The sequence below is a fragment of the Megalops cyprinoides genome, chromosome 12, assembly GCF_013368585.1.
Source record: "Megalops cyprinoides isolate fMegCyp1 chromosome 12, fMegCyp1.pri, whole genome shotgun sequence".
In the NCBI taxonomy this organism is placed as follows: Eukaryota; Metazoa; Chordata; class Actinopteri; order Elopiformes; family Megalopidae; genus Megalops; species Megalops cyprinoides.
The window spans coordinates 6459518-6951118 of NC_050594.1; the positions used below are offsets into that span (position 1 = coordinate 6459518).

Genomic DNA, 491601 nt, shown 5'->3' on the forward strand with positions numbered 1-491601 from the left:
ATGTTCCGGCTCTCAGCACAGCCAAGTTAATATAGGTAAAAGATACAGTTACATATATATATACTGTGATATAGTTAACAGGACATGCTAATTGAGTAGGATGTAAAGAAGCCAGACGATCTGAAACAGAAGTTTCTGTAAAGCATATAAGCGGTCTCATATTATAGCTCTGTGAGCCTATGTGTAGGAGTTTGTTGGATGGCCTCGCAGTGTAAAGTTTTGCCGGCTATGATTATTTTTATAAAGATAAGTATGACAAACTGCTTTTGATGCACCGTTGAGAGATAGTTGAGACATTGTGTATAATAAAATTTGAATAAATTAAGGTTTCTGTTATTTTTGCAGTATGAAAATAAAATAATTAGGCTCAATTTGCCAAGACAACTCAACTGACAGATTACAAAGTTCATGCACTAAATGCATTAATGGTTCCAGTTATTTAATTTTGTCGCTACCTTTCAATGTGCAGCCACTGCAAATTGTTTCATTGTCTGAGATGCTGACTTGTTAATGCAGTAATTGGTGCTTGGGGAGAGGCAGCAATTTTCAAGCAGCGGCCTCATATATGGAGCCAAATCTCTGGCTGCTTTGGCCACATATTTGCCCCCAATGACCATTAAAGCATTAGTTAGAGCCATTCGAGCAGTGGGATGGCACTCTTACCAGTATGGTGGAGCCAAATGTTTGACCCTTTACATATGTGCATTTTGATGTCCCTCATTATATACTCAAGGGGTACCCTCATCCACTGGCTAACCGGTGGAGTCAACAGAAAGTGATTCTGCCTGCGTCTTTGAGGTGTGCCACACGTCCCTGGCACACAATAACTTTGACCTGACAGGGTGGTGATTGACCATTCCACTCACTGCTGGGACAGTCATCTCATCTGCTCACTGTGGTCCCTCACTGGCCACCTTCAGCCCAAAAACCCCCAAAAAAACCCCAACAAGTCAGAAGAATCACGAGTCCCTGCTTTCATGGTCTGCATTCATACTTAAAATCAAGATGAAGCGTCTGCTCCGTGGGAGGTTCCCTGTCCTCCTGCTTTAGGACCCCTGTGTTACCATTTGACAGGGTGTACGCCCCCAAACTCCCCTCCCGCCACCTTCGGGGGCAAAATATTACTGCAGTGGAGAAATGTAGTTCATAACCAGAAAATGTGAAGAGGGCCGAGCACGAATTAGGCTGAAAAGGTCTGCCTGAATGTCGTCCCTGTGGTTGGCAACAGCCCAGAGCAGAGCTCTTTAAAGCAGTGCTCTGAGCTGAGAGCTGGGGAGAAAGGCTAAATTGGCCCAATCAAGCGGATGATTAGTTGAATCAGGTGGTTGAGTCAGGAACCTCTGGGATCAGGGCTGGGTAACAAAGCATCAGAACTGGAGTAAGGTCAGGGTTTAAGCTCCGTCCTGTCTTTTTACATTAACATTACATTTAGCCATTCAACGGATGCTCTTATCCAGAGAAACTTACAAATATGCAAACAAAAAAGTTGGGCTTAGGGCAGAGACAGTACCAAATCACCAGTGTTGCAACCAACAGTAGGAGTCCTTGCATAATATATAGCATGCTTTTAAGTGCCATAGAATGTGCAAGAGGGTGTTTGAGGATATATGTGAGGACAAAGTATCTTTCTCGTTATTCCCCCTCATCCCCTACCATATGGTTCCACACTCTGTTGTTGTGACTGAACACTGTGATCTCTAGGAAATATAGTGTAGTATGCACTGTACTGAGATCACCTTGCTCAGACACAACTAAGTGTTCAGACTCTGCTAAGTAGAGTACAGCATAGCACAGTATAGTATAGTATAGTATAGTATAGTATAGTATAGTGTCCTATTCCTCCCTGAGCAGGGTGTGTCAAAATGTAGAAAGTTCTCTCTCTTTATCTCTGGCTCTGTTTGGTTAGAATCAGTACATTCAGGGCTGGATATCAAGTTCCCTCCTCTTAAATATGGGTCGGTGTCATATTTCTAGAGTGTACAAAGGCAGTTAAAACTGTCGTTTATTTCTGTGAATGGGTACAGTTGCATTTGCATTTTGTCATTTGGCAGACGCTGTCGTCCGGAGTGATTTTCAATGTCACTTTCAGTTAACAAAAACAGCACGGAATGCTGACCCTCCCAGTGCCTTCAGCGCAATGAGATATTCTCTCATTTATGAAAAAATACAGGCTTGTGCTCCATAACACTTAATGACTGTTGATTTGTTTTGGAGACTTGGAATGTTGCTAGAATAACTTTTTTTTCCACTGCTAAGGACATTTTTGATGAGGTAGTTCCCGCAAGCTGTTCAATGGGCAATATAAATGCAGGTCTTGCCATTCTGAAGCTGCAGGTTGCCCACCAGGGGGCAGTCAGTAGCCAAAGTCAGTGAGTCTGAACACGTAGTCCTGAGATGAACATCAGTTTGCAAGATATTCGCAGGAAATGTCCAGACGCCTCAGTTTACCCTCATTCTGCCGAAGGTCATGAAATACAATAAAGTAATATTAATATACAGGTGCTGTAATCATTCTGTAATCATTCAGTTTACGTTTACATGTGTACCAGTTAAGTAAATATTCTGTGCATTGTTCGATTATGAAAGGCAGTCACAATGTAAATACCTCTCAGAACCAGTCAACTGAGTGCTACACACACAAAGCACATGACAGTGTTAAGCAAGCGTATTACAGTCAGTAACACTGGATGGTAGACACACACAGATCTCTTGCACACAAGCCAGTGCTTATTGTGCCTTGTGCAACACTAAGCATGTGACGATGATGACTCAAGGATGAACAGCAAGTCACCGGGAAGGGTGAAGAACGTCCACGTGGTGTACGCGCGTGCGTGTGCATCAGTAATATTCTCCTCCGCGGGAGCGAGAGAGAGAGAGAGAGAGGGAGAGAGAGAGAGAAGGAGAGAGAGAGAGAGAGAGAGAGAGGGAGAGAGATGGCGCCGCTCCAGGTCTGGACACCGTCAGAGCACGCGCCCCAGCCACCTGCCGACACGGTACTGGCTCACAGGCCTCGACGGCCCTCAGGGAGCCATTCACTACAACCAATAAATCCCCAGTCTCAATGACTCCTCTTTCTCATTAGTTCCTTAACTGTGGCCCTGCATGCGCTTTGGAAGCATCGCAGAGCGGATGTCTTTTGTTTAATTGCCAATTATATATGAAATAAATTAGATTAAATATATAATAATATTATTATTTGCAGCATGATACTATCTATATATAGAGAGAGTCCTCTGAAATACAGTAGAGACAGAATTAATTCATTCGCTTCAGTGGTCAGAAGGACAATGTCTTGTCTTTTGTTATAGGTGATATAAGTTTTCAGTATGATCCTGATACTGTGAATGAGGGTGAAGATAGGAAAAACAGGAAGAGATGGAGACAGAAAGTTCAAAAACACAGTGCAAATATACAGATTCTGTAAAGCTGAAGCAAGCATATGCATGGAAAGGATGAAAAATCCAAAAAATAAGAAGAAAAAAATTCTAAAACTAAATTAGAAATCTTAATAAAACAGACCAGTAACATCATTTTATGTGAATGCATTTCACAGACAGGCACAGACAAGTAGAGGGGATTATGTCATATGGACAAAAACAGTACTACACAAACAAAACAATACTGCAAGATATGACTCAACATTTTTACCAGGTGTAAGAAGATGATTTTGCCCAGTGCTGTGGGGTGCTTAGGGGTGCATTACAGCCCCAGACGGACCTCAGTGCACCCCCAGCTGTCTCCTTATATCCTGATGTCTACATAGTCTGCATTTATTGCACCTCTCTATTTTCTCCTGACATTATCACATTATTACACTATATATCCATAATAGATAGATAGATAGATAGATGTACAGATAGATAAGTAGATAGATAGATAGACAGACAGATAGATGGACATACAGATAGATAGACAGATAGATAGATAGATAGATAGATAGATAGATAGACGTACAGATAGATAAGTAGATAGATAGATAGATAGATAGATAGACGTACACATAGATAAGTAGATAGATAGATAGACAGATAGATAGATAGACGTACAGATAGATAAGTAGATAGATAGATAGATAGATAGATAGACGTACAGATAGATAAGTAGATAGATAGACAGATAGATAGATAGACGTACAGATAGATAAGTAGATAGATAGATGGACGTACAGATAGATAGACAGATAGATAGATAGATAGATTGATTTCAGATTTCCTACAGTGTCGTTACATGCTTACTTGGCAGTTTTGTGTCTCACATTACCCGGAGGGAACAATGAGAAAACGAGGGGGGGGGGGGTGAGAGAGAGAGAGGGAGAGAGCAGGAGAGAGGGAGGGAGGAAGAGTGTTTGAGGGGGAGAGACAGAGAAAGTGACAGAAAGAGAGAGCGAGGGGTCACAGTGTTCAGACAGAGAGGGGGAACAGTCAGCTTTTACTGCCCACCGAAACGCTCCAGCGGAGAGTTTTGGTTGACCCTGCCATCACCCCCTCCTCACTGGAAACGAACATGCCTGGAGATCAGAGACGGGGGGATGTGGGAGGGGCCACAGAGGAGAAAAAAACAGGATCTTCATTCTCCCTGGGGAGGGAGTAAATTCGCTCCTTTGAAAAAAGGACCCCACTGCACTTACAAGGCCTTGTGTGTGATTAATAGTAATGCCAGCATTGCTTGCTGCACTGAGCCAGCATAGGGGCACCCCTCTGTCAACCATCCTGCAATGATGTTCTCACTCTGCTGTTTCACATGGGTATCAGTGTGTGTGTGTGTGTGTGTGTGTGTGTGTGTGTGTGTGTGTGTGTACTGACTTTACAGTTTATCAGCAGTCACTGTCATATCCAGACCAACTTACACAGCTTACAATTTGATATGTTACACATTGATACAGTGGGATATTTAGTGGCACAATTCAGGCTAAGTACCTTGTTCAATGGTGCAACAGCAGTGCCTCACAGGGGAATCGCACCAGCAACCTTTGGGTCATAAGCCATGTTTCTTCCCTACACCACACTGCCTCCCAGTGTTGAGCTGAGATGGGAGTCCTGATAGCTCGTCTGTTGGCTGTGGCCCCCTTGCCAGAGTCAGCAGGCTGTTAGTCTCGTGGGGGCAAGGAGCAATTTGTACAGCAGTTTCATAATAGTATTTATAGGCTTTTAAAATTACATGTTGTTTCCTCATGGAGGCTTGCGCATCTGTCCACAACTCCCCAGTGTGTAGGGGAGGCAGGTGGGTGTGATAGGGGGTTTTTCCTTTGCATTTTTCATTAGGTGACAGCAGTGATGTCATCACCCCGAAATCAACCAGGGAATGGGAGGGGGATTTCATCATGGTGCTGAAGGGGAGACATTTAAATTCATATAAAATCGCCTTTGATTTGGAGGCTGGACTTGAGCATGATTTAATGCTCGTTCTCCCCCCCCCCCCCCCCCCCCCCTTAACGCTTCATTGTGCATGCACGGTCTGTAACCTGACCTGATATTTCATGTATGACACTATATGACATTTTGCTTAGCCGACACTCTCATCTGAAGTGATTGATGTACTTCATCATTTTTAAATACTATCCATTCATGCAACTGGATATTTACTGAGGCAGTTCAGGTTAAGTACCTTGGCTAAAGGTACCACAACAATGGTCCTCCTGGGAATTAAACCAGTAACCTCTGCATTATGAACCCTATTCCTTCCAGGCCTCACTGACCTCAGCCTCCCTGTTCGAAATCTCACTGAAATCCCAACAGCGTTGTGTGGCCTTTTTAGCAGCTTTTTGTTTTCGTGCACATTTGATTTTGGTTCGTCGTACATCACAGACTCTCAGAATTGGGTTTTAATAACCTTTATGCAATGTACCCAATGTGGAGGCCATTGGGTCCATAGCGTTGTATTATTATTATCCATAGCGTTGTTTTATTATTATGGAGGTGCTATGCTTGCATACTTGATCACTAGATCGTGATAAGGGTGCCCAGCAAAAGCAGGCCAATGACTGTTTTACTGTTGATCCAGGAAAGAGGTGCAACCTGCACCAGCACTCTTTAACTGGGCTAAATTCAAGGAATTTTGGCAACCAACAGACACACAGTTCCAGCCAATGGATAAGTCAGTAAACTCGGTGGGCGCGAGGGCATTTCCACGTACTTTGCATCGCGGATGTGCACATTCGCCTTCTGCCTGCTTCTGTGTGGGCGGGGCCAAATGTCCCTGTTCCCTCATCCTCATCTTCATCCTTGTTTCCTTTTCCCGAGGCAAACAGATGTTTTGGGGGTGGGTTTGGAACGGCAGCTTGGCATCAGGCCTGCCCCCTCAACCGTGGAAAGTCTACATCTTTCACAAAATCTCTCAAATTCATCTGGGTGGGAGGACCAAATAACCTTCTACCAAAAATAAACTTCAGGGAAACTGTAGTCAATGTCAGTGGAGTAATATTTTTTTTTTGATCTATCAAACCTGGTGTAATGATCTAAAAGTATACATGTATGTTTGTGTATGAGTGTGGGGATGTAAAAACATATTGGGGTAAAGTTGTGTGGCCTAACTATTGTGTTGCAAGACAAAAATTTCAAATACAGCACCACGGTTATTTGAGCAAGAACACCAAGGTGCAACATTGCACAGTACCAGGGGGATCGATCTGGTATTTTTAACTTCAAGGGCATATCAGGGGATCTCTCGGCAGTCCAGACAGGGAAAGATTCAGGGTGAACATTCCCAATTAGCACTGCGCTGCTTACTCCTCAGCTTAGCTTGTCTGGAAGTTCTGCTCATCTTGACTGTGTATAAATTCATTTCCCTGTACAGAGGGGGTAAAATGGGCAGCTGAGGTAGAGATGGTGGGTGAGCTTCAGCCAGAGGAGAGCGCACCTTGCATATTGGATGCCCAGACCATCCTGAAAGCTTAAAAGCCTTGAGTTACACATTAGTAACGGCTGCCTAATTGTGCTGCCGTGCTCATCTGGACTGGGAGAAGCAGGCAATTACCCTGATGATAAAGCACACTCTGTGTGGACCTCCGGCCCCCTAACCTCAAGGGAGGAGGGAGTGGGGTGGAAGAGAGGAAAGGAAGAGAGGAGGAGAGGAGAAGAGAGGAAGATGAGGTGAAGAAGCAGAGGGGGTTATGAGGGGGAGGGGTGCATGGACAGACTGTTACAGAAGCGGCTGTCGGGGCAGAAATGTCAGTAATGACTCCTCTGAGTGGTAATGGAGAGACACAGAGTACCTCTCCATGACCCCTGGGTAACAGCTTAATGGCACACTCTGCATGCTAAACCAAACCTCAAACCTGCTACTATCCTGCATTTAAAACCACCCCTAGTGTTCAGCATGTAAGACCATTCCCACTGTCCAACATTAAAGATCACACCCACTATACTGTATTCAAAACCATGAACATCCAGCATTTAATACCATGACCACGCCCTACAGCAACCTTTCATAACACCTTGTCACATAAAAAAAAAAAAAAAGCTTCCAAAATGTATTTGCTGCTGTTTAATTTAGCAAGAGGATATTCATAAAGATTGATGGAATATGAAGTAAGTTCATCTTCTCTCAAATGTCAACAATGGCATCTTCATTAATAAGTTGACTACAGATGATACATAAAATATGCATTAATTTAATTATGAACTCATTCCAAAAATATCCCTCAGTCACTCCAATGCATATTTGTGAGTGTCATGATGAATAACTCAGTTGTTGATTGCTGTTTAATGACACAACGCATCGCAGTCATACCAATATAGCTACGAACGTGCTTAGCGTTCATTTTCTTACAATACCAGGAAGGCTTTTATGAAACAGAAACTGAGAAGAAACTGAAATAATCTAAGGTGTTAAATTTCTCACAATATCAATGTTTGTCTGCATGACCTCTAAGCCCTGATGGTGTCTTGCATTGATTTCTGTAGTCGAAAGCAGGATGATTTGCACTGAACACTAAACACATTACCTCCTCTGCGCTCCGTCTAGGAATGTCACATTATTTACTTGCTGCAACTTCCCATCAAAGCCACGCTGCATCAATCATGCAAAGGTAAGTTTCCATTGACTCCTTACTCATGAATCATCATGCGCCTGATTGGCCAAGCTGTGATGTCCGTCAAAGACCGCAGAGGAACAAACTCTTCAAGCCGAGGGAAGTCGAACGCTGTTCCCAATATGCCTGCTAGCGTCCAGTCCTCTGGCTAAAAGTGTTCCAATTAGTTAATGAGTCCTGAAGGTGCACAGCTATGCCTGCGCGTTTCAAAAATACACTGCAGTACCTCTGCAGCTCCTTCCAAGCTCCACCCGACCGCATAAAAAGCCCCATTTACATTAATTCAGTTTCTGATCTGTTAATATAAACCGCGGGCAGCATACAAAATGCGTCCCTGTGGAAATTTCTGCAGTCATGTGTAGAGAGTTCCGGCAGCCAAGCCCTCGGTAAAAACAGGAGCTTTCACAGCCTCTTTGCCCGGCGGCCGTTTGATTCCCAACACGTATCGACTGCCTGCACACTCCGGGGACCCCGCTTTAATTGGACCAAACAGTTGTTTGTCAAGATGCGGGGCCGGAGAAGAATTACCACTGACGTGCGGCCCAGAGAGCGTTTTAAATCATTTATCTGACCAGCCGTTTTCCTCCTCTTTGTCTCCATTTAAACCCGGGCTGTGCTGAAATTGTGGGTCTTGATTATGGCTGTTCTGGGACCAGTGAACCGTAAACTGTTGTGTAGAGAATGTACACTACTGTGGTAAGGAGAGGTAAAGAGCAAGGGCCCTAAACCTAAACGTTGTTAATGCTGTTGTACCCTTGAGTGAGGTAACTAATCCAAATTAGTTCTGTAAATATCCGGCTGTGCAAATGTATAAAATGCATAGCTACTAAGCTAATGTGTAATGCAATCTGTAACATAATGTCAAACGTTCCCAAACCTTTCCAAACCCATGACCCACTTAATGAGCAGAGGTTTTCTGTAACTCACTCCTTATTAAAACTGATGCTACCAGATATTCAAATATGGAATCCTGAAATGTTTAACATAATATCAGCAAACAACCGAGGAGCATCAGGCTGTCTTGTGTAACAGGCCTAACGAGGGTAACAACCAACACCTGGGCTGATTAGCACCCATCCTCAGCTGGACAGGTGCCTGCCTGTGTGGCTGCTTCTGCCCTGGGTCCTAAAGCCTCCCAGGTTTGGTGTGAAATGACTGACAGCAGCCGCCCAACAAATGAAGGAGCGTTTGTGATCTACTCTCCAGATCACAAACCTCTGGTGCCACAGTGCTTTCTCTGAGATATCAGATCACTATTGCATTTACCTAAGACAATAAGACATTGTCTCTCTCAGAAGTCAGAATAAGTGGAGAAGGGAAAAATACTGAATACCAAGGAACTGTAATTCTCCTATAACATCTTTTAGTTGAAATCACTCTTTTCAACAAAAGGTTCTAATTTTTCTGCCTACACCATTCATCAGTTTGAAATAATGAGCTTATTTATTTATTTATTTATTTATTTATTTTATAGAAAATAGGGTTTCAGGTAGGACAGACCTTCCTGCATACGTGACAGAACGTGGAGCTTTAAACTATCTCTCTGGCAATGAGAAAGCCCCTTTTGATTGGCTACTTGTATTCTGTGATTAAACTAATTGAATCACGGGTTACTGTTACGCTTGACTGAGGACACAGATGCAAATGGATGTTTTATAACGCGCTGTCAAAGAAATGTGAATCCAAGCCCCATAAATCAGAATATATAGCTGTTACTTGCTGACATATTGTTGATATACTTTTTCAGATATTGTTTTGTGTGTACAAATGGGGGGAGGTGCTAGGAGAAGTTAAGATGAACTACTGCTACAGTACTGCTTTTATAATCTCTCTCTCTAACAGACAAACACACACACACACACACACACACACACACGTGGCTGAGATTACACAATTACTTCCTTTCTTACAGCGTAGATAACACTAAGCACAGTATTTGGACAAACTGTGCAGTTTGTTTCTTTGTAGATACACAGTGAATTAGCTGCTGTACACAGCATTTGGACATTCACCTCATTTCTCACAGTGAGTTTCACTGAATGCTGTGAGGTTCGCCTACCGGGTTCCCCTGTACACAGAACACTGTACTAACGGCTAAGCCTTTCAGCAGTTTCATTTTTTGTCATAAATGCAGTGACACCAGTAATCTTATTTATGTAGCTTGTTGCAGTAATTTCCCAAAACAGTTCTTTTCCTTACTGCTGAACATGTGCTTTACCCATGTGGTTTTCCCCTGAAACCCACTTCCTTCTACACAAAAGGCCTCATGAAACAATTACGAGACCTAAAACCCCTGCAGCAGCTGGGCTGTGAATACTTTAGCAAAGACAAAGACTGTATCGGTGTCCTGTACTCAAGAAACATTGCTCTGCTGTATATTCTTAAGTACAGATTTAGCTGTAGATCTGCAGGACTGATAAACTGATTGGAGCAACTTAACCTGGAGGAACCAGTAGTATTGAGCACTAAGCACTGAGCAGAGGCCCAAGCTGAGTTTGACGTGCCTGGCTCTACTGAATCCTTTCCTCTGCAGTTAGATGCTTCTGCGGGGAACGAACGACAATTACACATAGCCATGACTACAATCAGAACATAAAACCCATTTTATCCAAAAAAAGAAAAGAAGGAGGGAATGAGAGAGTGAGAGAGATGGCAAGAAAGAAGGAGGGAAAAGACATTAATCACGAGAGCGGCCCTTGGGCGCCCTGATCGCTTGGGCGGCTTGAACCGGGCAGAGTGTTCCTGGATTCCGGACAATAACTGAGGAAGTAATTACACTCAACCATAAACAAATCAATGAGGGGAGACAGTGATTCATAAAGCCCCGTTTGTAATGGGGAGGCCTTTTTCTTCTCAAACAGCCTCTTAATTAACTCATCTTTCATGCATATTCTTCACTCTGTGAAACTGTACAGGCACCGTACGCTGAGATGCCACATGCACGCAGTACGGTGTCTCTCGAAAACAATCAGGTCGGCACCCCGCATGTGGCAGACTGCACGGTTTTCAAAGCACTGGCTGCCATTTATAAGGCAGAGGACCGTCACACAGTTTTAATAAGCGGAGCTTGAGAGGGGCTAGGTGCAGCTGCTAAGTTTCAATAAATAACGTGAGCCAGTTGTACACACCGCTATCAAAATGTGTGTCATTGCATCCTGATTGGCCAAGATAATCTTTGATATGGCATTTACAACGAATTGATGACTTGCCCATGCGACATGAATAGAGTACATAACAGAAGAAACAAACCCCTGGGTTTAACCAATGTTGGCTATTGACTCACAACTACAGTCACGTTTTTTTGGCGAGATCAGCAACCACAAAAATTAACCCCCAAAAACCGTGTTTGTACATAACATAAATCAACACTTTCATTTAATTGTGAACCAGAGGGAAGTGTGGGCATTATTTTCTTTGTGCAGGTGTTAGGAAGGTTTAACATGGCGCAGTGTAGTACACATTGTGTGGCACTATTTATTTTCTAGTATAATGATTGCTGTCAAAAAGTGGCTAGTTGTTGCTTTTCTGCATCTATTGTCTGGATATACAATGAATGATAGGTACAGGGGCTAGTAGTCTTGCCATTAAGTGTCCCTCAGTATTACCGTCCTGGACCTGTCTCGTGGTCTGCATTGATTTCCCATGATTCCTGCAAAATCCCCTGACAGCAAGGAAATGAAATGAGGGGAGGGAGGAGCGTTCGATTGTTTATCCTCCGAGTGGGCAGATGGAGGGGGGACAGCGTGTGTTCTGGCGAAAGCCTCAGAGCAGGCGCTTCAGTGCTTCGGGAATGAACCGCCAGAAAGCCCTGGCTCGCGTCCCACGTCGGCCCTCCCCTGTCCGGTGCAGGATGGTGCTGCTGGCTGAGGATGTTGTAGAAGGTTCTGGAAGCATCTGAACTGTGGCTCCCAAGGACTCACTATGATAGCTTCCATCTTCCAGACCCAACACCCTACTGCAACTGGAGCTCCCCAACAAATACACACACACAAACGTACACATACACATGCACACACGCACACACACACACACACGCGCGCGCGCGCACGCATGCACGCACGCATACTCTTGTACACATAAAAGTGTGTTCGGGCAGGTTTGCTAACCAAACGTAAAATGCTACTTCTGCTCCTATCTGTGCTCTGTGCAGTAATAAAATCGAAATGTTCATGCCGCACAGGTATATTACTGTCTTTTAAGCCAGCACCAGTGAAGCATTTGCTTTAGTTGCACCCATTTCTCATGCTAGCTGATTCGTAATTATGGTATAAAAATCTATGGCATAAAAATGAGCCTTCTGGCATTTTCTTCCCTAAAATGAAAAGAAATGACACCTTTAAACAAGGTGATAAAGGCAGAGGCTTGTGCACTGCGGTTATGTCTGCAGGCAGTGGCGGGTCGATCAGTCTCTCAGACTGAGAAGATGCATCGCAGTACAGCGTAAAACAACCCAGCTGATTGATGTGAGTAGGAGCCTCTGGATTTGAACAGTGTATATCACTGATGAAGTGATCGCCGAGTCCCCCTCAGGGCTGATATACCTCTAATCCAACCACCGTTAGTTAAAGGGACGTGAACTCGCAAGTATTGAAGGAGTATAAACGAGACATAAAGCTTTAGCTGGGACAAATGAGACTCTCAAGAGGGGGAGAGCCCGGCTTCGTCATTCTTCTCACTGTGAACTTTACTTGTGAAAGCTGCGTATATTGGATTGTGTGTTGTGAAGTGTAAGGTCAATAAATACCATTAATCAGTGATGACTGCGTTAACCAGGTAAAGTGGGGACAGGAAGAGAGTGGTAGATTTGTTCTGCAGTGAATGAATCAGAATATGCTTTTCTAGAGAAGGTCTCTTCAGCTAGGACCCAAAGATTTTCCACTTGCTATGGATGAAACACAGTGTATAAGAAATTAATATGTGCATTCGTATGTGTATGAACATAGCCATATTCATAAAAACCGTTGTCTGAACTGTTAGTTATCATGTTCAGAGTAAAGCTTCATTTTTACCTTCTGTTAGGCCTCATATTTCTCAATTCAATAAAGGTTTTTAAAAGTGCTTATTAAACAAAGTAAACAATAGAGAATAAAAAGAAATATTTCAAGACCACAATCAATAACCATTAGGAGACCAAAAGCAGCAGGAACAACAGCACATATTCAAAAGAGAAATGGTGCTGGGTGACTTGAATATAGAGAATAATGTTTTGCTGCTTATTAATGATACCTTTTTTGTTTGTAACAGGAACCAGAAGTCTGTGGCTGTCCGCCATTGGCCTATGTGCTGCTGGTTGAATAGCCTTGCTGGATTGAATATCACTGAGCACACTGCCACACCTCATAGCAGCTACATGCACTGAATTCTTTTCAACACACAGAGCTCCCCCATACACACACTATCATACACATATACATACAGACATGTGCACGCACATACGCATTCATGGAGGCATAAACTCACACAGACACGTTTAATATATACACATGCATGCACACACATGTCCACACGCTACATACATACTGTATAGTCACCCTGACATACACATTTACCAACACATGTACACTCACACACACATACACACATGCACCCCCCCCCCCCCCCACACACACACACACACACACATATATGTACATGTTTCTACTGCTCAGCCTTAGCGTGGATGGAAGCCCACAGGGGTCAATAAACATCAGCTGCAGGACCTTGTCCTTCCAAAACACCTCTGCTCCAGCTGTCCACACCATTCCTCTCTCCGCTGATCTGAGAACAGCTCGGAGAAACACGTGATACCAGTAAGCGCACAGCGCGAGACGAGACAGTGCCTCTCCTCACAGTCCAGCTTCATTGGCTCACTGTGTCTCAGAGACTAAAGCAGAGAGACACACTCCCCTGCGCACCCTAATCTAAAGCTGTGAACAGAGACGTGAGCAGGCCTTGACAGAAATCATTGAGGATCATAATATATAAACGCACAAAGGCACGTGTTTCCATTGAGGCTTGTAATGAGGTGGAATCAGTGGTGACAGAGCTGCTGGTGTAAGTGTGTGTGTGTGTGTGTGTGTGAGGGGGTGGAGGATGCAAATGCAATGTGCTACAGTATGTCAAAGTGGATCTGTATCTCTCCCCAGATTCATACAGGGGATTTCCTGCCTAGCTGCCATCCCTAAACATTCACACAAGCATCGTCATTGCCACTCTGCCACACTGTATCAACACTTACCTGTCATCACATCACTGAACACCCCCCCCCCCCCCCCCCCGCTATAAAACATCAAAGAGACTGCATTCACAGAGACCATAAACGCAGAGTATACGCACAGACACACACACACACATACGGATACATTCAAAGAGTACACACACATTGACAGAAATCATATTCACAAAAACCTTCACATTCACAGAGTAAACACACAGAGTATGGATTCAGAGATTGCATTCACAGAGACCATACATACTGAGACCACATTCAAACACACACACACACACACACACACACGTGCACCAGCTATGCCTCAAGATATTTATTTACAGGCACATTTGATATTCTACAATGTCACCCACAATGGCACTAGCACTGTCTGATAGAGATACCATTGTTCATTTACTAGATGCACTTTTTGCATCTTTGCTTAGAGAGTCATTCTGGATGAAAACGCCTGCCAAGTCACACAGTATAAATGTGAAGGGAATTTTATTCAGACGCTTTCGTAACACTCCTCACCTAAGATGGTGAAGGGAAGAAAGAGGGCCACGGGGGACTCACAGGGGACTCGTCTGTCTGCTTTAGAAAGCGGAAAGTGTTTAATACACTTTCACAGATCTCTCTCTTTCTCTCTCTCTCTCTTTCTCTCTCCCTCTCTCTATCTCCCCCTCTCTCTATCTCTCTCTATCTCTCTCTGCGCTGGAGGAACTTGCTGAGTCACTGTTAGAATGCAGAGCCGAAAATCTGCTGCACCCCCAGCTCTCACCTCTCTCATGCTTAATTTTCCCTTCTCTCTTCCTCTCTCTCTCTCTGCATCTTTCACCCACTCTCCCCTTCTCTCTCTCTCCATCTCCCGCCCTCACTCTTTTCCCTCCCACACTCTTTACCTTCCTCTTTCACACTCTCTCTCTCTCTCTCTCTCTCTCTCTCTCTCTCCGTCTTTAACTTGAGCAATCGCTCTTTTTACTCTCCATCAATTCAATTCAATTGGTTTTGCTGGCATGCCAGCTATACACTCAAGTTGCCAAAGCATATGCCGTTTGATGAAAAGAAACTTCATTAAAATAACCATGCACCATAAATGAAATAGATCTTTTGTTTCATCTCTATCTGCCACCCGCTCTCCCCTCCTCTCTCTGTCTCCCTCCCTCCCCCTCTTTCTTTCTCTCTCCCTCCCTCTCTCCCTCCCTACTCCCCCCCCCCTCTCTCGCACTCTGTGAGTTGAGGATTGTGGGAGGGATTGTGTCTGCCTTTTCTGTTCTTGTCTGTAGAAAGAGGAGGCAGATGGATGGCTCTATGCATGCAGTAGAGTAGCTCAGTTTATGCTGCAGAGCGGCGGCGGGGTGGGGGGTTGGGGGGGGGCACAGGGACAGCTCCAGCAGTGCATTAGATTAGCTGAGTTTAGACCACAGAGAAACAGGGGCGGAGGGACTGTGCTGTGTATGCAGTGGAGTGGCACAGAGAGCAGCTGCAGGCCATAGAGAGTCCCCTGTGCTCCACGGGCCTCAGTTGGAGGAAATAACCCTGTACATACATGCCTATGGCTTCTCTCAGCTTGTCTCCCTCCACTGAGTGCTGATGCTGGACTTTTCTCAGAAGATCCACAGCACGGCAGTAACAGCCTGTGGGGCTGATGTTGGGGGCGGGAAGGAAGCACTCTTGGGGCACAACCTCAGAGAGGACACTTATGAAGACCACACACACACACACTCTCACTCACACTCACTCACACACACACACACACACACACACACACACACACACACACACACCCCCACACACACACACACACACACACACACACACACACCCACACACACACACACACAGAAGACACACACAGAGGACTGGGACAGTCACAGATATGACATCAAAGAGACTTCATTCACAGAGACCACACATGGAGAGTATGCACACACACACGCACACACACACACACACACACACACACACACACACACACACACACACACACTCACTCACTCACAGAGTACACACACAGACTGTACACTCAGTACACACACACAGAAATCATATTCACAAAAACCTTATTCACAGAATAGGCACACACACACACACACACACACACACACACACACACACACATACGCACACACACACACAAACACGCAGTATGCACTCACAGAATTGCATTCACAGAGACCATACACACAGAGACCACATTCACAGACACAGACACACACACATACACGCACACACACACACACACACACACACACACACACACACACACAAACACACTATGCATTCACAGAGACCATACACAAAGAACACATTCACACACAAACACACACAAATACACACACACACACACACACACAGAGGACATTCACAGGCTACAGTCTCACAGAGGACACGCTCTGGTAGGAATAGCTTTCCTTTAATTCTGTCCTCCCAGGGGAGGGTCAGCGCTCAGGAACACTGCTGCACACGTTCACTGGGGCCAGAATAGCAAAACTCAAACACCCTCTGGAGATAGAGAGCGAAAGCTAGAGGACGACAGGAGATCAGGTCAAGGTAACAGATGTTCAGTCTGCTGGGGTTACAGACTTTTTAATCACTAAAAAAACCTCTCTCTCTGTGTTCTCAAGACACTGAGAAGAGCCTGAATCAGAGCCCAGGACACAGAATGAGCTTTTACTCTCCTAACGCCATGGACCTTCTGACATATTTCAAACTAAATATGTTCTCACCTACAATTTGAAGTAAACTTGCGCAATTAGATATTTGGTAGAGTTTGTCCATTTCATTCTGGGTCAGGCCAAAGTGGCCATGTGGACCACAAAGAAAAGACATAAGGTGCAGTTTTAGGTGTGGGCATGGGTGTAGGCGTAGCTCTGGGGGTGTGCATGTTTGAACATTTGTGAGTAGCTGTGTAGGTGGCCATGGACGTGAATAATTGAAGTGACTCCATTTCCTCAGTATATCTCCCATAAATATCCACTTTGCTTGCTATACTGTACTCTAGTAACTAATGTGCTGAGTTCTGAGCACAGAAGGCATACAAATGAAGCAGTGATTTTGGCATCGGTGGGTGGTAATGGTGTTTATTCCCTGACAACGTGCTTAGTAACCTATAGTAACGTGAAGTGACACACCAGTACTGTATCTGACACTTTCTTCCACTATAAGATTTCCATTGGTATTAATTTCAATAAGCATTTTATTAGCCTCTGAAAAGTGTCTCTTTCTTTTCTTTTAATTCTGCCGTTGCTCTGTCACGCATGCCTGCCCGATGACCTCAGAGGATGCCCGTAAAATAGAGCTGCTAGGGCCCAGGTCTGACAGTACCGCTGCAGCAGTGCACCAATAAAACACAGCTGCTCTCTTTTGGCAGCCAGAGCTATTGCTCTGGTTCATTTTCAGATCGCTCGCATTGTGCACACAGAAAAATTCCACACCTCTCCAAATATTTATGTGGCATTTCAGATGGAAATCTGTAATGCGCGATTGCGAGACTGTTTTAAAATACCTTTCTGAGATGACACCAACACACATGGCTCACAGGTCAGTTTCAGCTCTGGTTAGTAATGGCGAACAGCTTGGTGTTATTCGTATCACCCTATCTGACCCAGATTCCCACAGCGAAGTCCTTTTGTATTGATTCGGTCTTCTCTTATCAGTGTCTGACTCACAGTTCTGCTGGAGCTATGTGCTTGGCTCTCAGAACGAGGGGAAAACGAAGGGAGCGGGAGGATAGAGAGGCAGGAAAAACAAAGAGATAAGAAGAAAACTTCATCTGTGTGCTTGCGTCTGAGCAAACAGTGTCCTGACAGTGTCCGGACCGCTGCGTTTGAACAAGCATCAGTGACCTTCTCTGGAAATAAATGCACCAAACCTCAACACACACCAATGCCATAAAGCTCAATATGCATCAATAGCATAAACCTCAGGATGCCCTAATCCCATAATCCTCAATATTTACCAATAATATAACATTCAATACCTCAATATCTACTAAAACTATAAACCTTAATATGCATCAGTACCATAAACCTCAATATGCATCAATGGTATAAGCCTCCATATGCACCAATGGCAAAATATGCTTTTCACAAATTAAATGGGAAGAGATATTTACCAAATGTTGCCATCTATTTCACGTGGCCATTTTTTCATTGACAGGATGATATTGATTGCAGACCCTCATAATTCCCTGGGGATGAGAAAATGTATTCAGCTTACGTGTGTGTGTGTGTGTGTGTGTGTGTGTATGTATATGTGTGTGTGTGTGTGTGTGTCTGTGTGTGTGTGTGTGTGCGTGTGTGTGTGTGTGTGTGTATGTGTGTGTGTGTGTGCGCGTGCGTGTGTGTGTGTGTGCGTGCGTGTGTGTGTGTGTGTTTGTGTGTGTGTATGTATATGTGTGTGTGTGTGTGTGTGTTTGTGTCTGCACATGTGTTTAAGAATTTCTCAGTGAGCATTACTATGCCCTGTAGGTGCACTGCAGAATAATTAACTGAAATTCACTACATTTGTATTTCTTGTGGGTTTTTTTTTCTGAATTATGCATTATTGAATAGTTACCATTACCACACAAGCCTGTAGACAATTATGCAAAGCTAAGGGACAGTATAGTGGCTTTCAGATTGATATTTACATGTTTGCATCATATTAACAGCACTGAGTCAGAGATGGGCTCCTAATGAAAGTAGTTGCAATGCAAATGAGTCTTGCCATTAAGGTTTAATGACGTTAGCGGTTGCATAAGAATGAAATCTGCCTAAATTCATTGTTGGCTGTCGGGGTTTAATAGGAGTTTTTAAATAAAGGATGCAGGATGGAAATGTCTTGACAGTCCTTCCCCCAATTAAGTGAACTGTGCAAACCATTTTTGTTTGCAGTTATAAAAACAGTACATTCACCCTCTCTCTTCAGTTCTCCATGAAACCCCTCTGCTTCTCTACCTCCACCTCTTTCTCTCCGTTTTTCCTTTCCTGTTGTCCATGATGTCTGCAGGGGGGTGCAATCCCGCTCTGCCACTCTATGCCCCAGTTAAATAATAGTTAAAAATGTATCCAAAGCAATGCCATAATTGTAAACAAAACTCCTTCAAACATATTGTATCCATATAGAAATAGTTTATGCTGGATTTCTTATTCCTCACATCTTGCCTCTATGATTTTGACTGAGAAACCGAGATCTTGTGGCTACTAAGTTTTTTTTTTTTTTTTGCATTTGTCTCCTGTATTTTTGTCTCCCATCCTTGAGTTCCTGATAAAGTTATCTTGTCAATCCAGAGTAAGCTAAAATCTCCGCAAACAGAGTTCAGTGCCATAACTTCCAAATCCATTACTTTTTATTTTGCATGCAAATAGTTGTACTAAAAGAACAGCAAAACATCCTAATTTATTCCATTATGAAGTTCAATGCAGTGCAACCCTCCTTTAAAACTCTAGCTGAATTGGTAAAACAGTGACTGTTAGCCATTGCCATTTGACAGATGATTGCATGGTAATGGCTAACACTGATCAAATCGCTGCCAAACAACATGGCTATTTACGTAGTTACAAAGTACAATTGCACAAATCTGAAGTGATGAACTGATGAGAATGGAAAGCATTAGGATAATTGCAAACGACTGAGCTAAAAGAGGACAGGAAATGAACCTGAATTACCTCATGGATGGGTGACAAAAATGCAGTTTAGAAAATCTAGTAAAAAAAAAAAAAACTCCTACTCATTGAAATGGTGGAACAGCTTATAGATTCTGAGAATATATAATGCATGTCATACGTAGGCTGTAATGGCATAACTGTCATTAAAGCTGTTGAAACTGCAAAGTAGGCAAGATTCTTTGTGACAAGGACATTCTGTCGGTTGGGTGAATATTTCCATGAGTGCAGCTTCAAGTCTTCCAGACAAAGCTGAGCTGTGGTGTCAGTACAGGGATCTCATCCTAAGGCAGCTGTTCCTGTTTGTGTGTGTGTGTGTGTGTGTGTGTGTGTGTGTGTGTGTGTGTGTGTGTGTGTGTGTGTGTGTGTGTGTGTGTGTATGTATGGGTTTATAGATGTGTGCACGGGCTCCTGTTTGTGCATGTATGTCTGTGTGGAGATGACTTTTACATTGCCATCACATGTTGGGACAACATTTCAAAGGTGTAAGGCCTTCCTAGTGTCATAATTTCATACAAAATAGTTCTTATGATGGCATTACAGGTCACAGTACTGAAGCACAAAGCACGAGGACAGTCCATGTTACTCCCTCTCCAAACATCCTTTGTTTGCTATTCTGCCAACACACATTTGCCAATGAATAATTCAAAAGCCAAATATTGTTTCAAATCCTGATGTGACCGGAGAGAAATCCATTGTGTGTGTAACCGCCCATCCACCACTGTTGCCCTCTCTCAAGCCAGGCAGCTCATGTTGAATCCACTTTGCTCACTTCTTGTAGTTTTCAAGTATAGTACAGGGAACAATCCTTCAGTTGTGGGGCTCTTCAAGCAAAGCATCTTAATAAAAAATTGCAACTACAGGCAAGTACAGGTGCCATGAGTTATAGTTTTGTTCCCATTGTGTTTTTTGCTATGAATGCAAGATGGATGGAATTTGGTCTTTTTTGATCTTTTTCTCAGGGGATGCCGGGATTGGATCTTACCAGGATAGTCTTGACCAGATAAGATCACCAAATAAAAAACATGACCCAAAAGTTCGTGCTCCTGCATCAGACTTTGCGAAACTGAAGGAAATGTAAATGTAAACACAGGGTACTGACTGCCAGGAGGGACGGAAAAACACGGGTTACCTAACACAGCGGGGCAGAGCGAAATCTAATTATTTTTTTTTCCCCATCTGAACCACCGATGGCGTGGAAACAGTTTTCCTTCATGAAGACAAATGTCACCTGGACAGAAGATACAGCAGTGCTGGAAGACACCCCCCCTCCCCGCTCACACACACGTACACAGCGCTGTAACACAAACCATACCACCCCACCCCCTACCCAGCACCCAGAAAACAACCCCCACCCCCCTCCAGTACCGGAAGAAAAAGGTAACTCCATTGTTACCTCCCTAGTGCTGGAACACTCTCCTCTCCTCCCACCTGACCCCACCCTCCCAGTAGCAGAACACAAACATTCATTCCGAACACAACCCCACCCCCACCTCCCCACCTCCCCAGCACTGGGCCTTTGCTGTGCCATACCAGGGCACAGAAGGGCTGTTTCACCACGTTTAATAGGGTCTAACTGCAGTATAACCCATAAGTCATGGTCAGAACACTCTTCCACAGGGACCGCAGCTCGAGCATGAGGAGGCATGACCCTCCAGTGGAGATGCAGTGCTGGTAGATGGGAAAGTCATCGATTCTAATATCACACACTTTACCCTTTGCTCTCATCCCCTGCCATATGTATGGAGGGATGCCTGGTTTTTAGATAAGATCAACACACAATTGCATTCTCACCCGCTGACAGGGACTTGGGGGCAGAGAGCAAGTGTGGAGAGCAAGGACAGTCCCGGCTCCGCGGACAAGAATAAACCTCTGGGAAATGGTTTGTTGTGTCTGAACACTGTGATCTCCCTCTGCCACCCTCTCTCTTTTTCTCACCCTCTAAGTATTACTCACGTCTTTCTCACAACCGTTGAGTTGTGATGGCCCATTTCCTTTTGCTCCTGGTCTCTCTCCCTCTGTCTCTCCCTCCCTCTCTCTCTCTCTGTCTCTCTGTCTCTCTCTCTCTCTCTCTCTCACAAACACACACACACACACACAAACTTATCCATAGCACTGTGTTGCACCCCCCATAGCACCCCCTGTGTTGCACCCCCCATAGCACCCCCTGTTGTTTTGTTTGTTTCTGGGCTTGTCTTCTCTTTGTGAAAGTGATTTCTCTCCTGTTTGCTGATGAGACATAAGGATGCTCTTTTGTCCCTACTGATTTTTCTTATTGCGGCACTTTCATTTCGTGCGTATGGCTTCCTCTCCGTCTCGCACTCTCTCTTTCCCTCACCAAGGATTAATTGAGAGTGAAATCCGCTGGGGCGAGAGGTCAGGAGGAGGAAGCTCAGTCCCAGCACTGCTGGTAAATATGGCTGCTAATCTTCCTTTGGATTCTGTGTCTGCTCTGCTCTCGTAACCAAAAAAAAAATAACACTGCAGCAAGTCAAGCTCTGCATCTCAGACTCACTAAGATTCAACTTCAAAAGCGTCTCTCTCTGAATTTGTGTCTTATGTATTCTCTTTAATCTGCTGCAAGTGTAGAAGAGAAGAGAAGAAGGGGGAGGCAGTCACTCAAGAGCTGCTTTTCATGGACAGTACCGAGTGAAATTTAGATGCAAAATTACCCTGCTCTGACCCAGAGCACCCACTTGCTCACAAAGATTGCTAACGGCAAGTTTGGGGAAGAGGAGAGTGTAACTACACCTCTCCTGTCAGATGGAGCCAAAAAGATGGTGAAGGATGGGGTGTAGGAGGGAACAGGAAGCCCAGAAAGTGTAATACAGTATGTTTCACTACTAGTAATTTGAAACAGATGGCCATATGTACCCATTGGGAGATATCATTTACATTACATTTGCATTTATTCATTTGGCAGATGCTTTTACCCAAAGCGACTTGCAAGTGAGGTAGAGTACAACACAAGCAAAAAACCTTAAGGAGTCAACAATATTAGAAGCATTGCATGACTAGGTTTCAATGGTTGGCCAGACAAGGTGCAGGGTAGAGATAACGAGTGAGTTGAACCATTAGATTAAATTTTTTTTTTTTTTTTTTTTTACAAGACATGATACCAGTACTTGGCTTTGAATGATCGGAGGTTGAGTAGCTGATGGTGATGAGGTTCATGGGCACTTAGCATTACAGTGAGTTCCCCCCCTGAACTGGTTTCTCTCCAGTTGGTCAGCGCCATTGGACGTGTGCAGGAGAATCAAGAACTGCTCATTATGAGCGATATGTTCCACCATCAGCTCCATCCACTCAGTGCTAAAGGCTACATTTGACATTGCAGAAAAAATCACCAATCAAACTTTGAGCTGGCCAAGTGGTACAGGAAATGACATCACAAGGTGAGCTGGCTGGTGCATACAGCTGCAGTTCAACGCCGTAGCAGAGCTTCAGCCGTCTGAAGGCAGCAGGCTGTGAAAACACAGCGTAACAGAGAGCGAGTGCAATATGATTTCACAATCATACATGTATACACACACTGACACAAAACATACGGCACTTTCTCTAACGTAAAAGTGCAAAAAATACACACTTTCACACACACCCTAACACACACAAAAACATGCATGTACTTGATTATACACACACACACACACACACATTCCCACATACTGTACACACATAACCTAGAAGACAAAATGTCCTAATACAGTGAGCAGTATCATACTTTGACTCTCAAGAACTCAAAAATAACCACACAACTGTTGTCAAATTATTGAAAGGATAATTTGCATAAACCAAATTAGACGTGATGTTATGATAACTTAAATATATCGCTCTGCTTCCAAAAACACTGGCAATTGGGTCTGTGTACTTCAAAATCCTAGTCAGCCCGGTAAAATAAATGCAGTGTGGCAACCTTACAGAAATCATATCTCAAGACAAACATGAAAATCCCACTTGTGTTAGAGCAGATTCGTAGCCTAATCTAATATTTCTGTCTACTATTTTCCCCCCAAATGGTTTTTGCTGTTATCGCTTATTAAGGAACGCAGTTGCGCATGGACGTTCGGAGTCTACGCCAGCAACTGCTGATGAGTCAAGCTCACAATGCCGCTCCCTCCTTGACAGATTTCTATTAAAAGGCGCTGACGTCAAAGCGTGCAGCCATCTTTGCTGAGGGCAGAAGCGCTTCCTGTTGGAGAAGCATCTAGGTGGTCAGTATCCACGGCGCGCAGTTCCTTCGCAGCAAGCCAGTCTTGACAGAGGGAGGATATCAGTTCGCAGCTGAAATAGGCAGACATTTCCTCTTCAGAAGTGACTGCGATCCACCTAATACAAACTCAGGTATGTGAAGGGGCATTTTTATTACAGAATCATATCATATTTCAATATAGAATTTGCGAAATTACCATTTTTTGTTTTATTTGGTAAGTTTGTTCTCGTTTGTTTTTTTTAAATTGGACAAAATGTTCTTCACTGGGAATCTGAAAAGCGGCAGTTCCTAAACCGCTTTAAGAATGCCGTTTACTGTTTTAGACACCAAAGAACTGCACCCGAGTTTGTTGTTGCATCATTCAACCATTTTAATCTCGTCGAGGACATGGATCTGTAGATGATCAGGGAGAGAATTTGTGTTTAAATCGCTGCGAACTGTCGACGGGGCTGTGGGGATGCAGTATTCCAATGCGCCGGGTGTGGGCGGTTTATGCGTTTCAGAACCTTGGACAACGCTCGACTGTACGACGCTAGGGGAAAAAAACTAGGAGATTCAAAATAACGCAGAAAAAAACATAACACGAAGCTGCGTGAAATCCTGTGTTCGTGTGTTGGGGTTTGTGTCGTATCAAATATTGCTCTATATATATTGTTATCGTATTCGTATCCCAAGGCATAGATCTTTCAAAGGGCATTTTCAAATTATGTTGCGCATGTCCACTAGCCTGGCCGATGCAGACAGTTGCCGACAGAAGAATAATGTTATGTTCCGTCAGCCCTACGGCAATCGAAGGATAAAACAGCCGATATGTTTCCCGTATCGTGCCCAAAGAATAGAGGGCGATCGATAAATCTGGCCTTGTGGTTAATTATCGCTTGGGACCGTATACGAAATGAAAGTACATATTGCTGACTCTTGGGAAGGACGACAACCTAAGCCACGGAGAAAGAGCGAGAGATTTTGTCTGTTATTATCGATCAATGGGATGTCGCTGGCTAATACACTGCGACACAGTCCGCAGATGCTGTGAGGAGAACACGGGGGTTATTGAGGAGATTTTAACCACCCGTGTTAACCAATGTTCCCTTATTCTGAACGTTCACAACGGCTTCGAGCTCCGTTCTTAAATCGGAAATGGCCACAGCCGACTGGGATTATTTAGGATTCAATGTGGTTGTGATTATTGTTTTAAATCCTCCTAGAGGAATGAAGTTAGGGCGGAGGCAAGGGGGTGGTGGTGGTTGTGATTCATGCAGAGTAACTAAAACATAGCGTTCGTTCCGCCCCCCCTCCCTTTGACTACCAGCTGAATCGTGTCAGCAATCCACTGAACAAGACACACCGACCCCCGGACGTCATGAGCCTAAGGGAATCCCATAGCCCCCTCTAACACCCACCTCGGACAGTATAATCATCCAATTTAAACAACGCGTAGTGTCTACAGATGTAATTGTCATTGGCAGCTAAGAATCTGTATTAAAGACAACATTGATTGTCGGTTTTGTTCATTAAAAGATCCATATGTTGTGTTACGATCTTTATTTTTGCAATAGTGTCATACGCAGCTTTGTGTCAACACGAGGGACAGCGCACTGTCTAAAATCTGACACTAATGTGCTAAAATGTAATGGTAAAACAGTAATTATCTGGTATCCGGGCTGCGACGCCTGTCTGCTATCGAGGTCACGTACTCAGATTTGTCCTACCCCAGATAGTGTTTTTGAAAACCTGCGTTTTTCACTACTAAATATTTGGTCGGCCATATCATAATTCATTATACCATCTAAAATATAATTAACCATGTCCTTTTATCCGGTGCTATGGTCATCATTTGTATTTTTGTCCAAATTGGTTGCCTCAAACACGACTTGCCTACTTCGTGCTCGTCTGAACACAAGCACACTGCGCAACCAGTTAATTACAGCAAAGCAAATAATAACGCGCGTTATAATAGAAGAGAAAGGCCTAAAATCCTTTGATATGTAAAGCCAGCCATCATTTCGAATTCGGGAAACCGAGCCTAAGATTGCGCATTTGGACGTTATGTTACACGTTATGTGGTCGTGTAGGGTAATTGCTCAACTGATTTAATATTCAGAAAGCAAGAACCATTAACCCTTAATGTTACTCTCTGCGTATCTGCAGGGAGTTCAACATACTTTCATCTGGGTTGTTTCTGATGTTTTGTGAAGCTACATAAAATAGAAATGAGGTTCTGACTAGTTTGTTGGGCATCAGTGAGTGTGACGTTTACGGGCTTTTATTTTTAAGGTCGATTTGTTTCCAAGAACCTGCATTCATGTAAGCAATGTGTTGGTGGGGTTCCTTCCTTCGCTTGCGTAATGCGGCTTTGCATATTGGTTTGATTACGGTGAAAATGGGACGATGCTTCGGGACGTCCCCCGATGTACGGCTTGATCTTGGTGCATTGCTTGCGTTTGATGGACGGGCCCTGTCCGTGCAATTCGTGCGCTGCAACCTGAACGCTGTATTTTTGTTGTTGCGTGTGGTTTATTCAGAACCAAAATTCCTATAGAGATTTTCCACTGAGGTGAGGACCATAGAAGCTTCATTTCTAAGGTGATCACACAGTGCTTGGTCATTATCTCGAACCCACGCGCTTTCCATTGTTTTTTTTTTTCTCCACTGTAACGTTAAGTAACAAATCACTCGACCTTTTTATCTGAGCGTGGGCACTAAACAGAACCATCTCACGTGCCACACGTTACAGAAAGCTTTCTGAAGAAATCATACTGACTTGTTTCTGAATTAAAAAGATCAAATTCTTTTAGCAAACGTGAATGGAGCAAGGGTGACAGAGAGTGTTTTCCAGGTGCTCATGTCATAAGACGTAAGACATAAGGCGTAGTGCAGTCTTAACCAGAATTACACCACATTGCGTTATTGTTTTGCAGTACACATAGTGAAATGAAAACATGAGTCTTGGTGCTTTACTTGCACAATCCGACAAATGTAAATAATTTTCATAACTATGTTGTGCAGCAGACCGTAAAAACACGTCATACGGGGTTTTATAACATTTTGCAAGAACAGTCTTTTAATTTGTGACTGTCCGGGGCAGGTCCGCATTGGGCGATGCTCAGCGCTCCGCTGCGGCAGCCATCGAACGGTGGTAGCGAGGACTGTGAGAATGTAGCGTCACGCCACACACGTGCGCCCCATCTGTCGCCGTGACCCGCAGCTGTTATATTCCAGGAGCGCAGACTCCTTTGATTTTGAAGACGGCGGCGGTTCCGTGTGAAGTAGCGCCAGAAGCAGACCATTAGAGATACGGACATGCGGGCAGTGGGAAAATGCGCGCTCCCTCGGCCCTCTTCATAAAATTTCATAAAGTAACCCCACCCCACCCCCACCCCACCGCCCCCGCTAGCGCACTCGCCATAGCGATGAATGCGACACGTTTTATCCCCCTCCCCCCCAGTTTCCCCTGTATTTGCAGCATGGTTTCAATCAACACTCGTGTGATTTTTCTAATAAAAGCGAGCAACACCGTGAGGTCCATGTGCGTAAGAGAACTGGAGACGGAAAGGTGAAACAGCTGCATCGTTCCTTCTCACTGAAGCGGATATTGATTTCATTGACGAGTAGCCGCGCTGCCATGACATGCTTTCCCGGCGAAAACGATTTGATTTTGATTCTTCAAATGATGACATCGGACACGTTTTCGGTCTCTGGACGTGACCCATTTTTTGTTTTGGGGGGGCTGCAGGATCAGATTTATGAAATATTCCTTAGACGATATTATGGTGGTATGCGAGCATCCCATAATACTCTATTGTACTGGGGGGAACATCCATTATTACTGTTCTGGCATATGACAGTGTCATCAGAGAGGCCACTTCCAGCCCAGTGGAAGTCCAATTGGAGGATTTCAGTTCTGTTTCTGTTTTAAATCCTATCTGTAGCCTTTTTAACACTGAATAGTGTTACAACAATGTTCTCACTCATAATAAATCTATAAAAATAATCAAAATGGTGCATCATAAAAAATATCTGATTGATCCTGATCAGTTTCCCAATACAGCCTTTCTATTTTCAGTGCTGTCCATCCATCAGCCATGAACCGCAATGAATGTTTGCATGAGCTGAGGATATATGAACTGAGAGTTTGTTCATCCAAGAGCAAACACCTGCCCTTGGAGCGTTTGCGATCGAGACTTCTGTGAAATGCCGTTACGTGTCCTGTAGTCATAAAAGACCCAGGTTTCGGCCGAAGACAAAGCGGAGGGAAGCTCAGCGGATAGCGGAGTGCATTACCGATTTCAGTTTACCCTGAAGTGCAATTATGACGCTCTCTCACGCTGTGAAGGGAGATTTGGGATGCATTTGGGAACAAAAGCTATTACAACAACTGTAAATCCTTCCACTGCCATTGAACCTCAGTGTTATCGACAAAAAAGCTCCGTTATGCGTTCTACAGGCTGTACGGTTGTGCAGTCCAAAATCGTCGAGCAGAACCAGAGGGCAGTGAGAGCTGGAGCCGATGCTAAGATTTGATATGACTGAGGCTGCGGGAGGGGTAACATCTGAAGCACACACAGCTTCAAATGCAAGCAGCTGTCCTAACGAACAACAAATCATTTTGGAGAGGGGGGAATGTTTCAAAATCTTTGCACTTGTCAGACATTCAGCACATGTCAGATGACATCTGAATCAGACTGGAGGCACATGTGACTGGGCATGTGCATGGGAGCGTGGTTAACCCCCATCCATATAATATTAAACTATATTATATATTAATATATATAAATTAGAATAATTACATTATAAATTACATGAGATTGAACCTCCTTCCACGCAAACTCTGTTCTGATATTTAGAGAGCCGTCACCAGCTCAGCTCACCCATGAGGGGACACCCTCTGTCGGACGGGAGCGGAGGGTTACTGAGTGCTAAGTGAACAGTACGGCGGCTGCTAACGGACCGCGATGGCGATCGCAGGCCTTGAAGGAGATTACCCGTGCCAGGCCTTAATCCCGCCCTCCCTGGAACACTCTGGCTTTACCAGCGGTAATCCCTCCACCACCAAGATGATTGCTTTGCATTTCTTGAACGTTTTCCTTCGCTTCTCGCTCTCGCTGGGACACATACGACGGTCCTCCCGTGTTAGTTTAGAGTTATATGAAAAATACAATCTCTTCATTATTATTACTGCCATCACACTTGGGTGTGCGCTGAGGATGTGTCTCATGGCTTATGAATTGGGCTATATCTTTACTACATGATAAGATCCGCCATTGCATGGAACGTAGAACTTGAGTGTTGTGCTTGATTGTCACTTAGCCTTGCTTATGGATCAGACCATTCCTGCTACTGCAGAATTCAGCAAAACAGGGGACCTTAAAAAACTGTGCTGTCATGTAAATAGCCGAAAAGGTCCCTGAGCGTTGCTGAATTTTATTTTTAGCTATCAAATTGTTGCCAGCTGCCGAATGTGCTGCTTAGGACCGGTGCTGTGTTTGACTAGCCAAACTGCAGGTTGAAGTGTGTCATCACAGCCCGAATTAACTCTGGTATCTTCACCATCACTATCAAACAGGTAGCAACCAGTGTTAACGTGCTCAAACGGTTCCTCAAGGGTCTTCATGGTCGGCTTCCCAAGAATGTCTTGGATGTCCATTCCTCCTATAGGCAATGTTGCCTGGCCTGCCAGCAAACTTCAATGTGTCATACAACAACTGAGCATAAAAGAAATTGAGCGAAAAAAAAAAACCTAGCGAGGTTAATGTGGATTCCTGATTTTAAAATGGCATCCCTGGTTATGCATTGCCTTGAGGTATCATATCGACAGCATTCACTGTTTATTTCCTCGAACAGCCATCTTCGCTCTAGCGCGTCCAAACACACATACACACGTTGTTATGATGGACAGGGAATTACTAGGATTTTGTGGATGTTGTTTCATGGAAACGGGCACAGTTTGTCTCGATGTTTAGATTGTCAGCCTTTAGTTGGCAGCAAGATAAGGAGGATAGTCTTTCAGAACAAGGATGCATAAAATGGATAAACCTACCTTGTGCTAGCTAATGCAGTTATCTTTGAAATTTCTTTTATGAGAATTCAAGACTTCAGCAATCACAGGTTTTGGTCACTTTTTATGTGGGTGTGCATATGTGTGTATGTGCAAACAGGTAGATGGGTAAGTATTATGTTTGTGTGTGTGTGTGTCTAGCCAGGTGGTTATGTATGTGTGTACGTGTGTGTGTGTGTGTGCGTGCGTGTGTGTGGGTGAGGGGGGGGGGGGGGGTGCTTGTGTTTGTGTGTCTAGCCAGGTGGTTATGTGTGTGCGTGTGTGGGTGGGTGGGGGGGGGGCTTGTGTTTGTTTGTGTGTCTAGCCAGGTGGTTATATGTGTGTGTGTGTGTGTGTATGTGTTGCCCTCCCCTTGTAAACTGATAATGACATACACACACTCAGTGAGCCCCAGCCTCATCTTTTCATGGGAGTGTTGGATCAATTAACGGTAATCGCGCCAAAGGAGCCTCATTCTCTCACCCACGAATCCGCAGTCACTGCGCAGCTTCCATTAGTTAAAGCGATATCAGGATACCAGTTTTTATCATTGTTTTGGGGGGGGAAAAAAAATCATTATTCAAAGTGCAGTGCCATCTTTGTTATAACCGTGGCCTGAAAGATGAGTTTAACCGATTGAGAAAAACGCTCAGCGTGTGTTATGAAACAAGCTCTGCGCGTAACGGACACAAAAATGGAGAAGGGGAGTCAGGCGGCAATACTCACAGCATGACCGGCGACATTGAAAAAGGGCAGGAGTTTGCTTTATTTTTGTCAGGAAAACGTGATTAAACTTCTCCCCGGCATCCGTTCCTGTGAGTAGAAAACACTCCATATGTAATCCAATTTCATATGCCCCTGTAATGCACTTACTTTGTGTCCAATGCAGAGGAGCTTCTATGAAGGGTTTACATGCACAGAAGAGAGGAATCAGAGGGCTTTTTGTGGTCCAGTTAAAATGGCGAGATCCAGTCGCCTGGGTAATTTGCCAACAATTTGTTTTAATGAAATAACTGAAATACGAAACCGATTTCGCTTCTGTTCGGAATGTGATCGTATGATTGGAACGTGCCCAAGTCTGAGCTGGAAGCATTTTAGACTCAGACCTGCAACACTATTGTATGAAGTCAGATTATGCAATATTTTTTTCATGTCCTTCAAAAATATGTTACCGGAACTCATCCGTATTTCCCAGGGGGAGCTGGATCCAATACACATAATGCATTTCTCTCAAACCGTTCACGAGTTACAAAGCATGATTGAATTATTGTGGTCAGTTTTATCCTCAAAAGGTTTAATGCCCCCAAAAGGGTTTTTTATGTTTCTTCACTTAAGTTCTTACTTATATGAACATTGGCAGTTTTTATGATAAACAATCCATATTTTTGAATATTTACAATTATATATCATTATATATAACGTTGTACAAATTACAGTTAATGTAGGAGTTGTTTAAGTCAAAATTTCCTCTCTGTAATGTACGTAAATTGTACCTCCCTTGGAAATGCAACCCCGCAGTTCTCTAGACACAGGTAAACAACTGGCCAGTGACCAGCATCAATGACAAGCACCAGGTCTGTGCATTCGGTTCTGTTGCATTAAAAAATAACAGCGTCTACTTGTCTTACATTTTTAAATTTAAATGTGGTTCGCCTGCATGGTGTCGTCTTCAGTGATCTCCTTAAGCTTTAGTGAAAGGCCTCTGGCTGGAGCCCACCATCTCCAAACACGCGTGTTTCCCCATTCTACACCTTTTACTCAGAACCTTAGCCTGCAGCAAAAGTGACTGTGTCAATTTTCCAGGGAGGAAAAAAACAGGCACACACTTCTCTGAACCCATGGCTGCAGCTGGGCGAACCCCTCCCAAATCTGGGGGGGGGGGGGGGGGGTGTGACACGTTAGTCACTGGGCGCATCTACAAACGCCTCTGTGGGAGAAGATGATTTTTCACAGCTACGCCCTCACCCCGTTACGTCCCTCCCTCCTTCGCTCTCGCCTGTAAGACCTGTCGAGACCGATCACTCCCTCACGGTGCCCTAATGGCTGTTCCGACCTCCGTTTATACAGGGCTTCAAATATTTAACAGCCAGACAGGCTCGAGGCCTCCCTGCGTTTCACGTTTTTTTTTGTTTGTTTTCCATCTCACACAGTGGCCCAGAGATGGCGCATGTCCTGATCTGTTTGATCAGGCAAACAGAGGAAAAAAGTATTAAAACTGCCCTGAGAAATGGCATTGCGTATTAGCCTATACACAGAGCATGACCAAGATCACGGCCAGTCATTTCACATGAGTGTGCTATGAAGGAAAAAAAAAATCAGGCGACTGACTTCTGTGTAATTATGCCCACCCTTTTGTACTTTTCCACTCCGTGTCAAAAAGAAGGATGTGAACCCAAGAGTGTCCTTGGCTGACTTCCTCCTCTTGTTCCAAATCTGACACAAGCTGCCATCACATAACAGGTGTTCATATGTCCCCCAACCCTTCCCTGCCCTACCCTTGCACCCCCCCCCCACCTTCCTGCTTTGTTGTGTCTGTGATCACATTTTGAAAGGCCCAGTGGGGGAGGGTGGGGTGGAATCTGTGATCTGATTGTTAATAAGCCTGTGTTTGAGCGGTGAAGGCAGATGCCACACCCACACATGGAGACCGCAGAGCACCGCAGAGCGGACCGCTTGTCCGCACCCCTCTCTGCGTCAGCGGTGCGTGAGTAGCACGGAGTGCTGCCAGGTGCGTCGCACTCTTCCGCTAAGCTGCATGAGCCGGTCGTATCCACAGCCCTGCGAATATCGCTTCAGCGATCACAGAATGGCAAGACCAAACGCACAGATTCCACCTACAAATGTAAACTTCGGCAAAGTCTTTCAAATACATCTGCCAGACAAATTTGTAGATCAGTTTGTTCTATGCGGAGGGTTGATGCAGAGAGCTCGGTTTTACAGAATTAGAAACCAAACGCACACACACCTAATGAGGTGTGCACAGCACGACGGTGCATGTTGTGTTACGTACAGCTGTGGTAAATAGTGCATAAGGAACACGGCGCTCTTGCACGCTGCACACAGACCGCGCGATATGGCGGGAGTCTGCGCACATCACAGCGAAAAACCGTGGGCCTCGGGAGCCCGGGCAGCATGCCGCCATGATGCGATGACCTCTTTCCACTGGGCATGTGCGGCGAGGTAAACCTCCGGGTAAGCAGACCGTGGAGGCAACTGGAGAAAAATAAATCAACTTTTCACTCAAACGCGCCGCGCAGCCAGAGTCGCTCATGCGGGGAATCAAAGGAGAACGAGGCACACAAAATGGTGGCCGCGTGTTGCGGAATGCCTTTATGTATGTAATCGGGTATGGCTGTGAAAGTCGCAATGGAACGAAAGCATAGCATTTCCTCATTACAGCTCAGTGGGAGCTGCTTACATGGTCTGCTTGCTGCTGGTCTCTGATGTGAGAAGTCATCTGGGGTGGCTGTGGCTCAAGATGTGTGTGTGTGTGTGTATGTATGTTTGTGTGTGTATGTGTTTGTGGTGGGGGGGGGGGGCTTGCTGCTTGTGAAATTGTGTGTGTGGGTGTGTTGTACATACATGCGTGCGTGTGTGTGTGTGTGTGTGTGTCAGTGTGTGGTTGGAGAGGGAACTGACAGATCTGTTTGAAGCTTGTAACACACATTGCAATCACAAATGAGTTCACCGTGAGTAGTTGACACACATTAAGATAGAGATACTCGGGACGTGGTGACTGACAGATCACATTGCATTTGAAGTCATAAAGTCCTGCTGTGTGTTACCGCCTCTGGACGCCAGTGCCACCCGCTTTCACTGATGCTACCCTGTATAAATATAAAGCACTTTCTGAAACTCCAAGCAAAGTAAGACACCAAGCTACCTAGCTATTTTTCTGTTATCTTCTTTCAATTTTTTTAAACCGTCATGCTCTTGCTACAGCTCAGCCACTTCACCTTTCACTCTAGCGTGTGTTTTTGCTGTGTCACTCACACCCTGAGTGTTTAATCATTCTTATTTCTCTGCTGTGGCTTGGCAGGAAACGCTAACATGTCGGCACATTACAGTACGGAATGGTTCTTGTTCATTGGCTGTTGGAAGTCCCTCAGTACTGGTGAAACTGCCTACCCTGAACAGGAATCAGTGAAAATGTCAAGACTGCTTTAAATCCACTTGCAGCTCGTAAGATGCTCAAAAAAGAAACTATCACCACTGATAGAGGCACACACGCAGCACAATCTAAGGTGCTAAGCGGGGGTAACAAATGCAAGGTGAGAGCACCCAATTCCGCAAAAAATTGTGGCAAACTCCTAGTAATGTATGCTGACACTGTAATGTATGCTGACACTGTAATGTGTGCTGACACTGTAATGTGTGCTGACACTGTAATGTGTGCACTAGTCCAGCCCCTCGACGGCAGGCTCCAGGGACTCCCCCTGATCCTGGGATCAGGGCTTTGCGGGGGATAAGCAGGAAGGGGCTTTGAGGGCATTTCTCCGGAGTTTATTTGCTCGGCGGCGCGAGATCCAGATGGTCTTTTGACCCTCCCACTCAGGACCTGCGGTCTGAAACATGGGGATTCAGCTCGAACCCGGGTTCCTGAAGAGCAGACATCCGTTCATCAGGAGGGAAGGCTACACAACACGGACATTTCACGTTCTTGGCTTTCCGTGCATAGAACTTATGACCGAATAAACAGATTAGAAAACCACACAACCCACTGTGGCGGCAGAAATTAAATTCCGTTAAGAGTAAGGAGTGCTGGTTAGCTGTGGGGTAAAACCTGGGCCCTCCTGTGGTGGCTTCCATTTCATAGCTTCCCTCCTCCTCTGTGAGTCTCTCTCCGGGAGCACACCTGCTGACTCCTCAGGTTCTGCACCTGTTTCCCACCCCCCTCTGCGCCCCGCATCTTGTCCGGGCCCTCCCTGCGTCCCTCTGTCTGTCTGTCACCTCATCTTCACCTCCGACTCCTCAGTGACCAAACAAGCTGACCTCTGTTGTTGGAACAGATGAACTCCACCTCCCTTTGATTTTTTTAAAGACTCGTCTCCACACCTCTTACTGTACCTGTCCAAGATGTGAACCTTGACCACTAAAAGGCCCCTTTCCTTTAAGATGACCTGTAAAGGGCTTGGATTGCAATAGCAGACCCAGGGCATCACAAGTATCAGATAAATAATAATAATAATAATAATAATAATAAAATAATAATAATAATGACAATAATATTTTTTCAATAATGCAATTGTCATAATTGCTTTATAATATAATGCACTACCCAAACTGGCATTCAGATTGCATTTCATGCTCTGCTCAAGTTATGTCTAAAGTACTGAAGCTCTGTAAGGTGCACTAGATAAAGGAGTCAGCCAACAAAACATCACTGCTAATAAAACCACATTTATTAGCTGTATAGTTTTTTTATGGAAAGGTTTTACAGCATTACCGAAATATCATCTTTCCTGCTGTAACTCCTAGAGGCCGGAATACTCACACGCACGGTGCCACTGCCACACAGTCCCCTGGGCCAAACACCCTGTCACACCCTTTTATGCCTTGTGGAGAGATACCGCCTTGGCACGTGCATGCCGACAGTAACTCAACTCAGACATTTTAATGCATTCATAATGCCATCCCCAGACTTTCCTCTCAATAATGGATAACGCCTTTTGCCCCTGCCCTTGACACAGATTTCTTCATGGTTTTTTATCACAGGGTTTCTAGCTGTATTTCCTCAGCCCCTGACCATACTTATGCGGCTCCTCCGTAGCCCCTTCGCAGTCCATCACTCTTTGCAAAACTGCACCGTAAAGCAGTTTGCCATGCAGAGTCAGAGTCTGTTTCTCTCCTCAGAAGGATTGATAATGAGCAGCCATTTCGTAAAGGATCCAATGCCTCAGACAACTGGAAAGCAGGACAACGCTGTTGTTGTGGTAGTGCAGAGATACTGCATGAGCCCTCCCTTTCGATTGGATTTAAACACTAAACACCAGCAGTACACAAAACAATGAAAAACAAACATGTCCCCCACTTAATCCCTACAAGATGTCTCCCGAGATGAAAAGGCCCAGTGATTTGGGCGCGGAGATTGCAATGATTTGTGTGTTTCCGCAAAAACAAGTCAAATCAAGAACCAACAACTGAAGCCGGATGAAAATACAAAAAAGGCAACCACTTCTGTTCTTTTGTAACAGATTGAGGAGACATTTAAACAAAGAAATGACTGGCAGTTTCCTTAAAACATCTGCTGGCATAAACAAACTAGAAACAAGTCTGTAGATGTTAAAGACATGATACCCAAAACCCATAATGCAACCTATAGTGCAGTCCCTCTGGATGACAGCATCTGCTAAATTCCTGTAATGTAATTGTTCCTGGTTTTTTTCCCCACATGTATTCTGCGGATGGCAGAGGTGTTTATCTAGAGAGTGACCCCCGGCAGCGAGACGCCACATTTTCTTCTGATTTCTCGCTGCACCACAGGAGTCCAAGATCCCCTCTGGGCGTGTCTCAGCCTCTAACACTGTAATGCAGAGTCTGCAGATCCGCACTGAAACACAAACTTAGCCCCACCAGCAGATATGCGGTGCATGGCGCTTGCCTCTCGGTCTGGAAAGCATCACCCTGTTTTCAGTTTGGGATGATTTGCTGATATTCACTGTTCAGCCCTGGAGTGTTGTAAGAAGTGTAGGGTGCAGACTGCCAAACGTTAAGAGATGACCCTTTCCATACAGGAGTGTCCTTATGGTTCAGGAGGTCCAGAATTTGATATTGTGACTTTTTATTTAATATATCTGATAGTGGAGTTTTCATCACCTGTAATGAATCCCACACTGTAATGAATCCCACACATCAATTTCCAATCAGTTTGTCTCTGTATTTGCATTTCTGATATCTCCTCACTGGCGAGTAGTCAGCTAATCTTTGCAAGAATGCTGAAATTTCATGGCAGTACATTTCCCCCGTACTGCAGTCAATGAATCGGGGGTGGTATAGTTTTGTGTGTGTGAGTGTGTGAAAAATTGGGGATTAAAAATAAAAGGTCATCCTCTGAAACAGCTTTGTTGATTCTTTGCCGTGGCAAAGCCCAGTAATTTTCTGACATCAAGCACTTGCACTCCTGCGGTGTTTCTGTAATTTTGCGGAGCAGCAGTTTGTGAACGTTTGGAGCAAGATGGTGTCACTTGGTTTACATTTCTGATGTAGAAAGCTGTGTGGATCATAAATGCCTTCCCTGATTTCAGCTGTGCAGAAAGCTGTGTGCAGTAAGTAGTGCAGTGTAGAGTGTGCGTGTGTGTGTATACAGAGGATCATACACCCAAGCCTTGGTATGCTCACTTTGATCTTACCTCTGCGGAGAGAGGAGGCGAAGATGAGACCAGCAGGTGGGAGGTGATGTGGGTGGGGCCATGGTGTGGATGGCCTTCTGATGTGTGACTGAACAGAGAGAGAGAGAGAGAGACAGAGAGAGAGAGAGAGAGAGAGAGAGAGAGAGAGAGAGAGAGAGGGAGAGAGAGAAAGAGAGAGAGAGGGGAAAAAAACAGCTTTTGAATTTTTTTGTCAACATGATTGACGGCACGCTGCACATCAACAGTATGTCGGTGACAATGAAACTGGGAGCCTAGAATGCTGACAGAGAGAAACGGCAGCAGCCCACCGTGGCTGGCGCTGCGTACAGACGAATTCCCACCGTAACGAAGTGCCGCGATTCGGGATCTCCGGCCTCTGCATCTGCAGCGTGGCCTGTCTGAAAGCTCCTCGGAATAAGGTCAACAGTATTGAGCTGTTTATTCTGAGATGCATTTACATTCTGACGTGGCTGCATTTAGCTGGTACAAACTACCTATGCTGGTGTGTGCAATCACGTTTTTTGTACATTGTGCTGCTTTCAAGTCGGAGAGCACTGCAGAATCAGTGAGTGTATAGTCCATTGAGGCCACAGGGCTGGCCTAGTCAAAGGAAAAATATGTGGATACTGTTGAGATTGCACAGGTATTCTAAGATACCATTGAACATTACATTACTGTCATTTAGCAGATGCTCTTATCCAGAGCGACTTACATTGGCTACAATTTTTACATGTTATCCATTCATACAGGCAATTCTGGGTTAAGCACCTTGCCCAAGGGTACAGTAGCAGTGCCCCATCGAAAAATCAAACCAGCAACCTTTTGGTTAGGAGCCCTGCTACTCATATTATACCTGTTTATAGAGGTATCATGATTACTATTTAGGAATGTTATAGCTTGTACAGCCATTTTAAATCATGCTAGTTCTCTTCTCTGTTAATTTTACCCCTATGGCCGCTGTAGCACGGCAGGGATAAAATCCTATACTGTATATAAGAGGTAGTTTAAGTAACAGTTTCCCCCTATTTTAACCGGGGCCATCTGATGTATGTTTTGCTGTGCGCTTCTGGCGCTGATTGCTGAAGGCCACATACAGGGAAATAAAGACAGGGAGCTGTGAGACACCGTTGCATAAATCCTCTTTTCAGCAGCGGCTTTAATCCTGCCTGCCACTGTTCGGCTTGACCAGTCTGTGACGGAGCACCAACGGCTAAATCCAATCGGATGACTGTAACGTAGCACAGGGAGGGGAGGGCGGGGGGGGGGGGGGGGGGGGGGGGGGGGACAGGGCGGAGGGGTGTGTGCTGTTAGCCAGATGTCATGCGCGGAGGAGAGGAACACAGTTAGGGAGGGCAGACCGGAGCGGTGGCTGTTTTACTGACCTCTGTTCTGCTGAAGACGGAGGTGTGTGTTCGCACAAAGGATGCCGCAGTAGATTTACCGTTTTCTGTTAAATAATTCAACCTGTTTTTTTCCTGTCTTTGCGAAGAGAGAGAAACGTTACGGCTTTTAGCTGATGGACGTATTGAGGGAATCTGAATGACAGAGAAGCCCCCTGGCTAGTAAACAAGGTATTATTTCATGTTGTCGCTATTTGTTATGGAGCTGCGGTAGCATGGAATTTATTGTGTTTTTTTTGTCACCAGGAAACCTGTCTAGTAAGCACAACTCGTAAAAGATGCAAATGGCTTTGTTAGAGTAGCACCACTGAGACAAAATCAGGATTTAAACCAACAGGCACCTTCAAACAGGCATTTTAATAAAAATAGAAAGTCTAAACGAGGGCCTTTAACAAAGTGTACAGAGTGTACAGAGTACAGTGTACAGTGTAGAGTATTCTTGCACAGACATGAACAGTGGCCTTCACAAAATTATGGTAAAAATTAATGAAAAAATTCTGATGGTGACATGGATGCCTGCTGGCGGATATACAAAATGCCCTATAAACCTGAGATCCTGACAATGGGAAGATGCTCGCAAGATTTGTAACCAGGACGTTTTGGGTTTCAGTCCAAGATGGAACAGTTACCCCCTTATCCCCACATACACACACATATACACACATACAAACACATACACACACGCCTTAATACAGCTATTCAGTATGCATAAAAATATTGTTTTGTCATCTTAACTCAGCATTTGGTTGCTCTCTTTGTCAATTTGGGTTCTGCAGTTGTATTTAAGCCTCTGTTGTTTCAGCTGCCTCTGGAATACATTTCACTCAATATCTGACTGGACTTTGGCATAAAAGGACACGGATGCCGTTGCGACTGGCAGGAGTAGCCTGTGCTACTGAGCGGAGGCGAAATGGCAGGCAGCTAGGCGAGACTCAGCCATCGCATCACACAAAGTGCGCACTGCCCGCCGTGGTGCGTCTGCAGTAGGGAGCTGACGAAGCTCCCTTCCCCTCCGTCCCGGCCTTTAAGACGGCCCCTCAAGATGGCCGCCGTCTCAGCCCCAGCTGTCATTGAGAGTGAGTGAGAGTGCGCAGTGGAGTGGAGACGGGATTGTGTTGCTATGCCACAGTTTCGGTCTGCGTAGTTAGTTACGGATCGGGAAAGAATGGGGACCGAAAACTGGACAATGGAAGTTGCCTAGGAAGGGAATCTGGTTCATGCAGAGTTTCCTCCTTTTTCCACTTTCTGGTCTCTGTTTTCATTCTGTTTTCCCTTGCAAAAATGCCTGATATCTCCTCACTGACACAGTGCAAAGTGGGATTAAATGTGAAAATAAATGTGAAGCTGACTGGATTCATAATGTGAGGGTAATTGCTCACATTTTATAAAAAGAATTCAGAAGAGGTATAAAAATGAGAATCCTGGCAAAGTCTGTATGAACTCCTTTAGCTCTTGTTAAAATGAATGAACCAACTCTTGAACTCAGAGAAAACAAAATGTATACCTAAATGTGTGTGTGCGTGTGTGTGTATATGTGTGTGTCACTTTATCTATGCGTGTGTGTGTGTGTGTGTTCGGGAGCATAGTGAGGGAAAAGTGGTTTGATAGTGGTATTTGCCTGGCTTTGCCCTCCTGAATGACCCGTCCAGTGGAAAGGCACTTTGTGAAAATAAACCACTTTAATTAGATCGCTCGGTGAATGCTGTAGTGTCATTCCCTTTCAAGCAATACTTCGTTCAAAGCAGCGGGAATTGATGCGCTGAGCCATGAGGATATTAGAGGCCGAATTTGGTGCAAGGGAGACGTGGGACTGCAAGGGCCCCTGATTTAAAATCTCTTTCCCTTTCTCTCCTCCCCTCCCCTTTTCATTGTCTTTCCCTCGCTCTTCCTCTCTCATTATTATCTACTCCTAAAACAGGGACCCAAGCACTGGTTCACGGGCCGCTTCGAGACTTAATAGGATTTTTAAATTGCCTTAAAGCAGGAATAATATGTCAGCCTGCCGTGCCCAAATTAGTGTTTCCGTCAAGTAATTTGCTAGTGATTATACAGTCGTAGAATAGGGTTTGTGCGCAGCTGAAATTATGTATGGGTGGAAAAACATCGTCTGCATAAAAACATCATCAAACAACAAACACAGAATAAAATAATATAACAGGAGAAACAGTTATTAAAAATCATCTCATTTTCAGTAGTTGTGCCATGCTGGGCTAATTAAAATTAAATAATTAACCAAATAAAATATTTTTGGCATAATTTACAGCTTTTCTCATGAAACAAAAGTGTGAAGTCTGAAAAGGCTGCTGTCTCAAAAACTGAGAATGGAACTCACTCATAATGTCTGAATTAAATATATATCATTAGAACTGTAATGCTTTATGTTGAGATTCAACAATGTATTCTGATTGGACTGTGTGGATTGCCATCATATTGTATAATATTTATTATGATATTATACATTTTCTTATATGTTACATAGTGGATTAAATTGCACAGCCAGTACATAATTTCAGAAGATTTCTCATTTGTGCCATTTTGTGAATACCTTTCACAGATTACATTGAAATCCACTTCTAGTTAAGGACTGGTGTTTGGGTTTGGGGTCCACAAGGGTGACTTACCATCCTGATTACAATTATATGATTTTGAATTAGTGCACTGATCTCAAAGTATAATCTGCCATAAAAAAGATCGTGAGTCATAAAATATCATAAACGCATAAACAACGCTAGATCTCGGTAAAAGTGTGCTTCTTCGATGATAAAGCCTGAACAGATTGGGGTCATTAACTCTGTTTGTGGGGGGGGTTGTGTATTTCGTGGCCTCGGATGCTCAGGAGCGAATCGGAGCAGAAGAGCCAGATCTCTGATCTCCAGCGACAAACGTGGCGACGGTGTCTTTCCGCGTCCCAGAGAGCGCTCCTCGATCTGCCTCAGAAAGCAAACTCCGCTGCAAACAGTCAGTTTGTCATTCGCCGCTAGCAAGTGGGTCAAGGTCGGCCTTTTTTTTTTCTTTTTTTTTAAAATCTCAAATCGTGATCAGACTCCGCAGTCCGAGGGAGCTGATGTGTGGGTGAAGATCTGTAATGCTCCCGGCTGCCTGCCGTTTCTGTGTCTCAGGCCTGCCTTTACAAATCCACATCATGTCCGGGAGCTTTAAAAGAGAGTGTGCTGCTTTTTACAATGACTGTCCGTGCTTTCCCTGTGAATAAATCTGTCCTTTTTGGGTATATTTTTTAGGTAATCTGCCATTTTTAATGGCAATATGTGACTTTTTATCCAGCAGAGAGGTTGTAGAGCTTTCTTCTCCAAAATGACCAGTTCATTTCACAGTGGTCACTAACATGTTTCTTTTTAAATAAGAACTGAGGTTTAGTTACCCTGGAAAAGTAAGTTAGGTATTCAAAAATTAACCACAGAGAAAACATTTGCTTGGATGTGCTGTACTGGTACCAAGCATGCACCAAATGAATTGCCTGTGCGAGGCTGATGTCTAAATGCTTGACGTGTCCAACTAAAAACATTCCCAGGGTTTTCCTGTGTGGCTTTCTGCCTCTCTCACCCATTCCTTCAGCTTCATTTGTAAAGGAAACTCCTTTACCAAAAGCAGCTTAGATATCATCCATACTTTAGATGGATATTTACTGAGGCGTTTTCAGGTACAACAGCAGTGCCCCATGAGGCTACAAGGTGAGGTTACAAAACAAGCGCCGCACCACGACGCCACAGTGCTCCTGCCCTATGTATGTGTCTGACTGTCTCTGTCTTTCCCTGAGTCACTCTGTAGCTACAGCTCTGTCTGCTGTCTGTCAGAGAGGGCCGCTCTGTCTGCCAAACGCAGGGGGCACAGAAGAGACAGAAGAATAGGGCAAAAAGAAGGGAGGAAAAAAAAGTGAAAGCTTACACTGAAAGCTTTGCATCTTTAATGTCTTTCACATCACTGTCAGGCTTCAAATGTGCAATTAATTTCAAACTGCCCCGTCTCAAAGGAAGTGGAAGCGGATTCATTTCGGCGGGCAGCGCACAGCACAGTGACTCAGGCTCGGGGGACAAAAGACTTTTTCTTCTTCTGAGACGGGAAAGGTCAAAATGACACGCTCCAGCTAATTGCGCTGATTTGGTTACATAACTACGGCAAAGGCAAAATATGTATTTTTTTAAAGTCTGTTAATGCTTGTCTTGATTTTAACTTGATTCAAAATTTAAAAGTATGTCGCCGCTCGTGTGAGCTGCAGTTGCTTGTATTTTGTCTGCGTTTGATCACGCAAAAGGGAAAGCTGAAAGTATCCAGGCCAAAACAGACGAAGGAGATCAGAAAATGACTGACTAGTTCAGATCAGTGAATCGTATATCAGTTGACATATCAGTCACACATTTTAGGATCCACAAGGCATCACTCTCCCATCGCAAGTAACAACTAAACACAGAAGACAACAGCAGTGATAAGTGAAGCATATTTAAGTATGACAGCCACATACACAGCGGCTTTGCCCTGGTGTATGTCTGTCTGTACCCCTCGGTCAGGTGCAGTCTAAGACACTACCATTCTTAAGGAGTGGAAGTTTGTTTCCTTGCAAAGTGAGTGATCAGCAGATCTAGATCCCAGAGGGAGGAGGTGGTGGGAAAGGGTGTAGCACTGGTGCCTTCATGCCCCCCGTGTGCCAGGTACTCCGCTTGGCCTTGGCATCCAACCCATGCCGCAGACGGCCTTCAGCCTTGCCTGCTGTAAGAGGAGGGGGCGATCTCAGTCTCTCAGCCATGCTGAGTTTGGTATTTTTCATGTCACATTGGGTGGAAGATGTCTGGCTTTGTATTGGACTCAGGAAACTCAGAACACTGCAGCCACCTCATAGACTAGGCCTACACTGTCAAAGAAATCCATGTCTTTTATTGAAGGGTCTAGGAAAATATTAAGAAAAAGCTGGTCCTACTCCGTTTTGTTGGTGGTTATCCAAGTTTTGTACCTCTGTTGTATTTTTATGTATGTGATTCAATGATTATAGCCAAAACAACACAGGAAAATAATATTGCAGTTCACTGCAGAGAACTACTGACCCGTGAAATATTTAACAGCAGACACAAATGAGCCGAAGACTTCCCCTCGGAAGTAAAACAGGAGCGAGGATTACAGCGCGTTTGCTCACAGCCGGCATGTTTGGGTAGTTATCCAGTTTTCTGCCCTCCGTGCGGATTAGCGGATCCTGTCTGAAGGATAAGCCCTGTCCTTAGAGAACAGTGACTTACCAACAGCGCAGCGGAGACAGGGGCAGGGTAAACAACCCAGGAGACAGACGAAACAGAAGACAAGAAAAAAAAAAAAGACAAAGAATAAAAAGGAAAGAGGGAGAGAGACAAAGGATAAACATGTTATTCTGTACCTACAGTGGGTGGTTAGTGGTCACTGCTGTAAACACCACATGCACAGAAGCACAAGAGTTAAGATCCTTTGCTATAACCACCATGCAGGTAACACACGCATACAAAAAAGAAACGGTCCTTTACAGGGATGAGCATTACCAGCTCTCTGGAACTTCCTAAACAGGATTCTTGGAGTGATAAATGAACTGAAATGCTTGGAGAATAAATGAACATTTTATCGCCACTCTTAGCTGACTAGCCTACATTGTAAGACGAAGACGATGATGAAAAGACAAGGAAACTGCTAGCATCAGCTGCCATTGCTAAAAACATTGAACCCAAAAGCAGTAGGATGGAGCAGGAGGAAACTGAGGCAATATTTTGGTTTGACAACAGAGACCAGCGGTGCCCGTCAGTGGCGTTTCAGACCGTCATCAGCTCGCGTACGGCACTGGTGTTTTAGTGGCAGGATGAGGCTTCATTTTAGGGGCATTGTTAGAGGTCTAATCATGCTCTGAGCCCCTGAACAACATCTACGCGCACTGATGAACAGGGTCTAGCTGAACATTTCTCTCACTTTCTCCCTCCCTCCTTCTCCCCCTCCCTCCTTCTCAATGTCTCTGAAAGTTACATAAGTGTACGATCTCCCTGAAACCACTGAATAAAAATCGCGTCTTCAATAGAGTTCAGCCGTCAGTCAGTAAAGATCCGAGACTTAATGGTTTGCACTTAGAGCGACTCAAATGCAGAGCAAGGTCCCAGCGGTGCTGATCACTAAGACGCACAGCGGTCTATCTCTATGTTAAAAGTGTAGCCTCAGCGATGATTACATTGTTTGACTCTGTTGATATTCTGTTGAGGTTCTGCCTCGCCATTTGAATCCTGTTATGTGAGGTGGAAAAATGGCTGGCGCCACACGATATGTTGTTAGGAGAAAATGAAATATCTGTCTGTTGGTGTGGATTATTAAAGGAACCGACACAAGAAAACAGGGCGAGAACAGTGGTAAATCTAAACATAAGATTTCTCCCTCTTCCATATCAATCTCACGAGCAACAGCTGATACACATCCTTACACGTGTATGTTATATTTCTTGGATGAAGGCTTGGTTGCTCTGTCCTGTTGTCTTCCTTGTTCTGCCTGTATTTACTGAGTCTCATACAAATGCTGTATAAAACTGTAATATCTTGCCTTTCTATTATCTTGTGTGTTGAAGTAGGGGAGGAAAGGTGGAGGAATATGCACTGATAATCTGTTATCTAACATAAGTTGTGACCACCGGTGTTCCCCGTTTGTTCCACTTGGTGTTGGCATGCTGTACAATGAACTGGCCTTCTGATGAGGTGGAAACAACGGTTCCTGGAAGCCATTTTGGCTCCCTCAGCCAGATTTGCCATAAAACACATGGGTGAAAGTGGAAAGAGTCCCCACCACCCTTGGTCATTATTGTGTTTGCTTAAAGCAGGAGTAAGGGGGGGGAAGAGAGCCTGAGAATGAAAAAAAGCAGAATGCATTATTCATCGAGAACACTTCCGAGCACTCTGCCCCAGTCCGTGAAACATCAAATCTCTGGAGACTTAGCAAGGTAAAAATAGACCCCGTTATCTTTGACCTCGCTCCAATTACTTAACGCTTTTTCTGCTGCAGACGGCAGCGAAATACTCTGCGTTAAACCTCATCCTGCGAGATGACCTGGGCGCAGATGGACATTTGGTAGCCGTCTGACGTGTCCACGTGGACCGCCGCGTCTCGTTGGTCCATAGTGAGTGAGCGGGTATCTTAATCTTTGGCCCATGCTGTAGAAAAATGTATGGTATTACAGGGTTGCATAAGTGTCACGTGCATCTCCCTGGGCCTGACGATACTGGAGCAGGCGGGAACGCGTCCGCTGGTCCTGTGTACCCTAAAGCAATTTCTTGCGCCCCTCTGTGGTTTGGTTAGGATTGGGAAACTCTTTAAATTCAAAAAAAAAAAAAAAAAGAAATCAGAAAATGAATGAGATGGGTTTTCCAAGCCTTTGTGGGTTTGGTTTGTCTCTCTTCATCAGACCAGGTGTTTTCGTCTCATAGCCTGTGCGACACAGGGGAAATCTCCACAATTACTGTGGAGCTAAGGGGCAGAACTGCACACGATTACATACATTTCTGGTCTGGGGCCGTTCGGTTAGGGCCAAAGCTCTAGACACTTCAGCTGGAATTATTCATTGGCTAACGAATCGGGCCACTCTGGGGTTGGGGGAGGGGGCGAAGACTGTTTAAAAACTAAATGACATCAATAATGATCTGATGATGCGGGCCCGGACAGGGAAAAAAAAAAATCCCTTTTCACAGATATTCTATATCATGATCAGATATTCCACTCACACATTTTCTGTTCCCGCATTCCTTTCTCCCTACTTTCTTTGCTCAGAAGGTTCAAGTTGGTAACAGAAGGTTCCAGTGCTGTCTTTGTTGCTATGCTACCTATGGATGTGCCGTCCATACAAGAATGTTCGTAAGGAGAAGGCAGATCAAAACACTGACTGAGAGTAACAGAACTTTCAATGTGAATCAGTTGGAGCTGAATATCTGGTCAAAATATAGAATATCTGTGCACTTGCCTTGCTCCTAAGGGACGTGTGTCAGTTGACTAATCCCAAATTCCTGTTGACCATTGCATATCTGTATATTAAGATTGTTCCTATCCTATCCTTGCAGTATAGCACAAATGAACATAACCGCGAGAAATGCTACTTTAAAATATGCCAACATAATAAAGTGATTTTTAGTCTCCACAGAGGTTCAGACTGACAGTGATTATTGGCGGTAAGGATGCCGTTAAAGTGGCGGTCTCTCCTGTCGTTCCAGTGTTCGCAGCAGGACCCGCGGTTCCCGGTTGGAGACTAGCACCCATCGACATATCGAGCGGCCATGGCAGACGACTCGGACATGCGCAACGAGCTGGCGGACATGCAGCAGCGTGCCGACCAGCTGGCCGACGAGGTGAGCAGACGAGGCCTGCCTGGGCGGAGGGGGATTTTACCTCTCCAAAAAAGTGCACCTGGCTCACATCAGAGCTCAAACCTACATGTGTAAAGGGAGTAGGTCTGCTCCGAGGCATTTAACAAGAGGACCTACCTATCTACGGAGCTTAAGAGACACAGTTAGCTCTCCAAGCGAAAAAACCCAGGTCCCCACCAGCAGAAGCTAATCAGACTCTGGCTCTGCCTTCAGGGGGTGACATTATCTGGAGCGGATGTTCATGATTACTTCTGCTGCCGAGCTCCACTACAAATATTCATCATCAAATTACCCTCAGGAGAACAAGCATGCCAAGATTATGTACCAGAAAACACTCTTTTTGTCTCGGTGAAGGAAATTCAACACATTTCAACAAAACAAGAACCACACAGTAGCATCATGCATTGTTATAAAACGGTCCACTGTGAGGTTAGAGTGTGCGATGCTGCTTGCATGTGACAAGACGATGTTCGGCATCGTCCCACCTGTTCCGGTGTCACGACGCCTCTGTAGTCATTTGTCACAGCGCAGCACTCGGGAGGGACGAAATGGTCACGGCCAATCCCACGCCTCTGTTCTGGCCGGAGCTTAAACTGGGTCCCCAGGTTAACGTCTCACGTCTCACGTGTCATCTGGAGCCCGTCCCCACCCCCGCGATACCTCACAAGAGCGTGTGCATTAGACAGGGAACAGGGAACAGGGACAGCCTCCATCTGACAGGCTTACCTAACAACACAGCACTCTATTACATCACTGCAGGATGTAACTCAAACAGCTGGCATGCGCTGCCGGGATTCTCACTCCAGCTATAGCACGGGGCAGGGGGTTGTGGGGGGGGGCATTTTTAATGCTGTACATTAGAGAAATGCTGCATATTTTGCAATGTGTATATTCCGTATTCGCATTCATCACTGGTCTCGAATGTACTGCATTTATTTATTGTGTGGAATAAAAAAAGGAGAACTCTTGCGTTTTCAAGCAAATGAATTTTAACAGCAGCCTTTATGGCGCAAGAGATGCTAACGCACCTCCAGGCTGTTGGCGGTAATGGTGGATTGGCCCGCACACCCTCGGCCTCCTCCTTCCCCGGTATTGCTGCCCAGGGCCGCGGCAGCGCAACGGCCAATGAGCTGTGCCCATACAGTGGGGCGGGCCAATCAACCGCAGCCATCTGAAACCCATTAAAAGCATTATATATTCATGGAAATTCAATAGGTAGGCACTCTAGCTCTCTTGCTGCATAGCAGTTCAAATAATTTAATACCTATAACCGTTATTCATGTCCAGTGAGGGAGCGACATACGACACTCAATTCCAGTAAGGCTGTCTGCCTTTCCCACCAAGGGAACGTGTTGATGTCAGTCCATCAGAGCAAGATCTCCTCAGGGGAGCAGTCCCGCCCTCGACGCAGGAACGCGAAACAGAGCAGCACCAGCGATACACGTGGGGAAAAATCACAGCAAGGGGAAAAATCACGGCAAGAGATAAAAATGACAACAGCCCCCCCCCCCCCCCCCCCCCCCACACACACACACACACACACACACACCCGAGCACTTCCTCGTCTGTCCCTCCTCTTCACTCGGTTCTGCAATGTGGCCTACTCTGAACCATAGAGCAACTGTTCTCAGCCGCTGCGGATATTCTCAGCGCTGGCGTGTAACCAGTCTGTGCGAGCCGAGCCAAGTGGCGCCAAAGCTTTATGGGAATTGGCAGGGTCAAGGGCTATGGCTAAGTGGCAGAATGTGTGCCGTGATCACTATTATCTACAGACAGGGGTGACACTGACATGAGGAAAAGGTGCAATAATCACAGGAGCAGTGCTGAAGGTCTCAGGACCAAAATAAGACCTGCTCATATAAATGATGAGTATTAAATAAGCCTAAACTGTCTGCTATGAGAGTTTACAGAGAACTCAAGGAATGTATTGGGAAAAGGAATGGAGTTTAAGCTAAATGAAACGGCGGCCTCCACTTGTAACTCAGTACTGTAGAAATGAACAGGTGTGAGATCAGTGTGAGCTACGCCTGGGTGATTACCCCCCATTCTACATCTGTAATCAACGGGCAGAGCAGGCCAAAACTTCAAGGTGACCAAAATGACAAAAAGCCCATCATCGACCCAATCCATCAATTCATTGTCTTATAAGATGGGACAGACGTTTTCAACAATATTTAATTTCTAAGACTGCAAACAGCAAACAAATGGGAAACAAACATGTTACAGAGTGTATGCCTTTTTGCACATTCTGTGATCCTGGTGTTAGATCACCTGATCAGCTACTGCAGGCTGGCTCAGCCCTTTGACTGTTAAACTCTCAGCCCCACTGAATCTGCTGTCTGAGTTTTTCATGTTCTTGTACCGTAGTCTTGGGTACCTTTTTGTTCCCTTTTCATCCACTTACTGCCCAGCACTCCTAAAAACCCCCACATCTGCAAACACAGACTCCATGGTCTGCTGGCTGTATGGCCTGCATGCACTCACTGTATCTAAACCACAGTGTTTCGGCAGTAAGCGAGTCATTACTCAGGATGTTCGGGCTGATCGTTTTGTCCGGCGAAACCGGCATCTCATCGCCCCCCCCCCCCCCCCCCCCTTGTTTTTAATGAGCAGGCAGAGCCGCAATTCTGCCTGCACAGGAAAATATACTCTGCTCAGATGGGTTTATTAAAAATTCATGGAAAGATAATGCAATCCAGTGCAGCTGTGTGTGCGGGGGGGGCAGGCCATAAATCTGCTGGAGTTCAGCCCCCAGGCAGCCAGTGGGAAACTGGAGCCTGCAGGCTGCAGAGATCACTGCAGCAAGTCCCACACCCACTGCAGCAGCCCCTGCACACTGCAGCATCTCCAGCACCCACTACAGCAGCCCCTGCACACTGCAGCAACCCCAATACCCACTATAGCTGTACCCACCGCAGCAACTCAAATACCCACTACAGCAACTCCCAATGCTCACTGCAGCAACTCAAATACTCACTACAGCAACTCCTATAATCATCACAGCAACTCCAATACCCACTATAGCAACTCCGGTACCCACTACAGTAACTCCCACAACCACTACAACAATGTCATTAACCACTACAGCAACTCCCACACCAACTACAGTAACTCCAATACTCACTGCAGCAATTCCAATACCCACTGCAAAAACTCCAGTACTCACTGCAGCAACTCATATACTCACAATAGCAACTCATGTACTCACTACAGCAGCTGCAATATCCACTGCAGAGCCTCCACACACACACACACACACACACACACACACACACACACTGGTTCACGCACACAGACCGAAACACACACCAATGCCTTAATATACAGCAGGATATGCTGGCCTTGCACTGGGACTTCAGAATGCTGTATATTGTATTCCCCCTACAACTTTACACACACATACAGACACACCTTCTCACAGCAAAACTGTGCAGACACAATTCACTTTTTTCATCAGATCACACATCAGCATGAGCAAACGAAACACAAGTATTGCACCGTGCTGTTTGATGATGACATTAATACCCAGTGTCTTCCATATTCTCTCTCAGCTCTCAGATCAGACACATGCATTTAACAGTTTCATCAAAGCACTGACAGAGGGAAGTGAGTTCAGTGCAAGGGCAGCATTCCATGCACAGCATTGTGTACAGCATAATGTAGTAATTTTATGATTGTCTTTTTTCCCCATCCTCCATTAGATACAATTACCAGCTATTTTCCACACTCTGGCACCTCTGTACTGTAGCCCCCTCATTGCAGAGCCCATCAATGGTGTTTCAACAAATAATACACAAACTGATTAAACTTCAGAGATATTAAATCAGGAGAACACCAATACACAGCACGTGGAATTTCAGATGCCTGCTTACAGTGCAATTTATCGTTCCATCTCTTCAAAAGTATTTTCTTCTACTCTGACACATTGAGACCATGCTATCTGTAAGGTGTGGTGATGGGCAGCTGAGAAGTAGTACAAATTAATTGAAAAAATGGTCATAATCTTTATAGGGAATTACTACCATCTAGTGTATTTAAGGTAGAACAAGCAGCTACTGTTTAATTGTCACACCCCATCCACAAATGTAGTGTGACAGAAGCAATCACGTGGTGACCACTCTCCAGTGGTCTGCAACCTCTAACACCCATCTCTTCTTTTCTCTTTACAGTCATTGGAGAGCACTCGTCGTATGCTGCAGTTGGTTGAAGAGGTAAGGAGAACACCCCGTTCGAATCAGTCTTCCCCCTTGTACAGCCATCGTATGACGGATGACTAACCCCAGCAGAACATACTTCACGCTACTGCCACCACAAGCCAGTTATCATTACCGTTTCCTTCAAGAAAATAAATGCAGCGGGTCACACGCTTCCCGCCGTCATTTTTATCGGCTTAACCTCACGCTGGCAGCAAAGAGCGAAGAGGTACTCACTTTGTAGGAAGTATGGAAATTGGTCCGACTTCTCTCCTGTCAAGATGAAGGTCACCCGTCCTCCATCCATCACTCAGCGCTGCGCAGTGAAAGCGTGACAGCGGTACCCCCGCATGATTTATTCATGAGGCGCGCGGCCGTAGCCGCTGTTTGCCGGCGTCGTTTTGTAGACAGCGGGGAGGAGAGATATGGGATCGTAGTGTCAAACGCTGTCAGTAAGCTCGCCGCTCTCCGCGAGGACGGCTTAACGGCAAAGTTGGTATCACAAAGTGGTACAGTGTGTTCCTTTTGGAAAATTAAACAGAGGCTGGGAACAATTTAACTGTCAGTTTTGGGTCTCCAATCAGCTCCCCTGTTGCTGCCTTGGGCTTAAATCTTTTTTTTATTTCTAAATCTATCTGGGCACTTTCCACGCCTGCAGCAATATTAGGAAAGTCTGATGCAACAAAGGGCTGTCAGTGTCAGCTGGTGACCAGAGCTTATAAATTGTTTAGTGAGTTCTCGATTAATATGAGCAACAGAAAAGAATGGTTACAATCATATTAGTACAGGTTATTCAATTGAAACACAGTATACTAATAGTACGATTATTTTGAAAGGAAAGAAAGAAATGCTACATGGGTAGTAATATTGTGACAGATGTAGTTTGCTGATTTCTACGTCTTTTTTATGGTTATTTTTATTAGCAAAGGTTAATACTGTGATGAGCCAATTGATAAAGAGTTACTTGAGGAAACTGAGAAAGGGAGTAGACTGAAATAAACATGAAAGAGAGAAGGCAAGCCAAGCAACAGAGTTCTGCATGAAGTAAAGAGGATGCAGGCCACAAGAGATTCAACCACAAGTGATAAACGGAGGGAGAAATGACCCAGAACCTGGACAAGGAGCTGCATAGAAAATATTGTTGAAAATGGACACCGTTTTCAAAAAAAAAAAAAAAAAAAAAATCAATATGCTGAGAGTGTGAAAGGGAGGAGCTTTGCTTGGCCCCTGGGATTTTAGCACAGAAGCACAGAAGGGGGGGGGGGGTTAAAGTGTAATGTGGCGGATTGCAGAGATACAGAGAGGTCAAGAAAAGTGGAGGAAGGGCAGGAAAATCGGATCTCCGGCAGTTAATGGGGTTAAAGGTGAAAAGTACAATGTAACTGGTCGAGGACAGAGACTCGGGCCACAGACATTCTATATATGGACCAGATCTTCAGCTTGTTGTGCTGCATGTTGAATTGAATGCTGCATTTTGCACTTACCATTGGAAACCTCCTAGACAGGAAAGATGGAGGATGGTAGGATGGAGCAGAAATCTGTGTCCACACTGTGCTCTGGCCTGTTATTCACTCTGTAGTTCAGAAGCTCCTCCAGGCTGCACAGGTAAATAAGGTTGCAACAGTTTGACCAGTCGATATGGTCCAGGTGGATCAGTGTCTACAGAGAGTCAAATCACAGGGAATAGTCACTGGAAACCTGGTCCTCTCAGTAATATCCAGTGGAGTATTCTCTACAGGAGCCCATGGACTAACCCCACAAACTTTTCTTACCCAAAGGTTCTTCTGGAGGGCTGAATTAAGATAAATTATTCTATCGTTACAACCCTGGCATAAAAGGTAATAAATATTGATAATGATAATAAGTCAAAATATAAAGGGCGATCCTCAGCCCAGGGCTGTCATTAATCCACATTAGCAGCACATCCGCTGCTTAATTACTTCCATTAAATCGACATTAGCTAGATGTTATCCTTTCGCCAGTGATCGCGGGATAGGTAGAGCTGTATCAGCTGTCCTGTGTCAGGGTTTGTCATGAGACGGATGGCCTGTGGTTTGAGCTGTTCTCACCGGCGAGCTGGTGAAAGTGGGATGGATGCTTTATCACTCGCTCAGCTTGGGGAGAGTGACAGGATTTGGGAATAGGATCACTGCAGCGCCCGGTGTGGGTGTCGAATGAATGAACGCCCATGTCGCCGGGCTGGGGGGGCAGATTCCGGGAACCCGCAAGACTCTCCGCGACCTCTCAAGGTCGTATCGAGCATCAGTCACGTGACGGTGCCAAACGCAGGAAGCGAGAGACGGACAGAGATATGAGCAGGGAGGAGAGCGCTCGCCGATTCGCGCGGAGAGACAGAAAAAAACAACAGAACAGGGTGATGGTGGCGACTACATCCTCCTTGGTTGCAATAAGCTGTAGTCGTGCACAGCAAAATAAATAGACGAATAAATTCCAAAATATTCACACATTCATCAATATTAGGTGGTGCTACGATTTCATAACTTGCACATGCAAAATTATTAGCGCATGTGCTCCTGGTTGCATTAAGTGGAGCATTGAACTGCAAATTGCAACCAGAAAAAAAAAAAAAAAAACAAATAACTAAAATTCTGTTTGTAATAAAAATGTTGTTTGTGGAACTGACGAGGCTAAAGTGGTCAGAAAAAAAATAATATATATGGCCAAAAAATATCAAAAAGAAACAAAGCTCTCAAAGTCATAAACTGAAGATGAGTTTAAATATTCCTGTTGTCAGAACACATGCAGGCATTTCTGAATATACATGCATGCAGATAGAAATACTGTACATACGTATGTACACATAGGATGAACATATACACATGCATACATGTATGGATACAAAGTGTGCATATGTACATACATAAATGACTACTGTCTGGTAACATTGTAGTGCCATTTTCTAGTAATCAAATACATAGCAGTAGTACATTTTAATGGGTTATCTGCAACCCATCTTTGGGTGAAAAATACAGAATGCTGTTTCACTTCCAGAACGTGCTCCTTCAGCTGTGAGGCTGACAGTGTATTTCTGACAGTGCATTCTAGAATTTGTGCAGACTACAGCAATACTGCTTCCTGTGAAGTTCATTCCCCCTGCGAGAAATAGAGGCCATTAACAGAGAGGGCCAAATCTACACCTCAGATAAACACTTTCCTCTTCCCCTGGGAACAACTGCAACAGAAGCACCACAAGATATGTAGTGGAACCTATCCATTTACTTTAAATCTCTGTCCTCCTAATCCATTACATTTCAGAGCCGTGGGCACACAACATTGTGCTTTTGTGGTGTCACAGCGTCAGTAAGTGAGAGAGATCGCTCCTTTTTCCCGTTGGTCTTTATTTCCTGTTATACAGCCGGTCCAAATCCTGTGTATCATTTGAGATGAGAGAGATTTGTTTGAGACAAAAGAGGTTACGAGGACAATGGGAAGTTATCCAGGTTTGAGGTGGGCAATGAAAAGGGGATTAGTCCCGGATTTGGTTCTGTTAGAGTTGAGTGTTCCCAAAAAAGGGTGAGTTTGTTGAATCCCTGCACAAAAAAACAGTGTACAGCTATGTCAGAGGAACAGAGCGTGGGGAGTGAAGTATTTCAGCATATGAGCTACACTCAGCTGTCAAGCTGCAGGAAATGAGATACATTTGAGATGCAACTGAGACACAACAAGAGCTTTCTGGAAAAAGCCACAAGTGCATCTAGTGACATCACTCCAATTGTGATGTCATAAATGATAGCCCCACCCATTACAGGGGTACACGGAGCCACACTGGCCTCACTCCTGCTGCAAAAACACTGGACTCTCAGACCAGGACAGGTCGCCTCTCAGTTCGTGTTCACCTGGTCCCCACCATTCCTCTCAAACAGCCAATAGATAAAGGTTCAATCCTCTGGCGTCTGTCATTGGTTATTTCCACAGCACGGCAATGGCCGACCTGAAAGATGCTCGAAGCACGTACGCCCAGCCCACGGCACAGTTGCTCTTCCGATCACATGGCGGCATACGATTCACAACGTGTTTTTCTATTCTGGCCATCGGTGAGAAAACAGGAGGCGCCAGCAGGCGTTGTGGGAAGCCAAGTGACCCTACACCCACTGTCATATGCGCCCAACCTTTCTGTACGGCTGTACAGTCAGCAGGCCCATTCACAATGATAAAACATGGCTCACTGCTTTAGAACAGAAACAGTGTTGGATATATGAGGTAATCTACGGCACCATTCAACAGCCGTACCGTACGTAACTTTTCAGAGTCCCGAGGCTGAGCAGAATTGATAGTTTCATTTATCGGTTTCATTCGGCCCGTTTTAATGCAGAGTGCTGGCCTCCAGCATTGGCTCAGTACCATATTCATACTTCAGAGGGTCAAGTATCAGGTTTACTGCAAAGTGCTGACTACAAGACCTGTTTAGCCTTCTCCTTGGAGGAAAGCAGGCATTTACTGGAAGTCCACTTGCAGTCTGTGCTTTCTGTTGTGGCTGACGTGGCATTTCCAGGAACCAATTGTTCTTGAGGATGACACACTCTAATACGTGTTGTCTATCCGTGGGCTTGTGAGTTGGCCTTGTACTCTACGTCCCATGCAATTATTAGGGCTTGCATTTCCCAGTTTTAAGATGAAGGGGAAAAATCCCCTGTCGTCCCTCTCTTACCACAGGAGGCTTCCTGTCTTTCAGATTCATTTGTTTTTTTTTTGTTTTTTTTACACACTGCTAAACGCTGCAAAAATGTCAATCATTTGACATTAAAAGGACGTGTTTCTGACAGTGTAAGGCATCGGGTGAATTTTTATTCTGCGCGTGTCATGAATTATGCCCATGACAGAAACAGAAAGAACCTGAAAATGCCTGTGTTACATTTGTTCGTTACTAAAACAAGAACAACTAAATTACTGTGAAAAAAACTGAAAATTACTATGAAACATACTTTCCAAAAGAGAGACAGAAGTAAATGATGCAAATTCTGCAAAGAATTGATCTCATTTAATAAGGCTCTTTAAGTGCAAATGATTGTAATCGACAAAATGAACCTTTAGAACCTTCAGAACCTTAACAGTAGAACGGAGTATTAAATACTCATACAACATGGTTCCTTGTCCTGGTTCCATTTTTGTACTGGTTTGGTTTGCCCTGGCTAAAGATAAAGGACGTTCATCAAAATGGGCGGCCGTCTATTTTTCATTCGGATCAGAAGGGCCCTATTTATAGCAATGGGTCCTCGTTTTTCATGTGCTGTTTTGCATAGGGGCTGTAACTTCATTTTGATCCATTTCAGATCTGAATGGATTGTTGGGTCTGTATGACAACACATTGCAGTCACCACCAGCTTTGCTACAAACCATTTCTCATTATTAGAGCAATAGGAACAATATAGGAGTGGGATAGTGAGGCTTCATGAACCACAGAATAGGCAGAGCTGTCATGTATTAGCTGTGACCCCCTAATTTGAGCTAATTGCATTGTTGTGCCCTGGGGAGCAGCAGTCTTTTGATTGGTTCATACAAGTCGGTGACTTATGACACATGGTAGCTCCATCTATTATAATACAGTGAGATAACTGTGAGTCACCCTTGAAAGCCAATTCACGTCAGCTGCTGACAACCACTGCAACCTTACGAAAGCACACAATCAAACTTGCAACCTGGTCATTCTCAGGAAGCATTTTTTTTTCTAATGCTAACTTTCTCTACATTTTTTCTCAAAACTTGTTGGTATCTTTCCTTATGGCTATTTCTTCTCTTTCCATTTTCTCCTTCCCCCTCCTCTCCTGTCTCCTCCCATGATTCCTTGCTGCGACTTTTGGGGAGTAGAGTAAAGATGCTGGTATCAGGACTCTTGTCATGTTGGACGAACAAGGAGGTAAGTCTGATTACACATCAGGGAAGAATTGGCAAAGGTCAAAGGTTAGCTAAAGTCATGATATAGCCAATGTTGATATGTAAAAACCTTTTTTCTTGTATGTTACTGGATATAATTTTATAGGGTAAGATTCAGTGGGTCTAATTGTTAAACCCATGACTGAATTTCCAGTCTCTTTCAATATATTGTCTTGCAATACACTGTATGTTAGTCCAATGTTAGTGTGCTCTCTTTCTATACAGTAAGATAGCAATGTGAAAAATGACTAAATTTTTAACACAGGATTATGTTTCCAGATTAATTCAGAAATAGAAGTAATTATGTGAAGCCAGTCTTAACCATTAGCATCAGATTATTAGCTTTGCCTCTTATTGTAATTTATTAGAAAGGGGAACTTAAACCCTAAAAAAAAAAAAACATATAATTGCCGTTTGAACTGCAGTCATATGGAGATAAACCTATTAATGTCAAGCGCAGATCAGGTTCTGTGAGAACACTGCCAACATCTACTACTTTGTTTTTCCTGCTTACTCCTACTGAACTGTTTTATTGTCCTTCTTTATTGTGCTACGGCATCACCTTTTCTGTGACTGAGAGGTTGCATTCACCTCTAATGAGAGCCAACAGTGTATTCTATCACGGCTTGGATAACTGTTCCTGTTTGTTAACTTTAGTGTACAATTTTAAAAAAGAAAAAGATCCTTCAACAGCAAGGACCTGCAGGCCCACATGTCAAAGGTGTAGCACTGAGACCGTAGTGCTAAAACATGCCCTCTTAACAAGGAGGGGGAAAAAAACGATCGGTTTGCTGGTAATGACAAAACAGTTTCTTTACCATCAGCTGTACAATTTTTGTATAATCCCTGGTTAAAGGCTTTGCTTTTTTTGAAATGCCTATTACATCATTACTGCATGTTAAAGCAGAGTTCTGTTCAAATCCATCCTTATACATGTTTACTAGCACTTATCAGGCCGTTATGTATCAGGTTTGAGGTGGTTCTAACACACGTTATTCTGCAGAGCTGAATCACGCTTGACATTCTTACATCGGGAGGCCATACGGACTGGCCAGCTTGCCACTTTCAGTCAATTCGCGTTAATGGAAAAAAAGTTGCTTCTCGTCATCTTTCCTCTGACCAGATCACAGATCTCTTCGAAGTTCGAAACATTCTACCTTTGTTCCTTCTGCTGTCTGTAACATATGGCCTGTGGGCAGGAATTTGCATTTCAAAGTTTCAAAATTGGCCGACCAATCGCAGCTCTCTCCCAAATGCGGCCTTGTTTAAAAGGTCGATGTCGTCGTTAGTCATCCAGGAAGCAGACTCAGCTGAAACATTCACCATCCATCAAAACCACCAAATGGTGGATGTATCATAGATCATTAAAAAAAAAAAAACACACAAATGAGAGTCATATTTCCTTTGACTACAGCTCTCTTTGAACAGAAAGCAGCAAAGAATACTAGTCTATCACTTTTTTTCGCGTTATACCCACAAGTGGAGCTGGAGGAGCTGTAATTAATCTGAAAGTGCTATGTGTAGCCTAGCCTCCGTTTTCTTGAATTATGGATGTCACGTTCGCACACGGCCCCTGCACAATCAATTGTGCGACTTAAATTATAGACGCCTTCGTGTCCTTGGTCCCAGAGCTAAACCGAAATAATTCTCATCCTTACGGATCCACTTGAATTACAGCGAGGTCTCTTTCATCAATGCACCATCCAAAGAGGCAGCACGATCACAACAAACTGACGGAATTCAAAGAGCGTCAATTGTATTCAAACACCCTGAAACGTATTAAAATATATTCTTTTACACTGTAACATGAACTTGTTTCATGCTAACAATGCAGGTCTTTTCATGGCTTAATACTGCAACCTATTGCTGCGACTGAAAAGATCAACCTCAGAGATGATGGTGTCCCTCATTCATTCACTTGCTGAGTGAACCACTCTTAGTGGAAGAGCTCCCTCAGCAGTGAACTGCAGTAACAATGTTTAACCACTAGAGGCCTGTCAGCCTGTCGACTGAAAATTAAGTTGTGTTAACTTGCCACTAAAACGAAAGCCTAAAAAGTCAGGTTCAGTTGGTCACTGTGACAGGCTTTTTCGTGGCCCCGTTGAAAATTTGCATAAACTAACATGTTTAAGCCTTTGCTCGTTTGATTGGCTACAGCTGATCACGGGGGAGGTTGCTATTGGCCCCCTGGCTGATGCATTCGCTGTACTGCAACACCTCTGTTAATGGCTGAAGTGCATGGCTCCACCCGGGTAAGCCTTGTACTGCAGAGCGCCGGTCCGCTAAGCACCGACTTACTGCCAGCTGCTGCAGAGATAAGATCTCACTCTCAGTCACATTCCCCCCGCCCGCCAACCCATCCTGTTCCCTCTCCTCTCCAGGATTACCTCCCAAAGCCAATTAGCTGTTTTGTTTGTGCTGGGGAGGTTGTCGGTCTGGAGTGGACCGGTCTGTAATGCCAGACACTGTCCGTGGCTGGTTGAGGGCACCAGCCGGGCTCCCAGAGTCCAGACAGGAAGGTAGAAGCTGGAACCAGAATGAGAAAATGATGAAAAATGGTCCCAGTGAAGCTCCATAGGTCTTTTTTTCCTTCCGTATCTGGTCTCTGCTGCTGGAGTCATTAATAATGTACGAGGGATCTGTTACTGCAACAGAAGCTCCGCATTGCTGCATCCCAGGGATTTTACAAACTCTTAGGAAATCAGTGGGCTTCAGCCACCATGCCCCTTCCACAACCCCCCCCAACCCCACCTGCCGACCTCTGACCTCTGACCCCTGACCCCTAACACCCCCCACACCCACCCCACCCCTTTCCAAAATGGCAGGGTGGGGAGGTTGCCATTACTACCCAGTTCTCATGAGTAGATCCCACTGCACTGCCCGAAAATTCACTCTCCTACCGCCACCTCATGAATAGTCACCCATCACTCTCTCTCACACACACACACACCCCCTGTCTTTTATTTTAGCTTTAGACAAAGCAGAGGCGAGGGCACAGAGTGACCCGGTGCTGTAGCTTCACCTGACCTCTGACATTCTGTTCTTTCAAATGTGAACACTGAACTTATACAGGAAACACAAGCTGAAGGGTGACTCCAAGGCCAGTGGGGGGCGCCACAACAGCACTCCCTCCATGGGTGGTCACCGTTCTGATAACATCCTAGGAACGGCATGACAATAAAATAGTCAAAAATATTGATAAAAGCTATTTCAAACATACTATACTAATCCAATGGTTTGACAAACCACAAATGAGTCTATTCTTTGATTAACAGTGATTTCATTAACCTAGTGTTTTGTACTTGATTTTTTTTTTTGCTTGTTTGTTTTTTAAACTGTAGAAACCTTGCACACATCATACCATACCAATGCATCAAGCCTTGTTAAATGCATTGTAGCTGGCGTTTCTTAGCTCAGAGCTCATTACTCATGTTTCTGTTTTAGAGACAATTAAATTCATTCCACTGCTGTCATCCCTTTGTCCTAACCAGAACAACTCGATCGTGTTGAAGATGGCATGAACCATATCAACCAAGACATGAAGGAGGCCGAGAAAAATTTAAAAGATTTAGGCAAATGCTGTGGCATTTTCGTATGTCCTTGTAACAAGTAGGTACTGACCAAGTGTCTTCTGGGCTCTTGCTTACATGGGTGGTGTCCGAATGTTGTTCCTTTTTTGTCGCAGTGAATGTCTGAACTTTTTTTTTGTCTTCTCTTCTTTGTCCTCTTTCTTTTTTCCCCCTTTCTCTTTCTTTCTTTTTCTTTCTTTTTTTTCTCATGTGCTTCATTCTGTGGGGGATAAAATGCTTGTGTTTAATCAGAGCAACTGGAACGCATCGAGGAAGGAATGGACCAAATCAATAAGGACATGAAGGAAGCAGAAAAGAATTTGACGGATCTAGGAAAATTCTGTGGTCTTTGTTCATGTCCATGTAACAAGTAGGTGCTGCTTGCCTGCCTGCCTGCCTGCCTGCCTGCCAAAAAAGACTATAGAAACCAGTATCGTTCGCGGCCGGGGAGCTCCGGCGGTAGCCACAGCCCCTCCCCTGTCCCCTCCCCTCACCTCGGCTCATAGGTCCACGAGTGTGGGCGGGGGTGAGGGGAGGGGGCGAGGCAGGACGCGCATGAGGCATGCAGAACACGCCCTCACTAACGCAGCCGCACCCGTAGTTGTAGTTGCCGCAGGGGCGCGGCCCAAAAGCGCTGGTCTGAACGAGGCATGCTGCAGTGACCCAGAGGCTTGGCCCAAGCCCAGCCCCGTTTCAACACCTTTGCCTGATCCGCACGTTATGGGGATGGGAGGGGTAAAAGCGCGGCACGGGAGTCGACAGGCTGATCCACGTATGATACAAGTCTGATGATCCTGTCCCCTGGATTCAGTCAACTTGGACTTAATGTAAACTGGACTTTCTTTTTGCTTTTGCGATCACAGTGAGCTTGGTAATCACTAAAATTAAGGAAAAAAATTAACTGAATTTATAACCTTTTTTGTTAACGTTAAGGACAAATGTTGGTTGAATTCAGGGGTATGAGTGCAAAGCCTGTCAGATACATGCCCAGACATGCTGGTGTTTAGCAAATGCACAGATCCCACAAGAATCGTATAATGTCATTTCATCTCAAAATTGGTCGCTCCAGCAGCTATGGACAGATGCCTACAGATTGTAGGAGACGGTTCTGCCTGTGGACTCCCTGCGTGTTCTGGTGTTGATTAACCACACCTGCCTTATTTGGCTCCCTCTAATCTGCATGACAGGCAAACCTCCCCCCAGGTTGGGCATCCTCTCCAACAGCGTGCGGATGGTGGTTTCTCAGCGATGGCACGTGTTGAAACCCGGGGTTCCTTGTGAAAGCATGATGCCCCAAGAGTCTGGGTGGGGGGTTACAGGGGAGTTCTGGAGGGCCCCGTCCATCTTGTATCAACTCTACACAATGACCACTCATATCATTGCCCTGGTCTCCACCAGAGCCGAGCCTCAGACCCCCTGCACGGTTAACAGACCTGACCAATTAACGAATTCTTATCTCTTCTGGTAAAGTACATCTTTACACAGAATTTGTCAGAGACCATTATCATAAAAGGAGGGAAAAAGTAACAGACAAATAGCAAATGTATCTGGTGACCAGAGGAACTGATAATATAATGTATTGATTAACAGCAACAAAATGCTAATGATAGTGTTAACACTTCCTGCTTAGTCTTGCTAAACAAAGTGGCACATATTTATTTTACCAAAAAGTCCACTGAGATAAGGAAATCTCTTGCAAGGGAGATCTCGACAAAGACAACAAAAATGAGTAAATTGGAAAATATGAATACACAGACCAATATATACACAACAGATAATTACAACATATACAACACTAACAAAGCGAGAAACCAGTCTGTAAGTTACCATATCACATATACATGCACTTAACAGGAGAAATGCCACATACGCAGGGTAACTTGTCTGAAAGGCATACAGCCACCATCTGCACCTGACCCGCAACTTTGACTGCACACCCGTCATTTATCGTTTTGATGTACGGCTGGATATGGAATCCCCTGAATGTGATGCATGCTGATGCAACCAATGATGATGATGGTGGTGATGATAATAATGATGATGATGATGATGATGATAATAATGACAAAGATTATGATGATGGTGACATGATAATGGATAATGATTATGAGCATCTTTGACTGTCCATGTAAGTGAACCTCTCCCTCGTGAAGATGATAATAGAAACCCGTCATCTCTATAGGGATTTTCTCAGATAATGAATATACTTACATTCAAATATTTTCAGTCCATAACACTCCAGTCCTTAACACATAAAAATTACACTAACTTCAGCCATCTTTACACCTTTTCTGTTTGTATTTTCACTCTTTGCATGTAAAACAGCTGCTTACAGTTCTAGATTAATTTATGGTGATCAATGGGCTCCTTGACTTTGGAACAGACTCAGACGCAACATCGATCCTTCAGCTAATGAGACACCAATGGCCCTTTTCTTCTGTTCCCATTAATGCACCTTTTATGCAGGGGAAAAAATCTGGTTTTATAGAAAAAAATCAGTTTTTATGTAACACCAACCCTTGTCTGGATTCTTCAGAGCGAGAGGCACCTTAAAAATGATCAAAAGGATCGCCATGGAAACAGGTGTGCGTGTGTACATGCACGTTTTTTTCCTGATCATCCTAAAGGAACACCTGATCTCCGTTCATAGAAGATTCCCACGATTCAGAGCATCCACAAAGGAGATTATGAGACTGGAAACTGAATTGAATGTGGGGAAAAGAGCAAAACCGCTCAATCTATTGGAGCTTACCAGGAGTTTAGACGAGCCACTAAATGTTAGCGGTGAACTGAGCCCCTACGGTGAAGTGGGAATGTAGACACATGCGTGCATCTGAAGGCAGAGATAAGCGTATCCTTCTCTCAGTCCGCTTCTATTAATAACTACAGCCACTTCCAGACAGCTCAACAAATATCATTACCAAGCTTCAATGTTAGCATGTCACATTAGGGCTAGACAAGAGATTAAACCAGACAATGGGAAAATTGCTCACTGGAAGCATGCCTCGATGTTCCTGCTGAAGGCTTTGGCACAGGCAAAAAGTTGAGGTCAGTGTTTCATTTCATCCGGAAGCCATTCTCAGGCAGATTGTTCCACAGACTGAAAAAAAAAAAATTCTCTTGTTCAATCCTTGAGAAATTAGGTTGGTGGGTGGACTGGGGGAGGGTGGTGGGAAAAACTCTTTGATTCTAGTCTGCTGTTTATTTATTTAATGCATTACAAGTTTATGAGCCTGAAGAGACAAGCGCTCTGAGGTGGTAGCTCTCCTCCCAAATTGTCAACACCCCGAGTGTTCCCGATTTGCTTCAGCATCGGTGGGTGTCTGTGGGCTCTCTCTGGCACACTGCATTGGCACCCTTTAATCAAAAGCAGCACGGCCATTTCTCCACAGTCAAATACCTCGTGGCTGAGAGGTGCAAGCAATCTGATTCAAATCATTTTTGTATTACTTAAGCCCCAACACCCAAGGCATTGCTTCTACATTGATCCACGGTCTTCCGCAGATTGATAATTTAGGCAAAGGCTCCCGCAAAATGCGAACCGAATACTGATCAACGGGGTCTCTCGAAAATCGCACCAAAGAGTGACTCACCCAGCTTTCTCTGCGTCTCAGGGATTGCTGGTGGTAATTTCCCCCCGTCTCTGCCTACCAGCTGGGGTCCTCAGCTATTTATTTTACACTCAAGCCTTGAGAACGAATAGCAGATTAGAATCAAATGGTTTACAATGACCTCATCTTAAAGGTTGCTGCTTTTATACTAGACAGTGAGAACAAGGACAAAGAAGGGAATTGGTAGAGCTGCTTGGTTGGTTGTTTTTGGGACAGTACCTAACTGCTCCTTTAACTGCTTTAGAGAGTGAGCTTCTTCCTTGCTTTCCTGTGTAATGAACCTTAAACATGCACCACAAACCACAAACAGCTTTTCTGTTGCAGTGCATTGCCACATATATAAATGTATATCATCTCAACATGTACAACAAACTATATTACATGTATCTATGTACATATGCAAAATTAACTTTTACTACTACACCTATCATTGTTATTACTATGTATTATTTCTATTACTGTTATCATTGATCTGACTCACATAGCTGAATTCTTTCATAGTCTTTTTCAAATGCTGTTAAATAACGCAGCAGCTAAACAAGAATTTTTAAAAGTTCAGTCCAATCTGTGATGTAACTGCGTCCTGCGTTATTAGTTTTCTTTCTAGTACCCTGTGGGTGTCACCGCTGTGTGTGGCCGTCCTGTCTCTCTGTGTGCCGTCTGTCTGTCTCCAGCCACCTCTCCTCTCTGTTCTCTGTCTCTGTCCCAAAGGAAGGAACCATGATAAGGGGTGGGGGGGAGACAAATTCCTTCAGCCCATCTTTTTTTGCCTTTCATTTTAAACCTAGCTGTAACAAATTACAAACCACCATGGTAAAGAGGGGACATGTGTGTTGTATGTTCATACTGGGCTTGCTCATGTGGATGTGCAGTATATCAGACATAATTTATGACCATTAGGCAAAAAAATAAAGAATTGGCGAATTAGGTGATAAATCTCTGCCTGCCTAACTGCGTAGCTCCCCGCCCGCTGCTGCTGTAGTGTGTAGCCAGGGGGCGCCGGTGCACAGTGTGTGCGCGCGGCGGTGGCTAGGTGGCGCCGGCGCCCGCTCACTCTCACTCTCTCCTCGCAGACTCAAGGGCAGCGACGCCTACAAGAAGGCATGGGGCAACAACCAGGACGGCGTGGTGGCCAGCCAGCCGGCCCGCGTGGTGGACGAGCGCGAGCAGATGGCCATCAGCGGAGGGTTCATCCGCAGGTAAGAGCCAGGGGTCCCTCGCGGTGGCCCCGGGGGGGAGGGGCCTGGGCGCCACTGAGCTGTCAATCATATCGCAACAGCCGGATGGTTCCCACTCCTAACCTTTCCCGAGGCCAATAGTTCCATCCCCGTCCACCTCACTGGCTCTAGAATGGGACTATTCTGGCGAAGTGTTGAGATGAACTGACGCCTTGTGTTACACAATTGTTGTCCTGGTATATTTCTATCATTGCCGTTATTTTATTATTGTATTCCAGTTGTCCTTCAGCTGCCTTTTCCTGGGGTCAGGGAATATTTTTCCACTTGTTCAAAATTAGTCTGGGGTTTCTGTTTATTTATTTATTATTATGAACAGCGTAGTGCTGCAGTCCACAGGGCCGAATTGTGTCAGGGTGCGCAGACACTGTGGCCTGTGAAACACATAAACTTTCATCTACCACGAACAGGGTTACCAGTGACTCCCACTGGTACTTTCGAATGCAAGTCAGTGGAGTGTAATGGATATCTTGACCGGAGAATTATATTATATATACCTTAGGGCTGTGGCATAGAAGTAACAAACAAGGCTTGCAATGGAAGGGTTGGCCAGTTCCATTCTGAGGCTAGGCACTACCATTTTGTCCTTGAGTGAGGTGCTTATCCCTGATTGATTCAGTAGATATCCAGCTGTGTAAATGGATAATGCATAAGTTGCTCTGGATGAGGGAGCCAGCTAAGCAAATAACAGGAACACACATGTAAATTGTGAGAATTTTCTCCAGAAATGTGTACATATTTTTGGTGGTGGTGTGCAGTTACACATCTGGTAGTGGCTGGGAGGATTAAGCGGCCCCGCCCCACGAAGCTGTGATTGACATCCCTGTGCCCGCCTCTCCGCAGGGTAACGGATGACGCCCGGGAAAATGAGATGGATGAGAACTTGGAGCAGGTGGGCGGGATCATTGGCAACCTGCGTCACATGGCCCTCGACATGGGCAACGAGATCGACACCCAGAACCGCCAGATCGACAGGATCATGGAGAAGGTACGGAGGGCACTGTGTGTTACCTGGACAACATCGTGTGTTACCTGGATGACACTGTGTTAGCTGGATGACACCGCGTGTTACCTGACAGGGCCAACATGGTGTGCTCTAGTCCTGTGGCTGTGTCAGAGCCAATTTCCGGCCCTTTGTAATGATTCAGTTTCAGAGCACTAGTTGTATGCTATTTTCTGCTATGCTATAGCTTTGTATGCTATATTTTTCCTGCTTCTTACCATGTTAAACTTAGTGATGGAAGAGGGAGGCTTCATGATCCCTGTAATGGGCAGAGCTACTATACTGTCAAGCACTGATTCATATGTACCAATCAACCAATCGGTGAACTGGTGAATCCGCACTCTCCACTGCAAAACTCAGGGCAAAAACAGAGCACAGCCTTACACACCGTGGTTGCTTCAGATCAGCAAGTCTCTGAGAGCATGTTCATTTTGACCAAACTAAAACCAGTCCTGTTTACTACCAACAAAGATAGCGTACTGAGACAGTGTATAAAAATTTCATTTCAGTGATTCAGTGATTTTTTTTTTTACACTGTTACTGTCCTTTTTTCCAAGCCTTCCCTCCTTCGCCTTCATATAATTTATATATAAATTATAAATCTCTTTGCTGGAAGACAACTATTGTAGGAATGCTAAAACAAAATGTTTTTTCCTTATCAGTATTTCAGTATCGTCTGAGTAAAACTGTGTCATCCCGTGAAGCCGTTGCTGTCCTCTAATGTGTTTTATGCAGCAATTCATTTGCTGGGGGCGCAATACAAAATCAAATTCTGGCCGACTGCTGCTTCATGCACCTCTGTGTAAAGAGGCGCGGCGCGGCTGTGATTTGATCCCCCCCCGGAAAGCCGTTGCGATTTGACGTGACTGATGTGACTCACCCGTCTTCCTCTCCTCTCCCAGGCCGACTCCAACAAGACCAGGATTGATGAGGCCAACCAGAGGGCTACGAAGATGTTGGGCAGTGGCTAAGCTCCAGGCACAAAGTGCTTTCACTCCCCCCCCCCCCACCCACCCTGCCCCCCCCCCCCCCCCCCCCCCCCGCGCTGTTCCAGGAGCAGAGCAAACGTGCTTTTATCATGGTATTTACCTAATAGGATTGCACACATGCACATATCAAACCCCCGCCCCCCCTCCCTGACGCCCCCCCACCCTCACCCCCACCCCCATTGTAAATGTCGTTCCGTGTTGTCTGTCAGCTTTTTAAATGATAGTCTTCGTAAAACTGGTTTCTTTTACTCTGTATCTTTCTTTCCAAAGGTTGTATATAGTGCTGATTTGATGGCTCTAGCTCACTCGTGAAATTTTCATTCATTTTTTTTTAAACATATATTATATATATAAATTATATAATATATCTCTTTGCTGGATGACAACTATTGTAGGAATGCTAAAACAAAATGTTTTTTCCTTATCAGTATTTCAGTATCGTCTGAGTAAAACTGTGTCATTCCATGAAGCTACTGCCATGCTCCTTTATTTCCGTGTTGTAACGAAACGCGACGGAGAGGAAGGGAAAAGAACAACGGGAAAATCGTGATCGGAGGCGATGTTAAAACAGCTGCCGCCCCTTGACTCCTCCTCCTCCTCATCGCCCTTCCTAAGATCATGTTTTAGACGACATGCAACAAGACGATGTTAAGCGTTAAATAGACATTGCACTTCCAGTGATGTGATTTGTGCATTTATGCATGACCAGCGCTAGATTTTAGAATCTTCTAAATAAAACGTTTAAAAAAGGAAAAAAAAAAAAAAAAAAAAGATCTGACATGGCAGTAGCAAGCTGACAAACGCATGCTCAGTATTATGACACAGTTGCGAGAACTTTGTTCCTGCAAGTTTGCAATAGTGCCACTCTTTCTCTAAGTATATATTTACAGACCTGCGACCATCGTTGTAAAATAATACAAAAATGACAATAAAAGAAAACTCAATATGGCTGTAGCACAAACAACGACCCGTTTTGTAAATGAATATGCAGCTGAATGAGGATGTTGAGTAAATGCTGAAAGGAAAGGAGGGGTTGTATACTGTACCATAGGGTTCGGATGCTCTTTTGCGATGATATAATGACTGACCACATAAGGTGCATATTTCCGAAAGACGTCACTTTTTTTAAGAAGACTGTATCTTGTTTGTTCGCTCTCCATGTGTGGTTCGTTATTGGGGTAAAAAAAAAAGACAAAACAAAGAAAATAACTGTTTTTGTTGCTTCTGTACCTAGAGCTATGCACACCAAAACACTGAGATGTTGAGTATTTCAAATAAAAAAGATGAATAAAATACCTTAACTGAATGAATACGTTGGTTAAACTGTGAGATCAAATTCCTCAGCGCATGTAAGATTAAACATCCTTATGTTTCCTGTTGGTTTGTGAAGTGGTTTGACATTTTGTAGCTAGTTGAAATGATTAAAAGTAATAAACCTCCATTTATGTGAGTCTGTGTTGTTCTTGGAATATCAAGCAACTCTAATGTACTGTGTCTTCACAATTACCTGGAATACAAGTACACACAACACCCATAACTCTCGTTGGTGTAGTAGTGGTGTAGTGTAGGCAATATATCAATGTAACTGCACTGTAGTCAAACATATTGTGAACTACTGTTACACACCTTTACGTGAAGATTTAGGTAAGGGCCTTACTTGAAGGTCTACATTCTTTTCACCTACAATGTTTTCCTACATTAATGGAAAAGTGGGGCTGGCATTTGGTCATTTGGCAATTTGTGAACATGAGTAACTGACTTGCATGTAAACCCATGCATGCTGTTCCTCTGAGTCTTTTCATGTCTTCTTGCTAAAGACTTACCATATTATTCTACAGCATATGTTCTACATTATTCCTCTTTCATTATGTCCTTATTGCACACTTCAGAGAATTATGTTTTGCTTTCACATCCGCTATGCATATTGCTTTGTTTTGCCAGCCGTGAATACACTCAACTGTGCTGAAGTGCAGAATACTGCAATGTGCTGATTCTTCACTTATAAGATTTTAGAAATGCAAAAAATCACAACAGAAACAATATATCACCAAAGACCCATGCATGATGCTCTTTGAGCCAATAGGAGACTTTTTTTTTCTAAAGGTTCTGTCATTTTTTTTTTTGACTTTGTGAGTGTAGCATTTTTATAGCCATCTCGACTACTGGACTAGTGACAGGATAGTCCGTTGAGGTCCCTGCTGCACTGAAACTTTGTACAGAGTGTACTGATCCAAGGCATCCAGTAGGAATGCTCCAGTTCAAAACCAAACAAAAGGAAAAACTGTCAGCGAAGCTGCGGGCATTTCGTGTCCACGGCTTTGTCTATTGTAAGCAACACCCCACGTACTGCCTAGAGAATAATCTGTGACCTCAGATATCCACTGTATCCAGAATATAGAATGTTCCACCCACCCTCAGTCTACTCAAAGCAATGCCTTAGGCAGAAATCCAATCAATAAATCAATCAAATTTTTTTGTACAGCACCCTTAACAGACGAACTGCTGCACAGAAGGCCACAGTAAAGCAGTCCCCAGTTTTACAGAATGTCCACATATCCACATAGATGTTCTCTGTCCACCAAAGGAGGGGTTGTTGCGGTTTCAGTGTCCTCTGATAATTTCAGTGTTGACTCATAGGAAACAACATTCCCTTTGTGGCCTTGGGTTGAGAGGGGGTTTGTGATGTCAGTGTCACTGAGAACATACTGTACACACCCAACTACATAATTACAAACATTCACACACACACACACACACACACACACACACACACACATCTGTATGACAACAAAGACAATGCTGAAGAAAATACAAGTATAAACCTACATGGGAAAGGTAAAGCACAAGCTAATTCAGAGCTAAGATGGATGGTAGACAAAGATAAATTTTAATAATATTTTAATATAACACAAATGTAATAATAAAACAATATAGTACAATAAACTCATATGATAATCTATAAATTTAGGGAGAGTAGCTCTTGATAGTGCAAAACACAGAACACAGCAGTGGGGAGAAAACCCTCCCTTAGTCCCCAAAGGCAAAGAAATCTGGAGTGTGAAACGCATTGTCTTAGCCGAATTTAAAATTCAGAACACAACCCAGTGTTACAAGGAACAGGTACAAGCAATCATTGTATTATCCCTTGTAGCTCCAGTAAACTGATGAAAATGATCACAGAACCCCGGAATCAGCCCAAGGGGCTCGTCATAGTTAGGGTCACTATGTCTGATATAGAGCTGGCTTCATCCAGGAGACAACAGACCTCCTAGGCCATGAGTCTATGAGATTTTAACAGCACAACAGGCCATACCAGGTATCAGTCGTGGGGCCTCCCAGACGATGGGTCTGTGACATTTTAACAGGCCGTACCAGGAGTCAGGCATTCAACCTCCTACAGATATCTGTCATTACCAAGAGTACACCAGTCCTTAGAAGGGAGCTGTAAAAGGGATCCCCTAGTTACTGGTTGTGGCAAAAATCTGACAGGCTGCTCCACAGATCCTCCACAATTTCAGTTCACAAAGGGATAAAGGATGAAATGGACGAGGGGTCTGAGCAGTTGCATATATGGTGCAAAAAAACATCAGACCGAGAACCAGACCTTGAAGGACAAACCACTGCACTCAAGATGGATCAGAAGAGCTTCCGTTGCATTAGTCAAACAAATATATATAAAGAGTAGGAATTAAGTCAGTATTTAATAATTGGATACATATTTTACAATACTGAAAGGAGAATATGAACATAATGGTTGTATACTCTTGTCATGTAGAAGCCTATGCTTTTTACATTAAAAGGCCATTAACTTAAAATTATATCCACACAGGCATTGTCTGCCTGCAAAAGAGGGGATCATTGGGATTTCAGTGTTCTCTGATAATGTCACTGTTGCATCATTCAAAACCCACATCCTCTTTGTGGCCTTGGATTTATAGCAATTAGTATTGTTAGAGTTACTGAGAGCAGATACATCCTAACGCACGCACGCACGCACTGTGTCACTGAGTTATGTAAGGCTGCATAAGCCTCTTCTCCCCACACATACCCACACAGACCTGACTCACACTCTCGTCTCACTGGACCAGTTGCCATCCTGCACAGACTGGACACACCAAAACACACACACACACACACACACACACACACACACACACACACACACACTTAAATGCTAATGCATACAAATAGACACATGCACACAGATATGCAAACACATACATACATACATACATACATACATACATACATACACAGGCCTGCAGGGCCTGGTTGTTCCATCCAGTTTTCCTGCCCTCAGCAAGGTCATCAGGTCCAGACCAGCTGAAGCAGCAGTGTGAGAGATGCAGATACATCACTTCATTTCTGTACCTAGTTTTGAGCAGGTCCACATGTACAGGTGCTTAAGCACTGCTCTGCACCCACCAGCTTTGCAGAAATCAAAAAGGTGACAAAACTGCACAGCAGAGTTATGAGAGTTATGGGAAACCCCACGGACTGGAAATTATTTTTAGGCCTGGTGGTTTTAGGAGACAGTCATCTTAATCTCGCCCCCTGTGTGAGTTTGGAAAATTGCTGCTATATTGAGATGCAAAGTAATTGATTTATATCACAGGGTTGAAGCAAGGTCAAGCATTCTGATACTCCACAAGGTCTCTGCGAATCCCTTCTTAGTCTGGAAGGTAATCTCTTCTCCTGCACAGTCAGTCCCTCCCCCTGCCTTCCTGTTCAAAGGTCATCATTCTCCAGGACTGGCATCTCTGCACGGATTCATACAGATCCAATAGCAAACCATATAATGGGCACAGGAACAGTATCAAACCATCCTGTGACCGTTTCTACGAATGGTTCTCCATCAGCACTAACCAAGGCCTTAATAAGCGCTGTACAAATGTTCATAAACACTTGTGATCACTGAAATACTGACACTGAAAGATTGTCATGGGGAATGAAGTATCACCATCTCTGCCATAAGTGACAGAATGTCATGGTAATGTCACTTAATATGGATGGTGGCATGGCATTCTGTGACGGTTGGCGCGTATGCTATACATGTTAATCAATTGCTTTCAAATGAACGGTTCGAGAAGGCTTTTACATACTTTTAACGCCAGACTGTTCATTCAAAGCGATGCCACACTTTCTTGTTCCACAAGACTCAAGACTACGACAGATATGTTCAAGACTGTTGTACAATCAAAGACTACTGTAATGCCCGCATAGCATTAATTACTGCCTGCATGTCTCTGGCTGCGTGGGAGAATCCTCTGACATACCGCGTCTTTGGCGAATCTACACCAGCGTTTTATAATAGATTCAGGCGCTGAAGGGTTATTTACATAACCTGCTCACATCTCCGCCCTTGCATCGCTAGCATTTCACCGCGGCACGCAGTAATGGAACATAATGGACTCCCGGAGTAATCCATTTCCAACCGGAGCAGAAACCGCTGTCAGCGCCGGAATAATTTCAGCTGCTGTCAGGGAACGGGAAACCGATAGGAACATTTTTGCATTTTTCGCACAGGTTGTGTTGAGAGTAATTGCTTGAATGTGCTCCTTCGTGATTGCGCTTACAGACTGAGAGACAAGGGATGCTGGGAAATCACACAGAGGCCTGTTAATTAAACAGGAGCGTTTGTTAATGCTGTTCTGTTAAATATACTGCCGTGTCCTGTGTTAAAACATGAACTGTCTTATTTCTATTGTCTTCCCACACAAGGTTTGGAAATAATATTCCCGTGTGAAGAATAGGAACATAATACAGTTAAATGAAACAGTATAATGTAATCTAACATGGGGTCAATACTAATAGTGTTCCAGAATAATGTGAGAAATCCTGGGAGCAATGCAGAATTGGACATAAATCATGTTCTTTCATCAAAAGCATTATTACATTACTTGGTGTATATTAGACACCCATATCCAATACAGCTTACTTCCACATTGCACATTTCATTACAGCCGGGTATTTACAGAAGCAATTTAGGATGTGGACCTTGCTGGAGGGCACAGGAGCTGTACCCCTTTCAAGACTGAAACCTGCAAACCTTCAATTGCAAGCCTGCAAGTCCACAAGCCCAGCTAAACCACACTACTGTCTAGTGCTTACTCTCTATGCAAACTAGGAAGCAAAAGTACACATCTATTTTGTCTGCGTGTTCCAATCCAGAGAGAGGAAGACATCACAGGCGAGCAACATTTGGCAACATCCCACCATTATAAAAAAAAACTTTACAGCCCAGACAACACACACACATATTTGTCTCCCCACTAACTTGACAAATTTGTTTATAAATATGCAAATGAGGGAAATGACTTTTTATTGAAATATGAATTTAGATTTAATATTGTTTAAATTATTGCTTCACTGCACTTCATATCAGCAGTTTTGTTTGCCCTGCTGGTAAAGCACCACTGAATTGAGCTGAATTGATATCTTCCAAGTATCTCATTGTCTTCCCTGTAAGAGGCATTGACTTTGTGTTTAACACGGTCCACTAGCAATGCATTCAGTATGCGGGTCATTGATGTGGGAGGCCAGTGCTGCTGCTGCCTGCCTGCCCCCCCCCCAATTTAGATAGATGCCTTCCTTACCACTGCCTTTCCTCATTTCTCATTGGCTGCAATCAGGTGTGGGTGGGGCCTGTTGTACCTGCTTGTGGCCGTTCAAAATAGCGGTTTGATGTTTCTGTGAATAACCACTGGTCAATTCTGTTGGGGTCAGAGGTTAACTACCCTCGCTCTGCTTCGCCTCGACTCACCCCCGGTTCTTACTGGATACCTTATGGCGGAGTAGTAATGTTCATTTTTTAAAATAACCACGTTTATAGTAATCTGTGTGTGAGCTAATCTTAAACTGGCAATACAACTACAAACAAGCAGTCTGTGCTTGGGTACATTCAGACAGCAATAAGCTAAATTGAAATGTGTATAAATTTGCATGTTTGAGAATCAAAGTAAGTAGTTAGTGAGGTACAGCTGAATACTTTTCAGCGTGACGTGAATACCCCGTTTGTGTTGTGTGTTTGTGCACTGGGGGGCCGTGGTGAGTGTGCGTGATCTGAAAGGAAGGCTCTTCATAACTCACACACACAGTGTTAGACAGTAAATGTCATCACACAGCCACCCCTGTCACTGCTCATTGCTCTCTACCCCTTTACTCCCCCCCCCCCTTCTGTCATTTCAACACCTCCCTCCACGTATACACACACACACAACCGCGAGGGCAGCATCTGTTCCTCTGTATCTTGTTCTCCCTCTCCCTCCCCTCTCTGTCCCTCCTTCCCTCTCTGCCCCTCTTTCCTTTTCTCTCTGCTCCTCATTCTCCCCCCCTCTCCCTTTCTCTCCTTCCCTTTCTCTCCTTCCCCAACCGCCCTCTCTCTCTGCCCCCTCCTCCTCTCTCTTCCCACCTCCTCCCCATCCCCCCCGGCTGTAACTGATGCTACAGGGCACCGGCCTCCACTCCTCTCCCTGCCTGCGAAGGTTGGGCCCTGTTTGCTGGAGTCAGCAGTTGCTGACTTCTAACAGAGAGGGAAAAAAAAAGGCCAGCCGTCCCAACTGTGCCTCTTTCCCGCCCCCCCATCCCCTTCCCCTGTATTTGTATATCGCCCCCCTTCGATGTACACACTCGGTCTGATATTAAAAGCAGGCAGGGATTCACCACGAGCACGCTGGCAGTACCCGCATTAGCGCTGACCTCCACAGATCGGATTAGTTCATATTTAATGCAATCTGACAGACCGCCGCTTGTGACCAAGGGAGGCGGGAGGGGGGATGGGGGGGCCAGGAGGGGAGGAGGGAAAACAAGCGGTTACGTAAGGCTCACGGCGGCGCCAGAACGGATGAGGGCACTGCTCCTCCTCCTCCTCTAGAGGAAGGGCGCGTTCGGCCCACCCCGCGGATCCCGTTCCTGGGATTGGTCGGGGAAGGGAAAGGTAACCGCGGTGACAGCGTTTGGCGCGGACAGGGATGTGGCATGAGGGGGTCAGTCGCAGTGCGTTGGTTGTAACGGGCGGGTTGGAAGGAGGAGGGCACAGGTTGGGCGGGGCTATGTGCAGTCCTCAAACAATCACTCCCACTTCTCTGCTTCTGAGCACACACACACACGCTTCTTATAACACACATTCATCTTTTAAAATTACCTCTGAGACATGCGCATTCTGGTAAACAGCATTCCATTGCATTCCAGCATCTCAATGCAGGGAGGTGATCCACGGTAACTCATTTCACCGTCACTGCATGTAAAGCACATCCTGTTTTACAGTGCCACTAGATTAATTGTTGCAAGGTATCATGGGATATTTAAAAAAATAGAGTTGTTTGGAAGTAGTAGGGATAACTGATGGGTCTTTCAGCCAGACTGCATCCCTTTACCCTTTTTGAGACACCTACGAAACAAGACACCAAAGGGCAACAGATGGTGCTATATACATGTGAGAGGGAACCAGTCATTTCATTTGGTGTTAATGGTGTGGCCTGCTGTGTCTTTAATAAAAAAAAAAAAAAGGAACTGCACACTCACTCACCACCTTCCAGTATCAGCTGAAAACAGCCCAGTTCAGATTACACCTCGGTCCTCCAGAATCTGGACCTGCCCTGTGTATAACATCCCAAAGTCTGATCTCTCCAGAGCTCTGATGAACATGTCTTTTCATACTGTGCAAAACTTAACATTGCTTTTGTGAATCCTTCTGGGGCACCTGGAAAACACTGATTTAAGGCAACATTGGCCCCATGTTTTGGTTTGCACTGAGTCTAGTATGACACCTTTGTGCTATTCTTAAGGACAGAGAAACAGAGCAGGGCACTGTGTGTGCATGCATTATGATTGTAATGCCCCATACAAAAATGAAAGATATTGTTAGATATTGATACAAATGAATGATAAATGATAAAATTTGTTGTTCAGCCCAATATCACAAATACCTTTAAATATATTAATGAAAAACAGGAATATAGTGCAATATACCAACACAGGAATAATTTACATCTTTTCAATAAATTGATATATATTCTCAATACTATTTTTGTATGGCGTAACTGCTTTTCACATATTTACTATAATTCTGGCTGCTCTGTGCCTACATTACTGTTCCCGTTTTTACTCTGATATATTCTGTGTATCGTGCTAGATTCAACTACTCGTTACTTGGGTTTGTGAAATAATCAAATCAATACATTTTATAAATTCGTAAATAAATGACACCATTACCAGCTGATTGTCATCTCATAGAATTCTATTTATGCATTTCTAGTAATAACTTCTAATTGCTTTTGATTAGGTATTCATTTCATAGCAGTAAGTATGCGTTTATTTTTACAGACCTGCAGTTGAGTGAGTTAAATGCATTTCTGAATGTTCGGCTCTGACGATATGTAGCCGAGAGCGACATCTACTGGTCACAATATCCCACGCTTCTTTTTTCCTGTTTTTTTAAATGTGTATGACAAAGCGTTTGCAACTGAAAATGCGATGGGCGATTGTTTAAATGTGCTTTGACCTTAATCATTCACGTAATTCCTCGATTAACTGATGATGGAATTATCATTATAAAACCTTGGTAATGATGGCTATGATCCATTGAATCTTTCAACACCATTTTTAAATCAGTCAATTACGGCTTCATGTGTTTCATCAATGTACATCTATACAAGACACTCCTGGCATGCCAACATGCGTTCAACCCATCTGCTGACAGCTACAACATACGCAAAATCAAAATCAATCTGTTTTAGGGCAAGTAATTCACAGGCAGGGAAACTGGTGTTCGTGTTAGATTTAGATTTTAAGTGTCTGAGCTGCACCTATAGGGGGACCCGATAACGACGTTACCCTGGCCTGGACCCTGGCTGGTCGGAGAAACCTGGGAGAAGGCCTTCTCGGGCATTATCTTTCAGAGTGAACCCTGAACGCTGAGGCACCACTGCTTAGTTTTGGAGTGGGGCCTTACACAGAAGAGTAGCGGCAGCCCATAAAGGCGTTTCCTACCTTTCCTGCCGTGTGGCGACGTGTCCCCGGGAGGCGGCGGGGCCCCGGAGGGGCGGAGGGGCCCGGGAGGGGCGCCTGTGGTTACGCTTCATTATTAATGCGTAGCGGCGCGCAGTGAAAGCGAGCCGCGCGCCGGGCTCGTGTTACCCGCCGCTGGGCTGTGCGCACGCGGAGAGGAGCGATGCCCGGGAAAGACTGCGTGAAGGTGGCCGTCCGCCTGCGGCCCTTCAACAAGGTCAGTTCCGCTTCACATCATGGCTGAGCTGGAAACCTATATGCGCATTTCTCTGTCTAGAAATTAATTCTTATTAGTATTACACACAAATGCCTTTTACTCAGACACAAATGAGTAAAACACGTTACCAAAAGCGCTGGCACCACTGCCATCAGCAGTAGTGAAAGTACGTCTTTGGGGAATGAATGAACTGAATAAATAACGGTAAGTGAACGGGTGGTGACATAGCTTGAATGTCATGGTGAATAGGAGAGAAGCTTGTAAAATGAGCTGCTGCTTTTCGAAACGGAAAATCTAAAAAGGTCCGTGCCCTCACATGGTCTTTGCTTTGCCGTTATGAGCCGTACTATGCTGTGCTATTTTGTATCATGCTGTACTGTGCTATACTATGCTGTTATGCACCCTGCTGTGCTGTGCTATGCTGTACCATGTTGTGCTGTACCCTGCTGTGCTACACAGAGAGAGAGGGATGCCGGCAGCCGCTGTATCATCACCATGAGCTCCAATGTCACCACCATCCAGGACCCACGCAACCAGCAGGCCCGGCGGACTTTCACCTTCGACCATGCCTACTGGTCCCACAGCGGCTTCATCAGGAACAAGGACGGCCTTTTCGTCCCCGAGGAGCAGGGCAGCCGCTATGCAGACCAGGTTTGGGGGGGGGGTAGATGACAGACAGGGAGCTGGCATGACTATACAAACAGCCGTGAACACACAAAGTCATTTTCAACAAAAACCAGCTCTTCACTTTACAAGAACTCTGTCCTTTCTTTGTATACAGTGGAAATGGCCCATACATCCAAGAGGTGTGCATTACAAATGCTCTCAATAAAACACTGGGTAACTCCTTCCCCCTTTGGCAATAAGAACTGAAACTAATCGAGTACCATTTTGAGACTAAAATCAGGACACCATGCTTTCCCTCATTTCCCCATCTTAAAAAAAAAAATCCAATATTCATTGTCATGTTTTATCTATTCGCTGGTCATTTCAGCTGTACAGACATGGTATTGTATGACAGTAAGTGTAGTCAAACATGTGCTTCAAATACAAAAGCTAGAGCAAGTGATGACCTATGACCTGTAGCCCCTCTCTGCCCTTCCTTGACCTCTTGTGCCCTCCCCATCCCATCCAGAGCCATGTGTTTCAGGACCTGGGAGAGGGGATACTAGAGAATGCCCTGCAGGGCTACAACGCCACCCTGCTGGCATACGGTCAGACAGGCTCCGGGAAGAGCTACTCCATGGTCGGGTATGGACCCAACAAGGGCCTGGTGCCAACCCTCTGCGAGAGGCTCTTCCAGGCTCTGAAAATCAACCAGGAGGGTAGGCAATGCCAGGTGTGTGCCTCCTGTTACAGCCCAGCTATGGGCCCCAACATAAGCCATCACAAAAGAGCAAGAGTCAATTTGGGCAGTAGAAATGAAACTGAAATTCTTAAATTAAGGGTACAAACTTACAGGCTTCCCTGAGTTGATGGGCCATGACGTGAGAGCTAGGCTAGGCTGGTCTAAATGCCTTTTGAATCCTTCCTCTCTCCCGTTCACAAAACAGTGTCTTCCGGATCGCTTCCTAGCCTACACTCGCTATCTACACTATGCTAGACAGAAGGTTCTCTCACGTCTTTCAGGGAAGCCCAAAACATTTAAAAATAAAGAAATTAAAAAAAAAAAATCAAGCCAATAAACTCAAGAGGCGAGTGGGTAGTTTGGGGCAGACCCCAGCAAAACACAAAAAGCAGACCACTTGCTGGGGCCCAGCAACCTCTAGCAGTTTCTCTTGAGTGTCTCCCCTCTGCAGTTAGAACTTGCTCCTTTTTAAACAGAATGGCACAGGTGCGACCAATTGGCTCATTAGCACTGATCAGCAGCAAGGCTCGTTAGCACTGATCAGCCGCACCTGCATTGAACAACGCTCGGATGAGGCTTAGAGAAGGATATGATTCCCCTAACGCAAAGTTACCCAAACCTCTCCTGGAGGACCACTTCTCCTGCATGTTTTAGATCTCTCCCTGCTCCAACACAGCTGATTCAAACGATCAACTCGTTATGAACTCCTGAAGCTGCTTAATAACAAATTGGGAAACGCTGCCCTAATGAATCATTCATTCAGTGTATGCAACCTTTCTGTGCTGGTTTGCATTATATATCACATATAGGCATTTTGCATTGTATTTCTGTGTTTTAGGTTTCTCTAAACTGACAAGTCGTCGACTGAATTCCCATTTCCTCCATTGAGAACTCTGTTTAATGCAAACCGTTGCTTTTAAATTGTACGTTTTTAACCAGCCATGCTAAGCCTGATGTTGAACTGAAAAACAAATGTTTTTTCTCCTTCTCTCACTTTCTGCAGATCTTTTTCAGCATGTTAGAAATTTACAACGAACAGGTAGGTATGCAGCTGCATTGTTATTCTATGCCCGTAACACTCAGCTGATAGACTCACATGGTAGAGATGTGTGGAACAGCATGGATCGTACTGTGATCATTTGGTTTATTGATTGATTGATTGATTGATCGATTGACCCGTCTCTCTCCGCAGGTGATCGACCTGCTCTCCCGGGGGGCGGGCACGCGGTCCGGGGGCGGGCTGAAGGTTCGGGAGGATCTGCAGTGGGGGTTTTACGTGGAGGGGCTGAGGAGGGTGCCGTGCGACAGCGCCGCCCTAGTGGCACAGCTGATGGAGCAGGGAACCCGCACGCGCACCACAGCCGCCACCCACATGAACGCCAACAGCAGCCGCTCACACATGCTCATCATCGTGCAGCTCAAGCAAGTGCGTGTGTGTGTGTGTGTTCCTGCATGTGTGTTTGCTTGAGTTTACCTGTGTGTGTGTTTGTGTGTGCATGTGTATGTATTTGTGTTGGTATACTGGGTTAAGTTCATTGCTGAGCGTGTGTGTGTGTGTGTATGTGTGTGTGAGTGTGGTTGTGTTTGTGTGTTCCTGCATGTGTGCGTGCTTGAGTTTACCTGTGTGTGTGTGTGTGTGTGTGTGTGTGTGTGTGTGTGCACTGTGTCTGTCCCCGCATGTGTATGTTCATGGGTGTTTCTAAGCTAAGGTATGTTTAGTGCCTGTATCGTTACATGCACGTGTGTGTTTGTGTGTGCATGTGTATGTATTTGTGTGTGTATACTGGGTTAAGTTCATTGCTGAGCTTGTGAGTATGTGTGTGTGTGTGTGTGTGTGTGTGTGTATTGGGGTAGGTTCATGGCTGAGTCTGTTAATGAGTGTTGGTTTGTGTGGCTCTGCGTGTGAGTGTGCATGTATGCTTGTGTGCATAATGCATGACATGGTGCGCTTTAAACATTTAGGAGCCGGTAATGGTTGGATATACCTCTGCAGTCAGACTGTTGATGTAACCAAGACCTGAAGTACAGCAGGGTTTGCGAGACAGAGTGTTCAAAACGACCATAACTGACGCTGATATGGTATTCTGTCTTCAGTAGGGCTCCTGTATTGCCATTCTACTTTCAATAATACGTTGCTTTTATGAAATACAGTTTGGCACCATGTGAACACTATGATTTAGGATAATAAACCATCGTTAAGCTCGACTTCAGTCACTTTAGGTTGATGTATTGTGCGGCTAATTTGTCAGGCACTTTGTTTTTTACCGCTGTGTGGTTTTAATATGAGCACAGTTTTTTTTAGCTTAAGGCCAATTTACTGTCATTTACAGCTGCTGTTCTGACACCGATGTAAATCACTCCTGTTCAGACCTGCTTCCCAGAATTTGGACTCGTCGTATGTGTCACACTGAAACTCTGATCACTGCATCCTGTTATGGATTAATGTAGCTCTTTCAGACCAGAGTGGTGTACTAGTTTATGCTGCATGTCAACATTGCATTTACAGAACGTCATTTGACAGCATGTAAAACTACTCCAGCAATGTACGATTAAGGTATTTTGTCATAAGTAGCATAAGTACAGTACATCGTCCCTTGTTGCTATGCGGCTCTGGCTCTGCAGATCTTCTCCAAGGAGAACATCACCAAGCAGTCCAACATTAACCTGGTGGACCTGGCAGGCAGCGAGAGGCAGAGGTCGTCGGGGTCGGAGGCCGACCGACTGAAGGAGGGCACCGCCATCAACCTCAGCCTGACCACGCTGGGCAACGTCATCAGGTCAGTGCTGCGGTGCTGTTCGCCGCAGCTAGATTTTTGTGTTTCAGGGAAGCCTGCCCTGCTTTTCTGTGGTATGATTTGTTTGGCAATGAAACTGACAGTCACGGCACAGGTACTTACACCCACGGTCATTCAAATGTCCACTTCAGCAAGCTGAGGCCTTGCACACTGACAATATGTCTGAAAGCCAGCGGGTAAGGTAGAAGATTAGTTCATTTGCACATCACAAAAGAAAGAATTTCAATCCAAAATTACTTTTGTCAGGAGCTAAGGACACAGATCTTTATATGAGAGTAAGAAAAAGTGTGTGGAGCTCTACCTCATTTCTCATAGCTGTGTGTCAGTGCTGAGTTTCTGGATGTGTGTATTTTTCCTGAATCTTTAAAACCATAATCCCTGGGCCTGGATTTGCCTTGTCTTCAGCTCCCTGGCAGATGTGACTTTAGGGAAGAGAGTGGTTCACATCCCCTACAGAGATTCGGTCCTCACAAAGCTGCTGCAGTCTGCGCTCGGGGGGAACAGCCGAACCGTCATGGTGAGCAACCTCGACCGTCGCCTCCAATACCCAAACACCATGACCTATAAACCTGTCATAAACAGGTAAATACTGTACAGGCCCAAAAGCAGATAACCTGTCCATAGTCTAAGGTGTTGATGGCACCAACAGGAACACTGAGAGACCTGCTTAGAAACTATAGAACCTAAGGCCTCTGTAAGCATTACGCAAGCATTCATAAAAGCTTATGCCACCTGACATAGTTTGCCATGGCATGTTGTATGCCCTTGTCCATATCATAAGCAATATTATAATGACACACTGAAGGGTTTGTCAGGGCAAAGACATTGGCATTAATATTGACATTTATAGTGACATAGTACACCCTATCACAGCCAATGCCAACTTTATGCACATTCATGTTGTGCTAAGAAAGGTGTCATTGAGCACTGTTTTAGCATGCTTCAAAAAAGTGCTATCATGACAGCAGCACGCTTGTGCCATCTCTACTGTAGGCTGTAAGGAGTGGTGAAATGCTGTTCTGTCACTCTGTGATGCTGTTATTCCTGTGTCTCAGATTGCAACACTAAGCCCAGCAGATATCTGTTATGAGGAATCCCTCTCCACCCTGCGCTACGCTGACAGGTAGCAGCCCATCCACCCTGTATCCTTCTCTTGCCATGCGACTGAAGATAAGCGTGTCGGGGCTTGGGTAGGACTTGGACAGGAGACCTCCCGGGGAAGCCAGGTTACTGCTGGAAGTGCTACCAGTGGGCCAGTAGGGGGTGCTGTTCCTTCTGGTCTAAGGAGAGAAATCGGTGCTTGAATGCGTTGATGGGAACACTGCTCCAGGAGATGCTGCTGTTTTATAGGTTGAGATTTTAAAACCAAGGTCCTGACTCACTGTGAGCCTTCAAGACACCACAGCACGTGGCAGAGATCCTGGTAAATTCCCAAACTGGTGCTAACTATGGCCTGACTGACTACATAATCCCCTGATTTACTTACCCACCTTGTTTCTCCAGGTCAGCACTGTAATAGAACCGAGTTTAACAGATCTTCCTGGTTAAATAAATAATAGGTAGGATGTAGGCTCCACACTCTTCTTTAATGGCACGGAGCATCTCCTGGGTGGAAGTGTCCCTTTCCCATGCACTCCCCTAACACCTATGAGATGTGCTGTCTACTTGTTCAGATATCTCTTCAAAATAGTTTTACATGAAAGATACATAAAATAAGGTAAGTGCAAGTATATGTGCATTTGCTACATGACAACAGTGTTATTCTGGTAAAATTGTTCGCCTTTTTGTGGATGCAAACCTTTAATAGAATAAACACATTGCTTACAACATGTACAGTGTGACATCAGATCAAAGCATTTAAGGTGAGAGTATTGAAGTATATATACCTAATGTATACCAATAGGCACATATAATGGGATGTACTTCTTCCCTTCTGTTTGAATATTATATTACATTATTGTCATTTAGCAGATGCTCTTATCCAGAGAGACTTATACCTCTACATACTATGCCTAGGTTATAGGTATAATATGTAGAGGTAAAATTCCTGTGCCAGGTTTGGGCAGGGAGGCTCATTTGAACAGATGCACTGGCCTGCGGGGTGTCTCTGAAGCTGCTGTCTCGGCAGGGCCAAGCGGATCCAGAACCGGGCAGTGGTCAACGAGAGCCCCACGGAGCGGCTCATCAAGGAGCTGAAGGCGGAGAACGCCAAGCTGCTGACCCGCCTGAGCCGGCTGGGGCAGGAGGGGCGTGGGACGGAGGACGAATCGAGTACAGCCCCCCCCGTTACTCCCTATCCCTTTTATAATGCATTAATGACTTCTTCTGTGTGATTGTTATAATGGTGGGTTGTATTGTCATGTGATTTGCGTCTAGTACAGGTAATGTGTTGTAATGTGATTAGTAAGTAGTGCAGTGTGATGCAATTAGTGGCTGGTTTAATCGGCAGTGGCGCTTGTTACAGTGTGCTGTGATCTGATTGGTCGCTGGTGTAGTGTGGGGTATTGTGATTGCTGGTTGGGGTTGTTTCTGGTGATATGACTGGTGGATCATGTAGCATGTCGTTAAGTGATTGGCTGCTACTTTAATTTGTTGTAATGCATCTGGTTGTTTTTTTTTTTTTCCAGAGGAGCTGAGAAGGATTCTGACTCACAATGAGCTGCAGATCCGGGCCATCCAGACCATGTGGGAACAGCACCTGCAGGAGGCGCTCAAGGACTGGGAGCAGCAGTATGCCACCATCACCCAGGTATCAACTATACTGCCTGCAAATAATCGGACTTATGTATCATAACCAGAGTCACACCAGCACTGCTCAGCATTAACCATATTTATGCATCATAAACCAAATATAGCAAACACAGCTCAGCAATAAGCATCTTTATTTATCATAACCCAGATCTCACAAACACAGCTCAGCAATAATCCTGTTTATTTATCATGACCCAAATCTCACAAACACAGCTCGGTGATAATAATATTTATCAAAACCCAAATCGGAGAAACACAGCTCAGCGGCAATCCTGTTTATTTATCTTAACTCTAGTCACAGCTCAGTAATAATCATTTATTTATCGTAGGATAAAAACCTCTAGCAATAAACATATTTCTGTATTGTAGCCCAGGTCTAATGAAGACTGCTCAGCGATAACCATGTTTAGTCATCAAAATCCAAGTCACGCAGACACTGCTGAGTGATAGCCATCTTTAATTGTCGTGTACTGGGTCTCTCAAACACAGCTCAGTAATACTCGCATTTATGCATCATATCCCACGTTTCACGAGAACTGCTCAATGATAATTGCGCACATGAGTCATCAGCGAAGTATCGCTTTAACAGTAGCCAATGAGCCTAATCAAAGCCATGAATCACCAAGGCCGCTGCCACCCTGTTGTTATGGCCAATTTGTGGAAGTGGAGAAACGGCGGTCATGACTCACTTTAAATTGAGGGAGCACTCGCGGTTCTGTTGGGGGGCTTTATGAAGTGTACACTACTCATCTGTATTAAAAGCCAGCGGTGCAGCCGTGCAGTGGTGACGCTACACGCAAGCTGAGTATTTATAACTTTAACCTTGTTGTGACAGCATGGTTCAACCAATCAGAATCTGTGGGGGTAGAAAGTGATTTGATCACCAACCTCGAAATGAATTCACAAACAGGAAACGCGGACAACTGCTTTCAGTAGGCAACATCAGCATGGCCGTAACATAGCTAGGGGTGACATTTGCAATTTTGCTTCAACTCATAACCCATGAGCAGTAAAATAAATGCTTGTGGAATGAATTGGTCGCAATAAACCCTTTCTCCCTGTAAACCCCCCCTCCCCGGCATCTCTCATTCTCCCCTGTCCTTTCCATCAGGAGCGAAGGATGATGCAGACCCACCCTTACATCCTGAACATTAACGAGGACCCCCAGCTCTCAGGGGTGGTGAAACTCTTCATCCAGGAAGGTGGGTCGCACTCTGGTTCCCTCTGGTGGAGATTGTGTGACCTGCTGGTTGAATTTGTCACCCTCTACTTGTGTATTTGATGTGCAGGTGAATGGGACATAGGGCTATCAGACAACTCACCCAGGGCGATCACAATCAAAGGACTTGGGTAAGTAGGGGTTTGGAAGATGACTATATAATGCAATGCTACTGTTACTTAAACCCATGTATCTTCTTTTCCTAAGGTGTGAGCTGCCGGTGCAGCAGAGGAGTGTTCTTTTGAGGTGCACTTTTGGACGGATCTCTGAAGTGACATGTTGCTGTTGCATCTCCTCAGTATTCAGGAGAAACATGCGGTCTTCACCAATCAGGAGCGTAGAGTGGCCATCACTCCAGAGGCAGGGGCAAAGGTCATCGTGAACGGAGTGCCAGTCTCCCACAGGACAGAGCTACAGCACGTGGTACAGTATGAGTACAGTATCTGTCAATAAAGTGCAATAACACATAACCCACATCAGGACATAGTGTATATAAACATAGGGAAAATAGTAAATTCACAAATTCTTAACATCTGGAGCAGACAGTCAGCTTGGTGTGTTCCGTATGGAACGTTCTGTCTCTGCCATTGTTTGAGCTGCAGGTGTTCTCATTCGTCGCTTACCTCCCCGCCCCCCTGTGTTATGTCACTTCCTGCAGGACCGCCTCATTCTGGGCTCAAACAGCACGTACCTGTTTGTGGGCTTCCCTTCAGAGCGTAGCGGGGAGGACTGGAGCCGCTACGACTACGACTACTTCCAGTCCGAGCTGGCAGCCGCTGAGGGCTTCCACATACACTCACTGTGCGAGGAGCACAACCCAGGTAAGAGAGAGTGTGTGTTCATGTGTATGTGTGAGTGAGTGTATGTACACACGCGTGTATGTTTTTGCATATGCGTGTCTGTGTGTACATACAGTATGAGGAATGTTTGTGTGTATGTGCATGCATGCGTATACATGTGTGGTTGTGTGTGCAGAAGCATATGTGCATATGTAGATGTGTGTGTATGTGCATGCATGCATATACATGTGTGGTTGTGTGCTGTCTCTTTATCTCTCCTGCAGGAGACCACAGCGTTATGCAGAGCCAGGCTGACCCCAGCTTGCTGGCCGTGTTCTACGACTACATCAAGGTGATGCCAATGGTGGCGGAGGCTAACCAGATGAGCCAGGAGCTTCGCAAAGTGAGTGCAGCTGGAATTAGGGTGAACCTCAGCTGAGTGATCGCATTCATTTACAAGGAGTGATGCTTTATGCAAAAATCACCACCTGCTGATACTTTACACTGAGATTCTTTTATTTTAGAATGTCATTATCATTATATTTACTATTATGTTTATCATTACCACGGTCATTATTAGTTATCATTATTATGATGTGAATTGCTGATTAGATTCAACAAGGACAAATTAACTTTACATGACAACAAGGTACAGCCAAAAAAAAAAAAACATCAAAAAATACCTTCCTGAAATAGCTGCTTTTTCTTCACCTCATGCTGTGATTTGATTCACACCTTATATTTTCGGATGGGATGGGTATTGCTGGATGCGGCGTGTGATTGATTTCCACTTTCAGGGGGTCCAGTTCAAGCTGGAGATAAAAAACCTGGCCATGTCTGACTCTAAAGGTCACGACCTTCAGAAGGAGGTCGCTGTGAGGGTCACGGCGCTGGAAAACAAACAGGTTAGAAACGCGCTTGCCGCTGCTCTTCCTTTTAGTCTCAGGAGGCTTCAGCAACGCTTCAGTAACCGGTTAAACCCTCCATACAGCATACAGTAGTAAAGATCAGTGAAACACACCCCCTCATCTCAGTGAGAACACAGTGTTCCTACGGTTTACCAAATCCAGCGAGTGACTGGAATTTAACTACATATCAGCCACAGTCCCTGTCTGGAACTACTGCTGGCATATCCATGGTAACATAGCATCCTAACAAGGCAAACGGGGGTTAATCATGCCGTCTCAGTGTTGCAGAAACCCATGGAGAATTATACATAGCAGGTGCCAGTGGGGTCAGGGGAAAATAAGAAGGATTTCCTCTTATTGTTGGAAAGAAGGACAAAGGAGAAAATAGGAGTTATGGAAATGACTATAAATGGAGAAGAAAAAGTATAACATGTTCTGGAACTTAACCAGGCTTTTTTGTATATAACACATAATCCATTCACCAAGCTGTCCTAAGGTCTTCTATTTAACCAGTGAGGTTTAAGGCAGAAAGCATGGCATTAAATCCCATGTTCTTGTGATGCCGTTAGTGTCTCCGTGTTTCCAGTATACAGTAGGCCATCTTTTAGCGATAGGAAGGGTTCAGGTATTCCCGTAAAAATGTAATGCACTCATTGATCTAACAAAGACGTTCTGGGACCTCCAGAGATGTCTTCAGAACTTCTCAGTCCTCTGCACCAAAAGTAATGAGAGAGCAATTAGTAACTGAGAATAATTCGGCATACTAAGGCCAGTATACTAAGATAATACTATCATCCCCAGGTGTGGGTGTGGTCTAAAGCCAAGTTCATCAACCGCAAGTTCCTGATGGAGGAGCTGTACCAGCAGCAGGTGGTGGAGGCCGAGGGGGGTGGCCGGTCGCCCCCGCCCCCGCCACGGGACAGGGACCCGTTCTGGGACCCCCTGGAGCCCCTCCACCTGGGCAGCGCCCACCTGTGGCTGCAGTCCCTGGCCTTCCGGATCCCGCTGGAGGAGCAGGTGGAGGTGCTGGGGCCAGAGGGCACGGAGGAGGCCATCCTGCAGACTCAGCTGATCCCCTGCAGCCCAGCAGGATTGTGGGTAACACTGCTGTTTTAGAGCGGAGCCGTGTTGCTGTTAAAGTCTGCCGTTAAAAATACATCACAGATTTGACAGTGCTCTCTGTGTAAACCTGTAACACTAATTATTTATGATGCTTGTAAAAGGGCAGCAGGATTGTACTTACATTACGTTACATTAGATTGATTTAGCAGACGCTCTTATCCAGAGCAGCTTCCAGCACAGAAGGACACTGGGACGATTGGTGAGAGTGCAGCGGAGGCTTTTATGAGATGTTGCGGTGCTGTGCTGTCTTCCCCAGGCCCCTGGGAGAGGAGGACATCCTCATCGACCCCACAGAGCTGCTGGGCAGGAGGCTGGACTTCCAGCTGGTGCTGGAGCAGTGCTGTGGCCTCCGCTGGCTGAGAGAGGCCAGGGACAGGGGGGTGCAGATCGGGTGGGTAGTGGGGGGTGGTAGGGGGTGCAGATCGGGTGGGGGGGGTGGTGATGATCAGATGAGAGTGGGCGTAATGGGGTGTACAGATCGGAAGAGACCAGGGGGTGCAGATCGGGTGGGTAGTGGGGGGTGGGGGGGTGTACAGATCAGATGAGACCGGGGGGTACCTGGGTGTGTGGATTGGTTGACAGCAGGGGGAGTGGGGTGTACAGATCGAGCGAAGATGAGGGTGAGAGTGTGCAGACCTGGTGACACTAGGAGTAATGGGGTGTCCGGTCTAGATGACAGTTGGGGTTTAGAGGGCGTGGCGATCTGGGCTTCTCCACAGCAGCACCCCATCAGAGATTCAAACATATAACCTTGTGGTCACCGATCCAGGACTAAGTTTGTAACCACTGCACAATACATCTGCCTACGTGAGGATGTGTGAGAGATGATCTCTGACGTGCTCCCAGGTTCCGGGTGTACGATAACCCTCGAACCCTGTACACCCCGGCGGTCTGGCACAGCGTGAACACGGAGCTGAACCACAGAGTCCAGTTCACCGTGACGAGGACCACCCAGGAATTCCTCAGCTACCTGCAGACCAACGCGCTGGTTCTGGAGCTCTGGGGCCTTCAGGGTAGGGCTCGCCTCTCGTTCGCTGGACCCTGGCTGTGGTTCTGCTGCTGAGTCACTGACCGATCGCTTCTGTCGCCAACAGCTGGATGCGCGGAAATGACCTCTGACCTGCAGAGTGTAAAGACAACTCCGGAAGGAAGTGTCATCATCGATGAGGCCAACATAACGGAAACCGTTACAGTAAGCCCTACCCGCCTAGTCCAACAAAGCGTGGAACAATGTAACATACAGCAACACACCATGCAAAAACACTGCAGCTGGTGTATGGCACATGCACAACAATATCAGAAACCTATGTTTGTCTGTATGTGTGCCTGGAGACGTCTGTGTATATGTGTATGCAAGAGTCTTCAGCCATGGGGAAAGCCCTGCTGTAGTTTCAGTCTGTGTATGTGTCTGTGTGTGCGTGTGTGTGTGTGAGATTGACAGCATGTGTGTGGGAGTGTGTGGATACATGTGCAGGGGGAGAGTCTAGCTTCACTGTGTGTGTGTCGGGGGAACTCCTGGCACAGTGTGTATTTGTGTATGTCTCTGTATGTCAGGGGAAGGGCCTGGCTCGAAGTACATATCTGTGAATAGACATGGGAAGGTACTGCTTCAGCATAAAGGAATGCGAGCGAGTCAGAAGAGAGTCCTGCTTCAGTGTTTGTGTGTTTGTGTGTGTGTGTGTTTACACACTCTGCAGCCAGGGGAGGGGCCTGCCTCAGAGCTGAGCTCCTCCCTCCAAGCCCTGCAGCAGGAGCTGGATCAGCTGAGGAAGGCCAACGCCGCCCTGCGTAAAGAGAACAGCGCCCTCAGGGACCAGCTCAACACCCCCGCCACCGCCACCAGAGAGGGTGAGCCCGTCGTCTCCCACCTGCCCCACCAGTCCTCATTCTGCGGGATCCGAAATATGAGTCAGACCCCCCCCCCCCCCTCCCCCGTCTCATCGCCCTTTCCCGTCCCGTGCTCCAGGTGCGGAGGCGGACCGCGGCAGGCCGGAGAGGCAAAGCAGCTTGAGGCCCAGCTGCGACGCGGAGTTCGCCAGGGCGCTGAAGGTCTTCTACCACAGCATGACCTCCGTGCGCGGCCAGCTGCAGAGGCTGCGCAGACACAAGCCCAGCGTAGGTGGAGGACCTCAGGGGCGCTCGTTTCCCATAATGCCCTGTGCCATGTTATGTGCTGACTTGTGCGACCTGACTAGACTTAGGCCTTAGTTTCTTGGTTATAAGTTATAATCATGTATTATATCATAATCATATTTATATTGTGATCTATTGACTGTGGTGTATGGTAGTGTGGGCATTTGGCTTCGTTTCTAGACTGTCTAGTCAGGTTAGCACAAGGTAACTTGTGGTAGTGCTTGAATAGTGTTCAAGCTCACTGGTCTGGGAGTGTTGTTAGCCTGGTCTGACACTGTTGCTCATTCAGCATGAATGGACACACCCCTGTTTTTAGTGCTGGAAGTCGCTCTGGATAAGAGCGTCTGCTAAATGAATGTAATGTAATTTAATCTGATGTATGTATGGGTACTTTCTGCCCTTGACAACAGATCTGAGATCAGACTGTCCCCCACCAATCTGTATCCTAGTCATGTAGTGTAGCGTTTCAGCTCTGACTCAGGATCAGCGGCCTCTCTCCTGGCTGTGCCCGCAGGAGGAGGCAGACCTGTCGAGCCTGAGGCTGTTTGTGGAGGAGCAGGGGCGCCTTCTGCGGGATTTCGGGGAGCAGCTGGAGCAGAGCGTCACCGCGCTCAAGCAGGACGTGGCCGCCATCGTGCGGAGGAAGCGGGAGAGGTCCGGGATCTGGTCCTGACGCCCCCGCGGAACCTCCCGCCCCACCGGGTCAACCCCTCCCTGCACATCTCATCACTCCTCTACGGGCCTTATTCGCTGTGGCTGAACGTCCTGCCTGGTTCACTGCTGTCTCCCCCTCTCAGCTTCAGCAGCTCTTCTCTCCGGGGTAATAAAACTCAAGATTAAACTCATCCGTGCTTTCCGCCATCGGTCATTCTCGTGAGTGGCTCCGTTGGAAATAAAGGTGCTATCACCCAGAATTGGCGTAAACACACAACATGAATTAGAATAAGAGGGATAACTTCCTGGACAGTACATTGACAGTACGAAGTGGAATCCCCCAGGGACTGGTATTGGACCCTTAGCGTTTTCTGTATATATGATACACCTCTCTCACTTTGATGCTTGCAAGCACACCAATTGCACTTCAGAGCCATACCCCTTAGGGTTTTAAAGACCAGCAGGGCCAGAAAAAGATGACAGTTGATTGGGTTGTTTACATCCACAGAACTGCAGGAAATCACTGTCAGATAGGAACACTGCCCTGAGAAAATGAATGGGCGAGAAGGGCCACTATACCCTAAAAGCTTTAATAAAACATGACAGATTTGGATGTGACACTTAAAGACCACGTTCTCTTCATGTGTTCAGATGAAAATAATCTAGGCACCAGGCACACAAAGCAGTCTGGATTAACACTGGGTAGGTTTGCATTGGAACAGAGTTTGCACAGTTAGTGTGAGGTGACTATGGCTCATATTTAATTTTGATATTCATATTCATAGCATTTTGATATTAATATTTTTGCAAGTGGTTCCTTTGACATGAGGGAATAAGCATGTGACGACCCTGGCCTTTTGTAGACTTTTCTAAAACATTACAGATTTTAAAACTGCAGTATATTATACACCAGTTCAGTATGTCAAACAGCACATAATGCATTTATATAAATAATCCTCCACATTTGCGTGCTCTAGGTTTTAAATTGCACTTATACCTACATGTTACAACTGAATAGAGTACATGCTGACAGTACCTATCACAGTGGGTTTAGTGTGTGTAATCACTCCAGAAGTGAAATAACAGTCACATTTGCTCTAACAGGTTCCCACAACAAGATTTATTTACCAGCCAAAAGGGAAAAACTGAGGTTTTCATGATATCTGACTGTCCGTCCCATTTGTATTCCCTTTACATGATTTAAGAATAAAAAAAAATGTTTGGACATGTTAAAACTAAAGGAAGCATCAGTGGTCAGTCTATAACATACATGAAAACTTTTAAAACAATAATGGAGAAAGTACACAGGAGGTGTACCGCTGACATTTAGCGGTATTCAAACTGGCATCTTGAAGTGGTAAAATTTTAAAACAAAGTCAGTTCCTCATTTTGGAAAAAAAATGTTTCATCTGTGAGCACAAACACAACTTTGAACAAAAAAAAAAAAAACAGTTACCGTGACGACATTGAGAGGGAGCACATGCACGTAAACTTTTTTGATTTTAAAAATGTTCCATCCTGCACTATCGTATGTTAAATAAATACTCCAATCGCCACATTATGTCATTACGAGGAAGCGTGTCTTCTGAGCCAGCCAGAGGACATGCAAAAAAAAAAGAAAAGAAAAAACAGATATACTCAGTGTTGCTCTCCACAGTGTGGTGAGACACAGCAGCTCCGTGACTTTTTTCTGCTTCCAACTAGGTTCTGTCTGCAAGGCTCGAAGACCCCATTCATTACACAGAGTAGTCACTTTAACTGGCTTTAACTGAACTGAGCAGAGTTGGTATACCCCAAATAAAACACAATATACTAAAGAAAAAAGTGCACTTCCTATTGAGAAAATAACAGAACAAAAGAGGTAAAAACCAATGAATTACAATAAAAAAAAATAACCGCAAAAAATTAAAAATCAAGCGAGTCCACCAATCAGGTGAGGTAATATGGTGGAATTAGAGCGACAGAGAAACAATGACAGTGATTAAAATAATGTTAGCCACAATCCACAATCTTACATGAACAGGTGCACGACTGAGGCATAAGTGCCTTCTGTCAGACGCTGTCCATACTCCTGAACCTCAGACTCTTTTAACTTACATATTGCTTCCCTGTCCCTGTTGTGGATTTTCATAACATGATAAGTGACGAGTCGATGCTACTTCCAAGGCTACTTATCACTTCCTTAAGACCATAAAATATTTCATTACAATAGTCACCCTCTGAAAAGAAGAGGGCAAAAAAGTACAGGCATATTAATTAAATAAGTGTTCATCATTTACAAGATTAAGACTTTTTTCTTCTTTCCCCACCTGAAACCACAACCTGCAGAATGCAGCTTCTGTGGTTGCGATGAGGTCTGTGATTATGTTCCATGACAATGGCAGTAAATGGTGAACTGAACTTCCTTTTTAAAAACAGAGGTTTTTTTTTCCTCCTCATGGCGGGTCCATGGTCACATGGGCCACTGTCTTCCCTCAGAGGGAGGGAGGAGGAGGAAGGTGGCGTCTCGGGTTCAGGTGCTGTCCGAGACGCAGGTCGATCGATGAGCAGCTTGGTGAGCTTATGAATTCAGACAGGCCACAGTCCGGCAAAGGCTGCGTTCAGTGGATTCTTACAGCTGCTCTGTATGAACAAACACACACACACACGCACACACACCCACACACACACGGACCCACACATGCCCCCACAGAACGGGTGTTGTCCAAGGGAGGGTAGCAGACACAAGGCTGGCAGGAGGAAAAAAGGGGCGGGGCAGGTGCTACCAAAAAGTAGAATCCCTCCTCCCTCTGAGGTGTCCGCCGCACTGCTACGAGCCCGGGGACAGCCACTGCCGGAGCTCCTCTATCCCACGCTGCACCTGGCTGAAGTAGAAGTCCACGTTGCGGGAGAAGTCGGTGCACACGCTGGACTGGGCGTTGCCCAGGGTGCAGTAGAGCGCGGTCCCGCCCACACTGATCACCACGGTGGCCAAGCAGAGCAGGAGGAGGAGGAGCCAGGAGTCTCCGCCCACTTCATCTGCACGTGTGAGAAAAAGGGAGCCATTTACATGCCTAATACCTGGTACAGGTGCAGGGTACTGAGAGGTTAAAAAACAGGAGAAACTAAAACAGTCACTGCTTGAAGCTCCAGGCTGCCTCACTCATTGCAAAAACAAAACACACAAAACACTGAATTACATGGTCTTTGTCAGGGTGACAATGTTTTGTTGTTGTTTTTTTGCAGTAAATCACTTTGGAGACTCACAACAGTGTGTGGGTAGACTTCCTTCTCATTCTGACAGATACGCACGTGCAATCACACTCACACACAAAGATCTGCCAATCTTGTGAAAATACCCACGAACAGCCATGTACCCATTACCGCTATCGGTAACAATCAGTGACACCAACTAATAAACCGCTGCACATCAGGGCATTGCTAGGAGTTTGGACCCTTACCGTGATCCACGGCCTCTTCCGGCTCCCTGAAGCGTACTTTGCGTTTGGGGACCTGTTTGGGTGGAGCTGGGGGTCGGGGCGGGGCTCCCTCCAATGAAGACCGCCTCTTCAGGATAGAGACCAGGCCTGCGGCAGGAGTGATCTGGGGTGGGGGGGGGGCAGGATGAGAGGGTCAGGCCAGAGCCAAATGACTGACTGCTGTGAATGAGGCTGCTATAACCACAAAAAGCTTGAGTGTCAAGTATTTTCTTTTATCATCTTTTAACACACTGTGAATACAATGGATCTTGAATCTGGTGTTTTAAGATTGCCGCACTTAGCATATCAAATAACGTTTGCAGAGATTCTCCCACACTGACCGTGAGGTACAGTACCGTGCACATTTCTGGGTGAGTGACCTTTCTGGGCCAGTGGTCAGCTAACAAATAATATCCACACTGGCAGCTTATCACCACCAGATGTCACTATAAGCAGAGCTTGGTATTGCGCTTCAGTGCTGGCCAAAGCCCAGCCACACAAAAGACATACAGGGTCAGTAAAATTACAAGGGATTTGCAGGCTTTCAGCAAGCTGTGAATCATCTGCTGTCACTATGAAAAATATTATAACTGTATCAGCACCGTCCCACTCCCTTTGGTCAGTGTGGTGCAGGCTTTTGGTTTTTAGACCTCCTTGCAGCTACAGAAATACACTGCAGAAAGTGTCTTTCACATGTTCCAAGGTTACATCATATCGCATCATTATTTTCCTAGCATACGCCCTTGTCCCCCTTGACCTATGCAGATGAAATTCTAAGCTGAATTTCTAAATGGCTGGAGACAGCAGGGGCTCATCCGGGATTCAAACCTTGTAACGGGTCCAGTTCCCTAATCAATACAGCACTCTGTTGCATGGGGCCAACAGAAATCACATCTACATTTTTCATGTATGTGAAAGAGCACACACTGGATTTTTTTTTGTTGTTGTTGTTGTTGTTGAGGAGAGCAAGGAACCGAATGAAATGGAAACCACCAGCCAGAGAATGCACCGTTTAAGAGGAGGGCTCTTTTCAAATGAATAATTCAGATGGGCTGGAAAAGAATGAAAACAGCATAACAGTATCCAGGGCAACAAACAGGACAGTGAGCACGATCCCAGCCACTCAATGTGATGTGCTTCTCAGTGTGACATCATCATTCACTGAAGTGCGTTAGGAGCAACAGATAAACAAGCACATCCCTTGGAGAGGGGATAATTCTATCTCTGCATCATTACCCACAATCCATTGGTTGCACTTATGACCTCATTAAAATCTTTGGCTTGAACTCGACAACCTTTTGTGGTCAGGATGGATGCCAAAACCACAAAGCTATTGTGTTAGCGAGAGCCGCTAAGGGAGGGGTCAGGGATCAGAGATCAGATGTCACAAAAACATCCACTGCATGTGTCTGGATGTTGTTGAGGATTCAATGTTTTCCACACAGAGAGTGGGAAGGGAGTACAAATAAAGAGAGAGTGACAAAAACAAAGAAAGAGATGGCGGGACAGACAGAGAGAGTGAGCGCTGTGAAACCTGAAAAGCCCATTGATTATAATTAGCCCAGTGATTATAATTGATGTTAACATCAATACAGTCAGCAGCAAAGGCATTAGACTAGCACAGGAACAGCCTCGTTACTGTGACCTGCACTCCCATTCGGTGAATTCAGGACCTAAATGGACATCATGTAATAATGTAATAATGAAAAAGAACACATATGATGCGAGGGGCAGGAGCTGTACAAACATACCTATTGTTTGTGAGATACTGAGCTGCATATGGACTCATAGTCACGCTCTCCTCCCTGCTTTTTACCCGCCACATAATAACAGCCTGTCATTCGGTGTGTCTAGCTAATATGCCCGAACACACTATAAACAAGCTTTTCCCGTTCCTAATTTACATGCGCATAGCACAGTAACCTTGTGATAACACCACCTCATTTCTTTGTGTTTTTGCTAATATTTTGCTACTTCCAGAAACCTCTTCTAACTCAGCCGAGAAACCGCTGAGTTTCCGACAAGCCCACAGTTCACTTTTTACTGCCTCGGGACTGAGGCTATACCTTAAATGCATTAGGAGATGTCAGACTGCACTGAAAACTCACCAGCTTCTCACCTTCCTGCTGCCTTCATCATTAAACATTAACTGGGCTGTGCGCAGCACACAGGCATAGTAACACTGCTGCGTTTGTGGGAACACATTGTGGGCCAGGACCAAAACTCTCAATCTATCACAACAAACTGTTACGATGGTCAAGTGGATGCATGATCACACTAACCCTAACCTACTTGTCTAACTGTGAAATGCGTCAGACCAAAATTAAACAGGTTTTGTCGTGTGAAAAGATCAGACAGTGTGAAAACCTGCTGAAGAGGGCATCAGTGCTTGCAAATACCAGCAAGACCAATAACACACTGGTGGGACAGGAATCCTAATTCAAAGACTGACAGAATGCAGTCCATTTTAGGAATGACAGATGCAGAATCAATCGCATATAATGATCAAAAACACTAGAACAGAATTATTCCTACACTGTTTAAATATTTTAAATACTGCTTGTAGGAATCATAAATCTCCCAATAAGAATAAGGATGATTTTTATAATCACAGTGTGCCATATCTGTGACAAGAATAGCTGCCAAGTTTATGATTTAATACTGCAATTAATCATAGGCATAAAAACTGGCTGTGCTTGTCTTCTAGGTAGGTGGGGGCCCATAGTCCCTCTGGGAGTTTGGGAGAGACGACTGCATGTTGATTCCATTAAAAAACCCCAAAGCTGATGCTGTAACCCCTCACTGACACCCTGACCACTTTTCCCAAATCGCACTGTGACGACCCCAGATCTTGACTGGAGGCGAATGCGGCCTCCTTGCTGATTGCGGCAGTAATGCATTTTTGCTTTGCATTTGGCCCCTGTGTGATCCTGGAGTTCACCCCGGGTCTCAACATGTTAAAACAACACAAGGGGAAACGTCAACTAACTAAAACCACCAGTTCCATCCCTCTAACCGCTGGGACCAGCATACAGATTGCATACAGGATTCCGGAATGACTGGCCGGAGGGAAAGTGTTCCTTTTCAGAACGCGGAACAGTCGAGTGATGCGAAATGGCCTGTATTCCGTCCGTCCCTGGAGTCCTGCGATACTGACGCAAAAACAAAAACCGAACAGACTGAATCATCCGAACTTAATCCAGTGAAGATTTATGGAGATCTGCACTGTCCCCATGTAACCCTGCTACACTGGCTGGTCTGGATAAACACCAGTGGGCTACAGCCCATCATATACACCAGACTGAACTGAACACTAGCCGCCACAGAAACAGAATTCCTAAGTGGGCCTCAGAGATTACCTGCCTGTCAAAGGAAAACCACACACATAAGCCAGCACTCCCAAGTTCTAGTGAATAATGTCCAAGTGCAGGCTGCAGAGAGCTTGGAAACAAACCCTTGTGTGAGACAAATGTGGGGCTCACTGCACAAATCCCACATGAATCACTGAAGTGAGGACCGGCTCAGGACTTGAACCCACATCCTTCAAATTTATGTTACCCTGACGGTAACTGATGTGTTATAGCAGCCTGTCCATATCCTGGCCCCTACTGATTTCAGTTAAAGAATAGCTATGTTGATCTGAAGCTTGGCTCTCAGAAAAAAGAAAAAAAAAAAACCTTGGCTTGTCTCCACTCTTGCTATTGGCTGAGAAGCAATGCCCATCAGACATGCCCCTTTACCAAGCCACTACAAACACAGACAAATAAATAAATAATTTAACTCCTGTACATACATACCTCCCCCACATAACCAGGGACCAAGGAGGGGTAATCCAAACCAGTGGAGCCCTTTCTAGGGGATATCCTAACAGGACCAGGTAGTGCAGCACTGAAGATGCACTCATTTTCAGGAAAGGCTGAATAACCTTGCTTACCCAGAACGCCCTGGGGCAGTGCTGTGACATAGACCTGGTGGACGTTTCTATTCAAACCCTGAAAATAGATTCGCCAATAGGCTCAATGCTGACACAGCGTCAAGAGCACTTACTCCTCGAGCATTACATTACACTACGGCTGCTCAGTGGACACTCCCATCCAGAGCGACTTACATAGCTTACAGTCTTCACCGGTTACACAGTCTGGATATTTTACAGAGGCAATGTGGATTGAGTGCCATGTCTGAAGGCGCAATAGCAGTGCCCCGCTGGGGAATCAAACTGGCAACCTTTGGCTTATAAGCCCCGTTCCTTACAACTGCTGCAGGACTCCTGCCATGGCATTAATGTTGTTCATGCTCCCAAACTTAGAGGTGCTGTGTGCTGGCTATGTGAATACTACTGCTGCTGCTGCCAGGGCTTAGATTACAGCTTTGATGAAAATGTCACGCAATACTTACTTCCTCCCAGTGGGGTTTAGGTTATCGGCTTTTTACACTGGTGTAACTCCAGTATGGATCCTGGAGCGAAGCAGTTTCAGCCTGTCCAGGTTTTTACTACAAGCAGGTTGGAACACAGAGTGGAGGATAGAGGTGGCTATGGATTCCTATAGTGCACTGACTTGCTTGCAGTAAAACCTGGAATGGCTCAAACTGCTTGTATTGGGAGTACGACTCACACCTCTGTCAAATTAGTCACAACCAAACAAGGGAAATCAGCAGCAGACTCAAATTTACCAGCCAAAAGTACAGACAACTGCTAGACTTTGGAGCCTTTGTTTGCCTTGGTTACGTCGGTGAATGGCCTTCAACCCCCATCACGATCACAGTTGCCTGCTCAAACCTGCGCATGCTCAAAGGCTCCCCCCTTCAGGTGGGTGAGTGATGGCCTGGATCAGCCCAGCGGGGAGGGCAGTCACTTAATTGGGTTCAGCCTGACACTGCAATAAATAAAGGACTGCTCACCTCTTCGCTCTGACTGCAGTTCCACTGGGTGTGCACAGAGGAAGCAGGTGTAGTGCTGCATGTGGTTTTCACTCACATTTACACCTGATTTTATGTGCTAAATAAAACACAAGTACACCATTCTTTTTATGTATTTTGATTTCTGTGGACCTTAAACAGCTCTATGTGCAAAATAGGTTTCTCTCACCAGCAAATCTGTTTAAAGACACACAAGCACTGAGAGTAATCATTTTTTATCCCCAGAACCAAAATGAGTATTTAACAAACTCTCCTTCCTTTTATCAGCTTAAGTAAAGAACAGGTAAAAGTCCCACAGCGCACTGATAAACCAAGGGGTCATCCAGAGGCCCCGTGGATGCTCTTTGAGGTTTAAAGTTTAGTGTTAGAGGATTCTTAGAAGTTGGTTGAGTACAAGGGTTAATCAGCCAGTCCAAACTATCACAGCACACAACCAGCACTTATGACCATTCCCATTTTCTGAATAGTGGTCTCAATCAATGCATTTGGGAGGCGGGGTGCTTACTGACCAATCACTGACCAGGACTGCAATCATAACAGCTTCTGTCAGGTACAATCACACTTTCCATCAGAACAAGAAGGGTGACACTCAGTCAAAAGCAGCTTCTTCACTCAAGTTTCATAAAACCAAAATGAATCCTCACAATATAAGTCATGAAGAAAGATGAGAATACTCATATAATTTGGTGTTATACCATTATCTGTGTATGTAGCCTGAATCTATTAAGGTCTGATGGTATGTTATAAGGAGAACATCTGAAGTCTGTTTACAGCCTGTTCTGACCAAAAATGAGAAGACAGGGCAGTCATGACCCCCAATTCTGCAATCTGACAAAATGGGCACTCCAATCTCTGACCCTGAGCTGCGGAAATTATAATTTCACAGAGGAACAGATGCGTGTCACGAGGTGTCTGGACTGGGATAGAACAGAGCGCTAAAGGGAGATGGTTCAGCCCACAGATGTAATGAACCCTCAATCACTCTTACCATCTTCATTCTCCACACCATCTGATACTTAGCCTTGTCCTTAGTCCACTACTCAAATTTCCCTCCACACACAGCGGGAAAAGACCCTGTCATTCTAATTCTGGTAGGACTCCATGTCTGTTCTGTCTATGACTGCATCCACATGAACAGGAAGCAGAGACAAAGACACACTGACAGTGAACATCCCGTCTCACCTCCTCCACCTGTATGCGTCTGGCCAGGTCATCCAGGCCAGCTTCCTCCTCGCCTTCTCTGAACTCCTCTGGGCCATTTGCGCCGACAGCTTTCTTTCTGTCTTTCTCAATTTCCTCCCCCAAGCCCATTTCCAGCCTTTCAGCGTACAACTGGCTCATATACCCGCCCACTGAAGGGCCTCGCCCTTCCTCCGCCCCACCGCTGTCCTCGGCTCCGGCGGTAGGCGTGTCCCCCTTCTCCGTCACACCTTGCCCCGCCCCCGGCAGCCCCACGTCCATGGAGTCCCCCACCTCTATCTGTGGGCCTGTCTCATGAGGTAGACTCTCCAAGGGAGGTGTCACGGGAACTGCCCCCTCTTGCGAGGAGCTGTCAGTCAGCTGGTCTCCACGGAGACCCTCTGGTCCTGCATCAGTGTGCGGCTCCGTCTCGCCTGTCGGGCCCACTTCACCCCCGCCCACACGCACAGTCTCATCCGTGAAGTGGCTGTCAGGCACTGCTGGAGTGGGCGTGGCCGCGAGAGCAGGGGAGGAGTCGGAATTGCATAGCGACGCCCTCTGTTGGTCGAGCGTGGAAGCGTCCTTTTCCGCTGCTCCCGGTGCAGCAGCTTCGATTGCCCCCTCTGCTGGGGGGACGTCCTCGACGCCAAGCTGCTCCTCCATCAGCCGTGGTGACTCAGTGCCACTGTCTGCGAGACACAGAGTCAATGTTACCAGAACATTCTCTCTCTCTGTCCCTCACTCTATCTTTCCATCCCTTCTAAGCCAGAGCACCCCCCCTCCCCCCAGTTTCACACATGAATATTTCCTTTTCAAAAATTAATTTATCACCCTTGAGTAGCTAGGACTGATCACCACCTCCTCTTACACTCGGAACTACTTGTTTGTGACCTCACAGTCCATTCTTTGGCTCCACCCCTCCTGGGTGTAAAACGAGCCCTGCCTTGTTTGTACAGCAGTCTGACCTATAGGACGACGGCCACACCTGGTGTCTTAGTGAATGAGGCGCTTGCAGTGAAACCGGTGACTGAGATGAGGAGCAGGCTACAGAGCCCCATGTCACAGGGCTCTTCGTGTTGTGAAACCTTTCTCTGTTCTTTTCCTCACTGCCAGCTTGGTTGTTGTTTCTCTCAGTCTGTGCAAAAGGAATGGCAAAGTGTCCTGCACCCATTAAGAGCTGCCTCTACGAGAAACGGCCACGGTCTGTGTCACAACAGAGAGGCTCGGGTTTCCTGTTTTTTCAGCGCGCCTCCCCTGAGCGGATTTTATGCTGACACATTGAACGCTGCACTGAGCGCGTCTGAAAAAGGCAGGCGTATCGGCGTATCAGTCTTAGCACTTCACCATGCACTCCAGACAGAGCTGTGCTAATCTTGCTAGCTCTGCAGCTCAGAGCTGTTAAATGGCCTTAGGCCGGGTAAGACATTACACAGGCTTGAGAAAGCAGCGGCTCCAGACATGCCCTGGGATATCTGCTCCCTCTGTGCAGACTAAGGCCAGGGACCACTGCCTGCACAGCATGAAGGGAAAGCTTGCTTATTTGTAGGTTCTGTGAGAAAGCACAACCTGTCAGTCATGTATAATCAAATTCAGAGCTAGGCTGCCCATCATGCATTGACAAGAGGTAAAGGTGATGTAAGTCCCATGTAAAATTATAGCTGTCCTGAGGTCAGCCGGGGCCCAGGGAGTGTAATTTCCCTTGAAAGGCAGATGTAATATTCTCTTAAAGCAACACCTACCTGCCCACTGCAAAAGGTTGCACCGGGTTTTAATGGAAGAGCTGTGAGTGGCTCCTTCCTTAGCAGCAATTTCCCAGCGATCTGCTTGGTAAATGCAACACCCAAGTGCCCACTACTCAGTCAAATTTCCCTTCCTCTTACTCTCTAACTTACCCTACACCTCTCTCTCTTTCTGCATTTTCATCCCTCCCCCCTTCTATCCCTCTTTCACTGTTCCTGTCTCTACCTCCCACCTCTCTCTCACTCCATCTCCGTTCCTCCTTCACTATCTCTCACTCTTATCCTGTCCCTAAAGGTAATGGCTGCCATCCCTGTGTCTGTATGAAGTGTGTGGCCCAAGCGCTCACATAATGAACTTAGTGCAAATGAATAAGTGCATTTACCACAGCAGATTGGCAGCAGCAGTGGCAGTCCTCCCTCCAGCTCAGTACCACCCACAGGCCTGTGCTGAAACCTGGGTCTGCTGAATAGCCTGGTCTAATGGTGGAGCTAGAGTGTGGTGAATAGCCTGGTCTAATGGTGGAGCTAGAGTGTGGTGAATAGCCTGGTCTAATGGTGGAGCTAGAGTGTGGTGAATAGCCTGGTCTAATGGTGGAGCTAGAATGTGGTGAATAGCCTGGTCTGATAACGGAACTGGGATGAAGTGAATAGCCTGGTCTAATAGTAGAGCTGGTATGGGGTGAATAGGCCGGTCTAATGGTGGAGCTAGAATGTGGTGAATAGCTTGGGCTGATAACAGAACTGGGATGAGGTGAATAGCCTGGTCTTATAATAGAGCTGAGATGAGGTGAACAGCCTGGTCTAACAGTAGAGCTGGTATGGGGTGAATAGCCTGGTCTAACAGTAGAGCTGGTATGGGGTGAATAGCCTGGTCTAACAGTAGAGCTGGTATGGGGTGAATAGCCTGGTCTAACAGTAGAGCTGGTATGGGGTGAATAGCCTGGTCTGAAAGCAGAGCTGGGATGGGGTGAATAGCCTGGTCTGAAAGCAGAGCTGGGATGAGGTGACAGGCGGATGTGCGGCAGCAGGGGAGGTGGGGGGTGGGGGAGATCACACACGCACAGTGAAAGTGAAACCGGGCCTCGGAACACAATGCGTGGCGCTCCTGCGCGCATGTAAACGCACACCTCCGTGCCAGCCACTGTGCCCGCCGCTGTGCCCTCAGACCAGGCCCGCCTCATCAATAACGCAGGAAGCCACAGGCAGCTCCGGAGACAGAGCGCAGGCCGGGAGGAAATGGGGAAAGCCATTACACTAAACACACAAATCGCCACGCTCCAAGGAAAAAGGAGGAGAATAAGGATTTGTTCAGAAGCGAGACAGCTCCCTATCCACCACCCTTCTGCCTGAGCAAGAAAAGGACTTGGTTACACCACATACCACAGTGCTGGCAACTCCTCTGGAATAGTGTGGCACTGTGGTGCAGAAACACACTCCCTGACCTGCATGTAAGGGTTGTGCATGTGAGACACGCAAAAACGCAACAAGAAAATCCTGTCCAACAAAGCTTTCCTTCAGTGTCTTAAAACTCATGCCTCATATTCTTATAACGCTGGGTGAAGCAGCAGTTGAAGATGAGAAGGTTCTACCTTACATTACATTAAAGTTGCTTAGCAGACAATCTTATTCAGAGCCACTTACGTAGCTTACAATTTTCACATTATCCATTTATACAGCTGATCATCTGCTGAGGCAATTCAGTATAACAACCTTGGCCAAACCCTGTTCCTCACCACTATACCACACTCTGCGTGAGATTCTCTGTGTGAGGTTTTCCTCTCATACTTCTCTCAAACCAAAATTACCCTCTCACACAGGTCAGTTACGACAGCTGTGATAGTCGCTTGCGCTTCCATGGCAACGTTGCACCAATTTTAGGGCAGGTCCATGGGCTGGCCAGACAGGGCAGAAATCAGTAACCTAAGGTGTAGTGGTAGGGGGCAGGGCTTGTAACCAAAAGGATGTTGGTTTGATTCCCCACTAGTGCAGTCCTGTTCTACCCTCAGGCAAGGTACTTAACCCACAAGTACCTGAGTAAATATCCAGCTGTGTAAATGGTTAAAATTGTAACCTACTGTGTGTAGGGTTACTCTGGATAAGGGTGTCTGCCAAATGACAATAATGTAATGAGAACTCGCATCGAGTTGGGTGGTCGCCTAGGAGCTGAAAGGTCACCTGGCCACAGTGGGGGTGGTGTGTGAGACCACAGCACAACTCAAAATCGGCAGTTGGTGTGGAAGGCACAACAGCCTTATATAACCAACCAGATCCACAAAGAGAGAAGAATTATGGGATATGTTCAACGCCAACATCCCTCCAGCCCTGAGACAACTGTGTCAGAGAGAAACATTCTGGCCTTTGCTATCCCAGCTTAAGTGCAGATACAGATGCAAAGGCTTCAAAGACATGGAGAAGGAGACTCCGCCAAATTTAGATGTTCTTTGACACCCAGCCCTTGAGTGAAAGAGGAGATTAAATATATTTTCTATTCCTGGACAGACAGGGCACCTGACTTGCCTTATTATAAAAGCGGTCCAGTTAAATTGGAAAACCCTAATTTAAGGTTCACTATATCAACAATTTCTGAAGTGCTGAAGAAAGAATGCAAACTAAAATTACGATAAAAATCTCAATCAGTCAGTATAACTCCTGCCAAATGTGCTCAGTTTCAGCGCTCCTAAATAGACAGGACGATGCCTGAGGCCTGAACTCTGCCCTATCACACACTTACTAGAGTGTCAGCGTAACTTCATGTCGCTGCGTATTTGAGCTGATCTCACTCAGAGACCCAGAGAAAGAGCAGGACCTTTCTGGTATCTCCTGCTTAACCCACGCTGTGCAGGCGACCTGCCCCTCCCCTGGAAAGAGTGTCCAGCGGGGGTCCAAACTCACCTATACTGCATGGGAGCGAGGTGCCGTCCAACCTCTGCTCTCCTGGCCACCTCCAGCAGGTGAGGCTGTTCTTCGGCTCCGGGTCCGCGGCAGCGTGCTGCGGGGACACAGGGACGCGCCCGTCATCGCAAATGCGCACACGCACAGACGTGCAGACACGCATGCACACGTGTATGTACATGCGAGCAAATGCGGAGACGCCACCGGACAAAGACGCACACGTATGTGCACGTTCATGCGCACAAGGACACACAGGCACACGCAGACACGTGCAATGCACACATTCATAAGCGCACGCTGGTAACACAGCGGCGGGTCGCCTACCTTCTCTGTGCCGAGAGAGGGTCTGTGAAAGGAACAGAGGAGAGGGAGAGAGAAAGAGAGAGAGAAAGGGAGAGAAACGGAGAGAGAGGAGAGAGAGAGGGAGAGTGAGAGAGTGAACAGTCAGTGCAGGCTGTAGCAGGGGCTACTGGGTCCCTGGGTGCCGCTGCGGTGGAAATGGCGTGTGGAACGGGCCGCGCGGCTTAAGGACGCTCCGCTCGCCGGGAGGCTAATATTAGCGCGGCACGTCTCCCGCGCTGAAACCCTAGAGCGTGTCTCGGATTGCTGTGAGCGCGGCGACGGGGCCATGTGTTTAAACCATCAGCGTGTCTCTGTGTGGTCTCTCGGGCTGTGTGTGGGCGACCGCCGCGCCACGCTGTGGTGAACCTGGGCGGATCAGGTGCCTCTCAATGAGAGAGGTAAACTGGGAGTTCAATTCTCCAATAAGGACGTAAAATCTTCCAGGATGTTTTAAAACAAAGCCCCCACTTTAAATGTTCGAGGTTCTGTTCAACTCTGGAGCTTGCTCACTAAGCTGGAGGTACAGCAGAGGAGCACTGCAGCTGTGCCACAGCTGGGACTTGAGCTTGCAACCCCTTTCTGAATAGTAGTCTACACATCACGGAGGCAAAGTTTATGTCGGTGAAAAATGAAATGGAGTAAAAAAACAAACAAACAAAGATGTAACTGTAATCCTTGTGGGGATTCTTATATTGAGCCAGTCTTGCTCTGTGGCAAACACCCCTCACCAATCCCACCTCCCTGTACTGTAGAACAGAGACTCATTCCACACTCTTTAACTGCTGTGTTGGGCATTGCCATCCTCTACAGAAGTACACTGTCCCGCTGTGTGCTGCCAGATCCACAGAAACCCCTCCTCTCACCTCCGGTGTGACCTGCAGATCCGCCTCAGTGTCTCCAGGTGCTCTGATCCCAGATCAGTGCGGGCCCTCTCCTTGGAGCTGCGCTCCGCCTGCCGGCACGCCTTCCACCTGGACTCTGAAAGACAGAGGCGGCACAAGGTGGAGGGGTCAGCCTAAGAACCAGGACGGTGGCCAGGTATACAGGTGTGACCGCTGTCCGGCGCTGTGAGCCACGTGACACTCCGGTCACCGCCACACAGGAGACAGGACATTAATGCAGTATAAGAGAGAAACATCAATGAGACGCAAGGTGCTGAAACAGCCATTTAACAGAAGTTCCCAAACTGAACCACTTTAAATTAATTATGTGCTCAGAAGGCGCCTATATCCTATCTATGACTGACTCCTTGTTGTTTTTTGCTTGCGTTGTACTCTACCTCACTTGTAAGTCGCTTTGGATAAAAGCGTCTGCCAAATGAATAAATGTAAATGCAATGTACATCTATGAGGCAACTGGGGTTCAATGGCACTCTAAAAGGTAAAACAGCACCGCTTGGGTTATGAATACTCCACAGCAGCGGAACAGAGGAGAGGAGAGCTGCATTACCCCACTCCCCCTGCAGGGCGGCGAGATTGGACAGCAGGCGCTCGTGGTACAGCCTCTCGAGCTGGAGGAACTGAAACGCCCGCTCATCTGCACAAAGGCTTTCGGTTAAGGACAACAAACTGGTGACGGACCCAACATCCTGCAGTCCTGCCTCAAAAAAGGCCTTCGTAAACTCAGACCAGAGCCAGGTCCAAACTGGGCTGAGGGTAGCCCAGTTTCAGACGATTCTTCTGCATCCTTTTCTTGTTTTCACTGTGAATTTGTCCCTGGTGATCTGCACTTCTACCAAACCATGCAAATGGCACCACATTATTACTCAAAACAAATATGAGTTGCTGCGATAAAACCATTACAACACTTGATGAATAAAGCCTTTTTAGACTACCACCATCAAATCTCCAGGCTAGAGATTAATATCTATGTTGCTGAAAGAACTGCTGGTGGGAAACTCTTTGACCACGAAACAAGGCGCTGATTCTAACTGTGAGCCAACTAACCAGCATAACAGTGTCCACCCAGTTTAAAAGTGCAAACACTTGTGTGAGAAAACAGACCACACCACATAGGGTTACCGAAAGGCCCAACACCCTGATAAAGTATTGACTCTGTCAAGGCTCACACACTTGTTTGCTGTAAATCTACTGACAAGGATACAATCTTCTTCAAGGAAGTAGGCTTCAGCTATCTGTTAGAGAGACAAAAAAAACTGTTAAAATATGAGAAGCGTGCATTCGCATGGTTTTAAAAATGACATTCAGCACCAAATTTCTCTCTGACAATGAAAATAAACATAACTGAACTCTGCTTTAAAACCACCTCTGAACAAAAGCACAAATGTGAGTTTGCACACGCGCACACACACGCACATGCACACATACATACACGCGCAAACACACAGACACACACACACGCACACACAGTTAGGCCTCCTGGCAGTCAAACACAACATGTACTAAAAGAACAGTGCAGCAAATAAACAGTTCTTCCACTCTGTCAATACGCTAGTATCAGACACTGGCCTCCCTGCGAGCTGTAGATCCACCCACACTGGTGGAGAGCCGCTGCAGATTCTCCCTCACTATAAGAGAGCCGCGCTGAAGAGAGCCGCCTGGAGAATGGCGGCTTTGGCGTTTCGGATGGAGCGGGAAGCTGTTGAATCTGCGTGGCTCGTTGCCAGTGAGAATGAATTTACATAAAAACGAGTGTGTGAGCGTGTGTGAGCGAGGGAGGGGGCAGAGGGGAGAGAGGGTAAGTGAGGGGGAAAAACAGCCAGTGAGGCCAGGAGGCACGAGGCTCTCTCTGGTGACGAGAGTGCAGCCTTCTGAACCCCAAAACGGGGCGGAGTCACTGTGCTAATCGATAACTGATAAGCACCAATGAAAAGACTTCCCGCTCTACGGCAAAGCACTATGATTGGTTCAACCCAGTGAGCTAATGACAGTAAATTGCATCTCCCCTGATTCTTGGATTCACGAAGCCCCACTCTCTCAGCATTAATTTTCTATCTTCTTCAATGTGTTGTACCGACATTGCTGCACTATGGTGAACCACTTTAGAAGGTCAATGAATGCCAACAAACTATCATTTGATGTGTCGCTTCTTAAATATCAAATTGCATGCCTCAGTGGATCAGTGGTACATTCTCACCACAGGGGGTGTTGTGTGTACCTGTGTCTGACAGCTGGACGGTAGAGTATAGGTAGCTATCCAAGGTATAACCTATTAAAGCATGTTGCAAATGATAGACGTTTTATACATTTATTCACCCGCTAACATGAAAACCATGTATGTTGAATGATTCAACAGACATCTGCAGAAAGGAAACAGAGACCTATCCATCTGCCACGTACTTTTCTACCAGTGTTTTCACACACGTCCACCAACCTGCATTACTACATCAGAGAAATGACACACACGTGCAGTCCTGAGTCTTTTATCGCTATCTGGAGGAATGTGAAATGCGGCCGTAAAACTATCTCCTGACTGTGACCGAGGCAGATAATATTCTATCATATCTCAGTGCACTACTGCCCAGAACAGACTCCACGCATTACTTAAACATTGCTCAATGTTCATTTATTCATAAAAAACCAATCCTCCCTCACCAGAGGGAAACACTGTTTCTCAGGAATAGGAACATTAAAACAAGCCCAAAAGAGAGCAGGTACAAACCCGGTATAAGTGGTGAACAGCAGAGACCTTGTATAGGTCGTGAATAGTACAGACATACTATAAGTGGTGACAGATACAAACTGTTTACAAGCGGTGAATGGTACAGACCTGGTGTTAGGGCGACTAGTACAAACCCTTTATAAGTGGTGAATAGTACAGACCTGGTATCACTGATGGTGAATGATACAGACCTGGTGCAGGCACTGGGGTAGCCGGGGGTGGTCACAGTGGTCCTGAAGCTCCAGCAAGGAGGCGACCAGCGAGGAGGGGCTGGGTCCAGGGCAATGCCCAGGCACACTTTCAGGAGACCCCTCTGGTCTTTCATCCATGGGGCTGGGGGTGAAGGCTGCTGGGGGCTCAGAAGGGAAGATGTCATGGACATCTCCTACAAACCCAACAGATACATAAAAAAAAAAAAAAAAAAAAAACATGGCCTAAGTTCACCCTGGTGGGAACGATACATGATAACAGCATCCGGTAAATTACCGGCATATCACTGGGGAAGTGGGAAACAAATAGCTACCAAATTTAAACAAGATAAGATGCTTGTTCCTCATTTATTTATCTACGTCTCTAACCTCAACCATGCCCCGGAGGCCTGTTTGTGTTGCATGGCAACAACACAACTAGGAGTTAGTGTCATGAGGGCACTGCACAACAATTACGAAACCCTCCAAGCTGTGCTTTTGCCTTACCACGTCAAGGCACATCAGAACACACAGGAGATGCCAATCCCCTCGGAAAAGAACGAAACGCTGACGAGAGAGCAAGAGCTGACAAACACTCACAGTGGGACCATGAACTCGCCTATTTCAACTGCTATTCCTGTGACCCTGGACCGTGGCACCAGTTCCTTTTGGCAAGATGGTCAGTACATGACCACAACTGCCATGGGACTGATTAACAGGCTGAGCCAATCAGCATGCAGAGGATCTGATCAGCCAGGTGATGAAATGCATGCAGTCCCAGGGGCAGCTTCAGTGCAGGGAGCAAAGGAAGCTAAAGCCTGCTTGACCAAATGACTTACCACATACACACACACAAACACACACACACATGTGCGCACACACACACACACACGTGCACACACACACACACACACACACACACACACACACACACACACACACACACACACACACACACACAAACACACAAACGCAAGTACAAACACACACACACAGACACACATGCTCAGACACACAGACACACACAGTCACGCACTCACAAACTCACTCATGGACAGACAGACAGACAGACAGCTGCATATTCACATTCAAATACACACACACTCAGGCACATACGCACACACACACACACACACTCTGTAGGAACCCTCCCCCGAGGCGTGACGTGAAAGACTGGCTCTCACCCACTCCTGTTCCTGTGCTGCTACCTACCTGCAGCACTAAGCACAAGCAGCAGGCATGACATGATGCTGTCTGCTGATAGATAGCCTTTCACCCCAGATATGCTTTCACACTTTATCACTGGCCTTGCAAACCGACAATGAAGCACTGCTGCACAGAACCAAAACCAAGCCATCCATAGCTAGGCTTGGTGTGAGTCTGAGCCATGATAAAATGACATTATGTGAGTTCTTGAGTATGAATATTGTGGGTGTGAGACTGCTTTAAGTCCTGATCAAAACCCACAAGAGGCGTATATCAAGTTACACAATCATGTTCAGAAACAGCATGCACAAAACAAAAAACTAATACAAAAATACAAATAAATGCAGCTTCATCAACACGAAATGGCAAGCCTGTAATCTGGGTGAGATTTGCATAGTGTACGTTGGAGGCATCTGCTGAGACCTGCACCAACCACAGAACTGCTGTGCCAGGAAAGCACCTTTCCCTCTTTGAAACCAGACATGATGAGAAACATATTTTCCACTCTAGAGCCAGGCCTACCCACGACCGCATCAAGATCGTCAAAAAGCTCATCTAAAAGCTTGTCTGGTGGAGCACTGCGTGTTCAACTACAGAGCGCTGACTCCCACTCCCAGTCTGTTGTGTGCTTTACCTGTGTCTCTGCTGTGCGCGTTACCTGTGTCTCTGCTGTGCTGTGTGCGTTACCTGTGTCTCTGCTGTGCTGTGTGCGTTACCTGTGTCTCTGCCGTGCTGTGTGCTTTACCTGTGTCTCTGCCGTGCTGTGTGCTTTACCTGTATCTCTGCCGTGCTGTGTGCTTTACCTGTATCTCTGCCATGCTGTGTGCTTTACCTGTGTCTCTGCTGAGCTGTGTGCTTTACCTGTGTCTCTGCTGAGCTGTGTGCTTTACCTGTGTCTCCATCCTGCTGTGTGTTGGTTGTGGGGGGGACCTGGCTCCAGGTCTCTGGTGGGCAGAGGCAGGGTCTGTAGTCATTGTCCGTCTCCTCGTTGTTGTTAACAGAGTCCTGCTGATGCAGCTTCCTGCCTTCCTGCAGCTGCTCGTCTCCCGCCTCTTCCTCCCCCTCCTCCTCCTCCTCCTCCTCGTCCTCCAGTCGGTTCTGATTCTCGTCCGAACTGGGCAGGCTTAGGGAGTCGCGGTCCACGCACAGGTCCCTGGCCCCGCACAGGCCCCGCCTCACCGCCTCTTCGCTTCGTGACAGTCTGTCCTCCATGAAGCAGCTCAGCTGGTGACCATGAAGCTTGGCTCCACCCACTGCAGGCCCCAGGCTCCTCCCTCGTTTGACTACTGAAATAGAGAAATAGGGCATGCAATATTAGGCCATGTGTCATTCATGAATAGAGATGGCCAATGCAAGGTTACCCTCATTTAGCTGGAGTACCTGAAGCTATTTGTGGCTGAACCATAAATCCAAACTTGGTGAATGAGTCCACTAACACCGAAAGGGTTAAATATGCCTTCTTTGTGATGTCAATTCACATTAGGTCATATGAACGAAATGTTGGGCTGTTGCTGAGTCTAAACCGAGGGAGCTGAACTGAATCATTCAAGGTCCATCGTTACTGCCATGGTCACACTCTGTGGTAACAGCATGATCCCGCTGTGTACCATAGGAGCCAAACCGCATGGATCACATGTAGAAATATGAAGGCAAGACACACACAATGAGGTCACTTCCCCTAGCTATAAGGAACACATGCTAACCTATAGGTGGTGCAATCATGCGAAATAGCATGACTCCTGCTGACACAAGCACTCATGCTTGTTTTTACCTTTCTTGTCATTTTCACCCCTACTTTGGAATAAAACAACTTCACCACCCACCTGAGTTGCCACTACACCTCTGCACCCACAGGGGGCGCTGAAGTAAAGCTTGACCACTCCTCCAATACGCTCGACCACGACACAAACCACGCTTTGTCATGCTACAATCCACACAGTGTATATCACAGGAAGACCGGTGCTGACGGAAGGATCGGCGCATCTCTCTGTGAAAATAACGCAGTAACCTTCCCCGATGAGTCACTAGGGGGCGCTGATACGATGGTGACCTGAGGAAACCCTGCCCTAATAAACCTACCCTTCAGGTCAAATCACAGCCAATTATATCCCACCATCTGTCAGTCACAGTCAGAATATTACACAGCAAAGGGGTTCAGCCTATACTTCAGCCTGTACTTAGAACACTCGACTTTGAGTAAGCAACAAAAGTAGGCATTTAATAATATCATGCATCAAAATATTGATGATTGTTACACACTGTAACCCTCAGATAAAGTGGCAACTCCTAAACAGCTTCAGCTGCGAGATCATTGGGAACCCATTTAGCACATTCACCATCCTATTACAGAGTTTACATTACATTACATTATTGGCATTTAGCAGACACTCTTAGCCAGAGTGACTTACATCGGTTACAGCCAATGGTACAGCAGCAGTACCCCAGCAGGGAATTGAACCAGCAACCTTTCAGTTATGAGCCCTGCTCCTTACCACTACACTACCTAGAATCTTCCGATCCATAGTCAGACGTGTTATGCATTGTGCCACTGACTCTGCAGAGAGTTTAACAGACAGTGTGTAAAAACCAAAATTAATCAAGCATCGATACACTTTGAATGACCTCCCTGTCACTGTGTCTGCCTTCTTAATGGATATGTCAAGACTGGATCAAAGGCCCTGGTCCAATCATTTTGCCTTGATAGTCTGGGGTGGAGTCCGCCAAGGTTCAGCCCACCAAGCGCAGGAAGTAGGCCACTCTCGCTCCCTTAATGGGTGTCCCGATTTCTGCCTGAACTAATTGTGACTGGCTGCCCTTTTGTATTATTACTGAGCCATTACGTAAAGTGAAGCAGAAATATATCTCCAGCGGTCCATGAAAAATGTGATTTAAAAGGAGCTCAGTCGAGATCTCATCATAGCTTTACGTAAGGCCTCCAACACTGTAGATATTAATACAGGATTTTCAGCACGACTTCTATTTCCACAGCTTAGGCTAGCTTAGTACAATGGCATACAGAGTGAAGTACAAATGTACATCACTGTAGATATCAACACTTCACAGCTTAGCATAGCAGTGCATTTAAAATACATAAATAAGGATATCTGCAGCAGCACACACTGTAAGACAGTGAAGGGAATGATCCAGTCTGTAACAGCCAAGCACAGCCAAAGCAAAAGAGTGCAGTTCAGTCAGAACGGTACACCTGATCAGTGATTCTTTCCTCTGTGAGTTGTGTGTATGCCCCTTTGACCTTTGACCTATGACCTTTCCATTTCCTTCTATCTCCCCATGTTCATCACAGTCTATGCCGCTCCACTGGTCCCGTCCTCTCCGTCTCCATGGAGACGGCTCTCGGTCCCAGTGGTGGAGTCAGCAAACCATGTGACTCTCTATCTCTCTCTCACTCTCCCCAAAGGGGGCACTGCAACCACAGCTACGGGCTACCACGGCAACTGGCACAATCTCATCCACTGAATCAGAAGGGGGGGAGGGGTCAGGACTCCACTCTGTCTTATAGCCCTAGTCCAGGGCTTCGGTGTGCACTGAACATCTGCCACTGTGAGCTCCGCCCACAGGGAGCAAATGTACAGTCTCTCACAGCTACCCCCCCCCCCCCCCCCCCCACCCGTGAAAATGTAAATGAAAGAACTGCATATTGCAGAAGTACACATCCCTCTACATTTACGTACCCACCATGACCACCAGCCCTCATCCAACAACTTGGCCTCCTCTTAGCTCCACAAAGAAGTGATTGGGCCCTACTGTCTTCAAAAAATATCTTTTGGGGGAACAAGTGCCAAAATTAATTGAACTTCAGCACAACTGCATTGTAAACCAAAGCACTGACATAACGTTTCCGTCACTTTCTCCACAGACCCTGAGAGCCGAGCGGCTCAGTCTCCTTCAGCACAGCAGATGAAACCGCTCTGTCACCCTGTAGCGAAAACACTTTCCAAAGCTGCTTATCCCTCCGGACTCCTGATTCTACCACAGCTGATCTCCCCTTGTTTTCCGGTTTAATTTGCCAAGGATTGAAAGATTTAACATGCTCCAGCACTGATGCTGGAAATGCTTGCTGTGTGTGTATTGCAGATGTTCTGACTGACACACACCAGGGCAAGCACACTAGGGAAGATTCTCTTTGAAGATCTTGCAGAGCTCTAAATTTGTCCTTTGCGGGCCCCCATACAATGCACAGTCTTGTCTGGAAAGCTCACTTTCACGCACTGTGGATGCTGGGACGCTGCCACTGCCGAAGACAGCAGTGCCGTCCACCAGCAGGCTCGAGCTGGGGTCCCACTGCGTTCCACCAGGGAGGGAAATAAAACAGATGCGGCTATTGTTTAGCGCATCAGAGCGGATCTGTGGGAAGGCCTTTGTTGTACGCGGCAGGCAAAAAAAAATGTTTGTCAGTTGTAAATTAAACATTTAAGAGTCCTTGTGGGAGGGAATTGTAAATGTAAATGGGAAGAATAAAACTGGGAGGATTTTTCAGCGTAGCTGACTGAGCAGATATTTGACCTTAAAACCAAAGACATCACCAGCAACGGAACGACAGAGCATAAAACATATCACACCCCTCCCCCCCAGCTGCGATCAGTGCTCGTATAACATCCTCTGGGTATTTCAGGATTGAGAGATCACAGTTCAAAAGGTATAAAATTATTTACAGTAGCTTTGTTGTTGAGAGCAGTCACCTCAAAACTTGGGCCAGACTGAGATCCAGGCAACCTGACATGTTAATCCCTCCTTGTGGCATGGGTTTCACTCGATTTGTTCAGGAACACTGCCTAAGCAGCAGTCCCGGAGCACACAAAGCCCAAATAAGTAATCCACCACCCGCGATTCTACCGGTAGACACACCCTCCGTCACACTCCTGTGCTTAGAGGAATTCCATTTCGGTCTGAGCAGGCAGCCCAAGACCCATTTTAATTAGTGGTAGATTACTATGGAGGGTGGAGACAGAGAAAAAAAGAAAAGCTTTGCTTGACTGGGATTTGGGGATTGGGTCAATGCCGTGACATTAGCCAACTAGTCTCTGATCAGAACTTGAATTCACCAGGCCCGTTCTGGCTCCTGAACCTGGTTCTGGCATTTGAACCAACCCCTTGACTCTGAGAGGTAGAGGTAATATCCAGTCTTGTATACAGTGTGCAGAATGTGATGGAGAGAGTGATTCTGAGATGGAATCAGATGACACTGATGCAAGTGACGAAGAGGCAGATGAAGATCTCACCCTGGTGAGAATGCATTTCTGCTATTTACCGTTTGTAATATTTTTAATATTTCACTGTTTATAACATTTTGACTTGCATCTTAATGTATTTTTGACATCTAAACTGATTCTGTTCTCATCCAATTCAGTTGAACACAACTCCCAACACACCAAAGAGAAGGCGACCATCTTCAGGCAATAGGAGCCCAGTAACACAGACAGTGACATCAAGAAGCCCTTTGAGCGCTCAGAAGAGACCATCCTCAGGTGATGGGAGTCAACCAAACAGGGTCCCAGTCAAGAGGTCATCTGTACACCCCCCACTGGATGTACATAAGGACATGATCGCACATTTCCCAGTGAAGACGAAGAGAGGGCGCTGCAATAAAGGATACAGCAACACGCTATGCAGCAAGTGTAATGTTCGTCTTTGCTTTTCAGAGGAAAAGAACTGTCTTTGGGATTATCATTGCAAATGAACATGGCTGAACACTGGGACCAAGACAAAATTCAGTTTTGTAAACACAATTTTGTCCCTTTTTTATTATTAATAAAAAATATCCATAAAGAATATGACTGTTGTGCAATTATTATTCATGATATATACAGTTATGGGGCTACATAAGCAATCAACCCTGCAAATGAATCCTTAGTTGTTCTGTATGTTTGTTCAGACAATGTGAGTACAAATACTGAAATTTTGCTCCCAACTAGGGCCAACGTTGCATCATTTCCCTAAATATTTACTAAAACGTAAAAAAAAATTGAAAACCCTTCAATATCTGCATCAGAGGGCTCCTACAACAACATCTGAAAACTGAAAAACATTTGCTCATTTTTTTTCTATATTTGGGCTTTACATTCGAAGGCCCATGTATAGACAGAGCTGCGTGATGTGTCCTGAACGCCGGTTCAAACGTCCTTGGATCGGCTCGCTTTCTCGGACTCGTCCTTTCAACCGGCTGTAAGCTTACACCTAGTGTGAAACACCTAGTTTGTAAACCCTGGTGAATAAACGGCAGCTCGGGTGCCCGTGGAGATGAAATTAGAGACGCTGGGGGGGTGAAGGGGGAGATGCAGGGAACCGACAATGTCTCGGGTGCTCCTACAAACATCAACACTGTTCGGGCTGCGCGGGTCTCCGGCGCAGCGTTGTGCCGTTCAGACCTCGTGCGCTGATCGGTCACGACACTGTTGTGTCACGGTCAGGGAGAAAGTGTGTTAAATTTCAGCTCTGTCGCCGCTCCGAGCCGTCACGACCGAAGTGCGGATGACAGCGGTCGCGCGGCAACGCGGGGGACCCGATGCTCACGTTCCCTCCTCTCGCGGAGTCATGAATAATAGAGCTCGCTTGGAGGAGAGATATGGGGAGAAACTGGGTCAGCGTGCGCCGCCGCTCTCCCCTCCCCTCCAGCGAGGAGCAAAGGGGTTAAAAACGAACACAACGGGGGAAAAAAACATCAAAGCCCTTGAGAGACAGTGTCGATATTAACGGAGCTGTTTATCTTGAAGCACACGGGGCTGTTTGTGAACGTGCGACCATGGTCGTGCTGTAGATGCCTAACGTTGATTACACTGCAAACAGGATGACCTGAGTGAACTGCGCCCTCCTGAATTTACCGCTCCGAAGCGACAGAGAGCCATACAGCATGAAACGAATCTAAAAGCCTAAATTATTCATTCAAAGACTTCTGTACGCCGGCAAACAACGACGCTGTGCTACAGCGAATGTTGCCTACTGTGGCGGTACTTTTCAGATATTACAATGGCGAGGTACGATCCATGGCCCTCTTATGCATTTCATTCATGCACAGAAAATACAACTGCCGTTTCGTTTTATAAAATCAAACAAAAAGACAGGAAAAACACTACACCACACGAAACCGTCGTAAGACTGTAACAATTGTACGGTCAGACAAAAAGCCCTTATCATGTGCTTTCGTACATATCTGTAAACAAACCTCGCAAATGGTGTTTTCTCATAACAAATCCTTAACGGATTTATAAAATGCATGCACTGTACACAGCATTAACGCATTTCATCATATAAAAGTACAGGACAACGCCAGTAATGTAAAAACTATATTAGTCCATTTCGGCTTCCAAGCAATGAAGAAAATCTATGGCAATTCACTGCGATGAACTGCTGCGCACAGTGCATTAAAGCCGCGCAGATGCAATGGGTCAAAGTGCTTGTTTACCATCTGCAGGACTCGAAAGCCAGTGCTTAGAACTGCACAAGCAGAGCTACTGAATTTTATATGTTATGGTAGTAGAGTGGTCTGCGTAATATTCGGTCATGAATGATCTCGGTTTAGGGAAATCTTCTGTGTTCCTGATCCATCTTATCAGTAGACTCTCGTGTGTCCTGACTGATGGTTGCCATTTAACCTGAGAGGTGGTGATCAGATAAAACTATGCGGTGGGATTATGCCAGTGTTTCTGACCGCTGAAGCCACGCACCTCACTGCTGTTAGAGAGACGGATTGGTTTGCGTTCCAGGTGCGATTCTGTGATCGCGAGTACGAACGCGCGCCGCGGTAAACCCCGGTTACACAACAAAAGGACGGTCACGGAGACATCGCCGCCCGTCACGCTGCTCTCACTCAGCACTGTCAGGAAGGCCACAGTCGCCACATCCAAATTCAATGACGGTTTATAAAGAACCGTCAACAGAGGAGAGCAACGTTGGAGAAGCCTCATTAACCACTTTCAAAACCCACTAAATGTTAAAAACGTTATTTTCATTCATCAACTGTACTACATGATACTTGATGAGGTGGGAAATTCTGTATAGTGGTATGACAGCCATAGACATACACATAGATGAGTTGAAATGAAGCTGTCCTTCCTGCTGAAATCATGATTCACAGTGAAACGTAAGGATACTTTCCTGTAATCAAGGGTTTTTAATCTCAAAGTAGATGACATGATTAAATGCCCAAAAACATCTCTGCAAACTGAAATATGTCTTGCCTTTTTGCTTGACAAATTATGTTGAAGATGCAGGGAAAGACTTTCCATCCAATGATGTCCCCAGACACCCACATGCATGAATTTGTCATCCTTCCATATAAGGACATGCAACTCTGAGTCGATGCCACGGATTAAAGAAGATGTTAACTGTAATCACAGTTAAGCCATGTGTCTCCTTTCACCAGTAACCTCAACATACCGCAACCTTTCCATGTCATTGCAGATGAAATCAACATGACCTTTGACATGACGTTTCATTTTTTTTCCCCCAAGGGCCCTCCAGACATGTACACCTTAATGCCAATTTGAGACTGTTTAAAGGAAGATTCCGAGGCACCAATTTCCATCGGAAGTGGTTTTGAGGTAAAATTTCATCCAGCCTCATAGTACATACGTAAAGGTGACAGAAGTCAGAACCTGGTACTGCACAGACACATTTCAGCAGGTTTTAAATAAATAGGCGACTTTGGTACCCTGCCTTTGTTGAGAAGCTGTATCTCTCTAAACCCACCTTGGCATTTAAAATGAGGTACCAGCTTTCAAGAGAACGGGAGAACATAATGTCTGAATGCACATCACTTTCCCATGGCATGAGTCCCCTCTCACATAAACACTGCCTCTCCATCGGAGGAAATTAGAACAACAACAAATTATCTCAGCGATAAGAATCTAGATTGACAGCCCAGAATTTCAACAGCGGATCCCGAGAGAACTCTCCGCTGTGCAGTCTCCGAGGAGACAAACTCATCACCAAACCGATACTTGCATTTTGACTATTTCTGAAAGCAGTCCAACAAAAAAAAAGAAAAGCAACTGCTCTGTTGGCAGTGTGATCAGTGAATTCATAAATTTGAGGAGAAGGCAAATATGACAGCTAGCTAGCTAATATGACAAAAGATGCTACCATTACATGCAGTTTGCTGTAATCCTTGCAGGAGCGATGTATTACACAGCAGTCTGTGATATATCTAAAGTTAGCTTAGTGACTGATAGCTATGGCTTTAATCACAGAAAGCTGAAAATATACCATTTTCCTCTTCCCAATGGCATTTTCACTTCACAGCTACATCAGTACCAAACCACACACAGTTCACATTCCCTTCCCAATCCCAATGCTCAGGTGTGACAAATGGCTGCATGAATACATAAGACTGTCAATCAACACAAACACAGTGATCTCTGATGAATGACCAGACAAGGGTCCCTGGCGTTCTGACCACTGCGGGCTGAGATCTCATGCAGCATTTCACCGCCGATTGCTGGCATTTGACTTCACAGAAAGGTTGAATAAAAAACCTGTTAGCTGCATTATGACAGCAGACTTTGAGATCTGGACAAAAACAGTTTCCCTTGTGTCCTCAAGTATATCAAGATGAGATAAAACATTGGAATCTGAATCACAGATTACAATGCTGAATCTTGTTGGTTGCATTGCTGCAGCAAAAATAACTTCACTTGGGTTCTTTAAAGCAATGTTGAAAGTGTCTGCTGAAAGATTAGGGCTAGAACAGAGACAGTGGCAGGGTGCATCTGCATGAACCTGTACATGTTTTACACAGAAGGCCCTGAGGGAAAAGGAGGTAGACTCACCACAACTCACTCCCTCTCTCTCTCTCTCTCTCTCTCTCTCTCTCTCTCACTCTCACTTTTTCTCCATCTGTTCTACCTACCTTTCCATAACACAACGATTCAGAGCGAAGCAGTCTGCTGAGACAAAAAAGCATCTCAACATACAAGATGTCTGCAAATCCGGTGCAGTGTAACGTCCCCCACACTGGTACATGCAAGCAGACTGAGCAAAATTTAAAGTGATGCGGGTGCTTAGTGCTGTTGCTGGTAAGGGTGAGAACACAGAGAACTCCCTTGTCTTTTCCTGTAGTGTCACAGACCAGCTAGTTGGTTACAGTTACAGCATACAGGACATCATGTGCTTTGAACATAGACCAGGAAACCCCACTTAATGAAATGCAAAGATGACTCTCTCTGATTCACAACAGGTCAGGCGGATCTTCTGTCAGTGAACTTATCAGTATGCCAATTTTAAAAGGTCTACCATTACCATTATCCACTTACCTGGTACTATTACACTGTTGTTGTAGCTGCTGCAAAAAAAAAATAATCTGTATCCTAACCGAGACTTACCAGATTTCATATTAGCTAATAAGGCTCCTCCAGAAATGGAAACAGCTTAATGTACAGCTACCAGACATCCCAGTTCCTACTAACTTTAGATGGAGGTTAGTATGCTGAGGTGGGTCCATGCACACATCTTTTAATCAGTCCAATAACTTGCTTTAAGTAGAATTTGACATGCACTCTGCTCTTTCCGTCCCCGGGCACCAAAGTACCAACCAGCCAAAGGGCTTACAGCACCACTTACACTGAGGTAGGCGTGTGAGAGAACAAAATACCCTAAAATACCCCAAATACAAGTATCAGTAATTTTGTATGCCACACTGTCTCTTAAATGGAAATTTCAAACAGTGTATGTTAAATTGCTCTTTTTCATTGATCTCTATCATGCAATATACTTGTCTGGCGATCTTTCCAAGTTGGCGGTGGTACGATAGCAAGCTAACGTTAACTGCCGCATTTTGACAGGTCGCGATAGCAGTGACTGGCTAGCTGTCAATGCTAGCAAGCATGGGTTTTACAAGTAGTTGTAATTTGGCTAGGCACTTAGCTTGACTACCGTGTTAATGCAGGCCGGCATGCTCACATAACTAACGTGGCTAACACGTGAAATCGAAACACAGGGGGTCGGATTGTTTCCTCGGTTGGCAGCCAGGCTAGCTGCTCCTGCATGGTACTATGCTATGCCCGTAGGATTTAATCAGGGGTCTGCCAGTTGTGCAAAATGACTTGAGACCCTGTAAAACGGCTTGAGACCCCGATTTTCCAGTGAAAGTGAAACCCCCCGTAACGTTACTGAACAGCTAGACTCTCCCGCTAGCTAGCATAAAAATGCTGTCTATTTTACAGTGCCTGGTTCGGAAATATCAAGGTAGCAAGCAAACTAGCTAGCTACCTTTCATTAGCTAGAGTTTCTGCTTGATAGCTAAGCCAATCAAACTATCAAGCTGGTTACCTGACGCTTCCAAAGCAGGCATCAGTTAAGAAGCTTAGAGAGCTAGCTACCAGGCACACTCGCTCGCATCCAGCAGACTGTCAATAAGCACATGACGCCGTAAAATTATTAATGCACGCTTGCCACATACATTTGTACATTATGTACTTACGGTTGCAGTGGTGCGGTTACGGGTTTTCTTTAGCTAGCGATCCAGTGCAGTACAGCAGATGTATACACGCTTATTAAATATCGCAGCTAGAATGGGGTCCCCGGCCGTTCGGAGGATGCTTCCTGTCTCCTATCCGGGCCATCTCCGACCTTAAGCTTCATTGGACACCGCAGATATTGCGGGAATAGTGCGGCTGCAGGTCGGAGCTACCCACGGAAGCGCTCCACGTATCCCACGCATAGCGGCGACTGCCATCTTTCGGACGAACAGAGCAAAGGACGCTTATTATATATAGGCCTACTTAAGTTTAATTCACATTTAAATTGTAGTTGCCAATCATTTATTTGACGTATTCATGACGCCTTGTACATATATGAGAGAAAAATACCGTACTGAATCAAGGTCCATCTAAACCATACTAAATGATTCAACGATACCTATCTGCTTGACTGCCATAGCACAGTGTTGCAATGTACCGACTCACCTGTTCAGTTAAAGACCTTTCATTGTGAAGCACTGCAGTCTACACTGCGGTTTCCCGCTGTAGTCCACTGTGTGCAGCTTTATGCGTTGTGATAATACAATGCACCAGCACAGGCCAAGTTAGTCTGGTACAGCATTAAAACGGGTTAAAGCTCAGATACCGAACAGAAAATTCTTAACTGGTAATTTAATTATTGAGATGTTTCAGTACCACCCCAAAGTCACTTACATAAGTCTCTTTTGGCTGTAGTTGTGATTAAATTTTACACAATCACTTTACGAAGCCAGTTATCAGTAGCTGGTACTAGCACTAATATGAAAACGAAATCCTTTTAAGACTAAAAAGAGACCCCCTCCCCCTCAGCCAAACATAGTAGTGGGTTCATTTATATTATAAATGTGACTGTTACAGTATATATGCTCCCGGGGGAGCATATATTATTTTCATAATCAGGTACTGATTATGAAATGGTAGGCATGGTAATAGATATGTCTTTAGTCATCTATAACAATTTACTTAGCTGTTGCAATCCAAGTTTCCATTTTGTTTTTTTTCCTTTTACTTACATATGATTTCTGGATCACTCTGAAACAGGCTCCATGTCCTACATGTAAGTGAACCCAAATGTTAATCATTGCATCTAGTTCAGACCTGCAAAGTCACTGTAGAATGGAACACACACACAGGCTAAATTCTATATTCTATATTCATTAATTGGATGCATTCATTGGTATAATACAAATATGGCTTTATTTTTAATTTGCTGCAAACAGATTTGTATGCAAATGAAAAACCCTGGCTTAGAGCCTTCTTAGCTTCCCAATAACATGGTTTCACAAAGTTGATTTACATGTTATATGAATTATACAATTATTCCAAAATGCTCAATGACATCAGTGGTTTCTTCTAAGGTTTTCATGGTCATATGTAAGATATTGTTCCAAAACATAAACGATTATCATACAATAAGCACTCTTAAATTTCAGTGGATTTCAAAGATGAACTGAGGTAAATGCATTTAGACATTATGCTTACTTTATGTTTTACAAAGTCTCCTCTTTCACCATTGAAATGATATCCCTATACATTGTATGTACACCAGTTACATGTAGTATTTAAAAAAAACAACTATACAGGCATTGGGCTGTATGTCCTGATGACTGTGTGTGCTGCTTTAGCAACATTAGTCCATGAATGGCTGATTGTATTTTTTTAGATCTAAATTATGTTTTTAGTTGTTTTTTACAACAATGTAAAATGTGTGCAATAATGCACAAAGCAATTCAGAGCTGAGAAAGCTAGACAGTAACAAACACCTCACACATCTTGATTGGCCTTTGTCACCTATGACCCATGACCTTGTCCTATGACACATATGAGGCCTTTGTTCCTCAAGAACTGTCACAAAAAGCCTGTGATTTTTTTAAAGAGCATTCATGTGATTTCGGTTCTTCCAGAACATTCACCGGATATCTGTTCTTCTGGGTCATTAGAGTGAATTCTGTTCTTTAGGAAGAGCGTGAATCCTGTGTTCTTAAGTTCATGTCACAGGAGCCTGTGTGTTTATTGGAACATTTGCATGACTTCTGTTCTTCACGAAAAGAAACCTGAATTCTGTTCTTTAGGAACAAAAATGTGAATTCATTTCTTCAGGAAGACTGATGTGAACCTTGATTCTTAGGAACACTCATGTGAAGAGTGTTCTTTAGGAACATTCTCATGAATTCTGCTCTGGAACACTTCTGAATTCTGCTGCGCTCTTCCAGAACTGTCACATGAGGCTTGTGGTCTTGGTGTTCTCCAGGATCTCCTCGTACAACCAGCTTTGGCTGAATTCCTCAGACTTGTCTATGAGTCGGAAGAGGTGTTTGTACTCGTCTGGGTACACGCTTCCCGTCAGGGTGTCATCCAGCAGGTCCATCTCCTTTAGGATCTTTGATCCGCTTTCCGGACTCCAGGCACTGTGAGAGAGAAGAGGGGGATGTGAGGGTCTAAGCAAAGGGGACAGTCTCACCATTAAAATACAACTAGAAATACATGTTATATATAGATCCATTTGTTTGGACAGCCAAAATACAGAGATCCACGAGTTGTCTTGTTAAATGTCAACTAAAATATTCATACATCATAACAATTACTATTAAAATTAAATTAATGATAATTTCTGATCTACTTTCATGCATGTGTCCAGAGTACATAGTAAAGACATGTATGATCAATACATATGTGACCACCTTAAATGCACTATCCTAGTGCGATGATGGTATGAGATCTGTGGCCAGACTAACAAATGCTTTAGAAATAAGGCAAGTATACTTTTAAAGCTTCACTGGCTCCCCATTGTACAAAGCGAGATGGGGAATGAATGAGGATATTGTGAAGTGTTTTACACTGTGTATTTTAGATTCATACAACAAGCAAAGCTACAGAACTGCAAGCCTGGATTTACACACTAAAACATCTTTTGAGTTTCTTTGTGATGCTGAGCTTATGTGATGCTATCCAGCTCTCAAACGCAAGAGTTAACCACCATCAGGCTTTAAAACACTTAAGTAAGACTTGAATTTGGACTGTTCTTATAAATGCAGATAATAATTTCCAAGACTATTCTTGTAAATAAATGACAAAGTATGAGTTCTACATAACGCTCTGACAAACTGCAGTGAGCACCGTCGGCACGGCAACGGCCACTCACTTGAGCCGGTCCAGCAGACGGGCCTTCCTCTTGGCCATGCACTGCTTGATCATCATGATCAGGGTGGAGGCGTTGTCAGTTGTGAGGCCGGAGGTAAAAAGGCCCGGGCGGGGGGTCAGCCTCACCAGGCACAGGTGGTCATTCGGGACCTGCCAGGGAGAAACGACAGCGTACACTGTGTCATTTGCCTTTGCACTAAAAACACTGGAGCACTGGAGGACAACCGAGTTACTAGGCAACACTAAAATCCCATGTAAATGACATCAGAACAGAGTAGAAATATAACAGAAATAGAAAGGTAGAATCTTATACAGCTAACGTGTAAATCAATATGTTGTAACGTGGCTATATGATTTTATCAATGAATTACAAACAAAAATTAGTACTGCTATTAGTAAAAAACGTAAGTCTGTAATTTTTTTTTGTTAATGTGCATAACTGAGCCTTCTATGCTTTATCCTGCAAGCCTCCAACTCGACCATCCCCCTCCAGTCTACAACACAAGCTGGCTTTACGCCAACACAGAAACTTGAATTTCTGCTTCAAAAAAAGCTGATCATTTAAAGACACCCAGTCAGTTTTTTGACTGGATTTCTCGACTGACATCTACCTCATAACCACTGTGTGCTGTGGTTTAATAAAAATGAACCAACAAGCATTAGTGCAACAAACCTGACGTCTCACGCCTGATTGCCAGCATCTCCTTGACAACAGAGCTCACATTCTTGGGCTGACTTAAAGTAGAGCCTCATGAAACATCCAAATCTCTTCTTTTTTGCATAAAGGATAAAAATATTCCTTCCTTGGGCTCAAACTCAACACTACAGTCATAGCAAGCTTCCTACATAGTTGCTTTCATTCTATAAACTGTCACTGGAAATATGGCCCAGAAGCCTCCACTCACCCGACTCCTTGGAATTGCCATTCCACCATGCTTGGAAGTCGTCACAAAAGATTCCCAAGGCTCCTAGAGAACGACAACAAAAAAAAAAAAAACAAACAGAAATTTAAGATTTAGAAACCTGTATGTCAGACAAGAGGGCATATTGCCACATTTCCAAAATACTGCATTTTCCCACAAAACGATTGAGCTCAACTACATCTCTGGGATTAAAAGTTGAGAACTCAATCTGTAAGAAATATTGCGCACTACCTGAATATTTTAGCAGACCATTTTTAAAGCTTTCAAAAACTGGTCTGTACTCCACATTTCTTTTTGGTGCTTTTGCAAATATGATCTTGTTCATTAATAGAGTACAAGTCAAACACATCTCCTGGTCTTCTGAATTGCATCAGTATGGAAGAATGCACCAGAACGCAAGGTCCCCGAGATGAGGACGTCTGTATCCATACAACTGACACGCATCTCACAGGGAAAGGGTCAAACTGCAGAGGTAGGGGATGATGGGAGTTGGAGTTCGTTCAGAGCCCCTCCTACCCCCCCTCTCACCTTGTGGAGCAGCTGAATATCACAAGCCATCTGCATTAGTACACTCAAGGCCTGGTAGTTGTTCATGTCTCCTGGTCTGGCCATAAGTTTCTAAGGAGAAACAACAACACAGTTTAACTCCAAATTCATGATGTCACTGGTTTGAAATGAAGAAAAAAAAAAAAAGATTCCTGAAGATAAGGCAAGAGACTAGAGGCCCTGAAGGGGGAAAAGCCCAGACACCCATTTGAGCGAGAAGCCTAACCTCAAACTAAAGCACACCTAGCCACAGGTATTTTCAAACTTCACTTCAGTGCAATGAAAGCAGGACGGTTGCACATGGAACTATATTACATGCACTTCTTTCCATAGCTTTGCAAGTGACTTTGAGCAACTGCTAAATGTATAAATGCAGACTGAAACACAGAAGTTATTAGCACTCAAATTCTCTTGCTTTTGTGCTGAGGGAGGTAAACGTATGCTTCCTGCCCTCCTAGGGCAAGGCTCTCCCAACCCTGCAGCTCCCTACAGTTACCGCAAGAAGCCAGTGGGTGGTACTGTCTGTCCAACTCACCAAATACTCCTTTTCACTGATGAACATGATCATCTCTATACGGCCATAGCGGAAGATGGACAAGCGCTCGTACAGGGCATAGATCAGCTTCCACAGCATACTCCTCTCGTTCCTCTGGGAAAAAATCCCCACCACCTTCACCGGAACATCTGAGTGCAGAAAACAATACAGGATAAACATTCTACATCATCCACCAGGGAGCAATCTGAAATGCAGGCAGTTTCAACATCAATCACACACAGCTGAAAACCAGCACGGGTACACAAATACAACCACTGCATCCCCCACAGACTACAACTAAACTGTGGTCACTAGAATTGCAAAACAAGATCCTAGATAATTACAAGACTGAAAACAATACAACTTAAGACATCAACTGAACTCCCACAGACTAAAACAAGCTGCTTACAAGAATGGAGCAGATATCCAGTGCTCAAGAACTCATATGGGGTTACTGCAATTGCTGGTATAAGACTCAGTGTGAAGGCACAGCATATTAGTTCCCATTTTGTGAGACTACCTGTTGCTACTGGTTTAAGTGAACAACAGCACAAGTGGTATGATGACAAAATGTGACATTATGATTCTACTTAAAGGAATCTGTACACCATTTCTGACATTTAACATTTAAGTTTTTATGAGAGACCTACAGGACGCAATAAGGTTCAGTCACTTTCTAGTCCTAAACTGAAAATAATGTTACCATTTATAAGCAAAGTACATTCGTAGCTGGATAGGATTTTCCTACAAAGAAATACCAGTGGACCATTACATACACAGGTCGTCTGTGTTATTAGGGTGCCATAAGATCAGTAATAACTCGAGCTTCCTTCTGCTTAGCCAATCCAGAGTGACAACACTGTGCAGTGACTGAATGAGTCACTGTCATGTCCACTTGCACATCCTCTGCTGGACAGCTGCCCCTCGCCCCTCGCCCCTCACCTGCTGTCCAGGGCACCTCGGAGATGCCCAGGTCATCAAAGAGCTTCTCTGAGTACATGGCTGGGGGCCGCATGGTGCCGAGACCAATGGGGTCCAGCTTGAAGAAGTCGCAGTGCACCACCTCCAGCTGCCCGTCCAGACTGCTCTCCAGAGCCTTCGGGAAACAGCACACACCAGTGAGAATGCCTGTACCACTCAAAGTGTGATCAACAACGTGCCAACTGGCAGGTGAGCTAACAGGCTCGTGTAACACTGCATGACCCTGATAAGGGCTTTTATGTATTATTCCAATTATGTATTTAAATATATAATTTGAACCTTTCATCTTCATTATCCCCCAAGTGGAGCTGAGCTTTTTTACCAGCCAGTTTTACTCGTTTCATGCACCTTGGTGGGACTGCAACAGACAGCCAGTACATTGCTTTGGTTTATATCACACTTTGTGGCCTTTGACCTGAATTTTATTCATCTAGCTGCAGAAGTGGCTCAGAGTTTTAAAAATTTCTCATTCCTCATTTTGTTCCCCACCATGACTTCCCTACTGATACATCCTGCTTTGACTCACCATCACATCCCAATTTGTACAGGAGCACTGAAGTGGAAAGTACCCAATCATGCGATACATTCAGATGCATTCTTTCTCATAAGTGTACAAAACACATATATTCTTTTTTTATAAGTTATAATGTACACTACAAGGTGGCAAATACCAGAAGATATGACCGACCCAGTGATGGTCAGACAGTCTGCTCTTTTGACAAGCTCCTTGACCAACCGGGCCACTCCAGAGACCCAGAAGTGACTCGAAATTTGACTGTATCTGAAGGTGACACCCTGTGCTGGGGTCGGAGGGGCGGCGCTCACCTGGAGGTCTGGGAGGAAGGACTTATCGCTCTCCAGTGTCACCAGTCTCTGCACGCCGCAGTTCAGCAGCGTACGGGTCAGAACCCCAGGGCCTTGGCAAACACACAACAGCACAGAATCAAGTTCAAGTTCAAAGTTTATTGTCATATGCACAGTAAAGAAACAAGTTCCCTGTACAATGAAATTCTTCCTTTGCCTTCAACAGCACAGAATGACAACTGTGACACTACACAAAAGCACGTACACACACACACTCAGACACACTAATACCCACACTCCCACACATATGCAAAAATTCACATTCGCACACAAACACGTTCACAGCCCCCTGCACACAAACAAACACTCATACACACAATCACATGTATACAAACATAAACACACGGACAAACATACATGCACAGAAAAACCTAACCAAAACACATACTAACACATCAAAACACATACAGACTAAGAACTTTTCAGGAGCAGGTGAGAACCCCCAACGTACCAGGGTTGCATTCGAAGATAACGGCGTTGCTGTCCGCCAGGTCACCTTCCAGGTGCCGAGCCACCTGCCTGGCCAGGGCAGGATCGATGATGAACCTCCGGAGGCTTCTGCACGTCATCGCCTTGCGGGTGTTCTCCTCCACCTCCCCAAGGTCCAGGAAGTCGTACCTGCTCAGCGGGCGGCAGTGGCCTTTCAGGGCGCCGGCCACCGCGGACAGGTTCCTCTGGGTTAGCCCGGTGTCCGACGCTGTGCGCTCGGCTTTGCCCTGCTGGACCTGCGTTCTCCAGGCGCCGGTCGTCAGCGAGTCCACGGCGTACGACCGCGTCTGCGTGAGGGCAGCGGTGTGGGTACATGCGGGCAGCCCGAACAGGGGCCCCGCTGCTGCTGGCTGGCCGCAAGTCGCTTTCACGGCCAAAACCAGCACTCTGCAGCAACGTGAAGACATGGTGATGTAGTTCCGTGCCTGCCGAGATAAAACGGTAAAGAAATCAGCCGCTGTCATAAATTCTTCTTCCCCTAAATCGTTAGTGAGAGCTAGCGTTTGCCCCGCGTCTACATTACACTGTCGCACTGGGTGCGTTTAAAGGGACCTACTCCTGCCAAACGCATTTCCAAACAGATACCTGGAGTGAAACACATGCTAATTTCTATGTGCTTGAGTTAGAAGACAACAACGTGTTGAACACATGAAAATGTATTCAGGTGAACAATATCTATAACTACTCAGGTTCTGCGTCGCTATATCACTTAAAAGTGCAGCGCTAGCGTTAGCCCGTTAGCGAGAACAGAATGTACTGAATTTCATTTGACTCCACACTGTGCGCGCTGTAAATAACTACGTCAGCTACCATCCGATTATATGCGGACGGCAAGCTACCGTATAAGCACACTTCCCCCAAAAAGGTAAACCGATGTAAGGACAGTACTGTAGATCTATACAGCAAATGTCGTCTATATTGCCTCCAGTCTCATGCGAATGCATAATATTAGCAGATACAGCTTAATCACGCGTGGGGAGAAGGCTAACATTAGCTAGCAAACTATGGGTTTGATCGCAGGATGCATACATGGAATCAGTTTGTGTACAATAAGCAGAAATTTCCTGAACACACAAGGTTAGCTAAATTGCTGTCCGTTATGCAACCATAAATCTGTCGGTTATTTTCTTCGAACATTACCAGTGGCGTTCAGCATGTTAGCAACTAACGTTAGCTGGTGAAATGCAGCATTATGGATTTACATTCTGATTAGGACCAACTATCGACAACTTAGCAAGCGATATTAGCGAATTATATTAGGTTAAACTCAGTAACTGGTAAAACAGCTTGATAAAAATTGTAGATACAACACTGAACCATGGCTAGTGCGTAACGTCTTGCTAGCTATGTCCACGTTCATCTGATATAACGTTAGCAAGCCAGCTAGCTAGCAAGCAAGTTGGACTAACGTACGAAATTTAGCAAATGCTGGTTATAACAAATCATCAAAAATGCAAAGGCGAATTTGAAAAGACTATACCTTTGTCTACTGTGTAGCCCGTTGTGATCTTCCGATCACAAATACACCTGAGGATTCATCCTGTCCTGTACCCGTTTATCGTGGTGACATTGAACACGCGTGTTGTTGACCCCAGATGATTTTACAACTCAGAGCCGAAGCGGACACCTCTGGCAAAATCACGTGACATTATGTCGCCGGCCCCCATAAAATGCGATTTCTTCAACTCGCACTGGTAACTGCATGACTTATTCGTTATCGAGCTGAAACACCACATTCAGAAAAAGAATTGCTCTTGGATTAATTAGCTATATTCAAATATACCCGCTCTTAGATATCATTCCTTGTCATCATGCTGAAACACGACTTCGAGAATTGATAACACCCCACTAGCCCCACTAAAACTGTGGACTCGCGTTACTATTGCTGAAAATCACAAACAAGTGAACTGCAAGTGAATGATACATAGTGTATGAGTTTAAATCAATTGAGTCTGGGCAGACACACTGCACAAGTTCTGAAATGTTGGAGTCAAAGCATTTATCCCAACTTCTGTCAGGCATGTAACTGCTGTTTCCCAGGTAGGCCACCAGATGGCGACATACCTTCCTGTGTTCTCTGTCTCATTTAGTTAATGTCTTTCACCTGTGTTGATTAGTTTTTTTTATATATACCTGTGTTCCCTGTTATTTAAGCCCTGCACTTTGGTCATGGCTTTGCTCAGCTTTGAGTTGTGATGCTTAGTGTATGTAGTCTTGCCCAAGCCTGTTTTGTATGCCCTGGGTCTCCTCATGTAATGGTGAATGGTAATGTTATTTTCTTTGAATCAAACCTCTTTGTGTCTTGAGTCATGCTCCTTGTCACAACTTCTCCAACTGGCTTGAGCCACTTGGCGCTGCCCACTGCTCAGTACAGCTGCTTGACAATAAGGTTGTAAAGTGCTAGATAAATAGGACATGCAGAATCAGACTATTTCCACCATGATATTGCCTGGCTTTTTCCACTCATTGTGCATTTGGTGGTCTGTGGATGGATTTAATGCATATGCACTTGGTGCAACAGTAAAGTCCTCACTTTCTGCTGTTCCTGTTTTTGTGACGTGGTTGTGTGGTGTCCTTTTGCTTTTTGCGTCTCCCTATTTACAGGGTTCTCACAATGTCTCTTTCTGCATTGTTTTCAGACAGGTAGCCCTGTACCTTTACAGTGCTGTTACTGTTAAAGTTGGTCCTTTCTTTGCTTATTGTGTATGTTGTAAATGGCTAGCCTTTTCTTTGTAACAGCAACTCCTGAAAATGTGACACCCTGTAAACTGAAGCTTGTGAGCTTTCTTTGCACTACTACATACAATCATCGCAGTAATGAGTTGGACATATTTTGTAAGCAAAACCATAGCTTCCAGAAACACTCGAACAGAAAGGTGTACACAACTGTCAGTGTTTGCCATCTGATGGAGACGATGATTTTGCTGTTAGTTCGACAGGAAACGTATCGCCACATATCACATCACATTGTATTTTATTTGAATCGACTTCGGCTGCTTCATGTGGTGTCGTCAGCGGTGTCCGCTTATGTCGTGTCTGCTGTGTGTTGCAACTTTAGAGTCGCGTACATTTTATGTCAGGCCACGAGGTCTGTCGTTCTCTTTAAGCGATAGGATCGCCTTTGATTCGTCCTTTCTCCTGTCGATAGGGGCCTCAAAGAGGCGGAACTTAACCAGGATTTGAAACAGACCCACGTGACGTCGTGCGAAGTCATATGACATGACTCTGATGGCTGCATCCTGGCTAATATATTGGTGAACATACCCACGTGTGTTTCTCCACAATCGACTGTACTACGGAACATGGCGCGAAGATTTGCACGACGCTGTAGCCCTGGGAAGGGGGAAGGATTGTTCGCTGTTAATATGCTCAGAGCCGGAGAATTGGTCTTTTCAGCGGAACCTTTTGCTTGCTGCGTTTCAAAGAAGCAACTGAAAGCTGCATGTGAAAACTGCCTTTCAAGGTAGGTTGTCCAGGTGTAGTCCGATAGACGGGTAGCTCGCTGGTCCTAAGCGATGTGACTGCAACGCTTCAGAGCGTTTTGCAGCTGCGATGGTCGAGCAATTGTGGATATCAGTGAAAAGTTGTCTGCGGATTTCCAATCTACATGACATACAAATCATAATGGAGAGAAGTTAAATACCCCACAGTAATGGAAGATGCACGGAGAATAATCAACATGGAAGTTCAAGTTATTGGTTCCTTTCACAGGCAGGGAAGCGCCCACATGCGTCTAGCTTGATGCCATTATCACGTATAGCAACAAAACTAACAATTTGCATGGCTAGCTCGCTAGCTTCGCTTCAGAAAGGACGTCTAAACATTCTTGTTACGTTAAGCTTTCGATCTAAAGTTGTCGGGTGTTCGCTGCCAAAAACATCTGCAGGTGTGTGTCCATCAAATTATCCCATCCCCCAGCAAATGCATGTCCAGTTTCCCCAGGAACCTGATGACTGCAGCAATGAAAGTGTAGCATTCCGTGCGTACCTGCTGTCATAATTTCGACACTTTCACAATGACTCCATTAAGCATCACAATGCACTATACATACGGATGGTGATTGGCACTACTTTTGAAGTACTTGTCCGCATTCTCGACGAACGACGGAACCGGGCTCGGTGCCAGGGGAATATACAGACGGGTGCGATTGCAATCCGGAGAGGGGTTGAGTGAACTGAAGCGCAGGACCAGGGGGACAGGAACGGCAGAACTGGAGTGAAAGGTTGTTCGAAGCATTGGTCAGCAATGTTGGAGGGTCGTCAAATGGAGCTGTTGGCTTTGCCTCAGGAGACCAGCTGTGGCTCCTGTTAAGTGTAGGCTTAAGGTGAGTGACCATCTCCTCACAGTGCCCAAATGTGGTTACATGTCCCTCCTCAATTAGAATTACCAGTGTCAGGTTCACAAGGTGTGGTTTCAAGTGGAAAGCAACAACCACGGTTGTTAGTCTTGTAGGAAGTTGTTTCTGTGGTGGCAGCTACATAATATAAATAAATTTCTGTTTTTCATATATGCTAATACATGACTGACACTGAGCTGTTACAAGCTGTGCGGTGGTCAACATAGTATGTGATTGGCTAAATAATAGGAATTATGTTATGTAATAGGTATTACAGGAGGGAGGTGCCTCTGGTAGCCTTAGCCTTCTATTACTCTGCACTGAGTTACCATGTCTGGTTTACCGACAGATGTTCCTGTGGTGTTGGGGTTGTCCAGTTAGTACAGTGAGACTCGTGATCAGGTCATAGAACCTTCACAGATCTGTCCCATTTGGAAACATGACATCCGTAACCAGCTCTCTCTCTGTGGTTTTCTGCAGCTCATATCAAGGATGAAGTGGGCGAGCGGCAGAGCTTTTTTTGTCTGTGGAAGTACTAATGCTTGTGGGATCCTCGACTCTACAATCTACAAGCCTCTATGTCAGGAAATCTGAGGACAGCCCCCTTTTACCCACAATGCCCTAGGTAGTTGGGAGTGTAAGTGGAATAACATGCATTCCCTGGAACTGGAAGTGACTGGCTTCGTTAAGGATTCATGCTGTGGCTCTTTGGAGGCACTCTCTCAGCTCTTTAGACTTGAGATGAACCCCCCCTGGACAGATGGCACGACGATCAAGTCCGTTGGAAAAGAGCCTAAATTCAGGGGGTGGAAAGGAAGTTTAGGCGGATGTCCTTTGGTAGATGTTTTCCCTTCTTTGCCGCTCAGTTTGACCTCTGACCCCTCTCACCTGACTTGCCAAGGCTTCGTTATTGTGGGTTGACCACAAGTCCATGCCCATGACTGTTCAATGTAATTGTACATGGTTTTGGTCCAGTTTTAAAAATGATCACATCATATTGATGGGGTCTTTTTTTTAGGTCGTATTTTCAGTGATTGATTTTATCCCTTCCAACTGCCCCTCTGTCTGTAATTAATAAAGGGGTACTGATGTGATTGATTTAGAAAGCGGTCTCTCCTCTCTCTCGTTCACTGGCTTTTTTGTAGGGCAGTTATGGTATCTGGTCTGGATGGCTGAAATGCGGTCTTGACTGTTGGCTGGTGCTTAGTAAGACCTTAACACTCACTTGACTATGTTCAAGTGTTATCTATCTTAGTGTGCATGTATGATTCCCTTTTAGGCTGTACATTGAAATGGTGTTTACATGAACTACAGTGGTTTTAATTGCTATGAAGAAGCACCAGTGGTGAAAGGTCAGTGGCGTTGGATGGCACACATTGCCATTGTGCGTGAGACAAATGCTTTTCCTGGATTACCTCAGTTCTGGACAGTGATGTGGTGTGTGTGTGTGTGTGTGTGTGTGTGTGTGTGTGTGTGTGTGTGTGGTGCAATGGAGAAAAGTCGCAGGATAACACTACCGCTTTATGTCAGTATGCAATCAGTTGGATATACTGTAGTTTGGGATAATGCATTTCATGGTGACCTGACTGCAGCGATGTAACATTATTCACTCATTTGGCAGACACTTTTATTCAAAGCGACTTACAAGTGAGGATTTGTAACATGATATACAGGTCTACATCTATTGCAGAAGCCTTGGATTTGAATAAGATGGATCAATAACGTGTGTCTGTGGTTGGACCTAAAAGATTAGCACAGAGCACTTGGTTGTGTTAAAAGGTTGTGGTCACTAGGGGGCAGTGTTAGTCTGCTGTTTAGGTGTGTATCTTGACTGTTGGCAAAATAACCATAATGTGGTTTGGAATACAAGCCATTTATTTCTGTAATACATGAGTGGTAATTACCAGTAGAATAATCAAATTCAATTGTCATTTGCTATGTTTTTTTTGTAGTTATGTGTAGCTAATGTTTGTAGTAGACATAGGCGTATGTCTTTAGTTAAAGTAATAATACGTTAGCATGTGAAACTAAGGGTTTGTTTGCATAACATTTATCTGCTTAGCACATACCCTCATTATAGCTCACTTATAATAACATACAAATTCCTATGGCTATGCATTTATTAAAATGGATCAGGTTCAGGGGTAGCACAGCAAGCTCTCACCAGGGATCTGAACCGGCAGCCTGGTTGCGAATGCAGTGCTGTGACCCTCACACTGCATTGCCTCCCAGCAGGTTGTATGTCAGAGGGTTAAAAAAAGGCATTGCTTGCAGCCTGTTATGAGTGTTGCACTCTTTGCTAAGAGGGCCCCCCCTCACGTTGTAGCCGGGCAGCGGCGGTGTTTGCTGCCCCAGATTTGTGTCCTGGTTGCTTGTCTTATCCCCCGGGGAACGTCACTGTGGTCATTTCCGTTTTTGCCTCACATTAACCTGCTCCGGCGAAGTCTATCTCCCTCTCTCTCTCTCCCTCTTTTCTCCCTCCTGCACGCTCTTTGTCCTCTCTATCGCAACTGCTGCCCGGTCGCTAAGTGCTTGACCTAGCAACCGCAAATACATCCCAGCCCCTGTGCTCATCACCATAGTGATGGAGCTGAGAGCAGGGTGAACTGGGTGCATGTGTGTGTGGGTAGGTGCTTAGGAGTGGCAGTGTAGCATAGTGGTTAAGGAGCAGGACTTAGTACCCTAAAGGTTGCTGGTTCGGTTCCCCCGCTGGGGCACTGCTGCTGTACCCTTGGGCAAGGTACATAACTCGCAACTGCATCCATAAATATCCAGCTGTATGAATGGATAACATTGTAAAAACCTGTGACTGATGTAAGTTGCACTGGATAAGAGCAACTGTTAAATGCCAGTAATGTCGTGTGTGTGTGTGTGTGTGTGTGTGTGTGTGAGAGAGAGTGCACGCCTGCACTGTTGTGGTGGGATAAGAGGCCTGTCCGCGTTTTCTCCGCCAGCCTTTGCTCTGAAGTGTTCCTTCCCCATGGGGTGCAGCCTGTGGCTGCCGAGAGGCAGGAAGGGCCTCATCTCCACATTGCGCTGATGTGCCTCTCTCTGTCAGACAGCATTCCTCCCTAATTCACACTCTGAGAGACCAATCAGCCTGTGCTCAGCTAAAAATATACCTCCACTTTCCCCATGGATAACAAACACCGGAGCCCTCGAATGGAAAACGGATGCATTTGCTTATTTAGAAACAAGGGCCACTGAATAGTTACACAGATCACAATCAGAATGTAAGCATTTTGGTTTTTTTTTTTTTTTTTTTTAAGTAGCATGTATTCATCAAATGCTTTGTTCTGCTTTTTAATTCATTGCTTCCCCCGTTTCACTTAAGCTTTCTACACTCATCTGAAGTTGCCCATTTCTTGAGTTAATTGATTTTTCAGCCCATAAACATCAGTGCCACTCAGCTTTGTTTTGTGAAAGTATTATGCAATGACAGTTACATCTATATGTGTATAAGCTTAACTGTATGTGTTTACATATGAGGAGACAACCAATAGTTTTAAGGGACCTGAATCTCCTCCTTTTCACCAAGTTCTTTTTGGCGAATATGGACATTAAGTCGGTAGGGTTACTGTAGATTTGTATAGATTTGTGTAGATTTGTATTTAAATCCAGTCTTTGGGACATGTTGCTCTTTGTACAGAACATTCTGTCTGCATGCCTTTGGTCCTGCCTGATGCTGGCTTGATCCTGGATAATATTTTGTTAGTTGGTACAATATTTTTTAGACCCCTGTTCCCACTAAGGTAATTAACACTTTATTGCGAGAAGGTGATTCTGTCGTTCCAGGTGATCCAGTTATCATTGTGGCTTCGTAGAGAGCTCAAGACATTATCTTGCCCAAAAAGTCATGAGAATAAAGCTTTCTAAATCGTAAAAACATGAATGTAGTTCCTCCACAGTACCAGCGTAATTTGTCTCACTTGAATAAAAAACCACTTACTGCAAAATTTCAATGTTCAGGCATTTCATAGTGGATGTTTTTGCTCATGTTTTACTTGAGTTGATTGTATGTGATTGTGAAAACACTTTACCAATGTGGTTATTTAGTGCTTCAACATGTGAAAGATTATTTTAGGGGTAAAAATAAAAGCATTAAAAAAAAAAGGTGACTTGTGGTTTTCATATCAACAAAGGTGAATGTGGTTCATTTCAAATGTGACCTGAAATGGGATCTGCACATTTTTGCATGCATTGAGTAGTAATGACACCATTGTGTGTAATATAAAGAGCCAGCTGGGGTAGTGCGTGGATGTTGCGTTGAAAGCTCAGACTGCGCGTAAAGGTGCCTCTTCTGTCCGTTGCTGCGTTTTCTTGCATAGCATATATTTCTGCGGAGTTTGCGGCACGGATTCTTTGGGCAGCGGATTCTCACGCTGCACCAAAGCGAAAGGTCTCGTTTAATCAGAGCCTTGTTTACAAATCCCGTCCCTGATCTGCTGTCCTCCTTTTTGTTTTCTGAGCGCAGATATCTTCCGCTCTTGCCGCGTCTTTGTTTTGTCTCCCGCGCAGTCGGTGCGCGGCGACGCGATCTTGATAGTGTAGCTGGAAGGGGTTTTCGCCCCTGTTGTCGTGAGACACAGGCGAGATGAAAATCGCGGCGTCATTGTTTTTGTTTGTGTTGTCGTGCTATCCAGGCCTATATATCTGCATCTGATTTGCATTCTGGCAGGAAAAAAATGGCAATTCCCATAACCCTTGGCCTGGCATTTAATGTCAAACACTGAAGAACCTGTTATTCCCAGGTTGTCGGCCTGTTGTAGAGCCTCTGTGTGCTGTGCACCTATGTCCAATCAACCATGCGCATCTACTTTAACTCCCACAATTCTCACTGGAAACTGAAAATGATTAAGATTAACTAAGTGCATTCGTGTCTGTGGCTGAGCATCACCAGTTAAGCAGGTGCGATGTTGACTTGGTCTTGCACATTGCTTGCTTTGCCCCTGGTCATCACTATAAGCTAGGCGTGCCCTGGGGTAAGAGGTAGTCATTCAGGCCTCAGTGCTGAGCATGTGGATGTGATCACAGATGCAAGTCCTTGATTCCCCCCCCCCCCCCCCCCCAATGTTGGGTAAATCGATTCACGTTTACAAGCATGCAGTGCAATACAGAACATAAGCTCTCCAAATTGCCTTTTTTGTGATTTGCGAATAAATCTGTTCTCTCCTCTGAGTTACTTGGAACTCAAAAAAAAAAAAAAAAAAAAAAAAAAAATCACCGCAGGCTGTTCTCGAATGTGAATTATCTAGCCTTATTTATGCGTTTCTCCCCTTCGCGTGTAGTTCCCATAAATGTACGTACGAAATATTCCATTCAATCATTTCTTGATATTTCTGTTCTTTTAATAAGCAGGCCAGGCGTTGGGTGCCGGCAGATCTTGATATTCAATTTGGACAAGTTCAATATTTTCTGTCTAAACCACGTTTTCCTTCCTGTGGGTGAATGCGGGGCGGGAGCGCTCTGATTTGCACGTCGTCCGCGCCGGCTGCGTAATGAGATTCCCATTCCGAACAGATGCGGGGCCCTTTAATCTGCGTTCGTTTTCGCGCCTTTCTCCGCCTTGCGATGCACGCTGGCAGTTTATTAAATCTCCTTAAAATTATGCCTCGTAATGCACAGGTATGAGCTGCTCGGACGCGGATCGAGAGAAATTCGCTCCGGTGAGTGCCGTAATGCTCTCTTCATGCTGGATATTACGGGCCTACATACACGGCCTTCTGCAGAAACCATAGGGTGCTCTGCAGGATCAGTGCTGTCTTTTACAGGGGCAGTATTTGCCCCCCCCCCCCCCCCCCCTTACATTAAGGAGGTATATCCACTGTGCCTGCTTAGGACATAATGTGTGCCCACACAATGACTGCTGTGTGCAAAAAAGATGTGACATCAAGGGAAATGCACTGGAAATGCTTTTCTACAGTGTGTGTGTGTGTGTGTGTGTGTATAATATAAAAATCATTACACACAAATAAAACCAATAAAGAAAATCAACTGGTGTTTTTACAATAAAAATACAAGTGCCTCATTGTGTTTGGAAGGTGCCCTTTTCTCCACCGAACACATTAACTCCCAAGGCACTGCAATTGAATTCTTTCAGCCATGAAATGGATTACAGATCGTCTGTAGGCTCCTGATTCAATGGACCCGGTTGGGCTAAAGACTAGCCATGAAGTTTGTCTCCACATGACTTGTAGTGCTTGGGCTTTCCCCGCGTTCACTGGCTGAATAAAGACAGTGGCATGAATTCATATGGAAACATCACTGTAGCTCAAAGAAGGAAGGATCCATGCTATAAACACACCCTCACTTGCCTCAACACCAGTGTCTCCTCCCTCTTCATTTCTCCAGCTCATATCGATTCTGTGAGGTGATTGGTAGGTTTACTCAAGCTGTCTTTATGACATCATGCAACTGCACTGGTCACATTGATTTTGTGTGCAACTGGTCGCAGGTGTTCACAGTAAATACATATGAGTACAAGCGCTGAGAGCTGGCCCTATTTGGATCCAGCCTGAATTTGACCTTCAGGTCTGTGTTCTATGTGGTTGGAGTTTTTATGTGTTGCTTTCCTTTTAAAAACGTTGCTTTCCTCGTTAAACAATTGCTTAAGGTCAAATGTCACGGCATGAAATCACATCCTTCAGAGTGGGAGAAGGCAGAAGTAGCTGTCTACAAAGAGGGCATCTTCAGGTGGGTTTTTTTTTTTTGAACAAAATGGTGCTATGCTGACTGTGCAAACAGTTTCTCTGGCTGACTGTCAATAGTGGCAGCTGAATAAATCCATGAATGCTGGATAGCATAACACCACTCAATTACTTTATTGCATGTAAAGCCAGACCCGCAGCAAAGCAATTACTTGATATCCCCCTGTATTTGTGAGGATGGAAAATCCAATAATTTCCCTATATGGTTTTTTCATTTTTATTCTGAACCCACACACCGAAACTCAAGGTCAGTTTGTACAGCACTACAAGCACGGTGAAATGTCAGGTAATTAGCAAGCCTCAACGGATGCACTGCATTCAAACCTGCACTGTGCCTCAGCCTGAACCAGTCAAGTGGTGCGGGTCACATGACCCTAGGAGAATGTGGATGAGAAGCACAGAGTGACGAAGCTCTCATCCTGGAGCGCTGTAGTGTCTCAGACTTTTGCTCCTGCCACGCACTGAATGCCTGATTCAAGAGACTGTTCCCTTAGTTCTCAGGCCTCTTCTAGATGTGACGGCTGATGTGAGGGTCAGAAAAATGATTGAAGCCCTCATGGCATCAGAACAGCGTATGTACAGTAAGTATCCGCTAGGCTGCTTTTTGACGGACTCTCCTTGGCTCATAACGATCGGACTCTCAGCGTATGCCTTGGATGCGGTATGCTTTATGCGAGTCGATGGATATTAATAGCTGGGCGCATTGAGGGGTGCCCAGTTGGCCGCTGTGGGCGATGAATCGTGCGGCTCGATGATTGAACAGAAGCATGATTTATCACCTGGCTAGTAAAGATGCATAGGAACGTGTGCGTGTTAGACATCACGAGTACATCCCCAAATGCGAACAAGTGACAGTCCCCTCCACACACGAGCAGTAGCATGTGTGGAATATGAGCTTTTGGCCTGGACAATTAGGGCTAATCAGGTGCTGTTGATGGGGGTTTATTATGACCTTGAGGAAGGTTAAATGGGCCACTTTAATTTTCCTACCATAGCACTTACCGGGGGGGGAGAGGAGAGGAGATATTGGGAGCGCAGAGAACAGCAGCAGTTGGCAGACCGTTCTTGCAGCCTGCATGGTATGGGTCTGAATCCCTGCTTGGGATTGGCTTGCTGTCCCCTTCAGCAGGGCTGTAACCCCATTGGCCCTCGGTAAGTTGGGGGCTGCCTGATTGGGGCTTAAGCTGGATGAGTGTGCTTGCCCAGCCAGTCATTTTGCAGAAAGTGTTGAGAACATGGTCATGACTCCGTTTTGTAGTGAATAGTGGGGTGAACCACAAACCAATGGCCCAACCAACCCCCCCCCCCCCCGCAACCCAGAGCAGTATTATTGTGTACAAAGCTTCAAGTAACTTAATGTTTTGCTGGTTTAGTTCCCATTTGGGGCACTGCTGTTGTACCCTCGGGTGAGGTTGTCAACCCGAATTGCTTCTGTAACGTGTCCAGCTGTAAAAATGGATAACATGTAAGAACTGTAAAGTGCTCTGGATAAGAGCACACGATGCAAATGTAATGAGCAACGAAGGGGAACGAAAATAAGCAGGAGGGTGAGTGATGTACGGAACGCTGACTGTGTGGGAAAGAGAGGTAGATCTTAGAAACAGCGGAATGCCGCGTCCAGTGCTATCCTGTCACGCGTTTATTCATCAACACATTCTAATAAAAATCATCAGAAAACGTGAAGTTTTGTGTCTGGAAAGCTCAGATTCTCCTTCCAAATGGTTATCCTTGAAGGCTTCTTCCTGCTGCTCTGAACAGTTCTGACAGACTGCATCCATGGAAATATGAGGTAGTGGAGTAATTTCTGAAAATGATGCTGCTCTGTACCCTAACTTGTTTCTCTTTCCTTTTTTGTGTTAGACATTGTTTGTTTGAATAAGCTGGAGGGGGAGTTGGAGAGGAAATTGGGGTCAATCCAAAGATAAGCGTAATTGCTCCGCTCTGTTGAGTGTAATGGTGTTTGTTTCTAATGGGATTTAATGGCTGTGGGTGGAAATGTCTTGGAGGCGATGGGGACCGGGGGGTAGGCTGGTGTGGGGGTACCGCCCTCTCCCACATATGGGTCTCTGGTCACCAAAGGTCAACAAACTATCACTGCCTCACCAGGGGGGTGAAACAGGGTGTAGCTGTATAGGTTTGGGGACTGTGGGTAAGGGATTGCTTGTTTAGTTATACTGCAGTGTCCAAATTTCACATTGACCACCTTGGGCTATATGTGTGAGAACAACCTGTCCCAGGGCAGCAGTGACCCCAAACTGCAAGACTGCTGTGCATTCACACAGGTGAGCCTGAATTTAGGTATCTGTTACCCCCCCACCCCCCCACCCTCCCACCCCAGGAACTCTTGCAAAATACACCTCATGTACCTGCAGGAACACTTGGCACGTCTGCTTTCAGGAACTCTTGATTTGATTTAGACTTGTTTAGGCTTGAGTTTTTTTTTGTTTTGTTTTGTTTTTGACTTGGTTTCTTTTTAGAGATTCTGAACGTAACCATTAATTATCACAAAGTGTTCATTTAATGGTGTGTTTGTTTTGTTCTACAGTAAGCAGAGCTGTAATTGATTTGTAATTTGTCATGTTGAGTGTTTTGTCAGGTCCCCGGGAAAATTGCTGGTTGTAAGACTTCTATTGGCTAATGGGAACAATTCATTGTTGGAGGGCTTTAACATTAATGCTTTGGTCAGCTCTAATAACAGTGTTCAGGGCTCAGCACAAGTTGTAAAATGAAAGATGTGTGTGTGTGTGGGTTGGGTGGGGGAATGTAGAATGTGTTCGGAAGTGTCACTGGCAGTGAGGGTGGAAGGACCCCCCCATACCCCCCCCCCCTTACATCAGTGTGAGTGACAGAGCTGTGACTTTTTCAAAGTGAGCCTTTCCCTACATCCCGGCATACCAGCAAAGTGGTGTGCCGCTTTCTCCTCTTGATCTTTTCACTTTGATGCAACAACAAACAGCGGGCCTGTGTGCTGCACCTCCTTTGATGCTACATTTCACCACGGACAACTGTAGTGCCGCTCTGTTTGTGGGGTGGGGACTAATTGCTGGACCTCGTACAATATCCCTGTCTCCTGTGACCAGGGGGACTGAGATCTTTCCCATCATCCTTCAGCCTGTACTCTGAAGTGAGCCTTCGGGGCCGTCAGAGTAGACGGGCTGGTTTCCTGTCTCAGATCTCATGCTCCAGGCTCCACTTCTGGAATGGTGACATTAAAGAGAATCCTGAATGGGGAGTGGGTGGCATGGAATGTTGTCACGGTTCACCCGCTTTGTGACATCACTTCAGATACTGTGCTGTACATTGCCGCTGATTGGTGGACGCTTACCATGATGTCATTTACATAGACGGGCAGAACGTCTCAGATTTACATATCGGGCAGTACATGCAGCATTGAACATGTCAGCACCCTACACTGATCAAAATACATTCAGATTAGTATGGAGGAAGATAAAGGGACAATAGGATATGATTTCTTTGAAAAAATGTAAATCCAGGGAAAGTGATTGGATGGCCAGTAAAATTATGAATCAGCATATCCAAGGCAATCCAATTTGCCAACCAAATTGTGTCCATTTATGGAACCTCCCAGATAACCTTGAACTGTTACTGATGTCAATGGTCCATCCCACTTTTTTCAGAGAAGTACTCACAAAGCCCTTATTTTGTTTGCTGCTTTTCAATGTCTCTAATGTAACTAAAACCACCTCCCTCTTCAAGTAAGGCTCACCGCTGCTTGTCCTGAGAATGACCACATCTTTAACGTGTGTACTGTCACATGGTACACTCCACACTCGGCCGTTTGTGGGTTTCAGTGAAAATGGGCTTTTATCTCCGTCTTTTGATGCTCTCCTCTCTGTCACGTCAGCCATTAATGAAACGCCTAATGGTATCTGCTCTCCTCTCCTCAGTGTTAAGCAAAGGCAGCTATACATAGAGATCTGAAGCAAATTATTCATTTTCTCCCCACAGATAAATATCTGCAGAACAGTCTGAAAAAGCACCTCGGATTCAGTCAGCCGTGAAGCATACAAATAACTACTTTAGGTGAGGAGGGTGGGGGGCGGAAATATGCAGCGTTCACAGAAAATCTAAAATGCACAGGACAGATGTAAAACAAAGCATTGCTTAGACCAGTCAGATTTATCGTCATTCGAGGCTGAGTAGGATGTACCCACCACGTTGTAGATGGTGTTTATCTCGTGATTGCCGTTTTACTAGTCCAAGGAGGGAAGTTGAATCTGTGCAGTGCAAGTCATATGAATTGGCGGGTGATGACCAAGTTGATGGTGATGTCCCCTGGTCCCCACAGAGATCCACGGTCGTGGATCGTTCCACAGTCACAGCCCATTTATAGGATAGTGCTAAAGAACGGGGCTTGTAAACAGGTGGTTTCCAGTTCCCAGGTGGGGCACTGCTGTTGTATGCTTCGGAAAGGTATTTCACAGGAATTACTTCAGCGAATCACAAGCTGTATAAATGGACAAAAGGCAAAAATTGTAAGCTATGCAAGTGGCTTTGGAAAAGAGTATCCATTAAGCAACTGTAAAAAAAAAATAATAATTTAAATATTGAGGACTGCTATGTTCTTATGCAGGCATACTTAAACTTCAGTTGCCCCCTTTTAACAGTTTAGGTCCAGCAATTGTATCGATGTGTTTTTTGATGTGTAGAAGAAAATGAGTCGGAATGATGAGGCTTCCTTGCTCCCGAAACGCATCTTAGCTGAAGTCAATTTGCTTAAAATAATGATGTGATTGTTTACTAATGAAGAAGCTGACTTTTTCTGAATTTCAGTTTTGCACGTGGTAGTAAGCCACACTGTTATGCGTTTGATGCCATTTCTGCTGAATGTGGACTTTCAGTAGCCATTCAAAGGTATCGCTCAGAAGGAACCTACCATTTAAATGCTGTTACAGTATCACTAGAATGCTGTTGTTAAGGGCAAAACAGGGTTCTGAATAGCACAGTAATTTTAAAAGGACACACAGAATGAATGGTTAAAATGGAACAGTGCAGAACCAGTTCTCAAATACAAATTATCTGTTAACCTGCTTGTATTTTACCATACCACCATACCATACCACACTGGCATAAATGCATTGCGGTTTTATAAGCCGAACATGTATATGACCTTAAATTCAGTCTTTGAATGTTACTCTACTACTCACTCTACTCACTACTCACAATAATTATTTTGCATTCCAGGACCTGGCAATAAGCATTGCAATGAACTACTCGCCTATGTGAAAGGAGCCCTTTTTCCTCCACATGAGTTTCTCAAGAGGCCCTCTGGTCTAGGAGGCCATACGCTCAACTCGTTATTCATCATGGCCTCTTCAGTACTGATACCACGCACTGTGTAACACTTGTCTGTGGCCGACTATTGACTAAAATATAGGGGTCAGGAAATGGAGGCCCGGACTGTGGTGTCAAGGTTCATCTTTCACCCCAGACTGAAAACCCACACGTTCGGGCTGCGTGTGGGCTATTCTGTGTAGTTGCTATGGGTTTTTGCCCTTGTTTGTTTTTCTGTAGAGTACTTGTTGAGTATTTAGAGTATTTAGGTTATTGGACTTCAACACTAGTTGTTGAAATTTTGATTATTGTAGCACTTAAGCCAGTGCCTCACTGAATACCTTGTAGCAGTGTGTGACATTTTGACATGCGTTTACATACGGTCTGTTAACTGCGTATAGGCCTAATGTTTTTCCATGTGGCACTTACGCACCTTTGCTTTAGTCAGTTGCTCTGTATAAGAGCGTCTGGCCTAAATGACTAGATCTAAAATGGCATTAAAAGAAGTTCAGCGGGGGCTGTTCGTCACTGACACACTTTGGGTGCAGTGGGTAATCTTCATCTTCAGCAAACGCCACTTGCCGCCAATCAAAACTAACCTCATCTCCCGTATCGAATTTTTCTTTCTGCATTATGATAATCTCTGTCACGCTGCGTTGCCTAATTACAGTTGTGATTTTTCTGCTTTAAAAGGTCATGGTTCTACACTGGCATTCAGAAATGTGTGAATGCGTAGAAGGGAAATTAATAGCTCATAAAAAAAGAATGTAGTCTATAATTTTTTTTTTTTGGTGCCTTAGCATCTCCCCAGACCACATATTAAAGTAAATTGTAATTGCAGAGGTACGAATCCTCTTTATTGGGAAATATGATTTAAGGTTCTGTGTTACTGCTGCCTATTGTGCTTTGTGTCTTCGGTGGTGATGGGGGGGGTGGGATGGGGGATGGGGTGTTCTTGTGCACCAGCCTCAGTGCTTTTGGGTTAATTAATTTCTCTAATAAACCGTAGCCTCTGCAACAGTAGCACTGCGTCGCATTGGCAATTAGCCTGCTTCTCGGTGCGTTGCGCCTCACTGCGCTTCTCATTTCCAGGATTAGCGGCCACAGGCTCCTCTCTCCTGTGCTCTCTCTCTCTCCTGCACTCTTTCTATCCTGCCCTCTCTCCCTCTCCCCCTCCCTCTCTCTCCCTCTCTCTCCCTCTCTCTCCCTCTCTCCCTCTCCCTCTCTCTCTCTCCTGCGTTCTCTCCCTCTCCCTCTCCCTCTCCCTCTCCCTCTCTCTCTCCCTCTGTGTGTGTGTCTGTGTGTGTGGCACAAGATCTGGTCTGTTGCTGTCTTAAGCCATGGGCATTGGACAGTTCGAGCTTCAGTACAGAGGGCTTCTTTAAACCCCTGGCCCCTGGACACTTGTGTTGAATGTGGGCAGGAGAAGTGATGCAGTGCGTTACCCACAATACCTTCTGGCCCTGAAGTTAGAACTGCTCACACTGATAACGTTTTGGTCCCTGCCGGTATGGAAACACGTCAATTTGATATTGCAGATTTGGTTTGGCCTATCGAACTATCCATCCTGGATGGCAAAACTGGAGTTTTTGTGTGTTCAGTATATGACTGTACCGCATGCTGATTCAGCCAGGAAGCAGAATCTAGACTTTTTGGGGTGGTTATCTTTGCTTATCTTTGGTTATCAGGCCAGTTCTTCCAAAAATACATCCCATAAGGGATCCCCCATCAAATAAAAATTAGAGCTGAGCACTCCACACCCAAAAAACACACATTACCACACCAGTGGTAATGGGACAGTCCCTTAGAGTGGTGACTGGTGCCAATTGCTGCCTAGACAAGCTCCAGTAAATTGCATTTGGGGATTGGGGGCTGGCAGGATACGTATGTCAGAGCTTTGGTCTCTTCACCTAGTCAGTTAATACTTTTTCACTGCTTTTTTGCATTTTGTAGTAATAGTGCTTTCCCTGTATCAACTCTCTAAGTGTAGGTTCAATTACATGGTACTTGTAACTGAGCATGCTTGGATTGTATCACTGTGTATGTACATGTTAAGTACTATGCAACTACAGTATGAATACACAGGAATGAGGGACACTTACTGGAATTTTCTGATTTCCACTTGAGTTTGAAGTGGAGTTTTAAGCAGTGGTAAGGGCGCAGTACCGACAATGCCTTCAAGCCCTGATGATGTCTTGGCATAATGACATGGCTTGAGGCAGCCTCCAGTATATGAGATGGAATTACTCCCATCCATGAGGGGACAGGGGTTTGGGTGGTAATGGCCATGGGGTAGGGAGTAGTGATAAATGAGGTTCAGGACATATTTTGACACAGTGTATGCCTCTCGATCTCCAGATGTCTTCCGACACCTAGGCTCCCAAGTGGTAATCATGACACGTGGCATCGATGATGCTTTCTTCTATTGCATGCTAAGCCTGTAAGATTCAAAGGATGCTTCAAAAGATAACTGTATCAAAAGCAATCTGCGATATAGATAGTCCACAGAGACTATTGCGCACTGAGGGCTGTTTTTTTTTATTCCCTCTAGAAAACCTCTGTACAGCTCTCTATGACACGGTGGTTGTAAAATGTGCTACATCAAAGATTTTTTGTCGTTGTTCTGGAACAGCAAGACACTGCAATTGGTAACAAGTATGCAACAGTAAAACTCTTGGCCTTCACTGAGCTGGGCAGCATTGCTTACAGTCACAGTGTCGGCCACTGATGCTTTCTTTACATCAGAAAAGGAACATGTTTGAGCAAAACGCTTAATATTTAATTCAGCAGTGTCAAACACAGATGTGCAAGATGGGAAGGTGGCAAATGTATGTTGGTGTCTTTATTTGTTGTGCGTTAGTTTTTCCATCTCACCCCAACGGAGGGGACCACTAGTGTGTCTGGGAAGAGGGAGCACGTTACATAACATAATTACCATGCGTGCCTTGGAGTCCTGGTTTGGCTGCTGATTGTGGAGAAGCGGCAAGCCCTTTTTGTGCTGCCTTGCGTCTCTGTCGGCGGCCCTTTGGAACCCTGGCTTTGATCACCTCAACTAGACAATAACATCAGAATTTTTAATCGTCAACCTAGTGGAAAAAATCTGCATGTCTCAATTTGTATCTGTTCATGTGAGTCATAGAGACATAATCATATCTCAAGTATTTATTTGGCTCAAAATGGTAATTGTGTAAATGGGCAGAGAAAGTCAATAGAAACGGATGATGTTTCTTTGAATGAGTTGTTTCTATATTGAGAGATGTTAGGAACAGACATCTGTGGAATTGGTTCATGATGGTTGCAATGCATGGTCCACCTGTGCGGGTGTTTCTGGTTTAAAACCAGTCTGATGTGAGGGTACAGGAGGGCCCTTTATAACTTGCAGATTGACAGCCTCAGACTTATTCAAGCAGTGCTCTAATAAGTCTCAGAGCCCGCGTCCCTATCGATTAGCACACTGTTTACAGAGGCTTCGGTCTGATTTTGATTCCTGCTTCCTCGGTCCCCGGGGGGGGGAGTCTCGGCAAATGCTGCCTTCATGGTCCATGCCTGTTAGGTGCAGCGGGAGGAATTCAGAAAAGCGTTAAACTGATTTACATGGAGGAACAAACCCTAATCTGTAATATGGCTGTCTAATATCCGCATCAACTGGTTATATTGCCTTTACAGGATCTGCATCAGCAGATGTAATGAATAGCAAGTTGTACAGGTCAGACGCCAGCCCTTGTTGAAAGAAAATGTTATTGCTGATTAAAATCGAAATCGGTAAAGACCTCTGTGCGTGCTGTGCCATTTTAAAGGTCACCCTCAGAACGCCTTTGAGACGTTTCATACTTATTCTATGTAGGGTCGTTCCCTGACAGGCCAGAAACAAGACGGTCTGTTGTAGACAACATCGGTAGATGTTGCAGCGGGCAAACCCACACAGTGTGTATACAGGGCTAAAACAGACTAGCTGTGCTACGCTGGAAAGTAAACTATTTCAATGGATTATTGACAGTCCTTTTCATGCATTTTTTTTTTTTTTACTGATTTTTTTTGAAAAGCGAGAAGGTTATTGAAATGACAAAAGTAACCCTTATTTAAACATTCATCCTGTTAAATAACACTAATAATAAGCAACCACATTACATTATTGGCATTTGGCAGACACTCTTATCCAGCACGACTTACATAGGTTGCAATTTTTACATGTTATCCATTTGTACAGTTGGATATTTACTGAGGCAATTGTGGGAAATTGAACCAGCAACCTTTTGGTCACAAGTCCTGCTCTTTACCATTGTGCTACACTGCTGCCATACAAAATGAAATGACTTTTGCGTTCACTTGAAGGTTATTCCTACTCTTTAAATAATTGTAATGATACAAGGGAAAGATCATCAAAAACATTATCTATTTTTGTTTTTTTTTTTTTCTTAAAAACCAGCACATTCATGTTATGAATGTGAATACATTTGCTAATAAAAGCTTGCACTGAAAAATGTTTAACATTAGAGAAACAATGACATTCATACCTTGATGTGGAGTCACATTGGCAAGTCTGCATAACCCAGTTTTGGTTCTATGAGCCACTATGGTTTAAGAGACATGACACTATAGCTGCTAAACAGTCCTGCAATATATAGCAGCTAGAGTGGCTAGCTAGGCTGTACAAGGGTTTTTGTGTCTCAGCCAGCTTCAACGGCCTTAAAGTTTGAAGTTACGATACCAAGTTCCAATAATATTTCAGCTGCAGGGCGGAGCATCACCATTTTGCATCTGACTTGATGATGATGATGATGACTGCAATTTTACAATTTCCTTGTAATTTCATCCACAGAAATATACCACACATTTTACTGTATTTGACTCTGCTTTGGAAACTCTGCTTTTAGTCTTTTTACCATTTTTTTGTGTATTTGTCACTTGTTTTAACTTTGCCAGCAATGGTAATCTGTATTTTATCCTGTCCACCTCAACACTGAAGGATGTCTCTTTCAGAAGTAGTTTCCAGAAGCCCAGACCAAAAATAAGAGAGATGGGTGTTGTGGGAGCAAGGCTAAGAATTTTTATTTATGGAACGGCAGCGCTCGCCTCAGTTCAGTTTATGGTAATCAGAGTCAGATTTTTTTTTAACAATAGAATGTGTATATAGTAATTTGTGTAAGGGGCCATTCCACTTGACATGAAAAAATGTCAATAGTATATTTGCATATGAATATAATGCAATTGTGTTTTTTAATGGAATCTGAGGCAAAGGAATATGAAGGCACTGGATTTTCTTTCAGATTGAATGAGTTGCTTCTTAAACTTGTTCTCTGTTCAATTGAAATGCAGTTCCTGGAAGCTAATACTATTACCATCATTACTTTCAGATAAATGACCTTTGAATTTATATTGGATATCGCCTGCATTCATCTCATTGCGTTCGTGAAGAATTCATTTAATGCTCCGAAAAACTCTTCAGAAGATTTGACAAATAGATTTATGCTTTGAAATCATCTTCTTGAAATGGTGCCAATGGTTTGGATATAAATGCTTGTTATGCACACACAATTTGACTTTTAGCAGCAACTACAAAATGGTACTCTCACAGATTGCCTGTTTCAACACTGCCATGTAAGACCATCTCAAATTGCTTGTGTCTCACCTGTAAGCCAAATTTGTGTCTTGGCCCAACAGCTGCGAAGTTGTTGGTTAGTCAGGAGAAGGTGGCTGGCATCATGGAGCCAGCAGACGGGGACCAGTTACCATGACGACAGCTACAAGGCTACGTACTTTCATGCAAGCTCCTGATTGCTTACTGTATGCCCCGCACCAGCTACCTGCGTAAGATGTGTCAGGCAGTTCACTTTAACCGTTTAAATGCAGTGAGATCTGCCGCTACATAAAGGTAGCTTGATGCAACCGTAGCTCTCCCTGGATGTGTGGGGGGATACCTGTAGCAAGAATAAGTTTTTAAAAAAAAAAAAATTACATTTGCATAGCCATCTGAAAACTCCAGCCTGTTTGTTTTTTCTGCTTTGGCTTGGTTTAAGAAAAATTTGACAGATTTGTCCTAATGCTGCTGTTCCCCCCCCCCCCCCCCCCCGGCAACTCACACGCACTCACATTAATGTTCAACATACTGCGCTATAGGAAGAAGCAGTATAAATCACACACACTGGAGTAAAATTAGGAGTTGTTATCCCCAGTGTTTGTTTTAAATGTAACTGGCCATTGATAAGAAAGAACATGACTTATTAATGACTGCTCAAAAAAAGTCCTTTTGGCTCTCTAGAGAAAACGACATCTAAGTGAAATCGAACATTGTGAAATGCTGTACAATTAATGCACTGTAATTGCTCCATGACATGTTAAATGTTAAAGCTTATCAGTATCTGACATGTTCTGTGCCTATTAAAATGATCTATAAAATAACGTCTTAAAGAATGCAGTGTTCTGTGTCATTTCAGGGTGTGCCAGTACTTTTTGTTTTGGCAAATAAAACATTTGGGTCAGAATTATAGATGGTGCTGTTTATTTAACATGTATGCGTGCTATTAAGATGTATTCTTCCTTAAACATTGTTGCTAAAAGATTTCTGTATCTCGAGCTTCATTCTTTAGGCCTAGCTCCAGAGAAGGCTTATCAGTGGTGGTGCACACATCTTGCAGGCAAATCAAAACACTCGTGCATCACGCTGAATGTTTTTACAGCTTGTGTGGACTGCTCAGTGAAATCCCACAATTCCTTGCTGCAGAGCAATGAGGGCATGGAGTTGAAATTAGGCTGCGCCTGCATGGAGTCTCGGTCGCTAAGCACGGAGCCCACCAGCTGAAAAAAGGCCTCCAAAAAAGGAAAACGTCGCAGGCAACGCGCTCTGTTATGGGACCAGCCATATTTTTTGTTTTTTGATCATTTTGATTGTTTTGCTCTGATGAGTAAATGGCCCACATCAAACAAACATGATTTTTCTTCATTATCTTGTATTATATCACAGCGGTAATCAACGCTTCGTCAAGATTACCTTTTTCGAGATAGCAGGGCGCAGTCGTGTTTTAAGCGGGAGTGATTTGCCTTTTTTGTTTTTATGTGGGAAGCATTTTCCCCAGCTCCACTGCCATGATATTATCACCATGTGTTTGTCTGCTACATGGTTGAAATGAATGTTGCATTGATATTGCATTTCATTGTGTCAAAAGGGGACTTCTGTATTGGGGTTACTGGAATGTTATGTGAGCCAGAGCACCTTGTTAGTCCTATTAAGATCCTCCCCTTGAATTTCTTTTTTCCTTCATTCTGTGATAGTGACATACATCATCACAAAGCTGTGCTTGTCTGAAAAGATGTCAGGGGTGGCTGTATATCTTATGAATGGTAGTTGGTACTTGGGCAGTTCGAAGTATCCATACATCATTGGCCAAAAATATGCAGTGGGTCATTTGATACAAGAGAAAGTTATAATAAGGGGGGAATATCCTCATTCACCAGCCCTACATATGTATGTAAGGTTGGTTAGGTAAGGCAGGCCTGATGTGGCTGGTAGCTTACAAAATACCTAATTGCTTTAATATTAATCTGTACTATTTCTGTATGCGAAGCACTTGCATATAGTTAGCTAACTTAAGATTACATTGCTGTTTGTCCCCATTGAACTTGGCAGAGCTTGCTGTGTCAGCATGCTTAGGTTGTCAAACAATGTTTGTATTTTTCACCACTGGTATCAAAGTGGCCAATCTAACTGGGAGTGTCAGTCACCTTTTCTTTAGATGTCACAACAAAATAACTATTGTTTGATGAAGGGCGCATTGTGACTTTAAAAGACAGCAGTGTGAAATTAGGGGGAAGTGTGTTGGGCTTGTTTATGGTCCAAGAGCGGGGTTGGTGGCCTTGGTGTGACCCTGGTGATTTGCTTAATGGAAGATGTGGGCTACCTGTAGTTTCCACCTCTGCTCCAAGGCTACAGCGCTTCGTATTATTCTGCAGTGAGTGCTGTGAGAGCATTCTCTCCAGACACTAAGTGCCATATCACCTCACTCTGACAGTTTCCCTTCGTTTCCAGCAAGAGAGGTGGGCATGCGTGATTTGGAGGAACAACATGCAGTTTTTTGTTGTGCTTGAAACTTGCACCGATAAGAGTTTTGTGATGAGAGGAAGAACCCCCCCCCAGAAAAACCAGAGACAAAATAAAATGACCTCCCAGAAATGTCCAAACTCCACGTGTTGGGGGGGGGACAACAGCAAAAACAAACAAAAAAAAGCAATGTTGGACGGAAAAAAGAAATTCAGCTCTGAAACATGGAATAGGCGGCACTGCTCCTTGCTCCCACAAACCCGTTTCCTCTCCTAGCCACAACACTGATTAGTTTACAAAAATACGTTTTTCTTGTTGTTTTTGGTTTACGTAAAACCCAGTCGTTTGTCCGTTTCCTTCGCGTTGGCTTATGTAGGGCACAGACAGTGGATGCGGGCGGATTTTTTCCAGACAGTCGGTCGCAGTCAATTATGACAATTTGAACTTACTTCCACAAAGGTTACCTTTTGAACCGAAGGCATTTCGGAGAAATTTCACTGCGAGGCGGCCGTTAAGGACGAAACGAGATGGCATTGCACTGCTGAACTTTAATGAAGTCACTGTGTGGATCGGTATGAAAAAGAAGGGCGCCTGTTCTTGCTCCAAACCGTTACCTCAGAGGGTAGCCAGTATCACAGAGCTGCTCTTGGTTAGTGCATGGTGTTTGGTCATGGCCCTAAAACTGTAGAGAGCTACAACGAGTTCTCCCCTCTGCTTTCTCAGCAAGACTGGGAAGGCTGGCGGTTGAGTTGCGTGATTTTTTTTTTTTTTTTGTAGCCGCCAATGTGTTGCATCCTGATCTCATTTGACACATTTCTTCTTTCCTGCCGAAATCTCTCCCATCGAGATTCGGCCGTTGAAGGACCTCTCCTCGACGTGACCAGGGAGTGCTGGGAAAGTTTCTGAGACCACCAGATTGCCAAAAGCAACTGGAGAGGTCAGACACCAAATCAAACCAATGCAAATAATAACAAAAAAAAAAAAAAGCACTCAAAATTTAATGTTGAAAGGAAGAGGCAAGTTGCCAGCTGTATGTGTGAGTGTTAATGGCGAGTTAATAGCATGTACTGACAGACGAAGAGACGGGTTAGTGTGACCAATCTGGAACCACAGCCTTTAGAATGCAATCCCTACTCCACTCTGAGAATATGGCGGATGTCATGAGCCACCACACACTGCCCACCGCTCCCCCTATCAGTTTCTGTGATGCCTGCGACACTACTGAATGTTGCATGGCACATTAAAATATGTGGTTTTGCGCCACACTACGCCTGAGCGTGTTCATTGTGACTGAATGTGTGATCTGTGGTTTAAGGGCTGCTTTGCATGCATCTGATTTTCAGGCAGTCTGTCGACAGAGATCTGGTTTGGATTTCCCGATTATGTAATTGCTTAAATGTTTTCTTCAATGAACAGTATTGGGATTGTGATAAGTGTGATTCGTCTGTAATTTATCACTGTTTAGATTTCATGCATAAAAATATAAAATGCATGAAGCACAAATATAAAATATTTGTGTAAAAATGTCTCTGTACTCATAATTTAGCTGGAGTTTGAGAGAGAAACCTTACCCTATTCATTTCAGTGAACTCCGCAAAGGAAATGCAATTATTAGGTTATGGTGAATGCAGGTACTCATTGTTATCTATTCACTACATATTCATTTTTACACAGGAAGGCAAATATTTCCCAGAAGCACAGGGTTTTATCTTAAAATAAAACAAGCTGAGCCAGAACGGAAAATTACCAGCGCAGTATTCTTTGGGATTGGATTTTAAACAAACATTACTTCAAAGCAGCCGGGAGACGTTATAGTATGGGTCATGGTGCAGGATGCTGGCTTGTTTTAGATTATTAAATATGTGTAATATTTATGCGCGATACAGCGGGTGCTGATGGAGAATAATAGGAATGCGCTCTCCAGGCAGGTTCCCATCAGATAACGCTCCCTTGAGCCAAACCAGCACCTCAGATTTCCGTTCACAGAGGCCAGGAGTGGATCGGTGTCCTGAGAGGGCGTGGACCTGAGCCCTGCTTTCCCACAGCTGCCAGCCTCGTCTTAAAACACTGGGGGATGATTATAACAGACCGACAGAGACCTTAAGGTCCTCGCAAGTGGTTAGTGGTGGAAAAAAAAAAGACACAAGTGCTTTCCTTGATGACTGACGGGTCACGCAATGAGACCGCAATGCAAAAACGCCTGACCATGATTGGTGGTGAAGACTTGTTTTTGGGCAGGCTGTGAACACAAGGTCCAGCATCTGACAGATCAGTAAGGCATGAGTGAGGGAAACATTTTAGCACAGACCCTGAGTGAGAGTACAAAGGGCTCCCAAGTTGCTCAGTCTCCACGGCAGACTGAGTCCTGCAGCCTGGGTTTGATCCCAGCGGTCTCATTAGCTGATAAAGATCCAGAGTTCACAATAGTGGAGCAAATTGGCATTGTTTTACTGGGAATAGGGGTCGGTAGGTCAGCCAGTGTTTCCTCCTCTCTCTGTTCTCAGGCACCAGGCGACTCCTCAGCTGCCTACAATTTACTAAGATGGTGTCAGTGGAGATGAACCTATCCTCCTATGGGCATCTGCTTTATTGCAGTGTACTATGGGACTTGTAGTGTGAAAAGTGACCCTTTACACTGCATGCAAGTATACCACAGGGTTGCTTTCAGCTCATTTTGGAATCCCTGCACCGGTAATAGTTTCAAAAAATAAACTGAACCGACATCCCCCAAGTTAACTGTAGCTAGATCAAAACATGATTGTGGATGTTTTTTCTTTCAAATAGTGCATAACAACACATTTAGTCATGCTTTGCAAGCTGCATGGATGTAATGATCAGGATTCCTCTGAAGTATGGGATCACACCATATCTTAGCAAGTGAGTTCATGCAAAAAACAGTAACTAAACTTGCTTGCTGCAATATGCAGACATCTCAGGCAAGACTTGAGGCAAATCTGTTAGAAATTTGCCAAGCAGTATAAAGCAACAGATAATCTGAGGCAAAAAGGTGTGAGAGTGTGGCATGGCACAACCATTTGCATGGCTTCATAATGCATTATTTGGCATGAGGTACACTTTAGTGAGCTGCACTGTACAATATCTGCAGTAAACATGCAAAAAAAATTTGGAGAAAAGTCTTGCTGTGTTAACATGGTGGTGCTCTTGTACAAAGGTAGTTCTGAGCCCTAAAAGAGCAACAGACTCTGTCTTATTCATTTATTTATTTATGCTTATTTATTTTCACTTATGAACCACGGAAGCCATTTTGAACCATTGTAATGGTTCTAATTAACTTGTGGTAGTGCTTGAAAGGTGTTGTGCTCACAGCCACTAGTTTGGGAATGTTAGCTTGGTCTGACGCTATTGCTCATTTAACTTGAATGGATACACTTCTGTTCTCTTGTGCTGGAAGTCGCTCTGGATAAGAGCATCTGCTAAATAAATGTAATGCAAATGTAGCAGAATTGATTAAACTGATTAATTTTTATAAACCATTCATTCAAATAGTTAATCATTGCAGTTATAATTTCTATGCAACGTGGATGAAACACAAAGATGAAAATCGCTGCATATGAGTCATTTTTGGCAAAGTGAAGCTTCAAATGATCTTGTAATGTAGCATGAAGATTGTATCAGTGCAATGTTAAATGGAGTGTGACAAATGGACGAAAAAAAAAACTCTCCAAGAAATATGTCGGAAATAATCTTCAGCTCCTTTTGGTTGCTGTTCTGGATATTCAGGATCTAATTTTTGCGATTGTGGCAGGGGTTGGGGTTGTGTTTTAATTCATTAGACATGCTTTTGGACAAAAATATATATTCTAATATTCATCTAATACGTCCATTAGATGCACAAGTATGTGTATATTTATATGTGGACATTTGTATATGTGTGTATTTATAGTAACACACAACATTGCAGCAACGTTGCCAGTAAGTGCTCATTTACATTTACATTTATTCATTTGGCAGACGCTTTTATCCAAAGCGACTTACATAGGTTACAGTTCTTTACAATGTTATCCATTTATACAGCTGGATATTTACTGAGGCAACTGTGGGTTAAGTACCTTGCCCAAGGGTACAGCAGCAGTGTCCCAGCGGGGATTGAACCAGCAACCTTTCGGTTACAAGTCCTGCTCCTTAACCACTATGCTACACTGCCGTGTTGGTCACCGCGTTGCCAGTAAGTGCTTATTTGGTCACCGAGTTGCCAGTAAGTGCTCATTTGGTCACCGCGTTGCCAGTAAGTGCTTATTTGGTCACCGCGTTGCCAGTAAGTGCTCATTTGGTCACCGCGTTGCCAGTAAGTGCTCATTTGGTCACCGCGTTGCCAGTAAGTGCTCATTTGGTCACCACGTTGCCAGTAAGTGCTTATTTGGCCACTGCTGGTGGCGCTTTGTGATGTCACAGCAATGATTTTAAGAGAATGTTGGCATTTGATCACGTGGATAATGTTGTCACGACGTAGTATATTCGTCGGTTGCAGACATTATTTCATGGTACCATGGATTACGTTGCTGTGAAGTTGTCCCTTGGTCACTTGCAGACGTTACCATTTGGTACCGTGAATAATGTTGCCGTGACGTCGTACCCTGATCATCGGATCGTCGGAACAAAATCATCAGTAAGTGCTCATTTGGTCACTGCGAAATATGGTCGCCAGGACGTCGGGGTTACGGACCGGCAACATCACAAAATTACGTTGCCGTTACAAAATGGCACCTTTCCTTTTCCACGTTGTGGCAAAGTATGTTTGGTCATTAAATTACATTGTGGCAACGTAAGGCCAACGTGACTGTTGGCACACACACATGCATATGTACACACACACACACATACGTATGTGTAAATAATATACAGTGTGCATAGAATATACATATATAATGTGTATAATTGTTAGACATGAAAATTTGTTAAAAGTAGTGTGTATGTAATGAATATATATATATAATCTTGTACGTTTGGCAGATTTTCACACAGCAATTGCAATTGGATTCATAATCAGCATTGTATAGCACTTTGAGCTGTTTGTGTTCTGCCAGCTGCAGGTTAATGGGCAACAGTGGCTACTGGCTGTGTTCACCACATAACTGTGACATTTTGCTATATTGAACAAAGACACAGAGCGAGCACAGCAACTCGCTTTGCACGGCTTTATCTGTCCAATTATTCTGGGAGCCTGTATCTCTCAGTATGATCCGAAATCATATCAGACTGCAGTGTGCTGGGAGTGTTGTTCTAATTAACAGCCCAGGTCTGCCTCGTGTTTGCAAGCTGCACACACAGTGGGATGATATTGTAGCATGAATAGAAGACATGAAGTCTCTCTCTCTCTCTCTCTCTCTCTCTCTCTCTCTCTCTCTCTCTCTCTCTCTCTTTCTCTTCCCCTCTGCTTCTCTCTCTCTCGCTCTCGCTCTTCAGGAAGGACAGTCTGCTGCGATGCTCTCAGTGCAAGATTGCTCGTTTCTGCAACAGGGATTGCCAGGTAACGTCTGCACTCTGGTCCCGTTTCGGGGACTCGCGCAGGTTCACCACATTGGCACCGGCTCTTACCTAGGTGCAGGTCGAACTTTGGGTCACACATTCAGTCACAGGTGCACAGAGGACACGCCCAGTCATGCAACAAACACCTGTTTTTCAGCGACATGACACTGTCTTATTTAAGTCTACACAGAGGCTGACATTAAAAACTGTCTGTTCAACCACCTGGACATCAGGACGCCTTTCTTTTACGGCCAGAGTTAATCAACAGTTTCAGATGTGACCCAGAAATTTTCTTTGCCTGTACAAGTGTTCATGTGACTTTATAATACACAAATGTACCTTGCTCTGTAAGTTGCTCTGGCCAAGAACGCCTGCCAGATTGGTACTTGTGAATGTAAATTTCCCCTTCATTTCTAGATGCAGTCTTTTAGGCCACAGCAGCAGTGGATGAGGCGTAATTGGCAGAGGCATAATTGGTCGTTCTTGGCCTTCATTGCAATTTGTTTAGTATTACTGACAGTGCGGTGGGTCGGTGAGATGAGCTGTTTTGTAATGCTCTGAGAAAGCGTCTTTTTTACGGACGAAAGAAACCCGAGGCCCCTCCTTGGGCTGGACGTTGCTGTAAAGGCAACATCTGTTGTGCCTGACCTAGTTACGACAGGATCGTGTAATTGCACGGTTCTACCCGGCATTTTGCTCCGCGTTTATAATGCAAACTTTCCATTACGGAGTAATGCAAGTATGAGCTGAATTAATAGCGCTGAGGTAATGACGTCACTTAATTATACAGTAGGGATTGCAGCTCAAGTCATGTAGGCTATGTGTGTGTTGGAAAACAAATCCCCTTTCTAAGAGTCTGAAGGGCAGGTCATGGTTCAGTTGCCATGTAATTTGTAATTGCATAATTTAATAATTGCAGGTCTTTCCTTAGTGTGTTGAGACAATTACCAGACAATCCATTGTGCAGTGTTGTTTATATTTTTATGGAGGGCAATGACAGGTGTACTTCATATTTCAGTAGTAGTTTACGTACCTGTTCATTCTTTTATTTTAACTGCTCCCAGGTCAGTGCCCTGTTCTTCTCAGTGTCAGTGTCGCATCATCACCCCTCTGCATGCCACGTGTAGCATGGTCTCCTTTTCTCTCGAATTACTGAATAAACCTACTGCCACACCTCTTCCATCCTCTGCCTAAACTTCGTTCACTCCCCTCCCACGTTCTCCCAATTTCTCCCCATTTCTCCTCTCTCCACCCAACATTTAGTTCTCCTCCACCTCTTATCACTCTGTCCTTGTTCTCCCACCTTTCCATTGCTTTTCCCCATCTCTCCTCCTTGGCTCCTCCCGCAGTCTCCTCCCTGCCCCGCCCCCACCACACCCTTTCCCAACCCTGCTTTTTCCCTCTAATTGTCATTCTGTTGAAGAAAGATAGGCAGGACACACTTCTCAGATCAAATATGGATGTACATATTCCACGTGGACCTTTTCCACTCCGTGTGGTATTTAGCTCTGTCTGCCTGGTTGTATCATCCCATCAGCTCAATATGGATGCTGCCCCTAAGACACACTTTAACAGTCCAGGGAGCTGTTCCAGTAACCTCCCTCTCGCCCACAACCTGATGCTCCGTCAGGGCCCCCACCCTTCAGGTGGAGAAAGTGGTGGACAGCAGTAATCGGCAGCGAGATGGGGCCCCCCACGCCTGTCAGCAGGGGGAGACAGAGACCATCTCCCACATCCCTCGCTGGCGTGCGGGTCACCAGGCGGAACGGGCAGGTGACGGGGCCCGTGTGCGTGTGCCCGTCGGTCCATGACAGCAGCATGTAGAGAACCCCCCCCAGGCCCCGCTTCTGATTTGACGTGATTAGTGTCTGATGCATCCTGCCCACACATGTCACCCGTTGCGTGTTACCGCTGCGAGGAGGTCGTCTGGGGTCGCGCACACGCAACACAGCTCCCTTTGACTGCCTCTGATGGCCTGGAATCCTCACCTGACCCAGGCTGTCTCAGGCTAGCCCTCCCTCACCAGCTGCAGGGACTAGGGGTCTGATTCTGTTGCATGACATTTACATTCACAATGAGTCACTTGGCAGTTGCTCTTCCCCTGGAATGTCTTGCAAAGCAAAAAGGTACAAAATTGGCGTCTAATAAAATTACAGGGACACCGGTACACACAGAATCTGAGAGACCTCTAAACATGTGTTGAGCCATCATTGTGAAAACAGGAGCTACAATTCATTCCACCAAGTGCAATAATATCCTCCAGTAATACACGAGAAAAGGACAGACTTAAGTTATGTGAGCTTTTGACCTCTATGGGAAGCTCATCTGCCTGATATCTGTGTGTTCATGAGTGGTGATCGTTCCCTTTTCCTTGTTCCTTTCCAGAGGCAAGCGTGGCCAGAGCACAAAAGGGAGTGCAAGTCCCTCCAGAGGCTCCATCCCATTACTCCCACCGACTCTGTCCGACTAGTGGCCAAAATCATCTTCAGATTGGTATGCTGAATGTTTGAACTGTAGCCTCGACCCCAAAAAAACTGAAGTCTCAAAAACCTACTGATTGCTGGGTTAGAGCTACGATCATTGGCTTTTCAACGAATGCCTTTCCTTTCATTTAGCATTAAAGAGTTAATTATTCTTAGCATTAATGAGCTCATTATTCTTTTGGCGTATCAAGAGATGACCCTCTTCTTTCCTCGCTTCCTCCTGCAGCTGAACGAGGACCAAAGCCCTGGACAAGAGCTTTACCGCTTGGAGGAGCATGAGTCACGTAAGTTGTGCTTGCCCTAATATGCAGGAGCAGTGTCTACAGAACTGAAGTCCATGCTGGATAGATGTCTGTGACCTGTGGTTGTTTCTCTAGTTAATGCCTGGCTGGGGGTGCTGCACCAGCTGTAGAGGGAAGGCTTAGCGAAATTGATAAGAGCATATATGAATATATATTTTTTCCTCTTTTAATGTTGCAGTTTCTGTGACAAAGCTGTGTTTTGTTTAAACTGAAGTGAGGTGACGGGTCAGGTGACTAAAGCCTCATTTACGTTCCTGAAACAGTGTGGTGGTCAAAGTTTCATGCACCATAATGGTTGCTTATGAACCAGTTTAATCAAGCTTTAACATGGAGAACACTATCTCCAAACGCTGATGTAGAATATTATGTCCCTCCATTCTGTCCACTGCTCTGACACACAGGTGCTACTTTGTCTCACTGCCTGTGACATGGTACCACTGTAGGTCATGACAACCTATTACAGGCAGTGTGTGCTGCGCTCCCTGGACTCCTTAAGTTCCTCGGGCTCCTGTCAGAACTTCAGACAGTGTGACCCTCTCCACACTCCGCCTGCCTGCTCTCCCTAAGACGTGGATGGCATTTTCTGTTTATTTTGTATTTGGCTCTTGTGTCCCCCCTCCTCCGTTAGCACGTGACGTGCCGGTGTCGTCTGGGACGTATTTTTGACGCGTGTCGCTCTCACCCCCTCCCTCCCCCCTCCCTCCTGCAGACATGGAGGACATGAGTGAGGAGCAGAGGGTTGGCTTGGAGCACCTGAGCTCCGCACTGAAGCTCTACCTGAAAGACGAGGCAGTCGACCTGTCCTGCCTCCCGTCTGGACTGACCCCCGTCAGCCTCCTGGCCAGGGTAAGTCCTGTCCTATCCCGGTCGGCCCACAAGAGGGCTGAGGAGTCCGGTACTATGCGCAGCACATACCGATACCACGGCAACCGTAGGTGTGATGCAGCAGGGCTGTGCTGATTTTTTTTTTTTTTCTTTTCATTTTCACCAGAGGTTTTTGCGACGCTTTATTTCACTCTCGGTGTCCCAGTATAAAGGAAAGAAACACAGTCCAAGTTTTCCACTCTTTTTTTTTTTTTTTTTCTCCAATGCGGGATATGGAGACGGTGCTGTTGCCCCACTTCACCCCTCTGCTTGCTTTCTTGTGGTCCGCGGGAATGGCTTGATTCAGGAGGCTGTTTAATCAAGAATCAAAGCAGCAGCCGTTTACAGGAAGTTCCGATTCTCATTTTTATGACATCATTCTGGCTAGCAAATGTGTTTGTTTATGCCAGGCTAAAGTGCCTATTTTCCTTTTAGATGTTATGTACAGCTGTGTCAGTGTACTCACTAGTTGTGATTCCGTTGTGCATACATGGCTGTCCTGGTCTAAGTGCTTGGGGGTTTGATTTTGGCTAGTGTTACTCTGTAAATGCTGAACACAGATTCTATGTACGTGAAACGGGTAGTGCTCTATGTGTGCATCACATGGAATATTCCATCTCTGTCATTGTTGGTGATGTAAGCATTCTGATTCACTGGATCGTTCTGAATGTTTTTGCAGGGGGTGTGGTCTAAAACGGAACACCCCCGGGCAGCATAGGAATGCAGTTAGTACCACAACCTCTTGGGTGGAGGAAGCAAAGAACTGTGGAGATGAATATCTGGTCGTAATCGAACATCTGTGGGTTGCCTTGGGGGGGGAGCAGGTGCGCACACGTGTAGCGTGCAAGAGGCCAGCACCTGTTTGCCATAAACAGCCAGTTTGTTGTAAACTATTGCACGCAAAACTCTTCTTTCCAAAAGCTAGATGACTCCGTTAATGAATGTTCGAGCAGTGGGTGCAGTCTTGTTCAGCCTTATTGTAATGGGTGGCACTGAAGCACATATACAGCAGATCTTATGATGTGAATTCTCTGATGTCTGACCCTGTATTGAGGATGAACGGACAGATATAGGACATACTGCACACATGTTGAATGACACTTCTGCTGTATATGTGAGCTCAGAAGTGAATAGTTAAAGGGTAAATTCACTGAAAATCTATAATAAAAGATAATCTATAATAATATGTTATATCTAGTCCTTACAGTGGAGGTGGCAAGTGAGGAACATGGCCGGGTCCATTTTACTAGCAAAGTTACTCTTTTATGCCTCTTTTTACTTTTTACTGAAACCTCATTTTCTCATTTTTGTTGAAACCAAGTGACCGTCTCCTCGCACTGTCTGGTTGCGCTGCCACTAAATACCTCTCCTCCTCTGAGCGCAATGCCAAAATCAGTCAGAAATATCCTCAATGCCCCTGTGGTGTGTTCCGTCTCTCACCCGATGTGTCCCGAACTGTGCGAGCGCTTCAGGCACAGCGTAAATGGGGCTGTGCTGTGCACAGGGCAGTGATCTCACCTGTCAGGCAGGGTGGCTTGGCTGGTGAGAGCGGGCAACGGGATGTTTCCATCTCGCTGCAAGGCCCGGCCTTTCAACAGTGCGATAACGCCACTGCACCGTGGAGTGGCAAATCAGGCACCCCTGTCCCGACGCTTTGTTGTTAGAGGAGGATCCCCATGATATAAAATGTAGTAGAACATACTACTACACTCATTCAAAGTCTCTCTCAGATCAGAAATCACAACATACAGATATCCCTGTGACTTCAGTACTTGATTACACCCTTGATGGGACCAACCACTAGCAACTACTTTGTAATCTGCTGTTAGAGGGTTAGTCAACAGACAACAAGACTCTGCTTTTTGATGAGCTTCCAAATCAGTCTGGTATGGAACAGTATTTTGCTCCTGGTCCTTATTGGATCCCGTGCTGAGCAAGAGATCTGCTTGCCGATAAGAGGATTCCATAGGTCCCGGAACACAATTAGCATGGATTTCTATTGGTTGTGGCTGATAGAATCTCCACTGGGCTCAGTTCCTGAAACAGAGCCTCTGTCCAGGACAAGCTGTGTTGTTGTTTTTAGGGTGTTTTTTTTTTTTTTTTGGGTCTAACTATCAGCACGGCGATTGCAATCTATGAATTCCTCTCTGCCGTCGGAGCGGAAACCGCTTTGGGCCTTTGAAGCGTTCTGCTGTGTGAAGCGGCGTGGCTGAAACCTAGGGCAGCAGAGGAAGAAGAGAGTGCCCTCACACAGCAGGCCTCTGATCCTCCAATCAGGGAGCAGAACGGTTGCCGAGCATCACAGAGGAGGGGATTGCTGTGTTTTCACCAACTCTCAGAACAGGGACCTTGGAGCCCTGCGGGGGGCTTCGTTAAAGTGGTGGAAGCGATGTGTACCTCTGTATTTATTTCCTGTTCTCATTGACAGACCGCCTTCTCCTGTTGTAGAATATCAGATTATATGACTATCCTGACAAGTGAGACATTATAGTTTATGCCGTGACACACACGAGATAACATGTACAGTCTCAGGGTTAGAAATCCATGTACAAGTTTGAAATCCATGTAATGAATCAATGGCCAATAGCTCTTTTATTATATTTTAGGATATTGCCCCAGGGTGATGTGTGACGGGTAAACCAAATTATGGGTCATCTTCCTGTGCTGCACCCTCCCAGTACAAAAGACAGGAACGTTTCTTTCTCATACTGAAATTATTATCCCTGTTGTGTAAGTCATAATCCTTTCCCTCACTGCTGATGATCTAAGGGGACCCCCTACAGGGAGATGAATCATGAGGTCAGATGCCCGGATCCAGATTTCACACAGGAGAAGATTCAACTCCAGCCAAAAACTGACCTCATTCTTTGCTCGGACTCCCCCTGGCAGAATCGGTGTGACTGTTTTTAAGGCAAACTCAATGCGCAGGATTTCAGACACTCAGTGTTAAACAGAGCAGGAAGTTCAGAGTGGCCGAGTTTCTCTTTAACGCGCAGGGGCGCCGGTAGGAATTTTGGGCCCCCTGAAAGGTTAATGCACTGGGCCCCTATATATGTAACAAAAATATATGGTTGAATCTTTGAGGGCCCCTGTCTGCTTGGGGCCCTTGAAATCGCCCCAACCACCCCCGCCCCCCACCCCTCCTTACGGCACCCGTTAATGTGTAATGCATGGCTTAAGCCTGCTCGGCCTTTAGACCCTGAACTGCACATTCCGACATACGAAGATTAGCTTTTTCAGTAGCAGTCAGAGCTCATTTGATTTAATGAACATAAAAGGTTGATTGAAATGAGTTGCACAGTGTAATTCTGGAAGGGTCTTGGGTCCGGGAGTGATCCCATGCTTGATGAAAAGTGGGGGTCAGGGTGGGGGCAGTTACTTTTTCGGAGTTTCAGACATTAAAATGTGGATGGATACGGCTTGACCAGTTAACCCTGCCCATTCTGATGCCAAACAGCCACCCTGTCTAAGAGTGCCATATGGTTGCAGTTGGAGTAGATGATGATCGTTATTCATTATTTTGTTGCCACTAGCAGTAGTCGCAGAAGTGTTAAGATTAGTGTTATTGCTACTATTATATTGTTGATGGTATTTGGATTAGCTTTTTTTATCACAAACTTTCATTTCAACACAAAAGTAATATTCATTTCACATGTCCACTCCATAATGAGCTCAAATGGTGGTAATTAGTTTTGCACATCTCTGCTTAAGAGGCCAGCTCACACGCTCTGCACCTTAGCCTGGGTCAGTGTTGCTGGGCAATTACCACAGTGACCAGGCAGTGGGCTGTTGACCACAGTGAAATGTCTGTAAATGCCAATGACTGTCATTAGCTCCACTCTGCGGCTTTCAAAGGGCAACGGAAACAGTCTCTCTATTCAGGGAGTGGGTGGGGGTTTTGGGGGGGGTGGGGGTTTTGGGGGGGGGGGTGAAACATGGATGGACCCCAGTGTCAATCACCGGTAGATAATCAATGAATAGACATGAGCTAAAAATTTGCTCTGTGGTGTGAGGCGCGCCTGTAAATTTAACCACCCCAAGGGTTTCCTGTCAGGCACTGTGGTCTCATTGCTGATAACAGGCAGTCACACACACACACACCCTGTCAAGTCGCAGTGTGTCTGGAGAGCTCTGGAATGCCTCCACATTGTGAGATCTTGTCTGGGTACACTGGCCAAGGGGGGATAAGGCTGACCCTTGTAGGGCGTGCCACAGTGCAGTTATTATTAGATCAGCCTTTCTGAAGACTTTCCCATCAGCTGCTGCCTCACACGCCTGATCTGCGTGTTCAGGTGGATTCGTCGCTTAAGTAACTGGTGGGGAAACTCAGAGAAAAGGAAGTCAGAAATGGATGGAAAAAGCCCTTTCAGTCAGGCAGTTTTAGAGGTCTGGCACTATCAGCTGTCTGCTTGTTTGTCAGTATCTGGATCTGTGTATTGCTGCTGTCATCATTTCTCTGTGACTTCGTTCAACTCTCCCCAGCATCATTCTCCCCTCTTCCTCCCTTCCTGTACAGCACTCCCCTGATTTGTACTCAGCTCCCTGGTTACTCCCCCCCCCCCCCCCCCCCTCGCTCCCAGTGAGTACCCGCTGTTCATTTTAATCTTCACATGTCCCTCGCATCGGTAAAGGAGACGACATTTTTCACCCCGTATGGCTCTGGTCCCCTTGAGTTTGGGAGGGCCTCCGGCAGACTATTCCTTTCGCAGTCTGCAGCTGTTCAGCTCTCCGCCAAGACATGCATCCCAGATCATGTCTTCGTACGAAACGCAGTCACCTGTTGTTCACACAGGCCTGTAATACATAGGCACAGAACTAAGGCAAAGCACTAGTTTGGCACCAAAATCGCATATGTTTGCCTCGACCTCTACTTTGTAAGCACTTCCAGCGATATAATATTCAGAGTTACATGCCATGCTCCGGCTGTTTACATCTCATGTGTAGGCTGTGTCAGAAAGCCCATTAACTTAGTAGATCAGAAATGCCAGTGCACTCCCTCAATGTATAGCAGCAAATCAATTTGCTGTAGTATTGTTGTACAGTCTGTGTAAATGGTAAATTACATATTAGTTTTTGATCTGTTTACGAAGTGATAGCCAAATATGTCACAACATCTCATCCAATAAATAGAAGCATTGAGTGTTAGACAGACCATTTGACAATAGCCAGTGCCATAGCAGCTGATTAGATAAGCCAGTAAAACATGTGTCTGTGGATATGAGTGTGTTCGTTATCAGTGTGAAGGGGATGGTTTGGCTTGTGTCTGGAGTGTAGTTAGCTCAGCACAAAATGCATGCTCCTGATAAAAACTCTCCTTTGTTATTCTGGAGGCTAGGAATTGCTTTGCCTATATAATTTTATTTATGCATTCATTTTTGATGTATTCACAAGTGTGTCTTATCCTAGAAGTAATTAGGCATGAGAAAAATTGTCATTTCGAGTTGCACTAAATATCAGAATATCACTAAATGTTTTGTGGCCCTAAGAACACACCTTGAAATCAAAATAACACATGACTTAGACTGAAACTGGCTAGAATGCCTAATTTACATTTTTTTTTCCAAAAATGTCACATCAGCGGAATTTTCACCTGCTTTTCTATTAGTCCTCAGCAGTGCTATGAAAATGTACCTTATTGGTCAGTTTGCATTCCAGTTGTGACACTATTCACTGATATGCCATGGGTAAATGGAATTTTTGTACATTATTTCTAAGTGTGCAATATTAAATTATACATATTGTAACTGATGCATTCCACATCACTACGAGCTAAGTTAGAGAAGACGTTGTCCCTTGGCTACTGTCTCTCTTATGATCCTATCCAGTTATGTCGGATTTCCTCTCTGATTCAGCCTCACTGTCCAACATTTCCCACATGTAGCCTTGCTATCTCAACCTGAACCTCTCCAAATCCAGCCCCCAGCCAAATTTCATCCCTCATCCCCCCTGGTGTTGACCTCTCCCTCTCTCTCTCTGGAACCCCCAGCTCTCTCTGACCCTCGATTACTCCGTCTTCCCTTGATGTCTCCGTGATCTTCTCATATTTCTCCTTTGGCTCTTTTTCATCACTGTTTCCACCTTCCTCTGCTGACGGCAGGCAGGCGGATACCTTCAGGAAAATTGTTCCTAATTTATTTATTTATATGGTCTCTACCGATCATATCTTCTGTGTTCACGTGCCTGTTCTGTTCCCTCCCTTCTATGGAATTCTGGGTTATGTGTTAGAGGAGCACCCATAGTGCGTTGAGTATCCCCGTGACATCACAAAATGTTTCTTACTCTGATTTTTAAAAATCTGTTTATCATTTTACTGTATTGGCTCAAATATATGGGAGGTTTTTTCCTCAGAATATATATTTTAAAACTACAACTGTACCCTATATTTATAGGGTTGCCAAAATGGCCACCGCTAATGCTAAGTGACATGCTGGTAACTCTAAGCAGACGTGCAACAATACTAATCATTGTAGTTGATGAAATTGGCATTAAACAGCTATTACAATATGCTACTCAAACATATGACATCGTCAAAACTGAGGTAATTGCTTAATTTGAGAAGTGTGCAAAACGATTTGGCAAAACGATAGATAGATATTGACAGCTTACTGGGCTTCAAACATTGCTCCTGTGTATGGCATGTTGGGTTTCAGACTTTACTCCTAGATTACAAACACAAGCTATACCGTATCAGAGGAAAACTCGCTGATAATAGGCACTGTTCCGCATGGCTGGTTCTTCGTGGCCAGTCTTTCCCCACCAGATTGACACACTCACTTTGAGATGGAGAGGGGCTAATAAAATAAAGCGCTTCAGGGCGATCGAACAGCTCAGCTCCGTAAGGCGTGACCCCTCTCAGCTCCTCGCGTCCGAGGTGTCGCACCCCAGCGAGCCGCAATCGCCGCGAACGGCGGGTGATCCGGCCTCCCGCGACCTGTCACGGCGGCCCCGCTGTGGATGTCGCGGAGGGTCGACCGGGCGCTGATCTGAGCTCAGATCTGGCCCGGGGGCATCTTGCGACAGCGACACCCTTCGTCAGCGCTGCATCCGCGAGCAGCGATCCATTTGTCACCCGCGCCTCCTGTACGTTTGCTCCGGCGAATGGTACAGCCCACAGTTCTGCCGGATTGGCTTCGTTTTAATGGTAATGTGGTCAGCCAATCATTCAACATATTTCTGCGGTGAAATGGGTCTAAGTCAGTATGCTAAAGTACGTATTGATATCTTGATCTTAAACATCTGTCTGTTATTTCCTGTAAGACAGAAGTCTGATGTAAGCTCAAGTGATGGTTGATTGGTCATCTTAAGGTGCTTCCAAGGCGATCCCTTCTTGAAGGGTAGAGGGTAGTCTTTATAGTCCTTCCATCACCTTTTTCAGTGATTTCACTGGCTGGTGTTTCTTTCTGGTGGTGTCTGCGGCACTGCAGCAGGGTATAAAAATAGATCTGATGCAAACTTTACACATGTCCAAGGAAAGGCAAGGTCCAGCTTAAAAATGGTGGAGAGAGTTTTTAACCCCCTCATTGGGAAAACGATGACTTCCTGCACAAACGGCTTTGCAAGTTCGAGTTAAAATGCCCGTGATCTCCTCTGATCCCTGTTCAGTCTCCGTTTGCTGCTCACTCAGAGAGGCAGCTTCACCCCTCATCACTCCGTCATCTCCTCCAAACACCGTGACCCCTCTGACCTCGTGCTGGCGATCAATGCCGAAATAATAGATGATCATTTCTCTCGGCTCAGCATTGGCCCCCGAAGCGCTTTAACCAACGGCCTTATTATTACAAGACTGAATACCCATCTCACATAAAAAACAGGTGCATCCCCCCCCCCCCTTTTTTTGGAATTTAAAAATGACCAGTTTATCAGAATGTTTGCAGGAAAGCTTCCAGGCCATTAACTATGAGTAATCGTGCTGTCAGTGTTCTGGGATCCAACTCCAGTGATCCCATTTTTTAATCGCATGATAAATACATTGCTTACACAAATATATTCTGCTTTATTACTGTTTGAAACCATGGAATGCACAATTTGCAGTCAAATGACCATGGCACGATTTGAGTGCCTCCTGTGAGTGTTTCCCAGGGTCGGTCTCTCTGTCTGACTGTCTGTCTGTCTCTGCCTGCTCACAACTGAAGTGCAGACTGAGGCATCCCTGTGACAGCAGTTTTAACCAGGGTGTTCAAATTCATGTCAGCATCTGGATTAGCCTCTTTTGTAAGCCATCATGATCAACAGGCTTATGAAACAGCAACCCCAGCTACAGACCGGTTCAGAAAGATTAAAGGTGCCGTGAGTTCTTTCTTCCCATGTTTTATACAGTGGTGGCCATGGATCCACTGGTTAGTATTTCTCAGAGAATATGGTCCCCTGCCTTGTCACTCTTTGATGCAGAGGATGATTAAAAGCTGAATTTAGACAACATGAAGGCATATCATGGTGCAGCTGGGCAGTTTTTGCTAAGTGCTTATGTATACCTAAATTGTATACCACAGGGACATGCACACACCCACATACACACACATGACACATACATGGCATAAACAAACACACACACACACACACACACGGAAAAAAATGTTTCTTATGAGCAGTGCTTTTATTCATTGTTTTTAACAATATTTTGTGAAAATGGCTATTGACAAACTGAATATCTTGAGCGGAGTTTGTTTTAGGAGAGACTTTTCCGGACAAGAATACACATCCGATGTGGGGAGCACCCTGGCAGAGGCACAGGTGTGGTCCAGCAATTTCACAGCGCATGTTCAGCGCATTTCACTGAGTTGCCCACAGGGGGCAGTGTTATCTCTAAAATCACCGTGTGGCACAGTTGCCTTTGTCCCTTCTCCTTTTACGTGTCATTCGATGTCTTTGATAGCTGTCACAGGACTAGCTTGGAAAAATACAGCCAAAAAGACAAATAAAATTAAGAAATACTTAGTTTAAATATGCATTTATGCGTGTGCTGTGTTGCTGTTTTTGTTATGACCTCAGGCTACAATCTCTGCACTGAGTTGATGTACAAATGCACACCGGTACCTCTATATTTTTTTGAAAAAACTCACAAATGCTGGATAGAGTGCAGAGGAATGGGGTGGTGTAGTCTGCCAAACCCCGCAATGTGCACAGCACACTCTGGGACCAAGGGTTCAGTGCCCATGGAGGGTGGGTCATGGCTGCACAGTGGGCCATCAGGCCCTGACGGTCAGCATTGAGTTTCAATGCAAGCCATGCTAACACGGTCTTATCTGTGGCAGGGTGGGCACGTTTAGAAGGGTTCCGTTCACTCTGGCTGAAACATATTCATGAATGCACCTCTAGATATGAAAATGGCATGCAAAATGATTTTTTTCGTCCTGTTCTTAACTGCCCCCTCCCCCTTCCAAAAAACATTGTTAAAGTCTACTCACAAAGGTGGACCCTACAGTAGTCTATAAATAAAAGTGGCCATTTCTCCTTAATGGCTTAAGGGTGCACTCAAAAGGATAATGACATCCGGGGGGTCACTGTGAAGTCAGAAGATACTGCTGAGACCACGGTATTCATTCCTTTCACCTCATGGAAGGCAAAGAAATGTATTTGAACCAAAACAATTCCCAGAAAGCCCAGAAACCTTCAATGCACAGCTAACAAGGAGCTGAAACCAATTAGTTTGGGATGAATGCCAACCAATGCCAACCAATGTTTGCGCATTCTGGTAAATTGCGGGAAGTCTTCATGAAGTGATGTTGTGATGCCATCAAATGAACAATATTGCAGTTAAGGCAGCTGAAGCGTGCACATATTGTTAGTGTAAGCCCATGGGATTGCAAAATGTCTCTTATCTTGTAGTTACGCTAGTAATAAGAGGTATCAGTGCATGCTGTGGATATAGTTGTCCTAATTTAGTTCTAGAAAATCACTTTTCCATATCTCTGAATGCCGTTAACAAACTAAACTCTGAACATATGGGCATGAGGAAAGCTGTTTTTGATCAGCTTACCTTGGCTACTCTTCACCCGATTAGTCATCTTCAGCAATATTCATCCATGCAAAAGCAATGTTAGAATATAAAATAAACCTTGAGGCTGAGTAAAGCTACATCTGTCGCTACAGGTGCTTTAGGTCCATGACACTTGTAAAGATGTGCTCAACTCACTCTCCAATGAATGTGAAGGTGTATATGTAACATTCAAAGTCTGTGCCAGCAAATGTTGAACAAATGTTCTTAACGTTCCCTCTCAGCCTCTTTGTTTCTTTTGAGGTATGCACAGAAATAGACTTGAGCCCTAACAGAGAGCGGACCCTTTTTCCAGTGTTTTTTTTTTAAATTATTATTAATTAATTTTTTTAAAAGGCCTCTCAGCCTAAAGCTTTCACTGATCCCTCCTGATCCCTGTCTCTGACTCCATGGCTCCTGGTGAGGGATGGAGACGTGAAAAAGACATTGACTTCCAGGGACTCTCACCATTGTCCTCCACGAGTGACGCACTCCAGGGAGCGCGGCCTGCTCCATCATCCCCCCTGTGGATTCCACTCTTGGGACTCCTGATTGTCTCGTGTTTCCCCCATCCGAAATGGCCCCATTTTTCATTCATTTTTTCCCTCGATTGATACCCAACCAGCTAATAGGAAGGGTGGAGCTTTATCACTGCTTGACACAGTTGCTGACCTGTTCTTGTCCTCCCCTTGGTTAAAGTAGTATACTTTTAGTCTAAGCTGCATATATTCATCTGAACCAGTACTTCATATTTCTAGGCATCCCCTGTGCATTGTTAAGCATAATAATAATATTTTATATAATAACAAGTTATATAATATGTCCTGTTAAAACATTTCTTGAATGGTCTGAAGTGCAAAGGTGCTTTTAGCGATAAGTAATAATATGGACAGCAATATGTATGCTTTTATTATATTAATAGTTGTACTGTACAAGTTATGAAAACGTACTAACACATCCAGCCTCAAATATACGTGTATTCTTGTATATTAGTATAGTTTATATATACTAGTCTAATTTCTTAGTTGGCCTGGGTTACCAAGGTTACTTGTCTACTCACCTTGATTTTGGTACATGTGCCATATGTTCCAGTAACTACCATGATGTGTTTTTTCCCCCTCTCTGTTGAAATTTTGCCACTGCAGTTTAGAATGGAAGTATCAACATTAATTGGAGACAGTTGTTAATTGGACACCGTTGCTAAGAGCTCTTTTTGCTGAGATTTAACAGAAGGAGTGAGTACTGGCACGGTTCTTTTTCTTGCCTTCAGAACCAACTTTGTTTCGTCTACCTTGACTTGGAGATTGCAATATTTATTTATCTCTCTCAGATTTTTAACTTTTTTTCATTGCTTATGAGAGATGTCTCTTATGGCTGCAGAACAGAGGGTGAATGGTGAGTGGGGCAGGGTGCCATGCTCATTATGGAAATAACCAATCAGAAGCAAGCGTGCAATGGGAAATCATGCGACGGGTTACCCTTCAGAACTCAGAGAGCATTTGTTTCCGCATCCTCCCGGACTCTTGGGCCTTTCCCACCCCCCACCGCCACCCCCCTTTTTTTTTTCTCAGGAGCCGTGCTCTCTCCCGGTGCATTCTGGGTACTCCCGCGTTCTGTGTTAAAGCTTTGCGCTGGCAGCGTCCCACAGTAATTAGATAATTAGTGATTTACGGTCACAGCGGTTTGTTTACTGGAATTTGCTGCCTGGGGGGGGGGGGGGGGGGGAGATGAGGAATTGGCAGCTGTGCTGGTTTGTAATTTATTTCCTCCTCGTCATTTTTTCCCCCCCATCGCCACCACCTCCGGTCTGACTGAGTATATGGATGGGCTGAGATTGTGACTCATCTCCATTTGCAGAACTCTTCCACAATACTCCTGTATGCATATACATTACATTACATTGTCATTTGGCAGATGTTCTTATCCAGAGTGACTTGCATAGATTACAATTTTATCCATTTATACAGCTGAATATTTACAGAGGCAGTTGTGGGTTATGTACCTTGCCCTGGGGTACAGCAGCAGTGCCCTAGCGGGGAATCAAACCAGTAGTCTTTCGGTTACGAGTCCTGCTCCTTACCACAACACCACACTGCTGTCCATACAAGCATATGGTTGAATTGGTTGCCTAGCATAGTAGCTACACTGCAGGGCAGCAGCGTGGTGTAGTGGTAAGGAGCAGGACTCATGACCCAAAGGTTGCTGGTTCGAATCCCGAGGTGTGGCACTGCTGTTGTAGCCTTGGGCTAGCCTTACCCGAACTGCCTCATTAAATACCCAGCTGTGTAAAGAGCATCTGCTAAGCAAGCCTAATGTAATGTTACTGCTATCCCAGGCCCTTCACTGGCAGCTGGAGCTCATTGTCCCTTATGAAATGCGCTCACAGTCACTGTGATTTAGCATTGTAGTTTGTGTGGGGTCCTTATGTTAGAAAACATGGGGGTGGTCAACATACATTTTCCAGTGTCTGTCTATGGAACAGCAGCACTGCTGTCTTTGATTGTTGCTGTCTCTGTCGCTCTTGACACACCAGCGTCAGGATGGAGGTTGTATGAAACAGTCAAACCCTGGGAAAGCGATGGGTTTGTGTGTCAGCAGTTTCCAAACTGAATATAATAAATGTATTCACGGGGCTGTTTAATCTGTGTGTACATCCAAGTAAACACTTTTGCTGGGGTCTGGTTCCAAATGGTCTGGTTCTACTTTTTCTACTGTTTTCCACGAAAACATTAAATTAACTTCAAGTTTTAATTACTGTGTAACTATAAGCATGTAATGATAATTGTATGGTACTAATTGTAATATACAAACCCACACACTGATTAAATGTGACAAATGTCTGTAAGTCGGCATCTGATACATTCAATCAGTGTGTTGTCTGGTCAGCATATTACCATTTTTAAATGAGGGCTGTATTATGTGTGGTCTTTAATCCATAACTTCCTATGGAGCGAGGTCACATGTTCCCTCTGACTCATCTTAAGCAGGAACCCTCAATCTCCATTAATTAGCATATGCGGGCTGAACTTTCCCTGCTACGCACCACGCCCATCACCCCAGACGGGTGAAGGGGTCGGAGGTCACTCTCCGGCAGTTTGGCGGTTTGCCGGTCAACCGGCTTCTTCGTTCCCGTGAGAAACCTTACAGAGTCACCCATGATCACTGTGATTCCATGTCAGATACCCTTGTTCCAGCAGTGGAGTTTAACCCAAGCCCTTTGTTCTGATTTATATTTTACCCTGTAAACTCAAACAGCGCACTGTATCAGCCAGGGCATTCACACTGCAACAGCACCGCTTTCGTCATCTCCATATTCTTCACGTGATCCTGAGCTTTCCAATGGAAAAGAAAAAGCTGGCAGTAGGACACCCAGAAGCCCACACAGGAGAGAGAGAGCTCACAGCGAGGCTTTCAGTAAAGGGTCTGCACAAAGATAGAGGCTGGATAGAGCACTGTGAGGGTTCAGCCCAGTCCCATGTAACCAACCCCCCCGGGGTTCGGATGTCTTACCGAGGCGGTGGAGACGGGCACGGAGAGATGTGGCAGGGGAGAGTGAATAAGGGAGAGTGAATAAGGGAGAGGGAGAGGGGGAGAGAGAGAGAGGGAGCTGCAGTGAAAGAGGGATGAGAATGTATCTGAACTGAAGAGACGCTTGCAGCGAATATCCGAAATCCACCACAGGTACTCACGGTGTAACGAGCAGACTATGCTTCATAAAGATGTTGGACGGTGCTGGACTCGAGCTATGGCCCCCGTTTTATTTCACAAACTTTTTATTGTCTTTTATATTCCTGCATTTTTTTCCTCATACAACTTACGTGCATGCAAGCGTTAATTTAATTTTGTCATAATTGTTACCCCCTTCACCATTTTCAGTAGGTTTGGACAAACATAATCCTTAAGTAAATTGCTTTTTAAAAAATATGCAAAAACAAGCAAATATCTTCTGTCTCTCTCTCTCTCTCTTTCTCTGCCTCTGGTATTCTTTCAGTTTAATTCAGATTGCTTTAATGACAACAGAAATACTTCATTCTTGTTTGCAAAGCGTTCAGTATTGACAATACTGGTGACGATACAGACAACTGTAGTTAATGCCACGAAAAAGCGCAGACATGATGAGCAACACGGGTCGGCCTTGGGGAAGGTAAATACAGCGCACTCCATTTGTAAGAATTACTGCTGTAAGAATCAACTGCATGTCATGGCCAAAAACAGTGGGATAGAGTCATTCCTATACTAACACCAAAATTCTTGTAAGACACAAGAAATCTGCCCATAAGAAAAATTGTGGGGATTCAGTTTGCACATCAGTTGCACATCACTTCTGTGTGGTTGAAGAGTTGAACACTTAGAAATGTTGTATGTATGGTATTATGATGGTTGCAGCATTTGTTTGGGTATTTCAGTGACCGATTTCTTTTTTAAACATTTAGCCTGCTGGGTCAATTTTGTGGGAAACAAAATCAACACCATTCAGATTTTCATTAGACAGCTGTTTTGTCTTAAAAACACATCATTTTTACTTTAAAAAAAAATGAATAACATTGGCGTAGCCCATACACAGATAACATGATTACGTTTGGATTGCTCGCTTGGAAAGAAGATGTTTTAGAACGTACACGCTGTTCACATTATAACAAATAGGCTGCATTAGTTCAACTGCTTCCTGCAATTTTAACTCCATTTAAAACGTCAGTGGGCTTTTAGCTCCTTTAGCGCTGTCATTTTCGGATTTTACCGGGAAGATCTTACCGTGAGACGTCCTCCGGTTGGAGACATCCGCTGTCCTTGTGTGAACCTGCTGAAAATCCCCCCCCCTCCAAATTTCCTCATTTGTCTCCCATTAGTTTACCCAGCCCTGCCTGCCAAGCTGCCCGTCTCCGCTCTATCAAGGTTTATTACATTACACTACCTCTAGCCCTTTGGCAGGCTCTCGCATCCAGATCTGCTCACAAAGACGCTGTAGAAGAGCCTAGAACAAGGCCACATGAATACAGACAACGTCATTCCACAGCTGGACATCTGTCAAACCGCCACGCAGCGCCACAAAAACCAGCACAATACTGGATAGCAACTACATTGATTAATATTTCAATAACTAATGTCAAAGTGCAATTATAACAATACCTTAAAATTCTCTACAACACTCAAGTTTTATTGCTTTAAAAAGCCAGTAGAGGAGTCAAGACACAGACTGAAGATGTGAGCAGCAGTGTGGCGTAGTGATAAGGAGCAGAGCTCGGAGCCGAAAGGTTGCTGGTTTGATTCCCTGCTGGCGTATAGCTGCTGTACCCCTGGGGAAAATTCTTTACACACAATTGCCTCAGTAAACATCCAGCTGTAGAAATGGTTAAAACTAACCTGTGTAAGTCGCTCTGGATAAGAGCATCTGTTAAATGACAATAACGTAATGTAATGTCAATGGGAGCGGGTCACTATACAAAGCGTTTCTTTTGTAAAGTGAGAGATCGCTATCCAATCAGGAAGGAGAGTACCTGTTGGTATGGATACGGCTAGGCAGAGGGGTTAAGTGGGATCCTGGGAGTTGCAAATGAGGAGGCATTTGAAAAGGGCTGCTTTGAATCGCTGTTTAACGCCTCTCTCGGTGGCGTGTGTGGGGAAGGAGATGCTACGGGACTCGAGAGGCAGAGATTAACAGCGTTCTCGCTCTTCCCCATAAAGCTTGGTATTATGGCTCCGGATGCGAGGGCAAGCGTAATCTAGCTGGATACATCCACCCACAAGCAGTGCGGGGCAAGTGCCACCCAGAAAACGAACACAAACAGCAGAAAGCTTGGACCAGGGCCCAAGCATCTGAGAATTACTCTAAAGAGTCCTGCTGAATGGGAGTTATTTATGAAGCTTCCTACTCCTCTCTGTTGGGAGTAAGACCATTTCCTACAAACAGATCTCACTTGATTTTTATGACGTGAAGTGCAGCAAACAGTAAACGGATGGTAGTGATATTTTTCACAGTTCATCCCATATGTTGAGAAAATGCCCAATAAATGCAATTTTTTGAAGCAGTGGTGTTGTCATAGCCCTGCAGTTTGTGAACGTGATCAAACATCTCATAAATGTGAATAAATGCCAGTAACTCGGCACGGATGGTTTCCATTCTTGGTCAGCTTGAAAGCAACAAATACTATTATTTGAAATTGTTGTTGTTTATAAACAATATAGTCTTATCACAGTTAAGATGTCCTTAATACCTGATTCTCCCCAAGGACAATAGACTAGAAAAATGCATGTAGTTTGCCTCGATGTAGCCCCCTGTCAAGCAACTCTGAACGGCTTGGGACAGTGATTGTGGGCTCCTAAATACCTGTGATAGGTCTTTTAAGTCTAGAGAATCTTGATAAATAGCCTTTTATTCTTTAGACTAACAATAGGACCAAAGTCACTCCTATAATTTTCGAGCACTTAGAACCTATTTCTGAGTCTGAGTTTTTAACCATGTACCTAAACCAGTATTCAGTATATGCATTCCATCAGCGTGTATTTGCTTAGCAGCTGCTGTGTTCTGAATGACCTCCATAGTTTTTACACATGCCTCATTAGGCATACAACTGGATATTTGCTGAAGCAAATCAGGTTTCACCTTGATCAAGGGTACCACAGCGATACCCCACCCGGAACTGAACTGGCAACCTCTGGGTCGCAGGACCTGCTCCTTACAACTGTGCCACACTGTTAGAATTGTAAACGGTTCCCACCCTGCCATGACATACCTGCTGTCCGTGTAAATAGAATAGACAGGTTCTGAGGACATCATGAATCCCATCGACAGTGCTCAGATTCCAGCATCTTTTCCTGCCGTCACTGTCTGTTTTTAATAATAATTCTGTGAATTATGTTGAAAGAAATGAGGACTTGCGCAATCACACGTTTCTCTTAAAGATCGTCTCCGTTTCCCCTCTTCTTTGCCAGTAGCGTTGGACAAGATGCGTGCAGTCAGGGGATGAGTGGCACACACGTTTCCCCGCCTGTGTGCAGCCGTAAGTGGTTTCTGAAGTCCGCTCTGGCATTTCCTTCCTCTCTTGTTCCATCCGCATTGTATTATTTGCTCCATTTGCTTTTAATTCCAGCTTACCACAACAGAGTCCGTCTGCGTTGCCCACATTACATCACCGAATATTACACGCTGAAAGAACCAATTAAGTCATTTGCGGAGCATCACCAAGCTGAATGGAAAGAAAACAAAAATTAAACAAAACCCTCTGTTTAGGTTTCGGGCATTTCTTCCTTTCCGAGAAGGATATGCACATGACAGTTAAATCAACCACGAAACATCCGTTAATTATGACTTTAAATTGGTTCTTTTTTTTCATGAAATTGTAGGAGGTTTGAATAAAGAGAACAGGCCATTCTATCCAACTAGCTCTGTCTCAGGCCTGGTCTTGAACACTGTGAGAGTCTCTGTGAAAAATTACTCCCTTGTGTCAGTGAAATTTAGCTTGAACTAATTTCCGCCCACGTCCTTTTCTTCAGATGGAAGAGCGCAGCTTGTTTTATGAAGTATCTTCATAACTGATATTTTTGTTGCTTTTCTTTGTTTACTAGATGTAGATGAGTCAAGTTAAATTGCCATTAAGAAAAAGTCCCACAAGGATGTAAGAGAAACCGTCAACAAAAACAAAGAATAAAAACAGATATGTCCTCTGTACAGATGCTCCTTGAACACAAGGAGTGAGAGTGAGTGAGGGAGTACACAGGTCAGTCTTCACTTGTATTCTTGCATTTAATGTCTTATTAAAGTCAGTCATGAGCAGGGGTCAGCGACCTCTCTAAGGCACCCAGAGGACATGCTAGGACTGCATTTGTGATGGAAACTTCCTGTGCAACGGAGGGGGGGGGGCACCTTCACCTGTTGTCTCTTCTCAGCGTTTGTCTTGGTGTAGCAAGGTCAGCACTATGACCCATGTTGTACGAGAGAGAGGGAGAGAGAGATGGCATATGTGACACAGTGGACAATGTCGACCAGGAGCAGAAACCCATAATTGGATTCGTTATTCTGCTAAAGTGTTGTAGGTGACCACATGCTGGAGGTACTCACTAGTTCACAATTCAGACGGCATCAGCTGCGTAACTTTAACAAAATAACTGATTAAATTATGTAATTTGGAGCTCAGGTGGAACCAAAGCCAGAAACGTTTCTGGCACTCCAGGACCAGGGTTGCCCATGCCTTAGGTGGCTGACCATGTGCCACATTCACTTAACCCACTCTAGATCACTAGTTCATTAGCAACATTAGCACTGTTATTAGCATTATTAGCTATTAGCATTGAGATGAAAATAAGTTTGAGTCTTCGAATTGGAGGAAATAAATAAAAATACAGTGTGGACCCAAGGTCCACTAGAGACGAGGATGAAACAGATGGATCAGAATTATTTCTCTTGACTAAAAAAGTAAATGAAGTGAAATAAATAAAACATTTCTCCGTTGGGACTTGAAAGCGGGGCAAAGCGGCTAAGCAGAGACAGTCACTTCAAACGTGTGTGCTCAAACATTCCTGTTGCTTTTGGTGTTGTAGCTGTAATACTTTTTAGGATTACGGCGTGTCGTCCCCGTGAAACTGGAATAAGAGACGTGCCGTGCGGCTCTTTCCTCGAATGCTGTTTTATTCCGCAGTGCCCGGGGACTTCTCAATTGGCTGTGGTATTGCATTATCCTCCTTTTATGCTGTTTTGCATTAATCCTCTGATTTTTATGACTGTGTGGAAAAAAAGGATTTAGCCTTTGTCAGAATGAAAGTAACTGGAATTAAGGAGAAATGAATAGGCATAGGATAGTCACATTTTAATGCCACTGTGACACTTTCTTTTCAGGAGGCTTCTAAATCATCTTTTACAACTTTTGTTACTACTTGCTGTTTTGGAACCATAAATTTATTGGATTCTACATAATTTTTTTCTGTCTGCTCCTTGTTGCCTTTTTAAGTGCCTGTAAATGGATTGCGCTAGTCACAGGAGCACCAACAACTGTGATAACTTGCAACACGGCACAATTCATGTTAGACACAGTTACAGATGACATTTTTTTCCCTATATGTAATTATCATACATTTATACATTTGCAAATATAGTTCTGCCGCTCTAAAGTGATGTCAGTGTGGTGCCAGTGCAAAGAATGCTACCCAGTGTCTCTTGAAATTTTTCCAGTAACTTGGCCCTTTCAGTCTTTATTGACAGAGAATTCTTTAGCTGCTTTGAAGATGAAAGACACACAGCATGGAAGAGTCAAAGTGAAAATGAATCCCAGCAAACCCTAGACACACGCACACGCACACGCACACACACACACACACACACACACACACACCAAATTTAGTTTGTTACTTAGCCCTCTTTCCGTTAGTTCCTTCCTGGGCTAAGCACATTTACAGCACCTAGCACGGCAGCTACTGAGCACCTGGGCTTGTTGTTGCTTGTCAAAGGTCTCGTGCAGTGGCACTTTGTCACCCTGCGTTGGTGGCTACCTTACAGCAGCGTAGCAGGTGTCTGGATAAAGCCGTACAAGCAGCCAGTGAAGGGAAACGTGCAGGCTGATGGAAGCAGCAATGACGGAGGGAGATGGACGGATGTGTGGCAGAGTGCGTGCAGGAGAGCTGCAGGACCAGTCTGCATTGTGCATTATGCAGGCAATATGGCAGAGGAGCACTCCGGGGGTGCAAATCTAGCTCATCAGTATGTATCAGTGCACATCAGTGTATATTAGAGCATGTCATAGCAAATCGATGCGTATCGTTGCACATCGGTATATGTATTCGTGCAAGTCAGTGCTTAGAGTATCAGTGCTCACAAGCTTGTTCGAGGTGGTAGATGTGCACTCTGTATTGCATTTATATTAATGTTGGGTAGATTTTTTTGTGTTGATGGGCAAGATGTAATATTTCGCCTGCATAGTGTTGTCTTTGTGTGGTTTGCATTTTTTTTTTTTTTGCTGTTGCTGTAGATGCATCCATACCAGAGCAGTTAACATAAATGAACATTAAGCTGACCCTGACCCAAACCCATGTCTCCAGCTGCAAAACAGCTGGCCAACTCCCAGCCTTATCAGACTCACACATGGACCGCGTTTCAAAACGTGGCGTCCGAATACAAGTGATGATACAAGTGATGCTGAGGACTGCTTAGACCATGGGGGTATCTGTTAGCCCCTCTCACAGGACAGACAGTCCTCTCACAGGACAGACAGTCCAGGGCCAGGTCGCGGGGCCATTAACCTGGGCCAGAGTGAAGCATCATAGTTCCCTCCCAGTCCTGCTGTAATTGTGCCTATATGATTGCTGTTAATAATATGAAATGTAACGTAGGAATGTTAATTTAGGTGAAGAGAGGACATGTACACCAGCGCTAATGTGTTACTGAACGAGAGCGGATTTTGGTTTCAGCACCACCACGCTCCTCTCACTGCCAGTGTCTTGCTGTTCCATGGCTATTGGCCGTGACAGAGCCGTGTAGTCGGCCAATGAGGCGCCAGCTCCGGCGTCTCTGTTACCGAGTGCGTCCGCGCTCCCTCCTCAGCATAATCGAGCCGCTGCATTGAACCCACCTCTCGTTCACACCCCCCCCCCCCCCCCCACCATCAATCTGTCCCACCGTTACCATGGAGACTTGCTTCTTAACAGGAAGCCTTTTTTTTTCTCTCCTTTTGCTCTTTAAAGATGACACTTCCCAATTGAAGTGGTGCATTACCTGTTTTTGTAGTAAAATTGCTCTTTTCAAAAGCTCTTGTTGAATTTCCACAATGGATAAAGCAAAATTACCTAGACTCCCCTATCTCGGGTCTAAATATAACTTTCTTCTTGTACAAATAAAACATGATCAGAAATGGCTCATTGTATTGATGAATTTGTCACACGGTCAGTATGTGTGCATGATCCTCTAAGGGGATGCGGGTGGATGGCCAGTGTTGGCAATTCATATGATTCTGACTTGTGCTATTAAATTATGGCATTCTAAATTTTTGAAAGCCGCACGTAAATCTGTCAGCTATGCTTTCAGTTTATCTACTTTTGCCAGTCCATAGTTAGGCAAACAAAAGATGCACAACAACATCTACAGGCATATATCTCATGTGAATGCCGAACACTACAAACATATGGGAGGCCTTTTACGACACTGTGTGTTCCTTCCTGTTCTCACGCGGAGACTGTTATTACACCGATCCTAATTCAAATACTGTCTGTCAAATAATTAAAGATGTTTTTTGAGTTCACGCAGGGATGCGTTTATCGGGGAAATCCCCGAACGATCGGAAACGCGCCACCGCAGGTGCGTCGTTTCAGACTCTGCCGATCTCATGAAATAAATATTTACTGATATGTGGGTGGGTGGCCCATATGATGCAACTGCCAGGCATTTTTGTTGGTTCATTAGTATGCAGGCTGCATTATCAACACAAATTTGCACTGACAACCAGAATGTTTAAAGCTTCCTCTCTGCTGTTCCTTAGAGCATTATTTTTTTACTTCTTCTTTTTTTTCTTCTTTTACTTTACTTCTTCATCCTTGATTTTCATTGCTGTTGAATAATGGGAGAAGTGGACCTAATATATATATATATATTGCATATGTAGCTACGGAAAGTTTAAATGGGATGGTTTAGTCTTCTGTAGAGTTTTGTAATGAAGTTTGCAGGTGTTAATTTGTAACACCACTTTTCATATTGCCATTGTTTGAATTAGCGCAACTTGCCGTCTTATCTATTAATCGATTTATTGGTAGAGTCTCCATTGCTTGTACAGAAAATAAGACAACGTCTAAGATAATGTGGTGTCTGGAGCATGCAATGGCATTATAGTCACATTATCCACAGGAGATTCATAGAGAGACAGTTAAGAGATGACAATTTCACTCAAAACTGCCGTCTCTCTCAAAACTAAGAGATGGAGTGACAGACATGGTCCTTCTTAGGAATAGGATGTTATTCTGCGTGCGTGCATGTGTGCGTGCATGCGCGCATGTGTGTGCGTGCATGCGTGTGTGTGTGTGGGCAAAACAACAAATCGAAATGGAAAACTATCAGCCAACGGCAGAGCGGAGGATTAATCCTGATCTCCCCTCCCTCACCCTGGGACCGAACAGGGCGGAAATGCCAGTGGTTATTCCGTAATTAGCTTAACGACAGGCTTAACGTAATGGCTTGTACACCATTGTGGAGCCGCCGCTGCGGAGGATTTTCATAAACGTAAATGCACTGTTTGTTTAATTAATGCTGCGAGTGGGTGGGGTTTGGGGGGTTGGTGGTGGTGGTGGGGGGGTGTTGAGGAAGGGAACCACAGTTTCCCCGTCCTTTCATCTGCTTTAATGCATTTTCTGTTTAATCAGTGCCAGAAGAAAAAGAGAATTGGGAGGGAGGGACATTCGCTTGGCAGTTATGACAGCTGCGACAGCCAGCTTTATTTGGTTTCTTACAGTAACAGGAATTTTCAGCTCTTTACTGCACATTGCACATTGATCACAAACCTGTGGAAAACGAGGCAGAAAGCTTATTGCAAACCATCCCAACAACCCCTGTCCTCCAAGGGAAAGAACTCCTTTAGAGTGTACTCATAATAGTGTTTCCTTCTGCACCCAGCATGGTGCACTAGGCTCTCAGTGTTGGGTCAATGTGACATTTTCTTTTGGAAACGAACTGAAAAGAACCGAAGAGCCAAACAAACTGAGATCACACTTTCTGTACAATGCAAAGAAAAATACAAATTGATGTATTTCACTCACACGTGATGAAGTCGATGCAGATTTTTTGGGACAGTTTCAAAGAAAGTGGCGGCTTTATATCCTCCCTGGCTGGCTGTGCACTACTGCTCATTAGTCTCAGAGAGACTGGTCCTTGTTGTACCAGTAGAAATCACAAATTGTGTGTGTGTGTGTGTGTGTGTGTATATACACATATATTATTGATTCTGTTTTTTGTATATGTGGCTGGAATATTTCCCTCCGACCCCCCGCTGATTTTAAACAGGGAGAACTTTGTTAGTGTGGAAGCTTCCTATGCTGGTGGCACCTGGCCAATCCCAAAGCACTCATTTAGTCCACCATCTCCTTTGATATCCATCCACATTAAACGGCATCCGCTAGAGCACCCGATGAGCGATTAGCAATGCGGAGTGCACATGCTGATTAACTCAGTCTCAAAGTGTAGCGCTTTGGAACAGCCGGTGGAGATGTAGCACGTCCATCGTACTGCAGGAACATTAAGGAGCCGTCCTCTTCCCCCCCCCCCCCCCCCCCCTTATTTGGTCATATCCTGGCTTGCAGACACACCTCATTTTTTGGCTGTTTATGTCTGTCTGTGGAGCGTTAGTGAGGATGGGGGAAGGCACTAGGCAGGCCTGTTCACGGCAGATCTGTCTGGCTGCTCTTATTGTGCTCAGACATAACACTCCTGCCCTTGGCTTTAACCCCGGGTGGCTTGTAACTCTGAGGTCACCCCTAATCCTCCTCCGTCAGAATCCTCCATTACCTCAGTGTCAGATCCTGACCTGACTCTCTTCTTGCACACCTTCATCCAGTTAGAGGCAGAAACGTGTTAGTTCATACTAGGGGCGTGCATTTCTGTTAATCTGAACGTTCTGGAATTTGAATATGCCCTGACTTCCAAGGTCGAATGCTGGAATGAGTTGTGTTTAGTTTAGCACTCCCTTAGCTGCCCACAGTACAGAGTTATGATGGCCGAGGTTACAGGGAGAAGCCCTCAGTATCTGCCCTGACCAGGCAGGAGGTGAAAGAAGAAGAGCACAGATCACTGGGTGCAGAGACATCACGGCTCCTATCCTGAACCACCTGGTGTCTCTGACTCCACATTGTGTGTCAGCTATCCTTTAAAATGACTGTGGAGTTGCTCCGTTTGTGGCTGGGGGGGTGGGGCAGTATTGATGCAGCCAATCAGAGCGTGACATGATGGTTTTCTTGCTCCATGTAACAGGAGGAGAAGAGTCCCTGCTTCTCCAAGTGCCTGTTGGTGCAGAGAGCAGATCTGCTGTTGACATGAGTCATGCAGCATGGGAGATGGAGTTCAGTGGGCTGTGTAGTTTCTGGTAAAATAACGATGGAATGGATCTCTCCATGTCTCAGACGTTCATTTGCTTTCCATCCACAGTGAAGCACTCTTATCGCCTCATGTATTTTAATCACAAGTGAAGCATCACTTCTTGCTGTGTGGAAGATTCAGACTTTTGGAAACTCATAAGGCAGCATGTGTGTGCGTGTATTTGTATGGATATGCATTTGTGTGTGGCTGTGTGTTTGTGTATTTGTTATTCCAAGGAGATGTACATTCTGTTCGTAGAGCAGAAGGTTTCCACATTACATCATCCGTCCATCACCTTTGACACGGTAACAGCGGAATGACATGCTGTCTGTGCAGCCCGAGCAGACTACAGTCAGGGGGTTCATATGAATTACAATCTCCTTTTTTCACAAGGAAAGCTAATGCATCTCAGAGGGCCGTCTCTTCATTATCCCTCCTCAGAAAGACCAGGGCTCGCTCATAATCTTGCTTATTCCGCTGCCATTGCTTGACAGGGCATTCCCTTCCAGGGGAGTAATGACAGAAATAAACTTTAATGGGCTTAGCGGGAAATACGCAATGCAAATATCTGTAATGAACGGAGCCAGACTACATAAAGCAGAGAGAGTAGCGGAAAGAGGGAAGGAGGCAGGACACGATTCGTTATCCTCCCGGGGAAGAGAGGAGGGGCCTGGGTACGGGGGGTCGTAGGGGTGCCCGCCAGGACAGGCGTTCCTCTGACACAGCGGGCATTGTGGGATTGTGGGTAATTCCGTCACGGTTGTGTTTCACCTCAGAGCTGCTGACAGTGTGAATAGGCCTGCCTGTCTGCATTTAGCATATAATACTTTTTACTGAATCTGCATGATGCTTATGTAATCATCTCATTTTACACACACACACACGCAGAGACACACACATACAATATATACTCACAAAAACACACACTTTTACTCACATACAGACATGCACAAAATGCAGGCATGCACACACAAACACATACACACATGCGCGCATAAACCCACGCAGATGCACTCATGTGCGTATCCACACACGCTCACGCTCACACTCACACTCACACTCACACACATACACACACACACACACACACACACACACACACACACACACACACAGAAAGGATGAATACACAACTGAACATGCACACAACCCAGACTTTTACCATTTTAGTGTACAGGAATTACAATCAGACATTCTCATAACAAATGCACCAATCAGACATTCTCATAACAAATGCACCAATCAGACATTCTCATAACAAATGCACCAATCATCCATTTTAAGTCCAGACTATCAGTCTGTTTCTGTACTTAAGCGGCGGCTCATGGACTTATATAATCAATTAAAAAAAAAAAAAAAACTAAATAAGCAGACATTCCTTGTCCTATCAGGTTGCACCCAGACTGGCTTAGCAGACTTTTGGAGTCTCCTTGGCTCAGAAGTCTGAGATGATAAACGCAGGTGTCGGGGAAATTGAATCGGGAGAGGCGTCGTCCAAAACAAGCAGCTGACTGTTTTACAGGGGGAGATAAATCCTAGCGCTAGGTGCTCTCTGAGCCAGTCATGGAGCCATATTCATTTATGAACTTTCTCTGTCCTCATTTGAGAAGCGCCTTCAGAATGGATACCTTGTCAGTTTAGGTACCACAGAGATGCCCGTCTATATGGGCTTATTTAAGACACAAATCATACCAGCTTGCCTGCTCGTTTCCCTGGAACAGTTTATTGGGTACGGGGTAATGTAATACAAAGTAAATGAAAGTGCAAGAGAATTGAATAAAGAAGGTATTATGAAAAGACACAGAGCCTTATGCTTCTTGCTGAGCTGCTAGAGTATCTCTCTGTATGAAAGCATTTCATTAGAAAGAGTTTATTACGAATAGTGCAAGAGTAATGTAAGATGAATATATTTCATCTTGCTCTGTGTTTATATTACATTTAATTATTTTAATGCTACTTTAAAAAGGTCTCTGAGAGTGCATAGATTCCTACTATTTTCCCTGCTGTAGGGAGTGTTTTAATATCCTAATGCACACACTGAGCTAATATTTGAGAGCTGTTTTCAAATATATGCCTGGGATAGATTGGATAACATTAATTATTTCTCTAAAACACTTTTGAGGGGTATGGTAAAATTTGTACATTCAGTAACTCATACATATAGCAGTTTTGTGTGGGGCAGCAGTGTGTTGTAGTGGTAAGGAGCAGAGCTTGTAATCCAAAGATTGCCAGTCTGATTCCCAAATGATCCCCACTGCTGTTGAAATGCTGTAGGCAAGATACTTAACCCACCCTGCTTTAGTAAATTTCCAGCTGTATAAATGTATAAGAAAGGAAAAAATGTAAGATTTATCATTTCTCTGTCAAGCTTGCATAATGCAATGGAATGTGATGTAACCATTTTGTTCCAGAGTTCAGTGTTCCACAATGGTGCCCTGCAATGTCATCAACCTTAAACTGTTATTATCGGGGGGGGTTCATCAAGATGATTTTTAAGGTGTTCATTTATTGTGACGATTTTAAGTGCATTAATGATATAGCTTACAAGAAAACTTTTCAAGTGGCCCAGCGGTATAACACATTACATTAAAGCTGTAAGCTTCACGGATACCAAAGTTCGAGTCCCACCATTGTGGCTTTTGTGATGGAAGTCACTCTGGATAGAGCTTCTGCTAAATGCATGTAAACGGTTAACAGGCTTGATCCGATTCGCGTGAGGTGGCGCTCTGCTCGGTGGAGGCACTTTAAAACGAAATGACCTGCCGTTGATAATGAGCGGTGTTCCTCTGTCAGGGCACGCTAGTGGTGGCCATTTTGATGTGACAGGGCCCTGATAAATGAAGAACTGAAAAAAGCAATTACCGAGGTGCCCACGTAAGTATGTATCCAAAAGCCTTTAATTAGACCCACAAAAACTACACCCCCTGTACACTTTAAGCCGTATAATGACAGCATGTGAGAATAACAGCATGACTAATGGAAAATTATTAATCCAGTCCTGCACTTGTGGGCACTGTCCCGTATCGCTGTTTTGGCAGGGTGTTAAAAAGAGAGGGGAGAAGACCTCACAGAATCCTGTTGTATTAAAACAAGGGGGGTGAGATTTAGATCATTTCAGAACAGCACGCACTATATTTGGCCCTGATCGCCTGCAGTGTAAAAGAGCTTTCAGCAAGGCAGTGTAAAGAATCTGCTGCATCAAGTCAACCACATTGGGCAGGGCTCTCGTAGTTACCCGAGCGGTTAATGTACTAAGGTGGTTGGAGGTGCATTGGTCACAAGGTGATTCTGCAAGGAATCCTGAAGGTTATTCTGACCACACTGGACTAATCAGAGACGTAGGGCCGCGGCACGCAAACCTGAACTGGCGTTGTACATGGATGCGTTATCTGGATGGCTTTGACTGTGAACGCCTGCATTTTACACATCCCAGCATGAACTCGCATCTGTCTGCAGTCAGACGTGTGGATTAGTGGGTCCTTCCCTGTAGACACCTGTGAACCACACCATGAGGAGCATGAAGAGGCAGAGATGAGCTGTTAACACACAGGCACCCCTGACAGCACTTGTGTCTGTTTGGGCTGGGAAATCAGAGGCCTCTATTGGACAGATCTCAGCACTCTCTGGGTCATTATCTCCTGGTTGTCACTCTGATCTGAGGCAACATTCTCTACATCTTGTGTTTTTCAGGATTCTGGCCGAGCACCAGCATCAGCCGTCAGGAGCCCCTCTGGTTTTCCTTGCCCCTGCTGTGGGCCTGCATGGCCACTTACTCTTTCCAAAATTACCACTGATCCACCCTGTCTTGCTCAAATCACACCGTAGAAGTCCCCACAAATAGGCAGATGTCTCTTATAGTGTAGTACTCCTTAAGAGAGGCTCCTTTCTGGATCGTGGCCTAGGTAGAAATTGTCCACACATGTATGACTAGTCTTCTGCATGTCTTTGCATGTTGTCAGTGTTATAGGAGCATCATCAGCACTCTCCTGCTGGACCGTAGGGTTTTGCAGGGTCACGTAGAGAGGAAATCATGTATGATCAGGCGGTAATTGGACCATCTGTTCATACATGATTGATACTGTGAGCCAGGATGCTGAGTTAGTGAGAGTACCTGGACAGCTTGTGTGCATGTGCATGTGTATGTGTGTGTTTGTGTCTTTGAGAGTGTGTATGTCTGTCCACTCTATGGATGTGGTTTTACCCCTCATATTTACATTACACAGCCCTCCTCTGTGTAGCCAACTTTCAGCCACATTCAGTATCATATCGCAAAGTAATCCGAGAGAGAGCACAGTCCATTGTACATTACCACACTGTGTGCAATGTTACATAGCCTCCTGGTGTGTGTCATGTTATTGGTTTCCATCCCTCCATAATTTGCACTGTTATCTTTAACCGTGCTGTAAAATGTATTTATATTATTAATATATTAAAATTTCTCTGTGTTTTATATTAAATATTGTATTGCAACACTGGCCCACATCTTGAGCTGGTGGAACATGTATTGTCACTGATGTCAGGTCAGGTGTCATGGCCAAATTAAAAAAAAAAAAAAAAAAAAACACCTGAGCTGCAAACAAAAATGGCCGCCTCATCGTTGGCACCCACCTTGCTCTCCCCGCCCCGTCTGCTGATTTGTAAAATCTGCACACGTCTGCACTTTTGTGTAACGTCAGATAATTTGTCATCCCGAGCAGCCCACACCCCCCCCACCACCACCCACCCCCACCCCCCTTCCTGGAATCGTCAAGGCAACGGAGCGGCCACTGCATTCTGATCGCCTCCCCGGGACACGACCAGGCGCGGCGAATTTAACGGCAGGGTGCGTGGCTGTCTCGCCGAGGAACAGCACATGTGGTCGCGTTTCGCGTATTAATTCATCATTATATCTCACATAAAGTCCCTTTATTGCAAACGAGTGCTATGCAGCGCCCTCCTAACAGCTGTTGGCAGATTCCAATAAGCAGATATGAGCGATAACACTTTCTGGGGGAAAATCCTTGCTATATTTGTAAGTGGGGATGGATGCACATATACTGAAAGTGGCTATGGGGATTGAAAAGGCGCTAGAGAATAAAAAAAAAAGAGATTATGATGATATGCTGTTTTTCGAGGTTGTTGATGCAATTTTTGATAACTTTGTACTGTATGTGCTTGATGGCTCTGCAGAAATGCATACATTTTCATATTTATTGCAAAAAGCCTAGATGTTGAGGACGTAAACCGCAGTGTTTGAGCATCTGTTCTGAAAGAGCATGTTGAGAAAGGGTGTAAATTATTTACACAAAATTTCAGTTGCCGTCCCTAATTTGTGATTCTTATCCTTTGGAAATGCTCTTCGTAATTTCAGCAGATGTATGATTATATGACATCAAGCCATTCTGCAGTCACCGTGTGAGGCAGAAACCATCCAAAATCCAGAAGGTGTCAGTGACAATATATTGTTTTAAAATCCCTGAGCCGTTAAACTTCATTTTAATTTTCTACCTTAATACTAAGGTGAAAGGTAAGGTACAGTAAACTAATGCGCCAAAGGGCCTGAAATGTAAATGAAGTCATTCAGGAGAGTGGATGTTGCCTCATTTTACTATAAGAAATATGTAGCTATAAGCACCAGAGGTTAACTCAGTGAGCTGGATAAATCTTGCAGAGAGGGTATTATTACGGAACATTGTGACAGCTCCCAGCATGTAGTCCACTCCTGTATCGTCAGATCAGCGGTGTGTAAGGCCACAGCTCAAAGGTATTATACATCTTTGTTTAACAGGTGTTAAAACTGTCGGGCATTGTGGTTCGCATTGTAATATTCCATGACATATCTAAAATCACCATGCAGGGACCTCACACATACACTAAGTGTAGGGTTATATTGTTAGTGAGATTCGTGATACCCTGTGTGATTTTTAAGCCACCGTATTCCTGAGGGTATTGCCACACATACTTTGTTATATTAAGGTTTGTGCAGTGGATGTTTAGGAGACGCACTGTAAAAGAGTGAAACAGGATGCACACCCCAGAATGTGAGAAAAAGCCTGTGATTCTGGTGCTATTTCTGGATGCAACATTTGATAGAGGAATGCTTCCTTTGCATTACACACACAAAAAAAGTTTGATAGTTTAATAATAATAATAATGTGTGATATCTTTGCACCCATGACTTCTGAACCTCATCCATAAATGACACTTTAGGCAGAGTCAGGCAGCAGAATAGTGTGGTTGGTCGTAAACTGCCTGAAACCAGCAGGTTGTTGTTGGTTTTAGTCAGGAATGAAACTTGTATCCTTGAAGGGTGAACAAGGAGTTCCTTCAGTAAATTTCCGTGTATATATGTAAGGATATGTAAAAATTTAATCTGCATAAGAGTGTCTGCTGTGACAGTAACCAAGGTAATGATATTTTCAGTTGTATTCCCATTTCACAAGTCGATTAAGTAAATGTCATATTCAGTCGAATGATTAACGACCAGCTTCCTTAACAATCTGTGGGTATGGAGACCACTCGATTTCGAGTGTTGCGATGGATTCGCCAGCCTATTTCCCTCAATCACTGAGTGAAGGGTCTTCATTCAGATGCTGTGTGATAGTTTCTGATTAGATAGGGAGAGAATTGATTAAATTTCTTATTGAATAAAGCCTGTATGACCATTATCAAGAAATCACATCAGTGTTCCATTTTAGGGAAGACCTACAAATATCTACAGCTGGTGGTGTTTGTGACAGGGGAGCTCAGCAGAGAAAATCCTAGAATGTACTTTGGCAGGAGTTCCAATTGCATATGCTGACATACCATCATATCATATAGTTTTTTCAATTATTATTCAGTCAGATTTTGCAAGGAAGACAGCCCTATTGAGGCAACACCCAACATTCATTTGGCAGACGCTTTTATCCAAAGCAACTTACATAGGTTACAGTTCTTTACAATGTTATCCATTTATACAGCTGGATATTTACTGAGGCAATTGTGGGTTAAGTACCTTGCCCAAGGGTACAGCAGCAGTGTCCCAGCGGGGATTGAACCGGCAACCTTTCGGTTAGTCCTGCTCCTTAACCACTATGCTACACTGCCACCCTACAGGCCTACAGCTGACTCCCGGGGAAGCGTGTTCATGCATCAGGCCGCCCGGCACCACAGAACAGGCTCTGCTGAAAGCTGCGTCGCCACCAGTCACAGACGCCTCTTTTGCTGCGGTGATGGGGGCTTGCAGCGACGGTTTTTCAAGCAGAAAACCTCCTCAGACCAATGAAAGGCACTCCTGCTCATACAGCTCTGCCAGATTCCCTGAGGCTGCCAGAATCGGGCACCAGCCACTGATCTGCACGGCTAAAATTTGAATTAAGTGGGCTGTAATTAGATAGCACTTACATGGATACATAATCTTTCTGTCTACAAGCAAGTACCATATAAATACCTCTCTCTCGTTGAACTGTAAGGCTCAACAAATGAGCAAGGAGGAGTAGTGCTCTACCCATATGTAATAGCATAAATGATTTCTGGCCATTAGTGTATGTTATATATTTTGCATTACATAGTTGTATTGAACATATACAGTAATTACATAGTAATAAATTGCTCATAGTGCAAATCATTTTGGGCAGTGAAGGAGCAGCTACTATGAATCTTGCTTTGCGATTGGTAGGAACTCAGCCTATTAGGAGTCAGGACTGCCCGCACAGTTCCACTAAAGCATGTGGCAGGTAATAGTGTGCCCACCTCTGTCGTTTTTGATAACATCATTATTAAATCCTCTTTAATAACTCCTGAACATACACTTTCGGTTGGAGATGCCACAGTGAGTAACTGTGCTCCACAGTGTTTCTGAGTAGTTTCAGTGGACGAGTCAGAAGAACCGGGCTTGCTCACAAACAATTGGACAATCACAATGACTCCCTTCCCTGGGCTGCGAGCGGATAGCCAATCATTGCCTCTGGGACGCCTGGGGCATCTCATTTGCACCCATTCGACATTCATCCGACAGAGCATGCAGTTGTGGGGGGCTTCCTAATACTCTGATTGCAGGGGTCATACATGGCTATGCCAGTGGTCATTTTTGTCCTGGCCTCCAGTGTAACAGTGTAGAAGCATCTGTCTTTCCCAAATGCATTCTGTAATATGTAATATGTAATCTGTAATATGCATATGGGAAACAAACACATGCAAGTCTGTGTGCAGGTCTTCGACCTCTGGAGAATCTGCTATGTCTTCCCCCTCTCCCCTGCTGTTTTGTCTCATTTTTTCTCTTTCTGTACATCTTGATGAATTGCAGACAAGGACTGAAATGATAGCATTTCTTAGCCGTAGGTGGTGTGTAGCCAGATCTGAGTACATGAAATATATGTGTTGCGCACGAGTTCAATCGCCGGGCCTTGATTGGTTACTTTCATGTGACTGGCGATGCTTCTGTCTCTTATTGTTTGGCAGTGTTTCGGTATGCCATATATCACACTAGCTCTTGGGAGTGTTCCAGATTGCTGAGAGAAATTGCAGACTGCGGGGTTTTTTGGGGGAGGAGGGGGTTGAAGTTATATGTTATGTTTAGGCTCCAGGGTTTTACATCTTTCGAGGCAACAGGGAATACTGTAACTGTCAGTGAGAGAGAGCCTGTTGCTCTTTGCTTTACAGCCAGAAGAGCACAGCAGCATGTCCACAAACAAAAGAATCTCAGCCTAAATTTTCATCCCTTTCCATAACCCAGCCCTGCGGAAAGGGGATTGTGGGTAGTCGTTTTGTTGCGTCCTTATGGAAAGAGAGGACATGCTGTATCCTTGAACGGGGGAGAGGGTAGGGGTTTCTCATCTGCAACAAACAAAAACGGCACAAAAATAAACGCGTATAAAAAGATATAACCAAAGACGGCAAGGCTGTGGGCTCCTCTGTCAGAGTCAGTGTGCCGCTGTGGGAATCTGGGTGAAGTGTATTTACAGTAGCGTACGCGAGCATAATTTTGGGTCACGGGTTACGTAAAGCCTCGCTGGCCGACATGCAGTATCCGCTGCATTACTGTTTTTGGGCCTACAGCCTAATCCCCACTGAGTGGCTCTCCAGCGCGCTCTCTCCCACTGTGAATCCCATAGCCCCAGGCCTCTGTACTGTGCTACAGGATGAGCGGAGATGTCGAGAGATAAGGCTGCTCTTCCCTGTCGGAAGGGGCTGTATTTCCACTCCTGTTTTATTCCCAAGAGAGCCATTGAAGTGCTGCCCCTGTTCTACAAAGGGGGTAGTTGTGTCATGGCATCTTCTGTAAAGAAAGACTGACTGTATATAAAGCATGGACGGTATACTGGAAAATTACGAATAGGAAGCACAACATCTGTAATGTTCCAGTATATAATATATGCTTTACAGATAGAGAGAGAGAGAGAGAGAGAGAGACGGCAAACATGAAGACACTGAGAGGTCGCTGGTTTGTGCCTTACTGCCGAAAATGTGATTTTTAAGATTTGGAGATGCAAATTAGCCACCACCCGGAAAGTAAAGGTCATCCTCCATATCCCGGGCCTGCGGCTACCCCCTCCCTCCAACCATGTTACCTCTGAGGAAAAAATGCTTCAGACTGTTTTATGATTAGACCAAAAAAGACATTAGAGAGGAATACTTAAATATCGTAGAGAGGGAGAGAAAAAGAGAGGGAGAGAGGGAGAGCCGAGCCAGCTTGCACTGAGGTGTCTCTCCACCTCCTCCTAATCACGCATTACTGTAACAGACCTCCCGCGGTTTTCTCCTCCTGAACGTCTGATAGCATATGGCAGCATTGTTCCCTCATTACGGCCCTGAGAGGGGAGAGGAGAGCTAATGACGGCTTCTGTTAGCGCGGTTTCCGTCACAAGCCTCCCGCGTGTTGCAGAGGCACGAGCCTCTCAGGCTCTGAGGGGGATGTTTTATTAGATACAGGAGACAACGTCTTCCCCTCTGCATGATGGACATGGGGGGTCTCTTTTTTTTTTCCTATGAAAGGAAGGTGTCCTTTCTGGCCCACCATGGGGGACCACTTCCTGTTTCCTCCCTGCATGCCGTCTCAGCTGGGAATGCGGACCCCTGTTCTATCTACCCTGTGCTTTACAGTAAAACAGGAGCTAATTAATTCCTTAGCAGAGAACTCCCCCACCACCACCTGCCCACCAAGGCTTTGCTCTTGCTGCCTGTCAAGGTGCAGCAACCAATCAGATATCAGGCCCTGACCTCTGACCCCCAATACAGCCTGCTGACGCCACATAGTTGGAGAAAACAGAAGGTAATGCCACCATTGCGCCATAAGAAGTTAGATGAACTACTCAGTGCATTTTGTTCCCCTGTAAGCACCATAAGGGGACTCCTGCAGACCACGTGATCAGTATGCCAAGAGCCTCCCTTGGGTTTTTCCGTGCAATTCGCATTCTGAGGTCCTTTCTACTGATAGCAGTAGAGAGGAACGGTGCTTTTGCTTGAGCGGCGATACTCAAATGAGTCATTTTGTCCGACTGCCCCATTTACACATTTCTGCCGTGATCATATTCTCGGGTAGGCACAGCTTCACTTGTTCTGTTTTTTTTTTTTTTGAAATGACTTCAGGTTAAGGTCCTCATTTTCTTATCTTTATGCATTAGCAGCAGGCCCCTGTTTTATTATTCCAAACCACACATGAATTGAGATGAATGTATGTGGCATTCATCTCAATTCAAGGCAGCTAATGAAGATCTACATTTACATTGGATGTAAGGGAAAAAAATGACGGTTTGTGCCTGTAAAGTTTGTCCAGGTCTGTATAGCTCGTCCAGGGGCTCTGGTTTCAAACATACCCTGCTGTGCTGTCTGCTGCTTGTTCCCATAAGGGCCCGCTGATTAGTATTTCAAATGAAAATGTGAACAAGGCTTGATGGGTATATTTTTTTCATTCATTATTGCAAGGTCAGGAACTGTAATGTAAATCACAGTTGTCAGACACTTCAGTTGCATGAAACTGAACACGAATCTGTCACTTACCTCCCCAGTGTAGTTTGCTTTAGGTTCTTAGCACACATCACAAAGTGGTAGGAAGAAATGAAGGGGTGCAGCTTAAAATGACCGCAACATTCAAGGGAAAATGGCGGCTCTTAATCAAGGATGTAAAATGGCCGTCATGGTGCATTATATGCAGCAGTATAGGTGTTTAGAGACTACCAGTTAAATGATAATTTAGTCAAAAAGATTGTTGAAATTATAGTATGGCAATATTATTGTTTTAGCGAGGGGGGTGGGTGGGGGGAGTGGGGGGTTCAGAGTGATGATCAAAGGCCTGCACTGTACACTGTGTTCCTCCCGCTAATGAAGTGAATTAGTGAGTAAGCCTTCCCTGTCCAGCCCACTCCCTTTGAGCACAGGAGCAGAACTTCATTATATTTTTTACACTGCGTCTCGTGAACGCTGCCACAAATTAAGGCAGTCCTGTAATTGCACCACAGTAGAATTGCTTAATAATTTCATGGACTTCATTAGTTGGGTAGTTGATTGGTGTTAGTTCACATTTATATAGATGGCTGTACACTTTTGTATATAATATGACTGACAAGTAGACTGCAAATTTGAGTGTTGTGCTTTTCTAACTTTTAATTTTGTATTTTGTATAGCAGGGATTCAGTACAGCACGGATTTAGTAAGGTCTTAAGATCAGGTGGATTATTATAGGCCGTCTCAGCCATCGACTACCCCATTCCATGTTATCAAAGAAGAAACCAATGAACCAATGAAAGGGAGAGGTGTGCGATGCTGTATGGCCAGTGTTCCAATCCTAACTGTAAAATCTGAATGACATGATGGTGCAATTAGCTAGCTGGAAGAGAGACACTTCCACTGCACAAGTGCATGCTTATAGCAGAAACACTCTATAAGTCTGCAGTAAATCTGCAACAGAAATGTTGATACACACGCGATGCAGGTCAGTCCAGTTTCCAGGACAATAAACCTTACAGCTAAGAGCAGCCCTTCCAACCGTCACGTCAGCACCGTGGCGTCCGCATCATGAGGTAAAGCACGCCGATCCAGGTTGGCATCGTGCCAGGGTTTCAGGGACGAGCTGTAATTGCTGTCTCATCGCCGTTGCCGGCCAAGACACCCACCTGAGCGCCAGCCGGAATCCAGGGTGGGCGGAGGCAGCGGTTTCCGTTGCGATGCGCTGCCTCCGAGGAAGCTGGCCTTGTGGGGGGCCTAAGCTGCAAGCCCCTGTGCCGCGTGGCTAATTGCTCGGTCTGTTTACACGGATTAATATTTAACACAGAGAATCCCAGCAGCACCAGTCTGAATTGTGATATGCAAACAGTTTAACTCCTGTTTGCCTGGGGAGGTGCAGGAAGGGGCGAGAAGAATCGTGGAACAGGAGAAGGGGATGGCACGTTGAGAGGAACCTATCGTTTTCTCGAATGTGGAATTAGAGTTGGAATTGGGGGAAAACAGGACACGAGATTTGAGGTGCAGGGAGGTAGACTTATGAAAGATGGTAAACAGAGTCATTTCCAGGCTGGAGTACACGTCTGAAACGGGAGACTTGGGAATTTGGAGACAGGGAGGTAGCAGAATTACGAGAAACACAGTTGTGTTGAGTGCAAGAAACCAGTGACCTTGGACTACTGCGAGTATCCGTCATTGCTAATACCTGATTTCATTTAAAGTACAAGCACAGTTTTTTGCCAGGTTTTTTGAGTGGCTTCACATATGTCCACAAAAAATGTAGGAGAGAAGAGAGTATCACGAAGGACAAATCTCATCTGAACCACAAAAATGCATAAGGGAGTATGTGACATCACACAAAACTAGACAGTTACCCTCATTGTTACTTGTCTTACCTGCCTACTGTTGGTATTTTCTTCAGTGGAATTTGCTATCTGTGTAGTTTCAGGATGTGATTATATTATCTTCTACACTGTCAAAAAAATTGTGGGTTTGCTGTTGGCTTCTTTGACAGTTTGCTGTAGTGTGTAATTACCATTAGCATTTTGCCATTCAGATGAATATGCAAACTAAGAAACTGAGAAAAACTAAAGGTTTTTTCGGCAACGTGTTGCATCTCAGGGGACTTGGAAAACATTGTTTAAAGGTTCTTTCCACTCCTTGAAAACTTCTTGGGTTTTATGAGAAATTCAGTTCAAAGCTGAAGATGTTTATATTCTGTGGACACATGCATTTCACCTTGTAAGTTCAATCAGATGCCAGGCAAATTTTATTTTTCTTTTTGTTTCAAGATGTTTGTTCTCCCTTGAAATACTCACAATGAATTAGCGGGCCGTGCCCAGAACTCCTGTGGGAAGCGTAAATGAATTTCACTCATCGCAGTTTAATAACACCAGAATATCCACGCTTCTTTTGAACAGGGCTTGATGAAGATCTAATTTGAAAACATCTGCTTATTATAGTGCAATAATTAGCGCTAAATAGAGCTGATAATTAGAGGGAAGCCGCTGATTGTCTTCTGGAATTAATTTCACGAGAGGTAGCAATCAGTGGAAAAAGGCAAAAATAAGTAAAACCTTGTCTTTTTAGTTTCTGCTCATTTGGGCTTTTTGGAGTTTGGAGACTGGAGAACATAGTCCTTCCTCTGCAGTGGGAGGAGCAGCTTGTCCACCAGGCAGTCACAAGCAGCAGCCTCCTCTCCATCCTGGTGCAGTGTCCCCATCACCACTGCTTTATACAGTATACAGAGAGTCATGTGAAGTATGCATCTCAATAACGCATGACTGATAATTTAGCATTTCAGTTTGACTTCCTGTGGAAGTGGCATCTTGTCTTGACACAGTAAATGGCTATGGAATGGCAGAGGAGATCAGAGCTTGCTGAATAAGATCACCTTATGATATCTAAATTTAATACAATATTTAAGTGTGCTGTATGTCTACAGCCATCGTTGGTTGCAACATGGGAAAAGTGAGCAAAATACGGTATGATATGAAATAACCTAATTTCAGGAATACCTTGTTTCCATCATATTTGGATCCATTTGATGGATATTTGATCATGTGATATATTGCGACTGTACTACCACATGCAGAACAAGCACACAGTGGTGTCAGTTTTCACCTCTTCAGGAGTTGCTGGCATATTTAAAGACAAAAGTATAAACTAATTTTTAGTGTATGGATGAAACAAAAGAAAGCAACAGGAATCATAGCGAACAAAATTATTTCCCTTTAGTCAAGGCTATTTTAAAACCAGACTACTTTTCCTTTTTCTTGGTCCAGTTAGATGGCACAGTGCCTTATTTTGACCCGCTTGCAATACTGTCTGACAACGCTGATCAAACTATATTATGACTGTCTGTTTTGCATTTTAGAGTATGTACGTAATATTGTGTACAAGGCATAGGAATTGTGTTATTGGTCAAAGTTTGCACCCTGAAGACAGTGATCAAAGGTTATTTTTACACTATTGTCCTACATTTTCAAGTGCATGCTGCAGTATAATTCACAGGAGCTGTGTGTGTGTTCAAACTGGGAACACGGCAAGATGAAGAAGTCAGGTAGCCTGATTGAGTGTTTGAATTTGCAAGGAGAAATTTGACCCCACGTGCACAGAGGGCAGTGTTAATATCCAGCCTTCAGAACAGACCCGATTAATCAATAACCGAGTGAAGAAATCAAAGACCTAAGGCCTGATCCTTTAAACAGCACTGGTCTGATTTTAGATGGCATTTCCTCCCTACCAGAACCTGGCAGAGATTGTATCTCCCCAATTGCCTTTTGGGTGGATGTGTGGGGGGGAGTAGGGGTTGCGGGGATGTAGGGGTTGGGGGGGTGGGGGGGGGATCCATGGCCAGCAAGGATTCAGGGGCACCTTGAAGAAAAGTCAATGGGTCATTTCTCTCTGTCTTCGTAGACTGGGAGGGGGGCATGGTGGAGAGCATTGATTGGCTTAAGCTTCAGGCTAAATAGGAAAGAATTAGTTTTCTTCAAGGGCTGTAGCATTTTTTATGGACCTAATTACAGGTGGACCCTGAGTAGTCTCTATAGGCAGGGTTTATCTAATTTATAGATGCAATAACGGGGAATTATGGGGGGAATTCAGGGGAATTAGGATGTGCTTCATCATGAAGGGGAACATTGGTGTTCATAATCTTACACAAAAGCAAAAACGCCATCTTTGTTGTGTATGAAAAATAAATAAGGAAAAATTCAAGGTCTTCAGATAACTCTTCCCCTCCCCCAAGGAGCAGACATGTTTCCAAATTGAAAAATTTGGGGGAACAGTTTAAAACTAAGTATCCCATATGGAGATTATTTATTTATGTTCAATTTGAAACCACTTAGTTTCCTCTTAGTAAACACTTCTCTTTTTTGTGGTAAAAGGAGACAGCTGTTAATCAGGAAAGACAACTGGCCGCTGTTGATGTTTGGTCTCCTCCAATGGCAAGGAAGACGGTTAACATTTACCACAGTCTGTGAGGTCACTTCTGTCCAATGGGCATCCTTTCCATCATCTGTTGCTGACACATGGAGACCGCAAAGCATCCACTGACAGAGAAACCCCTTGCACACTTTTTCTTTACAAAATGTGTTGTAGTCAGTATAACGTCAAGTAAAACAGGTACAATAAACAAAATAACCTGGCCACCATTCTAATCTGAATGCTAAAGCATCCGCTGTAAAGTACGGAACGACAGATGGGAAAGATGTAATCATAACGCCATAATTCAATCCATTCGGAAGGAGCAGGAACACATGCTGTGTGGGGCAGATCCTCTTTATTGATAAACCCTGTGATATCGAGTCATATTTTCATTTGTCAGATGGCATCTTAATTGGATTGTGTGACCTGCCTGCCTGTTCATGCTGTTTTTTTTGGTTTTTTTTCCTAGCTGCAGTTGATGGGAACCTTTGCAAGGGGTAACCGTGTTTATCTCTCAAAGATTCAAATTTTACAGAACACTGTAGCTGGGATGTCCAGTGGCCTCTTTCCTCCAGTGAGCCATCACAACCCTGCACAAGAGCGAGATTTCCATTGCCTCTGGAAACTCTGTTAACTCCCTGTCTTGTGGGTCAAAGAGTCTGATGCAGCTCTAAGGCTCAGTGATTCACAGGCACCAGAATGCATGGCTTGAGGGTTTTGCATGTGGTTGTCACTGTTAAAGTGAAAATTTTACCTTGTGAAAATTGTACTGTTTTAGAACCCTGAAAACACAAACCTATCACTTTTCCAGTCTGCCATCTCCAAAAATGAATACCATGGTGCCCTATTACACTGAAGTGTTTGTCTGTCTGTAACACACTCTCACCCATCACGCACAAGACACCACAGCCAGTAAATGACTATATTATTGTGTGTTATGTTACACTGTCTGGTTGGAAATATGTACTGCATGCAGTAAATGTGACAGAGTGTAATGGACTGGAAGACTACCCTGGATTGTACGTTCAGAAACCGAGATGGAGTCTTTTTTTTTCTCCCTTAACCTTTTTCCAGCCTGACCTCTGAGGTCAAGTCAATTTTCCACCTCGCGCCTTCAGTTCAGCGTAGCCATGAAGGCAGGGGGACCCCCCTACACCCCCATTCCTTTAATGGTCAACTACACCCCCCCCCCCCCCCCCCCCCAAAATCCCAAAATCATGCAGGGCTGAAAGCTGCAGTACCAGCGCACAGTTTGAGCAGTAACTGGACGGCTCTGTGTGTCAGGTTCCTCTGAGCGTTTTGAAGCGTGACCCACTTTAACATGGAGGGAAATGACCCACATTGCCACTTCAGACAGGACTGATAAGAACTCACATCGCTGCTATTGTGATAAACCGCTCTGGGACCGCTACCCGTAAAAACACTCCTCACCGCTGAAAACACTGGGGGGAAAAACACTTTGCTGAACCCAGGAATGGTGACAGGAGGGCACTGCTGCTGGAAGCAGGACATTAAAATTAGAAATCTCTTTAAATTTGTCTGAGAGTCAAAGAAGAATAGCATAAAACTGTTTTTATTGTCATTAGTATATTCAGACATTCATTCATTCACTCATTTGTTCATTAATGCATTCATTGATTCATGCATTCACTCTTTTAGATCCTGCATCCAAAACCTCAGGTGTTCACTGTATGAGTTTCAGCCTGTACTGTTATGAGTGTCACCCCCGATTGGGGCCCTCAGCCACAGTGGTACTCCATGCAGCAAGTCCCCTTGCAAGTGACGGACAGTTTGTCGCTATGGCTCTGTCATGCCATCATTATAGTTCAAAGCACACCTCTGCATGGGACGCCGGGAGTGTTGTCTCAGCGTCTGCTTCTGTCGCAGTGAGGCAGACTGTTCTGTCTCTCCCTGTGTGTAAACATGAGTGCTGGCCCCTCCGCTGAACTCTGCAGAAATCACCGGCTGCGTTTGTGCGTGTTTGCCCAATTTCACACCTGGTGTGTGCTGCTCCATGGTGGCCTGTGCAGTGTGTGTGTGTGCGTGTGTGCGTGCGTGTGCGTGTGCATATGTGTGTGAGTGTGCGTGTGTATGTGCATATGTGTGTGAGTGTGCGTGCATGCATATGAGTTTGTGTCTGTGTATGCGCATATGTGTGTGTGTCTGTGTATGCACGAGCTCCGCAGACCATTAAAATGCAATCTTCCAGCACATTGAGTCTTTCACATGCGCTGAGCCTGGCGTGGATCTCCTGTCCATTCAAATTCCGCACAGCCACATTCCCGAGTGCTGGTGCACGAGGTCACGCCGGTGTCCTCTGCTAACCCCACCGCCTTCACCATATCCCAGAGGGCCGTGCGCTCGTGCACGTGCACGTGCATATGCCTGCGTGCATGTGCATATGCCTGCGTGCATGTGCATATGCCTGCGTGCACGTGCGTGACTGAGTGTAGGTGCAGATGCATGCGTGTGCCCATGTGCACCAGCACGTGTGCACATTTGCCGACATATGCTTTATATGTAAGTGACCATGCATATGCACGTAGGAATGATCTTGCTTTCCTGCATGCGCATGATGTTGTGTGTGTGCGTGCTTAAGCCATTCAGCGCTTAATAGGTACCGCCCCGGTCACCGTAGCGTCTGCCTGAAGTTAATCAGCGGGAGGAGGGGGGCGCAGGTCAGAATGCATTTCTCACACTCCTTTCATTGTCAAGCAGGCACTTGTGTATAGAACAGTGTGTTTGGTATGTACATGATGCATGTGTGCGTAGGTCTTCTAGTCTTACTCATTCTCCACAAAGTCTTCACTTTATTTCCCTGCTGTTGGGCATACATAGTATTATCTGACACACAGGCAATGTTTCATGGTCACAAGGCAGCCTCCAATGAATAGACTGGCCAGAGATTCATTTTGTTTTTGACAGGCGTATATTTATTTAACACATATTGTTATTTTTTCAACTTTTATTTGCAGGACAGTACTACTCAATGAGACCCTGAATAATAATAATGTAATTTGAAAATGAGGGAAATCATGGGTGAACAATTTTAATGAAAAACTGTAATGAGCCATATACTTCTCCCACCATATTTTTCATTTCCATGATTAAATAGAAACAAAAGACATCATAGAGAAAAAATGTACATATTGGATTATTTCTGTTTGCATTCTTTGAATGTTGTAGTGTAACATTGTAGTGTAACTTAACAGCATTGCACAAAAGCAGTCATTGTTCACAAGCCATGCTTTTTTTAAGGTTGGCCTTATGCAGCTGCAGATGTAGTTGTATAATTCCCAGAATCCTTCCCACAGGGATCATGACTGTCACCGATGCTGAAGCTGGAAAACCTGGCAACCCTCTACGCTTGACTGTGTCTTATAGGACTCTCTCAATTTACAGTGTGTGATGTACCAGAACCTTAAGCGGCATTTTTCTTGAGCTGTGCTGCTTTTCTGAGTGACATAAACACCTCCTCTGGGTAATAAACGTGTGTGGGAGAGGCAGTTCTTCCCTTTGTCGAACGGAAAATATCGTTCCATCATTAGGAAGGTGAAAGATTCAGGCTGTTTACTCAAGTGCCTGCTTCAGAGTATCTTGTCCCTATGCTCGGTTGTCTGACAATTACAGCATCTTTATATTTTAAACTGCGCGAAATGTGCTGTTGCTCCAAAAGGAGAAAGGGGTTTTCTCAATGCAGAGCGAAGGGTTTCACATGTAGCCCTATGGAAGGAATGTTGTCAAAAAAAAAGGGATATTAAGTGGGTTGTGATATTAAGGGATATTAAGTGATATTATGAGGATTTGTTAAACATGCAAACCTATGGCAAGTGGTTATAAAGATGGTGTTTAAAACATAGCAGTTTAAAACATGTAGCCCTGCATCCAAGACGTGAATCTCTGTGCAGTGCAGTGTCGTCTTCAGTGATGATCAGCCGTGGCAGGCCATATTGGCAGAAACGGTTACCGCCTTAGTGGAGGATTTCGTCTGATTTTTGGGTTAGGATATTAAGCCTTGCTGCCCTTGGCAAAACCTCACACACACAAACGCCAGCTCTCCTGTCTGAGCTCCCCTGCTCCGCTCTGATTGATAATAAAGTGGCCTATGTCTGTGGTTGGCTTGTAAGTCAGAGTTTATCATTCTAACATGTGATTCACAATTGAGGTGAGCATACAGTGTAGAGAGAAAGAGATTGCTATATCGGTATATGCTATATGTACTGTCGATAAGAGTTATGGCTTTGCGAATTTTCTTCAGTTTGATGGTAAGAATAAATGAAACTGATGATTATTATTGCTTTAGTACAAGAGACTATTGTGTTCTTAATAATAAAAACCCCCACCTCCTCCCACTCCCTATGTCCTAGGGTAAATACTGGAATGACAGGGTAATTCATCACCACCATCATTATTGTGGACAAGCAAAGTGTTCTTACTCCATTTCCCCGATGTGAAGCTAAGTGGGCACATTGGTTATCTCAGTTCTCCTACTCAATGTCCTGCCGTAATTGCATTTTTAAATTGGAATTCAGATGGCATTGTCCTCATTTATTGCGTTTTTCTCCAGATTTTGTCACTCTTGTTTTAATCTGTCACTATTTCGCAGTCATTTTTCTCCTTTCCGAATTGCTCTGTGATCTTTTTTTTCCAACTTAGCATTGTACAGGTATGTTATTTCACGTATAATTTGTTGTATTTTATTGATATATATATATATATATATATATATAATTTAATTTCTTAAATAATTACTTATTTCTTTTACGCTATGAAATGCATCCTGTGACAGTTCCTGTGACAGTGGCACTGTACTTGGCTTTTATTGAATTTGACTGATTGATTGAGGCTCCTAATGTCCTCAAAGTCAGTTCTCCATGAGGGTGCAAATGGTTAAACATCACCTACTGATGCTGTAAGTAGTAACAGAAGAAGCAATGTTGTAAAAAAAAAAAAAAAAAAAAAAAATGTGGTGAAAGATGCGTGTGATATTTTTGTAGAAGAATTTCCTCATTTCCCATGGGATTGTGGGAAACATGAGGGCTGTGAAAGAGCGTTCGGTCCTCGGAGGCTGTGTGGAAAGGTCAGGGGTCGCTGAGGCGTTGGAATGCAGATAGTGCGCTGTGCGGGTCATCTGATAACACACCTCATCACCCTCTATCTACACACATGCAGTGCAGCGGCTGGCCCTGGAGAAGTGTTGGGTGCAGTGTGTGTGTGTGTGTGTGTGTGTGTGTGCCTGTGTGAGTGTGTCTACCTGCATGTATGTGTGGTCTGTGTGTGCGCGCCTGCTTGCATGTCCCTGGGTGTGTGTGTGTTTATGTGTTTATATGTGTGTCTGCCTGCATGCTTGTGTACAGGTGTGTGTGTGTGTGTGTGTGTGAGTCTGTGTGTGTGCACATCTGTCTGTTTTTACATGTGTATGAGTGTATGTGGACATTTGTTCTCTTTTTGTGTGGCTGTGCTTTCATGTGTTCAGAGATGTGCGTGCCTCTCTCTGTGCATGTGTGTGTGTGTGTGTGCATGATGGCTCTCTGATCTGGGGTGTGTAGCGGGGGTCACTCAGTGATGGTCATGGAGGCTTTCTCAGCGTGTAAGTTTCCCCGCTCCATAATCTTGAAGATAACACAACAGTAATCCTTCTCACCCAGGGTCACTGAGGTGGACACTGTGAACTGGCCTTTTTCTGACGCAGAAGTGACAGTCCAGTCCAGCTGCTACTCCTCAGCACTATCTGAGTCCCCAACAATTTCCTCCTTCAATTCAAACTTAATTCTCAATGCCAAATTTGGCAATCAAGGGCACCATTATTTTTAATTTCAAGAGGGGGGAAAAAGAAAACCCTTGTGAGGATTGGCTGGATGTTTTATTTTTAGCTGGCAGGCCAATGGTTTATTACTCCCTGCTGAAGCCCAAAAACCTCTCTTTCAAGTGAACAGTGTGTTGTGAATAGCTGCCCTCTTCATTTCCCTGGAAAACCTGTGCTCTGAAGGCTTCTGGACTCAAAGACCTATATAACCCTGCGAAACATTCACATAATGCAGTGTGATAGCTTTTGTATAATTTGGCTAATGTGCACTTAATAAAATGTGATTACTTGCGTATCTCTCAGTCTGAAATGTGCGATCATACCGATGTCTGTTCTCTGCGGCTCTATCGCTGCCTTCCATCTCTGGCAGCCCAGCTAGCTGCTCGTACCATTTGTTTTCAGAGCCGCTTCCCTGGATTGTGCTCAGAAACACCGGCTGGCTGATTCCAAGAACGATGTAACTGGGCGAATGTGTAGGTAATAGAATGTGATCACTCCTCTTTACATTTAACAGTTTTAGAAAGTTTTATGAGAACCGTAATATTATTTCTGTGTACCGTACAAGACCAAGCGATTGTCTCAATGTACACAATACAAAATTCCCAGGGTGGTTACTTTCTTTGGCTTCGCCTCAGGCTGCATGTTCATGCACACACACACACACGCACACACACACACACACACACACACACACACACAGCACACACACACACAGCACACACACACAGCACACACACACACAGAGGCACATACAGGCCCACAAATAGAGAGACACACACACACGAACATGCTGCTATATATACCATATATAATGTCCAGCCATGCATAAGTCAGGCTTCACAAGCATGTCTGCTGAATCATATGATCATATGATGATTTGACTTACGGATTCATAGATTTCTGAAAAATAAAAAAAGAATAATAATTGGCAAGCCTGTCTGTAATATTCCACTGCAGCGGGTTGCCGGAGCTGTGTTTAAATCTGCACGATCCCTCAGCTGGAGCCGCGGTGGCAGAATGCGTCACCTCTGCGGCCTGCCTTCAGACTGATGGTTTTTAATAAAGCCGCTCCGTCCCTCAGGGGAGCCCGGGATGGGATTCGCCGCGGAGACGTGTCAGAGGTTACCGCGGAGACCGGGCCTGCAAGGATCCCGGGAAGAAGAGCACACACGCGTGCGGGCCTTGTAATTTGTCGTCCATTCTTCCAAAATTGAATTTAAATATTTCCACGTGAAGCGCTCGCACATGGAAGATTTATGCGTGTGTTTCGGCCGATTTTATTGTGTGAGGACTGAGGAGGGGGGGAAACCTGGGGGGGGGGAGGCAGCAAAGTCGCGGGGAAGTGCCTTTGATCTTGAGCGAGAGTCAGCAAGGTGACAGAGGTGAGTCTCTCTTTGACGACTGTTGCCGAGCAACGCGCCCTGTCTTACCGGCAGCTTCGGTCTTGAAAGAAAAAAATACAGTCTCGGCTACTTGACTTTCCAGTCATTCACGCTAAATTCCCTTTGTACTTTGTGTCTGATGGTGGTGATATGTTGTCAATCAAACACGCTTTTCTGTTAGATTTATTTTCTTAATGTAACTTTCATTAGTGTATGATGATTATATCGTATGTTGAAAGACCTGCATGTGATATCACTGTATGTGATAACCTGTGAACAGTTAATGCAGCAGGGATTTTCAGTGTGAAATGTGGGTGAGAGGATTGCACCTTTCTGCCGGGCTGAGACACAGTTTGTCACAGTTTGAGACACACTACAGTTTGTTGAGTTTTCAACCTCTGTTGTTCTTAGGTATGAATAATTGATCTTATTAAATAATTTAAGATATGACTAGAAAGAAATTTAGAGCTTAAAATTCAATTCAAGGTTTTTGGAAGAAAAAGACAATATGCGTTTAAAATGTAATTCCAAGTACATTTCATTTCTGTGGACGCCTGAAAAGTATAGATCTTTTTGGGGGTGTTTGACAGCTGCTTTGTGTGTTCCATCTTGCCTCATGGGGTAAGTATGGGGTAAGCTTTTGTGACATCATCAGGGCACGCCTATGTCCCCCCAGGCTTTGGAATAGTTAGAGAACTGTTCAAACTGCTTGTCAGGAAATGCGCAAACACAAAATCAAATGAAGTTTTTCTTTGCCGTTTTTCAAAAAAAGGGCAACATGACTCGTTACATTACATTATGGGCATTTAGCACTATGGGCAATTTAGACACTCTTATCCAGAGAAACTTACATAGGTTTACAGTTTTTTTTACATTATATAGCTGGATAATTCTGGATTAAGTACTTTGCGCAAGGGTACAACAGCAGTGTGGCAATGGGGAATCGCACCGGCAACCTTTTGATTACGAGTCCTGCTCCTTACCACTATGATACCAGTGCTGCATGACACATCTCTCTGTCTATCTATTGTATATTAGACCCATTAAACTCATTAAACACATTGTCTGTGAATGTTCACACCTTTTATTGAGGCTAGCAGTGATTTTTTTTTTGATGAACCAGCACAGTAATTGAATTGATTAGGCTGAATGTGTTCCTTTGCTTCATAATGAAGCCCTTCTGCTTTATTCATGGGCTGTTACGATGTCATAGACTTGTTTGCATCCTCCCAGATAAACTTCATGTATTATTTATTGTTTACAATAAAGTATTCGTGTTTTAACAAGGAGGGCCGGCAGCAAGACCAGCGGTGGTCTTCTCCATCCATTAACCAAGGCCTCGGAATTCAGACTAAACACGGATCCCCCCGGTCATATCTTGTAGCGTTTGAATATTACATGCATTTCACGCAACACAACTGAGTAGATAGCCTGGGATGTTATGTTGAATGTGGCCACCTTAAATAGATCTCTTTCTACCCTTCCTCACACACATACAGCATGGATAGTATATGTATACCATAATGTAGGTGCTGTTCAGGCATGTGTCTATTTTAAACCCATGCTTTCTCTGGTTTTCTTAGGACAAACCATTATGTATCTGCTTTTGGGGGTGCGTGTGTTCTCACTTTGTGGGTATGCAATTGTGTGTGCCCTTTTTGTGTGTGTGTGTGTGTGTGTGTGTGTGTGTGTGGTCTGTCTAATTATGTGAGTCTTTAAATGGTGACTGAGGAGAACTGTGCAATCTCGCCAGCTTGCTCTCACACCCAGCATGCTCCATAAACTCCATTCAATACCTACAGTCAGAGCAACTAATCAGGGTTTGCACTCTCCTGTGGAATGCATTGTGAAAGGCCTAGTCTTTAGCAGAATGACCCTGCTACACTGTGTTGATATTGGTGCTTAACCCAGAGTCCCTGGTTATAGGCATTTACACATTGTTTAATGCCAGCTATATAGAGGTGTTCCACAATGACCGAAAATGTTCCCCCTTTAATATTTCCATCATTACCTGGTTTTAAATCACTGCAAGCAAGCACGCGTGTCCCAGGTGAGTAAGTGTTTGTTGATTGTAAAATGTGCACAGGCAGTTTTGCTCTCTTTATATCCAAACTCATTGGGCAGAATACTGTGCAGCTTTGCACTGTAAACAAATTTAGCTTGGGTACATAACATATAAAATCTCTGCTCTTGCAAAACCAAATATGGGTGTAGTAAATTTGCCACGTTGCAAACTCAGGTACAAACACCATTAAGAGCGTTTATGAATGTCTGTGTGTGATATGTTCTGGCTGTGTGGAGTGCCGCACTGACACTGTGTGTTAGACCAGCCTCTGCTTTTTAACTCTGTTTGCTCACTTGATGCAAAATAAATTAAATGTTTAATGTGAAATAAATTAAAAAGCTTTGGATAAAATCAGTAATGATGCAGAAGGACACTGCTGTGCCTTCAGCAGCAATAAGGAACCAGGAGTGTGTGCGTGTGTGTGCGTGTGGGTGTGCGTGTGTGTGCGCGTGTGTGTGTGTGCGCGTGTGTGCGCGTGTGCGCATGTGCCTGCGTCTATGCTGTGTGTATGTGTGTTAGCTCATTCCCATGTCTTTTGTATTTGTGTGTGTTTGCATGTGCCTGCGTCTATGCTGTTTGTGTGTGCTGGTGGGTATGTGGAAATGCATGGCGTGTGCGTGCTTATATGTGTGTTTGTGTCACAGCATGTGAATATGTTTACATACATGCCGTGCCTGCGCTGCATGTACAGTGTGTGTGTGTGTGTGTGGGGGGGGGGGGGGGGGGGGGGGTGGCAATCAGGGGGTCCTCTAACATACTGCAGCCCACACCACCCTGATTTGGATGTTTGTCATCAAGCTTTCAATCAGAACTTGAAAGCATTTCGTCAGGTAGAGAGGCCCAAGCTGTTCCAGCAAGGGCGATGTGAAGCGTAACAGATCACCCTTAAACAGAGGGTACCGTTCTGGAAATGGCCCATCGGCACCCACAGCAGCCACAGTGGTTTAGCGGCCCCTTGCAGACGCTCAGCTGCCTCCGGAACAGCGGCTTGGCCGTACATGTGTTTGATCTGAGAACGGTCCTCACTGGTCAGTTCTGTCTCCTCTCTAACCTTTTTCAGCACCTGTATTTGAGCAGGTTGGCTGGCTGCGAATGGCCCTGTGGCTAGCCGCTGTAGGGGAAGCACTGTTTGTGACCGGTGCAAAAGCGTTCTGGGACAACATGACGAGCTTGAATGCTCAGCAGTGTTTAGCAGACTCACAAGCCTCAAATCTCAGAGAATTTCAAATGGAAATGTAAGCAGGATCCAAGCACTTGCTTCGTTCAGAGATGCTTCTAAACAGATACACCACATTTGGGTGGCGCATATGTGCCTACACAGTGTCCAGTGAAGGAGTAGGATCCTGCTCGGGGCCGACACTAGCTGAACCGCGGCTCACAGTTTGGTGTCATTTGTTAGGGCTGATGACAAATGAAACGGGAATTGGCGCCCTGCCTCCAACCTTTTGACAGTGTAATTATGTGCCGTTTAATATTTCACAGCGCTGAAGCTGTCGGCATCAGTCAGATTCTTGAAAGCATTATTCTGAATTATTTATTCCTCGTAATACCCCCAGACTTTGTGGCTCTCGGTACCCACCCTGTTTCAGTTAGCTGAGCTGGTCTCTGGAAAACGCAATGCTGTATTGGCCTTCCTTTGGGACTGTGGTGACAGAAACCGGGCTTGAGTATGCCCTAAAACCCCTGGCCATTCAGAAGAGATGGAACCTGAGACAAAAGCCTTTTGCTTTTTGGTCTCCTTTGTCTCAAAAAAATGTAGTTTTTGGGTTTTTTTTTTTTTTTAAATGGTTTTCATGTATCGGTAACATGTATGCACTTAAATTGTGGAATACCTGCATTTTGATTTATAAAATGCGCAGCAGTGTAGCATAGTGGTGAGGAGCAGGACTCTCAACCAAAAGGTTGCTGGTTTGATTCCCCTGCTGTGGCACTGCTGCTGTAGCCTTGGGCAAGGTACGTGAACCAGAATTGCCTCAGTAACTATCCAGCTGTATAAGTGGATAACACATATAAATGGTAATCTATGTAAGTTGCTCTGGATAACAGCATCTGCTAAATGACATTAATGTAATGTGATGTAAAAACTAGAGGAAGTTGGGTGTTGAGTCTTTCATTTTCCATAGAAGAATGGGCACAGGCAGCTTAAATTTTCTGGTTTGGTTTAATTCCCCTCATTTATACATGTTTTAGCACACCTTTTAACCTCATTTCAGACGTTTTAGCGCCTCTCTGACCATGACGGCTAATCAGGCCATAATTATGTAGCCCTGTCTGATTCTGCCTGTGCTACAACAGCATGCTGTTTTACTGACAGCCCTGTCAGTGTTAGCTTCTGTTAGCCCATGTTAGCCTCTCTCATAGGGTGTTAATTACCTTGGTTAAATGAAGAAGTGAGTGGAATCTGTGTATGATATCAATACGGGCGGGTGATTTGTATGGATCCGCCTTTCGCTGGGGAGTGAGGTGGTGTCGTGGAGTGAGATGGATGAGGGTCATTTCCATGGCTCCAGGCTGCGGTTTATCACCAGGAAACAAACAGCAGGTTTTAAATCACTGGGCATTATAGCACACATACGCACGTACGCCGTCGCGCACGGGATCTGAGGCCGGCCGTCAAGAGGCTCAGAGGAGTGGCCTGGTCTGTTTTACATGCTGGGCGGATGCATGTTGAGTGTGTGTGTGCATGTGTGTGTGCGCAACCGCTATGCTGTGTGTGTGTGTGTGTGTGTGTGTGTGTGTGTGTGTGTGTGTGTGTGTGTTTGTGTGTGTTTGTGTGTGTGAGTATGTGTGCGTGGTGTGTAATGTGTATGTGTGTGCACGCATAGGCATTCTTGTATATGTGTGCTTGCATATTACATTACATTATGTTCATTTAGCAGATGTTCTTATCCAGAACGGCTTCCAGCACAAAAGAACAGAAGTGTATCTATTCAAATTCGATGAGCAACATACTGTATCTGCGTGTTTGTGTGTGTGTTCATGTGCGCATTCATTTGCGTGTGTGTGTCTGTGTATACTTTCTGGATTGGCACAGTGTACAGTGTTATGTGCTCAGCATTTTTTCTAGCCCCCCCCATTCAGCACCGCGCATGTTAAACGCACACGCCCCACTCCCTCATCCGTCTGCGTTATCTGCCCCCTCCGTCCACTTTGCCCTGCATTCTTCATCTGTGATCCACTTTTCTAAGAAGCAGCGAAATCGCATTCTGTTACCGCGCCTCTTAGCGTCTGCCGCTTTGCACGCTGGCAGTTACAGTGGGTCCGCGCTGTAGGTTCTCCCCAGTCCCAAGGTAAATTGGGAAAACCGGCACTTCGGAAACCCAAAATGGCCCACGACAGCCTTTCCTCCCAAGCGTTGGTGCGGAGCGCTGTGACTTCCAGGTGGGAAGCCAGGCTCGTTTGTGGCTTCTCTCCAGGTTGAAGGCTCATCACGCGGGCACTGTTTTAAACCCTCATGCGTGTTCGCCTGAAATGAGCCTCCGTGCGGTGATTCAGCTCCACAGCTCTGGGTGGCTCGTCTGACAGACAAGCTGAAAGTGCCCTACTCAGGCTTGTTCTTCAGAACAGCAACAAAGGTCTTTTTTTGTTTTATTTGTATTATTTTTTTTTTTTTCTTAAAGGCCAGGGGCAGTTCATTTCGGTTTACTTGCATTGTAAATGCCGGGCTACAGCCGGCTTGCGGTGCACGTTCCTTTCAGAAGCGTCAAGAGCGTTTCCGCTTTGAAGGAGAGCGGGAATGTCAGGCAGGCTAGTTTTGGGTTTAACTGCAAACTGTCCCTCCCCATGTGAGCTTGGTTGCATTTTTTTTGCCCAAAAGCTGGACAATTAAGGCGTTTTACAAGGGTGTCATGCAGTCTCCTCTCGAATTCCAGTGGGCTTTTTTTTTTTAAACTTGGGGGGAAAAAACAGCTCCATTGTTTGTGGGGCAAAAAAAGGAAAATAAACTCCCACTTGAGGTTTCCTTGAATTGAGTGCTTTTCTAAGACTGCAGTAAAAATCACGCAAAGCTAGCAGGGCTGGTTACCAGTGATGGCAGAGATGGGAAACCCAGACCCTGGTATCCTGGCATGGTGATATTTGACACGTGCAGATTCTGTCCCTCTGATTGGCCACTGAGGGAGTCTGCACCTTCATTGGTGTCTTCTGAGGAAAAAAAATTAAATACCTTTAGTACAAGATTCCAGTTCCTTCAGCTCATTGTTTGTGTGTGCAAAAAAGACCCTTAAATGAGGTACCTGTGCAACTGAGTTGATACTCGGCTTGGACAGTCATTTGTGAAAGTCATAATTCTTATGTTATTCTTAGTTATTAGTTTATTTTTAGGTCACATAGTACATTAGGTACAACTACATTATAGCAAACTTAAACTTAAATCCCACATAAGCATTGCACAGTGGCTGCATTAAGCTTTCATACATAGCACATAGTGTGTGATACATGACACATGTCATGTCATGTGGAAATGAATGTGACATCCATCCCTGCCAACAGTGTCACATGACATTGGAGCTCCTCTTGCCCCAGCTTTATCTGCGTCATGTGACACTGTTGGCAAGGTTGGATGTCATATTCATTCCTATATAACGCATGTTAAGATATGTGATAAAGGGTAGGCTTTATATATGCTGTGTGTAGTTGGCATAGCTTAATGTACAGTGTGACCAATTTTTAACGTTACAATTCTATGAGGTCAGGGGATACATTATTGTGGGACTCCCCACATGTCTGCCTGCTGTGGGGAGTTTGTCTGATTTCCTGTATAACTAGCAGGGACGAAATGAAAATGAGTTCATTTGGCATGTTTGACTGCTGAAAGTACACACTTTTTCTCCCCAAAGACATTTAGAAGTGGGAAATGCACCCACTTCATCATCAAAATGATTAAATTGTTTTGTTCATAAATGGAACTCTGTCGGAAAAGATGACCCGCCATCGCCCCTGTGCTCAAAGGAGGAATAATTAGTTTAATTGGCATGGTGTGAAAAGATGTCGCATGCAGGTTTCATAAATTAAGGACCTGTAATCATTCCTCCTCAATTAACGGTGGGAAAGAGAGATACAGTGATAATGAGATTTTTCTCGGTTGCACTTAGTGCCAGTTTTTATTCTGTTCTTGGTCAGTAAATTTTGCTTATCTCTAAACAGTCTCTACCAGCCTACATCAGGCATTTAAACTATGTACACTCTAAGTCGACTGTTTAGTGGGAATAATGCACAAAAACGTATCCCACTTTAAGTTGAGGCCCTGCAACTTCTGTGTTTACATTGCACCTACACAGACATTACTGTGTACATATATTTTATATATATAACCACTATATTTATTGTATATAACCACTGTGTACAAAAATTTTGTGGTTGTTATGTAAGTGTAATTACACAAGCCACAAACGGGTTTAACAGTTGTAAGCAACATGTGACAATGTACACAGCACTTACATTGCACCTAAGAGTTGGGGTACAGTTTAAAATACACTTAAAAAGCCACTTAAAGTAAAGAGGGACTCAAAACTGGTAACTTTAATAAGGGTTGCATTGTAATGAAAGATTTTTTTTTTTCAACTGGACTGGTAGCCTTGCGTGCAGAGAATGAAAGTGAGGCATAATTCTGTGTCCTGACAGAGAGGGGAGCACATTACAGGTCTAGAGGTCTGAGTGCATGTCCTGATGCAGTCAGCTGAGGGTTCAACCCCATACTGAGTAAAATCAAAAGCTTTATGCTGCTGATTCCATAATTACAGAGATGGACGAGGACAACAGGGCACTTTGCATTAGGATACTCCTTGCCGTTGAACATTATTAGAAGGTCTTTATCTGTGGGAGAACCAGGTCCAGACAAACCTTCTAACAGAAATCATATGAAGCGGAGCTCTCATATGTGCATTCTCTCTCCACCTGTGAAGTTTACTCTAAAAATAAGTGTGTGTGTGTGTGTGTGTGTGTGTGTGAGAGAGAGAGAGAGAGAGATTATATGACAGCCCTTATTGCATGGGCAAGAACAAATTAAAACTGAACTTGACCTTCATATCATGGCTGTTTGTCAGGATCCCTTTGGGTATCTTTGCAGGAGGCAAACGTACCAATGGTACATTATCTTCATATCTTGATTTCTATTCAGTGGTCATCATCTTTCCTTAAAGGCACAATTTTAAGTTTGCTACAGACCCTAGAAGCATTCATGACACATTTTTATCAATTCATACCCTCCAGTTGTGAGAGGAATAAAATTAAAATGTTCAATGATTTCTTTCACATCAAAAAAAAATGTAAGATAAAGAGGTAAGCTCAATAAAGATCTTAAATATGTATTGTATGTTCAAGTGGGGCTGCAAATCCCTTCACAGAAACTCTAAAAAGCTCAATACAGAGTCAATAAGTATTCAAGAAGAATCAAACCCTGGCTTAGCCTTTGCTCTGACACATTGGTTAGTCAGATTAAAGGCTGACATCTCCAACCAAGAGCTTTTCCTGGGTTAAGTTCTTGATACTTGAGCACGCTGCAGTATTTGCAATAGGAATTGAAACCAAACCCACACATCAATCCAATGAGCAGACATGGCTGTAGGATTGCAGCATGGTAACACGATGAATCAGCGTATACCCTGTGATAAGATTTTAATCTTTTAAAGGCGATGTGGGTCATCTAGGTTCCGGCCCTCTGGCTGTGGCTGCCCTCCGCTGAAGTAAATTGCCTGTTGGGTCACCATGAGTGCCGGACCCGGGGGAGGGGGGGGGGGGGGGGTGAAAACATGTTTTTCTCAGGGTGGTAGCTCGGGAGATAGGCTGGAACGCCTGAGGCTCTGACGAGAGGCACGCGGGGATGGGCATTGGTGCTGTCGGACTAAAGTTCACGTGGCTTGAACCTGAAACACAGAACTGCCAATAGAGACCTGTGGTCCTTCATGAGCAAGGATCACAGCTGGAGCCCAGCCTTACCTGCCTCTATTTGACCCCCCAACCACAGGGTGTAGCGGTTCTAGAGATGGAGCTAATTGCCTAAACATGGTGAAATCACAGTAGCCAAAGGCACCAAAAATGGAAAAATCATCAGTGGCAGCTGCCATATAGAGGCACCATTTCCCATCATGCAGGAGGTGTTTCTGATTCAAATTTGATCGACAATGTAATCTAATATTAGTGGATACACTCTCACACACACACTGCTCTATTCATTACAGGCTCCAAAGAGGGGCTAAGCCCTACACGCTTCCTCCCCACCCCCAATGACTGACACCCCCCCCCACAGCGAGCGTGCTTCCCCCTGGGGACTAACTGGATTAGCATTCCTGAGCTAGGCGTTATTAAATCGCCATGCCTTCAGTGGCAATGCTAGGCGTGCTTTAAGCCTGCCAATTTGTTTAGATTTGCATTCATTTCCAGCTAATGAAAAATAAACGTACAGGGCACGTGTCGGGGGGGGTGTGCTGTCTGAGTGGAATCGGAAATAGACCGAGGGTTTGCAGATTTAACATGCAGGTTCAGTAAATTAGTGTAAACCCACAAAGCTTTAACCTTGGACTCAATCGTAGACCCCCACGTTCAGTCAGCCTGTTCTCCTTGAGTGGTGGACCTCCGTTCCTATCGGGAATGTAAATCAGTGCCAAACGGGTCCCTGGGGACTGTTAGCTTAGCATATCCCGATGCACAAACTACGGACATGCATGTGAGCAGCAGAGATGCAGTTCCTCTCTTTGGTCTAATGGGGGCGCCTTTCAACACAATATGTTAAAAGATAGCGGAGCATTACAATTACCGTGGTGATCTTGCTGTACATGTTCTGGGTATTGGTGTGATGCAGTGGTAAGGAGCAGGGCTGATAACCCAAAGGGTGTTGGCTTGATTCCCAGGTGGGCCGCTGTTCATGTACCCTTGGGCAAGGTGCATGACCTGAACTACCCAGCTGTTTAAATGGGTAACATGGTAAAAAATGGTAAGCTGTATTAAGTCCCTCTGGATAGAGCATCTGCTTAGCAAACAAAATACAGTGTGTTATCAGTGTGGATCAGTGTATCATTGTTTGCAGAGTTACACACGGTGTGTCTTGACGTGTCATTGCAAGTCCATTGTAGTTTCCTCTCAGTAATAAGGAGAAATGGTGTTTCTCCCTGCCCCCTTCAAGGCTGTAAATTAAATCTGTGGTGGACTGACAGACATCCGTAGCTGTCCTACCTACTTTTGTGGATGGACTGAATACTTATTGCTTGTGTGGAGTCATAAGTAGGGGACGCATAGTGACAGAAACCATACCAATATGTATGTATATCACCCTCATCCAGTATAGTATGAGACAAATATTTATGTATCATCTCAAAATGCTTTACAGAGAAGGAGGGATAAATCGCCGCAAGCACCACCATCGTGCAGTTGTAACTTGGTGGTGCACAGCAGCCATTTTGTGTCTGAACTCTCACTGCATGTAATCTTGGGTAGAGAGGGAGCAATTTATTTTTTTCAATTGTCAGAAGTGCAAATTGACAGACACTGATTGGAAAATCGGCCATGGCACCAGAACAGCAACTCGTGATAAGTGTCACGTGATTTCATCTGACCACAGTGAATCTCATCCAAAAGAAGGCATTTCCTACAATACAGTATCCCCAGAAGTGCATTAGAGCATTGATGTTTTGCACTTGGTTGAGAAAGAAATCTGCCACTTACAGTTAACATTAGCAGGTTCAAAAGAACTTCAGGCTGCAGCATTAAAAAAAAAAGAAAAATAATACGTTGTTACATCTCACCAACATGTACTTGCTCAGAAAGTGACAAGTTTAATGACAAAAGTGTCAGTCGTGACCTCCACACACCCTTTACCCTTAGAGCATGAGCAGGAGCAAAGGGGAGAGGGATTTTGATTGGATTTAACAGAAAAAGATGCTGCAGTGTGCCTGATTGGCCCATGAGGGTTTATGTTTAATCCAATCAGACGAGAACAAAGCTCACACTCCCTGAGCAGGTCATTGGTATTCAAGGGAGACCAATGGTACACGATCTGAACTTTAAAGCCTAGTTTTTTCACTGCACAGTTCTCCAATAATTGCATTTTTTTTTTTTTTTGCTTTTTTATTTCCTTTTTTTTATAAGTGTAACATTTTATAATGATTCTATTATAATTTTACAAGCATTGTGTGTGATTTGTAATCATATTAAAATACTGTCATCTGTGATCAGATGAGGGTGAAAATGTATAATGTTATGTGTGTATAGACATGTGTAATTATTTGCATATCCATATGTATGTGTGTGTGTTTGCATGTGTGTCTATAATATGCATTGCACATGCATAATTCTCATTAAGTGCTTCTGAGAATCATCGTTCAACTGTAAGAACCCACAATGCTTTGCTGCATTCGGTGTCAGAGTTCTGCCCAAGGGGGTAATAAGACAAGAAGAAGCCTTCACCACAGCGTGTAAGACATGGAATATCACCCAAATGCGTCGCATTTTGACGTTTTGCAAACCGCAGAGGTGATTTGCTCAGAGTGAATTATGCTTGGGTTCTAATGAAGTAATTTTCTGTATGATTTTTTTCCCTCCTGTAAGCTAGAACCAGCCGATATGTAACCACTCAGAGTTACTTGTTCTTGTCAGTTCAGCCGGGAAGTCTCAGGGCTGTTTCACAGTGTGGTGAATGTGTATATCTGCCTTTGTTTGGTCAGTGTGTAGAAGTGCTGTATAGAATTCATAAACAGGTTTTTCCTCAGCCTGAAGAATACCATTGCTGTGTCTAGCAAGCTCATCGGGCAAAGTTATTGACTACATCCGAGACCATCGGGCAAAAGAAGTCAGTGACGTTGTCTGGTTTTGAGCCTGCATCATCATCACAGACATAACACTGAGACTTTGGGGGCCTCTGGAAAGGGTGACCTCACTAACATGAGAGGAAAGAAGAAGCAGAAGACTTGTTTATTTCACAAGATCAGCTATTATGTTTGACAGATGGTGGGTTTTGCAGAGCATTGATCTAGATGTGAAATCACATATTTGTCAGAGTGCATTGGGGGAAAAGAGATCACTATCATCACAGCGTTTGAGTCATTTGAATTTCTCTTTCCGAGTGGCCTCACTGGAAAATGCACACGGAAGCACTTCTGGCGCGCTGTACCCTCGGTGACGGTGTGAACCAGTTTCTCCTGTCAGCTTCAATGACAATTATGTCAGGAATGATAAAAAATGAGGATGATGAGGATGATGTTTTTTCTTTTTCTTAAGTAGACTATCTGTGTGTATGTGTGTGTTTGTGTGTGTGGCGGGTGGGGGTTAGATTAAAAATAATATCAGGGAGAGAGAAAAAAGTCTGAAAACACAAAGGAGGACACAGCAGGAAAACGAAAGAAGATTGAAAGTGCGGTTTATTTATCCATTTGTTTTTGTGGCTCTGCTTGGATCTGACACACGCAGCGTCAGTGCCCAGACATCCCACCGTCAGCATATCTTTCATCACAAAGACAGAAAATCAGACCTCCAGTCATTGTGTGTGTGTGTGTGTGTGTGTGTTTTTCCTCCACCTTACCTTTGTGGACCGCAGTATTCCCTGGTGGCTGCTGCATCTGAACAGACAGCTTCCCCAACTCCCACTCCCTTTCCACACACCTCTTCCTTATTGTCCTTTGATGGGAGCACAATAGCAATAACTAGCTGCTTAATGGTCATTATGTTGTCCTCCTTCATTACGGATCAATCCTGCAACTTTGCGTGCCGGCAAAAGGTGATCTTTCATTCAGAGTAATTGTGAAAAGAGGTGAGCTCATTCAGTGGGGAGACGGTGATGTTACTGTAAGCAAAGCAAACCGAAGGGAAGCGTGAATGTTGGTAACAGCAGCGCCATTCCTGGTTTTTGTATGTCTATGGATCTGGAGTTAATGGACAGAATAAGTTAATGTGCTGCTTTGAAAGTCAATATAGACTCTAGGAGCGCATTGTTAGAATGACTAAAGGGGTCTGAGATGTTTCATTCGAGGATTACTCTTACCATCGATGTTATTGGCTGTCTTTTGGGCTTTAGGGCTTTCCCAACCATTGGCTACTTTTAAATGACAGGAATATTCATGTCTCCCCGGGAAATATTGGGACTCCAGGAAGTGACCTTTAAGAACGTCAATATCAATTATAAACACCGCTGAAGTGCTAGGGCTAGTGAGAGGGAAGTATATCAATATTGAATATATGTTCAATGATTTTTTAGGAAGGAAATAATTCCTCATAAAACAATATCATTTCTGTCAATGAAATGCAGATATTGTATGCTTCATTTCATGAAGTCCTTCAATGACCGTTAGAATTTAATGATTCTTTATTCAGACACTCAAACCAAAAGTGGTTAGGGAATTTGACTATTAACCTGCAAACACACCCCAAAGGCAAATCCCAAGTGTAGTATTGGTTGTTCCCTTAATTTGAATGTCTTCACTAAATATCCTGTATAACATGGATAAGTCCTAAACACTATGGGCAATTTAAAATATAAATAATGTAAGCCACCCTGGTCAAAGAGTCTTAGCAAGTGCTCATAGTACGGTAACAGTTATACCAAAATAAAGCATACATTTTATACAGCACTGCTTTCCTGAAAAAATGTTTGCCATCCTCTGTTAGCAAAGAAGTACTATCCGCTCTTTAATCGCAATAAAGCAGAGGAAAATAAGTTAATACCAGATTCTGATCTCACTTACCAGTTCACTCTTCCTCTAATTTTTTTATTTCTTCATTTTTTATTCTGGAGGAACAACAGAAAAGGCACTACACTCAGAGTGCTCTTTATTGAGCTAAAAGCACGAGGATTCGACCAACTCGGTGTTCTCCACCACATTAAGATGGACATGACAATCCCAGCTGAATGACATCACACAATCACTTTCATTTGTCTTCTGGAGATGCTTTTGGAAGACAGAGCACAGCCGGAGCTATCAATAAGCCTGTGACATGATTCATGGGGAGAGAAAACCCTTTCTGCCTCAGTGGGAATGAAAAGAGGTTGGGCCATCCTGGGTTTCCAGTTCCCATTGTTAAGTCTTATTGGTCGTTAATGGTGTTGATGGTGGCAGCTCGTCACCACCTACTACATATACCAACAAACAAGACAGTACCGTTACAGCTCAAGACTATGTACAGTAATGGTTTTGAGTCTTTGCGCGCGTGCGCACACGCGCGCACACACACACATACACACAATGGGGAAAGGGGGATAGGGTCTGTGTTTGACATGGTGTGCTTTGTCTCAGTAATGATCCTTTAATGAATTTGAATGAAGTAACACGCTGCCAAAAGACTGATAATCAATAGGACCCAGCGCTGCAGCGCTCTGCAATTAGTGTATCCTCCGGGGGCCACTCCCATGCCAAAGGGCAATCATTTTAGCCAATTACCCACAGGGTTGTGCCGTACAGTGCCATAAGGGGGGAAAAGCACTAACAGAGTTCACCATTGGATCTTTTCTAGAGTCTTTTTCTTGTATTTGCATGTACAAGAATGCACAGATAGATATAGAAATGAACTCCAACACATGTCCAGCACATTTTGGCTCCTTCTGTGAAGACGCTTAGATTTGGCTTAAAATGGGCTCTCCTGAATAGCAGTGATGCAAAGCTTTCATCCAGATCTGCAAGGAAATGGTTAATTGAGCACAAAGAACATGTTCTCAGCTAATCATCTCAGTCTCCAGACCTCAGTGCAGTCAAACGTTTGCAATCAAACCAAGCGTTCATACTTGACAAAGCAATTCAAAAATGAAAAGCAAAAGATCTGAGGGACCAAGAACAATTTTGCTGGGGGGGGTCAGAAATCCCATACAGAAGTGCCAGAACCTCATAAAATCTTGCCTCTTGTCAGCCTCTTGTAATCCATGCCAGAAGAGGATTTACAGAGTACTAATTAGAGGAATGTGAATAAATGTAATCCTTGTGATTTCTGGAATAAACTCCATTATTTGTGAGCAGTATGTCACAAATTTGCTCTGTGCAATGCTAGTAAGATTTAACAAATAACATTTGTAAATACCCAAGTGGCATTTGGTCAGTGATTTTAAATAAACCACATCCACCTTTGGACAAATCGCCTGTCAGTACTATTGTATTTTTAAGCAGCCTCTGACAGAACTGACAGGGTGATAGCACCATTTCAAACCACAGTTATTGATTAGCGGTATCCATCACATTACATTTTGCCATTTATCCGGAATGACTTGCTAACTGGTACAAAACTGTGAATGAAGGCACTGTGAACACCAGTAAATAAATGAAACATCAGACTACATCTGAACCCACTGTATGGCAGTCTGTCACATAATAAGTGACATTATAATAAGGGGGGCCATGCTGAATATATAATAAATGCTACAGTAAAAAGTGCTAAAATACCCTACAGTAATATACAATGAAATGAAAATTTTAAGTGTTATAACTAGTTGGGGGAACCAATATGTAGTCTAATACCACTACTAATTATATACCATACAGTGATGTGGTAATATTCTGCACTTTGTGACATTCTTGATTGTAAAAATGTGGTATAACAAATAAAATGTGATTGGCTGATTGATTGTGAGTAATATACAAGAAAAGGAGACTTGAAGTCTTATAATTATGTGGAGGGGTCATGATGCAGTCTGAAGCAGTGGGTCTTCAGTCTGTGGAGGAAGATGGCTAGAGACTGCTGTTTTAGCGCTAACCTGACTTTGTGTATGCTGCCCTGAAGCCCAGGATTGCTGCTGTTTTCTCCCATTGTCTTATATGCTGGAGGCTGTTGGGTTGCACGTAGATAGTTCTACTGAGATAACAAGTCTCATGCAGAGAGAAGGCATTCAGCACCGCCAGTTACCAAAACAAAAAGGATGTGTTTTTTTTTCTGTTGTTAAGTGTTGTAAATAAGTGAGTTTTCAAATCAGCACACTTGCTATTAAATCTGGCCAAGGATGTAATTAATGCCGGCTCTCCCAGTGCGGTGGAGTGCCTCCCTGCAAACTGGAGCACTGCTGAGTAAAGGCACGAGAGCTGAACTATTGATTGGAACGCAATTTTCAAATCAATCCCAAAATAACCTCACCTTTTATTAATTAGATTGTGCTTTTTTGTGCCATTGAACCGCAGCATGCATTTTAATGACACTTGTGGCTGATAATACCTCTCCAATGTTTTTTTTTTAGTGAAGGCTTCTCTGAGTATGTTGCTGTTATCATTGTTATTACATTTGCATTACATTTATTTCCTGAGCTGATGCTTTTATATAGTGACTGACATAGATTACAATGCTTACATCTTTTCCACTTACTCATTTTACTGAAGCAATTCTGGGCTAGGTGCTTTGCCCAAGGGTAGAACAGCAGTGCTGTCTGAGCCCTTTGCTTGTGATCCCTGCCCCTTACTGCTAAACCATACTGTTGCACTGTCGGCATCACTTAGAGTAGGCACGATCTGCAGAAGAATCTTTAAAACCAACCGAAACACCCGTGTGTGCTGCAGTTCACACGCACTAGCAGTGTATTTTCATGTGTGCTGTTGGATGATTCTCTTACTTACTGTCTTTAAAGGTTGTTAGTTTTTCCGGTGATTTGGGGGATGGGAACGGTGTTTTTTTGGAGCATGGATCAGCCGTTTCTGACTTGGCGGCACAGACAGGAGCAGTGTTGTTGATGCGGCTGTGCTTTGCTGAGACAGGGCTCTGCTTGGTTTCTTTAGCTGCTCAAAACAGCACTGCAAGGTGCAGAGAGACGGTGTGTGTGTGTGTGTGTGTGTGTGTGTGTGTGTGTGTGTGTGTGTGTGTGCGTGTGTGTGCGCGTGTGCATGCACGTAAGTGAGAGAGAGTGTGTGTGAGGGAGTGTGAAAAAGAGGGTGTGTGTGTTTGAGAGCAGGTGTGTGTGTGTGTTTACGAGAGCAGGTTGTATGCGCGCATGTATGCGTGCGTGCACATGCGTGTGTGTGTGTGTGTGTATGCGTGCATGTGCATGAGTGAAAGAGTGTGTGTGTTTGAGAGCAGATTGTGTGTGAGTGTGAGAGAGAGAGCAGGTGTGTGTGTGTGAGTGAGGGAGAGAGCAGGTGTGTGTGTGTGTGTGTGTGTGTGTGTGTGTGTGTGTGAGAGAGTGTGAGTGAGTGAGAGAGTGTGAGGGAGACAGCAGGTGTGTGTGTGTGTGTGAGTGAGAGGGAGAGAGCAGGTGTGTGTGTGTGTGTGTGTGTGAGTATGAGGGAGAGAGCAGGTGTGTGTGTGTGTGTGTGTGTGTGTGTGTGTGTGAGTGAGAGGGAGAGAGCAGGTGTGTGTATGTGTGCAGCCAGGTTCTCAGTGCTAGCCGTGGGATGAGTGTTACAGGAGTGGGCGGGATGAACAACACATCTGTTTTCGAGTGAGCTGTTGGTGCAACTGCTTCTGCTCAACTCCTCACTGTCTCTCTGCCAGTATCACTCACTGAAAGCAACATTGTCTATTCAGAACGTGCCTAATTTTCAAACAGATGCCATTGTCATGCAAATTATTGGCAAGGCTGTTCACGCACATACAAATATAAGTTTTGCAGACTCCTATTGGAACAGATATGTGCATGAAAACGCATTCAGCACATATCTGTGCCTTTCTTTATGAAGTTCCTACCAGTGGAGCAGTGCCGTTGCTTCAATGAATCGCTTCCTCAAATCTCTGCAGGTCTTGATTCAAGGCCATGGTCTGCTAATTTAGCTGCGCCAGGCAGAAGCTGCACATTAGTGCTGATTTAGGGACAGTTTTGCTGTTATATTTTAATGAGTAAGGTTATAACTGTGGCTAGGAAATCTGCTCTTAGATCAGCACTTACAGGCAAGTTTCTACATCAAGCTAATTTAGCCATATGTATCAAGCAGGACTTGTTTCTGCAAGTGAATTATAAAATACAAGGATTGTTGATAGATGCATGTGAAGGCCACTCCCACTTACATTTGAAACACTGGGATTTTTCATGCAATGCTAATGGCTGTGTGAATCTCAGCTGAATAAGGACGACAGGAGTGATCTCTGAAGGTGAAGTTGTCCGTTTCTGTAGACGTGAGAATTAATTAAATCATGAGGTTTAGAAAAAAAAAAAGGTTTCAAAAAACTGAATTCAAATTTGTATGAAAACGGGGAGGCCTCAGTATCTGAAAGGGTCATGCGTACAGGCAGAATTCAGCAAGTGGGTGACAGATTAAAATGGGGTAAAATGAAAGAAGCAAGCGATGTGGAAGACATCATTTTAGCAAGAAATTTCCATGTTAAATACTTGTATGTATAGCACAGTCCTTCCCATGGTCAGAACAGTTTGTTGTCATTACTAGATCATTCTCCCTGCTCCATCAGAAACATTCGTAGGCAATGCCTGTACTTTAGATACTGAAACTGCTCAAGAATGTACAAATATGCTGTCTTCACGCATGACCCACAGCTCAAAAAGCCAGGGATTACTGGGTAATCTTCCCTCACCATAGACTTCATTTGAACTGGTGATACATGGCTGGACCCGTGGGCTCTGATTGACAGAAGATTAAGGACTCTGAAGCATTGCCATCATTGACTCGCAAGAGGTCTCCATGGTAAACTGCCACCTTTAATCTTAAGCTGCTGTAACATCTCTCCACTGTCTGAAGCATGTACAAATTTTACTAATTAAGGTAGTGCGTGTAGTTCTTAGAGTGTAATGTTATTAACTAAATCTATGCTCTGGCATTTACTTGCATTTAAATTCTCATTGCTGTCAAGAACAATTGCCTTCTTGAACTTTTGCTGATGCTGAAATCAATGTCCCTCTAGTCCTAGGAAGTGTTTATTTCTAAGACAAGCATTCCGGGTTTGCTGAATCCTGTTTGTAAATTAGTGTTCTCGATAATTGCCACGCTCAATGTTCCTCTTTCAACAGTGTTGTTATATGCATTTTCACGTTCGCAGTCATACAAGGTACCCAAAACAAGAAGCTGAATTTGAGAAAGTGGAAGACATTTGAGAAAATGCAGACCTCTGCTGTTGGTGTGTATCTCATCATATGCACAAAATGCCAGCGAATAACTCTTAAATTCAGTTTAATTTATAGCTGAATAATTTATCGATTTAGAGGGCAGTATTTCAGAGGTTGAAAGTCAGTTGTAATGCTTCATACTGTTCTTAGATGCTGCATACCTGTACTAATTTATACAGAAACATTATTTTATATTTTATTTTTAATTTATACAGAAACTTTATTATATGCCTCTTCCAGCCCACAAATTAATTTAGTTCAGTGTAAGTAATCCATTATGTGTATAACAGATTTATAAAGAAATACTGCAGAATGAAGATCAGCAAAGTATGAATCATGGTGTTGCTAATGGAGAGTTTGAATTCAATGCAAAGAGTCATTCCAGCAATATAACCCCTCCCCTCACAAAAAGTAAAGAAATGAATGTTGTTCTAGTTCCGTGGGTGATTTGGCATTGCATTGTTTCTCTGAAATAGCAAAAGCTTTGCACGATATTGCCTCCGCTCTCAACCAGTTCAGTAAGGAAGAGGAGAACTCTGTCAACAAAACTAGCATTGAATGGCCCTGTCAGCACTGACGTATAGAGAGGATCATATTCACGGGGTCTCAAAACCATGTCCCCCGGTGTCAGGGCCATCTCTAGGAGAGCTACATTAGGGGGTGCTGAATGATCAGTGATGTGACAGTGCCTTTCTCTGAAGATTAATGCTGAAGACTGTGCTGCATTTGCGTGTTGTGCCACTAAATTAAAAGATCATTCTTGATATTTCATCAATAACTAATTTAAGCTTTTTATTCCTGCTTTTCTCTTTTCTTAACCAAAGCTTTTGATCATCGGCAAGTTCCTCACGATTACCCTCGCCCTTGATTCAAGTTTGGTTTTTGATCTTTTTTTGATTTTTCTTCCTTTTTTATTACCTCTGTGTCAGGCAGACATTAAACGTGTGGGGAACATTAAAGGTCTCCGTGAGATAATTATCTGTGATATTTCATAACTGTCTTCATCAGGAGAGATAATGCCCCACAGTCATCGGTCTGTGGTGCACCAGGTATGCACCAAATACAGGCTTTTAGGGTTCTGCCTTTGAAAACACAAGGCAGGATATTGCCTCTTAGCTCAAGCAGTTGTACCACTCATGTAAAGCTACCATCCAGCAGAGTGAGGCTGCATATTCTTCACCATCATCATGCTAGTTGCTACATATATCATTTTATTGTGCGGGTTGTTTGATTTCCACTGATGCTTTTAGGCCGCAAAGTGCAGCATCACTGAGTTCCTGCTTCTGCTTCAGATTTCTCTGCCATTACCTTCACAGGGTCAGCAAAAACATGTCTGCTATTGCTGCATGCAAGCCTTTCGGATTCTGTCGGTAAAAACAAAATGTTGAGACAGGAAGTTGTGTTTTAATTCAAGTGGTTGTCGCATTTGGGTAAATCAAACGTCATGCTACATACTGTATCCATCCACTGGTTGCTCGTGACAGTCTTATTTTTAAAAAACGAACTTTATTTGTGGTGTCTGCTTTTGCAGTTTGAGAGAGTCTAAACCTTTGGATTTTTCTGTATACTTGTACTGTCCATATGAGGCATAAGGCTTTGTTCTGATCATCATCCTTCTGTTGTGAAATGTTGCCACCATAAGCCTATTTTGTCTGTTTTTTTTTTTCCCCTTTTTTCTCCATGACAATTCACTGTGGCAGACAACATAACCAGCATAACATAACCACCAATGAGGGGTATTTGCTGTTGCAAAGCATAAACCCTCCTCAGTATCAAGAAAGGAAATCTGCATTCTCCTCAAGTCCGTCTAAAAAAAAATGGAGGCATTGAGCTGAGTCCAAAGCAAATTCTACTTTTGGTGCAGGAATTAGCAGTTAATCCAAACTGCCATTGACCCCTGCTGCTGTGTGTTACCATAGACTGTAAATATGTTTGTGGTGGAGATACTGAATACCCACTGAGAATCCGTTTCAATATAAGATGATTCTTGCTGAGTGTGGAAACAAAATACCCGATTTAGAACTCTTATTACAATATGGCAGCTGTCAGTTATGGACTCCCTCTGTGACATTAGTTGATGTTTCTTATCAAAGGACAATCAGCAAGTGTCACACCTGCAATTTCTGATTAAATTAAATAACGTTTATTTTTAAACGTTTATTAAGGGATGCCTGCTCCCCAGCTGTCCAAAGTAGCTTACCACTCACACATTCACAGACACACACATGTACACACATGTGCGTAAACACACACATTTCTACAGGCACACACATTTATGAAGACACACACACACTGGCACACACACACCCCAATATCTCTATTTACAATACTTAAGCACAGCATGTAAGCCCGCTCACATGTGTCCTCACACGGACGACCTCACTCCAACTCTTAATGTACCAAGACAAGAGAGCACAACCCTCCCGTGCTGAGCTGGGGTACCAGTTTTACCCCTGTGGGGGAAATTCTCCCCCTGACTGACACCGCCTTTGTGCTTTCTCCTTCTCTGTGTCGGCTGGATGCGGGGAACAGCGGGAGGGAGATGTGAAGACTGTCACTCTTTCACGCCTTTGGCGGCTGGTTTGATGTTTGCAGTGGCCTGAGAGCAATGGCCTCAGATTGTGAAAACATTTTTACCAGCTGGTGATGGAACTGTGATTGACATGTCATGAGCCACACCTCTCTCTCTCTCTCTCTCTCTCTCTCTCTCTCTCTCACACATACACACTCTCACACACACACACACACACACACACACACACACACAAAAAATCCTGTTTCTCCTTTATACATGCTGCAGTTTTGCTCAACATGAGAAATCTTTGCAGCCATAGAAAAGGAAATGGCTATATATTTAATAATATTATACATAACATTTAATAATAATAATAATAATAATAATCTGAGGTTGAAATGATAGAGCAAATGACATACAAACAAAAGCATGATCCTTAGTGCTTACTGTGTCATTACATAGATGGTTACAAATTGTCTTAATGTAATAATGTTGTAATTTTATTCGTATACATTGTACATGGTGTGAAATAGGACTGCCTTTTCTATGTAAAGTACATTTTGTATACCAAATTAGCATCTTGCATAAATTTCCTAGCACAGTGCAATTTCTAAGCTGCTGAGTTGCAAACAAACTCCTCATTTTTTGCTGCTTATAATAAATCAAGCCTTTATGGTTTAATTTCAGAGGGTTATGCCTAACAAATCATATGAGTTTTTCCTTGTTCTGAAAGATGCACATCTGCAATGCTAATGTGAAATCTGATTTTAAAAATATGCATAAGGTTGGCTCTCCTCGTGAAAAAAAGGTTCTCCTGTGTAGAAAGGCTTTTTTTTTTTGCCACTCTTTTCTCTGCGTGGCACAGTAGAGCAGAGAGGAAACTTCAAACCCAGGAACGAGGGAGAAATCCCACTGATCTCCGTCTCGTAACGAAACGTTTACAAGTCGGAAGTGCGAGCGTGGCTTTTGATTTGCCTTCAGAATGAGAGAGTTGCACCGAATAGGAGCGTGTTGTTTAAAGATGCGCCGCCTGTGGTTCCGGATCAAAGCTGCTTTGCGCATGAAGGAATATAAAACTGGCTTCATGTGAAGTGCGCTTTATTCCACCCAACGGAAACTTTGTCGAGTGAAGGAAATTGATCTTTCAAATCCACTTTTTTTTCCCCAAAATTCAATCATGTATCCTGCCTGGCTTTCTCTCCATTGTTGATTGATCTCTACACAATCAGAAAGGGCCAGCTGGTCTCTGGGCTTTAAAGAGCTGTGTTTTCCTGTGCTTTTGATGTCATGGCCATGCGGCCAGTTCTCCATCTACCATATGTCACTTTAGCGCAGTAAGATGCCTTCATGTTAATGATCGCTTGACTTTGGCGTCAGACTCTCTCTCACTTGACTCTGACCACTTGATTAGTTGTGAAAGACAGTGGTATAGGTAATGACAAAGTCCTGAGACAAGAAAATACTACTGACACTCTGGATTCAGCGGTCTTGACCATTCTCCTCTGCGTAATACAGTAGTGTTTGCTTTCAGTCGAGCTCCTGTCTGTAATCAAAGGTTTTCCATTTTTTGATGGACAGAATGCATTAAGCTATAGGTTAGTCTTATTCAGGGTCAGACTTACTGGAGACGCTTGGCACATTCTACTGTATTCTCCTACTGATCTGGGAGTAGACATTTCTGCATGTTATTCCATGTAGAAAACAACCGTTTAACTTTTCATGTTTCTCGTGTGGTGTTTTACACTGTGCTGTCAGCTGCTACTCTGCCCCACAGGGCAGATGCACACTCGGCACTGTTAGGAATTCTGTGCTTTAGTGAGTAAAAACCCAATATGCTGTAATAAATGCATAATAAAGCCTTAATACATGTACCATACATTCTATCATAAAATTTTAAAATTTGTTTGATGTTTAGTACAACATTAATAAATGTTAGTGAATGTGTTAAGGGGGATACAGGGAATGCCAGAACGGGAAAATTCAACACAAGGTTAAAATGCGTAGTGTATATGTTCCTGCCTCAGTGGTGGGCTCTGTAATCTTGTGGGGAACACTCTTCATTTGGCAACCCAGGCCTCCATGTCAGTAACATGTTTACTAACATTTATTAATGTTGCACTAAAGGTCAACAACGTAGTCTTTCTACTGATGTGTAAGAGTCCTTCATGCTTCATTGAGCATTCATAACACACATGTGCCATTTTCTGAAGTGTTACCGAAAAGCAGGACCCTGTAGCGTTAATGGAACTGCGAAGACTGTGCATTCCCGGTCCAAGAGGTCATGGATTCAAATCCCTAGATGAACGCTGCTGCTGTTTCTCCTGATCCAACAGCTCTGCCGATAAGGTCTGTCCGGCATTAATGAACGAGGAACAGAATCCTTTTGTGAAATAACAATGGAGACTTCTGTGGAGTGAGACAGTGCAGGGAGGCAATTTTTTTTTTCACAAAGGAGTTGACTGCTGTTGCCTCATTATAGGCTAAGGGATAGGCCCCACCACGAGAGAGGACAGCTGATATTCATTTCATTAGCAAACGAGTGCTCCGTCAGGTTCGATGCGCATGCCTTCGTGGACTGAGACGAAACCCAAATCGGCTGCATCCCGCAAAACCACCCAAGCTATTGTTTGTAAGTCTGCTAGCGTGTCAAGTTCTAGAGTTGAGGTACACGCACACACTGGAGAAAAGTCAGCTGGCCCTTATAGGCAGTCCGGCAGAGTGATAAGAAGCGTGGTGCTTTAAACAAAGCCTTTGGTTGAAGATCTCCAGGAAAAGTTCCAATCAAGTTTAAGACAGAAGGGACGGCTGCAGCCAGTCATAAATGATCATCGCCGTTATCCCCACTCTGGTATGTTCATAACATGCTCAGGGTGTACTAAACTGCAAATCACCTAGCTGAACTCCCAGGAAGGGATCAGATTTCAAAGCACGTAAAGACTAATTCAGGGTATGTGGTCCATGGGCAGTACTTTAAATTACATTTGCTTAGCAGATGCTTATATCCAGAGAAACCTGCATAGCTTACAGTTTTTACATTATCCATTTATACATTTATTCACATTATGACCCATCTGAGATTTGAACCACCACACTTTTAGTTACAAGCCCTGTTCATCGCCTTTACACCACACCACTGCACTTCATTTATTTGGCAGCTGCACCCTCATGTAATGGACATATAACATGAAAACGGGGGGGGGGGGGGGGGGGCTAAACAAATTATTTGATCAGGATTTGATTGACGCAAGCTTGTAGCTGTTTGTCGACTCCCCCCTTGCCGTGAGATAAGGGAAGCCACAGCAGTACTCTTAAATGAAACAACCGTCTCCTGTCAGACCAGCTGACTAATTTGACACGCAGGGAGATATGAGGACAACCTTATTATGACGGCGCCCCGGAGCTTTGCCTAATAAATCACGCCAGAGCTGACAGAGAAGGAAAGATAATCTAAATGTCCCAGATGATTTTGCAGCACCTCTTTCGGCATGCCAACACAGATGCCCAGCGCAATGTGTGTGTGTACGTGTCTGTGTGTGTGTCTGCATGTACGTGTTTGTCTGTGTCTGTGTCTGTGAGTAGTGGCCTCTATTCAATCCAAAGGACTGACTAAGCTACAGAATGCATCCCCATTGTCCCCCACAATGCACTACTGCAATGGTGGAAGACTAGAGTAGTTACAGGAAGTATGACCATGCAGTCATACGAAGTCTTTGTAGTTATTAGCGACGTTGCCATTTATGCATTTCGTTCATGCGTTGAAAAATGAAAAAAAACTACCTCTGTGGCCAGTGTGGATTTGAAAGTGTGTCACCAGACTAATACAAATTGCTACTCTAATGAAGAAAATGTCAAAGGTTCGTTTAGTTAAAATGCCTAATCCACTCAGTGTAATCCACATCACACATGCTATATAAACATGTGTGGAGAATCAGAAAGGCAAATAGCCTTGAGGGACAGGACTGTTTATGAATGTGTGATGCAGCTATACTCTCAGTGCTGCTCCCTCATCACATCTGGTGCCTGGTCAGAAATAGGCTCTAGTTGAGGTCTCGCCTTCCCCCAATTATATTCAGTGCCATACCTTCACAAGATGTGCAGTGACATTACATTATTGTCATTTAGCAGATGCTGTTATCCAGAGCAACTCACGTGTTGCAATTTTTACATATTATCCATTTATACAGCTGGACATTTACTGAGGCAATTGTTGGTTAAGTACTTTGCCCAAGGGTACAGCAGCAGTGGCCCACTGGGGAATCGAACCGCCATCCTTTTCGTTACAGGCCCTGCTCCTTACAGCTATGCTACACTGCTGCCCCTATTTTGGTGACACATTGGTGTGGTCCTCCACCGTTGTTTCTTTGTTCTGCAGAGCAAAGCAGTGCGGACCAAGAGGAGAGAGGTTCGGGGAGAGTTTCGGTGTTAAACAGGCAGCTGCGAGGACCCCCTGATTCAGCTCTAAATCTCTTTGCCTTCCAGGCAGATTTGTTGCGCGTAAAATTCCCATCCTGGCCCTCCTCCCCGAAGGTTAACGCGTCCTCGGATGCATGGAGCGGAGGATCCAAATTCATTACCCCCCCCTTACAGGGAATCAATAATCCCAGCCCCTAAAAAAACAATTATTCCAGAGCTGCTTCTGTCTGGGTGAAGATGCAGTTAACCCTGTCGAAACGGGTCCAATGGGGGGTGCATTGATGTTCTTATGGGCCCAGCCTTCAGCCCAGCCTGCAGCCTGAGCACGATCCAGCTGCCAGACGAGCAATAGAGGTGTGTGTGTGTGTGTTTGTGTGTGTGTTTGTGTGTGTGTTTGTGTGCGTGGTGTGTGTGTTTGTGTGTGTGTATGTGTTTGTGTGTGTGTGTGTGTGTGTGTGTTTGTGTTTGTGTTTGTGTTTGTGTTTGTGTGTGTGTGTGTGTGTGTGTGTGTGTGTGTGTGTGTGTGTGGTGTGTGTGTGTGTGTGTGTGGTGTGTGTGTGTGTGTGTGTGCGTGCGCGTGGTGTGTGTGTTTGTGTTTGTGTGCATGGTGTGTGTGTTTGTGTTTGTGGTGTGGTGTGTTTGTGTGTGTGTCTGTGTGTGTTTGTGTGTGTGGGTGTGTGTGTGTTTGTGTGTGGTGTGTGTGTTTGTGGTGTGGTGTGTGTGTGTGGGTATGTGTGCATGCGCGCGCGCGCGTGTGTGTGGGGGGGTGTGCATGCTTGTGTGTGTGTGTACATTAGTGCATGGTTTGGGACTAACAGCTGGGTCTCTGCTATACTCTTATTGCTTGACTCCTTTAATAAAGGGAAGTTCAGACAGTTACATCTGTCTCTTGGCAGACGCTCTAATCCAGAGTGATTTACAAAGCAAGAGTGGACTGAATAAATTATAAGAAGCATTTTAATAAATCATAATGGTTATCAATTGTTGCATGAATGCTTTTTACATCCATATCAAGATGTACTGCTGCTTCATAAAAATGTGCTGCTTAATGGAAAATAAGCATGTGGTTATCCTGTGGCCTCCATTTTTCAGTTTGATTGTTGTAAGCAATTGTAAATTAATCTCTGTACAACACAGCTTCCAAAATGTGGCCCCCTAATGACAATACCCAGGCAACTACAAAGATGACAAGAAGTAATACACTCCTTATTATTAGTAACTGTGTGCTTTTGTGACTAATTATTGAAGGATCCAAAACACTCCTGTTATGAAGTTACAAGACATCGATTAATGTGCCATTCTGTACTTTGTATAAACCTGTATACATACATTATAGAATATTAGATAACTGTATTTCTGTATCTCTATGCCCCGAGGCAGTGAATGTATACAAGTGTTTCAATATAATTATGAAGAGAAGTCCAATTTTACCATGTAATGATTGATTATTCCAGTTTTACACTTACAAAAAATTGTGGTATATGTGATAATCCATATCTACTCCTCAGCAAATGGTAGAAAAATGGATGGGATAACCCCTCCCACATGACTTCATTAATGAAGTTAAAGTGTCTTATTAGATTCCTCCTCTGTCTCAACTCAACCCAAAAATGTCTGTCACAGTCTGAGGATCCAGGCTCCGGAGGACTGTCTCTGGAAGAGAGGGAGATTCATTTTGCATATTCCCACGGTACACGAATCCATAAAGCAGAGCAAAGAAGCTTGGATGTTTAGACTGTGTGAGATTGTAATGCAAATGGTTGTAGAGAGAGAGCAAACCTTTCCGAGACCCCGGTGGTCGGCTTTCTGTAGGTCGAAGGGTCCGTCAAGTTCTCCCAGATACAGGCTGGTTCTGATCACCCTGGCGTGTGTTTGATGATCTCAGACACGGTTTGATGATTCCCAGACTTGGGTCCTGGGAGTTAGCCCCGTGGCTGTCTGTGAAACGTTTCTCTGTGTATGTGTGTCTGGAAATTCTGTGATTGGAGGAGGTTATGGTCTGCGCACACAGCAGCACTGTTTCTGCCTGCACTGATCTGGGATCAGCCCCCCCCCCCCCCCCCCCCCACCTGCCCCGACAGAGCAGTGCTTTTTTTCATTTCCATAATCAACTCAAGTCATTTCAAAGAGTGACTCCAGCTGATCTGTGGAGGAGAGAAACATTGAGGAGGAAATGTTCTATTTGTAGTTCTGTGGTGTGTGCACCTTTGTAGATATGTTACATTTATATATGGCTGTGCGCGTGTGTGCGCGTGTGTGTGTGTGTGTGTGTGAGAGAGACTGACTGATTCAGTAAAGTCTGGTGCCAGTGCTCCTCTCTAAATATGACTGCATAGGTAAACGTCCGTTTCCTCAACTGGAGAGGAACCGTGGGGGAAGGATTTTTCTTGTTCAGCTTGACTACAGAATTGCTTCAAACTTTACACTTTGTGTCCAATTATCCATGCGAATGTTTGCAAGAGCACTGTGCTTTTTTCCCTCCCAGTGGAACCTCAAGTATATTTTGCATAATTTCCATCTTTCCCAAATCAAAATTGGACTCAGTATCAGAATTTTTTATTACCCTCCCCCACTGAAGAGGTGCCAGTATCCAGTGAAGGGCAAAAATTGCCCTTGCTGTTTGTATTTGGTTTATAAATACGTGATTAATACATAGCATCACTTCAACAAAATGTCTACGTATACAATATGTTGAAGGAATCACAACCGTAATAGTAACAAGGCCAAACATGGTTTGCCCACATACCCCATATAAAACCCATGTTCTCTCTTGTGCACACACACACACACATACACACATACACACACACACACACACACACTGAAGGCTTGCCTTAGTGAGGGGAATGTGGTCAGTTTTCAGTGAGGATCCATCTAATTTCTCCTACCAGGATGGAATTTTCTGGATCTGAATCTTGAATCTGAGTGGGGTAAGCACCTAAGGCTTAGCGTGAGACTAAACCTGGCAGAAATGTAGATACAGCTGTTTAGCGTTTCATGACCAGCTCGACATTTAAGCTCGACACTCAAGGGCAGCAGTACTCCAGGGTCACATCGCTGCATTGGTGGCTGACTTTGTGATTCACACGCTCAGCACCATTGGCTGAAATGGAAATCTTTTGCTTTTCCACATTCATTTTCTGCTTACCATTCAGATTAAGACAGTAATTACTTTGGTTGGCTAAAAAAACAGATTTTTATGCATGTAACCCAATGAGTTATGTCTTTACTGGGTCAGCCATAATATGTGTTCAGAGGGTGATATCTTCACACTGGGAGTTCTACCCTTGGGTTGTCCTCATGGCCGAATCATCATCACGTGACTCCACCACCGGTCTTTCCAGCCGGCGGCAGAGGTGCCACCCTCGTCAAAGGCAGAAGATGTGAGGATCGCAGCAGCCCTGGCGAGAGGTTATTTGCTGCCTGATCGCCTTGCCCTTTCGGCAAAGGTCGCTGCGTCCGTGCCCCGGTGAGGAGAGCCACGCCGCGCGTTTGACGGGCTGACGCCCGATCGACATGTCCTAAGCGGGCAGCCTCGGTGCTTAATTATTTGATTAAAAAACGTGTCAATCAGAATTAATACCTCAATGTAAGCTAAATAGGCTGCATATCTCTGTCCTCTGGGTGGCTTTGCCCTGATCTTTACAACAGCAGTCAGCGGGAGTTCCTCACTGGATGATGTTGAGGAGTTATTTCCTGAAAGTTTCCCTGGGCACGTTGTCTTAAACATGTAACTGCGTTTGACATTTTCAGTTCTGATTACCGTTTTGTGTTTCTCAGAATGCAAACTGTAAATAAGGCAGTGTAAAATGGTGATGCACGCAGATGTGGCTGAAATGAGGCGTTTAATTACTTAACGTATTAGCTTAGCAGACACCCTCATACAGGGTAAATTACACAGCTCACATTCTTGCACGTTATGAATTTATATAGCTGGATATTTACTGAGGCAATGAAGGTTCAGATCCGAGCTTGCCGATACGATCATAGGATTTCGCCTGGGAATCAAACCCGCAGCCTCTGGGGCCCAGCTCCTTATCTGTTATGCCACACTGCCTTGGCAGGATATCTCTGCCTCACCAAGCCTCTCTGCCACGCCCAGCAACAGGGTAAATCTGGAAGGAGAGCATGCTGGGTAACACTCAGGGTGTGCAAGTTTTAGCCTTGTGCGTTCCTGCAAGAGTGAATGGGGACTTGGACCTTGCGTGTCATGTTGAACATCATGTTTCCATTAACTCTCAGTAGCTGGTGTCCCGAAAACATCAGCATGCTGGACTCATCTCTCCATGGGGAAGCCATCCTTCATCCCGTGTCTCCGGCATGTTGCAGAATTTTCCAGAAGCTTGACAGTTATTTACTGCTGAACAGATGTGGAGAATGTGGCAGGAGGGTGTTGTAGTGGTTAGTGTGCTGGACTCTCAACTGTAAGGTTAGGGCTATTTAAATACTGCACACTGTGCTGTTTACATGAGTGAAAGTGTCCTTGTCTTACTCCATCTGAAGGATATGTGCTCTGTGTATTGTGCCACAAAGGGGAAGACCTTTATGACAGGGCAACCCCCTCTACAAAACGCTGGCAACGTTTATTTGAGAGCAGAGAATGCAGTATAATGGATCAGTACTTTCCTTTTACAGGTATAATATTTCTGCGTTATGTTGCCAAAGTGGGCACAACAAATTGCTGGAGTGCAATCCTTCCTGCAAAATGCTGGTAGTGTTTACTATTGAGAGGAAAAAACAGATTGAAAATACATGGTGGTATACAAGTTTTAGTTTAATATTGTATCGTGGGAGCTGGAGATACCTTTGAGTATCCTTTTTTCATCAATGCTCTGAGGAAGGTCTCTGTGAATGAAGCATTTGCTGTTGTCAAACGAGAACCCTGTTCTTCATGCTGGATGCAGGGGGTAAAAGGAGACAGTGTGCTCGAGTTTCTTGTCCGTTTAACCGCTTTTTGCTCCCGCACACCTGCAGTATGTTTTTTTTTTCAGGTGTGCAAATTCAGTTTTCAGTATGAATTTGTAAATCTCAGGCACACGCTGCAAGCACCAGAGGACCGGTCTGTGTCGTATGTACTTGCAGCTCTTTCACTCTAGAGAGCTCCAGTGTGCCAGAGAACAGGGGGCAGCCGTCGTCTCTTCCTCCTGGAGATCGGAGGCAGATCGCCCTCCCTCGCCTTGTCACCTTCGACAAATTCACTGTCAGACTCAAGAGAAGGGTCGTGTCAAAGCTTTAGGTGTGCCTCAAAGCATACCTGAGAGTGTACCTGAGCACAACACACACGCACAATACAGCAGACCCCCCCCCCCCCCCCGTAGTTCCACCAGATTAATTAGTGACAGTCTTCAGTTTATTTCTCCTTCGTCTCTATTTAATGTATGTTATGGATGTTGGGAGACCTGAAGGCCTGCTTCTGCTTGTGTTAATAATGAGAGAATTATAAGATAAGCATTGTTGCTGTCCATGAGGGACATAAGATTGGACTCAATGGCCAGAATTCTGAAAACATGAATACTCCTGAAGACTTAGCACTTAGCTTTGGCTGGAGGATCAAGGCTGGCAAAAGCAAAATGTGAATAAAAATGAACAGTACCCATGTGTGAGATTCGCAGAGCCATCGGCTGTCAGTGGGAGCAGTTAGAATTGCATGAAAGGCTCCCTGTCAGTCCTCTCTCATGTACATTTACACAGCCTGTCTGTTAAATTCATCCTCCAGGTATATCGCTGTTCTCTTCCAAATCCATTTGCAAAGGACAGCTGCGGTCAGCCAATACAATCCTGTAAAACCTAAAAAGGCTTGTGTGGAGAATGCAGCTCTTCTCATCCTGTGGGGGGGGGGGGGGGGGGGGCGTAAATGCAGGTGTGATTGGGTTGTAGGTGTGTGTGCCTGCTTCTGAATGTAATGTAATTGAAGACTAAATGAACCTGTAACAGGTATTGCAGGAAAATTTTTCAATTAGTTTGAATTCATGTGTGCATCAGTACATTTGGGTTATTTTAAACACATGGGCAGTAAATTTTATTTTGGTAAGGTCTTCTAAATATATCTGTTAATGAAGGTAACTGTAGAAACCAGTGTTAGGCAGTTGGTTTCTATATTTTATAAATGCTATTATTAGCGTTAATTTGGGTATTCATTTGAGATTGTGGTCAGTAATTTCAGTATTTGGTTGGTAGGTAAGAGCTATTGACAGAGATATTAATGGGACAGAGAGCACATTGTCCGTGATTATAGCATACCGATTCACTGAAATGGAAAAGTAAATTTATGCATACATGTGTTGTTTTTTTTTTTTTCTCAGAGTAATTCATAAACAAAAGATTTGAGACTGAGATTAGGGTCCTGCTCCTTTTTCAAGGTGTTGGTGAAACAATACTAAGACCATGAAAAAGAGCGATATGCATGTATATGTATTGATAAGCTGCCAAGACCCTAAGGTCAATCAGGAGATAAGAATCCAAAGATGCAAGAATGTGAGGATCTTAAGCACGAGAGCACACATTATCGGGGTGCATCTGTGCAATGGGCTGTCTATCGGATTGAAGTCTCAGGATTGGAGACCTGTTCAAAGTAGCTCCAACTGCGAAAAAGTTTTCCTCAGCCCATTCCCCCCCCAACACACACACACACACCCTCACATACTGAGCTCTTTGTCTGAAGCAGAAACATCTGCACACGCCCATTCGGTCTCAACATCTGTGTCCTACTTAAATCTGCCACCAAAACACTCTTAAATCAAGCGCGCATACACAGCGCAGCCGTAAACACACATTCAACAGTGTTGTGGTTTCCACCGAAGCCAAAGTAGGCCAAGATAAGAGCCCCATCATAACAGATAAGATAAATGACTTCTCTTTTTTTTCCTCCTGTGTCTTTTGGCACTCTGCTCCACGGTCTCTTTGGGTTTCAGATAATCGGGGGCCGCTCTAAGCGCTGTTGAACCGCGGCCTATCGTTTGGGCTTCTTCTAATGCGCCAGTAAGATATGTGTAGTGCAGACAGCCAGGCGTGATGGTTGGGCCCGTGCCAAACCACAGTAACATTCTTCATATGGCAGCCATCCATCCCCACTCCGTCTGTCAATGGCTGAGAGAGAGGCTCCTCTACCAGCCAGCAGTTACACGCAAAGTATAGCGGGGTTGACTTGCAGCACCACATTTCTTAAAATATGACATTCAATTATTACCATGTACATGGTGTCAGTTCCACAGTTTGCTTCTGTAGGAGGAAACAAGACGGTTATTCAGCTGTGTGTAACACACTGTGCTAATAGAATGTCTTTCTGTCCAAGCCAGATGTTTCTCTGCTGGTTTTCTTGATCTCCAGTCTGAGCAGAATCATCCGCTGCCGTTTCTTACCTGCCAGTCAGGGGGAGGAGCAGCTTTTTTAAACCACTGCATCACCCCCAAGCGGGACGGAGGAGGCTTTTGTGTTCACCTTTGCCTTCCTTTTCGAAGAGGCACTTTGCTCCCCCCCTTTTTCTCCAGCGTGTCTGTTCCGTTGCTGTGGAAGGATCAGCAGAGACCGACCGGTTCTGTGGCGGAATTCTGCTGTGAGGAACAGCGTGAAGGCCAGCTCAGGTGTCATGTGACCCGGTGGAATGTAAGGAGCCCAGCTGTGAGCATGCTCAGTCTCAGCATGTGTGGCACAGCAGAGGTCAGTGGAAGAGGTGGTAGGCCCATGTGCAGAACATCAGTGTTTGGTCATCCCACTAAGAGAGCAGGCGGGGAAGGGCGTGGGGGGCCAGGACGGGGAAGAGCTGAACCAGGAAGGGGTGGAAGGCTGGAAATATCTTAATGTTACTTTTCTTTAAACGAAAAAGCAGCACAGCACAGGCCACCCTAGATACCCAGCAGGCACTCTTTTGCACTGACAATCAACGCTGAACAGAACCTAAAACGGACGTCTGAACCATTTAAAAATGGTTCTTTGTCGTGTAATGCATGTTTGATGCTCGGGCCCATTATAACGCTCACTTCTGCCTGTGCTGCGGGATTGCATGGGGTGAGTAATGGCAGCAGTAATCTTGCCGGAATAATGGGCATCGTGGATGTGTTTTAGAGGATTTGCGTGAATCACATTTACACTCTATTGTTGTGTGCGTCTTTCATCCTCTGAGTGTGTGAATGCGTCCAGTCTTCTTTTTAGCCCTCCGCATAATGGCTGACTCGCCTTCCCCACTGTCAGCTTCAGTCTGGACAGTGTGGTCAGTGTGGTTCATTTACAGATCTAAGTCCAGAAGCTGGAATCTGGGAGGAAAAAAAAGGGGAAATACTTTCTTTGAAGTTTTGATGTGTTGGCGTTTTAATTGGCCCCGCTAGATTGTAGCTAATGATAGGAGTCGCGTGACCACAACTTCACGACCGATTTCACAGCCCAAGCTTCAGTGGAGCTTCACAAGTGAGTGGACCACCATAATCTCCACAGCCAAACTTGACAGACAAATGGATTCCGATTTCATGCTCACATTTTACTGGATAGTCTCAAATAAAGCAGTCCCCCCCCATTCAAATCTACTGTTCCCTGAGGGCATGTATTTTATCCGGTTTCAGGATTATGTTTCTTACCTTCTTCTTTTTTTTTTTTTTAACCCCTCATAGTTGTTGTTCACCCCAGGGAGGCCTCTGGGACCATTGGGAGACGCCACATGTCACAGAGAGATCTCAGCTACGCTTTGTCAAAAGGAGTAATGTGTCCCACACAGGGACCTGATAGATGGGGAGGGGGAGAGGCGCGCGGCCTGCCCTCCCCTCTGACCACCCTCTTCTCCGGCACTCACACTTCGCAGAGTCATTCAGCCGGGTTTCAGCTTCTCGAGGCCCTGTCAGAAGCAGTTTACGTCCCCGCGTTTACCAGCCTGGCCCCGCGCGGACAGGATAAACACCGCATCTGACTCCTCTCGCCCCCCTCTTTCGCAGGCCTAAGCAGCGCTCCGGTTTACACTCCCTGACAGGAAAATTAAACGAAGTGCCTCTTAGAAGGCCGAGTTCATTCCTCTTCTCTCCAGCACCCCCCCCCCTTGTATTAATGTGCCATCGCGCATTACGTATTCTGAAGGTGTTAAAAACCAGAGGGGCCCGGAGTTGCCAGGGCTTTGTAAGATTTAACACTCGTGGTCTGCAGTGCATTGTGGTAATTTTGAGGAGCTGAGGTCCGGATTCCCGGTGCCCTAGGTGATCTCATCTTTTTTAAGATGTAGCGTTACTCAGGGCATTCCTGAGACACTGTGTTGTGGGACTGTACCTTTTTGAATGGGTTTAATCCCATGCTGTAAGTAGAAGTAAGACGTCAATACATTTACATTTATTCATTTAGCAGATGCTTTTATCCAAAGCGACTTACATAGGTTACAGTTCTTTACAATGTTATCCATTTATACAGCTGGATATTTACTGAGGGGATTGAACCAGCAAAATATACATTGTACAAGATGCTACCAAGGATTGGTAAAAGGACTGTTTTACAGTCATCCTTTTGATTTGTTCATGTTTTTATTTGTTTTAGGTTTTAGCGAATTCCATTCATATTGTCCACTATGTTAATGGATAATTGCCATTCAGTATGCTTACCAAAAGCAGGGACTGTAAGGCATTGAATTTAGGGACATTACATGCTCCAAAACATGGCAGAAAAGACAAAGCGTGGCTGCTCAAAGATTAATAATGCTATTATTATCAGTAATGGTGGTAGTGGCGCAGTGGTGTTAGTATCAGTGTTATTACGGTAGTCATAATAATGATGAAAGCCGTAACAAGAAGATGAGGATGTAGGAGATGAACAGCCATAATAATTAATATTCTGCTTTTATGTATAATTCATCTAGCAGTGGTGTTTGCGAAGTTGGATAAGCATAACAGGCGGGGGAGGTTTATGTGTCCCATCATGCCTTGGGAACACTACATGGATGAGCAGTCTGAGACAAAACATTGTTTAGGAGGGTGCAGATAAGATCAAGTGAAAGCAGCACCTCTCCTATCTCCTCTGTGACGAGCTCCCGGTGTCTCTGAGGCGAGCGGCTGAGCTCGGCTGCCCTGTAGTACAGGGACCTGACTCCACTCGCCCATTCTGCCCACAAACGGACGCAAACGCGCCTGAACCTGAATGCAAATTTCAGCCTCAGGAGACAATCTGAACCTTTAACTTTGAAATATTTCAATTTTAATTGCATTTTGCAAATTTAAAAAATCCAGTGTTGCGTTGTTGTGATTCAGTGGGGGCTCGGCTTTTCACTGTAGCAGGCTTAAACCAAGTCATCCATCAAGATCCAGTGAAGGCTTGTTAGAACTGTTTCATGTGTGTTGTCCAGCAACGCAAATATTTATGACATGCATCTAGTACAGTTACCTCAGATAAGGACAATATTTGAGTTACTGTTTTCCTGAGGAAGCAGATAGTTTTATTGAAGAGTTTCCAAGGTAACAGTGATTATTGCATTACATCATCAGTGCTGTTATTTAGAATGAGTCTTCATGCATTCATGTATTTGTTTTTTTTTCCCCTTCAAATTATCTTAAAGTCACACTAATTACACACAAATTACAACCAAGTCACTGTTTGGAGTTTATTTTCCTTAGTTCCATGTCAAATGCCATTTCAAATCAGCCCCTTTGAAGTTATATTTCATGCATATTTCATATTTTATGTATGTATATGATGGCAGACTTCATGGCACACTACTTTTTTGTGTTTCTTTCAAATTTCAAATCAACAAAATCCTTTATACTTCAATGTATACTTACATGCTTTTTGCTTCTGCAGTATCAAGCGTCCGTGGGCAGTGAAGCCTTGATTACAGCTTCTGTTAGCTCACCCGCAGTCACCACAGCACGACACATGCTGATCGCTTTGAAATTCTGATATCAGCATCAGCTGGGGCTGAATATTTGGCTCTCATGTTGATGAAAAATAATTACATCAAATTTGTCTAATTGGCACAGTACATCAAAACAGATGATACTGGTAGAATAAATCTGGTGTACCCCACCTGTGCAGCAGTATCACTTCGTCACTGTACTGTGGAGCGGAGGATGTGTGATTCTAGAACAAGTGCAGTGTTATTCCAGAATGCATGTGGTGTAATTCTAGAATGCATGTGGTGTGAGTGTAGAATGCATGTGGTGTGAATTTAGAATTCTCAATAAAATGGATGTATTGTAATTCTAGTTTCAGGGCAGCTTAGAGTCACTGAGGGGGTTACATCTTTAACACTGTCCTTGGCTCTGTGTCAGCCTCAAGACTTTGACATTCGGATCTGTCAGATCTGCAGTTTCGAGTCAAGGCGCCTATTAGGGTGATAGGGAAATTCAGTATCCATCCAGCACTATGGTCACTTATAGTTGCTTTTTGAGCATTTTGATACTATGCCGCTAGTATCTAGGATTTTTGTTAATTTAAGGGGAAATCACTGAACAGGAAAGCCTCATATTAATTACAACCACATAGTTAACCACTTGGGTGTTCGTTTGTGTTGATTATTAGTGCTCAGTTTCAGAGGGAGTGCTGGGTGGATTCTGTTGAAATCACAGAATGGGATGATCATGTATCACGCTTCCTTTCAGAAACTCAACTGCTCGTTTCGCCTCAGAAATTGCGCGCTCTGAAGAGGAGATTCTCTGCTTTACTATCGATAAAGAGGCAGAGCATTCACCAGAGCAGTAAAGAATAAAAGCTTCATCCATGTGGCCCGCCCAAATGCATGAGCTGCTGCTCCACTCTGCAGTGTGCTTAAACAGGTCGGCTATTTCAGCCTGAGTTAGTCAATATTAGATATATCTCAGAATAATTCAGACCCTCTCCATTCACGCCTGCAGTTTTGATACGTAATATGTACATATACGTATTAGCCTTTCGACTGTGATTACATAAAGAAATCTCTTGTGTATAGGATTGTTGTGCTGTTTTGTATACTCCAAATCTGTTCATTTTTGTCTAGAGCCAACCCTCATTCACAGGTGAGCTTTTGGTGTCAGTGAAAGACAGTATAGTGTTCAGTTTTTGGTTTTTTTTTTTTTTTTGCATTCCCAGGATTCTCTCCACCATATCGCATGCGAACAGTCATTGCACATGTCTCACAGACACCCCTGAATTAAGTGGGCGGCGTTGAAAAAGCCGTTCGCAGCGGGGGAGTAGCGTTCAGACCGATCTTCTTCGCGATACACCCCCCCCCCCCACACACACACACATACACACACACACACACACACACACACACACACACACACATCCACACAAGGGCAGACCCACACTGGGTGAGCGCTGTCTGGAGATAGGCGCTATCAGATCGCTGCTCTTTTCATTCCTTTTCAATGGCATCACTGCCATCTCGCTAATCCTCCTTATCAGATTAATGGCAGTGTGTGGCTCTCATCCATTCTCTGTCTTCTTTGTCTCCTTGCTCAACCTAGCTCTTGAATTCGACACATACATACACTTGCTCTTTGACCTCCTGTCCTCTCTTTTCTCTAACATCTGGCTTGTGTCCTGTTCATACTTTCACTCCACCTTGCTGCAATACATTTGTTTCCCCCACCCTATCAGGTTTTTTGTATTGATGACTGGCACACCTTTGCTAACATGGTGCTTCCGATTCCCTACAGTAGTTTATTTTATCATTTCTACATTATTGGCAGCAGCTTCTCCCATATCATGTACTAGTTTGTGCTGTCATTACCTAACAGGTGGCAAGAGATCTTAAATGAGCAAGTTGTTAACTACTGTGGGCCTTTGGAATGAACTGTGTTTTGGTATCAGTATAACAGCAAAAATGTAAATGCTTTAAAGAGGAAGCTTAATGTCCATTTTTATTCTACAGCTTTTAATGTTTAATATATCAGTGCAGTGTCTTATATATCACATCCAATGCTTTTATTGTTTTTTGGATTACTACTCTGTGATGGAAGACAATGAATTATGCATGACTCTAGTTGCTGTTTGTAACCTTTCCTGACTATGAATTTTATTTATTTTGCTCTTGCGTTTTGCATTTGCATGTATAGCCCTTTCAGATGGCATAACGTGAATAATACTTTAAAAATTACGTTTATTATAATTGTAATTATTATTCCCATAAACAGTGTTTTTTGCCATGTCTCAGCATCTCTGCTCTCTCTTTTTTTTGTTTTTGGATCAATTTTTTTTTTTTTTTTATTAAGGAAAGATCAGCAAGGATGCTTACATGAATAGCATGAGAAGAGAGAAGGGGGGAAAAAAATAAATAGAAAATAGAAAATAAATAAAATAAATAAAGGGCAGCACATTAACAGCAATCCAGCATGTTATATCACCTAATATACAGATCATTTCTTAGTTAAAAACTTACTGGCAAAAAAGTCTGTGATGGTTGAAGACATCTCTCTCCATGCCTGCACCGTTGAAGCTTTAGAGTGGAGGCCCACCCTTTGTGAGTGACCTGAGCTGTGCTCTCAAGCGTAGCACTTCTGATTGGATGGAAGGTGCAGTCAGGTGTGGCTGTTGTGACAAGCTCTATCCGCCTGAGTGTTTCTGTACTGTGCAAAGCTGTTTGTTTCCCCCGTCACTCTCCAAACCACGGTGTCCACACAGCTGTTTGTCGTGACCGCAGCCAACGATAGGAATCGATTGAGGGTGGTTAGATAAGAGACTTTTTCACAGAGCACAGAGGAGCATAAATTACATACTTTCAAGGTGGCAGTGGAGGAAATTGGACACAGTGCGTTGGAAGAATGTTATCACCGCCAAAATCAACTAAAATGGCCGCTGTTAGCCTGTTTATTTCCCATAACTCGAGCCTGGAAATTGGTTACTAAAAGGCTGTGTGTATATATATTCATAGCGTAGGAACCAGTGTTCTGGCCCGTGATCATTAGATTGCACTTTATCCACCAAGCCATGCGTTCTACTTCCCTGCAAAGGCAAGACATCATCGCAGTGTTTCTGCAACGTGATGACAGAAGTCTTTCTTTGTGTGTCACCTGTGTGATGTCATGGCAATGAAAAGACAACCTCATTGACACTGAAAGGATGACGTCATTACTGTGTTGTCACTAATTTCTATTGCTGGGTCTAATTCTGCAGGACTTTCACCCCTCAAACCGAGAGAATGAGGTGTTGTAAAATAGTTTTTATCTCCTGTACAACAGGGCTGTAGTGTGATGCTTTGCATGTGGTTCACTGCGGCAGGATTGTACACGTTAAAGGTCAACCACAGCCTGTTTAACCATACAGAAGTGGGTATTCACAGAATCCCTCCCGGTTGTGAACAATCATCTAAAGTTAGCAATGCTAGCTTGAAAAGAGCCTGCTTCTGTGTACCACATTTACCATGCCCTGTACAGATGGATCTGCAAATCAACAGGAATGTCCTTTTCTTGCTTTGCATCGGAGAGAGTGGCAGCATTTTCGATGCGGTCCTCTGGGCCCGCCCTGCATGTGACGGAGCGTCACTGTCACCTCGCGCTACGCGCCCGTGGTCCCAGAGACGCGGGGGAGAGGAATGGAGCGCCTCTCCCAGGCAGCTGTTGCGGTTATTAGCTCGTTATTCTTTTGGTTCCTGGGTAGGGATGATCATCGCGGGGCAAGGTTGCCACTTTTGCAGAGCCACGCAGCGGAGCGTGAGGGGGAACGAGGATTCATGGGGGGGACCCGCTGGTCTTCCTCTCACACGGCCAGGAGTTCACACCGAGTCCAGGACTCCATCACCAAGACAGAGCGGAGATTTTCCCCTCAGCACCCGCGAATCAGGGATTTCATGCGTGACATGAGACGATACAGTGCGTCTCTCCGTCTCATGGCCCGAGCTGAGAGGCTGGTGCCGGAGTGTAAACTTGGAGCAGTCAGTCATAGACACGCGTGCCGATCGTGTCTGTGGGGAAAACTTGTCAACCGTAAACGTTTGCACAGCTTTGCTGTTACGGGGATGTGCCCCCCCCCCCACCGAGGATCAAAGCCGACTGCCGTCTGTTACGATGCTGATGGTGTGTGAACACAGGAGGTAATCAGTTCTCCCACCACCCAATCAGAAGGCAGAATATGAATATGAAATAAGCTCCTCCCCTTTTTTTATCCAAAGCAATAAGATATGCATGTTAGATACCTATACATTGTGGTAGTTTTATTCCAATCCCTTTCAATAATCTAATAACTGTAATCAAACCCATCAGTACTTATTATTCACTTATTAAAAGTACTGTACTCCGTCCAGGTGATGAAACTGAAGATCTAGGCAATGTAACCACTGGCAAAGTGTTTACAGTTTGTGGCACATAATTATTGTGCATCAAATCTTGGTAATAGTCAGTTTGAAACATTTCCAGCACAACCTTGTCATCCCCCGTCTCGGTCGTTCCCACACAATCCCCAGTTGAGCAATCTGTAGACAGAAAATTTATCGAGCCCAGATAACATGTCCATGAGAAGTGGTTTGCTGTACAAAGGAATAAACAGGATGAAATGGTACATAATCATTTCCATTGTACTTTTGAATATGTTTTTTTGTGAAGCACAAAGTGCTGCTTGGATGGAGGATTGGGTGGGTTTTTATTGAGGGGCCCAAGTGGTTCTGTCTCTGCCGTCTCTGTCCTTCACAGTGTCCTTGTTTACCCCCGTCCCCCTTGTCCCTTCTCTATCACATCTGATCTGGTCCCCTCTGGTCCTGCGCTGTTTTCGGGAGGTGCTCAACACTCCCTGAGGGCCTGCGTGTTTTCTTTTCCCCGCTCGTCAATCAGTGAGAGACAATTTGGGAAATGCCACATCTTCCACTGACTGATCTCTGTTAGTAGCCAGCCTGGAATATTACCAGGGCAACTCCACATCCGCCATGCCAACGAGTGGACTTTTTGCTGGACTCCTGAGTGGTTCATCCAGCACTAGGTACTCACAAACTGAGCCCTATAGCCCAGGCATCAGCAGTTCAAATCTCGGTTAAGTCATTTGTGGACTACTACAGTAGCAGGATATAACTGGCTTTACCCGCCGGGGTGGGGTGTTTGTTGACCACTGATAAGCACCTCCAGGGGGCTTGTCAGACACCCACTAGTTGTCGCCACTGAGAAATGTGCCAGTCCACCAATTGGCGTTGCCTTGCCCTGCAGTGCATTATGGGTTTTGTAGCGTGTAAAATTTCCTACAGGTGTGTTGGAGGATTGCACCTCTCTCCCTTTGCAAGCTTAATCATTAAGTGATCATTCCAAAAGCGAGCTGGAAAGAAATGCTACCAACTCACCCTGCTCCCACCCTGCCTCCCAACAAAAGAAGAAAGGATAACTGTAGTGCTACTGTAGTCAGTCACTTGACCGGCAGTGTGGCATAGTGGTAAGGAGCAGGACTTGTAACCAAAGGGTTGCTGGTTTGATTCCCTGCCGGGGCACTGCTCTTGTACCCTTGGGCAAGGTATTTACCCCAGAATTACCTCAGTAAATATCCAGCCGTGTAAATGGATAACATTGTAAGGATTGTAACTGATGTGAACCACTCTGGATAAGAGCGTCTGTTGAGTGTCCAATAATATAATGTAATGTCATGTCATGTAGTTGGTACACTGGTTCGGAATGAAAGTGCTGCACAACACCAGAGACAACAGATTAACTCTTGTCCCTGTGCTGCACTACAGCCGCTGTGTCTGCTTTGTACTCGGCCCACAGTGGGTTCCATGTAATCCTGTGCAGGAGATTAATCGGTGCGCAGAACAATTCAGCAGGGCTTGCTGAGGGGATGCTAACGCGGCACAGCCTTAGTGCTAATGACCGTCACCCCCCGGGGGTCCCAGCGACACCCCCATCCAGCAGATACAGCAGCGGGGCAGAGCGTCTCCTGCCCCCCCCTGCGAAGCTGTGGATCGCGGGGCTCCACACGCCTCGGAGTGCCAGTGCTAAGCTTATTGAGACATTCCGCCGCAATGGATTACCGCTCAATGCACATTACAGTGCGTTTTTCGCCAGGGGCAAGGATGGTTCTCCAATGCTACACTCTTTCTTCGAGAAAAACATTGATAATCCTCCTGTAATGTGTGATGTCCTATGCAAAGTGTTAATCTGATAATCTTATCAGATCTTGGAAGGGGTGCATATGTGAATTACATAATTATCCTTTTGGAATGATAGGGAGATTAATGTAGGGAGATTAATCTTTGAATCAAATGGCAATGTGTGATTTTAGAAACTGAGAGGAATAAGTGTTTCAGTTGTAGGGTTTGATCGTTTTATGCAAAGGCTTGTTTCTTTTGAGAAGACATTCATTTTTCTTTTAAGAAAATTCATTCAAGACATTCATTTTTCTTTTTCATGCTCCCTCCATGACCTATGACCTCTGACCTATGACACACTGTAGCAAACCAAAACAAAATGGCCAATTGAAGATCAGCTTTTGGTGCATCTGTAATTGTGCAGAGCAGCATAAAACATCTGTCAAAATATAAACATCCACTGAAGCAAAAAATTATTTTCTACAAAAACACATGACATCACCAGCTATAAGGGGGCACTTTGGAATTTAGGAGGACTACCTGCAAAGTGCACTATTCATACAGTTTTCCTCTCCTGTACTTCAGTACTCACTGTTCAGCACCTGTTTATTACTGACGTTTTGATCCAAGCACATAATGTATAGAGAACTATTATCTATACAGAATCCTGAGACACGATCAGTCACAGCAAACACAACTATCACATCACATGTTAGAGGTACTGTGTGGCTGAGTGACATGCAGTATATAGCTGGTAATAAGGAAATCGCTATGTTCTGGACCGAAAGATTTGCTTTTATAATTTAAAGATGATCTGGTGGAACGCAATAGCAGCTGTGTTGTAATAAAAGGATCACTGGCCAGGGTTGCAGTCTGTTGTTAAAGCAGGTGATCTCCTGGAAGGATGGTGGTTTCATTCCAGGCAGGACAATGCCATTGTGCTCTTGAGCGAGACACTTGACCAGAGTTGCCTGAGTAAATGTCAGGATGTACCGCTGGATTATTTGCAAAACTGAAGTGGCTCTGGATAATAGCATCTGGAAAGCAAAGTAAATTATTATTTTTTTTTTTATATTTTGTATATATGTGCACCACTCGTGGAGAGTGCTGTAAATCAATGTAGCTGTGCTTTTGATGTGCAAAATTGTTTGATTAGCATAATTGATTAGCATAAATTATGCTGCTACCATGGGTGAGATGAGTGAAGCAATTTGTCACTTAAAATTCTATGCTGCCCATTACGAGGTATCTTTTACCACAGTTTGTGTGTATTCTTTAGAGTGTTGGAGGTAAGATGGTAAAAATGGCTGGATTCCTTTTCACCCCTGCAGCATTCCTGTGTTGCAGATGTCAGAGTGTAGCAGCGCGGTTGGGTCAGTGTTTTCCCGGCTCTGACTCGTCCCTCAGACGTCTGCAGACTCATCTCCCCTCCAGCATCTTGCCCCTGTCTGTCTGGGACAGCTCCATGTCAGCGGACCCCAGCTGCCTCCCTCTCTCCCTGCCCACCTCAGCAGATACACATACTGCCTCCTGCATCTCTCTCAGGGGAGACGGAAACAGCGTTCTCAGTGTCCTCACATTCAATAGAACGTGCCATTACAAATATAGCAATCCAACACAGAACACCAGTGCACGTGCACATATAAGTATATGTAAGGTAAACAAAAAAACACATAATATACTTCATAAATAGTTTGAAAGGTACACTTCATAATCAGTAGTCACATTAACAGAAAGTGCCAGTAATACAATTCCAATTAGAGCCTCCCATTTCTACTGTATAAACTGGTCAATGTGTGTCCTTTAGGCTGACATGTAGCGTATTGCTAAGCCTGGTAGCTTGACGCCTCTTCTGCGTCATTCATGTTTATTAAATGGGGGAGGATGGTAGCTAACAGTTTATTGAGCACGCACCTTGCTGGGGAGTTTTTATTACATTTATTTTACTATGTATTTCATGTGCTTTTGTTTTACACATCATGTCAGCACTGAACCTCTCTACCCCAGCACAGCTGCTCAGCAGACTCTCTTATCTAGGGCGACTTGCGCAGCGTACAATTTGTGCACATCACGCATTTATACAGCTGGATATTTACAGGGAGAATTCAGGTTAGGGACGTTGCCCAAGGGTACAACAGCAGTGCCCCACCTAGGAATTGAACTCCTCACCTCTGGGACATGAGCCCTGCTACTCACCCCTACTCCCCACTGCTTCCCCGCTTGCACCGCTGTCTAAGCCTCTCCTGTTTTGCACCCATCTCGGGCGCAGGACCCCCCCCCCCGGGCTGGCCAGATTTGCCTGCGCCAGCCCTTTCCATCAGCCCGGCTGTGAGCGCCGAGGCGCTGCTGGGTCAGGATCCGCTTCTGTTTGCTGTTGTTTCCGTTGTTTTTCTGACAGCGATCAGGTATTCTGCCAGGGTGCGTTTTCTGCGCAGGGCCCTGACAGCGCACCGCTTTGTCCCTGTGTTGTCAGTGTTTACATCCCGCTGGCCCAGATAAGAGCGTTTGAGATGCTGTGTGATTTGGTTCGCTCAGACTGGAGCTGTTCTAGCAGTGCTGCCTTGATGCTGACTGATGGCGGTGTTGGTCTGCTCGGTGAGCTTCAAGACCAGCTGGCTGAGGGGACTCCTCTCTGTGCTCAAATCATGCTATTGCAGGGTATTATGATGGGGTGAGTTTGGATCACAGTGGTTCGGATGAGAACAGAATTTTAATGCTCTCTTTTGCATCAGTGGATAAAGGTCTAGTTTGGTGCTGAATGCATTATTTGAACATTTTCTTTGTAATTGCACCATTTTTTTTCTCTTTTTTGCAGAAGTCTACATGCAGGGTTTTCTGTGCTGTTTAATCTCATTTTGTGTTACCTGGTTTGTGATGGTTTGAAACTTACCCTTGACTGCCATAAAGATCAGTCAGCTGTTTGGCAATTTTAAAAATGTTTAGGCAAATTTTTAATTGTAGAGCCTCTTCTGAAGAAGCCCAGTATGCCTCTCACTTGATGGCTTCACTACCAAGCTGAACTTCCCTGAGGCACTGTCAGACCCAGGTATGTGTAGCTTGGTGGACCGGTGGTTTGCTCTGGGACTCCGCTGCCCAGAGTAAAGTGAATAATATTTGCCAGAGATTAGACTGTCAGCACTCAGGTCTGTTAGTACTGCGCCCTGCTGAAACCCATCTCCTGTGGGCGACAGCAGGACCAGGTCATTTGCACAGAGCAGGAATTTGACTTCAATGTCATGCAGATTGAGTCCCGGAGCTGCAGGCTGCACCAACACCGTGGCGAACTCATTGATGTAGACAGCGCTGAACTCAGACTGTAACCCTGTCTCACTTCACGCCCTTGAGTGAGACGTTCTGCTATTTTGTTTTCAATTTTAACACCGCATTTATTTTTTGAGCACAGAAACGTTATATCCTATACTTTTTCCCCTAAATCACTTTGAAGGAGGAATTTCATCGTCCTTCGTGTTAAATTTAATCAAATTCCTTTGTAAAGTCCACAAAGTAAGCAAAAATGCATCCTTTATTATTTGAATGGTTGTGTTTGTTTGTTAGGGTGTGTAGGGTTTAAATATGGTCAGATGCACTGTGGTTGGAAAGAAGGCCAGTTAGATTTTTGCTTATGGCATTGTGCTCTGTAAGAATTGCCAGTATCTAGGTGTTAATTACACTCCAGGAAACCTTCCCCTGTAGCTACCGCTCACACAGATGGCAGCTGTTGGCTTGCTTTGAAAGCCTCTAAAGTATGTACGTTTCTGGTCAAAATATTAAATATAAATACCTTATTGTTACTCAACTGTTTCATTTTTCAATTTTTTTTTTCCATTCTAGTTTTTTTCTTTTTAAATAAAAAGAAAAAAGACAGAATTAGGAAGATCTTTGTTGACAAGCTTGTCATACATTTCATCATTTCATATTTCTCTTATTTAAGTGGGATTTATTCACCGTGAAAAAAAAAAAATCATTTTCGAGACCCTTTGATAAAAACCTATTTTATTTACTGGCCAACTTCCTGTTACCTTGCAGGAGGAGGCCTCATCAGAAAACACAGCTTCTCCATTGTGGGAGTAACTCATGCAGACATGGACACTAGACTAAAGCCATGTACTGGAAGCTGCTGATAACCTGTGGTGACGTCTATGGTGATGTTGATGGTGCAAAATGCTCCTCCATTTTGTGTCCTGCTTATTGATGGTGTACAGATTTGATCACTGTACATAAACCTGTGCAAAATGAATGCTAACCTTTGAAAACGCTTTAAGAAACCTCATTAATGGTCTCCAGTCTCCCATGGGAAACACTGATGCAGTGATCAGATAAACTCAGCTTCTTAATTGCCAAGTACTTGAAACCAGTACCGGTCATTTGCAAACAAAATCATATCCCATGCTAACAGATTGGCATAGCAGGTATCGTACTCCATGAACATTCCACAATAAAAAAACAGGAAGTGATGCTCTGATTAAGCCTCACTTGGTTAAACGAGTTTTACTTTTTATATATGTATACATTGATATTATATTTAAAAATCATTATTAATATTATGGTGTTATTTATATTTTACTTGTAGCATAAGATGGACTGGTGTGCTGTCCGCCTGTTTGACTGCTGCTGCAGTGCACAGCTGCACCCAAGGGGAAACTTATTAGTGATGCACCAACGCGCCTCAAATTCACTCAGTGCAGTCAACAGCCTTCACGAGAATTTAATTAAGGAACCATGTCGGCTCTAAATCTGTTTTCAGTGCCGTTGGCAAAAACAAAACCCCTAAAATGGCAAAATCTGGTCTTTTGGTCAAGTAGTTGAATGGGTTTAGAAATGAGAGGTCTGAGCCGGAAGTGGTGTAGACTGCCCTGACACAACAATGCTGTACAATACTGTAACCGAGAGCTGACCTGTATGACCTGCCATTCATGCAAATCCACAGAGACCCAAGAGCATGTTCCATACTGGGTCTGTCATCTACAATGTTGTGGTTATTTCTGAGGGCTACGTTAGGAGTGCTGTTCAGAGGGGTAAATCCAAACCTGGCTGTTTTCCTTGTGTGCTGTTGTTAAGTCAGTTTTGCAGTCCAGCTAAATTCTCAAGTTAAGTTCTCCGCATAGCAGCACTTTGGGCTGGGAAGTACCATATTTTCATGAGATTTAAAAAAAAAAAATCTGTGTTATAAGGGAATCAGTGGGTGGAATGTATACCACCCACAGGAAAATGTCAAATTGTAGGCACGTAATGTTTGAATTTTAGCCTGCCTTTTTTCATTGTTTTAAATGGAGCCTGCGAGCTTTCCCCTGTATCGTGTTATAATGCCACATTGGACACGCAACAAGCTTCAGGGACGGTAACAACTACGCATGGCTGTGTAGACTGAGAGACACTGAGTGGACACATCTGTTCTACAAGCGGGACTTATCTGTTATTTTGCTGATTACACTGAGGAGTTTATGTATGTCCCACGTCTCAGAGCTGGCCTGGATGCTGTGTAGCTGCAGTGCTGAGTTACTTTAGGCTTTCTCTCTCTCTCTTTATTGTCTTTATATTGTCTTTGTATCTTTATTATTCACCCTCTTTCTCCTTTTGTCTGTCTCTCTTTCTCACTCTCCCTTCCTCTTCGTTCTCTCTCCTCCATCTCTGACTCGCTCTCACTCCCTGTCCTCATCTTCTCTCCCTCTCTCTGTGTTACTCCCTCTTTCCCCTTCTCTCTGCCTTTCTCTCTCTCGCTTACACTCTCTCGACTCCCTCTCCCTTTCTCTCGTCACCTCTCCTCTCTCTTACGCTCTCCCCCTCTCTGTATTTCTTACTCTCTCTGTTTTTCTCTGCCTCTCACTTACTCTCTCTCACCTCCCTGTCTGTCTTTCTCCCTATCCCTTCTCTATCTCCCCCCCCATCTCTCTTTCTCTCTCCTCCCCCCACTTTGTCTTTCTCTCTTTCTGTTGACTGTGCACACCCCCCTGGCTCCAGTGTGGGTCACTGGCATAGAGGGACTCACTCCACCCTGCAGCCATCCTGCCCCAGGACCGCGAGAGGAAGGGGGGGGTAAAGTCACATTTCCGGGACCGTCATTCACGCAAGCCCCCTCCACCGTATGTCTCACCACGGGGCAAACCGGAACCCACGTCTCTTTATTCCTCCTCTCGTGTTCATGGGATCGGACGCCGAGTGACATCTCAGCCATGGGCGCTTTAGCCGTTACTCATGGGTCAGGCTGCATGCGTACCCTAAACACAACTACTGCGCGGGACTTCAGTTCAAAGTCACTTCAGCTGCCTGCAGTCAGCGTGGCTTTTGGCCTCTCTCCGACCCACGGAATTTGTCACTCACAATCAGTGAGAAACTTCTGCTGGGAGCCCTGCGTTGAGCAGGAATGGTTGCATATGCATAATATCACATTGTTTAGCAAATGTTCTCATCGAGAGAGACTTCCGTACAGTGGCTTGCGCACATTATCCATTTATACAGCAGAATATTTACTGTGGCAGTTCAGTTTAAGTACCTTACCCAAGGGTACAACAGCTGTGCTCCACCTGGGAACTGAAGTGGTAACCTTTGTTACCAGCCCCACTCCTTACCTCTATGCCACACTGCTGCCCAGGATACAGTTATTGATGCTTTAGGTCTGTTTTCTGCCGGGATTTGACACAGACACTTATTGATTAAGACATCAGGCTGTTTTCTTTGCCAGTTCGGTTCAGACTGTTGATGACATGTGACTAGCTGTAGTGCTGACAGCACAGGTGACATGGGAGAAAACTCCACAGGTGAGAATCAGGTCAGTGCTCGGAACACCACAGGGAAATCCATCAAATTGCAGTCCACGTCCGAGCCTGTCTGCTCCACTCAAAGCTGCGTGTCCGTCTAAAGACAAGCTGCATGTCATTTAGTGACCTTTAATGCTTCTGTCCCGCGGCCTGGTCTCCCGGATTTACTGACCCTCTCTGCCATGGCAACAAGCAAGTCAGAGGGATTCCAGAAGATGTACCAACAGACTGGGGAAAAAATCAGACTTGATCCTCTTCTGCGGTGTAGATACCATGTGCTGGAAAAGGGTGAAAGGGGAGATCAGGGAATCGCCACAGCCTCTAAAAACACCGCCAAACCGCGCCGCTGGTCAATTCAGCTGTTTAGCTGATCCATTTTTTGAAACTTGAATTTTTAAAATTAAGACTAAAATGTTTTGCCTGTATGATTCTCATTTTCCTTGAGATAACACTCTTCTATTTCTATCTTGTATTTTTACATCTGTGCTAGCCCTGCTCAGGAAAGCCGTTAGCAACAGTGTCTTTCTAATGGCACACGCAAGCAGATCCCAGAGCAGAACAATAAGTACTTACAGAGGAAAAGGTTCTCATTGTAATCAGAAATGAGTGTTTGATGGGGAAAAAACACTGTCAGATGCAGATGAAGAGCTGAGAACATCACAATATAAAACTGAAATATTGTAAAAAAGTATTCATGCAAAAATTACATGGATGCCTTTTCAATGTCGCAGATGTTTCCTTTAGTTTTTTTAAGTTGGTTCATGTGGTGTGACAGTGGATGAGGGTACGCAATAAGTACAGTATATAAAATAAGATGTAGTTTTAGATAATGTATGATGGAGGAGAGGTCGTGTTTAAAGACCATAAAAAAAATTTTGCCATGGGGTTGCGCAGGCCAGTAGCACTGATATCAAAGGAGGTGTGAAAGCGCTGAACTGTGACGCCAGAGTTGTGGGATTCGAAGTTCCACACGTGACGCTCCATCCGTGCCCTTGAGCAAGATACCCGCATTGCTGGTGTAGTGGAGCCAGCTGAGCGGGTAGGTTTCACTAGTACGTGTATGACTCTGAGCAAAAAAAACACAAGCTGATACAGGTACCCGTGAACAGGGTGTTGTTGAGCGAATGAGTGATCCGGCATCGCAGCGGCAACAGAGCCTCCTTTTTCCGTTCGTCTCAAGCTGTGCCTCCGTGCATGCGATTCAGAGCTGCTGTTTCAGTACTTCTGAGAAGGGCTTTGTTTTCTGGGTGGGGGCAGTACAGGATAAGGGAGCTTGAGTAGTTCTGTTTTTCTTAATGTGAATATAATCTTGAGAAGGGGGGTTGTGGATCACATCCACACGCTAGAGCTGCCTCTGAACCTGCACTATCGGATGTGGGAGGCATACCGGAGCGGCCACAGACTGGAAAGATACCGTTTCCCTCCCTCTGAAGTTTGCACGACCAGACCTCACTGCCGCAGGGCAGGTGATGCTGGTTGGCTTCTACGCCTTATCCACGGCAATCATGCGCGCACCGAAGGTGTGACATTGCAGTCGATCAAACGGCGCTATGTCAACGTCCGATCCTCAGCACATAGAAAACACCCGCCAAGTCCCGAAAAGTCCGTTTGTGACTCAGTGGTGTAAAATGGGGAGGTCACTCACGTGATTGTCAACGGAAAGGCACCAACCGACCCATATCTCTGCGATGCCTCTGCGCTGGGACTCAGGTCTCGGCTCAGTCGCCATTTTTTGGGCGCAACCTGCGGCAGAGCAGATGGCAGGCGGTGCCGGGGCGGACGGCGGGAGTCTGTGCCAAGCGAAAACGATGCCTTCTGTTTCACCGCAAGCGCTTCACTTTGTCTGCCGACTCCAGCTGTTTAAAAAGACTCCTGACCGATGCCTCACAAAGCCTTGATAAACTAGTCAGTTTGGCTCTGGGTTATGCATGCTGACGTGGGGAGAATGTGAACATCACAGTGGCGCCAAATTGACTGATAAATTAATTAAGGACATTAATTAAGGAGCAGTTTCTCAGGGGGTTCCTATTCTAGCGTTCATAGAGCGTTCATAGATCTTTGTCCATACTTCCCATCCTGTTTGAGGGTGATACTGTGGTTTTGGTTGACCCACATGAGGATGACTGATATGACAGATACGGTAGCCCCTCCTCTGTGGTTGTGACTGAAACAGAGGCAGGACCCTGCTTTCTGATCATGTTAAAAGGCATGGACGACCATAACCATACTGTTTTCATGATTACACCATAAACAAACCACATTCATGACCACAGCGTAAAACCACTCTTCTCTGCGAGCCCTCCTTCAGCCTCATTTTAGTGTACATCACTCCTGAACACCATCCCTTAGTTCTTCAAGGAGCTGCTTGTGGGATTTAGCGTACTGTTTCCATGTACCTAACACAGTGACTCCCAGTCTCCTCATAAGAGGTTAAGGGTTAAATCTGTCCTCATGGCCACTGCTCCAGCTGTTGGCCAGGGTCCACCAGCATAACCAGCATAACTCCTCACTCGGCACGGGCCGCGCGTAAACAAGCCGTCCCCAGCTGAATTACCTTAAATGGAAGCCAACCAAAGCTCCCGCCGCCGTGGACTTCAATTAATTCCGCTGGCTGCCCGCCCATGCCGAGGAAGAGAAGGAAGGCAAATCGGAGCCCTGGAGTTTGTTTTAGTTTTCTGTTCATTTGCGCTCATTTCCGAGTCGCCCTTCCTCGATGAGCAGGCAGCTCTGGGGCTCGTTGCTCTTGTTGAAGGCGGGGACGAACGCTCTGCGATGTCGGCGGCTCGCTCCAGCGGTTCCCCTCCCGGCCGGGGATCTGCCGCCGCCACGGCTCGGCGGCGGATGAGCGCCAGGAAGCGTTCCCCAACATCCACACGGCTCAGTGACCCCGCCATCGTTTGTTTAATTGGGTTAATTTTCCCCAAAACCACCATCCCCTGCTGACAACTTACCCCGGTTTATGGGGCGTCTCTCACCCAGATCTCCCTCGGCTCATCAACACTTCCGATCACGTTGGAAATGGCCCCCTCTCAGACACAGGAGTCCGGGGGGTGGGCGGGGGGGTGGGGGGCGTCAAAGCGCAGAGGCGAACGCAGCTCGAAGCTCATTCTGAACTGATGAATGCTTCCTGATGAATGTCGCAGCTCGGCCAGAGATGAAACGGGGAGACCTTTCTGAAAATGCCATTCGCCCACATTGATAGACACCGATTTACCTGTCAACGGACTGTCTGGAGGCAAGACAACACAGATCCCTTCCAATGACAAACAGTTCCATTTCCCTATAGGAGATGTGCTCTGAGAAAAATGACTGCAGCCAAAAATTTTATGTATCCCCGAAGGTAAGACATATATAGCCCCCCCAGAGCGTGGACAATGTGAGGGCGACAGGCTTTGATTAAAGGGAGGGGGGGGGGGGTCACTGAGAATGGGAACTTGAGCTGGGCTTGTCCGGAAAGCAATTGCTACTTTACACAGGCGTCTATTGCACCCAAAGACACACAGCTGGACCACGCGTTCATGGAGGTGGAAAAAAACCAATCTGTCCTAATACACTTCTCTTTTTTTTGAGTGGTCTAGTGTATACTGCAACGCATCCATCACAAAGCTTGGGGTTTTTTTTTTTCTCCTTTTCTTCAGCAATCCTTTTTTCCCCCCTGCTCTGATCCCTGTGTGAGGCAGGCACCAGAAAGACAGAAAAAAAAGAATTGAAATATGAAGTGAGTGAGAGCGAGAGAGAAAGAGAGGAGAGCCTATTCCTCTGGCACGAAAGCTTATTTCTCTTTTCATTGTGTCCTGTGATGGACATGGCCACATACTAATCAACAAAGGCCCCAGGGCTCTCTGAGTGGTGTTGTATGGCAACCTCTGGATGGCTTGCTATTTTTGACAGACTTTGATAGAGCTTTGGTGCTGACCGGAGAGTGACGTTGACCGGGTCGAGAGATTGAGGTGCGATTCTTGTCCTTTGCCCTGGCACACAGTTCCTGCCTATCCCATGCTACTCCTGGGCAGGAGGTGAGGAGCAGGGCTCATAACCTGAAGGCTGGGGGTGGGAAAAGAACAGCAGGCTACTGATCAGACAGGAGCTTGACCTGGGGGAAACAGTCAGGTCCCGGAGAGAATAAAGGTTTAGAGCAATGTGAGAGGCAAGTGTTAGTTTTTGTTAGCTGTTCAGAATAATCCACAGACCATAAAGGTTTAGAATAGTGCGAGAGGCGAGTATTAGTTTTAGTTAGCTGCTGAGAACCCCCCCCCCGCTGGACATGGAGCACATGCTGTTTTTGGTCCTCATGGGACCTCACCGTTACCTGTGCTACTGCTTCAACAACAAATAAAGTTCAAAAATCAAAATTGGAGCGTCCAGTTATTTCCACTCGTAACCCCACCACTTAACTGTCAGAGTCAGCATTGTTTCTGCTGTGGCACGAATAGGCAGACACAGAACAAATTGGTCTCGTTTCCTTTAAGCATTTTGTTGCACGATCTTGGGTCCAGAGTTCTGGCGTGAAGACATGAATGTCGCCCTTGGGCCCCGAGATGCTGGGCTTTAATTCTGTACTGTTTTTTTATTATGTTTTTTTTCCTGTTTTTTTTTTTTTGATGTTGTCTTCCAGTTTTCTGATCCTTTTTTGTAGTTTGCCCCTGAAAGGAGAGCGTAGCAAATGCGTTTGGTTATAGTGTGGGTACAGTGGTACTGAAAAAACCCCCGTGGGTCCATCACATGTTTGTGGGTTCCTGTTTGTTGCTGAACACACACTTACATACGTCAGCCTCCTGGCAAAGCTTTTTGTTGCGGTTTTCTTATTTCACTTTATTTATGTATATTATTCCCCAGCAGTTTATAAGGAGGCAAACAATACAATTTGTCCAACCATGTGTTCCGGTCAGTGGTTTCGGTTGGAATATCTGTAAGTGAAGTTTGCCTGACTGCACTTTCAATAGGTTCGAAGCACAGAAAAACAACCATGGGACCATATCATGTGATATGTCGTTCTAACAGCTGTAACAAGTCAAAGAGCTCCACCAGGACAAACAGGATGGCTTAGCTCATGAATTGTTAACCGATGTCAAAATCTTCAAAACATCAATTCTCACCCCCTTATCTATCGACAAAAATCTTCCGCAGTTTAAACTCGATGGCACATTATGTTGGCACACATGTTGCACAGAGACAGAAAGGGTTTGAAAAGCGGAGAATAAAGTTGGAGATGATGTTGCTGTGTCCCTGTGGATGTGTTTGGTTTTTCTTTTTCCAGTACAGAGGGAAGTACATAGTTTCCTGTTATACTGCAGGCAGATTTTCCTTTTGGAAAACAAAGATCTAATTTCTCTCTTTTTCTCTTTATTCCTAACAGACAGCTTGTTCCCTGAGCTGCCACTAAGCTTACGTTAAAGGCAGAAAGGCACAAAAAGGGACTCAAGACTGTTGTTTCTCTCTCTCTCTCTCTCTTTCTCTCTCTGAGGAAAAAGCTTTGTTCTATGCAAGCGTGAATAACTACAGTGCTTGGAATGTAGGACTAACATAAAATGAGAAACGCATACCTCTGGTGATTGACTGCAGTTCTAACTTTGAACCAGCCATTAATCACTAATTACATCTGTTATTCAGCTCCAAAGTTTTTAAGTAGGTGGAGTGGGGAAAAAAAAACAAAAAAAAACTTTGGTACATGAGTAAAAGTAAGTTGGTACTTTTTTTTTCTTTTTTTTTTAAGATTGACCCATTCTTTCATAGTTTTTTGTTTGTGCATAAACAGGAGCGTCTTTCATGGTACCGCCACACTCAGAAAGGCTTTTTTTCACGAACACAATCATTTACATCTGAATCATTGCAGGGCCATTTTTGTCCAGGCACTGAAACTCTGCAACCAGAACTGGGGCTCATAGATTCACCATAACTACATGCCTTTAATTTAAGACTTGACTATACTTCGTTAGTTAAGGATGCAGCTGAGCTTGTTTTGCCACACAAATGGTGTTTTTTTTTTTTTCTGGCATTTGTCCTGTTGCTGTTACCAGTAAAATGTTTGCATGCATCAGTCCGTGTTGCTCTTTCCCAAAGCTGCCTGAAAAGGCACTGAGCTTGACTGTTGTCCACAGATCTGCAATTTAGCCATTAGTGATGTGTTTGACATTTTTTTTTTCAAAGTTTGATTTAAGAAAAGAGTTTTTCTTTTCTCCCTACATGCACTAACGACCCTCCTTTGAAATGCCTTCACAGTCTCCAATTTGAGAGCCGCGGTTACAGAAGATCTGGGTGCACTGAAATGCACCGCTCAGGATAAAAGGATAATGACCGTACACTGCTTCATCATAATGATGATTACTGGTTACATTGCAATATTAGCGTGCAATTACCTGCGCATTCCCCCAGACTCATTTACGCAAAATCAAAGAGCAAAGTTACAGTTACACTGAAATTAACTGCTGTTAGAGATAAAGTAGAGAAGCTGTAAAGAGCCGCTGAAGGTGATTACTATCAGCGTGTCTCCTGACGAGACAGCACATGAGACGGACACTCACGCACACCTCTCAAGATGCGCGGAGGACGGATCTGCCAGCAGCCCGTCCGGTGACGCCTGAGCGTGAGCGGATTTGGCGGGTTGTCACCACGTCGCAGGCGGGCGCTATGGACGTCCGGCTCCGCGGCAGTGGTGATGGCAGGGGACTGAGCGTGGAAGCGTGGTTATTCTTCATGACCCAGTCCTGGAGACACGTCTCACCCCCTCTTCAACCTGACAGCACGTTGTCTCACCTCCCTTTTCTCTCGCCAGGGGGAGGCGGTGCGGGGAGTAACGTAGGTGCCGTGGGAGGGCGAGGCGCAGATGGAGGCAGAGTGCGTACGGCTCCGTCTCTTTAATAACAGGGGCGACATAATAACAGCTGAAGGGCCGACTGTGTTATTACATTTTCATCTCTAAAATTTGGAGCAGTAAATTGCTCTAGAGCTATTTGATCAAACCCCTCTTCCAGCATCCTGCCTGCTTCGACCAGCCCACAAAAGAAAAACTATGGGGTCGAATTAGTTTGTAACCTACGCAAGTCGCTCCGGATAAGAGCATCTGCTAAATGACAATAATGAAATGTAATCCTTTTATTCAATGCTTGAGCTGAACAGTTTTCAAAACAGTATATTCCCTCATGTTCAGTTTGCACGATGTGCGATTTCTGAGCCCTGTTCTGCAAACAGCCGGCGAAATTTTTAAAAATTTGCCGTGAAACTGTTTGCGTTTTGTTTTCTGCTCAAGCAGATGGCTTTTTTGCTGAGGCGAGAGGTTTTGCAGAATTTGAGTGCCTTTTTTTTTTTGCATCACTTTGATGAGTTGTGCTCCACAGATGCATGGTTTTGGGGGTTATTTCAGGAAGGGGTGGTTAGAGGCGTACGGAATTATTCCTACCAGTGTTAAATCACGCTTCTCTTTTCGCGGTTGAATGGGGAGCATTTCCCTGGTTGCGGTGTGTCTCTGTGCACTTCTGTTACCCGCCTGTCTCCGAGAAGCCGCTCGCTCCGCGTGTGCGTGGACTTTGCGTTTTGTCAGAATTCTCCACGCTTCCCTGAGCCGGAGAGCGCTCGTCAGCTTGCCACGGGGAGTGGGGTTCCTCCAAACACAAGGAAAACATCATTTTAATTTCCCAGACAATTGGAACAAGCTCCAGTCCCTGGTACACAGTGTGCACCCATGCATTTTCTACAGCAGTGTTTCCCAACCCTGCTCTGTTTTTCCGCAGCGGCTCGTAGCCTTTTAGTTTAGGGTTTTAGCAATAGGCGCGTTGAGCCTCTGAGCACAGTGTGAACAGTACGCCAGGAGCACTGAGCATGATTTCACTTTCATTTACTGCAGGCCTACTGTGGTGAGTGGCCTAAAGTGAGCGGAATCACTCAGCATGAGGGATTTGAATCAACAATTGATTCAATCGATAATCGAGTGAGCGCGGAGCAATCAGGGAATTAGTCAGCCCCAGAGAGATGGAGCTGACCAGTGGACACAGCGAGGTTTCCGTGTAGACATTTTCACATCTTTCTCATATACTGTTTCACTCCCTAAGCCGAAATTGCATTACATTACATTCATTTAGCAGATGCTCTTATTCAGAGCAACTTCTACCACAAGAGAACAAAATGATACAGAATAATTGTTAAGACTCCTTGCAGGCCAACAAATTGGGGACTATGAAATTCACTCAGCAGCAACCAGGTGCACCAGTTTAAATGGCACAGAATCACATTTTTTTTTAATCGCATGAAAATTATTCTTCGCGCTCTGAGGGAGCACTCAGTTACTTAGCGCCGTGTTTCCCAACCCTGCTCCTGGAGGCACACTGTCCTGCATATCTTCTATGTATCCTTCCTGCTTGACTAAATCAGGTGTGCTCAGCTAATCAAAAGTGCCACTGATGAGTTCAGTCAGGTAGGTAGAGCAGGGATAGATAGAAGATATGCAGGACGGTGTGCCTTCAGGAGCAGGGTTGGGAAACGCTGTTCTACATGTAGGGGGACAAAATGACTTTTCTCACAGTAATCCAGTGTTTGAATCCACCCCATGAGAATATAGTCTACACGCAGTGTTTCCCAAACCTCTCCTGGAGGACCCCTTGTTCTGCATGTTTTAGATCTCTCCCTGCTCCAACACAGCTGATTTAAATGATCAGTTCGTTATTAAGCAGCTTCAGGAGTTCATAACAAGTTGATCATTTGAATCAGGTGTGTTGGAGCAGGGAGAGATCTAAAACATGCAGAACAAGAGGTCCTCCAGGAGAGGTTTGGGAAACGCTGGTCTACAGAAAAGAGGCATGATATGTGAGGCAATTCTCAAGATCTCAAATGACAATTTCAGCGAAACTTTGAACAGCACGATTTTATTTTTGTCATGTTTTGTGTTGTGAAAGACAGATGAACGAATTCGGTTTAAGATGAGTGTGAACCGGTTGCATGATATTGTAGTTTAATATAGTTTCATATAATCCATTACATTTATGAAAGACTGAAAAGTGAGGGTCCTTGTGATCTCTTCAGACCTGAACTATTTTCTTGGGAAACAGGACTTTGAATGTGTTAGCCTGTGAAGGCCGAACATGTTGGAAAAATCTTCACAACTACATATTTTCGTTCATAAAAATAACGGGGAAAATAGACCTCTTAGGATATTGTGTGATGATGACGTCTATTTTTCATTTGTCCTCATCCTTCTTTATTGTATCTAAAAGACCTAAAAATCCATATTTTTATTTCTACCCTTTTTTTGAAAGACCACAACAAAAAAAATAACATGCCTTTGATCAAAAGGCTGTGCTTTTATTCCTGTCTAAATGCAAGTCCACATTCAACATTCATTGTAATATTTTTCTTTATACTTTGCAGTAAGTTGTATTTTGGGAGAAGTACCTTTTTGTCAGCACGTCTTGTATAGAACAATTCTCTGTGCTTAGAGCAAACTCATAGGCCTGCTCTATTACTTTGTGCTATCAAAATTGTCCCTATTTTGACTTAGTTGACCCAAAAAAGTCACTTGCATATCTTTTGTGAACATGTTTCTGTTGCAGTTTATCAAGGGCATGAGCAAGTTCAGAGGCCGCAGTTAATGCCATCTCTTGGTGAGAAGGTTGGCCCATTCCTACAGTATCGCTGTACAGGGCCACATTCCTCCTCAGACAGCTTAATGCCTTCAATGTTTACACTGTGGAGTAAATCGTGTTTTGAAAAAAAATGTCTTCTAATCTGTCATGCATTGACAGCTTTGGTTATGAGGAGAGTGGAGGCCCGGGTTAAAAACATACATGCGGGCAGTTTGTGTTAATTAAGCTGCCAGGGGGAATAACTCTTGGGCTTTGTGTAACTGGATCCTTGCTTTTCATGGCAGCGCACTGAAGGGGAACGGTGGGGATCTGAGCCTCTGGTCCTGCTGTCTTCCCTGATGTTGGGTGGAGGGGAGGAGGTAGCCTAAGGGGGGCGTCTGGATAAACGGTGAGAGGACGCCAGGACACCCCCCCAACCACCACCAACTCAGAACCCGGGGAGACCCCGTTCGAAACATCCCCTCACTCTTGAAAGACGCAAGATCCTGGCGCGACTTCAGAGGCTGACTCCGGGGCCGCACGGCGCAGATATTAAACATAGGTTTCACGGTCCGCCTTTCTAAATTTAGAAATAGTGGTTTGGTTGTGGAGAGGGTGAGATCGCCATTGTTCGGTAAGTGTAGCCATTCCCCTACACGTGGCGTACAGGGTTGCTTACCCTTGTGGTGGCCCTGGAGGAGGAATCTGGCCTCAACTACGCAGACTGGAGTCAGCAGAACGCGTTTCGTGTCGTCTTTAGGGTGGACGCGATGCTCGCAGGGCATGTACATCACAGAGATTATGGTTAAATATGTTTCATGACTAAAATGCAGCAGAGGGGTTTTGAAGGCACTGCTTGGAAGGACAGCATCTTCTGGCTGTTTTTTTGATCTGCTGTCATCTGCTCAGCACAAAACCATGGATTTGACACATTTCTTCCACGTATTCTCCATGACTGAAATCATACCCCCCCTAAATTCAAAAAGCTACATTTCGATTCATCAAAGAATGAATTTGCTGAAGCATTAGTACGACCTTGTTCACTAAGGCATAATAACACACAGTTAAACATAGAGGTTGCATATGTTACATAATGGATTAAAGCTTTTGTAATAAAGTTGCTAAATATTTTCTCATGTCTCATAAAATACACTGAGTATAGCTGTTATTACCTTGATTTCAGCAACCTTTTATCAGATAATCTGTGAAGTGTAAACAGCATAGCAGCTTAGCCTCACTTTGTTTGATCATTGCTGTTAATTCTCACACTTGCTAGTGTCACACTAATAGCTCTTTCTCAGATCAGTCCTATTGTCCTCTATGGCTGGAAAAGCCTGGCCTGCCACCCAAACCACTTGTAATTACACTAGTAATTACCAGACCAGCTACTGGTAATAATTAACTCAAATCAAAATTATATTCAGCATCCTGCATCATATCAAACTCTTACCAAAAGTTCTCCTTTTTGGTTAAGGACAGTGCAGTCAGTGAATAAAGAAGCATTCATAATAAATAAATCTCACAGTATGCAATGTTCAATAGCTTAACAAATGAACACAATATACTCTGTCCTTGTTTGGAAAACAGAGCACTATATGGAGAATAAAGTCTAGACAAGTAAACAAATAAAAATGGGAAAATTCAGCTCAACAGTTCTGCAGAATGAACAGTCCTTATCAGGAAAACAGAGGGCACCTAAGCAAAAATAAGTTCTCTCTATCGAAATAAATAAAATATATCAATCCTGAATGGAGGATCATTTGGTAGCCTTAATGTTCCTTTGTGCATGTCATTCATTCAAATGAAATTTTAGCCCAGATTGTTGTCAGCAGGTGCATTCAAACCTGACATCTAGAAATGTTGAGCCCAAACCAAACCAAACCCAAATGCTATAATATTATTATAGGCCCTAATCGCCTAGAAGCCGACCTGTTTTTCAGGTCCCATTCAGTTTGGTTTTCTTGCTGTGCTATGAAGAGTCAGGAAGAATGTCATATATCTTCCACGTGGTCTTCCAAGAGACCAGGTCAGTCACAAGATCTGTGTCAGACTACTTTCTTGTTGTAGGAATTCAGTTTTCTCTGAATATATTACTCCCCGATTAAACCCTTTTGATCTGTTTCTTTCCTCCCATGAGTTTTGTATGTTGTCCCAATCTTGTATCTGACCATTACATCTGTTAGCAGTTCTGTAGGTATGCTGATGACTTCTATATCATAACACACCTTACACCATTATCACGTGTTATGGGGTATAATGGAAAGCCCCCTGCTTTTAACTTAATCGCAACAGTTCTCAAGACCCTTTATTAACTTAATGGAGACCTGACGTGGTATGCTATGAACCATGTTAACCGTGCCAACCGTGCTAACCAGCAGCGTCCTCTGTCATAACATGTTATTCCAGTGCTCCAGAGATCATCTGCGTAACCAGAGTTTTCCATCAGGGTTTTTTCTGTCGTATGATCCCGACACTAGGCTGAGAGTGATGAAAGACAAGAGCTTGAGCTATCGGAGGTTCTGTATACACTTGAATTGCGATGGTTTAGAAATGACTGTAGCAAGTGCCAAGGAAGTGTATATATTTTTGCGGGTTTGATATCAATGTACAGGGAGATGGGTGTACAGTTCTGCTGTTGCTTTGATTCGGTTCAGACAAGCTGAGTTAAAGGGCTGGAAGATGAAACACTGGGCTGTCTAATGTAGCTGTCTATAGAAAGAGCTTTGTTGAGAGATGTGTTGTTGGTAGGAGGCCAGTTTCCTTATGTTGGTTGACATGGTGCAGCTCCTCCTGATCTCTCACACACACACTCACACACACACACACACACACACACACACACACACAAACTGTTATAATACACTGAAATACGCAGGTAGTGCATAAGTGGTCAGACTCATACTCTGTCTGTCTCTCTTTCTCTCTCTCTCTCTCTCTCTCACACTCACACACACACACACACACACGCATACACATATATGCATAGGTGTGTCGAGTAGTCACACTCACACAAACAGGTCTAACACACTGAGATATACAGGTACAGTAAGTTTCCAAGCACACGTACACATAAGCACACACACCGAGACATGCTCTGTTGGCGGGGCATATGTGGCACATCGGGCGGCCGCTCTGCTATTTGGAATGGTTCATCACCACGCATCAAAGCCGTCTTGAGGAGGTCAGCTTAGGATAGAGACGAGTCCAGTCACCTTCTCTTTCATATTGTTAGAATGCCAGACAGTTGTGTAAGGCCTCCTCGACAGTTCTAATCATGTCTGGGCTCACAGCGGCATTCTGGAAGTAAAACACAATAATGTAATCATCTGTATCTGGAGGTCTAGTTGAAGAACTGCTTCAGCATAGTCCAATAAACTAAATTGCGTTGCTCCCCTTAAATTAGATTTTCTCTCACTTTTTTCCACTGATGCTTTTATTGCGTTAAACTTTTTTCTTTCTTTCATTTTCCCTCTGTGTTTTCTCTAAACCAGATGACCTGCAACTGCTTCACCATCAGTGACGGGGAGCTGAAGGAAGTTGGAGTGGGCCTTTATCCCAAGTGAGTTGGACCAAGGAATGTTTTTCAGTTTTCTCATTTAGCCTCATTTTGGAATTTCTCTTGAAATAGTCAAACTGTCAGATTTCCCTATTACAGTTTGACTGTAGAGGTTGGTGAATGAAAACGATTGATTGATTGACTGATTGACAGGCAGCAAAAAAGTTGACATTTCAGCAGTAAGCCTTTGTCATTGGTAAACCGAGCCTCACAGGTGTACAGAGAAGCAGTCTTGAGACTGACAACACCTGAGATGGTATTTAAGTATCCAATTAATCAGTAATATTATCTCACTGTTAGAATACCCACCACTTCTGAGTGGTGCCCCATTGTTTTGTTGAAGATCTAATTTTATGCAGGTGACTGAAAGACAATTAGCAGTGCCTGCAGCTCTTGATTGCTGTCGGAAAAGCTTGAGTGTTAAGCAGAATCTGTGAAAAGCATCGCTAAATCTGAGTCACAAGGCTCTAAAAGACTATTTTTAATAAATTAGTGTGAATATGATACCCATGTAGAACATGAACATGCAGGACACTTTCTGATCACCCGGGACTCCACCTCAACCGTGTACTTACAGAGGGAGTGAAAAGGGGTGTGCAGTACTGGTAAGAGCTCATGACTCGATGGTTGCCGGTTTGAATCCTAAGTGGGGCACTGCTGCTGTTGCTGTTCTGCCCTTGGTTAGGTCACTGAACCCAGATTGCTTCAGGAAATATCCAGCTGTGTAAGCAGAGATGCAAGATATGCGAGCCGTTCTGCTTCCTTTTTTCATTTTGTTGTATGATGTGCATTTTGAGTGCTCTTCCACACACACACACACACACACACACACACACACACACACACACACACAGTATTGAAGTACTGCTGTACCTTTCGCTGTGAAGAAAGAAATCCACATGTTATGTTTAAGTGCAGTAAGTGTTTTGGAAGGTAAACGGTTGGCTCGTGTGGAGAGCTCACTTGCTGTGATCTTGGGGCCTCTCCCCCAGGGGCACAATAAATGCACCCAGTGGGACAGCGCACTGTTGCCCCCAAAAGCCAAAAGAAACCCCACACTATATTTGCAAGCAATTAGATAGTCAGCCATTACAGGTTTATTACCATTAAATTATTGCTTGCTTAGACTCGCTGCTCGCTTGTAAATGAAGGGGATTTCCTCTTAAATTGTTATTGGAATATTTTTTGTGTGCAGCACGTATGATTTTTTTGTGCTCTTGCCAAACCTTAAACCATGCTGTTTCATGCTGTTTGCATTTATATTGATGTTACTCGTTTGGCAGACACGGTTATCCTGAGCAACTTACAATGGAAGGTATCCTAGCGAGGTGCATAGGTGCATAGAGGGTCCAGTGCACAATGGATCAGGGTGTGTGTGTGTGTGTGTGTGTCTGTGTGTGTGTGTGTGTGTGTGTGTGTGTGTGTGTGTGTGCCCCTCTGTCTCTGCGTCTTACCAGGATTACATAAATTACTGTTGTTCCATGAAAGGGACGGCAGTGTAGCATAGTGGTTAAGGAGCAGGACTCGTAACCGAAAGGTTGCCGGTTCGATCCCAGCTGGGACACTGCTGCTGTACCCTTGGGCAAGGTACTTAACCCACAATTTCCTCAGTAAATATCCAGCTGTATAAATGGATAACATTGTAAAGAACTGTAACCTATGTAAGTCGCTTTGGATAAAAGCGTCTGCTAAATGAATAAATGTAAATGAAAGTGATTATGGTTCAGTGTATTTGACTTGATCTCCTGTGCAACAATAAGAGAGTAGTTCATGGATCCTAAGTAGCCCTGATCCAGGACTGAATTGCTCATCTAGCCAGTGATCAGTATGGTGAGCCATACGGTGGCTTGGTTGTTCTGGGTGTGGGCCTGGCCCCTGTGTGGAATCTGTCTCAGTGGGGCTTGGATTGCTGTCCAGTTTGATCAATAGTCAGTCAGTGTGTCTATCCATCTGGGAGCCCCAGGGATGTAATTAGCACTCCCGATGCATTGCAGTTAGATCCGTTCCAGGTTTTACGAGAAGCAGGATTGTGTACTGAGGTGAGGCAGCCCTGTACAGTAACCTGCTCCTGGTAAAACCTGAAATGGCTCAGGCGCCTGTGCGTTGGGAGCGCTGCTTCCATCCCTGCGGCCCGGATCTGCTTTTTGAACGTGTTTTTGAAGCAAAACAGACCCTTCACCTGAATCCTGAAGATGACATGAGGAAAGTGTTTATTCTTGTTTGAGATGTGGGGATTTCTAATGAGCCTTAATGATGAGCAACTGGAGCAGAAAGCAAATCCAGTGTAGTGGCCTGGAACAGGAGCGATCCAGGGATTTAGGCAGGATTGGCTGGGGCACAGATTTCCAGAATGAACCATGGTTTCTGCAGGAATTGGGTTAAAGGAGTAAGAGACATGTATCATTCTAAAGTGCCAACCCCCTCACCGCCCCACCCCACACACACGCACATACACACACAGACACATGCATACAAACACGAACAAAATCCAGTCAGTGCATTCAGGTTAGTTCATCATATTACATTGACTGACAATGCATTCCTTCAATCAAATATTATTTGAGCGTTTACCTACGTGGTTAATACAAGATGGGTTGTCTCACCTAGTCTTTCAGCCACGCACTTGGTCTGACCTCACAGGCTAATCATTGACTGTGTGCCTGCATATAATAACACCTTGATTACGTGGGAGGCAGCGTGGAGCCGAGGTGCAGGAGCTGGACTTGCAATCAGGATTGAAATTACGGGTGTGTCACTGGCATTTTGCCCCCAAACGGAGCACTTGACCTGACAGGCCTCGGGTAAATGCCAAACCATATAAACGGGTAACATAAGCATAAGGCCACTGCAACTTTCCTCTGAAGAACTTTGTAAAATCTGTGATGTGAGCTTCTCCTCATAAGTTTTGAAAGTTGAATTGCTTTCCACGAGAGATGTTTTCTCCTTTGTCGTGTGCTAGGAGCTTACCCACTGTGCACGCCTACTGTTACCTCAAGCTTTGCCTTGGAGTTCAAAATTAGTTTTTTAGCAATAGCAGTTTTGTTGAGGTTGCTCAATTCTTTCAAATTTTACAGATAATGGTGTTTGCTGGATTTCATGTAACTGATTAATTTGGACAGCTGCATTTAAATAAATCATAACATCCACCAGTAATGTTCAGCATGGCTACTTGTTTGATTTAAAATAAACGAATAAAAAATAGGAAATAATATTAAAGATGAAATAAATATGTCAGATAGTAATGACTGAGAATAAATAATAATTGAAAAGATATTTTATACAAACATCAATGTGCAGTAGTTGTGAATAGATGCTGAAATGTTTGAATTTAAGTTAAACTATATAACATAAAAATAATATATAACATAAGTATATAATGTTCTAATATTTATTTAATGTTGTTCTGTACCAAGTCACTTTAAATGTACTGTTTCTTTCTACATTTTTCCTATTCTCTTGAATATGCATTCATTCACAGGTTCAGCCCTTTCCGTGCCCAGGCCCATATGGTATGAATGAGTCTTCAAATGAAATTCTGATCTCATACGTCACCCAGATACAGAACACCTTGTTACCTGCTGTATGACTTTATTCAACACTGGCAGCCCTGTCGTAAAGGCAGTGATATGACCATGTTCCTGTACTTTATTGTAGACATTCACTGTTTGTACCATTAGACACAAAGCTCACATGTTCACCGTTACGATGGATATAAATTGGATTTATTTAGACCGTATGTATATGGTCAGTCCAATCATGGTATAAATAAATCATATCTGATGCATAGGGTGTGCAGGTTCTTTTCCTAAAACTAAAACTGCAGTCCTTTATGGAAATGAAATGCATTGCAATGAGATATATTGTGGCTGTCTAAATCCTCGGTGAGTTTATTGTAGCCTTGCTGTGTTTAATTTATTTTCTCGCATTGTGCTCTGCCATCCTCAGGGCTGTAACAAACTTGCTCTTGCATGCAAAGTCAAAAACAAATCCCCCCTCCCTGTCGTTTTGCTCCATAGCCCAAGATGAAGATCTGGCGCCCCTCTCCCACAAACCGCGGGATCCAATTTACGGTTGCCAGTGCAGAGAGGCGTAGAAAACTCCTCGGCCCCCTTCGCTACCCCCCGAGCCGCAACACTTGTTCCCCCGGTTTGTACAAGTATGGCTGCATCTGCAGCTAATCCCCGCGGTTTGGGTCTGGTGAATGCAGGGGGATTTGAGCTGTCAGCGTCTCCTTGTTTTCTCCTCCCCACCCCGCCCTCCCACCCCCTATCTGTGTGGTTCTGAATGGGGGATCCTGCCAAAATCTGTGCCCCCCTACATGGCAGAGGGAGCGTGTCGGTGGCGGCTCCGCTAAGCCGCGGTAAACCCGGCAGCCGATCCGCAATGGCGGTCTGACACGCCACGGCGCCAGCGTGGAGATTTGCGAGCGTTCCAGCGTAGACTGGCCGGCCAAATGAGTCAAAATCGTGACATTCATTTGCTCTGTCTGCTGGTTTCGCAAAATGAATTTCCCTTCATTCGTTTGTGTTCGCAGGTGAATACAGAGCTGTATTTCGGTGTATGTCAATAAAAAAATCGCTAGTGTGTGCGTGTGTGTGGCCGCACAGGTTAACCCCTCACACCAGTGTATGATTTTTGCGGGTTTGGTCAGAAATACGGCTGCATCCCAGTACAGACTGTGGTTTTTCACTGCCATCGCTGTCACCATGTGAATTTTTCTGTTTGCCATGATCAGCAAGATTGGTGAAATTTCTACCTAGCCATTGTGGGAGCCTATGTGCCAGCATTTTGGTATGATAACACAGTATTATAAATACAGCTATCTTGCAGCTGTTCTGTATGTTGACCAGTTGCACTTCATACATAAGGTCTTGTTCTGCCATTGTTGAAGCTGGGGGTGTTCTGATTGGTTGTGAAGAGGTGTGGCCTATCATCACCACTTCGTGTTACCAAACAGAACCACCTGGACAAGGCAGTCAGAGGTTGGAATGAACAGAGGGGGGCTGAATATCTGACCATAATATAGAAAGCCTGTGGCAATGGTGTGACCGTGAGGTAAGGGGGCGGCTGGGAGAAACGGCGTTTGAGCTCAGGTGACCCTGTGTGACTGAGGCGTATCGGCAGAGGCACGGGTACCCCACGCCTCGCCGGTTTAGGGCCAGGTGTTACCACTGCGATTCGGAGCCATTAATAAAATGTGGGACAGCGCCATGCAGACGGCTCAGCCAATTGATATTTTAGGTTGCCTGGCAACAGCTGGTGCCGTCGCCAGTTTGCAGCAGACAGTTTAAAAAAAAAAAAGGAAGGAAGGGGATTTTTGCTGGCAAGTCTGTACACTGTCTTTTGTTCGTACTCAGCCCCCCCCCCCCCCCCCCCCAACCTTCGGATAATTATTAAGTTTTTTTACGCTGTTGTCCCGTTTAAGATTCTTTTTATTTCTACCCGCATGTGCCGGCTTGTTTGACTCATTTGAGACTTTGGTCATGAAAAGCTGAGGATGAGATGAGGTGGTTACGTATGAAGACGAGGAGCAATCGGCACTTATTACAGAGTGTCACTCTACTGGAGCTGTCACTGTCACATAAAACAGCCGAGCCTCAGCACAGTGCCTTTGAATTACATTTGCACGAAACAGAGGCTCAACTACATCAAAAGATAAACCCCCCTCATCGCATTAAAAACCCAGCACAAGTGTGTCATTCATGTTCAGGTTGGGGATGTGCAAAAAAAAAGTTCTCATCAGGCTGACAAAGTTTTGGTCTAATTCCAGTCTATAATTTTTTCTTTTTGCTTTATTGTGTACCAAGACGAACCTTTCCATGCGAAGTGTGAAGTTTGCAGTTTTTGTAATTTATTTGTCCATTCAATAGCTGATAGCAGAAACTAAATAAAAAGTTGTCTTTCTTTGTAAGGCTGAACAGTCACTGTCTGTGATGGGTATTGGAGTTTTACCAATGTGTCATTCCCTGTAGCTATTTTTTGTAATTTTGGCCCAAAACTGTATCGATCAATAATTTTGAAGTAGCATGTGCTATTTCAACAGCTTGACACCAAAGTTTTGTTGTGAGTGCATATGCCAGGACTAGACTCTCCAGCCACAACGCTAACCTTAACCATTATGAGCTAAACAGCAAAAAGACTACCACTTACAGGCAATTCTGCCTGGAGCACTCCAACAGTCAGTTGAGTACATATAGTATAGGGTTTTGTGGCCTAAGTTTTATGCACATGCCCTGTTCAACAAAACCAAGTGCAGGTTCTGAACAAAATCTGACCTGTTGTGTGTTTGCAGTAGCAGTACAGTTCTATATCTACAATAGCTCTTTGAGGTAAGTCTTGCGAATTGTGACTGGCTGACCTTGAGCTATCGGCCTAAGTATAACAAACCTCATTACGAGAGCTGGATACTAGAGTCTGCACTCCTTATGCTAATTGGTACATAATTGCAGGGGATCTTGTCTTAGGCACTAGAGGTAAAAGAGAGGCAGAGTTACAGCTACATGAATTAGCTTACAGATATATGAAAATAACAGCTATGTATCTGGAATAAATTAACATAGCATTGGCTTTATTGTGAAAAGATGCCCTGCTGTTTAAGAGGGGAGGGTGGGCCTACAATAGACTAACTTTAGGAACAGTTAATTTGTAATTTTGAATCTCGGCCAGACCATTAAAAAATGCAATGATTTGTTGGCAAAGCTCTGGGAATGATTAGTGAAGTGGTTCTATAAACCTGGAGAAAGGACGGCTATGTTTTCCTGTTCAATTATTGAAAATAGTGTCCCTTGAAGCAAAGAGCATTGTGTTCTTGTATAGTCTAGCCTCTAAGTGCAGTAATTACAAACCTCAGCAGCATGCAGTCTTTGATTGCATCTCCAGTAATTATTATTAGTAACTCCTAGAGGTGATATGGTTGGCTTGCTGTATGCAAGTACATAACAGCCCCATAACATGGCCAGAAGGCCAGGAAACTTTCGCAGATCATAGGTCACTAACGCTTTGAGCTGAACTTGTATATTTCACATTTCTCTGAGAATATTGTAATATACAAAGTGGCAGGCAGAGATTGAGATCAGAGATTAGAGATCGAGTCCTTCGCTGCTGCTCTCATCAGCGGACATTAGAGGAACAGTGTGTCCTAATTTGCTCCATAAACAGGGTCTCCACCAGTTCTAGGTTCCATCACCATCACATTGTCATTTCATTGTCACCTTGTCACATGCGATCGCATCACTTCCTGGCTCGGCGGAGTAGGGTCGGAGCAGGGGTGGCGTAGCGTTAAACCATGCTAACTCCCAGAGCCTTTGTAACTAATTGCAAACTAATTCACCCCTGTATGTTGTTGTTTTGCTGATTGCTGATAATAGCACTGCCCCACTTGCATTTTCTTTGTGGTGGTGACATTCTTCTAAAGCCTAAAGCACGGGGACGGAGGTCCTCATCAGAATTCCAGTCTTTGATTGATTGGATCTACAATGATTATTAATAATTTCTAGAGATAATATGATTGACTTGCTGAATATAAGTATGGAACAGCCTATGACATTGCCAGAGGGCCAAGGAACTTTCACAGATCATAGGTCACTAACCCTTTGAACTGAATTTGTATATTTCACACTTCTCTGAGAATATTCCAATCTACAGATGGCAGGCACTCATCAGCCAGAGATCAAGGCCTTTACTGTTGCTCTCATCAGCGGTCATTAGATTTGAAAGCAGCACTGAAGAACAGTGTGTCCACCAGTTCTAGGTTCTCTGGGTCCCTTAATGTCAAGTTGTTAACTAATCAAATTAAAGCACTCAAAAAAAAAAAAGTGTACTTTCCAGCCTTAGCAGTCCGTTTGTGTCACGTCACCATCACATTGTCATTTCATTGTCACCTTGTCACATGCGATCGCATCACTTCCTGACTCGGTGGAGTAGGGTCGGAGCAGGGGTGGCGTAGCGTTAAACCGCGGCGGCTCCCAGAGCCTTTCGCTCCCCCCCCCCCCCCTCCCTGGGCTGCTCTGGGTGCTGCACTGAAAAGGTTTTGATCACAGCAGTGGTCGTTTCTTATGTATCAGAGCTTTATCTCCGTGTAGCCCCTGAGGAAGTGTTGTCATCCAGATAATACGGCACTGATTGCATTTTTTAGCACATTTTCTGCTGCAAAAAGTCTACAGGGGCCTTGGTGTAAACTGACAAATGTGGGGATTTAAGTGGACAAATATACAGTATCCGTCAGGGCCGTTGTGTCTTTTTTTTTCATCTAATAAGCATACAATTTACACAAAAAAACACTGCTACTGAGATGAAAGAAATTTGGTTCCTTTTTAAATCAAATGAAGTCCTTCATTATTCATTTATGTGTTCTCTGCTGTGGGGAGTGATGATATTTTTGTAATGCGAATTAAAGCCAGCAATACCCAAGGCTTTGTGTGCGTCTTCACACGTTGAGGGATCTGTGCGACATCACACACACTCACAGTCTGTCTCACACACTCGCAGATGCACACAAGCACACCACACTGACATACTCACATATGCACATACCTGCACACACACACCACTCTCACAAATGTACATACGCACACACACACTCTTTTCCTTACATACATAGGCATTATCATTCTTATCCTTACACATGCACTCACATCCACACAGACAGACAGCATTACTCTCTCCCTCTTGCTCTATCCCTGTAACACACACACACACACACACACACACACACACCCAGATTACATGTTTCACAGATCATAATTTTCTCTATCTGTTCCTGTCTCCACCACTCTCCCTCTCCCTCTCTTTCTCTCTTCCAGCATGTCACTGCTGAACCATGACTGCAGGCCCAACTGTGTGATGTTGTTTGAGGGAAGGATTCTGCACCTCCGGGCCATCAGGGATATCCAGCCAAATGAGGAGGTAACCGCTGAGGCCACACCCCCCACACCATACATCCACTCAGAGGAGAGGCATGGCCATCCAAAGCTCAGGCATTCCACCAGCTGAGTTTACTTCACTGTAGCACATTTTACTGGGAATCACTGCAGGGGACCTTACTCCACTTGCTGTAGGTTTTAGAAAAATTACATTACATTACATGCATTTAGCACTCTTATCCAGAGCGACTTCCAGCACAGTAGAACATAAATATATCCAGTTAAATGAGCAACAGTGTCAGACCAGGCTAACAACACTTTTGGACCAGTGAGTGTGAGCATAATGCCATTCAAGCCCTACTACAAGTTAACGAGTGAATCTGACTTGGCTATGGACAACTACAATGCGATACATCAATCACTAGAACACAGAATCCAGAATACATCATAACACTACACATAAAATAGCCATCAACAATACTAGAGGTAGCAGGTGTTAGGGGGCAGGGATTGAAATAGATGCCACCACCTCAGAGAAAATGCAAGTGCCCTCTTGTAAGTGAGCCAGTGCTATAACAAGAAATCAGCAGAACAACAGCATGTAGGGGTGAATTAATTTACAGTTAGTTCATACTGAAAATAATCTCACATTTAAATCAAATGAGTTGTTAACGCTGCATAAACATGTGAACCCTCTCTTCGCACACTCCCCTGTGTCTAAAACTTTCTCTCCTTACATTACATTCATTACAACCATTCTGTCTCCTTCACATCAGTCTAGTTCATTAAAGCCAGCTCATTTCCTGAGTGTGCACTTCCCTGATGAGTTTTTGCGAGGCGCGGGGGGTATCAATAGCAGACCCCAGCTCCTTCTGCTTGTGAAACTAAAATAAGCAGGAGAATCCTGTTCTCCCAGACGCGTCATTCTTCACCACAAGCTCTTGGTCTTTTTTTCTTCCCGAAACGTTGCTGGCCACTCCGCCGGGGCCGTGCTTTTATTCAGCCACCTGGGGTGTGCAGAGTGGAAATGAAAAAGGGCACATTCCGTATGAGTGCAGTAATGAGAACCGAGAGCGTGATGTGCAGCGGAGGCCATTGTTTCTCATCTGCTCGCACTCATAGACACAGACATCCACTTAAACACACTCTCTCTCCCTCTCTCTCTCTCTCTCTCTCCCTCTCTCTCTCCCTCTCTCTCTCTCTCTCTCTCTCTCCCTCTCTCTCTCTCTCTCCCTCTCTCTCTCCCTCTCTCTCCCTCTCTCTCTCTCTCTCCCTCTCTCTCTCCCTCTCCCTCTCTCCCTCTCCCTCTCTCTCTCTCCCTCTCTCTCTCTCCCTCTCCCTCTCTTTCTCCCTCTCTCTCTCTCCCTCTCTCTGTCCCTCTCTCTCTCTCTCTCTCTCTCTCTCTCTCTCTCTCTCCCTCTCTCTCTCCCTCTCCCTCTCTCTCTCTCTCTCTCCCTCTCTCTCTCTCTCACACTCACACTCACACACACACGTCCTCACTCATACAGTCCCTCTCCTCTTCTCATACACACACACAGATATCCAGGTGTATGAATTGTCTGTGTTCTCATACAGGCATGGACGTGCACACCAGATACAACCTATACACTTTAAATCTCAAACGGGGCCCTCTGGTGGGGCAGGAGTGTGGTTCAGTGGTAAGAAGCAGGGCTTGTAAACAAAAGGTTGCTGGTTCAGTTCCCCACTGGGATACTGCTGTTGTACCCTTGGGCAAGGTACTTAACCCATAATTGTCTCAGTACATATCCAGCTGTATAACTGGATAAAGCTGCTCTGAATAAGAGCGTCTGCTAAATGACAATAATGTAATGTAATGGCTGAAAAACGGTACTGAGCTGCACAGCTAACACCATGACAGCCCCCTTCACCATCCTGTAGTCTTGTGATCGATCCTTGTTAGCTCAGCTGGTGCTGTAGCAAATTCCAGCTTGTCTTTAGTCTGCAGCGTGTCCAGGAAAAGCCATACTCGTATCTCCATTCTGTAACTGCGCTCTAAAAGGGCAGAAATTCAAAGAAAGAGCAAAGAATAAGGTGAGGGATGATTTAGACGAACGTTGTCACATCATTTTACAAAAATGTTGGTGGAGAAAAAAAGGACCTCCCATCATGCATAGCTGTAGATTTTCCTCTGAAACACGTCATTGTTGGAGACACAGTTAAAGGACATAGGAGGCACACACGTAGGGTTGGAGGCTCTGTGTGTCTGAGTGCGGCTGCTCTGTGATGCTCACCTGTGATCTTTTTCGCCCATCCCTCCCACCCCCCCACCCCAAGCTCACAATCAGCTACATCGACACACTGATGCCCAGCTCGGAGCGGAGGAAACGGCTGCAGGAACAGTACCACTTCCTGTGCCAGTGTCAGCAGTGTGCCACAGCAGACAGGGTGAGTGCACAGAATCGCTCTGACTCTCCCTCTCCTGTACTATACTCTAACTATACTGTATCATACTAAATGCTGTACTGCATTCTGCCGTGCTCTGCACTGTACTCTACCACACTGTTCTCAGCACTATACTATACTAAACCATGCTATGTGTTATGCTATACGATATTGTGTGTTACTGTCACAACATTATGTGCCTTTGATATACTGTGCTAGACTAGTCATGCTACTATACTAGACATACTAATCTATACTGTAGAACTATATCAGACATGTTTTATTTGCCTTCTCTCCTTCCTATCTCTGTTTTTTTTCTGTATCTCAGTGTTTCCCGCATCCTCCCTGCCTTCCCATCTCCATCAATCTTCCTTTCCTCTTTTTTCGAGTTCCCCCTCTGATTCTGTCCTGCTCCTCTCTGCATTTCCACAGCAATCCCTCAGTCTGTTGGCCCGTGAACTGCCCCTCCACACAGTTTCATTTCAGATTGCTTCATGAAATTGTCCAGTATTTAAACCCCAGAAATCTTGCACCTTAAGCTAGAATCATACCCCTACCTAGACTAACAAGCCCTCGTGCGGTGCGGTGCAGTGCAGTGATAAAGTGAATACTGAATTATGTTAATGCATTCCCTACTTCCATAGACTATAACTTCATATCTCACAACAAGACTCCTTTTAAATTCCACAATTTCATGTGCTGTACAATATGTATGAGGTATTGCTTTGATAACTGAGTCAGCCCTCCTACTGATAGCTGCAGAAGTAGCGGTAACAAAGGCTCAAAAGCTGTTGCTGGGTGGAGGTGCGAAGTTCAGAGAAGTAAATTATGCCAGGAGAGCAATACATCCAGATTCTTTTATATTATAGAATATTATATATATATTTATATTTATATTTAAAAATAAAAAATATAAATATTTATATTTATATTTAGGATATATACATCGCGTTACACAATATATCTGAGAGGCATTATAGAACGGAATATTGATATATTGCACACTGTAAAGCTGAGTAGTACTAAAGGCTAGTGTTGTCTGCTGTCCGTACAGACGTGCTTGTTTAGTTGTTTTTCACCTGAGGGAGAGGCTCATTCGAGTTGACTCTTCAGAAACTGACACTATGGATTTCTTCCTCAGTGCTCAGCATTGATTGGCAGATGGGGAAAATGTGGCAGATGCAATAGCCGGTTTGAAATTGGGTCTGAGGTGGAATTATCGCGGAGCAGAAGTCCCCTGTCTGTATTTCCAACTTCATTAAAAAAGGTCAATAAATTTGTCTGTCGCCTTTGGGTAGTAGTTCAATCTAGGGATCATCCACTGTTTGTTTTTTTTTTTTCGGTCCAATGCCAGTTGTGTTGTTTTGGTTAACATCAATGACCGATGAAAAGCCCAGTGTCTAGTTTAATGGTACTAAAAGGTTGATGACAGAAATATGAAGACAATGCAAAATAAGTGTTACAATATTCAATAAACAACTAAATTTCAGTAATCGCATAAAACTCAATCAGTAAAAAATGCACAAAACATTAGCAGTTGGCAAAAATGAGAAATGTTGTTTCTTTTAGGTTTTCCTTTGACTTGCTTTATGTTCATCTCCAAAACTACTGCTGTGGTCTAGTTGAGAATAACTGGATTGCTGAGCGGACTGCATTGGAAGCATTAGGCAGTGTCAACAGGGTAAGGGATGCATAATCTTGGCCTCTAGGGGGTGCCAGTGGTATCATAAGACAGAGGGAGCATTACTGGTCCACTATCTGCATCTGTTTGTCAGATACTAATAAAGTAGAAATGACCAATTTCAGGCAATGTAATCGGTAGAGCAAATATTTGTACCATCCCTAGTTTAATCATAGGAAAACAACTACATCCTACTGAAGCGATTAGGTTTTCTGCCTATAGCTGAGAAGATTTGCCCTAGTTTTACAGGGTTGGCATCTCCAGTTGGCATCCAGCAGTCTGCTGTGACAGCTATACCAAAAGGTCAGGTGTGGTAAACTTTTTCCCCTGTTCTGGAGTCTGATTGGTTAACAGGAGTCAGGTAGTGAGCACGCACTCATTTACGCCCCTAACGCTGCGAGCCTGTTCCAGTGACCTTCAGATGAAAGCAGCTCTTTGATTACCTTGTGGCCCGAGATGAGCTAAGCTGTGAGTGGTGACGGACGTGACAGGCACAGACTCAAAGTGACAGGTTGTTCAGGGGAAAAAAAAAGTCCCAAAAAAAAAAAAAAAAAAATCACCACAGGGCTCTGTCGCGGCTTTGCGTCAGCGGGTCAGTTCCATCATGTGACAGCCTCCGCAGAAACGCCCTAACCGATTCCTCCACATCATTATATTTCATACGGTCACGTCCCATGTTTAATGACGTGTGGTGAATGTGCGTATCATATTAATGACATCAGCGCGTGATGGATTGCCTGCCTTAATGCTGATTGGCTCATGACTGTTCCAAGCGTGGCAGGCTCTCTGCTGCAGGGCTGAGAGCTGCTTTGTAAAGCAGGGAGAAGATCTTAAACTGGGCTGCCTGTTTCACTCTTCCAAACAGAAACTCTTGCCAGCTGACAGCAGAAAACCACAACAGATTTCAATGTCATTTTCAGCTAAAACAGCACATTTAGGTACACATAGGTAGTTAGCAGTTTCCCAGTAGGTCTGCCTTTGCCACAAACATACATTGTTTTGTAAGTAATAACTATGCAGCTGCCATCTGTTCTTATTCTTATCAAAGAAACATGCAATTCATTATAGTTCGTTATATTCCCCCATTTTTTTTTATTAATTATTTTTTTTGCTAGGTATGCATGTCATTGGAATTCATGTGTGATTTACACACATTTGGATACATGGTATTGTGATTGCACATAACTAACTTTGCACAGCTCTCATTGCAAGCAGAATAACAATCATGACCAATCTGTACTCAGAGGAGAGTGGTGAATGCTGAAAACTGCAACCAGGAATGATGTGGCATACCTCAAACCTGAGAGCATTTCCCATCAGCCCCTCTGCCAGCACCCTCCACTCTGTTAGCCACGACCTGCTCTTCCCAGAAACACCCGACAACAAGAGGGATAATTAGAGGCTGAACGTGTGAAGGCCTTCGAGGCAGGGAGAGATAATCGCCACGGCGATGACAAGCATCCGCCTTCCAGTCACTCGTGACCACACGTGTTCACAGCAATGGCCGCTGTGATCGTTCGAACACCTGCTTTCACCTGCCCAGGTTGGGGGGGGTGGGGGGGTGGGAGGGGGGCTTTGGGAGCGAGTGATGAACAGCGTGGTCATGGGAACGTTGCCTGTTGTCTGTAAGTGTGACATGACACAGCAGCCTGTCCAGGGTACATGAATGGTCCATAAGGTCTGTAAACAGGCATATAGCCCATACAGCCATTCGTAGCCAAATGGTACATATACTCCCATATAGTTATAAGGGGGGCCCTTTTTTCTCAACCACATGACCTGCAGGGACGTAAACCTTTATTTTAATTGTTATCCTGCAGGGATTGCTGCAGGCATTGAATTACCAGTAGTGTTTAAACGTTCGGTGGTTACCTGACTAATTTTATAATTCGTGGCTAATTGTAACGTTCTTAAAAAAAAATTATAATAATAATTTTGTCTAGAGGGAGGAGGAAAGGAAAGGAGTCATGGAAGGAATGTCAAGAACTTCCGTGACAAAGCGCATGTCTCTGAGCAAAAGACTGCAGCACGTGCAGCTGAGTCCTGTAAGCTTTGAAAGGAAATTTTTAACCCTTTCTGGACACACAAAAAGATCTTGATCATGTGATTTTATGAAGAACGCATTGCTCTGGTCATTAAAGGTTTTCATGTTGGTCCTGTATGCAGTTTGACTTTTTTGTTTATTATGTCACAGCAACCGTATACAGTCACAGAACAGCAGTCACCATTTAGGATGTGTCTAAAACTGTCTGAAATCTGAATCATCAGACTGATTCAGTACGACACTGAATCAGCATAGTATAGCATAACATAGCACACTGCATAGTATCGTACAGCGAAGGATAGTATAGCATAGCATAGGGATTTTAATAATGTGACTGCACTTGTGTCGGACGATGCGACGAGCCAGCATATGATGACATCCTCTGAGGCTGTCTGCCAGCGCTCCTCTTCACACAAGTCTGCATTGTTCCGTCTTTATAAATAGTTGGACTGAATTTAGCACATAAGTGTTGGAATCTAAAATCGCTGTCATTTGTGCTTAATTGGTGGTAATTAATTCATCAACTTCGATGAGGGGAGATGCAATTGAATAACAAGTGGGTTTGAAAAAGGGCAGTACTGACCTCCTGGTGAGAGAGGACTGAAGTACCTGTAAGAAAACAAGCTGAGGAAATCTGAAGACTCTGGTAGAGGTGGATTATATACCTCCAAGCCGTGTCTGTGAAGCGATGTTCTATTACAGTTTTCTTCCATTACATCATTCACTTCTACATGAATGCATGAATATCCCACTGGTACTAGTACTTGTAAATTAGTGACCTTGTAAATGTAAGCTTCTTGGCTCGTACTTGTAGTATTATCTCTTACATTGTATTTGTAGCACGTTTTTGCTTAGGTAGTATAGCAGCACTTCATTGTCTGAGTAACTGTATTTGATATATGTAACCTTAGATGAGATTAGTTCTGTCCAGCTACACTGACCTTGTGCTCAGCCTCAGCACTATCTGCATTGTATGACCTGTACACATCTTGTCCTTGTGCCTGTTGTTTGCCCACTATATACACTTTTGTACGTCACTTTGGATGAAATCGTCTGCTAAATGAATAAATGTAAATGTACGAGTATAGTACCATATATCAGGGCATAGTACAGTATAACATAGCGCAGCACTGCACAGAATAGCACAGCAAAAGATAGCATAGCATCATATAGTACAAAAAAGGATAGTGTAGGATGGTATAGTATAAAGTTATGAATATCGCCATCTGTAATACATCATGCCAAGGTGTCTCACGGTCTGCGTGTGGTCTGAGTCTGATGGAAATAAAGCTTGAGGAGAACTGGTCTAGAACAACATCTGAGGGAGGAAAAAAAAAAACTTGGACGCTTCCTGTCTCATCAGTAGCTTTCTCATTCGTCGTGTGATTCAGCGTCTTCAGTCTGTCTGCTGACCCTCGGAATCCCCCTATAATAGTGCCGGGACTGGGTCTGGGCTCTGACAAAGCGGGTTTGATTGCTGTCTGACAGCTGAGCTCCATAAATCTGCACAGCCGCCTAAGAGCCCAGAGCTCAGACACATCTCGAGACGCAGGGGAAAGGAGGGGGAATTTCACAGGCCACAGCGGGGCACCTGGGCTGCCATCGGTAATGGAGGAGTGTGAAGAAGGAGGAGATTTGGTCAGGCCCTTCTGGGGAGGGTAGCGTCAGGCACTGTGTGTACGTGCGTGCGTGTGCGTGTGTTTGTGAGAGAGATAGATAGAATGAGAGAGAGAGAGAGGTAATGGTGGTAACCCAAATGCTGGGAAAGGTATTTAATCCAAATTGCAGTAAATATCCATCTTTATAAATTAATAACGTGTAAACAATTTCAACCAACGGGAGTTGCTACAGTAACACATTCAGCCCAATTATGACATTGGTGGATGAAAAAAATTATGCTGTACCTGACAGAGAAGACTAGTAACAAAACATTGGAATCACCATTCTTTCGTTCTGCTCGTTTATTCAGTTTTCGATTGTTTGGCTCTCCCGTTTAAATACCAAGATTAACCCTTGATCTCATGGCCGCTGTACACCATGGCGATGGATTCACTGCCCTCGCTTGCAATCACATAGGACGCCAGTGAAACAGACTTAATTAGACTCCCCGTTAAGATTCGGTTAATTAAATCTGAGTGATCGTTTTTTGTTGTTTTGGGGAAACGCGGCGAACTATAACAACGTTATTACACGCTCAGCGCTGTGAGCCGTGTGTTTCGGGCTCCCTCCGAGGAAATCGGTGTTTACCTCCAAAGCCCCGCAGAGCTGAGTGATCCGCGGTCTCCAGACGGTGCGAGGGGATGGCGAACCCGCTGAGTACACAGGCAGCAATGCGCGGCGCGCATCCGCGCACGACCACGCGCGATAACAGGCTAATGACACACGCACACACCGCGCATTAAAGCGCTCTGTCATCAGTTTTCTGGAAGATGCTTTTAAAGTAACGCAAGAGCCGTTCCGCAGGTGTGATACTCTAGCCGTTTCTCGCAAGCTTAAACCTGCTGGAAAACGTATTGCCATTGAGACATGCAGCACAGTGCCTCTATTGTGCATTAAAGCCAGTGAACCTTGAAGCTGCCGTGTAACTTGTGCATCGGATGTGGAATTTTACATGATATGCATTTGTCTTATTTATGAGTGATGAATGTTGTAGAATTTTGAATGACACTTTACACTAAGTGTATATATGTGTATGTACACATTGCACTCCATATTCATACCCCTGATAAAATAGAAACAAAGAAACGTGATAGTGTTGAAAAATTAGCATTGCACAGGGCAAAGTCGTCTCTTACTGTTCACAAACATAAATGTGAATTTCATTACAGAAAACACAAGATCAATATTGTATATATTATTTTTTAAATATAGTTATTGATCAAGTAATTCTTAAAAAACAACTATAAAAATGCATATGAAAATGATATCTTACGTTAGACTGCACTATTTTCCCTCCTTATTGAGCCATTCAGTTAAAGAGGCGAATGGCATTCTCATTAAAGGGAACAACAGATATAGAAGTGTGTGTTTCCTCTTCAGTAGCTCTTGCGTGGGGCACAATTAGAGGAACAATTTCACGCTCCAAGGCCGTTCCGTGGCCACGGCGACGGGCTGAGAATATGAAACGGAAATTGACGTGAGGGCGAGCGATTAATATGTTAGAAATGAGGAGGAGGAGGAGGAGGAGAGGAGGGGGCAGAGCGCTGAAATGCATGGCAGCAGACTGGAGTTGCCCCCCCCTCCAGCACCCCCCCCCCCCCCCCCCCCCCCCCCCCCCCCCCCCCCCGTAAGGATCATAATGAACAGAAGGCGCATCTCGGCCGCGCACCTAACAGATGGGGGGGTGCCGGGCGACGTATTAATCCAGCCGTTTGACAGACTCCTCCGCTGACCCGAGCACACCTTTGGTGCGCTAAAGTGCACCAGGCACGTGATGTGTTGGGAGCAGAGCAGTGTCGGCGGTCTCTGGCAGATGGGCTTCACTGAACATGGCACCTTTCAACACACAGAACACAGGCTGCTAGATGTCAGATGGGAAATGGTGATTTAGTCCAATGTAATCGCCCCCGAGGGTTATCGGAAGTTACTAGGCACACATACATGTACACACATACACACGTACATATTGTGTGCACATACACACATGCGCGAAAGCCGATACACACAGGCACATACGCATGTTCACACACACACAGAGACTGAGTAACTCATAAGTCATGTCACACAAGGTAATTATGTCTTGCTTATGTAACATTTAGTTGCTTACCGTAAATTACACACTGAAGTATTAAATTTTGATAGCCTCCTTGTTTGCTTGTGGTCTGTTGTCTTTAGTCTTGTGGGGGGGGGGGTTGATTTTTTTTGGTCAACATGTTGCACATTATCTTCTGGATTTTTCCTTTGGTTCAGTATTTGTTGTTTACCACTCTGTTAGATTTAACTGAAGGTGACACTTGAGTATAAGAAATTGCTTTTTAAAGACATCCTTGCACAGCAAAGGGGTGTAACTCGCCTCAGTTTAGCAGGATTCAGTGTCCAATCTTACTACCTTGCTTGGCAGCACTGAAAGGGTGACTGTTATCATTTTGTGCCCTTCTTACAGCAGTTTCTAGAAGTTTGCTTCGCATCTTGGAGCAGTAAATTTCACCCAGTCTCCTGGTTTTTGGTCTGGCACACAAGGTTACTGAACCAGGGATCCAATAACAAGTTTTTGGAGCAAGTAGGGTCAGGGCTGTCCTTAGAAACCGCATCCTTTCAGATGTACTCACAAGGCTATGCTGCTGGCCAGATCATAGGTGGTTTATAGTGTGCTAGGTGTCCTCTGTATCAGACTGCTCAGGCTGAATCCACATTCACACATCAGCCACCTAGTGTGTGTGTGGTGTCATTTCTTTAAAATGACCAATACTTTAAGTATTTTTATCATTTTATTCTGTGTGTGTGTGTGTGTGTGTGTGTGTGTCTATGTGTATGTGTATGTGTATATATATATATATATATATATATATATATATATATATATAAAATCAGTATATACCTATACAGTATATACATATAAAGCGGTACAATAGTGTATCTAGATATCTGCTATCTGCTGTGTTAGAAAGCACAGCTAGAAAGCTGTGATTATGTGGGGGAATAAGTGTTGAAAACTGAAAATGAACCCCTGAGCCATGTAGGGCGGGCGTGGCAAAGGGGCGCACACCTGACTATCAGCAGCTTTTGATGTCTCAGCAGAGCTGTCGTCTCCATGGAGATTTCGCTGATTGACAGCAGTCCTTCTGAATGAGGTCTCAGTGGCTCACGCACATCTCTGCTCTCAGTGGGGAAAAAAGCACTCTAAAGCGGTACGACAGTGTATCCACTAAAAAATAGAGTTTGTTACTCCTTTTTTTTTTTTTTTCAAGAATCTCTAATCTTCCCCTTTTCCACTGTTGCTCTGTCTTCAGTTGTCTCTCCGTGTGAGTGTTATGAGGCCCTTTGATGGTTGCAGGTTTACAGGAGGGTAGGTCTGTGTGGTGTTGTGTTCAGCTAGTCTGGGATGAGCCACAGCAGTGCCAGGAGACTGATGAAAGACCCATTGTTCCAAAGAATTGCGTTTTGCCTTCCCGTTGTAATAGTGAAAAGCTTACGCACGCCGTGATACAGTTTAAGCGTGATACATCAATACCACAAACAACAGAAAAAAAAAAACCCAATTTGCATTTTGTTGTTCATGTCTGGCAGTTACCATGAGGGACCTATTCTATTAGCAATGTCAGAAATGTGATGACAAAAACACCAAAAATAAATAATTCATTCAGTGCTGCCTTCAAAATGACATCTAAATGAATAAACTGTCAAAATGTGTAGGGAACATATTCATGATAAATTAATAGGTTCCACTTTGCATGAAATGGCCCTAGTACCTGTGTGTTTACACCAAATACTGTGTACATACACAGAGCTACACAGTACTTATTGTACATTGAACCTGTCTGCAGCCCTCTTACACTGCACTATTTGTGCACAGTAGTTACTGTGTAGCTACAATAGAAATACTTGGACGTGGCATCTCAAGGACTTCGATGAAGCCATTGAAACAATGCGTGGTCTGGTCCATGCCTGTGCTACTACTGTAATCAGCTGCTACCATCAGCCTGCTTCCATAAGTCTGTTTTTGACCAAAGTCATGTGCCACCTCTGTTTTGCATTTCTTTTGGCTTCAAGAAAGCCCTGGACAGCACAGCGCATATGACACAGTTTATATGACACTGAAGGGGCTACATAATTGTGCATCCTTATGCCCATGATGCACATGAGACAATCGAAAAGACATTCCTCTGCTGAGCAAAAAAAAAAAAAAAACTGATTGTTGAGTAATGATGATGACATGGTGGCCCCACCCATAAAGGGATTCTAGAATCCTTGCTTTCCCAGCACTGGAAGTCATCCCAAAGCTACCATAGAATTCCAGATGTTGTCCACTGCAATAGCAGGTGAGTGAATGCATGCTGTCTTGCATTGGAAGATACAGTAGATGCCCGTAATAAAGCATTGTGCACAAAAGCCACAAAATAGCAGCACAGTGCGTGTTGCCTGTCCTCCGTGACAGAGCCATGTAGAATCCCCCCAGATTACCCTGCGATTTACGCGGGTCTCCAGACATGACATGAGTGTCTGAAACTCTCAGCCCATAGCCATTAAGGCACTCCAGGGTAAATTGCACAGTGGCAATCTCCCTGTCATTCAGAGCCGTCGCCTTTCAGTGCGGAGCGGTCGGTCTGCAAACGCCTCGGACGTGTCGCTGGGTGTGCAGTCGTGACAGCCTATCAGAAACTCCTCTGACAGCCTTTAATCATCTTCCCTCTCCACTGTCCTGTAGGCTGATAGCACCCGGTATACAAAATGCTAAACAGCATACAATAATCAGTACAAGCACGAACAGACTAAAGCAATCAATATGAAAATGAACAGACTAAAATAATCAATATGAAGAGGCTGTACTCCGGGGGGTTGCATTTTGCCGATAGAGATGGCCCTCCCACCTCACCACAAGGATCGATAATTGTGAAATAGATTGTCGGCCGTGGCACGTGAGAACACACTCTAAACGCAAATCACCATTCCGTCAATGTGTGGCATGTATTCATTCATCCATAAGTCCATCTCTTTCCCAGTGATACTAAGTCAAGGCTGAAATTCATTGGCATGTTTACATCAACGCAGTTAGTTAGTTAGATGAAACGGGCTTCATCCTGCCTGATCATCTCATTGGCTCATGTGTTTGCTCGCTCTTTGTGTTGTGCCGCCAGTAACTTTGGACATAAAACTTTGACGATTCCTGCAGATGTTTGCCATAAATATTGCAGCGCTGACAAGTGCTGTTGTCAGTGTCAACATGAGGAGACAGAAATAGGAATCTCAGCGCTGCGTTGAGTGTTAATGAACTCCTCTCTCCCCAGATTTGGGTATCGGAATCTATTAATACTGCTGTGCTGTTCATAACTCCATTGTGCATGTGCATCTGTACTAACCTGTCAAGCTGACATGCTATCTAGACTGAGCAAGAGCTCATTGCCAAGATTGGCCTGCCTCTCGTTTCAAAGAGTGTGGATGTCTGTCAAATCATGCAGTGTATCCAGCTACGGTGGAGCCCAGCAGCTGGGGTTGGGTCACACCGACCGCATTCAAGGCCGGATTCACACTTTTTCCTGTTTGTTGCTTTGCTTTGTCACCCCGATGCTGTTAGAAAGTCAGCCTCGTGTGATTCCTGCTGTTGTCGGGGGGGGGGGGGGGGGGGGGTTGTTTTAGTAATGCATGCGCCTTCAGCCAGTACTGCCTGCACTGATGGAGTTGCAGTGCTTGCAGAAATAATGAGCAGCAGGAGTTAAGAAACCCGATATTTAGGGGGCACTCGGAGGTATGGAGAAATGAAGGAGAAATGACAGTGTCTTGGATGGAGGCCCGCTCCGTTCCTGGATTCCATTAGCGGTCTGAACGAGAGCTGCAAACACTGTTACTGCAGAGAGCAGCTGGGGGCAGCAGATCTGGTCAGATTCTTTGGGGGTGTGCTTTATTTTTTGGGGTGTGCTTTGTGTGTTTTGTTGAACAGCCTTACATGTCATATATCATTCATGGATACATTTGTGAGGTTTATGTAGGATATAAAAAAATGTATGGATTGGGTTATTTTCAAAGTTTTTTGTCTTATGTTTTTATTTTTTTGGAAATATTTAACTTAGATTCTGATTATATTGACATATGGTGTAGCTTGGGGCATGTGTCAGAATCACAGAGTGCAGTTCTCCTATACGATAGTCAGGATGGTGGTAAGGTTTTTTTTAAAGCTCAAAATAAATGTCCAAATTGAGATTCTAGTAATGTTATTGTGCAGAACTTCTCACGTAATGGTAAAAATGACCCCGAAGCTGAGCTTAAATACCATAATTTCACACACCTTTTTAGTGCTAATTTAAAACTGTCACGATATGCTTTCATCTGAGACCTGTGGCACCTTTAGATTGTTCTAGCATGCAGGTTCAATTTGGGTTTTGCTGGTTATGCTTTTGGAATGTTAAAGCTATGAAAATAGTGAAGCAGCTGGCCCAGATCTTTTTTTTTTTTTTTTTTTTTTGAAAAGCCTCATTGGCAAACAGATGCCACCCAATCTATTGGTTGAAAAACCACTATGAGTATCTGTAGTCGAGAAGGGTTTCTTTCCAGTCAGATAGCTATTGGCTTGCAGCAGGCCTGTTTTCAACTCTAGAACTGTAGCACTGTGTATTAAGAGAGCATGGTGTGTACTTTGTGTCAGACATAAAATTGGAAAATTAGTATACTGGTCACAGGTGGAGAAATTATGATTTATCATAAGGCTAGGCTGTTACCATAGCACCAGGTAAAACACTGGATCTTTTAACGTTCATTGCACCAACAAACAGTGTAAACATACTCATGCATTAACTTAGAATTTTTAACAAAGACTGAATTCTAGAAGCTTCCAGTATCGTCCCTAGCACACGCCATTGTACCTCTCTTGTCTGAATGGCACCGGTGTGATGTAAGGAACAGGGCTGGTAACCCCAACATTGCTTGTTGGATTCCCCATTGGGGCACTGCTGTTGCAACCAATGGGTAAGGTACTTAATCCAAATTATAAATACGCAGGTTTATGAATGCATAAAATGTCAAAATTCTATGCTACGCAATTGCTTCTGGATAAGAGCATCTGTTGAGAAAATAAAATTTACTGAATGGTCCTCTGCACAAGGACAAAGCCCTGTATTTCATTGGTGGAGGAGATAGAAGAACAGCACAAGGCTGCCATTCTCTGGCACTGAATCTGAAGCTAGGTCTTGCATCCTGGGAAATCAAAGGGGACGGAGGAGAGTTGGACCTCTCGTCTGTGACAGAAATGTTTCTGACACAAGACAAAGTATTGGCTTTAGCTCTGAGGGCCGACCGGTCTCAAGTGACATATAAACTTGCCAATCGTTTCTTTTGGTTTTTTTTTTCGCTGCTGGCTGATGTCATGCAGCGTGTCCGGCAGCGTGATGTTAATTCTCTGTGTCACTCGGATGTCCTTGGCATATAATAGACCCACAGTACTCATTTCTCAAGCTATTTATGGAGATCCGCGGTGAAAAGTGAAAATTATCACAGACACGACATTCACACTGCTATTTGGGGAAGCCTGTTCTTTAATTGCTCAAGAAAAAAAAAAAGGGAAGGATCACATTACTGAGCACATGAGGTAAATTTTTTCTGGGGTTGAAGATGCACATGTTTAACTTATTGCTTCAATAATTGCTACATATTTTGGACAACAATGGTTTGTAATATTTGGACACGGAATCCCAGCCTATGATAGCTGTCAACTTCCGTGTTCCACTGCCTAATCACTGTGGGTCAATCCAGGTTTGGATAGATTCATTGAATATGTTGGTTTGCTTCATTGCTTCAAGACTGATGAGTTCTCATTCTCCATGTGTTTGGGACCAGGATTCTGACATGCTGTGTGGAGCAGAGGAAGTCTGGAGGTCCTGTCGAGACAGCATTCCCCATGTTGAGGAGCTCCAGGCTGAAGCGGGTATCCTTTGCGGCTATCCAGCTGTTCTTCAGCAGAGCTTCCTCCTTACACTCTGTGTCCTCTCTGTCCAGGCTACGGGGTCCTGCTCAGCTCCCAAAAACAGCACATCAACAAAAAAGGGCGCGAGCCAAAAGCTAAGCACGGTCTCCTGTCAGATGGAGTAGTCGGCTCCGGCGCCCCTCAGACATTCATTTCAGCTCCTGGAAGGATTTCCAAAAAAACCCACGGGAGTCTCAGAAGCGGCACACAGCACGTCTCCCCACTCGGGTTTCACACTGCCCTGGGGCCACTTCGTCTTGCAAAAAAAACAAAAAACAAAAGTCTTTCTTTTTTCTGTCCCTCTCATCTCCATCTTCCTTTTAAGGAGATAAAACTGCTGTTAATAACAGACTTTGAAAAGGTCCTGAAGGAGTGCCAGGATCTGGCAGGCAGGTGTAGAGATAGAGTCTCCGACCGAAATGTCTACCTGCTGAGGGTGCTGGATATGGCCCTGGACGCCTGTGTTAACCTGGGCCAGTGGGAGAGGGCCTTGGAGTATTCCGCCAGAACCCTGGAGCCATACAGGTGAGAACGGCATGGTGACCTGGGTCCCGTTCCCTTCTCAGCTTCGAAACAACGCACACCTCTCTCATGTCACCGATTTGAAACTGAAATTTTACTGTGGGTTATTCTTCCGGGGGCCCCGTTACATGCCTCTGTACTTACTGGAGTGAGTTGCTTGCAAACCAACAATGCAGGATCCCCAAATATAGTATGTCAGGTTGTTGCTTGTATGAGGGGGAAAACATGTTAAATGCTTAATAGCTGCCTAAGATCTTGATGCTTTATTAATTATGAGCCAATTAGTCAGAAATAACAGCATGTTATTGCGCCAAGAGGATACATCTGTCTGCCCTATTGCATATAGTCTCAAATCTGCTTCTGAGGGGAAAAAATAATAATTTACCGGCAGTTACTACGGCTTATCTTTCCATGGCACTCTTCCACGAAAGCACTCTCTTGGTTTACTCTCTCATTTCGTGAGGTTTATGGGACACATTCTACATGCTAAGTTCTCAGAATGAGCCCCTGGGGAGGCCAGGAAAGTTACTCACAGTGCACTCTAATGAGAGCTGCACTGTATGGTCTTCACCTGCTTCCTAGCGTTAAGGCGCACTCGCTAATACCACCGACGAACCGCAGGGAGCGATCCCAAAGAGTCACCGTCAAGGTGCAAATCTACGAGCCAGGCTTCCGAAATTGACGGCATCGTGGTTCTCCCTGTGTGAAAGTCCCGGCGGACATCTGGAGGCGGTGTGCGTCTGGGCTCGGCGAGACACAGCCCCGCAGCTCTCGCCAAACGAGCACAAGCCAAGAAGACACGAGCAGGCTGGTGCACCATATTCATTTAGCGTTTAGAAATTGTTCTCTCTTCTTTTCAGGTTCCAGTGCCAGTTGCGGTTGAGCCAGGCTTTTTATGGTGGTAATTTATTATTTTAATGTGGCGTTATATTAGAATATAAACTGGCGCTGGAACAAAACCTGTAACTTTTTTTCCCCCTATTTTACTGTGTGCTGCTTTCACATCCACAAAGTGTAATGATACTCCAAGGTGTGCTGTTAAGCGCTTGTTAGACATATTCATACGTTCATAAACATGTCCAGTACCCCTGCTCCCCCTGAACTTTCAGATGCTTTGCTGCTTTCTGACTCTCGCTGGGTCTGACTGCTCCGCTCCATCGATGTAATTGATCCATAAGATCCACAAATCTGAGCTCTCTGGTTTTCAGGACCTGAAACAAAGGATAAATGTGTTTTTCTTTTTTGTGGGGTATAAATTTGCAGTCGGCTTAATTAAGTTGATAACTGTGAATAACTTAAAGTAATCTTACTAATTGTACCATTCAGTCACTGAATCTCAGTGTGTCCACACCCATTGATCTGGACAGTGTGGAGAGCTTTGATATTGTAACCATGCTGGGGGGGGGCTCAATAACGGTCTTCAGTGGTGTTAAATTGACAAGGAAATCAAGACAGCTGCCTGTATCAGCGCATGAGCAATATTGTATTTTTATCTATGTTTATTCACTTGGCAGGCACTCCTATCCAGAGGGACTTGCAAGGCTGATATGTCATGATGCATTAAAATGCATGCCACAGCATGAGCAGCAGTAGGTGCCAAACATCCAGCGCCACAGTAGATATTACTCCGATATTAGGATGTATGGTAATGCAGATTGAAATATCAGAGAGAATCCCTAAAAGGCTCTCATGCAGAGAAGACCCCCTCTGCCTCTGACGCCTCGGGTCAGAGCCTCCGCAGCATGGTTTCGCCCTCACAGCCGACAGAAGGGAAAGGGGGAGCCGTGCGAGAATCCCCCGTCGGAGGCCCCTGCGCCGTTCGTCTTTTTGGCGGGATTGAGTTTTTCCGCCACGGGAAAGCTGTTTCAAAAGAGCTGCTTCTCCTAACCCCCCTTCCCACCCCCCGTCAAGCGGAGAAGAGCACACACCTTCAGGGCCAAAAACGCGAGCAGACTGTTGACTCCGATGCCGCCGCCGCCGCACTGCCGGGGAGCGTGAGCGCCTCTTTATCATTTAACTGAAAACGGGGGTGGGGGGGGGGCTCCAGCCGCCCCAGAGCTCGACACCCTGGGACTGCCACCTCAAAACGATGTGCCAACATCGCGCGGCATCTCAGATGCAGAGAGAATGTAACTGCCATCGTCATTTCTGTAGCTCCCAAAAGAAGGCCCTCCGTTTGCGTTTCCGATGATAGATGGGCTTTTAAAAAGAGTTTCTTGTGCTTTTTCCTCTCTATCAGGACGCCGTTTATCTGCGCTCTCTCAGTGATCGTGACAGATATGTGGTTGCAGCGTTAACAGTGCACTGCAGGCGTGAGGCAGCGGAGTATCCGCTGGAGACAGTGTGAGCTTTAATCTGACACAACACATACAAGGTGGGAAACACATACGCGTTCAGCTGTTTATTTAAAAAAAAAAAAAAGGAAAACCTTGAATTCTGTTTGTCGTGCAATCCAAAATAACTGGCTTGGATTGCGCGCTCAGACAATAGAGTAATGAATTAAGTTTTATTCCCGTTGCAAATATGCATTATTCATTGTTTTTCACTTTGAGCTGATTGCGTCATTAGACTATATTTGGGTACATAAAATTACCCTACATTAGAGTTGTTCTTGTACAAATTGAAGCATATTCATTAAAGCATATTCGCATTCAGTTTTGTTTAGTTTTTTTTTCTGTAAATGGAAGCCTTGCAGTACAGTCGTCAGTGAATTTTTATTTCCTGTGTCGATTATAACCATAATAACCCATGGCAAGTTTTTCCATTCACCTTTAAATCTGGTTAAACACCACAGCTCATGGGTCCAGGTGTGTACAGCGTAAGATTTTTCATTATGTTTATTTAACATTCTTGTCACACAGAGCAGGGAAGTCTGTTATTGTTTTCATGCCTATCCAGTGACTGCAGTTACCAAGATGAAGATCTGATAATTACAAGGGTATGTTTTATTTTTCTCAGTCACATGAGAATTAGCATTCCTTTCCTCCGTCTTGAAGGGAGCTAGATGATTCCCTGTTCTCACTTCTAAGAGATATCCAGTGCTGGTTGTCTCCTTAAAATCAAGGAACGTGTTACAGATGTGCTGTCACTGAGATGGAACACTGCAAAAAAAGAGAGAGACACTACAAAGGACATGAAAATTCATGAAACAAGATAAGCTGACAAAGACGCTTGAAAATAAAATATACATAACAGTCATCTGGAATTCTCTCCCCTCCTTTCTCCTCTTTTTAATTTTTTTTTTTCACCTGACCACACCATTTCAGATGAAAAGCTCTCACAGTCTTGGCAGCTCATAGCGATTTTTTCTTTGTTTGGCAGCCTTTGGTCTCTCAGTGTCTCAGTCTGGGATGTTGTTGTATGGAGTTCTGTCCTGTCAGCTTGACTCTGCAATCTTCCCCATGCATCACACGGACCTGTGAAGTGATGGGGCAGGTGCTGGCATTAAATCCTTCCTCCCCTGTGTGGACTGGATTCACCAGGTCTCCTCCTGCAGCATGATTGTTTGAGCCAGCGGAACTAGATGACATCATAGAAGGAGGTGTTGGAATGCTTTGGTGCTTTTTTTTCACCACGGAAACCATGGGATCTTAGTCTGTTTTCCCCAGAGGAAACTGGGACTTTTATCCAACTTTTCACTTCACAGTTGGAGTTTAACATCTTTTCCAGGAGATGGAGGGGGAATGGCATTGACTATGAGGAAGAACGTCCTGTAAATATCTCCAATGGATTGGATTAGTGGTGTTCCTGAGCTTTGAAAACACAGGGGATATGTTGAATGTTAATTCCCTGCAGTGGTTACATCCATATTTGCATCTACACACAGTACTAGTCCCTTGGTGCAGTAAAGCATTTGCAGTTGATTTACGTAATAAATCTACAATGATGCAATAAATACAAATATTACACCAAAGTAAAGGTAAGAGAGCGTGATTGGCATGTCGCTCTGGAATTAAAATTCAAGGCCACAAATCTGCACATGGTGAGAGTGTCCAGTATACGTTTTCAGTGATGCTAACAGGTACATTGTGCTGAAACGTACAGTATCTGCACACAGCAAACATTGATGGCAGGTGTGTATGAAGCTTGGCTGCCTCAAAAGCAAAGGTCACGCCTCTGAAGAAACAAATTTACTAGAATGTGTTTTTTTCCGGAGCCTTAAATAGGTGCGAGACTCGGCTAATGGCGCATTTGCAAAGGGGGGACGAATGCAATTTGCACTTGTGGACAGATTCTGCGGTCACGCTACATTGGTTAAAAGGGTACTGCCAGGAGAGGGGAAACGGTTTGTGGCAAATGGAGCGAAAGAGGTACAAGGTCTGATGGCACCTGAAAATGGGTATAAGGGGGCCAGGGAAAATTGAGCCGATATCCCCCAGGACGAGGTGACGGTCAGAGGAAACGACACCGCAGAGAAGACCGGGATGAGTTCAGCCGAGGGAAGATGGTCACGTGATGCGGGTGCAGCGTGGAAGAGGAAGAGCAGGGAAGACAAGAGCATTAATGCATAAAATCAAATCACAATGCAAAGGAGGATAAAAATATATAGAATGCAAATGAGAGTGGATGCATGCAAGAATGCATGCACAACATTAACAGAATGCTTCTTGCGACTGCATGGATGACAACATTAGGGAAATGTGTACTGTAGACAAAACTAGGAAAGCTTTGTCTGCACTGCACATTTTTTTATTAGATAGATACTGGACAAACTGAAACAAGAGGAAATTTTTCAGCCAAGTGTGGGAGAAATAAATTGAGAAAAGGACATGAAGTAAATTGCCAGTCCAAAATAATCAATTGTAATACTTTCCCGGATCAACATGGATTGCAATTGATCGTTTCATATTGTCTGTTTGGTTAAACTCAGTCGGTTGAAATCTGAGTTTTTGGCCAGAACAATAACACCCTTGATTATGCAGTGGAGAATGTCAATGAACAGGTGTTGCATTCTGGATGGAGGAACACACTCGTCTGGGTGAGATAAAGATTTTGGATTTTGAAGGACAGGAAATCACCTAATCCAGCTGTGCACCATTGTTTGCCATTGTAGAAATTTAAAATACAAGACAGACGACGCGGTTCCACACCTTTACCTTGGGAAAGGATCAACAAAACTCTTTCAACAGTAATAATTGGGGTCTGAAATAATTGGACTGGGTTTTGCAGGACCTTCATCTGTTAATCCCACAGCACAAGGCATACATTTTGGTATTTACATGTGCAGATACACAAGCTCTTCATTTAGAGCTGATACCAGATTTTGCCACAAGCGTTTTTTTTTTTTTGTTTGCCTTGTTTTTAGACGATTTGAAGGGAGAAGAGGATTACACCATGTAATAGAATCAGACAATGTGAAAAACTGTTACGAAAGCGGATTATGAGTTAAGAGAATTACGGCACTAATTGGAAATCAAAAAGTCCCATGAGTGTTTTAGATAAAAAAAAAAAAAAGGAGTGGTGATAATTGAACAACTTCATTGTGGAAAGGGGTTGACTTTGGAAACGTGTTGGGAGACCTATGAAGACATCTCTCTGGAAACTACTTGGGAGGCCACGAAGCCTTAACATGTGTTCCTCCAAAGTCAACCCTGTGTCCAAAGTCAACTAAAATGGAGTGTCTTGTGAGATTTTATGGGTGTGAAGCTAATAAGAAGGCCTGTCTGCTGTTTTCCTGCTGTAATCCAAAAACTCCAGTTTAACCTAACGTGTTTTTTTTTTTTTTTTTAATGATTTCTGACCACAACCTGTCAGAACACCTATCAACAACAGGGTAGGCTCAGGAAGTGTTTATGGGGCTCCTTTGATGCTCAGATGCCATCAGAAGCAGCTTTCCAAAGATCAGCAGTTGCTTCATCATTTCAAACTGACTAGACTGAATTTTGGCAATTTAAACGGTTGCAGCGGGTACTAACAGAATTGCTAATGGCTGATGCCATCAGGTGAGAGTTCTCTTCAACCAGCCTTAGCTAAAAAAATAGCAGGAGGTGAAATGCAGATGAGCCCAGCTATAAGATTCGCAGTGGTTCTTTGAAATCCACAGGGGGCGCTCCTCTTAGTGCTTAGTGTCTCCTTCCCATTGATGTATTTCCCATCTAATCTGTGATTCATGGCTCAGACTCTCTCCTGTCAGTGCGCTCCGACCCACTGATTTCTCTCCTTTCATCTGCGAACGGCGGCTTTGTTCTGTCGGCCAATGCAGCGCTGTGATCTGTGCTGTAACCCACAAGGTCTCAGCTCACGGACAGCACTAATGTGGTGTCTCTTGAAAACCCCTGGATAATTCCTCCACAAAGAAACATGACTGAATAGAAGCATGAGCCTGACATTTCTCAAGGGACAAAAAAATTGAAGATGATTTTTTTTTTTTTTAATCAGGGTTTATAGGACCCTTCGCATGTTATAGGAGACACTATGGAACTCTTAGCTCCATTAGCTGGGGCATGTGGAATGGAGGGGCTTTTGTAGACGCAGTAGCATCGGCTTTACGTGTCAGACCTCTAAAACAGAACATCGCCGAACCTGGTTTAATGTCATTCGTTTTAAAATTTCTCCCTTTTACATGCATTGGAAGCTTGGCCGGGTCTTCTAATTATTTCCGGAAAGGACTTGCATTTGCCGAGGTGTGGCTGTCGGGCACTTAAGCAATAATGCAAAGCGACCCCTTTTCACCTGCTCTATCCTTCACACTCTGCCGTCGCGGCTTTTGATAACGACACCAGCCACGCTCACAGCGAGCAGCCAGCTAACCGGATCAATCCTTCGCAAAAGATCCTTCAGCCGCCAATGAGAGAGTGCGCGTTTTCACGCAAACGGCGTCTTCCAGAGGCAGCGATCTACTGGCCAACTCCCCGCCAGCTCTCCGACAGCGCATCCTCACGCCAGCGGTGATTTACCCCTACGAATCTGCATAGAAATGACATGAATTTTTTTTCATCGTTTATATATTACTTTTTTGAAGCGCCCGAGGCCACTGCCATGTGCTAACGACAGGCAGACACGTTTGTTTGTTTTTAGTTTGTGCAAGAAACAGATTCATATGAGAGATCTGGGCGAGAGTGTCAGAAGCAATTTAAGTCTTGTAAATAGAAATTCCGTGATACTCGATTAATGCAAAAAAAAAAAAAAAAAAAAATCAATTAGCGTGTGGCGTGTTTAAGTTGTGGTGTGCAAAAAGCGTAATAAATAATTAAATCAGCAGTGTAGCAGCGTGTTATTCGTGGTTGGCCTGTGCTCTGTTTTACACTTTGAACTTCCCTTTAATCTTGTTATTAAAAATTAAACTAAATGAACTAATTGAATTGAATAATTGCACAGCCTGGAACGTGCTGTGTGCGCTTCATAAATGGGCAAACATTTGATCGAAGTTTTACTTTGTGGACTGCATGTAGATTATTGTGTTAATAAATCTCAACTTTAGTGCCTAATTTACATTTTTTCACAAGTCTGAAATGAACGTGAATGATATATTCTATAATTTCTCCTAGAACCCGATGAAAAGCACTAGTCAGTCGCTACCGATTTGGCGTCAGAGAAATTATGCATGAATCACTGGATTGCCGAGAGCTGAGAGTACCAAATAAAAATCTGAAGCATCGAATATTACAAGTATTATTAGAAGCCAGAACAAGGCAGTACAGCAATCGGTTTCCAGACTTGGTGCTGCAGTCATTTCATGAAAGCAGTTAAACTCACTTTAACTGAGTTTCATTAAAAATCAGTTTCACAGTGTCCCATTTAACTCCCCTGGAAGCACCTGGAAGAGTGCCTTCTTTTGTCAGCTATCTGAGAAGGTGTACTTATTTCCTTTGTACCTGCTGTTGACGTGTTTCAAAAAAAAAAAAAAAAAAAAAAAAAAAGAATCGGGAGGGATGTATTGCATTAGCATCTCTTATCCTTTAAAGTTATCCCGTCTAAGCTGCAGCCAGCCTCGTTAACAATGCATTACTCTGAGAGTTCACTGCTTGGGCATAAACTCTGAGAATGAATGCACTTCTCCTAACGTTTGGAGGCTTTCTGTTTATTCTGTTTGATTTTTAGGATGTTTATACGAGCTTGCACAGTGGGGTTTGTTTGCTACCAAGAGCATTCAAGGTAGGATGCGGTTGCTTTTATTTAGAAGGGGCAAGCCAATGGGGATGTGAAAGTGCAAGATAAAGTTTGCTGCGTTTGAGCAAAGTTCCAAAGTGCACATGTTCCAAAGCCATGGGATTGTAATTTGTTGCAGACCGATGCCGGCCCTATGAATGTCACCATTATGTTGGGTAAAAGGTGCTGGTCTGAATGTCGCTAACCTTAGACCCACTGCCTGGTGAAAGAAATTCCTGCAGCTTGCTTTTGTGCCAGCTGCATTCTCGGTGCCATGCCATGCGTTTTGGGGGCAAGTGAGACAGAGGCGTTCGGGTGTACAAGAAGGGAACTGCGCATCATTTCTGCACCTGTTTGGAGCACCCCCTGCTTCAGCTCCACTTCAACCAATGATGAATATGACATAATGGGGAGAGCTTACCGACAAAATGTCCTGCAGTTCAACCCAACTGCACCATCACCAGCCACGACCAGCGCCCTCCAGGATCATCGCTGCATCAAGAATCTCACCGTTTAGCTTTCGCGTGGAAATCGCGGCCAGTTCAGCGGGAGGTATCGAGCGGGTCAAAGTTCAAACAGAGTTAAGGTCACACAGCGCAGATTCCCCTGTTAGGAAGGCTCCTCCAGCTAAGCACCGCATTTAAACACCAGAGTGCCGGCATGTAATTACTATGTAAATGGCCGCTATTAGGCAGTCAGTTCGGCCATGTGGAAAGGAAGGGCCACATTCCTGGGCATCGCCAGCCAAGCGGCTGAAGGGACATTAACTCCTATCAGGTCTTTGGGCTCGGGAGCACGTCCACCCTGCACACGGATCCACTTTATCATCACCACCCGGCCAGCTGTGACCCACTTCTGTTCTGCAGCAGGGGTTTACAGGGCTGCTCAGAACTTTGCACCTGTGTGTGTGTGTGTGTGTGTGTGTGTGTGTGTGTGTGTGTGTGTGTGAGAGAGAGAGAGAAAGCTTGTGTACACGTGTGCGTGAGAGTGAGAGAGGAACTATACAGGATAAAGACTAAAAGCCACTTTAACATTGTCCTCTTTAATTTTGAATGCCGCTGGGGAGAGTCTGAGATTGTTTCCTTTGGGAAAATCACACTCAGCTAGCCAGGTGTTTATCCTGAAATACAGGGACACAGACACAGGCCAGGTAGAGGCACTGCTGCCTCCAGCACAGGTGAACTCTACCTGACCCCAGCCACACGCACAGTCAGGCGAGAGCGCGTTCTCATTAACAGACGGACGTCGGTGCGCATTGCGGCTCTACAGGAAAGAGCCAAGCAAACGGCAAAACTGCAAGTGCAGCAGCACAGCTGGTAGTTCACATTGCGTAACTCCGGGTTTTTTTGTGAATAGCAGCACAGTGAAACAGTGGGAAAAGCTCAAGTTTCAACATCGATGTGGCCAGAACGTCTTCCTCCACCTCCACCACCGCATTTGCGCACCAAAGTCATTGATGAGTGTGGCTCACCTGGGGAAGGGGAGGGAGGAAGTTACAGGCACAGTGGAAAGGTGAAACAAAAATGAACCTTTTTAAAACTGTAGGAACTATGACAGTCATCATTCAACTGTGATATTGTGATATTGAAAACGAGAGCTTCATTAGCATTGTGGTGTGCCCTTGGAAGTGAGGGTGGTACCTGCTCCAGTTAGCGTCGGTAGAGTTCTGGTCTGTTTAGGGTTAATGAGGTCTGCTGGAGTTAGTGTTTGTGAACACTGCTCTGATTAGGATTAGTGAGCCTTCACAGATGCCACATTCAGTTTTTAGCAGAACACAGACACAGGTGGAGAGGCACACACAGGTTAAGAGTGATGTTCAGTTTCCTGTGAGAGGAAGCTACTGTAGAGAATTTGAAAGGCCTGGCACACACACACACACACACACACACGCACACACATCATGCTTCATGGGTCATTGTGAAATAGTTTTTCTCATTATGTCAGAATTAATTCACAAAACATATCAGCGAGTATGTATTTTGTTATTGGTATATACCCATTTAATGACCACATGTACGTTATGTTTGTTTTAAGTGGCCGACTGTTTGTTCATTCAGTAACCACTGTTTATTGCTCTGGGTGGCCTGCCGCCTGCTTGGCTTTTAGGTGTTGAAGCTCTCTCACGTAAGACAGCTTTCACGGTCGTGAGTTATCTGTTTGTTTAACAGATGTCACTATCCAGGGCAGCTTACTCCTCTCAAACGTATACTTACTGCACAGCGCACCAATTATGTTGTAGGGTGTAGTTCAAAGTGCAAAATACAGATTAAAGGTGTGAGACCAGCAAACAGCATCTCAGTTGTTTTAAACCTGTTTTTCAGTTTCAACGGAAAACCACCAAATGAGCTTGTGTGAAGTTCTAATTCGCAGCTTTAATTCCCCGCAGGTTTGAAGTCGTCTTCTGTCCTTTTCTCAGTTTCTGTGTAACAGTAGCTCATTGTGCTGTAACGGGGTTGACGTTAGCATGTGGGCAAGGAATGGAGACGTCAATGCAGATGATCAGGGGCAATGGCATTCAGTGCTCACCGGGAGGCTAGTCCTGCCTTGCAGAAACAGCTTTTTAAAGTCTTCATATGTGACATGTTTACAGTTAGCATGCAGACCGAGTCACTGCTCATCGTGTGGGCTGCAGGGTATCCCTGTAATGGAACGCCACAGAGATATGCATCTGGATGAGTGAGTTTGTGTGTGTGTGTGTGTGTGTGTGTGTGTGTGTGTGTGTGTGTGTGTGTGTGTGTGTGTGTGTGTGTGTGTGTGTGTGCATGCGTGCGTGTGTGCGTATGTGTGTAAAACAGGAGGAATAGGCTAAAGGCCAGTCTTTCACAGGGACTTTCCGCTGCTATCGGGCTCGAAGCAGCCGAGTTCAGTCCCAGTTCACAGCTGAGGGCCAGGGCTCTCGGAAGCCCTGTGTGTGGGGGCACAAAACCAGCGGATAAATCAACTCCCTGAACCATAAATGTGATCCTAGATTTGTGTCACGTCCCCTAACCTGATTAGCCTTCATACTGCCCATATATCCCCTCCGTGCGTCTGGGGCTTTCACTGTACAGAAACGTACAGTAATGTGCAGTGATTTTTATAGCTCGTAATACACGCTACTAATATATTACACTATATATATATACTATATATTACATAGTACTTTAGTACTGCAGCACACAGTAGTGCGTAGTCTAACCGCAGTCTGTTAAAAAGGTTAGCATGAGTCTCACCAAAACCATGAACAACCATGATTTTGCCTTATGGTATGTGTGGAAGGGCTGGTTATTTTCTTGTGGGCATGTCTGTTTGATTAGCTCTAAATATTGGAAAAAAAAACAAGTGGGCCATATGGAAAAACTGTTCAATTTTAAAGAATACAGATATAGCACATGTGCTGTATTACACAACCACAAATTCTTTCTCCTAATCTAATTTGTAATCCATCTTTAGAAGTGTATAATGTGCTGGTAAGCAGCACTTCAAGACAAAATACCTCTGATTAGTTTGTCTGTCTGCTTTGCTCTGATTTAGACTTCTTATAATGCAGAAAAGTGTAGGGAATGATGTTGCCTGTAATGGCACATGTCACAGAGTGTTTGCATATGGTTTTATGGGGGGAAAAAAAACCTACAGAGTTCCTAATCCAAGCTGTGCTATTTGATTCGGTGCCAAGGCAGTGTTTGCGGTTCTTTTAAAGCCTCTGCCTTTTAAAGTCTCTGTAAATTTAATACGCTTTTTCTCTCTCTCTTTTTTTTGGTTTTGTGTTTTTTGAAGGGATTTTTTTTTTTTTGCATTTTTAATGTGGATATTGAGATGCAGGGAGACTCTGAGGACATTAAAGGAAAGGAAAAATAAAAAGACACCAACGACACAAGTCAGTCTGTCCCCCCTATCCTCACAAAGGAAGAGAGATGTGAGTTTGGAACTGTTCATCTCATGTTGGGTTGATTTCATAAAAATTGACTCAAAAATTGACATCAAAGTACTGTTTTGTTTGGCATGGTATCTCACAGAGCTACAGAGCTGTCATGAACCATCACATTTATTTGTTTGTGGCTTCTCATATATAAAATTGTCAGTAATGTCTGCCACTGGCGGAGCGAAAACGCTGCTGTCCGGGGCGATGTCAGGAAGAATAATACCAGTTACGATTGATGGAAAATGTTAAATCTGTGCGTTCGTAGCATGGCCAGGAAATCTAGCAACCATCTCTTTGATGTACAGAGCAGATAAAGAATAGTCCCGAATGGAATCTGAGGCATGCAGGTGTGACGGCGTGGAGTGAGGTGAGTCTGCGAAAGGTGAGCCAGAGCAGGGGCGTGGATAGTTCCCTTTTGCTGGGCACCTCAGTCTTCAGCCTGGCAGAATAATCGCATCTGTTCCACAGGGTGGACGGTGAGGGCAGTGGTTCCATTACATTATGTTACGTTACATTACATTGTGTCATTCAGCAGACACTCTTACGCAGAGCGACTTCCAAATAATCGCAACATCGTGCTAAGAGTAGTTATCAAGAAGTATTGCAAGAGGTCAGTAAGATACTGAGTTAAGTGCTAAACTAGTGTAGAGTGCTTTTTTACAGAAAGTAGGGATAGATAGAGATGGCTAGAGAGGAAGGTAGACTAGAGATATAGCTTGAAAAGATGAGTTTTCAGCTTTCAAGGTTCCACAGCGGCAGAAGCAGCAGAATTGCCCCTGTTACACGTGTGCTTATGGCCCACAGTGTGTGACACAGTAGTAAGGAGCAGGCCTCATAACTGCACAGCAGCCAGTTCAGTTCCCCAGTGGGGCCCTTCCGTTTTACCGCTGGCCATGGTACTTAACCTCAGTCGCTTCAGTAAATATGTTTAAAGCCGTGTAAACACAGCTATGTAAGTTACTCGAGAAGGAAAAGATCTGTTAAGTAACTGTAATGTAACCAAGTGTATCTTTCAGGGTCTACATGTATATATTTGAAGGCCTAAAAGGCACGTGGGTGTCATTAAGTAAAATATTTTCAAATGTATCTCACAGGTATTAAAATTAAAACTATAGAGTCATAAAATGTGGCTGATCATCTGTGCTGCTTAGGATGAAAAGTATTTCTGTCAAGTTGTAGTGGAATTGCAGACATAGGCAAAGGGACCGCTGTCCCTCCCAATATCATTAATATACCTCACTAATTAGTTTTTATTGCTGCCAGGCCAGTAGAGACCATTTTGTGCAGGTCAGCACACAGGTGCCTCAGTTCAGGTCAGCCACCTCCAACCTTCTGATATCTGCCAGAGATTAAGAACCTCTGATGTCCTCTGCACAGATTGTGCCTATTGCTTGATAGTGCTGACTCCATCCATTCGGACTCAAAAGTCAGCATCTTGAGTAACACTTGAGGCAATGGGTTGACCCTGTGCTCCGCTGACGCCGCTAGGTTGTTTGTCTGTCTGTCCTTCCCTCTGTTGGGCTCCATGTTGAAGGCTCACTCATTTTCCTTGGCCCCCCTAGTGGTGGAATGAGGTACTCACCCTAGTGATTGTAGTCACTCACTACTTTCTACCACCATCTCACAGCTTGTTCTTTCTGCCTACACCTGGGTACTACCTGAGTTATGCAACATTACAAATTTTACAGCATTACACTATTGTCATTTAGCAAGTTTATACCACTGGATATTTACTGAGGCAATTCTGGGTTAAGTACCTTGCCCAAGGTACCGCAGCCTTGGCGGGGAATTGAACCAGCAACCTTTCGGTTACAAGCCTTGCTCCTTACCGCTACACTACATTGCCTGTTGCTTAACTGCTGCCATCTGCAAGTTGTCTTGATGTCTGAGGAATTGTGCCTGGCTACAGGCGTTTGCTTTAGGGTAGGTGGTGGTGCTGTAGCACAGTCGGCCAGCACTGTCAGTATCTAGCTTTAATCAAGACTTTGAGGTTGTTAAAAGCATAGGATAAACAGTCACTCATAAATACTCCTCCTCATGAAACATGAATAGAGCAAAACAAATATAAAACAAATCAAAAGACACCATAAATGCGAAGACAATTTACGAGAATACTGACTACGCTGTAAAGAAATGTCTGCCTAATAGATTTGAGGGAGATGGGGAGGCATCGCTGTAAGTATCCTCTGTCATGAAGCAGTGAAAAAAGACACTTTCCCCATTGCTGTGTCCTAGGAGGCCAGGGAGCTTGAATTAATTGCTTCTTTCTCTCTTCTTGAGTGCTGGGCAGAAACAGAACTTTGTAAGAATCCTGCACAGAACTTTTGATGAACTGAAAGTCGGCGGTCGCCGAAAGGGTATGAACTCGGGTTCACCTCGCGGAATCTGTGGCTTTAATGTGAAGAAAGAGAGGACAAGCTGGAGAAAGAGAGAGAGAGATATGGGGGAGAGCCTTTTCAGACTGTGCTTTATTATTTCATGAAAGGATCAAGTCGTTTTATTTTCTGTTTACAGCTATATAAGAGGCGACTGTTAAACCCAGGACAAAAGAAAAATAAAGAGTGGTTAAAGGGGGAGAGGAGTATGAATGAGTCTTTAAACATGGATGACCCGCTAAGGTCTGAGAGGGGCCGCAGTGGCAGCTTTCAGACAGAGATCAGAGAGCCGAGCCGATCGCAGGAGCCACCGCTGGTCTGCTGAACCGCGTTGGAGTGAGCGGCGGAACGGACGCAGGGGCTGCTGGGAAAACAGGATGGCCTTTTATGGGCGTGCATGCGAACGGGGGTGGGGGGGGGGCAGCGGGGCGTGTAGGAGCAAGCGTGGGGCACGAGCTCAGGGATGTGAGCTAATGGCCCCGGCGATCTGGGGAAATCAAACGGAATTCCTCAGACGGAAAGGTGACATGTGTGGGCGGCAGTACGGCGGAGTTGACGGGGGGGGGGGGGGGCTGGCGGAGGAGGTGAAGGGACGGTCACCGTGGCGATGCAGTGACTCACTGGGACAGAGCCTGCACGGAGATGCGAAGTAGGTCTCGCGGAGCTGAGCATTGTGGGGGGTGAAGGCGGCCAAGCGAGAGCGCTCCCGCTTCTGCCAATGGAGCAGTGCAGTGCAGAGCGACCCGAGTGGGCTTTGCTGGAGGTTCCAGTTGGCACAAAGACACCTCTTCCTTTTCGTTTGGAGGTGCACAGCCGCAACGACTCCGTTGCGATGGCCGAGGCGAGCCCCCACAGTAAAACTTTGTGGTTTATGATCTCTTTGACATGCAGGAGATTTTGCTGTAAGAGCTTTTTGTGGTTAAATGGATTGCGCACTCCCCACGCACTGGGGGGTCTGAGTCATGACAGAACAGAATGTCTCTGTTTATCTTTGCTTTTGCAGATTGCTTTAAATGGGAATATTCTCAAAGTGCGATTCAGGTTGTTGTCACTGGGGTTCGTGTGCTTCTCATGCTTGCATTTGCAGGCTTTCCTGGTGTTGCATTGTTTCTCAGGGGAACTCCCAGAAATATATAAGTACCTGGTTCATAGGTTTAGGGTTTCTCAAATCAATTAGAAAGACAAAACAATTTACTGACCGTTCTAAAAGTAAGAACTAACAGCACAATATGTCCAATTTTGGCCTTTCTGCCCTCAAACATGCAAGCTTTGCTTTGTGAAGTCCAAGAGGCATCCAGAGTTTTTACAGAACCCTTAATTTAGAAGTGCCTGATTTCAGGGGGCCCTTCCAAAGCTAATATTCTAATATTCAAGATGGTTCAATCAGGGCTGGGTAAATTTGGGAATGGTGGACTAAATGAAGGATTCGCTTATTACAGTTTGTGGTATAAGGAGCATGTCCAGGGCCGAAGGCAAACTTCATGTTCATGATTGATTTGACGAGAGCAAGAGGAGCAAACTGATGAAGCCGTTGCACAAGCTGGGCCTTGAATGACAACGAGGAGACGCTGTCAAATGCAGTGATCGACCGCAAGGCAGGGTAATACACTGGCATTGTCTTCAGAGAGCAGGCAAGCATCCCTGCTCATTCCTGAACAGGTCGCTATCTGCGGTGATAGAATCGCAAAATTAATATTCCTCCACAGCATATTCCCCACAGAAAGTCATGGGCTTTGTTCTCTGTAATGATCTGGCACTGAAAGATTAATAGAATGATGGCATTCTCACTAATGAAAACCCAATGGGGCTTTCCCAAGAACCCCCCCCCCCCATCACGCACGCGCACACACACACACACACACACACACACACACACACACACACACACACACACACACACACACACACACCACCACCACGACCACCACCACCACAACCACCTGATGTTGTTGCCAAAGAAACAGAGAGCCATCCTTTCTATCCAATGCTGCCCTGTGCCCCTTAGGTGGTCACATGACAGATGATATTGATATTTGCATTCTTGTTGTCTTTGAGCTGTTGTGCTTGGGGTGTTCATTCTATGCCATATACAGCAGAGGGCTTTCTAGCTGGCACATTAAAATGTCATGTCATTACATAGATCTTCATTCATATTAACTACACCAAATCACGAAGCCATCCAGGTTATGAATGTTGATTGTCCACATGTGAGTATTGTAAAGAGAAATTAATTCTCATACCTGAGCATGCACAGTAGATGATATTATGTCATGGTCACATCTGTTCCCTAAATGCACATTGGCTGTCACCTCTCAGCATTACATATTGTCATTTTGCAGGCCCTCTTATCCAGAGCAGCTTAGATAGGTTACAGTCTTCACATGTGATCCTGTTATACCCCTGGGTATTTATTCTGGGTATAATTCTAGTTAAGTAGCCTGGCCAAGAAGTACGGCAGCAGTGCCCCAGCAGGGGAATCGAACCAGCAACCTTTCAGTTAAAAGCCCTGTTCCTTACCACTATATTACACTGCCAACACATGACAGCGAGTGTCATCGAGTACCCCCCCCCCCCCCCGGCGCCAGGAAGGGCAGTAACAGTAATGCACTCTGATGTTTGTGTGCAGCACCGGGGTCATGGTGCGGGGTCAGCCGCAATGCCCATCTGGTGCCGGGTGCCGGCGATGCTGGTGGGGACGGTGTGACAGTGTGACAGAGCGGCGGTGACATGCCGCACGAACGCTTCTGCTTGCACCTCGTCACCGCTCATAACCTCTCCTCGCCTCACCTCATAGGGCGGAGGGGCAGAGGGGTGGAGGGCCGGGGCGGGTGCCACCGATCCAGGGCCTCCCTGTCACAGTGCTCCGCTGTTTGACCAAGAGATTTCGACAGCTTTGGGGGACGGGGTAGGGGTGGAAGCAGAGTTGCAGATCTGAGCTCCCCGATTTGGAAGACTGGCCCCTCCGCACAGTGTAGGACTGTGCTGTTCAGTAGGTACAGGGTCTCGCTGAGTCCATGGTAAAGCCTTATCTTTGAAGAGTCATTGTCTTGAGATGCATCACTGCAAGTCTGTGTCAAGTATTCATTCCATCTGGAATTCATTCCATCTGTTCTTGTTTCATAAATTTGTTCTTCTGTCTGTCCCATCCACCCTGGCCCCCTCCACCAGCAAGATTTCAGATTTTTATTCTCTTACAGATATATAGATATGCTACAATTTTTGTCACTGTTTTAGCGACAGCAGCTCTGTCTGCTACAGAACCTTCAAGTGGCTCGTGAGGTGCCTGGGGATCTCTTGGATGATGTCAGTGGAGATGCATCTATCCCTTCAATTGGCGATTGCTCTGCTGCAGTGCACTGTGGGATTTGAGGTGTGAGAATAACCGCTTTGCTGCCGGCAAGTGTATCGAAAGGATTGCGTTTCTCTTGCTGCGGTGCACCTGTGGAAGCATGGAGGACGTTGCATAGAGGTGAGCTTAAGTGTAGCTCAACCAGCAGTTCCTGGAAATTCCAAGATAGGTGAAAAATGGAAGAAAACGAGCATCGTTTGAATAGTAAAACAGTGGGCAGAGCCATAAGCCGCCACAGTACCGCCACAGGAAGCCATCCTCAAGCAGCACAAGACTAAGTGCCCTGTCGAGCATCACCGGGACCGGGAGAGAGGATTGTCAGGGTTGCTGACAGGGAGTGTTGACCTTGCGATCTCATTAGGTGCAAAAATGCTGACAGGAGTGTGTGTGAACACCCCCCCCTCCCCCAGCCCCCACACCTGTCCCTTTTATCTGTCACCCCTCTCGCTCCATTTCCATTCCCAAGGGACAAAATCACTTAGCGTCGCTAGGCACCGTGCAGCGGCTTTGAACCCGAAAGCTTACGCTTCTCGCTTGTCTTTTGTGTCTGGGTGTGCAGCAGTGGTCTGACACTTGCCATTGTCTGCTGTATCGTGGTACCGCTTACAATGCAGCCTCTCTCGTTCGTCGTTGCCGGAGCGGAGCCTTATCACAGTACGTTACATTATTATCATTTAGCAGGCGCTCTTATCCAGAGCGACTTACATAGCTTACGGTTTTATATGTTATCCGTTTATACAGGTGGATATTTACTGAGGCAATTCGGGGTTAAGTACCTTGCCTAAGGGTACAGCAGCAGTACCACAGTGAGGAATCGAAAGGGCAACCTTTTGGTTATGAGTTGCATCCCCTTTGCTGCACACAGTCAGCAGTTAGGTACTACTTCAAGACGGATTTACAGGCCCCGAAATGAGAGTGCAAGATACAGGGGATAGAGGGCCGTTCAGTGTTGCAACGACTACAAAATTCAGTGTGAATGCAGCTTGTGTTAGATGAATGTTGGCATATAGTTGCCACGCAGTTGTTTTAACATGGTCAGTTAAGCCGAACACTATGCCAGTATGCTAGCAACTAACTAGCTCATGTTAGCATACCTGGTTTGGTATTCCCTCATAGGTTGGAGCAGCCTGTTTGGGCCTTAAGGCTTTTGCACTCAAACCCGTGTCTCCCTCCCCAGGTTGTACTACCCGGATCCTCACCCAGCTCGGGCAGTCCAGCTTGCGAGGGTGGGCAAACTGCAGCATTACCTGGGCAGACTGGCAGAGGCCCGTGACACCTTTAAACAGGTACCGTATGAGGTCATGAGTGACTGACCCCCTGGATCAAACAGACGCCAGTAGTTACTGATCATGTCATTGGAGCAGTGCTCTACTGTGGCTGCCGCACTGTGATTGGCTGTTAGGGACAGCAGGCGGGGCCCAGATCATGGTTTTCAGCTTCTTTGTGTAATCACTAGGCTAATTCATCTTCCATGTCACTAGCTTAGAGCAGTTTCCCTTATTAAGAGCACATTCTTCATATCTGTTCATTGTTATTCCAAACCTAATAGGTTCATCCACATAAAGAGAAATACTCAGTGCCATTTAGTATACTCAATCCATAATTTTTGCTGATTGCAGACAAATATCACATTCATAGATGATGGTTTATGGTGAATGGTATGATCCCTCTCTCTTCCTTTAGGCCTATGATGTCATAAAGGTGACCCACGGGAATGAGCATGCCCTGACCAATGAGGTGAAGGAGTGGCTGGTGGAATGCCAGGCCGAGATGGACAGGTCATGACTGGACCAAAGAGGCAGAATGCACCATTTTATCCTATGAAGTACCTCTACAGAGTGCAAATAAAAAAACACCCCCCCCACACACACCTTGTCTGTGTCTCCATCCTTTAAGTACTGTGGGGCGTTTTCTCTGGGACTTCTGTAAAGCCTACCAGTTCATCCAGCTCATGGGGGGGGGGATTTTTTTTGCTTCTTGATTTTTCAGTTTGATTTGAAGGTCCTTTGTTACTCCGAATGACCAACAAGATATATTATAACAAGTTTATAATTCAGCAATGATTTTTTTTTTTTGCAACTACCATCACTGTAATATCTGTCTCATCGCATGAAAAGGCTTTTCTCTCACAGTGTTCAAGTTGGAGACCCCCCACCCTGACCCCAAACCTGCCCCCCCCATCCCGGGATGGTTATTACGTAGTGTCTCCTTCTCACAGTCCAAACAGAGCTCACTCTGTTGCTGATGTCAGCGCTGAGGCCCCCCCAGCCCCCCCCCAGCCAGCTACATGCCGTCCCAACCTTTTGTCCCATGCAGGATGTGTTTCCAAAATCTGTTTTCCCAGTTAATGCCGCTTAACCCTCGTCTGCGGAGGGGAGGGAAGAAGAGGGATTAAGGTTTTTTGGACCTCCGCCTCGCACCACCCCCAATCCCCCACAACTCGTCCTGTCCCAGAGAACACTGAAGTGCAGCCCCGAGACAGAGATAACATTGCTATGAGTGGCATTAGCCATTGTCAGAGAGTCTTTGCCATTGGGCAGCTGTAGGGGATAGCTGTTTCTGCTGTCGCCTGTTACATCTCTGCCTGGTAAACATCTCTCTCACCTCAGCACCCTGCTTCCTCCGTTAAGCTCCTCTGAACGATGACATCACTTTTCTCTGGCCCATGATGCGTGAATAAGAATCGAGCAAGCTAGCCGAGTCTGCATCGTTCAGGCAGTTGGTGAGCAAGGTTGTGGATTTCCTTGTCTTTCAGGCAGTGGGTAATCATGGGAGCGATGATGATGATTATTATTATGATTATTATTATTATTATTATTATTATTTTATTTTATCATCAGGCTGTGCCATGATCCAAACCGTCCTCAGGTGTAAGATTTGCTGGAAGTCTTTGCAGAGGACTGTTACTGTTTCCAAAGCAGCTGTGGGAAAAAAAAAGACATCCTCCCGTTTCACTCCCTTGATTATGTCTTTCCTCAAGCTGTATTCTCATTCCTTTTTCCTCTTCACACAAATAGCCGTTTTTCTCCTTCCCGAGCACTTCTGCTCAGGCATTTCATCCCGGGTCTTTTCAAAGGCCTGATTGGGAAGTGCACTCGGCCGCTAATGAAGGTGTAATTCAGAGAGGAGGTAATGATGCTGAATTATATGGGCTGAGCTGAATGAGACCGGATCAGACACAGAGAGGCACTTGAAAGACGACATCACCAACACTACACACCTTCTTCAATTTGGATCAATTTTATACTTCAGTGAAAGAAAAAGGGTCTCACTGTTTTCCCCCCCCCTCCTTACACCCACAGTCCTTCATTAGCGCACAGACTGTAACAACTGAGGCTCCATGCAAATCAGTTTGTATGGGGAAACTCTCAAAGAAAGGCTTCCATTAAATATGTTCATGAAAGGTGTGTCTAAATATTACTTACATTATTATTTCCAGAACAACCTGAAGAAGCCATTGAGATTTTGGGTCTTCAGAAGTGTCAGTTAGGCACCATTCCCGGTACATGGTCTCAACCCGGTTTAACATTCCTCTCGCCCCCTAAAGGATGATTCCCGCAGGACCTGAGTGTCAGGAATGCATCAGGACCAGCGCTGGGTGTGGAGGGAGAATATGTTCAGCGGTGAGAGATGATGGTTCACCCTCCAGTGGGTAAAAGATTGCCTTCGATCGCCCTCTAAATCACGCGCTTTGGGGTGCCCTGTCAGGATATGATGTGCGAATGTTACCCTCCGGCGGGTCGCATCTTTTATATGTCGCGCAGGGAGAACTGCAACGCTGCTTTCCTGCGTGTCTGCAGCTGTTGCCCCCCCGCGTGCTGCGCTTGTGACGTTTGGAAATGAAAAAGTCAATTTTCATATTCGTGGAGCCACTTTCCTATCTGTAGACTCCCTGTTGGGAATATATTCTGGATGTGCCTTCAAGGTGGAGCATTGAGATGTCTCGGCCTCCCAGGAGGATCAAAATGAGTCCAGTCCTCCTCTTTTTAGATTAGATTAGATTCAACTTTATTGTCATTGTGCGGAGTACAGGTACAAAGCCAGTGAAATGGCAATGACAAGACAATAATTCAAATCTTCAGTGTTCTCTGAAGATTGAGGTCTATTTGCCTTTATTGATGTTGATTTTTAATTTCTAAGAGGAATCTTACATTTTTTTTTTTTTTACGTTACCCTGACTGAGGATCTAATTGTTTCTGTGGAGTAAGTCTCTGATTGACAGCTCAAGAGTCCAATAACAAGAAACTGTGGGAGGGGAGGGACAATGATGGGGTACATTCTGTCATTTCTATTGTTGTTGTCATTTCTGTCTGGATATGCTGTAATCCTAAATCGTAATTAATTACAGACTGAAATCCTTTGAATCATAGTGATACACAAAGGGCTGACCTTTAGTATGTCAGATATTATACATATATAATGTGTACATTTTTAATCATCCGATTAACTGATCTTTATAACAATACATATCCCCTACATACCTCTTAGCCATAATATTATATCTTGCATTAGGATGTCTCAAATGAATGTTGTGCCGCTGTTTATTTCTTCATATTTTACTAGCTATGAATGAGTTATTATTACATTATAAACTCTGCTGGGCTCCTCAGTTAGAATGAATGCCCTGGGCAGAATTTAATTAAGCAAGGGATAAATTCACATTATTTATTATAGATAATGTACCCTATTTTAAATGATGCACAATATAATGTTGAGCGTGGCCATTACTTTTGTAGGCATTGCAAATATGTGTGTTTGTGTCATACAGCATGTGAAGATGATAATCTATAGTGTGTTTATTTCTCCATTTGTCTTAAATTGTTAAAAGAGGATTGTGTGTCTGCCCCTTTTCTTACTTAGAATAGTATCGAGAGACAAACTGACCATTGGCACACTTGGGTTCAGTGTGACAGAGACTTCATCCACATTGATCTGTTCCAAATCCCACTGAGATAAGTGAGCTGTGTAAGCTATCTGATGGGTAGCATATTATCTGATATTTCATCACGAGTCAGCAGTGCATGTAAAAACCATTATGAATCTCTTCTTAAATAAAGCAACCAAGATTGTCACATTGTATAAAGTGTGACTTGCAAAAAAGCTTGTTCTATTATCATGCCAAAGGACAAACAGTCAGTTACTGGGGGCTTTGATACACATGTTCCTGTTTTCTGTTGATGAGAACATTGTGAACATCATGTATGTACAGGAATAGATCTGTGTGTCTGTGTGGCATGCTGGGAGATCAGTGACTCAGAAGGGCAATGCATGCTTGCTCCACTTCCTGTATGTTGGTTGTGTAAAGCCCTGAACCACATAAGGCTGCCTCTGATCTTCACGTCCATCCATGTCAGGATCACCACTTTGTAGCAGATGAGAGTGTTTGCAGCTGTGAAGAGGACTATCATCTGCATTATTATTTTATCTTGCTTTTTGAGGCCCCCCCGCCACCCCCGGCGCTTGTCTTGTGTTTGTGGTGTGCGGCACACGTTCCAACTTTCACAAGACGAGGTCAGGATGTGAGCAAGCAGCACGCGAACCCAAGAGAGCGTCTTTGGGCCTTTGAACCTCGGCGCCTTTGTGCCCAACCCCTGAGGGAGACTCTGTAGCCCCACTCCCCCCGCCCTGGGATCTGAATTATCATAGGCTACTCCCGATAAAAAGCCGAGCGGTCCGGGAGCCTCTTTCATCCAGCAGTTCATTTGGATGACACAAGCCCGCGATAAACCTCCAGAGACCTGTTCAACCAGGCCCAGTATCATTTTTGTTTTTTTTTTTGCCAGTGGCACATATGCCCTTCACGTTCATGGCCACTCTAAAACTCACACCATCAGCATGTTAATGAGGCAGTTAACATGAAATCACGCACACTTTCGAAAGAAAAACATCGTCATTCTCATCTGAAATGAAATCTCCCCCATCATTGAACAGGCCACATAGCTGCTCTTAAACAGGAAAGCTTGGAAACGTACCCTGGAGGTTGTGAGGGCAGGACAGGAAAGGTGATCTCCCTCGCTTTGGGTGAGTACAACATGGGGGTGAAAGCTCAAAATGATTCATGTCATTTCAGCTTAATGACAGGGAATCTGTCCCATCTGTCTTCCCATGTGTAAAAACTCATATTTATCAAAAAATATTTCTTTTGTTTGTCATTCTCAATATAGGAATATAAGATCAATAACTCCTGTAGACCAGGCTCATCATTCTTCCTGTAGTGTATAGTGTAGTTGGCGTATATCCAGCACCATGTTAAGGCTGGTATTCAGGGCTCCAATGGCCACGGAGTCCTGGTGAGATTTTCCCACACATTAATGACTTCAGCCTACAGTAAGATCACGCGCTACAGTTTGGATCATGGTACTTGCCCTCATAAAGAACGGACTCGAAAGGAATTAACCACAGGTCAAAAGGTGAATCAGTTCTACAACAACAAGCACCAATACATTCACATTTTACACTAACAAAGTTATTAAATTATTCAGAGCATTATTCACTTTCTCCTAGGGAAAAAAATCGTCCTTGCCTCTGTGTTAAACGCACCTTTTTGTATTGTGTGAACTTCCACCTACACCTTGTTATTCTGCTGACAAAACTCAGCTATATTTATCATTTAAAATCTGAAAATGTAACATTTTTTTCTTCGCATGGCAACAGCAGCCTTATAATCTTCTTGTAACTGCCAGAAATGCATTTCATAAAGTGCAAATGCCAGACTGCAATGCGCAGGAGGAAACATGTGACTAAGTCAATAATAAGCATCAATGCACAGACGTGATTCACTGTTCACTGGGGGGGCAAGGGATGGTTTATGACCCAGAAGAGTACGTTTGACAAAATGGTTTCAGCTGAGTAACTTGTCAATGTCAAAATAAGACTGTCTGAGGAAAAAAAAAAGACTTGCTGGCCAGGATTTCTTGATTATTTGTGGAAATTTGCCAGGAGCAGGGAGAAGATGCATCGCTGCACTGTGGAAAGTGGCTGTTCCCAGCAATCGCTCCCCTGTAGGTTTTTGAACATGCCTTTTGGTCAGCAGCTAATTAGCCCTATAAAATGTGTCCCGGTTGGACGCAGCACATTAGCCCTATAAAAGGTGTCTGGGTTGGATGCAGCACATTTGAATACGAACTTGTCTAAGGTGGGGGGAGGGGCTGTCTGCATTGCCAAAGTGGTTTCCAGACAGCACCTTTGGAACGATTCAGCAGTGTCTTCCAATTCAATCGGTGAAATTGGAGGTCATTGAAATAAATGAAAATTAAAGTAACTAATTAACAAAGTGTCAACAGTAGAGCTCTTATAAGTATCAGCAAAATTCAGATTTGCTGCTCAGAACTGAGGGCAAAGCCCTTTAGGGTTAGATTTGAGTTTGGCTGTCATTGTGAAGACATTGAGAAGAGACCCAGTCATGCAACTTTTTCCAATAATCCTTTATTTACATCACTCCTCCTGTCGCAATCAGATTCCCATCGGCATTTTTTTTTTAAATTTTAAATATTTTTAAATGATGGCAGTTGAGCTCGTGGTACACCACTTGACTGTCTGGATATCCATTTCATACACGCACACAAGTACAATGTCAGCATGGACCTGTCCGTTCAAGAGCATCTCTTTGAATTTAAAGGAACTTTGACAGCCCTTTCAACACACATACCGAGCGAAAGGTGTGACTGGACGTTCATGGCAATTGCCGAGTCACACCTCTGCTTGGCCACCGTTTCTGAACAGACGTGGAAAAAAAAAAAGAATATCCTTGCCACTCTTTCTACAGCATTCCACTCTGCTTTACAATCCAAACAATCTTAGTATGGCTGGAGATGCGAGAGGTTGTAACCAAAAAACAATTATTTAAAAAAAAAATGTATCTCTATTTTTAATAAAAAATAGACCTGCAGCTGACATCATCCCATTAACAGATCAATGACTCTGCACTCTTCCAAGACCATTCAGTGATGAGTGGGTTTGCAGGAAAAAAAAAATCAATATATCTTGAAAATAGAAATTAAATTGTGTCGTGAGTGTGTGTGTTTCATATATATGTATATATATATAATATATATGAAATGAATTTAGCTACTGGTAAATTGTCAATGCATAGCACTTTGCAAACCATATTGTGTAAATAAATTATACAATATAAGCAACTCTTTCTTTCAAACAGGCCTCCTGAGTTTACAAATAAATAATATCCTTCATTCACTACTATGACAAAGGTACGGTAAGGGCAAGGCATGACAGTCGGTGGGGTTCAGAGGTTAGATGAGGGGAAGGGGTGTGTGTAAAGGTGTAGTGGGTGGGGTTAAAGTTAGTATAGGAAACAAGCTATATATATTTATATAAACACTTAAACTGTGTCAAGCACCATATATTAAATATCACCAAGGTGTATTGAACACTGCAGTGAGACCACAGAGAGTGAATGGGTTGTTTTTTTTGGCCGCAAAGTGTGTGCGTTAAATACAATGGGGTCAGACAGGTCTGGTCTTCGTAGTTAATTATGTAGCTACAGCACCTAAAGCGGCTATTAGGTAGGCCCTGTCACAGATCTTAAAAACAGTAAAAACTCTTGTGTGCAGTCTCCTCCGGTGTATTCACCAGGCTGCGTTTGAAGAAAGCGCGTGCCGTTCCTTTTTGCTGAACCCCAAAAACTATCCTCCGTCTCCGGGACTGGAAATGGGGGGCCGTATTGTGAGGTGAAATCCGAGGCTTTCTCTGAGGGGTTGGGGGGGGGGGGGGGCTTTGACGAACAAACCTTTCCAGATGTTGCCTCGATCCCAGGGCCAAGACACACAAAGGTATTTCAGCGTATTTAAGCCTGACGGCTGTTCTCTCATTCACCACTGACAGCTCCCGCGGTTGGGCTTGTTTAAGCGCCCCTCCATCTCGCTGGCATGAGTGATACCTCTCATCGCTCTCCGCCCCAGCGCTAGGGAAGGCTTGGCCCGGGGGCCACAGGCTCCCTACGATGCCAGCATATACACAGGGAAGCAAAACAATCTAGGCCTTCTCCATTCGTTTCCCCACTCTCTCTCTCGTACCCTTAACCCATACTCTCTGAATGGTCTCACTGTCTGTTTTTTTTTTTTTTAAAGGATAAAAAAAAATCATAATAGAAAACATACACGTAACATTGTGTTGCTTTTTCAGCTAGTATATAACCGTACAAGTACAAAGGACCGATAAACAGCAAGTCAGGATAAAACACCAAGTAAAACGAGCTGCGTTTTTTGTTCTTTTTTTGGTTTCTTTTTTCTTCTTTTGCTTTAAATCTATTTCAGCTAGCACCAACTGTACACAAATAAACAATGTTTCAATACAGTCTTCACAAGGCACTTTTTTGTCCTTTTTTTCCCTCCCTCTTGCCGTTTCTTGTCTGTTTCACACCCCCGTGTGTCTGGTTCTTTAAAAGCAAGCAAGCAAAACCCTATTTACAGCCGTAAACTCAAGAGTTACTTCGATGAAAGTGCTCTGTCAGGCTCGTGTCAGGAGATACCGTGTCCTCAGATGATGTCGATCTCCAAAGTTTCACTTACTCTTCCCCCATCCTACTTCTCTTCCCTACTTTATTAATAAAAAAAACAAGGTCCTTATATCCGTTTGTGTCATAGTCCGTTGTATCGGATAACCATGTAGCCACCATTCCTCCTACGCCCTCTTCCGCTTGCCGCAACCAAGTCGCTCGACTTCCCATGGGTCCTTGCAGCATTGGGGACGGGTTTGCACCGCCGCCCTTCCCCCTACCGCCTCCTGGAGGTGACATCGAAGCACGTGATCATCATGAGGTGCGCCTTGCAGAAGTTGACCCTATTCTCCAGTCGCTCTGTGACGTACTCCAGGGCTTCCAGGTACTCCAAGGAGTCCACCTCGAATGTCTGCTGTAGGTCGACTGAGGGGGGGTAAAACGGAAGAGTTGGCACCAAACACAGTATCTTTGTGTACAGGACTAGAAACACAAGCCACTTCAATCAAAGCTAACTACCTCCAACCATTGGACCAACCCTGTGTCTTGCCCTTAGGGGTCCAAATCTTGCAATAACTTTCTTTAACTGACTGTGGCACTTCTTAAAAAGGATACTATATTAGCATATGTTTGATGTATTCATAAAAGAACAGACTTTTTTTTATTTCAGAATTTGTCATTGTTACTTCATTGTTATTTTTATACTTTTGTGCTGACAAAACCACAGCACCTGTCTAATACTTTGCCACTTCATAAATTACAATAATTAAGCTTGTTTTATGATGGTAACCCATGGCAGTGTTTTTAAGACAGACTGTGCTATTTGCTGTTAAAATGATTCAGAGGTGATCTGGTAAACTGTTGCAAGTAATTTGCCAGATGTCCATCAAATGATTAAAAGAAAACATCTCTGAAATTAATTAGAAACCTGACACAAGTAACTAAAATTTGGTGTGCAAAAGTACTCTTCGGTCCATCTTCATTTCAGCAAGCTGTCAGAGCCACCATGTACTACATTCGTATTTAACTCAGTGTACAGTCTCAGAACAAAAGTGTGACACACCAGCTACAATTGCCTAATGTTACATTACACAGAATATTAATTTAGCTTTTTGATAACTCTTCCAAACTTATCAGTCAGTATGGAACTTGAATGTGTACACAGCAACACTTTTCCTGCTGGTTTCTGGAGGATGTAGCTAACGGACACTGAGACCAGCAGGGTGCTGTAGCACGTACACTGTGCATGTGGGTGGTCACAGTTAATTAGACGCTCTCCAGTGACTTTATATGAAGACACATGCTGCCGCTGTTGCTGAGGCTCAAACCAGAGATACCCTATTTTAGCCAGATATTCAGCTTGATGTGTAACTTCCTTCTTCCTTCTTTGAGGTTCCTGTGCTGTCTGCATTCCTATGCTGAATACAGATTCTCTGCTTTAGAACATGCCCCTTCGAGAATGATCGTAATGAATAATCATAACGAAGAAAATCAGAAGGCTTACAGCCTCAACAGCGGCATAGATAGAATTTTCATTGTGGGAATCACTGAGCTGACTATCTGGTCCATACGTCAAGACTCTGCACTCACACTCTCTGGTCCACTTGTCCGGGGCCAGCATCAGGTGCTGCTTGGTCTGCTCCAGCTCCCTCTTCAGCCAGTCGTACTTGGCCCGCACCTCAGAGATCCTCTGCTGCCGGTGCTCCAGAATCTTCAGCCTGGCACTGAAGTAGACCACCTCCTGCAGGTAGAACAGGTAAGGAAACAGTGAGGCTCTCCAGGCCCCAGAACAAGCCCAGAGGACCACTCACCACACGGTTAATCACCCGAAAACAGCTCCCGTGCAAAGGCCGGAAAGAGGTGAAATGCAAAGTGCCTTCTGTTTGTGTCTGCTTCTGTATTATTTATATTCACACTCATTTATTCAGCAGATGCTCTTATCCAAAATGTTCTACAAGGCCGCCGTGTCGAGATGCATAAAATGCGCGTTGCAAGAGCCGTGAGAACAGGGGCACAGCTGCAGAATAGCAAATAGTACATAAGAGATGAAACATCAAGTTGAAAACCAGTGCTAGAATGTAAGAGTACAGCTTACGCCATTGTAAGCATTTAAGTGCTGCTTGAAAATTTTGAAACAACACAACACATTAACCTCCCCCTAGCATAGCTACCATGCCTGGTAATGAACCGTTGGGGGCGACGTAACCTTGCATCATGCTAACATGCTCACACTGCCCAACAGCTCTGCCATGTCTTCTGTCTGTTCTAGCCCTGATGGGATGGAATGAGCTTCCCATTAGAGGTCATGACAGTGGAGTCTATTCCACTGTATTCCACTGCGGACTGAAGACCCACTTCTTCAGACTGCACCTTGGCTCCTCTACCCAAGCATAACTCCCCTTCCCTTCCCCTATTTGTGTAGTTTTACTTTGCAGTATGTTGTTATATGTTGTTGTGCACTTATGTATTGAAGCATGCCCACCCTTGTTACCACAGCACTGTGTAAGGGGCTGGCACATGTTCAGACGTGGCATTGAGTCCTGTGTTTTTTTTTTTTTTTTTTTTTTACATTTCTTTCTCTTTCTCTTGATAGTCTCTCTCTTGGAAGTTTCTCTGGGTAAGACAGTCTGCTAGATGGCAAAATGTAAGTGTAACAACGCACACTACAGACATTGCTCAGGTTTCTAAGGTACCAGGAGCTGTGGTACGCTCTGAATACTTAAAGAAATTCCCCCGCAGTAGTGTAGCGTAGCGGTAAGGAGCAGGTCTCGTAACTGAAAGGCTCGATTCCCCACGGGGACACTGCTGCTGTACCCTTGGGCAAGGTACCTAACCCACAATTGCCTCAGTAAATATCTAGCTATATAAATGGATAACGTGTAAAAACCTGTAACTGATGTAAGTCGATCTGGATAAGAGCGTCTGCTAAATGCCAGTAACGTAATGTAATGCAATCCACCTTTTCGTTTGTGCAGTGAAGCGTGTGCCCCCTGCGGCGTTCGCGCTCACCTTGTTTCCCACGCCCCTCCGCCTCTGCAGACGCTCCACATCATCGATCTCGTACACCTTGATCTCGAAGGGCTCGGCCAGCGTCCTCTGGGCAGGCCGGAGGGGCCCGTCCACCCAGCGCACCCCGGGGCTGATGATCGGCTTCCTGACCGGGGAGGAGGTGTCCAGGGAGAGCGTGGGGATCAGGCGCCGCCGCTGGGACCCTAGGGACAGAGAGCACCCTGCTGCTGAGTGCTGGGAGGACCAGAGCAGGTGGAGCCAGAGAGGCTGCAGTGTGGCGCAGTAGGTAAGGAGCAGAGCCCATCGCCTAATAGTTACCGGTTCCATTCCCAGATGGGCCACTGCTGTTGTACCCTTGGGCAAGTTATTTAATCTGAAATAGCTCAGTTGTATGTAAGGGGATAATCACTCAAATTTAATATTTTAGTATATAAAATGTTATGTTTTCATTTTTGTTATAGCGAATTCTTACAGGAGTCAAAAACTAGCAAGGCCATGCCAACTGGGATTGGGATACCGTACAAACTGTTCAATATGTACAATTGGGCTGCTGCACAAACTGTACAATATGTAAGTCACTCTGCGTAAGAGAATCCGTTAAGCAAACAGAACATAAAGAGCTAGTCAATAGCACTTAACAAGGGGAAGGAGGAGTTAGATGACATCACCCTTCTGCTAATCCTGTCAAAGGCAACCATGGAGGTCTGCGTTAGACCTTTAATCAAACTTTAATCCAAGCAGTGCTGGCCTCCATAAATCTGAGCAAATTCTAGGCACTTAAAGGCAAGCAAGTCAGGGAATAGTTTGGAGCTTCCTGTAAGTCTGGGAACCTGGCTCACACAAGTAGTTTTAAGGCATGTTAACTCTACAAATCAGCATAAGAGTAACATTATGCCCAAGTTACTAATAATAATACAATGTATAATAATAATGCATAATATATAATAATACTTATATAAACTGTGCTTATACATTGTTGTTGGTTGCGTGCATGCTTAAACTCTCACAACTTCATGCTGCCAACCACAGCCAGACTCAGCCAGATTTTTTTCTCAAGCACTGTGAAAACAGTTGTAAGTTCAACTTTTATGTATTTTCTTTGTAGCCATTTCAGAATATTCTTCAAAATGTACTCAAATATTTTATGGATATTGGCCTCCAGTGCCATAATTATACTGAATTATTACCAAGATACAGTATACAAATGAACGTCATTAATGCCTCAACTCTTGTCGAGCACAAATGGAGGACACCAAGTCGCGATATTGAAAACCTACGTCTCTTAAGCCTGTTGAAATACTGAGCCAGACCTTTCTTTCAAACAGATTCGCTTTCTAGCTGCAGCCTTTTTACAGTATTTGTGAACAGCAGTGAGGCGAAGGCCCGTAATCTCGGGGCGCGGAGATAACAACACCAGGTCACTGCTTATCTGGCCGGAGTACAGGAATGAGGCCTGTTCGGCGGAATCCGCCAGAGCCGCTCTCTATTTGCATAGAAATTGGCAGCTCTGACAATCCGTTATCAAGATTTGGATGCGGGAGTCAGTTTTAATGGTCTCTGCTCTTTTGTCTCAAACGGCACAGAAAGGTCAAACATCCAAGGCATCGCTTGATTCGTGCATTTTATTTTGGTATTGTGGTCCGGGTTGGGGTGGGGTGGGCAGACTCATGGTTTCCCATATGGATTTATAGAAAAATACAGTTGGCTGATCCTCAATAAAAGGGTCACTCCATTTGAGCCCATTAAAACAGTTTTAATCTAAGCTCTCTTCCTGTTCAGCCTGACACAGGCTCTACCAGCTTGGCCCTGGTCCCGCCAGCTCAAACATGCACAGCGTGATTACTGTGCTCCTTTCCATTTCGTCTCTGCACTGCTTTGATGCATAAGGAGAGACTCGGGGTCAGCACTGGAGGAACAAGTCTCCGAGGCAAAGGTCTGCACGGAAGTTAAAAGTGGGGGAGGGAGAATGTGTTTCAATTTGAGCCCACCAAGGGTTCATTCTGACAGCAACAGTCCTGTGATAAAGGGATTTTTGTCTTTATGTTTTGAATAATACCTACTGTACACAGGATTTCTGTACTCCTGTATGACAATAGGAGAAATTGTTTAGAATTTTTAAAAGTAATACATAGATTTTTTTTTTGGTGCTTGCTGTAGAGGAACCGATTTACCTTTTGACCAATTGTTCTGCGAAGTCATTAATGCATGGTAATACCTTGCCAGAAAGAAAAGATGTAGGTTGTAACCAAGTATCCCAAGTAATCCAAGTATTTTTAAGAAAACATTTTATGTTTTTATTTCCTGTCACTGGTGCAATCTAAATTTGTTGGCATTATTTGTTTATCCTCTCTGAAAACTATTTAATAATAAAATATATTATTGCAGTTGTTATGATTTATTTCAGTTGTTAACATGTTTTCCTTTGGTCTTACTAATTCCTTCTGTCAGCCAAAGTCAGTTCTTGGGATCCAGACCTGTAATGCGCCTGCATAGCGTACCAGGTGATCTTACCTGTGTTGTTCCTCTTCTTGGAGTTCTTCAGGCTCCGGCGGCCGCTGACGGAGCTGCTGTTCTCGCTCATGGAGTCCTGGGCAGAGGAGGTGCTGCCCGTGGCCTCGCTGTCCCGCATCATGCTCTCGTACCCGCTGCTGCCCCCGCTGTGGTAGAAGAGGGCGGTCTTGCCCATGGCGGGCGGGAGCTCGCCGCTCAGCACGCTGCTGTTGTCGCTGGCGTGGCCGCTGCTGCAGCGATGCGGCTTGCGGGGGGCGGTGATCTTGCTGTAGGGCGAGGGCAGGGTGTGGACCGCCGGCCGCTCCTCGCCCTGTGCCCCGCCCCTCTCCTCGGAGTCCGAGCCCCCCCGGGCCTGGCTGGCGCGGGACCCCCCACTGCCCTGGAGGAGCTCGGAGATCCGCCCGTTCACGGCCCTCAGGGGGAGCTTGGCAGCCAGCCCTGACCCCCTGTTGCGGCTCAGGGACTGGGTGGACCAGTTGCTGGGGGTCTGGTTCTTCCCGTTGGGTGGCATGCTGGAGCTCCTGTTGACAGACTGCGGGAGGGACTTGGTGGAGAAGCTCAGCGTCTTGGTGCTGGAGGCTGACAGGCTGCGGGCCTTGGGGCTCACCATCAGGAGCTTGCTGACCGCTGAGATTTTGGACTGGCTGGCCTTGGGTGACTGTGGCATGCTGCTGTTCCCGCTGGTGCCACTAGAGGGCGAGGACACAGAGCCGCGGTTCAAGCTCCTGCTAGCCCGGGGCATGGTGGAGTCCCTTCCCATGCTGCCCTTGGAGCCCACAGAGCTGAGGCTCTCGGCCCTCTCCAGTGACAGACAGTCATAGTGCCCCACGTGGGACCTTCCCAGAGAATTGGTCCTGCTTGCCAGCTGCTCCAGCTTTGCACTGAACAGCCTGCTGCTCTCCACATTGGGGCCTTTCAGTTTCCCGTTGCCGCCCAAATCCTCGGCCGTGCTGCCTGAGAAAGACAGCATCTGGTTGAGTGTCTGGCTGCTGCCTGAGCCATGCTGCAGGCCAGCTCTGTTTCTCTGATCCAGACTGGACTTCCTTATTGGTGGCAGCGGTGGCATCCCTTTGGGCCGGGCGGGGACACCTTGCTTCGAGGACGATGACCCTCTCCTTTCCAGGGTGGCCCTGGGGCTGCAGGGGGTGGAGCTGGTGAGTCCCAGGGCTCTGTGCTCCGCGCCCGTGCAGCGGAGCAAGGCGTCGTCAAGGTCATCCTGCCTGTTGAGACGGCGCCAGCCCCGTGGCAGGCTGGCCGTCCGCAGGATGGCAACAGAACTCGTCGGCGTGAGGCTCTCTGCTGGGTTCAGGACCATCTCGCATCCGTCCACCACCCTCTTCAAAGTGTCTGGGGAGCAGGCCGCCTCTCCACTGCTCGAGCTGAGCCTGTCCGCTGGGCTCTGGCTCCCCATAGGGTCCACAGCCCTCTTCTCTGGCTTCACCTCACAGACCAGCTCCTTGGGCTTCAGCTCCTCGCTGTCCCTTTTCATCCAAGGGTCGTCAAAGTGGTGGTCGCCGGAAACAGGGGCGGAGGGAGCTTTGGTGTCTTTCCCTTGCAGGCTCTTCACAGGTGAGGACACCTGTGTTGAGTCCTGCACCACCATTGGTTTGACTGCCACGCAGGGGTGGACGGTGATGTTGGTCCTGAAGGGGACAAACCCGCCTGGCCCTCCCAGGGACTGGACGTTGGAGATCGTCACTGTGGTTTTGCCCAGCTTTTTCAGTTTCTCCTTGGCCGGCGTGCTCTTTTCTTGGGCTTTCTCGGTGCCAGCCAGCAGACTCACATTCTCCAGGCACTTTCCCCCATTCCAGTAGTCACCCTGCCCTTCTTCGGGAAGATCGATCTGCGAGGCTTCGGCCAGCGCCTCCCCTTGCCCGTAGCCCGGCTGGGCGATGAAGCTGTGGCAGGACTGCTCTCCGTCGCTGCCAGTGCTCATTTCGCTGAGCCAGGAGCTGATGGAGGAGCGCCGGCTGGAGAGGGACACCGCCTCCCCCTCAGTCCGGGGGATGGGCAGGAGCTTGGAAATGCAGAGCTCTGAGATTGTGGTGGCAGCAGTGGTGGCAGTGGAGGTGGTGGGGTTGATGTTGATGTTAGCAGGGGAAGGGCAGGCGCCCCCCGGGAAGCACTCCAGATCCTCGCTGATGCTGCTGATGATGCTGACGGGCCGGGAGCCGGAGGCCAGGGCCTGCACGGAGCAGTCGCTGTTGAAGCTGATGATGCTGGTGGGCCTGCCGTTCTCCAGCACCCCGCTGATTGTCAGCTCCTCCACCAGGGTGAAGACCAGCTCGTCCTCCCCATTCAGCTCCAGCGGCTGCTGCACCGTCACCGTGGTGGTGCTCCTCACCTCCTTCTGGTTGTCCAGGGGCAGCTGGGGCAGGTCCTCGTTCAGGGTCTCCTCGGAGCCTACGCTGGCGGAGGAGGACGACCTCTTCAGAACCTGAGGGCTCATGCCCACGGGTGACGTCCTGGACTCGGGCTGCAGCAGGGACTCGGTGGAGGACTTCCCGCTGTCCCGGTTCAGGCTCTGGGAGGATGAAGGGGGCGTGCTGGGCATGATGCCCTTCTGGGTGTACACCTTGCAACGCTGCGATGGAGAAGAGGGAGGCTTGTACTCTGACGTCTTGGTCAGGCTTGCGATGCCCAGCCTGGGGGAGCCCATGGGGCGTGGCTTGGTCTCGCCGAAGCTGGCGGCGCCGGCCTCCTTGCTGTCGTGAAGGGTGGAGCTCTTGGCCCGCTGGAGGGGGGTGATCTGGGCGGTGCCACTGCTTCCTGTCACACTCCTGCTGGTGGAGAGTGCACAGCTGTTCCCAGCTGACTGAGTCAGGCTCTCGATGATGGACTGGGCGATCTCAGCCTCCTCCACCACCTCCTGGATCTCCGCCAGCTGCTTGTCGTTGCAGATCCGCTTGGCAACATGGGACTCCAGCCCGCTCTTAACCGGCTCAAATCTGGTGGCCTGACTGGTGGAGAGCTCTTCAAATGGGAAGCTGCTGACCGCCTCGCTCCCGTCGATGCACTCGAGACGTTCCTGCAGCTCAGCGAAGGTGTTGCACTTGAGGCAGTCCTTCTCCTGCTTGCTGGACTCAGCGCCCTCTTCTGGCGCCTCCGGGGGCAGCGGCTGTTGCACCGGGTGATGCTGCTGCTGCATTGCATTCTGGGATGGTGCAGGCTGAGGCTGTGGCAGGATTGGCTGAGGCTGTTCCTGGGCCTGCGAGGGCTTCCCCTGCTCGCTCTTGCTCTTGTGCAGGGAGGGGATGATGGGGACAAACTCGGGGGGGCCCTCATTATCCGTCAGCTCCTTGTCAGACAGGGCAGAGCCGTTGGGCCCCACGTAGATGACGGTGTCGCAGGACTGCTCGCTGCTGGAGTAGTCGTCGGGGTCGCTCGATAGATGCAGCAGGGGCATGTCGGGGTCGACCACGTTGCGGGAGTTGAACGTCCTGAGCTGGGTGGGCCGGCGCATCCTCCCCTCCTCACAAGAGCTCTCCCCCCCAGAGGAGCTGGAGGTGTATTGCTGTAGAGAGAGCGAGAGAGAAAGCGCAAACTAAGCACCACTTTACACTTCCTGCCAGTTCACTAATGGAGACAAGTAACCACAGATTCGTTAAGTAATTTGTGAAAACATTATGTAAGCATGAGTGACATTGGTTTGGCTGGCTCACAGACCGTGGCGGTTGCACAATTTGCCAGCAATGTTTCTTGAACCACATATAAAATGTTTGCAACGGGCTCCCCACAACATTTAGCAATGCAGACAGTGCAAACATCTATATCCATATCTATATCTGTATCTAATCATCATCACCACAGCAGTGTAGCATTGTCATTAGGAGCAGAACTTGTGAAGGTTGCTGGTTCAATTCCCCCCATGACACTGCTTTTGTACCCTTGGGCAAGGCACTTAACCCTCAATTGGCTAGGTAAGTATCCAGCTGTACTGTATGAATGGATAGCATTGTAAAAACTGATGTAAGTCACTCTGGATAAGAGCGTCTGCTAAATGTCAATAATGTAGTGTAATCTATATCTGAAAGCGCTTCTCGTTTACTTTGGCCTTCTTCTTCTTCATCCTCAGGACCCGGGAGGATATCTGGATGGTGGAGAGGGTCTCAGTAAAGTTGCTGGGCGAGGCGGAGATGTGAGCGATCATGGTGGTGCGGCAGTTCATGTTGCCCAGAGACTCTCGCAGCAGCATGGTGAGCTTGCTGTCTCTGCAGTGCACAGAAACACGCACAGACGGAAAATCAGTTACACAGCCAGGCTTCCCTCCTCGCACATAAGGCATGGGATTTATCAGTAATGTGCACAGACATGATGTAAAAATTATTCACACAAAAATATCAGCAATATTCATTATGCAATGCAACAGTGCATGATAATTACTGAAATGATATCGTATTGTAATGATATTGTCATGATATTGTAATTACTGAAGTGATATAATAAACTGAAATGATATATAATGATATAACTGATGGTTGTATGCAAATCAGTTCTTATGGAACTCTGTGCCAGATGTTGGAATACAGCATTAATTCATTGACACAATAAATCAACTGGAAGTTTTTCAGACTATAAACAAGAGCTGAACCCATGCAAGTAAGCTTCATTACATTGTTTTTGCACTATTTACACTATTAATTTTTGTGACTTAGCTCACATCAGTCTTGGTACATGTTTATTCCAGGTTTCTGTGTCAGATATGACAACACTTTGAACTCCTCTAGGCAAAATAAGCAGAATCAAGCTAGGACTTTTTTTTTTCCTTCTTGTGAGTTTTTATTGTCTTCTCATCTCAAATAATATTCTCATCAAACAACTGCAAGACTACATATTTTATTTATTTATAATTTTATTTATGTCCTGTGATGTTTTATGCTTAGGTTTTATTTCATTCTTTCTTCCTGGCTTCTGGGGAAAAAGAAATAAGCCTTGCGTTGTAGTATCAGGTGTGAGATTGGGCTGATGGGGTGAGCGCGGTGTTTTTTCGCGCGCCGCCTCCTCTGTTTGTCGATGTGTTAATCCCCTCAATTACTGCAGCTTTTAGCAGTGATTATTGTTGGAAACGTTGGGCGCCCGCAGGGAAGGTAACTCATGCTTGCACTCATTTGTGGCTACCTCATGCGGCAGTTCTCATTTTAAAAAACACAGCTCCCAGGCAGCGCGCGACAGTGTTCGTACGGCGCTCTGCTTCTGGGGGATGAGCAACCGCGTTATCTGCTTATTCCACATTCCCCATGGCAACTGCAGAGAGGGACATATGCTTGACGGCTGACTGATGTAGTTTGAGAGAATTTGTTTTTAAAAAAAAAGGAGGAGTGCTGCCCTTTAACATCTTGTAATTTACAAAAAAAAACAGCTTCAGCCTCTGTGCTTGAGCATTAAAAATATCTGATCATATGCATCCACTTTCTGAGCTCAAGCTCACAAGCTCACGCTTGTTTAAGTCATTCCCCACTCCTTTATAACTGCAACTCATTTGCATTTTCAGAAGTGCTTGCATGTCGCTGTCATAATGCAACCATTTTCTGTGGTGAAATGGTACTGTGCAGGTGTAAAAACAGGTTTGATTTGTGCTTTGGGGGCTCTGGGGCCCGTGAATGAGAGAACCAGGGCATGCCTGACTGTTCTGAGGTGGGCATACATGCTGGTAACCAATCAGGACCCAGATTACAATCAAGAGGTGTCGGGGGGGAATATCTTTCAATAAAAAACAAGACTGACTGGTATGGATTTACAAGGGGGAGGGTTACATTGTAGTACCCAGCTCTTTCATCAAAAATGAATTACATGCAACAACATGACACAAGCCCACATAAGTACAACCTCGAAAGATATTGAAGTGGTACTGAGGGGGTGGAAAAAATGATGCCATTGTCTTTGCCCTGAAGCATTTGAGATGTCATACAGAACACGTTGAGTCACAATTCAAAACCCCTCCCCCCCCCGCTCAGTGAGCTGCTAACAGATAAATTAGAGAATAAACTGTGTGTTGTTGATCATTCAGGTGAATACAGCCTTTCATGGGATGCAGATTTGTATGAAATGGCTCAGAGAGGACAGGGTCCATCTTCTTGATGAACCGTCTCAGGCCGCGTGATGAGAGGGTTTAATGTTCTCAGTTTCACACGGATGTCTGGAAAGCACTAGACTGTTAGCAAGCTATCCCTGCAGTCCAGTGGAGCTCTAAAGTTCAAACTGTACAACCGTTCTCTCGCTATTACGAAATTCTGGCACAACTGCAGTGAGGCGCAGTTGTAAGGAGCAGGGGCTTGTAACCAAAAGGTTGGTGGTTTAAATCTCTGCTGGGGCACTGCTGTTGTACCGTTGGGCAAGGTACTTAACCTGCAATTGCCTCAGGAAAATATCCAGCTGTATAAATGGATAAAATTGTAAATCGCTCTGGATAACGATGCCTTCTAAAAGGCAATAGTATAACTGGAAAAGGTGTTTTTCCCAGCGCTAATGTGCTCAATTTTCACATGGCTGACTGATGAGCCCCACCCCAAGATGCATTTGCAAATTTACATCCACTTCATTTCAGTTGAGCTCACCCTTCCATTAGTTAATCTGAAAAATCCATAATACAATATAACCTTTGTTAACCTTTCAAGCACACGTTAAAACACCTTTAAAGACACTCTGTGTTGATTGATGAGAACGAAGAGACCAACGCCACAGCAACAAACACAACAACAAATACCATTATTTTGCTGTTATTACAAGAGAGGTTTTGTGCAGTGGTACCGCTACGGTTTTTGCAAAGTAATGAGCCTGCTTGAGCCTCCAAGTCATAAAACATCACTCACCTGTTCCTTACCTACTTGCCCGGACATGAGCATGCTCAGGTACATTATCTTCCCTTGACAGAGCCACAAGTTCACTGCACATATTACATAAACAACCTTTTCCCTTCCTAAATTATTGATAGCTTCTTTCTTTGCCGATCAAAATGTCTGCTCTGACACTCAGTTAATCAGAGCCGTCAAATGATCTCATTAAGCAAAATAAGACAGGCGACTGGGGTGTTAAACTCTAATTAAACTCAGCGGATAAGCGACTTTTCTCGCAGAGGTTTTATGTTCATTTGTGTTACATTTAAGTTATCTCCCGCAGACGTTACGCTCCCTCCAAATGGCCCCCGAAACACTAATTACGTCTCTGCTCTCTGGAATGTTTGCTGTTCCAGCTTAAACTGATGTGGTGCTTTGCAATGTAAATGCGCAGTGATTAAATTAGAAATTAGAACTGCGCAGCAAGAAATTATATCTGCCTGGAGGGGGAGATGGCGCATGGAGTATATTCTCTACATACTTTCCGAAATCTGCAAGACGCTCTTTAAAGGCATATTTCTAGAGAGATAAACAGGGCCACCGCCCCTTCCCTGTGGCCTCTGTCATATCACAGCAAATGCAAACGAATTTGACACTACAGCTGGCCCTGTGGTTCATGAAGCCTGCTAGTTCTCAATGAGAACTCAAGGGTTAGGTTTCTGCCAAAATATGTATACTTCAGTTTTGAAATCTATTCCATCCCTCAGCCTAGCTCAGAACATTCATAATGTGGTTTTATACATTATTAATACGCACACTGTTTGTGCTGTCTATCGTTTCACTTAACCGTGGATGGATCATGGTTATAAGCATGTTACTAGGCTCTATTACTTATGTACTGCACATATGTAAGCGTTCATAGATGTCAGGTACAACCCCTCTCCTATGTGGCAGAATGCTTCTCTGGAATTATCAACTTGTGTTAACAAACTAAGAAAAGGAATACTGCAGGAGCAATTAAAGGACAACCAAGGCAACAATCCAAAAACTCCTGCAATATAAAATAGCGGGTTAAAAGCTATTTAACAGCTAAGTAACTACTTGGGGAATGGAAGAGGAGGGACGGGACGCTTTTAGTTTCACTCTTTTCCACTTATTAAATGTTGTTGCAATATTCCTAGTGCATCTTTGCAGTATCCAGAGGTCTTGCAACTGACAGAGGCTGATGTGTTGTGCTAAAAAAGAATTCTTTTGAGTATGAAAATTTGAATTTGAATCTGATACAGGACCTCCAATACACAGCACGTATTGTATCACGGAAACTCTAATGATCACAGACATATGCACATGCTCAAACACACACACACACACACACACAGAGCACGGGCTGCTTACTTGTAGGGGATGTGCTTGCTGCCGTTGACCAGGGCCAGGATGACGTTGCCCAGGGCAGAGAGGGACAGGCAGAGGCCGGTGCTGCTGTCGCGTGTCTTACTCAGCACCTTCACACAGCTGCCCAGGTCTATCAGGTGCAGCCTGCTGCGACCACCTGACACTGAGGGGGGAGGGGACAGAAGGACAGAGAGATGGGGCGTCAGAGAGGGCAACATGATTGTAAGAGAAGGGGGGGTGAAGAAAAGAGTAAGGTGGGAAGGGGAGAGGGATGAACAGACAGAGAGGGAAAGAGGAAGGGAGATGGGAAGTATGAATTAGACACTCATCCGTCAGTGTAAAGGCACAGTGCAGCATAAAATTAAGGAGGTAGGCCTTGCAACCAAAAGGATGCCAGTCAGATTCTCAGATGGGACGGTCCTGTTACAACACCAAGCAAGGTTCTCAACCCGAACTGCTTCAGCGAATATCCAGCTGTGCAAATGGATGATGTGTAACCCACGTAAGTCAGTCTAGATGAGGTCATCTGTTCGGTGAGTAAGTCACATGGGCCCCGGGGTCATTGATGAAACTACAGCCAGTTTATGCACCCTACTCCTGCGCGCTGTTAGTGCTACGCTGCACAGCTGCAAACACTGTAAATACTGCAGTGTGTAAACGGATGGGTGGCACTACGTGGGCACGGACCACAAGCGTTCATGATTCATTGCGCTGATGCCCTTGAAGCCTCTCGCCATTTTCCCAGCGTAAAGACCACTCAAGTTCGCGCAACGCGCCATCGGCAACGTCGCTGCTAATTTGCTGCGTGTGGAATTGCACGCCCGTTAGCGGCTCCTCTCAGTGGTAGCTTTCATCGCTCTCCTATTTCTTATTTCTTTAGTATGAACGGCGCACAGGGCAAGCCGAGCTGCCGATTTTGCTTTCCGTTTCGCCGCAATCTCTGTGCCAGGTCGGTTTTTCCGAAGCCTGGCGGTTATTATGATCAAGGGAATTACTTTGCGTTCTCTGAAGGGAGGCGGAATTAGCGCTGCAGCCCGCGAGATGAAAAATTCTCTGTGCGTGATGTGCCTGCGAAGTGCAGAAACTGCGTCTGCGTAATGAAAATGGAATGAAGTTTTCCATACGCATCGGGTGGTCATTTTAATGTGAGGCTTTTAACAGGCAGCAACAAGAAGGGGTACCATTGACCATTAATGGTGAATCAAAATGTCCTTTCTGTGCTAATAATAGGCCCAGAAAGGGTATCTCCTGATAAATGCCTATTTCCGGTGAGTCAGTTTCTGCCACCCTCACATGGAAATGCTGCAGACGAGCAGGAACACACACATCCAAACACGCTAAGGCTGCACGTCAAATGGGAACACATGAGTGACATCATATTAGGTGAAGCTGCTTCCAGATGATAATGAATATTTGTTGTAAACAGCAAACAGATCGTTTTCAGTGTTCATTGGGTGAAGCACAGCTTATAAAAGGGCCCATCCAGATAGGCACATGACATCCAGCCTCCTAGGGGGAGGTTCATTAATTAATTTGCAATGCAGCGGCTAAAATCTCCCATTGGAGACCGGATTTAATTTCACACCGAATTCTACAGAGTGGAAGAGGACCTTGTGTGCCAGGCCTGCTGTCATAACCTCAGCCATTGTACAGTGTGATAGCACAAACGGTCAGATGCGAGGTGACAGTCACTGGCTATGAAACACTCCAGGCCACAAGTTGTTGACTGAAGGGTGTGAGAGCTGTGATTAGCACGTTGATATGGAAGGCAGGCATTCCGGAATGCCGGCCGAGCTGTGAAAGACAGGAGAGCTGATTAACTGTGAGAGACACTAGGTCTGGGATGAAGCGGAGGAGCAGGAGGAGCCGGGCTGAGCTGTGAAAGACAGCAGAGTGGCAGTGAGGCTTGTATCGGTCGCATATGTTGCCTGTAGTTGCTCCACCCCTCAGATGTCTGGTCCGTGTTGCACTGGTAACTGGTAATTTTACATTATTATTAGATTACTGTCATTTTGCAGATGCTCTTATCCAGAGCAATTTTCATGTTATCCATTTATACAGTTGGACTATTTACTAAGGCAATACTAGGTCAAGTACCTTGCCCACGGGTACAGTAGCAGTGCCCCAACTGAGAATTGAACCAACAACCTTTCAATTACCATCCCTGCTCTTTACCACTACGCAACATTGTGCTACAAAACTATGCTACAGAGCAAAGTGTGTATAGGTCAAGTTTACTGACTATAAAAACAGCAGGGATGTGGTGCAGTGTGTTAGGGTCATGTTGTAAAGTCAGCAGGGATGTGGTGCAGTGTGTTTAGGTCATGTTGTAAAGTCAGCAGGGATGTGGTGCAGTGTGTTTGGGTCATGTTGTAAAGTCAGCAGGGATGTGGTGCAGTGTGTTTAGGTCATGTTGTAAAGTCAGCAGGGATGTGGTGCAGTGTGTTTAGGTCATGTAAAGTCAGCAGGGATGTGGTGCAGTGTGTTTAGGTCATGTTGTAAAGTCAGCAGGGATGTGGTGCAGTGTGTTTGGGTCATGTTGTAAAGACAGCAGTGGAGTGTGTTTGGGTCATGTTGTAAAGTCAGCAGGGATGTGGTGCAGTGTGTTTGGGTCATGTTGTAAAGTCAGCAGGGATGTGGTGCGGTGTGTTTGGGTCATGTTGTAAAGTCAGCAGGGATGTGGTGCAGTGTGTTAGGGTCATGTTGTAAAGACAGCAGTGCAGTGTGTTTGGGTCATGTTGTAAAGTCAGCAGGGATGTGGTGCAGTGTGTTTGGGTCATGTTGTAAAGTCAGCAGGGATGTGGTGCAGTGTGTTTGGGTCATGTTGTAAAGTCAGCAGGGATGTGGTGCAGTGTGTTTGGGTCATGTTGTAAAGACAGCAGTACAGTTTGTATGGGCCGTGTGTGTACTCACTGCCCCCCTTGCCAGTCTTCTCCATGCGGTACTGGTAGATGTGCAGTGTGAACAGCATGTGGGAGTTGCGCTGGTCCTCCTCCTCGCAGTCGGGCCTGCTGCTGCTCCGGGCGGCGATGGCGGCATCCAAGAAGAAGGCGGCTTTCTCTGCTGTGGGGGCACGTAACTCGCTCTGGTTCTGAAGCTGGGGGGCAGGAGAGAAATCAGAACAATGGTGATGGGTAACGGATCTTCAAACAGGAAAATTCAGTTGATGGGAGCATCAACATATATGCAATGCCCACTGGATTAAATATGCACAAAAACACATATAACAGACAAAGGATGTCTTGGATATTTTTCTACTGCAGTCTCAATGGCATTGCACAGAAAAGCCATATTGTTCACAAATAATAATCAGTGAAATAAGTCTGGAATAAATATGGAAGGCACCATATATACAGTATACACAGTACTCATCCTAAAGAGCAAAAGAAATAAGCTGCTCAAAGTTCTGTTCATGTTGTTGAGAAGAAAAGGTCCTCAAAATAGCTGACCCACCCAAGTGCCACAAAAGGCTGTGCTGTAGGCTAAAAAAACAAATTTTTGGAAGGAAAAAAATTGGGCAACGGTCCGGGCAGCTAAGGATCGATCACGTCAGCCGAAAGTCAAATAAAAACAAGGTTCCACAGCTAATTAATCAGGGGAAATCCCCAGCTCCCGATATCGTAAGACGTGCGAGGGAAAAGAGGAGGAGTGGAGAGATGTGGGGAGCAGGAAAGCGTACCCACGGGGGGGAGAGGGAGAGCAAAGAAAGATGAATGACTGATCCTATTATTCCAAGAAAAGATTACCACAGATTTGGGGGGGATTAGGCTCGTACGCTCGTCTCGCATGACTAATCCGTTCAGCACAAGAAGAGCATTTTGCTTAAAACTCCGAATGTTTACTTAACGTTGATCGTCATTAAAAAGGAAAAAAATGGGCAAAGAATCGGTCCTTAATGACTGGAAAGAAACAGCAGCTCGAGGGCAGGAGATGACAGCCACATTAGAGGAAGATTTCAAAGATTTCAAGTTACACGGCTTAGTTAAAGAGGTAAATTAGGGTAAATCCGCACGGACAAGAGATGAAGGATTGCTGGAGTTACTGTTCAGCTTCTGCCCTGTCAGATATTCAGAAGCTCTGGCGAGCTCATGTCAGCTTGTTCGGGCTAAGGTGACTCACTGAAAGCTACAGTAATTAATCCCTTCATCAATATAGGAAGAGTTTAAGAAAATCAAATTTATTTGGACAAAGAAAAATAACGACTACTAGCTGCTCCAAATGTGGCATGACAGTTTTTATACCATGATGTCAGAACTGGTTAACGCATGTATGCTTTTTTTTATGGCAGTATAGTTTAGCACAACGTCTGAGAAAAAAAATTGGCAGGCTTTTTACTTTCGACAGTCGTCAGTCAAGTTGACAATCACGCGGCACCGACCTGCATTCCGCAGATGGGGTCCTCGCAGAGGTAGACGCCGGGAGACTGGCCGTCCTGCAGGCTGCCCGTGGCCACCTCGGACAGCAGGTCCTTGAGGTTCTCGTCCTTGCCCCAGACCTCCACGGCGGAGACGCGCACGGAGAAGCGGGCGCCTGTCTTCTCCTTCCGCTCGTGGATGAGCTTGAAGAGCCAGGAGATGGCGCAGGGGATGATGCCCAGGTTCTGCATGGAGTCGTCCTTCCCGATCATGGTGTAGGACTTTCCTGTCGGGCACAGAGACGGACGCCCTATCAGTCTACCTCACAGGCGATCTGGTAGATGGTTTCACACACTCATTATGTCTACCAGCGAGCTTGTACCTTGTCTGGCCAACCATTGAAACCTAGTCATGCAGCTCTTCTAATATTGTTGACTCCTTATTGGTTTTTTGCTTGTGTTGTACTTTGCCTCACTTGTAAGTCGCTTTGGACAAAAGCATCTGCCAAATGAATAAACGTCAATGTAAATGTAAAGGTTTTTAGCTGAGAGATTAGCTGAGAGATGGTCTTCAAGAATTCAAGTGGCAGTGTTAGAACACCAACCTTCATGGGCAAACACTAATAGACTAAATTCCATAGGTTCGTAGGCTCACTATGCTGAACAGTGAATGGAAATAGGATGGAATGGAAATAATGTTAATGTAAAAATAGAGAAAGTAGCAAGGTTTGACAGTACAAATGCACTCTGATCATCTCAGGTCGCATGGCTCCTTGACAGCCCACCCAGCATCTTTGGCATTCAGCTGCATTTTCTTTTCATGTCGTTGCTATGAATACATATCCTCTCTGTTACAGACAAGATTAAAATAGACCCTTTGTGTCTGCAGCCCTTCCAGCCAAACTGTCTTGCTCAGTCAAAAAACAATGATAAGACTTCATGTTGATAAGGTAATCTATTTATGTAATTGCTTAGTGTTCCAAAAAAAAAAAACAAAATCCTGTTGCAAGGTAACAAATGTGGCTCTTTGGTTTGGTTTTGGTTTGAGCTTGGTTTAGTAATATGAATGACTATAGCCCTAACCCTAACCCTTTAATCTCAGTTTAACCCCAGCCCAACCCCAGATCTTTTTGTAATTATATAAGCATGATTTTCCATGGCAGTTTCACAGTACTTGCTTGCAGCTGCATAGTACTTGTATATTTATACACTTCAGTGTAATTACTGTTTATTACAGTGTCCTTAATTTTCTCTTGCTGTAAAGCATGACTGAAATATTTTCTTAATTTACGCATGACAAATGCTATAAACGCTCCGTTAGAAGAAATAAACATTACTTATCATCAAGGGCTTTGTGAGCAATGACTCTGTGAGATCACTCTGCACCTCTAGTACTGGTTACAATATCCCAGAACACTGTCTCAATATGCACTGCTGTCCAGTCAAATGGGGGCTTTTACTGATGTAAATGCAAGTTTTCAAGCCTTTGGTAAGCGTGTATTCCAAATATTCCTGCAAAATTTTTAATCCTTAATCCACCATATGTTTTTTCCTCTGAGTTGTCCAAAGGATAAAGAACAGAATACAGCACTACACATCCGGCAGGTCAAGACTCCCGACCCAATTCATGCTGGCATGCCCCAGATTTCTGCTGAACAGCGTGCGATTAAAGTGTGTTTCCATACTCATAAACCGACACAGGGCACAATGGGAAACACTTGCTACAGGCAGTTTGTTTCTAAATGATTAAAAACCCATTAACATTGACCAAGGAAGGCAATTAGCATGATTATATTTTATGAGGTGTTTTTCACTTGTCTTTAATTTGGAAACTATGCTTTTTTTTGTTTTCCCACTAACCTCTATTCTGTAGTGCCTTGACATCTTACGTATGTTTTGTGGTTTAACCATTTAAACAGAGCAAGGCATTAAAAATCCATTGACACAGAAAAATGTTAACAGCAAAAACCACAGGCTCCGATTTGAGTAGACACACGAGAGTCAGGATTAGACATCATAATAATGGCCAAGAAAAAAAAAGATATAGGATGTTAATATTAGCAAAAAGGTCATCCATACAGCTAAACAAAGCAATATGTCACACGTATTATCCATACACAGATTTAACTTAAAAGGTCAAGCCCCAGTCACACAGTGATAGTGATAAGAATTGCAACAACCAAAAATAGTTTTGTTTTGATGTTGCCAAAGAACCCTTTAGCATTCAATACGGTTATCAGTCAGCTTATTTCCATACGCTGCAGCTCAAGAGAAGTGGCAAGGAGAAAGGCACTCATTTCCAGGGGAGTCCCTATTGGTAGCCACGCTTTTATATTTTTCATGCCGTCCATATTAAGGGGGCTGGTTTTCTCACAGTATGTTTGTTTTCACCTTCCATTATTCATTTTTCCTGGATTTTTTTCTCCCTTTTTTAAATTGCGCCTTCTGATTTGATGACTTATTACAATAATATGATTGTATATGTTCCTTTACGCTCATTTTGAATCATTAGTGACATGTAATTCTGTTATATATATATTTTATCATGATTCCAGGCACTATCCATTGCTATTGTTCACACTCATTTGTAAAGTTACCCATGTGGTGCTGCGCCATCATTAAGTTTGAACTTGAGAGATGCTATTTTTTTGGGATCATTACAGTTAAAGTCAGTGTAAGTGTTAGATAAACTGTTATTTCAGTAATGCCAGGTGTAACTTGACCTTTATGGTGATCTACCAGTCAGCTCATTCTCTTTACTTGCTGTTACTGATACTATCCTCAGGATGCAAAGCCAATGTGTCAAACGCAGGGACAGATTTAATAAAGGAGTGTGTGTGCATTTTGTAGTCCACCAATCAGAGCAGAACTAATGTTATTCTGAGCACCCAACCCTTTACATTAAAGACTGATGTCCTTTAATATGTGGCCAATCCGAAAGCGGTAATTCAATCAGCTGGACGGCGGGGGTGACGTAATGTGGCGGGAGAAGCCCCAAGATTCAATTACCAATCGCCCCTTCGTTTTCATTCTCCTCAGACGTCCATTAAGGCCATATTCGCGTCCTTACTCTTTATTGATTCCCCCCCCCTTCTTGCAGCACGCAGTAACCGAGGGCTTCTTCGAGCCACGGGTCATTACACATCCATTTCGCACATTTTCGTTGTTATTTTTTTATGTGCTCGGGTCTATGCCGCCCGGCCTCGGCAATACGAGGACAAACAGGTAGCGGAATAACGGGGTCCCTGCGTTTTATTATTCATCAGGCAGCCTGCTTTATTTACTGTGAAGGAGAAGGCTGAGCAGATGAGGGAAAGCCATCCAGCCACTCAAACCACTTGTCCTTCCGCGAAATGTGCCGAGGGAGCGCCGTTTATTTATTTAAACTTCAAACAAACGGTGCCGCGTGGCGTCTCTCGGCGAAAGTTCAAAGGCGTTCGCTTCCAGCGCTCCGATCCCCGCAACCCTGAATTCTTTTTTTTTTTTTTTTTTTGCGGACAATCTCTGAATAAAAATGTGCACAGGTAATTAGAATCGTACGACTGACAGCGCGGTGTTTGAGTTTTTTTTTTTCATGCTTCCAGGCAGTTTAATTAGCAAGGACGTGCCATCCAATGAAATTGCTGCAGGCTATACCTTTGATGATATGAGACTACCGTCCGCGGGAAGCTATGGAACAGAAGGTAACACTGGTTCATTAAAAGAGAATTAGATATTGTTCTTTAAACATTGATAACTTTCCATTCTAATAGCATTTTTGAATTGCTTGCAGAGTAACTGATTTAAAATATTGATTAAGGAGGGTAATATTTCCCACCGAAGGACATCTTTAAAAAGCAGGTGTAGTTACAGAAATACACAAATTCAGCAGTTTATACTGCTGTATTTCTGCAGCATAGCTTAATCTAACATGTAAAACATGTTAGATTAAGGTGCTGAGGTGCTGTGTGATAAAATGGTTCACGCAGACTCAAGAAATACAGCTAAAGGCTGAAGTGAAAACTAAAGTCCCTTGTAGTTTTTACAACAGGACAAAGGGGCATTTCATAAAGTTTCAGAAAAGGGCACACAAGTTATTCGAAACCGCAGAAATGCTGTCATTTTCTGACAGACGTTGCGATAGCCCAGTAGCTTTGAAGTGACATTCACACTCCCCCATCCCCGCAGCAAAGTCTGACATGCCGGGGCCAGCTCTGGTCCCTCAGTCTCAAACTCCACAGCTGTGCGATGTTCCCAGTCCTGGTGCCGGCAGGGCCACAATCCTGCAGTTCACTCCGCCAGAGCATTTACCCAAATAATTCAACAAAAACGTATGAATGAGACTAACTGGACTCTGTACTCATTCTGCTGCTGGAAAGTGGAGAGATGTCTTGATAATGAAAAGCTTTGCACTCAAAATGGTTAGTCATTATTCAGGTTTTTTTAATGAGTCCTTACTTATTTTTGGTTCCTTTAAAAGCACAAGGCTTAAAGCACATGGTTTAACCCCCCCCCCCCCCCCCCCCCCCCCACACACACACACACACACACACAACAGGAATTTCAGCTGGTAGGCCTGCATCAGCACAAGAGCTGTTGCTGCAATCCCTAAACATACAAGTAATACAATCAGGTACAGAATGTATGATGAATTATGATAAGGTTCAGGCATTACAGGCACTTGTCTAGTAAAGCCAAAAGGGAGTACCATAAAAAAAAATTCAAGTTTAGGAAAGAGCTTGGTGATGTCAGAAAAGGATCAGCTGCTTGTACCATTTGCCGGTTCTCAGAAGGATTAGGGCCGATGGTTTCCCGAAAGGAGAAATACTCACCCAGTTTGGAATGTCCAAAACAGAAGACGCAGCCATCTGCCCCATTGACCACAGACTGGATGACCTCGGCCACTGTCCCAGCACACACCTCAGCCTGGGGGAGGGGGGGTTAGGGGATAAAAGGTACCAGGGGTTACTGGGTCAGAAGGTTTTGGAGTCCCATCTAGCATAGTCCAGCATTTTAAGGTCTAAACCTCAGTAGCACTGGTCCGTTACCACTTCCAGAAGGAATCAGAGGGATGGGTGTTTTGTGGAGGAATGGACAGTTGAGGTACAGATGAAATACCTGATATATGCTGGTGGAGAGGGCAGGGAAGAAACACCCAAACAGGCCCGGTTCTACAATTGAGCCTGGCCCACCTCAACTTTCATCTGGCCTCATAACACATTTCAACCCGTGGAAGAAACTTCTGGCTTCATGCTTTTTAATGGTTGTTTGATCCCCCCAATATGTCAGCCGGTCCCTTTTAATTAAGAGAGCTACAGCCAGCCCTGCACACAACTGTCTGCATTTTTCAGAGGGATGTCACCTTGCAAGCCAAAACAGGATGCACAGTGTTAGAACGAATTTATAGATCCTTGGCTCGCAGGGGTCAAAGATTCCCCGCCCTACCTGGGACGCGTCGTGGGGGAACGCTGCGTCAAAGGCGAACATCTTGGGCGGGACCTGGCTGGCACCCCCCCGTTTCTGCTGTGGGTTCTGCGGGCCGTTGTTGGTCGGGTCCATTATCGTAATCTGCTTCTTACGCGGGTCCACCTTCAGGAAGGAGCTTGACCCGGAGGCGTCAGCCGGCAGCACCGGGCAAACCCGCAGCATCACTTTGACCTGAACAGGCACAGACACAGAGATTTCTGGTAAGTAACCAAGTAACTTTGTACTTTTAGATTCACTTTGTCCTCTGGGTAAGAGCATCTGCTAAAAGGCAAAACACTTTAATGTAACTGTAAGGAGTGCACCAGTGATTGATGCACAGACTGTTCACAGAGCATTTTTCTGCAGAGGTTCAGACATCACTAACACCTACTTTCTTTCACGCTGGAGTTACACTGCACACAGGAGGGATCTGCGAGTTCTTCCAATCACACAGATGTCAGAAATGTATTCTCATCTTCCATGGAAATGAACACCACATCAACTGCTTCGAAGCTAATCACCCATTTTTCACCATATTCTCCACTGCATCTGTACCTTTCCATTGTAATATTTACATTTTATATTCATTTGGCAGACACTTTTATCCAAAGCAACTTACATAGGTTACAGTTCTTTACAATACAGCTGGATATTTACTGAGGACCTTTCGGTTATGAGTCCTGCTCCTTAACCACTATGCTACACTGCCGTAATAGATATTGGAGTATCATGAGTATTAACATGCGTGAGGCTGCCAAAGTATCTGGGAGTCTAAATCTCTCTTAGCTGTCACATTATCAAAGAGCAAATCTATAAAATAGTTTCCCTGTTGAAGGAAGGGAGTCCAGCATGATACATCTTAGTGAGCTGTCCATTTAATGTGCAAATGACATATGTGACCATAATTAACATACTACTGGTAAAATGTGCAACTTGATGATGATGCTCCACAACAGCAACAACTTTAGTGGCTTTATCTTGTGCACAGTGACAAGTGCACAGTGACAAGAGTATTATTATTATTATCAGCTAACTCTAGACATTATTTTTGTCTAGAGTTAGCTGATACGACCACCCAAACATGAAACTCCACAATTTATTAAACATTATTCATATTTATGTATGTCAGATAATGAGTTGTTCTCCACTTTCCACCTGCTTAAGACTAGACCAGATTTTAGATTCAGTAATAATGATATTGTTTCCATTTATGCATTTATGCATCATTGTAATGACATATAACACAGGTACAGCACAGGGGGCATCTTAGTACTAGCAGTGTATGCTGTTATGCAGCTTTAAAAACAACAGTATCTGTATTTGCATCAAAATTAGCACTGTTGTAAATTTTTATGCGTATACAGCACCCTGCCATGTATCTGGTTGGACACAAACAGTGATTTAACATGGAGGAACTCAAGCGGTGTACCAGCATCATCCAGCCAGATATCTAAAAGCTGCAAGAGTAACGTTTCAGCCGTAAGCTTCTGCTCAATGCCGCTTTGAGACTGTAGGCTGGCTCTTTCTGAACTGTTGGGATTACGGAGAATGTGCGTGCTGCATCAAAAAACCCAGAAGATTAAAGTGCAGTCACTCAAGGGAGACAGGCTGTGATGTCTGACGTGTATTACATCACAGGGAGAAAGGTGCTGAGACACAGGGACAGGGTCTGATGTGGGCTAAAAGACTTTTTTTCTGCTCCGTGAGGTTCAGAAGTTGCTGTTTTTATGTTCTGTATGCCGTCCTCACTGTCTCTGCTTTAGGGCTGTCCAATCCGCTTGCTTGAGGGCCACTCCTTTACCCTACTGCAAAGCAGTTTCACCATTTAACCACTTCTCCCAACACAAAGATTGATTAGTTAGTTGTTTACTAAGAATTGTACATTTGAATTATTGAATGAGAATTGTTCACATTTTGGACTGTGGCACCCCAATCTTCTATACCTGGGAGACCTCAAAGCCTTTCCCAGATGTTTGGGTCCAGCCCTGCTCCCACCCCAGCAGGTATGATACTGAAGGTGTCATCCATTCATTACTCAGTGAACCCTCTGGATGCAGTGAGTGCTTTGAACCCCACAGTGGTGTGTTACTAGTGTTATGGAAACTTATACTGTTAGTAGTTACAGCTTTCGGTTGTGCCTCACATTAAATGCAAATAATATTTGCTGTGTTTTGAGAGTACAGAGCATAAATGCTCTGCCACCGTGCAGGAAGGTTTCCTTGATAGAAAATTCTCAACATGCCTCACTTCCTGTGCGCCATTATGACATCACTCCCTTACTGTGACCGCTCTTCTCGGTGGCTCTGTTAATTACAGACACACACAAATGAATCACAGGCCTCCATCAGGGCTCGGCTGCCACTGCCAAACATCATCCCCCCCCAGAGAGATGCATCTCCAACTGAACTTCCTGCAGACCCACTAACGTGGTCTCCAAAGCCAATACTGCGTGTAAACACTGCCTCCAACCAAACATCGTGTAACACCTGCCAACATGGTCTCCAAAGCCCCTATTAACTACTAGCACTGCCTCCAACTGAACTTCCTGTGCACCCCACTGTCAGAATTACTGACTACTCTTCTTATATGGCCACGAAATGTAGTCATCCCTTTGACGAACAAAAAACATCATTCACTAGAGGGAATGCAAGTGCGTAAACTATATGTTGTGTCCATAAAAAAAGAATATGTATAAAATAACAGGCCCAAGACTGCAGAGAGCAGCAAGATAAGTTTTATTTTTCAAACTATAGACAACCATGAGTCTCAGTCCATGTCTGAACTATGCAGTGAGAGAAAAAAACACCCCGTCACCAAGCACACAATGCCCTATAATCTCTGAGCGTTCCTCCTGTCTGTGCTTGTTAGTACTATAGTACTAGATTTCCATCGCTAAACCCCCGAAACCATTCAGTCTGAGCGGCACAAAACCATCGAAACGAAAGAGGCCAAGAAAAATACAACTGCACCCCAACACAGCTAAATCCCAGCTTATTTCAGAGTTGACTCAACTAACTCCCCTTGAAGGATATTGATTCCCGATTGCTGTCTAGCTGAACGAAGTACTCTCTGTGACTGAACAAAGAGGCCAAGATGAGAGACCGTCTCAAACCAGCCTGCTGGCTCTGTTGCTCCTAACAGCTTCTGATTCCATCAGCCAGTCGCTCAACTTTTTTTATATGAGCAAGCGCTGCATTAGGAGCAAATTGCATTTCTCTGAGAGACACAGCTCCGGCGGATCGCATCTTCCTCTGCAGGGCTGGCCTACCAAGCCCTTTCTTCTGGTTCTGGTCATCAGCTTAGTTTTTGTGGTCACAAAAAAAGGAAACCAACCAACTCTCTGCAGTGCCAAAAACAGTATGCTGTGCTTATACAGTTTATAAAATCACCTGCAGGTGATTTTGTAGCACTTTATGCTGAAGGGGAAAGGTGACACGGTGAAGCGCAGGGGTAACGGACTTCAACCATCCACTTATGTGCGGGAGACACCCGCGTGATTCGGCGGACATTTTGCGCCAGACCACTCGCCACACATCAGCCCAGGTGGAGAAGGAGGTGTGTGCCCTAGCCAGTTAAAATGCTGTGTGCTGTGATTCACACCCTGCCCATCTGTTTTCAGGCACAAGCAGTCATTTTCACAGCTGTAATAAAGCCTGCAGTACTCGTATTTCCTCCCTCCCTGCCTCTCGCTGTCTCTCGCTGTCCCTGCAATACATAAACAAATGAGTGTGGAACACGAACTGTCATCGTGACTCAGCACGGATTATTACACTATTAGAACATTAGTACACTATTATACACTACGTAGAATATATATGCTGTACACAATTAATATAAAGTATAAATATTCTACACAGTATTGATACTGTATTTATACAACATATTTGCAAATAATATCAAATAAATGTGGTCTTGTGTGATCCTATCAATGTGATCCTATCAATTCCATGTGTCTATCAAGACAGACCAACATGTACTGCACGTTACTGACAGAGAAAGATCTTCATCCCAGGTATCCACACACCACAAGTATATAACAATATATGAAGTGTTACATTACACTACAGGTATTTAGCAGACACTCTTATCCAGAGCGACTTACATCAGTTACACTTTTTTTTTTTGCAATGCTTTTGCTGGATATTTTGCTGGAGGCAATTGTGGGTTACCTACCTTGCCCAAGGGTACAACAGCAGCGCCCCAGTGGGGAATCGAGTCGGCAACTTTTTGGGTGCGAGTCCTGCTCCTTAACCACTATGCTACACTGCCACCACGTTCCCCAACCTGAATCGCTGTGCAGTGATAATGATGGCCAGGGGTCAGTGGTAAAACAGCGGCTTAAGGTAGCACAGGCTGTGTGTAAATTACTCCAGGCGAATGTCTGCTGTCTGCCGGCCTCTCCTGTCACGAAGCACTGACACTCCTGAGAAAAAAGCGTGCCCGGCACCCTGCCCTGACCCCATAAAAGGCCCCATCTCAGCGGAAAACACCTCTCAACAGGGGGGTCATGACCCTATGTATCGCTCATCCTGTCCATCATAGATATCTGTATCCTCTCTCTCACCTTCATGTACATCGACCATATCCCAACTGTCAGCTGGTGCATGTCAGTCAAGAGAGAATACCTTGAAAACCCAGAATACCTTGCTTATTTAAATAATGCTTATTTAAATAATGCATAATTTATTTTTTTTTAAGGCTAACAGTCAAAAATACTGAAATTTAATTATTAAATTATTGAAACAAAACTATCTACACTCTGTTTTAAGTTCAGAAAGTTCTTACAGAATTGATGTTTTGTTTGGCATAATTTCATTTCAGTCTGTTTTTCTGCCATGAACAACCCATAGTGAGGAGTACTGTTTAGGCTATGATGCCAGAGCACCCTTGAGAAACCTATATACTCTCATCTACTGTAGCACAAACCCACCTGCATTCATGGATTAAATCATGTATGAAAAATTGCTAGCTGTGGGTTAGTCCATCTGCAAAGAAAACACATAATGTGTAATGTTTTGCAGCTAAAGCTATGCTATTTATCCTACCAAAGACGGGCAAGAAAGACAGATTTCCCTGACAGTTTAATGCAATGTTGCTGTCATTGGGACGCTGTGAAAGAGGATGGGTATTACAGGTGAAACATTAGTCCAAGGTTATGACTCATTACAGACATTGATAAAATCCCATGGAATTTAGGCCAAAAAAGCATGTTTTTTACTGTCCTGCCAAGGCCTGATTGCAAAATCAATCTGCCTAAATTTTGGCACTTGAAGAAATACACAAATAGTGGTCTGGAAAGAAGCACAGCTATTATGACAGTATTGATCCATAAGAAATTACTTCAATTACTGGCCCTTAGATTTTTATGAATTTTATTGTAGCTCTAGTGGTTGCACACTGACGTATAGATCAATTCTCCCTAAGACAGGAAATCAAAGCACAGGGTTCACTGCTTGTAACTTCAAATTCTGCAGCATTGACAACATTGTGAGCTGTTCTGTCTACTTTGTCTTTGAATTAAGCCCTGTGGTTACCTGACCCACAAACACTGAAATGTTAGCGTATGTGATAACCCTGCAAGCTAATGTGTTTTTAGAATCTGAAGTGGTGAGTGAAATAACCTTTTATATGTATAAATAAATAAATACAACATGTGAATATATTTTTGGTGAAGCCACACAAATGTCACTGTGTTTCGCTGAGTGGAGGTAAATATTTAATTTCGATGTCATTTACAACTGTAACCGCCACAAAAAATTCGGCCAGGGGTTTGTTTTTAGAGCAGTAAAATGTATACCTGAATAATTTACTGTTTTTTTTCTCTCCATTCTTGCTTTTTTCATACATCGTCAAAGATCTGTTGTAGCTCTCTCTCACTAAACCTTTTCCATTTCACCAGGCAGGTCTCTGTTCATATAGAGCAGTGCTTCATCCATTGCAATATCAAATGTGGAGAGCGCTTTTACCGACCTTTCTGCATGAGAGATGGGTACTGCTAGTTGCTGATAACAGCATTTATACCTAGAACAGTAAAGTTTCAGGAGAAACTTCACTTGCATGTGAAAAGCACTTTTCATCGTATAGAACTGTAACATATATATTGTTGTTGTAGGAGCTTTGTTTTTGCTTTGGTTTGATGAGATACAGCCATTTTAGGAAAGTATCATATGGTAGATTAGGATGAGAATGTATTGTATGGTTCAGATAAACATGATAGGCAAGTATGGTACAGGTTAATAAAACTGGAATGTTATGATATTGGTGTATAAAGACAGGAAAATGTTAATAGGGTTAGCCTTGTATGTCTTTGCTTAAGATGAGGTATGGTAATGATTAAAATGTTTTTCATCTCCTTTATTAATCTTGAAGCCAGCCAATTACTTTTACTGTCACAGATGCTCTTTTTTAAAAAAAAAAAAAAAAAAAAAAAATGGCACACCAGCCTTTAATTATGCACTGGTCAAGTTATTCACAGACATCATGCGATGTTCTGAGCCCATGCAAGCTAATTAGCAAATGCTCCCATGCCTTCAATGCTAGCTGTATTCCTCCATTCATACTGGAACAACCGCTCAAATGGTAGTGGTACTCATCCCAAGAAAAGAGTGGCAAAACCTTTCTAGCTTGTTAGCAAAGCACACTTTTCTGTGTGACTGCAGGCTGCTATGGGGTACTGTTGGCTGTGTTGGCAGGGGACGTCAGAAACCAGACCCAAATCTTCACCCATATCAAACCAATTAATCCATTACAGTCCCGGTCCTATCCCCACTACAGGCAAATTAATTGTGGTGCCATGAAGGGGGGGCTTTATCATTCATAGCAAATGAATGGCGTGGGCCATGGATGCCCACTGGGAAATATATAGAAGCAAAATTCTCTTCAGAAATACACATACCACAGGGGGCACCCCTGACATTAATCATTAAACAGTTATTCATATTCAATAACAAAGTGTCAGACAATAATGAGAACATGAATAAGGTTTTTCTTAAGCATTTCCTTCAAACTGAGGCCATTAATGCAATTTGCGTAAATGTATTACTTTCTTGAGATAGAGATATATTTTTTATCTATGTAATGAACCAATGGTGCCCCCCCCCCCCTTTTCAGGGAACGTTTTGTGTAATTACAGTGCAACCTAATTACATAGGGCACCCCTGAGACGGAGGGAAAGGTTAGTCTGTAATGAACTGCATGTTCCTGACTGTGCAGGCAGTGGTCAGGAGGCTTCACTTTCCCCTCAGTGAGATAAGATGGGCAATTACTGATCTCACGAGGCACAAAGCACAGGGGAAAAATGTCATCCCATTTTCAACAACTACTCCAATCCCATTCCCCACCTCCACCCCACTCCCTGTTTAGGTATTTTGTAACCGCGCTCCAGTATTGTGCTGTTGTAGTGTGCTGTGAGGAGGGGCATTGGGTGGTAAATTTTATTCATATGAGTGTCAGGGGCTGCCACACTTGCGCCCCAGATCTTGGCTCTGAGCTACAAATCCATAGGTGATTAATGAAACCACACCCTTCATATATTGTGCACACTCACTGACGTAGAAGCTCGTTTCTGCAGTTTTTTTTTTACCTCCCATTGGATCAATTTGTCAACAACTGATCCACATACGTGAGTGTCTGGCCTGCCTCAGACATCGCACCCCCCCACAACCTCCAGAGATGATGCAGTATTCAGGCCCATTTAATGCAATTTGTTTGAGCTTAATTGGCTTTTCTGCCTGTCTGCTCAACTGTCGCACTGTATAGCTCATCCACAGGAATGTTTGACATTTTAATGTTTCATTGACTAATGTCTGCAGCCCTAATTATTTTATCTAATCTAGATGATTTAGTGCACAGCATGTGTTTTTCTGCACTGCCCTCACCTCTGCTTTGAACTTGTTTTATCCAGTGTAACTGGGTGTTTTATGGGTCATGAGCAAATCACAAGCAGGTCAGCAGGTTTTCAGTGTTTCTTATTCTGTATTTTATACTTTGTCCTTTCTGTGGTCTGTTCTGTAGCTCAGATTTATATGGCGATACATCATTATGACATAGTAACAGTTCTATTCCCATCATTAGTGCTCCATGATCCATTCAAAACTTTTGAATATTGCATTGTGCTTGTCATTTTCAGTATCATCATCAACATAATTATGATCATTACTGTTCTGTGCTATGAGATGTTGCATGGCCGCTCTTACACAGTTTTCGTATGATCAGTTTGATCGTTCTTAAATACTCCTGTCAGTGATTTTGCCCACGTGTTCAAGTGAAATATTCTCCTACAGGAGGCGTCTGGAGAGACGTTGTGAAAATGTACACACCTGATGCTGATGCCTATGCCAGATTCGGTTTCAGGGCAGTGCCAGCAATTCCCCTGAGCAGAACCTGATCACGAAATTCAGCAGCACCATGCTGCCAGCCCGGGTCCCGTTGCCATGTTAACTGCAACTTTCTGTTTCTATGATGGGGCACTGGGGCGTGAGGTTCACAGGTACTGCTGGTATGCAGGTTAATTTGGCTCTGACGGACTGTCGTCATAACTACACACATTCCGTATCATGGCACGGTCACACAGACAGGTCTACATGGCACAGGTATGACACGGTGACACTCTGGTGAGTTTGCTAGCTGGAAACCTCACAGTCCCCCCCCAGTTAACAGTGGCTGTTGAGAGAGGGACAAAAACAGAAGAAGCCTCAAGCCTCACGCAGCCCAGAGTTAACCTCATGATCAAAGGAATCATTGTTCTTGATGCTGAGAGGTAACGGGTTCATTACCAAAAACAGAACCGAGACTATAATCAAGTGTGGATGACTCAAAGGGTCATGGCTTATCCAGGTGGCATGGAACAGACTGACATAAGTGTGAAAAATACGTTCCCCTGGACAGGCACAGAACACAAGCCTCTTTGTGTCAGACCCGGTAACCTCTTGCCAGTCACCCAGCTATAAATAAACTGTTTGGATGTGGGGGTTGCCTGTGCACAACAACTTACATTTAATTCCCCTCCACAGAAATCCACCTCTGGTTGCCTCGTTTGTCCCATATTGTTCCCAATGTCCGTTTCGCGTCTGGCACACAATCAAGAGGTGCTCAGCCCGTCCAATAAAAACACAATTAATTTTTAATAAAGGGAGTGCAAGTAACAAAGTGAATATTGAATTTCCATATCTCGAGCCTTTCGTCCAGCCAGCAAGCTGTGATTCTCTTCCCTGGCTTTGTTTTAGAAAGAGTCATTAAAAATTGATCGGGCTCGAAGCGGTAATTTCTCAAGGTCACCACGCGTGTCGGGCCGGGTGATTGATGCAGTTGTCAGGGGGCCCGCGATTCCTCACAGTCGCCTGCGCAAAGTTTAAAGGAAGGTAAAGGAGACCTGACAGATGAGAGCAGGCCTGATTAATGTTGTTGTACATGGTGCTGTGTCTGAATATGAGAAAGCCTGGTTTTAAAAAATGGCCATACTGCCAACAGAGTCTATAGAAGGAAGGAGCTCGGCTGGATCAACTTGGTTTTGTTTTTTAGCAATCGGTATATATTTTTCCTGACTGGCAGTTATCAAGCTTTTCTTTTAAATTTTTTTTTTTATAAACATTAGGTATTAATATAACGAATCCAAGTAAACTACAGATCTGATGTCAATTTTGCTTTTTCACATCAAAACGTGAATGAAGTATCTACTCATATATTCTTTTAGCAGTTAACCAAACTGTTTTTGTAATATTTACCTGAGCCACATAAATAGTATGGGAATACCATCAATTACATGCTATGGTCCATAGTAGGAATGGACACTTGCTGCTGGGTTATAGAAAGTGTAATGGATACCTACAGTGGGCTTTTTCAATGGAATAATTGTCCAGTGTTCTACAGTATTCTGCCAAGAGCTGTGACACATCTGCCAAAATAAAAATATTGATGTTCACTGGTTACAATTACACTCATGCTGACCCTGGAATAACAACCATCACTGGCCACAAAAACTGTCTGTTGACAAAATGCTGTGTTAGCTATTCTTCTGGGCGCACACAGTTTATGGTCATTCCTGGAATGATGGAATTGGAAATCATTGATCACAAACACAATCAAAAACACAATCTACAAAGATCTTGTCTAAAAAAAAAAATCTACAGCAATAACAATTCTTCATTTCTTTGTTAATACTGCCTTCGGGCAGCTGGTAATGTCCCTGCTTTTCACTGTCCAGATTTTATGATTCTCTTTAACAATATGCAAATTAGATCATTTGTGTGTGTGTGTGTGTGTGTGTGTGTGTGCGTGTGTGTGTGTGTGTGTGTATGTGTAACGTGTGTATGTGTATGTGTTATGTGTGTGTGTGTGTGTGTGTGTGTGTGTGTGTGTGTGTGTGTGTGTGTGTGTGTGTGTGTGTGTGTGTGTGTGTGTGTGTGTGTGCGCATGTGTGTGTGTGTGTGTATGTGTAACGTGTGTGTGTGTGTGTATGTGTATGTGTTATGTGTTATGTGTTATGTGTTATGTGTTATGTGTTATATGTTATGTGTTATGTGTGTGTGTGTGTGTGTGTGTGTGTGTGTGTGTTGGGGGGGTGTTTAAAACCTGACAGCAGGGTTTAAGAGCACCACTCAGCGTGTCCGCGTGTCACGTACCCCTTTCGCCCCTTTAGTCAATGTGCAGACAGACTGCCTGCAAAGGAATCTGAGATATGCTGGCGTTCTGGCCTGCAGCTGAGAATGGGAATCTATCAACAGGCAAGGGTCCAAACCCAAGAGAATCCCAAAAACAATTAAGCAGGGGGGTAGGATTACTTTCGGAGGGGGTTGTTAGTCTACGAATGCAAGATTTCAAACGAGGGGCAGCTTAATGATGAGGGCAGACACACAGACCTGACTTTACTTACAGACTGAGGCGGAGGAATGTAGCCATGCCGGGGCCTGGGGGCACCCTGCTGGTGGCGACATCATGGCGTCTGCTGTATTTCCATTACACCGAATTAACTTAATATGCTGCATTTTAAACCAACTATGACACTGGAGACCCCTTAATGAAAATGCGATTAGATGGAGTCCTTATTTTTAGGTCGACCAGTCAATAGGCTGATAAGATGCCGCCCTCGTGAACTGTCCCTCTGTCTGTCTGTCTGTCTGTCTGTTCGTCCTATCAGTCTGTCTGATTTTTTAGATGTGAGATAATTTGGTTTTCAGTTTTTGGCAAATGTTTGTGTTACTGACCCAGTGGTAAGAGAAAAAGAACATCAACGCTGTTTTCTCAAAACCCCTCCTCCCATTTAGGATAAATGGTTGTAAAGCATCAACAATGCATAGACAGCATGTGCCCTGTGTATATATCTGTACTCTGACAAATCAGTCCCATATTTTGGGCAAATTTTTACATTTTGGCCCAATTTTGAGAAAGAGGCTAAAAAATGTCAATTTCCATTTTGGCACTGAAAGAGATAATGTCATGCTTACAATAATACACTTACATAAAGTCCTATGCGCAGTTTCATATGATACAAGACGGTCGATCTACAACTGTAAATTAGCAAACTCTTTACAATTCTTTTGATACCAAATTGTGCTGATTTTGACAAATTACAATGTCAGAGTAAAACATCTGTTAAACCACACAGACACACACACGTACAAATCCTTTTGAACCATTTTTAATGTCCGTGCCCATTCTGGTACCCTACAGAGCTCTTGGCAGTAGTTTTCTAGGTTAATTAACGAAATCCTCTTGTTATGATCTTTTAACCCAAGGGTACGGTTACCCTGCACATCACCACTCTTCAACACAGCGTGCGGTGCTTTCCAGCTGGGTGGAATATGATTTCCCACAGAAAAGTGAACGCTCCTACACTGCTGACGGTGCGTCGGAAGGAAGTACTGCTCGAGAAAATGGAGAAATAGAGGACACATGAGACACTGAACTCATTTATTTAGAAAAAATTAAAATAGGCCCCCCTCAGTATTGAACCTGCTACGATTTGATGATGAGTTTCAATACTGATGTGTCATTAGTGGGCCATTAATAGAGCACAGTCCATAGTTTGTTCCTAAAAAAAAAAAAATCCATCTCTATTTTGTTCATGTTTTCTGGGAAAATTGAATCCCGAGTAGTTAATGCATCTCAGGATGATTTGAAATCATAACCTTTCATGGCATGCCGTACAAAGCAGCGCTCAGTGTGCAGATAAATCAGACACGCCTGCTGTGCGCGAAATCTGTGCCACCTCTCCTCCATGACAACGAGCGCGAGACGCCTTTGAGCTCCAATTCCTCCCGCCGTCGCACGCAGTAACAAGTGTGCCTCTTAGGTATCTACTCTTCCACTGCTAATCCTTGGTTAATACACTCTAAACTCTCTCCCGATATTAAGGGGAAATGAGATCTCCTCTCGGAGGGACTCGTGGTTTCCCACCCGAGCCCGTGCTGTAACGAATAAACCTCCGCGAGAGAGTGTCTGCCGTCGCGCTGATATCGGGTTCCCAAACCTGTCTTTTTTTTCTGAGCGGGTCTTATCTGGGGCCGATAGCATCTGCGCGCGTTGTTATCGACCGGTTGGCGCACTCACCGCCATCTGTGCGCGTCCCGAGCCAAGCCTGTCAGATCCGCGGCCAAAAGATACCTTTGTTTTTTTTTTCTTTCTTTCTTTCTTTCTTTCTTCTTCTCCTTCTTTTACCTACTACCCCCCTCCCAGACACCGTGGAAAAATACAGTCCAAGCCCGACCATATGGGGTAGACGGATGAGACTGGCGCCTTGCGTCAGCATGGCAGGGCACTGCGAAGCTGGGGTGGTTTTTTTTAAGAGGGGGCTCGTTCGGACTCCTGCCACAGAACAATGCCGCGGTGCTGTCTGTCACGCAGCCCGAACACATGGTGCGGTAAATAAAGGGCACAGAGGAGCCCCGGAATATGACAGGAGGACTGCTGATTGGCTGATTTGTGGCCCACTGTGTCCTTGTTGCTGTTGTCATTGGTGTCTGTTGGCCGATGAGTGTTTATCTATCGCAGTGGATCACAGATTCCTTCCTCTGGTGTTTTTCCTGTGTGATTTTTGATATTCCCAGTCCAAATCCCTGTAAACTGGTAATGTCTCTGGGTTTGACACCAGATTTAAAATCATGCATTTCTTTTCTTCTTTACCACAAATTTTAAACAATATCTTGTCCCGCAGTTTTATAGGTACAACTACAAAACCCCTGCATCCAATATTGGGCGCTATCCAACAGTTTGGTAGTGTTTGCACTTTATGTCTAAAGGAATACATTACAGTGACATCGCTTTTAGAATATTTTACTTCTTATAAATTGCATAAACAAATAACATCCACAATTAGTAATAATCTGAGAAATATTTGTAATAATTCTTCACAAACTGTTGTTTGATATGCTGACATGAAATTAGTAAACCTATGAAATCCCATATTTTTCCTACTACTCACAGGTCTAACTCTGCATGTGGTGGTGGCACAAGCAAAGCTTTGCTGAGATTCATTTTCATCAAACCCGGCCAACAACTTTGCAGAATGAGGGAATTTAGGTCAAAGAGGAGAATAATGTTTGTCTCTGTAAATTGACCGTAGTTTTCCTGCTGTGTTTATTTGCTGTTTTATATAGTCCAATGCCATTTATTTTCAGTCAACAAGCTCACCCGCAAAAGGACTGTCTATGAGGAGCGAAAACAATATAAAAAGCCATTAAATGGGCAATCAATAACGCGCACACATACACACACACACACACGTACTTCACTCCTACCGCTGTGAGGGTGTGCATTTCATCAAGTCCCGCTGGAAAATGGAGAAGGTGACAAACGACAGGCTCAGCACCATGCCGGCCCTCCGGCTACGAGCGCAGGGCCGATACTGACATTTTGCAGGACGCGGTCAGCACTCCGATCTGCTCTTTTTATACCCAAGGCCCTGGGTGCTTGCTACTGCTCCCCTTCCCTGCCCACATCTCAGTTTTATACAGAACACCACAGTTTCTCTGGTTTGCTCTGAGAGCACGTCTCTGACCCCACTAGTGCCACACAGTTACCATGGTTAAAAAAGGACCAGGGACCATAAACCAAACCAACAAACAGCAGCTCATTCAGTGGCAGGAGCAGCAGCAGCAGAAATGCTTCACTATTGAAATGCTTCGCCATTGAAGTGCTTCACTGTTGAAATGCTTCACCATTGAAGTGCTTCACTGTTGAAATGCTTCACTGTGCAGTTTTCCTGTGCTGAAATCAATTCGATTTCCTGCGTTAAATTCTCGGTGTTCTTCAACTTGCATTATTTTATATTATTGCACATAAATGAACATGGGTATTGCAGATCGTTGACTGAAGCTTGTCACTTAATGCGGTAACTGTCATCGCATTGTCTCAATGCAGTTTCGTTTGTTCAATCAGTTTGTGATTTGTTTAAGAGGCTTGCTTCATTTCTGTTAAAATTTAAATACTGGCATGGCAACAGTAACATCATGTTGGGTGACATACTTCAAATACAAGTAAATAATGGGCATGACCTCATCAGCATGGGACTGCCAGTTGACTGGGATTAGCACGGGAGATGACCAGAGATGCCTACCTTTCCCAGGCCAGGGGTGTCTTTGACCTTGTTGACAGCACGCAGGAGGCAGGGCGGGGCCGGGGGGGGCGAGGTCTGCAAGATCCCGCTGAAGTTGGTGGGGAAGAGGGGCGGGTCGCACGCCAGGGGGGGCGCAGGGCGCTGCTTCTTCTTTTTGGATGAGAGGTTGAGTTTCTGGGCGGCTCTGGAGAGAGACAAACAGGAATGACGTAATCAGCCAATAAAGTAGGGCTGGTGGCAGCACTGACATTATGTATACAGTAACCAAGATGGCCAACTCTTCGGTCTTGACACTTAAATATCCGCCATTGCATTGTTGAGCCTAAAGTTCGAGCGCAATTTTCAATTTTAATAATGACTTGAACTTCAGAGCTGGAGCAGGAAGTAATGCCAAGTGTATAATCTCCCTTATAATGAGTGTTTTCCAACTGTAACCGGCAAACTAAAACATGAATTTAAGATGATAAACCACCTATGGAACACTAAAATCAATCATAATGCATTCAAAGCTGGGCTGAATCTTCAATGCAATTCAAGTACTCTTGAATAGAATATGCAAGCTCTTGATAATGTGTTGACCCTATACAGTATATTTACAATTCTCTGGTCTCCACAATGCACAGTCATGTTGCCTCTGAGGCATAACTTGCTCCATAGCACTGCTGGACAAATGAGCCAATCGCTCTCTTAAGCCGTTAATCGGAATGGAATTGCATTCCCTGGCATGCGCCTAGCGTTGAACATATTGACTGTCTGCAAGGTTCACTGCAGCATTCCTTATCTCCGGAGCTTTCGGCTCTGCGCTGTGTACACGCTGGGGAGAAGGGGGCGCATCTGCTGTGCATAGATCCACATGCTACAACAGTGCTCAGATCCACAGGCATTTACCCACAATGCATCACTCTGCCGCTGGCACCCTGTCCCTGGGTGCACTCTGTCTGGATGTACAATTTCACACACCCCAGCACCCCGCCTTCTTTTTTTTTTTTTGTTTTTTTTTTGCTGTTCTTTCCAAGACATTTTGATTTGAAGCTACAGCAATCAAGGTTGAATGCCACCACTGTTAATTAAATTTGCAAGATTATGCAGATTGATTTTGGCTTGTTTGTTGAAAAGCATAGCATGCGGTTATTAACTACGCAGCCTGTGCAATGTAGCACAGTCTTTGGTGTGAGTCTAAACATTTTTATTGAGGGTAATTTCTGTTAATTTTTACAACTGATGCGTTTCCATTAACAGCTCTGTGTGCATAAACCTTATCCCTTCTGAATCCTATCTTCTGTCATTGCAAATGAGTCCTCAATCCACACACCCACACACCCACAAGGCAACTTTGGGACGTGAAGACTTGAATGTCAATCAAACCAAGTCATAACCTGAAGAAATCTGACAGAAAAAATTTGCCATTCAGAGTGAACAAGGCTAAATGAACCTTAAGTCTTAAAACTCTGAGGCTATCAGATAGAGCCAGATGAGTTGTAACACAGAATATGATCCACTGATGGTCCGTTTCAACGACAGCATGGTTCCCCCATTGGATGGGGGAGGACAAAGCCTGTGTGACCTATGGTGCAGATTTCTCGATACCATTTAAACAGTACCAGTGCTGACTAACAGAGTGTACAGAGGGGAACCAAAGAAACAACTGTGCTAGTGTGAAAGATCATGAAGAAGGAGAACATGCCACGCAGCATTAACAGACGACCTCAAGGGAAGCATTTCAGCTCTTTAGGAGTGTTGGCTCCCTCATTATATCCAACTCTCCCAGGGTGAGGGATTTGTGCTTTACTGCCTTTCAGAAACTCTTACTCAAAGTAAACCAATCAGATATCACACAGGGACTGAGTGGGACGGGGACTATTAAAGCCCACACCCAGTTTCTCTGTCCCCTGCTAGAGCTTCTTTTGAAAATTCAAACAAGGAAAGTGTAGGTAAAGCAAGAGAAGGCTTTTAAACACTAAGAGACAATTAGAATGTTGTTGTCTTGGCAACTTTGTTGTATATGTGATTCTCTTCTTGTCGAAGTCTCTTCCTCCACCTCCACGTGAGAACAAGAAATAAATTCAGACTGATCACTCTGTCAGCACCATACCTTACCACATCTTTTGCAGCACAGAGAGAGTGAGAAATGTTTCCGTGTGATTCTGCCAGCATTTAAATCCCAGCATGTTTACGAGTTGTTGCCTTAGGATACAAGCGAGTGAGTTCAACAGTCAATGCACAAAGCGATACCTTTGTTCCAATTCTGAACACAAAATATTTGGATTCATAATCTTATCACGTTCCTGTTGAGAGGAAAAAAGAAACGCTTCTGTGAGAAATAAATGGATCAAAAAATGAGATACTCCTTCAGCGATGAAATCAAAAGAAAAAGTGAATTTTGTTGTAATGATAATATTTTCTGTTGTTTTAAGGATTTCAGTTACCACACAGATCATCTGCTGCTGTCACAAGGCAAGCACAGCCTTCAGTTCTGGTAACACTGTGCTGAACATGGCCTGTTTTTTTTTTTTTTTAAAGTTAGCATCGTAATTAAAGACTCTCACAGAACAGCAGATGACAGGGTGTACAAGCTACGCTATATCCAGCAATTTAAGGCAATTATTGGGACACTGATTCGAGAAATTTGGCAAGAAGTCTAGAGTCGAGAGTTAGAACCCTGGAGGGGTTTCTTCTGAGTGGAATTTCTCAGGGTAACCTCCCTGTCTCTATTACTGCCTCCCAGGATTTCACACAAACAGAGAACCAGCGTGAGAAATAGGCCGCTGACATTTTAATTGCTTCGACATAATCTCAGCATTGACATCAATCACACTTACCCTGCATCTCGACAACACCCCCGTGACATCCTAACTATAATTTAGTAACCCTTTTAAACCCGTAATAGCAATTCCTAATGAAATCACAATACAACCTATTGCCATTTAGCACTGGGGTCCGTGAAAGGGAAAACTAGCAGCATACTGTAAGTTCAACCACATCCTCCTGGACTGTCATATTTGCGTAGCGTTCGGTGAGGCCGAATACACAAAGACAACAGAAGGCATGTTTTCAGCTGTTATTGTTTATCTAAGCATGCGCATGACAGATATTGTTCTTTGCATTTTAAAGAAAAAAATTCAGTCTTGGTTCTAGACAAGCTATTATTCCAAGCCATATTTAAAGCCATAGTGTCTCCCCAACCAAGTAATCATAGCAAATCACCGTTCGCATAATGCCTCCTAATGGCCTAAAACCCTCAATTACAATAGCCTCATAAAAAACAACACAGGAGTAAGCATTTATCCTTATCCAAACTCCCATGTGTACTACGCAGTGAGAGATCTTTTCATTATATTGGCACTGGTAGGACACCCTATTAATTTCCCTTTTTTCACCGCCAGTTGCAGTGAGGTAATGTCATTGTTATCTGTGAGAACCCGGTGTTCTTAGGGCTGGATTAATTCTGCTCATTATGCACGACCTACTGCAAGACAGTCCGTTATTAATTCATTAATTTCATGACTTACGAGGCGTGTCATGGCGAGATACATTGCGCCTGTCGTAAAAGCCGCGAGAACAAGGGCACAGGTATGGAACGGCAAACTAACACGTGAAAAAAGCATCAAGCTAAAAAAAGATAGCATTGGTAATATAAGCCTACAACCAATCAGACACACACGGCCTTCTCAGGAGTTCCTCTCCTGTAGACCTTGGCTCACCCTTACATAATTTTCGCACATCCCACAGTGTACATGAGTAATCAGTGGTTACACAGCAGTGATTTATTCTGAAGCCCTTTGTGTGTCTGCTTACAAGAATATTCTACTCCCACCCTCAGTAAGCCTTTTCTCTACACACACTATCTATTCCAGGCCTTGAACCTGGCAAAATATCACTAGAAGTCACTTCCTACAATAAATCAAGCTAATTAAAACAAATGTGCCTTCTGTCTTGGCTAGGAGCGAACAGAGTCATATATACAGGTAGACCTCGGCTAACAAAGCCTCTGAGGACACAGCTCCCTAATTTAATCAAGTTCATATTTTTTCAGTTTTTTAAATATGTTGCATGTGTATTTGTTCAAAAAACTTCGGCAATCACAGGAGGCAAATCCACTTTCATTTAAAAAGGTATAAAAAGCTAATTTGAAAACTGTAATTTCAAAAGCCAAAATTTAGAGCAGATACAAAAGGCTGCAGATTAAAAAAGACCAGCTCTGTGTGTTTACACTGCAGATGTTAGGACTACAAATAAATTAATAACTTCCACAGTTCCCAAAATGCTGGTCTGTCGTTTTGCGGAGCTGCTAGTAAGATTTCTCAACAGAGTCTTAAAGAAAATAATAGACACACACATCTCATTATGCATGTACACAGGCACAGAGACAGAAAGACGGGGACACTAATAAAGATTAGTTCTTTAAAGACAAGAAACACACACACACAGACATACTTGCTTAAGTACAGATACACATGAATACAAACAAGGGCACAAGAGTCAAAAAGTGCTATAATTGACAATTCTGCCTAACTGGCAATCCTATAGGAAGTGAGACGACCTCACTCACTGTAAAATGACTCGCAGATCTCACCTGTCCATCGGCTTGCCGAGGGCCTGTTGACAGAAACAGCCAACACCTTGCCCAACCTGCACAAACCCTGCTCCAGCAGGTCTCTCTCTCCATGGGTCATCTCACCACATCATAAAACGGGATGCGGGAGCGAAAAAGTAGAGAGAGAGCAAGAATGAGAGAGGATGTTTGGAGGAGGAAGGGGGGAAGAGGAAGAGACACAGAGAGAATGAGAGAAAGACGGAAAGAACAGAGAGGAAAGACGCAAGACAATGAGAGCAGTGAGAGTGGGAGATGTAGACAGAAACAGAGGAACAAAACAGGAGACAGCCCGGGAGAGAAAAGACCGCACGTTGTTTGCCAGCCTTGTAAACTCAGCAGATATTGTCTTCTCTACAAAGGAAAGCAGCAATCTCTCTCCTGCCTCCTCTCCCTCTCAGCATCTCCCTCCCTCCTGATTTTTTTCTGTCTCGTTTCAGACTTCTTGCAGGAGCTTTATTAAAGCCTTCCTTCTCTGTTAACGTAAACACACACACACACACACACACACACGCAGACATACAGCAGTGCAAGAGATTATCATAGCGAGCCGGTGCACGGGTAAGGTGCATGGGAAACACAGACAGCCAGGTGACACGGAGCACAGGTCCAGAGATCTGCCTCCGAGCTGTCAACAGTAAGCAGCGTCTGACTGCAGCCGCGCAGGGGAACTTCAGACGACGCCTTCTCTTGAAGCTCTGCCAAGCAGATGCTGGCAAAGTCTAGGGGAGCCTGAAACATATGTCAGGAGAAGGCATTTCACTTAAGGCCATGCGGGATATCTTTAGCCCATCCCTGGGTAACGAAAATGGGGGGGGGGGGGGACAACTAGGAAGGGGTTGGCGCTGGAATCCTGGATACTTGTCAAGAATAGCAGCGCAGAAAGGGAAGGGAAAACAAACAGTAGATTTAATTAATTTCTCTCCTAAGGACAGAACAAAAACAGTGACAGAAGAAAATCTCACGTTTCTGACAAATTTCTCTGCTCAGTTTCAAAAATCATTTAGGAAAAATCTTTTTGTTTTTTTTTTGTGGAGAGTCGTTTCTTATTTCATAGTCTGATGAAAAGTGAACGTCCTAATTAAGGGTGTCTATCATGGCTCATGAGTCTCAAGTCTGATGCAGATCTGTTTTTTTTTTTTGTTTCTGTGTTTTTGCTGATTTTTTTTTTTGCTTTGGTGGAGTCTAAATGTAGCGTTGTATGTGAACGCTCACCCATAGTCCTGGGTTCTAACTTTTGCCCCACACCCTGAATCCTGGGTGAGGGTGTTTGGTAAGCAGTGTAGCATAGCTGTTAAGGAGCAGGACTCATAACTGAAAGGTTGCCGGCTCGATTCACCGCTGGGGTGCTGTACCCTTGGGCAAGGTACTTAACACACAATTGCCTCAGTATCCAGCTGTATAAATGGATACCATTGTGGAGGGAAAAAAAACTGTAACCGATGTAAGAGTGTCTGCTAAATGCTAGTAATGTAATAATGTAATGTAATGGTAAGCAGGGCCTCTATGTTTCTATAAGATTCCCATTTGGACTTTGTTGCACTTCTAAAATTGGAAAGGAGTTTAGAGCATTATGATAACCATAGGTTCAAGTCCATGTGCAGGTGCCTGTGTGATGAGCAGGTGGTCCAGGCTAAGCTGGAATTTGTCCTGCAAAATTCCCCCCTGTTTCACAGCAGTTTTTGGGAAATATGTAAACAGAGTTCTCCATACTCATTCATAACACATAACACCTTTCACAGCTAACATTTTCAGAATCAGAATCAGACTTTATTGGTCAAGTGTGCTTTTACACATGCAAGGAACCAGACCACTATGAGGCCTGATCACTCAGTGTAACTGGCAATGTTTACTGTAACTGACACACACACGCGGTAACCAACAAAGCCCAGATTCAAGTGTCTCTATATTACCCATAATTCTTCTCTACGGTCCGGGTGCATCAGCCAAAGCCACAGAAAAAATCCACTAGAGAATGACGGACATGGTGAGCGGTTGGGTCCCGAGGGAACCCCGCGTTTTGCAAACCAGGGGCCCCCGATCCTGCTCTCGTGTTATTGTATACTCAAGACAGGGTGTAGCTCAAATCTGCTCCGCGCACACCGATGGAAACGGCCTCTGGAAGGCATGTCTTAGTCACTCAGGGACAGAGACGATGAAGACGTGCGGCGCAGAAAGACTGGCACCGCTAACGCGCCGGAGCTTATAGCTGGAGGCAGGTGAGACTAATTTCTCTGTCACTTTTCATGTGTCTTTCCCTCACCAAGAGGCTCTGGGGGCAACATGAAAGCGGGAGACAGAAACCTTTCAACCAATTGCTAAGCAGGGAGTGAGGCAGACACCGCCCACCTTCTGCTTACCTCTCTCTGCTGTACCTCGCTTGCGTCCAAAAATGCTCTCGCTGAAAGCATGGGCCTATCACCTACGTGCACAAGCAGCGGCATGCTGCTGTTCTGATACTCTGAGGGCTCTCGCCCCTGTCTCTACCGCTGAGAGTAAATGGAGTTGAGTTTCTGGTGCCGGTGAACAGATTTTGGTCTTCTGGAGGCAAAGCTCCCTGCATAGCCATGACATGCAGACACACACAAACAGCGTAAGCATGGTTGTGTGTAGTATAAATACCAATTCTTATGCCAGTGGCCATATCTGACAGAGAAATAGGCCGTGCTACTGAATACAATGAAAATGTTTAGTGAAGAGTGATCAGTAGGTTCACATGCACAATTAACAAGAGCATTAGATTACCTTGAAGTTGCAGCAAAAGTCAGTAGGTATTGGAAGAGTGTTTAATTAGACATACCAAGCAAACACTGAGCTGTTTGTTTTTTCTGGGAGTATTCACAAATTATTGCATCCCTACCAGACTTTTTCACTGAGCTACATTTTTATCACATGTTCATCCTAGATTGATACACAATTGGACAGAAACAGGGCTGACTCTGGGCTTTGAATCCGTGGTGGAAGACTGCTCTTGAATCCTTGAAGTGATTACAGTCAACTCTCAATAACTGCAAATGCTCTGGACTGTCATAGTATTATGCATCAGAGTGTGGAAATAATAGAAGTAACTGACAGTAGCTGCATATTAGCCTGTACATAATCATAAAGAGTTTCATATACTTTATTTAATTAAATTTAGTGTACCTAAGGGACAATAAAGGGTTCTGAACTTCAATACACTACCCTAGTACACTGTACAATTGCAGAAATGAATGGCCAGCGAAGGACAATTCCTGGTCAGGCTAACTGCCGGGCACTCAGAATGTCAGGGTACATTAGCGAGGCATACTCTCACTCCATTGACATTCAATTACTGCACAGATAGGATGGGTGAAAGGCTGGGAGTCTCTGACTTGTTTCCAATTTCTATCTAATCAAATGCACCCCCGTAGCAATGTGGAGAAAAGCATTCACCATTACTGCCAGACTATATTTCCAGCTACACATTTAAAAAAATATATATTTTGAAAACTACAATCAAGCTTACAAGGACCAAGTATAAAATGCATTTCAGTGAGGGGCACAAGTACCAGTTTGGTGTGGGGCTGTCAAATTCGATGACATAAGTGTGCTACATTTGTACAGAAACTAATGTGCTCTGTTTTATTAGATACACAGATAATTAAGATGCTGTTGTAGCATTACACAACGGAGTGCTCCCCCGCCCTGGTTTTTAGTTGTCCAACGGTCTGGCTTTTCTATTTCCTAACCATTGTCTGCTCTGTGAAAGATATGTGATGTATGTCTTTCTGTGAAAGAAAGGTGTGCCTCATGTACACAGAAGAATAGGTACTGTAGATTTCTCCTCATCTTATAATTGTTAATGTCTACCTTTTAAACAAATTCAGGGCAGCTGTCTCATTTAATTCAGCTTACTTAATTATCTGTTTAATGGTTCTAGGCCCTCTAACAGTGAAATAATTGCACGGCTTATTACTCTTAATTGCCTTGAAAACAACCTGTGCTACTTAATTACCCGACACAAATGAACCAAAATAAGTTGAGAGATGCCTCTCTTAACTAAATTTCTCTTTGCACAAACACACCAACAATTTTGTGCTTCCTCTAAAAAGGACTAAAAGCAGGCTATCATAGGGGGATGTCAGAACCAGCTGAGAGTTCTGTTAACACTTCATTCGCACCTGGCTGTTTTGGAGAGAAAATGACATGCACAGCTGTCCCATGGGACCAGGACTGAGAGACCCTGAATATAAATAAGCACTGCAATGAATGGCCTTCCCGCCACCCTTCTTCTTTCTCATCCATCGAAAACGTTCCTGCTGCTCTAATGGGCAGAGGCCATGCTCTCCTTATCACTCGGAATGAGGATGCCATTCTTGGAATCCCCCCGTTTACGAGGAGTCATTACAAGGCCCGGTGATGAGCCTGTCAGGGCATTGTGCCCCCATCTCCTCTGAATCACAGCTTCCTTCCACAGGCCGAACGGGTGGAAATCGAGAGCCGACTGCCCTGAATTTAAAGCCCGTATTAGGAGAAGGGAGATTGCATCAGCTGTTCAATCCCCGGTTCAACCCTTCCTTTCGATAGCCCCTGTTCTCATGTCACGCGCGTGTTTGGAGCACTTTGAAGTGTCAGTCATTTGTGCTGGTACCAAGCAGAAGACCGCTGTTTCTGCCTGTACCCTTTTCCCTGATTAAATGTTGCGTTTAAAAGCAAAACGCCGCTCAGAACACTTGCTCTGCACTGCCAGGGGGTTGAGGGTTGGGAGGTGGGGGTTGGGGGTTGGGAGGTGGGAGGTGGGGGTGGGGGGGTGGGGAGGTGGGGGTCAATAAAGTGACGATAATGAAAATCGGCTCGACCACTTTCACCCCGCTGCAGTCACTAAACGGAGGCAATCCCGACAGAAATCGCCGGTAGACATCGTTGCATGGGGTGAAATAATTTATTCGGAGCGGATTCCTGTCACGCCCCACTGCCCCGGCCACCAGTGCCTATATCCCGGTTCTGGAACCCCACCGGCAGAACAGAACCCCAGGGGTAAATATTTGCTGAATAAATCTCGCTTGCTGTTTTGGCAGTGACATATTCAGAGGACGCCACTAATGAAAGCCCTCACTCTCCTCGCGCACAGACAAGTCCCAACTGTTTGGTAGCGCAATCTGTCATGTGGAGTTAGGGGGTGTGCAAATGTGTGTGTTGGGTGTCAGGGGGATGGGGGGGTCAGCTCCGATTTGAGAATGATGAGGGGAGGGGGACCACCCTCTGGTTTTGGGGAGCGGATGAGGGGTAGAAGGGGGTAGTAGGGGTGAGGTGAAGAAATCAGCTCAGTGCCACTGATGATTAAGGAAAATCAGACTGTAACTTTGTAATGGATGAGGCTATATGCAAGGTGCACCCACTGAGGCAGAGCTAGAGAAATGCAGGCTTCACACAGCAGCCCCCCACTTCCCCTGCAAAGACTGGCAGAAAAAGCCCCCCTGTCACACACACTCACATTCATACACAAGTATGCACACTTACACATGCACACATGCTGTATACAGATGCACACAGACAGACATCTGCATACATGGACACACACTCATATGCACATACATACAGTACATAAACACGCATACACAAATGCACATACATACATAAACACATGCATGCACACATACGAACAAGCACAGACACACACAGAGCCCATTCTGATCCTTGCCCTAGAGGGGAGAGAGAGCGAGATGTCTCAGGGTGATAGAGACCACCCCTTTCCTGTGTTCTGTCAGAAGTGCAGTAAAAAATCTGATCCTCAACCATCCTGGATACACTGGCATACATTTAAAAAACAGACAGAAATGTGAACACACATTTCAACTCTTTGAACTAAACCTAAAGGCACTGTGTTGTAAAAGGGGAGGATCCCTTCTGCTAATTGGCAGCAGTGGATTTCACCTCTGACCCCTGCCCTCCCACCACCAGAATCTCCGCACCAGGTTGGATTAGTTGAGCAGCCCTCCCCACGTGCCCCTGTTTGTGTTCCCTACACTAATGATTTCTGGAGGGGGGGGGGTAATGAAAGAGGACAGCCCTCCAGTTTCCAAGGTAAGCTGGACGCGCACGATTGGCCATTGTATTTACCTAACCAACCAGCCGTCAAATAACCCCCATACAAGCAGGTAGGAAAGGGGGCAGGGCAGACAGGGGAGGGAGGAGGTTTTGCCCGGGGGCGGGGACTGGATGGAGGGGGAGGAAAGGGGAAAGGGGTGGGGGGGGTTGGAATTGAGCCATGAGCGGGTTGCTGTGAGCTACACCACCGCCGTGCTGGGGTGCGCCGTCGCCATGCCAACGCACCTGGGACACACTGTTGCGGCTCCGGCGGTAAAGCTTGAGTCGTTTTCACAGTCGGGGCTGCGCGACGGCCTGTCTCTGCAGGAAATGGATCGCTCTCCATGCTAATCTCCGTGAATTACCATAAACACAAACACGTGTGGCTTTAAAACGCCGTACCCTGGGGTGTAGCAATACCGCATAACCACCGCATAAAGATTCAGCTAAGATTCAGCCAATTTCTGCGCTCACCGTCCCCGTCGACGCAAACGCAGGACTGTAATACGGTCAGAAAATCAGCCCGTGCAGCGTGAAACAAAAAAAAAATAAGATCAGCGGTTCCCCCTCTTGTGTCATGCAGAAAAAAAGAGATTAAGGAGACATCATAAGCTCTATAAGCTCCTCTAGGAAAGGTGGGGGTGGGAGGGCGGTGGATTTCACATGTTTCACTGCACGTCAAAAAAAAACAGCAGGGGTAACAAAATAATAATGGGAGAAATAAATAAATATGGCTTAGGCTGAGGGGAGAAAGAATGAGGCACATACATGAGCAGATCAGAATGCAGATGTTCCCAGGAAAGAATGCACAGCCATGTCACAGTTTGTGTGTTTGATAATACCCATGGGGCATGCAGGAAGTGCATCGTGATCCGGCCTTCATGTGTGGCCTGGCTGAGCTCGATAAGGGTGTGTTTTAAGGAGAGGAGGTTGGACAGGGGCAGGGCAGGGGCGAGGCAGGGCAGAGCAGAACTCGGACCGGGTGAGGAGCGTCTGGGGAGAGGGTGTGAGATTGTGTGGCGCACAGGAATGTGGGGGTGATCGAGTGGAATGGAGTGGGTGCGAAAGGCTGAAGTCACACATCACCATCACCGCCCCCAGCATACCACGCAGGGGCTGATGACAGCGTCTTTCATGCGCCCATACCGGCAGAGGCATCCCAGGAATCCACCCAACAGAGGTAAGCAGCAGCAGAGGTAAGCAGCAGGGGGCACTGCTAAGCACTGCTCTTGTATGCAGTTATATCAGCAGTCATACACCTGGCTGATCTATGTTTTCCACCTCTGTACAGTGGCCTGCATTCTAAATTCAAATCTAGAATGGTTCAAACTGCCATACAGTGGGAGTGCTATTTCCATCTCTGTGGTGATGATGATAAGGGCAATAACAGTCATGGTTACTATCATTACTATCGTTATCATAATAAGCAGCAACAATATTATAATTATTGTTGTCATTATCATTTAGTCTTCATTTATCTTTTGTTTCTTTTACACTTTTTATCATTTTTCTTTTTGCTATATGTTCAAAACAAAAAATGGAGTGAAGTTTTGTCTTTCTCCAATAGGTGAATTCAAAATCAGAAAGAGTTAAAACAGGCATCCATCAATGTTAGATGACATTTAAAGTTTGAAAAATGTGCCTTCAATCATTATTCTTCCCTCAAGAATCACTATTCTTCCCTCAAAGTAGATGCACAGTGTAGATATGTAAACAATTATCTACAGATTATATACATACACAGTAATATAATCAGAGGGCCAGGCGAGAGGGAGAGAGAGACTGACAGGGGAAGAAGCGGAAATCTCAAATTTCCCAGAATCCCCGGCAACCTGCCACGTCTCAGACTGAAAGCACCGGTGTGTTCGGGTCACAACATCGGTGCTATAAAACACAAGGCTCTCGGAAAGCAAATTACAACCCCCGTAAATCTTTCCACAGCACTTGTGAGTAAAAGTAGGGTGGGGGTGGGGGTGGGGGGAATCCAGACCCCCCCTATTCTCCATCACGGAGAGAGAGCAGGGGGAACGGACCAGGTGTTCGCGTGCTCACAGAGACCAGCTTTGTTTCCTGTGCGTGTGCAGGCCGAGGTGGAGAGCTACGGTCCCTCATGCTGAACTGTGGATTCACACAGGGTATACGGCTCTTTCCCCCCACGCAAAGGCAAGCATCACTCACCACACACCGTAGCCACTTTTCCCCTCACCTGCCGGGGCTGTAGGTCTGCTATACTCAAGGTAAGCCTGAGGTGTTTCCACACCAAACTGACCTGTGTAGTCTGCATGTATAACCTGTAGACAAGAGGAGCTTACTGAACAGTACCCGAGGTAGTAAGACCTGGGTTTTTCTGACTGACCACATACGCAACAGCAGTCAGGCAGGAATAAGGCGTGTTCACCCTGCGGAATACTGTGGTTGGAGAGTGTCTCACCACACCGCACTGTTATAATGCTTACTTGTTGCTAGGTACTGTATCCTGGTACTGTTCATATTAAAACGCAAACAGGCAAATACTCCCATGTAGTACATATACTGGATCAACTTATTTGATGAGCAGCACAAATCATCAAAAAAAGGGACATCAAAAGTACATGGTACAGTAGGAATTTTGTTCCAAATCACAGGCTAGTGAACAAATACACAAATCATGGCAGTGTGGTACAGTGGTAAAGAGCAGGGCTTCTAACTAAAACTTTGATTCCATTTCCAGGTGGCCCAATGATGTTGTACCTTTGGGCAAGGTACTTTGTTCAAAATATCCAGCCACATAAATGGGTAACATGAAAAAATTATAAGCTCTTGGTAAGAACATCTGCTAAGCAAATGTGATGTAAAGTCATTTATTTACAAGCTAGTTATAGGAGAGCGCAAGCGGCACCTAAAAAAGTTCAGCCGCAAAGAGGTTCTGGGATCAGCGGTACTTGAGCAAGCCTATTAAGATTCATTCGGTCGAAACGCAAACCTGTCATATCGGTTCACATTAGAGCTTAGCTGGGTCAACGGAAACATGTCTTATGAGAGTACAGCATTCATACATCAAACCTTTCACCCTCCACGACTCTAAATCTGAAGAAGAAAAGAGGCTGAGAGGTGCTCACATATGGAAAAGTGAAGTGGAGAGACGAATGAGATTTTCACATGCTATGAACTGTGTTCATTCAGTGGGGATTAATCCTTTAGCATATCCATGAATGGAATTTGCAGGGAGGTAAACATTGTCTCTCATAAATTTCATATTGAGCCAGCTATAAGCTGCACTGTAAGGAAACACTTAAAGTGGGTCGTATTTTACTTCCCAGAATTCCCAGAGTAAACGGGGCATGAGATAATATTTGAGTATCTTAAAACAACTTTTAAACAGCTGAGTGTCCCCAGGTATACAGGTATCCGTGTAGGAAACACAGAAAAAAATGATCAATATTGGGTTCAGTATTTTCTTTTGCAAGCAAAACCTGTCCAGGGTTATATAAAGAGACAGACATCCTTTAGTACAAATATTTAGTGGATGGAGCCACTCACGCCTCAGTAGGAGATCTCTCCAGGCATGACTAAGCAAACATTTCCTGCTTTTTCCTGCCTAGCCCTGTTATGTCATGATCAGGCCTACTTGGAGAGTATCATGTGGGATGGATATTCGAGGAGTCTGTTGTCCTGAAGTGCAGAGAACCGTTTAATTTGGCACAGCTACATTTTACTGAAAATATGAAAATACAAGGGAGGTGGGTGAAAACAGGAACACCTCTGCACTTCTAAAGTACCATTACAGAACCTAGAACTTTGTACTGTTGTAACAGTGGCATTTATTCCTTTTAATCTGATATGCCATATTCTGCTATTACTTTCTCAAGTAAGCAGAACTAAAAATAAATATATAACAATAATAAGCCCTTTCAGTTGACCTTCACCGAATTTTTCATTTTTGGCTCAGTATGTGCATTGGTGACAATGCAAACCACTCGAACTCGATGCAAACTAGAAGAGCTGCCGATTCACGGCAGCACTTTAACGGCATTAGCATGCGGCACCAACCCACTTGCCTGCAGGGCCGACACCATTTACATTACGCGGATTTGCCACATACATTAAACGGTTCGCTTCAGATGAAAGTGAAGGGGGGGAGCAGAATATCACACCGCACAGGTGAAAGGAATGAGCTGTCCTTCGCGGCCAGTCTTGGCTTTCTGAAAAGGTGCGTTCTGTCTCCCCTGGGGCATTAGGAAGCTAACTGCACAGGGCAGGCATGACTTCTGCTCAGTTCCACTCAGAGATGATAACAGAGGTGGTCTCGTTTATCTGACACAGGATTAGACGCCACTTCTGGAAGTCAAGTGTTTTAATCACTGAGACCCACCCCTACTTCAAACACGCACCCGCACGGTAACTCCCTGCCTCACAAAAAACTTTAGGTAAAAGCTTAACTTTGTCAGGAGGGGGGGGGGGAGAGCGCACAGGATTCAGACAGATCAAAGGTTATATATAAACCTAAATCTGCAGGTCTTTGTCAGACAAGCTTTCGTTGTCTGGGAGGGGCAGGCAGGGCGGCGGAGGGGGATGAGCAGTGAGCGAGAAACGCACCACCAGGAAGTTTGGGATGAAGTCGGGATTAAAGCAGAACTGTCACGAGCTTAGGAGACTTTGCCTCACCTGAGGATCCTGAGGCCAAATCCTCCATTATCCTGCAGGGGATTCTGGGAGCATTCAGAAAAAAAATAGATGAAAGAAAACAAGGACCAAATTTACAGAGTTGGCCGATTTCTAAGATTGGCCGCATGTAAACCAAATGCAGACTATTTAGATTGGAGGAATTGGGGGAAATTTGTTGTTGAGAGTATGGTGCCACTTGCACACTGACTAAACAGGGTCCAACAAAAAAATTATCAACATTTATATTTATACAGCAATGGGGCACTTGCGGCAATGCGGGTTGCTTGGTGATAGAAATCACAGTCGACATTTTTATTCTACATCATATGAGGTGACCAAATACAGGCATGGAGACACTGATCCTTTAAAAGTTTGGAGATATGTGTGCAAAGTTATGAAACGTGGGTACAATCGTTCATCTACGTGACCTCTCACAAAGATTGTCCATCATCTGCCACCTCCACACAGCATGGCACCTGACAATTTATTATATTTCCCAGAACAAAATGTATACAGTTGATCATGAGGAATTGTGATAACTACAAATATTGACACCAACATGTATATGAACTTTGTAGCAAGTTTCTTCATTGAGTCTGATAAAAGGCCAAATAAATTAGACTTCCTCTCTCTTCCACCCCAGTGTCATACCAGATGGTGCTTGACGATTCATAGTCTCTATAATTCTCTCTCTGCTTCTCTCTGTGTGACAGTGGCCTGGGGCAGATATCGGAATATTAGCAGCCAATGGGTTAAGTTCAGTCTCATGGCAAAGCCAGCATGCAAAGATTCACAGAACTGTCCTGGGATCAGTCTGAGAAACTCCTCTTGGCTAAGGCAGGACCAGAAGCACCACATTCATAGACAACAATACTGCTGCTGTTCTGTTCACATACAAAACATTGCATGCACTGTTGGTCATGGCTTTTGATAACATTTAAATCCAGAAATACAATTCCGTAATATCAATTGAATCACAACGATTGGAATTTTTATTTACCCTGCTGTTGGAGCGCAGAGGCTGGGGATAATCGAATCTGCTAAAAAGGCTAACACAATTTTAATTGATTTGCAAACTGCCAGGCATTTGTCTTTCTTTAGTCAGAGTTCATCCTTTGTCACACCCTAGCAATCGATCATAACAAACCTAATGAATCCGAATCAGGTTTGAACAAGGAATGGCAGGGTGCATTTTCCCACAAAGATCAACCTCCGTCTCAAAGACAGTGAGGCCGTAGCATGCAGGCAGCACAAGGGAATGTGGTAATGAATAGGACTTTCTCTGTTCATTTCGTTTTCAGGAAAAAAAAAAAAAACATGATCAAGCACCTTCATTTCACTGGTGCATCGGTTAATCCACAATGTTCAGCGATGTTTGACTGCCGTGCTCCTGTTTTCCTTCTGAAACCAATGGCCCAAAGACCCAGAATAATCACGCAACATAAAGAGAATATTTGAGAAAATACTGACAAAATGACAAAATATGGTATATTTATGAATTTTTAACTTTTAATCTGATTTCCAACTTTTCTTGCAGTGCTTAACTGTAATTTCGTAACACATAGTTTTCAGAATTCCAATCACAACAGAAGCGTAGCAGTGCAACCCCCTGCATCCTGAAACAGCACAGACCCCAGCTTTACCTGGCGAAGAAGGAGGCGGCGGCGGAGGTGCCACTAGGGGGCGCCGCGGTGACGAGTGGAGCCTGGGGGGCGGGGAAGCTGTAGGGCGGCAGCCGGTCGGCGTTGTAGCGGTTCAGGGCGGCCTCCGTCAGCCCCTCCCTGCACCCCTCGGAGATCATCTGCGAGATCTGAACAGCAAGGCAGGGGGTGACAAAGTCAGGACGACACCAACGCTGAAGTGCAGGTCGTTACCGTCGGGCAGAGATAACTCGGATTCAGCGCGGCTGGATACTTCGTACACATGTAGCACACAGCGGGCAGTAAAGTGCAGTATATTGGATGCACTCCGCAGGGGAGACACTATATTTTTGGGCCAATATGTTGTAGAGATGTGGTACGGGCAGCAGTGTGGTGTAGTGTTAAGGAGCAAGGGCTCATAACCAAGAGGTTGCTGGTTTTATTCCCTGCTGGGGCACTGCTGTTGTACCATCGGGCAAGGTACTTATCTCACAGCTGCCTCAGTAAATCCAGCTGTATAAATGGATAAAATTGTAAGTTGCTGAGGATGAGAGCATCTGCTGAAAGACAATAATGTAATGTAATGAGATCAGTCATGGAAAGAACGATGAATATTTCACTGTACAAATAGTGAAGACTTTTGCAAGGGGGGGTTTTCTCCTGAGATGAAACAACCACATTTTCAGAACAAGGACCAACATTGTAAGACACAAAAATATTCCAATGATTGATATGAATACATTGCTACATTCATTGCCTAATGCTAATTTTTTAAACCCCCGATCATCAAATGCATGACTACAGAGGAGCCTCTGAGCCATAGGTTCCTGCTCTCACTGTGAACTTAAGCAGGGTATTTGCCAGGAGGCAAATCATAAACTGTCTCTCATAAACAGTGCTTGACATGAAATTCTCCAGTTGGTGTATTTGGGCAATATATTAAACACAAACCTTTCAAGCTCTGTCTAATGTGATTTAAAAAGGCAACACACAGGATCTCTGCAGGCCGGTCTTAAAACAAACACAGAGCCGGAGGCCCTCAGAGAGGCTTTTGAATTGATCCTGACACTTAGACCTGCCCCGAGTTGGAGACAGGAGAGGGGGCTGCCGTTTCCTTCTGCGCTGCCCAAATAAGGGCACCGCTCCCGCTGGAGACTAAACAGACCAGCGGAGGAGCTCCACTGGAGTCTTCTCTGTGTGTACAGGACCAGTGTCGGTAACAGGGGTCAGCTTTGTGGTGATAGCCGAGGGGTGGGTGTGAGAGAAACCAGGCACGTTTCAGCGGGGCATCTTAGACCCTGAGAGTGTGACTGTGTGTGTGTGTGTGTGTGCGTGTTAGCCTTATGAATCACTTTCCAAAGTGTTGTCCCAAAGACACAAACTCTGAAGGAGAGGTGAAACTTCTCTAGAAAGACATTAATGGATGCAAAGCCTCTTTCTAGTGCCTAAAGTCATAAGCTAAGCCTTTATGTGTGCCTAAAACTGGATATTTGTTGTTTTTTTTGTTGAAATGCTTACACTTGCCTGCATCCATCACTTGAAATGCTTGCAATAACACTGCCCATAGGTATGACATGCCACAAATCCCTAAACACATCCTCAGACTTCTTTGTCAAACAATGCTGTGCTGCTGGTGACTGTTGAAATGAGGTGGTGGTGCATAAATAGACCATCATCATGGGACCACTGATCTCAGATCAGGAGCATCCTATCAGAGGTTAAGCAGCCAGGAGGGTTCAACTCCAGGTCAGCAGCACCCCTGTCCCCCACCCCATCCCCCTGCCCCCCGCTCCCCGCTCAACTGAAGAGCAACCCACTTAAGAGCTAACAGCCCCGTAATCCCCTCCCACTCGACTGGTGTGGGCACTCAGTGTTGGCCTAATAATAGACATTGCTCCACATGCAGGGAGATGGCCAGCCAGCAGAAACAAGTGCAGGGGCACAGACATGACCATAAGCACTGGGACAGGGAAGCAGAGAGCAAAGGGGGGGGGGGGGGGGGGGGTCAGGAAGCAAAGCAAAGCACTAAACCTCCAGCTCCAGAGTGTTTAATAACAAATGTGTCTCAAAGCCACAGATACTTTGCTTTGAATTCATGACAGGCTCCAGCATTGATATTTAAATGCAGAACAGTCACATCCTGACAAAAGCGGTGCCCATGAGGGTCAGAGAGAATGTTATTACTTGTTTATTACCAGCTTACTACCTGCTTATCACACAAAAGGTCATGTTTAATTGATGTATAGTAACATGCTTATTAACTTTTAACAGCATGAATATGATTTTAAAATGAAATGTGACCTTGGCGAGTCTCCAGCAGCTCCAGCTCGGGCCGCTCTCCCGATGACGCTCTCCCCACAGTGCGTTTTCACTCGCGCCGCGTTTACATGTCTCCCCTGAGAATACGCAGCCGGGCTGCTCAGGCAGGAGACGGAGAGGCGTGAAGGGGGAGGGGAACGAGCCTAAACGCTGTCTCGAGGAACGCTGTCCTCTGTGCGTGGCGTCCACAGCGCTGGCTTTCTACACGCTGCTGTTTCAGAGAAAGACAATGCCCTGTAATCATTCAGCATTTGTCCTTGGCTTTGACTTATAAATTCATGTGAGGGTTAGTTTTTTATCCAATACACGCATATTGTTTTTTTTTTCTTTCTGCCTTTTCTGTTTTCTTGAGCTCTCAGTTATTGATGAGTTTGCCAAAATGTTAAAGGACACTTTTAATTCTGAGTCAAAGGTTCAGGGTAAACGTTGATTGAATCCTGGGCAATGCCATCACTTGTTACCTTGACTAAACCCTTTCTGCTCGGCCGTCACCATAGCAGAAAATGCAGAGTCACGGCATGTGAGGTGTAATTATTCCCAACAGCCAGCTGAGAGGCACCCCTGGGGTCATTTCTGCTCTCACGTAACATACCGTAATCCAACAGTATCGCTAGCAGGGAAAGCCGCTGTTTACCTCGCCGCAAAAAGAGCAGAACGCATCACAGGATAAGACGTCTAATGGGCCCTTCCTGTCTTTTCTTTCTGTTTCTCTCTCTCTTGGGGCAGGGCTGGCGTGTCCTCCTGGACACCGGGCCCTGGGTGTCACCGTCTCTGTCGGCAAGGTTTGCGTGACAAGGGGAATCGCAGAAACCGAGGGCGGTGACCTGACCGAGGAGGGGGGCGTTTCACAGCGGCGGCGTTTGTGGCAGGAAAGGGTGCGGGGTCTCTGCTCTGTAATGCTCCTGACATGGGGCCAGCAGGCACTGGGACGGGGATGCTGGACAGGGGGGCGGCTCCCTCCCACCACTCCAGTATCTTCACTGCCTCCCACTGCCCCTGACAAACTCTCTTTATTTACAGAACATGGCAAGGCAAAAATCGTCGTGGCGACCGGCAAAAACTGGGAGCGGGACACTGTAAGAACAGAGCACACCGCCATCAGGAGCATATTAGCACCAAGCAGCTATGACTCACATGGAGGTCGTGATGAATAATTCAGAGTCTTGGGAACTCTGAGGGGTCACGCTTACATTCAAGGGCCAAATTATTCTGTTTGAAAACAGCTGGTAAATGCATGGCTATTAATTATGACTTAATTACTTTGTGTATTTTTTTCATTTAATAATCTTATCTCTTCAGAAAATAGATAGTGAATAGGTAGTATTTGCTACAGTGTTAGTGTGTGAAATGAATTAGAAATGATTGTGTTAATATAGTTTTCATGTATTCATTTATATCACTCCATGTTTGGTTCTAACACTGATGTTTACAGTTTAATATAATTTAGACAGATCCCGATGAACTGGTAATTACCTATTTACTACCCAAGTACAACCTGCTAATTAGCCGTTTTAAAAAGGGCCCACACTGAACTGCTAAGTCATAACACACCTTTAAAAAGTGTTTGCTTCTTTATTGCTTTATAAACAGGACAGTACCACCTTTTCAGGACAGATGGTGCTCATGCTTATCATACAAGTAAAGGTCAAGGTTGAGTAAAGGGTCAGTGTTAGACTTGGCACAGGAATAGGACATGGTTTGTCATTTGTCAATTCCTGCCTTCGTAGGTCCTTCAACTGCAGTGGCCAAGTGACCAGCATGATGGATTCATTAGGGGAGCGGCCCACATTGTGGACATCCTCAGAACTGGGAGACCTCCTTTGTAATTCAGTGAACACTCTGGTCTCTATCTGCAGCTTAAGCTGGGGAGGCCAGAGAAGGATGGTGAGGTAATGACACTGGAAGGGGAAGATCGGGTTTGGGGGGTTGGGGCTGGGGGGAGGGGTGTTGGTAGGGGTTGTGACAGAATGCGCAGCCATTTTTGTTTTTCCAGCAGCAGAATAACACCCGTTTGTTGTGGTGTCGTAGGTGACGCCCATTCTCGCCACCGTGCCAACGGGATCACTGGGGAACCTGGGGCTCCTTTGCCATCTGTCGTGCGGGAAGCGAGGAGGAGAATCGTTAAATACTGCTACTGCTGCAGGAGCCGGTGTTCTCTCTGACTCCCTCTCCATCCCCACTCTCTTTCGCTTTCCCTCTCTCGGTCTGTCTCTCTCTCTCCCCCTTTCTCTCTCACTCCCTCTCTCCCTCTCCCCCCCCCCCCCCCCCTCCCTCTCTCCCTCTCTCCCTCTCGCACTCCCCCTCCCTCGCTCCCTCTCCCAGTCTCTCTCTCCCTCTCTCCCTCTCCCTCTCCCTCTCCCTCTCTCTGTCTCTCCCCCTCTCTCCCTCTCTCCCTCTCTCTCTCTCCCTCTCTCCCTCTCTCCCCCTCTTCCTCCCTCTCCCTCGCTCTCTCAGGCAGGTGAGACAGAGAGACCTGATTGTTCCTCTTGACTCCAGCAGCCACTCAGTTCTCTGTTTGCACCGGCTCACCGGAGTCACCTTCACTGTGACCTTCAATCCTGCTCTGCTCTGCCAGATGGTACTTTGGACAGATTAAAAACCCCTTGCCTTTATTGCGATGGCGAGATACCAGCAGGTAATTCAAAGATCCGAAGATAAAATGCAGAAATCAAAAGTCTTCTTTCTACCTCACCATGTCCTCAACAAGGAACCGTTGAGTGAAATGGCGTGTCTTTCATTTCTTGGCATTTTGTAGCTAAAAGCATTACACATGCCATTCTGTCCTTCTGTTTTTCTCCTCACAATTGCTTTTTAAAGAGTTTAATTCTGCCAGCAATTTGGCAGAATACTCCAGCACCATTGCACATCCAATTACAACGTTAATAATAACATTTTCATTCCCTAATTTTTCTTTAGTCTGTCGGTGTGTGGTCCCAGCATGAGCCAAACTCATCAGGGTCGTGACAGCAAACAAACAACAGAAGGAAAAAGACATTTCTACAAAAAAAAACCCCAACGAAAACAAATCCCCCCCTGGTAGATTAAGTCAGCACAAACCCTACTGGCTCATGCATGGCGGACTTCAGTCCAACATTCCGAGCTGCAGTGCATGCTGGGAAATTTACATTTTAATGTCCCGCAAGAGGCCAATGGCGGCAAGGGGGGCGGAGCCTCCCGCGGCGTGTGTTCCTTTTTCATCTGTATTTACAGCTTGGCGCAGCGCGACCGAAAATCACACAGAGAGACCGAATATTTTTTACAGGTGATTGATTGCAGGGGTTTACGACCTGCCTGGAATACAGTATAACATAAATTGTGCCCCCCCATTCAGAGCAATAATGAAATATTTATATTTTGGGTTCTAGAAGTCTGTCTGCAGTGTAATGAAATGAGACCCTCCATCCTCAGTGTTCACACTACCGTACCAGAGAAAATTTGAGAGAAAATAATGCAAAACTGATTTAAATATGTTAAATTACAGGTCCTACCCAAAGAGTCAATACTGCCATATCATAACAGACCCTTGAGACAAAATCAGAATGCAACAGAACAAAACCACTATTGTAGCAGTTAATGTCCAGCACAACAATAACTATTGTAGTTGCCACTGTTAGAAGCTATAACACAATCTTCATTGTTAAAATTAAATGCAAATGACTGACCAAATTTAGTTGTGCTTTTTATTACATTTTAGTACATTACTTATTCAGTACAGAACCTTTTTAAACAATTTAATATCATAAATATTCATCCATTCGTTTGGACGGTCGGATTTTCCGGTTTCCAGCACTTTCAATGTAACGCGAGGATCAAATGGGCCCCTCGCTGGGAGTTGGTAATAAAGCTGACGGAGGGTTATTCCCAGCCTCTCCTCCTGCTCCCAGATGAGAAACGATAACGTACCCTTGTGCGCACGGCTCCTCATTTATCACCATCTAGCCTCTCCTCTCTCTCTCCCTCTCTCTGTTCCCGGTCCCCTTAGCGGGAACCTGTCAGCCCAGTCGTCTGAACTTTGCACCCTCTCTCTCGCCCCTGTGTCCCCCTGAGGACGCACACTGTCCAGGTGAGGCAGGCGAGGGGGGAGACTAATGGGGAAACGGGCAAATGCGATTGGCCGGGGAGATCCCCTTGGTCCAGCGCGTGTGTACGATATTACCCACGAGGCTGTGGGACAGTTAAAAATAACCACTGAGCAACTCCCCCCCGTCCCCCTCATTTCAGCCTAGCCCCGCTTCCTCTGTCCCGGCTCTGAAGGGGATGGTCATTTGTCTTAATTAAGCCAGGAGGATTTCAGCTCGGACTCCCATTCCTGCCCTTGTAATCCCAACTCTCAGTCCCTCCCGGGACACCCTCACACTCGTCCCTCCTACTCTCCCACTGTCCCAGGATATCCCAAGATATCTCAGCCCGATGTTAGTTACCATACCAATCAGTGCCACTTTGTACATCCAGCTTAAAGCCTCACTTAAATCTGTGAAGGAAAATAATTCACCAAACAGATGTGTGGAAAACTCCCGATGGTAACCTTTCTCACTAGATTATTTAATCTGAGTTGCCGGCACTTGTTTTCACACAGACCCGGTAAAACATTTTGACCAACACTGGGCATGGAAAACATTTGTCAGACATATTAACTTTGTGGATTTTTTTTTTATGTTCTAATGCGATTCCAAGTTTCCCCTGGGCTCTGTAAACTTTCAACCTTGACTGGTGGATGAAAATATAGCTTGTGACATTCGTTGTCATTCTAAAACATGACATCACTTCATGGCTGCCGGTGCATGTCAAAACATGACCAAGTGTATGTCGGTGCTTCAGTGCAGTTTTATTGTTTTTGAATTTCCATCTGGCCTCCATCATCGTATCAGAAGCCCAAATAAAAAAACGCAACGACGCACAGCAAAGTTGACCAGTCGAGGCTGGTTTGGTCAGCAGGAGAATCTGCTGCTTTGCAAGAGATTGACAAGCATGCAACCAGGGACTTCTAGTTCAGTCCTACAGACGCTCGTTTCCAATTTCGAATAAATTTAAAGCAGGCTCTTTAAATCAAGCCAATAAGTATAAGGCATATGGGCAAAGATCTTTGTTTTGCATTCGAAAAAAAGATATGATTATAGGGTATTATGTTTTGACCAACCACCACTTCAGTTTGAATTTAAAATGTTGGTGCCTTTGGGGAAGGGGGGCACAGAGGCAGCCAGGGGTGGTAGCGGGTGCCGAGAGGAGGGTGCGAGGGGGGTATGATTCCTCCCCCTGGAGCAGTATGGGCTTTTAAAGCAAAGTGCTGCACTTTAGAGTTTTAGTTAAAGCAAAGTGTGCTGAGGGACTCGTAAGGAGCGTTAAGCTCTGTGTGTGGCATCCCAGCTGTTGTTCTTAGCAGGCCCCGTATCAGGGTGTAATTGTCACAGTCCGACACAGCGGGGGAGAGCTTCCTGCTCTCCTCAGAACGCCCCCCGGGGAGCGCAGGCAGAGGAGAAGGGAAGGGAAAACACAGCCGGGCCAAGGTAAACAGCGGAGAGGACACAGAGGACTCATTGAGATGAGGGAGGAGATAAGGACTTCAGTTTATATACATGAGTATGTGTGTGCGTGTGTATGGGAAAGTGTGTGTGTGCGTGTGTATGTGTCTGTGAGACAGAGGGGAAAGTGTGTGTGTGTGTGTGTGTGTGCGTGTGTGTGTGCGTGTGCATGTGCATGTGCATGTGCGCGTGCGCGTGTGCGTGTGCGTATGTGTGTGTTTGTGAGAGAGAAAGTGAAATATTCCTCTCTCTCAGCAATTTTTGGACACCTGTCTATATGCAAGGGGCAGGCCTATATGTCCTTGTAAATGAAGACTAGTGTGTTATGTTCACTATATGTTCTACTAGTGTGTTGGACCAACAATTATGTATAATATATTTTCTAATTACCACAGGGGAATATGCTTCACTGTGGACACTGTGGATTTCCACACTGTGGAAAAAAAGTATTCAAATGTGCATGTGTGTGTGTGTGTGTGTGTGTGAGAGAGAGAGAGAGACACACACAAACAGAGAGTGCATGACGTTTAGGTCTCTGGAGAGTAAAATTAAAAAGAGATGTTGTCAGAGGGCTCAGCTGGGTCCGCCCTCCTTATCACCATAACATCCTGTACAGCTTCCACATTTTGCCAATCGGCACTGCCATGATTTATGATCTCAAACTCGGGCCACCAAGGCTGGGAACACAGCCTCTTCATGGTTCTGTGTGCCTCAGCCTCACTTTACAAGTGGTAGTTTACTTTTTCTGTGAATTTATTTCAAAAGGATTTTGGAACCCAACAGCCCTTAAACATTGAACGACCAAGTAGTTAAGCAATGCCGTTTAAAACCTCCATAATGTTAAATGTTATTGTTAACAGCTGATAAGAAATAGTCTTCACTCAGCAGATTGCCCTCGATGTCTCTCTCGATATTGGAAATCGCTACCTGAGCAACACAAAGACTAAGCAACCTGCATACTGCGGTATGGTGTGTGTGATAAATCTCCTGGGGTTTTCTGAGATGACGAGAAACGAGAAAAAGTCATATCACCCTCCGGTGAAAAAGGGTACTCTGCCATGTATCCATTTGCTTTTTTCTTGCATAGAAATGAGCCTATCAGTAAGGAAACCTAAATTAGTGATACCATTGCAGTGGTAATCAAGCCTTTTTTCTATTGTGATCTGATGTGGCTGTTTTGCTAGACCCTGTGAATAATTAATATGTTATTACCATGCCATTAATAGCTTATGAATGTTTAATAAGAGGAGACACCACCATTCTTTTGTTAGTAGCACGAGGATATACATTTATTAAGGCCTGTTATTAACACATTAGCCATATTGCACACTACATAGTGCATAATGCATAATACTTTATCATATATTTACAGTATGTGAGGATGTTTAAAAAATGTTACTTTAACACTCTCCACCCCTGATTCTTTCCTCTTCAGGATACTAACTCCTGAACAGCTGCTTCAGGGAGGCATGCACAAGGGTTTTGCACAATGCCAGTGCCTGTTCCTCCCTCAGACAAATAAATGTTTGTCTTTCCGTTTCTTTTCTCTCTTTTCCACGCAAACCTCTGATCTCATGAAGCCCATTTATGCCCCAAATCCAATTATGCAGGCAGCATTCCATGGAGAAGTAAGAGGCGTTTTCGAAAAGCCAATCAACGAGCCTGTTTATGGAGTGCGGCATTGACGGCAACGATATTTCAAGAACTCCAAGCCTAACAGTTGCAAGACGGGTTGTTGATGACAGACTTTGAAATGACAGTAGTAGATTATTTTGTTTACAGAACGAAAATAAAGATTCCTTTACTACTTTTTTTGCATAGCGGATATCCTGTTGTACAAGCAGGAGGACATGCATCCTAATCCATTTGTAACACCACTAAATTCTCATACCAACAGCGGTCTGCTGTTGTAGTCCTTGTTAATGCGTGGAAGGCATGTGTGGATGAATACGTTTTCTTGGAAAACAGGGTGGTGAAGCGGTGCCGGCAGTGTGCATCAGCCCCTGTCTTTGTGTGATTTAATATTCATCGGAGCGCTATTCCCTGTGAAAGGTAATTAGCGTCGAGGTCTGAACCAGCTTCCACTGTTTTCCTAATTAACGTATATACCATCAGCTCGCTTGCGTCACCAAAACTGGCAAGTCCCGATTTAGACCTGACAGAAAAAAAGACATCTGTCACAGGAGGAGAGTTCTGCCCCCTGTGTGTGTGTGTGTGTGTATGTGTGTGTGTGTATGTGTGTTGTGTGTGTGTGTGTTTGTGTGTTTCTGAGAGATTTTGTATGTATGTTTGTGCCTGTATGTGGTTTGCATAGGTCTACATGCATGTGTCTGTGTGTGTGTATGTTTCTGAGGGTTTTCTGTGCGTGCTCATGCCTGCATATTTTTGCATGCGTGTGTATATGAGTATGTGTGCATGCATATGCAAATGTCTTTCACCAGCTATGGATGGCAGATGCCAGGCCAGCCTGCTTCCCTGAGAGCACTTTAGCAGGCCAGACGAAGATAAAAAAAAAAAGATGAGAGGGAGTTAGTGGGTTTGCATTAACACCCATTTCCTCACAAGCTTTCCCTTCTGTAGCTGGGCTGTTTGGCCAAAGGTAATCAGTGGCATTAGGCCAGTGTTTAGAGAGGAATGGTGAAGCATATTTACCTCCAGCGCTTTTACATCTGTCAGTTGATCATCATTGGGTGCTTGATACTGCACATGCCCACAAGTTTTTTTTTCAAATACACATACATATATTTCTATTTTACACTACTGTTTTAGTGCAATATGGTTAAATAAATTACACCTACAGTGTTGATTGGTTGGATGCTGTAAAAACCCATGTGAAGGAAGCGTGGCAGTGCATGTGGACGTGGTGACTGTCTGTGTTCTTTCCTCAGCTTTCTCTACTAAACCTTCTCCAGCGTGGATTTGATTCAGCTCGCAGAGGAACAGCTGCTGTTTGAGTAAGCGGCTCTCCTGTCCCTGCTGGTGGAAGCAGAGTCTGTTTCTCTCACTGCCACATGGTGGTAAAGGAACAGGTGAGTGAAGTGAAGCAGTAAAGGCCTATAACCCAGTGGCTCCGGGGTTCAACTCCCATGTGGGGGCACAGCCATGGTGTCCTCAAGCAAGGTAATTGCCCACAATATCCTCAGTAAATATCCTGCTGTTTTAGTAGATGGTACACAGGCTGCATATAGTATGCTAGCATCTGCTTGGCAAATCAAATAAAAAAATGGAACTCTTCCTTCTCCTTGACCTCTCTGCCACTTACCATAGATAGCATAGATCATTCATCTCTCCTTGCTCTAGCTAATCTGGGAATCTCTGGTCATGCTTGGTTTTTATCTCACCTTGCTGATCACACTGATTAGGTTTGTTGGAGAGGCTGCATGGTGATTACCTCCTCTCAGTTAAAGGACTGCTGCACAGATCTGTCTGTATTAAGCTTACTGCATCGTTGAGTGAACCAATTAATCAGTGGGTCAATCAACTAACGCCTACTGCTACCGAAGATATTTCTTTGTGGCAGTGCAGTGTGGGTCTTGGGTTCCCTTGTTACGGAGCCCAGCTTATATCAGTTTTTAGAATCAGAGGCTGGTATCTGCCTGTGGTGAAAAACGGCGCGGTCGTGACTAATACACTTCCAGTACTGCCTCAGTCTGTACTGCTCTCTGATAACGAAACGGGCTAAATAAACAAAGCTTTCCCTCTCTAGCCCAGCTGTGTGGTGAATGTTCTGGCACAAAATGGCCACTGTGTATCCCCCAGCAGCCAGTTGTGTACTACACAGTAGTAGTGGTTTATTGTGCTTCATTGTACTAGAAAGCACTAGAAAGATCCTTAAAAGGCGCTACACAACATAAATGCGTAAAATAAAACATCATTATTGTTATTATTATTATTAATAATAATAATAATAATAATTACTTAGTTGTAGTAGTAGTATTATCATCCCTGAACTCGCCATGCAAAAGCTCCTTATTTCCCCTCCCACCTTCCCCTGCAACCAATCCGCTTCCAGAACAGCGTTCATAATTACTCTCTCACCCCCGGCACTGAATCCGGCAGAACGACCTTGAGTGAGACGCAGTGCGAATGCAAACAGCGGCTGTGTGGAGAGGGCCCTCCCAACAGTGCTTATTACCCTAATTTGCGCTCCCGTCGTCCCACTAACCCAGTAACGCGGTCTGCACGCACCCGCCCTGAGCTCGCAAGGGTGAGCTGACGAGGGCTGCGTTTCGAGGGTGGGGACGCCTTTTCCCAGTATGTCTCTGGCTTGTTTTCATTTTAACTTTTTCTTTTCTCTATTTCTCTCTCCCGTTCACTCTCTGTCCCTCCTCACCTGGCCACTTGCACTCGATCGCCCATGCCTGAGGTGTTCTGTCACTCTCTTTCCTCTGTTCAATGAGACACATAACCGCCACATTGTAACTGTCATGATTCTAATAATTGGTCTTTAATTCGGTTGAGCTCAAACCCCATTGCATTTGGTCATCAGCCCATGACCCTAGAAGCTTGCAATTGTACATACAGTATACATACAGTGTCAACTAGTAATTTTTCTCCGTATTTTTCTCCGTCCTTTTTCTTTTAACAATTGAATGTCCATTTATCCAGCCACTTTAGATCTAGCAAATCGCTTTTTTTGTCCTGATGTCACAAGCCTTCAGGCTAAGCTACTGTGCGAGGCTGAAGCACCTTCTCCCAGAAGGCAGGGAACGAGTATCAATTTCTACTTGATAGACATCCCCCCCTCATCAAAAGCAGCCGACATCTATGTGATACCCTTAGATCCTGAATATGGAGCAGGAGCCAATGAAGAGTGCCTAGTGTCTGCATCCTGGCTGAGGGAGTCGCGCTGCCCACTTACTGTTAAATACCTACCTCCATCATGCCTCTGGGCTCTGCTGTAACAAACCGAAAAGGCCATTACCGACGCAGTGCATAGCCAGACTGCTCGGAGAGTGCTTAGTGCTGTGATCTCGAGCAGACTCCGGGAGTCTGGCATTTTCTGTTGCAGCCCCCTGAGGGCATAGGTGGGCAGGTATATTAGCCAGTAATGTCAACGCTATATTAACCAGCATTCGTATTAGCCTATGCCGCCGTTACCACCCGTAGCAGCTAACATCTGTAACTCATCATCCAGGGGCTGCTCGGCACTGATACTCTCCACCTCCAGGTCGACCCTGCACAGACCCTTCTCAGATTCAGGTTTATTTTGCACACGGGGGGATATGGACTGCCTGTAGTCGAACAAAGTCAGGTGAGACAGATTGCTGAGGCAGGAGTGGAGCTGGGGTGTGGGGGAAGGAGGTCAAGGGGTCACAGGAACCCACAAGAGCCTGTCTCTCTCCCCTGTGTCTCTCAGGGTCATAATTTAAGCTTTGAGAGTAAATTTAGGATGTAACTACAAGCTTTATATACATAAATACTCCCCACATTAAGTGAGGTTATTTATTTTTTTTTTAAATGAATGGAATAGCAAAATACCAGCTGGATTCAGGCCAAATCTCTTGTAGGTTCTCCCATTAATGCAATCCAGTCATAATCACTGAGGAATATAATTGGTCTAGTTAATGTTGATTGACAGATATCTTCACCAACTGATTTTCACTTAGCAATTTGTCAACTGGCTCTTTTTTATGAATGGTAGTAAATCAGATCACTAAATGCAGATGAAATAACCTTGGATGGTGAGTAAGGTCACAGTGACATTCTGTTATTTTTGCCCACCCCTTAACGATGATGATATCACCTCTGATTGGTTATCTTCTATCAGACTGTTATTTGCAAGATACAAATGATGTCATGTTTTAAAACGTGTTTGTTGTTATGACAAAGCCGTTGTGCTTTTGCAGTAAACTGAATATGACTTTATTGAAGAAGAATATTCCATTCTTTTTATCATTTCCCAAAAACTCACTTGACAGAATGATTTAGAACTCACTGGTCAAAGCAGTTAACTCAGTTACTGTCAAACCATGCTGGTTCAATTTGTGAGCAGCTTCACTTTTCAAAATTTAGATGATACGTCTATTTGTGGAGAAAAAAAAAAAAACGTTTTTGCACATTGACATTCTGTGAACTTTTCCTCCAGGGTAAAATCTTTATTGAATTACGACAGTCGGCTCACACACAGCTCAGTCAGCTCTTTTTCATCACACTACAGAGGCGAGACACTTCACTTGGGCCAGACATGTGAAGGGAGCAAGTACCGCTAACTCACTCAATATAGAGTCCAAGGGAGAAAAACGCGGCAAAGGAGCATGAATAGAATAACTGATGTGGTGACTGCTGAAAACTGCATATACATTACATTACATTACTGACATTTAGCTTATCCAAAGCAACTCACCCCCAGAGCGACTTATAGTTTTTTTTTTTTTTACAGTGATATCCATTCATACAGCTGGATATGAGGCAATTGTGGGTTAAGTACTTTGCTCCCGGTTACAGCAGTAGTGCCCTGCTGGGGAATTGAACCAGCAACCTTTTGGCTATAAGCCCTGCTCCTTACTCCTTAATGAGATACCTCAAGTCCTAAATGTCAGGACTCAGGCTTCCTGTCTAACCCACAGCTTATAAAAAGACGGTACCTGATAGGGGTAGAGGGTGACCCCATTGGCGCGGGACATGGACCAGGTGGCGTCCAGGTACTGATGGGTCTGGAGGGCGACGGAGCTCAGGGTGTTGCCGTTGCCGTTGCCATTCCCGTTGCTGGGGCTGACAGGCGGGTGGGCGGGCGGCGGCTGAGCGCCGGGCTTTCCGGCGTGTCCCGGGGACCCATTTTTTTTCTCCGCCCCGTTGCCCACCCCAAGGGTGTTGGGCTTGGTGCCGTGCTTGGGGTAGCCCGCATAGAAGCCGGCGGCGGTGGTGGGGGTGGTAGTGGTGGCAGCGGTGGGGATGTGGGCGTGGTTGGGGGCGGGGCCGGACGAGCTGGGGGTGTGGTAGGCAGCGGGGAGGTAGCCCCAGTCGCGGGGCACCCCCTGCAGGACACCGCGGGGGCCCGTGAGGGCGGGAAGGTTGGCGAGGGGTGGGGGGGAGCCCGGGGAGGCGTCCCCACACTGATCCAGGGTCAGCACCATGTGGATGGCCTCCTGCTTCAGCTGGTTCAGGTGAGTGGCGCAGACGTCACAGCGGCCGTCCCGCTCGTTCCAGGCTTTGCGGGTGCTGTTGGGGACCTGGAGCTTGTCATGGAGCAGCAGGGAGATGGAGGGATCCTGGGGGTGTAGAGAGAAGCAGGGAGTTAGGAGTGAGAAACAAGCCACGGCATCACAGACTGGTTTAACATCAGAGCGGGAAACAAGCTGTAGCATCATCATTCATGAGCACTGTCATGACTGACTTTCATTAATTGCATGTACTTTCACAGAGATATACACTGCAGCCCCATCTCCACCCCCCTCCACCGTACCCTCACTTTGGTACATCACAAACCTCAGATATGCTACCACCTGCACTGCAATTCTTACAGTAACACCACAAACACCCTGCTCACTTCAACGCCCCCCCCCCCCCCCCCAGCACCACCACAAGATTTATCCACTTTTCCTTTTTTCAATTAAGTAGCACTAATTTTCTCCTCAGTGTTAAACGGGCAATAACTCTGGTTGAATGCACCGCTGCACTCTCTGAGATCGAGAATGCCATGTACTGGGGTTCTCAATTGAGTTCTTAAGCAAGGCCCTGTGAAGGCAAAAGCAGCAATATTTAGTAATTGCACAGAGTAGCATAATTAAATGTATGGGAGGAGAAGCGAGAATGCTCTTCTTTTTTCTCTCCGGTACTTCGGGATTGCCTGACACGTTCTGCGCTGTGTTTTCGGTGGAGAGAATCGCGTAACCATGCAATCTAATTAATAGGCCTGTGACATCGAAAGGCAGCCGGGCAAAATTCACTGTTGGCTTGGGGAATGGAGGGCTTTGCCTGGATTCACTCAAAGGCTCATGGGAAAGACACACGAGGCAGGACACGCACAATTAAAAACAACCCGTGCACCACGTGTAACCTAGAGCTGGAGGAGCAGAACCCGTCTTTATGGGGTTTTGTTAACGCTCCAGAAAAAAAAGCTGATGTGGTCTAGTGTTCCTGTTTAATGACACTGTCCTGGGGATATTTTCAAACCCTTAATAAATTCCTGCCTGGCCTTAATGTCTCTCGACATCCCTGCTGCAACAGGAAGCAAGGCAATTTAAGGGTCCGGTATCTCAGTGTGCTGTTGTAAATGTAGTATATTGGCATTTGCAAACCAGAAAAGGCATTAGCCTCTCCCAGTGCCTCGCTCCACAGAAACTCAAATACTTATCGGTGAGATCATTTGCGCAGAACTCGCTGATGTACTCTACTGCAGCTTGAAAACAGGCTGAAAGAATCCATCTTCAGGTAGATTAGCCGAGGAATTAAAACGGTCAGAATTAGAATGGCGCTGACAGACTCTGCCCGCCACTTCAAAACGGTCTGGAAAACTTTCCTTCCAGTGGTTTAGCCAGCGAATTTTGACGAGAATTTTGACAAGAGATCGTTTTTGGCGGCTGTGCGGCGACAAAAGTTTTGCTGTGTGTTGTTTTGTTTGCTTCTCTGTTTGGGCAGAGATGAGAAATGATTGATTGAAGCAGTGCTCTCTGACACAGATGAGAAGGGGTTTAGCGCACAGCCAGCGCTTTGCAGCAGATTTTCCCCCAGCGAATGAGCAGATTTGATGCATGGCAGGGTATCACAGACAGCCCTCCAACCAAACCCACAGCCTCCAGCTACAGCTCTGATCCGCTCAAAGGAGCAGCATGAAAACAAATCAATGACACACACACAAATGCACACGTACACACACACGCACGTGCATGCATTATCACTCTCTCTCTCACACACACACACATACACATACACATACACATTCTCACTCTCTCTCTCTCACACACACACACACACACACACACAGACACACACACACACACACACACACACACATGCACATACACACACACACACATTCTCACTCTCTTTCTCTCTCTCTCTCACACACACACACATACACACACACACTCTCTCACTCTATCTCTTACACACACATACCAACAAACGCACACTCACTTTCACACGCGAATACACACACACATACACACGCACTCTCTCTCTCTCTCTCACACACACACACACACACATCAACACTCACACACAGTTACTCTTATAATTTTGATCCCACTTTGGACAGTTTTCCCAGGTTTAGCATTTAAACACATAGATAGTGTAACTTAAATAAAGGTAAGCAGGAGCAACTGTTTCGGGTTTTGCCCCATGCCCTCATGGCACTGATCAGCCCGGCAAGTGAAGAACCCAAAAGTGGACTGGGTGGCTGAGCTTACCCTTGCCCCTCTCCACCTCCTCCTCCTCCTGCTGAAAGCTGGGGGGGCACAGGGCACTTGTCCAGGTAATCAAGGCTCCGCCCCCCAGGCAAAGAGAAGGGGTCTGTTCATATTAAAACCACACATTCCTGCTGTCGCTGTAAATTCCCGGACCCAGCCTTCCCTGGAAGCAGCCCATAATAGTACCCTTTCTCTGCTCGTTTCAGACCAATCGATCACCCTCGGCAACCACCACCGCTGCCCAGCTGAGGAATGGTGGCTTACAACAGAAGCAGTGTACGATGTACCAATTAATGCATAACCAATATTCTTTACCTTCTAATGCCATTTTCACTCAGGAGTAAGAGGCACAGTGCTGTGTGCGCACTTTAGTTATTTCTCATCACTCTGTTATTATTGTTTCTGTTATTATTATTATTATTATTATTATTACTAATCTAAGTATATTCACTGTGAGATACGGCAGGAGATAATTTTCAGTTTCTGTTTCCTGGCTCTGTTTTAATATATATGTTATTTGAAAATTTACTGTTTTTTTATCTTGTTATTCTGTGTTTGGTGAACAAATGGGCAACAGAGTGAGGTTTCAGTGTGTTAAACGTGACCACAGTTCTCCTAACCGTGTTCTTCCCCCAACAAGCCCTTAGTATTGCCAGCTACAGCCTTTCCAAACACAGGGCTTTCCGAAACGTAGTCTCCTTGCTTGGGGGGGGGGGGGGGGGGGGCAACACACACTGCCTACCTTCCCACCTTCATGGCAAGAAATAAGAGGACCAGGAGCCAGAGTTGGAGCAAGGGCTGTAATCATTACATTTCATTATGGTCATTTAGCAGATGCTCTTACCCAGAGCAACTTACAGATGTGACAATTTTACATGTTACGCAATTATACAGCTGGACGTTTACGGAGGCAATTGCAGGCTAAGTACCTTGCCTAAGGGTACAACAACAGTGCCACGGGGTATTGCACCAGCAAACTTTCGGTTACGAGCCCCTATCCTTCCCACTATGCTACACTGCTGTCCAAATCGCATGGGAAATGTACCCATTGTCTTAAAAGACTAATTCATATGACTCAATTAGTGATTATACATCTGATTGACAAAGATGTATTCTGACAAGACATTGACGCACACAGACGTAGCTCAATCTGATTTATTCCCCTGAGGGCTCAATGTGAAACATAAATAAGAATATTTACTTCACAAACCCAGGAAGCTCACTGATGCGTTCCAGGGCCGCTGCAGAGTCTGTCAGCTCAGGTCACACTTTGAGTTCCAGATGAACAACCTGACCCCAAACCCCTACCTTCCTAACGTGAAAAACAACTGCTTACTGCCTTGAACTCTGTTGCTAGTGTTATAGGTAGGCCATATCACTATTGGCAATGCATATCTGAATATATACAGGTGTCTGCCATTCTCGTGTTCATCACAGCTACTGAGCAGTCTCAGTCCAGTCTGGTAACACGCTAACAAAAGTCTTGAATAATGGAGAGGTTATAGCCTGTTCTCTGTAGTTGCTGTTACTCTGTATGAAGACTCACTGTCTCAGCTTACAGATTGTTTCCCAGAGAGCTGCTTAGGCGTGATTTCCTTTCTCTATGCAACCCTTTAGTCTGTATTGGAAATATCGACTCACTGCCACTCAAACTCCTTAAGCACATCTGCTCTGGCTTCACCTCACAAAACAAGAAAATCTCTCTAATAAACACACCTTTAACGAGCAGAACTACAAGCTTTAAAGTGAAGATTTAAAAATAGGTACAGTAAGTAGAGTTAGCAAACCTTTCCCTGAGAAAGTCCAGATGTTTGGAGGTGCGTCATGCAGATATTTACTCAAGGCATGCAAAATTTAGCACCATAACCAGGATACATGCATTTCAACAGATGACCAATTAAAGGTGTAATCTGAGCAATCTAATCAGGCAACAGGCTCCAGTGCTGTCTAATCTTTTCAGGAACATCATATTTAAATCACATTTGACTTTTTCTTTTTTGGTGACATGGTTTCAGGATGCAGAATTAGTGACGTCAATATATCTATTATGCTATGGAGTACATATAAAATAAAATATATAAAATATCTACTGTGCATTTAATTCATATAATGCAATATATAATGAGTATGCACTTGCTTAAAGTGGTGTAAGGGATTTACCTGTACGTTAAGTAGCTCAGCAAAAACACATTATTTCAGTGTCTTTCATCTTATGTTTAGTCCTATCCAATTATCCAATGTGTGTGTTTGTGTATGAGTGTGTGTCCAGGTATGTGTGTGTCGTCTCTGTGTGTGTTTTTGCATGCATGCGTGTGCGCGGCAGCATTAAGAAATGCAGTTAATCCTATGCTTCTTCCAACAGAAATAAATTGAATGAGATCCGGAATGCGCAATAATTAGATAACCTTCAGCGCTGATATAAACAGCATGTCTCGTCTGCTCTTTGCCAAACCAGTGAACTTTAACAGACCCCAGGTGACCGCTGAGCTCAGGGCTGTTTTGAGGGGGCATTTCAGCTCTGTGTGCTCATAACCATAGACAGAAAAATATTTATACTTCATTATCATTGATGAAATGGCACATGTCAAAACAGACGTCATTACATAAGGGAAAGGGAAAAACACATTCATTACTGCCTTTTTATGTATAATGCTGGCAAACAAGAACATACTGTCACTTTCCCTGAGCCACGTCATTATTTCAGTAAATTAGGACCATCTTACCAAGACAATAGGAGGAGTTGTCTGCCATCTGAAATCATCAAGTTGTGCTGCCATTAAAGGTCATCCATAATACAAGTAACACACTGCTCATTACTAAGTGTAGTCCTTTCGTGTAACAAAGCTGTGAATATTTAATAGCTCACACATGCAAATGAATGTACACACGCAGTCCCTGCTAGGTCAAGGAAGCCTGCTTGCAGCCTTGCTAATTGCTACAGTAATTGTGACTGAGAGAAAAGAAATTGAATGAGAATTTGAATAATGTGTGACTTCCGCTCTGTGTACACATAAAATCATATGCACACACACAATATTCGATTCTATATTCAGCACACGCTGTAGACACCTGTGTTTAACACAGAGCCTTTTCGCAATACACAGGTCATTAAGCATCCTAATAAAAGCCCTCACTTCAGCGTTAAAAACATGGCCACCTTCTCTTTTCCCATTACAGAGGACTGGTTTCAAGTCTCTTCCCATCGAGAGGAAAAACTGCAGACCAGTAGTCAGGAGGGCTTCTCACAGGCTGTAATCTCTGTCTGCAGACAGGCCTTACTGAGGGCAGCCCACTGTAAAGAATCATTCATGGCACGGGCTGTTCTGGAGAACGCATTTCAGCATGATCTCAGCAACATCTGCAAAACCCGACGTGCATTACAGCATCGGTGCATCGGCTCTGCATTTTACTCAAAACTTGCCTGTTGTTCATTGTAACAATCACTTAGTCATTGCTTGCTTACTTACTGTTGCCTATTGTTTAGTGTAACTACAAATTGCCCTCTGTTATTAATTGCTTTTCCGTTTTTTTAATGTGTTCAGTCTCGTTTGTACACCCAAGTTAGCTTAGAACAGTGTTGATTGTAGATGGGCCTTGTTCCTTGTCTTTGTTTCAACATGGGCTTTATCCCATGTTCCATGGGCTTTAAGTAACCCAGCACCATTGATTGGATGGGCAATCAAATCACCTGTTGTTGCAGAGCTCAATCACCAGATGGATTAGTGGTGTCCCTCAAACCCTCGGGATTACAGACCTCGAGATATTGCTGCCCTTGGACTTCAGTGCAGAACTGATTAGATCCTGACTGCTGCTGTATCAGATGTGGACCCGAGAGAGGGGAAGGGTGAAAGTATCATTTTTCTTCCCTCTCATAATCTCAGATTGTGTCCTCATGCCTGCTGAGTAATGAGGCTCTGCCCAGCTAGTGGCCTCTCCTTAATTGGAAGCGTTCATGTGCAAAGGGATACTTCTGTATGGTGAGCCGCGCCTCCCCTGCTTTCAATATCAAAGCAAACAAACATCATTCGGATGTTCTCCAGCGCCCCTGGTCTCCATTACCCCTGAAAGTCAATCCCGCCATTATTAAAATATTCCAGGGGGAGAACTGGTTATTATTGAGCCGGTTATGGAAGCACTTAAGATATTAATGTTCCTTGCAGCTGCCGCGGCCGAATCAATTAACACCTCGCTGCAACGGGAAGTCCCGCTCGGCCAAACAAGCTGGGGGTGAAGGGGGAGCGGGGAGGCAGGGGTCAAAGGTCAAACACTACAAAGCCGCTACTGAAACCAGACTACTCTGACACGTTCCAGAGCAGCTACGTTCACGCGGTGGTCCCTGGGTGTAAATGCACCACGGCTGTGCTGTGAATTCTGTTTCTGGGGACGGCTTATTGTTTTTGAGAGGGAGACGCAGATTGGCCAGTGTGCTGCTACCATTTGTGTAATGCTTTGCAATTGAAAGAGGCCCTACTCAGATTCTCAGATACTCTCTTATGAATTTCAAAATACTGTTTATATACCATGTGTAACTGAGGTCCAAGTTCAGACATGATGTAGTCCCACTAAGGGGTAGCTTCACAGTGATGTGTGTGCATGACTGATGTCATCACCTGTTACCCAGGTTAAAAACTTTTTTTTCTGTATGAAAAAATCATACTAAAATCATAACACAAGGTTAACTGGCTCAAGAAAAAGCAATGGAATATTTTCCATGTATTGATTTAATGTATGGTTTAAAGAGTGAGGTCCTGGCTGAGGTATGCGCTTCAATGAAAGTATGAACTGGGTAGTAAGAAAAAGTGGTTTCACCTGGAAACTTGGCACGCTTGAAGAGAAACCTGGAAGATGAAATATTTATAGTGTATTTGGCTAAACTTTTAAATCATATGAATTACTGGAGTTTGTATTCCCTCTGAGCTTTATTTGTTCACAGAGTTAGGTTGAGGTCAGGATGACAGTCAAGTATAAACTGATGGTTGTTTTTTAGAACAAGACCATCATAAAAAGAAACAGCAACATTTTCCAGTTTTGATGCTGAAGGCGAGTGGGTGAGCTGGGAAAACTATATTACTTACTGAATCAAATGAATTGCATTTTCTGTTCATGGGTTGTACCTTTGGATTACAAATGGCCAGGGATTTTTTCCTCATTTCTTGTGAGGTTTCTTGATTTTCTATACCTTTTGTGTGAACAGGAATCTGAACAATTTTTATGTGGTTTCTGGGGACATTTGAATTTGAACTGAACTGGGAAGGTAAAACCAAATCTTTTGCTGCATGATGATTTAGTGTATATATTCTGTCTGACTTTGGTTGTCAATATTCATTGCAAAATCCTACTTATTTACATTGTTATGTCAATAAATGTATGCATTCATGAGACATTACTATTCAGACCATCTTTGAGTGAGCGGTTATCTTCAAAGAGTTCACAGAACCAGCTAGAAAGGACCAGCCTGATAAAAGACGAAGCCAGGTTTTCCTGATGTTCCCAAGGATCTGGTTCTGTGATTTAAACTTGGGAGCGACCGCGGTCTGAAGGAAAGTGAGGGAGGTAGGCTGAAGCAGGCCATTCTGCTCTATGCTGTCATTCAGGCGATAAGGATGAGAGAATGTTTGGTTGGAGGATATGGGCCGGCTTATAGCTGAAGCCATTCTCCGCCGAGCTCTGCAAATACAAGAAGCCTTTATGTATAAACCACTGTCGCGGAAATATCACTCCATGTCCACAAAAGCTGATTAGCAATTCTTCCCCTCTGTGTAAGCCCTGGTTAAAGAAAATATTTGCCCTGTATTCAGGTTTGCACCCTGATAAAGTGACATCTCCAACTGTGCCTTCGAAATCTGAGGGCCAATAGCTTAGCATAGCAGGTCCCAAACCGTGGATTGGGACATACTGTTGGGTCCTGAAAGTGGTGGAGCTGGGTCATGTGATACATGTTATACCCCACCATTAGACATTCATACCCATCAGACCAAGCACTACTCTGGCTGGTGCATGTGCCTTGTTAGTTAGTAAAACATGCTGACACAAAAATGTAGCTCGCTAAACATGTGTTACATGTGTTACATGTGAATGTGCTGTGTTTTAATGAGGGGGCCGGGCCACACGAAATGCATTCCCGCGATAAGTAGGTCGTGGATTTGAAAAGCAAGGGAACTGTTGAGAAAGAGCAGTCAGGGGATGTCAGCATTGTGTGTTCTCAGATCATCAGTCAATCACATTTTATTTGTTATAGCGCAATTTTACAATCAAGATTGTGCTGTCTATACAGCATAGTCCATTTTCCAGAGGGAATCAAAAAACCAGAAAACCCAGGCCAATTGGGAAAGAAAGTGTTCTGCAATCACTTTGCCCCATTTCTATGTGTGAATCATGGAATGGACCGTCACACCACTGATTTTGCTGTTCATTTCTGTTCAACGATTTCACATACATCATAATTCAGAGAGAAGAAAAACCATAGAAAACCATACATCAGAAAGGAATAAATACTCTTTCAAGCCTGATCTTTGGTATCTGGATTAGAGCACATCTCTCTCACACAATGGAGGATGGCAGGTTCTCAGCGGCACGAGGCCCATGTGAACGGATGCTGCCCAACACCCCCAAACCTCCACCCCTCAGCCGTGCTGGAGAATGTGTGCCTTCCACAATGTGAGAACTCTGGTGTGAAATCTTCCTTCCACACCAACCAGAAGCTCAGCAACAGCCCATATGCTTCATTCTCCCCTTCTGAGCCTCTTTCCTAACCAGCTGCCTCATCTCAGGGCTGGGGAGAGGCAAAAACCCAGCAGAGGACTTTCTAGCTTTAAGCACACAGAACTGCTTCCTGAAGTCCAAATCGAGTCTAACACTGTACGGTTGGCTCCCTTATAAACAGTAACTGTTCCCATCATTAGGAGATACTTTGAAATATGTGGGGAATTTTGGGAACTGGTCAGAGGAAAACCTGCGGCAGTGAAAGTTCTTTCTCTTCCCCTATCGAAATACATTTGGATTTCTATGCTTTGAGCGCAAGGGCTGAATATTAGCCGAGCACAGTTATATACAAGAAAGAAATCATTAATTCAACCTGTTCAGACACCATGTTCTAAAATGCAAGGTGGGGACAGCGGAGCTTGTGTTGAGTGGCCCATTCAGTTGTAGCCTACGCCATCATGAGTGATGCTATGTAGCTAGCATGTTCACGTGGTGCATTCAAATGCATTATTTACAATAAAACATTTATGTTATTAACATTGTCCTATGAGATGGTTGACAAAAACGTTTGCTAAATATGATTATAGTTATGAGTTATCAGCCATTTCATATGTGCAAATTAATGCTTACTGATTCCATTATTGAACATTCAAAGCAAACAAATCTCTCTGGGGGGTTCAGGTGCTCCCAAAACATTACAATCTCAGGCACTGAGCATCATGACGGGCCGTGTGTTTGTTATATTTTTAACATGCAAGTCTTGCTTTTTTTAATCAATGCAAGCTCAATTCTTTCTATTTGCTTTTGTGATGTCCAAACCTCGTTTGTGAGGAATAAAAGAAACACTTGTGTTTAGCTGCGAGCCAAAGTTAAGGACAAAAGTTGATTGAATCCAGGCCTCGGATGCCATTAAAGCTGTTCCAGCCTTTGATTCCGTTTCCAGGTTTTCCAGGCCAATCTGATATTGGTTAAAGCGCACCTTGGAGCATGAGGAACTCCACTATCTCCAATATCGGTGGTTTATTTGCACTGTGCATGCCATGTCAGCTCTCTCATTCCGGGGCTGGACAAACTGCCCACATCTCCACAAAAGAGGCTGTTCATAGCGGACGGTTGCACACTGCTCCCTCTTGACATCCCAAATCAACAAATCGGGCCCTCCGTCCAGGCCACACCCCTTCCATATGGCCTGGCCAATGGGTCCAAACGGCCTCAGGGTTGGCGGCCCGCCCTGTGCAGCTGGGCACTGACAAACCTCCATTGACGAGGCACACAGCCCCTCTAGTGTAACCCAACCACCGGCGTTTATTTGGCTTTGGGACGTCCCAGGCCAGCAGGGGCACGGTCGAGGTGAGCGTGCATAAATGAGTTGCCAATCAATCCCCCCCTTCTCTGTGCCCACAGATCAGAAACAACCGAATAAACCCCCCCCCCATCTGTGCCCCGAAAAATCACAGCCTGGGGCATTCAGGAATCTACCCCCTCCATACACACATACACCCACACACGCCTCATCCTTCACAACATGTTTCCCTTCCCTAGCTCCGAGCTAAATTCACCTTTTATTCTTCACTCCTTCATAGTCAGCCGAGCACTGCTGTGTCTCATGTGTTTATTCTGACTGATACACGCTCAGCGGGACTTAAAACCCCCCCAGTGATTCAGAGCCCGTCCAGCAACAAGTGATTACAAAAAACATTCGTGTATGACGAACCGTAACCATCTCCCCCCCCCAAGCGAGCTCTGTCTGGCATACAGATGAGTTTGGCGGGGGGGCAAACAAACATACCGCACATCGCTGTGTGAAAACAACCCCACCACGAGAGAAAAATTAAATCTAACAAGCCCGACACATTGCACACGGCCTGGCTCGGGACAGGGGCGCAGATTGATTCTGGATTGACGCAGCCCGGTCACGCAAGCAGTCCTCACCATTATGTGACGAGCTTCTGTCCGCTGCCTCTACCTCCGTTCCCCAGCAAAAAAAAAAGAACAAAAAACGTGATCGAGAGGAACAGGCCAGCAACCGGTGTAAGGGGAGAGGCGCACACGGTTGAGCGGGGGCAGGGAATGCGGAGAGAAGTCAAAAGCCGCCTTTGATGGGATCCAAAAAGGCTGGTTACATACGCACCGCTCACCGTCCGGCGTGTAATAAAACACGTCTGTTTGGCGTGTGTCTTGATCCAATTTCGACCCCAGCCAAGAGCGTAATAAAATCAACGTGCCGTCTAGGACCCCGTTGTTCGAAATTAGCCGAGGGTGCGTGTGTGTGTGTGTGTGCGTGCGTTTGCAAGGTTGGGGGGGGTGCATTTGCAAGGGCCGGGGGGGGGGGGGGGGTGCAAACAGGGGAAGAGGACAGAAAGGAAAGCAATGCTTTTCAAATTCAATAATTAAGTAGAAGGGGGGGGGCAAGATTGGCACATGGAACAAAGGCTTAAATGAACACGGGATTTACACAAAGATGTTTTTAATTGGAGAATTGACGCAGAACGCCAACCAGAGAAGACACTGGAACCCACACTCCACACAAGATCCGCTTATTTCCAAGCACCATTGCTTTTCACTTACGATCATCATTGCTGCGGGAACCCCTCGAAACTCACTTTCCTACCCCCCCCCACATCCACGCTCATGACATACGAGCCCCCCCCTCTGTTTAGCTCCTTCCTCCCTGTCTTGTAAACAGCTTTTACAATGTTAGACATGTTTACATGCTCTTCTCCTGATCTCGATGCTGTGTTTTACGAGCCCTCAGCCATGTAAACGGGAGCACCTGAGGATGCCGGCATGGGCTGTAACTTCCGGCTGTGGTTGAGTGCTGGGTACTTGCGACGTACCCAGTCAGATTCCATCTCACCATTGGATGACAGTAGAGGCTCCCTTTGAGATGTCCTGCGTGCACGCTGCAAGAATGTGCCTTTGGATGGGCTACTTAAATGACATCTTCCATGGGGGAAGTCTTCTATTACATGTGTAGTGCTATGGGCAGGTCTCACAGAATGAATCTCCTGTTACCTATAAATGCCCCATATAATAATATACAATATCTTTTATGTATATGAATAGCATGTAAGGGAATCATATGGGAAGAATCACATTCCACTCAGGATTCCAATTAAGGCTTTCATGCTGACAAAATGGTGTAAGAAAGATAATGTCACAGCAATGTGTCTGATTACATTATCCTACCGCAGGTGTAAGAGCACCTCTTGTACTGAGTGCTTGAGTGTACATATATCCTCAGGACACGGATTAGAGAAACTGAGACAACGACAATGATGACATGAGCTCTTGCCACCCCCATGGTTCGGGATCTAGCAGAAGTCTGAATTCATCTCCACCACTTTCCTTGACAGCCTGTCGAAGCCAGACCGTTCCCCTCCGAGTATGATATGACAAACACAAGATGAAAATGATCCTGTCTTCGGATCTGGTTCCCATTTAGCTAGGTCTGTGGACTGGGGAAGCATCTCTTTGTGTAACAGCCCATGTTGCCTGTGGACAGAAGCTGTTCAGCGTCTCATTGTTGACTCAAGGTCCTGGAAAGCCCTCAGGCATTGATGTAGTCCAGTTATTGCTACTCAATTCCAGTAAGTCTCTCCAGAGGGGGTAATGGTAAATCGGCCATTTTGGCCCAAAGGAGAGGACAGTGTAATCATAGGCTTACAGTAGCAGTAGCCTTCCTGTTTACACAGCTGGTTAATTTACACTTGAGTGTTTCAGCTGACCACATCAAGGCCATTTTGGCTGCCCAGATTGGTCCTCTTGTCCTTAGAACCTATGACCTCTGACCCCACAGCTACCTCTCTGAGATCCTGTAACTTGCCCATAAGTGCTGATCTACATTTTTTTTCATTCCATATGTCATTTAGCATTCAGCAGCTCTTATCGAAGCCACAACCTTTTGGTTATGAGCCCTACTCCTTAACCGCTATGCTACACTGTCGCCCCAGTCTAAGATCCAGTTCTGCTGTTTAGGTCATAATAGTAAAGGTAAGAATTGTGATTGAGTTCAATTAGTTAGGTAACGTATTTGTTTCAATGAGCAACATGTAAAAGCCTCTTCATTGTTCCCGCCCTTACAGCACCAAGACAGGAAGTGCTCTTCCGTTGTCATGGCGAAGCTTTACCAAGACAACGGTCATTTTCACACAAGCATGTTAACATGTTGTCATGACATTTCCGTAACAGGCTGTCGTTTTATGGGCTGTGGCCACCTGGGTTCCGGCAGAACCACTTGTCCTTTCATATCGCCTCCTTTTCTTGAAATACTTTCCACAATGGCAGAATTCTCTGACAGAATTGCAGAGCTGACCTTTGGAAATGGAGCCAGGCCTTTCAAATCAGATTTAGGCATTTCAAACTGGAATCAAATAGTTTCCACACCACACAATGCATTGTACAGCAGCTGCTGTAATACGAGTTAAACAGGCAGCAATGTCCAATTGTCCAATGGCCTGTAAAATGAGGGGTGGGGATAGAGAGAATTGACTAACACTCAGCTGCATTACACTGGAAGCAATAATTCCCTAATTGGAACTTGTATGGTCTATTTCTATGTTTGGTGCATAGCCTCCTTGGCACAGCAGCTACCATGTTGTTTCAGGACACCTTGCGCAAAAAAGTAGCGCGGACGTTCATTCTCCTGAGGGCTCACAGCTTGACTGAAGTGGTGAATGGGCAATCGTGAGAGATGGCTCTTCTGCAGCTGGGAGGCAGGAGATGAGAGGTGCTGTCCGTTCAGGTGACGCTGATGTGAAGTGACAAGTTGGGGGGGGGGGGGTTGTTTGGTTTCAGGTAAAGTGTCCAGAACTCATATGAGACCCGGAGCGATGCCTCCCGTAGGACCCAGGACCTTGGTTCTGCAGAACTCGGGTCAGGCTCCACTGGTCACACCGCTTTGAAAAACCCATGGGGGGGGGGGTGAAAAAATCCAACTGCCAAAATGGCTCCACTCTGCTCTCTGCCAACTGGAACCACCACCCCCCACCATCCCCCCCCCACCCCACCCCCTTCATCTCCTCGCCAGCAAATTGCCATAAATCCACGCTTTGCCAGCAGCAACGTGCATTCCCCCCCACCCCCCTTCCCTCCTCACCCCCACAGCAGAACAGAATAGGAAATAAGAGCTGGGAGCTGTACTGGGCTCTGACACAGGATGTGGAGCTGGGCACTTAGAGGGCTGAGAGTTGTGGTTTATCGTCCTGTAATAAGTTCCATCTGGCTGCCAGTGGAAGGCCGGGCTGCTCAGTAGGGCGTTTTGTGCTCTGTGGGCTGTAGGCAGCATGCAAATCAGAGAGATTCTCCTGTAGGTGCTCAGAAATCCGTATCAACATCCCCCACCTGATACGGATATCAGTGCTCTCCAACACTGCCCACCACAGACCAACGAACACACACACACAAACACTGAAACACCACTGCCCAGCACAAACCAACACACACACATACAAACGCTGAAGCACTACTGCCCAGCACACACTAATACACACACACACAGACAGAAACACCACTCCCCAACAAAAGCTAACACACAAACATTGAAACAACACTGCCCAGCACAAACCAACACACACACACACACACACAAACTCAAACATCACTCCACAACACTACTGGATTTCACCAGCATACACTAATGGTCACTGATACCTTCACCTCCACACTTCACACTCATGTCATTGACACACATTCTTTTGCACACAGACACTCTCACAACACATACACACAAATTGTTGAAGTTATAGAGAGAAATGGTAGTACCCTCCTGTTCGCTGCATGCACCACTGTGTGTCAACAGCAGGGATCACACGTGATTAAGAACAAGAGACAATTAACAGGCTCATTAACACTGCAGCAGTAAAAATATACACATGACAGAACTGAACAGAGATAGAAGGTGTATTTCATACTGTAACTGTGAGAACTCAGTATACAGATGGGTCAATGACTGTGACACCACAGCAAACCTATATCTGCTGGTTTAGGGCAGCAGTTAGCTTTGGATACAATTAAACAAGTAATATACTACACTGTGTAATATCGGCAGCAGAATTTCTCAGAAGGTCACGGCGCTGTCCAGGTGATCTCGAGCGGCGAGATCAGCACTAAAGTGCTTCCTGGCTCCGTTATCAAAGCACGGACAGGTGTCTCTCAGTGGGAGCACGCGCTCAGGTGGGCCGACACAGAGGGGAGAGGGCGGAATCAAAGCTCTGTATCCATAGCACCTGCTCACACTCCACAAAGGGAGATTAGCGTCACTGATCACGAGGCCGTGTGATACACCCCCCCCCCATTGGTGTTACCTAAATTTAGAGCGTTGCGCGGTTGTTAGCGGTGGCTGTGAGAACAGGGCCGTCGCGAGACCTAACAGCTTTACGCTCAGAACTGTTAAAATGATACAAAAAAGGGAGAATACAGTCATTTGAATCTCTCGGCTTTTCAAACTTAAATTAAAATTGGTGCTTGTCTTCCTGGAAGTCATAACACGCCTTGTTAGCATTCTGTTCAAATTAATATTCAGCTTCCAGGAAACCAAGAGAGGATATTTTGATAAAAATAAATAAATAAAAACATACACGAAAAATATGAAAACATTCAACTCGAGAGAGAACCACAATATCATATTTTGCTGATAACGAGGAGCAGGGCTCTGAGAGGAGACCGTCTCTCCTCTTCCCTCAGGAGTTCCCGCTCTCCCCCGTTACCCACAATGCACCGCTCCCGTGGCAGGAAACAGCGAGACTCCTGTATTCCCACTCGGCTGTAATTGATTAATGGCTCCGGGCTGACGGCGGCCAACTCGTACGGGGCCGGGCTTACGCGAGCCGCTGGCGGCGTGATGGATGAGCATCTCTGAGTGCTTTACGAGCACCGGCGTGAAACACCATCTCATTTACAACAGACTCGAACCAGGGCCGGAGTGTCGGCAGCACCTTGATTGTCCATGTGGTCGACATCAATTACTAAAAGCTGATTTACTGTAGTCTATCACAGCAAAGAAAAAAAACTCTCTCATCTACTCCAGTTCATTCCAGAGAGGAAGGTCTATCAAGGCCATAGATTATGGCTTACAGGCGACATTAACGCATAAACATTTTAACATCCGTAACATACGGCACCATCATTTGTCCTGTTCTGTTAACATGAAAGTAGTTTCATTTCAGTAACTGCACATTAATTACACTGTGCTCAAACTACAGGCTGTGGGGTGATCCCTCCCACAAGCAGCTGAAAATATTCTGAGTAAAATGCACTGAGTAACGTGAGAATGTGTTATCCACCAATTGCTGATTATTGTGGGGAAGCAGCTTGCCTCTGAAGAGAAATCCAAATTTCCTCAGAAAACATCCACCTGTAGTAATGGAGAACATGCAGAAATTGTCAGCTATGTAATTCCCTTAAGCATCTGTATTGTAATAAATATGTGTGTCCTTTCTGTGATGGCTGTTCCTGTTTGTATTTAAGTCATGTTTCCCCATCTGCTGGGTGTGCCTTGTGCTGTCGGCACTGGGTTACGCTAATGAGTTGGGTGGGGCTTGCATTGAGATGTAGGCTGGGCCTGAATGAGGTGTGTGAACAAGGCACGGTATAAGAACGCAAAAGCATATGAATGACAAAAGCAGACCACTCTGCCCAACAATGCTCATCATACCGCCTTCAGTCTATGTTTCACGGTGGGTGGGGCCTGCTTATCTGATTATGAGGTATATGGGGCCTGATTGTGAGGTAATGAGGTAATTATGAGGCCATCTTAGAAGGTGGGCTTAGCTAGACAGTGATCATGGGGGTAGGCCCTGACTGTGGATTGTGAGGCAGGCATATCCTGTCTATGAGGTAGGTCGTCTGAAGCAACACACACTCCACTCTTTTCTCAATGCTCAGGGGATGCAGGCCGAACCCCCCGAAAAGCCTGTCTGGACACGCTCGACTGCCTCCTGCTCTACATGTAGCTAATTAGGGGATACAATCGTACCTTTATTTCTGTCCAGCAGGGTGCTTGACTGTCTTTAGACTCTTTAGGTTTAATTTTTTTTCCATAATAAGTTTGCCCGAATTTTCAGTTCTCCCCGCTGTAACAGGATGTGCCTGAGCGCGTTACTGGTCGGTTGACTTTGCGGTTAATCGCCGTTTCCGCTGCCACATTACCCTAGACCTCAGACTCAAATAAGTAGCTGTTCTTCGCTGTATGCCGCAAAGCTGCTCACAAAGACCGGGTTTCATTTGGAAATAACCGTGCAAAAGTCCTGGCCAAAGAAAGTGTATCAAATAAAGATGGTTCACTCCTTACATCTTGCAATGCAGGATCTGTCGGCGTTCTTTAGATGGCCTAAAACTGCATTATCAGCAGCTCTTTGGTTCAGACGGTGAAATCGTTAGCCAGATCAGAGACAAATGCAGTGTGTGTCATCTCCAAAGTGATATGATTTGTGTCCAGTGTCAGATGGGTGTGCTGAATCCTTCCACCAAGAGTCAAGAAAACTGGAGAAGGCGATTGTAAGTATTGCCAACACAAGGGACGGACTCTCTCAGTGAGGGTTCTCAGATCAGCAAAATGACAAAAAGCACACTCAGACAAATACTCAGCATGCAGTACAGACTCATCATGCTGGCTCCTGCTGTGGACAGCAGTGGGATGTTGTGTTAAGGAGCAGGACTCATTACCAGAAAAGTTACCAGTTTGATTCACTTAACCCAAATTGCCTCTGTAAATACCCAGGTGTATAAACAGATACCGTGTAAGCTACATAATTCGCTCTGGATAAGCAAATGCAACATACAGTAATTCCATATGGATATTTTCACTGAAGATGTGATATTCCATAATGCTGAAAGTTGTCTTATCTTTCAGAGGGCTATTCAAATGACCATTTTACTAATGTGATGATTGCTATCCCATAACGATGCAATTTGTCTAATCTTTGAAAAGGCTATTTGACTGGTCATTTTACTCATGTGATGATCGCTGGCTATCGCTAAATGGGCTAATTGCTCAGCAGCTGTGTATAAATATACCTATTTAGATTATGGGGGGACACCCAGATAGAGAGTGTTTGAGCCAGTGTGTGTGGGTGGCAGCCCCTCATTCACGGCTGTCCATGCATTCTGATTTCAATGCCTGCGTTTTTGGGACTTTCCAGTGTGGTAAATGCGAGCGAGAATGCATTTTCAAACCTGCAAACGTCAGTGTCCTTTCACAGAGTCATCCATCGCCCCTGCGTTTGATTCGTCATGGCAACCGGCCGAGACTGAAGCACAAACCTGTGCTTTGCTGATAAGGAAACAGGACTCATCAGCACCTCTGCCCAGCGCCTACCCATCTGTTGATATGAGCACAGCATGCAGGTAAGGAACAGAATAATGCAATATATAGGTGCATATTATGGCGGGGTCAGAGTACTCTTCCCTTCTGTCTGGGCTGTTCTTTAAGTGAACCAGCAGACTAATGGGGTCCTAGGACTGTAGTCGACTGCTAAACTGCCCACATCTCAGCTCAGAGGCATTCCAGTGTGCTATACCACTGTGCATATGTCGCCACCACCGTCCACCAATCTGTGCCACTCTCTATCAATCGATACTGTCCGCTACCTGGCACTACTTTCCACCAGTCTATATCAGTGCCCCTACGTCTGTACCACTGGTCATCAGTCTACACCACAGCCCGCCAGTCTAAACCACTATCAAACTATCCAACATCACTGTCTGTTAGTCTACACCACTGTCATCACATCTACACATTATCTACCAGTCTATACCGGTCTATACATGCAGGAACGCATCTTCATTCAGTGATACACCAGTCTATTCTGTCCCTCGATCTACACTGCTATCCATTACCTTACACCACTGTCCATCGGTCTACACCACTATTGATCAGTCTCAATCATTTATTTAAGCTCCACCACCTCAGCATCACGGTAGCACAGCGCCCAGGTCTGCGTGAGTGTGGGGTAGTGTGCCACGCTCTCCCCTCTCTTTGACTGACAGGAGAGAGCTCTATTATGACTCTGACCAAACAGCCTGACTGCCCTTGTGTGTGTGTGTGTGTGTGTGTGTGTGTGGGGGGGGGGGGTTCCTGTGCTGTGAGCCCCACGGTCACAGAACGAATACAGGGCCCATTGATGAACCTGGTCTCTGTTGTTCACCACCCAGCAGGTCTGGCTTGAGGGGAGAGGGGAGGCTTTTGGGGGGGGATTGTTTGTGTTGCTGATTCTGTAACTGTGAATGGCAGGTTTCAGTCTCTGTGGACCCAGGAGCTCTATAAAGCCCACACCCCCTCCCCAAATGCCTTGCAGCCTTTACCCCCCCCTCCTCCTCTCCCCTTTCAACCTAATTTCACGGTCTAGGACGGGAATAGGTCACCACTGTTCCCCCCCATCCCCCCCCCGCTTTTTGTGCTCTCCTGAACCAGTGTGTGTGTTTGTGCTTGTGTATGGTGTGTATGTGTGTGCGTGCATGTGGGTACACATTGAGTGTGTGTGTGTGTGTGTGTGTGTGTGTGCGTGTGAGTGAGAGTGCGCGCATGTGGGTGTGCGTGTGTATGTGCATGCGTGTGTATGTGCATGTGTGTGCGCATGTGTGTGCGTGTGCGTGTGTGCTTATTTTCCTTTTTAATTGGCTCTGCCGGAGACAAGCTGCCAATGTGTGCCGGGAGGTCCTCACTAACCTCCATTACACGCTGCCATCACAGGCCTTTTAAACTCCAGCTAAGCAGGGACATTTGTTACATTAACTAAAAACAACAAGCTACAACTGGATTTAAAATGGCAGCCCGCTATGTGTAGGCTGTTTGTGCGCGTAAGCGAGTTATGTGAGGGCTTTTGGGGGTATTTTTTTTTTCTGCGCTGTTTCTGTTGGCTCTGATCCTGACGTGAGACAGAAACGCCTCTGACCGCTACGTGGGAGATACCGCTGAGGACGGGGCCTGTTCCTCCAAAGCGTTTCGAAGAGCTGCACCTGAGGAGCCCCTCAGCCGAAAGCACGAGTTCCTCTTCCCCCAGCCCACGTGGGGCTGGTCGAAATCCCCCGCTCGTACCTCTATCTGCCAGCCACCCCGCAGTGAGCTTTGTGTCCAAAGAGGTTTGCAGAGGCAGAGGTGTGTGTGTGTGTGTGTGTGTGTGTGTGATGGTGGTGATGATTGTTGGTTTGCAGAGGCCCTTGGTATGTGGGTACATAGCATGTGTACAGTGCAGTATGACACTGCATTCTTTAGATCTCAGTTTCCACAAGGAGATCGGCCTGCTTATCAGGTGTGCTTATTGATCCTTGTTGCTATGGTAATGTTGTTTGTTTTTTTTTTTTTGACCTGTTATTAGCTGAATGCTTCTGTATCAGTGGGTAGATGCCCACTCCACATGCTCCACTCTGGAGCATCATCATTTGGTCGTTATAACTGGATTTAGTGGCAATCACTCCCAGCCATTAAAAAGGCACTTCAGCTTAAGTGGATTGGGGTGGAGAGGAATGATGCTTTGCAGAGCGTGATGCCCTAAAGGTGGGTGACTGTAAGGTTGCATGTGGGAATATATGTGTGTGTGCGTGTGTGTATTTGAGTGTGAGCATGTGAGCGTATGTGCGTGTGTGAGTGTGTGAGCAAGCATGTGCACATGGGTGGCTCTGTGTGTGTGTGTGTGTGTGTGTGTGTGTGTGTGTGTGTGTGTGTGTGTGTGTTTGTGGGAGAATAAAGATACAGGGACTCAGGTGAAAATGAGCCCTCCCGAGACAAAAGCATGACCAGTTCCCTGGGTCAGACCCCTGGTCTTTAACTCAGTGAGTAAATCGCATATCTTGCTGTGCCTTATGTGTGGAAAGGGTCACAGATCAAACCCCGAAGCAGACCCACCTCTGTTACATTGCCAAATATATTCACTTATCAGCTGATTAGTATCAGCTGTGAGGCACCATTGCACATTTATCAGTGAGCTTGTCCCCTCAAACAAAGACTGTAAGCATGACATGATGAACCCTCAGGAGAATGGCATTCATCTACCAATCTCTTACTCACGTCCAGCTGACTATGACATCACAAAGCAATGATGTCACAATCTCACCACTAACGGTGTGGAAAATGGGCTGTCATGCATTTCTCCCCAAAGCCACTGTATTTGGTGATGTCAGGAATGCAATTTTGTACTGTGATACCCGCTATTTACTAGGAAAAAATACTTTGATAGAAGACTTTCTACAGAGTTTTCTCGATTTTGAAGCAAGGATTCCATCAATATCTATCAGAGTGGCTTTCAAATTTTATTACTTAATTATTTTACCATGTTTTCCCACTGAATCATTTATCTTTTCATTTCTTATGTAGAGAGGGCGGGAGACTTTTATGTGTGTGTGTGTGTGTGTGTGTGTGGGTGTGGTGTCCTCCAAAATATCCATATTTAAATTCTTTCTGTTATATCCTGTTTTCTGTTTCTATTATAAATATGTAGGGCCCCGTTTATAAAGGTGAGTAATACTGCCGCTTCCCATCACAGACTGCGTTGCGCATTACCTTATGGTAGCCCTGGGGATGGTGTTTGAAGCAGATGGAAGCACTCAGCACCCGCCCCTCCCAGCCGTTTCTGTCCTCCCCTTTCCCCTCCATCTCTCACATCTGATTGGAAAGGTCACCAGCTCCAGAGCACCGATGACGGTGGTGATGTCGCTGGAACTCAGGCGTGCTGTTCCTGACTGAGTCTGAGAGAATGACAGACCCCCCATCTCTCACACACACACACACTCTCTCTCACACACACACACACACACACACACACACACACACACACACACACAAACACACACACTTACAGACACTCAGACACACACACTTTTTTCCTTCTGCTCTCACTGATTGTAAGGAGGCTGTGAATGGGACACTGAGCATCTGATTGGAAGTAAGGTAGTCTGGGATCAGGCCCAGAATGCTTGGGGTGACCTTTCCAGTTATTCCAGCATGTGAGCCCTGATTTCAGTCTTTTAGAGTTAAGAGGGTCTGGGAGGGTGGGTGTCTGGGGTCTGACTGTGTGTGTACGTGTATGTGTTCAGATACTAATCAGTTTGTGTGTTGGTGTCCGTGTGCATGCAAGCATCACTGGATATGAGTGTGTTCCTATTTGTGTGTCTATATGTGTGTTCCTGTGTGTGCAAGTATGTGCATGCATGCATGCATGCCTGTGTGTGTGTGTGTGTGTGTCTGTTTCTTTGTGTGTGTGTGTGTGAGAGAGAGAGAGAGTCTGAAGGCACTTGTGTGCATGCAGGTGTTTGCTTGTGTGGATGCATGTCTGTATGCATACATGTCTGTTTATATGTGTGTGTGTGTGTGTGCACACGTTTGTGTTTTACATGACTGTACACATGTTCATGTGTTTTTGACAGCAGAGCCATGGGGCTGCTGTTCCACTTAGCCTTTGTACTGAAACAATGTATTACCAGCCTAACATGCAAGGAAAACAGAGTGTACCTTCAAAATGTCAGCCACTCATTAGTACAGACTCTTGTCTCATTAGCAAGGGCTTAGTCTCCAAGCTGTGAACCAATGCAGTAGCAAATGTCTTGACACGTCGTACAATAGCTGAGCAATGATTACTGCAACTGAAGATTTTTGCATCTCCCCTTTCTCTCACACTTCCTTCTCCCTTTCTTTCTCTCCCTCTCTCAGTCCCGTCTCTGCCGTATAAAAATGTTTTATTTGTATGACAAGTTGGTTTGTATGCAGAAACGCACAATATACAGGGAATGACAGAACAATATAACCATGAATAAACCGAGTCAAAATGAAACCCATCTCTACTCCCCATCCTAAAAGCCACTCTCATAATGGATTAGTTGCTTTGAGTATAATTGTCTGTTGCGCTAGAGAAGGAATGGGCAAATTTGAGCTGCCATGTCCATAGCTTCAGCATCTTCCCTTGATGGTGTCTTTACCCTCACTCTCTCTTGCTCTCTCCCTCCTTCTCCTCCTCCTCGCTCTCTCTCACGCTCTCTATATCTCCCTTCCTCTCTCTCTCTCTCCCTTCCTCCCTCTCTCTTCCTCTGACAGTGACAAATTGCTTCCTAAACAGAAGGCAATCCATCTTCTTGGACTCAGCACCCAAGCGCAAGGCTCTCCAGACTTCCTTTTTCCCTCTCGCTATCTTTTCATTTCCGCTTTCCAGGTTTTCAGCCGCCTCAAGGTTACTGCAGCCCTCTGCATGGCAGCTGCATAACCCCATCACTTATAACCTGCCCCGGAGGGGGGGGGGGGTCAGCCAAAAGGGTTTGGGATGGGGGTATGGGTGGGGGGGTTGACCCGGGTGGGGGGGTTGACCGGGGGGGGGGGGGTTGGGGGGGGATGCGAAACACCTGCCATAGGTGCTCCTCTGAGAGCTCGGGCGATTGCAGGGGGCCAAAGTCACGGCTCTCCATTAAGATTTTTCCACGCCGAAGCGGAGCGGCGAGTCTCCGGGAAATGCGCAGCGGCGCAAATATTGATTTATGCAACCCAGCCACTCTCCATTAAAGAGCTTCTCTGACACCCCTGGCCTCGCACCGCCGAGGTATCACGACAAATGGGCTTACAGAGAAGAGGTGCTCCTGAATTCAACCCCCCCCACAAAATAAATTACCTCATATTCCAGCTTGCCCCCCTGTGAGTGGTTTTTGCGCTCTAAAAGATAAATGAAAATTAGGATTAACAACACACATACTTACTGCTTTGCCAGGGAATCCAGATGGATGGAGGGAAAAGGACATATCATCATAAAACAGCATAAAGGTGAGTTTACAGCTCTCAGCAGTTCCATTACAAGAGCTGAAACCATTTACATTACAGTGGCCTTGTAAGCGTGTACGCGCCTAAGTTAGTGCTACGTAGGTTTTATGTACGCCCTGTACACCTTGTCACAGTGCATTCATTGTATAGAAAACCTCCATCCTTGAATTTAATTGGATGAATTAACCTGCACAGTGTATATACTGTACAGTATTTATAAACCAGTACACACTGCAAGTATGATGTTAATATGTGTGTGTAATTACATTAACAGTTGAGGTACAATGCATACTATAGGGTGTACTAAAGCATTACATATGTGGTACTAATGTTACTTTATTACACATGTAATACGTTGTAACCTGTGTAATATTACATTATTATTAGCAATGAGTTATTACATTACATTATTGGCATTCAGCAGATGCTCTTATCCAGAGCAACTTACATTGGTTATAATTTTTACAATGTTATCCATTTTTACACCAGGATATTTACTGAGGCAATTGTGGGTTAAGTACCTTGCCCAAGAGTACAGCAGCAGTGCCCCAGTGGGGAATCGAACCAGCAACAATTCAGTTACGAGTCCTACTCCTTACCAATATGCTACACTGCCCCCCTGTTACCCAGGTATACGGCCATGATCCTGTAGGCTATGATAGAAAGAGGTTGAGTCGCCCTTTCCTTTAAGCCATTTTGCCCATTAGAGCATGTTAATATCCTGCTAATTACTACAAAAAACATGCATCTGTTTCCAGACGAGGGCCTCCCACCACGATTACCACAAGCCTCTGACTACCCAGCACCACCTCTGCAGACATGGAGGAGGGTTTTACGGCCATTCCCAGCTCCATAATGGTGGCCATTTTAATATTCCAGGCTGATCCCACATGCAATTAACCTGGCAGGCCACCTGCTTTCCGCTCTGTCGGAGGTGGGGGGGGGGGGGGGGGGGGGGTGCAGGCCATGAAAATAGGGAGCTGCTCATGTCTCCTGCACAGAGGCATCGGCGCGTTCAGTCGTGGACAAGACTCAGCAAGGTGACATTGGAACACTTTACATTAAAGCACAACCCCTCTTTCATGGTGTAAGGGGGGAATCGGACCACAGAAAGAGAGAGAGTAAATGAGTGTGTGTGTGTGTGCGTGTGTGTGTGTGTATGTGTGTGTGTGTGAGAGAGAGAGAGAGAGAGTGGGAGGGAAGGAGGAAAGGAGGGAGTAAATGTGTGTGTGTGTGTGTGTGTGTGTGTGTGTGTGTATGTGTGTGTGTGTGTGTGTAAGAGTGTAGGAGGGAGGAAGAGAGACAGTGAATGTGTGTGTGTGTGTGTGTGCGCACTTTCCAGAAATGCCTTGGCAATACAGATATAATCTTTGCTATGCCAATAAAGAAAGTTGAATTGAACTGAATTGAACTGAGAGACACAGAGAGACACAGAGAGTGTGTGTGCGAATGAGCAACACAGCAGGAGAGAGTCCCATTTGTAACTCCTCTTTGGCAGCTCTATACACTTCACAGTCAGGCCAATAAAACACAATCTGAGTCTCTGTATCCTGAGAGGGTGGCAGACACGACAAAAACAGGAAAAGACTGTACAAGTGAACTAATGAGAGAGATTATTTCGGTTTGTTTCGTATTCGTTGTCTGAATTGTCCTAATGAGTCTTGGTGCCAAATTAAGTCACTCGCTCTGCTCCTTGACAGATAATAAGGGTGAGGAGAATGTTGCACAGTAGCAGGGAGGCTGCCAGTAAAACAATGTATTAATAAACAGGCCCGTACTCTCAGTAACACAAACATATAGGCACAAACCTATATTCACAACCAATATATAGTTTATACAAATGTGCACTCAGAGTAATTACAGGTATACACTGTGACAGACAGAAAGACAGACAGGCAGATAAAAAGAAAACAGACAGACAGTGAGGCAGACAGACAGAGATAGGCTGGCAGATACAGATGGACAGTAAAGAAAAAACAGACAGAGAGCCAGCTTCACCTTAGCACCACACCTTTTTCCTTGACCTTGTTAACAGTCTCGCACCTACAGTCAACGCGTGGACCCATTCAGAGCCTGCCCTTACCACAGCTGCCATTTTCTGAGGGTAACTGGAAAAAGTGCAATGAGTTGAACGTCTCACTGCAGCCCACTTTGGGTTGGACCAATCAGTGAACACAACTGCCTTCCACTCGTCACGAAATTGAAAATCTGAGAAGGGGACCAACTTCTGAATGGGGCCAAAGAAACGGAACGCCAAAATGCATCCTGTGGTAATGTAAAAGCTGAAACTGTCAGACAGACAGACAGATGGGCGGGTGGGCAGACAGACATATGGAGAGGGAACTCAAATTATCCGCTTGAGACCATAATGTTTACTTTAAACCATCCTCTGTCCTATTTTTCAGAGCAGGTGGTGTGAAGGGGAGGTGAGAAAAGCTTCCTTCAATCACGACTTCAACTGGAATGATGGGGAGCAGCAAGAGAGCAGCTAATGTGTGACGTGCAGGAGCTGCAGGGACTTCATTATAGATGTAAGTTATTGATTACTATTGAAATATACAGTGTATCATTGATTCTCTGGCTGGGGATAATGTCACCGGGATTGCCATATCTGTCTGCCTTGTACAAAGACTCGGTCCTCCGCATTGCTCTTTCTGTGTAGAACTCATTTGACAGCATGACGTTGAGAGTTTGGGCACTAGCTGTGTTTCCATTGGAGTGAATTTATGCAGCTTCAGATGGTCCATTTACAATAGTGTGTGACTTGTCTGATGGCGACAAAATGTGCATAAAAAACTGTAAACTTGATAAAAGTGCTAGACCTTCTGTGTTTCAGTAGTTAGTCTGATAAAATGCAAACTAAATGCATGTCCTGAATGCACACCTCACCTCACGGAATCAACTGCAAATCATGCAAAACTCACCCTGCACCACGACTGCGTCCACCATCTACCACCTCTCCAAAGAAGGATAAAATCAGATCTCAGATCACGTGGTTCTACTTTCTTGCAGACAAAGGGATTTCAGCTGCAATACCTGCCCCAATGGTTGCACACGATAATAATCTATGACTGGAATCATTTTTTTTAGTGCTCCAAGATAAATTGTCTATGACATTCTAATGGAAACATAGCTACTGAGAAACTGTTACTTCCCCCACCCCACCATTCTGACTGAACTGCCCCAGGCCAGGAACAGCCATTCGGAGGAAATGTCACAGTGGCAGGAAATTTATCAAAATGCCCCCAAACCCATTTCCCACCAGACTGATCTCTTCTGTAGGCGACCCCCCCCCACCCCTTGGCCTTTATGCCCCGCCCTCTCCTTTATGTCATAATTAACCCTTCACTCCCGTCACGTTCAGTGCTGCATGTCCTTTTCCTCACCCCTTTGATTTTTGCGGATTAATGGATTTAGGTGCCTTGTAAAACAGGGGATCTGAAGGCAGGTGACACCCTCTGTTCTCATCTTTAAAAAAAAAGTTGGGCTTTCTTACCATTTAAAGGGCCACTCCTCACAGCCAATAGCTGTAATTTGATTTGACACTTGATTGTGTGACATATACGCAACATTACGTTACATTGACCGTTGACAGCAGTGCTGCCAAAGAATGGCAGCCCTCCAAACAGCTGATGACATCAAAAATTATAATGTTTTCCTGCAAACTGTTCATTACACTATTTTCATTGAGCAGACAACCTTAGTCAAAGCAACCTACATACATGTAGGTTACAGTTTTAACCCATGTATACAGCTGGATTTTTACTGCAGTAATTCTGGGTTAAGTACCTTGCCCAAGGGTACAGCAGCAGTGCCTGTGTGGGGAATTGAACCGGCAACCTTTCAGTTATGACCCCTGTTCCTTACCACCATGCCACTCTGCTGCCCCAACATAGGATTATAGACCAGAGTTTATTTGACCAGACTGCCCCTTTCATGCTGAACTAAATAACTCAGTGACTAACTTCTTTGAAACCTGGTAATAGTGATCAGCAGAAACCGTCCTTGCCAGCTTACAACCTCACAAGAATTGTACACTAGAACATTGGTGTAAATTGGAAGACTGGCCAGCAATGTTCCACAAACTGTAAACTTCTCTGAACGGCAGTTTCACAAGGAAGTGAATCTCAGAGTGGACTGAGTTATCTTATCAGTCCCAGAAGAAAAGATGCTTTCCTTGAAGACACTAAAGGAGCTGCTCTTTGCTAAATTTAGATGTGTCTGGTTTACCGACTTCAGTGAAGTAATGCAGCAAGATTACACTTCTCAGATAATTACACTCTCCAGAATAACTTCCGTCCTTCTCCCTCCCCTTCTCTCTCTCTCTTTTATCTTCTTTTTTCTCTGTCTTGTTCCTCTTCCTCATCTTCTTTTTTTCTGTGAGAACAGGAAAAATCAAAACCTCTTCTTGGCCTGTATTCAACCTGCGGCCGTTGTCCCTGATCTTCAGCAAAGGATTTGTGCTTAAGATCTCATTTCTTGCAAAACATTTCTCACTAATCGTGTTCTCCTCTTAAACCGTAGCATTATGTAACACAGGAATAACTAAAATACTTTGTTAATGCTTCTGTTAACTGAAAGTTAAGCCTAAAGCACATTGGCACTGGATTGAATGGAGGCCTTTTGCTTGTTGCGCTGCCTGCTGAGAGAACCAATCAGAGAGCTGTATGAGCCATTTGAGCAGAGGAAATGGTGTGTGAGACATCCAGATGGTGTAGTTCCATGTTCTGACTCTGGCCACACACCTGGGGACAGCTGTTGTTCAGGTGGGAAGAAGGGTTGGGGGTGGGGGGGCACAGTGGAGTTGAAGGCAGGTCTTTATTTGTATCCATGTTTAAGCATGAACAGTTCACAGCAGGAGAGGCCCCCAGGGGGAGTCACAATTTGGCTGTGTAGCCAATGGGAAACTACCGTCACCAGAGAGACAATAACATTCCCAAATAGTTGAGTCTACTGGGGTCAACCAGAATAGGAAGAAGGAGACAAAAATAGACCGGAGAGATAGAGAGAGGCAAAGGAGGATGTTAGACAGAGAAATACGTGGAGAGTTAAGGATTCTCTGCACACTCATCTCTCTTGAAATAGGGCTAGGCAGAAACTTTGCTTGCAACTACAGTCCCTAATATCTCATTTGCTTGTGTTAAATTCATTTTTACACTGCCCATGTCGTTGTCTTATCTCCAGGCGTAATAGAGGAATACGCTTATTCGGTGTTTGCACAGCTGAGGAGCGCTGTGTCCCTGTCTGAACCGCCCACAGCCGCCTGATGTGGTTTGCCCATGGCTCTTATTGTAATGTGTTCCTGTCCTATGGTCTCCCCTTTCCCCATCAGTGATTCAGCAGCCTGTATTTACCCACTACAGAGCTCCTGTCATATCCTGACCTTACTCTCCACTCTGACGTAAGGGCTGCCTCACATGTGTACATATGCGCGCGCACACACACACACACACACACACACACATACACCCACATACACACACACACACACGCATAAAAACAGACGCATGCACACACACACATGCGCGTATACACGCACACTCACACTCACGCATAAAAACAGACACATGCACACATACACACACGCACACTCACAGGCATGCACACACACACACACTCACAGGCATGCACACAGACACACAAACACTCACGCATTCTGTACATGCATAAACATTGCTACACAAACTGCCACGCATACACACTAACGCATATATACCTACACTCTCACACAGGCACACACAAATACACACACGCACACATGTACACATCCAGACACAGTGATATTCACACCCAAAAAGTTATAACATTCACATTAAATGCATTAATTCATTTGTATTCATGAATAATGAATTCATGCAATAAATTTAACATGACTTCAGATATTAAACTGTAAATTTCAGTGAGTTACATTTCTTTCACAGTGAATATTTCTGTCAGTTTCATTTATAGATAGAGAGGAATATTGGATTTATGTACAAAAAGTTATTGCATTACATAAAAAAGAGCCATTATTTGAACTAGTTTACTGACAAATGTGAGACCATTTCAGACTACTAGCTGTAGTGTTATTTAGAGTCATAGTGTCCTGCAGAGGGGGCTTAGGCCACAGCTCCTCAATCACAATGCTGACGCACAGTGATCTGAGAGGCTCCAGTACAAACAGGCTAATCTGACTGCATGATGACCCTTGACCCCCCCCCCCCCCCCCCCCCCCCTTCCCTAATCAATACCGCACTGAACACAGTCCCGCTCATTCCCTTAACTGTTCGAACAACACTATGATTAGTGTAGCAGCAGGGGCCGAGACACATCCACATACATGGACAGACACAAGCACAGAAACACACACACACTCACACACACACACACAGCCCTTTCTCACAGGGATGGGGAAAACAAGAGAGACAAGGCAGGTAAAGGTATTCATACCCCATGACGGCCTCGTATGATTGCAACCTAACTCTCCTGGTACACCGTTACAGTAGTAACTGCTCCTATTGAGAAAAATGTATTCCACAGTCTGAGTATCTGCCATGGTCTCTGATCAGAGGTTGGCAGGTTCACACCTTCACCTTGTGTCTAAAGAACTTCTTTAAGATGAAGAAATCCATGTCCCCTCTGTTTAGGATTTGTGACAGATTGGGTCATTAAAAATGGAGGACCATAGCACCCCCACTCGGGGTTATCGCAGGATCCTGGGGTATGACTGTTCTCAGGTTCGTTTTTCACATCCAGTGAGTCATTAAGGTGTAACACAGCTCGTCAGTTTAGCTGGGTCTTCGTCCATGGCAGATTATGGCTCTTGCATCTTGCATAGCACGGAATTCCTTCAGACAGTTGAGTTCATGCAGACGGACGCTTCAGATGTTCTCAGTCAGAGACACTCAGCGGGGTTGCGGACAGGCGGGCAAGGGGGTCTGGACATGTGACCTGAGGGGGGGGGGGATTTCTGCAGTGTTATTCTCTCCAGTAAAAATTATCAGGCTGTAACAGAAACGTAAACCAGGTAAGCGAGCCTGGGTAATCTCGTCTGCTATGCGGCGCAGTAGACTGGTACACACACGCGCTCCAGCAGGATAATAACATAAACGCCGATCCGCTGCAGATCTAACGCCTCGCCCTCCCTACCCCCAGGCGCGCCCTGGCACCAGCGCTCGACCTACAGGCCCCGCCTCCCGCTAACAATGCGACGACCTAATGATTCCCTTCAGATTGCCCGCCAGCCGGATTACAACCGTTCACGCTCCGAGAGAACACAATGTGTACACACACATACTCATACACACAATCTCACGCACGCACACACACACACACACACATACACACCTGCACACATACACTCACACAAATATACACAAACATGCGCACACACACGCTCATACATACAACCTCATGCATACACACACCCTCACACACACGCACACACTCACATACTGACACACACATCAATCCATACAGTGTGATAGATGTTGAGAACCACAGGGCAGCAGTGAACGTCATAGAGGCAGGCCTTGAGAGCATATACACAGACACGCAAACCTGAGGCCCGCTGGGAGCATTCACGCTGGCCTCTGGGTAACAGTGGGGGGGAGAGGCAAGGCCTTAAAGCCCAGAAGAGCTTTTGCTGTCATGCGGGTCGAAGGCCTGCCCCTACAGAGAGAGAGGAACATACCGTTCTGAACCGCTGAGAGGAGATCAGGAATTTAGGGATTAAAGACACCTGGAGAGGGACAACCTCGGAACGAGGGAGGGAGGGAGAGAAGAAGGGAGGGAGAGAGAGATCAATTTAACCTGATAGTTTATTTATTTATATAGAAGAGGCTAGCGTCAGGGTGTCTGTTACCATGGCAGCGACAGCCCGTTGTGTTCCAGGCGACTCCTGTGGTAGCAGCATAGTCTGGACACCTACCACTACACACACGAGTGTGTGCGTGAGTGTGTCTGTGTGTATATGCGTTCATGCATGTGTCTGTACAAGTGTTTGTGCATGTGTGTGTGTGCAAATGCATCTGTGCATGTGTCTGTGTGTGTGCATGTATGCATGCTTGCGTATGTGTGTGTTTGTGCGTGTGTGTGTGAGAGAAAGTGTTTAAATTTGTTCAGCTCTTGCTGACATCAGAATATGTGGAGCTAAAGGGTTAAAAACAAGCCTTGTGGCCACAGGGCGCTACTGCAATGGCATACAAGGCGGAGCAACAACTGATATGACGAGGAAGAATCAGCTCCTCACGGCTTAGCTGTGCCAAATCCATCCCAATTTACTCATTTAAATGCACACCTCAACACAAACATAAAGCACTCATAATTAATTCATCCAATAAAGTCCTTTGTTTCTCATTCTTTCCCAGAATCCTTTGATGACAGATCTCCTTACTCCTCGCTTGAAAGCCACCCCTCCCAATATTGACATAACCCAACAGTAATAGCGCCGTTTATGCTTACAGTCTGTTCCCAAACACACTGCAGGGCGCTGAAACAAAATAACAACCAAATCTTCTTTGTGCCACCATCCAATTAATAGATAAGAACACTTTCCGACGCAAAATTCTTCCTTTTTAAATATATCCCAAAATACACTGGTGAGGAGTTTTAATTTATGTCATGAAACTTTTATGACGAAGGAGTTATTGCTGAAATTAGGTCAGAAAGTTACTGAACCAAACAGGGATAATGTGAATTCAGTCGTAGCTTCTGCCCTGGGAAAGAACTGGGGAGAGAGAGATGGCAGAGTGGTATTCACAGAGCTGCGGCAGATGCAAACTCATGGTGCAGCTTTTAAAGCAAGGGGAAAAATAATAATTCATGTTTTCTCACTGCATGACAACAAGCAAGACGTTCGGTGACCAAGCACTGCCATAGGCGGGCAGAACCACTGCTGTTTTTACATATTATTTGCATCAATATTCATTTCCAAATTTGCATCCCTTCCAGTTTCTTTCTAATGAGTCACACAAAAAGGCCAGTCATGAATTGGCATTAACCAATGATATCTGCTTTTCTTAACTGACACCTTTGCCAGAGCCTAACGGTTAACAACCCAGTAACTAAAGCAACACGTTGCCATAACCATTCATGAGTCTGCCAAACCTTGACACACACATTCTGCGTATGGTGTTTGGCTTCTGCTGATTGAACCCTTTACTGTTCAAGACTCCGTTCAGGCCGCGTCAGGTGAACTGGCTGGTTCTTAAATGAATCAGCGACTGAAGCAGGGAGCGGCACCATGACACGTATGAGGAGAAGAGACACAAAGCTGTCCCTCGTTCCTCGAAGAGAACAGGACGGTGAGCAGAGGGCAGATGTGACTAACATCTGTGACATTCGGGATTGTTTTGTTAAATCGCTCGGCTTTAACAGAAGGAAGGTGGGGGAAAAGGAAAGCAGCACGCCACTATCTCCATAGTAACAAAATTGGATATACCTTGCTATTTGTACAGGGAAAGATTTCCACTTTCAAGTAGTATCATGTTTATTCAAGAGCATTGCCATGCAAAAACACACACAAGCACACACACATATCCACGCATGTGCCTGCAGACAAAGGTACACATAAACAGAAACATGTACACATTCATGGAAGCACAGACAAACACATTCCCATTGTCACGAACCTGCCTAAGGTCAGGAGAGTGAACAAAAGGGGTTAGACGGCACTGCCGGCAAATAAAAAAATGGCGAGACAAGACACGGTAAATTTTAAAGTATTTATTACACAAAGAAGACAACTAGGCTCGCACATATGCATGTACACACCCACACACACACGTGCATGCAGACAAAGGTGCACATAAACGGAAATATGTGTACACACTCGCGCAAGCACAGACAGGCAACCACATGCACACGTATGCATACACAAATGTATGCGCATACACACACACACACACACACACACACACACACACACACACAGAAACACAGGCACACACAGACGCACACACAGGAACTCAGGCTAGCTGTGAGCATTCCTGCACTGGAGACTGTAATTAAAAAGGAAAGGGCTGTTGAAAAAGGCCAGATGTCTTTTACATCTATATTTATTCGGCTGTGCAGAGCAGCCTTTGTTATTTTTCCCTAAATGACATGCCGGCTGCGAGGACAGTTGGGTTTATGGTTCATCACACAGTGAGAGAGAGAGAGGGAGAGAGAGAGAGCGATAGGGGAAGAGAGAGAGAGAGAGAGAGAGATAGGGGCAGAGAGAGTGAAAGATGCAGAGAGAGGGAGAAAGAGAAACCAAAGAGGGGATTGAATCAAATCAGTTCAGAGAGTCAGGGTTCAGACAGGAGAGAGGGAGAGTGGGGGTGCAAAGAGAGACTGAAGGAGGAAAAAAGAAACTGAGAAAAAAAGAAGGAGGCTCTGAGACAGGGGTGTAGGGTTATAAAATGAGGGAGGGAGAGAAAAAACAAAAAGTGTAAGAACTAGAGAGAAAGGGCGAGGGAGAATTATATTTTTGTCTGCTGTGTGTGTGTGTGTGTGTGTGTGTGTGTTTGTGTTTGTGTTTGTGTTTGTGTGTGTGTGTGTGTGTGGGGGGGGGGGGGGGGGGGGTATTGCTCTCATTGATGGAAAACTATTCCCACTTGTGTATTATTCCCTTTAACACACATTCCACTGTATGTCAGGTTAACATGCCCACATTCAGAAAAACAAAAACACAGACCTGTCTTTCATCAGCATCCAGTTCTGCATCTTACTTGCCAGCACAATTACTCTGCTTTGTTAGAATTATGTGGTTAGAGACAGAGATGCTATCTGCTGTTTTTCCAGCACTCTCCAGTTAATAATTCTTATCACACGACTGCACAACTCAATGCTGAATTACAAAAACGTACACAGAATACAAAACTGTTGAAAATTCTTTTTCAGACCACATTTTTCAACATTTCTCTGCTCACAGGCAAACTTACGGTCTCTCAGCATTTCTGTGTATATAGTTAGACATGACAGACATAAGTATGACATGATTCCCATCCAGACGTTAACTTTGTGACATGATAATATAATGATAATATCTGATCTAAAGAGAAGTTTTTCTTCTTACCGATCAATTTAGGAATCAATCATTTTTTGTTCACGACATGAATGACCACAGTAACAAGGCCTGAATGAATAAATTCCTTCATTTTTTCATAACCTGTTCAACAGTTTCACATATCCATCATGACATATATAATTTATATTATTCCTATTTCTATGGAAATGTGCACAGCTGCATTCCAGCACCAGAAATTCATACACCTCAAAGGTCTGACACCCCATTCAAACCCTCAGAAACAAAAGAAATGACCCACTACAGCACACTGCCGGTTTCTAACAGCTTAACGAGTAATTTAGTCAAACAATTATAGATAGTGTAGGAGTGACAAGGTATGTACCTGCTACACAGGGGCCATGCAAGTATGGCTCAGCCCCCACCAGGGCAACACCTAGGAACTGTTCATATATGCCCACCTCTAGTCCGACCAATGGGGCGGACAAATTTGTCCTCCTCACCCTCCTCTTCATCTCTTGCTATATTGTAGTCTTCATCATTGTCCTCTCGGCTCTTTATTTCTCCACCCTCCCTCTCTCTCCGCACCCTCCTTGTCCTCCTCTTCATCCTCCTGTTCATCCTCTTCACCTCACAATACCAGTTCTCCATGATCTTCCTCATCCCTTCTCCCATCTCTTTAGGTAGTGATGAGCATCACAGAGACATCACCTGTGGGGAACATGATTCCTGGCCTGCATTGTTCACCTTCTGTCAGGTAAATTATGATTGAAGATATGTACTATCAGATTAGTCAACATAAAGATTATTCTCATTAATAACTATTAATTGCTAGTTAATTGACTGAGAGTTTAAAGGGTCAGTGTCTCAAGCAATCATTATTACGTGTTTTTTAGCTGATCGCATCATTGCTTAGTTTAATGACACCAAGACCCGGGGACGATTAGCAAAACGATCACACTTTCAGCAGCTATAACAGACCAGAGCATGGGTTTATTGTGTTCCATGATTAATTCGGCAGGGACACACGATTGGTCCCTGCTGTTATGCATAGTAATCAGCAGAGAAAACAACGCTTTCTCATCGCGGGGGGAAGAAACCCCATTAATGATGTGACACACAGAAAATATGTCTGCCACATCAAATCAACAGCAAAAGGACAGAAAAGGAAGACATTTTCCTTGAAGAGGCTGCTCTCTTCTGCTCTTAAAATGCCTGATGTTCAGGGATGAGGAGGGAGGGGTTTCTGGGAGGCGGTCTCCGCATCTCCCGCCCCGGCTCTCGGAATGTCGTAAAGCTCACACCCTGGCACGCCGCCGAGCCTGTCCCAGTGACACACTTCCACAGTGCTGGGGCACCAATCCACACGCCAGCGCAGCGGTACAAAAAAACTGTGTCTCATGCTCGGAATTCAGCCGCCGTCAGCGAAACCCCCCCCCCCCCCTTCCCATCAATCCCGCGCCCCATGTTGATGAAGCGACCTCTTTATATGATAATGCCTCCGCCCGAGAGACATAAGGAGTGTGTGAGTGGGAAATATGTATTCACCTTGCGTTGGTCATGTAGCGGCTGTGTAGCGCGGGTTGCAAAGGAGCCGATTACGCACACGCTTGGGAATGCGCTGTGGTTTGTTCGTTTTTTTTAGTGCACGGGTTTGGACCCCCTGGGGGGGGGAGCTCGGCTTCACAGCTGGGCCTAATACCTACCATGCTGGCGTTGTACCACACTAATTTATTCAGTTACACAGAACAATGTAAGAATCATTCCTTTTCCTTTGATCAAGAGTTCTTGTCTGCCTTGGAGCCGTCTCAGTGACAGACCGTCCTGATCAGAAGAATGGTACTGGGGTTTGAGACATCTTCTGCACTTAGGCATCTCACAGTATTTTCAGAAATACAGCCCCAAACATCAGTACCTGATGCATTCTTGATACAAAATTATGCAGGCACACGTGTGGTTCGGGGCTGTGCAAAATAGAACACTGTTCTTCCACCTGAGTGCTGATGTCTCAAGTCCAGACCCCTTCATCAACAAATCATTTGAAGATCACACCAAGCAAAACATCAACTCCATGAATATGTGCAGATTTCCACATAAAATGAAATGTCATGGGGGCATCCTAACGTACAGCTTTACTACTTTTTGGACAGAGACTCCATTCACAGTGGCTGAATCCTGCGGCCCTGGCTGGTTTGTGTTTTTCTAGATGGTAACACCGTGCAGAGCAGCAAAAAACACTATAGTTTTATGTCTTTCGCCTTTATGCTAACCCTATTTTTGGAATTGCTAATTGTATACTGTAGTATGCCTGCCTCACTGCAACCATCTCCGCACTCGCGGAGGAGTGTTGAGGAGACGCGAATGCAATCCCGTGAGACACTCGCACGTAGCCAATGGCTGTTCCTTGTACTGTAAGCCGACAGAATGGGCTCTCATTAGAGGATAGGCACTACTCCGCTGACAGGCCTCTGACAAATCGCAGGGTGTCTGAGAGCAGCAAGCCCCGGCTCCATACCCACACCAAAGACGATTGGTTCTGTTGCTGTGGGATTCTGGTCATCCTCAGCTGGGCTAAAACCCAAGCCACAGAGCTCAGCTTGTGCTGAAGGAGAGCACCTTTTCCACTGATATACTTGGGAGTCACAAACAATGTTTTTAACATTTCATTTTTTGTCACCTAACAAATACCTAGATGGTCGAAAGATTTGTTCATTTGTACAAGCCTAACAATGCCAGTTCTCAGTTAGAACACAGAAAAGCAGTGCTTTCTCAGGTATGATTCATAGACTTAAACTTATAATGTGTTCTTTAGATCCAATTTTCCAGGCGCACAACACTTCACAGGCCTTTTCTCACTGAGAACCACAATATAATTTTCTTTGTAACATGTGCCAAGCTGCCATGAACTTGTGATTGAAGTGGACATCTATTTACATCTGTCCTTGGCACCGAAGCCCATACTTGTTATCATCAGCAGTGCTCTCTACAGCCCCATTCTCCCCAAATGTGTCCCCACCCTTACAGAAAGGTGTGGCTGTAAGGGATGTGACTGGGTCACTGCAGCTCAAGCAGGAGGAGGAAGGTCAAGTAATTGTAGCCCAACAACCAGGTGACGGGTTTAGCCTCTGGCTCCATATTCCAGCCCTACAAAAACCGCTCCCCAATACCCCATACTATGCTCACTCAGCAGCCCTCCCTCAGCCTTCCCCGCCTTCCCATTCCACTTTAATCACCGGCTCCTTTGCTTGCAGCTGGCATTGACTGTAATAAAAGGTGCAAGCTAACGTAACGCCCCAAGCCTGAGCCGTGGCAGCGCTAACCCAAAGCTATTCATCAGAAGCAAGGTGAAAAAAACAACAACGGTATGACTTCTGCCTCTCCCACAAGGAGGGGGCGAGAGAAGAGACATCTGTTTGTCAGGCCCCCTTGAGAAAAAGGAGTATTCATTTTTTTTTAAGAGGCTGTGCCATACCAACCAAAATGTAGCAGTAATGTTTGTCCCATGTTCTAGCAATGTAGCTATGTTGGTGCTTCTTCTGAAGTACCAATATGCACTTATGATCGGTTCAGCCTTGCGTGAATTCACCACCCACTGCTTTTCCGTTCAATTTCCCATTTCTGACCCGGCTGAAAGAGGTTCAAACACTGTGATTACAAGCGTGATGAAAACCTGACACAGAAACACAGTTATTTAAATACCCAACCTGCTTCCCCCCCCAAAGTACTGCCAGCACTAGAAGGCTTGGATGAGGAGCGAGGCCTTCATCACTTCATCACTGACTCCCTTCAACTAAAGCTGGCAAACAACTGCTCTGAGAAAATCATGTGGTGCCGTTATCAACACCAGGCATAAGATCTGCTGATCCGTACACACGCAGCAGTCTCCCACCGTGAGCAGACTGCAGAATTAAGCCCCCAGATTCGCCAGCGGGAGAAGTGTGCTAACTCGCTTTGAGTCAAGGAATATGAAATACAGAGATTCCCGAAAATATGTTTTCCTTTCAACCAGTTTGAAAGAATTTTTTTTTTTTAAAAAGCACAAGAAACAGCACATGTGACTGCGGAGCAACCCTAATTAGAGCCAGCAGGTCTGATTCTGCTGTGTCTCAGCACCCATCGTGGTGCGTAAAAAGTGCCTAAAATTCTCCAGTAGCACAGTCTCGCGTTCTCCGTTTATAGGAAAAGGAATTATAACTGCAGGCCTCCAGCTCATGCTTTTCAAGCTGTTATCATTAAGGGGTGCGCGAGAGGAGGCCAGGAACGATAGAGGTAGCCCCCTCCTTTCTAGTGCAGCTTGTGGGTTAAACCCTCGAAAATGAGTGCAGAGCACATAGGGTAGATACCTCCTGTTTCCTTGCATTCATGCACCTAATTACATTTTGATTCATACATCAGCAGGCAAGAGACCCTCACAGATAAATGTCTACAGATCTCTGTGTTAATGCCAACACTACAATCATGAATGTGATTTGACATTCTCGTGGGGAGGAATTAAAAAAAAAAAAAAGCTTTGTGGTGACATATGAAAGCATTTCAGACCTGAATACAAAAGCTGTGCGTAACACATAGTAATAAAAGCATTAACTACAAGTGAGAACATTTTTGACAATAAATAAGTATAGGCCTACTATAAGTATAGGTAATATGATTTCAGAGCACAATTTTCATTCTTAAATACTGTAAAGAAGATGAACATGAACACATTTACCAACACAACCGACACAAAACGTGTTCAGAGTTTGTCTGTTGGATCAATAAATAAAGATAAGCAGGTAAAATTTACTGTGATAGAGAGTTAAATATCTTGCGTTTGTAAATGGCACTGTAATGCACTTGTGGAGATCTTAATGAGATATGGAGAGCAGCGCTACAAAAGAGCGCCCCCTGTCTCCACGCTGAGTAACTGTTCTGAGACCCTTCTGGTCCAGTCTCCTCTCAACCACAGCAAAATCACTCCCGTGGCACTAAATCCAGCCGGACTTCTGGCTAGTATTATTTGCATTGCCCTGCAGAAAGACCGATGAGTGTCAATGCCCGCACCGCTGGTAATGACCCTCTGTGAAAAATAAAATCAACGCCAGCACTGACGTGTGGGGAAAAATTATGATTGTGATACTCATACCGGATTTATCTAACGCAATGCTGAACGAAACATACTCTTTTGTAAGCGCGACCGTTTTAGTAGGATCCCTCCTCTCACACGCAGTAACATCGGCATGATGCACACATCTTTGTAATCACACAGTTCGCCTTTTTTCCACATTTTCTTCTGTTCTGGGGTTGGATTCTTAAGTTATCATTTCAGCGGCAGCACGCGCAGTTGCATTTCGTGGTGTGTGTGAACAAAACATAAAGTGAGAGTTTCCGAGCGCAAAGAAAGAATAATCTGCACGAGCAGAACAGGCGCATAATTGTGCAGCGTTAACTGGAATTCCATTACGGGCAGCGCCCCCTCCCCCTCGGCGTTTCGCCGCTGTAGTTTATTGCTCTTTATTTTCAAGCAGCTACAGGGCTGGAAGGCTAATAATGCAGAGGTTTTTTCGTGCGGAGTTTGCGGTACCAGCTCACTGCGTAACGCCGATCAGAATGCTCTGATTTGTTACCAATTAACTTTTACGCCCCTGATTACATTGGCAATGCCCTGACCCCGACAACACGGGGGCACTTGGCAAGGTTGAATAAGCTCTGCGACGTGCTTAGAAAATGCTGCAAAATTGCTTTCACCGCCAAATTGTAAAAACAACGAGTCTGTGTTTCATTAAGGTAACACAAACACAACAGTAATCGTTTATTGCTGTTCTTAAGGGAGGGGGCTGCGCTTTGTCAGCCCACGGAGATACAGAAACCTTTTCGCTCAACTAATGACCATCTAATAAACTAAACTACAGACAGTCACAGACTGCAATCTCTTGAATTTATGTAGGAACGCAAATGCAAAAGCAATAATTTCCTTTGATGAGCAAATGAGTCTCAGGTGTTTTATGCAGTAGGTTTGTACGACAAGACACGGAAGGTATTAAGGAATTTAAATAAATTTGGTCAATGTGCGTGGATGAACAAGATTTCCGATATTTTTATGGTCCAGATGCGGGAGTCTTGTTTCAGTAGCCATCGTTCTGTTCTTTTTTCTGACTCGTATTACCTACTTTGCGAAATTGAACCTTTACTAGGCAGAGACCCCGTTCTCTTCTGGACATTGGGCTCTCCGGACGTGAATTAATCCACTTGAAGGCAGTGGAGTATAACGACATGGTATGTTTGTATAGATGTAACCAGATTCTATCTGAAATACATGTCTAACTCTCCCAGTTGGGAATACCAAATATGCTGTTTTGTAATCCAATCCTCGTTTAGGACAATGCACGCGCGTCATGAATTCAGAAGTCCTTGGCACCTTAATTTGATCTAAAAGTGGCAGGTCAGCTGGGTATTTCGGGTGGGGGTGGGATTTAGAATGTTGTTGTTTTTTCATATCGATCTGCTTTAATTCAGGTATGGGGGTGTTTTAAATTTCGTTATTAAATGCTATAAATCACCTTTCATTTTAGTCAGTCAATGATTAAAAGAAACTGAACTGTGTCACAAATACTAACATCAACACCAACTCCAAGCAATATGCTGTTAAAAAAACTCCTTTAATTTCAAACGCGCAACCAGACTGTAAAACAGCTCTTCTTCTTAATACTGCTTTTTACGCCACATGATAGAAACGGAGAGGGATGTTATGCAGACGCACGAGGTGCACATGCAAAACGTTCTGGTTCTTTTGCCATCGGAGGAATATTGCATTTTTCAACGTAAGGATCAAAAGCGCAATATCAAGTGACCTGTCACAATGCGCTAAGGGCATCCTTTCAGAAGCGCACATAGCGTGTGTTTGTTACTCACAGCAAAGCCCTTTACTCTTGGATATTTGGGGTGTGCTGGCGAGAAAGCGTCTGACTTGTGTGAAACACATCAGTTAAGATACTTTCCCTAATTATCAGGAACTTCTTCTCAGACATGGCACAACAAGCAACCAACGCGCAACACTGTTATCTGTGGTAAACAGCCACGCATACCTTGCTGGAGAGCGGTCCGGGTATGAGCAGTTTCAACGCTTGTCTCTTCAGTTCCACCAGCCGAGCGTTACAGTTCTCACACCAAATCCCTCGGTCAGACCCTGGCGAGCTCCCGCTGCCCGAACCCGGTGATCCGGTGCCGAATCCGGGGGAACCGCCTAGAGATCCCGGTGAACCTGTGCCGATTCCTGGGGACGTGGTGCCGGGGGAGCCGGAAAACGATCCAGGAGAAGAGGTGCCTGATCCAGGCGATGGCGTTCCAGACGAACCGGGCATTGAACCGGCACCTTCAGGGGCGGGGCGGCTACCGGTCCGGGACTCTTCGTAAGCCTTGCGGTACCATGTCTCGGGAGAAAACGAGGCCGATTTGGTGGGAGAAGCATCTGTGATCTGTTGAAAAAACGCATTGCCTTATGTATACGGCTTTTTCAACACGAGAAAAATACAGTCTGAGAGTTGCATGTGCGATAAAGCACACCTAGCCAAAACGCACCACAGCTATAAAGCAAACAAATGCATTGCCTGGGGCTCAGTACAAAATCACACCACTAAATTATTCTGATAGCCACGAGGCACAGCTATGAAGGTATTTCTCACGTGTATAGTGATGTGTTTTAATTATTATATACATTTACTTGGCTGTCGCAGTAATGAATGGCTTTGGGCAAAAACTAAATTACTAAAATCTCAGTGTATGGAATCTTAGAATGCTGGCAACAGACATCCTCAGTTTTATTATTATTATTGTTATTATTATTATTATTATTATTATTATTATCCTATCAACACTGTTGAATCAAACATACCCCATATTTGCGGCTTCTGGTGGTCACTTTGTCTTTATTCCCAGATAGAGAAGTCATGTTGAAGGTGAGGAAAGGGGAGAGGGGAGAAATCAAATCTTTATTGTTTTACATCCAACAAAAAACGCTTTTCGTCAACCCAACAATATCTACTTCACAGTTCAATCACTGGAAAAAAAAACACGGTGAAAAACCTGCATCCACTTGAGACCCACGGCACAAAAACAATGTCCAAAAACTGGGGGGTACGGAGTAATTCCACTTGGGCTAGTTCCGCCAGATTCCGATCATGACTTTGACCCAGACTGCCCTTCTGCTACCGCTGAGTTTTAAAATCCACAGCGTGAGCATGTTGCTCTTAAAGACGCGAGGGTCTGTTTGCTGCACGGCGCGGTGCTGTTGCTGAAGCGCAGTGATAAACCAACAGCCAGACTGTCTGTGGCGCAGAGTTCGCGGCGCAGCGCCACTGTCGTACACTGCCGCTCCCCCGTGCGCTCACTGCCTCCGCAAAGGCTTCGCAAATCACTGGAAAGCGAACCTGAAAACGCGCAGATCTGCCCGTGGGTGGATCCTCTCGCCCCACTCCTCACCCACCAGCCAATAGCAGCGCAAGGCCTGAGTGACTGACAGGTGGGAGGCACTTTTTTCTATATAAACTACTGTACTGTACTTCGACGCACCTTAGCAATGACCATTGTGGAAGTGGAATGGATTGAAAGTTATGGAACTATAGGGAAACAGCGCAGGCTATGTACGTAGGCCATCGGAGTTTTCTTATGTCTGCTACAGCAACATTTGTTGAATATTGTGAATTTTACAACCAAATTGTCCCAGAGGTTTTCCTAAATAGAAACAAACAGAAAAAAATTAAATGAAATTTCGGGTACACACAAAAAAAAATCATGAAAAAAGAATCAAGTACAAAAATTACATTAAAAAGTTCCAGCTTCACGAATTAGTGATAAAATTAAACCCATGTAAAAGGTTTTGCGCTCATGCGACGCTCTACTGCGTAAAATATATATACAATCTGGTCCTGCAATACAGGTATCAGAAATGCCCCCAAGAGCACTCGAATTTTGGTGAACATTTAGCTAAGATTTACTTAATCCTGCGCATTTTACAACCCAGTTGTCACAAAGCGCTGTGCAGAAGTTTTCCAGAGGGAATCAACAAGCGCAACACAAAGACACACAAATAGTTAGCATACAAAAATAATTCATTCACAAATGTACCTCTACTGTATCCTTGTTAGCAGCTTCGGTTTTATATATCTCAGAGATAAATGCAGTTTAAAGATCAAGAGACGAATAAAATCGTTGCTGCTAACTGTACAGCTACTGGTACTCTGACATGGATATACATGTTCTGAGTTGTGTTGCGTTTGCGCAGGTACGTAGCGCCACCTGTTGTTATCAGTTGATGTCGGTTGTCGGGTGAGAGCCAGCTGATATTAAACAGTGACGTGTTAGATTTCCGGTAGAGGGTACAGCACTCCTGTCTTGTCCTCAAATCCTAAAAGTTGAGACCCAATGTGCATACCGGGTATGTTGCGAACTATGTTCGATATTATTATTATTTGTTTTCATGGTAAACATATAGCCTGAATTTATTATTTCATATTTTAATGATTTCTACAATACGTTTTTATAGTTCTAAGAATTTTTTTTTACCTTTTATTAAACGAATCCTTCTTAGTATAGCATGTAGTTATGACTCGCAAAAATGATGTGTACTTTATACTGATCATTTAAATTAAGTTTGCTCTTCACTACTACTTTAGTTTTCACTTCCAGTACATGTGTTTTAAATGAAAAGTGGAAAAATAATACCAAATTATGCCTTTACATTTCAACCGTAACATTTCGCCATACAGCATGTGCATTTACGCTATCCAAGCAATAGCATATCCACCACACTGAAACATGAGTGAAGCAAACTATTACTAAAATAACCAAAGCATACCAACCCTGACCCCAACAAATTGTACATTGTTGTTTTCCAGTAGCCTAATTTGTGTGGAATAGTAAGCAAAATGCACAAGATACATTTCAAATTTTTTTTATCATATTCGATTGTTTCATTCATTTTAAAACTGGAATCAAAAGTTAGACACATTAATTGTGTCTGTTCACTGATTAGCTACTGGTGGAAAGTTTGTGACTCAAATCTTCTCATTACAAGTGCTCTCACCTGCCAGCTTATTTGGCTTATCAGCTGTCAGCTACAACTAAGTCGGTGTGTCATCAAGGGTGTGAATTTGCTTTCTAAAGAGAAGGCAAGAATGACTTGAAAGAGCTGGAGGGGAATAGCCTGTGTATGGCATGGAGTCTTCAAAATGAAGTGTCTGTATTCCTATTGCTGGAATATTAAGTAGCACTCCAGACAGACAGCTAGTTAACTAGATTTACGGCACCAAGCAAGTTAGCTTGCTAGCTGTTACAACAAAAAGTGCGTAACGCTGCAGCTAATTGGTATTCAGTAATGACAGAGAATAGCCCAAATCTCTAGAAACAGATGGATCTGCAAATTTCTGTTTCTTATTGTGAAAAAAGAGATTATTTTAGAATAAAGGAAAATTGATGTCTCTGTGGACCTTACAGTTCAATACAACATAGTCTTTGAATGTCAGTCAGGGGTTGAACCATTATGAGACCATATTTAATTTGACAGTCTGCACCATACAGCAGACTGGTCTCAGATGTTCAATCCTACTTTCCACAGAGTTGCATGTGACGAGCGGTGGTTTGGCTGGTGTTAATGAGGGGAGAATGGCATTCTGTCACCCTCTGCACGTCTGCGTAATTCTGACACAGAGCTGGGGACGGGAGAAGGGCATGACATCACATCAGCTTCCCTTCAGCCGAATCAGTCATTAGCGTTTGCGAGTCACGAAGGCAACCTTCAGAATGACACCTTATTAAAGCTCACAATTACTCAGTAATTGATGGCAATCGCTGCCTGCTAACTAAGATTTTACGCTTCCCGTTTCTTCTCAGTTGCAAAGGTTTCCCATTTAAAGTTTTTCTCTCACTGTAATCCTGTTCACCCCAATAAGTCTGCTCTTCTGAGGCAAACCTTGTTTTAACACTGTTTTTCTCAAACAGTCATTGTGTGTGCATGTTCTGTTTCTATGTGCACATCTGCCTACACAATGTATTAGGACTTTCAGGGCTATACATAAGAAAAGAAAAAATTTATTCTTTTTGGGTTTTGTATGTTGCATGTGATGTGTTAGGATTGGGGCACATACACATCACACACACACACTTTTCTGTTTTTTTCTTTGATGTGGCACATGCTGCTGCTGTCGCCATGCAGCTAGAGGCAGCGTCTCTTTCAGATAATCGTAAAAAGGCGCACACCTGACAGGAAAGGGGGAAAGAAGGAAAGAAGACCCGTGGCGGCACACTGGAGGGTGACAGACATCTGTGACAAATGGAGGAGTGTGGTTTGTTTGAGTTCATTTGGATTGGGAGGTTGAAAATGCTCTTTTGTTGTGGAGACCAGTAGACAGCGTTCAGTTGGGCCCTCAATGACCCTTAGTCCATTTTGCTTGACACCTTTGATTTTCTCTGGGACTCACAGGCTAGATGTGGTTATTCCCTGAAAGGGAAATATCCCGGGGAAAAAAAAAACAGATTTCTGCTGGAAGTGGTGATAGTGAGCCAGTAGGGGGCAATCTTCCCACTGGACCAAACAGGAGGCCATTGAGCAGTGATGGGGACACTGTGCTACAGGAGATGTCTTTTGGATGACATGTGAGACAAAGGTCCTATCTCACTATGGTCCTTGAAGATCCCAATGCTCTTACCGGTAGAGGGTTCCCCTGTGCACTGGACAAATTCCAAATCAGGCTATTACCATTTGGCGATCTAATAACCCCCAGTTGAATTGCGTAAATAGTTCCCTCCCTCTCCATTCTCCCATGTGTGGTCAGTGTTCTGAAACAAAATGGCTGCTGTGTATCACAGGTATGTGCTACACATTGGTGGTGGTTGAGTAATTGCCTCCCTTCACTGTAAAGCTCTCTGAAATCCCTGAAAGGCACAGTGTAGATTAAATCCATTGTTGTTATCATCTTTCGGTCTGCGTGAGTTTTCATGGCTTGGGTGATCTGTCTTGTCGTGTAGACAGGATGATGCCATGGGGGTGTGAATTGAATGTGGGACATACAGCACAGTGAAAAAGGGGTGTCATATCCGTATGTGCTTTATTACCCCTGCTCTTTGTCCAAGTTCTTGAGTTTGAGCATATCAAAGACCAAGGAGGACCAACGTGACGGCACATCAGTGCCAATCCACAGTGGAAGAGGGGTCCCAGTGGTCATCAGCGGTCCTCAATGGTCATCATGCTCACAAAGTCTTTGTAGAAGATGACATTCTTGTCAGGGTCCACCGCTGCTGACAGCATCTCCTCCATCTCATCTTGGTTAAAAGGCTCTCCTGTAGGGGGCAGCATTTCACAAAGCTGAGCATTAGAACCTGGTGGTGGGCAACACTGTGTACCAACCTGTGCTACCCTATGTCCCTGTCCTGGTGTCTTTTCTACTTTAAGGCTTTGAGGCCTATGTGATCTTGCTATCAGTCACACAGATTTTACTGAATGCATTTTACTGAATGTGTACTTAATTCTTAATGAATTTCACCATAAAATGTTCAAGATCCAAGCAGATATGTACTCAATTACTACAAGAAAACTGCAGATTTTTTAATCACCACAAGGGTGATCAAAACCCAGACTGAATGCTAGCCTGTGTTTGGTGGTTTATAGAAATTGTATCAGTATTTAAATGTATTAAGAGAACATTACTGACTCTAATCTCTCCCCTTTATGCCTGAGCCATGTTTCCAAGTCAACTACAGATTACAAAACAGTTGTTATATGCCCTAACAGACATACGATTTATCTGAGTTTACGCTGAGAAATTTCATTGTGCATTTTGCTGTTACACAAACCTGCCATTTTTTATACTGAACATCATCTGCTTTGCAGTCTGCATTAAAAGCAACTAAGTGTGATGATTTTGAAAAAATTCCCCTAATGGTTCCTTAAGACAATTACTCCTTTCACATCCTGTTGTACATGTGGTGGTGTCTGATGCGTATTTCTGTTTGACATGAGTAAATATGATGAAATCATTATTGGGATTATGATGATATTTACATATTTACACCTGTACAGAAATGTGTGCAGTATATATTCCTTATTCATTTACCTTCCTGAGTCATATATTTTTTAAGTTCCTCGGGTTCCAAGTAGCCCTTCTTGCCCTGATCCAAGACCTGGAGTTGAAATTATATGATAAATTAGTCAGAAACAATACATATTTCAGTTAAACCTGTGATTATCTGATAAGGTGGTCAAAAGCTACTCTGACACATTCACAACTCCTCAGGCCGACAATGAAAACCACAACGGTTCTCTTTCTACCGTCACTTCAAGCTTTTGTCCTCTAGATGGCGATAACGTCCACAATAATCACCAGTGACACTCTAAAACAACAGAACCAACTAAGAACTGGAAGTTCTTGCCTGAGACTTGGTCCAATTAATTATTATTTATTTTATCAACATGTTTGTTATGATAATTCATGTTTTGTGCACCACAGGATGTTTGGCTTTGTTACTAAACCATAATAATAATAGAAAAAAAAACATGTATTTTGAAATTCAGGGAGAGGAAGTCCAATGGCAGTGGCTCTCTTCACGTCTCTACATTGTCTCCTTTTTCATGCAGTTAGCTAAGTCTGAACGCCCTTTTTCCTCATTTAAGTCCTCAAGCTCAGTTTGTTCTCAAACTTCTTTCCATTTTTGAATTAGGCACAGGATTTAAGTGGAGCTGCATTTCGCCGATAGGACCACAGTTGTTAAGAGTCCTCCCTTGGAATGTTGTCTGCAGCATCAGGTGAAACAAGAAAAGCTCACAGCCATACGTACCATGTGTTAAACTGAATTCCTTTGTGTCAAACGCTGCCATACCCAATTATAGATCCAGTAAACTCATGTCCTATAGGTAACAACATTTATAAAAGCAACTGTTCCACTGTAGTTTGTTTTATTAAATATGTGCATTGTAATTTCATGAACCTTTTACTGGATTCCTTACTAATATCTGGCGATTTTACACTTTAGGAGGAACTTTGTTTTCCCAGGGCCCTTTGTACACTTGAGCAAAGTGCTTTTCCTAGGTATAAAGTACTCAGCTGTAACAGCAGATAACAGAATATTATCTAGTAATTATTAATGAATAAAGTGGCAATGGAGCCACAGGCACTAGAATGGAACAAGAGGTGGAGGGAAGCCGGCTCCTTTATCTTATCAGCAGAGGACAGTGTGAGAACATCGTAACTGGCATCTTGGGGGAACACCTTAGCTACAGCCGGCACCTTCCGCTGACATTAACAGACAATAGCCACAGGCTGCACCTTTGGCTGACATTAACAGACATTATCCAGGAACCAGACCTGTTGCCGCGCATTGATATTCCATTCTGTGACTCCATTGCCACTCTGCACACTATGTTGTCTGGAATATTCCGTGGAGTTCCATCCAATCAGGGACAGCTTGGTGCTGGTCGGACACCCGGAAAGGTCCACTCACCTCGAAGGCCTGGAGGAGCAGATCTTCTGGGATTGGCCGGAACCTGCCGGAGACAAAAGGGACACGGATACCCAGTGAGTGCAGGGGCTGACATTAGCGCTGTCGTGAAAAGGCCCAGAATCCTTTGCGTGCCGTTCTCATTTCTCACAAGCCGCACCTGGCTGTTCATGAACTGCTGCTGGGGGGAGCAGCATGGAGTAGGGGTAAGGAGCCTGTCACGTAAACCAGCGGCTCCTGGATCAATGCCCAGGTGGGGTACCGCTTTTGTTCCATTGAGTGAGGTGCTTAACCCGAATTTATCTCTGTCTTTTAAGTACTGTTTGGCACAGACGACTTGTGACCCGAGGGCTGTGAATTTCACTTCCTCGGGAGACACAGCTGCCGCACCCCTGAGCAGGACTGTAAATTAGTCACTTGTCAGTGATGTGGGTTTCAGCACGTCTGTGTGGGACGTGACCTGTGCACTCATATGTCAAATCTCCTTGGTCTTGCACTCTGATATCACAATTTATGGAAATTTAAAGTAATATAGAATAAAGACAAAAGGAATTTAACATTTGAGTGGTTCCTTTATCGTTTAATGAAACCATGCGCTACTTACTATTACAGTATTTTTGACTTCTTTTTTTTTTTGTAATACATCTGCATGATTGATTTTGCTGCAGGGTCTGTCTTATTGGCTGTGATCTGTGCATCCTTGGTTATACAGCAATGACGTAATAATCCTCATTAGTCATGGCCAGTGCCACTTCTGATTTATATAATTGCAATATCTTTGGTATTATGGATGAATGAGTTCCCATTTCTTAAGTAATCTCAGAATGGCAGGCATTACAAATGACACTAGTCAGTGATTCATTTCTGGCTCTTAATAAATGTACTGCTATTTCTGTTTTGACAAAAATTAAATCATCATTATCATAATAATCTTAATATTGTGTAGGGGAATCGTTTTGTTTTCTTGGCACTGTGAGGGAACCTGAGGAATTCAATTTCACACAACACAAACATAATAATGCCTGGATTCAATTAGCCTTTATTCAGCTTTGACTCTCGATTCAACCGTCACTTTCTCTTCTCTGACAATATTTGGCAAGTTCAACAAAACATGCAAAAAAAATGTGCATATACAGGAAAAAAAAAAGAAAAACTCGCATGGATTCTTAAGTTAAGTTGAGGACACGTGCGAGCTGGATCCAGTGGGGGGAAGTATTTAGGAGATTACAAAAGGCGGGGCAAAGGCTTAGCTTTCCAAGAATCCTACTCCTACTTGCACTAACAGGCTGGCAATCACACGACCCAGTTTTTTTTTTTTTATATCTACATTCCATTCACTGGAATTTTACTACAAAACATTGGGGCGCCCGATTCTCCCCACTTCTCTGAAATTTTTCAAAACAAGTATACCCACGTATGGTTTACAATCGTTTACACCATGGTGAAAGATGCATCATGTGGGAGATGTATATATGCAATTTTAGAATATCGGAACAATGTGGGGGGAAGTAGCCAATGGTAGTAGTAGTTCAACGGGAGTTTGGCTTGTAACGCACAACGGTGAAACCCGATAGGTTTGAAAAGGTTGCCGAAGCAGATGGGTGTTTCCAGGTCTGTAACAGCGGTACAGTGGGCCAGGTAACCGATATTCCTGACGACTCCAGAGGAGATGTGAAAAGGTGGGCCGGGTTATCCGCCCGAAAACAAAGACAGTGGAAGATTACCTCCCCGCCTCCTGTTTCCTGAAAAACTCAACCGACCAGTTTTCAATTTTCCTCGAAACGAGCAGTCAAGTTCAGGCCGCGCTCTCTCTCCCTGCCTCACAGTCCCACTCACCTCGCAAGCATGTCTAATACCCTGCAACTGGTGTCTGAAATTACCGTGCACTGACACAGAAATGCAATCGAAATTGCACTTCATATGTTTATCAAATTAAAAGGAGGATATGGTTCAAGATATATGGGACCCTACTAAAGAGCATCTTGCTCAAGACTTCAACTTTATGAGTGCTGTAGTTGCAAAATACTCCACACCAACCACAGGAAATATCCTCACAGAGACAGTTTACTCAAAAAGCAATACAGTTACAGCTTCACATTATACGCTGTGATATTCCCATGATGCAAAACTACCCCCCCCCCAAAGTGCTCAGTTAACGAAAAGTTCACACTTAAAAATCAAGGAAGAACCCCTTCAATAACGCAAACACGACATCTTTAAATATCTGAAAAGTTAGGGCAAGTTTTCCTGGCTCAGAAGTATCATAAAGTAAGGGAAATAAAAAACCTTTCTCTAAATTTCTATAATTTCTGTCTTTATAGTCTCCTCTCAAAAAAGAGAGGAAAATCTCAAATTTCTGCAATGAAAAAAATGTACCTTCACATGTGCATGAATGCTGGAAAGAGAGAGAGAGAGAGAGAGAGACTTGGAGACAATACTGAAAAGAGCAGCAACGGTTTTTTCCACGATTTTTCCATGGCTTTTGGGGCGCCTGGGCAAGAATGCAGGGTGCACTGCGTCGACTTGCACCCCCGGCCAGTTGCCTTCCGAATGCACCAGCCACAACCACATGGGCGGACTGGGCACGCTCAACAGCATCCTGCCCTACATTAACCCCCATGTTCTTCTCATCCACTGCATCAGCATGCTCTGGCCTGCACCAAAGAGACTCACTTCACCTGGCTTTAAGACGAGACCAGATGAGGTTAGGTCTTTTTTTTGTCCTTCACACAATCTTTTTATTCAGACTTTATTTTTTGTTATTTTTCTGTTATAACATGTTTTTTTCAGCACTGTAAATGTGAAAACATGCAAATATGAATAAAAAAAGTTAACCTGCTACAGCAACAAAGCACATATTTAGTGTGTTTTATCTTGGATTGTTCAATGTGCCTTCCTCTATGCATGCCTAAAATATGGCCACTATTGTGGCTCATATATGAGGATTATACATTTTTAAAATGATACTGAATGGACAGGCAGACAGACAGGCAGCTAAATAAACAGATCATTAACATACTTTCAGTCCCCTGAGTTTTAAGCAACAGGTGAGGAGTTGCCTATGTGGCACTGAGCGAATGCTTCAGCACTATGAGAGCAATGCTTCCTTCCCAGATCTGGGGAGGTCACGGGGAACCCCCATTGCTTCTTTCACCCCCGGGGCCACAGGGGCCCGCTGCCAACGCCGTTACACCCCCGCGCCGACTCACCTACGCTCCATCAGCACGTTGGTCATAGTCGGCAGGAACTTCTCAAAGCGTATGTATCCCGTGGGCTCCTCTTCCTCGATCTATGCATTACACACGCATTACCTCACTCAAAGTGCACTGACTCACAAGACCTTGTTCATTCCAAAGTTGTCTATGCCTTCAAGGTAATAACGAGTCACAGCCCTGTTGTTACTCTGTAGAAATTAAAATTCACCATGGGCCACTTTGTGAAAAATATCAGTGAATTGCCTTGTGATTTATCATTTAACATGTGTATCGAATTGGAACTCAGCCAAACACACCACTAGTCGGTTGCCTAATGCAGATTTAACCATGTTATGACCAACTAAATGTTCTCTCTGGAGTTTTTTGTTCTGATTGAATCACCGTATATGTTTTTTATGTGGCTCTTTGTCCATGGCTGCACTGATGGTTTACATTCCCACAAATGCTGACTAAATCAATACCATCACATTTCAAAGACACAGTTCAATCTGATCATTGTAATATGATAACTTTTTCAGTGATTTCCATTACTGAATGTGTGTGCATATCGGTTTCTTTACGTATCTGACATCTACACAGAGAAACCCCAGAAGGACTAAAAAGGTCAGTTCTATTCAGTCATGTAATTCCACCAAACTGAACATGTCATTTATGTGTCCTTCTTATAAGATTACTTATTGTTATAGTTTGACATGATGTTCTCACATCCCTTAGCCCAAACTCTAAATACAATCAGAACAAGTAACTGGAAAGTCTTGCATTTCTTTTCTTTTCTTTTCCTGTTCTGAGAGGGACTCAATTGTTGCAAAGCTTACTTATATGACTAATCATCGTTTACTGGAAGTCAAAGGTGTCTTTTCAGCAGAACAGCAGTTGTATTCTTTTCGCCAAAGCTAATGTACAGTTATAAGGCCAGAATGATGGAATTTTATCTAAGTCATGAAAATAATAGAGAAGGTAAATATATCTTCTCAATATGTTTTAAGGGATGCGTAACCTGTAAACAAATTATTGACATAATAATTACAATTATAAACTTTTAAGACTTGTGAGAGGCCTATAAAACTGTGCCTTTAATAAGTTTTCACAGCTTTCAAAAATCAAAGTTTAGTATTTTCAAAAGATTGATTCAAAGTACTTGATCAAATACAGTGTTCCCCAGTGAAAATACACATTGAAAGACACCATATTATGCATACGAAAAAGTGAACTCCGCAGTAGGTAAGAGTTAACTGTATATTTGGGACATCATCACAATCCAGGTTGGTCCATTATCAGATCTTAGATTTCAGCAATCTGCAGTCAAGCTTGGTTTGCAGAATACAAATTAATTTTGGATTCAGTTCTGGGTTATCAAATCTTGGGTCAGACTCCACCCTGATGCAGGTATACAGATTGAGATTGTGGCCAAATTATTCGTTTTTAGGGAGATTACAATTTAATTTAATGAGTGCCTTCTGATGTCATCATAACCATTATGATGTGATGTCGCAATCTGAAGATATGTTTATGTATCATGATCCTGAGATGAACCATTTGCCTTTGCTGAAATCATGACGCCCCTATCATGTCATCCTGAAATAACAAATCACAAAAATATTATTTTATGTAGCATTACCTGCCACAATACAATGCAAAGGAAACTCACTTACCTCTGTGATAACTTCATGTAATTCTGCCTCAGTAGGAAAGCAGCCAAGGGACCGTATGATGGTGCCAATCTCTCTTGAACAGAAAGACAGTTACCATTGTAACAATATATTATACCATTATAATAATCTTATATCATAAATTATTAAGAAAAACAATTGCTATAGCATTTGTGTAGGTCTGAAATCTGAAATCTGGCTGATCAGTAAACTGGCACAGACAGCAGAGGCTTACGCAATTAAGTTTTGCCATGATTAACCTGACACTTCTATAAAAAGAACAGTAAATCATATTCAAATAGCTGTTTCTGTTCTTAAAAGATTAATCAAGTCTTGCAAATTTGTCCATATAAAGTATATATCAGTGGTAGAACCTTCCAGCGTGAAGTAATATAGCCAGCATGAAGTTTTCTCCTTTCCTCACCTGACGTCCACGGTCTTATTGCACTCATCGTCAAACAGATCAAATGCTTCACTGATTTTTTTGTGGACCTCTTTCACTATAGCCTCTGAGAATGTAAAACAGAATTGGAGTCAGTTCCATTTTAGTCAATTCATGACTTCCCTGAATTCATACTTTCCCTGAATTGAAACAGAATTGGTCCCACCTGAAATTGTTATGATTGGTGAATTATACTACATCATATAGCATTAGTACATAGTGGTACAATATTCAGGGTTTTAGGCCAAGCCACTGTTGCTAGGTGATCTGTCACAAGAAAGCTGTCTTGTCAGGTGTTGCCTGCATTTAAGTAAGCATTTGAGATACTGTTGTTACTATACTTACTTCAATCTACATGGTAAGGAGGAATATACACCATGTACAAACAAGACAAAGTCAATGTCTTTGATAAAATGTACAAGCAAACATGCATATTACTTCACAAGCTAGCTGACCCTAGCTTGCTACCATTACCTTCCTTTTTGTCTATACATTCCTGGTCCCTGAGCTCATGGAATTACAGTAGATAGCCAGCTAGGACATATTGAACTTGAATATGTTTGCTCTCCTACCAATCACTGGCTACCTACTGTATAATACAGCTACAGCAATGTAGCACTATGTTTAGTAAGAATCTTACCTGTAGCTATCCAGCTAACTAGACAGTCTTTGTCTTTTCTGTTACTGGCAGCTAGTTAGTTACACTAATAGCAAGAGCTAGCTAATTATTTTCCCTGAGATTAAACACAGAAAATAGATCATATATTTCAGAACATAACCAATTAAGACAGCTTGGTCATATATGGCCCTTTTGACAGCTACATAATGAACTAAAGTGGACATGGTCAATAAACTTAGTTTCTCATGGAATCAAACATGGAATGAGTTCACCAATGTCAGTTTAAAGCAGATGCTGAGACTCCCATGGAAAGTTTGTTGCATTGTAACAGAAAATAAATCAATCCGGACATCAACAAATGCTGTCAGAACATGTGCTACTGCACCCTGCCACTGGAGGCGCCATTCTCACTTACCACAGGCCACAAGATTCAACCCATTCTTGAGGAAAAAGGCTGATAGTTCATTTACGTTTCAACTATTCTACATATATTTTTACTATTTATATGTTTTATGGAAAAAGTAAAAACATCTCACTTCATCAGATGACAATGACTATTGGCAAACAAATGAACTTAAGAGACTCCTGTTTTATAGTGTTTTATATCCTCGTTATATTTCCAAAAAACGCAACTCCGTTTATATCTACCAATATACATCTCTCTTTATTGAATATACAAATACAACACCCAGTTATGTGCGAACTATCTGGTTTTGTTTACAGAGAAGCTCAACAGTTCATTAAGTCTTCGGATAGCTAACACCCAAGAATTTTTAATAATAACATAAAATGTTATGAGGGTAGTCTTAATTCTTAATCACTGTGCTCATTTAGTTTATCTGGAAGAGATTAAGTGTTGCAAATACATAAATCATAAACAGCAGTTCATGTCCAAAATTCTCAATATCAATTCTGGCTGAAACACGATGGATTTTACAGTTAGAACCGTATGGCGAAATGCAATGGCTCTGTCTAACTAGTTAGCTTGCAAGCATTGTCTAACATTAGTTAGCCTGTCTACAAATGAAAATGCAGTGCTCAGTTAATAATTAATGTTAACTAAATGGTAGAGAAACCGTAACAGTTACTTTACATTATATTAAATGCAAAAAAAATCTGTGCCAACCCTCATTTTTTTCAACTAATTCAAAGTAGCCATAGTACCTGCACTTTCCTTGTCCTCCGCCATGTTTGTGTTGGCCGTTGCTATGACGCCGTGGCATCAGTCATCATCACCGGTTACCACGCTTGTCCGGCTTCCTAACTTACTGCTGCGCAGACTATGACTATGACGCTATAACGTTAGGCCCATTTAAACCAATGAATTAAGTCCACTTTTCTGGTTAGTAGCCCACAGTATTAAAAACGCACGAAGATTAGGAGAAATCCAAGGCCATGCTAAATTATTTTGTATTGCTAAATAGACTTTTTTCAATATTGTTAACATATGGGTTTTGAAAGCTAAATTCCATGTTGTTACAGAAAATATTTTGGCTACCGATGACAATATAGATTGCATGCGTTTATTGAATTATTATTGCCAATTAATTTACCTGTTTGCCAGACTGTATATGTTTAGAGTCAGCAGTAGAAAAAAAAATGTACTAGAAAGTCACTACGTAGCAGTATTCCTTCTTGTTCGTACTATTAAACGGTGGGATTTTTTTTTTACAATATCTAACTGAAAGGTACGCCTGCACGCATGCACGATCATTTAAAAGGGAAGTCCTGTGGGCTTCTTTAGTCGCAAGTACGGTAGTCAACGCCTCCGTATTTCTCCTAATTTAGCATAATTACGGTAGGAGTATATTATGTGCGGCTGGTGGTAGTCAGCCTTGCTGTTGCCAGTGATAGGGAAGGACACGCAGGGAGAGTGTTGTTTTGGCGCAGTAAGAAAATCTTGGCGGCTCTCTGGGCTTTCTCTCGGTTACATTCACTGTCGACAGGGCTTCATTTTTTGTTTTCATATATTTAAACATCATTGCATTCGGTCATTTTATATCAGAAATAAATATTTATATACATAAATAATAAAAAAGAAAATGAGCTCAATCAACGTCAAAAAGCTAAAGGTAAATGAGTTGAAGGACGAGCTGAAAAAGCGGCACCTCTCCGACAAGGGGCTGAAGGCCGAATTGATGGACCGGCTGCAGGCCGCGTTGGATCAAGAGGCCGAAGCTGGAGCTGCTTTCGCCGGGCCCGAAGCCGAGGAAAACGGCAACGATGGCGGTTACGACGGTACGAGTGGCCTGAACGATATGGGCGAGGAGTATGTGGAAGACGATCCGGTTGCAGAGAGCATGGAGGCCGACGAGTTCGAGGATGGAGACGGGGGCGAAGCCAACGATCCCGCCGCCGCCGCCGCCGCTGATGAGGGTGCAGAGATCGCTGGGCAAGAGGACGACGACATGGGGGAGGAAGAGGAGGAAGACGCCGGCGTGGAGATGGATAAATCGGACGAAGACGAGGATGCGATATTAAAAGAGGATGAGGAAATGGAAAAATTTGACGACGACGATGGCGCAGCGGGACCCCAGCCGGCTGAGGGTAGCTAGCTAAATTAGCATTAATCTAAAACACGATAAACGCTGGGAATTTCGAGATGTTCATTTCTTGCCTTTGACATTTATGCTTAGCTAACGTTCGCTAGCTAGCTTGGCAAATTTGCGTGCTGGCTAACAGGCTAACGTTAGCTAGGCAGTATGTTGCAGGCTAGCCGGCTTTGCTAGCAGCCGTGGTTTCGGGAATCATATAAGGTCAGCTTTTATCGAGTCCTCTGCTGGAGTTTGAGCCGGGGTTATGTGCGGTGGACTTCAGTTGATAGAGGTTTAGCTACACGAGGTTAGTTAAAGTTAGGTGTTGGTCGTGGGTGATCTGACGGGAATTCACTGAAGCGTTAGCCAGACGAAGATGCACATGGTTTGCTGATTGTAAACGTAGAGCTAGGCGAAATGATGAAATGGTGGCTGCTCTCAGAGGCGACGAGGAAGGCGGCACGTTGATTCCCATTGTTTCAGACGACCGAAACCATCAAAACCGGTTTTTACGCATTGATTTGTTGCAAATCGGTCAGCATGTTAGCTAACTAGTTGTCTTACGCATGTTGTGGGACACCAGACGTAGTTGGATAGAAACGCTACCTAGCATATTAACTAGTTAATCAGTTTCTCTTTCGCTGCGGTCGTTATCCTCATTTGGCTCCGGCCTTAGCTAAGCTAACATGAATTACGGGCACTTTCGGTTTAAGTTAGCGTTAGCCACGTAGCTAGTGAGCTTAGCAGCGGTAGCTTGCTAACGGTTACCGCTTTAGTTTGCCAGCATTTAGATGATTAGTTAAGTTGGTGAGTCGACAGAAGGAGAGTCCGCAAAACGTTTTTAGCTAGTTTACCAGTAAAACGAATAAAATTGGTAGCCAACCTGAAAAACAATGTCACTGATTTGAAATTTCCAAAATGTGTGTTGCTTCACGCACATCAATGAAGACCAACTTAGTGTTGCTATAACGTTATAAAAGATCCAACTTGTCTTAAGTGAAATGTTTTTGGCTGGAACTGGTCCCTGTTTTCGCTGTAAATGCATTCCCGAAAGCATCTGTCATCGGACCGGTTTAAATGTACCTTAACCGGCATGGGTTATATGAATAATCCACCCATCATTCACACTGAGCACTAATTCTGTTCAGAACTTGCTGTTTTGTTTTTGGTCCTTGCATTATAACTTGGTGGGAAGGTAATAAAATAAAACGCCATCCGATAGTTGTGTGGGCCACCCCCCCATGTAAACCGCTGGGTCCAACACGACACGGAGGAGCACTTCATTACTTTTGTCATTGTTTTATTTCCAAAGGGGATGCGGACACAGACAAGAAAGCTGAACAGAAGAATAAGAAGGGTGTTAAGAGACGCCGGGAGGAACATGGAAGGGGCTACTTTGAATTTATTGAAGAAAGCAAATACAGCCGGTAAGAACTGTACAGGAACGGCCTTCGGTTATCCCCGAAGTGCCACTGTACACGGTTTTGACTTATTGCATTGGAATGTTAAGAGCCAATGCTTTACTTTCGCCTAAGAAACCATGTTACTTAGTTGCTTTGACGAAGTGCAAAGAAACACACATTTTCGTGTCGAGACCCTGAAACTGAATTGCGAATAGCGGTCAACACAAATTATCAGTAACTAGCTGCCGAAAAATACTGTAATTGGTCAGCATGCAAAAAGTGTCACGTTCATCGCTAGAGTAACGGTAGCGCTTTCAGCTAGGTTGATTGTGGTTTTCGTAATTTATGCGTTAGTGAGCATTTAGTCGAGAGGATGCAAGATGTTGTTCAAGTAGAACAAAGGGTTGCAGTAGCTGGGTCAAGTGTAAGGGATGGTCTAGTTTTCAGGTCTATAGCGCATTATCGAGTATGTCTGAGAGCGTGTCTCCTGTGGGGCAAGTGGTTTCACAATGCTGCTTCTGAATGCAATTGGCCAGGTAATGTGGATGCATTGTACAGTGCAGAAGGTGTCCCTAAGGTGGTGCTTGCTGGACAGTCTCAGAACAACCAGACTGGCTCGCTCTCTTCCAGTTTAATTGTATTGTCGCATCAATTTTGTCTTTTTTTTCTCTTCCCCTCTTTCAACCACACCAGCAATCGTAGCCTGTATTTTCAACAGTTTCTCTTTTTTATTTTACTGGCTGTTTTAGTTCTGCCTTTCTTTTGCTTATTCCAGCTGCATTTCCCAAAGTTTTGGTTGTTCTTCTGGTCGTAGGTGGTTATTGGCATAATTTTTAATTATGCTCAGTTCTGACACTTAAGTTTTACCCCCTATGTGTCCACATAAAGAAAAGACAGGTGCAGTTGACCCCAAATCAATCGTCAGTATTTTCCTTTGGTTTCACGAATGTTAAGCCTGCCCGAGTATACTTTTGCGTTCAAAAATGACTTATGACCGCGAACCAAAAGCAGGTGATGACTATTTTGACAGCCTAGAGTGTCAGTACAAGGACCCTAGCAGCATGAAATGGTAATCGGTCCTGGACTGTGCGAGAAATCTATCAGAAATGTTAACATGAGAAGTTTGAAACCGCTTGGGTCACGCTGAAAGAATTTGTCCCAGTCCTTGATCTCAAACTCCTCATTGGCTGCTGGTGTTACCCAAATAGCTCACGGAGAAGGGCAGGCACAAGGGGGAGTGCACACCGCCAGGTGCGTTCACTGCGTAACACCCGATTTCTCTAATGCACATTTACAATGCTGAGCATATACACTGTATGTCAAAAATTCCTGCTATGGCGGTTAATAGGTCTCTACATCAGGTTCATTAGTAGTTGGGAATGTATTCTCAAAACTACACCAGTGCTGACTTCTGAGAGTCTGAACCTGCTAAGTCCTTCAGCCTCTGTCTTGACCTTTACTAGAATTTACCGCCTGGTGTGGTTAAATATATCTGGGACCTTTTCACCACATGGCTCTAGGGTAGCAGAGCAGCGGGTCACTCTGCTCGGATCCACTGTGCATTCTTTTTTTTTTTTCTTCAAATTTGTAAACAATGCAGTGCATTGCATTGATCGTCTTTGAACAGGACCTCCGAGATACGAGTGAGCGTTTTTTTCTTCTTTTTTTTTTTTAATACTAAATGGAGCAATGAAGGTAAACAATTTGGAGGGTCATCGGCCAGTGTTCACGTTCTCAGAGTGCAGGGAGTGGTGTTTGTTTGGCTGAACATGCGATCTCTTTCAGGGCCAAGTCTCCACAGCCCCCCCTAGAGGAGGAGGATGAGGAGTTTGATGACACGACTGTCTGCCTTGACACGTGTGAGTATCGTCAGTGTGTGTACAGCGCCTCTCTGCGTTACACTCGCACTGAACTGTTTCCAGAGTGATGTGCTGACATTTCTCATGCCCACCTTTGATTTTTCAGAAGAAATTCCTCTGGAGTTAGTCAAGTAAACCACAACTAGTCAAAATACTGTTGCATCATTTGTCCTGTTGGCCACTCACACTTTGCTTTTCTGTGTGGATCTGTCCCCAGGAGGTATTACAGCATGAGATTTCAAAGTGGTTCATTTTTCAGGCAGTGCCAAAGTATACAAAGTTGGTTTATAAATTTCTTTATTGTGGGCAGGAGTCTGGCTAGCTTTAGACTTGCTTTTCATTTGCTAGCGGATTTTTAACCTGCAGCATGTAGGCGAGTTACTACCTGTCCAAATAATGACACCAGCTGAACAATTAATAGCTGACGTTCAAAAAGACTGGTCTTCTAGGGCAGCCATTAGTTTGCAACCCTCAGAGAAGCTAATAGTAGACTCGGGCCTGATGGATGTGCTTTGCCTTTCTCGAGCACAGACAACTGTGACCTGCACTTCAAAGTGTCCCGGGACCGATACAGCGCCTCCTCCCTCACCATGGAGAGCTTCGCTTACCTGTGGGCTGGAGGGAAGGCCTCCTACGGCGTGGCCAAGGGCAAAGCCTGTTTCGAGATGAAGGTGAAAGCTGGAGCCTCTCCCCTATCCCTGAATGTAGCAGTTCCCTTTGAGTTTCAGTGTTGGTGATGTGTGGACTGATATTTTTGTAGTACCTGCTTGTACTGGCCATTAGTATGACTCCTTGTTTGTGTATCTGCTTGTAGTCGTTTTGGCGCCTGCAGGTTCTGTAATGGAGCTGTTGATCTGGATTTGGGGTGGCCTAATGGTTTTCTCACTCTTTCTTGCCCTTTTTCTGCTGATCTGTTCCCTTCCGCCGGTGTCTCTGCTGCCGAGCAGATCATCGAAAAGATTCCAGTCAAGCACATTGTCAGCAAGGGCACAGAGATCCACGAGGTTCTGGTGGGCTGGTCCCTGGCCAGCAGCGGGCTGCTATTGGGTGAGCATCAACCTATGAGGAGTCGGCTTCAGACTGCATGGAGCAGGCAGAGAACTCATTTTGGAGCCAGTCCATTGAGGGTTTACGAGCTTGGTTGTAAAGTAGATTAGGCCTCATGTCCAGCAGGTGCTGTTGCCCCCTGGTGTGTGAATGTTTTATTTGTTTTTTCAGGTGAGGAGGAATACTCTTACGCCTACTCTCTCAAGGGGAAGAAAACTACCAACTGTGTGACGGAAGACTTTGGCGAGTCTTTTGATGAAAATGATGTCGTCGGTTGCTTCATTGTAGGTTTTCCCTTCTCTTAACTGTTCCTTTTGTGTAGAAGCTTGTTCATAAGGTTACTGCTAGACTTTGCTACGACAACTGGTACTCCTTTCATTTTAACTCGATACCAACCTGAACTGTTTACCTAGTTTAGATTTGTAGAAGACTGGAAATGGTTGTCTTGTTTTTAAGCTCCTTAGTATTTTGTTTGGAAAAGCCTTTGAAAGCTGTAAATGCTGACACTTTCGTTCCATCTGTGGCAGAACTTTGAGAGTGACGAGGTGGAGCTCTCCTTCTCCAAGAACGGTCAGGACCTGGGTGTGGCCTTCCGGGTCAGCAAGGACGCCCTTGCCGGACGAGCCCTCTTCCCACATGTCCTCTGCCACAACTGCGCTGTGGAGTTCAACTTCGGCCAGAGGGAGGCGCCGTACTTCCCTGTGCTGGAGGGCTTTACCTTCCTGCAGCAGATCGCCGTGGACGACCGCGTGCGTGGCCCCAAGGGTCCCGAGACCAAGGAGGATTGCGAGGCAAGCGAGCATCGAGCTTCCTGCCAGAGCCCAATACACCATCCACATGGTGCACGCTGTGGCATCTGTAATCCATAATTTTATTTTTTCCCCCACCATGCAGGTTATTGTTATGGTCGGCCTCCCGGGAGCAGGAAAGACAGCCTGGGTTAAGAAGCACACAGAAGAGAACCCTGGGAAATACAACATCCTCGGCACCAACACCATCCTGGAGAAGATGATGGTGAGCAGGGCTTTTTGCCAAGAATTCCTGCATGGTCTAATTCAAGCCGGTAGCTGTGTGTGGAAAATTGACTAAAGTGTGTTTGATATGACTGGCATTGTATCTGCATTAAAAAGGGGGTTTGGGATTATTCTCAGGGCAGATGGAAATGTCTGAGGGGAAGGCGAAGGTGCATAGCTGTTAGGTGTAGGGTTGAGTCTGAATACTCAAGTATCAAGTTGGCCACTAGTGTATTTTAGAATAATAAGAAATGACAAGCTTTGATTGGATAGGCTGTTCTGTAACGGGTTTACCCTACCTCCTGTCCATTTCATGTCTGAAACTCTGCCCCATAATGGGACCATGGTTTCATATGTTTTAATTCCTTCAAGCGTTAACCCTTACTGGCTGGCAGTGGTTCTTAACGTAAGTGTCAGATGCTGAAAGTTTCTACGCTGTGTTATCAAAGGAGATGGAAATGCTTTTGAACCACTTGTGTGTGTTATGCACGATCTTCAGCGATTCGAAGTAGGCAGCTTTGCATTTGGAAGGCAAGAATCCGTATCGTTTAACAGCTAGCCGTATTTGCAATGCAAAGTAGGCATGCCACAAGGCTACCTGCGATGCATTACGCCACGTGAAACCAGACTATTATACCCCACAGCAGGTAGAGGAAAGCAAATGTCTGTCAGTGCTCTCTCTGGCATCGGCAGTCACCCATGGGGTCCATTCACTGGGGGAAAAACCACTGAGCTCTTGGCTAAGGTCAGACTGCCAGCAACTCCAGCTAAAGCTGATGGAGGCCATGCAGGCTGCCCCCTCTGGTCAAATGGTGCTACTGCATGGAGAGTGCGGCAGGTTTCTCTCTGTGGATCCTCCTTTTTCTCCATGTTTAAAGAAGGGCAGAGCAAAGGGCCCACATGTTAAATTTCATCACACCAGGTTACCATTCCTTATTGCAATTTCATTCTCAGGACAGCATTTTAATTTTTTCATTGTTTAACCACCCTGGAAGAAGACCTGCTTAGAATTTAAAATTTGATTCTTGTATAGTACTGAAATGTGCAGTGAAGCACTCTGAACCATATCCTGTGAGCCTCGAACCTGACCCACAGGTTGTCTTACCACCACACCTTACGTTACACGGAGGAGAAATGCAAAGTCCCATAGAGTACTGCTTTTTCACTGCAGTCAAAGGCTCGAAATACACCTAGATCTGTTGGCACATGAAGCTGACAGCTCTGTGCGTTTGCTGAAGCTGAACAGGGCAGAGCCATTCATACTGAGCCTGTCCCGTCTGACCTCAGATCACTAGTCTGAAGAGACAGATGAAGGACACCACCAAGCTGACCGCCATCTCCCAGCGCGCCCCTCTCTTCCTGGGAAAGTTCATCGAGATCGCCGCCCGCAAGAAACGCAACTACATCCTGGACCAGGTGGGGCATTTTCACCATGGCACTGTTTCGTGTCTTGGTTGTGTAAGCTGCATAGTAGTGTGGTGCAAGTTAACATTGCTCGTAGGAATCATTGTTTGTACCTTGTAAACACAGTCCTCCTGTATTCGATTGCTTTTATACATCATTGTCAGGCTCCAAGTCCAGTCTAGTATGATGCAGAGGGAGTAGTTGTCAGTTGATGTGTTCCTATTTGAACAGTTTTAACAGCTTTGAACTGCCTGTTAATGATAATATTTCAGTTTTTAGAGTTTTTGACTCCTGACATTGTAAGTGCTGATCTGTCCCCAGACCAATGTGTCAGCCCCTGCCCAGCGGAGGAAAATGTGTCTGTTCGCCGGGTTCCAGCGCAAGGCCGTGGTGGTGTGCCCCACAGACGAGGACTACAAGCAGAGGACACAGAAGAAGGCCGAGACAGACGGCAAAGATGTCCCCGAGCACGCCGTCCTCAAGATGAAAGGTGAAACGCCGCCTCGTGAATTTATGCACCATCTGGGTGTTGTCTTGGTGCATCAGCTTAGTGCATCACTTATTTTTTTGTTTAAAGATCATTGCCTCTTTCCTCATTGACTTAGTATTTTTTACTTTCATACTGGCAAATGTAAGGGAATTGTCAGAATTTGAAACCCAACTTCCTCACACAACGAAAAAACTGCTTCATGAGCGAGCATCTTCAGTCCTGCTCACAAACCGATGGATAATGGATGCTTCATAGCTCCCATAGGCTGTTAGCCAGTAGCCTAACAAGGGGTCACAGAATGCGAGGATGTATAAAAATAAGTCTTTCTGGGAGCATTTTGGCTTGTGTTTTACTGAGGTGAGTCAGCAGGGATCCTCACGCCCTCTCTCTCCCTCTGCAGGGATCTTCACGCTGCCAGAGCCGGGCGAGTACTTCAGCGAGGTGACCTACGTGGAGCTGCAGAAGGAGGAGGCGACCAAGCTGCTGGAGCAGTACAAGGAGGAGAGCCGCAGCCTGCCCCCCGAGAAGAAGCCCAACCAGGGCGGCCAGCCCCCCAAGAGGGGTGGGAACAGAGGCCGGGGCGGCAAGAGCCCGTTCGGCAGGGGGGGACCGGGCCTGAGGGGCGGCCGCGGCGGGTTCCAGAACAGAGGCAATTTCAGGGGAGGTGAGGCTGCGTCGGAGGGCGTGGGTGTGGCTGGGTTGGCATGGAAATGGTTTCTACAGGCCCAAGAGCATTGCAGGGGGTCAGCCACTTTCTTCAGACTTTTCAGCTGCTAGATGGACTTAAACAGCAGTTCAATGTAAAGTAAAGACTCGGGCGTTTTATCTCAGAAAGTACATGGTAAAATGATACCTCTGCTCTATAAATGTCTCCAAACTCACGCATTAATATTTTGGTTTGCCTGTGGTTGTGGTGGGCGTTAGGCACGGCATCGTGCTGATGCTTATTCCTCGTGTCTTCTGCAGTGCCAGGACCCCGCGGTGGGTTTAGCAGGCCCCCCCGAGGATTCATGCCCCCCCCTGCCTTCCGGGGCGGCTTCTCCAACCGCGGCAACTTCAACCGGGGCGGCGGCATGCCCAACAGGGGCGGGGCCCCGAGGGGCGGACCTGTGCGGGGCAACATGGGCAACAGGGGCGGGGCCATGCACCGTGGCAACATGAACCGAGGAGGCGGGGCCAACCGAGGCAACTTCAGCCAGGTAGCTGTCAGTCTGTAGGGAAGAAATGGCTCTCTTCTTCTGAGCCGTTTTCTTAAATTCAGGGGCAATAACATGTTTCTCCTCATAGTACGTAGGCATCAGCTCTTGTGCAAGATGTGGCTAAATCACCAGTCCTCTCCAGCTCCCCTGATGGCTTTGCGTTTCCCCACAGCAATTCAGAGGCAGAGGAGGCAACAACCGCGGCTTCAAGAACGGCAACTTCGGCATGAACAAGGCACAGGCCTTCAACCAGAGCTGGCAACAAGGGGTAAGTGTGACCAGCGCCTGACTTCATTTCCATCATAGCTAATCTGTAGAACAGGACCAGAAGGCTACACCCTGGGTGGGTCACTGCTGTTCAGCTTTTGCGCGTGATACTGGCACACTGTAACGGGACAGGCTGGCTGTAACTGTAAAATATGTACAGCATCCACTGATATCCACAGTGCCTGTTGAAAGGGTTGATTAGTTGGAATGGTAAGCCAGCATTACAACCTACAAAGCTTAACCACTGGAACTTGTTTTCTGTTAACTGCGTTTCATAACGTTTTACAAAGATAACCACTCAATTTTATGTCCCTTGTGGGGCGGTGGGGGGGGCGAAAGGCAAGCGAGTTTGTTACACCCACTCTGTCTGAAATAAAACTCTATTTGTAGCTACTGATGTGTTTTTATGATTTGGATCTCATCCAAGTCAATTGGCAGAAACGCTGTGCCGCAGACCTCGGTCCTCCCCGGTCTGTCTTCGAGAAGCTGTGCTGGATATGTGCCGGTTTCCATGGTGGCAGCGCCGACTGTGGTCTTGTATTGAGCTCGGTGACAAAAGGGACAGACGCGAGCGGAGCCGCTGTGAGCGGAGATGCGCTAATCGCATCGGTCACGGGGCTAACGCTCAGCGAGGGCATCGTGTAGAAAGTAAAGCCTGCAGCCTGTGTGTCCTGACGGGTTAGCGGCGGCTAACCCAGGCGACAGTGCTTACAGTTTCTCTAAGGAAGGAATGTCGAACCGAGGAACCATTATGTAAATAATGGTTATTTCATACAGGGCTTTAAAATATATATGTATATATATAATTTTTTTTTTTTTTGGAAAATATTGCATCCTTAATAACCATACATAGTGAATGAAGTTTTATCAGTTTGTAAAGGTTCACTATTTTATATCATTTAAATTTCCACAGTTGTTGTGGGAGCCTTAATGTGGACCTTAATGGTCTTTAAGTTCTTTCAGCGTCAGTAGGAGTTTCATTTTGTTGGAAGCTGTTGCCAGGTCTTATGGAACGCAACACCGATGGATCTAAACCCAACCCTTTCTCTTCCCTCAGTTCTGGAACCAAAAGCCATGGAGCCAGCAGTACCACCCGGGATATTATTGAGAGCGCGCAGCTGAGAGACTGGCAGCAAGCTGACACCCCGACCCCGCCGCAGGCAAAGGCTCATCCATTACAGCATTTCTCTTTTTAGTCATACTTTTAAAGGAAAAAAAAACATTCCACAGCTGAAAGAGAAGCACCTGTGGGTTCTATTCAAAGCTTTATGGGTTAACTTTTCATTTTTTTGTATATTTTTCGTTATTGTAAAATCCCATGCTTTAAGGTGTTAACTAGGATCCTCAGCATTATTCAGTGTGGGATGTTTTTTTTTTTTTTTTTTTTTTTTTTTTTTTACTTTCAGGGTTCTGCATTTTATCTGTAAAATGTGATTTTTACATTATATAAATTTTGGCTTTTTTGTTTTTGCATTACCAGTCTTTGAATAGTTGTTTCACACATAATCAAGAGGAACAGACACTCCTTTTAGAAGCATGTCGCAATTGTGAGTAATTGTATCCGTATTCCTGCAGAAGCAAATGCATCTCTACTAAGTGAAGCTGTTTAAAGTTGTCCTTTAACATTTAAAAAGAGCTTCATTTGTCTATTTTAAAGCCTGTACTAGCTAAACCTAGGTTTGCAATAAACGGGTTATATGCTTTTTTTTAATTTGTATGGCTTATGCGTGTTTTTCACAGTTCATTTCAAAGGTGTTAAATGACCTTTGAATCAGAAAAAAATTATGCTTTCGAGGCAACAGGAAAGCTTCCCTGATTTGTCACATAAAATCAGGCATTACATTAAAGAAAATAAAGGGGCTTTTTTTGTCTCCTCTCATGACGGTTAACTCCGTCTCTCCCACAGTAAGCATGACATCAGCGTGACATCACCACAATTAATCCGGTTGGAAAACCGGAACATTTCAGAACATCAGACTCAAGTGCAGAATGACCATACCTCACGCTAGGTCTGTACGCTATATTTTGATAGAGTTGACGCAGCAAATTTTCAGATGCTCCGGTTCACTCTGATCACTGTAAATATACTTACAATGTTCAAGGCACATCATTCCTGCCCCATACTGGGCTACATGGGTAAGTTTGTTTCCTGTAGCTCAGAGAAGAGAGAGGGTTAAACTGTGGTTTGTTTTTTGTGTGTTTTTTTTGTTTTGTTTGGGGGTTTTTGTGGGCAGGGGGGTCTATTTTTTTTTTTTTTTTTTTAATGAGCTGTTGAAGTACGTATATTTTACCTTGACGTTTTGAATCGAGTTGACTTGCATCAGTTCTTCTTGTGAAGATCAGTCTTTGGGTAACCGTTTCCATGGCACTTAAACTTCAGATTGGTTGTCCAACACAAGATCTGGACCTTACCAGTTTAATGGCCCTCTTGGACGGACATTAAAGTAATGATATATTTGCGGTATACATTGAAACTTCAGTAAAACGAAAACTAGCACACAGCACAGCGATGACATTTACTCTGAAAATGACCACTCAGTCCATTAAACCTAGTTTGAGAGTAGCATGGTTTCATTTTGACCTGTGATTGGCTCACTGTATGCTTACTATTAAATCAACCAAGGCAATGCAGTGAAAAGGAGAGGACATTTTCAGATCAAAATTTGGGCATTAATTACCAAAAGGAGACTTTGTTTAAAACAGCCCACTGTCATGCAGATTCAAGCTGTCCTTTTGGAGCATCCTCAACTTAACCTGCAAGTTAAGTTACTTTTGTCTTGGCTGCTCACAAAGACCTGGCCAAGAGGGAGCTGCCAAAATGCATATGTTTTTTCAGTTTTGTGTGCTTTTTTTCCTGTGTAAGGTCTGTCCATTCAATTTCTCGTCCTCCGAAGAGCTACAGTGGGAAATTACCACTGTGATTACGGCAGCTGCTTGTGTGTGATTGACATCCTGTGCTTGAGCACAGTGTGACTTCATTCTTGGTTCAAGTCCAGTGTGTTAATGTGTCTATTTGTCTGTGTTACTTTTGTAGAAATTTAAAGGCACTCTATTTTTATTTAAGAGGATTTTAGGGTAATTCGGAGTAGCCTTTCCATGATTAGAAAGTTAGTCAGGAAGCTCTTGAAGTTCTTTTAAATGCTCAGTGTCTCTTTTTTTTTTTTTTAAACTGGGGTAGCAAAATAACTGACCGACTAAATCTTTAAAAATGCAAACTGGTTCACCTTGTTCACAAACGGGTCTGATGCAAGGGCAACAACCCCTTTTATAATTTAAAATGTAAAATGATTTTTACAGCAGATTTTATTGCAGATACCAGATATATATCAGTTCTAAGCAGAATTTGATTAAGGAATAATGTTTTGTACAAAATATAGACGAGAACGAAATAATGATATAGCATGCACTGTACAAAAAGAAAAAAATTTGCAGGTGATTTGAAGTGAAGCTTGCTTGTTTTAGTGTTTGTGGATGTACACATTTAAAGTATTTGGTCAGGTGATACATAACGTACTGAGATAATGTTAAAATTTTGTAAAATAGACTTAAAATTTTTGGTTTGTTTGTTTTTATACATTGCTGTTTTGTATTTTGCTATGAGAAGATTAAAGCAAAGACTAAGCTGACCAAATACTTAATGCATTCTGTTTTTCCACGCATTCTATGGATATAAACCATAATGTCCTTTTTTCAAAGACAATAAACCAGCAGAATTGACTGAGATGAGATTTGACCATGTGTAGGTCTTTAGTGAAAGTTTTTTTTTTTTTTTTTTTTTGTCCCCACAAGGGTTCTTACAAAAATCATTTAAGTTATTAGTTTGTGCATTTCTGTAACTTAAATGATTTCTCCAAGAATCTTTCTTTATAATCAATCTGTGCATTTTCATATGAAGAGAGAGTCATGTCCAAACTTAAAACCTTAAAGTTGTTTTATTTGCAAAAAAGAAACCTAAACCTCCTTGCCAAACCTATTTTAAGATTAAGACAATGGGGTCTGTTTTAGTTTAAATAGGCTTAATTGCATCTTCACCTTTTGCAAAGGTTGGCAACAGTTCAAGCCTGTTTTGACAGGGAGCAAACAGAGCTTGTCTGCCTGGTTACTGTTAACAGAAATTTAAGAGCATTTTGGTAACTGAAGTATTCAATTGCAATATTATCAGGCAGAGTGCACTGCAAAAGCGTGTCCAAAACGACATACTTGCTCTTATGCAAGTGCGTCATTCCATTTCCAAGGGCACAGCTTGGGATGGGGATTCTTGGCACAGATTCCGTAAATGCACTATAATTGGACACCATCGCAATATGGTGCTCTGGTGGTTTTTGCAAAAAAAAAAAAAAAAACAAAAACCCCTTGCTCCCATGTGAAAAGTACTTAGGCCTTTCAAGCTTGTTAGAGGTATGCAGTATGTGAAATCGGGGTTGTATGGTCGAGCATTTGGGAGAATCACTGCAGCTGCCTTTAAGGGCTGATCTATTTGAAATTGCTTTGATCTCCTCTCAAATAATCAAATTTCATCCAAATGGTGATTAAAAAGCTCTGCTCTACAAACCAAGTGCTACAAAAAAATTCAAAGCGGAAAGTTGGTGCAACGCTTGCTTAGAGATTTTAAATGTTTAAGACACTTTTGCAATTATTAATATAGATTTACATATTTGTATGTACATATGTATTACAAATTTTAAAGTAATATTACAAATGTAAAAAATTACATTTTTAATTAGAGTGTTGATATTTAGGCCCTGCTGTGTCATGTTAATAGTATTTTTTGATGAGCAAAAGTATCGCTCCTGGATGTCACCCCCCCCCCCCCCCCCCCCCCCCTTCCTTTTAGACCGTTTCTTCGCAGTATCTCGGTTTGGCGAGCGGTAAACTCTGTGTGTATTACACAGCATGCCCGGTTCCGTGCGCCATTCCAACCTTTGCAGCTGTGGCCCTTGCCGCCTGCAGTGACCGACGCCGCCTGCGTCTCCAGGTTTCCAGGGAAAGAGGAAACGGTTTAACTTAATCCGATAGAATCAATAATGAATGCAGTTGGGTAACTGCGGACTCGGGTTGAGGGGGAATGTGAAACCCTTGGCCCTTTCAAGATTTCTGTGCGCCTTCAACTAGGAAACACGGGCAAGAAACAATGACTTGGCAGGAAAAAAAAATGCACAAACCCAATCAGCAATTCTTGGTATGTGTACAAGGAGCATCACAGAGCAGCCATGCAGTTCACAAGCAATTGCTGGGATTTTCAAAAAATAAATGCTTTTGCACCTTGCAATTTCCTGAAATCGGCAACCTATAAATGTAATCCTAAATTAAATCAACATTGTCCGAAGTTTTAGAGGCTTGTGTAACATGCGTTGCCATCAGGGATAAAAGGGGGTGAAGAAAGCAATAAATTTGCAGCATGCTCCATGGTTACAGTGAGCCAGTAATATCAGGTAGGGGGTGGATGATGGACTGAAACGAATCGCTGGAAGATGAACCTACCAGTTCCCACAGCTGCGTCCTCTATGATGATGCTGAAGACTGGGACCGTACAAGAAGAGGACAAGAAAACTACAGCATTCGGTGAGTGGTTTGGAAGGGAAACCCTAGGGCAGGGATCACATGTCTACGCAATCTCCAAGAAAGTCAGTACTGGAACATGACATTTCAAAACTAAAAAGATTTTCACACAACATGCAAGTAGGAGCTCCTCAGCACAGCCAGGAGCAAGGAATGCTGGTGAAGCATTTTGTAGTTTGATCCATCCGTGGATCCTGAACAAAGCCTTGCCACTTAGCAAGGAATTGACAGTGATTGACTTTCTGGCTATAGTTATTCTCACAAATTAAATGCACCAACATCTGTTTTTGCCTGGGCTTCAAGCCCATCTATTACTGCATCTAGTTGGCCAACAAAAGTTCAGCCAAGATTAACTGGCTGTGGAGATGCTTCCTGCCTGCCTTTAGTCTACCTCACCCATTTCTCAGGCACGTTCACGGAAATACTGCTTCAGTCCTGGTGATGTCACTTCCTGAAGTGCTAGAATTCAGTGCACCATATAAATCTGTACAAAAACGATCACACATCTTATGCTTTGTATCCTACCTGATTGGAAATAGCCCTTTTGCATGTAGCTTTAGTTGGTGTGAACAGATTAACAGTCAGAAGAAATAACACTGAGAAGGTAATTGTTCAGCTAAGCCAGACAATTAGCACAGCTACTAATCAGGTAGACTAGCCATGTATGTCATAAATTTTAACCGCACAATTGAACAAAAAGTAGAATAAACACATTTCTACAATTCTTTAAATAGCACAGCAGCACACCTGAAAAACCTAATTTAGGTAGTGGATCCATCAGGTAAATTTCACTGGATTCGCTATTGTTTCTGTATCAGTTTTTAGATGACAGCGAATTCTCGCATCACATCGCAACTATGGCTTTTGCGCTAAAGCAAAAAATTATGCCAAGTTTTATTTTCAAAAGTTTATTCGCGGTGAGCGGTCGCAACACAAGTATGGCACAGCCTTTCACAGACTATTTCGACTTTCCTTGACTTCCAGAGAGGAAACGGACTGACATATCCTTAAATAATCCGGCAAATTTTGTCAATTGCTTTAAAATTGAGTAATTTACGATGGCGTCTTTGTTGTTATGGTGTACATATTCCGTTACACTCAGGATTGAACACTGATCTGGTAAATTCAGTTACTTGTTCGTGAAGCTCGCCACAGAGGGCGCTGATACTCAACAGGAGAATCAAGAACTCTTGACTGATGTCATACATTCTTTTCGCGGTTCGTTTTAGGTTACGTTTTGAATTCGAACGTTCTCTATTAAATATGGAAATCAAAGTTTATACGAAAGTGTCTTAAAGACGTCTGTAAACCGTGTTTAAACATAACTAGACCAAGTGTACTAGTTATAGCGTTGTTTCTAAGAAATTAATTCTCTACCTCGTTAACTCGTTATCTTTAGATCCATAAGAAATTAACAAAAGAGCTTCAAATAAGGGGTTTTAACAAACAAAAAAACACCAAATTAATATTTTACAACATCCGTCACAGAGTCCCAAGATACGTGGAATCAAACACTGAATTGTGCAATAGATGATCACCAATACCAGAAGACTGTATCTAGTTGTATGTCACGTCGCGCTTTTGTAGATCGCTAGTCGCCACCTTAAACACCAATGAGTATTTTCTACTAACTGGTTCTTTAGCTGGCGGCTGGCTATTCACAGTGGTGGTTTCCAGTGCGGGGCGTTCTATAGAGTCTACTTACTTCCGCTTTGTTGTCGTTCCCCCCGCTTCAGTTCATTCGTTCGCTCAGCAAGTTCATTTGCTTACGCTTTGTCTCGCCCTTATGTCCCAGCGACATCATTGCGGGAGGCAGCGGACAACCTGAGCGGCTTTGCCATAGCTCGCCATGGCGATCGAGGGGGGAAGCATGCCTTCCCGAATGAAGTATGGGGCAGTCGCGTCTCTAGCAGTCGTTTTGTTGGCGTACTGGTACCGATCCCCGGTTCAAGACGCACTGTTGGACCAAAGGCTTGATACTGTGTTGTCCTCCCTGCTGAAAGCTGAACGCAAAGTGGGCATGAACAGTTTTTCCAGACCCAGGGTGGCCGTAGGTAAGACATTCCTTAAATAGTTCTGAATGATTTCAGTCGTGCACGTTGTCTGCAGGCTTGCATTTGTATCGTTTTGGGAAATACAAGTGAAATTACTGCAACTTTTGGGATGGGTGTTTACGAGACTTAGTCTAAGAAGTCTGCTCTGCTTTGAGTGCAAGAGATTCTCCGAAGTCGGTGCGTCGCTTACTTGCAACTTGGCTAATTGATCACCTTTTTTTACGCAGTGGATGCTAAGTTTGCATAAACATATATCTTTGTAGTTGCTGTGTGACGTGGGATTCTTAAACAAAATAGCCGACCGTTTTTTTTTCTTTCCAAACATGGAAAGAAACGATAGTGATTCATATTGTTCGTTATTTAGCTGGTTTCTGCGTGTAATCACTTTATACTGTAACTTGGCAAGGTAAAAACAAAAACACCTAAATGGCTATTACAGCTACGGCCGTTGTAGATCGTAACCGTGAGGGCAAGATATCCACGAATATATCTTATTATATGTGAATATCATTATTAAGAGATGAAGGCTGAACATTTAGGAAGCTTTTGTTTATTAAGCACGCATGCAAGTGCAAGTGCACTGTAGATCCCATTTTAAGAACTTACTGCATTTGCAAGGTTTGAGTGTCATGTGAGTGCGAGATCAAAAGAAATGGCTTTCTGGCATTTAAATACACCGTATACCTTGCAGAATATGGCCACTTTACCATGTGACCCAACCAATTTACAGATACAGATAATGGTGGAATCATTTGCAAAATTTCAAGGAGAGACAAGTACCTAATTATGACAAACAGCTTTCAACCACATTAATGTTTTTTTTTTTTTTTTTGCCACATATGCCAGACCATGTGTGATAACATTTCAAAAAAGGTAAATTCTTTACCTTTCTCTCTTTATCTTTCTCTTAGCGATTTTGGGTAGCAGTAACATTAAGCGACTTCAGACGTCAGGATTACTAACAAAAATGGCACTTTGAATAATCTCCCTCATTCTACAAATGCATCCGAAATCACTCCATTTGGTTTCACACCTGGATGTCACCTGAGCGTCGAAGAGACGGGTCAGGCTTGAAAAGATGGAGAAAATATGGCAATAACACAAACAGACCAGGGGATCTACCCATGGCTTTTATGTATCACCCATGAATGTGACAACGTTTTCTATGGTATACTGTTTTACCATTATAAGATGTCCAATCAGGAAATCTCCCATTCCTTTCTGTCGCATTAATACTTGAACTGCCTGTTAATAAATGGTGGGTCCATAATACAGCAGGTGGCCTTTTATGTGCATATCATGTTTACTGAGATGCTTTGATGGTCGCACTGCTTATGGCAAACACAATATATATCAACATGCTTAAATTTCTCTTGAAGTGTGAATTTAATGTCATTCAAATCATTCGCCCAGGGTCCGTAATAGGCTCTCAAATTCATATGGACTAATGCAGCATTTCATTTTAGTAATTGAACTCATTCTTATTATAATTTAAAGCTTGGAGGGCTGTAAGATTGACAACACCTTGCAGCCTTATTCACAGTCTCTGGATTGTGTTGAACAGAGATTTGGTCACCCACCTCACTCACACACTGTTCTTTCTTTCAGTTTATCATTAACCATTGATAAACAGTTACCTAAGTCCAGCTTTCGCCTATACTCTTGAGTGTGGAAACAGTCCTGCCACGTGTCTGACACTCTGATGTCTGACCTGGTGAGGTCACACTCCTTAAGATTCCACATCAACCCAAAGAGGTTATTAATTAGTAATTAACAAGTGACTTAACTGCAGACATTAACATTACAGGATGGTTATCACGGTATCCAGTGGTGACTGCCCCCCTTGGGAAGGTCATCTTCTTCTCAGTCATCTCTTGGTTCCACTCAGAGGTGATGATATGACAATTATAGAGTAGGACTGGGCGAAGACCATGCGGTCAACTCTGTCCACCTGTTTTCCCTCCAAAAATATGAGTGGGCTGTTCTATTGAAACCTAATGACATGAGGTCCGACACTGACAAGACCAAGTACAAAGCATGAATTCAAAGCAGAATAAAACTGTAGCATGACACTCTAGAAGTAACAAAGTAGAGCATGAGGAAGCATGTAGAGCATGGTATCCAAAGTCCATAAGACGATATCTTTGGGGTCCAAAGAACAAGAGAAAAGACAAGATACCAATGTACTAGACAAATGGTCCACGTTATATGTTAGTAGCACTTACCACTTGGCAGAAACATTAGAGAAGCACACATTATTATAAAATTGACACCATTACCTACTGTAATTAAATTAAAGACAGTGAATTTCCTCAAGCTTATGGTATATATGTTTGCCCAAATCTACCATAGTGTACATATGTATATGGTATGAATAATATCAGTCATTGTTACGCTTGGTGGAATGCAACAGCATATTCAGGAAAAAGCAGTAGGTGAATGACCCAATTATCTGATGGCGTGTTGAGTTCCAGTCTTTTAATCGTGGGAGTTCAGGAGCGGGCACTGATGGCGTGTTGCTTCGCAGGATTCGGGGGGTGCGTGGACATCATCGTGGACGGAGTGGCTCTGCTGAACAAGATCGGCCTGCAGCCCAGTGCCCAGCCGCATCACCACGACTACATCCAGAACGCCCAGCAGCTGGCCGAGAGCTTCGCCTACTTCTTCCCCCCAGGCGCCGCATCAGAGTGAGTACACTGGGCCAGGAGAGGGCAGGCGGGCGCTGAAGTAGGGTTGGGGGGGTTGGGGGAGATGGGGTGCACAATTGGTTGAACTTTCAACGGAGTCGTGGCCAGACAACTGCTCTGGTGTATTTAAAATATAATGGAAACTCTCTGATTTCAATAAGCCAGCAAAACCAAATTCACCTCACTAATGAGCCACCAAAGCATGACACACATCGCTCATAGGTACATCAGAAGTACATCACATTACATTATTGTCATTTAGCACACACTCTAATCCGGAGCAACCTGCCCAGGTTACAGTTTGTAATGACTTATACAGCTGGATATTTACTGAGGCGCTTCTGGGTTAAGTACCTTGCCCAAGGGTACGGCAGCAGTGCCCCAGCAGGGAATCAAACCAGAAACCTTTTGGTTACAGGCCCTGCTCCTTACCCACTATGCTACACTGCCACTATCTCACAGAAGAGATCCATTGGTTTCCTTGAAAACAGCCTTTGGATCCATTAATGCAGCCAGCAGAACAAAGCTTGACTGCAGCCCCAGACCTTGGCACGAGGGCCAGCAGTATGATGTAGTGGCAGAGTAACAAGGCTCATAACCCAAAGGCTTCCGGTTCGGTTCCCTGGTGGGCCACAGCTGTTGTGCCCTTGGGCAAGGTACTTAACCTAAGCTGCGTCAGTAAAATATCCAGCTGTATAAATGAATAACAGATTGTAGGTTGCTCTGGATAAGAGTGTCTGCTAAACAACTGCACAAACAACTGCTTTTATGTAATGTAACAAAAGCGTTTAGCTAATTTGTGCTTTTTAGTCCCTTGCACTCCAGATGCAAAGCTGAACACATTTTTATTTTGTACAGCATTTGGATGTTTTTTCACCTTGAATTCAAATAAAGTGCTGGAGCAGCCCAGTTGTACACAGAAAATTACAGCTCAATTGTGTGTTAGGTGGACGATCCTCAATAGCCACAAAGACTTCAATTCCAGCCTCTTATTTAGCTTAGCGTATATAAGCAAGTGTTCTGGCCTTCAGGACTCATCAGGGCAATAAACATGGCCTCCTTAAACTCACTGTCCTGTGCTGCCCTGTGCTCTTTTTAATTCTCTGAGTTTCCACAGCTACCAGAACAACGTAACATATATATGTTTGGCTGGTAAACTCACATTTACCGACTCACAAATACACCAAAGAACATTAAAGACGTGGTTGTGGTGTTCCCCACACTGTTTGTGAAATTAGCGTCGTATCATGGTTAGTGAGTCAAACGGGGGGATGGAAGGTTGGGGCAAATGAAACTGCATTGTGGTTCAGGTACACCTACAAGCTCAGTGCAACTGGTTTCTTAGTCCTGAACAGGAACCACAGTTTCTGTTCGGTTGTAAGACTCAGAGGCCTGATCTTGCTTATTGAAAGGGCATTTGTGTGGCTGCGAATATCTATTGTGCATTTTCAAGCTGTCCGAAGCTCAGTCCCTGCTAGCTAGTTCCTGCCATTTGCTGATCATCGTGAAACCAACCTCTGTGGGCTTCTTTGTTAAGTCTGACAATGCTTTAAAAGCACCTTAAGGCCATCCGTTCTGCTCACTCACTTTGAAAGGCGTGCAGATATTAGCGGTAATGTGGAAAGGCTTTATCACAGGGGGATGGTAGCAGAGGGTTCGACCCAAAAAAAAAAACACAGGAGTGGTTTATGGTCTACAATTGAGCCCTTGTGCTTCCCTCTCTTCCCTCCTCAAAGGGAACATTTTGGCGTTGTCTGGGTATGAGCCCTGCTGAGGGAGATGTCAGACTGGTTGTTGCACAGTTACATTTCCAGGAGACCGACTGACACGCAGCCTCACCACTAAAGTCAGTGCACTCTTTGTTGATGGCTTGTGGAGTGAAATCTGTGGTTGTAATCGCACACAAATTCTGAGCTAAAGAAGAACTAACGAAAAATGAAAAAATAGCTATTTCAATTTTCCTGTAAGGATGGTCTTTGTTAGTGTTATAAAAGGCTCACTCCTGGACCCTGATTTGGATCCAGCAGGGAACGTGTTCCGCTGTGACCGGAGTTCTGTTCTCAGACACTTGTTATCACGGCAGGTTACTTCCAGCTGTTGAACCGTTTAAGCCGACCGGGCATTTCCCACACAGGTGAAGTGATGCGTGATGGGAACTCGCACTGAAAACCCTGAGCTCAACCCACCATGATCCAGGGTTAGCGGGCTTGGAATCAGTCGTGAAAAACTCAGACCCTAAAAAGAGGAGGAACGCCCATTTCAAACCAGGCTTGGAATGATAGAACGGGAAGCTGAAAAAATCACTTGGTGTTAGTGGGAGACTTCATTGGCTATAATGGAATGCAACGATATAGTTTTTTTCTAAACTCAGTGAAATCCACCCATTGGTTTGTTAGACATGTAAGAAATGTGCCATGATTAATTTTCCCACAATAGGATTGCAAGTTGTAGTAGTCAAAACTGACTTCCCCAGCAGTGTGGTAACACATCCGGCACTTGCCAATGGAGGGTTGTGAGGTTGTTATGCAGCATTAGACCGGTCTGTCTTTACAATGATGCAGGGTGGATCAGTAATGTAGGCTACATTGTTTTAGTGGTGACCCCTGGGTAGCCATGGGCTGGGTGCGGGTGTAGCTGGTGCTTAGTGTGAGGGAGGGAAGGAAGGCGAGGGAGTGGTCACAGAGCAGCACTGTAGTGCTTGTTCCAGCCCCCTTTGAGTGTGCTTTTGGGATATCATGTATGACTGCACATTGATCTGTGCTGTAGCACCTGCTCCTCCATTTTAGTGTCTGCACCCCTGCTTTACCAGCTTTGCATTTGGGAATCCTCTTTGAAACAGAACCAGCTGTTAAAAAAAAAACGAAGACTGAAAAATGAAGTTGTTCAGCTGCATTTTTTTTTTCAGATGGCGTCAGTTAGAGGCATCAAGTGTAACAGCAATGAGGTCCTGGGCTTGTTTTCAGCCTCATTACATCTCTGACCCAAAAGATAGCATCTGAACTTTGTGTGACCCTTTTCCTGACTCTTCCTCTCTTCCGTCTCCCTCTCTCTCTGTCTCTCCTTCCCCCTCTTGCTATTTCTCTCTCTCTTTCTCTCTCACTTTGTCCCACTCTCTCCCCCTCTTGCTCTCTCTCTCTCTCTCTCTCTCTCTTTCTCGCGCTCTCTCTCTCCTTCCCTCAGGAGGTTTGTGAAGAACCGCACCCTCTTCACTCAGCTGGTGGAGGCCTCCCGGGAGCTGCTGGACAACCGCTGGTCGGTGGGGGGCAACGCCCCCGTCATGGCAAGCCGAATGGCCGTGGAGGGGTGCGACGTGCTCCTGGGGGGAAGCTTCAGCCCTGAGCTGACTGAAGTCCTCTCACACCGAATCACCGGTGAGCCGATTCAGGCTGAGAGGCCAGAATAACCGCAGTGACATTCCCTGGAAAACCCCCAAAGCCATATTTCAGTTGACACGTTTTGATTATGGCTGAAAGAAATGACACTTTTCTTTTTGAATGTTTTAAGTTAGAGCAGCAACAGTAGATGGTTTAAAATTAGCACTAGAGGTCACAGGCAGTCATAGGTCAGCATTTTACACACATCCATGACCAGTGTTGGGAAGGTTACTTTTGAAATGTAATAGGATACAGATTACTATTTATCCTGTTAAAAATGTAATAAGTAATATAACTATTTTAGTTACTTCATCAAAGTAATGTAACTTATTATATTTGATTACTTTTTGATTACTTTTCTAACAAATGTTTTAAACTGGGCAATAAAGCTGAAAAGTCCTAAAAACATCAATTTAATCCAGGCAGTGTAAACCTCACAACAGTACTCAACACTGATTACTGTCAAACTTTTATTAAAAAGTTCTTCAGTATAACTTGAATTAAGATTGGAATGTTTTGATTTTAAAGCACAACCACCAAAACAAATGACAAGTATGTAGATCACAAACAAACAGGGCAAACTGGCAACAACTACCGTGGTGTGCCCAACAAAGAGCACAGTATGCATAGTTAGGACCATTAATTTAGTCTGTTGGTGCCCTGTAGAAATTTAACAACCTGATGGTCTCTCCAAGTAAAAATTTATTGAAACCACAATGCTGAATTAAGTTAGTGAGTGTTATTAGATCTCACATAGGCTACTAGGTCACTATTCAAGGAGGACTTGAATCTCCTGAAACTCTTCCCTCTCTCTCTTTTCTTTCCTCCCTCCAGTGGCAGGTAAGGCAGTGGAGGAGCCGGATATCCACCTGATCCTGGAGTACCCTGCAGGGGCCACCTGGGGGCAGTATACCTCACGAAGGGCCAACAGGTGGGTGTAACTCTCCCATGGATCTCTTCTCCTTTCCCACAGATCTGAAGCTCTGCATGCTTTACAGGTCCTCTACTGCTCCCCATGAGCTAAAACACGCACTTACAAATTCCCAAAAGAACACACACACACACTCCCAAAAAAATAGGTACACATTTCAATAACACTTTCCAAAAAACATACTTACACATTCCAAAAAACACTTTCTCAGAAGTGCATGCATATTCTGAAATACGCATACACACATTCCAAAAATGTGCATACGCCTTCCCCAAAAACCCACATAAACCTGAAACGCACATACACATATGCAAAAAAACACCCCTATACTTTCCAAAAATATTCATATTCCCAAAAATGCAGGCACATTTCCAAAAACATCAATACACATCAATTTCAACAAACACATACGCACACACATATATCCAAGAATCACACATATACATTCCAAAAACACACATACACTTTCTCAAAATTTCCAAGTAACAAACATATGTGCACCAAAAACATACTCTCAAAAACAGACATGCACTTTCCTAAGAAAACACACTCACACATAAACCAAAATATGTTTATCTGTATGTATATATAAAGTATATATGTAGTATATTCCAAAACATACACATACATTCCTAAAATGCCCCTACATGTTTCCTCAAAAATGTGTGCTTGTGGGACGTTCACAAATTCGGCTAATACAGAATACATGAATACATGCCTTCCATGTGATTCTGCTTATAGCCACATCTGTCTTCTCCTCTGCTGATTCTACCCAAAATCCTCTCACCTCACTGAGATATTAATGAAAGCAGTAAGGTAAAGAATAACTCTGGTGTTCCCCCAGATACATCATCCACAGCGACGAACACAACCCATACCTGGCGTCCATGGAGGACTTCGAGAGGAAGCTGCAGGAGTTCCAACCTGACCTGCTGGTGGTGGGCGGGCTTCAGATGATGGACAGCTTCCCCTTCAATCAAGGTGATGAAACTCTGCGTTCGAAGAGCATTCCCATGTTCCATTACATTTCCTTATTTTTGAGTAGCACTCCTATCCAGACTGACTTGTGGTTTTTACATGTGACCCATTTGTCCAGCTGGGTATTTACTTAGATGGCTTGGGTTAAGTGTTGTACCCAAGTGCACTACGCCAAGAGTTTCTTGGCCAGGCCTGGCGCTATGGGGGTGCTTAGGGGTGCATTGCTCCTCCAAATGGACCTCAGTGCACCCCCAGTTGTCTTTTTATATCCCAATGTCTACAGTGCTTTTATAACTTTTTGTGCACAAAGTGTATTGCAGTTGCACCCCTCTGTATTTTCTCCTGGCGCTGAGCCTGGCAGTGGCCCACCTGTGAAAATAAGCAGAAACCTTTTACAGACATCTTTGTCCAATTATCATCATCATCGTCATCGTCAGTAAAACTTATATCTCTTCCCCCCTGCTTATCTTTGTCCCAGAATCAAGTCTCAGAATTTCTTTTGAGTCACTGTTAAAAACTGCCATCACACGTCCCCTCTCAGGGGTTATTGTGAGTTCATTTGCCCGTGCTGTCGGGCCAGCGCACGGTTGATCCGTAGCTGTAACTCGAGGGAGTAGCTGGCAGAGCTTTAATGAGTGAGTGAATGAGCCCTGCCCCTACAGCTCTGTAAGCAGTGGGAGATTAGCGCGGCTCTGGTAGCCTCTGGGCGGGGAGGCCCAGCGTGGCAGCATGGTTTGTTTGCTTAGCCGCTGGCGGGCTGCCTCTGGAGGGGAAGAGAGGGGGTCAGGGGAGGTCAGCTCTGCCCACAGGCTCTATCTTTGTCCCCTTGGCCAGTTTGGAGATCCCTATTCTGGGGTTTTTTGATGCTGGATCTCCCACCCGTTTGTTTCCTCCCTCTCTCTCTCTCTCTCTCTCTGACACACACACACACACACACACACACACACACACACACACACGTCCCTGCACACGCTGGTTGTCAGACGTGCGTTTCTGCATAGCCTCCTTGTGTGACATTCAGATGCATTATAGATGTGGGCCTGCTCGTAACCATAGGTTGCATCAGCCTGGAAGATAATGAACTGTCCATGAACTTCCTGTCCACTCCAGTGCAGCTCTTTGACATTTAGCCAGGTTAGAAAGCTAACTATGGCAGAACACTGTCAAGAATGTTCACTCTAAAATCACCTGTCAGTAAACCATCAAGAGAGCTGGACAAAAGCCACACCTTGAATCACTTCCCGAGAGCAGAGTTTTGAAGCACGGGATGAGAGTGTTTTCATGGGTTCCCACATACTTCATGTGTGCAATAGCTTAGCCCTATTTCTGTCCAGCCATGTCTGTACCCTCGTGATTGACTCAGTCTTTCTCTCTCGCTCCCCCTCTCCCCCTCCCTCTTTCTCTCTCACTCCCTCGCTCTCTCTCTCTCTCTCTCACCCTCTCCCTCCCTCTCTCTCCCTCCCTTCCTCCCTCTCTCTCTTTCTCTCTCTCTGTCTCTCTCTCTCTCTCTCTCTCTCGCTGTCTCTCTCCCTCTCTCTCCCTCTCTCTCTTTCTCTCTCTCTCTCTCTCCACCGTCTCCCAGGTGAGCGCCGGGCCCTGTTGGGCCGCCTGGCGGGGGTGCTCTCCTTAGCGTCCCCGGCGACAGGGGTGCACTTCGAGATGGCAAGCTTTGTGGACGAGGCCCTGCTGGGCGAGCTGCTGGAGCTGGTGCTGCCGCACGCCGACTCGCTGGGCATGAATGAGCAGGAGCTGCCCAACCTGCTCAGCCTTCTCCGTGGCAGCAGCGTCACCGTCCTCTCCGACCCCTACCCCCGCGTGGCCACCGTCCTTGACCAGATGAGGGAGCTCTACCGCCTGGTCAACCTGCGGTGGGGGGGCGGCGACGGGCGCAGGCTCACCCGCCTGCACGTCCACACGCTGGCCTTCCAGGCCATGATGGTGGGCCGCGGCTCGCGCTGGAAGAACACCGTGTCGGCCGTCGCCAAGGCGTCGCTCACCGCCAACCGCCACGTGTGCGGCTCGTCGGACATCGACCCCGGCAAGGCCAAGCTGATTATGGACGAGTCATTCTCAGTGAGCCGGCGGGAGGGAAGCCGCCGGATCCCGCTGCGCGAGACCCGGCCCGTTGCCTGCTGGGATGAAGACGACTACCAGGTGTGCGTGGCACCCGTGCTGGTGTGCACCGACGTGTACCAGACCGCGGGGGGAGGGGACAACATCTCGGCCGCTGGCCTGGTGCTGCAGATATAAGGGACCACACCACCGTAGAGGGACCACACCACCGGGTTGCCTTGTTGTAGGGAATCACACCACCGGGTTGCCTTGTTGTAGGGAATCACACCAGTGGGTTGCCTTGTTGTAGGGAATCACACCAGCGGATTGCCTTGCTGCACCAGGCTGCCAGCCAATGTGAAGACTTCTTTCATTAGGTTTTTATTTTGTTTGTTTTAGGCTTGTCAGGGATTTCTAGTGCAATACGTAAAAAAAAGGATGCAGTTCAGTGTATTTTCAGTCATAGGCCTGAGGTGGAATTTCAGCCTTGATGCAGTTTTTGGCCTTCGGAAGTCATAAGTCTGCTTTCCATCCGCACCTTCATCTTAGACCTCTGCTATTTCTCATCTAACTCTTATCCGGTCACTTTTTTTTGAGTGTTGTTTACTAATAAGCACTTCATCTCTGTTTAATTCTGGTTAAATATACCATGCCATTTTAACAGCATTCACTTAAGCTGTGTGGAATTCTGCTTAAGTATCAGCATGTTTTTTTTTTCACTAACGCTGACTTAAGCTATGTTGAATCATGTTAAACCTTTGAGTTCAAAATTTTAAGTCTGTTAATCCCAGCCAGGGGTCTGCCTGACTCTCACTGAAGCACTCAACCACTGAACTAGCGATGGGAGAGTGAGGCTTCATGAATCCCCTAATGGGTGTCACTACCACGTGCTGACAATCACTGGCTCATATGAACGAATCAAAAGGCTTGGCATTCCACAGCAAAACAATATAATTGGTTGACATCAATGATTGACCTTCACATTAAATTACATTGTCATTCAGCGAACACTCTTATCCAGGGCGAATTACATAGGTTACAATTTCTACGTGTTATCTGTATATACAGCTGGATATTTACTGTGGTAATTGTGGGTTAAGTACCTTGCCCAAGGGTATGGCAGTAGCACCAGCAACCTTTTGGTTATGAGCCCTTTTCCTTATCGCAATGTTACACTGCTGCCCAGTTGATTTGGCTGATAACAGATAGAGCTTCACCCTCCCATTGCTACTCTGACCACCTCCTGGCCCTCACCACTGCACTCTCCCTTATCATATCTTCTCATTCTGTTATTTCTTCATCGGACACCAGATTCAGCGCAGACGTCTCGCCAAGAAACTTCTGTCGCCATCATCTTTTCTGCCGTTATTTTCTCTCTGCTCATTGCAACGGATCCTGTTTTATGCCAGGAAGAAGGATATGTGGTTTTCCGTTTCATATGGTTAAAATAAGGGCATCTGTATTAATTTACAGTAGTTCGGTTTCCTAAGACAGACTGCAGTGTTGTGTCTTCTTATTATATACAATGTGAAAAAAGCACCTCTAAACATGGACTGGAACGTGTATTCTGCAAAGAAGCTTGATTTATGGCCGCCTGAAAGAACGCCTGTGACAGTCATCCATAAAGAGATGCCTTCCATTAACTGTGTGGGATGATCTGATGCCGCTCCATCAACAGTGTGGCAGGCCGGTCTAAGTCAAACACTGTTTAAAGTGGGACCACCAGAAGTATGATACTAGCACTACTTGAGGAATAGCAGCTATGAGTGTGGAGTGAACAGACCTCATTATGACATCATAAGGAGCTAAGACCTGACCTGCAGAAAATGACCTTCAGTGAAGGGGCAGACCAAACCGGTGCCACAATAACACAGCATATCTCCTGTGCTGAAAACGAATTAAGGGAATGGCATCATACACAAAAGTCCCTCTGTGACATCAGTGAGGGCGTGCCCATCTTGCACTGCTGTGGTGCATTGTGGGACTTGAACTGTGGGGGGAAAAAATTAGCTATAGGCTGAATCTGAGTGTATCCAACCACCCCTAGGCCAGCCCTGCTGTTGATAGTGCAACCAATCAGGATTATGGACCTCTGGGTTGTAACACAATGATGTGTGCTGTGCTAGAACTGCGTACAACGGGTGCCGGACCAAACCTCACCCCACCGCGTCTCATTCACAGACACAGCGCGTCTCACAAGAGCATACAACCGACGCGTGGCAGGTTAAAAAAGGCAAGCAGCGGGCACCATGTGCTTCTCTGAAGGGGAAAAAATGAATATCGGGCATCCGTGCATGGCGTGTTCGGGCCTGCAGAAGAATAAAGTGTTCTACATTCTCTTTCCGCTATCTGCTGATTGCTTTGTGTGATAGCCACAGCAGGGATGCAGTGTGGGACGGATCAGCACAAACATGCTGTCTGCGGGTTTGTGTCATACTGCATAAAACACTCACACATCCAGGCTTTATGTGGAGGGCCGCCGATGACAAGTTTTAGAACTGTGGAACTGGTTTTAACAGGACCATACCATTGCATAAAATTATCGCCTTTAAGCAGACACTCTCATCCAGAGTGACTTGCGTAGATAATTTTACATGTTATCCATTTTTACAGCTGGACATTTACTGGGGCAATTCTAAGTTAAGTACCTTGCCTAAGGGTACAACAGCAGTGCCCCAGTGGGGAATTGAACCAGAAGTCTTTCAGTTACAAGTGCCGCTCCTCACCACTATGCTACGCTGCTACTACATATATCATGGAACACAGTGAAGACAACTGAGAGGTGTAATCTTTTGTAGGTATGCATCATATGGAAATGTCTGACTGTTCGTTGAAATAGAGAGAAACAAGTCTTTTTTTCTTAGATTTGGGACAATTTAAGTATATATTTATAACATACCCCCCACCCGCCACATGTGCGTGTAAACACATAACTACACTCGTGTTTATGTATGAGTTTCACAGGTTCCCTCCTACAGGCGTACATGTTGACAGGAGCAGCATTATACTGTCGTCTCTCTTTTGCAAGGCACGTAGAGACACAGGCACAGTTCTGCATGTAGATTTGCTAAGTCATCAAGGAGGAGATGTCCTTTAAGTGTTTCTGGAAAATGGCACAAGTCCAGTATGGCAGAGGAAAAATCCATTAAGATGGACTCTATTTTACAAAAATGTTCCTTTAAATATGAGATGAATGAGCAGATCCACAGCTCTGCTTCATGCTGTTTAATAGTGAGACACTTTATCCACATAATCCTCCACAGTCCTACCAGATGTAGTCAAAACCAAACAAACGGTTTTGGTTTTATGGACATTCTAAGGAAACTGGCAAGAATCTACACTCTGCTTTGGGACAGTGGGTGTGTTTGTAAATCTACTGTTGGATTGCCAGACTGCACTGCGGCTGGTCATGAACACCGAGCTCTATCTGGTTTGATGTTTTGAAAGTTCCAAGCGTGTTGCATCGTCTTACTAGCCTTGAATCATATGTACAGTTGGAATACTGTGGAGTAGGAAAATGGTGCCTTTGTCGGCCAGCTTTTGAAATATCGCAATGCTGCAATTTCAGTAGCTCATCACAGCCAAAATGTTCTGGCACAATACCCTTTCCTTTCCACCGTAAATAGAGCCTAACAAAAGGATTCCATCCAACATGACCCAAATTTCACCATTGCTTAGGCTCAGGGATCCCAAGATGAAGTCACTGAAGCATTTTTTTTAAATGATTCAAATTAGAGGAAAAAGTGATATTGCGGACCTTGATGCAGTGCCCTGAATATGTCCCGACCACTGCTGTGGTCTCTCGGTATTTGCCAGCAAATGGAGGTGCTACAGCACAATGGAGAGCATTTGGTGTACCTGAGCCACAGCACCTGTTAAATTATTAAACAGAATACCAATTACACATGGCATGACAGATACGCATGATAACAAGCACATTACGAAACAACAGGGTTTGGTGGGCAGTGATGCAAAGACATAATAAGGAACCATGCTAAGCATGTTACAAACAGGTATGCATACATAACAGATTGGAGAAGTGAAATTACAGGACTTACGGGATAAACTTAAAGCACCTTTGAGAGCCTCGACATGTGTGCTGCTACACAAGCAGGCATCAAGAGCTCGCTCGAACAGGTGACGGATTATCAAAAGCAACTGCAGGTAAGGGACAATGACCAGGAGCCCACAGCCGCGGAACAAATTGGTATTGTTCCTGTGAGCGAGTTTGCGTGCAGGGTGCCCTCCTCTCACCACTCTTACGCACCCATTGTCCTCTCAGGTGCCCACGAGTCACTCGGCTGACATCAGGAAGACTATCCTGCGTTTAGTGTCTGCTTCCTTGTGTAGGGCAGGACCAGGAATGCATGGAAAGTAGCTGTACACTGTATTCAAATGCATGTGTGTATCGGGGGGTTACACGTGCACTCTTAAGCACGTGCAATGGGTGCTTCGATGAAGCTCAGCCTAGTGTGTGTAACTTGTGACTCCAAAATTGGAGTGTGTGTGCATAAAAAGGGAGAAAAAGCCAAAAAAGGAAACATTGTTTTCTGTAGCGTCATCTGAAGGTAGGGAGTATTTTCTAGTTCCTCGGCTGATGAAAACACAGGAAATCATCTAGAGCTACATTCTTATCAGCAGCAAAAATTTGATCAAGATGTTAATATGTGCAGATGGATCTCTCTGTCTCTTTGGAATTAATTATTTGCTGTTTATTCAATAACTTTTACATTTATTTAGTATTTGTAGCTGAGTTAAAGTACACCAACAAAATCACATTAATATAAAATCATAAACACTTGCATTTAATTTTGCACTACTTCATATTAAATGAAATATTAGTTATCCAATGGCAAATAGTGATTTACAACAGTGCTACAACAATCATATTATTCATATTATCATTGACAAAGCTGGCTTGCAACCATAGTTGATTTTGGAAAATATTTCTTAATTAAAGCAATCTTGATTGATGTACCAGGCTAAACTAGAAAGAACATTTGAACAGCTGGGACAAATTTATGACTAGTTCACTTCTGAAATTAATGTAAAATTTAGTATGCATCGATTTCTCCGATACTCTTCAGGTGAAATTAGCTTCAAATGGAATACGTGGATATATCTCAATTCTCGTGATAGGTAGGTTCAAAATAACGGTAACACGTGATTTTTACATTTACACACTCATATTTGTATATTATAATATCTACACTTGTAAACTGTTATAGGAACTCTGCCTAAAGTAGGTTCGCTCTGGGCCACGAATGGGCCTGTGCTTCAGCTTTCTGTGTGTGACATCATACACTTCTGAGAACTTCGGGTCTTCGTTGGGTCACGTGACGCCATCCCAGTTGTCCCGTTAGTCGCTCCCCTTTGCAGGACAGTGCAGGACAGTACTCCTCCCGCATGCAGTCGTCACTTCCGCATAGGCCACTGGCCTGCTCTACGTCACGGCATAGTACACAGGACAGTGAGCTATAAGCTTTTACAACCCTCTCTCGGCGAAGTTGCAGCTATGAGAGTCGGGGGAATGACGTAGTGGGAGCGGCAGCTGGTTCAGTCGACAGGACCCCAGCGTATGTGTGCACAGTTGCTTACAGCAGCGGAGTAAGGCTGCGCTGCTGCGCACATATGACAAAGCAAACCCACTTTGCGAGACCCGAGTCCGTGTTACTGAGCACACAGTTCAGCACAACACAGAGAATATTTTGTGCCTGTTAACATGAGCGAGTCAGACACTCCGGGTCAGACGCGTCCCCCTCGATCAACAAGAATGTAAAATCCTAGTCAGTCTGGCGAGTTAGCGTGTTGTCTCTCTGGTGGGAGTTCGGCAAGAGGGGAAGGTGCGAGTTTCGGGGAGAATAACTGGAGTTTTTTTAAGAACTGGAGATTGAAAAAAGTGTTTAAATTTGACATCCTGGGCTTGCTGCGCGCTGGTGTGGGCGCCTTCGGGGCGGGGGGAGAAGATGGCCGGGAATTGCAACAATATAACAACGGGAACGGGTGAAATTATCCAACTAAATGTCGGTGGTACGAGGTAAGTGATGCACGTATTTTCTGTGTACTTGTATAACATAGATATGTATTTTATAGTCCGTCCACACGGGGTGAAGGCAGAATAACGTAGCGGGGCAGCGGGCAAAAATGCTACTCCGTAGATCGTCACAGGCCCCAGTGTGAATACAACAAACTGGACCTTCGCTTGCTGGAGATGACGAGTGTAGCGTTTGAAAATTAAAAAGCAGCATGTTTATATTCACTTTAGAAGTTGGCCTGATGCCTTGTCTTGCCTACTTTAAAAAGTCGTGAATTCGGGGGTTTATTTGTGAAGCTAGTAAGAAACTCGGAACGACTTATCAGCCGTTTCAGTTGAAGCTATTTAACTTCTATTGCTGTTGCGTAATGAATCGCTGTCGTAGTCCGCTAGCTAGCTACTTTCTTCAGTGTTTGATGGTGTTGTATTTTGATTTCACACGTATTGTTTTCTTGAATTTTGCGTCCTTTGCGCGTATGGTATGAAATAATTGTTAAATATAACGTTCTTGTGATTGATTTTTCTTAAGCGCGTGTGTGACATTTTCTTCGGTTGATGCCTTGCTAATTATTATAATAGGCTATCTTTATAGTTGATCAGTAGACGTTGTCAAACAAGCTATGTGGCCACATAATGGATGACGAGGATGTCTTTCGGCAGAGTTAAATGTTTATCTTCTTGATCGCTATATATACACAATAGCCTATATTTTTCCCAAGTCGATTTCGGAAAAAAATAGTTTCACCATTGTAAACGGTCAAATTATCCTTACAAATCAAAAATACTCTGGTACAGGTTCTAAGTATTGCCTACAAGTTAGTTATTTTGCTGGTTATCCGTTTACTACAACTGATAACGCCAAAGTACATTTTGTTCTGAATGTTCACCAAAAAAGCTTCGCACAATCTTTGGTTAAATTGTGTTTGGACCAATCCACGAACACCACACAGGCTAGCCTTAATGAGGCGTGATGTACACATGTAGCTTTTTGAACGCACTTAAAAGGTTGCACATTACATATTGTTTGTATTTTTAGACTGCAATTTATGATCTTTATACTACTGCTTTTGCTAGGAATTTCTGTTATTGAAAATGCGACGCCACCAGGTAGCTTGTTGTGGTTTCTTTCTCATTTGCGGCCGAAAAGAGACTAAATGTACGTATGTTATCCATATAGTGTTTTTTGATCGACCTTGGCAACACATCGTTTCTCGACATTGATTAATATCAGTCATATAAGGTAATAAAGGACACCCTGTTGTAGTATAGCTTAAGATTTGCATGATGTTTTAAAAGATTCTGATAAGATGCAAAGCCAGCATAATGAATTAATTAAATGACGTTGGAAAGGGCATCACTAATTTATGACTTTGGATTGGTTTTGGTCAATACAGTATCAAAGTGCTTGCACATTTCGTGTCAGAATGATGGCTCTAGTTGAAATACTTAGAATCACGGTCACGTCATGGCGTCCCAAGATCAAGTCCCAACAAAATGCTCCAGACACGGTCATTGCACTCTTTATCGTATTAAACATGGATACCTGGAGAATCGAGAGTTAAGATTATGTAGCCTATATATTATAACAGCTGATAGAAATTTTTATGCCTATCAATGTCACGGCTTGCAGCTGTCGATTTTAACACATGCAGAAGTATGTTTCGCAACAGCGTGGTGCTGCAATTCAATGTCATAATAAAAACTGTAAATTGGAAGCACTTACACAATATCTGATCTACTAATACTCTGCTTGCTATTTTTAATGTGTCATGGAGTGAGTAAACAATGCCAGCAGGAACCAAATAGTCTGGTCGTTGATTTTGTAGCTTGATAAAACGTCCATCATTAGTCTCACTATTCCCCATCCAGAATGGATAACGAGGCGTGCAGATTAAAGCTTGAATTTTAATGACCCCCCCCCCCCCCCCCATTGCCTCTGTATGAAAACGTATCGAGTTCCACTAGTTCTGCAGAACTTACAAAAGCTAAATTATGGTGGAACAAGATACAGCAAATTTCTTCCATAATTTATAGTTAACTGTATTGCATTACATATCTCTGCGTGACTGTTTTAATAATTACATTAATTACTTCCCTAAACCTGTGTACATTTCAGACACTACTCAACACCAAAAGCAATGACCTCTGCTCAGAAGGAATAGGAAACTGGGTATTGTTTTACCCCTAGCAGACTTATCAGTTGACTGTTTTTAAAGTCGCATATGCCTCTGTGTTTACACTGTACCCACAGATTGTGGCTGTTATGAACATATGAATGAAATAAGTTGTTTAATCATTACCTCTATCACCCAATAACCTTGTCACCACGGCAGTATTGGCTATCGGAAATTTAATTGATTGACTGACTGATTGAGTACTTCCATTGATTTGGAAAATCGGATGCTGTCAGAATTGCTTTAAGAGCAGTATGTTGCACTTGAGGTCGGTGAGACGAAACCTCTGGGGACACTGCGCTCTGAGAAGTGCTGTTTTTATTGTCATTATTATTTTATGCAGTTTCCCTGTTTTACAACCATATTTTTGAAATTGGAAATTGTATCATCATCGTAGGCTCATCTCACTGCTGCGGCCAATGGCTATCTTTCACACAGAAAGTCACACAGCGCACAACAGCATAGTAGGCGCTCATTGGAGAATAAGCGCCACTCCCCTAACATCATCTGAGCAACTCGCAGGCACCTGACGAATCGCAGCGTGCCTGAGTGCAGTGAGATGAGCAACCCCTGCTGGAATTCCCACCCCATCCCTGATGGAACAGAGCCGATTAATTCCGTCTCTGTGGGCTCCAGGTCATCACCACCTGGTGTCAGGGTTGAGATCAAACCCAAGATATACATATCAGCCTGTGCTCAAGGCGAGCGCCTTAACCACTGAGCTACCTAGAAGCCACAGGTGCTGTTGATTGTCTGACACAAGCACAGATGGCCCTAGTGTGTGTAGAGTGTAGAGCTGACACCAAAGTACCAGTGTCCCAACATGACCCTGTCAGTCTGCCCGCCCCCTCATTCTGAAGTCTGTTTAGTCAGGATTCTTCCTTTCTTACCACCTGGAGTCATCACTCAGGAGGTTTCACAAAAGATGCAGATGAGGTGATGACATGTTATAAAGTACTTAAAGAAGTGGTATGAGAGTATGCAGTCATTACAGCACACAGTTTCCAAGCGCGAGAAGTGAGGTAACTCATGGGTACCTGTCCCTTCCAGGTTCAGCACCTCTAGACAGACTCTGATGTGGATTCCAGACTCTTTCTTCTCAAGGTACAATGTCTTTTTTAGTCATTTTGTTTTGTTTTTATTACTTAATTTCAGTTAAAATCATCACAAATCTTATGACATCCTCCTACTTCTCCTTTTTAACTTGTTCGTTCTGCAGTTTTGTAACTCAGTGTATCATGTGAACAGTAATTATTGGGAGGTTTCGACTTATGGAAATTGGAATGCATTATTAGAATTATTTGAATGCATTGAAGTGACTTTTTGTGTTGCTTCAGCTCTCGGTAACAGAAACATTGCTTCAAAGAAATTACAAAAAAAACCAAACTTAATTACATTATGAATTGCCTTCAACAACCTAATCTAATATTAACTTACATATTTAACTGTGTAGCTGACTAGCTAAATGTGTTTTAATTTGACTTGTGATTTCTGCATTTGTGACAAAAATCAATAGGGAAATTCACCCATTGTAGTAAACAGTTCAGTTGCATCATTTGAAAAAATCAAGAGAATCTACATTACATATAATTTTGAAATTACAGAAGCAAAATGTACCACATTGGGGGGAAAAATGCTGCATACAGGAACAACACTTCGATTGCCAAGTGATCTTGATCACTGCCAAGGACCAGTGTTTTTCCCCTACCTTTGCTAAATTCTCTCAGCTGACAAGCAAGCCAACTATTTGACAGTAGATTTATTTAGCCTCTTTGGCAAGGGTTTAACTACAGGGTGTGCAGAACATGACAGTGCACAAACAAAAGGATGCTTTAAAAGTCTTTTCTCTGCCATTAGTCCAGTTTATATCAGTCAGAGCCTTGAGAAAATGTATTTGGTTTCGCCTTAGTCTGTACAGGTTCCAAGGGAGAAAGTACGGCTTGATGCAAACACGGAATTGTTTTAATGCAGCTCAGATTTAGAATTTAGAATTTACAACTGAATTCTTCCAGTGAAGTGTGAGTACCTCTTGTGGTTGAAAGTGGTAAGTGCGGGTTCTTACATCTTTCCTCATGGAAAGGTCCTGTGCCACTGTTGCAGTGAGTTACCAGTGAGTTTGAGCATCGTCAATTAAAGGCGTTTATGCACACAGTGCTTCACGTTTGCCATCAATAACCACCAGCCACAGATATTTCCAAAATTACTGTCAGTTAAAGTGGTACTTCAGCATGCCTGAAAATAAATATAATGATAGCTAGCTAAAGTGACAAGTTGGCTAAAGTGCCCCTGTGCATTTCGGGTAAAAAGAGAAACTGAGTACGGATTAGTCGCAGTGGACAGCGTGTGTTCTCACAGGCTGCTGTGCTGTTTTTCAGTTTGCTGAGTGGCAGGATATCAACACTGCGGGACGAAACTGGAGCTGTGAGTACCACTACCTTCATTTCCCGCCTTCACATCCACACTGCAGGGAATTGATTGTGACAGCATTTTGGATCTCAGTTCAAGTTCAGTTATACACTACAGTCAGTGTACAAAGTGCTAGGAGGTTTCTTTCATTATAAAATTTTAACTTGCAATCAGTTTGTGGTGTGTGTGTGTGTGCGTGTGTGCGTGCATGCGTGCGTGTGTGCTACATTTTAATCGATTTCTCTGTTTCACAGATATTCATTGACAGGGACCCGACTGCATTCGCACCGATTTTGAATTTCCTCCGAACCAAAGAACTAGACCTACGGTATGCGATTTGAAGATCCCTTTCAAATGCGTTACAGCTGGGGCTAGGGAAACTATTAAACAAGGTTTTCTGAAATCAAAGAAACTGAGAGAGATGCTGCTATTCTTTGCAGGGGGGTGAACATCAACATTCTGCGACATGAAGCCGAGTTTTACGGGATAACGCCTTTAGGTATGGCTTTGGGGGGTGGATCACGCCTTCTCTTGAAGGAGTGCGATTGATTCATTAATGTAACCTACAACAAAAAAATGAACAACAGAAGCCAGGTGGGTTCAATGGCCCATCAGCTCAGTCCTGCGTATTCTGTGATAATGATATGCTGATAGAAGGCTGCTGTTGAAAGTGGATTAGAGCTGTAATGAAAGGACTGGCAGTCAGATGGATTTATTGGGCTCTCGCTGAGTCACCGCTGTGTGAGTTCATTAAGTCTTTTCCTTCCTTTTTCGTTGTGTGCCACGGTCGCCTCGGTCAGTTCGGCGGTTGCTGCTTTGTGAGGAACTGGAACGGTCGTCATGCGGCAGTGTGCTCTTCCACGGTTACCTTCCTCCCCCAGGTAACACCCCCCTCCCACACACACACACACACACAGTCCCAGACAACAGCAGGGATCACAGTAAAGTTAACACAAGTGCTCTTACATCATTAGCCGGTCCTTGATAAAACTCAAAACCATTTCCCACTAAAAAAATAATAATAATCTAATGGTTTAACACTGTCGTTAGCTCTACCAGCTACCTTGTACCTTGTCTGGCCAACCATTGAAACCAGGTCATGCAGTGCTTCTAATATTGTTGACTCCTTATGGGTTTTTTTTTGCTTGTGATGTCCTCGCTTGTAAGTCGCTTTGGATAAAAGTGCCTGCCACATGAATAAATGTAAATGTAATGTGGGACACAGCCTGCCTCAGCCAGCCGTCCTGTTGGAAGCGGTGCCTTGGTTGCTGTGGCACTCAAGCTCCAAGGCGGCTCTCAGTGTGATACTGCGTTAGCGTACGTCATATGCTTCTCCTTTCCAGGTAGCTCCACAGTCCCTCACCAGATGGGGTTATTGTTCAAGGGAGCATCATTGATGCTGATTCACAGCAGATCTCAAATTTGTCCATGCCTTTAACATCAGCTTTGGTAATAGAGATCAATATAGCCTGCCCAGTAGCAGGCGATTATTCAGGCAGGGGTGGGCAGCCCAGGTCCTGGTGCTAGAGACGTGTCTGGTTTTTGTTCCAGCCAAGCTCTTAACTGCGTAGCTGGTTTCAGTTACAGTGCTAAATGAATGCAGCTGATTCAGTCAGAATGGTGACATGGATGGCTTGTGATGGGCAGCTGTATTGATTTAGCAGAATAATTACCAGAATTACTTGATTAAGATCTTGGACTGAACAAAAACCAGAAACGTCTCTGGCACCACAGGACCAGGGTTGCCCAACCCTGTTACAGTTTATATTCAAATGCGAAACAAAGGCATTGTCTGTTCTTAAGTTGTGCTTACAGAATTGTCCCCTGCTTCCCCTTACTCTCTGCCCCCTCAGCCATCCCAGCCCGGAAGGACAGCGTAGCCCCGGCAACAGCTGCCCCCATCCAGGAGGAGCGACCGGGGCCCAGCGGGGCAGAAGGAGGACTCCCCAGAACCGGCCCCCATGCCTCCATCCCTGGGCCCCCTGGTGCAG

At 44.7% G+C, this 491601-nt stretch overlaps 11 protein-coding genes across 12 annotated transcripts in view; 6 read left to right on the forward strand and 5 right to left on the reverse strand.

Moving 5' to 3' along the window:
• Positions 1 to 24046: 24046 nt before the first annotated feature.
• On the forward strand, positions 24047 to 67740 carry LOC118786542 (synaptosomal-associated protein 25-like). Its single transcript, XM_036541643.1, has 8 exons — positions 24047 to 24205; positions 47062 to 47196; positions 51384 to 51425; positions 57234 to 57282; positions 61121 to 61238; positions 65553 to 65678; positions 66558 to 66702; positions 67620 to 67740. The coding sequence occupies exons 2-8, from the start codon at positions 47125 to 47127 to the stop codon at positions 67686 to 67688; spliced, it is 621 nt and encodes a 206-aa protein (XP_036397536.1). The 5' UTR covers positions 24047 to 24205; positions 47062 to 47124; the 3' UTR covers positions 67689 to 67740.
• A 10137-nt stretch (positions 67741 to 77877) lies between these two features.
• Positions 77878 to 91659, forward strand: kif28 (kinesin family member 28). Its single transcript, XM_036541610.1, has 23 exons — positions 77878 to 77931; positions 78391 to 78582; positions 79067 to 79270; positions 80283 to 80318; positions 80472 to 80705; positions 81902 to 82056; positions 82480 to 82591; positions 83130 to 83197; positions 84203 to 84345; positions 84702 to 84823; positions 85937 to 86027; positions 86115 to 86175; positions 86344 to 86467; positions 86703 to 86875; positions 87130 to 87226; positions 87621 to 87728; positions 88533 to 88825; positions 89110 to 89244; positions 89700 to 89866; positions 89948 to 90039; positions 90560 to 90712; positions 90849 to 90968; positions 91501 to 91659. The coding sequence occupies exons 1-23, from the start codon at positions 77878 to 77880 to the stop codon at positions 91657 to 91659; spliced, it is 3093 nt and encodes a 1030-aa protein (XP_036397503.1).
• Positions 91660 to 93592: 1933 nt separating this feature from the next.
• Positions 93593 to 101874, reverse strand: LOC118787192 (consortin-like). Its single transcript, XM_036542657.1, has 3 exons — positions 101198 to 101874; positions 95081 to 95222; positions 93593 to 94658 (listed from the first exon to the last, which is right to left on the reverse strand). The coding sequence occupies exons 1-3, from the start codon at positions 101855 to 101857 to the stop codon at positions 94450 to 94452; spliced, it is 1011 nt and encodes a 336-aa protein (XP_036398550.1). The 5' UTR covers positions 101858 to 101874; the 3' UTR covers positions 93593 to 94449.
• A 3883-nt stretch (positions 101875 to 105757) lies between these two features.
• Positions 105758 to 110169, reverse strand: LOC118786849 (consortin-like). Its single transcript, XM_036542189.1, has 6 exons — positions 109980 to 110169; positions 108271 to 108301; positions 107617 to 107703; positions 107031 to 107145; positions 106150 to 106171; positions 105758 to 105922 (listed from the first exon to the last, which is right to left on the reverse strand). Exons 1-6 carry the CDS (start codon positions 110115 to 110117, stop codon positions 105758 to 105760), a joined length of 558 nt encoding a protein of 185 aa, XP_036398082.1. The 5' UTR covers positions 110118 to 110169.
• Positions 110170 to 124351: 14182 nt separating this feature from the next.
• On the reverse strand, positions 124352 to 131729 carry tfb2m (transcription factor B2, mitochondrial). Its single transcript, XM_036542156.1, has 9 exons — positions 131613 to 131729; positions 130095 to 130557; positions 129605 to 129696; positions 128741 to 128894; positions 127799 to 127947; positions 127246 to 127335; positions 126700 to 126762; positions 125796 to 125944; positions 124352 to 125061 (listed from the first exon to the last, which is right to left on the reverse strand). Exons 2-9 carry the CDS (start codon positions 130537 to 130539, stop codon positions 124872 to 124874), a joined length of 1332 nt encoding a protein of 443 aa, XP_036398049.1. The 5' UTR covers positions 130540 to 130557; positions 131613 to 131729; the 3' UTR covers positions 124352 to 124871.
• Positions 131730 to 133369: 1640 nt separating this feature from the next.
• Positions 133370 to 317591, forward strand: smyd3 (SET and MYND domain containing 3). The gene is made up of 12 exons (XM_036542839.1): positions 133370 to 133595; positions 159930 to 159993; positions 162378 to 162485; positions 162702 to 162759; positions 163487 to 163623; positions 272836 to 272903; positions 281702 to 281804; positions 284057 to 284167; positions 297373 to 297460; positions 297850 to 298024; positions 316912 to 317020; positions 317418 to 317591. Exons 1-12 carry the CDS (start codon positions 133435 to 133437, stop codon positions 317517 to 317519), a joined length of 1284 nt encoding a protein of 427 aa, XP_036398732.1. The 5' UTR covers positions 133370 to 133434; the 3' UTR covers positions 317520 to 317591.
• Positions 317592 to 323742: 6151 nt separating this feature from the next.
• On the reverse strand, positions 323743 to 438128 carry kif26ba (kinesin family member 26Ba). Its single transcript, XM_036542006.1, has 15 exons — positions 437625 to 438128; positions 436819 to 437208; positions 394572 to 395195; positions 380150 to 380316; positions 363224 to 363407; positions 348652 to 348864; positions 348039 to 348132; positions 343252 to 343514; positions 341787 to 341970; positions 338877 to 339036; positions 334757 to 334919; positions 330709 to 334222; positions 328198 to 328400; positions 326779 to 326929; positions 323743 to 325614 (listed from the first exon to the last, which is right to left on the reverse strand). The coding sequence occupies exons 1-15, from the start codon at positions 437679 to 437681 to the stop codon at positions 325466 to 325468; spliced, it is 6516 nt and encodes a 2171-aa protein (XP_036397899.1). The 5' UTR covers positions 437682 to 438128; the 3' UTR covers positions 323743 to 325465.
• A 3800-nt stretch (positions 438129 to 441928) lies between these two features.
• Positions 441929 to 451335, reverse strand: efcab2 (EF-hand calcium binding domain 2). Of its 2 annotated transcripts, none has more exons than XM_036543123.1 (7): positions 451310 to 451335; positions 449509 to 449593; positions 449088 to 449160; positions 447430 to 447509; positions 444224 to 444266; positions 442840 to 442906; positions 441929 to 442066 (listed from the first exon to the last, which is right to left on the reverse strand). In XM_036543123.1, the coding sequence occupies exons 1-7, from the start codon at positions 451332 to 451334 to the stop codon at positions 441951 to 441953; spliced, it is 489 nt and encodes a 162-aa protein (XP_036399016.1). In that variant the 5' UTR covers position 451335; the 3' UTR covers positions 441929 to 441950. The 2 variants fall into 2 exon arrangements, with proteins under 2 accessions (XP_036399016.1, XP_036399017.1); XM_036543124.1 differs by having other exon boundaries at positions 449509 to 449591; positions 451302 to 451334.
• Positions 451336 to 451995: 660 nt separating this feature from the next.
• Positions 451996 to 462720, forward strand: hnrnpua (heterogeneous nuclear ribonucleoprotein Ua). The gene is made up of 14 exons (XM_036542359.1): positions 451996 to 452692; positions 453992 to 454106; positions 455868 to 455941; positions 456473 to 456612; positions 456889 to 456988; positions 457160 to 457272; positions 457516 to 457779; positions 457883 to 458002; positions 459289 to 459417; positions 459727 to 459895; positions 460296 to 460559; positions 460862 to 461094; positions 461267 to 461362; positions 462419 to 462720. Exons 1-14 carry the CDS (start codon positions 452188 to 452190, stop codon positions 462467 to 462469), a joined length of 2373 nt encoding a protein of 790 aa, XP_036398252.1. The 5' UTR covers positions 451996 to 452187; the 3' UTR covers positions 462470 to 462720.
• Positions 462721 to 468469: 5749 nt separating this feature from the next.
• On the forward strand, positions 468470 to 480036 carry LOC118787132 (ADP-dependent glucokinase-like). Its single transcript, XM_036542579.1, has 6 exons — positions 468470 to 468974; positions 471502 to 471661; positions 474842 to 475032; positions 475870 to 475966; positions 476811 to 476947; positions 478527 to 480036. Exons 1-6 carry the CDS (start codon positions 468770 to 468772, stop codon positions 479192 to 479194), a joined length of 1458 nt encoding a protein of 485 aa, XP_036398472.1. The 5' UTR covers positions 468470 to 468769; the 3' UTR covers positions 479195 to 480036.
• Positions 480037 to 484508: 4472 nt separating this feature from the next.
• The window catches only part of kctd3 (potassium channel tetramerization domain containing 3), a 15826-nt gene continuing 8733 nt past the window's right edge, over positions 484509 to 491601 (forward strand). Inside the window, exons 1-7 of the mRNA XM_036542007.1 lie at positions 484509 to 485033; positions 488255 to 488308; positions 489580 to 489625; positions 489865 to 489938; positions 490051 to 490109; positions 490411 to 490491; positions 491464 to 491601. The exon at positions 491464 to 491601 is cut by the window's right edge and continues 18 nt beyond it. Of these exons, the coding sequence (XP_036397900.1) occupies positions 484963 to 485033; positions 488255 to 488308; positions 489580 to 489625; positions 489865 to 489938; positions 490051 to 490109; positions 490411 to 490491; positions 491464 to 491601 (523 nt within the window). The 5' untranslated portion in view covers positions 484509 to 484962. The remainder of the gene's footprint in view (positions 485034 to 488254; positions 488309 to 489579; positions 489626 to 489864; positions 489939 to 490050; positions 490110 to 490410; positions 490492 to 491463) is intronic.

Bases quoted from the DNA above. Each gene is read 5' to 3' on its own strand.
- efcab2 (XM_036543124.1), bottom strand. From the start codon at position 451,334: ATGGCGGAGGACAAGGAAAGTGCAGGTACTATG. The intron at 447,510-449,087 runs GTAAGTGAGTTT...TGTAATGCATAG, and splicing joins TACATGAAGTTATCACAGAG to ATCGAGGAAGAGGAGCCCAC. The intron at 442,907-444,223 runs GTGAGTGGACCT...TTTCAACTCCAG, and splicing joins TGCTCCTCCAGGCCTTCGAG to GTCTTGGATCAGGGCAAGAA.
- hnrnpua (XM_036542359.1), top strand. From the start codon at position 452,188: ATGAGCTCAATCAACGTCAAAAAGCTAAAGGTAAATGAGTTGAAGGAC. The intron at 459,418-459,726 runs GTGGGGCATTTT...ATCTGTCCCCAG, and splicing joins GCAACTACATCCTGGACCAG to ACCAATGTGTCAGCCCCTGC. The intron at 461,095-461,266 runs GTAGCTGTCAGT...GTTTCCCCACAG, and splicing joins ACCGAGGCAACTTCAGCCAG to CAATTCAGAGGCAGAGGAGG.
- smyd3 (XM_036542839.1), top strand. From the start codon at position 133,435: ATGGCGCGAAGATTTGCACGACGCTGTAGCCCTGGGAAGGGGGAAGGA. The intron at 297,461-297,849 runs GTATCCTTTGCG...TGTTAATAACAG, and splicing joins GGAGCTCCAGGCTGAAGCGG to ACTTTGAAAAGGTCCTGAAG. The intron at 298,025-316,911 runs GTGAGAACGGCA...CTCCCTCCCCAG, and splicing joins AGAACCCTGGAGCCATACAG to GTTGTACTACCCGGATCCTC.
- LOC118786849 (XM_036542189.1), bottom strand. From the start codon at position 110,117: ATGGATGAAAGACCAGAGGGGTCTCCTGAAAGTGTGCCTGGGCATTGC. The intron at 107,146-107,616 runs GTAATGCAGCTC...TCTGTCTTTCAG, and splicing joins CGCCCTGCAGGGGGAGTGGG to AGTCCAGGTGGAAGGCGTGC. The intron at 106,172-107,030 runs GTGAGAGGAGGG...TTCCTTTCACAG, and splicing joins ATCTGCAGGTCACACCGGAG to ACCCTCTCTCGGCACAGAGA.
- LOC118786542 (XM_036541643.1), top strand. From the start codon at position 47,125: ATGGCAGACGACTCGGACATGCGCAACGAGCTGGCGGACATGCAGCAG. The intron at 51,426-57,233 runs GTAAGGAGAACA...TTTGGGGAGTAG, and splicing joins TGCTGCAGTTGGTTGAAGAG to AGTAAAGATGCTGGTATCAG. The intron at 61,239-65,552 runs GTAGGTGCTGCT...CTCTCCTCGCAG, and splicing joins TGTTCATGTCCATGTAACAA to ACTCAAGGGCAGCGACGCCT.
- kif28 (XM_036541610.1), top strand. From the start codon at position 77,878: ATGCCCGGGAAAGACTGCGTGAAGGTGGCCGTCCGCCTGCGGCCCTTC. The intron at 86,876-87,129 runs GTGTGTGTTCAT...CGTTATGCAGAG, and splicing joins CACAACCCAGGTAAGAGAGA to CCAGGCTGACCCCAGCTTGC. The intron at 89,867-89,947 runs GTAGGGCTCGCC...TGTCGCCAACAG, and splicing joins GGAGCTCTGGGGCCTTCAGG to CTGGATGCGCGGAAATGACC.
- LOC118787132 (XM_036542579.1), top strand. From the start codon at position 468,770: ATGGCGATCGAGGGGGGAAGCATGCCTTCCCGAATGAAGTATGGGGCA. The intron at 475,033-475,869 runs GTGAGCCGATTC...TCCTCCCTCCAG, and splicing joins CCTCTCACACCGAATCACCG to TGGCAGGTAAGGCAGTGGAG. The intron at 476,948-478,526 runs GTGATGAAACTC...ACCGTCTCCCAG, and splicing joins CAGCTTCCCCTTCAATCAAG to GTGAGCGCCGGGCCCTGTTG.
- LOC118787192 (XM_036542657.1), bottom strand. From the start codon at position 101,857: ATGGAGGAGCAGCTTGGCGTCGAGGACGTCCCCCCAGCAGAGGGGGCA. The intron at 95,223-101,197 runs GTGAGACGGGAT...CCCCCACCCCAG, and splicing joins GACGCATACAGGTGGAGGAG to ATCACTCCTGCCGCAGGCCT. The intron at 94,659-95,080 runs GTAAGGGTCCAA...TCACACGTGCAG, and splicing joins GGAAGAGGCCGTGGATCACG to ATGAAGTGGGCGGAGACTCC.
- tfb2m (XM_036542156.1), bottom strand. From the start codon at position 130,539: ATGTCTTCACGTTGCTGCAGAGTGCTGGTTTTGGCCGTGAAAGCGACT. The intron at 129,697-130,094 runs GTACGTTGGGGG...GTGTTTGCCAAG, and splicing joins TATCTTCGAATGCAACCCTG to GCCCTGGGGTTCTGACCCGT. The intron at 127,948-128,740 runs GTGAGGGGCGAG...TTCTGCACTCAG, and splicing joins CGAGGTGCCCTGGACAGCAG to ATGTTCCGGTGAAGGTGGTG.
- kif26ba (XM_036542006.1), bottom strand. From the start codon at position 437,681: ATGACTTCTCTATCTGGGAATAAAGACAAAGTGACCACCAGAAGCCGC. The intron at 395,196-436,818 runs GTATGCGTGGCT...CTACACCCCCAG, and splicing joins CCGGACCGCTCTCCAGCAAG to GATCCCTCCATCTCCCTGCT. The intron at 326,930-328,197 runs GTGAGCGCGAAC...TTCTACCTGCAG, and splicing joins GGAGGGGCGTGGGAAACAAG to GAGGTGGTCTACTTCAGTGC.